The 576,716-nt window shown below is 42.0% G+C and overlaps 1 protein-coding gene across 8 annotated transcripts; it reads right to left on the bottom strand.

Annotated features, from left to right (window-relative positions):
- Positions 1–115,966: 115,966 nt before the first annotated feature.
- TSNARE1 (t-SNARE domain containing 1) lies at positions 115,967–572,258 on the bottom strand. 8 transcript variants are annotated; one of them, XM_084226302.1, is made up of 15 exons: positions 572,217–572,258; positions 557,106–557,195; positions 527,719–527,769; positions 515,163–515,219; positions 473,384–473,506; positions 424,499–424,576; positions 417,885–417,954; positions 370,072–370,162; positions 358,161–358,235; positions 356,188–356,244; positions 326,502–326,669; positions 293,434–293,506; positions 281,598–281,680; positions 173,718–173,833; positions 115,967–116,821 (listed from the first exon to the last, which is right to left on the bottom strand). In XM_084226302.1, the coding sequence occupies exons 5-14, from the start codon at positions 473,466–473,468 to the stop codon at positions 173,738–173,740; spliced, it is 876 nt and encodes a 291-aa protein (XP_084082428.1). In that variant the 5' UTR covers positions 473,469–473,506; positions 515,163–515,219; positions 527,719–527,769; positions 557,106–557,195; positions 572,217–572,258; the 3' UTR covers positions 115,967–116,821; positions 173,718–173,737. The 8 variants fall into 8 exon arrangements, with proteins under 8 accessions (XP_084082428.1, XP_084082427.1, XP_084082426.1 ...); XM_084226301.1 differs by lacking the exon at positions 515,163–515,219; XM_084226300.1 differs by lacking the exon at positions 515,163–515,219 and having other exon boundaries at positions 557,097–557,195; positions 572,217–572,235.
- Between the last annotated feature and the right edge of the window lie 4,458 nt (positions 572,259–576,716).

Here is a 576,716-nt window from a genome sequence, read left to right as displayed (position 1 = left end):
TACATTGGAAAGTGAGACCACTGCCCTTTGCCAGCAATGTTCCCACCCCCAGTGGCAGCTTAAATGCCACAGTTTGGAGAGGTAAATGCTCAAAAACTCTCTCTGAATTCTCTGCATCATTCCCGTGCTCATCTCCCTGTCCTTTGCAACCATTGGATACAAGCTACAACTTTTGTTGGAAAACCTGTCATTAGCAATTAGACATAAACATATCTGATTGATTTATCAATTTACCTCATATTCTCAGTTGATCCTTCTTTCTCTCACTCAGCCAAAGAGGCATTAGAAGAAAATTTTAAGCCCCAGATGACTACACAGTTATATCCCCAAGTCTTTCATTTTGTTTTCATCTGCAGCAGAATCTCTGTGCACATAAAAGCTCCATAACTTTCAAATTTCAAGGTTGACCTCCACGTACCCAAAGAGCTCAACATTTCAGTCAGGCTTATTGATGGATAGCTTTTCTTTTGTTCTGCCACATGTACATCTATACTTACATCTGATGCTCAGATAGGTGATCTTTTCTCCCACAAATAAATATACTGCCCTAGGCTCCCATTTGCAGCACTCTGGAGGGAGCAGAAAATTTTCCTGGGACACAGAATTGACAGTGCTGCATAATGTTATTTGAAATTGAGATATACTTGAACCTTGCACTAAAGCACACCATAATATTTGTTTTTTGATTATACAATTTTTTTCTCCCATGTCAGGATTTATTTCCTCTGGGCAGCTGAGCCACAGACAAGGCCTTACTCCCTCCCCTTTTCCTGGGGTGGGGCAATGAAGAAAATGGGATGGGAAAAGTGAGAAAACTTGTGGGTTGAGATAAAGACAGTTTAATAGGGAAAAGAAGAGCTGTGCCCACCAGTAAAGGAAAACAAGAAATTCCTTCCCCACTTGCCAAGGGCAGGCAGGCGTTCAGCCACCCCCAGGGAAGCAGAGCTCCATCGTGTGTGACAGTGACTTGGTGAGACAAATCCATCACTGAGAACATCCCTCCTTCCTTCCTCTTCCCCCAGCTTCACACCCTGAGCACGCCATGGTTTGTCTGGAGTATCCCTTTGGTCAGCTGGGGTCAGCTCTCCTGGATGTGCCCATCAGATTTCTTTGTGCCCCTGCAGTGAGAGGCAGAAGAGGCTTTGATGTTGTGAAAGCACCAAAACAACTTTCACCACAAATCCAAAAGGCAGCCCCATACAAGCTATTGTGAAAAAAATGGAACTGTATCCCAGCTAAATCCAATCTACTCCATCGTCATGCTTGATTAATGTCCAGATTTGTTCAATAATTACTTCCTAATAAACACATCAGAGGAGCCTATTTGCCTGCATAAAACATTGATGTAAAAGCAGATGAGCTTCCCAGGATGGTGATTGATTTCCCAGGAAAACCAGATTATATTTTTAAGAATTGTGTGCAATTAGTGTAGCCAAATACTAATCTGATTGGAGCAGAAAGGGTATTTGGGAACTGCAATCTGTGACGAGCAAGGGTTTGAGTACTTTGAGATAGTTTTGTACATGTCATAAAGTTGCCACACAAAGAAGGCCAAGAGATGGCAGAGACAAAGGAGGAGAAGAGAGTGAAGCATTGACACTTCCAGTGACAGTAATTGATGTGGTTCTTTTCCACCTCATGGCACTTGAACTCCTGAAGGTCGAGTCTTTTTCCTATGGAAGAAAGGCACGAGATTAGAAAGACAACAGCAGTGGTGGCAAATTAAAACCAGGAGACCCAAGGGTCAGAGAACAGGTTCTCTGCAAATAACTCAAGCCAAGGAAATGCCAAATGTAATTTAGATGGATTTTATTGCTTTTTCCAGCACAATTCCTATCACTGAGGTTTGTTTCCAGGCACTTTGGGCTTCTGTCTTCTGTCTCTGCTTCGGGTGTTACTTTTCAAAGATTCAGAAAAAAACATTTCTCTCCACATCCTCACGCACATTTCTTAACAGAGGAACAATGACAATGACAAACCACTTTTCTTTGCTGAGCAATTAGCTGGAGAGAAGTCAAAGCAGTTTGAGAGGCTGCTCAGTGGGACAGCCTTGCCCAGGATTTTCTCCTGACTTGGCTTCTCTGCTGCTAAAGGACACAGAGTCCCTTTGAGAGGGCTGAGCCTGGTGTGACTGCACTGTCAGCTCCTGGTAAATTCATATATATTTAAGTGCATTAAACATCTGCTGAATTAGTTCTGGGAGGGCTGCTCTGGCAGAGGAGCCCTCCTGCCCTTGAGAAGGAATCACGAGGCAGCTCGCGCTGAGCGCTGACGTTGCGTGAGACCAGAGGCAGCATCGCCCTCCCGAGAAGGGATGGAGGAGACTCCATCCTCGGGAACAAACTGCTGACATTCCCTGTCCCAGGCAATATAATGAAGCCTTAAACTTGCAAAGCTTCTTCCCCTGTGATCAGAAACATATCCAATTCGACCCAGCTATGCACTCCCTTCTGGGTAAGGTACTCCTGAGCTAAGCATTTCTCTTTCCCTCAATCCTAGGTGGAAGTGAGCTACAGAGGATAATGTTGGCAAAGTGTTTCCCTGCCTGGGAGCACTTGAACAGCCCTGGAGATGCATTCATTGCTCCAGGATTGTTTAAACCTACAAGGCTGATATGTGGATTGCCAGGACACAGCCTGCTTGAGACTGGCTGAGAGAGTTGGGGGTGCTCAGCCTGGAGAAGAGGAGGCTCCAGGGAGACCTTAGAGCTCCTTCCAGTTCCTAAAGGGGCTCCAAGAGAGCTGGAGAGGGACTTGGGACAAGGGCATGCAGTGACAGCATGGAAGGAATGATTTAAAACTGAAAGAGAGTAGATTAAATATTAGGAAAATGATCTTTTCTGTGAGGGTGGTGAAGGTCTGGCACAGAGAAGCTGTGGCTGCCCCGTCTCAGAAGTGTCCAAGGCCAGGCTGGACAGGGCTTGGAGCGCCCTGGGATAGTGGAAGGAGTTCCTGCCCACGGTAGGAGGGTGGAACTGGATAATCCTTATGGTCCCTTCCAACCCAAACCATTCTGTGATTATTCCATGACACTGTTCCTCATTTCTGGCTTGATATTCCTCAAGAGTGATGCTGGATGGAGACTTTCAGGATTTTCCAAGTTCATTTCTGCAGTTCATGAGACACAAAAGTTCTCCTGAAGTGTCCACAGACATGCTGGAGCTGCAGCTGGCAGAGAAGTGGCACCAGTTGGAGACAGACCAGGCAGGACAGAGGAGGGCAAATCAGTACTGGGGGTACTGAGGGGAACATTGAGAGTTATTTTACATCTGCCTCCTATCACAGCAAAAATAGAAGTTGTGCAGGATGAAAAATTAGCAGCTGGTTGAGATTTCTGTAAGTGTGAGGGCAGTGGCTTGCCAGCTGTTTCCAACATCTGTACATTCTTTAACAGCTGACAATTGAAAACCTTTTTTTAAAAAACCTTACTGTTACCAAAAATAAATTGTAGAATTAGTTTTCCTTTTCCTCTTTTTTTCTTGTACAAAAAGATAATTTGGAGCTCAATTCAGGACAGCCCATAAGCACATGTGAATAGTCCGTTGGTAACTCCTTGCAAAATTCATATTTACACCCACAAAACACCCATAGAGGAGCAACTGGGGGTGGGTGACCCCCCAAAAAAAAAACCCTGGCCTGGCTGTTCCCAGGCTTATCACAGGAAACCCCCCACAGACAGAGGAGTCAAGAGGAAAAAGGGCAGAGGGAGAGCCCTCAGTGATGGGTCAGAGCCAGCCCCAGCCCCACGGGTGTGGGGGCAACCCCTCAGTGGGTCAGGGGGAGGGTCCACTCACACAGTAAGAGGGGTCAGTTCCTGGGGGAAATGGGAAATATCATGGGATGCAGAAAAAGAGTATTTTGTTATTACACAGGAATTATTATTGGATGTGGAGAGAGAAAGGAATGGTAGGGAATGGAATAGGTTTAAGTGATTTGAGAAGGAATAGGAATTGTGAAATAGAGGGGTCAGGGGTTAAAAAGGTGAGTCTGAGTTGCCACACAATTCACAGCCTGGGTGGGTTTTTGTTGTGTGAGACTGTGGCCTCAAGGGTTCATTTCTCCAGGTGCCAGAAACTGGGAAGGCCATGACCCGGGGCAGTTGGATCCACACTCTGCACATACGTCTATATTGATATTTGCATATATATACTTATATTTTTTATATAAAATAATACATTTATATTTATTCCTTATAAATTATTATATTTATAAATATACTTATGCACTATATAAATATACCATTTACATTTCTATTTAATTATATTTTATTCATATTTATGGTTTTATATATAAATGTGTGTATGTATGTATGCATATATGTATATAGGTGTATACACATTTATCTCTCTCATACACAAATATCTGTCTCATTAACAGACCTTAATCCTGAGCTGCAAAACAAGAGCAGCAGGACAAGGCTATGAGTGAGGATGTATCTCTGGATCAGTGTGGCCACCATGAATATATGGATTTATGAGGTCTGTCTGTGCCTGCTGGGAACACCTGCTCAGTTTCACCACTGGACATTTTTTGGGCTAGTGGATTTGCCAGGTCCTAAAAATTACTTGGGGGGCTCCCAAATTTCTCTGTAAAAGATTACACAGACCACAGTAATGATCAAATTATTCAGTGCATTTTCCTTTCCTTATATCTTCAGTCTATTATTATCTGTCTGAAAAGAGAAAGCCCAAACTGGCTCACTACTTTTTCTTTTTTTAGTCACAATGGGAAATATTTGTCTTGTCTTTGGCCTGAGATCCACTATATTCCCTAGATCCTCTGCAGAACAATTCCCATTTTTCCAAGTTTTACCAAAATTGAGGGCATGTGCCAATCTGGAAAAATATGTAGCCACAATTTTCAGACTATTTCTCACATTTGCCAAGACTTACCACTGTGTCCTGCAAAATACAAATAGTCCTCAAAAACTTGACATCAATAAACCCAATCCCAGTTTCAGCGCTGTGAAAAATGCCTATTTTATGATTGGCTTTTTGTAAATATTAAAATGAATATTATATGTGTTTTGTTAGAAAGTTATGTTGTATTTTTTTAAGTAGTGTGTAAAATACGGTTTAGGTTATAACATAATGTTAAAATAGAAACTATGTATGTGAGATATTTTTTTTAAGAAAGGAATGAGGTACTCCACAGGACACTTCAATCTTTCAGAGAAAGAGAATTTATTGCCCCATTACCAGAAGAAACAAACTTCTTCCCACCTCACTCATCCCTGAGGATGCCATCAGGATTAAGAGGAAGTAGTTGACCCTGACCAGACAGAATCCTGTGTTTGAATGGAATTTATGCATCATGTATGAGGTGTATGAATATGCAACAGGCTGTTGTTTTTAAGGGTTAATCCTCTGTTAATGTGTGTACTTCTTTGGGCTTATTTTGCCCAGAAAAAGTACTCAGACATCCATAACTCTTTGTTTCTGTTGTCTCATATTGTCCTAATCCAAATTGTCCAAATAATTATTACCCTAATAATATTGCTATTTTTATAAACATTTTTTACTATTAAACTTTCAAAATTTGAAAAACAAGTGACTGGCGTTTTTCACAAGCTCTGAGGATATAAACTGAGCTCTGCCCAGCACAGAAGTCTCACAAACCTGATTTGATACAACCCTTCACTCGTCAGCACAAGTTTGTTACGGGCTCTGGACATTAAACATTTGTTTAATGTTTATCTTAGTGATGGGATTGTCACGTCCTACAGTGACAGAGCTTCACTGCAGACAGGGACTGAAGGCTTTTCCCCCTTCACCATGCTCCACAGCATTTATTATCTTGCCCTACAAGGAAACCACGTTGTGCTGCTCTTGACAAATCCATCCCCTTGTCACCCTGTTTGTTTAAATGTTGTCTGCTCAGTGTTGTTCACTAGGGACTGAATATTTATGTGGGTTTTTTTTTTTTTCCTTTTCCATTACAAAGACATTTTTTGTGGATTTTTTCTCTTTCAGTTTCCTTTTCTCCCACAAGGTTTTGAAAATCTGAGACAGCATTAGCCAGTCAAATAAATGACACAGGATGAAGTTAATTGGAAGAAGGTATATTTTAGTTGATGATTATTTCATGTTCTTTTCCTATTCTAATCTGTCAGTTTGGTTTGTCATATCAGTATTTTTTTGGACTAGTTATTTCTCATTGAAATTTGTTATGAACCCTGGTAACACAATAAGGGTCACCCTAACTTTTCTAACAATTTTTCCTTGCCACACAGTGATTTGAGCCCACTGAGTAATGATGCACCCTCATGGGGTTTCCTTTTTCCCCAGGATGTTCTTTGGGAAGTCAGCCCAGTTTATCACTGGCCTCTCCCATTTTACTCTCCATATACTCACCTCACAAGGGGTCAGATTGCCTGAGTGGTGTCAATACTTTTTCTGTTATAGTTTTATTTCAATAATTCTCCCACAAAATTAGATTGTGTCTTTACTGTTCTTTCTGCTGTGCTTAGTAATGTATCCATAAGTTTATCCAGGCCTCCCTCAGTGACATCATATCCCTTATAGTTATTAATTTATTCATCCAGGAATGGAGCAGCAGAATTTTTTGTGGCAACCTTTTACTGGCACTTTCTATGCCTATACTAGAAATTGAATATGAAGACACTTTGCCTGAAAAATGGTCAGAGCTCCTTGCAAGGAGGGACAAATTTAAAACCAGAGTGTTAAATTTAATACCAGAATCTTAAATTTGCTCCTCAATGCTGTTGCCCTCATGGACCATTCAAGATCTCTGAGCCCATGGTCAGGGAGGAGCAGGCAAAGATCTCTTTTATCTGTATTTGTGCTGGAATTAATTAGATTTATGGAGTGGCTTGGGAGAAAGGAAAGTCTCTTTGGGACTGAGCTGATGGGAAGATGGGATGTGATTCATCTCATCATGTCCTTGAAGAATGAATTTCCCTGAGGAGTGAATTCATTATCAAGCATCATCACCAGAATAGAGATGTTTTATTATTTGAGAAACTTGATGGTCAAAACTGCACTCTTGAATCAAGATATGAACCTCCACATGGTGCCTGTCCCTGACTCCAGTTATAGGGAAGGAAAACTGGCACCTGGGGGCTTGCAGTTTGGAAAGATCTTCCCAGGAAAGCACAATACTTGGGATGCTTTTCCTTGCAGTATTTATAATTATTTCTACAACAAAAAGAACTGTAAAATCCTAGGTCACGGCCAGAAATTTGAAATTTTACAACAAGAAAATATAAACAGGGAAGCCAACTTATTATATATGTTAGGCTTGAAAAGGTACAAATAACAATGAGAATTAAAAGTGTGAAGAGCACAAAACCAGATTGATTGATGATAAATAATGATCCAGTATGGATGCCTAGAGAATAGAAAGTATACTATATTTCCTCAAATACCTCTCCCAAACTCCACCAATTTGCAGCTTGTGAACTCCCCGAGCCAAAGGTCGTTTTTCTTTGTTTATTAGTCCTTGGTAAGTTATGATTCCATGAATAATTTGAGATATTATTATTGCTCTGAATTGCTGCAGCGCAGCAATATTATTTATTAATAATAAATGTTTATTCTTCTTGACTCGTCAACAGAGATTCTGTAGAACTATATGAATTACTATGTATTATAAAAAATAATGTCCATGTAATCATTTCCATCACATTTTGTTTCTTAGCAGAATGTGGACAAAGTGCCTATTTTATAGAGAATGTTGTTTAGAGAGAGAGAGAGAAGGAGGGATATGTTTCCACCCAGTCTTTTAGGCTTTTTCCTGTAGCACTCAATTCAGATTTTGTGATATTCTTGTGCTAATAAATCATGGCCTACACCCCCTTCCCTCCATCAGAAACTCTTGCAGAGACCAATCATAAAAGTATATACAAAAACCATCTTTATTTTTCCTTGCCCTGTAACCACTTGACAAAAGAGAACATTTCATATTGATTCAAAATTGTCCTAGAAACTCCATTTTGTCTGAGCAGAATCTGATGCATTTTCACATAAAATTGATTCTCTTGCTAAAAAGAAATGAAAACTTAATCATTGTTCCTGAAAAAAGAGTTGACTATTTTCAGCTTTCCTATAGATGCCTCAGCTTATCTGGGATGGGAAGGTTTTTCATTTTTTTCTTTTTTCTTTTTTTTGGCATTGCTCAGGGTTTGAAGAACCAAAACCTTCATGTCCTTCCTCAGGACATCTTGAAAGGCTGGAAGGGATGAATTTTCTCCAAATATACAATACATGTCACAGGTTCAGTGTGCACAGTGTGTTCAAGGGGCACAGCAAAAGGATTAATTTGGATTTAACAGAGCTACCCACCATCAACAAGTTCTGAGAGCCCAAGGAAAACTCTCCAGAACCTCACTAGAAATGCTGAATGTAGAAATCCCTGGAAGTGTTCCAGGCCAGACTGGATGGGCTCTGAGCAACCTGGTCTCGTGGGAGATGTTCCTGCCCATGGCAGGGGGTTGGCACAAGACCATTTCTAAGGTCCCTTCCTATCCAAACCATTCCATAATTCTATGATTCTATGCAAATTCCATGGCTGCTTTATCTCCAATATCACCACACAATTCCAGCTCATCCTGCCATTCCTGGCCAAGTCTTTTTTAATTTCATACTCACTATTTTACAGGACAGAAGGACTGGGTTTTAGTCTGATGGTTTGTTCCAATTCTGATCTCTGGATGTTCTCTAGTTTTAAACTATTTCACAGACACTGCACTCCCATAGCTGATCCCAAAGGAATGCATTCCTGATGCATTTATGAGCAGCTGATGCACTTCACAGCAAGTCAGTGAGAGCATGGCTTTAAAATCTCACAGACTTTTGTTTCTTCTGCTTAATTTTCCCCCTTTCCCTCAGCCCATATTAAAATGAGTTGTTATTTTCAACAGTGAGCAGACAAGCAAGAGTAAAAGAGGACTGGAAGCAGAAAGCTGAGGAAGATCAGAAAGGGAAGGAATTAAATAGGACTTGGTGACAGGCAATAAATGAGCATCAGACAGGAGTCATCCAAGAGGGAGAACTCATTTTGGAGTTTGCACCTTGTCTCCTTGGATGAGGGGTTGTCATTCCCCCTTCACAGAAAAGGTTGAAGACACCCACTAGAAAAAATGCTTTTAAGCCCTAAAATCAGTGTGAGAAGAACTAGAAATTGTGTGTGTGTGCTTCCACCATCCCACCAGCTTAGCACCACTCATTTTCTTGGGAATGTCCTCTCTCCTGTGTGGTGCTTCTGCTTCCTTCTTACTTTGTGAAGCTGGGAAGGCAAAACGACTGCATGATAATATGGGGACTGAGGAAAAAGTGTGAGGAAAAGATGTGAACACCAAAGCCAGAGGAGGAGGAGCAGGTTTAACCCAGCTTAGCCATGGGCAGCTGCCAGCCCTGCACCTCACTCTTCTCTCACTCCCACTCAACAGGTGGGAAAAGGTGAAGATTAAGGCTGGAACCTGTGTCTGACACAGGGGAAATCCACTTTCTTCTCCCTGGCTACCCTGCAGCCCCCACTGCCAACACCTGGGCACAGCCAGCCAGTGTCAGTCACCAAAATGTGAAATTCACAGGTCTTGCAATGAAAGAAGCCAAAGCAGCCTCTGAGAGACATTTCAGTGGGAGAGCACTGGGGTAGGAAAGGGCAGAAGCTGAATTTCCCCTGCAGCTCCTACAACTGAATTGTTCCTAATGTCTGCCCAGAATTAACTGCCCTGGCTCTCAAGGCAAGCCAAAGTCAAAAAGAAGGCTAAATTAAGCAAAAATGTGTTAAACACTCAGCTAGAGAGTCATCTATCCCCAGAATCCTGAAAACAGAAGATGTTCTAGTCTAGATATGCTTCCTATAGATTTGTATTGCAAATTTCACTTTGTATTTCTAAAACTTTTTCACCACGTTGCTTCTGTGGCAATAAGCCATGACTGAGGGAGTTCAGCCACTAAATGTTTTGCATGCAAGCAGACTGAAAACTACTCACCACTAAACCAGCAGACAGAAACTACCCCATGCTGCTGTGCCACAGCTAGGAAATGTCCAAAAAAAAGAAGAATGTGAAGAAACATTTGATTTCTGTACCACAGTAAGTATGGGGGAGGTAACCAGTAAAAGAGGAAGAACTGAGCCTGAGCTCTGTCCTGTAAATCACCGCTGTAAAATCAATCTGAAGAACTAATCTGGATTTTCATTGCAGTGATTTGTCCAGGTATTGGGATGTACATTCCCTGGCCAACAGAGTTTTGTGGGGCAGCATGTTCCAACCTAAAAAACCCTTACCTGTACTGGTGGGATTAGCAGAGCAGGGTAGATTTACTCCCCTGGTTCAAAGCACAGCTGGTTTGCACAGCTGCATCCTGCTCTCAGAGCTCTTTGTGAGTCCATCACACTCTCCAATATTCCCTTAAGTGCTGGCATTATCATGGATACGTAGTTTGGCAGAAGGGAGAATTCACTCTTGGTTGGAGCTGCAACTTGGCCTGACCTCCTCTCCTCCCTGCTGAGGCAATTCACACCCTCTCCACTCCCTGCACTTCAGGAGAGCACCCAGTTAATGATTCATTGAGAGCCGAGGCCTTTAAACTTCATTGATTTCTTTCTCTGGCTCTTGACTGCATCTGGTAAATTCATTTCTGTTTGATGGTATTAAGTATTTTGAATAATTAATATGGTAATTTATCCCAGGCTGAGGAGTAAATGTTACCTTCTGCTGGGAGCAGGGTTGGGAGGGGAATACTCTTTAGGGCACTTTTCCAATCCCTTTAATGTCAACACGGTACTTAATGCAAGTGCCTGACTGACAGCTATTGCTGCTCTGAGACTCCAGGGTGAGCTCGACTGGGAGAACAGGCACTCCATGCACAAGCATCCATTCTTGCAGTTTGCCTTTAATTGTCTGAAAAACAATCAAAATGCCCATGTGACATCAAACAGAAGTGGGGGGAAAAAATATCTCTGAGCTCTCGTGGTCTTCTCAAATCAATGGAAGTTTTTGTTGTGGGGTTTTCAGAAGCTGAGCTGAACTCCAGGATCCAAACCATGGTAAGAACACTCTTGTACAGAACACTCGTGGAAGCTTAATCCATTTTGGATTACAGACCCAGTAATGAATTCTGGACCTTCCTGTCCAATCCACAGTGATGTAATCCCTTCCTTAATGGAAATGAGCATTGGGACATAATAGAATTTTCTCATTATTTCTATTGTAATACATCTAATAATCAGAACCATTAATTACTCATGGGTTTACTTTCTATTTCATTAACTTATTTTCTAGACTGGTATTTATACATTTCAGGTATCCATATCATAATTCCCAGACCTTGAAGTCATCAGTAAAGCAACAGCTACCCAAACCAATCAATGCTTGAAATCAAAATAACTCTTCCTTTGATTTGCCTCTGATGTGAAGATTCTTTTTTCTCATGAGGTCATTCAGTACTAAGCATTCAGACACTGGAATAAAAATCATAAAGTTGAACTGCTCAGTCACTTTTCATTACAAAGATGTTTCAGAATCAGAATTCCCCCTAAGCAATATATAGCCAGTGATGGTTATATACAAGACCAACTTAATTCCTCAAAATGTTTTTCCATTGTTTCATGACTTCCCTTTGAGGGTTTGACTTTTACCAGACAGTGATTAGCTTTGGGTTTGTTTCCTTTTTTGTTTTTAAATTTTTTTTTTTATTTTCTAAGCTGATCTTGTCTTCTCACATGTTTTACACTGGCACGTGAGTATATTTCTGATCTGTTTTCTCCAGTGCTGTGTGCAGTTTTTGAGAGCAGAAATAAGAAGTGAAGGGACAATTTATTTTTGCAAAACTGTAGAGATGAAGGTAATTGAATTCTCTCTACTGATTGGACATGTTCATCCAGGGAGGGTTTGAGCCATATTATTCCTTAGATTCAGACAGAAGTACTTTATGATCTCCCTGTCTGACAGTGCCTAGGGAGCAGCTTCAGTCCCAAGTTCCACGAAACCAAAACCCAGAATAAAAGCTTCAGCTAAGTGGTGGGGCTCCAAACCAGTGTGATTGTGGATTAGAGGTTACAGCTCTGATTTGTGGGGGTTTTGTCCTTGTTGGGCTGTTAAAACCTTGATATCTTTTGGCTTTGTGTAAACTCCATTCTGTCACTACCCCTGCCATCTCCGGGAGCAGAGAGATTCAACCAGTGACTAAAACATTTGGGCACATTTGAAGCAATCTGTGCTTCTACACGTCTTCCAGCCCCGTTTTTCCACTACAGGGTGTCCCTTTCTTTCCTGGAATGCCCATTTTCAGCTTCAGACATGGATTCCACATTAAATAAACAGTTAGTCTGTGAGAACATAGTCATTTATTAGCTAAAATGTCCGGGGGGCTTCTATTAGAAGAGGAAAAAAATCTGAAATACATCTATTTGGCTGTTTGCCCACAATTCAAAGCATTTAATATCTAGTGCTATCTTAAATAATTCATTACTGCTCAATATGCCTAATACCTCTGTTGAGAGCACCACATATAAATGAGGTTAAACAGGATTCCTGCTGATTTCTTCTCCTTCTGTTGGTTTAAACTTTGATAAATATATGTTTTACCAGACTTGATAATAACATCAGGGAACAAATGTTTTTCAGTCAGGGAGATGAGTCAGAGGCATTTTCCTCTCTCTGTGACAGCAAAGATAGTATTTCCTCTTTAACCTTACAAGTTTCTTTGAATTACAGCTGGTGAATTTGTATGAGGAACTGGTCCTTAAGGACCAAGCTATGTGGATCAGCTCAATAGCTTTAAAATTCAGATTAAAAGAGACTTTCAGTAGTATATTAATCTGTGTGTATGTATTTGTCTGTGTGCTGCTAAGCAGCTAAATCAAATAAACAAACTATAAGAAAAAAATTAGATTAAAAAAATTTCAAATATGTCTGCCTAGCCTCAATATAAGAGCATGTGCCCCACTGGGAACTTAGGATATGTGTAAATGAATATCCAGACATTAACCATGAATCTTGCAAATATTTTAGCCTGTCATTTGTAGCTGTTCAGGAGCGTAATAACTTTGCAGATGATGACAGTGTGAAATGTTTCCTCTCCCTTAACCTATGCCCCTACTCGGTGTTCTTAGAGCTTTCCTAATAGGCAACATGATTCTTGCACAGGAAATTTATTAGCTCAGCATATTGCTCCTGACTTGCCACCTTTTGCTTGCAATTAAATCCAACTGCAGATGGAAAGACAACAAATCCCTGGCAAGGCTCACCAGGAAGACAGAGAAGCCCGACATATGGGATAATAAAGGGTAACAGGTAGTGGGAAAGACCTCAGATCTGAGGTTTTCTGATCCAAAATCATACTGAAAGCTGAATTACAATCTGCCCACCTCCTCCTAGAGCTCCTTCCCTTGGCAACTCAGTGTTTAAACTGCGGTGCATCTCTCACACGTGAAACCACCGCTGCCTCCAATGCCAAATCTCCCAGCAGTGAGACCTGGGCCACTGCATCCTCCATCCAGAGGTTTTGCCTGAAGCCAGGGACATTTCTAGGAAGAGGGTGATGCCTAAAGATTTTTACTTTTTTACATATTTTTCATTTATTTGTATCTTTGTAGTTATAAGTTCTAGTACTTTTCCTGCCCTCTACCATAGTCCATCAAACCCTAATACAGTTTTGAATTCTCTTTTGTCTTGCTTTTAGGCTAGCAAGGACATTTTGTTTTGCACCATACATTGTAGACACAATAAAGTGTAGGAATAAAAGTTGGGGAAGAGGGGGGCTCCAGTGGGGCAGAACCCTGGAGGGAAATTACCGAACCAACTGCTCTCCTAATTGGACAATATTCCATAGATATACTGATCAACTAACCTTATAAAAATTTCAGAAATACTATATCACTTCTGCATATTGCCATATTGTGCACCTTGGAAGCTTTCAATTAAACATTTTATTTTATATCATCATTTTAGCACTGTTTGGAAAGGTTTTGTGTTTTATTACAGGCAACAAGGACACTGGAGGAGTAGTTCCATCCAGTACCACAGAACATGTCTGTGCAGACTCCCTCAATCCCACACTGTCTTTAAACCAATTCAAAGCCTACCCCAACCCTGACAGCCAAAGTCCCTGTTAGTTCTGAGAGCTTCTAGATGTGCTTCCCAGTAACAGCTGGGTAAGAGCACTGATACTGCCCAAGGAAGAATTATCTCAAGCTAAAAAGGGTGGACATCACCTAATCAGAAAATTTTCAAGCAGAGAACAGCTTAGTAACATCCGACTCTGTAACTCTGTAAGTTGCTATTTATCATTATTTGTTGGAAGGAAATGATTGCTGTGTTGCCTGCTGAAGTCCTTGGCTGGTCTTGTTCATCTGTTTTATGAGATGCAGAACACAAACTATGGGAGCAGTTTCTGTGTCACAACTTACTGAAAGAAAAACTCCAAGTTGCATTTTGAATCTCAACAAACCAGGACTGAAAGCTACCTGAACACTTCTGAAGCAGGAATGAGGAATCACAAAGATCTACAGTTTGGCATCTTTGTGGCACTGAATATTATTCTATTCAAAATTGCAGTATTGTTTTTTGATGACTTTCTATTGGCAAGTCCAGTAGAGAAACTGTAAGCTACAGAATTTTGACAATTAGGAATCTTGTTAGAGGTTGTTTGGAAAAGAAAATTTGCACTGTGAAAACACTTCTTTCACAGACAAGCTGTCATGCTTTCACTGCATAGTTCCATCATATTTTAGTTCATAACAGCTATAAATATTTAAATATGTGTATCTGTGGAAATTTAGATCTATATGTATTAAAGGATTAAGACAGATACAAGAAAGCCCTGCATCATAGAAACATGGGAAAAAAAATATTTCCTGTGTGCATGGTAAGACCCTGGCACAAGTTGCCCAGAGAAGCTGTGGCTGCCCCATCCCTGGAAGTGTCCAAGGCCAGGTTGGATAGGGCTTGGAGCACCCTGGGATGGTGGAAGGTGTCCCTGGCCATGGCAGGGGGTTGGAGCAAGATGCTCTTTAAGGTCCCTTCCAACCCAAACCATTCTGTGACTTTGTGATGTACTATTCAGAAATACGTTATGAAGATTTTAGTGTTTCTTTAATTATTGTTCTTACAAATATATAAATGGGATCTACGTTTCTTGTCCATAATCAGTGAGTGGTTTGTTGAGTTTTGGTAATTCCACCATCAGACCAGAATGGTGGTGAGACATCTGGAGCATAAGAAAATCAATTTGGGCAAGTTTCTTATGATTATTTTTAAAGTGGTGCAACTTTTGAGAAGATAACCTGAAAACTTGGGAGATGCCATGTGTCACCAAGTGAAAAATAACATTCAGCAAACATAAATTCTACTTTTCTAAATATTATATTCTGAACAGAGAAGTCAAAAAGGGAAACACACTGTGACTGTACAACACTTCATAGCATTCTTGAATTAATTATGCAATATGTCATTCCAGTTCTATAGTAAAACAGGAAAAATGCTTCTGAGAACAAAATTAATTCTATGTCCAAGAACTGGAACATAGAAAAGAGACAAGCATTAATGCATTGTTACTTTTCAAAATTGACAAAGAAAATTAAATTTATCTCAATTTTGTTGCAAACACAAAGTTTATTTGGCACTTGCAATAATCCAATGAGGTGATTGTTTTTTTGTTGGGTTTTTTTGTTGGGTTTTTTTTTTTTTTTTTGGTCATGAAAAGTCTTTTCCTATCCAAACAAAAGTCCTATTTCCCAGGCTATGACTAGAGTACTTCAAGTAAAACATGCCAAGAACAGGGATTGGATAAAAATAAATAGCTTCTTTCTCATTTTACAGATGATAAAACTGACATTATGAGACACTGAGTAATTTATACATCACACTGAAAATTTAAGATGGACTTGAACTAATTCATGTCTTGAGTTCTCATTCACTGCATCACTAGTTTAAAGATAAATAAATAAATAAATAAATAAATAAATAAAATCTCTTCGAGGAAGTAATTTTGTTGAAGGTTGTTTAGCCTTGAGAATAACAAATTTATTAAATGCTATTAAGAGCACGATTGAAATAACAGTCATATTTAAATGTTTTAAACATCCCTTTACAAGTATACTTTTAAAAGGTATAATTTCTTTGACTAGCAACTAACCATGCAGCATTTTTATGTCTTGTAAAAAATAATTTTATCAAAAATATGTGCAGCATTCAAATGAGATGCAAGCCAGCTTTTATGACCCCATCCAAGAACAGTGAAATCTTCAGTCCCTTTGCTGCTGCACTGGAATAAACAGGCAAATTCATAACCCTTGAAAAAGCAATTTTTTAGCAAAAATGCTGATCCTGACGCTCCACTCCCAGAAACTCAACTGTTTATCTGCCTCGCCCACAGACACCATATGTAGGACACATTGAGTGGCTGGAATTAGCAGAGTCATTTATGAACTGCATATAAATACAGCATTTGCACAAAATTCTCAGTGATAATAGCCAAATTAGGGAAGGTGATAGCACCATCATTTTTTTTTTTCTGCCCCCAATTTGACATTGATGGAAATTATGACTTTATCCAGTTCCTGTCTTCCTCAGAGCTGAAGTTAAATCAGAAACAAGATGTTTTAAGACATATTAGAAATAAATGGTCCAAGCTTTCTTTTTCATTGTATATTGGAGCTATGAGAAGCTTCTCTCTTGTTTTTTTGAGGACTAGAGGGATACTTTCCTCACACTGGCTGCAGTTTAAAATCTGATTAAGCACTTTGACCTCATGGATGTCAGTGGTTCTAAGTGTTTGCTGAACTGTTACCACAGCAACTCTTCCATACCCTCACATGCATCGATGTGGCTTTGGTGCAAGCTGATGTGACTTTGGTGCAAGCTAAAAATCACTTTTTTGCTTTTGAACTTCGGAGTCTGAATGCAACCAGAACCCAGCCCAGGGAGACCAGACCATCAGTGCAGGGAAATGAGTTGGATAAAAGTTTAAAGTGTCAGCTCAAAGAACATCTGTTCTTGCTTTTTCAGAGAGAATTGAGCAATTTAAAGGCAGTGAAGCCCTTTGTCAGACTTCTTCTTTTGCCCATAATTGATCTGTAAAGGTTTTTCAAAGTCTCATCAGAGGAAGGAGACAAGCAGGTTCAGATTTTTTAAGGTGTTCTGGTACCGCTGTTAAAATTTGTCTGAACCTAGTTTGGAAGCAGGAACAACTGCATTCAAAGACTGGTGTTTTTCAAATTGAGATGAAAATGTGGCAGTGGCACTGCCTTTCCTTCTCCATCCCACATCTCAAGCCATGACCAAGGAGTTCAATGGGAGGCTACAGCATCACAAAAAGCAGTCAACAACTTCTCAGTTTCTCCAGGGACCAGATGTAAGAGAGGAGCAAACGTAGGCTGTGATTATTGCCTGACCAAATTTATGCCACTTTTACTTTCTGGCAGCATCTCAGTTCCTTGTGGGAGGGAATGAGTGTCGATACTTGCTGAAGTCAGTTATAATTTCTCCTCATTCTGAGTCTTGAAGAAACCAAGCTGCTTCGAGAAAAATGCTCCACAGACACAGATGAATGAAAGAGGCTTCTACTTCCAAAATGTTGAGAAGCACTGGCATGGCATTAATCACTGTCATTTGCCAGTAGAAACAATCACAGAGTGCAATCACTTCTTGATTGCTAAAGAAATTTTCCTTTGCCTAGAGTACTAAGTTTTATTTTTTTTTCCAGCAAAAATATCTGTTGCAGCTGCCACTGAAAACCACAACTGACAGCAGAAGATATTTGTGATATTTTGGTGTTTCTGTTTACAAACAGAAGCTCAGAAAGTTAGAACATATATATAAATAAATAAATAAATGAATATTTCATAGATGTGATGAAGGTTGTCATATCCATGGGTATTTCTCCTCTCCTTGAACCCACAGCCCATGAGAACACACAGAAGTCCTGTCTTCATCTCACCCAAGGAATGCAGCATTGTGGCTTCCAACTTTTCACAGGATATCTGGAGCAGAGGCAGGACTACCGTTGGGATAAGCATCCTTTGAAAAGAGACTTCCACTCTCTGCTCTGTTTCACTCACTCATGGCTGCTAAAATAATTCTGCCCTGCTGGGCAAGTAATGCCTTTATGAGATATTTTATGTAATGCCTTTATGTGATGTTTTATCCTGAGTCTTCACCAGGCAGCAATTAATCTTTAATCATACTTTTATCAAGTATTTATTCTTTTATTCCTTTTGGGCTTTGTGATATCAGTGTCATGCCTATCATAAACAATGACAAACAGAAAATAAAATGAAATATGCTGAAAATAAAGATGCATGAGAGGATGTAATTTGGTTGGAATTCAAAGAGATAACACCTGATCTGGGAATAACAGTGAAAATGTCTAGGAAATAGATGTTAAATCACCAAAGTCACATCGAAGTCTCTGTAGCAAAGAAGAGCAGAGCAAATAAGTTTTGTTGTCCTGAAAGATGGCAGGTGCCCCATCCCTGGAAAGATTCAGGTGGGAGGGAGCTCTGAGCAAGCTGATCTAGTTGAAAATGTCCCTGATCATTTTATTTGGACTAAATGACCTTTAAAAGTCCTTTTAAACCCTGAGCACTCCAGTGGTTTATTTTAGACTTTTGAGGACTAGAGAAACATATCTGAAATTATTGCATCACGGAGACATTTGCATCTCACCTACAGCAAGTCATCACAAGCACCTGAGAGTCAATAACTTGCAGCTGAGGGACTTGACTGATTCCAGCCCTAAAGAGTATTTTCATCTCCATTGTAAGGAATTAACTTCCTACAGAGACAATAATTGCAAGAACATGAAGCTTGATCTGGTTGTCAATGAGTTCCACAAATGACTCACAAATTGATGTGTCCTTCTGCTTCCCTTCTCTGAGATGCAAAGCCAATAATTGGGATAATAGGTGGAACGGAAATAGGTTTATTCCTCATGAATTTTCTGTTATATTGGTCAAACTGCAATGTTCAGAATGGTTTATTTTCCTTACCAGAAGTTTAACCTGGCTTATATCCTGAGCAATATATCCTTTATTGAGGAAGAAATTTAATTTATCTGCTGTTCTATTGGCTAAAGAAAAAAAAACAGCAACCTGATGCACAGACTCATCTCTCAAATTAAGAAAGTGGAAGGGAGTACAGCATAAACAGAGAGCAGATATAATTGAATATCAATAATCCAGTGGCAATGGTCATTAGTCTCTATGGGAACTTGTAATCACATAACAACAATTAAAGAGGCTGAATGGGTGATAACGAGCTAGAGAAATGCTGGCAGTGTCACTGGCCATGAATACAGGACTCAGGAGTTACACAGAAGAAATACAGAGCTGGGCAGAGAGAAACCCAAAGAGGTTTAATAAGGGCAGGTGTAGGGTCCTGTTTTTGGGGAGGAATAACCCCAAATATCAGCAAAGGCTGGGGACTGACCTACTGGAGAGCTGCTCTGCTGAGAATGACCTGGGTGTCTTGGTGGTGACAAGTTGTCCATGAGCCAGCAGTGTCCCCTGGGGGCCAGGAGGGCCAGTGGGATCCTGGGGTTCATAAAGAAAAATGTGGGGGCCTCTAGATCAGAATAGAGGGGCATCCTCCCCCTCTATTCTGCCCCCTAATAGAGGGGCATCCTCCCCCTCTATTCTGCCCCCTAATAGAGGGGCATCCTCCCCCTCTATTCTGCCCCCTAATAGAGGAGGATTCTCCCCCTCTATTCTGCTGTGGTGTTATTTTGGTCTCCACAAAGACAAGGAGCTGCTGGAAAGGGTCCAGCAGAGGCCACAAAGAGGATGAGGAGTCTGGAACCACTCTGTGGTGAGGAGAGATGTGGGAGCTGGGCCAGGTTAGTCTGGAGAAGACTGCACTGAGAGGGGATCTCATCAACACAAATGTCTCAAATATTTTATAACTCAAAGGCGGGTGTCCAGAGGAGGGTGCCAGACTCTTTTCAGTGGTGCCCAATAACAATGCAAGGAGCAATGGCTATGAACTAAAGCCCAAGTTCCACCTCAATAAATGGAATAACTTTGCACTGAGGGTGGCAGAGCACTGGAACAGCTGCCCAGGGAGAATGTGGAGTTCCCCCTCTGAGACATTCCACGCCCTCCTGGATGTGTTCCTTGTCACCTGCTCCAGGGGCCCTGCCTTGGCACAGGGGTAGGACTGGATTATCTCCACAGGTCCCTTCTAATCCTACATTAAGGATTCTGTGAAAATTCTGTGATTTTGTGATTCTTTAATGAACAGAGTATTACAAATGTATTTACTTTTTTTTTTTCTGCTTACATTTATCTTTCAGAAATCACACTTGGGATATCATTTTGACCTGTGTGTTTCTCCTAAAAATGTTTTAACTATTGGCCAATTTCAAAAACAATTAAATAGGGAGACATCTGAAATATCTTTTGTCATTAAATTGCTATGAAAAATAGATAAGGGAACTGAAATGCCTAACAGAGGAAAACATCACACTGTGACCATACGTCTTCTAAGAGACCAGAAAATTCATTTGAACATTTCTAGAGGTGGTAATATTATTGTTTTGAATATAAATTGTTATAATTCATGTAATCATAGGATGGTTTGGATTTGAATGGACCTCCAAGAGACCTCTAGTCCAGCCCCCCTGAAATGGGCAGAGACATTTTCAACCTGACCAGCTTGCTCAGAGCCCAAACCCAGAGGGTGAAGAAGCTTCATGAGCTCCTGTGTTTGCAGAGTAATTTGTGCCCCTAATCTGTTTGTTCAAGCAAGACTTTAGAAGAAGCTTCTCTTCCTGCCTCTTTCTCTCAAAGGTCACCTCACCTCTCCTAGACTTCTCTCCTCTTCTGAGCTGTCTTGATTAATGAAAAACAACACTTTCAATCTGTTCTTAATTTTCTCAGGCCTAATTCCCAGTCTCAAAGACTTCTACTGCCCCTTCCCTTCCACTTGAATTCTAACAAGTGAAATTACTTCAGAAAATAAGTGAGAGTAAAAATTAAAAATTCCTTATAAACCTTTGGTTCAAATTCAGTGTGCAGCAAATGGAAGATGGATGGCATTCCTGATCACATCCATTATATTTTCATTATGATGACAACACATAAAGTTCTGACAGCTCTGGACTGAAGTTCCTACATTAATCAAATGCTGTCTTCATTGTTTTTCTGGCACTTCTTCATTAAAACTGTAGCAGCTGAGCTATAGTCCTGTAAGTTATTCCTAAATTGACTCCTTTTCAAGTACAAATGCAATCCAGCCCTGGAATATATGAGCATTTCCAGGCATGGAGATTTCAAAGCACAGTAGGGGTGAGATAAAAGTAATTATACCTCTGTTTTAAGATAAAGACTGACAGAAGATGATACCCAATGTGTCTGACAGTTGCTTACTGTAATTTCTCTAATGTATGTGTAAGCACTCTCTCACCATTAGCTCACAAGTTTCATAAATTCATCCTGATAAGAGAGCAGATTTTACAGAAGAACTGGTGAACACTTTTCCTAGAGGGTAACTGAGGTGAGACAAGAAGAGAAACACACTTGGAGTTGAATCTAACTCTTCTCAAATGTATCAAATTATTTCTTTAAAGGAGGAAACTTTTTTCCCCAAAGTCTGACAAAGAATTCAGAATAATATTGTTATGTTCATTGATAGTAACAAAAAAATCCCAACTTTTGCATCAGTATTTATCAGCTCAAGTTTTCTGTATCTGAAGAGAACTTCTCTGGTCAGGCCAGCATTCATCCCCTGGAGTAATTTGTGTTTAGGTTCATAAATAGAGGAGCAGTGTCAGGACAAGTGGAAATGGCCTCAAGCTATGCCAGAGAGATTCAGGTTTGGCATCAGGAAGAATTTCTTCACTGAAATGGGTGAAAAGCTGGTCAGGCATTAGAAGGGGCTGTCCAGAGGGGTGGTGGATTCCTCCTGCCTGGAGGTGTTCAAGGAATGGCTGCAGTTGGCACTCAGGGGTCTGCTCTGGGTGCCAAGGGGGTGTCTGGTCACAGGTTGGACTCAATGGTCTTGGGGGTCTTTCCCAAACGTGATTCCATGGGTCTAAGGCCAGGAATATCAAACAGGATTGCAGTAATATTGCACAGAGTAGGACTGAGTTTTGTGCTAGACCAGGTTTTCCACCCAAAATGGAGGTTGTGCAGCATCTCTGAGAAACCCCTTCTAGTGCTTCACTCCTGCTGCTTTTTCTTTCTGCCTAATGGGGAAGCATCCTGCTGAACAACACCAGTGTCACCTCACGTGGTGACACCAGGACTCAGCATCCTCTTAGATCCCACAGACCACTCTCAGCAACAACACTGACCAGGATATTTCCCCAGGGTTTGCTGAAGGCAAAGGAATTTTTCAGCTTCTCAGATGCTTATCTTGAATTTTTTTATTAATTTTTAGGACCTCTCAGTGTTTATGGTAGACACTGAGCATCCACTTCAGCCACTGGTGGAGCAGAATATGTTGTCCTTTGTCATCCTCTAGCACTGCCTACATTATTTAATTATATTACAAATAGTTCTTTACTTTTACCAGCAATTTTCCCACTTTAATTCATAGAGGGTCCAGTAACACCACTTACCTTTATTTTGGTTTTGGTATATGCAAGATTGGCTGTACCTAACCTATAGTTCTTTTAATCAAATATTTCCCTCTTCTTTGTTTCCCTTGCCACTTATCCATTTTCTCACTTCTTAATTATATTGATTGTTACAATTCTTTCCTCATTCTATTTGTTCATATATCTATTTCTATGTCCACCTAGAAATTGTCATCCTTTTATATCTTACTTTAATTTTCCTGGCAGCCCAGGCTAGCTAATAATCAGTGTGGCCTTTCTTGAACTGCAATTTCCTGAGTGTCTAATAAAATACACTTACAGCTTTTAATTTTTCATTTTATATATGTTTTGTTTTTCATATTTCTAAAGCTGATTGAAGCAAAGGAGACTGTTCACCTCCTTCTGTCCAACAGGTCAAGTCATAAGTCTAGAATAAATGCAGACACACTGACCTCCAAATTTTCCTTTTATATATTGAAATAATTTTGTGACAACCAGCTGCCTCTCTTTGCCTTTGGTTGGAATATTTCTGGAATACTCCACACCTACACATGCAGCTGTTCCTTGGACACAGAATTGGACGCTGCTCTGTCTTCCAAGAGAGTAAATAGTGAGCTAAATATCCTACTGACTTTGCAGGGTCTTTTTATAGATCCTAATATTAGCTGTTGCAGGTGTTCAGTGGCACAAGTTTTATTTTCAGCTCAGTTTTGTCAACAGCATTTGTTGTGCCTGTGATGCAAGAGCTGCTAAGTGCAGGAGACACACAATCTTCTATCTGTCAGGTTCAACTTGTTTTGAGCTAATAATATGAAAAAATAAGGGGAAAATATTGTTATTTTAGTAACACTACCACCCTGAGTGAGCTCACTTTGCATTTAGTGCAGAAAAACTGTGGAAGAAGTTTTGTTGGACTTGCCATTTAACACAGCATCATAATAATTATCCATCCCAATGGCTACTTCCATCTGATGACATGTGAATAAAAGAAAGTGCAGAAAAGGCTTCTCAGATCTTTTGGAAGCACCTCAAAAGCATCACTTATTCTGTGTATGTATTACTACAACTCCATGAAGAAAAACAGTGATAATAATTTGGGGTATCTGTTTAAGGTTCAGTCCTGTTGCTCCCAAATTTTGTTACAGGAATTTGTTTTACTCTAGGGAGCTCTTTATGCTTTTGGTGAACATGGGACACAGAGCCCATCAGAAAGTGGAAAATTCCCTGTTGAAGGCACAGGGAGAGAGTAATTATTTACAGCTCAAATTGTATATATCCATGTCTTTTTATTATTGAATGAAATGCTCTTAACCACTAAAAATATATGTAACAAATCATTAAAATTATAAATAAATATTTCTCTGTGGAAATGACATCTCTCCAAATTTCCAGAAGTGAAAGGACAGCTTTCCAGAATTCATACCTGCAGGACCACAGTGTCTTGGATATTTCAATCTTTGCCTCCCAAGATGCTACAAAAACCAGCTGTTCAGGCTTTTGTTTCTTGTTCACTGGGATTTTTTTTTTTTTGGCCTGTAGTGTGGATGAAATCTGGTTTACAGCAGTTGCTCTCACTCCTAAAATTGAGTTATCACCCTGCAGCTTCCTGAAGGGACCAAAATAAGTGCATGTGCAAAGAAGGGCAGTGAAGCTGGGTGTCAGTCAGTTCAAGTCCTGGGAGGAGCAGCTGGGGGAACTGGGATTGCTTAATCTGGGGAAAAAACAAAAGGTGTCTCAGTGAGGGAATTTCTTGCTCTCTACAACTCCCTGAAAGGAGAGTGTAGCCAGGTGAGGGTCAGGCTCTCCTCCCAGGTAAGAAGTGTTAGGATGAAAGGAAGTGGATATTAGGAAAAATTCCCTAACCAAAAGGATTGTCAGGCATCTGGACAGGCTGCCCAGAGAAGTGGTGGTGACCATTCCTGGAGGTATTTAGTTACAAGAGGTGGCACTTGGGGACATGCCTTAATGCTGGACTTGGCAGAGCTGGGTTAATGTTTGGACTCGATGATCTCAGAGGTCTTTTCCAATGGAAATCATTCCCTGATTCTCTGGAAATATTTAGGATAAACTCAGAAAGGGTGGGGAGCTACAGGCAGAGATTTGAGATGTAAACCTTGCTTTGGAGCCCTTTTATCCCCAAACCCAAGAGCTGTTTGTTCCCTGACTGCTTTTGAAGCAGCCACCAGCCCTGCGCCAAGAGCCTCCTGCCTCTCCTTGATCTCTCTCACTGGAGATTTCCCAAGACCATTCCCTGTGCCTGAAATTGTTCAGTGTTCAAAGAAATACCCAGTTCAGTTTTCCTGAAGGAGGCAGATATTATTAAGACTTTCAAGCAAATACACTTGGTCTTACCTGCTCCAGGTTTGGACTTAGCACAACAGGAGCTCAACTCAGCCTCTGAGAGATGAGAGACTCTCAGACATGACTGTGAAACCTTGCTTGTTATTTTACCTGCCAGGACATTTTCCATTTTCTCCTGAAAAACTTCTTTAATCTTTCTGTCTCCCTTCCCTGCTGCTTTGGGAACTCCCTTCCTTATTTGTTCCCACGTAGCAGAAAACTGCAAATGGCCAGCAATTTTCCATGTAAAAGAGGCTGGTATCCTTAAATCTGCCTTAAATTTAGTGACTTCACTCCCTGGGTAAGGAGGCTGAGCCAAGTGTAGCAAAGAAATATTTTTTCTGCCTTTTCTCTAAAGAAAGTGCATTTGCTCAGATGTCTTGTCTGTCTGTCTGTGCAGATGCTCACTCTGCTTATTCATCAGAAAGATGCAGCTCATTAAGGTAAAAAACATCAAAAATTTTAGAGAAAATGGATTATTGAACCCAGTGAGGAACTTGAATTAAGGTTCTTAACAACCTATGAGATCAATCATCTCAACAGACACAGGAGAATCCACAAGGCAGAGCTAAAAGCAATCAGAACCTCATAGTTCCTCTGAACACACACAGTATCTTTTAAATTTCACCTAAATTTCATTAGAGTGCATGCCTTTAATAACAAAGACTAGTTAGGCATGAGTATGTTTAGGCTGCTGTTTCATTTATTTGGTTGGTATTGAAGTTTATGTGTTAAAGTGGTTGTTCACTGAGCAAACAGGCACAACAACAGTTTTTATTCTGATATTGATTGGTTATTTGCACAAGATAACTCTCTTTATCTTCTCAGTCATCTCCATGCTGCTGGGATCTTTTTTCTCAGGAAGAATGGAATGGCATTTCACATTTCACATTCCACTTTGGGATGGTGGGTACTAAAGGTTCTGATGAAATTGCTTTCCTGCTTTCCTCCACATTTTTGCACAAAAGTAGAATTAATCCTACAACAGCCCTGTCTGTTTTGCAAAATATTGACAAAGTGACTCTTCAACATTATTATTATTATTATTATTATTATTATTATTATTATTATTATTATTATTATTATTATCATCATCATCATCATCATCATCATTGGAGTAGTTATATACATAGGAAATTTATAGTGGGACAGCACAATTCTGTAAAGAATTGAAAAAAAGTTATTTCATTGAATTTTTATAGTAATAAAATCAGTGATTGAAAGGTTGTTGTATCTTCTTTTAAACATTGAATTCCTCATCCCAGACCATGGAGAAATGTGTTTGCACAGGAAAGCATATAAAAGAAATAGCAGTATCCCCCAAACAACCAGTAAACCAAAAAGTAATTATTGATAAAAATATTTTTCTTCCTAGCATTAATTTGAGAGGATGTCTGAGTTGGATTTTGAAATATGCATTATATAGGAAAAAAAAAAAAACATTGCTCAGAAACACAGCAAATGAGGTACTGAAGCAGAACATCCCCTGCTTTACTGCCTAAACTGGCATGTTGAATCTAGTGGGCTGAAAAAGCCTCCATTACAATATTGATTGCACTTTGTTATTCTGCTTTAGTGATTAAACACATCAGCCACACCATCACAGCATTAAGTCTTGATTAATCATTCTCAGAACCACAGGAGTAATATACAGAATATTGATTTAAAGTGTAGGTAGAGAGATCAATTTATGATTTATTCCTAGGTCAGCTTGAAGCTGTTCTTTGACTTTTCTTGGGCTTCCATTTGTTTTGTTTTGATTTCTCCCCATTCCTTACAGTTCAAAGAATCACAGAATATCCTGAGCTGGAAGGGACCCCCAATAAATCCAACTCCTGGCCCTGCACAGGACACCCCAAGAATTCCACCCTGTGCCTGATAGGTTAACATCCCACTCCCTAAGGAGCTGACTGAGAGTTGGGCAGCATTAAAAATCTACTATTAATACCAATATTAATATTAGAATCCTTTCTGCTTTTGTTTAAAAAGCTTAAAATATTTTGGACATGATACAAAAAACAAAGCAGAAGACAACATCCAGTTATTATCTAAAATGACAAAACAAAAAAAGACACTTCTAATAGAAAAGCAGAAAAATTCGTACATCATTAAAAAAATAAAAGTTCTGAGCTAGTTTTTTCTATCCTTAAGGCCACTAAGATATGACCAAGCTCCAAGCTGCTAAAAATTATTATCACAGGGCAGTATTGCAACTGATAAATCCAGACTCCCAATAGGATTTTATGACCTCCAGTCCATTGTTTCATTAATGAAAATACAAGCTCAATATCTGAGTGAGGTCTATGCTCCTGTGATGAGAGGAAACTTAAAGTTCTGGCTTTTCTTACGAGAAAACTTGTAAAAAGAGGGGGAAAAGTATAATTTATTTAAGTAGAAATTATACAGAAAAAATCCCTATGTTGCATTAGGAATATTTTTGCTCATCTCATTGTCTTTTAACCTTCCTTCATAACCCTCATTTGAAAAATAATTCTTGAGCAAAATAGAAATCAAAAATGCTATTCACTAGCAGTGTATGATTAAATTACAACAAGGAGGAAGAAATGTTTATGTAGAAGAGTTACAGAAGAACAAGCAGCCTCAATTTTCATTGCTACCTGTGAGAAAAGTCTTTGGTGGGATAGTCATCATTTTGGACAAAATGTGCACAATCAAAGCTATAAAAGACAAAAAGCTTCAAGTAGATTTTCCAGACAAGTGAGGTTGTAAGAAATCCAGAGCCACTGAGGACAAAATTTGACATATTTCCATACATTCTGGTGTTTTCACAGTGATGCCTGCAGAGCTCTGTCTGAAGAGTTCATATTTTCATATTTTCACAGAATCTTAGAATGGCCTGGGTTGGAAGAGACCTTAAAGAGCATCTCATTGCAACCATGGGCAAGGCCACCTTCCACGAGACCAGCGTGCTCAAAGCCCCAACCAGCCTGCCCTTCCTCTCCCTTGTTCTTTTTCTACATGTACTTTAAAAAATAAATAAAAAACTTGTGAGTTATTCTAGGCTTGCCATTCATGACAACTGCACGTGCCTGAATTTTGAAGTTGGTATTCAAGGATTCCAACACCGTTTCTGTATCACATGAGGGAATTGTCCATATCATAAATCACATATTCCTGGGACTCTCCAGTCTCTTCATGGAGTCCTGGAACATCCTGAGGATGAGTGAATCCAACTCCTGGCCCTGCACAGGGCACCTCAGAAATTCCACCCTGTGTCTGAGAGGGTTGTACAGACACTTCTTGGACTCTGGTAGTCTTGGTGCCAGGACGACTTCTCTGGAGAGCCTACTCCGGTGCCCAGCCACCCTCTGGATGAAGAATTGCTTCCTAATATCCAACCTAAACCTCCTCTGGCACAGCTCCATCCATTCCTTCAGCTGCTGTCCTGCTCACCAGAGAGCAGAGATCTTCCTGGTGAGGAAGATGCAGAGCAGCTGCAGACCCCCAGGAGAAGGACAGGTTCTCACACAGATATATCTCAATATGAAGATGGATCTGTTGAACATCTCACACCAATATCTGCACTCAGCTCTTCACCCTGCATCATTCAAGAATCTGTTCCAGTGAGAAGTGAATAAAAAACGACAGCATTAGAAGTAGAAATGAGGTCCTGGGTATTGTGTTTTCCTCCTCACAGTACAAACTTGTTTCTTGTGCCACCTGCTCCCTGTTTTTAATACTCACCTTAAATATCTCTTCAATGCTGAGCTGAGCTCCAATCCATCCTGTGGTTAGAAACACTTCCTTTGACACATTTTGTTCTGAACATCTTTGTTATCATCACCATAGAAATGTCTGATTAGGTATAACATTTACCTGGGATAAGAAAATGGAGTGTCATATTCCTGAAAATATGTACAAGGGCTACAGGAGACTGAGTTATTAAATTCCTGTAACTCTGGCATGCACTTTTAAAGGTGTAGCTTAGGCAGCAGCCAGTTTTTCATGCTGCCTTCTTCTAAATACACCTCTGTGGCATGGGGGAGCCTCAGTGGCCAGCCTGAAATTATGATTTTCTCTAGGGAGGAAGGTGTGTGCCCTATTCCTTCATATTTTGCCCTTATTATCTGCATATAATGTAGAAAAAATTGAAATGAAAAACTTATTTCTATTTTGGTCCTTAAATTGATTAATTCTAGAGACTGAAACAGGCAGAGATTATCACACCTTGAGCAGGTTTCATTTCAAATAAACTGAGGGGATATAAATATTTTTTAACATCTGATAGCAAATTATTTGATAATTCTACCCTTAAATGGAATCTCAATAGAAATATAAATAACATCCTTGTGAACAGCAGATGGTTTTCCATGATGGATGCCATTAAAATAAATGATGGGAACACTTCTGCAAACAAATAGGCATTAATTAAATCTGTTATCTGTATTACAATATGGGTGTGTAGAAAAACATATTACAGATGTCTGATGTGTTAAAAGTGTTTTTCCTACCAATTAATACAGTGCTAAATATTATTTTATTTATTTATGATTTTTTGAGTGCAACTAACTTAGAAAAATAACTTCCTGAGTGTAGATCATTTTTTTATTAGCCTCTGGAGAAAATGACTCTCTCTCTGGGGAAGAGTAATCTATATTCTTTCCATTCTTCTTTAACTAGATTGTGTTTGCAAATACAATTGCATTAATAAGACTCCCACTTTCTCAGAGTCTTAGATAAGTTTAAATATAGCATTTTGGTAGTGCTCTCATGATGAATGTATCTATTGCTACAGGCACTCAAAGACCAATTTTTCAGAGCTATCTACACAATTATTCAGGGGAAACTTGTTCAGTGTGTCCTGGGAGAGTTTAATACATAATGACTGCCTTTCTTGTTTCAAATTAGGTAAATACCTGAGCAGAGCAAGTTAGAACTGCGGGTAACTATTTCTGTAAGCAACCTTTCCTGTGTTTACACTGAAATAATTGTGTGTATAACCCAGAGGTGTCGTTACATCTCTATTGCAGGAGCAACTGCATCAGTCCTCACAATGCATGGAATAAAATCCTATTTTCCTGCAGTATTTTCATCCATCAGGCTGAGCATGGACCACTGCACTGCTGCTGAGTCTGCTTGCCCCTGAACACTGGAGGCTTCTGTCCCAAAGGATCACGTGCTATATCAAACCTTTCACAGCAGCAGCTAAACATCACTGGAAGTGAACCTGTAAGAAAGGTTTCTTCTGTTACCAGGAATGATTAAGGAGTGGAAAAGGCTCCCCAAGGAAGTGGTGGAGTCACCATCCCCAGAAGGGTTCAAAAAACAGGCAGATGTGGCACATTATGGGGCGTGGGGATATTTGGTTGAAGCTTGCACTTCATGACCTTGCTGGCTTTTTGCAACCTCAGGGGTTCCACAATTCCATGATTTGGTGAGACCACAGCTTCCAGAAGGATCAAACTTTTAAAAGTGGGAAAAGGAATGTTTAGAGAGCTCCATGTGTTTGTTGTGAGCTTGAGGCCTGTGTATTAAGGGGTTCATTTTCATTTTTCTTTTGGTGAAAGGAGCTACAAAGCGACCAGTGCAAAGCAAAGAGGAACAAAATATATAAAATTGAGTGTGACCAATTTAAGATGCAACTTTGACTGGGTGAATTTGAACTTCTTTCTATGTGACATTTGACAAAGTAAAGAACAGGAAATTAAGACCAGGTGAGATTGTTGTTGGGTCATTTCTCCTGCAGTAATTGACTGTACCATGTCTTTGCATGCCATGGCAAAGCACTTCATCCTAAATCTGAAGTGGTTCTGGATTTATCCAGGTTCTCCTGTAACCTTCAATGAAAGAGCAATATTTACAGGACTAGCAGACAAAACTGCAAATTCATTCAAAAACTAAGTGCTATTGAGATCTCTAAGCATCTACAGCACAAAACTTTGATCTTTCCTTTCTCCTTGTTATTTTTAGCAAAATATGGCTAACTGACAAGGCAGACAGCCAGGTCCACACCCTTTCATTCTCAAAATCCTCATAAAGTCTTTAAAAAGGGGAATATGCATTTTCCTTGTAACTACTGTAAAATGAGTGTGCAGCTGGCTATAATGATGTTGCAGAATTTAGGGGGAAAATCAAGTAGCAACTGCTTATATTTTCAGTATTTTCACCAGAAATGCAGAAGATGCTATAGGGAAAGCATTTCAGGCATTAAAAAGAAAGAGGTTATTAAAGGATTTAAAAGGATAGGATTAATATTCAAAATGATTATGAGAAATTAACATGTGGGGCTCAGATTGATAGAGTGAGTCTCTTAAAGCAAAATGAGAATCATTCTTCTGTAGAAAATGAAATCCAGCACGAAAGTTTGGCATTCAAGAAGACTGGCAAAACAGCTCAAGAGGAGGGAAGGATAATCAAAGGGCTGGAGAACCTGTCCTGTGAAGAAATAGTGAGGGAGTGATGTCTACCATGGAGAGGAGAAAGCTCAGGAAAACCTCAGCAAAATATTTCAGTACTTAGAGGGTGGCTCAAGAAGAACAGAGTCTCTCTCTTCAGAGGAGCCACTTGCAGAAGAAGAGGAGAAATGGATACCAATGGCAGAGCTCTCATCTTGATATAAGGGAGAAAATGGTTATAGGGAGAACAATCAACCAACAAAACAACCTCATGGGGGGTTCTCAGAATAAGGTGGGATGGGACAGGGTGCTGGATGACCTCATCTAGGTTCCCTTTCCCATGGAAATTTGGACCAGATGGTCTTCTGATGTCCCTTCCAACCTAGGCTGTTCTGTGAGTATATGAATTAATATCTGTCCTACACTATTTTTTCTTCCACCCACTTCTATCCAGAGTGAGATCTGGGAGCAGGATGGCCCATATGTTTCTGTGAGGTTTTTTTCTCCTCAGTGTGCCTGTTTCTATATATTTCTGTTAGTGAAGACAGGTTCTGTGTGTATGTGTCACACAGAAATTAAATCTGCTCTGACCCTTTATACATCAAGCTATCTGTCTCACAACTCAGTTCCCATCCTGCTGTTGTCAGTTTTTCTCCTAATATCCATAGCAACAGGATTGTCTTGTCAATCAAATATTTCACAAGTTTTGAGGCCCAGAAGAATTATTAAAACATATTCTATAGCTTTCTGAAGAAAAAAAATTCCTAGATTTTTTTTCCTGTTTATCCTGTGATGAATCCAAAATGCATATTTGTTAGAAATACCTTCCAGAAAAAAAAAAGCAAAAACCACCTGCATATGGCCTGTAAAGCCCAGGAAGATGGAGCATTCACCAAGATCATTGGGAGTTTTAGTCTATGTTAATTTTTTTCACGTGTTTTCAAATTCCTGTCTGGTTCCTAATTTGAATTTATATGTTTCTTGCTTCTGGGCTCTGTTTCTTGTTATGTCTTTCTCTACTAAATTAAAGATCTTTTTACTACCAGGTATTTCTCCCTGTGGAGATATTTAAGCCATAATAGAGTCACCTCTTGGTTGTCCTTTTTTAAGATAAACAGCCCAAGTTCTTTATGTGTGATTAAATAAGTCTTTGAGCACATGAAAAACCTAATAACTGGAAACAACAAAAAAAATTTCTTCCTCCGACTTCCTCAAACATCCAAAAAAATTGCATGGCTTCTCAAAAGGGAGTGCTTACAAGAAAATATAATAATCTATACAGCACTAACGAGTTGGACTACAAATGCTGAAGTTATCCCAATACGGTGGTTCTTTAGAAGAGAGCTGAGAGGGGAGATATGAAATAAAGATGAAAATTTTGTATATAGGCTTTTGGTAATTTAAAATAAGTTGAGCAGCCTCTTTTCAAAGAAAATGATGCAGCCATTGCTTAAAGAGTTGGTGCAGAAGGGCCCAAGCATCTCTTAGAGTCAAGTGGAGCCCATAAACAGAACAAAGCAGGGTGTGCAAAACTTGGGGGATTTCACTAACGAGGACGTGAAAGTAACATGAAAAGAAATATCATAACTTAACAATCATTCTGGGATTAGAAGTAATTGTCAATGAAAGTGGTGGAATTGTCATCAGAGGAGTTATTCCAGCCTTGTTACGAGCTTTCGAGATAAAACAAAGTGCTGGAAAACTACAGGGAATGATTGGGGAAACCTACACGGTCTCGTTTGAAGGCAGAAATCCATAATTAGATATTTTAGGCCACGCTGAGGAAGCTTCCTTCATTTGGATATAAATAGAGGGATGGTGGTGAAACATCTAATGAGTGTCATTAAGCCCCAGTAAAAGTCAGTGTTCCCGATGATCTGAAAGAACTCTTTTTTGTCTTTAATTAAAGCCCCGCAAATCAGCACCAAAGTTGGACAATTAGACTTGGAAGAAACTGCAGGCCCATCTTCCCATTGTAAACTGGGCAAACTGGGTTGAATCAGAAAATATCTGCCCTTGACCCAACAGTGGGAGAGCAGCAACTGCCTTTCCCCTGGGCATTGCATCACTGAGAGCTGGAAATCACTGGAACTCAATCAATCAGTCGATCAATCAATCAATCAAGCAATCAATCAACTACTGGAGACCAGCAGGAGAATTCTAGATCCCTGGTGCTGTAAAACAAGATGCTGGTGAATGATAGGAAAGGGGACATTGCTGGTTGGAAGCCCTGCTTTGTTGTGAAGAGAGGAAAGGCGCTTCTTGCTCTGAGGAGGGGATTCTCAAGGCTGATGCCTCGCTGTCCTCATCAATTAAGTCACTGACTTGAGGACTCACCAGTTTGGTTTTCTCCATGCTGAACATGTAACTCACCCACCTGGGGTGTGATCCAGTGCAGGACACCCCCAACAGTGAAATTTCTGAGGCAGAAAAGTGCTGGGCTGTCTGTGGGTATCAGGACCAGAGGAGCACTGACAACTTAAGTGGAAATTCCTGATTGCCAGAGACTCTGCAGGTCTCTGTTCAGTGTTTACTGTCACCATGATATTTTCTGAAAAATCCCTTCACCAGGATTTTTCACCTGAGAAGCTGAGAAGCCTCAGAAAAGAAATGTAAACAATAATTATCTGATTGCTTGGAATGTGGTTTGGAGGTTGCTTACCAACAGGTGCATCTTTGATTGGTTCCATGTGAATTGTTTTTACTTAATGACCAATCCCAGCCCAGCTATGTCAGACTCTCTGGTCAGTCACAAGTTTTTATTATCATTCTTCTCTAGCCTTCTGATGTCTCCTTTCTCTTTTTTAGTATAGTTTTAGTATAATATAATATAATATAATATAATATAATATAATATAATATAATATAATATAATATAATATAATATAATATAATATAATATAATATAATATAATATAATATAATATAATATAATATAATATAATATAATATAATATAATATAATATAATATAATATAATATAATATAATATAATATAATATAATATAATATAATATAATATAATATATAATATATCCTTCTGAAAACTTGGAGTCAATTCTCATCTCTTACCTCATCCTTGGGACCCACAACACCGCAACAATTGGTGATCACATTTCTCTCTTTTTACCTTATTTGCCAACATTTCTCTCTTTGTTTATCCTTTATCATTTACCATGTTTACCAACATTTCTCTCTTTGTTTATCCTTTGGGATGATGCTACAAGATTAAGAGGTAATTTGTCTTTCCTTTGAATCAGGGCTTTGTTCAGTCTCTTGCCATCTATGATTACAATACTGGGAGTTCTGGACAAATCTCAGCCACTTAAAAAAAACAGTAGAAACACAAACCTAGAACAATTTATCTAATGACTTAAAATGGGACATGGCTTCCTGAGGGTTTGAGTAAAGTTTTTTAAAACTGAAGCCACCTATGGTCATTTTCCAGTAAGTGTAGGCAATAAGCAATAAATACAGGTAAGATCCAGAAGGGAAGAAATTACAGGATGTGGGATACAAATGCTGGCTGTTCTTTCATCATGGATAAGGATGTCTTCCAATATCATGTTACATTAATATTTTGGGGGTTTTAATCTAGTTGATAATGGCTTAAAAATGGGAAATTCACATGCCCTGCCCATTCAAGAAATACCTGAATGGAATTCTAAAAGAAAGCCCAAAATTTGTATTTTTTCTTGTAGAATACATCCCTTTCAGCAGGGGTCACAGTGTAATGGTCTCCCACAGTGCAGGCTTGAGCACTGGGTTGGATAATGAGCATCCATAGGTTTCCTGTCATGTTCTTGGATCAAGACAAAGCACAGCAAGGATGGGGGCTATTTTCCTGTAAGTGGATAAATTTCTGTTTGGACAACTTAGGATTGAGTATTTATCTGGCTGTGAATGTCTTAGTTACTAAAAATGAGCAATTTCTTGTTATAGGCAAGAGATTCTGCAACTTAGAGAGGAATATTTTCTTTAGCATAATTAAATCCTTCACAACACCATGTATTATTTTTGAAGTCCTGAGGGCAAGATGGACAGATAAACACTTGTAATTTTTTTTTTCTCTCTTAGAATCTAACTCACCATTAAGTTGCTGCCATATCTGGTCAATCCCCTTCAGCCACTTTTCACTCCAGAGGTTGCAGCCACAGCAGTGAATGTTGTTTTAAAGACTACCTGAACATTTCTGCTTTTTTATCCCAGTGTTTGTTGATAAGGAAGCAACCTCTTGTTGCTTCCTTATCAAAGCTTGCATCTACATCAAATTTATAACAGAGGAGGAAAATCAAATTACTACTGTTATTAAGTACAGTTTTTGCTTTTGTTATTGCAAAATCATAATTTTCATAAAACATTTTCAGAAAGACCAGAAGAAACTTAAAGCAAACAGTCTTTCTAATCTCACCATGTTCTTGTCCAAGATGAAAAAACTTCCCTGAAATAAACCAAATTAAAATTCAGAAAATGTTGGTTTCAAGTGCTTCAAGAGCAGGTTCTATGTCTTTGATTTTTATTGCACAGCCAAACCCAATAGGAGTGACTTCAGCCATCTCTTTTTTCCTTACAGAACTCCTTCCACTGTCTACATTCCAGAAGTTTGTCGTGTTTCATGATAAACTTGTTCTCTTACTTAGGAAACCTCAGGAAAAAATATTGTGGATCCATTACTATTGGGGTGATAAAGCAAGGGGAATCTGACAAAATCTAATATCCCTGAAACAAATTAGAACTCTTTTATTGTTATTATTTTAGGTAATTAATGGGTCTCCGTTGTCTGCAGCTGTAGTTAAGGCAATTAGTTCAGCTTAGCACAAGTCTCTAATTTCCTACATCAATAAATGTAAGCTCGGGGCAGGATCACTGTCAAGCATAGTCATTGTTTACAGCAAATTCATCTTCATAAGTGCCTGACTATAAACAGAACATCTTCCCACTGAGGTTTGCCTAAAAATATCCATCAGCATGCCTTAGAAATGCTGGGAAATACTGGAGGGAGGGAGAAAATGCAATAGATCTTCTGCAAAATTGTAAGCCAAAATGTCAGTGTAAGGAAGACATTTATTTTCCTCTACTCCTTAAGTGCCTGCATGAAATAGAAACTCCATGGTCTTGTCCAAGCCAAGGGAGAAATGCTTTCTGAGGGATCAGGAGCTGGACTTAAAGGATCCTTGGGGTCTCTTACAACTTAGGATATTCCCTGATTTTCTGTGATTTGTTAGGGCTACAAAGTGTGGTTAAATATGGGAGATGTGTGAAGAGGAAATGAGAGAAACAAGGATTAAATAGGAACATAGTGGTGAAGACAGGACTCAAAATCAGGTGCTCACCTACAAATCACAAAGGGACAATAATTTGGTCTCCATTCTTTGAAGAGAGCTGTTAGGCAGGAAGAAATCTGAGGTAGCTCTCACTTTGGGCTTCTAAGGAAAGACCTTAAGGAAAGACTCTTCCCCTACTGTAAGAAGATAATTGACTCTACCACTATTCCCAAGGAAGGAATAGCAAGGATAAATCTACTCCAGCATGATCAAAACTCATATTGAGGGCAATGAAACCCCAAAATGCATTAATTTCCACCATGAAGTTTGTGCTCCTCGATAGGGGCAGCACTAATGAAGCAAACCCAAGGAAGAACCTTGCACATCATCCCATGGGATTCCTTCCACAGGCTAAACTGGTAATTTGTACTTATTTTTAGTTACACTACCTGGATTAAAAGTAAATTTTAAAATGTGTAGGGAACAATCAGATGTTTGTTTTTATGGGACAGGAAGCATATCCAGTGTTTAAGGAAGCAGTTGTTAACAATAAATACGATTTAGAGTACATTTCTTTCAGTGGCTGGTGTAGCAGACCTGGGACATCACAAACTGGCTCTGACTCCCACAGATTTGCTGTTTCCTTTTGAAGACAGAAGTTCTGCTTCAGTTCACAATTTTTAAAGCACCTAAAGAAACCCTAAAAAATGTGTGAGGCACATTTGAGGACTATAATCCTCCATCTCTCCTTGAATTCATTAGGGCTACCAAACACATTGGAGTTTTCAATAGGTTCTTACTCCACATACCTGTATTAGGCAAGTTGCTTATTACCAGAAGAGTCTCCAGAAAAGAGGAACCAAAAACCCCTTATGAGCGTACAGTTTCCTCTTTCTCCTCCCCAAATGAGCAAAAAACCTGTTAAGATGACATTTTTGTTAATGTATTATGGCAGGTAAATTAGGCAAAGAGTTAATTAAAATCTGAGAGTTAATTAATGAGATCCACTGCACATTAAAGATCATTACTCCATCTGAAAAGAGTAATTAGAGAGCAGTTGCTGGTGTGTTTTATTCTCCTGGGTGTTTTGCTGACATGCCACATAAGTCATTCGATGTTGAGAAAATAATCTGCTGATCTCCATATTTACTGTGATTATTAGATAATTGTGGAGAGTTAAGCTGTAGCAGGGAGAATCCTCTTTCTAGCAGATTTCCTCTGTGCTACTTATTCATCTGTCTATTTATTTGGCTTCTTATTTGTCCCATAATTAAGTCATTAGTGATAATAATAATTTCCAGTCTCCATTTTAACTGGTTGCTTTCACCTAAAAAGCTCCTATTCTTTAAATCACTTCAGATAATAGAGCTGGAAGTTCAAGAAATCTGCTCTGTTGTGCTGCTGGCACTGCTGGGTTGTGTGGCCATGGGCAAACTTGACTCACTTTAATTCCCAACCAGTTGTCAAATGAGACTATGAACTTGTGTGATGAGACACCTGATGGCTGGGATGTCAGTCAGCAGCTGTGGTAATCACTCACAGGGATAACTCTGAGAAAACAGATAGTGGATAATTCTTCTCGCCATTTTCTAAGTAGCAGATCCTTGAAAATTTCCAGAATTTTTCAGCAGCATTGATTGCAATTGTTGCTGCTGAAAAATGCACCATCAGTTGTCATTGTTCTCTCTGGTTGCTTCAATTAATTGTGGATTTTTTTCATCCTAGAATGGTTTGGGTTGGAAGGGGCCATAAGGATCACCCAGTTCCAATTCCCTGTCATGTGAAGGGAACCTTCCACCATCCCAGGTTGTTGAGACCCCCATCCAGCCTGGCCTTGAACACTTCCATGGATGGGGAATTTACAGCTTCTCTGGGCTGTGCCAGTGCCTGACCGCCCTCACAGTAAAGAATTTCTTCCTAACACCCAGTCTAAATCAGCCTCTTTCAGAAAAAAGACATTTCACCTTGTTCTGTCACTGCAGAGATGTTTTTGGGGAAGCCTTTGAGAAATCAGTTTCTGTTTGTCTTCACACACTCTCAGATCCATCAGTTTTTTGCCTGATTGTTGTTTGTGCTGCCTTTATTCATAAATGCCCTGGAGGAACACTGCTTGCTTCAGTTCAAGCTTGATATTTCATGTCCTGCCATCCCCATCCAAGAGAATTGTTCCTCTTTCCCTATAGGATCCCTTCATCCCCCCACATTTCAGAACCACATTTCTCTACATCTCTCCTCCACCTCTTTACCCCATCCCTCTTCCCAGCCTTACTCTGCCCTTCACCTCCACCCATGCAAGCTGTTACCTTCCTAAATCTGTCCTGCACTTCTGAACTTGCCAGATGTTTTCCATCCAGCAGTACCCCAGGCTGCAGGACTCTGAAATTGCTCATTTCATGTTTAGCTTCATTAGATAATCTCAAGGTTTCTGCGATGAAGGAGGTGGATGCCTTCTGCAAATTTTTTGGTTCGTTTTTTTTTTTTTTTTTTCTTAAGCTAAAGATCTCTTCAGGAATCAAATTAAGAATCCACAGAGACCAGACCTGTGTGATATCTTGCAATGATATTTGAAGTGAAGCTGAAGAAAAAAAAATTGACAAGTGTATTTTGGCACCATGGAGTAAACTCCAGAACACTCTCTCCTCTGTTTTACTTTCAATAAACGTTTTGCATTGTCTCTCACACAGGAGCTAATAGTTTAAAATGCTTGCTGCCTTCTTTGTAGACCACTGAATTCCTAATTTTTCAAAAATGGTTGCCCCCCTGTAAACTTTCAGCTGGCAATGCAGTGTTCTGAAGAGGCAATGTAAGTGGGCTGTCAGCTACCGTGTTTCTTCTGTAGCTTTACAAGGATTTTTTGACATAGTTTACAAGATGTTTCCCCATGCAGCACTTTTATCTCCCAGAAATTCACTGTCTGTAATTTCAAAACCTTTCCTGTGTGCAGCACCTACAGTGACAAAAAGCCTTTTTCCACATGTGGTGAAGATACCAATATTTTTCACCTGTCCTTCAAAAATCATTATTTAGGTCATGGAAACAAAATGGAATAAAATCTCAGGTAGGATGCCAAACTCTGATCGTTTTTGTATTGAAATTTTTCTGTGACAAAGTTTTCCTGTGTCTCAGGATTGGGTTTCCATTTTTCCAAAGGAAGTTCAGGTTTTGTTCTTATTCTGCTTCAGGAAGCTGAGAGCTTGTTTTATTTCAGGAAAGAGAAGATCTAACAAAACACAGCAGAAGGGCAGAAACAGAAATATTTGCTGGTTAGTAAACATGTGCATGTCTCAGTGTAGCTGATGGCTGCACTGAACTAGAATCCTCCTTTCATCCCTCCTCCCTGGGCACATCTGATGATAACTCTTAATTAAAATGTCAGGCCATTCTGGGAGTTGATTAATAAAAAAGGAACTCTGGAATTGGCACAATACTATATATTAGAAATTCTTATGAATACACAAACTGCATCCACAGAGCAGGACGACAGCTTCTCCCACATGCATGGAGCAGAGACATGACACAGACAAAGGGTTCAGAGAATCAGAGAAAGGTTTGGGGTAGGAGGGACCTTTAAAGACCACCTGGTCCTGTCGTGCTGCCGTGGCCCAGGACGTCAGCCATCGGATCAGGTCACTCACAGACCCTTCCAACCTCATCTTGGACACTGTAATATCCCAAGATTTTCCCCAGTGTCAGTGTCCCTGCCTGTACACTTTTTCCCCTGTTTCATTATGACCACAAGGTCCTTACTCAGTCATGCTGGCCTCCTTCCTTCCATGCCCATTTTCTTGGAATCGAGAGTTCTTGTGCTCTATGAAAAATTGGGTTGTTGCCATTTCCCTTCTAGCCCTGTGCCCCTGGGGGTACTTCCCCATTTCAACTCACATCTTGTCCCAGGATAGCTGAGAAGCAGCCAGGTCTGGTGTTCAATCCCAGAAAAGCAGATTTTCCCAGTTTTCCCACAGGGAACAGGCAGAATCCTTAAATTAAAAAGCTTTATTGTTCAAGTAATTTAGTGCTTCAGGTTATTCAGAGGATATAGGGCTAATGAAAGTTGATTTATAATCAATTAGAGTTAAGAAAGGAAGAAAGTGCTCCCAAACACAATTATACAATTCTATATTCTTATTCTATATTATACAATTCTTATGTACACAATTAGATTCCAGTGAATATGGATGATTACCTTTCAGCCTGAGCTATCATCCTAACCTCTAAGCTATAAAGCAGCAGATAAAATATGCTTTTTTTCTCTCAGATCATTGAAAAAATAAACATTTGAGTGACTTTCACCATCACTATTATGTCAGTGATGCTTCTGATTACCTTGTGAGGTACTATTAAAGAGCACTTAAAATCATCATTCTGTTGTGTTGCTGAAGGGTTTTACAGACAATGAAGACATCTCTGGATTTGGAAGTTCTTTCATAGCCACTCACCACAGGCTGAGATGCTGTTCTAGAGGATTATGGCTCAATTCTTGCTCTGTCCTTGCAGTGCCAAGGGGGTTGTGCCCACAGTGTCCCCTTCCCAGGGTCCAGACACCTGATTTAAGGACTCTCTGATAAATTATATGCCTAAGTTAACTACAAAATATTGTGTTAACAACAACAGAAGCTTTCTAGGGCAGGGATCCAGATTTCATTCACTCCATGTGGGCCAGGTTCTGATTTATCATAGAAATTTTTCTTAAAAAGGGGGGCAGGCCAAAGTCCTGCAAATGCTTACTCTTTTTCTTTTTTTTTTTTTTTAGATTTATTTAATTTATTTGATTTTTAACCTCTCCACCTCCAGCATGGGAATTTTTTTATTGAGCCAACACACCTCATAAATCACCAATTGCTCTCAACCATCTCTTAAAAAACTCAAGATTCTTTGTTTCCAAAGTAGACTGTTTACCTTCCAAATGCACCTGTTTTTCTTTTTGAGCCTCTTTTCCTATTTTACCTCTTTTTTTCTTAACTTCTATATGGCTCAAGGCATGAATTAGTTATAATTTTCTCATCTCTTGCATCTTTATTTATCAAATGGAGGCACAGCTCTTCCCAAGTGCAGGGGTTTGTACACAGTGCCAATTAGACACTTGTTCTGCTCCAAACTGGGACAGAGCAGAGAGAGGCAGAGGGATGTGCTGCCTTACAAATGGGACTCACAGAGCTATGCATGCCAAGACTCTGTAAAACCCTTATCAAACAAAGTCAGTGAGGGGAAAAAAAAAAAAGCAGAGAGCTAATTATCAGGCAGCACTAGTAAATCAAAAAATGTGTTTAAAATCCAGATAATTAAGCCTTGGTCTAGGAACAGGAGGATTCCTCCCTGCGTGTTCAAGTCTTTTTAAACCTGAATTTGAAGGCAAAAAGTAGTGTTGCTTAAGTTACTTTTATTATTTTTCCCTCTGGCTAAGAAGAAGAAATCATAGGAAAATTGCTTGATTGTTTCATAAGAGGAAATCAAACAGGTAACAAAGGGCAACCTGCCATGTTGATTGCCTGACAACTTTTTAATGAGCGGTTCTGGCAAACATGCTGGGAGAATTAAACAAAATCTTTTCTTCTGTGTGAAATTCCAGATGCAATCCTGTTCTAGGGTGACCCTGCTTGAGCAGAGAGGTTGGATCAGATGAGCCACTGTGGTCCCTCCCAACCTGTGGCTGGAATTCTGTGGTTCTGTGTGGGTCTTTGATCTGAGAAAACATCAGCTTTATACTGAGAATAGGTTTAAAATATCAGGAAGAAACTTTTCCCTGTGAGGGCAGTGAGGCCCTGGCATGGATAGCCCAGAGGAGCTGTGGCTGCCCCATCCCTGGAAGTGCCCAAGGCCAGGCTGGATGGGAATTGGAGCACCCTGGGACAGGGGAAGGTGTCCCTGCCCATGGTAGGGGGTTGGAACAGAATGATCTCTAAAAATGATCTTCCAACCCAAAGCTTTTATTGTCTCCGTGATTTTGATGCAAGGGATTTTAGAAAACTCCAGTTTGCATACCAAGGTGAATATGTTCCTAAATCACCCAAATGTGTTTAAATACTCCTAAGAATCACCAGCTATGAGAAGTGTGTTCCAGACTGCAAGGCAGGATGTATTCTATTGCCATCTGTATGGCAGTTGTCTGGTGTCAAGTGGGCAATTCTCCTTACCTCTCTTCCTGAGTGATCATAATCAAGGTCCCTCAGCAGGGGACATCTGCTGATAAGAGGCCATTGAATGTCACCACATGGCTGATAAGAACTATAGCATCCCATTGTGAGATGCTCCGCCCAGAGGGAGGAGCCAAGCATTTCTACCCAGATATAATCTGGAGATTCTGACCAGCACAGCTCTTCTCCACTGGACTCCCCAGAGGAACAGCAGCTGCTTCTACTCCCACGGATCTGCGGAGGAAGAATACACCCCTTTTCTACAGGACCCCCTGCTCCAACAGAACCACGCCTGACACTCCAGGAGGACTGCAGCCCCTTTTCCAACTGGACTGCTACCAACACCCTGACCAACAGGGTGTCAGGTTGAGTTCTGACTCTGACAGTGTTGTTCTGGTGTATTGCATTGTTGTATTTTATCATTTTATATTTTTTCCCTTCCCTATTAAAGAACTGTTGTTTCCTGCTCCCATGTTTTTTGCCTAAGAGCCCCTTATACCAATTTGGAGGGGAGGGGAGGGTTTGCATTCTCCATTTCAGGAGAGGCTCCTGTCTCCTTTAGCAGGCACCTGTCTTTCCAAACCCAGACAAAGTGGTATGTGACTGTTGAGTTTCATTCCACCCTTTCTCTCTGTGGGGTTGTGGGAGACCATGGAGGAACCTCACCTGCCCAGGGGGACTGGGAAAGTCCAGAAAAGAGAGACTGAACAATGCCTGTAGGGGAATTTCTTTCTTTTCAGTTTATCAAAGCTATGAATTTCTTTAGTCTGGACATGCAGGAATACATTGGACCTCTGCATCCACCACACAGCCCAACCAAATGCACAGAGTAACACACATTGTGTTCATGGTAATAACAACTGGGCCATAAATCTGGTGTATTTTGGTAGCAATGGTCAGTTTTCTCATGTATTTCTGATTTCTTGTCCAGGAGATTGTGCTACTCTCATGGAATGACACTGAGGTGCTGGAGTGTGTCCAGAGAGGGAATGGAGCTGGGGAAGGGGCTGGAGCACGAGTCTGGTGAGAAAAGGCTGAGGGATCTGGGGGGGCTCAGCCTGAAGGAAAGGAGGCTTCTCACTCCTGCAATTCCCTGACAGGAGCTTGTAGCCAGGCCCAGACAACAAATGGTAGGACAAGAAGAAACTGCCACTTTCTGAGCTTTCTTTTCTCCTTTTTTTCTTTTTGTTTTTATTCTCAGATCAGAAAGTAAAAGGACAAGTTTTGCTCTGATCCATGTCTTTATTTTGTCAAGTAAAAGCCCTGAAAATATCCTGAGTTCCGAGGAACTAAATAGTCTTAAATACAAAACATCCTCCCACTGCCAAGACAACTTTGACTGTAGATAAAATTCTTTAACTGACAAGACAAATATAGATTAAGGCAGGTAGAGTTCAATGGAAAGAGAATGAGATTTTAGAACATTACAAGGAGTGGTTCCAGAGAGTTTTCTCTTTTTGTTTGAATTCACTTTGTTTCACAGTCCTGGATTTGGCTTTGCCCCGAAACAAAGTCTGTGGTTGTGTCCACACCTCGGTGAAATTCACACTCCCTGTCCAAGATCAAAACCACAAGCCCTGTATCCAGACTTCCAATAATGAAACTATTTATGTCTCAAGAACTTCTGGTATTAATAACCTGTATATTTCTCCTCTGTTCTTCTCCTCCCTTCCCTTCCCATCTCCATCTCAAGATGCTGCTGATTCTCCATTTCACTCTTTTAAAGGTGCTGCTGCTGAACTTTACACTGATAAACCACAAAGTTTTAAGAAGGAAAATGAGAAGGGAGGAAGGGAGGGAAGAAACAAAGAGAACTTCCAGGTTTCCTGCTAAACATGGATTAAATTCTGTGAAATTACTATTTTATTCTTGTTTTTGTCTATCTGTACTACAATGACAGCTATGTTAAGGAAATGAGGGAAGAAAAAGGACAGTTTGTACTGCCACTGTCCAGGCTTTAGCTCATGAAGGGGAGATAGAAGGCAGGAATTTAGTTGCCCATTGAATCAATGGTTTTCCTAAATTTCCTCAAAAGAAAATACACAGCAGAAATTTTAGTTTGCAGCCCTGCTGCAGAGCACATACTAAACTTTCATGACACAATTAATTCACTGTTCATTGGGAAAAAACAAACACAAAGAAATTGAAAACCTCTTACAATAGAGCAAAAGTGACTTGCCTGTTTGTTTTCACCTCAATACAGACAGAAAAGGAAAAATTCCTGCTTACACATTTTATCTGGACTGCTTTTTGCACTGCTTCAAGTGGTTTGTGTCTGGTCTTAACTGCTGCCCCCAAATTCCTGGAGGGTGACATCTCATATGTCAGGCTAAGGTTTAAGCAATCTGGAAACCAAGTGTTAAGCACTTTTTAAAGTTCAAGAATGGGTTGAGTACCTGTGTAGTCATAATCCCAGAGAAAATCCTCCTGCTGGAAATGATCTCTATCACTGCTCCAGCTAAAGCACAAAGGCTTTGTCACAGCAAACTCTTATCAGCTTTGAGGGGAACTCAGCTCCTGTTCTTTGTGTACACTCAGCATCTTCCCAGAGTGAGCCACTGTTAATAAAAATAATCACTACTGAGGTGGACTCTTTTACAATCCATGATAACACATTATATATGAGATGTGACCACCAGCTAGATGGAGGCATCCAAATCTCTGTTTCAAAGAGTAAATAACAATTCAGTGGTACATGGAATAAAGGAGCTACGTGTGGGAAAACAATCTTCAAAGAGCCAACATAAAAATAATGAAGCCAGGGAAAATGAAATTAGAAGATGAAGTAAAACCAGAGGGAAATATAGCAAGGAACTATAAAAGGGATGGGAGATCACAGTTAAAATAAAATAGACAGCAATTTAAAAATAGTTTAAAGCTCCTAGAAAGTTGTGAGAGAAAAACATTATGATGCTAGAAAAAAATGAGAAGTGATAGCACAACGTAGGAACTGTGGGCATAAAATTAATGTATTAAAAGTAATGATATGCTTGCACTGCAGAGAAAGAAAGCCCATTTCACAAGTGATAACACAGAGATTCTTCCCCATCTCTGTCAAGGTCATGGACAAACCCCATGCATTCTACATGTTAGTGGGATAATGAAGGTGTGAGGCATGATTTAAAACTCCTCCTTCCACCCTCTATGAAGGTGTCCTGGAGCACATTGTCTATCCCACTGCCCAGCAGAATTGTCAGTGGTTAATAATGGCTGATGTGGTGGAAATAAAAGGAAAGTGCAAATCTGAGCAAACAAGCGGATGCAGAGCTCATCTGGGATGAGGAATTCCTGGCACCCTGAAACAAGCAGCTGTGCATGAACATGGAAATGATCACTGGGATAATTATCATGCACTTTGCCTCCAGCATTATTGCCATTCTTTCTTCCACTGGACAAATTGTAGAAGTCAAACCACCCATGTTATTGTGACAGTGTTTGTGCCTTGGCAATTCTCCAGGCAGCCTGAGTCACACACGTGAGTAGCAGAGAGGTGAAGAATGGAAAACACAAATCTGTGCTTTGCCTCCCCTCTTTCCTATCTCCCTCCTAGCAGATGTTCCTTTTTGCATCCCATGTTTGCACGTTTATCCAGGAGAGTGGGATGGCTCCCACTGGATTTGCTCTTTGCAGAGCTGAGGAATGCTCCTTCCAGCTGGATGGAAAGTGCTTTGGCAAGAGGCTGCTCCTCAAGAGACAAATCTGGAAACTTTTTCTGTCCACTTAGTACTTATGAAGACTAAAGTAGTAAATACAAAGTCCTTAGTGCTTATAAGTGCAAGACTCATCACTGAGTATCTCTGGAAGGCAGGAACTCAAGTACTGAATTCAAATTTCAAGAGAGCCTGTGTCTCTCCTGCATGTTGTAAACAGATTTTCATGGATCCTTTTGAGCTCAAGCTCGGGGAAAATTTATGTGGTGACTACCCTAATAGATGTCTTGACACTTCTTGCAATTTTGAAAAGCTCCATTCAGAGTAGGATGGTAAAAAATCATAAATTGGTTTTGTAAGATATTTGTCATGCAGTAACAGGGCTGTTGCTGTGAACAGCACAGAAGGAATCTGGGAAGATGACTGTGTCAATCAAGCAGTTTTCCATTAGGAATGTTGCAGTCAAACAATGATAAGGATTGGGGTATATATAATTTACATCATGGATCAATGATGGACCTTCTTGTCCTAAACAACCACCTAAATAAAGTTTACCATCGTAGTCTTCCAAGTTCTTTATCTTATTACATACTACTGGCAACCAATAACTAAAAATCTAATAACTTAGAACTGGCTAGAGAAGAGGAGCACGTGGGAAATCTGATCTGCTTAAAAAATGACAAGTCAGACTGATAAGAATGAATCAGAATCTTGTCAAACATGTCAAAGCCAAATTCAACATAATAAATTAATCTTTACCATGGTAGTTCCTGTGACCACAACTCACTGGCTCAGGAGCCATGTTGCTTTCAGCATTGTCTGTGTCTTTGCATTTGCTATTTTGACAATGATTTAAATTGGATTAAATGTGAACTAACGTACAAGAAGTTCAGGAAATCATTTGGTACAAAGTGTTTCTGGTGTACAGGAATAATTTAAAGAGCAGCAGTGTATGTGCCAACATAATTAACAAAGTAATGCCATAATGCCAGTTAGTACTTTCCTCGAGTGAGGATTTTATGCCACTGCATTTCAGTGTGGAAAAAACTAATTTATGGTGTGTCTGCAACAAGCAACAATAAAGCTCTTGTTTGTTTACAAATAAATCTTCCAAGGAAATGAAATGCTTGGGAAATTACAGGTAATGCACTTCCATTTTTGACTGCAAAATGAAGGCTGTGATTTCTTGATTTTCATGGCCTTACAAAAATAGCTCTCACAGTGGAGCAAGAGTTCATCAGCTAGAACAAAAACTGAGGCATCAACTCTGCAGCAGGGTTTGGGACAGCAGGAGATTGTTAGAAAACACTGGATATCCAGTGCTCTGTAGGAGTCAGAGGTGGTGGTCCATGACAGGGTTCAGGAGGTAATGCTGGAAATGTAAAGCATGATTGAATGCATTTCTGGGAAAATGCATATTTATCACCCAGACACATACACATTTCACTTGGCAAAAATCCTACCTAAATAAGAGGATAGCAAAACCTTCCAAATACAGAACAGCAGAGGGAACCTGCTGTCCCTGAAGTTTGATTGCCCTTCCCTTCCCTTCCCTTCCCTTCCCTTCCCTTCCCTTCCCTTCCCTTCCCTTCCCTTCCCTTCCCTTCCCTTCCCTTCCCTTCCCTTCCCTTCCCTTCCCTTCCCTGGCTCTTTTCCATGCTCTCAATTCCTGTAAATTTGCACTATTAACCCACAGGATGTCTGGAGCTACCATAAGCTTAAAAAGCAAAATTTTTTGACCACTTGAATATTTTTGGTGCAACAGTTTTATCACAACATTCAAAGGTTATCTCACCCTTACCAAAGCAATGCTTAAAGTAAAGTTGCTTTATTTTTTTAAAATTAAAACCTGAAAGGAAACATCTGCTTCCAGTTGGTGCAGACCTGCTAAAACTGTACTTGAAGTGGATTTTTACTGGAACTTGGGTTGGCTTGACCAAGAGATACCTCCAGCCTCTGTCATCACAGCATCTGGTCTCTACAAGCTTTTTAATGTCTTTAATCTCACAGCAGCCATATGAAGCAGAACATTTATATCCCTGTTTGATCCTTAAAATAACACTTTCATGCATATAAGGGCAACACAGAAACTAATGAGGATACTTATTGCAGTAAGGTAGAAAAATCATAAAGAAAGGCTTCATAAAATCAAGCCTGCTCTCTTGGAATCAGTGACTGGCCTTGTCAAAACTAGCACTTTGCAAGTTCCCATGTGAAAGCAATTCTGCTGTGAACAATTCATTAGTATAACAATCCATTCCTGGGTAAAAAACAACTTGCACCTGCAGAAACTGTTTTTGCACTGTTAGATAGAAAAATGAAAACTATCTTTCACAAACAACTTCCCCGCACCAAGAGTTTGAGTGACCAACCAATACAGAATAACAACTTGTTACTAACCAATAAAAATATTTAGAAAAGAAGCTACTAACCAATTGGAGTCCTGTTGCAATATGACATGAAATGAATGACACACACTCTGAGATGTCTAAGGCAAAAAAGGCCCATTTATTTCTGGACTGTGATATTTATAGAATTTTAGAAGTGACCATGGACTGTAGGATGAAATTGCTACTTCTCCAACCACACTGGTCAAACTAACAGTTTATTAGTTTTTTCTTCTTCTAGAAAGGAATGCAAAACAATCATTATTTACATGAAAAATGCTCGAGAAACTCTATTACAAAAATGTAAACATCAGAAGGCTTAGAAGGACTTTAGAAGAACAGGGTGATAGAGTCCCACATGAGGTCTATAAAACTGTATAAAAAGGAGTTATTTGAATAAAGAACAGGTCTTTTTTCACCATGGAGAAAATGGACTCCTGTGGCATTTATTCCCATAGATACTTGCATAACAGGCATGGAATTGTTAAGGCTGGAAAAGACCTGCAGGATCATTGGGTTCCTACCATTAACCAGCAGAACTGTGTTCACCTCTAAATCACATCCCCAGGTGCCACATCCACAGACCTTTGGAGCCCTTCCAGGGATGGTGACTCCACCACTTCCCTGTCCCAATGCCTGGAAGTGAAAGTTTGAGCTCTCCTGAACGACTTGCCCAAAGACACAGAATTTTGGGGTGCAGGAAAATCGCATTCTCTGGAGCACCTATGTGTCATTTTAACCCCTGAATCAGCCTTCCTGCAGCCTTCAGAAGGGCACTGAATTAGCACATGGAGTGATTCAATAAAATAATTGTTTCTTTGATTTCTGTTGTGGCTCTGGGAAGATTCTTTACCTGTATATTTCTGCATTTAATGCAGAAATCACCATTGTAGAAGCCCCATGGTTACAGTACCAACACCTATGGAGCCTGGTTAAGAGAGCATTAAAAAATTCCTCTCAAGTCCTTTGAAAACCAGGTAATCCTACTTTATATGCCCAGAGATGGCAGAACTCTGCCTGCAGTTAAATCTAAGGCTGTGACTACACTTGCTGGTTTTTCCTTTCCTTTTGTTTTTTTTTCCCCCAAAACCCGCTGCTAAATCCAGAGAGGAAAAGTCTCACAATGCTTACATCTACGACCATGAGAAAGAAGAATCCCATTTATAATGGAAATACATCTCATTTGATGCATTTGGAATTTCTTGCCAATGTTTTAAATCAGGTAGTTTAGGAGGCATAAAAAAAAAATTCAAAGAAGAAAGGCTCTGGAAAGGAAATGACACTGAAAATTGCCTTTCAAATGTTGCTGGTTTTGCTGTACAAAACTAAAATGTTTCTAACATACACTATTTTAGGAACTCCTTCATCCCATGAACACATTTATCACTAGATCTCTCTGGCAGTATCTGTGTTCCCTCTCCCTCCTTTCAGTAGTCATTCTCCCAAATCCCAACCAAAAGGAAGGCAAAAAATGTTATTTTCTGTCTCTTTCACAAAATCTAAGTAAGACTGTGTTGTCCAGACTTGTTTAAGAGGCAGAAGAGACAGCAGGTCCAGGTCCAGGTTGCACACACTCCCTGCACTTGCTGTCACCTGAGGAGTTGTTGCAGATGACCTTGCTATATCAAATCAACCCCAAACTTCCTTTATTGCTATTAAAAGACAGCCTGATTTACCCCAGACAGACTTTCTGCTTTCATGAATGGCCTCCAAGCCACCTACAGAGACAGAGTTTCTTCTCCTAGGAAGCTGAGAGGCCTCAGAAGGAAATGAAAACAATAATTTTCTGATTGCTTCTCCCTGTTTTGCTGCTCTGGAATGCAGTCTGGAGATTGTTTATCCAACATGCGAATTGTTTTAACTTAGTGGCCAATCACAGCCAGCTGTGTCAAGGCTCTGAGGAGTCACGAGTTTTTGTTATTCATTCTTGTTAAGCCTTCTGCCTGTATCCTTTCTTTCTTTAGTACAGTTTTAGTATAGCATTTTATATAATATAAGCACATAAAATAATAAATCAGCCTTCTAAGAACATGGAGTCAGATTCACTCATCTCTCACCTTTTCCTGGAGACCCCTGCAAATACCACAGGAAATGATGCTCAGGAATTTCCACCTGGACATAAGACAGAGCTTGTTTAGTGTGCACTGAACTGATTTTCCAGATAGGCTGTGGAGTCTCCCTCCCTGCAGGTATTCCAGAGCCCTCTGGACACAATCCTGTGCCCTGTGCTCTGGGATGGCCCTGCTGGAGCAGGGAGGTGGCACCAGGTGACCCCACTGTGGTCCCTTCCAGCCTGACCCATCCTGCATGCCTGGTTCTCTGAAGGTTGTCTTGAGAAAGCATTTATGCTCACAGTGTGGAAGCAAATCATGCTGAGGTTTCAGGTGCACTTTAAAGGTAATGAATACAAAGGGAACTACACAGAGCTGACTTAATTGCAGAAAAATTCAGACACAACCACTTCTGGTTTTGGTCAAGTTAAGTGTTCTTGTGCCGTGTATCAACAGATGAAGTGGAACACTTTTCTAACATGAGGCAAATACAACTGCAGAGCTCTCAGTAGAGTTGGACTGAAGTTTTAAAATTATTGCAATAGCTAAAGCAGCCTTTTTAGAATAGTAGATTTATATTTTTATACCCATCAGTGCAAGAATAAGATGTATTTTTCTGCCAACATATACATATCTCTTCAATGTCACCCTGTACAGTGGCCATTTGTTTTCTTGATGGCACAGACACAGGATATTTGAGGATAAGAACAGTATTTTAATCAGAATAACATTCCTACCCATCAGATTCTCATCTTACATAAACATAATTTTCTTGGAAAAGTTTCTGCATTGAATAGTAGCTGCTATTACCAAAAAGTTTCAGTTATATCAATGACTTACAATCCTTAATTACTGTTATTACAACCTTTATTTCTTGTTATAGCACCACAGGTATATACAGCACACACAAAAGCTTGGGTTTAAGCCTTTCCTAAGACGTTGATGATGTAAAGCACTATGTTGTCTTCTCAGATGATGATCAGATTAATTCTTGTTTTTCCTCACTACGTTGCTGCAAAACCTGGCACTGCCTCTCTCCTCAGGAAGGTTGCCATGAAGCAAGAGAATTAAGGAGTCCTTAGGAATTAAGAATAGACTTTGGAATACACATGGAGTCAATAGCACTCTATAAATTCACCCCAGGAAATAATTTCATGCTCCACACTTATTACTACTGCAGGAATTGTGCACTGAGTGTTGCTTTAAGCCCGTCTGAAATGCTCAAAGGGCAAAGCTCACAAGTCTCTGATCTTGCTGAATCCGTATGAGCAGTGGGGGTCAGTGAAATCAGGGTTCAGATGGGGTGTTCTTCACATGGACCAGCTCACTGAGCTGTTTCTCCTTGCAGTGAATAAATCCTGCCTTTTACAGAAGATACCTGGGGAAATTTAGCAGTTCCTGCAAAAGGAGCTCGTGAAACATCCCTGCTCCAACTTCTTCTTTGCAGGTAGTTCATCTCATGGCCTGAAACCCTTGGAGGCGCCTTATTGCTTGCTGACTCCACTTCTTAATTTATCTTCAATACTTCCTAAATCGATACTAATGAGCTAAAGAAGTTGTCAGGGAAAGAAACAAGCAAACTCTGGTCTCTGCATCAGTGCCAAGATAAAATCGTGCTGTGGATGTTAAAAAAACCAGATCTAGGTAGATATATAGAGGGAATTAAATACATAACTTAAGAGGAAACATTCTTGGAGGAAAGGAAAAAAATCATTGAGACCTACTGCTCAGTATTTCTAGTTCATTAAAAAGTAATTCTACATTTTACTCTTCTCATGGCTGAAAACTTTAAAGCACTTTACAAGCATTAGCAAAACATTTTCCAGCATCCCAAGCAGAAAGTTGAGGCTTACTATGTGCACTATGTGCATGGAGAAAGTAGTCATCATTAGTATTTGAGGATAATTCTCTAAGTCCTGGGAACCAAAAACACCTTTTAGCTCTTTTTTTACTTCTCTACAGGTAGAATTTTTATGAAGGATAATTCTTTATAATTTTTCTTTTTTTCTGGAAAATTTTGGCTTAGACAAATAATCCAGAGTCATCAGCCCCTCCTACCAGAAACTGCAGAATAATTACATAATTTTTTCCCTGCACATTTTCAGGCTTAGACAACAAGACACTGAAAACTTACAAAAATTCAGACTGACAGGTGAAAGTTTTTATTGAGAAATTGTTGTCATAGTTCAGATATAAAATACTTTATTACTCCTGTGGAGGTCCTAGGTCAGCCTTGGCACAGGTTCTGCACAAGCAGCAACAAGATCATGAGCCGGGGTGCCACTGCAGAGACAGAAACTTTTTCACTCTTGTAAGACTGTACTTTAATACACAAACTGCCACTTGTTGAGGCAAAGATAATCTGAAAAAAAGAAAAAAAATTACTTTTATCCTCCAGCTAAGAGCAGCAGAGAAGAATTTTAGCTCATCTTCAGCATCCCTTTAGGTATTAAAATAGAAAAGAAAGAAATAGGATACTCAATGAGGGTATCCTGAGCAAATTTTTTTTATGTAGTTATTATTAACCAAACAAATCTGTGATTGGGGAAGACATTATCTATGAATAATGAAAGGTTTCCTTTTGTATTCAATTTCTAGATGCCTTGTGATTAAATGGATGTTGTTCATGAAATAATAATAAAAAAATGCTGACACCGTAAATCAACCAGAACCAATCTTCTACTTTCCCAGGCATTACTGTAAGAAAATTAATTCTCTGCACCCAGGAACAAGCCCTGTATCTCAAAGTAAATTGATTAACTGTGTTTCAGCTTCTGTGTAATTAGGAATAATGGTTCCCATTCTTTTGGGTGAGTGGCAGGAGCAGGACTGATGAGTTTGCAATGTCTGTTGGTGAGATATTGTTGAGGCCCTGTTGCCTCATTGCCTTGCACTTTTTGTTGTGTGAAATCTCATGAAGTAAAGCTGCATCTCTTTGTCTGGGATTTTTTGAAAGTGCTTGACCTTCATCAGCCTCTCCAGGTGCCTTGGCTGCGACGTGCACGGGGAGGATGTGGATCTGTTGGATGGAGCACCCGCCCTACAAGGAAAGCCTGGGATAACTGGGATTGCTCAGCCTGGAAAAGAGAAGGCTTTGGGATAACCTGAATGTGGCCTTTAAGTACATGAAGGGAGCCTACAAGAATGATGGAGAGAGAATGATGGAGAGAGGCTATTTAAGGAGCCTGAAGTTGCAGGACAAGGGGAAATGGCTTCAAACTGAAAGAGAGTAGGTTTAGATTGGATAGTAGGAAAAAATTCATGGGGGTGGTGAAGCCCTGGCATAAATTTTCCAGAGAAGTTGGGGATGGCCAGTCCATGGAAGTGTTCAGGCCCAGACTGGACAGGGCTTGGAGCAGCCTGGGATAGGGGAAGGTGTCTCTGCCCATGGCAGGGGGGTTGAAATTGGATGCTATTTAAGGTCCCTGGCAACCCAAACCACTCTGTGATTCTGTGATCCTATGTAATAGAAGAGACTTTCTGTTTTGGTCATCAAGACATGATTAGAAGGCATGACCCCAGAGAAAAAGCAGAGTTTCTTCCTCCTTCCCACTCTGTGCCACAAAACTCCCATGCAGAGATCCCATGGATAGGGAAATTCGGGCATCTGATGACCTGTACCTTATCCCCACATTGATGGGGCAGGAGAAGGAGCATGGCACCATGCTGACAATGCACACATTCTGGCTGATCTGAGATGGAAAATAGGGGCTATGTTCTCTCTTTGGCAGTCTCAGAAATTTATGCTGGTTTCTGGGACTTGGATGCCTGAATATGAGACAGATGCTGAGGGATCACTTTTACCCAAATCTTCTCTCCAGCTTCATCTCCACCCCAATGTTTACACTTGATACCATGTGGGACACTGACCAAACAAACTGGGCTGATTCTTCAGGTGAAGCTTCACCAGACCCTGTGGCACACGCTCACTTCATCCTTTCCATCTACAGATTTAGAAAAATTAACCAAATTTTGCCCTCAATAATTATTGTTTTACAAACCCTGGCAGCTTTCCCTCTCCACATCTGTCTTTGAGCAAACAAAAATAAAGGTCTTTCATCATTCTAGAAATGAAAGTGCAGCATCTGAGGAACACAGAGTAACAAAATCTATGGGAAACCCATGAATTCCAGACAATATTGAGATCATAAATCTTCACTAAACCACTCACTTAGCCAGTAAATTCCAGCATGAGCATGGGGAGTTTGGACTGGGTCTTTACATTTTAGTTTCTTTGTAATGTGCTAAAGTACATTTATGGGATTTCTAAAATCCACAGAGGCCTTCTGTGTAGTAGTGGAATTACTGTATATCACTTCAAGGCACACTCCCTATGCTGTTTGCACCGTTTTTCAACCCATTTTGTTTGGAGGATCTCTGAACATTTTCTGCTAGAGGTTGTATGCCTCTATAGTTCATTGCATGGCAAAATAGAAACTGAAACTCAAAATACCCTGAATGTTATCCCCAATATTCATCTTTAGACATGGACTCTAAGAATCCATGAGCCAAAATCCTCAAAAAGTGCTTGAAAACCATGGCTATTTGATTTATTTTTCATTGAAAATAACTTGATATTCATGGTTTTACTCTTGTTTTTTTTAAGTGATTTTAAAAAATTTTTACATATTAACTAAATGTTGGTTATTATAGTAGCAATTAAAAAAATTTTAAAAAATAACCTGAGGGCTGAACTCATTGCTGCATAGAACTTTCTTAAAAGAGGCAGGAGAGGGAAAGGTGCTGATCTCTTCAGTGATAGCATGTGAGGGAATGGCTAAAAGATGTGTCAGGGGAAGTCCAGATTGAATATTTGGATAAAGGTCTTCACTGAGAGCTTGGTCAAGCACTGGACCAGGCTTCAAAGGAATGTGGTCATGACTTCCAGCCTGTCAGTGTTCAAGAAATGTTTGGCCAACAGCCTTGGATACAGCATTTAACTTTCCAGTGGTGTGGTGCCAGGAGTTGGACTCACTGATCCTTCTGAGTCCCTTCCAATTCAGGATATTCTATGAAAAATTGTGTGATATTTTCACCCTAAGTGACTATATCTGTTTCTGCTATGAAAGTAGAATTCAATTATGTCCTTTGAAACCTTTGGCATTTTTTCACTTGTCAGTTGGACTGAGCTCTCCTGCAAATCAGCAATCAGCAGGTCTGCACAACAATTCCTTCCCAAAGCCTTCTCTTCACTCATGAATGAAAGTGCTGCAGGATGGCAGCTGTAATTAAGCCCAATGCTGATGTCCAAACAAGCAAAGCCAGCAGCAGGTCAGAGATGAGAGATAACTGAGAGCAGCTTTTTGGATACATCTGTGCTGTAATTTGTCTCACTTTCCATCTGAAGCCAGCTCAGCCCTGTCTCTGACCTGAGCATTTCCATCTGGGGATTTGGATCACAGAGAGACAAAAAGCAGAGAGCTTGGGTTCTAGCAGCTTGGACAGAAAATGAGACTGGAATTAGACCTGGGAAAATGAAACTGGAATCAGATCTGGGTTTTATATACAGCACACCTCAAAACACAGCAAATGAGGCCAAAAACCCAGCAATGATGCCAGGTTGCTGGGAACCAAACACTTCTGAAAAATGCCACTAACATTTGGGATGTGACTCTCCCTTATGGTGCAGGCAGTGAAGATATTAGTTAGTGAAATGAAACAAAATTCCTGAGATTTACTGGTTTGGGTTGAGAAACTTTTCCATGGGGATTTCTTAGGCTGTGATGAATAAAAGCCCATTAGGTTTCCCCTGGTGTCTGGGAGAGATTGACTGATGCTGTGCAGTGTAATGGAAAGCTGGCTAATCAATACTGGGCTATTTTTCAGTTTAACTATATTAATTGTGCATACTGTGTTCATTTGTGTCTGAAAGAGAAATAAACAGGTGTGAACATCGATTCCTGCTAAATAACAGCATTATGAAAGAACATTATTTAGGCATGTCTCAGCTCGTCACCATTGTTCTAGGGAGGCAGAATTATGTAGAGGCCTCTTCTGCTCATTACCCATGAAAATGAAGACTCACTAACCATGACATCCATCATGTTCTAACACCATGGCAGTATTTCCATGTATCCATGATGTCTGAGTGATTGAGACAGGTAGCAGGGTGGAAAATTAGGCCATACCTCAGTGGGCAGTCATTGGTTCTTGGCTGTAGGCACAGAGAAACAGTTCCCCCCTTCCAACCCATGGAAAATGAACCCAGCAGCTTAAGAGTGATGATCTCCTTTTCTCCAGAGGGCAGAGTGATAGAGTGGAGAGAGCAGCACCTGCTCAGAGACTCCTTCCAGGCCTTTCTCAGTTCTTGTTGAGAAATGTGCAGAGTCTTGATTTGCAAACATCTCCCTCCTATCCCCCTGCCCAAATCCATCACATCCAAGCCAGAGACAAAAGCAGGCGCCACAATGCATCCTCCTGCCTCGAGTTACAGCCAAACTCTTGAGGTTTGACAGGTCAAATTTCATGCTTTCCATGGAATCTGTGCACCTGAACCCCACATCAGGCACTGATGTAAGATGAGTTTTTGCATCACTATAACCTCTGACAGTTGCTCCATCACGAGGGATCTCCAGCCTGCTGCCACCTCCCTGTGCACCAGATGGGTCCTGGTCATTATCCCCAGTCTGGCACTGCCTCTCTCTCAGTCAAAGATACACAACAGATCCATTATCTCACAGCTTTTTGGATGTGAACTAATTAGGTGTCTTGAAAATATCATCTAAGCTTCTTCATATTTCCATCTTGCTGCCTTGGGGGTGTAATGTATGTCCAAATCCATTTATGTAAGGAGGATTCAAAATGTCTGAGGAAGCAAGCCTGATAATAAATAATAGTAATAATGGTAAACTGCAAACTGATAACAAAAAGTTGATACTAAATAATGTCTAATAAGGTAGATGTTTATCTAATGTGCATTGCCTTTATAATCTTGACTTTAGTTGAGGTGTGCTGGTTTTCAGCTGCTGGGAATTCAGCCCTCACATTGTATAAAAGGTGGTAAAAATGCAAGGTAACATTATTACGTGACAATAACAAAGCAGACATACAAGACAGGGAGCAACTCCTGAAAAAAAACCAAAAAACCCTGCTGCCTTCAAAAGCTGCAAAAGGTGGTGAGGATCCTTGACCTTGTGGTACATCAAACCTGCTTCAAACACTTAACCCCTCACATGCTTTCTTGCATGAATAAAAATAAAGCAAAATCAGTTTGTGGATCCATTGGCTTCATGCAAACATCCTGTGGGGAAGAGGAAATGCAGCAGCTGCCACACAGGAATGAGAAATGGTCATTGTCTCTACATGCCAGTGACCAAGAGAGAGAAAGGGATAAAGAGACAGACCAGGAGGTGAGGGGGCTGGGGCACAGGGTGGCTGAGCTGCCTTGTTTCCAGCAGGCAGCCCATGATGTGGAACTGCAGCTGAGTTTTTTATGCACTCTGGGATTTTGCAGCCCCGTGCCCCAGCCTTGGCCATGGCTGTAGCATTGCAGCAGGGGCCAGAGAAAGCCACAGATTGCACTGGAGCCATCAGAGATCCCAAACAGTGCTCTGGGGGTGGGTTTTCTGGCAGGCTTCTCACAAACAGTTTTCAGGCTCCCTTCAGGCACTGAGAAACTTTTAGAGTAAGGAAAATCCTGAAATTTTCCCATATATTAGCATAATTCCCACCATTCTGGCAGCTTTCCCTGCTGTGACATTAACACAAAGAGTCACATCCTGTGCTGCTCTCACCTTTGATAAACTTATAATATATGCCACACCTTGCTGTAGTTGTAGTCAGAATTGCTGTAGGACCTCAGGATGTTTCAGGTGAGTTGAGAAAAATCAGTATTTCACTATCCCTGCCAGCAATTCTAAGCCCTGTTATTCAAAGCCTCTTGTGGCTGACAATATTCAGACCAACAGAAGAACTAATTAGTCTGAGGTAGCTTGGGAGTCTTTCTGCTGAATTCAGAAGGCTTTAGGATCAATCAGCTGGGCTTTGTGCTGCCAGGAATGAGAGACACTTGCCCTGGGCTGCTGTGACAGACTCCATGTATGAGTCATAGCATTAAATTTCCTCTCTTTTTAATGACATACAGGTTCATTTGACAGCCATTTCTCATTGTTTTTCTGCTAAAAATTCTAAAAAAGACAGGTGTCCAAAATGCATATTTTAAAACCAAGCTCTATGAAATTCTTGTATTAATATCTACCACTTGAAAAATTAAGCTCTCATTTCTTGAGGCCTCTCTAACTATACAGTAATGACCAGCAGTCTTCTTCCCTCTCAGAGGGCAGTTGCAAGTACATTCATTCATTAATTTTCTGGTTTTCCCAGGAGAGAAAAAGGTCATAGATTATTATAATTATCATCCCTAAAATTAAAATGTGTAAACCAAGGCATAGCCACAACAATTGAACTGGTTAGCAAGGCCAACATTAAACAAAAGTTAGGGCAACATCTCTTCAAAAAAAGAGGTAAAATCAATGACTGCAAGTAAAAATTTGCAATTCAACACTTCAGACCCTGTGAAGGCTGAAATGGGAGCCCACTCAAATTATTTGCAAAAACCTTTTGGTTGTTTATTCCTAGAAGGAAATTATAAGAAGTCAATTGTCCCAGGCTCTGTATGAAATCAGTCTGTAGAGAAACTGTGATCAAAACTGAAGAGGGGAGATCATGGTAACTTGAGAAAAAAATGGGAGAAGTCAGGAGCAATCCCAGGGATTTTTAAACTTCTCCTGAGCAAAAAGGATTGTCTGAAGCATGCAATCTTTCCTTTTAAAATTAAGATAACAATAATAATCTATAGTAGTGATTAAATTGTTATTTCTTCACTGGTGTCTTCTTCAAGAGCAGCACTGCCTTGGGAGTGCAGGAGTCCAGAATAAGAGTGATTGTCTAAAAGTGATGTTTAATTTAATCACAATGACTGAGTCTAATTCTGTGACCTCTGTGTTTGTGTTATGGCATGTCCAGAGAGCCTTTTCTCTTGATCAGCTTATCTCTTAGCCAGGTATGGGGGGATCCAAGACCACCTAAAGGAAGGTTTGGGTGTGATTGGACTGGTTGGCCCTGTTTCTAAACCCTACAGAATTGGGCTATATCCAAAACACAGATCCAGGAGCTTGGGAGCACCACTAACCCAGTTCTGATGTTCATCAGTGCATCTGATGAGTTATATTTAAAGCCTGAGGTGCTCTGAGAAACTCAGCCAGCTTCTTGCTAGTCAGCCTTTTCTTCCTCCTTTCCTTTTGATTTTTTTGCTGAAAGATGCAGGCAAGTGAGAAGGATTCTTTTTAAAGGACAGCCATCAATGAGCAAGAAACCAACAGAGCATGAACATGCAGAAAGAGACATCAGAATACAGCGAGTTCAAGGAAAAGAGAAGTGTGGGGCACATCACCTTTATCATGAGTGTTAATCCAGCAAACCCTCCTTTTTCAGCAGTGCTATTGTCTGCCTGAGAGGTGTAGGCTTAGGGCAAGTTACATTTCTGTCTGTACCAGCCTTGTTACAAGGTGCACTTTCATGGTTGACTGAGGAAAGGGAAAGAGTTTTTCCCAGTTTTGTTCTCCAGACACTTTTGGACAATTCAGTGTAAACTGTTTCATAGAGTTTATTTGCATAGCTGTTACTGCAGCTCCTTGTAGTTGGATACCACAATCTCCACTGCTGAAGTGTTTGGCCCCACATAATCAAGGATTATCTTTCTAAGTCATATGACAGGAGATGATTTATATTTTATAGAAAAGGAGCAATTGGCCAGAGCTAAGGCATAGATATATCACTGATATTCAAATGAAAAACTTGAACTCTTGCACACCTTGAAGGACAACCTCTATTTCCACTAAAAGAGAATTTCAAACCCAAAAGTTGCTGAAAGCTACTCAAAGATATCCTATAGATTAATTGAATGGCTTGGGTTGGAAGGGACCTTAAAGATCATCCAGTTCCAACCCCCTTCCCTGGGCAGGGACATTTTCCACTGGATCAGTTTCTCAAGGCCCCATCTTGAACACTTGAACAAAGTGGTCTTGAACACTTCCAGGGATAGAGAGTCCACAACTTCTTGGATAACCTGTCCCAGTGCCTCACCACCCTCACAGCAAAGAATTTCTCCCTATAACTAATCTTCATCTTCTCCCCTTCAATCTTCCAACCTTCCTTATCCCAGAAAACAATTTAGGATTGCTAATCACCATTTCCCCTTTGATATATAGGCTGTGGTGCTTAGTTTCAAACTTAACTCTTGGCTTTTGGAGAACTAACATTAATTAAATTAGTTATACCTCTGTGTGGGTTGGAGTTCAGCTCCAACATTTGCCACGTATCCTATCATGTCCCAAAAAATCCTATTTCTCTCAGGCACTCTGCTTGAGGACAGGGATATTTTGTGTTGTCTGTTTACTGGGACAACGTTTATTTCCTTTTTGGCCTTTCAAAAAGAACTTTATTTGTTGGAAATCCTGTGTCTTGTTGTGGGCTATAAGCAGGTACACTAACATTAACCAATTAAAAGATTAGCAAATGTCCTTAAAACACTGCAACCATTTTCTTCTCCAGCCTCCCATTTCCAAACACTGCCTTAAAAACCTTCTTGGCATCTTTTCCTTTCACCATTTCCATTTTTACAGAAAATTCTGAAGGGGAGAGAAAATGCAGTGTTTGTAGGCTAAAATAAATTAGCTTAGAAAGTGTTTGCTTCAGGTTTCTTAATGTTCCTTCCCGCAACGTAAAGATTTATGATTTGAATAAAATGAAATAAAATTAAAAATAAAAAAGGAAAGAAAAGAAAAACCCTGAAGTTGCATTTTTATGGATTTGCATATTGTTTTTTCCAAGGAAGATTCACACTAGGCAACAAAGACTGAATAAATCATTAGGTAGAGACAGAGGAATGCTTTAAAAGAAATGATTTGCAACAGATCTACTGTAAAACATTACCCACGGCAAATGTAGGATCAGCATTATATATAGAGCTGCCACTTAGGAATTTTATGGGCTTCTTGGGAGGTTACTTGTGAAGGGAACTGTGCTCTCTCCAGCACAGGGCTGTGAACCAGGAGATCTGGACTCTATTTTCAGCAAAGTCAATGCCCCCACAATGTCAGCTAAATAAATTACTCCATTTCTCTCTTTGCCCTTGCAAAACTAAAGGTGAACCAGTCATACACATGAACTTGAAATCTTATTTAGGAATATGCTACAAGATCTTCAGGTGCTACAAAAATGCAAAAGGCAGGTTCTATTATGGATTTTGGATTATTTTTTGGACAGAGAAAGTTGGAAATAATTTAGGATTGTGTGTGCTACATGGCAAAACTAGTCCAGTTGTACTGGGCACAAAATTACAACTTTTTGTAGGGGAACAGTCTGTCTGTCAGAGTGTATAAAAGTCTGTGGTTTGTCTTATTGACAGATTATATGGGTAATATTGCTTGAGTTGATTTTTTCTCTTAAGCTCTATGGAAACCAACAGCAAGAAACTTAATCCAGACTAGTATTTTTGTTCCCCTTTCCATTTGTTTTTCTTTTCAATGAGAGCTTTGAGGGAAAAAAAATTGAAATCTGAGGTCATTTTAACTTGACTGCCCATAATTTCTCATTCACATAGACTGGAGTGATGAAGGAACCTGTAACATGCATGTACTGAAGCTCTGAGGGAGTTCCTTCAGCAAGTCTAAGTAAATTGGACATTGGTTTTATAAGATTGGTTTTATTTTTGTAGCAGTCATATCTGAGAGGTCTGTAGCAGCACTAAAAGAGATTGGAGTCCCTTTTCACCTTGGGAGCACATTATTATTTGAAACCTTTCATCACTTAGGTATGTGAGTTAGGTGAGATATTTCCCTAGCTTAAAAAACTGAAATGAACTTAGAAGTCTGCCTCTGCCTCTGGCCAGGAACCTTATTAGATTATTTCCTTAATTACAGGATTTTCAAGCAGGCAGTTTTATATTTTACAAATGTGAGGCTGTTTTGCTCCTTAATTAACCTTTAACTTTATTGTCCATAGCCCTTAATCAAAGATTATAGGCTCAAAGATTGTCCAAGTGAATGCTTGGCTGCTTTGTGCATTTAATAGTTTATACATTTTACGTGTTATGTTTCCCTAACTCTGGTCATGGGTATAGGATGTACCCCTAAACACCTTCTGCTGTCACACAGATCAGCAAGACGTTCTTCCAGAAGGATTTATTTGCTTTATCTCATCACCCTGCAAACAGTGAGGGGACTAGAAAATTACCTCCTTGCTGTCAAACAATTGGAGGTCAAACACAAGCCCAGCATTTCTGGCATTTTCATAACAAAAAATTCCTCAGTGTTTTTTTAGCTAGAATGTTTAAATTCAAATGAGATAGGCAAGACTTCAGATGGTTGCACCTCAGCACTATTAAGTCAGGAGAGGTTTCTGTAAGAGGGGGGCATTTGAAAATTTCCTTCATGTCAACTGCATAGCTGAGTGTTGTCATCATGATCCACAAGGCTCTTGCAGCTCCATATGTCCAAGTGCTAAAGCATGCCCGTGCCCTTATGTTTTTATGTAGGTCAAATCTTTGCCTTGCCATCATTGGCAGCAGCTCTTTAAACCAAAGAGAAATGGCCTCTTTGTGATCAGTGTTATTACAATGAATTTCAGGAGAAATTAAAATAATGGAGCACTTAAAAGTAAAGAGCCAGCACTTGAGCTAGCTAGCTATTAATTATAAATGCCAATCTCTATCAGGAATTCCTTTTTATGTAAAAGCAGTCTGTTCTGAGTACTTATTTTAGTGTTAATTAGAGGGAAGTGAAGACGAAGTGTTATCCAAAGATGAGCATTCATTACAAGGTCTGCTGGCCCCTTGTGCTTTTCCCTGGGGTGCTCTGGTGCTGCCCTGGCATGAGCAGATGCATTTGAGACATCAATGCTTTGTCCTAAGTAACAGTGAAGATCTGTAAGGATGAGATCTGCAGAAGATTCTTGTTCCAGTAAAAGCATTTCTAAGGGTTCAGTCGCAGCACAGAGTGATTTAATTCTAAAATAACCACGTAGTGGAGGCCACAAAGGTGATGGAGGGTGTAGAACATCTCTGTTGTGAGGAGAGACTGGGAGCTGGGACTGATTAGTGAGAAGAGAAGAGAAGAGAAGAGAAGAGAAGAGAAGAGAAGAGAAGAGAAGAGAAGAGAAGAGAAGAGAAGAGAAGAGAAGAGAAATCTCATCAACCCATATAAATATCCCCAAGGCAGGCACCAACATTCTTTCCAGTGGTGTCCAACAATAGGAAAAGGAGAAATGGCCATAAATTAAAACATAACAAGTTCCACCTCAACATGAGTAATGACTTCTTTCCATGGAGGGTGGCACAGCCCTAGAACAGCTGCCCAGGGAGGGTGTGGAGTCTCCCTCTCTGGAGTCATTCCAAACCCACCTGGACACATTCCTGTGTAAACTGCTCTTGGTGACCCTGCTTTAACAGGAAAATTGGACTGCAGGATCTCCAGAGGTCCTTTCCAATCCTAACTATTCTGGGATTCTGTGATAACAACCTCCATATTTTCAGTAAATATAGAAAAAAATTAAAATTTATTGAAAATCCTGAAGTCATTGACCAAAGTTTTAATATATTTTGACAGTGCATCCATGAGGCAGGATAATTTGAACTTAAAAAGAACCCTCCTTGAACTGTTTCTCTTGTCAGAGGAGCTGACAGGGGCATTGAAGGTCACAGATGCCAACAGCCAGTCTGGTGCTGGTGCATGTCCCTGGAGTCCCTGGCCACTCTTTTCCCCTACACTCCTCAAGAGAGCCCAGCCAGCAGAGACTGTGGGTCAAAATACAGCAGAAACTCACAGTTCTTTCTAGCTCAGTCCTGGGAAGGTTGGTTTTTTGTCCTTCAGGAGATGAGATTCCCAAAGATCCCTTCCAACCACAATAATTTCTCTCATTCTCTGAGTCAGTGAAGGATGAGGTTTTACAATGTTTGTTTTACTGATGTTTTTACAAGCTGGTGTAGGATTGCATTGTTTTCATCAGCTCCTGTACTCCTTCCAATGATAAATTAGATTGATTCATATGGAATGAGAGGGATGAATCTTAAAACCAACTTTGTCTTATTTATAGACATACAACAGCCAGTAACCTTTATTTTGGGGCAAATAGACACTAATGAAAACCATCAGACCCACCACAGTGAATGAGAGTGATCACTCATTTGGTACAGGACCCTTTTGGGAACCTTGGCCAGTTTCATATTGGTCACTTGAAGGTGTAAAAAAGGACCTAAAAATGTCCTAATTATAATAACCTACAATTAAAGCATTTTTCAGTTCCTAAGACATGTAAATCCAATTGTTTCCAAAAGTTTCCTTCTCTTCTTTACAAATGCAATCAGATACTCTTAATAACCACAGGAAAGTGAGCTTTTACTCTAAAATGTTGTCTACATCCAGACTCCTGAAGACTGGAACATGACCTTTCCTATTTCCTGAATTTTCCTAAGTGTTTCTTTAATTTTAACATGCATGAGAATGAGCTTCCTTTCTTTGCCAACTGTTGCCCTTATGCCTCTTTTCCTGCCATTAGCGAACTAAAAGTTTGGAGAATGTAATTGTAAAAATCATGCTTTAATGTAATAGGCTCTAGAGACAAATGTCAGATTTTATTTCTGCTAAAGCCGATAATGGCACTTGATAGAACCATTTATAATTCCTAAAGAGGGAGAAATAATTCTCTTTAACTGATTTATTCATATCAAGCCATTTACTCTTTCCCTGTATGTAGTGGATCAAACTGAGTTATGTTCCCTAATTGGCTATTGATACGTGTGGGGCAGTTTTAACCATGCCCACCCACCTCCTCTTTTATATCTGGGGATCAGCAGAACGGGCCTGGGACCTGGGAAAAACCAGCTGGAGACCTGCTGGCATCTACTCTCATTCCCCAGCCTCTTAAAATAAAGTTGTTCCATACAAAGGAGCTATAAAACACACAGAGGAGTTGAAGGCAGAATTCCCTCCTAATCCCACTGGGATATGTTCTGCTTTGGAGGATTGAGGGTTTTCAAAGCCCACTGGGTGCTGACCTCTTGATTGCTGGCTCACCCTCACTAATGAAACCACTGCCTTGAGCGTCCTGACTGGGAAGACCTTTGCCAGGCAAAATAACCCCTGGCTCTAGGTCTGAAAGGAGTGGAGAGGTACACTTTGACATCTTCCCTTTATAAATAGGCACAAAGCATAGCAGGGAGGCTTTAAAAATAACATTCCTCTAAGAGAAAGGAAGACGAATGCTGAAAATGAAATTTTGACCCCGCTGAAGTCAATGGAAGTTTTCCCACTGATTTCAGCTGGGCCAAGGCTTCCTCCAAAGCACTGGTCCATTTAATGAGCTTACAATAGCTACACAAAGGTGGAGAGGGCCTTTGAAAGTTGTATTCAATGCTCCAATGTGGCTGGGAAATCACTGGGTTTAGAAATCAGGGAAAATGCAATGATAGTGTCAATTCTTTCAGTATTTACAGAGCTATTAGGAGAAGTGACCAAAATACATTCACTAATTCCTGCTTTTGTTTGTCATCCTAAACTGTAACAAACACTTTGCATAAGCTTGTTTATGTGTCTACATCACTATCATTTTATGCTGCTCTTGTTTTTCTGGGTGCCCTCAAAGTTTTTCTGCTGCATTTTAGCAAGAAATCAATGATAAAGTTAATAGAGATTTTTCTTTGCCCCAAACTGCTTATAGAACACATCATCACATGCAAAATTTGTAAATACTGTGGATTTCTTGGAACGGTGCACCCCATGGTAAGCAGAATCTTTGCCCCCTGAAAAGGATGATCAGAGTTATTATGAAAACTAACTCTTTTGTTAAGGCAAGGCAGATATTCTTACCAATAGTTATCAATTTAGCATAAATGGGTGTATGCTGATTTATACCAGCTGGGGATACTACTCTTGTAATGCATCAATGTTTTTATAAATTTTAAAATGTTTTTATTGCTTCCTTTACTGTTTTACTTCATGCACAGAACTGCCACAAATGTAATACACAATTATTTTCACCTGAGAAGTTATTCCCACACATCCCTGTAGTTCATACACACTTGTACCTTCAAATGACTCCTTTTCCTGTATTTTATGGGAAGATTTTGCCCTTCTCTGATTTCCTGTATAGCCCACTGGTTCTACCTTATTAAACTCAGTGATCCTCAGACAGGGTTTGCACCAGGACAATATTTAACTCTAATGGAAATTCAGCAACAAATTCCCAGAAGCATCTTTGAAAATTTATCCTTTGGCATTATAATTACTTTCTGCTCTTCATTCTACCCCGAGTGCTTTTGTTTAAAGTCATTCCTGGAGTCCACAAGTAGTCAATCTCATTTGTGCTCCCAGCAAATGCACACAGCTCCTCATATGCACTTTGATTTGCCAGATACTTTTTCTAGCAAAAGGCTGTAAATCTGGAAAAGAAAAATACTTTTCCTAATTTTTTTTTTTTTTTTTGAATTTGATGGCTTTTTTTTCCCCCTCAAATGAGAGAAAAGGAAAAAGGAAACTGAATTGGTTTGAAAGATTTCAATTAAAAATTAAAGTTTTGTTAATATAGGAATTTATCCCTGTGTGGGCAAATCTATATTCCTATACTTATCCTCTCTGCCAAGCCCTCTTGATTTAATAACCTACTGCTCACACTACAACCCACATGTGCTCCACATTTCAGATGAAGGGATTATGGCTCTTATTAATGATGCAGACAAGGCTGGATACTTGTACATTTTACATGCCTGGCTTCCATTTGCAAGATTGTAATTAATTTTAGCAGCTAATTACATATCCTCTGTCCATGGCAGTGGAAGATTACAGACCTGTTTTGTACAATATCATTGAATCTGTTGTAAGCAAATTTCAGCCTGGTCATCAGCACGATTTAGGGCAGGTTTGCTGTCTATGGTTTAGCCACAGAAGTCCTGCCTGAAATCCAGTTAGCTCCCAAAATCTGGAATGGGAACAAAAATTATGTTGTTATTTCTTCTGTTGCTTTATGCTAACTACAGGGATACAAACTTGTAGAAATAGTAGAAGCGGGAAAATGACTTATCAGGAACATTCTCTCTGGAATACTTGAGATTAAAATCCATACCTGCATCCCTGGAAACAGAATCACAGAATGGTTTGGGTTGGAAGGAGATGATATTTAACGTCCCTTCCAACCCTCCTGCCATGGGCAGGGACACCTTCCACTAGTTCCACTTATTGCCTGAATGTGACTTTGGCCAATTCCTTGTTCTGTTTGTTGCCTTGACTGAGTTTTACAGATAAGGATTTATGTCTCCCTGGTGCAGAGGGTTGTTTGGATGTTTGTGGGGTTTTTTTAACAGGAATGAGAATTCAGATGGTACAACTTCTACTGTAAGGAAATAGTGAGAGTTGGGATTGCCCAGCCTGGACAAGAGAAGGCTCCAGGGAGACCTTAGAGCTCCTTCCAGTGCTTAAAAGGGCTCCAAGAAAGATTGGGAGGGATTCTTTACCAGGGAGCATAGTCTAAAATGAAGACTTGCTTTAAATTGAAGGAGGGTAGATTTATTTAAGATATTGGGAAGACATTCTTCCCTGTGAATGTGGTGAGGCCCTGGCTGCCAGAGAAGTTGAGGATTCATTCCTTGAAGTGTTCAAGGCCAGGAAAAGGTTTAGATCCACACTGCCTTTCCAGTTACACAGAAAATTGAACAAGGCGGAATCTGGGCTTTTTTGAGCTGCACTTAGGAACTGCTAGCAAATACATGTAGAATATGTGGAGGGTAGAAATAAGACAATGCAGAATGGTGGCATACAATGAAATTAGTCCTATTAAAAATGTAAAATGGATATGAGGAAAAGATGCATAAGTAACACACCAAAGTCTGCAAATGTTCCTTTTACACAGGGTGGTAGAACTTCTATGATTTACCTTGAGAAGTAAAGCACTAAAAATCTGATTTTTTAATGACTTATTAAATGTTGCTTTTCAAGACTACTTACTGTGAACAACTACAAACTGGCTGAAACTCAAACTGAGTTCTGTGGCTCAGAGAAATCTCTATTGAATGAAAGAAAAAAAAAAAGAGAGATGAAGTGAGAACTAATAGGCCTATAAGCATTGAAACATTTGAGATAGTTCTGATAATTTCCCCAGATGAAAAAACTTAATATGCAAGGGATTAGGAGGTTCAAAAGAGGGAATTACTTTGTAAGTAATTTCTGGAGAATGGGGAGAAGTAAGTAATTTCTGGAGAATGTTAAAAAATATTAAAGACCTCTACGCACTACACAGCTGCTAAACTCTGCACAGCCAACTGTTTCTTAAACTAACTCAGCAGAAACTTTTCTGAGTTCCTGGTAAGAACATAAACATCAGCAAATAAATAAGAACAATACTCTGAAAGTCATGAATAGGCTGTAACTTGGTATTGTGAAATAAAAGGTCAAGTCAAGATTGGAAAAAAAGCATTTTATTGGTTCTGAAAATGAACAGAATTGTAAGGACCCTACACCATGCATGTTGCTTGAATAAAGAAAAAATCTTAGCCCCACACCATAAGTATCTTTGCAAATGAAATTTGAGAGCAAGAAATGAAAAAAGGCAGAAGCTTTCACAGTTAGAAAAAATAGTTTTCAAGTCTTTTGGGTCTCATGAATTTCATGATAGGGTGCTTAGGCTGAAAACTGAGGTAACTGCAGATTTCTTCATGGACATTTCCAAGAATTTATGAAATGCAAATGAATTTCTTGATAACTTTCAGGATGAAATCTGAATATTTATCTTTAGAACTCAGAGAGAAGAGAAACCCCAAGAAGCTCCAAACCAGTGAGCTTGACTTCAGTTCCTGGCACAACAAAGTGACAAATAATCAAAATATCTGTACACACTTAGAAGAAAACAAAAGGGTGAGTTAAAACCAAAATAGATTTGTCAACACAAAATTGTTCCAAGCCTTCAAAAGTCATACTGTGAGAGTGTAAAAGCCTCACAGATACAGAAAAGCAATAGACATCCTCTGTATTAGACTTGGAAAGTATTTGACACTTCTGGTATTTTTATCCTGAACAGGATCTAAACAGAATGACTGTGATGCATAGCTGGTAGAAATATCAAGTTTGTGGTGTGATTATCAGGAGATCACTGTGGCAGGAATCCCCTTCTGAACTGGTAGGAATTTATCAGTCCTCAGAGCACAGTGAGTCACAACAGAAAGTAAAAGATATTCTTATCTGATCTGTAGGTGTCACTGTGATGGGTGGGGCTACCAGGAGGACAGGATTAGCACAAACTAAACAAAATTATCTTGACAAAGTGGATTGAAGAAAGTATTACACTGCAATTCACTAAGGGCAAATGCATATTTTAATCTAAAGGGTCGAATGATGTGGGTTTTTTTTTTTTTGTTGATACAGATGAGAAATGCAGGCCAGACAGTCACTCTGCCCAGAGGATCTAGATTATTACTGGTTCACAAGAAGTTTGGAGCCACACAGTTGAACCAAAAGAATCCACCCAGAGTTCTGCATCCACTTCTGGTGTCCCCAGCAGAGGAAGGAGATCAGTCTGTTGGAGCAAGTCCAGAAAAAGCCACCAGGATGATTAGAGGGGTGGAGCATCTCTCCTAAAAGGAAAGGCCAAGAAAATTGGGGTTTTTCATCCTAGAAAGGAGAAGGCTTTGGGGTGACCTAATTGCAGCCCTCCAGTACCTGAAGGGAGCTGACAAGAAACCTGGAGAGGGACATTTTGCAAGTGTATGGAGTGACAGAAGATGATGAAATGGCTTTAAACTGAAAGAGAGTAGGTTTACATTAGATATTAGGAAGAAAATCTTCCATGTGAAGGATGCAAGGCTCTGGCACAGGTTGCCCAGAGAAGCTTTGGCTGCCTCATCCCTGGAAGTGTCCAAGGCCAGGTTGGACAGGGCTTGGAGCAACCTGGAACAGTGCCTGTGGCAATGGTTGGAACAAGATGATCTTTAAGGTCCTTTCCAACCCGAATCACTCTGTGATTCTGTGATTCCCTGAAAAGACAAGAGTTATGAAGAAATAGTTCAGGGAGCATGAAGTGTTCTGTGCTCTGTTAGACATGTGAAACAGCATTTCAGTTTTGGCCACAGCTGGTATGGAAAACTCACTTTCTGCTCTGATATCAAGCTGTTTAGGTGCCATGTATAGAGGTTTTCATGTTCCCTTAGTTTCTGTTTCTATTCTATTAAAAAAAACCAGCTGAATTACACAGTCCAAATTCCACAGCTCAGATTCTGTGATAGCGAAGATTTCTCCAATAAAGCATAAAGGGGATTATCAAATTCTATAAGGAAGATTTGGATTAGATTTTAGAGTTCCAGTTCAGTGAATTGTATGGCATTTATCACCACTCACTCAATCTGACACTTCCTACAGTGTTTTGTCTGGCCTCACCCCCTTTCCAGAAGGGTGTGAGTCTTTTGTGGCTTCTCTGTCATATCTGTCAGTCCATGTGGACATTTGGACACCTCAGGATCTCTCAAACAGTGCTAAATGCCTGTACTGCAGTAACTGAATTGACAGTACCCTGACAGTTGAATTTCAGCAAATGCTAAGGGGGAAAAAAGAATGTTTCCTGTGGAAGGTAAAGATGCATGGAAGATTTCACAGAGCTGACACACAGATTTTATGGCTGGGTGTGCCTCGAGATGTGGTCAGGCAGACATTTGGTCAGATCTTTTTCTCAGAGAGTTTTTGCTGCCCTGTGGCTGAAGGAAGGGCTCCTTGACAGGGTTCCTTCCAGCCTTGCTCTTGGTGTTGTTGTGGGCAGAGCTAAAGGTTTCCACTCTTGCTTTGGGAATGAGCTAGAGAATGTCAGATTGTTCACTTGCCAGCTGAAATGTAGTGTAAGCTGACTGAGTGCAAAGTCTGTGCCCTGCCATTCATGCTTGTTCTTTTTTGTTTTCCCCTCAGTAGTGTCTCATTGTGTGAGTCTCTGTTTGGGTTGTCTGAGGATGTGTGAACTCCTCTTAACAAAAAGGCAATGAATAGTTACGTGCACTTTGTCATCTGCACTCTTCCCTGAATATCTGCCTGTTATTCTGTCTCTCTCCATGCCTGTACATAACTCTACTCTCTCATCTTCTTTCTCCATTTAGCACAATCTACTTTTCATTTCTTACATTTCTTCCCCACAGTGGCCTCCAGTCTACCCAGTCTGTCACCCCAACTCCTCTGCCACCCTAAGCAGAGAAGCCATGACCATGGTGATGAAAAGAACCCTACGAGGAAACAAGACAAGATCCACAGCACATGAGGAGTGATAATTACACAAAGTGAGAGGGGATCAAACCTGAACATTTAAAGATCAAATTCACTCATTACTGACCTCCTCTGTCCTTTTACTGTGGCAATCCCGATCATTTGGAAGTGGATCAGGTCCCACTGAAGCTGTAAGTCTGATGTGCCTGAAAGAGTTGGCAGAAAAAGCAGAGAAACCCCCAAAATATGAATCAACTGGCAAACTCTGCATCTCCTACACCTCCCTCAGTTAGGAGCTCAAGAAGCTTTACTGCTGAAATCATAAAATTAATTCTTACTAGGGATTTTCAGTGTAATACTCCAATCTTGATGTTTGAACAAAATGCCTTTAATGTTCTGAATGCATATTTAAACCAGCAAAGCATAAATTTTTGAAGTAATACCCTCAGCAGATGACAAATGTGTCTTGTTGTTGTAATAACTTCAGATCTTTAAATTAAAGATTGTGGGTTGAAGGAATAATATTAATACTTCACATACAGAGAGGTTTTTCATCTACAAGGAAATAAAGTTGGCTTTCATGGCCCAAGCACACGCACACAGGTGTAATTGCAAATACTTAGCTTGATTCAGTGGTCATTCGAGTAAATTGAGGTTACTGGTGCTTCTGCAATACTGACAATTTGGAGTCCCCAACCAGCAAACTGCTTGGAGCTGCATGAATGAATGTGTGCAAGCAATAATCTGCAAGCAATCTGGAAAAGGATGGAAGCAAACTGTGCTCCTCTAACATACACTTAGCAGAGGTGTCACAGTGTTTGGTGATAATCTGGAATCACAGAGGTCATTTCATGTCTACTTACTGACAGGACTTGGAAAAATTAGTATGAATTTTTAAGCCAGAAGATAGAAGAGGAGTGTCCCAAACCCATCCTTGCTTGTTCTCAGGCTGGGATGTCTGACAGAGTAAATTTCACCTGAGTCCTACCTGATGGCTTCTTTCCTGTGCAATGTCAGACTACGCTCTGTTTTGGGATTCATCAGTGTTTGATGTCTTACTCTGTAATTCCACACAAGGTGAACAGCAGCTCAGAGTAAAGGAATTCACCTTTCCACACTGCCATGTTTCTTCACCATATAATTTACTTGTGACTTTTTCCATGGAAATAAACCCACCTGGAGACAGTGAAAACTGACCTGGATGTTTTCCTGTATCATCTGCACTAGGTGAACTTCCCTGGGCAGGGGGTTGGACCAGATAATCTCCAGAGGTCCCTTCCAGCTCTAATTCTGTGATTCTGCAATTGCCCATTGGTTTGATATTTCAAGCTCAATATTCTGCTGTTGATCAAAATCCACCTTTCTCCTTTAATATCTTACTTTATTTGAGAAAAATCTGACATTAAATGTCAAGCAGACACTGTAGGATATTCTTCTTTAATACCACTTATATTTAACTTTTCATCATCTATAATCTCACTCACCTTCCCTGTTCTTCTGCATTATCAAACCAGCATTGATGAAGAGATACTGATTCTTATCTAAACTAGAAAAAGGTCTGTGGAAAGTTTATTGAATGAGCATGATCTGAGATCCCAATATATGAAAGGTAAGTAAAAATGCTTTTTTTGTTCCATTGATTTACCAAAGTGAGACTTGGACATTTTAAAAAGGGACATTTAGGTGGTGGGGTGGTTTTTTACCAGGAACACTTTCACACTAGTCCATAATATCACAAACTAAGCAGTGATAAAGTCATAAAATGGTTTTGATGCATTTACAGAGAAATGTTTTTGCTGAAGGTCTGGTTTTCATAGGCTGGAGGTAATACTATTTAAATGAAGGCAATTAAAAATCAGCCAAACAGATCCTACAGTTTGTTACTGTGTGAGAAAAGGAGGCATTGTGGCTCAAGAAGTCATGTGAAAAACAACTCCAAAAGCACAATTGACCACGTAAAACTCCATTAAAAATTTTTGTCCTTTCAGCTCCACATAGCTACAGTAGAGTTTGAGGTGAAGAAACACACAGAGGTCTTGAAACAGAGGCAGCCCTGATTGGAGAATCACCTTCCCTGGTGTCCAGGTTTGGAAAGAAAGGTGTCTGCAAGGAAGGCAGGGGCCTCCCTTGAAAGGGAAAATGCAAAACCCCTCCCTCCAAATTATTATGATTTTGAAATTAAGAGGCTCTCAGGCAAAGACATGGGAATAGGAATAACAGTTCTTTACTAGGGAAATTTTAAAAATACAAATGCAACAGTACAAAAAAAGAAAACAAACCAATGACAGAGTCAGAACAGGAGCTGACACCCTGTGGGTCAGGGTGGTGGCACAGTCCCATTCCATGGTGGCCCAGCTCTCCTGAAGTGCCAGCTGTGGTTCTGTTGGAGCAGGGATCCTGCACAAGGGTGGAGTTTTCCTCTGAAGGTCCAGTGGTACTGTAGATGGGCCTGGTCTTCCTCTGGAAATCCAGTGGAGAAGAAAGCTGCTCCTCTGGGAATGCAGGGGGAAAAGGCTGCCTGTGGTGTTCCAAGTGTCAGATCATACCCAGGTAGGAATGCTTGGCTCCTCCCCCTGGGTGGAGCATCTCCCCATGGGATGATGTAATTTTATCAGCCATGCAGGGACGCTCATTGGCCCATGAACAGCAGAGATCTCCTGGAGGGAGGCTTGGTTGTGGAAGAGATAAAGAAAAGTGCCCAATGAACAGAAGGTAACTGCTCCACCTCTAACAGATGGGAAATAGAATACACACCCCTATTTCCAACCTAAGACACCTGGGAGCATTCAAAAGACTTGTAGCAATGGCACCTGAGGACATGGTTTAGTGCTGAGCAGGGTGGGATTGGTGCATTGATGGTTGGGCTTGATAATATTACAGGTCTTTTTCAACTTCAAGGATTCTATGATTCTCTGAATACAAAAGGAATAAAAGTTGCACTGTTGTGGTTCACATGTTGAACAGCCTTTATTTTCTGTAATAAAAGGAAGTAATTTTTCTAAGTGTTGTTTAGTTACCCCAAATGTGACCCAAACCTGCACACAGCAGTGGCATCAGGCTGGAATCCTCAGACAAGGGACTTATAACACTGATGAATTCCCCTGACCTAACTCCAGATATCTGCAGTGGGGCATCTGCTTCAGAGGTGGTTCTTGAGGCTCTTTAAAAATAGTCAGTAAAAAGCTGGTCAACAGAATTTATATTGAACTGAATGCAGGTGCCTATTTAAGGAGATGAATCACATCCTGAAGTCATTGACTACACAAATGAGCTCTCTATTACCTTTGACAGGAACCCAGAGTGATTTCCTCAGATGTGCACTGTAGATACCAACTCCTGAAGATCCTAATTTAGTATATTTTACAGTCACACTGATTTCTCATTAAAGCTCTTTCTTCCAGTCTAAGCTGTTACAAAACCCATTCAGGCTTCAGATAGGAGCTTGCAGCTCCCCCATGCACAGGATATGAATGAGTAATTATCATTTCATAGACAGAGGAAATTTGGTGTGTAAAATATATGTTGGAAAAGTCAATGCAGTTGCATCCATTTATGCCTGCACCAAGTAAAATAACTCCATGTCCAAAGTTATTATTCAGCAAATGCATTCTGTAGCCAGTGCAGACATCAAGATTACCTTGTAAAGCAGCTGTGTTACAAAAGAACTTTTTCTGACCAGTCATTAAGTCAGCACTATCTCCCCTTCAGTCAATAGGGGCATGACAGTGTAAAATTTATAGGGAGATGAAAGTTACAAGAATAAACTTCTTTCATGTTTTGTAAACTCAAGGTCCTTTTCTTCTCGTGAAAAGGGAGTATAAACAGACTGATAAGTGAATAAAAGGGATCTGATTTTATGTTTTCCTGCAGTCTATCAAGTCCAGGTAAAAGTAAACACAACTGTATTTATATAGAATATTTTGGTGGTATTGCATAACTTGAGCACAAATGATGAATCAAACCCACACATATTTGCTCCATACTGCAAATATAAACCAGTTGCAACAGGGTTTCTGGCAGCAGTATTTTATGGTTATTTACTTATTATTTACAGACACAAAATTTTTTTTTTCATCTTCACTTCTATTTGAAGTTATTTTAATGTATTTTTTTTTCAACTGAATGCACATAATCATTAATGTGCATCCTACACATATGTTATCAAAATGTGCCTCTGAAGAATGTGAGATGCTAAATGGGAATAGAAAAGGCAACATGTTCCATTTCAGTCCATGGACCATTCTGCAAAAGTTGTCCTGCTTCCTTTAGCTCCTTTGCAAAAATAAAATATTAAATTGCTTTTATGTACACTTGATCCATATTTTTTGTTTTCTGATGAATACATAGAAATTTTCTTTTGGCCTTTCTTTGAATTGATGAAGAAGATATATCCTTTTTTCTGACAGTAGTTGGTGAAAAACACATATGGATTTACTCACTCCAGTAAAACAGCTGTGAGAATTTAATGGGGAAATTAATTGTTCTGTGCAATGAGGTAACAGTTAGTACATTACCTTTGTTAGGCAGAAAAAATTTATGAAGAAATTCTTTACTGTGAAGGTGTGGAAGCGAAGGAACAAGTTGACCAGAGAAGCTGTGGCTGCCCCGTCTCTGGAAGTGTTCAAGTCCAGAGTAGACAGTACTTGGAAAAACTTGGTCTAGTGGAAGGTGTCCCTGCCTATGACAGGAGGTGGAACAAGATGATTTTTAAGGTCCCTTCCAACCTAAGCCATTCTATGATTCTGTGATGACTAAACAGCAGGTGGAATGTTAAGTCCCGGAAAGGACAGTGTTGAAAAGAAGGAAAAAAAAATTGAAAACATTTTAAGTTGCATCTGAGCTTGAAATGATAGTTGGCTGACATCCTAGAATCCCTCTGAATGTCTTGGCACGAGTTTTCAAGTTGACAATAGGCTTTGGTTGCTAAGAGCTATGAGAAACAGGTAAAAATTGAGAAAATGCCAAATGAGCAAAATCCTGCATAAAGAAAAAAAAAAAAAAGAGTAAAGGAAAGTGATGGGTTTTCACTGCAGATATTGTAAAAAACCAGAAATTCTGGTGAAAGAATGAAGTACAAAAGAGTCACTTGCCACCACTGGACACTGCACCTAATGTCAGGATGTAAGAAAAGCCAGAGTTGGTCAGGACAGGCTTCACCTTGCTCAGTATTGCCCTGTTCTCACCTGGAATAGAGTCAATTTTCTTTGTAGTAGCTGGTACAGTGCTGTTCTTTGCATTTAGAATGAGTGTAATGTGGATAACACACTGATTTAATTGTTGTTTAGTGCTTACTCTAAGTCAAGGACTTCTCACTCTTACTGCCCTGCCAGTGAGAAGACTGTGGATGGACAAAAACCTGGGAGGGGACACAGCTGGGACATTTGATCCAAAGTGAAATTCCATACCTTATGGCATCAGGCTGAACAATGAACCTCACAGGATTTGACCAGTGAGTGGCAATTTCTGTTCAGGAAGTGGCTGGGTGTCAGAAGGTGAAGAGAAATTGTGCATTCTTTGTACATTCTTTTATTCTTATTACAACTTCCTATTTTTTTTCTGTCCTATTAAACTGCTCTAACTCAACCTACAAGTTTTAGCTTTTTATCTGATACTCTCCCCCATCCCACTGTGGGGAGTGTGAGTGAACAACTGTGTGGAGTTTATCTGCCTGCCAGGTTGACCAGGAGTCTCCTGTCTTCAACAGTACCAGCTTCCCAGAGAAAGAGGGTAAAACAAGATATTCACTAAATGAACTTTGTGTGTACCACTCCACAGGAGTGTCTTGAGCAATTTAACTCTCTCAGGATAGGATTCAATGAAAGATTTATAGGTTAGTGCCCACATGTGAGCATTCCATGGAAACCAAGAAAGGTGAGCTCCATGTGATACACAAAAACTAGAAAGTATTTAGCTGGAACAGCCAGTCATTTTAGCATGAGCTCTTTCACTTTCTAGGCTCCTGTAAGTACATGGACCTGATCTTCCCTGAGTGTCACAGGAGCTCTGACATCTCCTCCTCCTGTAGACACCTATAAGCAAAGTTCTAAATTTACAATCCCAGAACCATAGAATGGATAGGGTTGGAAGGGACCTTAGAGGTTTTCTACTTCCACCCCCCCTTCCATGGACCAGATCAGGTTGTTCCAAGCCCCATCCAGCCTGTCTTGACCATCTCCAGGACTGGGGAGTCCACAGCCTCACAGGTGTCTTCACCTGTGGCTCACTCACACCTTTAGCAGTCAATGACCATGGGCAATATATATGCTCATTAATGAGAAAACAGTCTTCATGTTTTCCCATTTAGAAGGTTTAATTTTTTGTGGTGACTGTGCCTCTGAATCACCACTGCTTGCCTGATTTCAGGTGTGTGGGTTCATCCTAGGAACAGTAGTTCTAGTCTGAACAAACGTCCCTTACATGATCTTTAGACTGGATATTAGGAAAAAAATTGTTCATTGAAAGGGTGGTTGGGCATTGGAACAAGTTGCCCAGGGCAGTGGTGAATTACCACACTTGGAAGTTTCAGAAGGTGTGTAAATGTGGCACTTGAGGATATGGTTTAGTGCTGAACATGGAAGTGCTGGGTTAATGGCTGTACTTGAAGATCTGAGAGGTTTTTCCCAGTCTTAATGATTTTGTGATTCAACACTTTTCCTTGGGTTTTTTAGCAGGTAGTAAGCAGGAAGCAATTGCTCATTCATTTTTAACAAGGAACCAGTGTTGAGAGGAGCACTCCATAGGCTCAGCCATCTTCTTAGGGGGCTGAGATCACAATTTTTCACAAGACATCAATCTTTTTGCATTTTTATCCCAGAAAACTTCCAACCTCCCTGACCAGGAGAATAATCTACTGCTTGAAAGCAAGGCAGCTTTCAGCCCACGATGCCAGCTCATGCCACTGAATCTGGGCTTTGTGAACATTTGCTGTCTCGTCTAAAGTAATCCCTGAGTTCCCTCAAGGGAAGGGGAGAAGTGCCTGCAGTTTGAGATGCATCTCTGCTCTAGAGACCTATTTTAGGATGGGATATAGGAAGCAGGAGCTCGCACATGCTTAGCTTTTAACAACTCAGCCTGTCTGTTTATCCTAGGACTATCATTATGGTCTCTGCTTTATTACATTAACTCAGCAAAAGCACACACATGTGTCAAGTGCTTCAGTGAATAGACTTAAGCACATGATTAACTTTAAGAGTGTGCTTAAGTACTTTGCTAAATCAGGACTTCTATGTTTCCCCTCTCAGTGCATCTGGTCGATTTGCATATATTTTCCATATAAAGAAGTTAATTTTCAGAGCAAAATGAAACTATTTCCTTGCTTGCACATTCGGTGGTACTGTTGCTGTAGCCAACTTAGACAAATTTAGTCCCTCTTCCATTCCCACAAGTTTCCAGCTGGTTGTTCCAACAACTGCAGGCATTGTGCTGGAATGACTCAGATTGGCAACTGTTTGGTGAACTGGATTAAGGAAATATTTAAGATGCCAAATATTCCTTCAGTCATTTAATCAGTACGGTTTGAATTGGAAAGGACCTTATAGGTATTCACCTTCCACCAGGCCAGGTTGGTCCAAGACCCACCCAGTCTGAACTTGAACAATTCCAGGGATGAGGCATCCAAAAATTATCTGGACAACCTGTACCAGGGCCTCCCCACTCTCACAATAAAGAGATTTTTTCCTAAAATCTAATCTCACTTTACCCTCCTTCATCTCAATGCCATTTCCCCTTTTGCTATCACTTCATGCCCTTGTGAAAGGTCCCTCTCCAGCTCTGTTTTATCCCCTTTTCAATAAATATGTATTCATATATACTGTAAGTTTAATTTTGGTGAGTAGTTTTATTCTGGATTAGTTCATGATATGCTGTGAAACCTGGCTGCACAGTCAGTAAAACAGATACAGTAACATTATCAGATTGGTAAACCAAAGAAATGTACAAGAAACTGTTCATCTGCAACGTTGGGGGCTATGATAAATTCAGAAGACATTGCACTCTATATTGTTTGCAGGACGTTTTTCCTAAAAAAATCTATATTTAGGTGTTGCAATGAAAATAGAAAAAATCAATAGGTTCATTTTCAGGCTTGTCATTAAACTAACTGAAAGCAAAATATCATGCAAAACAACTTGTAATTATTGTGATTGTTTGAGATTACCTGGAACGAGAAAGAAGTGCAAAAAAAGTCCTGCTTAAAGCCAAATTAACTCTAATGTTAAAAAATTATTTTTTCTGGTTTGGATGAGCCAGTTTGCCCATAATAATAATCTTCTTGTGCCAGCAAAGACAGAAGAGCAAGAAATGAGCATTGTTAAAGGTTAGTTGGGATCCCAGGACAAATGTGACAATACAAAAAACATTAATTATCACAGAAAAAGAGGAGCAATCAGTACCAGAACAGCTCCTCCTCTGCATTCTGCTGGGTCTGTTGGATCAACAAAATATTCTTGTATTGGGACATTTTGGAAGAGCTGGGTATGTTTAAGGACCTGGCATTATCTGCTGTCTTTGTAGGAGTAAAAGGGCAATATGCAGTGCTGAGTTGTTTTAGTCCCTTGAACTATATTTTTGTCCACCCATAAACTGTTAAAAGACAGTGTGCTGCTTTTAATAAGAACATTTATCCTTGTGGAATTTCTTCTTCTTCTCAAAAAAGAGAATTCATGAGATTAAATGTGAGGCTGACAAGAAAAAACTGTTGTCCAGTTCTATTACTGAGTTCTACTGATTACTGTGTGGTCTAATAGCCTATTACTGCTTAATGTTTTACTTTTCTACCAATTAAAAACCAAAAGCCTCTTCCTCTGTGACACATGAACTTATTCTATGGCCTCATGTAGATGAGACTTGAAACTCAGAATATTTGTATACAACTATTATATTTCAGTTCTATTGAATTATATATATTTAATTATTAACTTAGTTGTTTAATTTAATATATTTCCATTCTAGAAAATATTTGGAAGGACCTTATTAAACATGATTCCCTCAGGAATCTGTGTTATGGACTAGGAAATGTGTTTCTCCATTCTCTGTCCCAGATATTTAGCTGAATTTGACTTGTGTTCTCACCTTGGAAAAGGCACTTAGGCCAAAAATGTAAAGCCTGAGTATCTTTTCAGAAACTTGAGTTCCAGAGTCAGCCCTTAAAGTTTTCATTTAAAACATTCTGTGTTTCAGAAATTCTGAATGACTTTTTCTCCCCAAAAAAGTTGACAGAACATTTAGTAACTGGCTGGAAAAACACAGCTTTGCATATAATTAACAAATTATAGCAAGTAAAACCTGGGAATATTCCCATCTACTTATAATTGCTCTCAGCTGAATGTGATGCAGATGATTTTAGCTGTTACTTTTAATCAATGTTCTTAATGATCAGTTATTGTATTGTAATTCATGTCAGAGCTTGATCTGCAGTTTGAGACTTTTGTACCCAACACTGTGCAAGCTAACACAAAATTCTTGGACTCATAACTCAGAGTCTAAAGAGAAATTATGCCTGAAAAAGGAGGCAGATTGATTAAACAATATATTCTTTCTGTGTGCTTTCCAAGCAAGTAGATAAGCAGATAATGGGCAAAGTAGTTTAAGCCTCAATTACTGTCTACAAACCCATTTTAGACAAAGCCTACCAAAGAAAATCCTGAAGGGTTTTTCTGCTCTTTTCTTCAAACAACACTTTGATTGCTCATGATACAGAAAGAAAAATTGATTTGAACAGAAATAGTTCGGTTTGTTTATTTGAGAGTGTGGTCAAGTGGATTAGTCATCGTTACAAAATTAACATTTATGAGCCATTGCCTACAATAAGCCAAGGTTTAGGTATAAACAGCTGCCTTGGTTTATCAGTTACCATTGTTTGATACTTATGGGCAGCCATTGTTCACACTTGAAACTGGAGGAAAATAAATTACAAACAAAGCTGGATATTATCCCTATTAACGTATCTTATGAGATGATTAAGCTCACAGTGCTATTGACTAAATCTCCCTGGATTTTTCATTTTTGTTTGCACAGCATGCAGAATTTATCCCCTTTGCTGGATTAATTACCTCTGGCTATGTTTACACTGACATCATTATGAGATGATAGAAGAATAAAAAACAGTGTCAATTACTTCCAAAGACAATGAAGTTAATTTACGTGGATAATGGAAAAGGTGATTGAAAGATGCATTGTTCAGGAAAACAATTAGAACAGGCACCTTGAGCCCTAAATGGGTTATCTTTTGTAAATCCTTGAGTCATAGCAAGCAAACCAAGTTAACACATCATTGTTCAGTTCAGCTCAATTAGTGTCCAAAGTAATTGGGAAGAATAGACTTTCCATGAGGCAACATGCCATGCAAGCTGACATGAACTTCCAACTCTGCATCTCACCATGAGCAGAGAAATAACCAGAGGAGCACAGATATGGAATCACAAAATCACTGGAAAAGAGGCTGGAAAAGGCTGGAAGAGACCTCCAAGACCAATTATGAATTTGACATTGTCAGGTCCACCACCAAATCATGTCCAGAAGTGCTGCACATTTATCTACAATCTACACATTTATTGAACACTTCCAGGGGTGGTGACTCCAACACTTCTCTGGGCAGCCTGTTCCAATGTTTCACCATCCTTGCAGTGAAGAAATCTTTCCTAATATGCAATCCAGACATCCCCTGGGGCAACATTGAGGTCATTTCCTCTCGTCCTGTTGCTTGTTACCTGGAAGAAGAACTGTGGAAAGGGAGGCAAAACCCTGACCCTTTGTGAATCAGTTGAGTGAAAATTGGTGTGTTTTCATTCCTCCCACAAAGCAGAATTTCTTTGAGTTTCTCTGAGACTTCCTGATGGCAGCAAAGTCATGTAACTGTGAGACCTCTACTTTTATAGCCAAAAAAATATCAAGGATTTCTTTAGTAAAGTATGAAAAATATGAGTCAAAAGAAGAGTTTCAGCTGGAACATCCCACCCTACTGTGCATTTTGGCCTGGTGCAGAGCAGGCAGATCAGGGAGGCAAGGCAGGTGCAAAGGGAAGAGATGGTGACACTTGTTCCCTGTTCAGAAAAAAACACTGGTCAGAAATTCAATTTGGGGGATGTTGTGCAGATGTCACACATTCATTGAAAAAAGAATATTTACTTGATCAATGCTATCTTCATCCTCTTGCCTTGTGGCTTTTCCTGTTAGTTTATACCTGGTGGCCTGGCAGGAAAATCTTTAAGGGTACAATATTACTCATATGAAATGTATAGTTGTCTCAGACAAAGTGAAAAGAGGATTCCAGGGAAAGGCAATGGAGCTGGTGAAGAGTCTCGACAACAAATCTGTCTTAGGCTGAAAGATTTAGCTGGGGGTGTGTATTCTATTTCCCATCTGTTAGAGGTGGGGCAGTTACCTTCTGTTCATTGGGCAGTTTTCTTTATCTCTTCCATAACCAAACCTCCCTCCAGGAGATCTCTTCTGTTCATGGGCCAGTGAGTGTCACTGCATGGCTGAAAAAACTACATTATCCCATGGGGAGATGCTCCGCCCAGGGGGAGGAGCCAAGCATTCCTACCTGGGTATGATCTGAGGTTTTGGATCACAACAGCAGCCTTTTCCCACTGCATTCCCAGAGGAGCAGCTTTCTTCTCCACTGGATTCCCAGAGGAAGACCAGGCCCATCTACAGCACCTCTGGACGTTCAGAGGAAAACTCCACCCTTGTGCAGGATCCCTGCTCCAACAGAACCACAGCTGGCACTGCAGGAGGCTGCAGCCACCATGGAATGGGACTGCTGCCACCACCCTGACCCACAGGGTGTCAGCTCCTGTTCTGACTCTGTCAGTGGTTTTGTTTGTACTGTTGCATTTGTATTTTCAGTTTTCCTAGTAAAGAACTGTTATTCCTGTTCCTGTCTTTGCCTGAAAGCCTTTTAATTTCAAAATCATAATAATTTGGAGGGATTTTACATTTTCCATTTCAGGGGAGGCTCCAACCTTCTTTAAGCAGACACCTGTCTTTTCAAACCAAGACAAAATCATAGTAAGAGTGACTGAGGGAGCTGGAAGTGTTTAGCCTGGAGAAAAGGAGGCTCAGGGAAGATCTTATCACCCTCTACACTGCCCTGAAACATGATTGGAGCCAGGTGGGACTCAGCCTCTTCTACTAGGAAATTAATGACAGGACAGAAGGAAATGGCTCAAGCTGTGCTAGGGGAGGTTCAGGTTGGACATCAGGGAGAATTTCTTCCTGGGCAGGGTGGTCAGGTATTTGACCTGATCCCCAGAAGTGTTCAGGAAACAACTGGATGTGGCAATCAGTGCTCTGGTCTAGAAGGGGAGGTTGGTCAAATATTGGACTCAGTGGTCTTGGAGGTCTTTTCCAACTTAAATGGCTCTATGACTATGAAAATATTAGAACTAAGATAATTTCATTTCATCCTGTTTATGTAGATAAATATTCCCACCTTACAGACTACTTGGTTTTTAATTTGCTACAAAGAATTAGGCTGCCCATCATCCTCCTGCTTGTCTGGGAAATACTGTTATTCTGAAGAAATCTAATTTCAGACAGCATTAGGCTGCTAAATATACTTATGTCTGCTTGTCAAATTACACAGCACCGCTACAGGTTGCTATTTAATTCTGAATATTCCTTTCCTTTGTACAGATGACTGAGGAGAGACAAACACAACCTTCCACCAGAGTCCTGTGCTTACAGGTTGTCATTCTCAGGGGTTGTGCACTGCAGGTTCATAACATGTGGAGGAAAGTTCAGAGGAGGGTCAGTTCTGAAGAGAGGAGGTGTGAGTTACCACAGAAGTCAAAGATTCTTCCTCTTTAGGGAATTGGTATCCACAGGGCCGGGTGGAGACTGATACAACAGAGAAACACAGTGGAAATAGAGCATTAATAGAATGCAATAGAAGCACCTCAGGCTGTGGTACGCAGGGAACCTGGGTAGTGTGAGTGCAAGAGCTCCAGAAGGGAGATATTCATGTCACCAGGACCAATCCTAAATCTTGGGCTAATTATGGAAACTAACACCTCTACAAAGCACTATTCCATTCAACATGGGCATACGATTTTACTTAAACATCTTTAGAACTTACCTCACAACTACCTTGAACATTTTTTGAGACTTGCCTTTCATTTTGGAAGATTCACCTCTTGAGACCTAGTTTCAGTCTTTTCTTTCACAGAGGAAAAATTGTACTCCATGACCTTACACTGTTAAATGAAAACAACACTTTAAAGTGTTTCTAACCACATATTTGAAAAGTCACAAACACATCTGGTTGTTACAAGAAACATTTTGCACAAATGTTGCCCCCTCTCATTTTCTTGCAAAGAGTTTGTCTAAGAGATGAGATGCCCAAGGAGGGATCAGGCAGGTAAATACTGATGCCAGGATTTGAGTTCATTGAGTACTTCAGAGGTGGTAAATCTCCAGCCCAAGTGCCTCCCATAATTAATAAATTTATAATTACCACACACAGTGCTGTAACAGTGGAGCTGAAGTTAAGAGGATGCACTTTGATGAGCATAAACCTCCAGTTTAGCACAGAGCACAGAATTTCAGACAGCCGAGAACAGGCATAAATCAAGAACAGAAGACATAATTATTCCCTGAAATAAACAGATAAACAAGATCAGTGCAAGACCTCTTTGCCAAATTAGAAGTGGAAATACTGACAGAACTGGAATGAGGTAAACATCTCTGTAGACTAATACAAACCCAATCTCTGCACTTTCTGCATTTTAGCTACAAAATAAAACCAGGACTTAGTTACATTAAAAGAGTTTGCCATATATTTTATACCATGCATTAAGAAAAGTTTTCACTGGAGGTTTTAAACAGCATATTAGGAAGTACTGAAATCACTCATATCAATTGGCTGTGGTATAATTGAGCTCTATAAAGATTATTGAAATACATTTGCAACTATAAGAAGTCGTATAAATAATAAGGTGTAATAAATCTTCTTTTCACTTCCCACTCTAGAAGAAACTAACTTTTTGGAGTTTGCTTCTGCATTTTTGCCAGCCAAAATCATCAGGACAAAGAAAAAAAGATTTTCTTATTCTCTTTATTTAATTCCTTTGCAAAAGGAATGTAACATTTTTTTTCTGCTTTTAAAACTCTCTATTTCCTGCTTGTTCCTTAATAGAATTTGTTCCTTTCCATTTTCTTTTGAGGGAAATGTCCACAGAGTATACAAGGAAGTTCTTTTAGAGTTTTTTAGGGTGATTTTGGAGAGGTTTCTTCGGTTTGTTTGCTTGTTTTTGTGGTGGTGGCTTTGATGCTCCTGAAAAAGAACATGATCCAGATTCAGACCTGAAGGAAACTTGATGTGCCAAGGTATTCACCAGCAGATATTTTCCTTTTGAGGCTGACAAGACTGTGAAAGGTGTGACCATGGGCTTGGCAGGAGACTCTTGACTCCCCAGGGGAGAGACTCATCCTTTCCCCTCACTCATGGCAAGGGCACCCAGTCACCTGATGTATTGTGGTGCCAAAATATTTCCATAAATGAGCCAAGTATCGCCTGTAAATAACAATTACACCAGACAAACAAACACAGACACACTAACAGAGGTTCTTACACCCACAAATAAAATGTCACAGTGGCCATGAGAATTCAATACACCACCTAATGTGCTGCTGCAGTCCAGTGTATTTCATTTACCAGGTAATATATTACCCAATTTATAACCAATCTGTCATGCACACGGATCAATACAAATCATGAAAACACACATACATTACACACTTCCCATAATTGAATTTTGTGCTCCCTGGACTCTCATTACCCTGCCACAAACTGCTTCAAATGAATATCTCTTATTACCTTCAAGGTAAACACCTCAGGGACATCAGGGAGGTGCTGCACAACTTTTATATTTAATCCAGTATCAACTTTCAGGAAGACTGTCCAGTGTGGAAAACCTAACTCCAATTTCCAAACTGTATAAGGGATTTCTCCATGTATCCTGAAATATCATGGAGGAAATGAACAAGCAGGTAATTTAAACTGAAATAGTCTCCAATCTTTATGGTCTGGAAGAACATAAGGACTGCATGGTTGCACTTGGTGCCACTTGGAGCCACACCTGACTGTGTCACATCCATGTGAGTGTGATCAGCATCTCTCAGAGCACTTTACATGTAGATTGATGTTATTCCATCAGGCTGTCTTGGCTGGGAAGGAAATAGGTGCCCCTAACCTGCCTCTGTCACAGGCTGGGAGCATGTCTATCAAAAAGTCTGGCATTTTGGCCAGATGAAAAGAGCTCAGAGCAATTCCTTCAGTTTGATATTTTTTGTAATTAAGTGAGATTTTAGGCATGCATATGGGTTTATTGAGAGTAAAAACTATTCATTTCTCTTTAACAGTAATTCAGATTTGAATTTACTTCCTTAATTCTGACTGCATTTTTATTGGAATTGCAACTGTCTGAAATGTGACGTCTCTTTAGCTGCAAGTTAAAGGTGAGAATAGATTTTTAGAGTACACTTTTTTCCTCACCTTCTTTCATACACAGAGAACAGGCTTAGATAACTGAAGGAAGCTCCCACCCATTTTGAGGATCTCTTGTGCACTCAGACATTCCAGCTAAGAAGGACATCTCATATCAAAAGTGTCATGTATGTGCTGGCAATTGAGAATGAAGCTGTTATCTTCTCTTTAGTTCTGGAAGAACTTAGCTTCTCTATATACATGACAGGCATTTCCAGGTATCTGATATATTCATGCTTTTTATCAAGTTTTGTTGAAGCTTTTCTCTTGATTACAGGTTTTTTTGTAGTCAGTTCAGTTGTATTTATTTATTTATTGCCTTAAAAATGCAAACTATGCTTAAAAATCAGAGATATCAAAGCTCCTTCTGACAGGTTTACATGTAACATCTTTCAAAAAAATGATTACACAGCATTTGTGTGTATGTGGTTAGAAGCTGGTGCACAACAGTGGATTGACAAGTGTGGAAATTGAATTTTTCTATCTGAAACCAAATAAAGAGCAAGCAGCAACAGCTGAGGCCTGTATGCTACCCATATGGTGTTGTCTAGGGTTGTAACATGACATTTTTGAGCTCTGCACTATTTTGTTCCCGGTCCTTGCACTTCTTTTGGGCCATTTTTAAGTTCATCTCTTGGTTTTGCAGGTTCTCCTGCTCCATAGCAGGACATAGAAAAAAAGCTCAGACCTATCCACTCTAATTTAGTGTATTCCTTTTGATTTTTCCTTACAAGTGCTCTGTTGGAGAACTTGAGAAATAAAATCTTACCTCTTTCTTATTACTGTAATTGTCCCAGTCTGTCATTGTGATGGTCATTTGTCAATCCCATTTTGGCTCCCTTTTCTCTGTATCCTAGGAGTATTAAAGGCAACAGCATCTTATCCCATGCTTTCAAAGGCTCCCAAAGACTATTCCAAATGTTTGTTTGTTTGTTTTTTGTATCCTAGAATGCAGTTTCAGTCTCTCTGAACAGTCTGGCAGAAGATAACTTATCCACTTTGCAGAGTTCTACATCATTGGGGTGGGATTCACAAGAGCCTGTCTAAAGCAGCTTCTTTATTTACATTTAAATCTTATTTTTGTTTAATCTGCCATGGCGACTGTTCAGGAAGAAAACAAAATTCAGGAATTATCCCTAACTACATTTTCTTAATGGTCCAGTAATGCTAAGAGCAATAAGATATTACTGTAAAGAGATGAAAACTCTATTTGCTGTAGTTATTTTAGTCATTCACATATTTGCTGTAGAATTTTTTACTGGTAATAGTCTAAGATATTTTAGAAGATTTAACAACATTTAGAGGAAAACTTCTTAGCTGTCTCCTGCAGTCACTTAAACTAAATACGTCTAAAAGGGCCTTCAGTTCAGCAGGCACAATACTGGAATAAGATGGAAAAGGTAACTCATCTTCTTCTACCAAACAGGTCGGGGATCTGGGAACCACTCTTCTAAATAATTATTCTGAAAATCAAACCAAATCCAATCTTTGATATAATGACATTTCTATTGGCATCAAGAATTATGAGGTCGTTCTCAGTATATTCTTAGAACCTGTTTGCCTGTTTGCTGTCCCATTTATTTCTGACTGGATCCTCTCTGATTCACTTGCACAAATCCCAAGCCAAATGAATCCTGTGGCAATGGAAATATTGCTTGGCCCTCTAGTGATCTGCACATCACAAGAATGGGCCCAGCAGTAGATCAGGTCAATTATCATTTTGCCTCACCAAATCCTAAAATACTCCATGGCTGAGACCCCACCAATTTCTGGATGATCTGTTCCAGTACTGCACTAACCTCCTACTGAAGTGTCTTCACTTTTTTTTTCCCCTAATATAAAATCTGAATCTATTGAGCCCACCCTGCACTCCTCATTAAATCAGAATTATCTTGTGCAAGACTGAATCTCTTGAGAAGGAAATGCAATGCAAACTTTGGCCACAATAACCCAGAACTCATTGTGTGTTGAATACTTATTCAAGAAGTGAGAGACAGGAATTTTAGGATGTCCTTGGCTTCAGGTGTTTAAAACTCTCTCTCTAACATCCTAAGAGGACGATTTGCCCTCCAGACTAAAGAATGTTCTTTCCATTCAAAGCATTTCCAAGCTGTTTATTTGGCTGAGCTGGTTATGTGAGGTCAGAAATAGGCAAATAAAAAGCAAATGCTGAATATGATTAATGCTATTAAAAAAAAAAAAGGGAAACATACCTAGAAAAGTGCCAAAGAATTTCCTGCTGCCAGAACTTCAGACTGATTTCAGATTGATTCTCTTTAGGTGGGGTTTTTTGGTTGTTTGGTTTTTTTTTTTATAGTAGCAGACCAAGTTTAAATGCAAATGATCTCTGCTTTTTTATTATCTACACAAGGAGTCAAGGAGTCAAGCCACTGTAGTCATAGCAAAAGTGAAAAGTCGAATCTCTGATGTGATTTACAGCTTAAAACTCCCGATAAAGGTGCTGCAGCCCTTCTAAAATTGATTGTGTGTCTGGGAGAGAAAGTAGCACCTCATTTGTCCTTGTTCTTTTCAATAAATTCAGAATTAGTCCCACAATTTGGGCTCAAATTTCACTGTGTTCACCCATCATGCTTATGGCAGAAGTGGTTTGAGGGTATATTGGAACAGATCTGATCAGATTACTCTGAAATTTCCATTATAACCCCGTGAAACAGCTACATATTCATTTTGCTTTGCTTCCCAACCCCCTGGCTCATTGTGCAGGCAGCAGAGAGCAGGGGGACTTCTAACTCAGTGAAGCTGAATGAATGAATCAGAACAAGATAAAGTTTTCCTTAGGATTCAGGAGGTGTTTTTTTGTGGTTTGTGACCTTGGCAGACCCAAGGGTGCTTGCTTGGGGCTGTGTTTGGATGAGGAACTTCTCAGGCAGTTCCACAGTAAATGGTAGTTTTACAAATCATATTTAATTATAGAATCATGGAATGGTTTGGGTTGGAAAGGGCCTTAAAGTTAATCTCATTCCAGCCCCCCTGCCATGGCCAGGGAGTCCATCCACTGGATTCAGGTGTCTCTGCGAGCAACATGGCATTGCACACCAAAGATTGTTCTGCTGAGACATAAACAAGACAATGGTTTGGTCTTTTTAAAATTTATTTTCTTTCCTCTTGCAAAGAAAGGTTTCCTGCACTCTTTGCAAATACAGCATCAGTGAATTTAGTCCCCTGGCCAGACACAGGTATCTCCAGTTTGCCCTGCCTAAATTCTCTTTAAAATGTCAAATGGATCTTTTATTCTTTGGTCTGAGTCTATTAAGAAATATTGCACCACAACAACAAAGAGCCAGAAGAAGTTCACAAATTAAGGTCACAGGTGAAAAGTGAAGATCTAGAGCTGTAATCTTCAGGCTCCCTGCCTTTAATAAAGACTCATGATTAGTTCAGCTATCTGGACACTTGGCAGAATTACCTCCACAGCCCAAGGAAAATCTATGAGTTGCAGAAAAACACCCAAACCAAGGCCAAAGTGGAAAATATCTGTGTAGTTTTAGAACAATCTAGGTAGCAATATCTTAGACACCCACAAAAGCAAAATTCAGTGTTCTGCTGCGCTAATTAATTTCCTATCTTAAAGAGTTGGTTTTGTTTTTTTAATTTAAGGCAATTAAGTGGTGATTAAATTGACCTGATTTGTATATTTATTAAGCATTTTTATGTTTTATGTTACCTTCTTGTGTGAGTATTTCTAACTGGACAATGGGAAACAACAAACTGTGTTTAGATAAAGTGAATAAAAGAGCCACCATAATCCTAGAACCACTGAATCATTTCGATTGAAAAAGACCTTAAAGATCAAGCCCAAGCTTTAACCCAGCACCACCAGGTTTTCACCACTAAACCATGTCCTCAAGTGCCACATCCACACATTTTTTGAACACATCTAGGAATGGTGATTCCATTGTCACTTGCTCTGTTCCAATGGTTACAACCCTTTCTACGATTCATTTTTACTAATATCTCATCTAGACCTCCATTGGTGCAACTTGAGGCCTTCTTCTCTTCCTATCACTGGTTTTCTGGGAGAAGATCCCCTAGCTGGTTCCCACTGAGGTCTTTCCATTATGTTTCTAAAGACTGATCTTTGAAGAGAAACAAACTTAAATTTCAAGCTCTAATACAACAGAAAACATCTGGTCTTTGAAGAACACATGATTTCAAAAATAATGCTTCTTGGTGCATGTTGACTCAAGACTGAAAAAACAGCTATTAATAACCATTTATCCTTTTCTTTCCCCTGAACACTTAAAATGTCATCAGTATTGTGAAATGTTTCTCCCCAGCATCATCAAAAGGTGGAATCCTGATCAATCAACCAGCAACTGCTTTTTCATATGAAACATTTTCTGTCTTCATTGTATGTCCTGCACGGGACCCAACATAAATTAGGAGTATTAGGCTGGAGAAATTGTCACTGTCATCAAATCCAGAACCAAATATTGCAGGCAACTGCCTCATAGGGCTCTGCTGACAACCCTTCATTTTCTGTCTCAAGGCACCCAGATCTTTTCCTTCCATGTCCATGATCAGACACTATTCCAGAATTAACATGAACTAAATGCCCCATGAGCTGAGAACACCAAGATCCCTCCTGACACACAATCCTGCCACAAGTCCTTGCTTCTGGATTTACTGTTCCTTGATTTCTTTGCATGAGCAGATTCCTGAGCTTCTGAAGACCCTGGGAAATATGTGACCAGAGGTTTCTAATCCCCTTTTCAAACACTCCATGAACAAACAAGTGCAAAAAACCCACCAAGTTCAGCGTGTCAACCTCTGGGATGTGTTAAATAGTGCAACAGAAAACTTAAAAGAAAACTAAGTCCATACTTTCATGAAGACATTGACTTTTGATCACTGCTCCATATAGTGAGAGAGGGGGACTTGAAAATGAATTTGTACTTCCCACAGGCACAGCAAGGGGCTCCCTTTGTGTCCATTCCTTTTTTTGGTATTTAAGTGGTTAAGGAGGTACCAAATGTTCTAATTAAGAGGCTTATCTCCATCCAGATTTAAGTAATTTGAGCTATCCATGGTGCTAGTGCTCAGTTTTATACTCTTGTGGGGGCCTGTTATATTCAAACATGGAAGCCCAGAATGGTTTGGCTGGGAAGAGACCACAAAGATCATTTCATCTTTAAGGGTCAAAGAACACCTTCCTCTTGACCAGGTTACTCAGAGCCCCACGTGGTGGTTTATCACAGCAATGATATCTCACATCTGGGCATGTGAGATATATATCTTAATACCAGGAGGTATGGAAAACATAAATAAAATGAAATATCATATTGAAGCAACTGCATTTTGAATTTGGTTAATTGCTTCTAGAAATGAAAAACACATGTATTTTCAGGTCTTCTTTCGCAGTGCTCATGCAGTGGTTGAGAGTATAATTGCAAAAATGCAATTTTCTCAAGGAAAAATTATGCTGCAATGGCAGTTTTTAGTAAAGGAATGTTGAGGGATTTGTTTCAGTTCTACCTGTTTTATTGCAGGAGGAGAAAATTTAAGTAATAGTTTTGGGGCTGAAGTGTCAAGCACACAAAAAAGTATTTCTCGGTCCTCATGATAGCATATTTTATTATGTGAAAAATTCCCAGCTTGCTCTGGGGATGCAGCAGGATCAGGTAAAGAGGAAGATGTTTCTGGGATTCACTGCAGCCTTTGAGGAAGGTAAAGTTTATTAGGAAAGGAACCATGGGAAATCTGACAGTGGCTTTTTCTCTGTGAAAAATTGTGTTTTACTGCTTGGGGTTTTTGTCTGACACGTTCAGTTGTGGTCAAGGCAAGGAGTTGGACTCAATGATCCCCTTGGGTCCCTTGGAACTGAGATTATTCTGTGATTCCAGCAATTTAGGAGATTCTATGACTCTGTGGTAAGTAACTTCTCCCGAGACACCAACCCTTGTATGTTTCTCATTTTATTCCTTGTGTGTTCTTCATTTGGTGGATACTGAACTCTTGAGTAGCGCATGAAGCCCATGGCAGAATGACTCCAAAAGCTCAGAGTTCCATTGAGTTGTGCTCTAACTGATCCATTCTCTCCTGAAGGCTGATGGTCAGGTGAGCCTTAAATTAACAAATTACCTCGCAGGTGTGAAACTATAAATCTCACAAACCCAGAATTCCAGCAAAGTATTTAGTTTGTGGATACTGGTGCATCAAGACAGTCATGATGAATTTTTTTTTTTCTCTGTTCCAGATTACAGTTTTCACTCTCAACCTCCCCATCAGCAATTGGAATTACACTTATTTTTCTCATTAATTTTAGCCAGAAAATTCACCTGGAAGAAGGGGGGAAATTGCATTATTTTAATAACTTCAGGCTTGGAGAAAACACACTTAAAAAAACCAAAAGAATAGATAATTTTGGGGACGCTCAGCATGAGACATTTTTGTAAATAGATTAGGAAAATACTACAGGGGATTTGACATTATTAACACTACAAATATGAAGAGAGTCCAATCCTGAAAGATGCTGAGTCTGTGGGAACATGCAACATTTGGCAGCTCTCAGGAAGCTCTCAATAACTCTTAAATTCAGGCATAAAGTGCTGTGATCCTGAGTCGCCCATTAAAGATGCACTAAATGTTTCCACTAAGGGAAGTCCCAATTATGTGGTTTTATATAGAAAAAGGGAAAGTTAATGAATGGAAATGTAACAGCTCTGACACTGCTGAAGCACTGAGCTGTCATCCTCATAACTTTCTCAGGGAGATAAATATGCTCTTTCCAGCTCCTCAGAAGTTATTATCACATCTGATTTACAAGCAGTATAAAGGCAGAGAAGGGGGAAAATTAGTGGCAATTTTTGGAGGTTTTTCATAATGAAAATTTTAAAAGCTTTTCTTAAATGAGCATTAGGGAAATAGAACATTTTTCTTAAAGAAAAAAAAAATCCCCCATGGATTATTAACTAGTTTGTATCTAATAAAATAATCATGTTGGCTAACATGCCAGCGTATCATGTTAGAAACCTCCTGCATTTAAAAGCTTTTTTTTTTTCATCTCAGACATTTGAGGTTCACAACTGTCCTGCAAAATGCTTCAAATCCACACAGCTTTTAAACATTCCATATGCAAAAGGCACCAACATTCACTAAAGGCAGTTCAGATTGGAGGCTGCATTTTAGATAAGTTCTTACTGTAGTATGTGTAATCCACATGATTTTTATATCTGTAATTAAGTGAAAATATTCACCTTCTTGAGACTCCACTGTGCTTCAGTTGTGTATTGAAGAAGTTGTTTAAGATTAAAACCCAATTTTTATGCTGCTGGAGTGAATTCGATTAATGCTACTTATGCTGTCTGTTGTTCCCACCATCTGTCTCTGCTTATTTCACTCTGTTTTTTCCATTCCTGGTAGGAAACACAGAAGAAAAAGCTGCCTTACAGCTTTTTGCTGTTCTGATGGCAGCAGCTGGCACTGTCCCCTGACAGCAGAGCCCTGTTGAGCTACAGGTTGCAGATGCATTTCCTAAAAGGCAGCTTCAGCTCTTCAGGACTGTCCTGCCCAAGTACAGGATGAAAAAAGTGACTATGGGAGGACAGGTGAATGTGGCATAATCCCCAGCTTGTCTTCATTGAGAATCAAACCTGAGTTTGTTTCTGTCAAACTCTGCATATAAACAAATAAATCTTCACGTCTTTGTTCATTTTCTGGTTTTTGCACCATTTTGAGAGTGTCAGTAGGATGCAGATGAATGCCAAGCCATAGCAAGAGACAAGAGGAAGTTCATGAAGCCTCAGGCAGATAAAATCTGCACCCATTCAAAGCAGGCAAATCCTCAGTGTTGTGTTTTAAGATGGGTGCCTGCAGCGTGGGTTTGTCCCAACCTGAGGGTGTGAGTCAGTCTGGACTCCTGACACACACAGTCCATCCAGCAGTGGGTGAAGCTCAGCTTAAAACGAGATGTTCATCTTCATTGGGGTGAGTCACATCCTTGTTCCCATTGACTCTGCTGGTACAGAGCCTACTGCTGTTAAATGTGAGAGCCTAAACCCTTAGTTCATAGGGAGATGGCTGGATTGTGCACTTCCAAAAAAGAGTAGAAGAGAACATTTTAGTTCTTTTATGAGGGACCAAGCTGTACTCTACAGAAGGCCTTGGTATTTCCATCTGTATGAGCTTAATTGTATGAGCTCAGCTGCTTTCTGATCTTCTGGAGATACTCAGGGATTTCAGCTTTCTCTTTCAGAAATTTCCCTCCCACCTCAGGTTCTCAGATCACTTGACAGCAGACAGATTTATGCCCTTTAACTTTCTCTGGGAGAGTGGCAGGTGGGGAGTGCAGAAGAGAGAAGATGTGTAAGAAACAGAGTTTGGTTTGTCCCAAATTTTGCAGAGACCCCAAATCAGAAAATGGAATTGTTCAGGTTTTTTTGCTACTGATATCTCCTGAAATATTCCATCTGCCTTCAGCAGAGTGACCTGAAATACTTTGATTTCGCAGACTCAGCAGCAGAAATGGAGCAAAAGTTGGGAAAGGAGATTATTCACAACTACTCCATATTTCTAGTTATTTTTTTTAGGCATTGAGCTTTGGCACAAAAGGGAGAAACAGCTACCAGCACATAAAGAAGTCAAATGTTCAGCATCCCAGTGTTTGGTGAGTAACAAAGCCAGCAGGCTTGGCAGGGAAATATGTTTATGGATCTCATCAGGCTCTCGAAGAACATAAAATATCTCTCACACCATCATTGTTTGAAGTGCTTGTGTTTGACAAAGAGATCAGAAAGAGTTCAAAAAGGAAATCTCAGTGAAAGAGGAAAATCCAGAGTGGTTTTCAGTTGGAGAGAAACAACAGGACTGCTTGTTGTTGTATGTGTTAAAGCCATTACAGATGAAACAGCACAGATCAAAAGGGGGGAAAAAGCCTCAAATGAAGAAAAATCAAGAGAAGTCAAGATATGCTTTCAGGTACTTTAAACCAATATTTCACAGTACAATGTTAATGAATACAAAATGTTACCTTTTAAAGTTAAATAAAATATCCAACAAACAAGCATGACTACTAAAAATTGAATATTCTGTTAAAAGTCTTATTAAAAAAACTATACATTTAAAAAATTGGTGTCATAGATAAAGAAAATAGGTATTTTTTGTGGAAAAAATTCTGACATCTGCCCTTAGTCTTGTTTCTACTATGCTTGAGAGAGGCTGAGATAAGAACAGCTTAAGTCTTGTTTTCCTTAAGGAACTTATATAGTCATTAATAATTTCAAAACATACCATATTTTACTCTATGAAAATACATTCTTTTTGAAAACAGCTTTCATTAATCCATGTGATTGTTTAAAAAATTTAAATTACTTCAGAAACAATTATTTACTAGTGCTATCTTTGTTTGTCACTTCAGAACAAATTTTTGTTGCCCATTATTTGATTATTTAATGATCTTCATGTATTCATCCTCTACAGTCTGCATGAGGTAAAAGAATGGTCTTCCTCGTAAAGAAGGGGGAATTAAGGAAAAGCAAATACAAGAGCATTTCATGACATGAAGGAATTTTTTAAACTCTCGGTAATTCTCACCTTCTGTTTAAATTGCAAATCCAACCTTCAGGTTGGAACTGGATTTAACTGACTTGATGAACCACCTTATCTCTATATAATGTTATTTTAATGGGCACAAATCTAGTGTATATATTTTAGAAACTACAGAGTAGATTGCAGAGCACAGATATCACATTCAGCACATGTAAAATTCAGTAAATATCACAAGAAAGCTGACTGTTTCAGTTTTTATACTGCATTGCTTTACATTTCATGAGGAACTATCCATTACCCAGACTTCATGCAAGCCATGTGCCTTAACCACATTACTGAATATACAACAGATGAAAAGCAGTGGGTTTTTTTGGGTTTTTTGGGGTTTTTGAGTGAAATAAATAAATAAATTAAATTGTTTGCTCAGTGTATAAAAAGTTATCCTTTGGGATACAGTGTGGTTTTCACATAATTATGCCATGAGCCTGAAGGCAAAATGCTAGAATGTGTAAGATTTTGCCTCACAGGAGTTGTTTCACAGCCTGTCAGCCTGACCTCAGTGTTGGAGCATGTTATGGAGTAAATCACCTGGAGCATCATCATGTGGCTTGTGCAAAACCCCCAGGGGACCAGGGGACACCAGGGGCTCTGAAAAGCAGGTCCTGCTTGGCCAACCTGATCCCATTTTATGACAAGGTCACTTCAGGGATGAGGGAAAGGCTGAAGGTGTCTAGGTGGATTTTAGCCAAGCTTTTGTCACTGTTTGACCCAACATTGTCATGGATAAACTGCTCAGGGCTTGGGTGAGTGCTCTGTTAATTGAGTAAAAACCAGGTTGAGTGGTCAGGTAGGGAATGGAGTTAAATCCAGCTGGGGCCAGGCACCAATGGTGTCCCTCAGGGTTGAGAATTGGGGTCAGCCTCTGCAAATGATGTGGAGGAAGGAATCAGGCAGTGGTGGAGTCACCATGTTTGATGGATTTAAAAAACATTTTAAAATTGTGGGGTCACCCTGATTTTTTTAAGATTTTCTAAGCTTTCTGATGTTGACATTTTTGTAGCAAACTTTCTCACACACTTTCTGTAAATAACTCACTGTTTTGCATTCTTTTATGGAGGAGGAGAAATTTGATGGACTGTTGGTTTGCCCAGTGTCATTGGAGAGCTGGCGCTGTCACCCTCCAATCCACTGTCACTTTTGGAAAACTATAAATGTTGGAGTCAGAAAATAAACTTCCCTTTTTTTCTTCCCCTTGAGAACAGCGGTGTGTGCTTGTGTTCTTTCGTGTCCTATAGTGACAATGTGGGACTTTGGGACATATTTTATTGGGATCGGTTGTGTGCGTGATCCTAAAAGTCTTTTCCAACCAAAACAATTCTATGACTTAATGAGGTTTTAATCATATTTTTGGAAAGGTCCAGCCAGCCTTGTGGTCTGAGACTTAACTACTGCAGCATCCAGGCAGTCCCAGCTACTCAATTAAGGAGATATTTCCTCTGTCCCAGAGAGAGTTTCTGTCCTAACCCTAAGGGTTCTGCACAGGCACTTTTTGAATGGCAGTGGCTGTGTGTGCCTTCCAGGAAAGGGAAGGCACTGTGGGAATACAGAGCAGGCAGTAATAGCTCTTAGCAGGGTGGAACTAAGCCATTAATTGTTACCTCAGTGGTGTGTTACACCAGGGAGACCCAGATGAACTAAATCATGACCCACAGAACTAAATCATGTGGGAAGACAGATGTTTGTTCTGATGAATGAGGTCTTCTCCCTCAAAGAAATAAACTGTTTCCTAACATTATGTTACACATGCTAATGCATCTTGCACAGCAATGGGAAGAGATTTGCTTTGGGAAGACTCGCTGCATAATTCCTTGTTCCCTGTTGCTACTCAGTTTTTTATTATTGGGATAATTTATTATTTGTAACTAAAGCCCTTTCTAAAAACCTCCAGTCTCCACTGTAAGCAAATGCTTCCTAACTGATCGATTTGGGGATTTCCTCCAATTAAAGTAAAACAGAGAATATATCACAGCCAAAATTAACATTTGCTTACTTGCCTATGTAATGGTTGACATGTGGGGCTGCAATTCTTCAGATGGGTCTCTAAGAGTGGAACTGTATTGAAATAGGTCCATATAGACAAAAAGTGTTATTGAATACAATTTTTCCAGGCAGAATCTCCCAGTAAAAGTGGAGCTGGCTACCAAGGGAAATGACTAGGATTAGACAATTTCTCTTCACAGCCCATTTTGGGATTCACCCATTATTAGTTCTGACAAACCCTTTTTCTCCCCAGCTCCAGAGAAATTCAAAATTAGAGGCAGCTGCTTTGTTTGGTACATTCAGGGAATTGTACCCTTTAAATATGTGTTAGTGTTCATACATAATGTCAAGCCAAAAAATGAGAAAGCAAATGAACTGGTCGTGGAGGGAGTTCTGCAGATCCTGGTTTTTCCAGTCATTGCTGATAACACACAATCATTGCTATCCTGGTGGATAACCAGGAGGGCTGCAGCAAATCACAAGTATTTCCAGTCACAGATATTCTTTGGAGTGTAGGTTCCACAACCCACTAGAAATATTGTCGACTTTTCATTTTATTAATTTGGAATAAAACTGGAAACCCAGTTTGATTCAATCCAGTCTAGCAAGACTGTTTACAAGGGCAGGTAGTGACAGGACAAGGGGGAATGGGTTCCAGTGGAAGAGAGTTGATTTAAATTAGGCATTTACCCTGAGGATGGTGAGGCCCTGGCACAGGTTACCCAGAGAAGCTGTGGCTGCTCCAACCCTGGAAATGTCCAAGGCCAGGTTGGATGGGGCTTGGAGCAGCCTGGTCTGATGAAAGGTGTCCCTGCCCATGACAAGGGGTTGGAACTTTCTGATATTTTAGGTCTTTCCTTACCCAAACAATGATTCTGATCATTGCAGAACTGATTTCAGTCCCATTCCAGTGCTGTGTGCCCCCACACCTTCCAACCCAGTGTTTGGTCATTGGCACAGAAAACTTCCAGATAAGGCAAGGAAAGCAAAAATCTGAGTCCATGCTCTGGGTGACCAGACAGTGAATTCTCCAAGCTCACACAGAAAATTTGGGCAAAGACTCTGAACATCAAGTTCAGTTAGCCATGGAAATTTTGACAAATAGTTATTTGAATCATAGACTGGTTTGGGTAAGAAGGTACCTAAAATTCATCCAGTTTCAACCCTATGGCCATGGGCAGTGACACTTCCCACTAGACCAGGTTGGTCAAAGTGAATTTACCCTCTTGACAAGTTTGGTAAGTTTTTATTGTGAGTCACTACATGCTTTTTGAATGATTTATCTTGTCTGCCTCAAGTGATGTACAAATTAGTCTGAGCAATTTATCAAAATTTCCAGTCTATGAGATGGACAGAGATAGATAACTACAGAAATCTCTGTAAAAAAGAGGAGGGCAAAGGAGGTTAATTGAATTTCATTAATGATGGTGGAAGTGTTTGGGGAAAGAAAGGGAATACTTGTGAAGAAATTGTATTTTTCCCTCTTTTTCCTTGAGCTGTGCTCACTGAACTGCTGGACGTGACCACATATTTATTTAGCCAGTGACTGGATTAAGTAGTTGATTTTTCCCTTCAGGGAAGGTTTAGATTGGATATTATTAAAACAAACAAACAAAAAAGAAACCAACCCTCCAAACAAAATCTCTCAGCAACATGGAGGTGCATAGTGAGATGTGGGTATAGATTACAACTTGGGGTTGCCTCCAAGAGTTCCACTGAAAAGTAATAATTTCCATCAGCTGGTTGGAAAGATATGGGCTGGAATCCTTTTGTGGCACAGGTATCTCTGGTGAACTCACCCAGCTGACTCCATCCATTATAAATTCAGGTTGAATTGAAGTGAGGTTCTTTAAACCATACTATCACAGAACCATGGAATTGCCTCTGTGGAAAGGGATCTTAACAATCTCAAGGGATGTTTCAAGGTCCCTCCTATTAACAGGGACACCTTCCACTATCCCTGGTTGCTCCAAGCCCCATCCATCCAGCCTTGAACACTTCCAGGGATGGGGCATCCGCAACTTCTCTGGGAGAAGTGTTGAACTCAAATAATTATCCTACCTATTCTTTCTTGGACAACACCATTGACTTGCTGAAACCTCCCTCAGGCTCCCAGGAAGAAAGCCTTGCTCAGGACTATTTCTCAAATTGTGAATTTCCTCCCATATGACATTAAACTGCTGAAAGCAATCCTGGAAACCCCTATAAAAACGTGTTTCTGTTAAACACAATTTGAAGTTCTGCTTTCTGCTTCTGTCTCTTGGTTAAAATCTTTTTGACAAATCTGTCAGTCCCAGTCCTCTCAGGGGACCAGTCCTGGAGTCACATTTAATGCAAAAGCTGGAGGGAGAGGAAGGAAATGCCTTTTCTCACTTACTATGGGATACTGAGAAGCTCAAGGAGCAGTGGTTGGTTTTGGTAAGCATCAGAGGAACTGCAAAGGAAGAGAATAAATTTTACAAGCGTCCAGAAGGTCATTTGGTCAGTCCCTGGAATGTCTGGCAGGTTTTTATCAATGCTCTTGAAATCACCCAAGGATAGGGGTTGCCTTTACACTCCTAAGGGGAGATCATCTCTTCCAAAGCCTCCCCCTCCCTTCTATCAAAAAGTTTGATGTAAGACTACATGAAGATTCCCTCCTGGAAAGGGTGTGTGTTGCTTTCTACCTGTGTTGAAAACAGAACAGTTTATTCTCTTTTTCTCCATGGTATCTTCATCAAATCTGAACATTTTTTATTATCTTTGACTAATTACATAGCCCAGATTAATGCTGAATTTTGTGTCTTAAAAGCACTGATTTTTACCCTGCTAAGCTTACACAGAGCTCATCTGGGACACTCTGCAATCCCATCGTGGGTTTATTCATCCTTCCTGACACGACTTCTGCTTTCTTAAAACCACTTTTCACAGCTTAATTTGCCACCTCAGAACACAGAGTGGAGGGATAAATTAGGTGGTAATGCTTGGCTTGTCCCTCTTATTATTTGCGTTACTATTTGACTTTCAGATGAGTCACTGCCCACAAGTGCCTCTGATTCTCTTGAGTCTTGTTTGGACTCAGATGGGAACCCTGGCTTCATCCAGCTGAGACTGGAGCTCTCTGCTGGGTGAGAAAAAGTGGAAATAAATCAAGGTTTCATCTCTTTTTTACACTGGTGTATCACATACATTGAAGATACAGAGAACATTTCCAACTTGGAGCAGTCTTTGCCACCAGGAAGATATTTACAGCCCCTCTGCCCTGAGGGTTGTGGAAGCCACTGCCTCCTTGTCCAAAGGAAATGGAGAGGATGGGAGAATGTGGATACATGGATATTAGTTTTGGGAATAGAGTAAAATATCAAACTTTCCACAGGCCCAAGTGTTTTTTTTGTCATTATTTAAATTCTCTTTGAGTATTTATAAAAAAACTTTGTTGTCAGTATCCTTCTACCTTTGAAGCTGAATTTTTCATCTTTAGGATAGCTGGAAGCTTCAGTCTGCCCAAGCCTTGATCCTAATTTTTCTGAGAAAAAGGAGATTTGGGTTATGTTAGTTTTCTATAAATGGGGGCCAAGAATCCAAACAGCAAAAAATAAACATCATATCTTTATTTATCTCTTTAGAGATAATGTTGTAACCTCGGAATATCAGTGCAATAAGTGACTCACTTTTATCTGGCGATATGTATCAGACCATTCAGACCTTTTGCTATATGAAACCCACATCTTCACAACTTTGTTTGTAGAAATCAAATGAAATAAATATTTAGGGGTATATTTTCAAATGCTTTAAGGATACAAGTTGGTTTGGTTCATTGGTTGGGTTTTTTTTTCGTTGCATTGAATTGTCATTCAGAATTAAACTCAACTGGAGGTTAAGAAAAGGACATGTAGGTGTCCTTTATGATGAATAAAGCTACAAAAGGTAATAAATAAAACATGGCATCACTAACCACTGGAGACATCTTGTGCTTTTATCTGCACTGTAATGAAATACTTAACCAGTGAACATATGTGATGCTTGAAAAAATGACCTTTGCCAAGCAACAAGATTTTTTTGTTCTCCCTTGTCTAGAAAGAAACCACAAAACTGTATAGAATCCTACAATGTTTGTAGGTTTATTAATGCTTCTTTTTTTTTTTTCTTACAACCTAATGCAGCAGTGATGAAATACTTTGGGGGGACATCCCCAGAGGCTCTGTTTAACTACACCCCTGTGAAAACATCCCCCAAGGCACTGGACAAAACCAACAGGCTCCAGATGTGCCCTGCAGGGTCCTCACCAGATATTTACTGCACAGAACAAGAACTTTGCTGTTTGTTGAAGAATGGGGGCAGGACAGGTAAAGCACTAACAATTTACAGGAATCCCTTCAAGCTGGCAGCAGTAGCAGCTGCAAGTTTTGGTTTAGACTTTGCTCCATAAACTGCTGGTGGGGAGTCACTCCAGTTGTCCCGGTGAGAGATCCACACAGAATTTAAAAAAAATAAAACATATATCTAATCAAAGAATGGCTTGGGTTGGAAGGGACCTTGAAAATCATCCCATTCCAAACCCTTGCCCTGTCAGGGACACCTTCCACTGGACTAGACTGCTCAGAGTTTCATCCAGCCTTGCCTTGAGCACCTCCAGGGATGGAGCAGCCACAGCTTCTCTGAGCACTGCCTAAAGGTTTATTAAAGTTGTAATCTGTTGTTTCAGCATTCATCTCTTTGCCCCCACAGCATATTTTGAAAATACCAATGAATGCTGAGATCAAATCCACCAGACTCTGAGACTTCATACCCACCCAGGTTACCTTGGGGCTGTTACCTGAGATATTGCCCAGTATCCCTGAGGAATCACTCTGGGGTCTCATTTTGGAGCTTCCTCTGCTGCTTTTGCATCTCTTGTCACAATGGTCCTGGTGACATTTTGACCTTATCCTGTCTTTTCTGTGACAGCCATTCAAACTTCATAAAAAGTGCAGCTTCATTCTTTTTTTCTCTTGTCAGACACAAAATAGTTCAAAACATCAAAATTTCATTAAAATATTGATGCATCAATTGTCACTCAACATCTCCTTGATGTGCATGGGACAGGTTTTGTTCTTCCATGGCAGTTTTCCATGATTCTGCAGACTCAGGTGTTCTCTCCTTGTCCCAAATTATGTAGAAAATGTCAAGACCAGAGTGACAATTTCACCCTTTTTGATTCCAACGATAATCCAACACTTTAGTAGTGCCTGGGTTTTAAAAATAATCTCGGTCTTCATATTTTCTCTACCTAAAGGGTGCCTTTTTTTTCTTCATAAACCTCTAGTTTTCTTAAGGGAGGCATGAGACTGACCTCAGGCAGCAATTATTATTCTTTACCTAAATTTATGTGCCTCTAACCAGCAATAGAAATATGACAAATGAGTATCAGTGGAAACTGTAAACCCCAGACTCCCCTGGGATTTAGCAACTTTCTTAATGAGAAAAAACAATAACCATCCCAGTCCTGGGAGGGTTGAAGATAAATGACTGTCTGTTGTTGATATTTTGATCTATGGGACAAATATGGTGCTTCTATTGAGAGAGAGTTTATATAAAGGCAGCTGAAACCCATTGGCTGTGTTCTATGCAGGCAAATCCACTTGAAATCACTAACAGAGAAAGGCAGAAATGTGTTTTTAAATCACTACTTTTCCCAGGCTCAAAGAGGAACATGTTTCCCCCTTCTCGTTTTCTTTTATTACCTTTTTTTTTTCTTTACCATTTCTTGAACTAAAAGACCCCCTAATGGGTGGAAAAATACCTGGAAGGTCACATTACAAAATTCACAGCTTTCTCTGAAACTGTCCTTTGGACAGACACATACAAAGGCTCTGAAGGCCAAAGATGTTCTTTGATGTCAATGAAAAATTTTAGGAAGGGAAAAAAAAAGCACATGTAAAGAGACAAATTCTAATGGATCTCAGAGACAGAATTATTAGAAATATTTCACAGAATTTCCAGTAATATTGCTATTTTTCCCTTAGCTTTCAGACTGTATTGTCATACTCTGTGATGTAATATCATTATATTTTATGAAGACTGTATATCACACTTACTTTAATTAACCCAGACAAGTCATTTTCTGTCTGATGGCAGGTTTCTTGGTGTCAAAATAAAAGATGGTTTTTATCTTGAAGAGAGCATTGTGACTTCACTGATACAATTCTCTCGTTGTTTAACCCCAGCTGGGAACTCAGCCCCACAGAACCACTCTCTCACTCCCCCAAAAATGGGAAAACCCATGATTGGAGATAAAGACATTTTAATAGGTAAAAGCTGCTCACATCAGCAAAGAAAAACAAGAAATTCACTCCCTGCTTCCCATGGGTAGGAAGGTGTTGAGGCACCCCCAGGAAAGCTGGGCTCCATCTTTGGGAAAAAAAGGATGACAAGAAAATTATCAGCAGATTAAGTACAATTCTGGCAAGTGGAAGCAGGAAAACTCTGGGTAGGGTTGTATTTTTGGTTGTTTTGTTTTTATTCTTTTTTTAAAGTGAAGGAATTTAGCATCTGAAATAATTCACCATGTAAGATTAGCCACTTTCAAAGAGTTAAAAAATCCAGATTAGCATTGGTGAGGACAAAGTCTCCTGAGTAGCAGCACACCTCTTGTCAGGCCCTGAAAAAGCATAAAAAAATTGAACAGCATCTGGCTTAAAACTTCCAAATTCTCAGGAACTGGGAGCCACAACAAACCTGACACAGTGGAGAGGGTATGTCATTTTGGGACCCTGCAACTGGATTTTGACTGAATGCATTGACTATGCCAGAAAACAGATTAAAAAGGAAAAGCAAAGAGAAGAGACATATTTCCACAGTGGCACACATAATGTTTCTCTTGTGAACTGTATTTTTAGTGCTCTCCTATCACATTTTACTCCTCAATCACATCATTCCCTCCCCAAATTTCTGATTCTTTTTCTCTTGGGGTCATTTTATCCTGTAGATCTCTGCCTCTACCATCTGACATGTACAACACCTTTTTTCCAGATATTTCCTCTCTGTAGCTCAGATGTCAAGGTATTTTAGCAGCAGGGGCTTTAACAGTTGTGATAGATCTCAGGGATTTTATAACTGTCCATTAAAATCAAGGGGGAAAGATGACTAAGACAAAAATAAGTGTTTTTTAAAAACTTTATTTCATAAAAGTGTCGTAGCATAGCTTTGGTTACAAGTAATGCAAAACCAGCCAGGTGAAACCATCAATGGAGTTGATAAGACAAAGCAGGTTTTCATTATATCTGAGCAGTGGTTGTGTGATCATGGAATAAACACTAAAAGCTTTCACCAACCCTGCTGAGGCTTTTGTGGCTCACCCTCCAAATTACCTCTCGTTCTCCTGTTCCACTCCAGGGGTTTTACCTCACCTGCAATCATCCCTTCAGACCTTCTGACATGGCCCAGCCAGTTCCCCTGGCTCATTTTTGTTTATGTGACACTTATTGGCTGTGATAGAAGCAGCAAGGGGCTGTTCTCCCACCCCCAACTCCTGCCCCCATGGAACTGAGCCCTGAGCTGTGGCTGGGGAACATTAGCTCTCCAAAGGAGCATGGAAATGTTTGCTGTGACTGGTGAGCTGGGAGGTTTTATTGTCATGATTACCATCTTGCTTTTCTATTCTTAGCTCCAGTTCTCGCTTTTAGTGCCTGCTGTATCTCAAAGGGGTTTTGCAGAGACAGAAGTAATTTTCTGGAGAGGAATGTGGAAGTTTCCACATGGCAAAAAGTAGGGAAAGGGAGTGTGGTCAAGTGGGCAGCAAATCAGGATATGAATCAAAGACTGCTGAAATTGAGAGGCACAATAATAAAAACTGCAGGGTCTTTGGGTCCTCAGAGTCAAGATACACCTGATAATGCCACATCTTTGTGTATGGGGCAAAAATGTAAAAATATCACATTGTGTTTAATAATATGTAGGAGGGACTGCTGAGAGCAGGAGAGCAGTGTATTTCTCAGTACTTCTCTATAATATTTTGTCCCCTTAGTTGTAAGGTGTTTTACTGGGAGATTAAATACAATCCTTAAATCCTTTACTGTCAACGCAGTCTGAGTCCAAACCAAACAATGCACAGAGCAGCAGCAAGCCTTTACTCCTGATCAAGAAGGGAATTCATGAGCTCAGAAGGCAGTGCCAGGATTGCCTCTCTTGGCCATATGTAAGGAGAAAGCTCTGCTCCAGAATGAGCATCTGTATTCCTGCTTGCCCAGATCAAACCCCTGTTTATACTGTCATGACTTTGGGAGAAATCCATGGGAGACTGTGAAGAGGGAAAAGGTTTCAGTGCTGGGGACAGAGAGGGGGAAAGGGGAAAAGTGACTTTTTGAATCTTTCCAAACATCCTCACCACTCCAGGCCTCACTGGATTGTCTTCTCTACTCATCATCTCCCTTTATCCTCCCTCTTTATTTTTTAAAAGGTATTTTTTGGAGGCCTGACATCATCTTGAGATTCTTCCCCTGGACTTCTACATTCTTTTGATGCCTTAAGGGCTGGAAATGAGAGTGAGGATCCCAGAGGTGCCAGAAAAGTGTTCTGCCTTTTGGAGCCACCTCACAGATTTTTTTTTTTGCCACAGCTGACAGAACAATGAACTTTCAATTCAATTACAAACTTCCATTTCCCCACACCAGGAAAAAGGAAGGAAAAAACCCCATGTACACTTCTCATCAGTAAAGCAGACAAAATCAAGCTCATGCACAGGCAGTGATTAATTAGTTGTGAAGAATAACAACATACTAGGACAACAATTTGGCTTCTCAGTGCTTTTCTGTTGTCCTTTAGTCTTTGGAAACTGCCCCTGCCCTTCAGGAGAGGGCAAACCTCAATGAACTGAGTGGCTGTAGAAAGGCAGAAATATTCACCTCATGTAAGAAGCTGACAAAAGTGAAGTGATCTTTCCTTTCCTGGTTGTTCTTCAGGTTCTAACACAAGAGAAATATTGATAATTTTTAGCCCATGGACACTTCATAGATGTTGATCATGGCTGACTGCCAGGATAGCATAATACATCCTGTTTATGTTTTAAAGCACAGACTATTTGATGCCATTTCTCAATAAGATCAAAGATCAGAAACTGAAGTCTATTGCTATGGATTGAAGATGGAATTAGTCATACCTAGAATTCACCTGGCTTAGAGGAACAAAACACATTAACTAAAGAAGTAGCAACAGATTCCATTCCTGCCTATCTTGGCTCAAACCTGAAAAGTTGTTTTGTCTTTACTATATATCCATATCATCTGAATTCTCTTCAGCTGGTGTTCAATTTCCTCCCTGTGGATGTATCTTCTTTCTCTGAGTTATCCCAATAAATCCTTTCACACTATCCAGTGCCAGAGTTTTGTGACCATAACCCACAGATATAATTTCTCAGGTGTCATCTACAGCGAAGTTCTTCACAACAAAGTTTTCTGATTTTAGTAATAATATAAAGCCATTGATGAATCTTCTAATGACTTTAGGGAATGGAGAGTGACCTTTCTTTCAGTTTTTGCACAGTGCTTGCATTTTCTCCTTTGGGGACCTTAAATATTTCAGGGCATTTATAAAGGTTGACTTCTTCTTGCCTGCCTGCCTACCTCTGTGGAGTATTTTATTTGGTCTTTTGTCAAATGAAGATGCAGGCTCAGAAGGTTAGTAACACTTAGAAGCACAGGAAAGATCAATATGGGATTTGGAAAAGTGGGAAGAAGCAGCCCTGATGGAACTTTATAGCCCACCAGAGAGTTTTTTTATCTTGGAGCTTTGTGAAGAGAAAATCAGTCTAGACTCACCCTACCTAACTGAGGCTCTAAATTTTGAACACATCAGCCCTTGGGAAACATAAGAATCTCTAGAGGGTAGTAGAGTCTATCCCAAGATCTTTTTCCACTGACTGTAATAGGAGCTGAAAGTGGCTGTGCTCATTTTTAAATGCTTAAAGTAAGATAAGGTGAATCTGGGCTCAGCAGTGAATCCAACTTACCTGTAAAGAAAACGAATGCTAAAGCCATCCTGCAGATTGAAGAATTGCTGAGTCTGTGCTTGGAATGTGCAGGGCTGGAGGATCGTGGCACAGGCTTCCCAGCACTTGGCCTTGCTGCTGAGCATGTCAGAAACACCCCAGTGGAATCATGAAGCCAGGAAAAAAAAAGGCAAAGGACACCCCAGACCTGCCTGGTGTTTTCCTGCCTGCTGCTGTCAGCACTGCCTCTCATCCCAAACTTCTGCCTTTTCCTAACTGCTTGGTGGTCAGGAATTCCAGGAGCTGTTCTGGTGCATCAACATTCTCCATGAAGTCCTTTTTGCTTTGTTTTCTTTCTCTATTTAGTGTGACAGCAAGCTGGGTACTACAAAGTTAGTGCCACAGTTAGACAGAGGATTGCAGTAACCACTCCTGGGATCTCTTTTCAGGAAAATCTACCCTGCTCTTGTGAGACCTCTCCTTCAGTACTGTGGCCAAACCTCAGCCCCCTGTACAAGAAAAATGCTGGAATGAGTCCAGAGAAGGATACACTAAGTTGATCCCAGGGCTGGAACACCTCAGCTATGGATCCAGGCTGGGAGAGCTGGGATTGTCCAGCCTGGAGAAGTGAAGGCTCTGAGGAGACCCAAGAGCCCCTTCCAGTGCCTGAAGAGGATCCAAGAGATCTGGAGAGGGACTTTTCACAAGGGCATGAATAGCTAGGATTGGGGATGATATTCTTTAGCTGAAGATGATTAGGTTTTAGGTATTAGGAAGAAATTCTTTATGGTGAGAGTGGTGAGGCCCTGGCACAGGTTGCCCAGAGAAGGTGTGGTTGCCCCATCCCTGGAAGTGTTCAACACCAAGCTGGATGAGACTCTGAGTAACCTGGGATAGTGGCATGTGTCCCTGTCCATGGCAGAGGGGTTGGAAATAAATGACCTTTAAAATCCCTTCCAGCCCAAACCATTCTGTCATTCTTTGATCCTCCTTTCATGATTTGCAGTCAGCACCAGCCAGGGTCCCCTGGGCTCTGGTTTGTTCCTACAGGCACTACCTTTGTCCTCCAGAGTTCACATCCTGCAGGGATGTCACTTCATTCAGCATGGAAACACCTCTGCTACACAAAAACATCCAGACCCTGCAGGGTCCTAAGCTGTGTCAGCCCCTGAGACACACAGTGCAGTGCCAGTAGTGACCCATATAAAGCCCAAGTTTATCCAGTAAATACCTGCTACAAAGTCTTTCATTCATGTCTACAAGCTGTGTGAACAAAGGATGGAAAAGGGTGCTCCAGCTACACCTGTCATGGGGTTTTTGGCTTTTTCCCCTTGAAATAAAAAGGAGACTTAGCATGGGGATGATTCACTATATCCTCCTGTACTCTTGTGATTCTTGAGCACAGAGAGATCCTGTTAGGCTGTCAAAGGGAGCAGAGCAGACAGGCAGAAGTTGCAATAGGAGATTGAAAATTCAAGCAAAATATTTTGAAAAGTGATTTCAGGATGGGGTGTTGAAAAATATCCCCAGGTGTTTGGCAAGAGTCCCTCACTGGAGGTGAGAATTAATTTTTAATAGAGGTTACTTCTGAATCTTGAAATATTCCACTTCAGGGGCAGAAGAATGTCACTTTTAACTAGGAAGGAAGGAAGGAAGGAAGGAAGGAAGGAAGGAAGGAAGGAAGGAAGGAAGGAAGGAAGGAAGGAAGGAAGGAAGGAAGGAAGGAAGGAAGGAAGGAAGGAAGGAAGGAAGGAAGGAAGGAAGGAAGGAAGGAAGGAAGGAAGGAAGGAAGGAAGGAAGGAAGGAAGGAAGGAAGGAAGGAAGGAAGGAAGGAAGGAAGGAAGGAAGGAAGGAAGGAAGGAAGGAAGGAAGGAAGGAAGGAAGGAAGGAAGGAAGGAAGGAAGGAAGGAAGGAAGGAAGGAAGGAAGGAAGGAAGGAAGGAAGGAAGGAAGGAAGGAAGGAAGGAAGGAAGGAAGGAAGGAAGGAAGGAAGGAAGGAAGGAAGGAAGGAAGGAAGGAAGGAAGGAAGGAAGGAAGGAAGGAAGGAAGGAAGGAAGGAAGGAAGGAAGGAAGGAAGGAAGGAAGGAAGGAAGGAAGGAAGGAAGGAAGGAATATATATTTATTTTCCTACACATTTTTCCAGAAACTTCACTGTATGACTTTCCTTGCTCTTTTAATACCAATCAAAAACATGTTCACCTTGAAGGTAGGTTCTAATTTAATTTTTACATATATATATGATTTCTAGCTATGATGGTTAGAGATTTTGGCATTGATCATAAGTCCATTACACTGAAACAAAGATCACAAAGCAACAGTGACCTATTTCATTTTCTAAATGCTATCTGATACTCTTAAACCTGATACTCCCATTACTGACAGCATCCAAGGATCAGGAAGCCCCATATTTTATTGTGAAACTCAGCAATTTCTGCCATCACTGTGTATAATCAACAACCAAATTTCTAATCATCATCATGTTTTTATTCATCTTCTTTCCATGGCAAGGTGAGGTGGAGTTCGCCCAATGTCCAAGCAAACGATAAATTATAGAACCAGTAAAACAAAGAGGAAGCCAATTAAACTTCCTTATTACGTATTACTGAGCTGCCCCAGACCAATTATCCCCATATTTCTTTGTGGCCTAATTAGGTTCAGCTCAGTTCCTGTAATGAGTAAGCACATGAGAAGCACAGCCCAGACTCCATGTGAGGGATCATTAATATGCTCTGGGCTGCTGCCTTGGAAGAGACTGCACCTCATTATGTGAGTTAACACACTTAAACTAAATGGATGAATTGCAGCCACTTTCAGTGTTTCAAGTCCCCTTGGACTGACAGAACTGCAGATTAATAAGTTGTTAGAGAGTGATCTGCTGACCTGCTCCATCGTTCTTTGCTTTCGCTCCATCCGCTCTTGGAGGCGCGAAACGCTGAAGTGTAGGAACGTGTCAATCACTGCATTTTCACTTTTGTGGCTTTCCCTGGTTTTTGACTAAGAAATTACCAAAATAGGTGAAAGAGAAAAACAAAATGCTTGACATGTTCCATAAGTTCAGTTGGCTTTGGATCAAAATGCAGCATGCACAGGAGATAACAGCTCCCCTGCTAGCACAAAACAGCTCAGGATACAGGCTGAACTCTTTTCAGCTGGATGGGGCTGCCTACAAGTCAGCATATCATAAATTAGAGAGTGGTTGGGCTGGAAGGAACCTTAAAGATCATCTTGTTCCAATCCCCTGCTACGGGCAGGGTCATCTTCCTCTCGACCAGATTACTCCAACCTGGCCTTGGACACTTCCAGGGATGGGGCAGCCACAGCTTCTCTAGGCAGCCTGTGTCAGGGTCTCACCACCCTGGTAATAAATAATTTCTTCCTAATATCTAATCTAAATCATTGCTCGTTGGGGTTTATATCCTCTGTTTAACAGGCTATGAAAACATAATGAGGTAGAAAGGGTGTATTGAGACAGACTGCCAACACCTTTTGTCAATGGAAGGAAAAAATGGATATAAAATTTTAGTAGTTGGAGCCAAATTAAATGAGAAAAAAAATAAACAACAAAAACAAACCCTGGGATTTCGGGGATTTCTTTTTTTTTTTTTTTTTTGCCTATTGGTAGTAGATCTTTGAAACTTGTTTTCAAGCCACACCATCACCTGGAAATTCCCTCAATGGAAAAATTAAGATTGAAGACTCTGAGATTATTAGGGAGAAAAGATCAAAGGTACTTCTTCTGTCTCCCATTTATTTGTGTTTTTTTTAGTGCTGGAGACAGAATACTGAGTGATGTGTAGCATTGAGCTGAGGCAGTAGAATTGTCCTCATGTCCCACCTTGTGCTGATGAAGGCATAGAAGGCTCCTCAAGGTTTCCTTCTGCTTAGTTCAAGCAGCTGTTTTCCCAGCACAGCAGATTTCACAGAATCATAGAATACCCTGAGTTGGAAGGGACCTACAAGGTTCATCAAAGCCTGACTCTTGGAATTGTATATACAGTAAAATTTTTCATGTGTGTCCTAAAAGGGGAGAAAAAGTCAAGAAATTGTTGAAGAATTGATGGTATGTGCAACACTCTCAGTTTTGAGATCTGCCTCCTTTTGTGGACTCAGTTGTGGCAAACAGTCATTTTTAAAGGTCTCAGGATCTGAGAAATTCCCCTGGCTCCTGCATGGCTTTTCAGCAGCAGCACGAGGCACCCAAACAGGTTTCTTTTCTCATGTTCACATTTATCCTAAAGGCACCAGAGAAAAAACTGCTTCCTATTCCACTCCAGACTAAGAGGACCTGACAACTTAATAATTGAACTGGGTACTTAACTCACCATGCCTGTGATGTGCCTCTTTTTAATTGATTTTGTCAGGATCTTTTTAACTTCTCTTCCACTGTTGCCAGCATGCTCTCACTCCTTGTAATCCTTTTGCAAAGAGGTTTTATTAGAATTTTCCCCTGTCATATCCCATTCTCACCTATTTGTTGCCAATTAACCCTCTACACCATGGTGGTTTGCAGGATCTGAACTGCCTGCTGTTGGAAATCTTTAAGCTCTGTGTCTCTGCCAGAGATATTGTAAAGAAGAAGAAACTGTGCCTGTATTTTCTCCCAAAGCATCAGTAACAAAAACATCTGCTGAATGGCATTGTTAGATGTTCTATTTTCCATGAGGAGGGCAAAGGAAAATGTACCCATGAAGTGACTAAAGAATTAGAAAATAAATCTTCACTTGCAGTTGCAGTCAATGGCTCATTGTCCAAATGGGGACTGGTAACAAGTTGTGTCCATGTGGAGCCAGCATGATTTAATATCATTATAAATGACACAGACACCAGGACTGAGTGCAGCCTCCTGCAGGTTTGTGAAGGATACACTGGAAGGAAGGGATGCTGGGCAGGGGACTTTGACAGCCCTGGGAAATGTGAGTTGTGTGAAGCTGAACACGGCCAAGAGCAAAGTCCTGCACCCCCTCAGGTGAGATCACTCAGCAGCCCCTGCCCTGGGCCAAACAGTCACTTGGGGAATTAGTTTAATGTGTTACCAATGGAATCAGAGCAGGATGATGAGAAATAAACCCAAATGTTAAAACACCTTCCTCCCACTCCTCCCTGAGTTTGACTTCTCAGTGTTTTGTCCGCTCCCGCTCAGTGGGGCACAGGGACAGGGAATGGGTCTGGCAGTCACTTCCTCACCCATCTTTGGTGGTCCTTCTCCCTCAGGGGAAGGACTCCTCACATTCCTCCCCTGCTCCAGTGTGGGGTCCCTTCCACATGAGAGTTTTCCAGGAACTTCTCCAGTGGGAGTCCTTCCCACGGGCTGCCTTCTTCACGAACTGCTCCAGTGTGGTCCCTTCCATGGGGGACAGTCCTTCAGGAGCAGGCTGAGTCTTTCTGGGCTGCTTTTGGGCACAATCAAACCTGCTCCAGCATGGGCTCCTCTGTCTGCAGGGTCATGGGTCCTGCCAGGAGCCTCTGGACCCCCAAGAGCTGCAGGGGCTTGGCTGCCTCACCAAGGGGTGCAGGGGAATCTCTGCCGCAGCTCCTGGAGCAGCTCCTGCCCCTCCTCCTGCCCTGACCTGGCTGTCTGCAGAGCTGTCCTCACACATCCTCACTCCTCTGCCTGCTGCTGGTGTTCCACTGCTCAGCCTGGAGAGGAAAAGGCTCTGCACAGAGCACACTGCACCATCTCAATGTGTGAAGGGAGACAGAGCTTCCTTTCACCAGGGTGTAGGGACAGGAGAAGAGGCAATGGTTTTAAACTGAGAGAGAAGAGATTTGGGTTAGACATAAGGAACAAATTGTTCATAGTGAGGGTGGGGAGGCCCTGGCACAGGTTGCCCAGAGAAGCTGTGGCTGCCCCATCCCTGGAAGTGTTCAAAGCCAGGCTGGGAAAGGGCTTGGAGCAACCTGGTTTAGAGGAACATCCCTGTGGCAGGGACTTCGGCTACATAATCCTTGAAGGTCCCTGCCAACCAAACCATTTTATAATTCTATTCTTTATCATGAATATGCTGTTTCATAATGACCTCATGAATTGTTTGGTTTTTTTAATGACATTTACCATTAAACCAAGTCTATAATACACACCAGCCCATCTTTGTTGCCACATGATTTCCTCCTTGCTTGAAGCCAGGCAACCTCTGTAGTTTCACAGAGAAATTCTTTACCTGGGTCATCAATGCCAAATGATCTGCTGTGTGAGCTGGCCCAGGGAAAGCTCAATCATACTAATGAGGAAATCACTGAGCTCCTAATGAATGGGATTAGTGACTGGGCAAGGATTGTTTGTCCTGGATCTCTTGTTCAAATGCAGCTCGAAGCTCTCAAAATATTTGCTTGCAATCGGCTACGAGCTGGGTTCGTTTCAGCTCTCACTAACTAGATGAAAATTATTTTCACCTCTGCAGGATTTGCCAAATGTGCTGATAGAGGCAGTCTGCAGTTTGTGGTAGAGAGAAGAGGGGAGTTCTAGTTCAGAAGAAAACTCTCTGTAGTAAGGTAAAGCTGTAGGTATCATAATTTCTAATTTCATGCCAGCACGAAGCTCGGCTGGAGAAAGAGTGTCACTCTATGCATTAGCTTTTCTTAATAGCAATTAATGAATATTTAATGTAACACATACCAATCCAGTTGGGTAGATTTTATATATCTAAAGAAAAGCCACCAGAAATTGTGACTTGTGTTTCTTCTCCAAACCTGACTGCTGATTTAAGAAGTTTCACAGTTTTGACCCTGAGTGAGCTTAAGCACCTGCAAGATTTCTCTGAGCATTTTCTGTGCTCAACCTTTACTGATGAAAGACTGTGTCAGCTCTTTGGAAAGGGAGCATGTAACTGATATCAGTGCAGGTGAGAATCCAGTTTAATATTTGTTATTATTTCCTAAAACTTCACAGCATCCAACCCCCATGACATATAGAGGTAACATTTTCATTTTCTTTTTTTTTTTCTTTTCCTGGTAGGAAATATTTTTGTCAAAAGATTTTGCTTTTCCCAAAGAGTAAAAAATATATAATTTTGTTAAATTCTCTTCAATAATTCCTATGGCATTTTAATTAAAACCATTTTTGAAATGCTTTATTTACCGGAGGAAAACTGCATTTATAACACACGACACATTTAAAGATGAATTTAAATGGCATTTTCAATCATGTTGTCAGGAAAAAACATTATGGATGAAAATGGAACAAACTCACAAATGTTGGTTGCATTGAAACCTATTAAATGAAGTCTAAAGCAAGATTTGGCATTTTTCATGAGATATCTTGCTTGGTTTTTTTTAAAGGCCACCAAAAAATCATAATATAATGTTTTGTTTATCTGTCCTGCTCTTTCAGTGACGTTCCTCATGAATAAATATGGTGTTCTGTGCATACAGTGGGATCAAATAAGCATCTAATTGATGTGTTGTAAACGGCACATGAAATTGTGGAAGTGCTTAGCTCAGATCCAGCAGAGCAAATTCTAAAGCAGCAGTGCACAGTAGGGGAATCTGAGCTAAATTAATTTTTAAACATACAAAAAGACTAACAAAAAAAAAAGAACCAGACTAACATCTTGACTTTCACAGTTTTAAATGAGCAGAACTGGAGATCAGGAGCATGTTAAAAACACAAACAATAAAGATGAATTAACAGCTACTTGTCTTACAGTATATTATATAGCAAATCTGGAGGCAAAGAAGTAAAATTCCCCAGATACAGGGGGAATAATTAAAATCTGTAACATGAGGCAAAACATGCCTGTGATGAAGGGGGGAGAAAAATAGGCAAAATTATTCACAAGGATACCAACACACAGTATAAAACTTAGCTTTTCTTTCACACAATTAGTGCTTGTTGGTTATAGCAGGTTTGACATGACGTGATCAGAAATGCAGACAGGGATGTGGGGCCTGGATGTGCAGTGCCTTGAGAATCCATTCCACTTCCCAGGGTGACCACAGGCTCTGTAAAACCAAGAACAGCTGGTGAGTGCTCACAGGAACTCCAGAGAATTTCTGGTGCAGAGGTGTCCCTGATGGAAGGATGGCTGCTCCCAAAAGGCACAGAAAACCACAAGGCAGATCAAGCTCAGGAAAGTGTATTTTCACTGATTCCAGGCTAATTGTGGAGGTGGAAGGGGTGAGATGACTGGGACAGATTACCCACAAAGGCTGTGGACTCCTCATCCCTGGAGATGTTCAAAACCAAGTTGGAAGGGGCTGTGAATAACCTGGTCTAGGGAAAGATTCCCTGCCCATGGCAGAGAGGCTGGAATGAGATCATCTTTAAGGTCCCTTCCAACCCAAACTACTTCCATGGCTCTGTGGTTCTATGACTGAGAATACAGAAAAAAACCCAAATTCATCAAGAAAATACAGCATACAACCTGCTGTAGCAAGGAAAAAAGTAAATTTTGTGTTCTCTTCAATGCCAGCAGTTCCCATACCTGGAGAAAAGTGCATTTAGTTTTAAAAATACAGTTTAATGCAAAATGGAGAAAGAATAGAAGACAGAGCATGGCACTGGTGCACTTTTGTGGACAGAACACAGCTGAGAAATTGTATTATTTCCCATTTTTCCATGCCATGAAAAAATGAAAACCTTAGGCACTTCTTCTGACTAGGAACAACTCATTATAACTTGTAGATGTGTAATTAGAGATCAAAAACATGTAGATCTGAACCCTAAAATGTTTACACTATTCATGTAGACAAGTTAATGGAATAAAAAGTCAATTTTGATCAAAGAGTCTGTTTCTCTCCAATTACTGTAAAAAAACTTCTTAAGAACAACATCAGCAGCAGGATAGCACCTCCAAGATCAGCACTTTGCACTTCTGAGGTTACACAGATTGTATTTTTGCACTCACCACGTATGAAAGAGCCCTGAGTGTTTGTAAGAAGCATCACTATTAAATATATCAGCAGGCTTGTGTAGTGTTTGTGTTTATTTTACCTCTACTTCCTCAGTGACTGTGCTTGTGTACACATGCAGTCTAAGAAAATCTAGTTAAACTTGTTATTCAGGGTGAGGAAAGGAATGAAAAACCAGATTGCCACTATTATTACTGAAGACATAACTAATAACAACTTCTTTTCTTTTTTGCTAATTCTTTTTAATACAGATGAAAGCCTCAGAAACACTGTTTTAATTATGCTTTACTGCAAACCAACTAGGTGTTAAAATAGACCATGATCAGACACAAAGCAGCCAAATACAGACACAAACATATTTTCATTTGTGCTAATTTTTAAACTGCTCATTATAAGATTGTTCAGGTAATTTTTTGAAACCAGATGTCCATTATGTGCTGTGCTGCAGATACAAAGCAGAGATGAGGGTTCCTTCACTGTGTTCACATAAACACCTCAAAGAGGCAATAGAAACACTCTAATGGGAATGGTACCCTTCTGAAGATGACATTCATCCCAGCTAATTTAAGGTCTAAGCACCTCCATCTGAGTAGAATGACTCCCAGGCTCCTATTACAGTAATTACAGATCTAATCAATACAGCCAAAGATTTTTAGGGTTTTTAGGGTGGGGATCATTTGAATAAAGTAATCAACTCCATATTGACCTAAATTTCAGTGGCTGGTATTGATTCACATTAGCTGCAAAGGGATCTTCAGGATGACTTTCTCAGATGCAGAGAGGTTCACTGTTGACATCTAAATTTAGCAGCACAAATTCAGCAGCCAAAGTCCTTTTAATGTCACGAGAGGAGTTGCTCAAGTCACTCACGTAAGTCAAAAAGCTCTGGAAATGGGATGGATACCACTAATCATTTAACCTTTCCTTCCACTTAGGAGCTATTTTCACTTTTCTGTTTATTTCATATTTCCCAGCACTTTTTAAAGAGGAAAGGCTCAAAGGTGAACCTTGAAGGTCTATTCCAACCCAAACCATTTTATGGCATTATAGAATCCTATCCTATTTCTGCAGGTGCCAGTCAACAACAACATTCACTGCCTGCTCAGGTTACAGAATCACAGAAATTTACAGATTCTGGAGATGAAACAGGGTGAGCAGGGCTGTGTCCGGTTGGATTTTGAATAGCTCCAAAGCTACCACAACTCTTAGCAACCCATTTCCCCATTTCGTCAATCTTACATTTAAAAAAAAAAAGTGTTTTCATATGCCCCAAAAAATTTTCATGTTTTTCAGGTTGTGATCACTGCCTTTTGACCTGTCAGCAGAAACCACTGAGAAGAGCCTGCTTCTACCTTCTTTATCCCCCTGCCTCACGTATTTATAGATGGGAAAGATCCTCCAGAGCCTTCCTTAACCCCAGGCTGCAATTCCATCTCTCTCAGCCTCTCCTCACATGTCAGAGAGCTCCTGTGCACGCACACACATGCCTGTGTCCAGGAGAATTAGAGCACAGAACCTCTGGATCTTGCACAGGATTCTCCAAGCACTGGGATGAGGAGCATTATGAGTTGGACGTGAAACCAAACCCTGTGTCCAGCACAGCCCATTGCTCTTAGCAGGCTCTGCAGCTGCTGGGGATTCTGAACTTTGATTTGCAGGCAGGGAAAATATTTATTTAAATTTAAATATTTAAAATGCAAAAGCCATTTGAATGAGAAATAGGTAATCTACAGGCTTGGAGTGCAGGCAGAGAGATACTCCAGACACAAACTGGCTGAAAGATATTCTGGGTCAAAAACCCAACAGATTTCATATACCTTTCAGGTTTGCTTGAGGATAAATATGAATTTAATTTATTGAGAGAGAGTTTGAGTTATGTCATACTTTTAGGTTTTGATTAAGGATGGTTTTTTACTTTTTGGGTAGTAATAATTATGCTGAGTTTAGCAGTTCTACTCATGGACTATACAGTCATCTTAGTTGCTATACAAATAGAGAACTAAATAACAATTTTTAGAAGGAAATAAATTAAAATTATGCTGGAATATATCCTAGGTTTTCTTTAATGTCTTGGGAACTTTACTGGCATAAACGTGTATGACCTGAGGCTTCGTCTGTCTGTATTTCTGTGATTATTTTCATAATTATTAAAAGGAAACAGATATATTTATCTTGATTTTTTTTCTCCATGCATAAAAGGAGAATGCAAATTAAAAAAGGACCCTGCTGCTATCAGGGTGCTAAAATTATGCTTCTATAAGCTGACAGATCTCTTTACTGAGAACTGTAAAGAGCTGCCCCAGCCATGTGGTAGCTCTAAGCTGCAACAGGAACCTGAGGTAAGGATCCATCCTCCAGCCCTCCTCAGCTCAGAGAAGAATCTTTTCCCTCTTTGAGGTTTACAGTGTAGTCTCTGCTCATTTATTTAGTCTGGGTTGTTCTGGCTGTGAATTAAAGAGGTGGTCTCATGGGAAGATAAATTATTCAGAGTAATAAATAATAATTTGTCCCTACCTGCTGTTGTTTCAAATCAAGTGAGATCTCTATCTGGGCAAATATGAGGATGTGTATCACACTGTGTAAATAAGCTGTGTTAATACACCCTTTGACATTTGCAAATTTATATGGATTTAAGACTTTCTCATAGATACAAATCTCAAAGGACTTCTCTGTTGGAGAAGGCTCATCCAGATAAATCACAGCCCATTATTAATAGTAGGTGACCATTATGTATGCAGAGATTTTGGGTGGTTGAATGCTTCTTTGAAAGTGTGAAACAATGACAATCATTAGAAGCTGATTGAGATGATTGAAGGTGGCCCATGAAATTACCAAGTGGAATTCTGCCTCAGTGAAAGGGGAGAGATGACCCAAATCTGATTAAAGTCCATGCAAACACTCTCACTGACTTTGTCCAGCCTTGCATCAGGCCCACAGGAAAGGTCCTGCAGCTGCTCTGCAAAGTCATAGAATGAACAGATGGATTTTGGTGGTGAGCACTGAAAGCATGGACATGAAAACAGCTATTTTTCATGTTATTTAAAGGTCCTTTCCCAACATGTCAAATTCAGGCAGGGAGCAGCCTGTGCCAGTGCTGGACCCTCAGCACAGGTATCTTGAGTTGCAGCCCACAGAAAGGAAATGTTAAGCCTTTGACTTGATTTTGCCATTTTTTGTTTAATTCAGTTTTGTTTTCTCTTACTTTGATTTTGATTTTCAGTGTTCTGGTGAACCTGTTTCCAAGGCACTACTGTCTTTTTGATATTTTCAAACTCAAACTTTCCCATATGCAAATTTACACTAATTAAATCCATGTCACAACACACTTTATCTGCTTTTCTCTGAAACTGCTGCTGCATACTTTATAGTTTCAGATGCACATTGCAAAGTAACTTCCAAATATCACAAAGCTGAAATCCTGTGACATCATCTCATTCATGATGTGAATGTAGAACTTAAATTAATCCATGAGGCTGATAGTGGAGACAACATCTTGTAACACAAGGATCTAAATTTTCTATTTCTGAAACCCCTAAGAGAGTATTAAAGGGAAACCAGGAAATCTCTGGTTGTTTACATTTTCTGGCTCTAGTTCCTTGTAGCTGCTAATATTCTGATTTTCATTTCCTGACAATATGGTAAATATACTTTGCTTCTGTGTTTAGGATTCAACAGATCACCAGCTTTGGACATCAACATCAAATTTATCCTAAATCAGATAACCTTTCTCTGCAGTTGGGGTGCAATTAATGGCTTAACACATTTGAAATTAATCTCTTCCATCTGTGGAGGCAGGGAATGGCCTCTGAAAACCCTTTCTGATCACTTTGATGAAGGTTTCAAAATGGGCTTGATAGAACAGCTTTATTATATACATAAATTTTAATGATGTATTTTCAGGATAGAAAATAAGGAAAATACAAGGAAAGGAAGGAAAAGGTCACAACACTAAGGAAACCTGTGGTGTTTCCTGCCTCTTTGAAGCTGAAGTTAATCAGATAGCAGATTAGTCTGAGAATTACATTTCTGACATTGTAAACCTTCCAGGCCTTTAGCTGGGCCTTTTATCAAGTGTAGTACACAATGATGAGATTTTGCCTTTAGTAAAGACTGTTGTTTCATCAGTTTAAGTTCATCTCTAAAAGAATCCTTCCCACTAATTTTCCAGGGAAGCAAATGATGTCCACTTTTCATTACAGAATTTCTTCAGTGCACGACTGCCCACAGCAGGAAAGCTGCTGCCACTCTGGTCATTCCTGCTTATACTGGAGTTCTAACAGCAGCTTCTTAAAATAGGACAGACCTAATAGCCCAAGAGCCTTCTGTCAGAAAAAAAATGAGATGGCAGGGTGATGATATACCCTGTGCAATATGGCTTAATATTCACTTACACTTTTATTTCCCCTGTGCTTTCTCTTAATTGCATCAATGGTTCCCAGAAGCCACCTTTGATTCAACTTCACTGAAATAATTTCTTTTTCTATTTAGAAAGATGGCCCAGTAGAAATCCAGGCCCTTTGGAAGACTAGAGTATTTTTGCCCCTGATATGAAGTTCTTCAAATTTGGCAGATGCAGCTCATTGTTAAAATAGGAGGATAAAGGTATTAATGCAAGTGCATGGGTATCTGTCAGGGACCACCACAAGAGTATAGGTGTGTTTTGTGGAGAGTATGGGTTAGCCCTAAAGCAAAACTAAAACAAGGAATTAGAGGATACTGGGAACAAAACTAAACAAAACAAAATCCCAGCAAAAAATCCCAAGCCCACAGTCCAGGCACTGTTTGGGGGTCCAAGAAGGGTGTTGTCTATCCAAGTCAGTTCCTTGGGATTCACTACACTAAAAGAAATCCCAAATCTTTTCCATCAACATGTTTAGTCATGTTCCCAGTAGGAATTTACCCCTGTGCATTTCAGTCTGACCCCTAAAGATTTGTCTTAGCAGTGCACAGTACATGGTAAACCTTTTGAGAAACGTGCAACTGGTACTCATATAAACATGCAAAAAAGACCTGCAGCAGCTCAGAATTTGCACCTGGGAGGCAAAGCTGCAGAAGATGACATAACAATGGCAAGAGATACAATGGGTGATATCACATTTCAGAAGTGAATATTGCCACCTGAACTTCGGGGATCATGAGAAAATTCATTTCACAAGGGTGGAATGCCCAGCGCCTGGGAGGTGACACGTAATGAATTAGAGTAATTTTGCCCAACCTGTTAAAAACAAATGCTGTTATAGAAGTAGCAGGGCCATTTGCATAAAGATTTTTAAATTACCTGGTGTTGAATATATGAAACATCGGGTAATGACATTGCAAACTCAGCTCTGATTAAATGGCAAGTGAAGAGCGAATCTCAGCAGCATTGTCTTATCACATTAAAACAAGGGGAAAATCTATTTATGAGTGAGCTGACCTCATTTTTTCTCTCATAGCCCGCTGTGCATGGCAGATTCGGTATGATTGAAAAGTCATTGCATAGTTCTTTAACATGACAATGTTTAATGCAAGAAAAAGTTCTTTTTCAACCTCCAGCAAATTTTTTTTTTTTTTGAGTGATGCAGTTGATATAAGTCCTGAATGTATTTTTTTGAGGTTGTGTGAGGTTTAAAATTTGGGTTCCAACAAGTTCTCCCAGAAAGTTCTGACAGGAAACCTCAGGAGCTACTGAAGCACAAACTTCATCCTTGTACTATAGCAAGTCAGGAAAGAGAAAGAATCAAATCCACTTAATAATAAGGCCTTGCTTCTTCTCAAGGTCACAAGTCACAGGAGATGCTTCCTCCAAAGAAATGTGTACTCATTTTCTCTTAATATTACTTTTCTTGTAGAAGCATTGTCACCCTGTTAGCCTGGAGGAAAAGGGGTGACCTTATTGCTTTCTACAAGTACCTTAAAGGAGGCAGTAGTGAGGTGGGTGTCAGTCTCTTCTCCCAGGTAACAAAAGACAGGAGAAGAGGAAATGGTCTCAAGTTGTGCCAGAGAAGATTTAGAGTTGAAATTAAGAGGATTTCTTTCATGGAAATGGTTATAAAGCAATGGATCAGGCTGCCCATGGGAGTGGTGGAGTCACCATCCCTGGAAATGGAAAAAAAAATGTGTGGATATGCACCTGAGGACTTGGATCAGTGGTGAACTTGGTGGTGGTAGGAGGACAGTTCAACTCAATGACCTTAGAAGACCTTTGGAACCTCAATGATTCTATGATTCTATTTGTCAAAAAAAACACCCTTGTAATTTGGGATTTCCTTCACAACATCCCAATAACAAACTAAATAAATTTATCTGGAATCATCTTTTTCTGAGGGCTGAAACTCAGAAGAATGAGGCTCGAGTTACAGAGGAGGGCTACGACTTTATTTTGTTGCCTGGACAAGAAGGTTAAAATTTCCAGCAATGTGTGATCTAAATCTAAGTGACTAAATGACCAAGAAAATACCATTGTTTGGTCTTCATCCATGGGTTCACTTTGCAATTTAAGCTGCAGTATCTTTGCTCAGTTGCAAGATGGGTCTGTGAAAGAGGCCACATCTCTTCTGGTCTGAGTAGCCACTGCCTTTCCCTAGCAGGACAGGGATCCCTGACTCACATTTGGCAACTCCTGCCGTGTGGAGGGAGGAAGGAGAGAGAAAAGCAGCTTCATGAATATGTAGAATTATTCTGGGAAGCACTCAGGATAATGTAAAAACCAGAGACATAAAACACTGGCCAGCAGAGACACTAAGAGAGATTAGAAAGCAGACCTGGCAACTCATCCATTTGCACCAGCGTGGCAAATCTTGTGATTTTTTTTGGGAACATGCAGAGTTACTGGCATTTGACTTTCATCTTGGATTAAGTATCAGGAGGAAAAATGCTGACTTATGTTAAAATGTGTCTGGTTGCAGGACAGATTCAAGGAGATGGATGCTTAAGCACTGGAGTGCACAGCCAAGGCTGCCAAGGATGCAAATCTCTCAGTGCCCATCCAGTGCCTCGTTACTGTTCCACCATCCCTGAGAACCTGCCATGGGGAAATACCAGGCTTTCACCTTGCAGCTGCTTTTAACTACAGAGCAAGCAAATCACAGCTGTAAAAGGTGACAGAAACCCTTAAATTCTCATTCACGTGTTACTGGAAATAAACCCTAAAAAAGCCCACAGAAGACACACAAAATGGTTGGCATTAAACTATTCCAGCTAAGGGAGCAGGAACTGTTTGCTCCAGTTCTGCTGAAAGGGAGCTGGTGGCAGAATAATGTGGTTTGTGCAGAACTAGGGAAAATGAGAGCTGAAAATGTTCCCTATCAGGAAAGAAAAACGCACTTGCATAGCAAGAGTTGCTGTCTCACACACTGATGGGTGTTTTCAGAGCAGCAGCAATGCATATTCAAACACAAGAAGTACCTTCCTCAGATAATTTTTTTAAAGACTATTTAGCTATGAAGGAAACAAAACTGGTTTTAGTCAATGAGGACAGAGATGGAATGGACAAAACTCTTAACACTGGAAATAGAACTGCAAATTATAACATTTTCATTAAGAACAGCACTGGAAATAAATTGCTGCATAGAGAGCTAATTAAAAAAGAACTAATAAATTCTATAGATGTAAATATAATGCATTTCTTTAATCCATCTGGGCTCTAGCTGTTGTTAACTCTGGGTGATGCTGGTTTTACACACATAGGCTGGTTCTATTCCTACAGATGGTGCCAAGGCTGAGGCACAGGATGGAGGGAAGCTTCACATGCTTGCTTTGCTCACACTCTAGCAGTCAATACTGGATTAATGCAAGCCCTAATCCCATCAGAAAAGAGATATTTTAGTAGACACCAGGGAGACTAATGCAGTTGATCCCTGCTTATGGCAGGAAAATGCACATATGTCAGGGATTTCGCTCTGATATTTGTAGATGACCTTGGTAAATCTTTTGGACACCTCCTCATTTGGACCTTAGTGGTCTGTTCATAAATAAGGGTGAAAATAGCTGAGTTGACTTTCCTTTTGATCTCTTCCACCATTCTTCCAGCGTAGGTGGGTGAAATATCCTGCCTAGTGAATGTTCATTCCCTTTTCTACTGCTCCAGATTAGTCAATATGGAATATTATGGATGAGATTCTTTGCATTCAAATTCAAATGTTCCAGATCAACACAAATCACTCTCATTTCTCTTTAGAGAGGAGAGAGGACAATCTGGCTCAACTTTAATGAATCCATTCAATAGCTGAAAAAAAAAAATCTATGCATTAGCCTGAAAGGGAACATCAAGTAACAAGTTCAGGTTTAGTTTTCTAAACTTCAGTGACACTAATATCATCTTTCTTTTTTTTTAATATTCTAATTCTGGACCAAATATTTCTGTACTACCTTATTCTGTTCACAGGTTTTTATGGTTTACCTTGTATATTTTTTCTATAAACAAATCTTCACTGACCAGATAAATGTGTTTCAACCACTAGGATCAGAAAGAAGCCTTTACTCATAATATGCCTTGTACATCCTTCCTTCCTTCCTTCCTTCCTTCCTTCCTTCCTTCCTTCCTTCCTTCCTTCCTTCCTTCCTTCCTTCCTTCCTTCCTTCCTTCCTTCCTTCCTTCCTTCCTTCCTTCCTTCCTTCCTTCCTTCCTTCCTTCCTTCCTTCCTTCCTTCCTTCCTTCCTTCCTTCCTTCCTTCCTTCCTTCCTTCCTTCCTTCCTTCCTTCCTTCCTTCCTTCCTTCCTTCCTTCCTTCCTTCCTTCCTTCCTTCCCTTCTTTTTTTTAATGTACACACAAAGTGTTTCCATTTTCATATGGAATCCAGATTATTTTCTTGGGCAGCATTATTGGAAATAAGTATCAACTCTCGTGTTAGATCTTACTGGGATCCATCTAATTAAAACCTTATAAATTCATTAGTTACTGCATGGATACAACTCCCATCTTGTTTTTCCCATAATATTCTTTGTTCACAGAAAAGCAATCCTATCCTCTAATATGCATGTTGTCCTGCCATACTCACCAAAAAAATGAATAAAATAAAACCCACAGTTTTAAGGGGAGAATACAAAAATATTTCAAAGAAAGATCTCTGAGTTACTGAGCAAGAAACAATGTCAGAACTGCCTGAGCAGGAAATAAACAGAAGCTTGGACAGTGCCCAGGGAATGTTTTATGTACATAATTTGTTATTACTCTTCCTTGAGTGCCTGTTCATGGGCACTGCTGGAGACAGTGAAGGGGTGAAATATTTTGTGCTGGCCAGGCTGGGTGTCCTAAAATTCCCCAAATCAGCTGTGTCAGATTTATCAGGGTGCTGCATCTATTTAACTCCTCCCTGTTGATTATCAGTGCTGGGAAGAGCAGCACTAAAGGGATTATGTAGAGTTCCAGAGGTGTCTCCTTTTTCTTTTGTTGGGGAGGGAAGATAATCATGATTAATCACTGAAGAGTCAGCTATACATTATATATTCTGCATCGTGCCTCTGGTTCCATTTCTGGGAGCAGAAATTATTAAGATTTTACTTACTCCTTAGCATGTAGTCTTGCTATAAGGGATTAAGAGAGAAAAGAGGGGAGATGAAGTATTTAAGGGCTCCAGTAGACACAGAGAAAGGTTTTGGGTATCAAAAAAGCCATTTTATGGCTCAAGACTATTAGACAAGAGTCAAAGGAACAAAAAAAAGAGGATATCTGTTTTAACAGATCTTGTGTACTACAGTGACTGAGGTGCTTAACATAAAAGTGAAAAACTAGTGTAGACAAATCACAAGATAGGAAATTCCAGGGAGTTACCGTGAATCCATGGAATGGATAGAGATTTTTGAGTTTTCTTTATGTCTCTGTAGCTATTTGAAAAGCAGAATAATTTTGGTAGTTGATGCACAGCCTTCTCTGTCCAGCACAACCAAGACCCCCAAGACAATGGTATTTAGCAATGAATTTTGGGACTTCCCATGGACTTTTTTAGAGGGCTTTTACTGCACATCATATTTAACAGGTCTGAACAAAAGCCTACACCTCACATGCACCAAGAAAGTGGAGATCCTTTCCCCCCAGATACTGAACTTTCCTCTTAACAAGAATAACAGCAACGCTGAAAAACCAAGCAAACAGTCAAACTAAAAAATCAAAGGCATAATATTTACTGTTCTTCACCTGCAGCTGGCAGCAGCTGGAATAATCAGAATAAACTCAAAGTACAGCTAGCCTAGTGTTCCTTTAGATGTTTTTTTGCCTTCTCTGCACTGGGTTCCTAGTTTGGAATTCCTTTTTCGGAAGTGGCAGATTCCTGCAGCACCACACCCCAGCCCATCACTGGAAGGGACACCTCAAAGCACACAATTCCTCTCTGTATTTCCCCCTCAATAAAGCTGTATTGCAGCTGCATCTGGAAATAAAGAACTCCCTCCTCCTCTGCAGCAGGTGGAGCCCAGAGCACACCCTTGTCTGCAGCAGCAGCAGCGATGAGGTTGGAAAGATTCCTCCACAGTAGGAGGGATCACACACATTTGGGAGACCACTTTGCCTGTTATCCTCAACTCTGAGGATGAAGGAGAAGTGAATCATTATGAGAAGGAGGGGAACACTCACTGAAACATGTCAGGCTGTGTTTTAGACCGGCTTCATCTTTGTTCTCTGGTGAGGAGTAGTAAATATTTTAAGGTGAAACAGCAATGCTACTTAAAAAGCACTTACCTAATTAAACCTCAAGTGCAGGAATCTTTATTCTGCAGAGCTGCACTCTGTGATGCTCAGCACCTCAGGCTATACCTCAGCCATATGTCACTTTAATAGGCACTAGCAGAGGGAGCCCTTTTTATATTTTAACAGATGGGTGCAAGCTACTGGGGTTGGAGCAGAGGGCAGAATGAAAGGAAATGAAGGAAAGAGAATAAAGAAGAAGACAAAGTCCAAATAATGAATTCTTATTGAACTCTTCCACTTCTGCTTGAAACAGCTTGGAGTCTTGTTTCTTTCCTAGAAGGAGCTTCTGTTGTTTCCACCCCTTTGGACTCAGACTCACTGATCACAAACCATTTCACAGCAGATCTACTGGGTGAGGCATTGTCCTTGCAGCAGGAATATCACTGCTGGTTTCAACAAATACTTGAAGGGGTTTGGGAATAGGATTGAAACTTTTATAGTGTTTCCTCTGCTGTACCTGTGTCCCTGTATATCACAGTCTCAACAAGTCTGGGCTGTATCAGAGAATTACTAGAAGACCTCAGAAGGGAAAGTCAGTGCAGAAATGTTGCTGGGGAAACAGGATAAAGACAATCCAAGAAAAGAGTCAGAAATGGGAGGCCTATTTGACAATATTGAAACATTTAGCTTTCAGATAGATCCTGATCTTCTGGCCAAGAAGATCAGTGGGATCCTGGGATGCATCAGGAAGAGCACTGCCAACAGAGTGAGGGAGGTGATCCTGCCCCTCTGCTCAGCCCTGGTGAGGCACATCTGGATGCTCTGTCCACTCTGGGCTCCTCAGGACAAGGGAGGCAATGGAGCTCCTGGAGCAGGTCCAGGGAAGGGGGATGAAGATGATGAAGGGACTGGAGCATCTCTGATAAGGAAAGGCTGAGGGAGCTGGGGCTGTTCAGCCTCAAAAAGAGACAACTTAGAGAAGACCTGACCCTGTCTGTCCCTGTCTGCAGGGAGGGCTCAGAGCAGGACCCAGGCTCTGCTCAGTGTTCCCAGCAATGCCACAAGAGGAACAGGCAGGGACTGATCCCAGGAAGCTCCACCTGGGCATGAGGCAGAACTTCCTCCCTGTGCAGTGACCAAGCCCTGACCAGATTGCCCAGAGAGGCTGTGGAGTCTCTCTCCCTGTAGATATTCCAGAACCTCTGGACACAATCCTGTGCCTGTGCTCTGGGATGGCCCTGCTGGAGCAGGGAGGTGGCACCAGGTGACCCCACTGTGGTCCCTTCCAGCCTGACCCATCCTGGGATTCTGTGTGATCTGGTAAGTCTGTGGTTTTAACTGCAGCAATTGCATTCAGCAAATAAGACTATCAGCAAAGGGACCACAGGGCTAAAGGATCATTACTCCATTTACATTGTGGTTGCTACATGGTTTGATGTTTCCCAAATCAGTTTGGTTGGCTGCCATTTCATAGCTTTGTTGCCTCACCCAAAATATTGTGTGATTCCTGTCTCACCTTCCTGTCTTACCTTGACTGTACTTCCATAAATACCATTCCTTCCATCCCATGCATTTGCATTTTACTGCACAGGGTAAGTTTAATTTGTCCCCAAAGGCCTGTGGTGAGCTTTTACCCTCTGGGGATTGTTAGGGACCCCATTCTGGGGAGCTCTGATGCAGAGTGGCTGCATTGTTCAATGTGGCACTGCAGATAATTCTGTCTGCTGATATTCCTGCACCAATTCTGGGACTGCATCACCCAGGGTGAAGCACCTGCAGCAGCTCAGTTTTCCTTCTGCAAGTGTACACAACATGAAAAATATTTCATGTGTGCTCTCGATAAAACACTCTGTGTGTTACCTTGTTCTGCAAAAACTGTGAATCCATTAAATGTATTAAATATTTATTTAATCAGTGATTTTCCTCTGTTTGTTCTATCTTCCAGTGTCCATTGGTATACCATAAAAAACAATGTTATGTGAATGTGTTCTCGGAGCATTAATTCCTTTATTGAGAAAATCTCTTGTTATTTTAATCCTCCATCTGAATTCCTTATGAAGAAAATTATAATTAATGTAGAGTTTTTATTTTCATTATTATTCATGACTCTCTGCAATAGTTCAGTATTTTAAAAAGGCAGAACTGGATGTTTCCAACAAAGCACAGATTTCATATTGTATTTCTACTGAATTTTAACTGCAAGGAATAATAAATGGAAATGTGTTAAAATGTTTATGTGTATTTCAAATTGTATTTCCCAGACTATCTGTAGGTCTATGTTAGATCTGAATGTCTGTGTGAGAAAATGAGATCTACTCATGGCTGCCACACTGGAAGTTTTTGATGGGCCTAGCAAGTCATGCCAGCCATGACATCAAACTTTATTCTTAGAACATTATAAATTCTTATTTTACATTTTCCTTTTATTTAACACACTTGAGACTTTTGACTGGAATGACCTGGTTTATATGTTTAGGGTTTTTTTTTTTTTTTTGTTTCTTCCTATGTGGCCAGGCCTCTTTTGGTCAAGTTTTGCCCAATATTTGAGAAGTAATTGTCGTGGATCAGCTGTACACAGGGGTGGGATATTCTAAGTCCAGCACAGGGTTTGTCAATAACAGAGCATCAGCAATACACCTTTTTTTTTTTTTTTCTTTTTTTGAGAGGAGGTTTTTTTAAAAACTTTTCTAGCTAATCCCAAACTGTGCCAACTGAAAGGAAGAAGCTCTTCCAACTTGAAAGTGGGAAAACAGCTGTGATGAACCCTCAGTTAGGAAACTTGAAAGGGTTTGCACCATCTTTGGGAAGTTGGTTGTAAAACTGCTGCAAATGCACTGGGTCTGGTTCTCACATTAGAAACATTTTATGCTTAATGTAATTCAGTTTATGGCCCCAGTGCACTGCAAGAGTGGTGTAAATTGGTGTTAAAGTTAATGAGAATTAGGCCTAGGGAGTCTAATATTTGCTTTCTACAGTGTTTGAAATTACTTCTGTTGTTTTATAGCAATGTTTAAAAGTCAGCACAGAGACATTACAAATAAAAAAACTTGGGTCACATCCATCCATCCATCCATCCATCCATCCATCCATCCATCCATCCATCCATCCATGAGAAATGCACTGCAATATTTGATACAGAGCCTAAGCCTTGATTTAATTACAAGTAGGATTAATTTGGCCTTTTAAATCTTGATGTGGATGCAGTACTTTCTATAAATCCATCTTTCAATCATTTAAAACCATCAACATTTTATTCAAAGGTAAAAGTTTTCATGAGCCTCATTTCACATTTCTTCTGTGAGTAAAAAATGATGCAAAGATAACAATGATAAATGTAAATAGTGTATCATGAATAAGTTTCAAAATGCTGACAGAAAATATTTGCCCTTGCATGAAATAAATGCTTTGGGAAAACAGAAACAGAGATTTCCTTTACCTTCAAATATAATAACCTTTTTAATGACTTGGGAGCCATCTGATTGTTTGTTATGAAACTCACTGTTCCTGCTTATGTAGGGATTTTGTTTATTATTATGGCGGTATTTGTCTTTCTCTATCCGAAATTGGTTGATGCCCAAAGGAAAGCATTAAAAAAGAATTCACAAATTTCTGATATTTCATACTTTCAGTTATATTTTAGCAAATATTCAGATCTCTGAGGTACTCTCAGAGCTGTGTTTTGCAGTGGTGTTATATTTTTATGAGGCAGGAGAGAAATATCCCAGAAATCCAAGAATACAAATGCATCAAGACTGTTCTTTTTAGGAGGAAAAAAATGTACAACTACAAAAAAGCAATTGCAATCCATGCAGATACTCTTTGCATTTACTCACTAAAAATGGTCATTTTATATAAAACAAAACAAACAAAAAAAAACTTTTAAGTGTATTTACTGCCATACATTATTTGAAGGCAAAAGGCAGGAGATAATCCTTAGTAATTGATAAGACATGGGGAAACGGCCTCAAGTAGTGCCACAGGAGATTCAGGTTGGATATTTGGAAAAATTTCTTGATTGATAGAGTGGTTAAACATTGGAACAGGCCGCCCAGGGAAGTGGTGGAGTCACCATCCCTGGAGTATTTAAAAGATGTGGCACATGTGATGTGGTTTAGTTGGCACAATGGGATCCAGTCAGAGGTTGGACCTGATTATCTTTGAGGGTTTTTCCAACTGTAATGATTCTGTGATTCTATGCTTTAATACAGGTGTTCAGAATATTTATTGGAAATGAAGTTCAGAGTCCTGAAAACCTGAAATCCTGACATCTAAGACAGAGAGCAATATTCAAATGACATGGCAAAGGAGGTGTCATTTTCTTCACATAAACCTAAATTCTCTTATTTGTTGAAATTTCATGGATATTCATAGTTTGTGTCTCTATGGTATAGAAGTCCTGTTGAAGAAACATTTTTTACATAGACCAGTTAAATTTGGGATAACTGAAAATGTGAGAAAATATGTCTCATGGGAATCTCTGCAAACCTCATTGACAAAATTATATGCTCCAGGCTTGAGGTTTCTTCCACGTAATTCAAAAAGTACACATAGCAATCCCAAATCCAGTAAAGAAAAGGTCAAATTCAAAATATCACCTGCAAAATACTTTGAAGTATAGTCCAGAAAACCATACAAAGGCTTTAACATAATCCTTTAACATAAAACAGAAGTATGTGTTTTGGAAACTCAAGGAATTCTGACTCACTACTCACAGAGTTTGAAATCAAAACACACATAAATATAACTTGTAGATCAGGCTATTTTGGGGGGGGGGGTAGTTATTACAGAGGAGGTTTTAATAAAGGATTTGAAGATGAATGGGGAAATAGATTTCCTTCTCTTTCCCTATGCAGGGATTGAGAAGGCAGAAATGTCAGGGTACACTTACTGCCTCGAAAAACAAAGGCTGACAATTAACATTTCTGTTTAGAAGTTGGTGAAATTTTCTCCCGCTCCAGTATGCACTAATTAGCTCTGGAAATGCAAAACATGTTTGTGTAATTTTGTGGATTCTCATTTTCTAAACTTTGCAATCAGGAGGACAGAAATTCCTATTAATGCCAATCTTTCTGCTTAATGCTTTTCTCTTTGGATTCTTGTTTCCTTGTTTTGTTTTAAAGGACTGCCAGTGAAAGATCTACACTTTGTAGAATCTGTTTCTAGAGTGAACAGAAGAATTTCCAAACTCTATAAAATCATACTTCTCAATGTAAAGACAGAGAGAAAAAAGGACAGTTTGCTGAAGCAAATTATCCCTTGAAAAATTTAGAACCACACAGGCTACCCTCAAGATCAGCAGAACATCACATTTCAACATAACCATAAAAGATTCTAGAAAATAACCCTAAATATTCCGTCACCAGCACACCCATCTCCATCTGCCATATGCCATTTCCCTTCTCCTATTTGCATTTAAAAGTCTTATACTGCATTTCCTTCATATCATATTTGGGGATGAGACCTCAGAAGAGATGGCTTGAAAGGAAAACCTCTTTCACGGGCCCTGGTGTCACATGCTAGGAGTGCCTTTGGGGTGGTGACAGCTCATTTCAAGGGGACAGTCCTGGTCCTGATACTTTCTCTTGCCTTCTAGCCCTGCTCACTCTGTGCATGAAGTCTTGAACCCTTGCATTTTTTTAGCCCATGGACTCTAAATATGAGCTATGTTCACACAATAAGAGAATCAGAATGGTTTGGGTTGGAAGGGACCTTAAGCATCATATCATTCCACCCCCTGCTATGGACAGGAACACCTTCCACCATCCTAGATTGCTCCAAGCCCTGTCCAACCTGGCCTTGGACACTTCCAGGGATGGGGCAGCCACAGCTTCTCTGAGCAACCTGTGCCAGGCCCTCACCACCCTCTGAGTAAGGAATTTTTTCCCCTATTTAATCCAAACCTACTTTCTCTCAGTTTGAAACCACATGTTCTACAAATTATACAAACCATGTCCAAACATAAAGAAAAAACTCACTGGGAAGTTGGGCTCTCACCTTATCTCTGAGGAATAGAACTCCCCATCTTGCTACTCTTGCTTTTGGGATGGACAACAAAATGCAGGAGGACCTCCTGGAACCTGAAGTGAAAAACTGGAAAGTCCAGGTCTCACTCAAGTGTTATACAATATGGAGCACTTAGAATGGTCAAAAAGTTTTAGTGACGTTCTGCTGACCCCAAAATTGATTTAGGATCTTGGACTATCTCAAGTTGGAAGGGACCCATACTAAAACTAAACCATCTGACTAAAAGATTTGTCCACACCTTCCTTGAACTCTGACAGACTTGGTGCCAGGACCAGTACCCTGCTGAGTTCAGCAACTGACCTCCCTCCCAGTGAACAATCTGAAAATGTCTTTTATCCTAATGGAAAACATTCAAATCCTGCTGGATGAAGATGTGGTGTGACTCACTGGGTTTCCTTAAAGGCTAAAAATAAATGCAAATTGTGGGGTGCTTTCCTCTTCTTTTCATAAAACATTTGGAAGGCGGAGAGAACAGACAGTCTCATTTTCTGCTTTAACAGTGGCTTGTTATGTATGAAGTCATTAGGAACAATTAAGTGATAATGCTGAACATTTTAATAATGGAATTAGAAACCTGAGAAAGTACAGGAAATATATAATCTACGTAATTTGGGTCCCAATTCACCCAGTTCTGCTGCTGCTACTGCTCTGTGTAGCTTCATCACAGCAGACTCTGTGACCTCTACCTTGGCATAGTGAGCAAGACTGGAATTCAGCTCCCTTTGTGTGAATAAATAATAACTCCTTAGATTTTAATATTAAATCCAGTTGGTAATGGGCTGGTCTTGGTTTGTGTTCTGAGAAAAAAGTCACATTTTTTTCAAAATCACAAAAAAAAAAAATCAAGAAAAAAGAGAGAACAAAAAATATTATTTACAGCTTGAAATGAAATGTTTTGGGATAACTTATTCAAATTCCCTTTTGAATATTGAGCCAGTAATCTTGTAAAGATGGGGAAAATGTGTCACAAAATTACTATCTTTTTTATCCCTATTCTGGTAGCTGCAGATACTTTAGCTTTAGGTACTTTGGCACCTAAAGCACCAAGTGCAGACCTGAGCAAACTTCCCAAAAATAAGAAGGACTCAGGACTGCAGGTACTGTGATCAGCCTTAGTGGAGCACAAGACAGGGATCTCTGGGTTGTTTTAGATGTTTCAGAAGATGCACACAGATTCAGCTTTTGATTTCAGCTCTGGAAAAAAAAGGAGTTTGTTTCTTGTGTCCATAGCATCACTCAGTCCTTCTGGCACCAAACACCAGCCAGCTGCAAAGTTCATTAAAAAACAATATTCTGTCATGAATGGTTACATCAACACCCAAGCTGAAGCAAGTCAGCAATGGGACTCTTTTCTTTTTTCCTTTTTTTTTTTTAAAGCAAAATAACAACAACAAAAGTCAGAAATTTAGTCAGATGAATATTTCATCTCCCAGTTTACTTCTCCACTTTGAACACAAATTGATGTTTCAGCAGGACTACAAGGCAGGCAGCCACCTACAGAACTTCCCCAGGCAGAATTATATGTACTTTTTGAAGTTAAACAGAAATAAGACAGTGACAATTTTTTCCGTTTTGTTCCCCTAATTGCCAGACAAAGTGCAATTTTCTGTTCTGTTCTATCAACCAGATGCCCTTGTCATCCACCATCGAGCTACAGTAATGGAACTTGACGTCCTCTTTGTTGTTTCTCACTGCATTTGTGTGACTCACTGCTCAAAATAAAAATGTACTAAGAATACCAAAGGTTGTTGTCATAGAAAAGTTATGAAATTCCTTTCATCTAATTGCTTTCAGCTTTTTTCTTTTTTTTTTTTTTTTGTAGGTCTGGGGCTTTTGAAGTTGTCTTGATATGCTGTGAGCACTCAGCCATGGGGTTATGTACCAGCCAGCACATCAGTTTCCAGCAGAAATCTTGCTAAAGGATAAGTTTTCCAAGGTACTTTGGCACCTAAAGCACCAAGTGCAGACCTGAGCAAGCTTCCCAAAAATATGAAAGATTTAGGATTTCTTTTGAATACTTTACTCTGTTGAAAAGCCGTCCAGAAATGACAAATGGCCACAAATTACCCCAGAGCACTACAAATCAGCTGAAGTTGTGGTGCTCACCACTCAAGGCACTAGAGCATCACAAAAGGTTAAAAAGAAAGGAAGGAACTGTGCCATTTCTTCTTGAAGCCAGGGCACTCAGGTGAGTGTCAGTAGGAGAAATTCCTGCAATTTGTTAAGAATTAAGAAAGCAAATCAGCCATTCCATGACTGTTTTACAGCTCCACATCAGTAAAAACCTCAGACCAACTTTTATTTGTGAGGCCAATCCAAGAATGAGAGAGAAGTTTCACTTGGAAAGATAATGACATATTAAAAAATGGAATGGAATGGAATGGAATGGAATGGAATGGAATGGAATAGAATAGAATAGAATAGAATAGAATAGAATAGAATAGAATAGAATAGAATAGAATAGAATAGTTCAATAGGAATGAGCCTACAGTGACCACCCAGCCCAAGGGATTTATTTTAAAGTTCAGATCACTTTTCTTTACATAAAAAGTAGATGCACAAAAGTCAAAGCAAGGACAACAAGTACTGAAACAAAACTCAAGGACTGACTCATGGGAAGAAACATTAAAATTTAATGTAGTTAATTTTCCTTAGTGATTTTGGAATACGGTGAGAATTTGTAACAATGGAAAATATAAAATTAGAAGTGGCAGGTCAAACCTTTAGAGTCTAAACCAGAATGAGGTGAAGAGATGGTGAAAAGGGAATGACTGGTATAAGGAAAATATTCTCCCAAACAAGAGGAAAAGATTGGGAAGTTTATTCTGCAAGTGCAATGACACGGTAATGTAGTTAAAAGCGTGTAAAATAATCACATTTTACCAAAGTCAATTTATAACTCAGACCTGGTCCAGAATGATATAGAATTATGGAGTAGGAATAAATTAAAAAGCTGTATTCCAAATGACTGACAAATCCCACGCATAAACTCACATCTGGACTGTGAAACCCACTGCTCTGTGATGCATTTCAGGTTTTAGTAGAGCAATTCCTAGAGGTGTGGATAGTAATGCCATCAAACTTCATCCCAAAATATTTTTAAAAATTGAGAGGATATCACACTTTCACTATTAATAGTTTTAAACCCCTACTTTGGGAATTAGAAATTAGTATGAAAGTGCAGTTTGGTCAAGATGAGAGAGGAAGCTGCTTCAACTTGTATTTAAAGTAATCTGCATTTCATTCCAAACATCTGCACCAGAGCTGAGGGATGCTCCTCTCCTGTGATTCCAGCCTAACTCAAGCCAAGGAGGTTATGGGCTGAAGAGTAAGAGCAGAAGTAAATCAATAACACTCTAGGAAGAGGGGAGAGGTGAAAGTCCTGAAGTGAGATACATTTATCACAAAACCAGACAAATTACTTCACCACAGCACCTCAGCCAGACAGGAACCTCTCTCCCCAGCATCCCAACTGCACTGTGGCAGCATGATGGCCTTAAAGATCATTTTGCACCTTCAAGTGGTGCAAACTTCTTGGGAAGTTTGTATATATTCTTATTTTAAAGGATTGATTTTCTGCATTCACCCTTATACCTGGCTCTCCCAAGATTTGATGCAGGCCTGAGCAATTCAGAAATTACATAAAATCATTCTAAACCAGAAGGGGAGTCACAGCACAAGGAAAAGATACAAATTCAACTATTTTAATGGTCAAAGGAGTTTGAAAAGGCAAAATACTTAAACCTAGAAATAAAAGCCTCTGTTTCAACAGAGGCCAGACGGACTCTGCCACACTCCTCCTCTCACAACCAACGTCTCATTCCAGGTACAGCGAGCTGCTAATAAAACTTTGCTCAAGTTAGGGAATTACATACTCAAGCTTTCATCCCAGGGGAATTTTGTTGTGTTTTGGGTATCAGATGGTGAATGTAAAACAGACTTTAAGACTCCTTACAGGCATCTTGAGCCACAAGGGGTTCAAATGGCTCACCAAGAGCTGTAAGATGAGCAGATGACAGAATTCACTTTTCATCACGGAAGTTGATAATATAAAGCTCAAAATTCTACTGCAACAGCTGTTGAAGATAGTGACCCATGTACTTTAGTACCACTTGTTTTGCATGTATTTATCCTATAATTAGACAGCACAGTGTTCCCACCTTTCTATGCTGCAGTCACCTACATTTATTTCAGGCTTTAATTTCTGCTCCCCAAGGATTTATCTCCATTGTCACACAATTTATCGTAGATGTTCCATCACTGGTTATCTCTGAACAGCAGTAGGAAAGAATTGGCTTTGTCAAAATCCTGTTTGGTTTTGTTTTGGGTTTTTTTTCCCCTACTTCTTTTTCTCTCTGTTTTGCTGACTTTTTTTTTTTTTATTATTATTATTATTCTCTTCTTCTCCCAGGTTTGCAATGTGCAAGTGTATCCATTGCTGGAAATAACCTTAGCTTTAATAGCCTCATTGATGAGGCCATAAGGGGGCACATAACCATTTAAATGAGCTTTCCCAGAATGACTCGCTGCCAGAAATGCTTGAAACATCCTCTGCATCTCTGCCTCCCTTTCAATGAGGGCCATTTTTTGCTTGCTGATTACCACAGATCACCTCATACAGTGATGCAAACTCAGTAAACTGATTAAACTTTGCTCTTTTTTACCCACAGCCCTAAAATATTCTTCAGATGCCTTGCTGAGAATTTCTTATGTAGTCATTTTTCAAGCAGGGGACTGATACTGGCAGTGGCACCCAGAATATTTCTTTGGTCATTCATGTGAAAAATAGATGCAGGGCTGGATATGTTTACTATAAACATAAGGATGTTCACTTCTAAATTCTTCAGAAATTTAAAATTCTTTAGACATGTCACCTGCATAACCCTTTCGGTTGCTCCTGTCTTCATCCCACAAGCTCTCAGGAAGTGCAGACAAAGGCAATGCCTCTTCCATGCTTCCCTTGACTTTCACTCACAGGGAAACAACCATCCAAAGACTTCTGGGAATGCACACCTGCTGATAAGATCTGTTGTGAACCTACAGGCTGTCCTGTGGCTCAGCTCTCAGAATAAAACAGGCTGTAAGTGTGAATAATTCAGCATCCAAATGGCACCAATCACTTTTGACAAAAACATCTCTGCACTTCGGGTCCTCATTCATAAATCTGATCAAAAAAGGGTGATCCTACATAAAAGGGGTGATCTTTATATGCAATGGTTAAGTGAGACATGGATGCTCCCAAAGAGGAAATTAACGTTACATTTTTGGTTTGAGTGGTGTGCAGTAAATTAGATCATGGTAAAATGAGAGGGAGAAATGATTGTTCACTGGCACCTCACCATTCTCTGCCTAATGCCATGTTCTTAGACGAGTGAAATTTATATCATACCAGAATATATACAAAAGAGAGCTGAAATAAATTATAGAAGCAATATTAATTTTTGTCTTTGCTAACAATTGTCACCGACATGTTTTATGAAAAATCCTTTCCTTAGGATCTTTTCTCCTGAGAAACTGAGAGGCCTCAGGAACAAAATGTAAACAATGATTATCTGCTGCTGGGGAATGCAACAGGTGGATCTGTGATTGGTCTCATGTGGTTGTTTTTAACTAATGGCCAATCACAGTCCAGCTGTCTTGGACTGTTTCGGTCAGTCTGAACCTTTGTTATTCATTCCTTTTCTATTTTTAGCTAAGCCTTTTGATGAAATCCTTCCTTCTATTCTTTTAGTATAGTTTTTCATATAATAGATATCATAAAATAATAAACCAAGCCTTCTGAAACATGGAGTCAGATGCATCATTCTCTCTCTCGCCTTCATCGGAGTCATCGTTGATTTACAATAAACAATAGTTTAATTTTTAACTATTTTACTCCTTTTAAAGTTCTATATCTTTGCATAAATAGTTTATACTCATTTTGCATAAAATATGCTCCTGCTTTGTTGCTGAATCATGTGATAATTTTTTTTTAACAGATTAAATTTGAGTTGAATATATGTGGAAAAGTGGTAATCCATACATGGCAAGTGTTGTTTCATTTTAAAATACCACCAGACAACACTGAAAAGTCAAGCACTGAATTCAAAATCCTTCATTCAGATACGACAGTTCTCTTTGTCTCTTTTTTAGTTGCTTTGCCACACCATGCCACACATTTTTTGGGGACAGCCTATTTAAATCCAAGTGCCAAGGAATTCTTCTCCTGTTAGGTTCCAATCAGGATTAGCCCAACTGCACAGCTGGCTGTTCCCCTTTTATGAGGCTCATCTTGCTTTGCAGCCTGACTCCTGAAGGCTCATTGCCTCTCCCTGGGTGTCAGATAAAACTCGATGGGATGTGCCTTTAGGGGGCTCTTTACTCCCTGTTGGCAGAGCCAGTTGCCAGTGGAAGTTAGAGATCCCAATGTATTCATTTTGTCAAGGCCATGTTAAAAATAAACCAATCCCCCCCTTTATGTGGAGAGGCTGAGGTGCCTTTCACATCCATGGCAACTTCCTTTTGATGTTTGCAGGAGGTTCCCTGTGATTTCAATATCAGTGTTCACATTTCTTTGAATTTAATTGCTTAATGCAGGACTCATTATTGGCCTGGTGCTTCCCTGGCAGTGCTCTGGACTCTCCTCCCTGGGCAGAAGCATTGTGTGGTTGCTGCTCACAGTGTCACTGATTGAGAGCCAGAGCAAAGGGGCTTCCTTGCTCCTTTCATAGATTATTGTGGTCCAGGTGTGACTTAAGATTGGTGGTCTTAGGTTGCATAAGACTGATGCTGCCCAGCTGTGGTCTGCAGCTTTCTCACTGGTCTCTTCTCTCAATGACAGGACCTGAGGGAATGTCCTGAAGTTGTGTCAGGGGAGATTTAGGTGGGATATTAGGAAAATACCACTCAGAGGGTTGATGGGCACTGCAACAGTGGCCACAGCAGCAACCTGAGGGAGATCAAGGAATGGAAAGTGTTTGAGGCCAGGCTAGATGGGGCTCTGGGTGTTGGCAGGGGATGATGGAACAGGATGATCTTTGAGATCCCTTCAACCCCAAACCATTCTGCTGCTCTTTTGACCCCTAGAATTGGACCTACCAAGCATCTTCAAGGGAGCACTGCTGACTGCCAAGGACCACACAGGCTGTGCTCTCAGACTATCTCATCCATTACAGCTCTGACAAAAAGAACAACTCAAGCCAGGATGAACTGTGAGAAAATCCCTACAAAAGTGAACCCATTACAGCAGAGTTTGGGAGCACAGCAGCCTAGAGCCTTCCATCAACAGGAGGTCCCACCAGATAACAAAAACCTTCAAAGATGTTTTCATATAAAGAGATGGTTCTTTCATCTGTCTCCTGCCAGGGAAGCAGGTTAGGAGAAACTTAGCAGCGCTTTTTTCTGAAGATGCTCAGCAGGAGCCTCACTGAAGAGATTGACATGAAAATGGTCTCAGCTTCTCAGTGCTGGAAGCTTCAATTTGGTGGCACTTTGCAGCTGCTCCAAAGAAAATCAGTGGCCTCATCCCCATTCCTGGAAGGCCTTGATGGTCAAAGGTACCAATGATTGTGGCTGTGCTGCTGATATTGTCTGGAGAGGAGCCAGGGGTTAAATTCCTTGTGCCTCTCAAAGATTTTAGTGACTTTGAGAGACAGCACAAAGTCTTGTATGACCTTAGGTGAAAACTTAATCACTCATGAATTTCTTGAGTTTTGATAACACTTTCTTCCTCACAGATGAAATATATGTACTTATATATGTGCATAGGCAATTTTACCCAAAATACATAAATTAGCAGATCAAATTCAGGATGTGAAATGGGGAGGAAATGACTGAGGATGTGAAATAAGACATACCATTCATACATTGAACAGGGATCTGGAAGAAAACTTTTCTCTCAACCATGAAAGATGTCCTTCCTCCCCATTTTTCATTTTCCCCTCCTTTTCATGTAGCATTTCTCATAATCCATCATTTCAGCCTGCTCTGTATCCATGCAAAAGAGACTGGGGTGAGTTCAGGTGCTCCCACTGTGCTCAGGGGTGGGTTCTGCAGGCTGTGGAGTCCTCCCATGTGCTGGGGGGAGGATCCCACCACAGCTCCCCTCAAAAATCAATACTGCACTTCCACACCATGGCATGAGGTCTTTGTGGGCAGAAATGTAAGCCCAAGGTAATAAAGACTAAACTAATTTTTGATTCTTCTTGTTCTATCTCCCCTTCTGATTTACCTTGGGAGTGTTTCTAAAGTCTATTAGAATGTAATGCTTAAATCCATTTAGTATGACAACTTACAGTCTTAATTAACCTCATAGCTCTGCCTCTCCTGATGTCCCAGCTTTGATCCCCTCCTACTCTGTCCTGTTTTGAGAGAATGGAGAAGGGGAAAGAGCTGAACAATCTATTCTGCCAAGTGAGTGCACTTTTAAACAGGCAGATACACAATGAGAGGTAAAGCGTCAAATTTTCATCCTGTTGTCTGCAGTCAGAACAGGGAACTGCAGGATCAGTCAAGTTAATGGAAGAGAATCACAGAATCATTAAAGCTGGAAAAGACCTTTAAGATGATCAGATGCAACTGTCAACCCAGCACCACCACCATGATCACCACTAAGTGATGTCCTCAATGCCACAGATGTTTTTGAGCACTTCCAGGGATGGAGGTTCCACCAAGTGGTTTGGCTGGTGAACCAAATATTGTCTACATAGTCATGGATCTGCTCTAACACTGGAAAAAGCTATGGTGTCCTAAAATTAAGGCATTTCTAGGTCTTCTCCCAAAATGTTAAACCTGTTGGGTTTAATTTCCAGACACCAGTGAGAATTTTTTTTTGTTTAGTTGTTTTGCTTTTGTTTTGGTTTTTTTTTTTTGGTCTGGCTTTCTTTGTGTTTTGTTTTGTTTTGTTCTCCATTTTACAAATGAGATAATCTAGGGCAGGTGATAGCAATGAAACCATGTTTGAAAACTGTTCCATGGGCAGTCTTCAGCTGAAATGTGAATGATTTCAGACAAATGTGAGAGGCTCATCTTGTTCCCACAGATATTCCAAGCTCTGATTGTTTCCAACCAAAATGTGGATCAGCTGAGGGCAATGATGATTTAGGTGTGGGGAGGAAGATTTTCAAAAGTACAAAAGCACAAGTCTCCTTCTCACTGTACACCAATGAGTTATAACATTTTACACTTGATTTGGACCTTTGAAGTTCTCTTTTTTTCCCCATTAAAGAAATGATATTCCTGCTGACTCTTTCTGTGTAGATCCTTTACCCAAACAAGCACTAAAACTCATAAGAAATCCACATGGCTACACAAGCCCATGATTATGCATCTTCCAAAATAACTGGAACTCCGGATGATAACTTGAAACCACCAGCATAACTCAAACAGCATCAAGGTAAATTCATCAGCTTCAGACTGAGAGGGAAAAAGATTGTGAGAACCCTCCTGAACCCCAACACCTTTTAGGCTGCAATACCCTTCCAGATTTCCATTCCCTCTGTTCCTACCTGAGGTGTTTCTGAACTTAAGCAGCTCTGCAGGCAGCACAGCAGCAATAACCAGTGATGTAGAGCTACAAAGTTCTATGAAGAGAGCACTTGCAAAAGCCATAATCCTGGAGAAATAAAAGAGTTCCCCTGTACAGCTTAGTAGCTTAGTAGACTGAGAATTAATGATTTTAGGTGCTTTTTTTTTTTTTTTCTCTCTATGCATAAAGAAAATGCACATCCTGTATAGAGGTTTCATTGGTTTGCACTCTTCCCCCAATTCCTAAAGAGTGTGCTTAAAGTGGGAAAGATATTGCATGAGTGGAGTGCTGGCATTTTTCCCAGCAAGGATCTGAGCACTGGCAGTTTTCCTGAACTAAGAGGGACATTTCTATTTTGTCCCTTTCTGTTTTACTTGAAGGAGGATAAAAAAAATGCGCAGCAATAAAAGGAATCAAGAAAACAACCAATCCTGCAGTTAATTCTACTTCCACATCCTCCTATTTCACTGCAACACATGCTGCAGTGTCCAAGACACTCTTATTTTCTCTGCATAACACACCTCTGTGCTGTATTCCAGGTGGTGCCTGTGGAGAGCAGCTGTTCCCAGGCCTGAATCTGAGCAAGCAGCTCCACAATCAAAAGGTTTTTCATGAGAATACCTATCTGTGATCAGCATCATTGCCTTCCTCTATATTTTGCTCCATGTTTCTATAACTTCCAGAGGCAGAGCAATTAGTCTGGCATGCAGCTTCTGTATCAGTGTATCCTGTGAATTTTTACAGGCCAGCTTAATGATGTTTTCTGGTTTGTTCTCAAACAGTTTTCAAATAATTCCTGTCATTATAATTGCCCTTTTGGCTGCCACTGAGCTTTTTCAGGTGATGACTTAACAATTTCTCCCCCAAGCTGGAACAGATAATTTGAGTTCTGACAATAATTACACACTGTTTCCATAATTTTTCTATGCACCCATTTTTGTTTTTGTCAACAGTGAATTTTATTCTTTTGTGCAGTCATTGAGATAATTTGAAGACTCTTTAGCTCTAAATAACCTGAATAACTCTCTGTCAGCAGTAATTTTACCAGATCATTACCTCACTTCTTGAAAGAGCATTATGCACAGCACAGCCAAGGCTCCTGTTCATAATTTCCTCCACCATGAAAATTAATCACCTTCTTTCTGATCTCTTTTGTTTCTGATCTTTTTCTCACCCTTAGTTATCAACCTTCTCTCTTACATTGTGACAGCTTTTTTAAATGTGGGTATGGAAACATTGTTTTGGTGCAGGACTCTCTGGGAATCAAAGCCCCCTGTGCTGACCACTTTTTCTTGTATTTTGAGCTCTGACTCTCTGCATCTGACCCTCTGCTCAGTTTTTTTTTTTAAATAACCTTTGTTTTTTTTGCTGTGCTTTACTTACCCAGCAGTGCTGCAGATCCCTTTGAGACATTATCCTGCTGGATTGTCATTTAAAGTTTGTAACACTGAAATTACACCAGCCAGGCTGGGAGAGACTCACAAAAGGAGGACAGGCACAGACAGAATAAGAGCGAGGTTATGACAAAACCCCAGATAACAAACAGCATATGGAATTGCAAACTTGTGCTGATATAAAACCAGATAAACAGGCAGGGATGCATTTCCAGTAAATCTCCAAGGATATGATCTCCAGTTCTGCAGTCCATTCTACTCACACTGCACACCCAGCTGTCTGTAAAATACATTGTTTTGCTCGTCCCAGTCTTGCCCTAAAACATCTGACGGGTTTTATAACATCAAGCTGAGTTTATTTGTCTGCTGGGCAGGAGCCCCTTTGGAAGTCTAACAAGCTGAGTTATGGGGACTGACTGGGTCAGTGAGATATTCCCTTTGCCTCACTGCTATCAATGATAGAATAATAAGAATTTCAATAGGGCACAATGGCAATCAATGCAGGACTCATCACTTGAAAGGGAAGTCACTGAGAATTAAACTCTTTTCTCCTTCATTCCTTAAAACATCTGCTTTGACTTCCAAAATGTTTTGAGTTTTCATGAGTATAGGACTGTTATTTTCCTACTGAAGGAAAATAACTATACTGAAGGTACAGTACTATAAATAAAGGGTGCAAAAAATACAAATTGCTTTTTTTCTGGGTGTTCAAAATCGGGGTAGTTTGTGTGCCTGGCTAAAAAAGACACCGATGCATCTTGCTGTTTCCTATGTAAGACATTTTCTCTGATTAAAAATAAGGGTAATCTTCCTTTTCAGAGGCAACCATCAACTTCAGAGGAACAGGACTCTGGCTTTCTGAAGAGGCTTTAACTTCTTGCCATAACATGAACAAGTGTAAGGCATGCATAAGGAAAAATAAAAACTTGAATAGGACTTCTGAACACTCTTTGACAACAAACAGATGATAGTTACCTGCACCTCCAGCTCTCTGTTATTTTAATACATTTATTAGATCTATGGGACTACTGTGGAAATGGATAAGTCCACAATAGACTTTCAGATTTTGTTGTGTTTTCAGTTGTGTTCAGCTGCCATTTCAAAACTTAAGTATCATATCATTTTTACCCTGGGATGGGCAATACTCAGACAAAGTTGGTATAAAAGCGATTTATATGAAATTATTTAGAAGTTTGTAGTAATTATAATGCCTGAAAAATAATATTTTTGTTACAGGTCTAAATCAACAACTAGAAATCATTTTCATGTGTCATTGGACTCGCTGGATCATAGAACAGCCCAGGCTAGAAGGAACCTCAAAGCATCATCTGGTCCAACCTTTCCTGGGAAAGGGAGCCTTGGTGACTCCATCTGGGACTCTGTCCAGACACAGGTTGAAAGCTTCCAGGGACAGGGACTCTGCCACATCCCTTGGGAAGTTTTCCCGGTGATTGGCTGTTCTTACTGTAAAAAATTTATTTCTTCTCTCAAGATGAAACCTTGCCTGGTCCAACTTGTCCTGCCATTGTTCCTCCTTGTGATGAGAGAGTCTCTGCCCTCTTTGTAGCCACTCTTTAAGTTCTAGAGTACCATAAAGAGCCTTCCCCTCTCCAGGAAGAGCAGGTCTAACTCCTCCAGTCTTTCCCTGCTATTTTCCTTATTATTTTTCCACTTTTATAATAGTTATAATAATAAAAATAAGACTATATTTGATATTGTGCTGCTCGTGTTGGCACCTCTGCCAATCTCCCACCATTACTGGAGTCTTTTTTATCCAGATTTCCATCCTGATCCCAGAAAGCTGCCCTTGATTCACTTCCTTCCACAATTTCTCACACTGTGTGGATATCTCCCTTGCCTTACAGGGCCACTTTACCATAAAACTCTCCTTGCAAACATCTCCAGCCCTCCATACTAAGTGAGATTGATGTGAAATTAAGAACACTTTGGGGAGGGTTTGTTCAGCTTGTACGCTCTGCAGCCCATTTTTTTTTTTTGCATAGAATGTTACACTTATGCTAATTAAAACTGGAAAATGGCTTCTGCTGCAATTGAGTGTTTGCAGGATCTTTTCTCTCCTTTTTATTCTGGAGTCAGAAAACAAGTTTTACTGAGGGAAAAGCTGGAAAGGGCCCCATCAAGGGGAGTATGGGTGCTCCTTGAATTCCTTGGTGCACCAACCAATGTTAATATCATGACATCACCAAGCTCCTAGTCTGCCAAATTGGAATCAATATCACTTAGGACAACATTTCATTAGAATTTTATGCCCCTAATTATAATATATACTGCAGCTCGTGGAGGGCCTGTTCTCTGCTTGTCGATTCAAGTGCCCTTGCCAAGGTAACCTGTAAACTGCATTATATAGGATTTATTACATCATTTCCTTTGTGAATATAAGGTGATTATCACCTTCATTACCAGTCATAGATGTATGCACTATTGTATTTTAAGTGTATTAGTGCCTTCCACGTGGCACAGGGTAATTTACAATTACAATCGCTTCCCCTTAATCGTTGCACTACAGTCTATTAGCAAATTGCATTTCCTAAGGCCTAGAAACATTTTTTTTTAAATCATCCTTGAAACACAAGGGTTTTGGTTTCTTGATGGTTGATTGCTGTTTTACTTTTACACTAACTCCTAAATTGTTTTTCCTTGTCTCCTATCACCCTTGAAACCAGTGTGCTGATGGTATTACCCAGCAATCCTCAACTTCTCATGCTGGAAAACACAAAAATACCCAGGAAGACACTGAAAAATACCAAAAAATAAATTAAATGACCCCTTATCTTACACTTCCAAATGCATTACTCAATTCTGTGCCAAAATCATCTCAACTGCAAAGCATTTCCAGAGCAATTTTTAAACCAAACCTGGATGGGAAAGGAGTTGGTACTTAAGGGCCTGAGGTATTTTCTCAGTGTTTTAAAACCCAAGGCTATCAATTAATCATCACTGTCAAACTCTATCCAGAATGCCACTATGCTGATAGCTAAAAAAACCTCCTTCTCAGTGGAATAGAGGAATAAAGGATAATATTATACAATCTGTGTGTTTTTTTTTTCCTTCAACTTCATCTTCAGTCATGTCCCCAAATCAGCTGGTGTCTCAGATATTTTTTATACTTTTCTATAAGTTTAATTTTTCTGTTTTCTCTTCAATTTATCAGGCCAGATTGGACTTATCTGTAGATTTTCTGCCCCTCAGGGGATTGGATCATATCATAGAAGTTAAATAAATTTTTTTTTAAGTTCTAAATGAAAGAAAATTAAAATAGAATAGAATGATCTGTCCTCAAATTTGACCCCTGGGAAAATCTGCTGGAGTATCTTAATGACCAGCAGTTTGACAACAGAATCTGCAAAACGTGTTTTTCCTGAGAATACCCATTTCATGTTGATTCAGAAGGAGACTGTATTTTGAATATAAACCAACACTCTTCTATCCATCCTTCTCAAGGCTTCCTGGCCAACAGCAGCAAGGAACAAAAAAAATATTATCAAATTTGAGGCACCATTGATTAAATCCTTGCTGTGGATCCCAGCTGAGTGCTTGAACCCAAGAACCCATCCTTGGGAGCCTTCAGCAGGGCAGAGGATAGATCTTCACTTGTGGGAATGGTTTGGAAAGTGACAGTGACAGAGGTTTGGGAAGTGGCCGTGGCTCAGGAAGTGACAGCAGAGCTGAGCAAGCCCTGAATTTTGTATTGAGATCTGTGTTTCCCCATCAGAAAGGCTGTGGATGAGTGAAGTTGAACAACTGAGCCCAGAGTAGATATTCTGGTTCACTTATCTCTGAGCTGCAGTCTGCATTTAGCTGTGTAGAAGATTTTCTAATCTCTGTTTCCCCAGCATTAGAGTAGGAGAATGATGGGATGCTCAGTCAAGACTGCAGGACAGACTCTTCCTTTCTCTCCCTTTGACATTTAGAGATTTAATCCTTCCTAATCTGTGTGTGTCTCACTGCCCACTACAAGATGGTTTAACCCTTTGTTAGCCTCAGTCAGCATTTTTGAAACAGGACTGAATAGAACCAAAAAAAACTTCCAAAAAAATAGCAGTCTGTTTGAATGCAGACTTCTAAACTTTCTACTGATCTGTATCAGGCACATGAAAGGGAAAGGAGGAAAAATATATACAAAAGAGAACTTTGGGACAATGCATTGATTTATTCACAGTTTTAAAAACTGGATCTGTGAATATTTCTTTGCTGGATCTCTGTGATGGATTTATAGCGAGGCACTGCATCCACTCCAGGTTCCCTTTTGCAAAAAGAAGCAGCACAAGCCCTCTGTGGGCTCTGTCACGTTTCACTGCACACAGGAACATGGGAGTGCTGAAGGAGAACTCACAGTAAATTGGGAAAACCATTGCAAGTGACCTCCACTACCTCTAAACAGGATCAAGTGCCCCAGCCCAGGAATGAAATACAGCCCTGCTCACGGCCAAGCTGAGGTTTCTCTAGAGCTCAGCTGACCAGTACAACCTCATTAGATGCCTTTTGTAAGACAAGGTCTCCTCCTTGTTGTCAGAACAAGCCCCTGCAGTGCTCCAGGGATATTTCCAGAGTGTCTGGAAAGCTGCCCAGCAGAAAAAGCCCTGGGGGTGCTGGCCAAGAGTGGCCAAACGTGAGCCAGAGTGTGTCCAGGTGACCTCCTGCCCTTCTGTGTCAGCACCAGTGTGGCCAGCAGGACCAGGGCAGGGATTGTCCCTCTGAGCTGGGCACTGGGGAGGGCACACCTCGAATTCTTGGGTCAGTTTTGAGCCCCTCACAAGAGAGACATTGGGGTGCATCCAGAGAAGGAAACAGAGCTGGGGAAGGGTCTGGAGCACAGGTCTGAAGAGGAGCAGCTGAGGGAGCTTTGCAGGGGCTCAGCCTGGAGAAAAGAAGGCTCAGAAGGGACCTTAACTCTCTCTACAGCTCCCTGAAAGGAGGCTGTAGCAAGGTAGGGGTTGGTGTCTTCATCCAACTAACAAGTGACAGGCCAAGGGGAAATGGCCTCAGGTTGTGCCAGAAGAGGTTGCTGTTAGGAAGAATTAGGTGGTCAGACATTGGGACAGACTGTTCAGGGAAGTGGTGGAGTCACCACCCCTGGAAGGGTGCAAAGAACAAGCAGATGAGGAACTTTGATGGTTTAGTGGGCGTGGTGGTATTTGGATGACAATTGGACTAAATGTGACAATTGGACCAAATGATCTTGGAGGTATTTCAAGCCCTAACGATAGTGTGAATCTGTGAATCACTGAGCAGTAACTGCTTCTCCTTCTGCTCCACCTTCCCAGTTTGAATTTAGATTTCTTAGCCATAAATATGTGTTGTATTCCAGTGGGAAATCCTGTCATTGCCTGTGCAATGCCATAATTGTTTGTGTGTCCTACCTGGAAATAGATGAATTGAAAAAGGCCTCCTGAACATCCCACATCAATGCTTCACCCTCCCATCAGCCAAGTCCCTGGATCATTTCCCTGTGTCTCTGCACTTTGCTGGTGAAAATCAGCTTTGTTTCTCCAAACTATCACTGTGAGGAAAATGAGATGGGTTCTACTCTGCCTCCTATATAATGCACTCTATATTTTGCCTGAGTATCTGTGACAGGGTGTACTATTAGCAATGATAGGTGATTCAGAAAGAATAGGGGGATTGTCATATCCCAGGCATGATCGGGTCTGTATTGAAAAACAAAATTTCAGCTGACATGTAGAAATGTCAGTTCATTTTGTAGGAGTGATTTCCCTCTCTGTTTCCACTGGAGATGTGCTATCTTTGGATTTCACTGCAGTGTGATGTTACACTCATTGTAACATCACACTGCTCTTGAAGAAACAACTGCTCTTGTGAGCAGGAATGGCAAGCAAAAATGCTAAATGTCCAGTAATCTTGAAGTTCTGATGCAATTTTAAAGAAGAGGGATATTTTAGAATATTTTAAGCTAAAAGATGAAAGATTTAGATTAGATATTAGGAAGAAATTCTTCCCTGTGAGGGTGGTGAGGCCCTAGCACAGGTTGCCCAGAGAAGCTGGGGCTGCCCCATCCCTGGAGGTGTGCAAGGATGGGGCAACCTGGAGCAACCTGGGACTGTGGAAGGTGTCCCTGCCCATGGCAGGGGGCTGGCATGAGAAGATTTTGGGGTTCCCTACAACCCAAACAATTTTATGATTCTATGGATTTTATTTTCTTTATTCTATGTCCTTTAACTATTAAAAAAACAGTAAACTGGAATTGATAGAAAGTAGAAACCTGTTGTCTCTCTCTGTTCCTTTATGTCTTTATGTGAAATGGGAGAGATCCATGTGTATTTTCTAAAGGTAGGGAAGGTAAAAGGCCCTACAGAATGCATGTGCTGCACAGTTGCAACTATTTCAGAATATGCAGATGACCACCATGCAAACAAATGCTTGTTTGAGATCCCAGAGGCAGGAGAGAAGATGTTAACAAAGCATAAATCTGTTTTCTTACATTCCAAGAAACGGCATTAAGATCTCACTAAATCCGAAGTGAACCATAAACTAATGTTCTTTTTCACAATAATTCCAGAAGTATTGATGACATTCCTAATAAATAAGTAAAGCTGAGTTTTCCTAGTCACACATAAAGGAAAAAAAAAAAAGTAAAATCTTGGTGGAAATGTAATCAAAATTAATCTTTAATGTTCCAAGACCCAAATCCATAGCTTTTCCACAGGAGAAGGAAGCCCTGTACTGACTGCTGTGACAGAATAGCTAGTATAAAACAAAAAGACCAGATAATATATGAGGACAAATGTTAAATGCTTCATCAGGCAGGAGCAAGGAATTATCTCTTAACAGAAACAGTTCAGCCCTCTTGGGTTTGTTCTTGTAAAACTGAACTAAATAGACAGTAAAAACAACCTTTTATTTTAGAGTGTAATGTAACAGATGTTCTTTTTTTTCACCTCTGATGCCTTTTCAGAACAGGGTTGTGTAAAGATAACTTTTAAGTAATGGAACATCTAGTACAGTAAAAAATATCTTATCTGGAAATGCATTTTTTAAGAACAACCTATTATATAGAAGGATTATAAGGGTATTTAAGTTTACAGAGTTTTCACTGTTTCTTAGTGTAAAAAAAAGGGGGGAACATTTTGGTAATACAAAAAAGAATCTGTTCTCACCCCTTCAAAATCTAAATTTTGTCCCTTTACAGTTTTATTTTTGAGTCCCAAAATCCTGTTTCTCTGATAAACCTGTTTAAGAGATTGATTTCTTAAACTACTAAGAATTAATGACAGAATATCAAAGCAGTCCTGACTTCAGCAGATATATCATTGAGGAGTGTGTCCTCCCAAAATTTGTGCTCCTGTGATTCTCTCACTCATAAGTTACTGATTACTCTCTCAGCCTTCTACAAAATATGCCAAAAAGTTCATAAAAAGAAACAAAATCTGAAATAATTAGATTTGGTGGCAGTTGTGCAGTTCTCTGAAGGAGATGGCTGACTCCTAAGGAATTACTGGGGAGGAAAAGGCGATTACAGCAAATCTGAGCTCTTTGAGCCAACGCATTCTGCTGGGCAAAAGGAATAAGGTAGAATAATTTCTGTGCATTCATGAATTTATTTAGATTATGCGGACTGAAGGGCATTGAAAATGCTGCCCTGGTTTCCTGTTGGCAGGCAGGACCATCCCAACACAATTAACTCCCAAATCCATTTAATAAATCCACAAATCACATATAAAAACAGCAGTAGGTCTCCCAGACATCCATGGAGCCAAATACAAAGCACAAAATCCAAACAGAGCTAAGGGGATTTGGTAAAGGAAGTTCATGTCACTCACTATCTACTTGCTAATGAAATCTGTGAGAAGCTGCAAACTTGATCACACCATTGTTTGAGGATGTTTGGCTTGTCCAGGCAACAATGTTCCCAGTTTTCTCCAGTTATTCCAGCACCTGGAATCAGAGAGTCATGGAATGGCTGAGACTGAAAGGGTTGATGTTCACAGGGAGCCTCCTGTGCTTCAGTTTGTGCCCATTGCCTCTGATCCTGTCACTGGGCACCCACTGGGAAGAGCCTTGCTCCATCTTTGCTCCCTCCCTTCCTGCATTTTGGGAATTAATAAGATCCCCCTTCAGCTTTCCTCCTCCAGGCTGACCAGTCCCAGCTCTGGAAGAGATTCTCCAGACCCTGATTCCTCTTTGTGGCCCTTTTGCTGGACCCTCTCCACGTGTCCTTTGTACGAGGAGCCCAGAGCTGGGACCAGCACTTCAGGTGTGGCTTGGAAGTGCTGAATAGAGGTAAAGATCACCTCCCTCACCTGGCAATACAGCCACTGCAGCTGAGGATTCCCTTTGCTGCCTTTGCAGCAAGGTCCTGCTGCTGGCCCCAGCTCATCTTCCTGTCCAGCAGCACCTTCAGGGCATTTTTCACAGAACTTTCCAGAGAGTTTTTCATTAGTATTAGGAGCATTTTCTTTTCTGAAAGCACCAACATTTCTCTTAAGGGCATCCAGACCTTGCTTAAAAAGTAGGAAAGATGCAGAACTTGAGTTCCAGACTGGGCAGTAACACAAAGTGCTCAGCCACGTGAGGACATCAGGTTGAGAGGGACAACTCTTAATCCAAGGGGGAAGACAATTGTAAGGGAGACAACAGGATGGCTGGTTTATGGATGTGGATCATTACCAATCAGAGAATCATGTTACAGAATTATGGAATGGCTTGGGTTGGAAGGGACCTCAAAGATCACATAGTTCCACCTCTGGCTATGGGCAGGGACACATTCCACTAGATCAAGTTTCTCCAAGCCCTGTTCCAACCTGGCCATGGAAACTTCCAGGGATGGGGCAGCCACAGCTTCTCTGGGCAACCTGTGCCAGGCCCTCACCACCCTCTGAGTAAAGATTTTCTTCCTAAAATCTAATATAACCCTGTCCTCTGTCAGCTTAAAACCACTGCTCTTGTCCTGTCACTACAGGCCCTTGTCAAAAGTCTCTCTGCAGCCTTCCTGTAGGCTCCATCCAGGTACCTGAAGGTGAGAATAAGGTCACTCTGAAGCCTTCTTTTCTCCACTCCATCAAATCAACATATATTCACAACTCATGAATTTCCAGCAGTGTATTTGTAGTTTTGATCTACCAGTTCAGAACAAAGAATGCCACGGCTTCCTGCACTCATAGTGGGAAATGACATTGATAATTTGACAACATTCTTCCAGGACCCCATTTATATTATATGAACTTTGAGAAATTTTAAACTACAACTTTCTGGCCACAAGTTTCAAGGTTTGCTTAATATGCATGAACTTTCCCCACAAACCACATGAAACTGATAAAAATAGGTTTTTAATTCAAGTAGTGCAGTCTTTACTCAAAAATACATTGGTTCCAGTTTTTAGTGCTGGCTGCATTAGCACACAGGAGCCAGCAAGTCTCACTGCTGGGTAAAGTACTCAGTCATTTGATGAAGATTATTAAACTATTTAGCCACTACTGATAATATAATTTACCTGGCTATTAAGGTCATTATTATCAGTATTTATGTTGCTCCTGAAAGGTTGAATCAGACAATGCATTCACTAGCCTGAACTTCACCTGAAAACACAATAATTCCCTCCAGTATGTTCCCCAAGCATCCTGCAGCTACAGCTCCTGCAGTGGATCAGAGTGGCCTTTCCCCATTCATAGAATTATTTCTATCACAATTTTGGCCGGGGTCAGCTACTCCTGCCTAGAAAACTTGTAACTGTGGCTGAATGGTAGCAAGGACCAAGGACAAGGGACTATTCCCTACATGGATACAGGAACCCTGCCAGCTGAGCCTTGACACCTTTTTCTGCCGTGGATGTCATAAGAGAGCTCAGTTCTTCCCAAACCAGCAGAACATGGGCAAGACAAACCAGATCTATTTATATTATTGACCTCACTGCCATGTGATGGGGCTGTGATGTGTCTCAGGAGAGGCAACCTTGCTAAAAAGGCTTGGTAAAAATACCTGGCCTGATATCCTTCATTTTACCTTTTTTTTCTTCCTCTTAAACAAAGCCTGGATGCTTTTTGAAAGCTGGGACTGCTAAGCAGGACCCAGCTGAATTCACCTGAGCTGGTGCAGGGCACACTTTTGCAAGCTGGCTGATCACAGTGATCCCATTGTGGGTGGCCCCTGGAAAGCTCCAGGGATACTTCAAAGGAAATGCATTGAGATGGGGGGAGGACAATGGGAAGGAATTTGCATTTTAAATATGACACTTCCATGAATGAATAATAAGGGATTTGTAAGGCTGGCCACCAAGAATTAAAATCATTGGAGCTACAGCTAATTCTTCAGGCCTGTTTTCCAGTGATATTAACTCACAGTATCTTCCAGCAGAGGCTTTAGGCAGCCAAAACAATTAAAGCAGTCCATCAGTTGAATACCAGACTGCTCTAGGGAAGGTGGAGCCCAGAACTTAATCTCATGACACTTGAAACCTTTCTAATTGGCAGCTGGACTTCTATAGGAGGTCTCCAGTCAATCTTAGGAATGGTCTGTACATCTTAATATTATGAAAATTAGCATGAAGCAGTTTTCCTAATACTCCTTTACAATGGAAGTAATGGTGAATTTTTAAAAAAAATTTTCCCTTTCACTAGATTTTTAGATTTTCAATACTTCATGTGTAGCAGGTGGTAATACTCATCAGGAGTAACCCAGCTACATCTCCTCTGAGTTTGGGCCCTACAGAGTGTTGTGAGAGAAACTGGAGAATGGAGCAGTACATTCACTGTGATGTTGTGCATCCTTCATTAGTCCTGGCCTCATCATTGTGAGCATTTTAATGTCCTACAGCATTCAGAGCCACATCTCATTTACAGCCCCCCAAACATGAGCCTTCCAGCAAGAAAAGTCTCCTATGACACTCCACACCCTGAGAAACCTCAGGGATGAACACAGCACAGGAACCCCATCAGAATTAATTAATTATTTAAAGCTAAATAGATAAATGAACAAACAAATAATTTGTTATTTATTCATCTCTAAGTCTCAAGCAACTCCTCTCCTCAGTGACCAAACTGTATCCTAACAATGATCAGTTTGGAAAGGCTCCTGTCATCAAAGTGAGAATTAAAAGATGGATTTATCATTAAATCACATCTAACCAAGCACAGCTGGGTGCAGGAAATTCAGCTGACAGAGGATGGAGACGATGATGCAGTTGAAATACCCACGTGGCAATAAAAAAGAGGAATCAGGGTCCTGTGCTTTAAAGTTCTTTATTGTGGACTTTCAGCGTGATACTGGGAAAATTGCTAAACTGTGTGCTGCTGTTTCCTCAGTCACTAAAGCAGAGTTAATGTCAAATGCTTTCAAAAGCATCTGAAGGTCTCCAGATGAGAAATTGTGCTGCACAGCAGACAGAATGCTTCTGCTTTTGATTATTATTATTATTATTACAGGGGAAAAAAAGGACAAAACCAGGGTTGTTTCCTCCTCTGTAGTTTCCAGTATCATTTAGAAAGGAAAATAGAAAGCTATTTCTGGAATCATTCAAGCCATAAAATAAGAGCATAACTAGTACCTCGCCTGAATATAAGAATTATTTTGAATTTTAGATTATTCAAAAAAAGAAAGAATTATCAGAAGACACAACACTCTGCTTCCGGTAGCTGAAGGCAAATTATATATGATGTCATTGGAGCTACATTTTCAAGGTAAATTTCAAAGAAAAAGGTCTGAAGCAGAAACAAGGACTTAATTTTAGACACCTTATTCTAATATTTGCCTTATTTTTATCTTTCATATACAGAGGAGAAAATAAAACTATTTTTCTGCAGAAGCACCACGTTCTTTTTGTGGAGTTCTGTCCATTTTATTGAGTAGATTGTGCCTATGAAACACATTACAGTAAAAAAAAGGCAGCAGTCCTAGTTCCAGGTACAGGCTCCCTGAATATGGAGCTGGATTCTTTAAAATATTCAGACATTCAGTAAAGATTAAGTCGTTTTGGAAGCTACTAAAATGCTGTTCCTACTCTCTGGTTTTTTAGCAAAGCCCAAAAGAAACGAACACAAAGCGCTGGAACAGTTGGAATAAAGCAGGTCAGAAATCTGAACTTCACACCGGCATGTTGCAAGTTTTTGAGGACTAGTTTGAAGTAATTAATGATTTTTGTTCACCTGATGTACTGACTATAACACCAGGGCTGTTATTTCCAATAGTTTGGAAATAACAATAAACTAAATATAAGCTCTTGTTATTAGAGATTGAAATGTCCCCTTGCCTATACCCATGACCAGTTTGTCCTACTCTGTAGTTTGTCCTCAGTTTTAGCCATGGGCTCTTCCCAAACACATGGGAAAAAACTCGATGCACTTCACCATCCTCACTGTCTAGGGGGGTGAATTAGAGCAAATAAGCAGAAAATGTTGAGTTAAACTCCATGGTGGATTTTTTTTTTAACTTGGCAATGCTCTAATTGGCTTCTTTAAAAGCTTCTTGTTCTTTTGTTTTTTCTCATCTATTTTCTTCAGTGTCCCTAAACAGGTCCCATCAAAAATCATGGTTGTGGAGTGGATGGACTTCTGTCTTTAAATCCTCTCTCCTCTCCTCTCCTCTCCTCTCCTCTCCTCTCCTCTCCTCTCCTCTCCTCTCCTCTCCCTCTCCCTCTCCCTCTCCCTCTCCCTCTCCCTCTCCTCTCCTTACAGCTGGCTCACATGGAATTTTTTTTTCTTTTTTGCATGAAATGAGGTATAAAAAAGAAAGTTTGATTTTAAATATCAACACCTTCCTCATGCAGGGGTCACAATCAATATTTGACCCAAAGACAGCAGTGAAATTATTAGCAGAAGTTGGTGGTGGGGGAATACATTTACACCTGAAATCCCTTAGATGGTGAAAAATACACTGGAGTGGAAAATAATGAAACACTATTAAACCCAAACAAAATTATCAGCATGAAGACAAATGACCTACTGCAACCCAATAAAATCAATTCCCCAGCAGCCCCAATAGGTGGGACCAGTGTGCTTTAAATACACACAGCAGAATTCCTGGTACCTACCCAGAAATGAGCAGATCAAATTAATCCCCAAAGCATTTCTGCTGAAATCACCAGATTTATGCCACAGATATTTTCCTTTCACTTATCTAAACATATACTTTGTGAAGAGTGTGGTGCAAATAAAATCTCTTTGAGCTTGAATGGCGAGAGCTTGGGAGCAACTGACACAATTGTGCTTTTCTAACAGCCTCCAGCAAGGGACTTAATCTCTTTACATCTCAGTTTTGCTGCCATTAAAACAGAAATATTGAAAGTTCTGCCCCTCAGAGGGGTGCTCGGGGTGTAAGCTGAGACCTGCTGGATGAAAGGCATGCAGGGCTTTTATTTACATTTGTGTTACACATCTTCAGTTCAGCACACAGGTTTACAGTCCATTATTAAAAGAATGTGAGTCAAACAACACTGTTCAGCACTAAATGCATTTATTTCTATTCATTCTCACAAAAAGAGTGCCTGGATTCTCGTTGAAGTTCAGAACTGACAACCTGGGTTCACTTAATGCTATCCTCCATGATGTCCTTTTATAAATCCATTTTTAATTTATTATTTTTTTACACTTGGCTACATTGTAATTCTGCTTCCTCTTACTCAGGAATCAAACCCTTGGTCTCAGCCTTTGCAAAACCTGATAGTGCATTTCTCATTATGTCCATAGTAATTTCAATTATTTTCCTTTGTCTAAGACTTCTGTTACACTTCAGTGCCTGTGGACATTTTAAGTAACTACCTTTTTTATTAGCTGACTCAACACATGACAGATTATTCTGTCCAGCTCTTCTTCTTAGGTCCTTTTATCAGCCTAAGTCCTTATGTGACCTCTCTAAATGTTCCTGTATTATCTGTGAGGAATACTCAGTGATTTGACATAAAAACACACCTTTAGGTCAGAAGTTTACACCCATTTTTAGAAGAAGGACTGACCCAAATGACCCAAATAATTGAAACAATTGGTCCAAACACCACTGTCCAAATCTGGGGAAGAGAAATGAGCACAAAAATGGGCTGATTTCCCATGGAAAGGGACAGGTCAAAATCGAGATTTAAGCTGGGATTGTCTTGTTCCTTATCAGTCATCAAATTGGTCCTTGAGTCCAAAGAATGAAAATAAAATATAGGTTTTGTGCATTCTGGAACGTACTTGCTTGATTGTTTCTTGGGGTTTTCTTCTGTAGAAAGAGAAAGGCTGAAGTCCCTCAGCTGGAGTTGCTTTTCTTGCAGAAGCATTTTCACTTTTGCCAATGTCTGTGTCTCACTCAGGTCCCCAACAGCATCAGATCAGTCAAGTATTTAAAATCTGCTACCTGAAGGTTTCTCTGTGGTAGAACTGACATTCTCAGAGAGAACACAGCATTTTCCTTCTGCCCAAGGGTCTTCCTAGGGGTGGATGACTCAAGGCCATTCCATTCCATTCCATTCCATTCCATTCCATTCCATTCCATTCCATTCCATTCCATTCCATTCCATTCCATTCCTTTATTCTGTCCTCTCCCTTTGCTGAACACCACCACACCTTTGAGAAACCTCACCAAAACCCCACCTCTCCTTGCTGTCTCTCTGGAGATGACTCAAACACAGAAGTTTTTTAGGCACAATCTACCACAGCTACTCCAAAATTTTTCCCAACTGAAGCTAAAAAAAATCTCTACACCTCTTGCAGCAAATTCTGTGGAACATCTTGGCTTGTGCTCTTGTCCTCCTTAGCAGAGTGTAATATTGTGGGTACTTCCAGTGTCAGAAACACAGTAAAAAATGTATAAAAATGTCTTAGGACCACAAAAGAACCACACAGGACCCAGAGAAGACTCAGAATTAAGGCATATGAGATGCTACCCTACACTGTGGAACTGCAGGATTTGCTGAAGTAACAAAGACTTGTAATTTAGCCCTGAGGCCAGAGAAATATTCTTGGTATTTTTAAAATCAGCAATGCACCTGAGGCCCTGGAGGTCTGGCCTGATCTAGAGCAAGGGCTGTGAATGGAGAATACACAAATGTTTATACTCAAGCATGATTTAGTCTGCTTTCACTGGCATGGCAGGCAATTTGCCTGTCTGTACCACCAGTGCACTGAGTTTTCAACTCTTTTTCTCCCTCAAGAAAAGCAGCAGCAAGCAAAGTTTGTATCTGGAGAAAAATCCTCATTAACACTCTGAAGTAAGTTGGGTATATTGTGACATTTTCAAGAGATCTTCCTCCCTCTTGGATTCATTTCTCCAGGAATTTAAGTCAAAATGTACAGAAAAGAGACATCACTTCCAATGAGTGGCTCTTCTGTCAAAAGACAAAAGGATGAAATAACACATAAAATTTCCCCTAACCCTGAAACAACCCCCTTAAAAATCAAAGCCTTCCCTTCCTTCTGACATAACATCCTCACCTGAAAAACAGGCTCTTTGATGGAACTGTTTCTGCTGCCTCTGGTTCTGGATACTGTGATACTTTTTTCTTTTCAAAAAGAAAAAAAAAAAATTGGAAACTAATATTAAGTTCAGAACAAGTCTTACTGATCTCACTAAATGCTAATTGAGTTTTAATGCTGTTTTCATTAACTTTGTGCCCTTTCATATAAAGCTGGAGGGCTACTCAGTGATAAGAGAGCCCCACCAATAGAGTCATATGAATGGATGCTAAATGCAAATTCTGGAAGCACTGGGCAATGCTCACAGCAGGGCTTTGACAGGATAAAGATTTTATGGAGTGTCATATCAGGACTTGAGGAGGCTGAATGTCAAGAGTAAAAGCAACAGCAGAAAAAAATGAAAGCAAGAAGGATTCTGAAGTGATGAGGGTTATTTCGTTGGGGTTTTGGTTTTGGTTTTTTTTTTGGTTGGAAACCACAATTAAAAAATTAGCTTTCTACTGTAAGTAGCTAAGAACCCAATAAGAAGGAAGCTCATCAAAAGGAGATTAAAAATAAAAATCAAAATCTGACAGAGAGCAAAACCCTACCTTTCTCTGAAAAGCCCAAGACAGGCTCACAAAATATTTCTGGCAGGCCTAAACTTTCCCAGCATGTTTCAGCAAGGGATTTGGTTCTCTGAGCTGCAGCATCGAGGGTAAAGCTTGGGCTGATGATTTTGTGGCAGGAGTTGGATGAAGAACTCTCACTTAGGCTGGCAGGAGGAAGAATTCTCATGAAGAGGAGAGTCTTACAAAGGCAAAGTGTGCCCTGCATGGAACTGCAGGAACCTCAGAACCCCTTCCAGTGCCTAAAGAGGCTCCAGGAGAGCTGGAGAGGGATCTTCTCCAAGGGCAGGGAGGGACAGGAGGGAATGGCTTCACACTGCCAGAGAGCAGGTTCTGACTGAATACTAGGAAGAAATTCTTTACTGTGAGGGTGGTGAGGCACTGAAACTTCTCTGGAGGGGTCCAAGGCCAGGCTGGATGGGGCTTTGAGCAGCCTGGTCTGGAGGAAGGTGACCCTGCCCACGGTGGGAGGTGTCCCAAAGGTCCCTTCAGTTTCAGTTTCACAGTGAATGAGAGAAGAAAAGTGGTGCAGTGCCCTGGAAGATGAAAATCTGCTTTCCTGGTGAATGCAGCTTTTCTCCACTTGGTGCCTGTGTGCACCAAGATCTTACCAGGAAAAAGGCATTGTGTGGACTTGCAGCAGGATTTTCTGTTCCCATGGAAGTAAGCTCATTAACTTCCCTGGTGTTTAGACAAAAACAGCCCTCATGACCACTCATTATAAACAACACAAAAGAAAGAATGGCCACCTTTTTGACTTAGAAAAACATTTCAAAGGGAAAGCATTCAGTGCTTATTCACAGAAATGGAGAGTAATCTTAAAGCCCTTTGTTTTGTATTGAAACAACTGAAGCTAACAGTATCCAATTTGTATGATATTTCATACTGCAAATGAAATGAAATTAAAATTGTTTTAGCAAAGAAAGTGATCATACAATCAGAATGGCATGGGTTGGAAGAGACCTTTAAGATCATCTCACTCCAACTCCCTGTCATGGGCAAGGATGTCACTCACTGGATCAGGATGCTCAGAGCCACATCCAACCTGGCTCTGAACACTTCCAGGGATGGGGCAGCCACAACTTCTCTGGGCAACCTGTTCCAGTGCTTTACCATCCTCTGAGTAGAGAATTTCTTCTGAACATCTCATCTAAACCTGCTCTCTGTCAGTTTAAAAACACCTTCTCTTGTCCTGTCACTGCACGAAAAAGTCCCTCCCTTCTTTTCAGCAGCCCCCTGGGAGGTGCTCTAAGATTTTCCCAGAACCTTTTCTTCTCCAGGATGAACAACCCCATATCTGTCTGTCTGACACAGGTATGAACAGAAAAACACACATACACACACATATTCATGCACATAATACCTAATCCTGTTAGAACTTTTTCCTTCAGCTCCAAGAAAATGGAAGGGAAAGCTGGCTGTGTGTCAACCTCTTGCACTTTCATTCCTCTTCACAACTGGAGCAATCTTTACTTTTATTCCTGACTGCAATAATTTCTGTGAGTTTTTTCCACACACCTAGTTTAGGATTTTTTTAGTGTTGCTGATATCCCCAGATTCCAGGTGTGTGTGTGTGTGCATACACATCTATGTGTGCTCTAGCAAAAAAAAAAAAAAACAAAAAACCAGAATGTTGATTTCACCTAAAAAAAGCTCAACCACAACAGAAAATTGAACTGAAATTGCCACACCAAAATGCCAGCAGGTTCTAAAATTCAGTATATCCACAAATTTAGAGAAGAAATCTTAAGGCCATGGCCTTTCCTTGCCCACATTTTTCAACAGTCGTGTGAGACTCAAATTTCACTTTATCCCTGTGAGAATGAAGGACAGGAATGGCTCTGCCTTTGGGTTCTCCTGAATGCTGTCACATTGGCTCCTTTAATCCCACAGGAATGAAGGAGAACAGTTTAGGGCTCTGCACATTATTCCTTCTAGCTTTAGATTTATAGGGTTAAATGAGAATTCAGACCTAGATCTTGCCTTAAACCCTGAGTAAGGATTCCTGCCATAAACCAGGAGGGTATGAGACATGCAGGAGAGGTCACCATTTAATCTGTTTTGTAGCTGCTTCACTGTTCCTAAAGTGTAAATGACTGCTGAGACAGACATTAAACAGGCCCAGTCCCATTGCTTGATAGCAAAGACAGGAAGGAGGGGCAGTGTCCTCAAATTTTAGTCTTTTCATCAATAAATATTTAAGTATTCATTGAAAGTGGAAAAGATGTAAGGAAAATAAATTGATTTCTCCCTCTCTCTCCCATGTCTGAGCTGATGTGAGTTCCCTTTACCAAACTGAGCATCGTTCTGTCTCTGAGATAATTGGATTAGATTTAAGGTAGAGTTGCTCTTTAGTTTCTCTTCAGATCAAAATCAAGAATGCATTAGAGATGGAGAACCTTCCCTAGTGATCTCTTGGAAAACCTGAGCCATGAAAAATCGGCCTCTCTTTGGCAGATATCAAACCCAGGTGTGCCATGGATGAGGTACCCTCTGTCTCAGCCAGATACTGAGCAAAAGGCACAAGGAGACTCAGTTTTCCATATAACAGCTCATTACAAACAACAAAACATTAAATATTTAACTCAAATCCAGCCTGGAAAATTGGCTCTCCAATTATCTCTGGAAAATTGGTGAGTTGAACTGCATGTCAAGCTACTGTGCTATTCTTTGTTTATATTAAACAATAAAATATACCAGCTCTTTTTGACCCAGGAAAAACACAGATGCAAATTAATATATGCCTGACTAAAGATTATAATTTGCTACTGCCCAGAAAAACTGTTGATTAAAAGCCACCACTAAGTAGTTCACAGTAAATATAGTGGAAAATTATCCAAGACCAAAGAAGAAAATCAGAAACTATTGCTAGCAGTAGATGGCAGAGAAACCCTAAAAAAAAAAGAAGCAAAACTGGCTATTAAAATATATTTTGTGCTGGTAAAATTAGTCTTAATGAACTATAAAATAAATAAGCCTTAATGAACTATAGCAGCCACTTGCAATTATTTCTGTACTAATAAGCTTAGAAAATACATTTGCCATATACTGGTCATTAACAAGATATTCTTTGAAATATGTAATTCAGTAAAGGAAAAGTTGTTACAAATTAAAGGGATTCCAGGAAATTTTTGTGCCTCTCACTCCACAGAAATATTTGAGCGTCAGAAGAGAAGATTTCCTAGGCCAGTGAATGCCCAAATTTGTTCAACAAGCTGAAATGGAGGTTTTATAGCTCCTCTCTTGCATTACATTTCTTCTATATTGTCTTTTCAATACTGTGCTCTGGAAAAAATGTAAATAAACATTGATCATTGGGATCTGCCTTATAAGAACATTTAATAGGAGCCCTTAATTGCATGTTGTAAACATAATACAAACGGCAGTTGTAAAACTGAGAAAAATTTTGGTCCAAATAATCAACAAGAATGCCTCTTCACAGAGCAAACTCCTACCAGGCACAGTACTATACATCAAAAAAAACCCAAAAAAACAAAACAAAACAAAAACCCCAAAAAACCCCACCAATCCTTGCAGGAATTGAAGGAGAGGAAATTCCATTTTTGGCTAAAGAAAGAAACTCTTGTTCATTGGATAGGATTTTATGAAAAAGCAGATGCCTTGAAAATATTCTACAGACGATACAGATTTTTTTTATTTTTTTCTTGAGAGGAGGCAGACAATGCAAAGGGATCAAATGATTGTTATTTAATGAGTTACTGCTTGTCAGCTGAGAGGCAGCAATGGCTGCGATATTATTCTTGGCAAGTTTTGATGACAAGACATCAGGACTAAAGCATTTCACCCTGCACTCTCAGCAGGCTGTGCATGGACAGTCAGGCAGTTCAGCTAACGAGAGGTAATTCAATCAGCATCACTAATTGCTAATTGAAGTCATCTCCCTGCCCTCCACCTCGCTGGTTATTTCAGTGACAAGGAGCTTTGCCCACCTTCTGGGCTGGGAGGATGAGATCCATGTGAGGGGCACAGCTGTAAATGTAGGGGCTCTTTGGACAAGACCCACAAATGCAGGGATTTCTGGTGACCTATTTGTGAGAGGAATTAAATGGTTTATGGACTATGGAGCAACACTGTAATGTGAAAAAAAAAAAAAATCCCATTTCAGTGTCAAAATATGGCTGTTGAGGGATTAAGAATCTGTCAAAGCTCAAGCAACGTCCACACCAAAGCCAAAAGTAAAAAAGCATTTCTCCAGCAGTTTTTTGGGAAGCAAAGACTGAAGTCAAAAGTCTCCTTTTCCAGATACACCTTAAAAGCCTATTTTGGGAGCTGAAGAACATTCTGTAAATGAGTGATCGTTGTGAAGCAGATTCCAACTCCTTGTAAAGCCTGATGAAGCTGCAAGGAATATTTCAGAAAATTCACTGAGTAGGATGGAATTATAATTCTCTTTTTAAAGTTGGTTTGAAGAATCTCACATCAGAAAGATGATTGCAATTAGCAGGTTGCAATTTACATATTGAATATATGATATGTTCGTATATCATGTTCATTGATATATTACCAAAATGTGGACATTTCTAGTTCTGCTTGAGGAGATGGAGGGCTAACAAGGACATGGTTACCACTACATTAAAAAGGATGCATAAAGTGGGAGCTGAAAAATTTTTATCTTATTTTTTTATTTTTATAATTTTTATAACTTTATCATTTTTTATTTCCTAAGAAGAAAAGGAGGCCACCAAAACAGCATTGAAGAAGCTCTGATTTCACTCTCAATTTTAAATGATAACTCCCAGAAAATTTTGGTGGCTTGGAAAGGGTCACATGGCTCCAAAGGAGAATTTAACAACCTGCAGCACATCATGGGATAAGGCCATGTCCCAAAAAGAGGCCTACCACCACCAGGGCTTCAGAAGAAATGGCTGGGACAAAGGACAGCAATTCAAAGAGCACATTTAATCACTTGCAGTGATTTTCCTCTGACACTAAAACACTTTCCAACCTGTTGAACATCCTCGAGACAGCACTCAAATTTTGGAACTGAAGAAACAGAACAATCTTCCCATCTACCTCACTCTGAAAGTCACAACACCAGACACACTGTCCCCTCCAACATCCTTCTTCACAAAGAAATAATCACAGATTTATTGCCTTTCTAAGAGTCTGCCCTTTTGGGACATGAAATTTTCCAGCTAAACTGACAAAATATTTATTCTTTAACACTTTTACCCAAGAAAACCTCCTGGGCTGATTTTCAGGTTTTCTTCCAGACAGCACTGATCCAAAATTACCTTGCTTTGACACTACCACTAAGGATAACAGTCCAGTAACACTTTCAAGGAGCTTGGATAACAATAGGAATTGTTATCCAGTGTAGGGAATGGCTCTGATGAACTCTGTGCTGCCCTGTTCCCAAGAAAACCTCTGAGACTCTGTGGTGGGTTGACCTTGACTGGACACCAGGTGATCACCAAGCTGCTCTGTCTCTTCCCTCCTCAACAGGATAGCAGTGGTGTGGGTGGAAAAAATAAGATTGAGCAAAAGAAACATTTGAACAAGATAAAGGCAGTTTAATAAGACAGAAGCGAAGGCTGCGTGTGGAAATAAACGAAAACAGGAATTTATTCTCTACTTTCCATCTACAGGCAATGTCCAGCCAGTTGAGATAACTGGAATGATGATAAAACACAGAATTTGCAGGCTTTGTTGTATCAATACAGGCTAGAACTGAACTGGCCACCCCTGACCCCCAAACACCAAGCTCTGCACCCAGTGGCAGCAACATCACCCCTGTCCCCACCACACTCAGGACAAGAGGAATTGCTCTCCACAGAGGAATTCACTGCTTTAGCTTTATCAGAAAGAACCACACACCTTCCCATGCTGACTTCACTGCAAATCCACTCACTCCACAGTCCACGGGCACCAGGATGAATGAGGGACTCCCTTGTGCTGATCTTTGTTCTTGTCCCTCACAACAACACAAGCTTGCTGCATTTTTGGGGCTCGATGAGACAGGTAATTCCAGCATTGCCAGCTGAAAACATCAGCTGATAGTGCTGCAGTGATGTGAGAGCAGTTTCTGACTCTGTGTTGCTCCTATAAAGGGTTTAGTCCTCCCTTCTCCTGGGGCTACTGATTTATGCCTCAGAGAGCCCTCCTGAGCCATTAATCAGTGCAACTGCTCCCTGGGCTGAGCACCAACTGCTCCCTCAGACACCACTGCTCTGAGGAACTGAGACTACCCATAGGGAAGAGGTCACTTGGCACTGACTCGTTCAAATATTTTAGACTTACTCTTACAACAATCTTTTCCAAGTGGAAACTGAAATTTTAGTCATTTAAAGCCACAGCTAGGCTGGTGTTGTCCACAATTCTAGCTGAAATATCAGCTTTTCACATGGTAATTCCTTAAATATCTGTGAATGGGACAGTAAGTGAAAGAAAAACCATTGATCTGAGTCAGTGCATCCATTTTTGTGCTGTTTCACAGTTCAAACTGAATATGCAGAAAATCACCCTCTTTTGCCAGGTCCCCAGAGGTGAGTCAGGATGGTTTAAGTTTAAAGGAGTTACAAAGCATAAATAATTAGTGTCTTCAGAGTGCTTTGGGAAGCTCAGATCACAGACTTGGCATCCATCAGAAGGGTCAGCATTGTGCATTCAGTGGGAGTATCCCATTTTCCTACTGATGGCAAAGAAACCTGAGATGAGGTGGAGAAAGCTGCTGGCTGTTCCAAAGTCCTCCTGACTCTGGAATCAAATCAATGAACTCAAGTTAATTGAGCTGCAGGAACTGTCTGCACATGGACTCTTAGGCAAAGGAAATGTGATATATCCCCCCTTCACTCTCTCACAGAGTTAATGACCTGGCATTATGTGATACTTATAAAGGTCAAAGACCATAAGATGGGCAACAACCATGATCTGAAATACATTAAAGCACAGTAACCTGATTGGGTGATGTTCCATCAAAACATTAATTTGTTTGGAGGTTTGTCTCAATAGTCAAAACTCAGAGAAATTCTTAGAAATTTATCCTGCCTATTTCCTGGCACTTCTGCCTTTCTTGCCCTGTTATTTTGAGGTACTTTTTTCACAAAGCAGACTCTTGTCTCTTAAAATTTCTTTTTCTACTAATAATAATTTCCTTCTGCACATTTGTGGTGCACATTTTTATTGTGCTGTCAGGGAAATAATACAGGGGAGAGAAGTGGAGATGTGGCCATTGGAATCAGGAAAGTCTTAAAGAATACAAATGTTAGCCTAATTTAAGAAATTGGGCCAAATCACAAACCAAGGTCCACTACATATTATTCAGTGAAAATCCAGGTCTCATTTTTCAGATCTTAAATTTGAAGCAAAAAGTTACTGCAGAATCAGGATGTACCTCAGCCTTCTCGTCAGAACAACAATTGAGCAGGGATGCCAGGATCTGAGCAATTAATTATAGGCTAAAAGACAAGAACTGAAATGACAAGAATTGACACCTGACTCTAAATGTAGGAAATTTTTCAAAGTAATAGGATACAGGGGAAAAGAAATATTACAGAGCTATTGATTCCTGATTGTGCTGCACAGCAAACACGGCAGCAGTGCCACAGCCAGGGCAGAGGGGTGAATTATTTTAGGATTTCAATGACAGCTGCCAAAAATATTATGACCCTTACAGAGCTTGAAAGATTGAAACAAGGTTGAAAACTCAGCCACTCACACATTAAGCCACATATAGATGTGTGGTGAAAACAGAGACACCAAGAAAAGCCCTGTGATAACAATTTAAAAAGCAAAAGCAATACCATGAAACAAAACTCTCTGTGCTTTGCCTTTATTTACAAAGTTCCTTAGGTTAAATTATTTCTCTGTTCAACACTGAGTAGGAACTGCTGTGCTTTAGCAGCCTGACATAGCCAGGGAGAGATGAAAGGGGCAAATGTCAGAATTTCTGCTGTGTGTGTCAGGAGAGGGTGCCCAGATTTGTCTCCTGCTCAGAAGGAACAACAGACCTGCACATGCCAAGTGCCACAAAGCCACTTGTCAATCTGTCCCTCTCTGCCACCCCAACCCTCATGACCCCCACACACAGGGTTGTGATGCTGTGACTGCATTTGTTGGTGACAGGAGGAACAGCACACAGGGACAGTGATAGTGCATGAGGCACTAAAATAATACAGACAACTGAAAAGGCAAAAGGTCTGAAAGAAAAACAAACACCAAGGATGGGCTGTGTAAAATCTGCTGTCTGAACCTCATCCTCATTGATCAGGTTACGTAAAACACTTAACCACATTAGAAACCCATAAATTAATTATGCAAGGAAAGCTGTAGCTGTGAGGGAGGGGAAAAATAATCCAAACTAAACCAATATTTTCTATTTTTCTGTGATAATTCAATTTAAATTCAAAACAAGACAGCTGCATATTTGGGAAACACATACTTGGAGCCTGATTATTACATTCCACATGGATTACAGCCCAATTAAGGAGACACTGTCCAAGATGTTGAGTGAGATATTAGAAAGAAAATCTTTACAGTGAGAGTGGTGAGGCCCTGGAATGGAATTCCCAGAGAAACTGTGGCTGCCCCATCCCTGGAAGTGTTCAAGGCCAGGTTGGACGGGGCTTGGAGCAACCTGGGATAGAGGAATGTGCCCCTGCCCATAGCAGGGGCATTGGAACAGGATGAACTTTAGGATATCATCTAAACATAGACCATTCACTGATTCTAAGGATTTTATGTCTGAGCATTCAGGATTACATGGAGAGTGTAACCAGAGTGCAACTCCTCACTCAGGATAGTTTGTATTTTATAAGTTTAGGATGGTTCAAAGTCCAAATGGTGAAATTATCAAAAAAAGAACGAATTAATGTCCATTAAAGATTTAACAACTTGTCTCCTGTATCAGGAGGCCTTTGAGCTTCAAGCTGCTGAATGCTGGGAGAATCTGTTGAGTCACAGCCCACAGGATTTAAGGAATCTACATGGTAAAATGTGTGTGCTCAGTCCAGTGTCCTTTGTCTGACAGAAACATGTCTTGGTAAGGGTGAAGGCGCCTTCTGCTGCTTCCAAGAACAGGGCTCAGTCAAGTCATCATTGATTCTCTCTTTCTTTGGCCAATGGGATTGAAATTACGAAGTTGTCATTGAAAAACATATTTTCCAGCTGTCACACACATGCAGCAGCTTTCTCAAAGTTTGTCACCCCTGTTTTCCTTATAAAGAAGGCTTAAAACTTAGGACTCCAACAGTCTTGTTGTCACTTTGGATAAGTGTGCACTCATGCAAATGAGTCAAAAGAAGGGCACAGAAGGTCTGTCTAGCTGAAATATTGACACTACCCAAAAAAAGCTTCTTTCAGACTGCTCCTGCAATCCTGTCCTTTTGAATGGCCGCTGATGTTGATGGAACAGCAAAAAAAGAGCAGCTGCAGTGTTTCTCCAAGATGCACACAATGTGACCCAAAAGTTCCTGGGCTATTTTCCTAAGGTGTCAGCAAACAAATGCACAGACACAAGTCCTCAGGAGTTTCTCTGCATTCGCTGTAGACACTTTCCTCTCTCTCTGCCAGACAAAACTGCCCCAAGGGAGCAGTGACACACTTATGGCAGGCAAAGTCAGGGCTGGGAGCTCTCCTGAGCAGCTGCTCTCTCTCTCTGAGCCAGCAGCCAGTGATGGCACAACTGCTTGGGAAACTCACAGGGAAAAGCTGCTTTTCACTTTGCAAGATTCATCCAGTGATCTCCCCTCTGGAAGGAATGGGCTTGTCTGTCCAAGCCACGTCTGGTTCGTGGTGTTGGGAAAAAATTCTTCTTTTGAGGAGAGATGTTGGTTCAGTATCATTATTGCAAAAGCAGAAACATCAAGCAACTAAAAAAAAAAATCTGCTAATGATCAAAACAATAACTACTAATCATAGATATTAATGGCATAATTTTTTAAATTCACTGAATAGTGACCTTCATATTTCTTCTCACCAGCCATGAAAGTTAAGGAAGCCTAACTTTAATATCCTGCAAATGGGATTTAAACCCCTGGAATGGAGTGGCTGGGGCTTTTTCTTCTGGCCCCTTACTCATCCAGCATGGAACAAACATTTTGAGGAGATGTTAAGTGGAAGTTCTTGCAATTCTTAACCAAACTTTGGATTTTATTTAGTGATATGTCCTGTGCCAACCAGAGTATTTAGTAATTAGTTCCCTCACTTGCTTTCCTCCCTTTATTTTGTCTGAAGTCATGCAGAGCTGTTACACATTAAAACCCAGCTGTTCCTTATCTCCCTAAAGTGTGTAAGAGAGCTTTATAGGAACCTGTTTCTTGAGGTAATCTTTATATACACTGATATTTTAAAAACCATGGATTTTTAAAAAACCTGTTTGCATTAAAATTCAGAGTAGAATTTCATCTATCTCTATGGACAAAGAAACCCTGAAAACATCCTGGTTTAGAAGTCCTCAAAGCATAAATATGAAATCTGCTGCACATCACTTAGAACCATTTATAAAGACTTAGAACCATTTATAAAGATCAGAAATCATTGTTGTTCCAGTATAATTCAATGCAGGTCCTGCCTCCAGATCTGGTAACTCATGTTTTAGAAGCTCAATAATTAGTTTCACAACTGATGATGAAAAGTAGAGCATGATATTTTTCCTGGGGCTTTCATTAGTATCTCTGGGTTCACTTCCCTCAAGACATATATCTCATAACAGGAGATTAATTTTAGTTTTCCAATGGAGTTTCATTGTAAGATTATTTTGTTCTCTGACTTTCTCCACTAAAGGGATTTTGATTAAAATGTGCCTAGACGTAGTCAACTGATGATAAGATTTGTAATTTCCAGTAGATAGGAATATTTAACTATACTAAAAGAAATTTTGTTATATTAGAGATTATCCTGATGGAACAAATTTCCAAACTAATGCAAAGTAAAAGCAGAGCGATGAAATTAAAATTATTGTAGTTGCTCTAGATTTAAATTACCAGGACAGATCCCTGTTTGCACCCATAAGCAGTGTCTCTTCTATAAAAATGGGATAAAAAATATATATAGAAATGATAGATAGATAGATAGATAGATAGATAGATAGATAGATAGATATGCTGTAAGAACATCAATATTCCGTCAATTAAATGTCTATTTCACCAATATCATCCTTCCTTCAGGGCTGGCCAAAAGTAAAGATTCAAGTGTAGCAAAATATTTCTACCTATTCCTCCTAGCAATGATGTAGGGCTTGTGATCATCCTCATCCAAACCAGTGAGATGGTTCTTGACATCCTTCAACAATTTTTTTTCTCTTTTTTTGATTTGTACAATTCCTTCTTGTACCCAAATTTTGATGACCACAATGTCATGGCAGAAGAAGTGCCAAAGCTCAAGAAGTGTGAAGGATCACCTTTCTATGGTGGTTTTGAACCAGCTCCTTTTAGTTCTCAGTGGAAAGAAGGCACTTTAGAAGCCTCATTCTCTTGTGGAAGGAGAGCATTTTCAACTGAACCCTTGCTAAACGAAAGAATTAACAAAATCTCTCAATCCTTTGGCTTTCCCAAGGATAATTTCACAGGAGAGTTGCTGTCTGCAGGAAAAATCCCATTGCTGCTTCTGGGTTCTGACTTTACCAGATGGGACCCCTGCCATCACAGCAGGCATACAGCCCCCCTTTGGGGGGTAGAAAATCTGTAAATGTGATATCCTCTCCTTAAACAATGGCCTGGAAACCTTCTAAAGAAGGAGTAACCCAGACATGCTTTGCATCAGAAAGAGAATATCACAAATAATTGATAATAAATAATTGATGAGTCATTCTCCCAGGGCAACGAGGGACAAGAAAGGAAAATAATTTTTTGTGTGTGTCTTATCCTTTACATTTAAAGCACATTTTTTTTAACAAAATAAACATGCTATAGGTGAAACTTCACTAACAGGATGAAGTTGCTTTGATATGTCACCTATATTCCTAAGGCTGCATACCAATCTTCCTACTAGAGACCAACATTCCTTCTATGTGTAGATCCAGAGCAAAGATCACCAAAGATCCATTTTTATTTTTCATCCCTGCTGAAATCTTCAGTTGTTTTTCTTCCTGCTCCTCAGGAGGGTCTCTGGAACATTTCAGAAGATAAAAGCACTTGGGAACACCTCAAGAACTTGAGAACACCAACATCCTTGGGCTGCTGGATTGCCCCTGACCCTGCTCCAGCCTGGAGTCTTTAAAACTGCTTCTGCATCTCTAACTCCTAATCCTAACAATTAGGATCCATTAGTTAGCATTGCTTTGAGATTCCTGTAAAATCAAACACGACACAACAGCAGAGGAAAGGGTCATGTGTTGTTTTGTTGGAATAACACCTTGGCTTAATTTGAAGGATCCTTTAAGAATATCTCTAACACCCTGTAAAAGAAAATATTTTAGTGTGCCAGACCTGACTCTGCAGGTGAAGATATTTTTTTTTCTTATCACGATCAGCTTCCTAAACAGTCTTTCAGGCACCTTACAGAGTATGATGAAAGACTTGGCCAAAGGGTTTTACCTGTGCAAAGCTCAGCCAGGTCAGCGCTTGACGGAGACCGCGATGATGATGACAACGAGCAGCAGAACAGCCAAGGCGATGGAGAGAAGGCAGCACTTCATCTTCCTGGCTCGTAGCTGAGGGGAGAAAGACAAGGAAATTAATTCAGGGAGATTAAATTCACTAAGAAATGTTATTTTTTTCCATTGAAAGAATGGTTTGGATCAAGCTGAAGCAACATAGAGAATTCTCTATTTTTTTGGAATGACTTATCCTTCTGGATAATCCAGATTTCTCCTCCTGGATACAATCCCCTTTTCTACAGTACTTTCTTCCTGCTTAAATCACTGTGTCACACTAAATTTCCAGGCTCTGCTTGGAGGGCTGAACTTGGGTAAGGCCACTCAGTTTGGTTTTGGTCTGGGGGTGTTGGAGCTGCATCTGGCTGCCAGGAGAAAACTGTCCCCTGTAAGAGATAAAGTTCCCTCTCCACTCTGCTGTGCAACAAAATTGAGACAAGCACTGACGTGGGCTGTTCACAGGGCAGGCAAATGTGCTTCCAGTGCTAAGCACCCTGACCTCATTCACTTTCAAATACGATAAAAGAGATTCTATGGAATTTTAATTTTGATGTCTGTTTCTACTTCAACCCATCAGTCTTCCCAGTGACCTCTGTGGACATTATGTTGTTTCTTCCTGTTTAAAATCTTTGCAGATAATTCAATTCCCCTGTCTCCTTTTTAGATGGATTGGAAGAAGGGTGTTTCCATGATCCCACAGTGTAAGTCTTGTTATCCAATACACACATAAAAAAGTAACTTCAGAGAAATCCTTAACTTGGGCATTTTCCTTGAGACCAGATCAACCAGTCCTCCAGCCACCAGAGTTGATAGCATCACCTTGATGTGACAAACCAGTTGCTTTATTCCAGAGTTCTTTACCTTCCTTACAGCTGAAGCAACACTCTCACAAGAGAGATGATGTTAATGTTACTGCTGTTAGCCACTTTTCCTTCCTTCCCCTAACTGCTGCAATCAGGTCTCCCAGTCTGCCTTGGACCCTTCTCTAACTGCTTTACACCACTCTGCACTGTATTTCCCACTGCTCCCCAGCTGCTCTGTTCTGTTCTGGGGATGTTTTGGTCTCCTACACTGCAAAGGAGACTCATCTCTTCCATTGCTGCTCCAAATCCTGTCCCTCATTCTCTCTCAGTGCCCAAAAAGCTGGAGAAGCACTTCCAGCAGGGAGCAGTGATGCATGACCTGTTCTCTCTTTCAGAATCAACCACCAATCAAACTGTGTTTTTATAAAAGTGTGGATTTGCAGATTGCTATTTTTTGCACCTTAAAATGCTGTACTGTCCTGCCTCCCTAGCAGATAATCAGTGAATCATCGTGGCTCTCCATCAGCTTTTCAATCACTCAAATAGATAGGTTTTCTTTGATTTGGATGAGAAGGGAAAAAAAGGTTTAAATATATCATTCCATGTGCATTTGTGAAGAGGGATATTCTTGTCAGGCATGCTAGGAGGGAGTGTGTGAGGGGACACAATTCCACTTCCCAAAACCCCTACTTTGGAGCACAGATTTTTTCATGCTTTTCCATCAGTTTACTGTGACTGTGGGGAGATTATGTGTGGGCAAAGGACCACAGAAATTATTGTGATGGAGGTGAGGCCCCGGCACAGGCTTCCCAAAGAAGCTGTGGATGCCCCATCCCTGGAAGTGTCCAAGGCCAAGTTGGATGGGGCTTGGAGCAACCTGGGATAGTGGAAGGTGTCCCTGCCTGGGTCAGGGGATGGAATGAGGTGATTTTAAAGGTATCTTCCAACCTAAAACATTCTGTGATTCTCTGATTTTCTTTAACTTTTTTTTTCCACACACAAAAGGATGTTTCTTCATAGCAGATCCTCACCCAACACTTCAATTTCTTCATAAGAAACTGCAATGCATCCTGAAAGCTCAGCCCATGAGACAACAGACTTGCTACTGCTTCCCCTTTGATTTTAACCCTCATTAATTCCAAGTCAAACCAGGAAACCTCTGCTTCAAACTGCAGACTTCCAAAGGCACTTGGATGTCCTTGTCCACTTCTAAAGTCAGAGCCTGTGTTTGGTCAGCAGAGGATGCTAATGGGTCATTTAGCTTCAAGCAGAATTCTCAAATAGTCCATTAAGGGCCTCAAAATTATCACTTCACATGGCTTTTCCATCATTCCCTTTGCAGAGAGATTCTCTTCTTTTCCTCTTTTCCAGCATTACAAAGTCCAAGTCACTTTTATTTTGGGTTTGCACAGCCTCTTCTCCCTTTCCTTTTTCCTTGCTTTTAACCAACTAAACGATAAACAGACCGAGACTGATCAGAGAACAGGAGAGCTGCAGCCCAGTCTGAATCCTGGGATTTGGTTCACATTTTATCATCTTGTCCTGGCTGGCAAGTCATGGCAATGATTCCTGCTCTTTAAAATACCTCCTAGCATATTTAGTATAACTGTCCTTCCCAGCCATAAAACCCATGGCAGGAATCTCCTGTCTATTTCTAGTTTTGGTTTGGTTTTTTTTTGGTTTGTTGTTTTTTTCTTTATTTTACATTCCAAGAAGGAAAATGTTGAATTCTTTGAGTTGCTTTATTCTCCAGCCATAAATCTGTACATGCTAGTGGAGCAGTAGAAGCAGCTTCTGATCCCTTCCTGGACACACCACCTTTCCTACAGATCCTGAGGAAGAGTGGCAGGGTACCAGCACCCCAGGGTTTTGTCACTTAGTTAGAAAAATACTGATATATGAGCAAAAGCAGCAAATCCCTGCACTGGACAAGTGCACACCCTGCTTCAGGAAGGATTTTGAAAGAATCACTTCAATGAGACTTGGCATGACGATTGGATTTGATGACCTTGGAGGTCTTTTCTAACCTTAATATTCTATGATTCTATGATGCCCCATGGAGCTCACCAAGCCTGTCCTGTGGAGAAATTCACCAGCCTGAATTTCTGTGAGTTCTTGGGACACTTTTCCTGCCTTTATCAGAGGAGAAAGATGCAAGCACAGAATATGTTGAACAGATTCTCTTCCCCAGACTGTGGTATGGGCACCCTCACTTAAATATTACATAAGTACTCACTAATAAACAACATAAATAATACTATTACATCTAACTAACTCTGCTATTATCCTCAGTTTAGGTTAACAGAGTCTGATTGCAAAACTGAGATTACAAATGGTGTCTTAATGCCCCACTGCCACTCTTGAAGGACATTGAGAGACAAAAATAAACACATCCCTTTTATTGAGTTTTTCAGAGTTTTTTTAAAAACCTCGAGGTAACATTCCCCACTGGAAGCACAGCAACCTCAGAAAGGTAAGCACTGAGCAGTGAAGAAATTCCAGAGTTTGTGTATTCCATATATGCATATACAGGGAGCAATCTTTGCCTCTCTCTAAAATAGGATTCTGCCTCATTCAGGAAGGGAATAATTATTATGCTGTGTACACCATACATGTTTATAAATTTTACTTATCTACTCAGGTTTTCTTAGGACATCTATCTAAAGTCATGTTCACATGAGACCACGCAAATCTCTCACTTAATGTAAAGATCCTAATTTTTTTCAAGGGGTTTCCATGACAGCAGAATCATATAATTAATGCTTTCCATCCCAAACATCAAAGCAATGATTGGGTTATATCCATTTTAAGTGGAGGAAGTAGAGACACATTCCTTGGGTGAAAGTACGGCTGATCTCAAGAGAGTTCCAGTTTTCTCAAAGAATAAAAAAAAAAAGAATAAAAAGCAAATGTGCTTCATGATTGCATCAAAGTTAATCTACACTTACATGGAAATGGAAAACTGTTTCCAAACCTGTAACAGGATTTCTCACCAGGACAAATTCCTTACTGCCCAAGACAGGCACTATGAGGTTTCTGCCACAATTTTAGTAGTCTCAGAATAACAGAACCCCAGCCATAGAAAAGTTGAAGAAAAATATTTAAAAATACAAAACTGAAACAACCCACAAGAAGCCAAACCAGCTATAAAATGAATCATTCATGTTATATCATAATTCTTCAGGGAGCTTTGCATTTTTGCAGCATTTCCCACGAATCTGACTAAACCACAGTGGATTTCACTCATCTTTCCCCAGCTATTTCTTCCCTCAGCTGCTGAGGCTCCTTCTCTCACACTCTGCATTATTCCTATTTCTTATCTTCCCTGACTTTCCTAGAAGCTCTGAGGCAACATGACCTCTTCTCAATTCCTGCAACTACACCCATGATTGCTCACAGGAGCAATTTTAAGGCCATTTTACCCAGAATCTTCCACCTGCCCCTGGAGTTAGATGTTTGCAGACAAGACATACCCAAGATCATTGGCACAGCAGATGGATCAACAGCTGAAGGGCATTTTTGGTACAAACTAAACTTGGATGGTCTTCACCTCAACTTCACAAAGTGTCCAGGAAACCTGAGGGAATAACTGTTTTTTGTTGGGTTTTTTTTCCCCAGAGACCTGGAGGTTTTGCCAAACACTCCTGGAGGTCACAAAGATCTATGGCTGCTTTCTCCATATTTTTTTCCTGTTAAATTGCAAAACTCTGTCCATATACAAAGCCTCCCAAAAAACATATTTCTCCCAGGAAAATGTGTCCTGGAACTCCACCTTGGGCAGCACTGACTTCCTTTAACTAGCTGTTAAAGTGAGTATTTAAATAGAGATAGAGAAATCAACGCAACAAACAATTTCAGGCTGAATTTGGGAAAAGTTCAAAGCTGCAAGATTATCTTCTGCTGGAAAATGTATGAGAAATAATTATAAGCCCACTATCTGATTTCATTTTAATTATCTTAGCTTATTCTAAACCTTGAATGCTATGCTGCAGCACTGCTCTGGTTTTATAGCTCTGTCCCAACCTGTTGTAAGTCCATATCCCATAACACCTAGAATTTGTTGATTAAATTGGAGCTAATCTATTTTCATTGTACACATTTTCCCAAGATGAAAAGAATGCAACAGGGGACCAAAAAAAATTCTAATCCTGTAGCAAGATGTAATGGCTTTTTACAGTTATTTTTTCTGGGCTCTCAGGGTTTTTTAGCAAAATAAGTAAAGATATATTTTAATCCTGACAGAGGCTCTTTAAACACACATATGAAATAGGAGTGAAAAGCAGGGAAGGAATGAGCAAGGCTATTTAGGGACACAGCTGAGAGGAACTTTATATTGACAGGCAAACTGGATGTGACTGAGCCTGGAAGAAACCTTTCCCTCATCATTTCAGAAAATTAAGCTGCAAGTCATATTTTACAGCCTAGAAGATATTTATTTCTTGGGGGTGAAATGTTGAAAAATATTTTAATTATGTCACAACAGATAGTTAAGTAATTAAAACCCATTAAAGCCCATTACAGCCCCAGGCCAAGAAAAGTTTCATCTTGGAAATTCCTAAGCAAACACATTTACAAGGAGGAAAAAAAAATACTTTCTTGCTAAGGATTCAAAAACTAGCTGAGGCCAAGCATAAATAATAGAGGAGGCTAAAGGAAACTGTTTTTCCTGTATTTATATTGAATGTAAAAAAACAAACAAAAAAAGCACTTGATTCACATATAGAAAAGGAGCATTGAGCTTCTTCACCCTTGGTGGGTTGATTACATTGTGGACTGCAAGGCAGGGAGGAGTAAGGCAGTTATGGATTGCAAGGCAGGAGTTGAGATTTCTCAACTGCCTCCACAAAGGAGGTGAAAATCCCTAGAAGCAGGAATTTTAGTTCAGGCAGGGATTTGTACTAGAGCAGCTGCTCTATTCTGGGAACATCAGAGCAAATGACACCACTTCAGAGCAGAGTCACTCCCTACAACTCCATGGCTGGGGAGTTTTCTAGGTCTTCTGCAGGACAGAATTGGGCAGGTTACTTTCATTAGAAATCAATTAAATTAATCTCTCCAGTATCCCATCTTTGTTGCATCACTCCCAGGTCTCAGCCCTGGTACTGGGATAAGGATGAAGAGTGACCAAAGAGCTTTGCCCTAAAGGGTTAACCCAAGACCACCTGACTCTCTCTCCCTCCTGCAATGTTAAATGATAGAAAAATTCATAGAAAAATGGGATTGTTGAGGCTGGAAAGGACCTCTAAGATCACCAAGTCCAACCTTCAACCCAGCAAGCACAACCACGTTGACCATTAAACCCTGTCCTCGAGTTTCATATCCACAGGTTTTTAAACACTTCCCTGGGCAGCCTCTTCCAATGCTTCCAAAGCTTAGGAGTGAGGACTAGGAACAGATCTGGAAATACCCTGAGCTTTTCAGCTTGGTTGTATGGGCAAGAATCTGTCTCCTAGTGAAAAAGGACCAGTTTTCCATTATCATTTCTTAGGTTATTATGGTCAGCAAGCAAAAATCTACCCATGTACTCAATGCCAACGGACTCAGTAAGACAATCCATTTTACTTACAGAAATGATTACCCATGTTTCAAACACAATTTTAAAATAAAGGACAATTCATGAAACATCTTTGAACAGAACCAGGAGTGCAAGGACTTCTGAAAGTACAATTCCACTACTGCAGCAAAGAAACCATTGCAGACTAATCTGCTCAGGAAATTTATTTCCTGCAAACCCATCCAGCAGATAAAAAACAAAAATTATTAAATTTAGCAACCACACAATAACAGCCTCCAGTTATCAGGTCAGGTCCTTTTAAGGGCCTCTGTTGGGCAATGAAAACCCACCCTGATTAATTTTCAAGAGCTGCTTCCTTTATTTAAGATTAACAAATCTGTTTGACATAAAATGGTTCATTTTATATGCAAATCTCTGTAGAGGGTTTTGTGACATTAAAGAGGTTCATACAATTTTGTTCACCCTGACCTCAGAGGTCATTTGGAATTTCATGAAAGCATTTGTCTATGCTCTTAATATGCATTTTGAAAGCTAATTTGAGGTCTGCTGGATTGAGAGCCCATGTTCTTAATTACGTTTGGACGCGTTTATACAGAGCTGATATTATAAATCTGAAAGTGCTGTCATTCCAGTGGACAATAGCAAAAGCTCTGCTGAAGGCTGGGGAGTTCTCATGGGGGAGGAAAAGAAAATATTGGAGCTACACAGCGGAAAGTCAGGCCTTGTAGACAAGTGGTTACCCCCAAGAATTATGTAAACATACAGTGGGGGAAAAATCCCCCTACACTTGCAACAGCAATATTAGTATTACTATTACTATTTCTATTACTATTACTATTACTATTACTATTACTATTACTATTACTATTATTAATATTACTATTATTTTCATATTCCATTTGCATTGATAAGATACCTTAGCTAAGCCATACACAATCAGCCCTGATAAGAGAGTAAACACTGTGTTATTGCAGTGGAAAGGAGGAACATGACCTTTAACGTGTGTACAAATTAAAATGCACTGACCAAATTTGGTGACCTTTATGGTATGGCTTCCTTATAGAGCTACAATGAATTTGCTATCAAATATCACTGCTTCTGCAGGCAAGGCTAGAAAAGGCCAGGAATATTATTAAGCACTTAGAGTGTTTTTAAATGAGAACAAAGTAGACAAGTTACATATGAATAAAACACAGAAGATATGAGAGCAACAGGGAAAGGCCAGCCCACAGCAGCAAGGAAATAGATCACTTGGCTTTGACATATTGGTTTTGGGCCTTCACTTGCATGTCATTTGGACTGATTCCTTTATGATGTGTCCATGTATTTGCTGCTTTCCACTAATTCTGTGCTGTTTTCCCATTCCTCATAAGTCTCTTCATGATCCCCTCCTCATTGATTAATTTTCTTTGCATGCATCTCTGGAAGTGTTCAAGGACAGGTTGGATGGGGCCCTCAGAAACTCGGTCTAGTGGAAAGTGTGCCCATGGCTGAGGGGATTAACTGGATGATATGCAAGGTCCTTTCCAACCCAAATTATTCCATGATTCCACATCTTTCTATGATATAACTCAGGTGAAGCCACGTGCCATCCACAGATATGATTCCTCAGCATAGCCTACTGTAAAACTGTATTTTCTCCCACTTATTTAGCCAAGGACAACCATCCAGGATTGGATTTTCCATGCCTGGAATCTACCCCAAGCTATTTCTTTTAAATGAAAATATGCCTGTCAAATCAAAAGAGAAAACTATTTAAAAAATTTCCAAGTATTCCATCCTGAAAAAGACAATGGAAATATTTTCTCTAGTCTCTCCCTGCTTTGGGAAACAAATCACAGAATCCTTGAGGTTGCAGAAGACCTCCAAGACTGGCTGATTATCCCCTTGCCCACTAAACCATATGGAGAAGCGCCTCATCTGCTTGTTTTTTGAACACTTAGAGATTTGGAGTCCACTCTGTCCCTAGGCAGCCTGTTCCAATGCTTAACCACTCTTTCAGTGAATAAACTTTCCCTGATATCCAACCTGAACCTCCCCTGGTGCAACTTGAAGCCATTTCCCCTTGTCCTGTATAAAGAAGAATAGGGAGAAAGGGGACTGACCCTTTGATGAGGGTCCTCATTTTAGTGTTTCTGGGAAATTTGGCTCAGTTTAGGAAAGATATGACTTCTCTCAAACCCTTGTTCACATACACTCTTGACTAGTTCAAAATTTGAGATAATTTTCACCATCTGCCACATCTATCAGGATGATGGTGGCAGCTCAGTGCTTTCTGTGTTGGCTTGCCTAAAAGCTGACAGGGGCTGATGTTGAGCCTGCACACACAGATTTAATTGCAGCATTTTCTACCTACTGAATGCTTGAATTAGCAATCTTAATATTCTCCTAATACACTTGTTTTTCTAATGGCTGAGACATCATTTGTAATAACACATGATAATGGCTTACATTTCTAGCACGCCTTTCAAGGCAGCAAACCTCCAACGTGATTTACAAATTCACTATAAAGAGGATTATCTTTTTACCAGCTCTGGAATGAAGCCACCTACCTCTGGCAGCTGTTTGAGTTCCACACAGCAGACCCAGCCAGCAATTTAAAGCAGGTAATGACTGGTGTGTGCACCTGAAACACCAGAGACTGCATTTCCCAAATCAGAATTCACCCAGAGTAGCAAAACAAACACTTACACTTTTGTAGAAACCACCCTGAGATGCTTAAAAGCCCCACACAGGCAGATTCAGAGAGAACTTAACTCCCCCAACAATTCAAAACCAGAAACACTGCATGGGAGCAGAGCAGAGAGAGAATGATTTGACCACATTAAAGCTCGAAGAAAACCTTCCTGCTGAGCTGTGTTGATTAGTTAGATTGTATTATTTTATGAATGGGACTACTTGGAAGGTTTGCAAATGACAGATTTTGGCTCATTGTGCTGCCAATCTCAGCATTTTGAGCCCATCACTTCATCCAGATTTCGACCAACCTCACTTATCTGGTCTGTACATTATCAGTTTCTCTTTCAGGGCAGAAAGTCTTAATTCTTGAAGCAGCTCAGTCTCTGCTCCCAAAACCCCTTGAGCCCTCCCCAGACTGGTTCCTTTTGCCAACAACAACCAGGTCAAACTTTGCAGAACCTTAAAAGGACCAGAGCCAAAAATAGCATTTAGTCTGGCTTAACTCCAGTGTACTCTGATGACACTCTGGTGCAAATAATTTAAGAATTTCTCCTTACTACCCTGTATACAGGTGCAAAAAAAAAAAAAAAGGTGAAAATTCTAATTAAGATAAAATGCTTTATCAGCAACATCAGCCACGAAGGATCTTTTGAACATCCTCAAACACAAACAAAGAAAATAAAGAAAACAAAGGAACTTGCAGGGGGTAGTAAAAAAAGAATCACAAAATAATTTGGTCTGAGAAAGACCTCTAAGACCATCAAATCCAAACAGCACTGCCAAGGCCACCATTAAGCTATGTCCCATTTACATGTTTAAAATCCTGCCAGGGGTCCAACACTTCACTGGGCAGCCTTTTCCAGGGCTTGACAACCCTTTTAGTGCAGAATTTTTTCCTAATATCCAACCTAAACCTCCTCTGGTGCAATTTGAGGCTGTTTCCTCTTGTGGTACAACAACATTGTTCATGCTGGGACTGAAAGAAAGGTTTTCTGTCTTCAAGGCACTTGAACCTAAACTTGCCTTCAAATCTCACCAGTAATAAAGATAAATTATCCTCAGTGGAAGTTTTCAGGCACCAAACAACAACCTCCAAGCTGGTCTGACCCTGCTATCAGAAGGTACCTCAATGAAAGTCAGAACATTACAGGAACTGATACACAAGAAGCTCCTCCCAGCCTTGGGAATTACAAGTAAAAACCAAATTTTGGAAGTGGTTCCATGAAGTATCATGCCATTAATGCCTCAGAATGTCAGTGTTATGAGCTGATGGATCTCCAGAGCAAAGATGTCACAGAACCATAATACCCAGTGTCTAGTGTCTGTGTTTTCATTAAATTGATTGATACAACTGGGATTTTATATATATATATATATATATATATATATAAAATCACATATATATATATATGTATATAAAATCATATATATATATATATATATATATATATATATATATATATATATATATATATATATGATTTAATATAGAACATTACTTGCTACAAACTTTCCTCACCACTATCACTAATATCACTACTACCTTTACTACTACTAAAATACTCCTGTCATTAGCATGTCAAGCAGTGTTGACAGGCACAAACTACCCTGCATTATTTGGTAACATCATAGAACAGAGCTGAACTAGTGCTGCACTGAATTTTAAATAGACCTGTAATTGTTGGGTTTTTTTTCCTGGTAGTGAAATCCAAAGAGTGCTGAAAATATTTACAAGCACCCACCACGTCCCTGTTCTCCTTTTCAGGATACCTGTGAGCAGAGGGTTAAGGAAGAGTGAGAAATTTACATGGAGACCAGGCATGAAAACCTTCCTTCTGAAAAGTGACAAGTCGTCTGCTAGGAACTCAAGGAATGCAAATCTCACACCTTGCCTAATACAGACTGAAATCTATTTTACTGCTTCTTAAACCCGTGTATACTTTTACAAATGTGAGTCTTCACCTGTTCAAAGCAGAGCTGAGACATAAAAGCTGAGAATCTTAAATAATTGCAAAATGACAAAAGGATATTTCCATTTTACTACTTACTTACGTGTCTGTCCCAGAAGAAGTGGATAAAGTCACATCTAGTGTAGCACCAGTAAAACTGAGCAGAAATAGAGCCACTATATCATTTTATTGGGTGGCACAGAATTAAATTTGATGCTGCTTGATTTTTTCTAGAAGGCATGGAGAACTGGTCAGGCTGTCAAAATACCTGAACTAAGCCTTTGTTTAAACCCAAACAACTTCTTCAAGGTTTGAGGAGTATTTTGACTCTCTATTGGTTTTTCATTTTCATTTTTCTGGTGGATTAAATTCACAAATGGCAGGAGGTAGACTGAGTTGATACTGAACTTCTGACTCCAGGGGAAAGCACCAAGTATTGGAAAATCTTGTGTGAGACAGTATTCTCCTGAGGTTTGCTGCTCAGATTAACAGATGCAGATCCAGAGAAAGTCAAAGAGCAGAGTTCAGGACTTGTAAGAACAGCATTTCAATATAAATACCAAAAATAAATCTGAAAAGAGCAGGCAATGAGGGGAACTGTACAGGGAGAAATAGCGCTATCCATCCTTTTCTCATTAAATTGTTATGTGGCTACTTATAAGTCATTTAACTTCTTCATTCCTCATTTTCCATGTTGCAACATCAGGGACTTTATTTAATGTAACTTCATTAAATAAATAGAGCAAAAATAGTGGTCCCTGTGATGATGGAGCCATTACTTGCCAAGATCAACACACAAATACCATTTAAAAAAATATCTGGTTTTTATAGGGATGAGGTTTTTTTGGTTTTGTTTCAGGTAAACTGTTTGAGCCATTTCTAACCCAAAACCTTTAAAATCTTCTGGGATGAAAGCATTTCTCTTTAATTGTGCAGTCACACAACAGAGTTATGGATATGACAATGGAGTTGATATTACAGAGGAATAAGTTTTTGTCCCTTCCTTCATCTCTCAAACAACCACTCAAAGCTCTTGGCACCATCCTTAAATACATCCTAAAGTGGAGCTTGGTCTGATCTGAGCTGGGGGGGACAATGAATATGAAAGCTGAGAATGACCAGAGGTCAAAACATTTCACTGTTCCTCAGTCCCTGGCAATGAGACAGCATTCAGAGCATCCTGAATTATTCACTGCCATCAAAGCTGAGAGTTTCCTGCCTCTGTGTCAAAATCAGGGCGTAATTGCAAATTGCAATGGATTCTGAATGAAAGAGATGATTGTAACAAACAATGGAATATCAGCAATGCTTCACAAATGGCCTTGGAGCCTGACCTTGCTGGTCAGAATCACAGCTCCTGCGTCTAGGCAGAGTCTTGTCAGCTCTGCCAGCACAAAGGGCTCCTTACGTGAAGAGTGTAGGAATAACTGGACTGTGATAGACAACATAATAGAGCTCTGGGAATGTCACAGAGCACAGTGCCAACAGGCTGTCCTACAGAGCATATCAATCCCTCACAGCAACGAGAGGACAGGCTGGAAAAGAAAGAATTCAATTAAATCACGGGTCTATAAAGGTGGAAGTGAAAACAGCCCTCATGTTTGAGTTTTGTGTCATTGCAAGCATGGAAAGGGGCAGAAGGCAATGAAATGTATTAAATCCAACATATCTTTGTGTTTATGGTTTTGGTCATGGTGCCAGTTTGGAGCCAGATTCACATTAGAAAGCTCATCTACTCCGTCCAGTTATGCTGGGCAAGGAACAAACAACCTGTAAACATTTCCTCCAGTTAACAGAACAGCAGAGAGATGGATTCTCCAGAATGGCAGAACCCAGGACATGCAGCCAAAAGGCCATGTGTCACTCAACCATAATTAACTTTTAACCAAGAAAAACAAATTTGAGTTACACACCATCTAAAGAAAATATTCTTAGAGGTGCACAGACAACAAATTAATAAACTGCCAACTAAGTTAAGTTAAAAAGAAAGGAGTTAATGTAGTTCAGTTTGTTATGACATAGTTTTCTTAAAACATGCTGAGTGGTTCTCCTACACTGCTGAGAGGATGAGGACACTAATCACTTTTTAGGATAAGGCTGATCTGAAAATCCTCCCAAACTTATCGACAAATTCTCCCAAAGTCCTGAAAACTGGACTGACTGAGTGGTTTGAAGCTCTGAGAAAGTTTCTAAAGTAGTTCTGAGCACTTCCACCTAAACTGAAACCTCCATGGGAGATTATGCCCTGGTGCTATTTGGAGAACCACTCAAAGAATGACATCTCCAGGGAGGTCCCGCTTATGGAATTTTTTTGAGGTTGACATTGAAGTAACCAGATATTTTTGAAGAGTCTGAAGAAGTGAAGGGAACCTCTGAACTTGTGAAGTGTCCCAGCTTTTTTTACAGGCAGCTGATCAAAGCTTTTAACTCTCCATCCCTTTTCTCCTGGCATCTATGACAAGAGCTTAAATAGTTGAGCTCCATGTGGGGAAAAGCCCATATAGATGTCTGTAAGGCTGTGTGTGTATTTTCCCCTCACTGCTTGTCAGAGCTTCTGTACTTAACATATTAATTTACCAAGTTTAACTTTTTAATGCTAGCTCCTTTAAGTCATTAGAGATCCATTTCTCATTATAATCCTCTTATTTGGTAATCAGTCTGAGCCTGTCTCTATTTTTTAAGAATATTTAAAAGTTTCTGGTGAAGATCAAGGGAAGTTTTCTCTTGCTCTACTTCACAAACTCCAACTTATTATTAGTAAGTGGTTCAGTGCGACACTTATTCCACAGTCAGTTTTTTGCACTTCTATCTCATCTATTTAGGCTGAAAATCCCCTCAAGAATCATTGAGTTACAACCATTATGAATGGAAGTGTTACTTTTAAATGCATTATGGCCGTTGAAAGCTGACCAGAGGAGAGATGGAGGAATGGAAATGGATGTGGCAAAGATGGTGGTAATAGCCACTGTTATGTGCTCCAACTGGAGGAGCCACCAACAGACCCTTTTCCTTCATGAGTCATTCCCAAAATTAGTCATAATGCATTTCTTAATGCTCTTTTATTTGTCATGCAGGACAGTCTTTGCACAAGAGGTCTCAGAAGATAAACTAATCTCAAGGCACCAGGCAGATATTACACCATGAGCAACAAACCCCCAGCCACCTCTGACTCAAGTTTCTATTTCTAAAGACAAATAAATCCACCCCTCACCATTACCACCCTTCCTGCTGTTCACTAGATGTGCTTTAACAGCCAGAGAAATCATGAATTCATAACTACATCATCTCCCAGTTTGAATGCATCAAAGAAATTCCTCATAATCCCTTTGGATCTCAGCAAAGGGGCACAGTGAAACTCGCTGAAACAAAGGGCCATGATAGACTTTTGCAGAAGTTTAAAAGCTCCCCTGCACCCTCTGTGAGCCTTCAAACTAGATTTAAGATAGAACTTCATTTATCCACTTCGAGCAAAAAGCTATCTATAACAAGCTGTTTATGCTTTTCCCTCAAATTTAATGTTCACAGGGGGAGGGGAGAAAATAAGAAAAGCAGTGTAAAGGCAGTCCCACATCATCTAATCTCTGCAACCAATTAATTAAACAATTATATTAGCCAAGCCTTTACTTCTGACATGGCACAGCTGACATTAATTGGGCCACAATCAAGATAGTAATTCAGGTTAATTGGATTTCCACTGTCAGCAGCTATCAGCTTGTTTCAATATGCTGCTGTCATTTAAGAATAATTAATCATGGATGACTTTATTGGATGGCACTGGTTGACAGATGACGGTGTGGTGACGCTTGAAAAAGTTGGTGATAGCTGCAGGCCTGGGGAAGGGGAAATCTGGATTAATTTGGAGAGATTATTGTGCTTCCATTGTGTATTGAGACCCAAAGTGTGCTGCACGAGGTGTTGAGCTGGTGATAAAAAAGAAGGGGCTGGAGAAAGGAAGAGCCCTTCCCATGGAAACAGCACAGCAAAAGGTCAGAGGGATGGGCAGGCTCCACCACCTTCAGGCACTCAGGGATTGCTTGGCTCCTGCTGCAGCAGCCCAGGATTCAATAAAACACCCATTCACTTCTGCAGGAGCAGAAATGCCAGCCTTCATCTGGTGTTGCTTTTCTCCATTCATAATGGGCCATTACTCTGGCTAACACTGGATAATTTAATTTATTCAATCCGTTGTCAGAATGTCTGCAAAAAAATGTCAAGGAACTGATGGAGCCAAGTCTTTATTTGTTAATAACTTGAAGCAAAAAAAAGAAAAGGGGGGAAAAAAAAAAAGGTGATGAAATTGTTGTGGGGAAGCAGTGGGGGGAAGCTAGAAATGAAAGTGTAAGCTGAAAATAGTTTAGAGTGTTCCATGAGGGGTAATAGGAATACATTATGCCTCTGAAGGAAAAAAAAAAAAAACCTGCAATTTAAACTTGAGGAAAGAAAAAGCTTTAGCACCAAGTTCTATTAGACTACATAATTATTCCCCAAAGGGGAAAATATACATATATATTTAAAAGTAAAGTACAATTTTAGGTTATTCATGACAGAGTGCTAAAAAATCATACCAGAAGTGGCAACACTACTTTGACAGCTGGACGGAGAAAATTTTCCATCAGAAATATGATGAATTTATTGTGTAACTGCCAGAAACCAGTTCAAGATGGATGGAGTACACAGAATCGAATTTCTAAAGGAAAATTTGACACCGTGGCTGATGAATTTGGCTCCCTCCTTTTTAGCAAAATATTGGACAAAAAAAAGATCATGTGCACTGCTCAGCAGAGCACAAATTCCCATTTTGGAGATATTTTCTTGCTGTCAGAGAAGTCTGATGAGGCAAAAGCACCCATTAACCAAAGAATGAAGAAGCCATTAATTGTGACTTCTCTCCAGAATGGGTCTGGCAGTGCTGTAGGTACAAGAGAGCAGCACACAGGAGGTTTTTACCTTCTGGGGTTTCAATTCATGAAATTCTCCAGCGTTTTACCTTCTATTGTATCCAAGACCTTGTTGTTTCCTCCACCTTATTTGTTTGGGAAATTCCTGTGTTTACAGCATGCTTCTCTGTCAGGATGCAAATAAGCAGTCTGTTGGAAGCTATGAAAAACCCTTGTTTAAATCCAACCTAGCCTGAACAATAGGAAAAACCATCAAAATTTTTTTGTGATTTAGGATATTTAGGGATAAATTCTTTATAGTGAGGGTGGCAAGCCCCTGGCACAGGTTGCCCAGAGAAGCTGTGGCTGCTCCATCCCTGGAAATGTCCAAGGCCAGGCTGGATGGGGCTTGGAGCAACCTGGGATAGTGGAAGGTGTCCCTGCCCATGGCAGGAAAGGGAAGTGAATGACTTTTAAAGTCTCTTCCGACACAAATCATGGGATTCTGTGATTCTGTGTCTCTTATTCAAACCATGCAGTAGCTGGCTGCCATTTAAAAGATGAGTGATTTGGAATGTCAATGAACTGCTTTGATTAGTTCACTGTTGAGTTGTTGGTTTGGTTTTTTTTTAAATCTATAACCCTGGTAAATCTTATCAAAATTCCTTATTAAATTGTGGGTGCAAAATACTTCTCTAATCGGGGAGTCCCTGAATAAATAGCCCAAAATGCTGCTGTACAAGTGAATGTTGCAAACAGTTGATGCTGATCAGATTATCTGTGGGATCACTGCTGACAGATGAAAAATTGAATCTGAAGCTACATGTTTTTTAAATCTTTTTTTGGTCCTTCTACACATATCCCTTTAAAGCAGGATTGATGTGCTCTGTCAGTAGCCTGTAATTTGCAGGAAAGCAGGTATTCTGTTTGTCAGTCCTTTTCCTGCTCCCAAGTGCTCCAAAACTTCTTTGCCAAATTCAATCACATCTGAGGGTGAAATGAAGCATCTAAAGTACTTCTGTTCTCAGGATACTTGATGCCTTGTAGAGAAGATGCCTCCTTCTTTGGTTAGACAGAAGTTAATTGCTTAAACAGCAAATAATGCAGTTTCTGGAAATACCATACTCTTACAATTTATGTACAGAGGAGTATAAAGGGGAGATACACAAGAAAGAGAGAAAATTGGGGTGAGAATGGCCACAGTTGGCAGCAAATTAGGAATTATTAATTCTGCTCTTTGGAGAAAAACTTGGGTTTCAATCCTAGAGTTTCAGGAAGGGCTTTTTCCACTGCAGGACTCAGTGAAATGCAATGTCCTGCTCCCCACGACAGCTGCATTCTGTGGATCCCTCTGCAGACCCTGTAGATCCTCATGGCAATATTTGTGCAGGGTGATCCTAGTGGATCCTTCCCAACTCAGCATTTTCTTCGAGTCTGTAATTCTATTTGAGGAATAACCTGTCACAGGCAAAGATATGATGGAGTAATAATTCAATTTTTCTGTTCTTTTCTCTTTATAAGGCAAAGGTCCCTTTTGGATCTGGTCTCAGATAATTTCTCCAACCAAGAAAAACCTGACAAAGCAGGAAACAGCAGCCTTGCCTCTGAAGCATGCAGATAAAATTCTAATGAGATCAAGAACAAACACTGCTCCCAGCCTTTTAGTAGTAAAGCCAAAGATGAACTGATCATGAACTTTAGCCTATGCTCACATCTCCACATTTAATAAAAAAAATGAACCATGGTGGAAGCAAAGGTTGTCTTCACAGGCAAGTCTTTCTTCCCTGGAGGTTTTGCTCTTGAATAAGAAATTTTCTGCTTTGTGGTCTCAGCCCACTCTCCTTCAGGACCTCTCCAGTTACTAAAAGCATGTGAAAAACACGAGGAAAAGCCTAAAAAGGCAAGTGACCTCAGCTGCACCTGTAATGTGAACCATGTGATGGGAACCATCAGAGTGAAACTGATGGTGAATGGCCATGAAGGATGTCAGGGGAGCTGTAAATTTGGGACTGCTGTTGCCTTCCAGCTGTTCACTAACATCTGATATCTCACCCTGCAAGGAGCATTGAGGCCATGGCAATATTGCCAAGTGTTGTCATCTGTACAAGCTGTCACTGGTGCCAAGGGGCAGGAGAAAGGAGCAGCCAGGGATGTTGGAGCTGTGGCTTCAATAATGCTCTGGGCATTAAGCTCTAAACCTTGTTCCTTGCCAAATCCTCTTCTCTTCTCTTCTCTTCTCTTCTCTTCTCTTCTCTTCTCTTCTCTTCTCTTCTCTTCTCTTCTCTTCTCTTCTCTTCTCTTCTCTTCTCTTCTCTTCTCTTCTCTTCTCTTCTCTTCTCTTCTCTTCTCTTCTCTTCTCTTCTCTTCTCTTCTCTTCTCTTCTCTTCTCTTCTCTTCTCTTCCTCTTGGAACTGTTTTTGGTTTTTTTGTTTGGTTGTTTTTTTTAAATAAGGCTCAGAAAACAATCCATATGGCAGGCAGGTGAATGTAGTGTTGTTATTTTTTCATCTTGGAAAGACACAAAGATGATGTTTCCAAGAAGGAAAAAAAAAAAAAATCTATGTCTTTTTTTTGCTCCACCTGTTCAATGGAACAGAAATTATATCAAAAGATTTGTGGGGAAAATTATTCATGATCTGTTTGTTTCACACAGCTAAACATCATATTGGAATATTTTGGGGTTTTGATAATTGTCTGAACAAGTAGCTTAATACCTCAGAGAACATTGCCATTAATAACAGATCACAAAGACCTCACAGCTTTTAGGTCTAAAAACTGCAGAAAAAGCCAAGGTGTTCCTCCTTGGGTGCTGATGTAGAAATACTATCTAATGGAGCTTATACATTAGAAAAAAAAGGTGATTTTACCTCTTAAGTTTAGCAGTACCTAGCACCTGGGTGTTAATTAAAAGATAAAAACAGGTCCTTCCTTTTAACCTCCTGTTGGAACAGCAGCTTACAAGGGGAGGTGGGTGGGGATCTCATATGTAGCATTTTTTGAATTTCTCAAATTCACACAGTTTGTAAAATCCCTGAAACTGGAGCCTTTTTGGAGGCATCAGCCTGTGATGTTCAAAGTTGTGGAACTGCAATAATTTCCATCTCTATGTAATTAGTTCTGCTAATCTCATTAGCTGGGCTCAGGTGTTGATCTGTTGATTGTCAACTTGTAACTGCCATGAATTAATAAATGACTGTGTGGGTATGTTGGTGAGAGAGAAGTGAGAAATTGTGTGGTTTTTAAAGGAGGTTTCTCTTTTTCTTAGACCTCCTCATTTTATTATTTGCATCTCCATTCAGTAGATGATTCAAATGTTATAATTTTTTTTAGGAGCATAGAAGTTCTGGGTAAGCAGGCTCCAAAAATCCAAGTATTTCAGAAGAAAAACCCCACAGTATAGGCAAGAGCATTTCCACTTATCCCTCATCTCTTGTGATGTTTTTGGAGTGTCATTACAAGAGAATAACACTTCAAAGGAGAGGTTTCCTGAGCTCATGGCCTGTTCAACACTCCATCTTCACCAGGACAGTCAGTGAAGATGCTCTTCTTGACCAGATTTTTTTGGTTAAGAAACTGGCTTGATCTTTTGTAAAATCATAGAAAATTAAGGCTGGAAAAAAACCCTCTCAGATCATGAAGTCCAGCCTTTGACCCAAAACCACTGCACCCACCAAATCATGTCAAGAAGTGAGGCATGGACTCATTTTTTAAATACTTCTAGAGAAGGTGACTCCATCACTCCTCTAAGGAGCCTGTTCAGTTCTTGCCCACTCTTTCAATGAAGTTTTTCCTAATATCAAATGTGAACTCCCTTGGTGCAACTCAAGTCCCTTTCCCCCTTTTTTCCTGTTTGATTCCAGCAGCTCAGCTGAGATAATCTGAGATACAAGAGCTGTAAGACACTGCTGAATTCTAAAATGCTTCTCAGTGGGTAAGAGAGATTCATGAAAATAAAAGGACATGTCTGAGGTCTGAGAGCAGAACCAACACTGCTGTGTGTGATGTGTGTACAGGTATTTCTGGGATGGAGACTTACAGTTCTGCACCTTGGAAGATGCTGGTCCCTGTCTCTGGAAGGTGAGGAAGTAGCCCATAAGGAGAGGAGGGCAGTGGATTTAATCTCTACCTGGCAGTTTAGTGAGCTGGGAGCACATTTTGGAATGTGCTCACCCCCTCAGCTTTCCCAGAAAGTCAAACAAACCACTTCTGATGTTTAGCACTTATTTAACAAGACTCAAAAAGGTGAGAGGGGTTGAAAGGATAGCAATAAAAACTCTTCATCAAAGATACTGCTTTTTATTAAATAATTATTACCATTTAAGAATTTTCTTTCTGAGCCACTATTACAAAATAATTCACATTTCTGAAATTCAGCCCTACTAAGTAAAGCCCAGGAGCAGGCACAGATGAGGGGATTTGTTATAACTATCAAAACAGAGAAAATGAAGTTACTCCTTAAACACCTGCCTGTTGATGAGAGAAGGTTAAAAAATTAAAACCAGAATCTATGTTGGGAAATTTCAGTTTGTAAGGAATATGATTAAGGTTGCAAAGAGTCACCATTAATGTATAAAACCAGCAGCTGCTACTTTTTATTTTAGGCTACTGTAGCCACAGCAAAATGACTTGGTTGCACCTGATTATGAGGGATATAGATGAATTACTTACTGGGTTGGAAATCTGTAGGCACCCAGGGATGAGTGATCATGATTTGATTACGTTCAAGATGAAAAACAGAATCAATTCTCAATCAGTACCATCTTATGTATGTAATTGGTGCCTCTAAAGGGCACATCTCCTGAAACTGAGAAAGTTCTGAGAAAAAAAAAATCACAGCAGAAACCATGTAAATAGGAAAATAAGGAAAATTGAGTGTGCTCAAAAGAACAGCCCATTAACTGGTGAGAATGCCTGGATCTCACACCAAAAAATTTAAAGTTTTAGCTAAAACCTCATCCTGATTCAGTGATAAATTTTGGGCAGCAACTAAAAGTTAAAGGATTTTTCTTGTGAATGGGGGAGGAATGTCCTCTGCAACCTCTAGTTCTACATCCAGACTGGAAATGTCCCTGCAGTGGTGACAGCAGCTCTTGGAACTGAAGGAACTTTAAGGTCCCCTCAACCCAAACCATTCCATAGCTCTTTAATTCTCTTACAATGATGACACAAATGGAATATCCATAGTTTGGAATCCCCACGAGGGACACCCAAACCCCACCTCACTCTGATATCCCCAGGTCTCAGTGATGACAGATTGATTGAATACACTTCATTTCTTTAAGAGATGGAGCTTAAAAAGATAAATGTACCATAAAGAGGTTGTAAGGTCAGCCACACATTACAAAGAGAAGCTAAAAGCACCACTACAAACAATTCCTGGCTTGGTTAAAGAAAAAATTTTTGGGGATCTGGGACAGAATGAAAGAAAAGAAAAACAAGAGCAGTGAGACAAGTAACTACAACGTGCACAGGAGTCAACTGAGAATAATTCAAGTGTGAGGCTGGACCAGAACTAAGCAATAGATATGTATGTAAATATTTTTTAAAAAACATTATTTATTTGGATTAATTGCTTTGCATTCTGAAATTTGGGAAAACAAACAAACAAAAAACCCTGATTGCTGAAGGTGATTAACAATCCAGTTGTCAAGTCTGAGGTCCTTGATTTCCACAGCCCAGAACACTCTGATGGAAAATGCAGCACTGAGAAATTTCCATGGAATCACAGAATGGCTTGGGTTGGAAAGGACCTTAAAGATCATCTTGTTCCAACCCCCCTGTCATGGGCAAGGACATCATTAAAACATTTCCATTTCAAAGAAAGATGTGGGCATATTACCAGTGTAGACATCATTAAGGAATGACGTTCAGGAAAGGAAAGGAAAGTCTGAGACCATCAATGATCTTGGAACATGGTCATATCCACAAATCTTCCCAATTTTTCATGCTGTTATTGAGGAACTTATTGATCAGAATAAGTTCTAAGGTGGTTTTCTGAAACAACCACTGGATCTGACATTTCTGATCTTTGCACCAGTGCTCAGAGTGCTGCAATGAACACAAGGCAATAGAGGATGATGAAAGAGACCCAGTCAAACAAATTAAAGCATTTCAATGCAGATAGATGTAAATCTAAACATCTGAGAATTGCAAATATCCACACTGGAAATGGGAAAATGTATTTTAATATGTAGAGAGTGCAGAGGATTTAGGAGTCAAAGCAGATAAACAGCAGAGATGAGCTCTTGGTGCATCATGTGGATGTGGGTCTGATGCAAACCTTGGCTGATCTCATGGCTGTGAGACACTGAAGAGATTGGTAATAAAATGTTCAACACATTTCAGTACTAGGTTAAAATGGATGCTAAGTAACATGACATGGGTCAGAAGACAAAAGTTATTTAAGGCTTTTTCAGCAAAAGACAGAACATTAAAACATTTAAATAAATCCAGGGACAGAAAAACAAAAGCCATCTATTAAAAGATTCTTTAAGCTAATGGGAAAGACAACAAAAAAGAGTGTAATTGGAAACATCAATTATATTCTAATTAGAAGCAAGGTGTGGTGCTTGGGAGGTTGATTAACCACTGGAACAAATGGTCTAATTTATGAACCTGGTTTGCTGGTTAAGCCTGAACACGTTGGAGTAATAAATAGTTTTAAATAAATAAAATACTTTTAAAAAACCATTTTGAGATTCAATGGACAAGTAATTTAGCTCAGATATAAGCAATCAGACAGATCTTCTAATTACTTCTGAAAATCAATGCATCATCAATGACCTACACATAAATTTTGTGAAGTTTCAGAAGTGTCACCCCTTTAACTCAAAAAGGGGAATATTTGATGCAGCAAGGTCGTGTGCTTCTGCCAAGTGGAAAGCATCTGTGTTGCCTAGATGTTCCACTTGCCCTGAACATGAGCTGCATCATTTCCAAACAGAATTATCAAAACTGTGTAAATGCATTCTGTGTAAATATATCCATAAAATATGTCATTCAGGATAATTTGTTTATATTTAGACTACATGTCAGATAAACTACTCTAGGAACACACCATTTAGATAGATCCAGGGGGAATGTGTTTATTTCTTAAGTGGTGCTGTCTATAGTGCTACATTTAATAAAAGAGTGCATTGCATTGGGGAGAGACAAAAAAAGGGTACCAAAACACATGGATGTGTAAAGAACAAATGCTGAGAAATTATAATTACAAAAAGCATTTATTAGTCCTTTGGTAAAGGCAGCTAACACCACACTATTTTTTTTTAAGTCCAAGTATTGATCTCATGAATAACTAGTAAAGAGTTTCATCACACCAACCCTCCCTGGCTTCTATGAGGACCCAGAACCACAGTCCCTTGTCACATATCCAGTGGGTGACATCCCTTCCCATGCCACAGGGGTTGGAACTAAATGATCTTTAATGTCCCTTCTAACCCAAACCCTCCTATGATATCCAAGAGGAAAAGCTTTTGTCACCTAGGGTGCAACAAGGCATCTTCATGAGGCTTAAATGTTCTTTATGGTCTTTGTAGCTATGAAGAACTCAGTGAAAATCTCTAAATTATGTCTGTAAAGGTCCAGAGTACTTCTGTCCTCCTGGAATTTATCACTACTCGCCCTCCAAAAATCTTCTGTAGTGTCAAGCTACAGGCACATTTTTCAATTGCTGTTCCATTCCCTGCTCTGAGAAAGAACGGCGTGGTTTCTTTTTCACTCATTTTAGTGTCACCTACAGCAGCTGAGGTGGGAGGTAAGGAGAGACACAGGCCCCTGCAAACTCACATGATCTTCAGTCCAGATTGCTCCCAACACCATCCCCAGGAATCCTTACTGGAAGGCAGGTGGGATCTGCCTGTGAACGCATCATTAGCATTTCCCATCTGCTCCTGCAGACAGCAGGACCACCTGTTGTGAGCAGCACGGCTCTCCTTCCAAGAATTCTCTCCCATAACCAATAAATAAACGAGATGGGAGCCCACACAAACCTCTGCAAAGTTCTGCACCTGGGTTGAACAACCCCAGTGTCACAAGACTGGGGATGGAAGTTTGGGAGCAGAGAAGGACTTGGTGACTCTGGAGAAGGGAAAGCTGGCCAGGACCAGCAGGAGGAAGCTGCTGTCAGTGGTACTGTGGGTGTGGCAGGATGCCTCACCCTGATCAACCTTACCTGCTTGGCTTGGAACCCAGTCAGGAGATAGAAACAGCACAAGCTGTCTGTGGTGAGTTACCTGAGGCAACAGTGGGGATCTTTTGGTGTTGAATCTGCTAAAAAGCCACTCTGGCTGATTGTTTTCAAGCACACATCTGTCCCTCTGAGGTGAGGTTTGACAGATAAGCTAACTGCCCTAAAGGGATGTGACTGGCAGCTTTGGTCCCCTGTAAGTTCAGAATGCCTTCCATACTGTCAGATTCTTCCCTATAGGCCTCAAAGAACATGGAGCTTTTCCCTGGGACAATTCTTCATGGCTGCTTTCCAGGGATTGAGAGGAAGAGGGAGAAGTACCCCAAAAACAAAGGGGGAGTGGTGAAATACATCCCCCTCTCCTTAATGTTTGGGGTTTTTTTGCTAGTTTTAATTGCTTCCATGTTATTCCTTTAATATAGTGCCCTTTTCCCTTTAATGTTATAGTCAATTATTGTTTTTAGCATTTGTACTGTGCAGTAATTCTGATTCAGATCTTCTGTCCGTTCATTTGTCTTAATAAATAAATCATCTCTCATAAATACAGCTGATTTTTCATCATTAAAACTTGCAGGACAAAGTTTAAAAACTTAAACTGTTGAGGATAAGATTGGATCCAGCTGTCCCTAAACTCCTCTGAGAAGGGTTTTGACAGCCAGGGGGTCTTTTTAGCACCTGGTGACTCAGATTCAGGGCTTCTTTAATAAACTTTCAAGCTCCTACTCCACCCATGACAGGGGCTGCCACAAAAGCAGGGGGGGCAGCAGGAGAGGGGGTGATTCTGCCCCTCTGCTCTGCTGAGACCCAGCTCTGTGGTCCCAAACACATGGATGCATGGAAGATTTGAACCTCTTGGAGTGGATCCAGAGGAGAGCCACAAAACTGATCAGAATGATGGAAACATCTCCCCTGTGAAGAAAGACTGAGAGAGGCTGTGTGGTTCAGCCTGGAGAAGAAAAGGCTCCAGGGAGACCTTTCTGGAGCCTTCCAGTGCCTAAAGGGGACTTAGAGAAAGATGGGGACAGACTTTTGGTGTCACTGTAGTGAAGCAGGAGAAAATGGTTTTAAATTTAATGAGGTGAATTTAGGTCTGACCTAAAGAAGAAACTTTTTTGCAATGAGGCTGGCAAGACACAGGAGCAGGGTGTCCAAAGAAGTTGTGGATGTCCCACCCCTGGAGGTCAAGGCCTCGTTGGATGGGGATTTCAGGAACCTGGTCTAGTGGAAGGTGTCCCTGTCCATGGCAAGGAGACTGAACTAGATTGCCTTCAGAAATCCCTTCCAACCCAAACCATTCCATGATTTTATGATACACAATCACTTTGATAGTGCCATAACCATATCAAATAATTTTCCTTTTCATCTGGTTCTTCTCCAGTGCCATTTATTATTCAGTGCTAAGCCAAGTGCTGACTACATCTGACCACAGTGTACCCGGCAATATTGTGCCCAAAATTCAACAGCTGGTTTCAACCAGCTCTGGAGAGAAGAGCTGAACACTTCTGGAGAGAGGGAGTTTGCAGTTCTGCTCCATTAGCCATTTCCAGCTCTTGCCTTCTCAAGAAAAATCCAATGAAATAATTCTCTCTAGGTCAAAGTAATGAACACAATTCATCACGGCTGAGTCCACAACTGTGAGACTGAAATATCCCATGCTATACATAGAGAAAAACTGTTCAGAGGGAGGAAAAAACCTAAAATCTCTACTACTTCTGGAAGGGAAGAACTGCTGGCAAGTTCTATATTTTGTTTAAAAATGACTTAAGTTCACAATGGTTCAAGAAAAAGGGTTGAATCATTTGGTGTCTGAAAAAAATCTGTTTACTCACTTTTTTTTCAGTTTTAAGTAGGAGAAGGAAGAGGTACTGACTTGGCAATTTTCAAGTGGTGCACTCCTTTCAGAAATGGTAGTGTTCCTTTTTTAAATGGAGTTTGTGCCACTGACGCTGTTACTACATCATTTTCCACTCTGCTATTCCAGACCAGCATGGGTAATCAATCATTTACTTATCACACCAGCAAAACAGACTTCTCTTGGAAGGAGTGTAAAAAGTACCACAATAAAGCAATTTTGCCAATTTGAGTGTTCCACTTGACAACTATTTGCATAATAAGGTTTTGCCAAGATAAGAAGATTGGTAATTTTCAGCAGTATGGAGGGGATTGAAGTTTTTAAGCTTTTTTGCCCACTATCTACACACTCACAGACCTCCGCTCTTGATGTATGGTTCTTTTTAAAGTACTCCATCTGTCTCTGTTGTGTAATGAATTCTGTCACTCTCAATTGTGCTCCTGAGCACTGAGCAGTGGAAGGGAGTTTGCATTTTGATTACAAAAAGGTACCGTCAGCTCTTATTACAATGGAAAACCCATCTCCATGTGAAATTTTAAGGCACTTATAAGCTTAGTTTCCCCCTCAGAAGCTGCCTGTAGATCACACTGTCACCATCTGACAGTCAGAGTACAGGGATGGGCTGCACTGCCAGAAGAGAAGTTCAGGGAAATGGGAATAAATCCAGTTTCTTCCCTAAGAAGCTCACGGGGAGGGATAGAGCAGTGCTCTCATGTACAAGTTGTTCCACGTGCAGTTTGTGCTGGAGCTCTGAGGGGCTGGCTGGAGGAAAAGGGTGGCAGGAGGAGATCAAGCCTGTCAGCTTAAGTCCCTTTCCATCTCCTCACCCTCATGAGCCAGTTTATCTCATCCTGAGACTTGTCAGCAGTTTTCTGTTTGGGATAGTGGGAGGGCAGGAGGAAGATTAGCAGAGCTTTTACAGGTTAAGCATTAACATACTTTTAGGGGATTTGATAGCAAAGTGCTCAAGGAGGATTAGGATGCTAGGGAAAATGTAGAACACGTCTGCACCATGCAGAAAGAGCTGCACAGACCCTGGTGAGAATAAACCTCCTCATTGTGATGCTGTGTGGAACTTAGACTGTCACTCCTGCTAAAGGACCCAGTAAAGAAAACCACCATAAATTAGCTTTTCCCTAAACAGTCTGGAAGCAGGTTTGAGGATTCAAAGTGTCCACTGTCCAGCCAGCTCAATGGGCAACTTTTAGCCCAGTTTTAGCTCCAGGTGTGGTGCAGGTGGACTTAGCTGGATGAAGCAAACAGGTGATAATCACAGGAGGTCTTGGCTGTAGTGAGCCCCAATTAGTGTAGCTCAAGATCCTGAAAGGATAAAGGGGAGCCCAGTGCAAACCCCAGACTTTAAGAAAACATGTTTTGATTTGCTGAGGGAACCAGTCAGTGGATGCTATGTGAGGCTACTCTGAAGGGCAGTGGAGTTCAGAAAATTTATCAGAGTTTTAAAGACAGCATCCTCTAAGCACAAGAATGGTGAAAATGGGGTATCCCAACACTCAAAATACAACCAGAAATATCAGAACACGAGTTTGGCTATGAGGAAAATTCCTGACAGGCTCCAATGCACAAAGGGAGGACTGAGGGGCAGAGGCAGCAGGAATTGAGGTAGAGTTTGAACTGCAGAGCTGTTGAGGTCCCTTTTAGCCTGAATTATCAACCAATCTTATGCATTCCCCTGGAAAAAATCATCACCTACCAAACCCAAACCATGAGCTAAACAATGTGGAAAATGAAGGAAATGAACCCTTTCATTCACAATTCTGGATTTGTGTGTCCCAGGTCTGCAGTCCTACATCTGGGGAGGAATAGTCCCACACAGCAGAGTGGGCTGGGAGCTGGGATTTTTCAGCCTAGAAAAGTCTCAGGTGTATTTTATCCATGTGTATTGGTACCTAAGCCCTAAAGGGTGCCAGGTGAGACAACAAGAGGCAATGGGCCTCTTAAATTAAAATAGAATAAATTTCATTTAAACACAGAATTTAACATTCTTCTTCTTTTGTGAAGGTGATCAAACACGGGAACAGCTTTCCCAGAGGGGTAGAGGAGTCTCCATCCTTGGAGATATTCAAACCTCAGCTGAACACAGCCCTGAGAAACCTGCTCTGCCTGACCCTGCTTTGAGAAGAGGCCTGGCCAATGCTTTCTCCAGAGATGCCACAAATCAAGTTATTCTGTGATTCTTTCAGTGCATTCCTGGCCAGCTCCCAGACAGACACGGACTTCATAGCCCTGACCCAACAGCCTGTTTGGCTTTGCCCCTCCTTTTTCCTCTCATCACAGCATCCCAGAGAACCCTAAACTGACTGCAGACAGTAAGAAGAGCACTGCACAGTTAAAAAGCAGTGCTACCCAAAAAGCAGCCAGTGCAAGGTGACAGAACCCACGTGGCAAGAAAAACACCATCCAGAGGCTGCAGATGCTGCTCTTCACTGCTCTCCAATCTGGGCTACCAGCTGTCATATTAAGGTAGGAGCAGGCATGATAACAGTGTTAAAACTCCCTGTTAAAACTACATCTGTGCCTCCAAACCATTCCTCCACCCCTCCCTTTTAAATCCCTTTGTAAAACCCACTTTATGGCTGACAGCCTCTTATGCACTTAGCAATAAAGAGGTTTAAAAGAAATAATCACAATAACTAACTAATAAACATTCTTCATTATTTCGAAGATGATAATAATCCCTTGCACTTGCATTGCACTTTACATATTCAGGCACTTTATAATCATTAACTAATTAGTCCTTGCAAAGCTCATCTAAATATTATTATCCTGTTAATGCAGAAAGAGAAGCTGTAAGAGAGAAGGTAGAAAATTTGCCTAAGGGCATACATCAAGCCATTTGCAGAGCCAAGATTGGAGTTCAGCTCTTCAGCATCCTAATCCTTGGCTCATATCCCTCTTGCTGTCTCTGATAATATGGGCTAAATTACATGATAGTAGGATCATTTTCTTTAATATTCATCCCCAAATGCATGACGTGGAATATTACATTTCACCTCTTTGTTGTCCTCAGGATCACTTATTTATTTCTCCCTCTCCTTCTGTGCTGATATTTCCTCCTGCATTTTATCATGAGGAAACCTTGGTAGCATCCATGGCCCAGCTCCCATTTCTGCACTGGGATAAAGGACTTGGCCATGCTATCCACAGATAAAAAGAGCAAAATTAGGGCATGAACCTTTGAGCAGGCAGAAGAAACTCCAAGTCTTAAGGGAATAACCTTACTGATGGTTCAGATACAGAAACTCCATCATATACAACCCTCTGCTATTCCTGATTCCTCAACTTCACAAGGAGGCATGCAGGCTCATTTACCCCAATACCTTTTACACCCCCAAAACAAGGGTGAGGATCAGCCTCTTTCCATAATTTTTAGATAAATCGGGGGTGGTGGTGATCACAGAATCACAGAATGGTTTGGGTTGTGAAGGATCATAAAGATCATCTCATTCCAACCCCCTGCCATGGGCAGGGACACCTTCCACTGTCTCAGGTTGCTCAGAACTCCAGCCAACCTGGTCTTGAACACTTCCAGGGATGGACCAGCCACAGCTTGTGGGGGCAACCTGTGCCAGGGCCTCACCACCCTCAAAGTAAAGACTTTTTGTTTTAAAATCTAATCTAAACTCACTCTCTGTCAGTTTGAAACCATTCCCCCTCCTCCTGTCCCTCCACACCTTTGTGAGTAGTCCCTCTACATCTTTCTTGCCATCCCCTCCATGTACTGAAAGGCTGCAATTAAATCACTCCAAATCCTTCTCTTCTCCAGGCTGAACAATCCCAGTTCTCTCAGCTTTTCCTTGCAGTGGGGCTGCTCCATCCCTCTGATCCTTTCGGTGCCTCCTCTGGACTCCTCCAACATCTCCATGTCCTTCCTGGGCTGGGGCAGCTCTGCAGGTGGGGTCTCACCTGAGTGGAGCAGAGGGGCAGAATCTCTTCCTTTAACCTGCTGGTGTCGGTGGGACTTTGGGGAAGATTTTATTATTTTATTTTATTTTATTTTATTTTATTTTATTTTATTTTATTTTATTTTATTTTATTTTATTTTATTTTATTTTATTTTATTTTATTTTATTTTATTTTATTTTATTTTATTTTTCCCCCGTTCAGATAATTTATACAAGAAAACCAGACCTTCACATGAAAATATCACATGGCGACTCTGAAAAACAATGATGGATTTTATTTTTTCCTTGTCATAATAATGCAGACTGTGGAAATTATTCCTACACAAGAGAGTAGGTGCTAAATGTCTTCATGGTTGCAAAATATGAGTAAAAGCATAGAATCATACAGCAGTTTGGGATAGAAAGGACCTTAAAAAACCATCTAGTTCTAACCCTCTTGCCAAGGGCAGTGACACATTCCACTAGAGCAAGGTGGACTAAGATGGAGTGGGAAAATAATAGAAAAAAAATACGTATATTTCCATCAAAGAGTATTAAGCACATGGTTAGCATGGTTAAGAAAATGCCTGAGCTAGGGAAAGTGGTGTCAGGGATGGATCATCATGTCTGTCCCTGCTGTTCTCCCCACTGAAATGATGAAGAAAGTAACTTTTTCAAAACATGGTCATGCGTGTTCTATGCAGAAACCCTACCCAAATCAACCAAATTTGAGGCAGGTCCTGATCTCCTTCTGTACTCTCTCAGTAGATTCTCATTCTTGTTTTATTTCCTGCAGCTGTCATACTAATTCCCTAAGGTAATTTTGGTTAATTGAAAAGGAATGATTGCCATTGAAGGCACTCTTCCTAGCAAGGTAAATAATATTTTTCCCTTAATGTGCCATTGGATTTTGTTTAAAAATTTAGTTCATTTTAATTATATACCTTTTTATAATTGAAAAAAAAAAAAAGGGCAATAAATTAAAATATTATTTTCCATACCAGTAAGGACAATTTTCTCAAGGAAATTAAGCTGATTTGTGCCTGTGACTGTGCCTTCCATGTCTGCAGTAACACTCAATGTGTCCTTTAGCCTCCCAGCACAACCCCTTTTGCCACTGATGAGGACAGAAAATCAAAGTATCATCCTGCAGCCCTAAAGATTAAATCTGAATTAAAATATGGTGGAATCACCATCCCTGGAAGTGTTAAAAAAATGTCTGGATGTGGCACTTAAGGACATGGTTTAATGGTGACCGTGGTGGTGGTAGGGGGTTGGTACTGGGATTAACCATCTTAAAAGTCTTTTCTAAACTTAATTATTCTGTGATTCTGTGAAATCACCAGCCAATGATCAAATTAGAATGGGACATCATGTTTCTGTTGAATTATTCAGTAAAACAGAGTTCAGGCTGTATCTTCACGTGGTATTTGCTTTTAGAGAAAATTAATAGAAACTTAATACAACCCCTGGCTGACCTACAGTCTGTCATGGCAGGCTACTCCAGCCAACTTGAACAGATTTTAACCTGATCAATGCCTTTAGACAATCAGAACATTACATTGCACTGATGCAGCATTTAAAATTCATTATTAGTCATTCAAATCACAAATTTCAGAGCCTCTTGAGCTTTTAAATTAAAAAAAAAAAAAGGATCATTTTTTTGACGCTCATGGATGTATTAGTTTCACTTCCAGTGACTGACTGCAAATAACAACTGTAACAAAAGCAGTGGTGAATTCCCAGATAAGCTTTTCCATGGTGTGGATTCACTCCCAGGGTGTATCTGGCATTGTCCATCATTCTCCATGAGCCAGCACATGTCAGCTACCCCGTGAGCATCCACTAAAAGCAGTTACATCTGAGGTTAGATGCCTTCTTTTCTTTAAAAAATGGGAGTTTATTGTTGCTTGGGTCCTACTTGGAGCCTCCTCAGCCAAGATGCTGTCCCTGCTACTCTTTCTGCTGGAACAGCCTGGGAATAGGAGTGCTCATTCATAGCAGCTCATCTGAAAGATGTTAATTGGAAGTTGAGGTGTGGAGGTTTTTCAGCTGCTCTAACCTGACTGCAAGATTAAATTAAACTTGTATTCCCTCTAGCACAGGAGAACCTTTGAACTAAGAATTGGGAAGGACTCAAAACTCCCTGATGGTTCCTAGAACTGAAGGTCAGCTCCAAACAGATTATGGGAAATGAATCTCAGGTAAGAAACAGTAGATAACATTATTTTGGGTTTGGTGCATGTGCTTCCCACGATAATGGGATTTTTATTTTTAAATATGTTATCTCCACTTAAATCCATATCCCTTTGGGGACACTTCCCATCTCAGTGCTGTATCACACACCCTGTGTTTGCAGTTGTGTTCTATGACCATGGAAGCTTTACAAACCCAACGTGGTTCATCTTGAAGAGGTCTTTTTTTTTTATTACAGTGGAAGAAGCTTGTGAAGAGAGAGTGGAAATCTGAGCAAAGCTTCAGCCCAAAGGAAGCTGCAGCAGCCACTGCAGCAGAAATTATTAATATATTCAAGCCAGAGGGGCTTCTGATGGCAGGTGGAACAAATTTCTTTCCCGAGTTTCTAAAGCCTGTGTGCTGCATCACAGTCTGCAGTGATAACCAATCTCAAACACTTATCATGGGCAGGATGAATTCCTTATTGAAGGAGTCTTTCTTTTCCCACTAGGAGCCCAGATGACTTAGTTTAAAGCAGGCAAATCATATTTGGATGGTGTAAATTAGTTACAGCAAATCCTGATGCTTTTTACAGACAATTCATAAACTGTTTTTTAAACTGAAGTAACTCTCCACTCTCTTCATACTGTGTCCTGTGTCTGGACCTGCCTTCCTTGAAGATATTTAGCCTTAAGGTGGTCTCAATAACCACAGGAAATTTCCCATCTGTATTTCTGAGGGATAGATTTATTATCCCATTTCTTTTTTCTTTTGGTCAGCTTTTTTTTTTTTCTTTTTCTTTTTCAGAGCAGGCTGCTAGGATTTAAAAACAGGTATTTTTTCCAAGTGGGCTCGTTACAGATCAGCTCTTTAATTACACCTACTAAAGAAGTAATGCATAGTGATACCCTGAACTTGTCCCTAATTAAAAATACTGTACTTAAAGCTTGCTGAAATCTTTAATCAGGAGATGAATAAGGCTCTGGAGCCTTGATTAATAACAGGACCAAATGCTGTGCAGCTGAAAATGCCAGGGTATTAAATTTCCTTAAGTCACCTGGTGTCCCCATCTAATAGAGATCCTGGCAATGTTACTTATGCAACAGCACAGAATAATTGAGGTGTGAAGTTACTGGTCCCAAATGAGACAAATGATCCCAATTCTCCTGGAGACAAGTCTGACATGGATGTGTGCACTAATGTAATAAACACCATCCCTTTTTAATTGCATCATTAAAGAAAACAAATGGCCTACTCTGAAGTAGTACCCATGGAATCCAATGCACAGGTGAGATGCAGTGAAAACTGAAAAAAATCTGTGTACAAGGCAGCTGGGGAAGCACAGAGAGAAGAATCCTAAACAAAAACAACACAGATATGACAGCCAGGAAAGTAAGATGAATTTTCAAAGGAACAAATTATGCAAAGAAGAAAAAGGTGTCTGATTGTTTTACTGGAAGTGCTGGGTTTGGATCAGGCAAAGAAACAAACCAAACATAATCCAAAGCTCGTGGATATGAGCTGTGTTTTCTCTAGGCTGGTTCAAGAACAGCTGGTGGCAGAACAGATTCACAATTCTCAGGAGCTCTGAACAGTTAAAACTAAAATATGAAGAAGAAGAAGGTGCTTTCCTAAATTTTTAGGTACAATCTCCTCCTCTTGAAGAGAACTATTTCATGTAATCATGCTTGGCTATTTCACTGCACTTAAAATAATGCAACGTTATTACTTTAAAGGTATATAAAGGAATTAAAGTGGTAAGAAATAGTTCCACAACAGGTCCCAGGTACCACTAAAACTAAGTTAAAGGTTGGGCTTTATGATCTTGGAGGTTTTTTCCAACCTTAATGACTCTATGATTCTGTGATATGAGGAGCACAGGAGCACTGTAGAGTCCTGAGTTACGAACTGCTGATGGGAGGCTGCAAAACTTTTCTTGAAATGTGCTCATTACTATGATTTTTTTTTTTTTTGGAGCATATACTGAATCAGGCATCTGCATTGGTGCCCTGACCCCTGCAACTGATCAGAATACACCCAAACCTGAGTCAGATTATCTTGCCTGGAAATCTTCAATCCAAATTAGCATGAATTTACTCATGGGTAGGGTGTGTTTGTTCTTCCAGTGTTAGTGATCAGAGGGATAAACAGCTCCCCTCAGCCCTTCATTAGCTCTCCTGTCAAGTCATAAAGAGACAAACTCAGCTCTGAGTGACTTCACTGAAGTGTTGGGTGCAGGAGCCCTGGGTTTGGTGTTTGGGAGGTAAAGAGCTGAATTTCCATGCTGTGACTTTGTCCATGCTCTGCCAGAGTTTGCAATATCTGAGCAAGCCCATGCAGAGCCAGCCAGGGCATTTCAGAGCTGAGCTGCAGACTGCAGCAGGTAAAAATGACTTTATTCAGGTAACACCCCCCTCTCCCCATCATGTCAACTCTGCTCTTGCCTGAACTCAGGTTTTTTTGCTCAGAATGACCCACAATCCTCTCACTGAAGTCCCCACAGTGTCTGGCACAGTGGCAATAGCCTCTCTTAGCACCAGAAATTTCTTGTCTAACACATCTTATGGCCACAAATGTCTTTTCAGGAACCTGTACATTAATAATTTATCCCCACCCTGGAATGCACAAGCTCTTTTCTTTCTCAATTTCAGCTGATATGGTACCATTTTAGACTGAAAATTATTAGTCCCTAAGTGAATAACCTGGCACTTTCTGTTAGGAAATGTATTTGCAGCTTCACTAGCAGGGGTAAAAGTATTCTCTGTGATATCCTTTTCTTCCCTTAACTCCCAATACCTCCTGACTGAGCACCAGGCTAGGATAACATGTGAAAATCCTGAACAAGATCAGTCCCAGTTTGCACTGCCAATTCAAATCCAGCAGCTACTGATCCTATCTCAGCATCTCCCCTTAAACCAGTGCTTTATCCACTTCTAAGTGTTTCCTGTAATCTCCAGCTTTTACAAATTAAGTATTCACTTTCCAAGTGATAATATATCAAAGAGCTCACTGATGCATGCCATCAGCTTAATTTCCTTATCTAAAAACTCTTGAATGTTATCATAAAAATAAATATTTTTGTGGCTGATTTAGCAAATGGATGTTGGTCTCTAAAAACAGATTACACAGAAAAATACAGATAACACATCCCTACATGGTTTTGATCTATAGTTTCTAGTGTCTAGTCTAGTAATTCCAATATGGAACAGCCCATGAATTAAAAGCTTCTGATTTCCACTCCATGCATTGCCTGCACACCCCTAGCAAGGACTGTAATCCTTGCACATCCAATCTGAATATGACCCCTGAAAGAAAGATGAGGGGGAAATTACAGTGAAAACAGTTGTAGCTAAATAAAGAAAATTTCTTGCGACTCCATCTGCAGATAATAAATTGCTATTGAATTTTTAATTTATTTTTTTGTTTTGTTTTGCAGCGTAACAATTCTCATGTTGTTTTGGCATAGGTAGAATTGTAGATGGAATCCATGCTTTAAAGACTGGATTGTGTGGATGTGGATGTGGATTGTGTGGATGTGGAGAAGCCTTGTAAAATACATAATGTAATGTGCACTTCTAATAAATACTGTTAATCATGCTAATGGCAGTACATAAAAAGAGGCCTGGAGCACCAGGCATGGTACAAATTCACACACACAGAATGACTGGGTTGGAAGAGACCTTCAAGATCATCAAGTCCAACCCAGCCCCAACACCTCAACTAGACCATGGCACTGAGTGCCACATCCAGTCTGTTTTTAAACACATCCAGGGATGGTGACTCCACCACTTCCCCAGGCAGGCCATTCCAGAACTTTACCACTCTTTCCATAAAAAAATTTTTCCTAATACCCAACCCAAATTTCCCTTGGTGCAGCTTGAGACTGTGTCCTCTGGTTCTCCATACCATCAGTCCTTTAATGAAGGATTGCAGCTGGAGGGGTTGCCACAGAACAGGGGAAATCAGCAGAGTGCCAGAGGTCAGCTTGGTCTGTGGGACAGCAAAGGGAAGACAAATCTTCACCTCCCATCTGCTGGGAGTCCCAGAGCCAGGACAGAAAATGAACCAGGCCCTGGAGATGCCTTTTCCACTCTCTGCTCAGCCCTGGGGTGGACATGTGGACCTGCTCCCATAGCATGCCCACCCTCTTCCTGCCATCCCCCTCGGCCAGGCTGCTGAGGCTCTGGCAGTCACTCCCAGGATGTCCTGCCCAGCCAGGCAAGAAGGGATCAAAGAAGAGGAATTGCAGAAATGTTTCTCTCAAGCCTTGCTTATCGCTTTTAATAAGCGGATTTTATGTAAGCAAATTCATTTGTGTTTCTTCACTTATATTTTCATTGTGAGGCTTAAATCAATGCCATATTAGAGGCTGAAAATAATCCACTCAATGGTTATTACATTTATTCCTTCCTTTTTTTCTTTTTTTTTTTTCCCTCTTAATGCAGGCAGCTTAAACACATAGATCACTGAGGAATTTGGCCAGTTTTAAGACATTAAAGTGCATGGAAAGTGAAGTAATTCTTCAAATGGATATGATGGCTTGGATCAGCAATAGTGTGGCCAGCAGGACCAGGGCAGGGATTGTCTCTTTGTGCTGGGCACTGGTGAGTGAGAAGAAATTACCTGGAGACAGATTTGGGCCTTTCATGATAAAAAAGACTTTGAGGGGCTGGAGCATGTCCAGAGAAGGGAAGAGAGCTGGGGAAGGGTCTGGAGCACCAGGAGTGGCTGGAGAAAAGGAGGCTCAGGAGGGACCTTCTCACTCTCTACAACTCCCTGACAGGAGCTGTAGCCAGGTGAGGGTCAGGCTCTTCTCCCAAATAACAGGCAACAAGACAGAAATTATTTCAAGTTTTACCAGGAGAAATTGAGATTGGGTATAAGGAATAATTCCTTCACAAAAGGGGTTGTCAAGCATTGCCACAGGCTGCTCAGGGAACTGCTGGAGTCCCCAGAGCTGGAGGGATTTAAAAGATGTGTAGATGTGGCACCTGGGGACATGGGTTAGCAGTGGATCTGGAAGGGCTGGTTGGATTCAAGGATCTTCAGGCTCTTTTCCAACCTAAACAATTCTGTAATTCTACACAGGAAATAGATCAGATCATGAAGATGAAAATCTCCACCAGTATGGGCCAGTGAAAAATGGACAGAACCACAGGAATGTTTTCCCCACTGCTTTCCATGTTTAGGTTAAGATTGAATTATGGATTCTCCTCTTTGTCCCTGAATTTTCTCCTCTGATCTGGCCAAAAGTGAGTGAGTTCTCCTGCACCAGAGAAAGGACTACTTCCCTTACCCAAGTTTTCTCAAGTACCTCTGCAAAGCAGCACAAATTAAGACGCAGACATTTCCTTAGAAAGGTTGCTAAAATTCCCTAAGATTGCCTGCATTAAAAACTGTGGCTCCCAAATCCCAAACCCAAGCTTTCCCAAGCTCAGGAAAATGGGTACCCCTGAAGACAAAGCTTTGTCATCACCCAGATGGTGTTTCAGGTCTTTCTTGCATTTGGGTTACAACATAATAATGATGATAATGCCGTTACCTTTTGCTTCCTCAGGTCTCAACACATCAGTGCTGAGATGGGGCACTTCCTGATGGAGGAAATCCTGACATTTAAATGAGTCTGTGACAATGTGGGACGTGGGAACTCATGGAGTTTTCCTGCAAAGCCTAGCCATGGATTTCACTCCGGAGGCAGAGCATCATTTGTTAAAGAAGATGGGCTGAATTTTGGTTGGCAAAAATTCTCCCATTTTGTCTTAGTTCAGATCATAATTTACCATAAGATTTTTGAGGCCTAATTAGACTAAACCAAACAGCAATTACAATTCCATCACTTCTGTTATTCTGCTGTCAAAAAAGAAGAGGAAAAACACTCAGATTTTGTTTGATTTCAGCTTTGTATGCTAACTAAGTCTAACATGAATTTACATACTTTTTTTTTCTTAACAAAGTGTCATCTTGTCACACCTCCCCCAAAGAAATTACAGTTTAATTAAAGAGCAAACAGAGTGAATCAGATGAATTGCATCTTCAATTTGCACAGAAAATATTTGAACACAAAAGTAAAGAATTTTTCCCAAGATTCACTGGACATAAGTGACATCTTTCAACAATGGAAAACAGAATTCCAGTGTCCAAATTGTAGTCCAAGTATCCAAGTGTGCTTTCAAGCAAATATTGCATGTTTTTCTAAAGGAATGTAAAACTCCCCTTTCCATCAGGAAGAACAGAATTTAAACATTCCAAGATTTGGCACTGTAGTTTGCAGGGATGAGATAAACCAAGAAATTTGTAATGAGAAATCTGTCTGTTCTAATATAATCCTATATTAATCATTTAACAAATTAATAATCCCACCATAATTAAACTCTTCATAAAGAATATACAAGTATTGGAGAAACTAATTGATTACATTTGAGTTTTAAATCCCACCATGCATTCATTTTCTCTGATTTTTTTCCCCTCTCTGTTTTGTAATATTGAATTTAGTCCTGTCAGGAATGTTTTATCTCTCTGCTTCTTTGCTTCCCTGACTTTTGGAAGTGAATTTCACAAACTCTCCACTTATGACTCGCTGTCTCCCCTGAAGATACAGGGAAGATAATGTCAACACATGGCTCTCTGTGTGTTCAGTGAACTAGAAAGCAAAATTTGGTACCTTAACAATGCTCTTGTTGGAGCCCAAACTCCTGGAGGACTGTGGAAGGTTAAGTAAATTGAGAGAGACTCACAGTGCTGGGGGTGCTTTGCTTTCATTACCTGGGAGTTCTACTGAAAACACAGCACTGAGATTGGTGATAAGGTCAGATAACTCCCTTTGAATTTTAGCCTTGCTGAAAAAAGTAGAAAGCAACATGAATGAGGATCTGCTGTGCTTTGCATTTGGTGGAAAAAAAAAGTGATAACTAAATCTACACTGCATGATGTCTCCTTTCCTTTCCTTTCCTTTCCTTTCCTTTCCTTTCCTTTCCTTTCCTTTCCTTTCCTTTCCTTTCCTTTCCTTTCCTTTCCTTTCCTTTCCTTTCCTTTCCTTTCCTTTCCTTTCCTTTCCTTTCCTTTCCTTTCCTTTCCTTTCCTTTCCTTTCCTTTCCTTTCCTTTCCTTTCCTTTCCTTTCCTTTCCTTTCCTTTCCCCTTTTTCCTTTCCCCTTTTTCCTTTCCCCTTTTTCCTTTCCCCTTTTTCCTTTCCCCTTTTTCCTTTCCCCTTTTTCCTTTCCCCTTTTTCCTTTCCCCTTTTTCCTTTCCCCTTTTTCCTTTCCCCTTTTTCCTTTCCCCTTTTTCCTTTCCCCTTTTTCCTTTCCCCTTTTTCCTTTCCCCTTTTTCCTTTCCCCTTTTTCCTTTCCCCTTTTTCCTTTCCCCTTTTTCCTTTCCCCTTTTTCCTTTCCCCTTTTTCCTTTCCCCTTTTCTTCCCCTTCCCCTTCCCTTCCCCTTCCCCTTCCCTTCTACACTGAAATGCTTTCAATATTTTGGATGGATCTCTCTCATCCACATTTCCTCCTGTTCTTTGCCACTTCACAGACTCACAGAATCCCAGGATGGGTCAGGCTGGAAGAGACCACAGTGGGGTCACCTGGTGCCACCTCCCTGTTCCAGCAGGGCCATCCCAGAGCACAGGGCACAGGGTTGTGTCCACATGGCTCTGGAATACCTGCAGGGAGGGAGACTCCACACCCTCTCTGGATGATCTATTCCAGTGCTCAGAAAATTCTTCCTCATGTAAGAATTTCCACCTCTTCCTTCAGGTGGAACTTCCTGGGATCAGTTCCTGCTTTTCCTCTTGTGCCATTGCTGGGCACACTGAGCAGAGCCTGGCCCCTGCTCTGAGCCCTCCCTGTAGACACTGGCAGGGATGAGTTCCCTTCTCAGTTTTCTCTTTTTGAGGCTGAACAGCCCCAGCTCCCTCAGCTTTTCCTTATCAGAGTGATGCTCCATTCCCAACCCTATTTGCAGCCCTCCACAGGACCTGCTCCCTGCTCCATGTCATTCTTTTATTATCTCTATTACCCTGCCATGAAATCATTAAATTCCTGCCCAATATGGCATGGAAGCACCCCCAGTGTCTGTGCCTGTAAAATACCCCAGAAATGACAAAGGCAGCATCTGTCCATGCAAGGCAGAGCAAGACTCAACCAACAGCCTGATATCAGATGGTTACTGAGTGCTGGAGAGAAGTTATGAATAAATGACAAAAAAAGTGCCTGCTCTCCTCACAGAGTAATCTGAAATGTGCAACTTTGCTTGCAGAATGTTGTATTTCCATCCCCTCTTGCCAATTACTGAGTTAAGTGGTGCATGGAGCCTTTTAAAGACTAGAATTATTTTCTAAAGAGTAAGAGAATGTGAATCAAAGCTGCTCATTACATATTCTCCTAACTTGGATGGTGTCCTCCACAGTAGGCTGCAGCTACTGGTTATTACACTTTTTTTTTCCTGTTAACAACAAGAATAAAAGGCTCTGAGCCAAAACCCAGAAATACCCAACAAGCAATTATAAAACCCCATCAGGAAATAGCTGCTGGTTGATTCTGCTTATTATAGCAACTCCTAATAACAACAACGTACTTCTAAAGTCAATTTGGGCACCTCGTGCTGGATGATGATATTTAAAAACACATTTTGGAATTTTCCAGGATGCTTTTCATTGTTGCATGTGGTCACAGAATATCCTCCTGAATTAACAACCCTTTCCTCACTTTTATATCTATTATGGATGTATGGGGAGACTTAATTCTACTAAAATAGAATGTACCTATCTATCTATTCTAAATATATATCAAGGGAGGAGGAAAAAAAAGGTTTCCTCTGTTAGACAGATCGTTTTCTGGGAGAAATGTACTTTCCCTTTACACTGGGGAGTAGAGTTGGTGATTTATTATCGATCTTGACACAGAGAGCACAAGTGTAACACAGTAGTTCTGCCACAGACTGCTCATTGACTCGCTTAAAGCTGCACTATTAAAAAATCTGTTAATGTACAGTTCTGAAAAGAATTCAATAGTCTGATACAAATCCTGAGCTGGAGGAAACAGTCATACCTCCCACAGACTTCAAAGGCTGCTTCACATTCCTGCACCAGACATACCTTTTTTATCTCTCTGGGATGTATTTAATTCTGCCTCATCTTTCTAGCTCCAGCAAAGATCCAACAACAGAAAATCAGCATATTAAATACATGTCAGTTATACTGAGGATCCCTGAGACACATTTGGGCTGGACCACTGGACATGTTCTCCTTGAGAATGTGAAATTGTGAAGGCTGACACATTTCTCTGCCCATCATCCCTTTCTTCCTTGTTCCTACTAAAAACCAGACACAGAGGAATCTGCTCTGTTGCACTATTTCTAATCTTTACAGCAAAACAACATCCATGGTAGAAGATACCATGAATGTGGGTATAAATTACATGATTTTGAGGTTTTCCTATGAAGAAGAAACAGCATTGCAAGAACCAGCTTGCAAGAATGGTTCAAATCAAAGCAGTGCCACCAAAAAAAAAATAACCAGACAAGCCTGTTGGCTTGTTTTGTTGTGGATTTTGTGGTTTTATTGGTTTGTTGCAGCTTTTCCCCCAAAACTCTAACCAGGAGAACTCAAATGAGAAATTTGATTTGCAATCCCCAGGTCTAAAGCTCTTCATGCATGTGCAGCTAAAACTACCTGAGTACCCAACAGCTAAAAATCTTCTCTTTCCTCAGAAGCAGAACCTTAACATTTGTGTTATCCCCTGACTTCCCTTGAAAAAGGGTTTTCCTCGAAGGCTTTACTCCCATGAGGGTCTAAAATAGCAGCCTCTTTAAAGGTACAAGCAAGACTAAGTTATATAATGTCCAGGGTAAAAATATGAGAGCTTCAGTCACGATCCTGGTTCATGCAAAGCTCCCAGTAAAATCCTGAGGAGCTTTGCCTCAAATATCTTCAGTGCCTTGCTGTGCTGGCATCACATTCAGTTGTTAAAGCTGTGGACCTAAGCAAGTCTCTTCATCCCCAAATTTATAGGCTGCTGGATTTATATTTGATCCCATTTCTCATTGGCATCAAGCTAATGAGCATAATTGAAGGTCTTGGAAAACTTATTTACACTGCATTATTTGTAATTGCTGATAAATCCCTTGAAAAGAGACATCTGTTCCATATGCCCGGTGGGAATCAGAAAGTAACATTCTTTGTGTGTAGGTAAATCACAGGATATTAATAGATCTCGAGAAGGAACTGGCTGTGGAGGGATGGGGTGGAGGGAAGGAGTGGGCTGGTGAGATACAATGAGAGTTTAACCAAGAAAACTCAGGAATTGTTGCTAATTGCTGCTTCAGGGGCTCAGTGCTGCGCACAGATTTGTTCCCCTTAAGGACAGGACATGTGGGTGGCTGGGCAGCTCTGGAATGGGGAAAACTCTGACTCCAGCTCCCAGGAATTGCCCCATGACCCAGGCAGTGCAAGCAGAGTGTTGGTCTTGCAGGAGGGCTGGGCTGAGTTTGGGGTTTTATCTGGGAAGTGGCACAAGGTGAGAAGTTGGCCACTTGCAGGGGTAAATGCAGATTCCCTGGGTCTGATCTGCCCACAGCTTGGTCAGGTGCTTCACACAATAAAAGCCAAGAGCATTTGGGAGGGACAGAGGAGAGGAGATGAATCCATACCAGGATGAACTGGTGATTGTCTCGCTCTGCTCTGCACTGGGGAAGCCTCACCTTGAGCACTGTGCACTTTTTTGGGTACCACTAAACCAGAAGAATATAAAGTTATTAGAGACTGTCCAAAGGAGGGCTGTGAATATGGTGAAGGGTTTGGAGGGGATGTATGAGGAGCAGCTGAGGTCACTTGGTTTGTTCAGCCTGGAGAAGAGGAGAATGAGGAGAGACCTCACTGGGGTCTGCAAATTTTTTGTCAGGGCAAGAGCAGGGGCAGGCACTGATCTGTGGTGGTCTCTCTGGTGACCAGTGACCTGAGGGAATGGCCTGGAATTGTGCTGAGGAGGTTTAGGTTGGATGTTAGGGAAAGGTTCTTCACCCAGAGGGTGGTTGGGCACTGGAACAGGCTCCCCAGGGAAGTGGTCACAGCACCAAGCCTGACAGAGCTCAAGAAATGTTCAGTCAATGCTCTCAGGCACATGGTGGGACTCTTGGGGTTGTTCTGGGCAGGGCCAGGAGCTGGACTTGGTTAATTTTTGTGGGTCATTCAAACTGAGCATATTCTAATCCCCTATGATCCCCTCTGAGTCTGTGACCAAACCATGCAGCCCTCCCCCACAGTCCCAGATCTTTGCCTACTCCAACAGAAAAAGTCTATTTACATCATCTAACATCTGAGGACTGACAATGTCCCACATCCTCCACTGCTTTGAGCACCAGGGACTGCTCCACAGTCATTGCTTCACCTTCAAGCTGTGGAAACTGCCAATTCTCACATATTTAGATTCACACTGATGCACAAACTCTTCAATTCTACCACGTGATCCCACTGACACCATGTCCCAACATGATCCTATGTCCTCCTACACCAGAAACACCCCATTTTCCACCTCAGTGTGGAGAAGATTTCTCCTGTTAAACTTTATGAAACAACTTGCTGAAACACCCCCAGCCAAGATTTAGTGCTCAGTGTAGCAACGGCAGTTCTGGTTCTTGATTTTTTTATGCTGTTTTGTTTGGGTTTTTAATTTTCTTTAACATGCTCCTTCAGGCCCTTCAATCTCTAGTTTGTCTCTAAGGGCATCTGGCACCCAGAATGAGATGAGTGGATGATCAATTGGTCAACATCTTTCTGGTGCCATTTACCATCAGAAGGAGAACACGCTTCAGGATGAGGAAAACCAACAACCAGCATCTAGCACCTTGCTCAGTGGCAATCAATCCTTTTATACACCCAAATACATGTATATAAATATAAATTTAAATATAAATATATATATATATATAGGTTTGATATTCTCCATCTGTTAAAACCCCAGAGCTGCAGCAGAAGGCTCCTATATTTCTCATTGAAACACAGCAAACCCCCTCCTTGTAAATTGTCAAAAAAAAAGCACCAAAATCAAACCAAGAGCAAAACCCCAAAAAGCCCAAAAAAATTTAAAAACCCCAAAAGCCCAAAAAACAACAAAAAAACAAAAACAAAAAAATTGAAAAAGTACAAAAAAAAAAGAAACCCCCCCAAAAAAACCCAAAAGACAAAATCCCCATACCAAAAAAAAAGAAAACCAGCCCACATGAGCCAAAGGGGATCCTGTGACTAAGTGTGTGTTACACTCATGAAAGCCAAAGGCAAAGGGCTATTAGTGCACACTTGAGATCACTTAGAGAAGCCCAAGGGAAATGCTCCAGTATTACTGTCAAAGTAACACACAAAGAAACTATGTCTCTGAATACCCTGAAGGGATGAAAAAAAAATGTTTAATAAATGAGTTCTTTTCAGAGGTCAAATATTAATGATTTGTGTGTGTGTTTTCTGTTGAAATTTCATTTTCTCTGTTCCAGCCTGGACAGGGAAAAATATCAGGAGACGAAACTTTGATTAAAATAAACGAATCAACACAGAGCTGTGTGCCTGGGTGAAGCTAATGCATGAGATTATAGAGTGAGACAGCTGCAATATTAATAAGGTGAAGAAGAGGGAGAAAAAAAGTGATAGAAACCTCACAGACTGATCTTATTTGGCTTGATTTTTCCTGCATTATCTCTAGGAAAAGAGCCAGAAGAACAGGACATAGAATGATCTCTATTATTCTGGATATTCTTGTTTTCTGATTCTGTGGTATGGTTAAGCAGAAATGGAGAAGAAGGGGGAGAAAAAATTAAAAATTAGACATCATGGAATCATAGAATGGTTTGGGTTAGGAAGGACCTTAAAATCATCTACCACGGGACATCTTCCACTAAACCAGGCTGGTCAGAAAGAAAAAGAAAGAAGAAATAAAGAGAAATGATTAAATTAAAAAAAAAAAAAAAAGAAGGGTTAAAAATATAATTATAGAACTAATCCTGGAAGGAGCACAATGGTAAAAATGAGGGTGGAAAGGATGAGAGGAAGACTGGAGGCTGCAAATATTGAGACTGACAGGCAGAGAGCAGAGGAAGGAGGGATGCTGCTTGTGTCAGGGAATCTCTCCTCAGCGGTGTGAGGAAGGATTGATCCTGGCCAGGCTAAAGCACAGCTGCAGGGTTCGTGGCAAAGCCTCCCCTGCACCTGGCAGTTTGTAATAATGAGATCCATTAGCGCCTCTGCTCCGCTGGAAACGCTTCCAGAGGTTTAATGGGAGCCACACAAATGAGTATTTACTTAGGCAGCTCTTCATTAGCTGCTCCTGCCCTGCCCTGCAATATGGGATAAATTACTGCCTGGTGTGGCCAGCACCACACCCAGACTGCCTGCCCTGCTCATCGTGCAGGGGGCTCTGCTTTGGAGTTGAAAAGATACCCGTCCTGGCCAGAAAAAATTCCAAAATATGTGCAGCACTTCGATTTCCAGGCACTACATTTATGGCCTGAATGTTGTACGTGCCAGAGAGGGAACCAAGTCTCCTCTTCAAGGTAACAAGTGCCAGGATGAGAGGAAATAGCCTCAAGTTACACCAGGGGAGGTTTGTGTTGGATGTTAGGAAAAATTTCTTCCTGGAAAGGTTTGTAAATCCCTAGAAGAATAGACTGCCCAGGGAAGTGGTGGATTCACAATCCCTGGAAGTATTTATAAAAATGTGAATGCGGCACTTGAGGACGTGGATTAGGGGTGAACACGGTGGTGGTGCTGGGTTGACAACTGGACTTGTTGATTTTAAGGTCTTTTCCAGCCTCAAAGTTTCTATGAGTCTCTGAATAATTTGATATGCATGGCTTAAAATTTTGTCCCAAGCCTTAAAAATGCACAGAGCCCACAAAACAAAAATGCCCTTTGCAGCCTCCCCTGCTTTCACCCCTTTTGGTTTTGGCCATATTCTTCGTGGAGATTCCTCTCAACAGCACCAAGATCTCAGGTGTTCAACGCAGGAAGAAACCACAGGTCAGGCAAGGAGCTCAGAGACCCAGAGCTGGGACTTGGTCTGGTTTGGAGGACCTGGCACCCAAACCTATTGGATGGTGAGGAGCAGAAGCAGGTGACAACACCCCATTAGTCTAAAATGCTCCTGCAGTTTTAAAAGACACCACTCCCAGCTGCTGAAGCCAAAATCAAGCTCGTATGTTAAAGCTGGATGTCAAGCCTTGTATTTTTTATTTCTTTGTTGAAATGAGGCTGTTCCTGTGTCTGTGTGGAGCTGACAGGGCACCCTCCCAGCCTGCGAAGTGTGGCACATCCCTTGTCATTTAGATTGCAAGGCAAAGGGTGGCAAGGAGGGGTCTTTGCATGAAGATTTGGGCCAAGACAAGTAGAAACTTGAAATCTTGCAAATTGCTTTCTGCGGGATTTCTAATAACACAGAGTCTTCTGCAACCACTGAAACGCGACGAGGCAAACACAGACTTTATTATTAATTAAGCCTGTGAAATGCAGGTGGGTATTTTCAGCTAATGATGATGCAGGCAGCAGTTTTCCCTCCCCTGATTCCAGAGAGATGCCCTGGCCGTGGTGGCAGTGGCCTGGTGGACAGACAGGCACTAGACTTGGATTCCTGGTGGGCTGCCTTGGCAGTAGGCTCCCTGGGTAAGTTCTCTGTGCTCCAGCAGCTCCTGGATCCATTAACCTCTACATTAGGCAGGAGGAGAGCTGGCTGTGAAATCCTGATGTGTATTGAGCCATTTTCCCCACAGCACCAGCTAATCACCCCAGTTTTAACACAACTACTCAACCGTAGGACTCAAATATTTCCTGAGGCTCTTCCATCCCCGTAGCAATTTTGATTTACATTTATTAGCTGGATAAGAGGAGACCTCAGGACAGCCACAAGCTGTCACACAACTCTTTAGGACACTTCACTTAGCTCTCAAGACCTTTATTTTTGTACTGTTTGCACAGCACCTTTTAGGCTGGGTGCAGCACAGTCTCTGAAAATGATTTTACAGGGAACAGTCACAGACATCAGATTGGAAATTGGGAAATTAGGATATCAGATTGGATATTGGGAATAAATTCTTTATTGTGTGGGTAGTGATGTCCTGGCACAGGTTGTCTAGAGGAGCTGTGGCTGCCCCATCCCTGGAAGTGTCCAATGCCAGGTTGGATGGGGCTTGGAGCAACCTGGGACAGTGGAATGTGTCAGTGCCAGGGGCTGGAATGAGATGATTTTTAAAGTCCCTTCCAACCCAAACCATTCTATCTGAAAGACTTGGGGAGCTGGGAAGATCTGAAATAGTATATTCAAAACCCCCAAAAAAGGAAAGTGGCCAAGCACTTTTTAAAGATTGTGGAAAGCTGGTTTTCCTCAGTACCTTTTAAATTCAAACTCCTCTGGCTTCAATCTTTCTCCAAGCAGAGCACCATGAAGGACAACCCTTCCAAATAGAAGTCATGAAAAGAAAAATCAAAATTAATTAATAATTTTCTAAAAAAAAAAAATAAAAAGCAGATATGGCAGTAACAAATGATGCACCCATGGCCAAGATGAACACCATCAGGGGAGGCTTTCAAGCTTATTTTCCTTGCTGTGGCTGTGAAATTCCAGAAAATCCTTAACAGGCACCACATCATGCCATTGTCCCAGGTTCTCACCTTGCAGAATAAATCAGTGCAGTTCCAGTGCAGGCTACTGACTTCAGCAATATTGAATCACACCACAGAGAAACCCAGGATGACAACACAGATGGAAAATGATGTGTGATAAATATTCATAACCAACCACTGCGATTTCTCCTGAGCTTTGACCAGACCAGTAGAATCCTGGACTTGACTGGGAAAACCACCAATCATCACTTCCAACCCAGAGAAGCTGCCACCTAACACCTCTCAAGGGCTTCCCAGGGATCTTTATAGCCCATGTCCGCCTCAAAAATGTAAATATCCAAGGATTTAGCAACCTGAAGAAGCAGAGCATCAGATTCCATGAACACCTTTCTATGTCTGGAAAGTCATTTTCCTCTCCCATCCCTTTCTCATCTTACAAATATATTTCCCAAGTTTCTTCACTCAGCCAAAGCACTGCTCCATGCACAGACTTTTATGCAAATTATTTTGTTTATTTTTATGATGTATGCAAATGAAGTCTTTACTCTGAATATTCTTTATGGTGCTATAAACGTAAGAACAGATCTTGAATTAGCCCTTTCCATTGTCAGAGTGGCATTAAAACCAGCTGCGGGATTCAGAGGCTTAAATGTCTAAGCAGTTGGGTATAAAACAACTTTTATATCTTGTAAAAATTAAGGGTCTGGGCTGAGGTATTTGAGCATTAAACAGGATCTCTAAGAAGCTAGAAAAAAACTTTTTTTCAGAGCTAAATGTAGATCAAGACAAGAAACCATTGAGTGAAGCAACCTGTGGTTTAACAACCTCTTTCCTTTTTAGTATTCCCTTTCCTATATGAACTGGTGAACTTCTAATGGGACCCAAAGCTGGCAATTCCAGCAGGAACTGAATAAAAAGGATGATGCTCTATCACTTTTTTGCTGTCTTATACTCTCCATTCTCTGCATTTTCACATCGTACCCAATAGCCCACAGTACCCTAAAAATAGGTTTACTTGGCAAAATACATCATCAGATAAGCTCCAGTTTTACACAACTGGGACAAAAGGAGGTGCAGAGGAAGGGAGGAATCAGAAATAGGGAAGATGAGGAAGATCAGAGGCCAAGGACTCTGATGAATAACAGGAATAACAGGAGCAGATGAGGGAAGATCAGAGGCCAAGGACTGCTGGGCAGCTCTGAGGCAAACGCTTGACTTTGCCTCTAATTGTGTACAACTCTGGCTGCTGCTCAAATACATTCCCTCCTTAATCTGGCTGTCCTCTTAATGGGAAAAAAGGAAACCATATCCCAGCCTTTTCCCACAGAGAAGGATATAAATTCCTGCCATTGGGACAGTGGAGGACAAAGAGTCAGTCAGGAGAACACTCTCACATTGCAGGTGATCAAGATAAATATTTTTGCCTGCAGATATTCCACACTTAACAAATGGTTCTGGTGAATGAAGGGAGAAGATGTAGGAGATACTTGACTTGCACAGAGTTGTTCCCCGTGGTTAAACAGAATCTCTAAATTCATACATATGGATAAATATTTTCTCTTACTCTACTGATTTACAGTAGAATGTTGACATTTAAAGGTTTTTTCATTCCAAACTTCCCCTCCTTTCAAAGAGCCAAAAGAACAATGTTGATTCCTGTCCCATGGCAGGGGGTTGGCACTGGGGGATGTTTAAGATCCTTTCCAACACAAACCCTTCTGTGATTCTATGATTCCATGATATTTCCATAATATCAGCATTCTGAAATCTGCTAACACTGGAAAACAAGAAATTCACTGCTCTAATTTTCTTGAGGAAACCCAAGTCTATCATATTTCTGTATCACTGTGTTTTGATTAACACAATACAAAACACCAAAAAAAACCCACCTAACATATGTAGCAAGGAATAGGAGAGACAAAGGGAATTTTCTTCTATAAATTTGCTCTCAAATTGTTTGAGTAGCCAGGAAGGCTCTGTGAAGAAAAAATTCATAGTCAGTGCTTGGGGTTTAACTGCATGTGCCAGCTGGGATAAAGCTGATGCTGGAACTGGGAAACTGCTGTGGGAACAGAGTAAGAGGGAAGGTATAGAGGAGGCTGGATGAAGGAAAAGATCTGAAGAGCCTAAGTGCTTAAGTATGAAAATACCCACACTGACATGGTGCCAGTGGCTCCCTATGCTGCTTGTAAGAAGTAAATATAACCCAAAGCTCCTGTGAGGAGAACTGATCTCCCTGCCAGGTGTACAGCTGGCAGGAACGTGCCTTTGCATGTTGATAAAGTCACTTTGAATACAGTGAATACAGTGTGAGTACAGGCTTCTGCACACAGCTGTTCTAGACCTTTCTGTCCCAGAATGCCCAGACCATCATCCCTTCTTACATTGGACCATGGAATTCTTGGGAGCCCTGACTTTCTTTGCAGCAGCCCACGATGCTGAACAGAACTCAGCGTGCTCCTGCTCATCTTCCCAAAAAACATCTTTTGCATGGGCAACACTGGAAGTTTATGAAGATTAATTTAGTCTTGATAATCAGTTCCTGTCTCCAACTTCCCTAAGGCAGAAGAAGAGATTAACAAATCTTTTCTCACAGAGTGGTTGCTTCTGAGGCCAGACCCAGACCTGGTCCCTTGGTAAGGTCCTGTTCATGTTCTCACTGCTGGAGCCCAAGATGCCTCCACTGTGCTCACACCACATCTACCCTGCACTACCTACAAGACAGGACAGAAATCCTGAGGCACTGAAGAGGGAAAAAGTCAAAGGTCTTCTGGGAGGAGTCTCATGGAGAAAAGAGAGGCTCAAGGAAGTTGATGAGTACTCAACTCATCAACTCTTCCAAGTTCCAGAGAGTTTCCACTCCAGTGAATAAGAAGTTAGATTAGAAAATGCTGTTTTATTGGTGGAGAATAAAAACTTAGTGACACAAAACATCTTCTTCATTATTTTTCTCTGTCAAGAACTGACCAGAACTCAGACTCAAATTATTTTTGTAATGAAGAGGAAACTTCCTTCCCTAGACCTTCACCTCCTCTACAATGAAAACAAAACAAACCAAAGCAATTCAGCCTAAGATTTCTTTACAGCCAGACGAAAGTTACTTTGGAAAATAAGTGAAGAGTTTGCCTGATGAGCTATATCTCTGAGCTTGCAGTACAGATGCCTGCAGTAACCTCTGTGGGACTCTCAATTCTTCCATTCAGAGTCCAAATATGGATATTTCCATGAATATATTTGCCACATCCACAATGGCAGTTGCAGAAGAAAAGAAAATCCTATTGTGCAGAAAGCATGGAAGTGAGAATAACAGTGGAAGTGGCACCATTATAGCATTTAATGAGTTGCCCTCACCTGGAATATTGTGCTCAAGTTTCACTGTACTGCCTCAAAATTGAAATTAAGTTAAATGAAATGAAGTGCCATGAAATAAAACACGGTGGGTAAAAGGGGAGGAGGAGGCTGGAAGAGGTAAAGAAAATGATCAGAAGCTTGGGAGAACTTGTGAGAGAAGAAGAGGAGAGAGGAGAGGAGAGGAGAGAGGAGAGAGGAGAGAGGAGAGAGGAGAGAGGAGAGAGGAGAGAGGAGAGAGGAGAGGAGAGGAGAGGAGAGGAGAGGAGAGGAGAGGAGAATTTCATTCACACAGCACAATTGTGATTAGCACAAGGAAAGCCTGGCAAACAAGAGAGGGAAAAGATGGGGGAAGGGAATCTGGGAAAACTTCGACAGCACAGCCCTGTGAGAACAGGACAGGAGACAGAAAAGAAGAGATAAGCATTTTGTGCCATAGATTACTGAGTAGATTTCCTGAATTACAATTTATGCTTTTGTTTTGTGAAGGTTTAAAAACATCTGCATCTTAAATAAGCAGGTGAGGCAGATGGAAGTTGTTTTACAAGCATGAATTCTTCTTGTAAGAAAAGCCAAATGAAATTAATGAAATAAAATTAATTTAATTAAATGAGATTAACAGCAAGGAAGAGAAGCATCTGTCTCATGGCCATGACTACATGGTTCACATATATGTGAAATGAAGTTTTATTACAAATAATAATAATAAAGCACCATGAGGCACATAATTAACTCTTCTAGCCGTAAAAAATCCCAGATTTCCTACTAGGCTTCCATAAGAATCAGAAGAATCTGTCTTCCTGAGCTGGCCAGCCATGCTTTATCCTTTGCTGGTGCAGCCTTTTACAGCATTTCAAGAGTTTAAACCAAGACCTCACACAGTGCAGATGATCCCATCCCAGAACAGCCACTGAAGCCCTTAAAGTCTTCAGCCAGGATCTACAGCAAGCTGCTGGGTACAGAGGGCCAGGAAACCTGCTGTATCACAGAGGATTTTGGGGGGGTTTGAGTAATTCCTGGGCTTTGCAGGAGACCATCTGATCAGAAGTGAACACCTTACCCTAAATACACACAGAATTATATGGCTTTGGGGCTGGGAGCATATCTGGGATGTGGAAAAGCAGGCTCTTTTTTCCTTCTGGTGTTTCCATGCTCTGATCATGTTGTGATCACCCCTTGGAAAGAGGTTAGACTTAAATCTTCCACTCAAATCCTTTTCCCCAAGCTGGGCTCACTGACTAGGAAGCTGGGGCTGGGAGAAAGGCACTGGGAGTTAAATTAACTCTTCTGTCTCAGGATTATCTCCTGTTCATATTTACACTGCTGCAAAATGTCTGCTCTGGGACTCTGACTACAAAGGGCAGAGTTGCTTTATCTACCTCATCCTGGATTGGCTCCTCTGGGATGGATCAGGTCTAACTGAGATGCCTTTACAGCTCCAAGGTATGGGATCATAGAATGATTAAGGCTGGAAAAGACCTCCAAGATCATCAAGGTCAACCATTAACCCAACTCTGCCATGTCCACCACTGAAATCAGTCCCCAAGCACCACACCTACAGGCCTTTTGAAGACTCCAAAGGAGGGTGATTCCACCACTTCCCTGGGCAGCCTCTTCCAATGCCTGACCACCCTTTTGGTGAAGAAATTTTTCCTGATATCCAGTCTAAACCTTCCCTGGTGTAACTCACTTATTACCTGGGAGAAGAGATTGATCCCACCTGCCTTCTGTCAGGTGGTTTTAGGAAGTGGGAAGATCCCCCTGAGCCCCCTCTTCTCCAGGCTGAGCCTCCCAGCTCCCTCAGCTGCTCTCATCAGCCTTGTGCTCCAGCCCCTTCCCTGCTCCATTGTCCTCCCCTGGACATGCTCCAGCACCTCCAAGTCTTTGTTGTTGTTGTTGTGGTGGGCCCAAAACTGACCCCAGGTTTCAAGGTGGGGCCTCATCAGTGCTGAGAACAGTGGGAAATAATTATCAAGTTTTATGTTTACATATTTTGCTGGTTTTGGTTTTTTTTTTTCATGTCAAAGCTGCCTGAAACACTTAAAAACTTCGCTGCTACCCACCATGAGTGTATGAGGATATTGGAGGCTCACAGTGGAGTGTTGGAGTGCTCTGGATGGGGCAAGAAGCTGAACCTGGAGTGTTTTCATTCACACAAAGGGGATTTATCCCAAAATCATCCAGGTCTCACTTTGGTGGGGACTATTTGGTTCACACAAATAAAAAAAATGGACCCAGAGAATCAATATTTATGGAATGTGGATGATCAGGGGACCAGGGTGTGGGAGTTATTTGACAGTGTAGATGCATCTTCTGCTGCAGCCTTTGTTTATTCCTCCATCCTTTATCTCATACTGATGTTTACAACTTAAGGTTCCTGAAGCAGGAACAAATTTTCCCCATGGATTTGGGTAATGCCTGGTATGGGAGGTCTGTGATCTCAGCGAAAAATTACTGCCATATCAATACCAACATTCCATCTCATAGATGGAAGAATCTCACAGGACTTCATAATTTTAAGTGATTTACATAGGCTGGGATTGCTCTGTCTGCTCCTGAAACGCTACAGTCTCTGGGGGAGAAGGTTTTTGGCCTATAAAGGATATACAGACTGTGCATGAGGAAATTGGGATTGAGTAGTGATCTCTCTCTCTCTCTCAGAAACTTATTCCTCAACTGCTTGCACTTAAATGAATTTAAAACGCAGCCCATAAAATAGATGTTAAGTAAGGAAACCAGCAGTCTGCAGAATACGTTGTACACACTCTGCAAAAAGCTATTGAGGGAGAAATATTGTCATAAGTTGTGTAGAGCAGAGTGTGTAAAGTCAGAAGCATGGTTCTGACAGAAATTACAACAGCAGTTCGAAGTCAAGACATTTTGGGCCTTGTACCATGCTGAGAAGGTTGTACAAAGCCTGTCTTGGTAGGGCTGGCAGCAGCAGATCCTGGTGTTTTCCTCTGCCAGAGCCATTCCCCTGGAGATGCACCCCTGTGGGGAGAAACTCTTGCACAGAGGGGTCGTGGGCTGCCCATCCCTGGAAGTGTTTAAGGCCAGGCTGGATGAATTCTGAACAATCTGGAGGTGTCCCTGCTCATGGCAGAGAGTTGTAACTGAATAAACTTTAAGGTCCTTTCCAAGCCGCTCTGAGATTCTATGATTCTGCAAAATTTGGCTCAGGTTGAACAAACTGAGCATCCACATTGTGCCCACTGATTACAAAGAATTTTTGGAGCACTTTTTGGCCTCGTTCCTCACAAGTTGCTCAGGTTTGGATTTGAAACCTCTAACTCCTTGCCCTGCCTCTCTGCGTTTACCTAATGGCCACCAACTTCATGGCTGCTTGTTTTTAGGTTTTTAGAGCAGGAGTTCCAGCATCAATCCCTTCCCAAGGATACAGTAGCTGACATAAATCCTCACCAGATGGTTGGGTTTGGACCATTTTGAGCATCAAAGCAGGACTTCCTTGGCTTTCAATACACATGTTTTGCACACACAGGTAAAGATCAATTAATAAAACACCTATCTTCAACTGGCTTGAAAACTTACCAGCTCAGCCTCAAACTGGATTTGCTTCCCTATGCTGTATTGATGATAAGGGAAAAATATGTAGAGTAATTTGCAGTTAAAAGGTAGGGAGCTTAGCAAGCTCAGAGCTTCCTGAATACAGAGAGAATTGATTTTTCCCAGAAATAGCTGATGGGGAATTTCTCTGCCATTTATACAGCTCTGGTGCCAGATGACTGCTCCTAGCTTGACATAGGAAATCTGCTAAGGAAGGGACGAATGGGAGTGTGACAAAACAGAGCCCTGCTGTTCTTCCAGCAGTGTCAGCATCTCTCTGTGAGTGCAGCAACCATCATTTTAGGATTCATCCCCATTTCCTGCCCCTGCCCACACTGCTGGGTTCACTCCCAAGCCACAAGCAGCTGATCCCTTCCCACTGGTGAGACTGAAGATGATTGTTTGGGTCTGTCTGCCCTATACAGAGAGTAGGGATGGGCATCACACTGGGAGTTGTTTCCTAAAGGAGGTAAGAAAAATAAACATAGGAAAGTGTTTTGGGAGGTTTTCATGCCAAGGAAAGGTCATGTTGACTCAGGAGTTTCTGCCAGATTCTGGAATGTCACCTTCCCTGAGTTATGGACTCAGTGAGCTATTTTTGGAGGCCAGAAGCAAACAATGAATCTAAGTCAAATGAAAATGGATTTTTCTTCTGATTTTGAGTCAAGAGAAAGCCACTTACAAATAAAACCTAATATAAATAAATAAATACATACATAAATAATAAAACCTAATTTTGCAGTCACCTAATATTTAGTCACCAAAATTCTTGAGTGGCTTTTCCTCATGAGGACAAAACTCATGGGAAGGAAGGCTGCTATGAAGCTTTCTTGCCCTTTTGTGGGAGTAAGTTTTTACCCTGAATTACCTCCCAAACACCATTTGCCTTTTTCCATACTGCTCATTCACATCTTTTTTGCTTTTCCTTTAGCTGTCAGATCAATACAGCAAATTCAGAAGTAAAAAAACAAAAAAAACCAAAACAAAACAAAACAAAACAAAACAAAAAAAAACCAAAAAAACCCCAACCAACCAACCAACCAAACAAAAAAAAAAAAACCAAAAAAAAAAAACATGTGCAAGAAGGAATCTGAATCATAATGTATAAGACATGTGTTTGCCCCCTGAGCAGCAGACAGTGAGGATATAATTGGCAGGGTTTTTTTCCTTCTTCATGCACTCTGACTTTGCCAAGAGCAAGCTGACAGGGAAGCTGAGAGAACAGCAGAAGCTTCTCAGGTTTCAGAGGAAAGGATGGCCTGCAGCTTAGCCCCAGCTTACAGAGAGCAGCTAAGTGGAATGTTAGTTAAATGTGGAAGGCCAGAGTGGTCCAGCATTCCTCTTCCTTGGGACTGCTGTAGGGAATTAAATGTGAGTTTCACCTTGTCTTTGAACCGTGAGTGCACAGATCTGAGACCCACAGGGGAATGAGCAGTGGAATTCCTCTGGAAGGGATGGCTGGGGAATGCACAGGGTGAGGAAATCACTCAGGGCCAATGTCAGAACCAGAGAATCACAAAATGGTTCGGGTTAGAAGGGACCTTACAGATCATCTTGTTCTGGCCCCCTGCCATGGGCAGGGACACCTTCCACTATCCCAGTCTGCTCCAAGCCCCATCCACCTTGTTCTTGAACACTTTCAAGGATGGAGCAGGCACAGCTTCTCTGGAAACCTCTGCCAGAGCCTCATCACTCTCACATGGGAAAATTTCTTCCTAATATCCAATTTAAACCTACCCTTTGTCACTTTGAAGTCATTTGCCACTGTCCCATCCCTCCTGACTCTTGTTCCAAGTCCCTCTCCAGCTCTCCTGGAGCCCCTTAAGGCACTGAAAGGGGCTCTGAGATCTCCCTGGAGCCTCCTCTTCTCCAGGCTGAACAACCCCATTTCTCTATAGAGGAGGTAATCCAGTCCTCTTACATGGCATAGCCCCTAACCAGACAAGTTGGCAATTAGCCCTGTAACTTTCCTGATGCAATTCCCCAGCACAGGAGTCAGTGCTGTGACAATGGATGACAGGACAGTGGAGGAGGACAGCAATGGATAAATGTCTACCCCATTACATCCTTTTATCTCCTGTGCTAAGCTCAAAATTCTCCTAACATATCCCATAAACAAGGAAAAATCAGTCAGATCATGTATGACACCCTGCTCTAGCGTTTAACCCATTATTATTGTTATTATTGTTATTGTTATTATTATTATTATTATCATTATCATTATCATTATCATTATCATTATCATTATCTCTATAAAAGTCACTACTGGTTCTGAAAGCCTGAAAGGAGCAATGCTGCTCTGAAAATGTAGAACTGTGAGGTCTTACAGCTGCTCTGTGGCTTGGGAGGTTTGGACGAGGCTGTTTGTTCCAACAAAATCAAGTTCAAATCCCATGAGAGTTGTTTTGATGATTGTGTGTTTCATTTTGTGTGTGTGTGTGTTTTTACACTATCTGTGGTTGGTTCAGACCAGGACAGCAAAGGCTGAGGAAGGGGATGTCCAACCTCTGAATAAAACAGGAGAATCAACATCAGGTAGGGAGACAAGCTACCTAAAGCAATGGAAAAAGCTGTCATAATGACAAATTTTTGCAAACTAGCCACAAAGACATGGAGAATAAAAATTAGAAGGCTGTCAACATAAGAGTTGTGAAGCTCTGGAACAGCCAGAGTGGGAAGTGATGTGGGAAGGAGCAAACTGATAATACCAAGATAGAAACTGATGCATTTATATTCCTAAATAATGAATAAATAATGCTGGTTGCATGCACTAAGTATCAACCAGCTCTCCTCTCCCTGTTAGCACACAAACTTTGGGGACTCAAGGACAGTTCTGTGTTTTAAATTGCTGTATTTTCCAGTTTTTCCTCCCCCAGAGAATCAATAAATAAATACTCACATAAATTATAAATCTGAGCTGGAGAAAACAAAACAAAAACAATGAAAGCACCTAGGAAAAAAATCAGAGAATGAACCATCCTCCAACCCCAGAAGAATTAGGAGCTGGGCTGCAAAGAAAGCCACCAAGCACAGGGACTGCATGTCCCTGAAGCCCTGACTGTGAATGTTTCATCTGTCCTTACAACTTGGAACTGAGAACATTTAACAAACTACACAGTGTTCACAGATCAGACCCAGTGACATGTGACTGACATGTGAGAGATACTTGGTTCTGTTGGGAAAACACTGAGAAATTGAGATTCTTTCTTCCTGCATTTTACTTCAGAAGAAAGGCTTTAAAAACCAATCCAGGCAAGCTCCACAAAAAGGAATTTTCTTAGAAGAAGACTGACCCACTTAGGTTTATTTTTAATAGATCTGGAAGACCTGAGATATTTCAGAGACTAGAAAAATAAAAGCAAATAGCACAACCTCCTTTTACTCTGTAAATTGTGTAATGAGAGAAATACTGGAGACCTGCTGTCTTTCAGGGGAAAAAAAGGCAAAAGAAAAGAAAAACTAAACACTGGGTGAGAGAAATTAGTAAGTATTATTTTAAAGCTGAAAGAAAAGCTTTAAGGAGTCGAAGAGATAAATTGACTTCTTAGGATAGCTTTCTCTTTTATACAAAAAAATGAGAACAGGTTCAGGCATGGGCTTGGTTCTGTGACAGAATATTGTGCCACACTGGGTATTGGGGCATCTGGAGCTGAATTTAGGCACTGCTTTCTTATCTGTATTTACCGGTAAAACCCAGCTGGATGAGCACTGAGATTTACTGGTTTGGTCCAAATAACAACAACTTGATCCTGCAGCAGCAGCTTCACCCTGGCTGTGAAGTTTCTTTGTCCTGTATAGAGACATTGATGCCGACAATTTTCTACCATTGTTACACTTTAGAAAACAAACAGAAGAAGAGCAATGAGTTGTCCAAAATACAGAGAACTGACAATAATTACAGATACCCAAACAGTTTTTGGGGTTTTTTTTTATTTTCTTCTGACAATGGGAGTGCAAAATCATCCACTTGCTGGTTCTTAGAAGCATAAAATGACAGACTCATTAAAATTGGAATAGACCTTTAAGGTGATGAAGCCCAGCAATCAACCCACCACCACCATGTGTGTTCAGCACTAAGCTGTGTCCTCCAGTGCCATATCCATGGGGTTTTTGAACACTTCCAGGGAAGGTGATTCCACCACTTCCATGGGCAGCCTGTTCAGTGAATTACAGCCCTTGTCATAAAGAAATTACTTCTAATATCTAACCCAAACTTCTCCAATGCAACTTGAAGCTGTTTCCTCATGTCCTGTCATTTATAACTTGGGAGAAGAGTGACCCCCTGGCTATGACCTTATTTCATGTATTTGTAGTGAGCAATAGGGTCTCCCCTCAGCCTCCTTTTCTCCAGTGGAGGCTACTAAACTTTCTTCCTAGGATTTTATTCCTCTAGACTTTCTTCCTAAGATTTTATTCTGGTTGCAAGCACAGAGCAAAGTCCATGTCTCAAGGAAAACTTGGCAGTCTTTGTTTCTGCAGCAAAGTGCAGCAGTACAGCCACTGATGGTCTATATGTGAAGTGGGAAGGAAAGAGCCCTAAAGTTCCTGCCCAGTGATGGGGAAGTGGCAGATAACCAAATTACCTGAAGGGAGGTTGTGGTGAGGTGGGGATAGGGCTCTTTTTCCAGGCAGCTTGTTATAGGACAAAGGGAAACAGCCTCAAGTTGCACCAAGGGAGGTTCAGGTCAAATAAATAGGAAAAATTTCTTTGTTGAAAGAGTGGGGAAGGATTGGAACAGGCTCTCCAGGGAGGTGCTGGAGTCACCATCCCTGGAAGTGATCTAAAAAGGAGTGGACAGGGAACTTTTGGGTATGGTTTAGTGGGTGTGGTGGTCTTTGGTCAGAGGTTGGACTTGATGATCTTGGAGGTCTTTTCCAACCTCAATGATTCTGTGATTCTGAGACAGAGCTTCCAGATCCCATCTCTGGCTCCTTACTGATTCCTCCTGTGACTGATACAATATTTGTGACAAAACTGGTATCCAAATGCAAAGAAATCCTCCTTTAAATTTCCTCTCTCTCTCCCTCTTTCAGAGGGGATGATAAACACAGTTCAGTCTTTACCTTTTACACCTGTGTTTCATTGCTAAAATTGCTGCTGGTTCTGTAGAGGTTCCCTTTGTTTCAGAGTAATTACATGTTGTACAAAACAGCAGAAAGAAAAAAATAAAAAAGGCAAGAGGAGGCTGCAAGAGAAACTCTGCCACATTTATTGTCATTTCATGGGATCCTAACCAAAAAAAGAGACTTCACAAAGCTATTAATTTGCTCAATTATGGCTGATAGATGTTCGCTCTTTCATTCCTGGGAATCCATCTCTTTCCTCAAAGCTTGTCAACGAGTCCCTGAGTGACACTACAACCTTCACCAGCGACAGATCTCAGGGCTTCATTATGGAAGATTTTTATATTGTTCAGTGATTTGTGTGTCAGTAGGTGCTGCACACTCACAAATCTGCATGCAGAGACAAGAGAAAGAGAGACAATGTGACAGTTTGGTTTCTTCAGCATTTTATGCCATGTAATAATGGAGCACGTTGTTCAATCTTCATAAAAAAGAGGTTTGGTAACACAGCCTGTCCTCAGCAGCTCAGCCCAATCAGATCCAAAGTGCTCATTAGCTGATGTACCCCGTGACAAACTGCCTGCCTACTATGATATGCAGAACCTCTCATACCAATTGCACCCACGAAATGGTCTTGAGTTAAACAAGATCATTACAGCTAAATTATAAGTGAGGGAAGGAGAAATTAACAGGCAGGAGCCAGGGAGAGATGAGCTGTTTTCAACTTCTGTTTGAAATGAGTCAGAACAAAGGGACACGAGGATAAAGTCAGAGCTGTAGGGAAGACACTGACAGCAGGAACAGCCCAGGAAATGCCTGCTGGTAATGAAAGAGAGGACAGTCGTGGCAGAGGCTGGTGTGCCTCTGTGGTGGGTTTTATAACACAGAAGGATCTTTTTAAACTGGAAGGTGTCATGAATGAGGGAGTTGAAGATCTAAGAGAGAAGAGTGTGGACTCTGTCTTTTAAATATGTAGAAAGTGGCAATAGCATCTGTGCTTACCCTTGATGAACTGCAACGGCAAAAGACACTGATAGTGGTAATGAAGACCAGAGGAGAACTAATTAAATTCAATTTATTATTACTACTCTCTATTTCTCCATGTTCCATGCTGATTATTACATATCTGCTTCATAACTAGGCTCCTCCTGCTGTGCTGCTTCCTAAGCTGCACTGACAAGGATTTGGAATTTTCAGGATGCACCAGGTAAAGCCACTTTGTTTGGGTTAAGTATTCAGATTGGAAATTAACTGCTGGTTCCTGCCAACAGAAATCTGACAGTCCACAGGGAACTCCCCCAATCCTAAAGGAGTGTTGAAATTAGAAGGAATTAAAGTTTAAAGTGTCTAGTTGGGGCACACAGCTGAGGATAAAGGTGGGTTTGTATTGCAAAGGAGGTATTTTTGGAGGGTGTTTGATGGGTGATCTCACGCTGGGAGAGGTTGAAGCCTGTCCTACAGAGATCCCAACAGATCCTATCAGTCCTTAGAGCAGGAATCAGTGAGGTCCTGGAGCATTGCACAGCACACAGGAAGGGCCAGGAGGAGAAATTGCCTGCCCCTGGTGAAAATTTCCTAATCTAAAGAGTAATAGTGAAGTTGGAAGAAAAATAATATGAAACATAAGTTTACATGTAAAGAAAATGGCTAGAGTACACCTGAATAATTCACCATCAGCCTTAGCTCTTGTTTATTTTTCCTTTTTTTTGTTAATTCTATTGAGCAAAATTATTATATGAAGGAGAAAAACTCCACAGGATTCAATAAATCTGCTCCACTTTATCCAACCTACGATTCAGTCTGACTTTCTGCTATGACCTACCATTATCTTTCTACTTCACTACTTTTTATTACCTGATTCATTCCCTGTAGACACCAACACAGAAGTTCTCAAGGAAGGAGGTGAGTGTGATTTATGCAGCAAATCAATGTATGGTTCACAGAAGGGGTGGGATTAATTTAATTTCACTTTAAGGATCTGATAGGGGTGTCCCACCTGAGTCTCTTGTCTCCCATTGAAGGCACTGGAGGCACAGAAAATGCAGTTAATGAAGCTCAGTGTGAGTCATCTGGCCAAATGTGGGTGCCTATTTTGGGATGGGAAATCACACCCTAAGCTCCATGGACTGCTGACTCACCCTCCATTGACTGAGAGCAGAATTCAGGGCAACTTGCCCAGACACTGACACCCACAGTGCAGATAACCACAGCTGATGAGACAGCTCCCACCAAACGTGCTCCAGGTGAAGAGCATGACCTGCAAGGTGCCAGGTGAAGGGACAGGGAAACAAAAGTGGTCCTTCTGTCGGGGACAGGGTGTGGGATAGGGAGTTTTCTTGGCTTGAGAATGTAAAGGAATGGATGGGAAAGATGTAGCTGTTAAATATTTTTGCAGGATGCTGATTGTGGAGAGGCTGATTTTCAGCACTGCTGAGCGGCCTTGATGCCTGCTGAAGACAATGGGAGCTCAGCACTTCTGAAAATCAGGCTCTTGATGCTTACATTGAATGGAATCTTTAATATTTAAGGGGATAAAAGGGTTTGGGAGATGGGTATGCAGGAACGTGCATGAGCTTCCTCCTCAGATTCTTTGCAAAGCCCTTTCCATCATTAATAGTAATGATGACATTGTGTTCTAAGGAACACTGCAGCTGGAGCATCACGGGGAAAGGAAGATTACAGAAGGTTGGACAAACTGGCTGCCGTGTCCCAAAGGCTGATCCAAAGATTAATAAAGTCTCAAAGAAAACACCTACTGGAATGACAGTCAGAAGAGAGGTTTTATCTGGTTGGAAAGAGGTTGCCAGTGGTCCCTCTCTGTCAAGGTACTGGGACACACTGTCCCCTCAGGGTGAAGCTGTGTCACCTGGCTGAGATGATGTAAAAACACATCTCTCAAGAAATGTATGTCTTGCTCCTTAACTCCCGTCCCTCTTCACCCACCCAAAGTGCCAGGGTGTGCCAGCTCCAGTCCTGGACTGAGAACTGCAGCTCCTTTCTGCTTTTGAGGAATTTCCCTGCTAGGTGAATGAGCTGGACTGGTTCTCCACAGCACTGGGCAGACACCAGAGCCAGTACAAAGCAAGGTGAAGCACGAGATTTTGGGGAAAGGGAAATGTGTCCTCACCCTTTTACAGATGGTAACGTGGTCACATGAAGCTACACCCTGCTGTGTTTACCTGGAAGGAGGTTGGAGTGAGGGGAGAGTTGGTCTCTTCTGACATGTCTCAGATGAAAGAGGAAATGATCTCAAGTTGTGCCAGGGGATGTTCAGATTATTTTTATTCCTTTTTTTTCCACTGACAGAGCGACTAGGCATTGGAATAAGCTGCTGAGGGAGGTGGTGGAGTCACTGGCTCTGGAAGGATTCAAGAGGTGTCAGGATGTGCCCGTGGGGATGTGGTTTAGGGCTGATCATGGTGGTGCTACACTGATGGCTGGACTCAATGACCCTGATGGTTTCTGCCAACCTTGATCATTCTGTGACGTGCACATGCTCTGAAAGGATTCATGAAATCACCACATGGTGGTGGGGAAAACAATAAATTTCTTCCTGGTTTATTACTTTCCTTGTAAAAAAACACCTGGATTATTTTCCCAGCCTGGCTTTTAGTGTGATCAAAGTGCAGCTCCTGCAGCATAATAGGGATGAGGCCACTTTGCCACTTAATTGCTTATTTCTATGACCAAGAATACACAGGAGCCCTGGTGAATCCCATTTCCAAAGAGAGAAAGCAACTCCTGAGCTTCAGCTCCACCATCAAAAACACAATAATGCTTCTGGAAATCAGAAATAAAATAGTGATGATTGATAAGGGTGCAGAGAGAGCTGAGGTACCCCAGGGATGTTTTGTTTCTCTTGGCAAGGGTGGTAACCTGTGAGTAGATGCTGACAGAGTCATTCTTACCACGTGAGGCTGGATGGAGGTTGTGTCACAGGAAGAGTGGGTTTGAAGTACTTCATGATGCCAGAGATGTTTGAATCAGTTGGGTCTTGAAGATTTTGCAGGAAACCAGCTAATGCAAACTGAGTCATTAGTGATTATCTTCAAGAGTTTGAGGAGGATTCAGAAGTACCAGAGGACTGAAGAGGGACAAATATAGAACCTGCCTGCAAAAAGCAGAGTTGATGACTGAGAAATTGCAGACTGCTAGGCCTAACTTCAATTTCTGGGCAGATGCTAGAAGAAATTATTAAGCAATCATCTGCACATACGGAGAAGATAATCACCTTCTTAAAGACAAATAAATAAAATGCAAATGTACTATAGGAAATAACTCCAAAAAAGCTAATTTAAATCCTCACTTAGAAAAAGCCAGATGAGAGAAAGATGGCAAAATAAGATGTTTCATGAGGCTAGAAAAAGTTTTCAACGGTAAGGTTAGAAGAACCAATTGTAGTGAGGAAGGGATAATTGGCAAATCACTTTTGAAGAGTAATTGTCAGAAGCTTCTTAGCATCAGAATAGGAGGGGAGATATCTTGGTGATGCTTTTTAGACCTGCTTCTATTTCAAATACAACCACTGGCTTGTTTTAGTAAAAAAAAAAAAAAGTATAACTAAAAGCTTGTGAATATCAGCAGGGTGGGGTACATGTATAAACATTTCAGTGAACACAGAGGTGGAATCTAAAATGGTCTTGAAAAAAACAGAGATATATGAATTTAGTAGGAAAAAAAAAAGAATTTGCAGACATACAATATGCTATGCCAAGGATGAAGAAGTTAAATCATGGAACCATAAAATGGCTTGGGCTAATGACCACTCAGTTCTAACCCCCTGCCATGGGCAGGGACAACTTCCACCAGACCAGGTTACTCCAAGACCCATCCAAGGTGGCACTGAATACTTTCAGGGATGGGGTATCCACATCTCCACAGCTTTTTTGGGCAAAAAGCATAAATGTAAAAAAGGTTTGGCAGGATATCAGACAGAATTCTGGTGCTGAAAGGGGATCTTGAACTCCCTATAAAGCAACAGTGTGATGTTGTACAAGAGGAGCAGAACTCCTTTGGGAATGTCTTGATGGAACATTGTCAGTCAGGCAGAGCAGACTTTTCAGAGGCTCTCAGTGCCAGCAGGGTCAAGAGCTGCAGCTGATTGTGGAGACTGCACTTCACAAATTGTAGATATCACCTGGTAATAGTCCTGGTGGAGCAACAAGAATTACAAAAGAGTTTGAACATTTGTTACATTGGGAGAGATTGGGTAAATAACCCTCTTCTGTTTCAGCTACTGCAAACACTTCTCTGCTTCTCAGACAGTTCTCTGATTCCCCGGGGCAAAGCAATGCTCAGATTCCACACTTGATATTTTGACCAGCCTGACTCCTTCTTTAAAGACCTTCCTCAGAACACCCAGGCAAAATTCCTTCTTGTGGCTTTCTAAGGTCTGCATTTGCTGCTTTTCCACACTCCTCTGCTTCTCCCCAGTTGACACCCTCATCCCCTCAGGGGGATTCCTCTTCTGTGTTTCCTATTGGCCTGACTGAAGAGCACATCACACTTCTTAACTCAAGGAATGAAAATCAACCATCTTAATTAGACCTACATTTACCAAGTAAATCCTTCTCAGACCTTCTCAGCTAAAAGGAATAATTACTATCTTCTGCAGGGCCAGGAGTTGGGCTTTGGTGATCCTAGTGGGCCTCTTCCAGTTCAGGATGTTTCTGTGAATCTGTGATGCTCCAGTAGAGGATTTGATACTCAAAGGTCCAAGCCCTGATTTGGGTACCTCAATTAAATGCATAAAGTCAAAGGCTGCAATTTCACCCCAAAATGTCCTGCCTTAAGTCATCCATGTGGAATTCATCCTTCAATGGAAACTTTGGAAAAGTTGTTGTTTTGTTTTTTTGTTTTGTTTTGTTTTTTTTTTCAAGGATGCTTGTAAGAAATCTAGAATGTCATCACATGTATCAGCATTTTCCCAACTCTTTTACCAAAAAAAAAAAGTTCCTACCCTAACATTAATTTTTTTTTTTTCATTTAGATAATAGGACCTCCTCCAGGTAGGGAATTTTCAAGAACTGTCACCTCACAAGCACTATAGAAACATTTAATAAGTAATACATTTCAAAAAATCCCGTTTCTCCCTTATCTTCAGCATACTTGTCCACATAATACATAAACTGTCTCCTATTTCCATCCTCCCTCCCTCTAAAAGCCTATTTTTCCTTACAAACTCAGAATATATGTAATTTGACACATATTTCCAACATTTCCAGAATAACCACTCCAAGTGACTGTAAACCCAACCCTTTAAAATAATCCCCTGCTAATCAACCATGAGCTTCCCTATTTCAGAAAAGACTCTCCAAAAGCATCACACACTATTGGCTAAGGAAATGTATTTTCAACCCAGAATTTTGACTAACTGCAGTGAAAAGACATTAACTGCAGGCCACACCTCTTCCTCTGTGAACTTTTCATCCTAAGCAAGAAATGTGGTCTTGTGGACAGGGAGAAGTCAAGTTTCCAACCCAACTCTGTAAATGATTTACTGACCAGTCTCTTGGTTAATTCAGTTATAAACTCTGCTTATTTCCTGCTGTGTAAATCAGAAGGGAGATGAACTTAGAATCTCATCAGAAGTGGAAACTTCTCCATGGTAAAGGAATTAATATTTCCCCACTGGCACTACTCATGCAGTTTTCTGTTTAAACTATTGTTGTCTGGATCTGAGTTAGATGCCAGTTGAAAAGTCGTAAGAATTAATGATAATTCTTCAGTGTTGAAAATCAGAAAATTCAACACTGGAATGTAAAAGATCTGATTCTGAAATAAAATGGTTGCAATGCAAAACTCTGAAAAGTTATGAAAAGAAAACAAGCAGTGGCAGCTAAGCATGTAACCTAGATTTTCCTAAGATTTATTCTTGAATGTAGGAGCATAAATTGTAACTAAATTGCATTTTATACCAAATTGTCATTTGGCATCTTTGCTCTAGAGGACTTATTTCCCATGCCAGTCTGTTATGTAGGGTTTGATTGATAAAAATCCCCAGATATTTTGCAAACAGGGAAAAAAAAATAAAAAGCTGTTATAAATCAGAGGATAGGAAATGAAAAAAAATCATCAGGTGAACTACAGGGCACATGACAAAAACTGTGACTGGCAATAGTAGGGACAATAAAGAAGAATTTTCCTGATATGAAAAAAAAAGACAAACCAAAACCATCTTGAGCTAGAATCTATTACTGCAAATGAAATGCAAGAGTATCAATAATAGAGCTGAGGGAAAAAAAAAAAAAAGAAAGGAGAACGAATTCAGTGACATTTAGGTCCAGTCTTTGTGAAGAAGCCAGATGATGTAGACAGATCAAAACAAGGGATGGCTCAGGTAATTAGAGGCTTGTCAATCTAGCATTGATCTTAGTCAAAATAGTGGAGCAACTGATATAGGACTCTATTAATAAAGAATTAAAGAAAATTAATATAAATCTGTATCAATCATCACTGGCTTCTGGAGAAGAGACCTTATTTAATAAATGTTGTGTCCCTGTTGGTGAAGATATAGGACAAGTTGGTGTGATGAAGGTAATTATGTAAAATTAATGTCTGGACTGGTGCAATGAATCCCCAGGACACAAATTATACCAAACAAAGGATGGTCAAGCACTCTGGTCTCTGGCTGTTCCAGTAACCAGGAAAATATCCCACCAGAAAGTGTTGAAATGGTTTTCCTTCAGACAAACTGAGTATTTCTATCAGCAACATGACAAATCTATCACATTTGACAGATTATTGCAGGATCCTCATTACAGAGGTATCAAAGAAGTCCATAAGATCAAAGCAGCCAAAGGGGACAAATGGACATCCAGACATGGATTAAAAAAGGATTTGAGATTCTGGAATGTGGGACTCCTCAGCAGGAATGAGAAGAGCTCATTTTCAGCACTCATTATTTTAGAGCTGAGATCCGCATCTGGGATCCACAAGCTATGAAAGATTTTGAAAAATAAGAAAAAGTCCAGCAAAATTGAAGTGATAAAAACTAAACAGTCCTACCCTCAAAGGAAAGAAAAAAAAAAAAAAAAAAAAGCCAAGCAAACAAAGAAATAAAAACCCAAAACATGAAAGGAATGGGATCAGGAAATTGTACAAACTGTCCTTATCAAAGAGAAATGGCAGCCTCTCGTGGCACCAGGATGTGGTTGTTTGGGAAATATGACTTTGTTAATGAGGGCTTTGATAGATGATGTAAGGGAAAAGTAAAATACCATGGTAGGACTCATTAGATGGACAAATTCACTTTGGGATTCCAGTGTGGGTTTTGAGCACTGGAGGGAATTTCCATCAGAGAAGCAGAATGCAGGTTATGGTCAGGCCCCCCATCATTCAAAATTTCAAACTGTAATTCCTCCCTCTATGTCTCTTGTCTCCAAGGTGAACTAGTGGAAGTCAAAACTGATTTGGGTGAAATTCACTGGCTAATGGTCACTTTATGTGATCACAGCAGTTCCCTCTGCTTTCATCATTTAGGGTGCCATGACTGAATCCAGTCACTGATAAAAGCTTCCTGGTACTTCCACACATTTTCTCCCCCTGCAATGTACTTACACAGTGCAACATATGTTCACTGGGTGCACAACACGCTATTGTTGTTACTAAAAAGCAAAATTAAAGCAGGAAGCCAAACAGACCTTCCCAGGCTGTATTTGCTTCACACTGATGTGTGTTTTCCATCCCATAAACTTGTTATGGCTTCAGCTCCCAAGCTTGAGTGAACATTCATCTTTCTTCCTTTACATATACACCCAAACAAAGCCGAGCTGAGGGCTGGCAGTAAAGAAATGGGACTCACATTATTGGCTTTGCATTAGGTTTGTTTATAAAAGACAAGGCATATTAATCATAGATATCTACACTGGGAGAAGCATGCAGCAATGCAGGAAATGTATTCATTCCAGAAAAGCAGGATGTCAAGCAGACCAGGAGGTGCTGTGGATTGATGCACTGGCTTCTCTCTCGTAAAGAAAACTGAACAAGATTTTGCTCCAGCACAGGCAGAAAACACAAATTAACCCTGCCTGTTTCTGGCTCCCCAAGGGACATTTTAAAACAGGCTTTTTTCCTTGGAGTTCCCAATTTGTTTGCACTGCTGTGACAGTCAGTAGGTGATGTTTAAACAAGGGTTTGCTCTGAAACATGGTCATTGTCATGATCCCACAGAACATGCCTTGTGGATGAGGCAATCTGCTACTGAAGGGGCAGGCTAGCAAGTCCATTTGCTTCAGTTATGGTTGCTTCAAATTTGAAGGCTAATTCTGCCTTTAATTTTGCAATGCCATGTAAAGTCAGCAATACTCCACAGGGGAATATCTGCTGAGTGGCAGGAAACTGCCTTTAAGATGGAAATTTGCCTTAAAAACCAGGGGTAAGGGAACCTTATCCTATTCTGCATCCAAATGCTCAGGCAAAATTACTGGAAAATATGGTTTGAAAATGGGAGATAATTCCAGAAGTGTCTGGACACAAAAATCCTGTGTCTGCACACAATCCTGTGCCATGTGCTCTGGGATGTCCCTGCTTGAGCAGGGAGGTGGTACCAGGTGATTCACTGTGGTCCCTTCCAGCCTGTCCCTGTCTGTGATTCTGTGATTCAAAATCCTGAATTCACTGCTATTAAAAGGCAGCACAATTTGTGCAAACACACATTGAAAGAAAGAAAGGGACTCTGTCCAAAGGAACTTTTTAAAAAAACATCAGCCACTGGGGACAAGTTCACTTTGTAAAAGCTTCCACAGAGCTATGCAGGAAATTTGGATATATGGTCCCAAAGAAGAGAAATTTGACCATGAATAATTTGTGGTGACTTGTTCCTCAACTGCTTCTCCTCAAATTTCTGCCTGTAAATGTGACCAAAATCTTTTAGTGGCTCTCAGTTAGTTGCACAAAAAACTTTTAAATGGGTGAAAAGACTGGGCATGTAGTCCCAGTTTCAGTGCTAAAATAGGAGCTCTTTTCCTGTGGTGGTGTGGCATGGTGATAGACCATAAACCCTGAATTTCTCTCTAGCATTGCATGACTGAGAAAAACAGGATTGACAAAATCCCAGGAGGAAAGTAAGCTCAGTTGGGTTTTATGTGTTTAGTGTCCCTGGAGTTGTTAAGAAACAGCTGTTAATAAGGAAAATAACACAAGAATGGCCACATGACTGCCTTGCATAGTGGTGACCTTGAGAAGTGACTCACAGGAATGTTAAGAGGAAATTCAAAGGTATCACAGAGTGATGTCCAGAGGCTGGAGATCGAGAACAGATCCAGACAATTGGGATGTTTCAAACAGAAGAGACAAAAAGGAACTTCTGGAGTTGGAAATGAACCACCCTACACAAAAGAAAGTAGTAAAGGCTTCCACATTTGTCTCTTTGCATAAATATAGTTAAGCAGCACAAGAAGCTGACTGTGGCCCTCAGAAGTCAGCAGATACCAAGAAGAAATTGTCTTGGTGGAGAAGCAAAGTGATGCAGAATTCCTGAACAATGGATTTTACTCTCCAGACAAAACTTTTGCTCAGTGTGAATAGGAACAAATTACTTGGAGATTGTGAACATCTATCTATCTTTATTTATTTGTTTCAGATCAGCCAGGATCATGATCTAGTCATGCCTCCAAAGGTCTCTGGAGGATTTCACTCTTTCTTTACAAAATTACTACTCTCACAGGAAATGGAGGTTTTGACTGGTCACAATGTCCTGAATGTCACAGACAGTAAATGGGAATGGAATCAAAAAGGGGTTGAAAAAGTGAATTAACTTAACCTTCAAGGATAAGATGTGTTGCCCTGTAGGAAACCACAACATGCCCTCTGTTTTCTGATATTAATCTTTCTTGGGAGAACATTCTATGGAAAACCTGACCTAGCAGCCCCTGCAGTTCCAGTGGAACGTGAGTTCTTTCCACAGGATCTGTTCTGCAGCATAAGCAAAGCAGAAGAGACAGTCCACAGAAAAAGAAGGAAAATACTAAAATCCTCCCCACTGGCAGAGTGATGTCACAAAATCACAGAATGTTTGAAGTTACAAGGGACCTTTGGATGTCATCTGGTTCAACCCCCCTGTCCAAGCAGGACCCCCCAGAGCCACTTACTCGAGCCCTTGTACAGGTTTTAATACTTCTTGTTCAGGTTCATGAGGTTGATGATGATGGTCAGCCTATCTTGACCATCTCTGGTTTTTGCTCATGTAGATTTAAAAAAAAAAAAAAAATCAAAGAATTCATTATCCATCTGCCCAGGTCACTGTCTGTGCAGGACACGTGGCAGTTTGACTTCTCACATACAGCAGTGATATCAGAGAATCAGAGAATCATAGAGTGGCTCTCATCACCTTGGTAGCCTCCCCTGGACCTGCTCCAACAGCTCCATGTCCTTCCTGTGCTGCACCAGAGCTGGAGGCAGCTCTGCAGGTGGGGTCTGTCCTGAGCAGGGCAGCGATGCCACCTGAGATACCACAACACCTGACCTCTGTCCATGCCAATGTCCTGTCCCTCTCCAAGCTGAAGGGAGAGTGATTCCTGGGGTTGGTCCTGTGCAGGGCTGGGAGCTGCACTCGATGATCCTTGTGGGTCCCTTCAAGCTCAGGATATTCTGCGATTCTACCGCGCTTCCCCTCCATCACCCTCCCATTCCAGCCTCTGGCAGTCAGATTAGAGTTTTCTTGACCCAGAGACCCACATGAACAGACATCTCAGCACACATGGCCTGGCAGCCACCTCAGCAGGCCCAGCCACGGGACAGGGTGGTGGAACAACCAGAAGAACGAGTCACACCCCTTCTCCTTCACACCCCATGTCATCAGCATCAGCTGCAGCCCAATTCAGCTCAAAAGTTTACAGGTGTCTCCAGGAACAACTGTCGTAAAAAGATCCTAAAATATGCTTTTTTTTATTTCTTGTTTTGTTTTTTTTTGTTTTTTTTCACCACTCTTAAAATCTTGTACAGCAACAGTTACCCAATGAAAGCAGGAATTAACGGAAACTAAAGGAAATGAGAGACACTGAAGGAAAAACAAACATAATCAGCACCAGCTGCAGCTCAATTAAACAACCGCTCAGAGAAAACTACTCATTCACAATTTACTCACAGAAATCCACTTTCTTACATTTTCTTCAGGATTTCAGAAGCACTCTAAGACTTCTTACAAAGTAATTTAAGGCCCTGCAAACTGCAGAGGCAAATGGCACCTGCTTCACTGGCCACCCTCGAGGAAGCTGGGCAGAGGTGAGGCCAAAAAGTGATGTCCCTCTTGTGCCTTAGGGAACAGGTTCAGAGCCTGCACTTACAAGGATAGAAAGAAACCTGAGTTTCTTCTCTTCAGGGTCCTGAGCTCTGCCTGCAGCCTCCTCTTTGTGATTTGGTTGGTTGGGGTTTTTATTGGCAAGAGTGTGAACTCACCCTTTTTCTTCACCCACATCTCCTTACCTCACGTCCTTGTTGTCTGAGATGATCCCAATGTTTCTAATTTACACAGGAAATGTATTATGAGCCCAGTGCACAGCTGGTGTCAAATGTCCCAGGAGCCCAATTTAAGATTGAAATACTTTTTCTTCAGACTCTGACATTGAAATGTTGATTCTTCTTCCCAAGAGGCACGGGCCCTCTCTTCATGTACTTGTCTCACCCCAGTAGAAATCAGCTTTTATTCCAGCAAGAGCAGGAATGAGCTGCACAAGCAGCAGTAAGGAAAACTCTCAAACTGGAGAAGGGATCAAGTGCAATATTGTGCCTTCTTATTTTAAACCCAGCTCCAACTGTGACTAAACAGTGTCCTGAAAACACTTCTCATATTGCCCCCTCTGTGGGAGAGTAGCTGATCCAGTATGACCAAAGCAGACTGTTGGAATCTTTCCTTCAGCATTTAGAATTTTTGTTGTTGCTGTTGTTGCAATGTACCATGGTTTGCAAAAGCATGAATTCAGAAAAAAACATGGATGCAAACAAAGTTCTTCAAAATATTACTCAAACGTCAGCAGTATATACTTCATCTTAGGATTTAAAAAGATAAATAAACCTTATCTTGAGTTTTAAAGGATGGATAGGTAATATAGAGAGGTAAAGAGAGAAATTGTCTTGTCTAAAATCTTGCTGTTACTGAAATACCTGTCAAAGCTCACAATACAATTTGTGTGTTTGGGAAAGGTGGATGTTCCTAAACCACCGACAAGCTCTTAAAGTGCATCCTGGGAAGACCAAGACCCACTGGCTTTTCCAAGGTGGTACTTATCTATCAAGCCTTTATTTCCAGTGTCTGGACACTGGATACTGCTATACTTTCTTTCAACATGTGGTATTGTGATTTTCTTAGGCAAGCAAAACTGCACTGACTTTCCTGCTGCTGCTCACAGATAGTAACTAATGGCATTCTATTCTTATATTTTTTATCAGAGAAAAGCCAACCCTCCCATCCACTCACAATGGTAAAGGAATAAAGGATTTATAAAACATGAAAACAAGACCTTCACTGCATAATCAGTGTAATTACCACTATTTGGAACCTTAGTTATAAAAACACATTTGTGCTGTTTTCAATGTCTGAAAATCACTGAAGCCTGAACTCTGCTCTTCCTTCAGCCCTTTCAAACCAGAATTGCCCTATGCTGAATCACACAGTTCTTCCAGGACTGAGCACAATTCTCTCAATTACAGGGCAGGATGTGGGAAGAAATATTGTGAGTAGTCTCCCTATTTATTAATTCAAGTTCAGTAGGGAATGGTGTTGAGGAGCACAGTCCCACATTGATTCCACAGATGGGCCAATCAAGAGTGCTGGGTTAAGCCTTTTTTTGACTTAGAGATGGAGTAACCTAGAGGCATTTTAAAAACTTTTATTCTATTTTCAGTCTCACGTGAAGGGTGAGATAATACAGATGGTATATTACAATCATTAGCTAACTATTTCTTAATTACAATACATTATAAGCATTTCTTAGACTATCAGCTTTTGCTACACCATACTGCAAATGTCTTAAAGCCAATAATCTAAAATTACCCTTTGTAAATCTTACTACAACGTATCTTTTATAGTTTTATTTCTCTAAAGTATCTAGTCTTATTTGTAAAGCTATCTTTTGAAGCTTGTTTCTAGGTCTATTTTTCTCCTAACAATATCTATCTAATTCTATAACATTTCTGAGTCAACTTTTCTTATCTCAACGTTTACATACAGATACATTCTATGTGAGCCTTCTGTCAGGCTTTGAAAATTCTCTTCAAATTCATTTCCCACAAAGAGGACCTGTCCAGAGAAGTTTTGGACTTCCCATCCCTGGAAGTGTCCAAGGCCAGGTTGGATGGGGCTTGGAGCAATCTGGGATAGTGGAAGGTGTCTCTGCCCATGGCAGGGGGCTGGAATGAGATGATCTTAAAAGGTCCCTTCCAACACAAACCATTTTATAGCTACAATTCTATGATTCTATGACTTTCCTCAAGGTGACATTTTAAAATATGCCACCATGCTCTGTTTTCCCTTTACAAATACAGCTTCTACCTCTCCTACTAAATCCTCTTCAGTGCACACCACATTTAATATCATCCTGAAGTGTCTGTAACTGATTCAACCTCTGGTGAGCTGCTCTGCAGCACAAGAATGTGTGGATGTCCTGCATCATGACCTAATAGAGAAACACAAGGGAAAGGTTTCAATAAAACAAAAGCCCCTGAGAAATGTGCTGTAAATATCCCTGTCTTCAGTCCAGCCCTGAGCCTTGAACTGATGGAACCCCATGAATTTCTCACCAGCAGCTTGAGGCTGCTCTGGGGGAGCTGTTTTGTCTTCCTCTCCAACACCTTCCAGTAGTGCAGCTCTGAGGCTGAGGGAGATTCTATCCATCACCAGTGAGTATGCAATTATTTCTTTATTAATTAAAGAGTAATTTAATTCTTTACCAAAAGAGAGTATTTCATTCTTTACCAAAACCTCTCCCTGGTGTAACACCAGCTGTAATGATCAGGCTTTTATCTTGGGATACACAGAAATGGGAAGAAATGACAAGAGCCTGGATGATCTGAGCCCATGTAAGAATGTTCTGAGCATGGGCATCTTCAGCATTCTGGTGTTGAGAAAAGTGGTTTTGCCCAACTGGTCTATTCATTGCAGTAAAATAGGAAGACACCCCATAAATATTTAGATTTACTCCAGAGCAAATTTGGGATAACAAATTAAATATTGGAAAGTTTCCGGAGGAGAAACAGAACCAAACCAAACCAAAATAAAATACCTCCTGGCTCTAAATCAGAGTCCTCTGTCCTACACATACCTCTACAGAACTTCATCTTCTTTTTCACGGCTAAATGAATTTTCCTTTGCTCAAAGTCTGATTAAGAATTGTGTTTGTGCTCCTCCCATCTACATTTTAAAAGCCCAAAAAGGTTTGTCAGGACATTCTGGGCAGAAAGTTGCATGGGATTGTTTAAAGACATTTCTCTGATTAGAATGTCTCTTTGTCCTGTATTTACATATTTACAGCTGCAGTCCTTGGGAAAGCTGTTGTGTTGTCTGGCTTGCTGAGCAACACAAAAGTGCTGTGAACACCTTTTGGGACTCTGTAAATGACAGATAAATATTAATAATAATGTGACTTAACAGCTGGTTTTTCTATCTTTTACTACCCTGCTTTCCATGCAGTAAATTGCAATGCTATAAAAATGATTGGAGTGAAGAGAAATTTTAAGAGGCGTTATCGATTAATATTTCGGCATGAAGAGCTGAGTAATTTTTGGCAAAGACTCTTACTGAATTTATTCACTCTAAATTGCATTCAGTGCCAGGAAAAGGTGACCAGCTGACATCACTGGAGGCAAAACTTCTGAGAAGTAGATCTTCACTAGGAAAATTGTCTGTGCCTAATGGGACTTAGCAAACCAAAGCAAAAGGGAAGGTGTGGAAGTTTCCAGGTTTTAATCTATCTAGAAGACCATAATAAACCCAAGACACTTCGTAAGCACTAACCCAAACTCACAGCTGACTGGTGTGATAAGAATTTTTTTTTTTTTTTTGTGACTGAGTGAAGAATTTGTGACTTTTAATAAGAAAGAAATTAATAAAAGTAAGCACAGAACCAGTGCAATGGGCAGGGGCAGTACAGGCTCCTGCAACTGTTTCTGTAACACAGAAGGATAATGTCCAAGGATAAAATCACAGAATCATAGAATGGTTTGGGTTGAAGGAACATTAAGGATTGCAACACTCCTGCCAAGATCCATTACACATTACATTTTCCATTACACTAGGTTGCTAAACCAAGATACAACCTGGCCTTGAAAGATTCCAGGGATGGGGCAGCCACAGCTTCTCTGGGAAACTTGTTCCAGGCCCTCACCACCCTCCCAAGGAAGAATTTCTTCCTAATACCCAATCTACCACTCCTGGAAGTGTTTAAAAAATGGCACATGAGGACAGGGTTTAGGGGTGAGTATGATGGTGAGGTTGGGTCGACAGTTGCAGCTGATGACTTCAGAAGTTTTTTCCAACCTAAACAATTGTACAGTTCTATGAAAAGAAAAGTGAGGCACATCCAGCAACCTTGGGCTGTCTCTGTGTTGTGGGATGGGAAATTGCATCATCCTGTGGCACTGAGAACAGGTTGCAAATTATGGGATATGTGGAATGAAGCCTTAACCCTTTCCTTACTAAACTGGCACTTCCAATTTACAAAAAATACTGTTTGGCACAACGATACACTATTCTATTTTGACCAAATTGCCACTGCCAAACAGAGCACCTGTGATTTCTAAAAAGAGATTAAATATGGGAAAAACAGTGATCTTCAGATGAGCTTCTGAAGAGTGTCTCATGTAAGTGGCAAAAGTCAGTCTGTGAAGAGATGCCAAGCCACCCAGCACTTCCAAAAGCTGCAAGGAGGTGCTTAACCTGAGCTAATAAACCCTTCCAAATATTTGTTGTGTTCCTATAGTAGTTCAGGTGCTCAGTTTGCTCCTGTATTTCCATGTAATGCTGCATAATACCACAGGTGCATTTTCCTCATGACACACAGAAAAGTTGGGAAGACCAATGGATCATGGAGTTTATAAAAACTCCATTAAACACAGTCAGGGTTTCTGAAAATGCTCAAAAACCACTTTTGTAAATATTATCCCCAGGGGTCTGAGATGAAAAAAGGCAGAGACCAACATGCATCCCACTGCATCCAAGGAACAGTTCAGCTGAGCAGAGTCTGTGCAAACATTTTCAAACATTGAGCTTGGAAAAGAAAAACACAATTTGGGAACATGAATGAATGAGAATGGAAATTACACGGCTGCCTTGCAAAATAAGTGGAAAACAATGGAGTGAGAAATAAGTAGAGTAAGAGAGAGAGAGCAAGCAGAGCACTAATGATAAGGCAAACTTTTCCAGATGTGAAAATCAATTTTATTCAAAAACTTCCCAGCCTTTTCATTTACAAAGCAATAAAATTCTATTTGTCCCCTGTTCATTTGCTACATAAAATGCCACTAAGCTACTTGCTCTCGGCAACCACACAAAACGTAATAGGTTAGGACTGCAGCCTTAAAATATATTAGGGTTTTTTAATGAAACCAATTTATATCAGTTTGTGCCAGTGAAAGGGCTGAAGCAACTTAATTTAGTTTCATTTTCCACACATTTGTGGCCAAAGCTAGGATTCACTTATTTCTAATTCAGCCCTGCTTCCACATGCCTGCCTAAGCCGTTTCTAACTGATTTAGCTGGTGACCTCTATTAAATAGCCAGGTGTTGGGCTCTATTAAATGGAAAATCTCTTGGTACCTACACATAACCACGGCAGCCACCTCCTCATTTGTATGGTTTTGATTTGTGTGTGTGCTCAGTCAGAGGGCACAGGGCTTTTTGCAAGTGAGGGGGAAAATTATGGCCATAAAATTGAAGATTCTTGTAGCTAAAAGCTGTCTGTGTCTGTCCACGCTGCATGCAACAGCATTGTAATCTGAGATTTAAACATTTTAAAAGCCCCAGACAAACAGATTTTCAGGGCTTGATTCTCTAATAACAAGACAACTTTTTTTCTTATTATCATTATTATTTTTTTAAATCTTTCCTTGTCTGGACACTGTTTCTTCACTTCATAATATCATTGACTTACAGAATGGTCTGGTTGGAAGGGACCTTAGAGCTCACCTAGTTCCAATCCTGCTGCCATGGAGGAGTTGCAGCTAATTTAGATGGTGTGATGGCACTCAAAAAAGCTTTGTAGGAGGAGAGTAAATTCTTTATTAGGGAGAGGAAATAATTGAGGGAAGAGGCAGAAAACTTTGAGGGACATGAGCCATTCTTCAGGCCACTCCCAGGTCTGTACTCCTAAGAGAATCTCTGGGGTTTTTTTGTCCCAGATATCTGGGTCAGTCTAATAAAAAAGGTAATCTTCACTACAAATCCTGTTGGATTTTTATCTCAGAGCACCACACAGTCAGTCCATTTGTTCCATGCTCTCTGTTGAGGTAATGGTGAATCCTTTTGAAGTTTACTTCAAAATTTAATAACTCAGAGAGCACCAACACTACCAAAGTTGTTTTTCTCAAGCCTTCTGTTGTGTAGGGTATTTCACATCTATCAGGGAATGAACCTGTCCTCTACCCATTCCCCTGGTGGAGTTATTAATAGTATTTCTCCTCTACCTGGGTAGAGGTTTTTCCAAAATTTTGTAGGAATATAAATTGAAGATTTCTGCTTTGGTCAGCTTGATAGAAATCAGCTGAATGATTGTAAATATATGCAGAGCAGAGAGGACACACAGATACAAAGACTCACACATGGCACATGCTTGGAAACAACACATCTGCAGATAAAATGGAAAGGAGAAGAAGGGAGGTTTAAAAGAAAAAGAACCACCTGGTTTCTAAAAATTCAAATCCAAAGCCAAATTGTTGGAAAACAAATTTGGAGAGAGATCTTTCCATCTGACCTCACCCCTTTGAAATCTTGCCTTGGCCGGGGGATTAAGGGATCTCTATCCAGTGAATTCTGTGGACCTGTGAAGGGAGTTTCATTTCACATTCAGTGGAAAAGAGGAAAACAAACTCCTGTGGTCATTTCTCAAAGGAGTGATGAAAGGCTGAACTTCTTCTCACCTCTCTGAGGATGTTTATTTTGCCATTATTCCCTAGAGAATTACAGTGGGACACCACAGCTAACTTGAACAGGAATAACATCCTGCCTGAGGTATCCCACAAATGAAAGGGTTTGAAAAAAGCTCTGTTTTTCCCAACACCTGGCAGCGTTAAATATGAGAATAAACAATGCATTGTTGTTTTGGGGTTTAATTTTTTGACAATCCAAAGTTAATATTTTCTAGCATGGGAAGATGAGATCAAACTCGATGTTAGAATCAATGAATCTTTCATACCGTGCTTATTTACACTCAGACAAAAGGGGGTGATGATTTTTAGTGTTTGGGGTTGTTCATCCTGGAGAAGTCTCTGGGGAGACCTCGCTGTGACCCTCTTGTACTTGAAGGAGTTTTATGGAAAACAGGGAGAGCAGCTTTTTAAACAGGCAGATAGTGATATCAGGGAGAAGAGCTTTAAACTAAAAGAGGAGAGATTTAGATAAGATATTAGAAAGAAATTCTTTACTCAGAGGGCGGTGAGAAACTGCAAGGTTACCCAGAGAAGCTGCGGCTGCCCCACCCCTGGAAGTGCTCAAGCCCAGGCTGGAAGGAGCTTGGAACCCCCTGGTCTCATGGAAGGTGTTGAAATGAGAAGATCTTTAAACCCTTCCAACCCAAGTCCTTCTATGATTCCATGATTCTATGATTATTCTCCTTTCCCTTTTACAAAACGGGGATGCTTTAGTGGACTAATTGGTTACTGCTGCACAGACTGGACTGTGGTCACGTCAGAGTGTTAAGAGATTCATTCCACACCTGATGGACTAAAGTGCCTGTTCAATGTGTCTGAAAAAGCAATGCATCACATATTTGGCTCTGCTTAGACTGATTTTCTATGCAGAAAGTTATTTTTAGTAGTTTTCTCTCGCTCTCTTATTGCTGTTGCGATCAGAAAAGCGACTGTGAATATTAATCATTTCACTTTCCACATTTCCCTCTTCTTCTAGTGTGAATTCCATCAGTGTGCATGCCAGAAGTTTATTTCTGAGAGCCAATGTTTCAAACTTGAGCGGGGATTTGATTATCAAGATGTCCGTCCTTTCTCCTTTGCTCATCCTCATCATTCACAGAGATTGTAGAAAAGTATTAAATGACTGTGTTGTTGTTGATGCACGAGGCAGAGCACCACAACATCCACCCTGCTGTAGCTCCATCAGTCTGCCAAAAAACGAGTGAGATGAAAACTAATGCGTTTCGGTAAAATCCGTCAGAGTCAACGTCACAAAGGACAAGACTGGCAAGGGGTGGAAGTTGATGTAGTGCCACAGGCTGGGGCTTTGCCAAGTTTTGCAGCTGAAAACACAGTCCAAGGGGAGGAAGCTTCAGATATTGGATTAAATATTGCTTTATCTTATAGACTCTAGTGACACTTCATTAAGTATGAAGGCGCAGGGGCGAGGATGTCAAATCTGGCGTGCTTCTTCATTTGCTTAAATCTATTTGAAAAGTTGAAAATCCTAGACTTATTTTTCTTTGAAAATTAAAGCTGTCATTTAAAACTCTTCTGGTGTCTCTAGCTGTACTGGTAAAATACAGACCTTCAGGAACTCTGGGTTGGTTTCCCTTTGTGCTCATTCTATCTTGCTGGTTACCCTTTCTCTTCACAGTACAGCAAATCACTTCAATTAAAGCTTCATTAAATCAACATTGCCATAATCACCATATGTTACTTATGTATTTTTAAAGCATAACTGTTACCAACTGATCAAAATACAAGTGGGCATTTTATATGTCTGTATTCTATAGTGTACATACACTATTTATGGTATACTTAAATTTTCACTTCTCTCAGCATGGACCAGAAGGAATTGCTGAAATCATTTTTACATTCACTTTCTGTGAAAGTGATAGGAGCCTCTCTTGATAGGATGTTGTAGGCAGGTGGGTGTTGGTCTCTTTTCCTGTGCAGCAACAGGACAAGTTGCACCAGTGGAGGTTTAGATTGGATATTAGGAAAAAAAGTTAATCACAGAAAAGATGGTCCAGCATTAGAAGAGTGTGCCCAGGGCAGTGGTGGAGTCACCATCCCTAGGGGGATTTAAAAGACATTCAGATGTGGCACCTGGGACATTGTTCAGTGGTGGCCTTGGCAGTGCTGGGCAAACAGTTGGACTTGGTGATCTTCAGGGCCTTTTCCAACCTAAACAATTCTATGATTCCACAATCATTTGTTTTCAAAAGCCATGTGCCCCTGTGATAATGGCATCCATCATCCATGGCCTTGACCACTTGACACTTTTCAGATCTTTCAATCTCTCTCCTGTTTTTCTGCCATCAATATTATGGAATCCAGAGGGAAAGAGAGGCAGTGGAACTCTCACTGGGGTAAGCCTGGGGGATGGACAGGGCTTTGAGCAGAAAGGAGGAGCTCCAGCAGCAGCAACAACCTCAGCACAGCTCCACAGTCTGTCCCCGCTGGCAGGAGCAAGCTGGATACTGTGGCACCAGTCCAACAGCCCTTGTGATGGCCACAGAAAATAATTCTCCCAGCAGTGAAGTCCAGATGAAGAGGAGCTGGTGGAAGTGACCGGGGTTTTCCTGGCAGGCCTCTCCAAACAGCCTGTGGTTATGTGCAGATGGACCAGCTGATCACATCATGCATTTCACACGATGTAAAAGACAATAGTGGAAAACAGTAGTTGTCAAAACACTGTGTTTATACCTGCATTTATCTTTCATTGTCTTGGAGCCTGACTGAGTTTGAATCAATAATATGATTCTGATGCTTTATGGAGCAGGGAGCAATTTTGGATTCAAACCTCTCCAAAGAGTGATGGCCACATGGATCCATGACCCTGGCTCAGACCCTTGTGTGATGATGCATCACTTCTAAAGGTCAAAAGGAATAAATTCTGGGCTGGGTACTCAACTATAAAACAAAAGTGTAATTATCTCAATTTTTTTCCCTCTCCCCCAAAAAATTCACTGACAATATGTATGCAAAAACAGTTCATACCAAAGAAATACACTTTTTTGTTTGTTTGTTTACTGATGAAGGTCATATAATACAATCCTGACTGCATCCTGCTGGTCATCCAAAGATTTACTAAATGGCACATATGAATTATTCTACTGCTAAGAAGAGTAGATAAAGGCTGGGGGATTTTTTATAACCTGATAACTTGCTCTAGCAACTGTTGAAAACTGGTACTATGTGCTGTATCTTGATTTGTTGCTGGTATATGGAAAGATGTATTTTATTCAAAGAGGAAATTTCCAAAATTTCTGGTGTAGCCAGAGAATATACTTGAGAGGAGACAGGCAAAGAAAAAGGAATAAGAGACAGACAAAAAATCCAGGGGAAAATAGCAGGTATATAAAACCAGAGAAAACTGGTCCTGGATTTATTAGCTGTAATTGCATTTCGGCACACATTATTAGTACTTACTATTTGTGTTCCAAAGGAAAGACTAATAGATAAATTAACACTTTGTGTATCTTCCAAAAATGTATTAAACAGATGAACAAGGTACTTACTAAGAAAACAAAGCTAATTAAAATTGCCCTTTTGTAAAGATTAACTTTACAATGCCTAATGGTATCAAGGCACATGCATTTTTTTGCTGGTCCCTCTCATCCCAAAGACTCTAAATGCAGAGTTTGATATTGCTGTTGGTTTTTCCAATATGCTTCTCTCTTAGGAACAAACTGCAGTTTAATACAGGGTGAAAAGGGTTTTTTTCCTTTTTCAGAGAAACGAGCTCAGATGCCTGTCACATTCAGCTGTTAATCCATATTTATAGTCAGTGTGATAGGAATAAAAGCCCTTCATGACCAAGCCACAACTCCGAGTTCATAGTTCAGAAAGGGTCACAGAAAGACAACAAAGGGAATAATCGATGTAAATCCAACCCTGCACTTTCAGACTGGCTTTCATCAGAAGGCAATGAGAAGTCAGACAGAAAAGAGAGTTAAAAGGACAGTTCCACACAAATCAATGCAGAGAGACAGAGGAACAGCTCTTAAAACTGGATTAATGTCTCTTTTCTTTCCCCTACTGGGAAGCTAAGATGCCAGCCTAAGCCAGGACTTCAAAAGGTATTTGGGCGCCAGCTGAAGAAAAATAAGCATTTAAAAATTGTATGATGGGTACAGAGAAAGCAATTCCAAACATCTGGAACGTAGTACATGAGAAAGTAATTATCTATGCCATTAAAAGTGGGCCACCAGAGCATCAGGGCATGGTGTTTCCTCAGTGAGGTATTTGTGGAGTGGCAGGGAAGAGCACAAATCTGGGTAGGCAGGTCCTCAGGCAGGAGCAAGGAGAAAACAAGCAGGATTTTGGGGCCTCAGTTCAGATGTCTCAGAGCCCAGTGCCATTTGAAAACTTTGGGGCATTCCACAGGGCCTTCAGCTGATCCAGAAGGCCCCAGAATGAGTTTTTCCTGATCCTGCATCTCACATGAAACAAGAGATTTAATCTGGGGTGTCTTGATGGCAGGACTAAAAATTTTGCAGAATCATTCCTAGGTGATATATGCTCAGGAGATCTATTTAAACTGTGGGTTCCCTCAGGAGGAGATTTTCTTTTGCGTTACATCTATCATGATGGAGGTCCAGATTACTTTCAGAGGCACTAACACATAATGCTATGTAAGAAATGGAGAAAAAAGGAGCATTTCTTGTACAGTGTGATGTGGACAGCAGGTAAGCACTGTTGTTTCTCCAGCTCCTCAATGGTACATAGCTCCCAGGAATCTCAAAAACAACCTGCATCAAAATCATAGAGAGCTTTATGTGGACTCTCACTCCAGGAAGCCTCAGAACTCCAATATCTAAGCTTAATTCATCTGACAGTCCCTCAAAACCTCATATAAAACAATTGTTTTCACTGTAGTTCTCTATTCTGCTCCAAGAAAAGTCAACACTTTGTCTTTGCTTCTTGTCCCCCGGACACTGGAAGCTTCTGGAAATGCTGTCAAAGAGGTCAAAGACCTCTCTTAACCACTTACAACACAAAAGATCACAAGGGATCACAACATCCCTTCAGAAGGGGTAAACTGAGGCAATTAAATGACATCTGAGGACATGTGAACTACTGACAGACTCAGCAGTCTCAATAGATTCACTCTCCACTGTATCAGCCTTTGTTATAAACACTCCTTTTGTCTTTGTAGAAGGACTTGGTGATTTCAGCTGATCTCTAAACTGACAGGGACCAGCCCAAACTCTACTCCAAAATGTTTCCAACAGCTGCCAGAGCTGTCATCTTGGCTTGAACCCAGCTGGCTAAAATTCAGCCCTGAAGCTTTTGGCTATGACAGAATATATTTATTTTGTATTTAAGGAATAAAGCTAATTAATTTTTTTTTAGACCTTGCTGAATATGACACTCTTCCCCTTATTGCTGGCAGTACTTACAATGGTTTCTTTAATGCTTTTTATACTGACCAAAAAAAAAAAACCCCAAAGAAAATGAAAAAAAATATTCTCAGCTTTAGCTGAATAAGGCATTTTCTAATGGTGGTACAGGACCTGGAAGCATTACAGCTAATTGAACTTACTGTTCTTGGAGTAGACACACAAAGGTCAGGTTGTCTTAACAGCTTGTAGGCTGTCAAGCTGTATTTGTTCTTGAATACATACAGCAGTCCTTTCCACCCCGAGCAGTAGTGACTGAGTGTACCCAGCTCCAGCAGCCCTGCTGGGGAGCCAGTCCCTTTCTTCCTCTCTGCTAAAATGGGAAAAGGCAGGCAGCAAAGACAGGGGTTTTATCCCAGGAGTTCCCACAGGCTGGGGATGAGGAGAGCAATTATATCACCTTCATTAATTCAGATGTGGCAGGGTGTCTCACCCCCAAAACCTTACCTGTTGATGGTTATCCTGCCAGATAACTGAAGCAGGACAAGGTGTCTTGCAGGGAGTTATTTTGGTGCCTTGGGGTAACCACTGGCCTGGCATTTTCCAGCTGCCATTAAACATCTTGCTTTTGAAGTGAGAGCTGGCAAATTAAGCTGGATTTCTGACTGACAGACACTCTCTTGTCAATTTTAAAAGCCACACCAAACTTTCACAAAGTAGAAATCTTCTATACATTTCCCTGGAAATGCATGGAGTTTTTTCTCTGAGTGGGGGACATTGCTTTGTGGTTACTCCCAGGGGAAGAGTGAAGGAGTGAAGGAATCTGTACCTTATTATCATTTTGTTGTGAGTTACATTTGACTCCTAATAAATACTATTCTTTTCCTGGCTTTTTTCCTGCTCCTTGATATAGTGCACTGTTTTATGCTATGCTGTGATCTACCAGAAGTTCTTTTAGTTTATACTATGCAGTAAGTAACTCTGGTTAAGATCTTCCATCCATTATCTCTTATCTGCTTAATAAATAATTAATTTTTACAAACAGATCCGATTTGCCATCATTAGAACTTGTGGGCCAGTGTGATTCCCTAAAGTGTTGCAAAAATTTGAGTCCAAGGCAAGGCTGTCACTCTCCCTGTGACAGTGCTTCACAAGCCTCAGGTACAAACAATTCCCTCAGAGAAAAAGCCAGCACTGAGCAAGGCAAGCAGAGTGGATTGCAATGCAGCAGAAGATGAAAAACCTTCTCTCTTTTAGTAATCTCCACCAGTTTTCTATTACCCTTTCTGTTAGAAATAATGAAGTAAAGAATAAAGTGCCAGCTCCAGCTTCTAGGCATTGATTCTTGTTGTGTTTTCTCTCTGCTACATTTCAGAGCCCTGAATGCTCAGTATTCTCCTGCAAGCACGGTGCATGTACAGTGCAATAAACTTTGCTCTAAGTCTTCATTCCAATAATCTATACACACTTCTAGTTTTTCCATACATGCTATTCTTTTCAGCTTGGGATTTTTCCATATCCCTATGGAAATGTGGCAGAAAGAGGTGCCTATTTTTGATCATTTAATGCATAATTAAATCCTTCTCCTGCTTCCTCAGGGGGACTCACCTGTCCTGGATTTCTGCTGGGTGGGATGGCCACTTGAGAGTACTCAGAGGATTATAGCTAAAGATGTAGGTCTGAAGTCAAAGTAATGTAATAACAGATTAAAAAAATGGCAAGAAAACACCACAACCACGAGATTCAATAACAGTGTTGGGGAATCTTGGGAAAACTTATTCTTCCCTTTTACTTCATCACAGACACAGAGAGACTCATCCATGAAGTCTCTCACTGAAGGAGGTGCTTTAGGTGAGCAGTAATTAATCCTCACACATGCAGCATTCAGGATCAGGACACATCACTGGCAACCAGAAGAATTTATTCCACTCATGTTTAAGCCACTGCTTCATTGGGGCTCCCTTTTAAGTCCCAAAGTCCCTTTCTCAGCCTTTTTGAACCCTTAAGCAAGATTGATCTGGTAACTCAATCTCTGCTCTTGCAATTGCTAAGTTGATTATCTTCCCTCACAGGTCTGCAAAGGCATTATTTAGCTTTCTTCAAACTTTAACTCCCTCAGATTGTCTGAGAAGCTGCCCCTTTCTTGAGCTATTTCTGTTCCAGCCTGACAGGAACAGTAACTAAAGCACAGGTCTATTGATTAAATATCCTTATTTTTTTCCCCTGCAACAGCCCAAGGCATTTAATCAATATGGCAATGCCCCATATCATGGACCAGAGATACAATATCCAGTGATCATAAACTGCTCCAAGAAGTGGTATAAAGTGATTTTATGACCTGACACCTGCTAAAACATCCATTCTTAGTGGAATAGATACATGCATTTCCTTCTGCAAGCCAGATACATAAAAAGAGCTGAATGTCACATGGAGCAGCTGAATCACAGAAAAGACCCCTACAAGATTATGACTTCACATACATCAAAAGGAAACCGATTTTGCTAAAGCATTTCTATACAAAATGCCATTTATTTCTTGAAAGTGATGCACAAACACTTCCCAAGAGGAGAAGGACATGGCAGTCTATCGAACATTCTTTATATGAATCCTCCTCCTATAACCTCTGAACTGCTCACAAGCTTATTCTTTTTTGAATTTAATTCTCCTCTCAACCTTTTGGGGGAACTGGCTGGTATATTTATCCTTGGGAATGTAGAGCTGATTTGTGTTAAAAGAGTTTTTCAATACAATGATGCCACTCAGGGTCATTATTCTTGAGCCTATGTAGAAATCTGTGAGTGCCCTACTGCAGATACACCTGTTTGTAGTCAAACAAACAAACAAAAAACCCCAAATTAACTAAATAACAGCCCTTATAACTTGGAAACAAATAATGGAAATAGGGTAGTGGCAACTGTTACAACTGAAAACAGCTATAAACAAAATCATACTTTTTTTTCCTACTCAGGGCATAGTTAAAAAAAAAATGATATTTTTTGTGCCACTGTTTAAGAGCATGGTCCATGTGGCAAGAATTTTAAGTGGTCAGAGGACAAAGTCTTTGTCAATGTTTTAAATGCTTGGTTGGAGTTTGGCAACTGAGACTAATTATAAAAACTCAGTGGTCATCAGCAAAACTCAATATTCATCAGCACAAAGCTCTTGAAAAATTCAAGGGCCAATCGATTTCTATGGAACTCTTAGGAGACAAGCCAGGGTTATTCATCTTATATAAGACCCATGAAAGACTGGAAAAAAAGATTATGCTGGTGGTCACTATGAAAATCTGCTTTTCCCTAAAGTTTATCAGTCATTTTACCAGTAAACCCATGAAAAATAAAGTCAGTGATTCTCAGTCCTGACCATACTCATGACCCTCTTCTGAAAGAGAAAAAAATTTACAACTTCTGCCCTTAGTGGTGTTTGGCTATGAGGAAAGATGTATATTTACAACATTCCTTCATTCCCCACCATCTCCTATTTCAACCCTTCAGGGCAAAAATCTAGCCAGGATTAAACCTGATTTTTTTGGTGATAGCATGGAGTGTCTGTTCAGGGATCTCAGGTTGGGGAGCACTGTGGGCTACAAACCAGAATGTTCAGTGTGTAAGGTTCAACTAATTTGGCATTAAAAATGTAAATGCCAGGTGGTCAAACAGCCAGGGTAATCACTGAATCCTGAATTAGATCTTTTAAAAGGGGGAGGATCTTCTACAGGCACTGCTCTTTCTCAAGTGGTGGTGAAGCAAAGCTTGAGAATTGGTTTAGCACAAGTTCAGAGAGGGATCCTTGTAGCCAGCCAAGTCTTCCTCACACTCCCTAGAGCCAGGAAAAGGATATAGCTGCTTTTTAGGATATTGGCTAGCTTGGTTGGTTTTGGTTTTTTTTTAATTTCAGCTGTCTGCTGTAGGATAATGTGATTGGTATCCAGGTACAGGATGAGTGAGAAACAAAATAGATCGAGTAACAGTGACTTCCTTCAGATTATTCCATATTTATGCAGTTATTATGAATGTTTAAGGAAATATATCTATACCTATATATACAATTCTCAGGCTGGTGGGATAAAAGGTTGAAAAATTATGTACAATACATTCACATTTAACTTGAAAAGACCTCTTTTTGCCTTTAGATATTTTGCAAGAACTCAAAGTTTTCCTTTCTACCCCATCCTTATAGTTATTGTGAAAGAACACACTGATTTAAATTTTTTTCAAGGTCATTTTCATATTTTGCATTAACGTTTGCATATAACAGAAACAAATCAACCACTGCCTCTGAAACCAGGGGGACAAAGGCAGGGAGATTTGAAGAGACTTGACAGGAAACCAGCCCTCTGCTTTTAAAGAGGTGAAAAATCAATAATTAAATGTGCAGTTCTCATAAGCACAGCAGGGATGGGACATAATGCCACAAAAGTCCAAATTTATAAAAAATCTGATCAGCTGAATGACATTTGCAGAAATGTTTCTTTCAGGGCAATTCTGATTTGTTAAAGCCCATTGTAGATTTTTGTGAAATATTCTTCCTTATAATTTAGTTTGATGCACCTGAAAATTAGAAATGTAAGCACTTCTGGGGGGTGGCTGCTGCTGGTAACAATAAGGGAAGTTCTGCTTTCACTGCCCTGAAAATACACTTGGACAAAGTTCTGATTTCAACACTTAGTCAAGTTTACAGTGGAGTAAGTTGGAGTAAATATTCTACAATAAAACTTTAATTTAAACCTCCAAAAATCCATAAACAGAAGGAAAAAAAAAGGAGTAAAGCAAAACAAATTAACAAAGTAGTCTTGTTATCTGGAGTTATCCCAGAGTGAAACTTGGAAAACTGAGACTGAAATTTACCTTTCTTCATCTTCAAATATAACTACAGAAACCATCTGTTATTTGGTTTGGTCACTTGATCTGGACACACAACAGCAAATACCTTTTCATAAAAAGAGAAGGAAATCTATTCTAAGTTGGATTTTCTGGACCCTTCTTTGTTAGGTGAGCTCAGCTGGAAGCAGAGACTGTTTTTAAGACATGAATTGAAATGCAAAGAATCACAAACAGCTATAAATATGGAATTTCCATGAAGAAAGAAAGGAGCTACAGGATAAAAGTGAAAGGAGCAATTGTTTTAATCCTATTAAGGGCCTGATTAATGCAATTAAAGAAACATATTTCAATTAGGCCATGTTTCAAGCTGCTTTACTCCAGGGCACTTCTCCCTGTGCTACCACCCTTTAGCATACCAGACATGACATCGAGGCTGGCACTGGCAGTACAATCCTTCTGTCCCATTTATCCAGCAGGAATTAATTTTCTTTGCATAGTTTTAATAAGTTGGGCCTAAGGGATTTAGACTTGTGGAACAGGGATAGAGGTAGGATGTATCACAAGTTCAGATTTCTTCATTTGTGGTAAAACAAACACCCTCGGTGTTCTTTTGTTAAGAGGCTGCAAAGCAAACAGAGGAATCATTTTTATGGTTTTCTGTTTGAGGGAGAGGAAAGAAGATTTTTGAGGGTTGAAAACCCAGCCTTGATAAACTGAACTCATTCTGGAGAATGATGGTTGTGGCCAGGATTGGTGTTATGGGATGAAGGAGCAACGGGCACCTTAAAGAGAAGGCAGGTGTTTGTTCTGCTCAGTGAAGCTCTCAGGAAGGTCAGGAGGAAATGCAGAATATTTGTTTGTGAAGCTCACTGCCAAACCTTGGACTATGGAAAAAATAAGGCAACTGTGCAGGGAGAGGGAATAATTCAGCCTGGATCCATCCTGGGCACATGAACATCCTAAAACCACTCCAAATCCACAGAAAACACCTTTTCGATTCCTAATTAATTTTGGTACTCTGGACATCATTTGGCAAAAGATTTTCCTGTAGGATTAAAAATGGGATTTCAAATGTGAAACGTTGACTTTCACATTATCACCCCTGAACTCTCCCTGAATATGGGGTAAATATCTGTAGAACTTCACACATTAAAAAAAAAAAGCAGGAAATGTTGATTGTAAATGAGGGGGGAAAAAAAAAGCTTATGTGATGAAACATCAAGGTACTTCCTTTTTTCCCAAGTGCTTCGAAAAGACTTATTTTGCCATTGACTTATCCTGTTCATTCCTCAGTTTGAGGTAGATTAAGAGAAAAAGCATGAGGGGAAGGCAGCTTTTCACCCTGAAGAGAAATTTTCTGTTTGGCTTGGAAAAAGAAAAAAAAAAAAATAGAAAGAAAGAAAAGTGCTATGTAATAAATGAAATAAAGCTATGTACAAGTTCAGTCCAAGAGACCTCACAGACCTGGGAATGAAAACATGTAAATGAAGCACTGATGTGCTCTGATGGAGAATACTATGGAGGAGAAATAAAAGGAATATGAAACACACAAACAGGAGTGAGTGTCAATGGAAGACTGGCTTGTTGTCAAGAGCAGCATCTGCAGAACAAGAATTACAGGGCTACCTCACACTCAGCGCTTCTGGGTACCAGATGCTCACCAGCTGAGGTCATGAAGACATCCTCACCACAGGGCATGGATGTGCACATCTGAATCTCACTGGATTTTCATGCATTAGTCCAAAAATAAACATTAAAAAAACAAAAAAAACCCCTCAAAACTAAACAAAACCCCATAAGAATTCCATAAAGGAATTGAATGTATTTGCTTATTTTAGACAACCCACAAAATGCTGACAGCTGAGCAATGAAAAATTCTCCTCAAATAAGGGAAGAGTTCTAGCAAAGTTAGTCCTGCTCTTCCTCCTTGTCCTGGTGAAGGTAGAGAGGGCTAAACCTTGATGTACAAAATTAATGTAAATGCAAGAAAGTCGCCATGACTCACTGCTGCTGCTTCATTCTGCTTTCATTTTGAACATCAGTGGGTCACAGATTGATTTGCTTTGCATGGAGAAAAATGAGTTTGGAGGGGAGCATCCACACCTATGTTAAGGTTGGTAAAAAAAAACCAGCTACAGGTAGGATGTTTAGGAAAAGATTGGGAGAAAATATGGCCTAGGGAGACAGGTTAATTAATAAATAGCAAAAAACCTCATTAAAAAAGGATGTTTTTTTAGTAGTTAGTGAAATCCAACCGAATGTGTTAGACTAACATCATGGCAGGGCATATTTAATGCTTCCCCCCACAAAAAACCTACTCTTAAAAAGCCATTCAAGCAAATGATCAGTCTGACAGGAAAGAGAATAATTCTCACAGGAGTGTAGAAAATCCTCATATTTTTCATTGAAAAATGGAAAAAACCAAATCAACAAAAAATGAAAGAAGAATGAGAACAACTAATATACAGGAGTGCTGCTGAACCATTCCCAGTTGGAGGTGACACAGGGCTTTCCCAAATGTTGGTGATGGGCTTTGCAGCACAATCCTCCCCAGCCAGCTGCAGAACAGAGCATAAATTCAAATACAATCTAAAAAAAGAGTGAGTAAGACAGTGCTGATGGCAGGGGGATTGGAACTAGGTGATCCTTATGGTCCCTTCCAACCTAAACCATCCTATGATTATCACAAGGAAAATCCCAGGAATATTTGAAATTAAACATTTTTGGTGATTGGAAGGGAACTGAGTAAAAATGCAATTAAAGTAAATCTTGGTTTTGGTTAAAAATTCTGTGTTCTTGACTGTCAATCCCATCCAGCATGGGCATTCCATGGCAACACAGGAGCAGTAGGAAACTCCCTCCACCTGCTACCTTTGGGGTGTAGATGCAGGTATCCATTTATACATTTAGTGCTGCAGGCTCTGTTTTGCCAGCAGTCACTGCCAGCAGGGACATCCACACTGGGAAAAAAATAATGTATTGCACTGCCACAGCAGGACTGGATCGATCTGCAGCTTTCCCCAGGTTGACATCTGACAGTGCTTTCAAGGGCCAGCATATTTTGTTAGCAAGGTGTCAAGCCAGAGGCAGCTCAGGGTGCAGCTGAACTGCACATAAATGCACTCAGCGTGCTGACAGACTTAATGAACCTGCAGGGAGCTGCAAAGGCTTTATCCTGGGGGAAAAGAGGCTCAGGGGGGGATCCTACCACTCTCCACAAGCCCCTGAAATGAGGATGTAGCCAGCTGGGGTTGGTCTCTTCTCCCAGGCAACCAGGGGACAAGGGGACATGGTCTTAAGCTGTAGCAGGGGAGGACATCAGGAGAATTTCTTCACTGAAAGGGTGATCAGAGAGTGGAAGGGGCTGCCCATGGAAGTGGTGAAGTCACCATCCCTGAAAATGTTTGAGGAAAGGCTGAATGGGGCACTCAGTGCCATCATCTGTTTGACAAAACACAAGGTGATGTTCTGTGATTGGCTGGATTTGAGGATCTCCAGCCTATTTAATTTTGTGATTCTGAAGTTGGGGAGTTTTGAGGACTTGTGCTGAAGCTCTTCTAATACAAGTTGTTGTCTGGTGTGTTGTTACAGTTGAAGTTGCTCAGATTTTTCAGGCTACTCAGGTCTTTTCCTGGTACTGCTCTACCCCTGACATATCCCTTCCCATCTTTCATCTTGCTCCAGGTCAGTTCAACAACTTGGGATCAGCCCCTTCTCCCAGGCAGTTAGGGACAGGACAATGAAAACAGCCTCGAGTCATGCCAGAGAAGATGTAGGTTGGATATTAGGAAAAAATCTTCTCTGAGAGAGTGGTTAAATACTGGAACAGGCTGCCCAGGAAAGTGGTGGAGTCACCATCCCTGGAAGTGTTCAAAAGAGGAGCAGAGGTGGCACTTTCTGATAGGGTTTAGTGGGCAAGGTGGTGATCAGTCAAAGGTTGGACTCAGTGATCTTGGAGGTCTTTTCCAACCTCAATGATTCTGCAATTCTGTGAAAAATAAGTCTTCCCTTCCACCTTCTGGAGGTGAGTCCTTTTCTTATTGCTCTCCATCAATAGATCTGAAATGATTTTATTTTGATTTTATTATCAAGAAATTCTGCTGACTCCTTACCTGGTCTTCAGGGATTGGAACTGGGATTGGATTTAGAAGATGGACCACAAAAACCCCAGCCATGAGGCAAAGCTTTACAAGTTCCTGCCTGTTTCTCTCTGAAAAGCCATCTGTGGATGGCTACACAGGGGCCAACATTTTATTCATTTGTGCCAACAGAGCAGGTACAGCAGGATTGTTTGATCTGCTGGAGAACACCAATTCAACAACTTCTTTCTGTTGTTCAATCCTAATTAACTGTGGATGCTAAAATGCAAGAAAGACCAGGGAAAAGCAATAAAGCAACACCCACTGCCTGCCACTGAAGGCAGTGCTGCTGAAAAGGGCTGGGGAACATGCTGGAGATGGAATTCCTGGTGTCCACTGGGTGTTGATGGCAATGGCCATGGATGCAGCAGATGAGAGCCACAGCCAGCAGGCACAGCAGGCATTTCACAACCCCTGGGGCTGGGGGAGAGCAGACAACATCCCTCAGCTGGTGCAGAAGCAGCATGGTCAGAGTGGGGGCTGTATTCTGCTTTCTTTCTGTCAGATTATTCCTGTCCCAATTCCAATGATTCTCCAGATTCAAGGCAATGGCACCCAAAGCAGACTACAACTTGTTGGCTCTTTTAGAGCATGCTGGAAAGCACTCCAGCAACTTAAATTTTAAAAAATTAAAAGTGAGCTCGACTTTGTCTCCCACATTGTTCTGCTGCTTTGTATTTCTCTGTGCTCTCATTTCCTGCTGCACAGATCAATCTGCTGCCTGGTCTTGGGCATGCTGCTCTCATTTCCAAATCCTTGGACTTTCAGGTCTTACTTTATGGCTTGCTGCTGATCCTCTGCTATGTTTAAATCCTCTCTAAATGCAATACCCAGAATTCAATGTCTTCCCTGCCAACACAATTCAGCTTTATGCAAGCAGTACCTATATTCAGCATTCTTTTTCTCTCTACAGTGAATTTCCAGGTTGATACAGAAATATGTCATCTCTCCTTTGTCCTGCAGCATATCTGTTCCTAAAAGTTGTGAATTCTAGTTGCCATTTATAGAGGCTTTCAGACAATTAATGACCATCATCTTTGTGATCATGGTGGAAAAGATTTGTTTCCATGTGTTATTTGGGATTAGTCTCTATCAGAGCTCAAGGGTCCAAGTAGAGCTTCATTCCTCTCTTCATTTTGACTCTATTATCTCTTTTAGCACCAAAAAAAACCCCCTGTCTTATCAAATTAAGAATTCCTTTTGGCCCCAGAAAAGTAGCATCAGTAGTAAAACAGCTATTCAATATCTTCACTGATCACACCAGAGCAATTTCAAAATCTATGGGTCCAAAACTACTTCTTCTGTTTATAAATACATCCCCCCAAAAACAACAGAAAAAGCCAAAACAAAAAAGCACTGAATTGAGCAAAGAGCACACCAAGTTCATCTCTGACTGGACAATCAGAAATAAAATTTAGGTTTCTTGTGACACACAGCACAACAACCAGAGCTGGTGAGCACTGGGCTCGCCTTTCTCAAAAACCATTCAAAGTGGGTAAGTTTATGCACCCCTGAGAGAATTTTTGAGTTTCCAGGGAGCTGCAAGCCCAAGCTGCTCTTCCAGGGAGGGCAAACCAGGAAAGGGGAGGACAGGAAGGGGAGCTGGGGCAGCACCTTCACCACCAAGGGCTCGGCACCCACAGCAGAGCAGGTCCAGGGACAAAAATCAGAGTCAGCCCAAAGGTCAGGGAGAGGAAATAAAGGAGATCCAAGGCCAAGGAGAGACAAATGGGTGAGTTGGGTTCAGCATAGTGCACAGGCAAGAAGAGCAGAGTAATGGCACAGCTCATGCAAGTACCAAGAGCAAGGGACTGAATTTCAGTTTATCTATATCCCAGGCAAAGAGGTGCTGCTCCCATGGAGCCATTTCACAGATCTGTAATCCAAGGATGCAGAGGGGTGTGTCTCAGACCTGGCCTAAATTATGGTCATACAAAACCCTGGGGCAAGGGGAAAATAAGCAAAGAGTGTCTGTGCACAAGCTTTGGCACAAAGCAGCTGCTTCTGTACCCATAACTCAAAGAGGGATGAGGCCAAGGCACAAATGGTGGCTCTTCATCATCCATGCATTCTGTAGGGTGCAGCTTTGTCCTGTTCTCCCCAGAAATGTCCCAGGTCCTGTGCAGCACGTGGCAGGGACCATTCCCAGTGGAGTGTTTGGATGCTGTCCCTTTCTGAACCACAGATGTCCCTGCTCATTGCAGGGGGTTGGATTAGGTGATGTTTAAAGGTCACTTTCAACCCAAACCACTCCATGTTTCTATTTCATAATTTAATCATGAGGACATAACCAGGCCTTGGATTCCCAGGACAGCCCCCGGCCTTATTTAGTTCAGCAGTAGGGATACATTCCCTCCTGAATTCTACCATCACTTTCATTTTCCCTCTTCCTATAAATCCTCCTTATTTCCAGCCCTGATGCTAATCAAACATAACCAGAACTCAGAATTCCAACAGCTTGTTAAAGTGAAATGTGGTGATTATCTGTTACCCTTAAAAGAGACTACAATGCCAGCTCCCACAAATGTCAAATCAATGTCTCTGTGGCTCAGCTGCCTCATCCAAAGGACTGCTGAGGACACCCACCATGATTTTATTGACTACACTTCTGTGGAAATCATTTGGACAACAAATCTGGGACACCTGGAAGCCACGTAGAAAACACTGGGATAAAGTGATTTATGGGATTTAATAGCTTTAAGCTGAAGGAGGGTAGATGCAGATGAGATGTTAGGGAGAAATTCTGCCCTGTGGTGGGTGAGGGTGGTGAGGCCCTGGCACAGGCTGCTGCTGTGGCTGCCCCATCCCTGGAAGTGTCCAGGGCCAGCTTGGATGGGGCTTGGAGCAACCTGGGGTAGTGAAGGTGTCCCTGACCATGGCTGGGATTTGGAACTGGGTGATTTTTCAGGTCTCTTCCAACCAAAGCCATTCCGTGATTCTATGATTTGTCCCCAACACCCAGTCTAAGCAGAGCTGACAAGAAAACGCTGAATCTCATCACCTTTGTCAAACTCAATCAGCAATTTTGGCCCCTAAAGCTATTTCCAAACAGGAACTTTGGAGAAGAGAAGGCAGGGGAGGGGGAGAGGATGAGAATGAGAATCAAAGAATGATTCATGGCTGCAGCATTTTCTGATTAGATAATGATGCTTTGTGATACAATAGGAACATGTCCTGTTTACACTGGACCTTGCAGCGTGATCTGACAGGCAACAGTAAAAGCAATTATACAAACACCATTCTTGAAATATGCTTCACCAGATACTGTTACAGATATCCAGTGCTAGAGACTCTAAAATCTCCCCAGGAAGTATTTCAATCTCCTTATCATTAAACAGCTTTTCTTAATATCAACCCTGATTCTTTCCTGCTGCAGCTTAAGTCCACTACTCCTTGTTCTTCCCAACTGTAATAAACAAAAAAAAAGCAGTGATTATTCTTTTCCTCTATGCAGCAGACTTTTATGTACCAAGAGACCTTTATCTTCAACTCTATCTTTTCTTTTTTAGCTTAATCAACTCTTTTTGTAATCTTTCCTCTGCAGCCTGGCTCGGCAGCTCTCGGATCCCTCCTGCTGCTTTCCCATGCCCTCAGTAACTGCCCCGTGCCTCAAAGGGAGTGCCCAGCACCAGAAAGAAGATTAAAGTGCCCTATTCTAATGTGATGAAGACTCACACAAAAGCCACATTAGGATTAATTAATTTAATAGAGAATTAAATTAATTAAAGCCGCGCTAAAGTAAAATTAATTAGAGAATTATTTTTGTGAGGAAACTAAAGCTTGTGTTCTCAGCCCAGACAGAACAAACTGCCCTGCAATGGGATCTCTCCTGCTCAGTGTGGCTCACTCCCACCCAGAGACAAACATCTGGATGTGAGATGCCCTGTGGGGTCTGGCACATCCACACAGACCTGAGGGATAGGGCACGGACCATTTGGGGCTGGTACAGACCCCATCATCTGGGGGATGCTGCAGCATCACTGATCCCATCTTCCAGCAGCCATATGAAATCAAAATGCATCCCAGATCCCTGGTGAGGATGTGGGACACCTGGGCAGCACAGCCAGTGATTAATTCCTGGTTTGGATACACCCAAAGTTAGTTGAGATGGATCCCACCTCACGTGTCAGCTGAGCTGTAATGAATTCCATGTTCATGCTCATTGCTCGTGGCAAAGAAAAGCAGCACTTGGATTTTCTTCTTCTTGAGATGCAAGGAAACCATGCTGATAGTCACCAAAAATTAGGTTTAATTGTTTCTTCACTAGTTTCAGATCTATTTAAATCTTGTCTGGATAGGGAGAAACATGGCCTAGTATTAACAAGATTGCAATCCTTCAAACTAGAGCAAGATTAGCATCCTTATACTACTCAATATTCAGTAATAAACCCTTTTAAAGGCACAGCTGGGAAGAGTCAGGGAAAGCTTGGAGACTGTGAGTAGAATTTAAGATTTCTCTGTGTAGAAAAAAATAAACTTACCTTCACACTCATGAATTCTCCCCAGTACTATTAAATGAGCAAATGTGATCTGTACAGTGGATAAAGCTCTGTTCTCCTTCCATTAATGTGCCTTTGACATCAGTGACAGCCTGAAGTTACAGATTATTCTTTTTTCTTTAAACTCTTAAACAAAAAAAAAGTTTAACAAAAAAGGTAATATCCACTGGGACGGACCCTAAAGAGGAAAGATAAATACGAATAGAGTTTATTTTACTTTTTATATGCTTCAGGTCTGCGTAAGAAAAATGTCTTCTACAAGACAAAAAGAACTGGTGCAAGAATTGTTTCTTGTAAATGGACAGCACTGCTGTCTGTAAAAAGGAAAAATGATACATCATGGCTCACTAACCAAAACCCAAAAAACTATGAAGAATATACCCAAGCCCACTAAAAATGGATCAAATGGAGCACTTACTGTAACATAAAAATCATAATGAATTTTCGACCCACCTTGGAAATTGTTTTTCCTAGAGTCACCTTAAAAAAAATAAAAATGAAGTTGTGCTTTAGGAAGAGGAGCAGGTTCCTGTAGATATCTCCTAGTCTCCTAAATTCATTCTGCAGAAAACCTTAATCCCTTAATTCCCCAGCAGGGAATTTAGGAATGACTGAATCTTGTCAAAGGCTTGAGCTGACAATCCTGAACTCACAACAGAGTGTCAGGTAGAACAAAATTAAGGTACATCAGTGTTGGCCATAGCTTCTCCTACAAATCTTTTAAACAAGGTCAATCCTCACGTGATAGAGTTATAGAAAATATTTCTCTGAAGACCAGAAAGTCAAGTGTCTCTTTGTCTAAGGAAACCCTTTCTCCTCACAAAGAGAGATATGCAGTGACCCTTTCAAAGTGAAATGAAATCCCAAATTGTCCCACCCTGCACAGAACTCCTTGCTTTTCATTCCTCATTTCAAAATGTTTCCAAGAGCTTTGTGTGTTGCTGAAGTCAGATTTAGAAAGGCTATAATTGACTCTCTTTTCTCCTCTTGAGCACAAGTTGAACTTAACAATTCCCATTCTCCACTTCTGATAGTGCCAGGCCACGACCCCAGGGCTGTGCTACAAAGGTGTCCTACCAGGCCTGTGATTTCTTTCAGGAATATGGAAAACACCTTTGATTAAAGTGCTCCCAGGCTTTGTCAAAATGGAAATAAAAGCAATTTCATTTTCTGTAGCTTTTTTCTCCTTACATATCATTTTCCCTTCATGATCAATACAGTTATTAAAGCACACCAGGGGAATTAGCATTTACTTTCTCAGCTGCTTCCTGACCATTGGAGATGTCCCAGGTTCTTTGCAGCATTTAAACACAGCTAGAGCTAGCACAGGTGAAAGTGATTTGGGGAGGAACAACAGCCTTCCATGGCAGAAGCCAGAAGGGCAGCAGGATTCCCTACTCAGCACAAAAGGATACTAAATATTAGTTTTTAGGCAAAGTCAAACTCTCATTGTCTAGTAAAGTGGTTTTCTGAAGGTTCTTGCCTCCTGGGCACTGTTCATCACAGACTGAGGTACAATATCGAGGAGAAACAGGATGAACAATTTTCCAGAGGCATGGGAAAGGAAGCTTAGCCTGTTTTCTTTAAGCTGCCTAAATTTTAAGTACCAAGTCTGATTAGATGACACCATACTGACTGCAGATCCCTTACTTTATCCCTATGGAAAGGTGGACTGTTAAACTGCTGCTCATCAAACAAATCAAGTTAAAGATCAAGACACAGAAACTGGGATATAAATCCCCATAGTAGAATTCAACTATTAGTTTCACTGTGGCTTTGAAAACCAATCTGGCATCTTTTAGAGTCACCCAGTGGTTTGGGTTGGCAGGGACTTCAAAGATCATCTCATTCCAAACCCCCCACCATGGGCAGGGACACCTTCCATTATCCCAGGTTGCTCCAAGCCCCATCCATCCTGGCCTTGAACACTTCCAGGGATGGGACAGCCACAGCTTCTCTGGGTGATACGTGCCAGGGCCTTCACTCTCATAATGAAGAATTTCATCCTTACATCTAATAGAAGTTGACTCTTTTTCAGTTTAAAGCCATTGCCCCTTGTCCTGCCACTCCAAGACCTTCTTAAAATTCCCTCTCCAGGTTTCCTGTCCATTGCCCTAAGGTCTTCCCAGAACCTCCTGTTCCAGGCTGGACACCCCCAGCTGTCCCAGCCTGGCTCCAGAGCAGAGGGTCTCCAACCCTCTGAGCATCTTTGTGTCCTCCTCTGACTCACTGCCACTCCAGTGACTATTGGTGATATTTTTACCCCCGACGAGGGGAGAGGAATGAGGCATCTGGCTCTATCTTATCAGAAGGCTAATTAATTACTTTATTATACTATGTTATTCTATATTATATTACACTTTGTTACATTACATTTAAACTGAATTTGCTAAGCACTCAACTGCACTTTATTGCACAACATCTCGTGACTTTCAGCCGACAGTCCCGACACACACACACACTTGGCCAAGGAAACAAAACACCTGGGCTTTGGATAAACAATCTCCACATTGCATTCTCCTTTTGCACAAATACAGGCACAGCAAATAAGATAAGAATTGTTTTGATCATTCTCTGAGGTTCAGAGAACGTGAATCCCAGAAATATTATTGGGAAGATTGCCTTGCTTTTCTCTGTGAGGACAAATGTGGCTGCAGGTGACTTTACATGAAATACTTGAGGAATGGTGACACTGCCTGGACAGAATCCCTGCACCAGACAGGAGAACTGAGCAGGAGAACACTGCTGCCTGCATGTGCAGATTTTCAGCAGAGGTTTCCAGTGCAAACACCGACCAAGCTTGACCATTTTGCTGCTTGATGAGATGTGACAAGCTCACGGCCCAGTGCAATAACACTTCAGGCTACACAGCTGGGACTCAAGGATACTTAAATTCTGTTCCTCATTTCCATGGACCCCAGATAGGTATGCATCTCCAGTGATAACATTCCTAACTCCTTGGTACCTCTAGCCCATTAAGAGGTAAGTTTAATACAATTTCTCAAAGCTTTGACCTTTGAGCAGGGCAATTTATTATATGTGCTGCCACTGGGCACAAAGATGAGTCTAAGTGTGGTTTTCCAGTCAGTAACCAAGGATTTCCATTCACTCCTCTGTTAAATGAGGCCATTAAGAGAAATGTAACTCACTAGTTTATGCTGCTGCTAGCAAGGGAAAATTGCTTTTTAATCTCTGACCCCTCAAAATGAAATTGTACCCTGGAAAGAGATTCTGTTAAACAAATGAATTAGAAAAACAAAAGACAGTCTCTGTGATTTCCTTCTGCCATCTCTGACTCATCACAGATCAGACTTGTTCAAAGAGAAAATTCTTGCCTTTGAAATACTGAATGCAGGCCACCACCATCAGTGTAACTGATATTCTTAAAATAAGAATATTCTTGACAGGGAACAGCCCCAGAGCTGCATTCCACCAAGGTGAACAGTCAGAAAAATCTGGGTCCTACCTACTCATTTTCTCACCAGAGAAAACAGATTGATCACCAATGGCTCACCACAAAACTTGCTCCCAAATCTTTCATATCACACCAAATGACAGAATAGTTTGGGTCACGTGGAACCTTAAAGATCATCCAGTTCCAACCTCCTGCCACAGGCAGGGGCACTTTCCACTATCCCAGGCTGCTCCAAGCCCCATCCAACCTGGCCTTGGACAATTCCAGGGATGGAGCAGCCACAGCTTCCCTGGGCAACCTGTGCCAGGGCATCACCACCCTTCATAGGGAAGAATTTCTTCCTAATATCCAATCTAAACATGCAATCCGTCAGTTTAAAGCCATTCCCCATTGTCTTATCACTCTGCCCTTGTAAAAGTTCCTCTCCAGATTTGTTGTATCCCCCTCCAGGTACCTCAAAGGCCACAATAAGTTTACCCTGGAGTCCTCCCTTCTCCAGGTTGAACAATCACAATTCTCTTGTCCTTTCCTCACAGGAGAGGTGCTCCATCCCTCAGATCGTGTTCATGGCCTCCTTTGGATTCCTTCCCTTCTCCACTCATGCCCCTTCTGCTTCCTTCTTGAATGGTTTGTGCTTAAATAAAAATGAGCTCGTGGTGGATAATTTGTTTTTTTTCTTCCAAAAATTTCACAGCTGGTGTTGTATAATAAAGGGGAAAAAAATAAAAAAGACTAAGCTACTACCTGGATCAGGCATCTCCCCCTTTTGGATGGCACAAATGAAGAGATGATCTGCTGTGATTAAAAACAGCCTGAAAGATTTTACCTTTACACACAGGAACACACGACAACCAAAAGCTCTAAACAACCCCTTTCTTAATAAATATTTGATCACACAGATCCATTATTTACAGAAAACAAAGAGAGCTTTAAATAAATGTTGTGGCTCAGACCTTGCTGAGGTTAAGTTGCTGGATTCTCACAGTTCATTTATCACACAGACTGGCGCTGACTCGAACACCGCTTCCCACGGAAAGCAGCTGTTTTGTAAATGGCTGCATTAAAATACAGTAAAAAAGCAGGCAAAGGCAGGAGCTGCTTCAAAATAAAGCACTCTACAATCTGAAAACTCAGCCTGCTGTTTATTGGGAGCCAGTGAGCAAGGAAAAAAAGGAGGCAGAAGTTTTATTCCAACCAACTGCGGCTGGGGAAGGGTCTAGAGCACGAGTCTGATTGACACGTTGTGAGGGCTGACCTAGAGCAGAGACTGGACAGAGCTAGAGAATAAAGTAGGGATTTATTAGGAGGCCTCAATGGATGCACCTTGGGCAGCACAAGAGCCCAGCCAGGGCTGCACCCAAGATGAACCCAAATGGTCACAAAATGGATAACCAGTCACAGGGTCTCCCAATTTATGTGTCTTGGTTCATTTGCATATTGGAGTTAATTCTCCCATTATATCTTTGGCTTATGAAGTCCCATCCTGCTTCTTTTTCTCTTTTCAGCCCACCATTGTTTGTCACCCTGGTTTTTTGAGATTCTCTAAGCTTTCTGATGTTGACATTCTTGTAGCGAACTTTCTCACACACTTTCTGTAAACAACTCATTGTTTTGCATTCCTTTATGGAGGAGGAGAGAGTTGATGGACTGTTGGTTAAACCAGTGTCAGTGGAGAGGTGTCACTGTCACCCTCCAATCCACTGTCACCTTTGTAAAACTATAAATGTTGGAGTCAGAAAATAAACTGTCTTTTTTTCTTCTTCACCCTGACCGCGGTGTGTGCGTGTGTTCTTTCGTGTCCTACAGCAACAATTGTTTATGCTCTTGGGCCTGAAATTTGGATCATTTGTCCTTGGTCCCCAGCTAGAGAAGGAATTGTTTTGTCTCCCTACTCTTTGAAGAGAGCTTGCTATCCCCAAATATGAAGCTCAGAAAAGCAGCATAGAATCTGAAAAACATAAAAGCTAAAACCTGATGCATCATGATGAGGAGCAGCTGAGGGAGCTGGGGAAGCTCAGCTTGGAGAAGAGGAGGCTCAGGGAGAACCTTCTTACTCTCTGCAGCTCCCTGAAAGGAAGGTGTAACCAGGTGGGGGTCAGTCTCTTCTCCCAGGCAAAAAGTGACAGGTTAATGGCCTCAATTTGCATCAAGACAATCCAACCATGCTGGTCCCCCATGGCTTTGCAGTTGCTGCATGACTGCTGAACAGGTCAGGGTGCAATCATGGTGCCAGTTGGCTCTTAATTATAAAACTAAGGTTAAAATTATTTAGTGGCAGCAAAAGATATGGTCTTAGAGCATATCCACAGTGAAGAGGAGGAGATGATCTTCATTATCACAATATTTATGAGCAACAAGTGCTTTGAGAAGCAACCATGCAAAACAATTTCAATGACTGTGAGAAGGTGATTTTTTGAAACTCAAATTTTCTTTTGTTGTTAAAATACCAATGAGTTATTTGAGCAAAAGCTGAAGATAGACCCTTATCAGTGGTCCCCAGGCAATGAGATCTCTGCAAATATCCCTGATTTATGAGATTTTTTTCCTCAGAGCTCCAGCCTTCAAAGTGCCCCTCTGTGTACCCATGAAAGCCAGACCCAGGAATTGCTTCATTACTGGAAAAAAAAACCTCATTGTTCCTAGACTACACAAGCAGGTCACTGAACTGCTGTTTGCCTTTGCAATGCCAGGGAATCCAAATTAGCTTGACTTCCACAGAGGATATAGGGAAGGAAAGCAACCAGCAGGAATCAGAGCAACACAAGCAGCTCTTCCAAAACAAATTAGCTTCAGCAGTCAGCACACTGAGTCCTTCAGTCAGTGAGGCCAAGCTGAACTTGGGCCAAACTTTGCATGAAAAAAAAAAGAGCAACTGGTTTAATGTGTGGAGTCTGTGTTGGTTCCTTCTCCTTCCTCTCAATCCACCTGCACGAAGCTCTGAGCAAAGTGAGCAAAGTAAAAGTGCACATCTCCATGCAGCCACCCCTTTGGTGTGATGTCCAGCCCACCTAAACTAACCTCAGGGGCAGGCTGGCTATCTAGATATTCCCTTTTTCCCAATAAAGAGACAGGTGATAGGCATGGGATTAATTTTCCATGGAATGTTTGTAGTATAATTGATATCATCTCAATTTAATGGCCAAAGGAGAGAACAAACTTGTCCTAAGAGAGAGCCAGCAGACCTACCTGTATCAGATATCTCCTGTGGGATGAGACAAGATGTGCTGAAAGCAATTCCTCCTCATGTGTCATGGAAAGGAGACACTTAAACACTCATCACCACCAAAAACACTCATGTCTGGTCCAATAAACCCCTCTCTTCCAGAGAGCAGTTTGACCCAAGTTATAATTGGTGTTTTGAGATGGGTGGGATGAATCATTTTCCCTGTGGGCAGGGAAAAGGAAATTTCAAGAGCGAATCTGGGCTGTTGGTATTAATGGCAGAAGTCATCATTCCTGCTCAAGGCCCAAGAGAAATGAGACCATCACTGAAAACAAAGGCATGGAAGCAGGACCAGTGCAGGAGAGAACTTCTACTGGCTTCTCCCTGAAACATTTGTCTGCCTCCCAGTCATTTTTCAAACTCAGATTTTCTACTGAAAGTAGTATAAAAAAGTCAAAATTGTCACATTTCTGTGACCAACAGGGTTTTCATATGGAAAAAAGGCTTCCTTTTTGTATCAACATTCAACTCTTATTCCTTTCATCTGCATTTTGACCCTGTGTGTTCCCACAGACAATGCACTGAGGCAGCTTAACTGTGACTTGTAGTAAAAATAAGTTTAGGCAAAAACAATTATTTTCCAATAATAATTTAAAATGAAAGAAAAAAAAAATCTGCTTTTATATATATATATTCCAAAGCTCTGACAGCTCCCACTAATCTTTTAGAGTTTAGATGGGGCACATGAGAATTCACTCAGAGTAATAAAACACTGCTGTTAGCACACACATCTCAAGAGGAAGGAGCACCTTACCAAATTTAAAATGCAGACAAAGGAGCTTCTTGTGAAGATATTTACTTCTTTTTAAAACATTTCTATCATTTCAGGGAAACTAAATGTCTTATTTTCTAATGCTAAGCAAAAACTATTTACTGGTTCTTTGTTATGTTAATGTGCAGGTTGGGACTGGTTCTCCAAGTTGTATTGTTGAAGTGACTGCATGGGTTACATGCAAATATTGTGCTAAATAACCAGCCACTGAATCATTATTCCTGACAGAAATCCCTCCATTAAGTTCCACAGAAGGTCTTAAACTCAAATGTTTCAGTGGTGTTGACATTTCTGATTTCTCAATTTATGCATGCATTTGTTGGTAGACTAATAAAAACACTACACTGACTAATAAAAATACTGCATACACACACACACACGTTTATATACATATAAACAGCAATAAATAACAAATGTTTGTGAGCCAGCCTGCATTTACAGGATAATCACACTGTAACATAAGTAACAAGCAAACACACTCGTGAATTAGCAGTTCAGCATAAGAAGGAAAACTGCTCAGTAAGATTTAAGAAACAGTTTGTGCCTTTGGTCCCCCAACAGCACAGATGAGCACAGATGGAATTTGGAGCATGTAAAGCCCTGGCAGGTCCCTGAAAAGCAGCTCACCCACAGGGCCATCTGGCTGATGGCTCTCCCAAACCCATCCCAGATATTTCCAAAGCATCCAAAACCAGGGAAACCACCAGGAAGGACGACCTGCACTACACTGCATTATCCAAATGTCTGCAAGGGGCAGACATTCCTCCTTCCTCCCTACAGCATCCCTGAGGGCTGTGGCCCCAGGGCCCCTCCTGCCCCACCAGGGGGATTGTGTCCCTTTGGGTGTAAGAAGAGCAGATTTGCAGTGCAAGTGACAAAAATGTCACTTTATTTTCTGTTCATGGTGACAGAGAGTGAGTTGGGTTTATGCTGGAACCCTGGTAATTAAGAATTTTGGACTCCCTGTGCTGACAGGCACTGACCCCCACGAGAACACTGCATTTGACCTGAGGAGGGTGTGGAGAAGGCTTCCAAAATTGAATGATACCACTGGGATTGTGGGTGTGGAGTTTGAGCAGAAGTGTGTAATATCACACAGTGCAAAACTTAGAGTTTAAGGTTTTAGAATATAGTAATATATATATAAAGCAAGATGGAGGTTTTAGGGAGGAGGCTGGTCCTTCTTCACCACCTTCTTCTCCGTGGGTATGGGTGGTTTTGTGCAATTGGACAAAAAAAATCCACATTACGGGCCATGGGTGATTGGTTATTGGGCTAAAAGTAAAAATAATTTAGGTGTCATTTCCTAATTGGACAGTTTATCCTTAAAAGGCATTGTAGAAAGAGAGATAGGTCTTCATTTTTATTTTGTTAGAGTGAAGTGCTGTAGAACTCAGGGTTTGTGGGACATAATACAGATAAGAACTAACAAACACCTGAGTCCAAACAAGAAATACTGTCTCATGTATTTAATCCTGACCCTGGCAAAAAAGAAGCAAAGACTCTGCAGGTTGACACATATTTTTCTGGTGATCCACATCCAGTAGGGCACAGGACAGTTCCCTGTGCTCCACAGGAGATCTGGATTGGACATTTCCTTTAGCAGCCAAAGTTTTTAAAGTGATATTTCTCATTATGGGCTTGTTTCAAGTGCAAGAGAGACTGTTTTCTCTTGTACACCAATCAGTTCATATTTATGCCCTTGGCAGGGGTTGCCTGGCTAAAACTGGCTTTATCTTTATCCTGATGAACATATCTGAGGAAAAAAGGGCCTCCTGTCTGGGCAGGCTATTTCAGCAGCTCCTGCTGGCTGAAGGAAGCAGAGCCTTTAGACTGTGCTGCATTCATTTTCTGCCTGACTCCTCTTTGACCTTCTTAGCCAAAGTCATCATTAACTCATTTGCAGCTTTGCAATCAGCTCTACAGTCAGGTCAAGTATTAAATCCATTCCAGTTTCATTTTAGACTCCATGTAACAAGTTATTTTCAAAGTGAATGCAGGATTACATGCAGGGCGACACACAAAGTCTTAAATATATATGCATTAAAAACCAACATGTAGCTAAAGACAGCGCTTATTTTCTGCAATATCAAAGTTTTACAAAACTCACTCTTATTACCCAAAATGGGGACAATGTGTTTCACCAGGAAATGAGCTGTAGATAATTTGAAAATCACGTCACTCCATTGCATCAGAGTAGAATGCCTGTGAGTCTTTCTCCTTTGGTCTGGAAGCTTCAGAGTTCACTGTGTCCAAGGACAGCTAACAGGCACCATGTGCTCTCAGGGGCCTCAGCTACATTTTGTCAAAACTCCAGACACATGAAAATCACCAATTTATGCTTGAGGAAAAAAGAAAACTAGCAGGTTTTTCTTCTGTCAGTCACAATGCAACTGATCACAATTTTTTGATTGTTCATTCCCCCACCCCCCTTCATCCCCCTTGAAAGTACTAACTATAACCATCAAAGAGTTCTTTCTGGGCAAGTTATTTTCAAAAAGATTAATGTTTGTGTGTGTGTGTTTATGTTTTATTCTTGCTCCAATGGAAAAAAAAAAATTACAAAAAAATCCCTCAAATTGCATTTGAAAAGTGCTGAACACCACCACCACATCCATTACTCACCAACCACATCATGTTGTTTGACAACTCAACTTGTTTTCTTAAAGTAGTGTTTCCTGATTATAGGGAAACACACCAAACAGAAGCACATATGCACTTAAATGATGTGCTTTTTATGGTGTCTTTCCAAGAACAACAGTAGCTAATTGTTGACTTTCCTACTGGCAAATGTCTGTTTAATATGCAGATTTCTTAATGACTACTCTAAAGCAAATTGTCTGTGCTATGGTAATCTGAACATATATATATCTATCTATATTTTTATATACAAAAAAAGTTAAGAATACTTAGACTATGCTTTATCATTTTTCCAGGTGGAACAAATCCATGTCCCCAGTGGTTCACAGCTGCCAGGTGTTTTGTTTATTGTAAATACTATCACTGAAAGCATTTGTAGGGTATTTTTAGTCCCACTTACTTGGTGCTGACTTGCTTTTGCCAACTGCTCATTGGCTGATTCTACATTGGAAGAAGAGGCCTCAATGTTGGCTTCAATGCTATCTGCAAATTAAAAGAAGATAATTACAGGGTAATTAAACCAAATTTAAAAAAAAATTACAAATGACAAATTAAACCAAAAACCAAAGGTTTTGCACCAACAGGAATTCAACAATTTGCTCATGGGCACAAAGAGAGGAGCAGCCTCTTGCTTGTGACCTGTATTTCTGCAGGGAAGTAGGACCAACACCCATTCTGATGAACATCCAACCCATCAATCAGAGGCAGGATGACTGACAGCTCTCCTCTGACAGGATGGAGGCTGCCTCTCATCCCATTCCTTCTGAAATCAATGGGAAGAGTGACAGGGAATTCAAGAGAAAGTGGCTCAAGACTGACAACTTTACTGGATTAAATCACAGAAGGGACATGGCACCTGGAATGATCTCGTTACTGGAGCTCAGGGATAAGGCTGATGTGGGTTATAATCATCTCAGACAATGTCACAGAGAGCAAATCCAAGGTGTGCAATTCCTCCCAATCTCCAGGAGTCGATCAGATTAAGCAAACCACAAGCCAAACTCCTGGACCACGTTTCCAAGCTGCTGTGGAGGTCTGTAAAATGGCTCAGATTGAGAAAAACTGCTGGAATCTACAATGAAAAGAGAAGAAACTCCCCCTGCATTGCTCTGTTTGGCACTGGGGGAAGCCTGGACGAACCAGAATGAAATCAAAATGAGACTGAAAAGAAATTTTATCAGCTACCCATTACAACTGGGTTCCCACTTCCATCAAAATCAAATATTAACTTTGACACCTGACAGCTATGGTATAAAACCTGCAAAAAAGGTTTTGTTTTTCCAGCAGAAATCTTGGAAATCTCAACCCCCAAGAGATGTGCAACCAATAATTTCTGCTCACAGTGGAAGAGGATGTGCCCTTGGTCTGTTTCTTGATCAAATGAGTGGTTTTGAACACAAAATACACCACAGAGTGTGTGAACTTGATCAGGAGAACTCAGCCTCGGGTAGAAATTGGAGAACAAAGTTCCAGGGATTTCTCTAATCCTTAACAAAATCAACAGAAATTCTTCAATTAATAGTATAAGGAGTTGGATTAAGACATGCCACAAAAGATTAAAGTAATTTATTCTTTAAGGTTCAAAAGGAAAGAACAGGAATTAATCTTGCCACTTTTGTGGTGGACAAAGAAATGAGGGTTTGCAGATAATTTGTGGAAAGTGCTTGCATTCACATTTTTGCCATTTTTAAATGAAACAGTGTTAAAGTCTGTTAAGGTAATTATGCACTTATAACTCAAAATAAAATACTTTTTTAGAAAAGCAAAGAAAAGGAAAAAAAACCACAAACAAAAGAGAAAAAGAGGAAAACCTCAAGTGCCTAATCAATGTAACAGAACTTGGTCATGTGTAAAGTTCCTTGGGATCTTAGTGCAGACACCCTTCACTGCTCAACATCTCTTAAAGGCTGATTGGCCTCAGAAAATGAATCATTTAGGCAGAGAGGAGCTACAGAGAAGAAATGTATTAAATATATCCTCCTAAAACAAGAGTAATCTGTCTGCACTTCCCCTGGGGAAGAAGGAAATCATAGAAGCAGCTTAATTTAGCTCCCTTAAAAGGCCCTCCAGAGGAACCCAACACTTTCCTCTGCCTGCAGGGAGGCCTGAGGAGATTTGCCTTTGTTAGATAAAATTAAGCACTGTGCACACCCCCTTAGTGCTCCCTGGAATGGGACAACCACACCTTGGGCAGAGCTTTTGTGAACATCATTTCTGCTTTTCCCAGCACAGGCTTTCCCAGGTTAGGAGGATGTGCTCCATGCCCTGGGTGAGTTGATGGCAGGTTACAGAGGGAGCCTGGGATCTCTGGTGGAACTATTTCTGCTCCCTCCTTCTGCCAGTGGGGGAATATCAGCCTTGGAATAAGCGAAGCTCCCATTTAAATTCTATTTTTTGAAGAAACTTGTAATCCTGAGGCACGGGGAAAAGCTAAGACAAACAAAAAACCCCACCAAACTCTCCAATAATGAGACATAAATATGTACAGCAATTCAAGCAGATATTTCTGCTGGTTAACACAGGGAAGCAAGGAGAGGAAAGACAATTTGGCTCAAATCACAGAGAAATAAGCAATAATTCGATGATGTTAATAAGTCAATGATGAATATGTTACTGACAGACATTTCTTTGTGAATCTTTGCTGAACAAGTGGTGGCTCACAGCCTCACCCTGGCCACTTTTAGGCTCCTTCCCAAGGTACCTCCCTTGGGGATGGAGAGACAAGGGTGGCAGGGTCCTCAGCAGGCTGAAAAAACCTGCTGGAGGGATCTGCCTTTTCCTTTCCCTTTGGCACAAAGGGACAGTGAGTTTTTTCCCAAACAGATGAGATAATCCAGCCTTGGGTCCGGAATTTCTCAAAGAAACTGAATCCCACAACAGCTTTCTGCCTTCAGACTCTGGTGGCAAATTTATTGTACAATTTGAGAACAAAAAATCCCAAGGGCATGCATGTGACATTTTGATAAACTTAGGGATAGGGCTGCACCAAAGCAGATGGTGTTTGCAAACAAATACATCACAGAATTAGGAAAATATTTATAAATTTTCATCTAAAACACAGTCTTGCCATAGCAGTAGTGAAGGTGACAGAGCCAGGGTTTAGATTCAATTTTTTATGATTTTATGACACATGTATCACACAGAGATGGAAATAATGATGACCCCAAGAGGTATCTTTCAATTCCAGCTATTTATCTGTGTCCTAAGATCAAGCCCTTCTAATGACCAACAGGATTCTTATATGGGAAATCACTGGATTGACAGTGGCTGGAGTTTTGCCCTAATCTTTCAAGGAATCACTCAGATGGCCTGGATTTTTACAGCAGTAACAATGGATTGGTTTCACAAGGCAGAATTTCAGCTAAATCACTTGAAAGACAGGAAAGTGAGCTCATGAATGAGAATTTTTAAATGCTCCCACTTGGCAGTAACCAAAATGGGCCCCTTCAGGTTTTCATAGTATGCTTTTATTTTTAGCACTTTAATAAGCTTAACCCTCTTTTATGGCTACAACTTCTGGCTAAAAATAATCAATATAACACACTGAGAGGCACAATAAAAAGAAGAAGGAAAAAAGTTTAAAAAGGAGTATTTTGGTAATGCATAGAAGTTTCTTTCCTAATTAAAAGCCAAGTTTGGAGGGAAATTGCTTTCAGCAAGAAAATGAATTTTGCCCATTTGAATTGCCATGTACTTGGAAAGTTTTAAGTGTCATTCCACGAAGAAAAGGCCCTCAGGCTTAGAGAAGACAGAACTGTGGATGTTAAAGGGAAGGAAGACCATGACAATTCTTCCAGAGCACAGTTAAAATGGCTCATTTGCAAACTTCAATGTAAACATCGAGTTGTAAATTCTGCACATGAGAGGATTTATAAAATAATTGTGCTCATATGTTAAATTCAGGCTAAATGGGTCACACTGGCTTAGATTGGTGCAAGAAAATAGAATTTTCAGCACTGTGAGTCATCAGGAGCTGTGGTTATTGCTTCCAAAAAAAGGCAGATAGAACTTACCTTCCCATCTGATTTTAGCAGGGCTCTAATTCTTCCACACAACACATCACAGCCCTCAGAGGCAAGGACTGAGGCACTGAACAACCACTCAGCATCATTTTCCAGGCAGGCCTGGAAAGCGTATTTAAACTACCCTAAAATGTCATTACCAGCTCTTCCTGTTGGTTTTCTTCAGCCAACAGCCCAAACCCCTTGGTCTGAATGAATAAAAGTGGCTACAGGGCAATGGCCAAACACCAGCATAAATTCACAGCACTTTTTCTCCTGAATGATTTATACTGTCCTTGAAATGCATCTTGGAAATGTCGAGTATCTGCTGCATATGGATGTGCTGGAAAAAAAATAAAAATTGGTACTGCCCTGCCAGAGGTTCACCATGCCTGCCAGGATACATCTCCCAGGGATTTAAAATTCAAACCTTTTTCTGTGTGTATCTGTTGGAAAAGAACACATCCTGTAAGAGAATGAGGCACCTCCTATCACCTGCTAAGTGGCAGAGTGCAGAAATATTATCACTCTGGCATCTGCAAAGCTATTTAATGTTCTTTCTTAGGGAGACAAGTGGCCTCAAATTCCTGATGTTTGCCACAGAAGAAGGGTCAGCCCATGAAGAGTGTCCTGAGGGTGCATGTCCTGGACCCAGTGACCACTGCACACTCTCAGTCACCCATCTCAGGGCTCCTCAATTCCCACATGATGCTCTCAGGTGGCCTGGGGCCACCAATCCTCTAAACCCACAAAATTAGCACGTGTGAGGATATTACATCACAACAACAGAGCTGATTAATTTTTTTTCCCCCTATTTCCTTCCTTTGCTGAATAAAAAAAGTTATTTCGACATGAGGATTTTTTTGTGAAGTAATTTAGGGGTGTGTCAGATTTTTTTTATTCCCCAAATAATCTCTGAATGTAATTTACAGGGCAAAACAGCTCAAATAGCTTTGAATGGGAAATACCAGAGAGTTGCCTGTAGCACACCCTTTCTTTTCACAGAATCAGAGAATCATGGACTGGTTTGAATTGGAAGGAGCCTTAAAATCATCTTGTTGCACCCCCCTGCCATGGGCAGGGACACCTTCCACTGTTCCAGGTTTCTCCAAGCCCTGTCCAACCTGGCCTTCAACTCTTCCAGGGATGGGAAGTCCATAACTTCTCTGGCAACCTTTCCCTTGTGATTTACACTCAATACATTCTTTTTTTAAATTCTGTAAGACATCCAAGTTAAAGAAAAATAAAAAATGTTTCTTTAAATTTACAAATAAAAAAGAAGTAAAGACCATTTTTTTTTCCAAATCCAGCTTGTGAATTGAAACAGTTTGAATAAATCCCTTCATTTCATTTGTGTGCAGCATCTTTCAGAAGTCTGTTTTTGCCTACAATTAACACAAAGCTCACTCGCCATCACATAGCTGAGTTACCAAGTCCTATTGCTGATGAAAGTAGTCTCAGTTTGTCACCAGAATAATAAGGTTGGTAGGGGTGTGGATTCATAGAAATAAATATATTTTATTTCTGCCTGCTGTCTGGAAAGATCATATATTTTACCTACCAAGTAAGGTCACTGATATTTACAACTTGCTTGACCTCTTTTGCTTTACATGGCTCGTTTGATTTACTTAAACTGCTCAAGCCACGTTTCCCAAACAGTCTGGCAGAGAATTGCACCTCCCAGCAGAAATAAACCACCCACCTGAGCAGCTTCTGCCTTTCTGACATTTACTGCTCAATTGCAGCAATTATTAGAAACTGAGACCACGCAGTTCTAACTTCCCCAAAAACTGCTTTGGATAAATTGATGCGAGAAGAATCCTACGGGTGGCAATAAACCTCGTGGAAGGAAGAGCCTTGTTTCTTGTACAAAATTAGCTGGCTCATTAACTGTAATTATACCAGCCCAATCACATTATGAGGGTCAAACACAGAAATAAACACAGCAGACAGATCTTTAGGCGTTGGGAAATTTGCAAGTATAGAGTTGCCCATCATTCTTCTCCTTGTAAACCAGCATGGGCTGTCTTACCAGCACTGCCAGCAGGAGAGCTGAGTGTGACAGTCCCCATGCAAGGGATGACACAAAAATCACACTCACAGAGAGCAGGAGGAGGAGAGAAACACAAAAGCTCATGCAATTTTTGTGCTGCTTGTTATCTGCAGTAAAATGAGTCGGTCAGAGATCACAGTAGCCCACAGGTGGCTCCAATAAATTTGTCACAGCAGAGGTCACCAAGCAGTGCCTCCCATGAGACTGAGGCTGTCCAGCCCTTTCCAGAGAGCTGTCAGTGAGGCCACCACTGCTGCAGTCCAGACAAAGAGGGAAAGGTGAGTGGTATAGAACATACCATGGAATCACAGAATGATTTGGCTTAGAAGATACCTTAGAGATCATCTTGTTCTAAGCCTCTGCCATGGGACAACTTCCACTAGACCAGGTTGGTCAGAAACCCATCCAACCTGGCTGGAACACCTCTAGGGGTGGGGCAGCCACAGCTTCTCTGGGCAACCTCTGCCAGTGACCCTCTGACCGTGTCCTTCAAATTGTTGCCAACAAGGAAATAAAGGACAATAACACCATAAGGATAATAAAACCACACAATTCCAGCTGCTGGGGTGGCTTGCAATAAAGCTTTGTAAGACTTAGAAGAAGCCCAACTGATGACAGGGCATAAACTGAAGGTGGACAAAGAGGTGGGAAGTGGAATAGGTTCAGGAACAACCCAGGGTACCCTTCCTTCATGGGCTCTGCTCTGTACTGACTCGTTACTCTGGGTCCTACCAAGTGGCTGAAAGCAACGCAGCCAAGAGAAGATTTCCCAATCCATCAGGAACCAATAAGAACATAAATGTACACATCCCCATAACAGCCTCCTCTGAGATCACTTAGGGATCTCAACCAAATGAGAGACTTTGCAGGCCACATTCAACTGAGCAGAGATATTAAAACTGTTAAATTCATGTATTTGGGGACTGCTCTCGAGATGTGTTCATTTTCTGCGGATGTCACAACTGAGGCACATAACTTGGGAGGGTTTAGTTAAGGCTCCAGTTGAATGATTTCCCAGCTTAGTTTGCAGTCTGACAGGAGACTCCTGGCTGTGCCATCCAGGCAGGCAGACTGGAGGAGGATGTGCTGATGGCCCCTCTTGACAGTGTTTACGTGTCAAACCAGCCTCCAGGTCAGAAAGGCCTGACTGGAGTTGATTTCACAGGAAAAAAACAAAAAAATGTTAAAAAAGAAAAGCAAACCCAAACTGAAAAACTCTCCCCGCATCCCAAAGCTTCCAAAATAAGCAACCCATTTGCATTAATGCAAATACCTTTTCCTCTGGAAGAAGTTCATTGTTACCATCACTAGGTAATAAGTGACAATGTGGCACTTCAGTGAATGGCAGAATCACTCAAGGACTGAACACACTGGCCCATCAAGAAGTTCCTCCTGACTGAAGAAAACCAGAAGCTGCCATGTCTTTACTTCTTTTACCAGGTCTCTGGGCTCCAGCCTGACAGATACCAGGCAGAGATGTTTGTTAAGTGAAGGACCATCGACTTTAGATCATGTTAAGAATTTTTTTCACCCAGTTATTCTTAGATATAAAAAGTCCAGACTTTGAGAGTGAAGTGAAAGCCAAGTAGCACCAGCATCTCAGTCTGGGTAAGTATTGGTCTAAAAACAAAGCCTGAGGAAGTCTTAAGCTTGACACAGTAGGACATTGATCTGTTCTGAGGAGGCCACCCAGTTAATTAGGGGGATGGAGCACCTCTCCTAAGAGGAAAGGCTGAGACAATTGGAACTGTTCAAACTGGAAGAGAGAAAGGTTCTGGTAATCTCACTGTGGCCCTCAAATACCTGAAAGGAGCAAGAAAGATGGAGAGAGATTATTTACAAGAGCCTGGAGTGACAGGACAGAAGGGAATGGATTAAAACTGAAATCAAGTAGGTTAATAGGAAGAAATTCTTCCCTGTGAGGGTGGGGAGGCCCTGGCACAAGTTTCCCAGAGAAGTTGTGGTTTCCCAAAGAAGCCCCACCCCTGGAATTGTCCAAGGCCAGGCTGGATGTGGCTTGGAGCAACCTGGGATAGTGGAAGATGTTCCTGTCCATGGGAAGGGGTTGGAAGTGGTTGATCTTTAAGGTTCCTTCCAACCCAAATTCTCCTATGATTCCATGGTTCTTGCAGCCAATGAGATTTTCTGTGCACAGAGATTTGTCTACATTCATTCTGGACAAAGAGGTAAATTCCTCTAAGAACTGGAAAATTCCTTGCTGTGTTGCTACTCTTGTGATATTAAAATAGGTGGCCACTGTGTGAGCTTGGGATCTTTTCCCATTTTAGGGAAGGATACAGATACACAAAGCTTGGTTCCAAAACTGCTCAAAAGAGTCAGAAATATGATGCTTTTAAAAGTGTGAAATGTTTTCAGAACAACGTGGGTCTTTCCTTTTGGCTTTGTGAAACGCAATGGAGCTGTAAACAGCTGTGATAGAAGTGGTGGAAGTTGAATTGGAGCAGTTTAGATAAGGGCTGTAGGTTTTGAGTGTTATTCTGGCATAACTATTAAGGTTCCATACACAGGCGGCATGGAAAAACAGCCTTTCTAAAACACAGATAATTTCCTTTTGCCATGGGCAAAAAAAGAAAGAGCACTAACTCCTATTCAGGTCAACTTCTTCTCACTTACTAGACAAACAGAAGCATACAAATTGGACAAACATGCACTTGCTTTCGTGAGGTTCCAATACAAATATTGGCAGCTGTGTTGTTGACACTTTCTTCAGAGGCAGTGAGGATTTAAGGATTCTCTTCTCCCTAACAGCAGACACAAAGCTGATTCCATGGAAGCTTGCATACACATCCCAATACCACCAATCAAAGTACAAGCTCATAAATATAAAACAGAGATGCTCAGTGTGAAATACTGGGAATATTTCAGACTTTTGGGGAACTTACAGCTCAGTGGCCATCTAGGAGTATGGAAAGGAGTGATTGTTGCTGTTGCAATCACCTCCAACAGAATTTACTTCTCACAGTGCCAAGCCTTGAATCCTTGGATGCTTTGGCTTCAGAATCCTTCTGCTGCCATGACAGTAGAATTCATTGGAGATGAACCTCTTCTGGCCATCTGGAGATCTTGCCATTTGTACATCAGATCCCCAAAGCTGTCCCCAGTGCATGCCAGGACCTCCTGGAATATTTATGCCCTGCTGTGTTGTCCTTCCAGTTGATACTGGGGTGGTTGAAATCCCCCATGAGGACCAGAGCCTGCAAAGGTGAGGCTGTTCCTGTCTGTCTGTCTGTCTGTCTGCAGAGGGGCTCATCCACTCTGCCTGTCCTCCTTTTAATCCTGACCCATAAACTTTCCACCAGCTTCTCATTCATCCCCAGGCAGCATCCCATGCACTCCAGCTGCTCTCTCTACAAAGGGCAACTCTTCCTCCTCATTTTCCTAAAAGAGCCTTCATCCCTCCAAGGCAACGCTTCATCAAGGGGCCAACCCACCACATCTCCATGATCCCAACAAAACTGTAGCCCTGCAACCTCACACAGATCTCTAACACCTCATGTTTATTCCTGATACTTTGTGCCTTTAGCACCTCAGAGTGCTCAGCTCCTGCAGAGGATTTGGGATATTTGTCCACAGGGGTGGTGCCTGGTGGGCACTTCCCTGCCCACCCCTCATTTTGGGGGCTTTGGGAACCCTTCCTGCCACACCATACTATGTGGTTTTTCCAGCAATTCTGTCCTCTGCTCCCACAGGACTGCTGGTCACACCCTCCCTCTCCCACCATTACTAAAATTCTCCTTATGTGGTGGATCCCATCTCTCCAAAGCAAATCCCCACACAGGGTCCCACTGAACCCCAAACCATGCCACCAACACCAATTCTACAGCCAATTATTTTTCTCCTATTAGTATCCTCCTCCTTGCCTTCTTTCCCCTCACCAGCTGCCCATGTGATGAAGCTGCAGTGGGATGCTCGTGCCAAGAGCTCCTGCAGGATTCTGTTGGGAAAACTCTGCTGATTCCCACCTAACCCAGGCCATTGGCTTGTTTTGGTTTCAAAGGCTTGGGCTCACTGATATGGTGATTTTTATATAAATATATGTATCAGAGATGCCATGACCAGGAAATTGGGCATGGGATTTGTTTGCAGAAGACACAAAATTACAGAGATATCCTCTCCCGAGCCTGCATTCTATTTCTTCCCTGCATGACAGAAACTGGTCTCTCCCCTAGGGAGTGTTAGCAGAGTGTTCATTCAGGAACTGGCCCACATGCCAGAAAAACTCCTTTCAGATTTTTGTAAGAAGCAAGAGTTACTCTGCCTGTGCCATGCACAGACCACACAAACTCTCCCCACAATTCTCCCCAGCTGAGGTGAACCAAAGAGGGGTTTTCTCTGGGAGCACTTTGCCGAAGGGCTCATCTCATATTCCCCGGTTCTGAATTTTCCCTGATTTTCCTAGACAAGCACACACAGAGCTTTCATTCCATGCATGTCAGAGGAATGGACTAAAATAAAAAAACAAGTGCCAAGAGAGCTGTCTCCTGTCATCATGGAATTCTCACTGTGGGGGCTTCAGCATCTCTTGCCTCCTGATTCTTTATCTCCCTTACTTTTGTGTAATATGAATGTCACAAGATAAACAGTGGGACCCTTCAGCAATTGGTTGGGAAGATACCTTGATTGCCTGTCAGGATTAAAAGATAATCCTTAATAAAACTGTTAAAAATCTGCTGGAGTGTAAGAGGAACAACAAAAAACCCACAAAAACCTTATACTGGCTCAAAGACAAAATGTCCTACTTAGTCTAGCAGCTTCTCACAGGGAAGTTAATACTGGAATGGCTTCTATGCATGGGTAAAGTCTTAAAGTAATAAATATTGCCTTAAGAAAAGGAGTTGTGAGGATCTTGAAGCTAGCTGATGTATGTTGTCATGTCCCTCAAGGCATTAGCATCTGATGTGCTTTTAGAGATGAATCAGGCTCCAAAGTTATCCATGCAAAAAAATAAGCTTTCAAAACAGCATCAAGAAGAAAAAAGAAAAGAAAGGAAAGAAGAAGAAAAAAGGAAATATACTAAAAAACTGATTTTAAGTATAATTTTGAATTTTTTTAGCTGCCCCTATGAACCTGAGTGGTGTTTCTCAGAGTGGTGTAGATCACTCATTTCAGTGTGAAAGGAAGTATCTTATGGTAATGGAAATTTGCAGAGATATGAGCTCGGCAAAGAACTCCAGAGTGATTAATAAGCAGCAGAGAAGAGTTTCTGCTTTTAAAATCTGCATATGGCTGTCTCAGGACTTGCTCCTGCTCCCAGGAGCACCAGTGAGAATTCCAGCTGAGGCTTTAGGTGAGAAATATCCCCACAAATCCTGCTGCTCTGGAGTTTAGGTCCCTCAACCAGCCTTTAGGACAATTAGCTCCAGTTTTGGAAGCGGACAGTTGTTTCAGAAGTATCACATATAATTATTGTGCACATAAAAAACAGGAGATAGAGAAAAAAAGGTCTGATTTTTGTTCACATCAGCAGAAAAGAGCAGTGACTAAAGTCAGAGAGAGCTGATCTAAAGTATCTTCTCCCTCTTTCACAAGAAGCAGTGGCTCCTAGTCATGGCCTGCTCCTAAAGACAGGACTGGGAGTTACTCTCATCTCTTTTCCCAGTTTTCTCCACCCAGTTTTTTCCTAATCATTGGTAGCTGCAGAACAAGAGCAGATCAACTAATGGGCAGAAACTTCAGACTTTATATGGGCACATCTTGACATCAGGCTTCTGTAAATTTAATTAGACACACCCTGCTATGTGGAATGAAAATTCTATTTGGAAACAAAAAACTCCTTAATTTTCTCTAATTTCGTCTATAATCATCATAATAATTGCCACTACTATTGTTTTTTTAATTACAGTCCCAGGTAGAAAGGAAGAATTTATTCCCTTTACAGTTAATGTTATATATTCCTCAGCTTCCTTTTTTGCAGTCAAAAGGGATGGATTCCACTCCCTGTGAATTCTATTTTATGCTAAATATACCAGCAAACTGCCCATAAATTAAGAACCTTATTGCACAGGGCAGCATGTCAGATGCAGACATCTCTGGATGTACAAAATGCTCAAAACACAGGGAAAATGATCCCAGCATCAACAAAGAACTGCTTGTGAGGGACAAGATCACATTGGAATGGTGGAAGAGGGTAAAAAACCCCATAATTTTCATGTGACACCTACCTATTGTGTCTCCTTGCTCGTGCACCATGGAGGCCAGGTCTTTGATGATCTGGTTCACATCCAGCATGTCACTCTGGAAAGACAGAAATCCTAACATTACTCAGGGATGGGGGATATCCAAGTACAAAAGGCACGTTCCACAGTCCAGCTTGGCAAAGAAAAACACAAACCAAGAAATCTCCAGCGGTGTAGAAGTAAAAGAGAAAGTTATAACACTCCCATAGTAAAAAATTCCCTCAGAGCCATGGTTTGCTGGATCTAAGTCAGGCAGCTGACTCAAGCTTTGTGAGAGGAGCAAGTGGAACGATCACATTTTATGCTTGCTTTTCAGAATTGTGGAGGACTGAGGAAAAACAACAGTGGCAAACCCTTCTCTTTCTAGAAAAGTTATTGGTGATGCAGGCCATTCCTGCCAGACTGTTTTCTCCTGCACAGAAAAAGGCCATCTCTCAGCACAGCATCCATCTGATGCTATTCATAAACCGATGGATACAATCAAAAACTCCCTGAATTTGAAATTACCTTATTGGTAGGGCAATAAGGAAAGAGCTGCTTGATGAACAGATTCATTTATATGTTTTCAAGTAGTTAAAAAAAAAAGTAAGCGCATTCAGCTCTGAAATTTTCTCTGTGAAAACACAGCAAATTACCCATGAGTTTGTTTCCTTCATTTCTAAACACTTACCATATAAAAGAGCAAATGTGAGCATATGTTGACATCATATGACACTGGGTCTTGCAAAAAGAATTAGTTTAGCAATAATAGACATAATAATATAGACACTGCTAAATGCACTACCAGCAAGGCAGCACTACCAGAGCAGAAAAAAAGACACTAAAAAAGGATGTATATATTTTTTTTTCAGCCTTATAAGTCAGACAATCACAGAAACATTGAAATGGGCAGGAACTTTTAGAAATTATTTAGCCCAACAGACCTTCTCAGAGCAGACATCCTAAATAGGGGGCTCAGGGCATGGTTTTGTGTCCTCAAGGATGGAGATTCCAAGATTGTGTCCTCAAGTTTGGAGACTGTCTGGCAAACTGTAAATCCATGTTTGAGCATGGCTGGATGACAGGCACCAACCAAATCTGCTCTGTAAGTAAGCAGGGGACTGAAAATATTATGAAGGGTTCATAAATTAAGGACCAGGAGACCTCACCCTCCAAATACCATCATGGGCAAAACAGACAGATATTAGCTGAATTTATTACTGACACAATCAGAGCAGGATAATGAGAAGTTTCAGAACTGCCTGGACACAATCCTGTGCCTGAGCTCTGGGATGGCTGGAGCAGGGAGCTGGGACCAGATGGCCCTACTGGGGTCCCTTCCAGCCTGGCCCACTCTGGGATTCCATGTTCATCCCAAAAGATCCAGCTGCCTCCACCATGCTTTTTAAAGGACTCCATTTCCCTACGAACAAATTTAGAAAATGGTGCAAAATGAATCCACGTCCTCCCACTGAAGTTTGCTATGAGAATATTAACTGGCATAACACTTCAACACATAATGCAATATAACTGCATCAATTTAAAATGAGGTCTGGGAGCCCCACTGTGAGTGCTAGAACAGACCAAATTGTTGAATAACTGAAGATGGAGGCAAAGCAAAAAATTGAAAAAGCTGTGAGAAATCATAATAAAGCAAAAAAACCACTCCCCCAACCAAAGACTGGGTAATGCACCACAAAATGCGCTTCATTCCTTCATTTGTCAAGCATAATGAAGCTTTAATTATGGATGGTATTATTCCTAACTTGTAAATACTGCAGAATATTTTGCAAAACAATGAAGTTTAAGTAATTTGAGATTGTACTTGAGCAGTGTGTTAGTAAATCATTACTGGGAAATGAGGAGAAATAAGTGATTTTTTTTTTTGTGTGTGTGTTTAGGGAAGTTTTCTGAGCTTTTTGTAAAAATATTTTAAGGGAGAAAGTTTAGCAAAATGTGAAAAACTGAGAATTAACTTTAATGTCTTGATCTGCTCTTGTTTAACTGTTTTGCAAAATATGATTAAGGAAAATAAAAACAAAAACAAAAAAAATAACAATGCTAAAAAAGCCCAGAATGCTAATTTTTCTCTCTTGGCTAAATTGTCACTGACATAATTTTTTTGTGTCTGTTCCTTGCAATATAAACACAATCCTTTCTACACTTCAGTCTGCTTTATTTTGCTGTGCTTCTTTTTCAGGACTTTAAGTGAAGGTGGCTTAAAACTCACAAATATGTTTTTGCATGTACATTTGCTTAGACAGAGTTTATTGCAATATATTGAATTACATGTGCCCCCACCCACTCCAGGCATTTCCACTGGAATAAAATAGATGATACACTGAATTCTTAGAGGGTCTTTCCCAGCTTATTTAGCCATGAGGAGTTGGGCTCTGTGTGTCCTGATGCCCAGATATTGCATGAGGTAGAGAAGAATGAGGAAGAAAATTCAACATTGTGTGCAAATGGTGCTGGTTCAGCTTTGTCATTTGTATTCAGGTACTTGAAACCAACCAGCTGCAGAGTATAGATCCTTTCCATAATGTTGCAATAACACTTAAAATTACTGTTTAGCAAATATGCATCAGTGAGAGCCAGCGCTGAGTTGTGAGGAAGGAAAAACTGCACTTGAGGAAAAACAAACAGGGGTGAGTTATAAAGCACAGAGCACAAAAACAGTCTGACCTGAAGCAAGAAATCTGTTGAATAATTTAACCTGGCAATGTGAGGTTTCAAAGTCCTTGATATATGTAAGGAAAACAAAGGAAGAAATAGAAGAAAGAAAAATACCCAGAAATAAAGACCTTCCATAATGGAATATACCTTGGAGCTACTCTCCTGCTCCTTCCTGCCAGGTCTGCTCCATCCCCAAGTACCTCTGAACTTGCCAGGCATCAGAGTTTGTTAGGAAAATCAGATTGCCTTTGGTTCCCCATGTCTGCACACACTTTGCAGAATTCACAATGAAATACAGCTCCTCATAAATCTCTGACTCCACAGAACCCAGGAGTTCAGCAGCCACCACCATTCCCAAAATTCTGTCTCCCTGCCAGCTAACTAGGCTGGGGATCCCTGAGTTTTAATTAACACCAGTCTTTCCTGGCTGGCAACAATTCATTCACTATATTCTGCAGCAAGAGGGAGACAGATTTAAACTGTTCCAAATAAATCCTTTTTTTTGTTGTTGTTTTTTCTTTTTCCTCCCCAAAAAGGAGAAATCCATTGTTCAGATTAGTAGGCAGGATTCAATATCACCCATTCTGGAGCAAAAAGAATTAAACTAGTCAACAATAAAATGAAATGGCAGCAGCTAAAGATAGCCAAAAAAGCAGAGAACTGATAGAGGAGAAAAGCAGAGATGCAAAAGAATGAGGTCCTTAAGTTCCAGAGGATTAACTCTCCCTAGGGAAAATTAGTTTGGGAAGCTCTTAACAGAAAGTACTAGGTTAAAGTGGCAGGACTATTTGAGTCACTTAACCTGACTCAATAAGGGAATAATGTCACTGCATAGAGCTGAGATTTTGGGAAAAAAATTTAAATTTCCAAACCCGACACAAAAATGGTTGGAAATATGATTTTGTAGATAAACCAGAAATTTCAATTTCCCCTTTTTTGATTTAACAAGATAAAGATTTCAATATTTTTGAAATTAATTTGCGGGCAAGTCAGGTTATAAAACCCAGACATTGTCACCAGTGTGGGAACAATAAATCCCAGCAGCCCATTTCCCCACAGAATGAACATTACTGAAGTATTTCCAAGACAGAAAATAAGGAAACCTCTCCTCTCTTCCACTCTCATGCTTTGTGGGGTGAAGATTTATTCACACTGAAAACTTCCAACATTACCCTGCCCTTAATGATATCCTCAGGACACTGCTGTATTCCAGACATGGGAATGGTGTTAAATAAACCAGAGAGGGGAACATGTTCTCCTCAGAAGGACAGAGAACAAATCTGTGTAGTCAATAATTCCTCTCTCACATGGAGACAGATCCCAGCCTCCTCTATCAGTGTCAGCTCAGGTCCCCAAGGGAAGGAGCACTCATTTCTAGGAATGTTTGCCTTAGGTTGTATAAAAATGGGATCAAAAGTATCAGTGGTCTATCCTATTTAGTGCATGTGTTTACTCACAAACCAGCCATCCATTTTTTAAAGGGCTATAAATTAGCATTTAAATTAATTGCTGCCTCAATATTCAGGAGCTGCTGAATTTTTCCAAGTGAGGTCACATTCTGACCCGTCATTTATTCTGCAGCAAGCAGCCAGCAGAGCTATAAAATAAACCCCAAGGAGATCCTGAAAGATGTCCTAGGAGGCCCATGTGTGCATTTCTGCACATGGAAGCACTCCAAAACACAATAAAGCAAAACAAACCCCTTGTGCTTGTTATCTTTGGGGGGAAAAAAATAAAGAAACAAGAAAAAAAAAAAATCAGCCAACAGCCCTTTGTAGTGTCTGTCATGTTTTACCAAAGAGATGCTGAGATGTTCCTTGTGTGTTGTCCCTTCTGCAACAGCCGTGGGGAATCTCCTACCCTGTGGTCCACCATGTATGGACATGGAAAAACAAATCAAAGCATGGTGTTTGTCTGTCCTCATTCCTTTCTGAGAGGCAGGGGAAGGAAGGGAAAAGGAAAAAAATAATATAAAACATGAGCAAGCTTCTGATGCAAGATAGGCAGAAACTAAATCTTGCTGCAACAGTCTTTCAACAAATATTTTTCTCTTGTCTATGGCTGGGGAGAAAAAAATGACATTCAATAAATCAACCTGATTCAGCCTAAGCAACAACAGACCAGCAGAAAATTGTTTTGAGGGCAGAAGCCATCCAGAACAGCAATTACAGACTGAGTTAGATCTCCTCTGGGACTCAACAACAGCCAGAGTGTGGAGTTTCTCTCTCCCTCTCTTGCCTGTGCACGTTTCCTCTCTCTTAGAGGTCTGTGTCATCTCAGGGAGTGTAAAACCATGCTGCATAATTAAAGTAGCCATGCTGAGCTTTGGGATGCTGGTCCAGCACCCACCTGGGGACACCAGCCCAGGAAACACAACTGGAAGGGGGTTCCTGTCCACCAAATCCAAATGGAGAGGCAGTGGGAGGTGAGATGCCTCCAGCTCTTCAGAGAGAGCTGAGGCCACCACAGAGGGCACCTCAAGAGGGATGAGAACAGAGATCCTGCCAGCTGCCAGCTGGTGTTTTATTCATTCTGCCCCTGGCTGGATGTCACACGCCCGCCAAAGCTGCTCTGTCACTCCCCTCCTCAGCTGGACAGGGGAGAGGAAATACAACAAAAGGCTCTTGGGGTGAGACAAGGACAGGGAGAGATCAGTCACCAGTTACTGTCGCAGGCAAAATGGACTTTATTTGGGTAAATCAGTTTAATTTGTTACCAATCAAAATCAGAGTAGGGCAATGAAAAATAAAATCAAATCTTAAAACACTTCTCTCCAACCTTCCCTTCTTCCTGGATTCACTTCCATGTTCTCTCCCTCCTCCACTGCTGTGGCACAGGGGAATGGGGAGTGGGGGCTGTGCTCAGTTTGTCACACATTCCTTACTCCTCATTCTTCCCCAGCCCCATTGTGGGGTCCCTCTCAGGGCAGAAAGTCCCCCACAAACTCCTCCAGCCTGGGCAGTTCTTCAAGTGGAAATATAATAACACAAACATAGGAAGAGGTAGTCTGACCCTTTGGATCTGGAAATAAGAGATGTATTAATGGAGGAAGTCATCAATAGTTCTGGTTTTATGTAGATATCCTCACTTTATATTTGGGAGATAAAATAAAGCATCAAAGATCACATAAAGCATTATTTTTACCGACTTTGATTCTGATCTTCAAACTAATTAACACCCTAAATTTCATTTAAATTCCTCGGTTTGTAAAGGTCTGTGAATTCCCTTATGTATGTACACGTGGGTATTTATACAGGCACCTAAACACACGTATTTGCATGCACCACAAACACTCCCACCTGTATAAACAGCCACTGTATAGAGACAGACACTAATAATTTTAAGATTAACTTGCCCTGAACATACACCAGGTGTTAAATGAACATTTGAGGCTTAGCAGATTGCAGAGATATAAACATAGCCTATTTCTGTCTACAGTAGCAGAAAACAGACCTTAAATCTCAGGCTTCTTTTCTCTGGCTAAACATTCTGATGCAAAATAAGCATGAACACTGATATGATCTGATAACAAGCAAGTAACAAAAAATAAAAGAAAAGAAAAATTTGTTTGCCTTGCTTAGTTTTAACCAAAAAGAAAAAAAAAAAAACATAAAGCTGTGTTGATTCCATTTTGCCTTCAAGTTAATGCTGTGAAAGTTTTGATATCAGGGAGAGCAGGAGTGGTGTGAGCAGGAATGGGTCACATCTGAAAACTGAGATGCACCAGCTGTGTCACCATGAAATCAGAATCATAAAGTCACAGAATAGTTTGGGTTTGAAGGGACCTTAAAGATCAGCCAGTTCCAACCCCTGCCACGTGCAGGGACACCTTCCACGGGACCAGGCTGCTCCAAGCCCTTCCCAACCTGCCTTGAACACTCCAGAGCTGGAATCAGTGCTCCAGGTGGGGCTTCACAAACCTGGAAAAGAGGGTCAGAGGGGTGTAGAAAACAAAAGAATTATGCTTCAAATTCGAGGTGCAGAATAAACAGAGAGTGCTTCAAATTTCACTCACAATGGAGAAGAGTGTGTGAATTTACATATTTTGCAGTGCCCTGCCCTTCCTTCATCCCCACCACTCTCCTCTTCCACCAGACACTCATAAAGCCAACAAAGAGTGACAGAGGAAGGGAGATGCACAAAGTAAGGAAATGAAGAGGGAAGTGACTTCAGTGCTCTCCAGAGTGAACATCAGCTCTGGTCTCCAAATGGGAATGTGCCTCAGTTTTATTTCTCTTTACTGGATGCCTGATGTTCCTGCACCTTGTTAGCACAGCTGGAACAAGACTCTGGGATGTTAAAATGCATATTTGGAAGCAATAACCCTGAGCAACCTGATCCATGGCAGTGGGGTTGGAACTGGGAGATCTTTGAGGTTCCAACCCAAACCAGTCTATGATTCTATGATTTATTTTCTCATGGTTGCAGAAGAAAGTTTCTGCACCCTCACTATGAATCCAAACTTTTGCTCTCCTACAGCCAAGTTTCTATCTACTTTACCACTAAAGAAAGATTAATATCTTTGCTTTTCAAAAAACCCTTGGGGTGGATGTGAAAGAGACAGATCAGAAATATTGCTTTTGTTTTCTGATATGCTAGAAAGGTTTTTGTGGGATTTTTTGCCTTTTCACCTTTCCCAGCTCCCTGGAGTTGAATTAAGGAGTTCCTTCTGAGTTAATTCACATATGTATATAGGCTAATCAAATGGCACAAAAGTAATTACATGAAGGACCCAAAATGAACAGAGATAATGAAATGCCTGACATTGTGGCCTTTGTAGACCAGGAATAAAAATACTCGGTGAAGATGAGGGTTCTCCCAGTAGAGAAAATCCATTTGTATTTCAAATATAGATTGTAGCTGAGGGTTTGTGAAATTTGCTGGCCTGACATCCCGAAAGCAAAAATTAAATACAATACAAAAGGTAAACACAAAAGCCATGCAACCGAGAGCAGAATTGTCCACCAACAATTATCCACAGCCTTGTCCAAGAAAAGGCTTTTAAGAGCAACAGATCCCTTTTCTTTCTGTAAGAGCTGGGCAGTAACCACAGTGATTTGATGCAATTGTCACAGAGTGTTTCATGTGGTGGGTACTGTCCAACAGGAACTATTTGTCTGTATTGCACATTTATTTTGCTCTCCAACAGCTCCAAGGAGCCATTGGTCTCAACTGCAGAAAGTGAGATATACGAGTTCTTACAGCAACCTGTGAAAAAAAAAGTTATTATTTTTTATATGCAATAAAAACGCTTGTTGGGGACACTTAGTCTTTTTAAAATAAGAAAATAAAATGCATTTAATATTTACAGCTCCTCTTTTTTGCAGCCGCTCAGAAGAAGGTGTCCTGAGTACCGAGTCACCAAAGATATGGAAATCCATCAGCAAATTCCAAACTCAGTTTGTTCCATGCTGACTTTTCCTTTAGCATCTCCTGCTTCCTGCCCCAGGCTGCAATGTATAAACTAATAGCAGCAGTGAGGGAAGTAGTTGTAATCTATCACCCTGACTGATACCAGCCCCAGGAAAGGCAGTTTATTGCAGGTGGTATGTTATCTTCAAAAATAGAAACCGTGCAAAGATTATGACAAAAACTTCAACACTTTCTACACTTTGTTTGCAGCACTATTAATTCTCCACTCTGGATTTATTTCCATGAGGGTCATGCAGCCAGAAAAAAAATACAATGGAGGAATTCATTTTCTTTTTAGGAGTGTTCTGGGAAGCCAAGCAATTAGAGCAATCTTAAGCTGTCATGTATTATCAATTGCTGCTCAATTATTTTACTTAAATAAAACACTGATTGCAGAGTCTGATCTGCAGCTATCAACAGAGCGATTCATTTAGGTGCACTATTTATTCTTGACAATTTAAAAAAGAATATCTAACTGAAAGGAAAGAGACAAAGGGACAAGGGAAATGCACAGCATCTTCTTACAACTCACTGCTATGCTGCCAATCCTCTGTTTAGAAAAGGCTGAAGCTGCTGTACCCTGTTTAGAGACTGGAGACAACTCAGTCCTTATTACAAATGGAGTTCATGGGCTCGGTGCAAGAGAGGAAGGGAGTCACATCCTCTTACAGAGGTCATTGAATTTGGAATCATAAAATCATAGAAGGTTTGGGCTGGATCAGACCTTACAGACCATCTGGTTCCAACCTCCTGCCAGGGGCAGGGCACCTAGCCCAGGTTAATCAAAACCCAGTCCAGCCTGACCCTGAGCACCTCCACAGATTGAGCATTCACAGCTTCTCTGGACAACCTCTTGCAGTGCCTCACCACTCATGTAGGAGGGAATTTCCTCCTAATATGTAAAATAAACCTACCCTCCCCTCAGCTTAAGGCCATTCCCCCTTCCTCTGTCACTCCATCCCATGTTCCAAGTCCCTCTCCAGCTCTCTTGGAGCCTCTTTAGGCTCTGGAAGGGGCTCTGAGCTCTCTCTGGAGCCTTCTCTTTCCCAGGCTGACCCACTCCAGCTCTCCCAGCCTGGCTCCAGAGCAGATGTTCTCCAGCCCTTTGATCAGCCTAGCAGCCTCCTCTGGACTTGTTTGAAGTGGTCAACATCCCTGTTGTGTTTGGGGTCCCAGAGGTCCAGGTGGGGTCTCTCAAGAGGAGAGATCTTGTCCTCTCTTCCTGCAGGAGACTGAAGAGGCACAGCCAAAAAAAGGGGTCTGGCTGTTCAGGCCATCAAGTGCTCTCAGAGCATCAGCTCCATCAGTGACTCCAGTCTGCCCAAGGTTCACCTTCTCCTCCACGGTACAATTTGGGCAAAAAGGAGATACATGTTCCATACAATTAAAAAGAATCAAAACCCTCTCTGCCCTCCATTTCCCTGTGCATTTCAAAGCCAAATGCTGTGGTCTTTGTAGGATTTTGGCTCTGTGGACTGCAGACTCTGCTGTTGACACTTTTCTTTACATGTTTCCAGTCAATAATGCAGGTTACTTAAAAGGCACAAATACTGAGTTAAAGTATCTGAGGACAAATTAATTATGACTGCAGCTAAAAGGCTCAGAAAATAAAGGTTGATGGATATCACCTCCTGCAAGTTGACTCTCCCAAAAACCCTCACATGGTTTTATTCTCCCCTCTGTACAGGAGAGACTGCCTATTTTAAAAATATCCATTATATCCAAAATGATTCATCTCATTATTCAAGGATTTTTTTCTTAATGTTTAATTTATTTCTCTCTGTCCTTAGTTGCTACTCGGTAATTTGTTACTACCTTCAACCTTAATATTTTAAATTATTCTACCCTTTTTTTCAATGCTATTACACATCAAGTATTTCTACACAGTCATCATGGCTCAACTAATCACTGCTGCACTTTCTGAGCCTGCAATTGGTAAATTCCTGTAATCTCTCTTCATAAATTATACTTAATACTTCTTCCTCATTTATTTCCTTCTGGATCACCTCCAAATTCCTAATAGAAAAAGCAGGCCAAAATGCTCTCATTTCTCACACACCTCCTTATCATACAAAAGGTGCCAAAGTCTAGGGCAGACACTAAAGGCTGTGTGACAGTTCACTTTATTTTCCAATTGTCTGTGCTCAGTATCCAGTTGAAAATTTCCAATTTCTGGTTAAAAGTATCCAACAAGTCCAGCGTCACAACTTCTTTAGTTGGCTCACTCACCAGTTATATCAGAAATTTATCTTCTACACACTTCAGGAACATCCAGGACTGTTTCCTCTTGGCTGTGTTGTATTTCCAGCAGACACCTGGTTAAATTGAATTCCTCCATGGGAACAAAGGCCAGTGACCATGAGGCTGCTCCCAGCTCCTTCTAGAGAAATTGATGCATCTCTTCATCCTGGCTGGGTGGTCTATAACAGATTCCCACCAGGATTTCTGTCTGCTTTGCTGCCTTCCCCATTATCCCAACCCATAAACACTCAGCCCTATTGACACAAGGATTTCTCCACTGCCTCTCCTCCCTTGCTGTCCCTTATGAAGAGTTTACAGAGATCCATTGCAGCACTCTGGCTGTGTGAGCCATCCCACCCCATTTCCAATCACAGCTTTCCAGTGGCACAATGGCTTCCAGCTCCTCCTGTTTGTTGTCCATGCTGTGGGCATTGGAGTTCTTATGTTTGCAGAAATAGTACAATACCAGCTGCTGTCTGCCACCCCAAATCCAGAACTCTTGTGTTTGTTCTCAGATCAAAATTGTGGATTGCAATTCCATCCAGTAATTAAAATGATGGGTCTGAACAACAAGCAGCTCACTCTCTGATCAAAGGATATATAATTCAAACAATTAATCATCCGTTTTACTTTGACAGTTTTGCTTATGTGTCACTGGCAGATGGGGGAGATGCTCCCAGAGAACAAAGTCTGGGTCATTTTAATCTCTAGAGAAAGAAGGAATTATTTATAGTGTAGAGTTGGTGAATTATATGTTGATGTCTTCTACATTTACTGCTCAGCAATTTGCCCTGGCTCACTTCAGAGTCAATGGGGAGCCAGCACTGGGATTGTGGCACTCAGATTAAGGGTGAGGCATTTTCAAACTGTCTGGGACTCATAAATACTAAGATGAAATTTTTAGAGAAATAGTGAGACAACCTTAGAGCTGTAAACTGAAAATTCACGGGGAATCAGAGGAGAGGAAAGACAGTGAACGGTGCAAAATCCAAAGTCTGGGAATTAGAGGCCAGATCTCTAAATGCCAGCCCTGTGCTGCCCCAGTTGTACAGATGATGGGGGAAATAATTCAATGTATGATTTGTTGTTGCACAAGACACAGCAGGAGAATGAGCAGCAAGAAGTGTGCATTTGTCAAAGGTTACCTGGTACCTTTCTAGGGCAGGGCAACACCTGAGGAGGGGAAAAAGCAGGAGATGACAAATACACAAGTAGAGCAAATGAAGTCTAGGTGAAAATACTGTAAAACCTGCTCAGAAATTGTAGTTTAAAACTATTTTTTCATTAGTAAATTTTCTTTGGTAATGGACTGGAAGGATGCATGGAAAGGATTTCAGCACCACCAAGTTCAATGAGGACAAATACATGGCTCTGCTCCCAAACTGGGACAATCCCCAGAATCTGAACAGACTGGGAGATGGAATGGAAGCAGTCTTGCAGAGAAGGATGTGGGAATAGCTGGTGGATGAAAAATTGACATGATCTGGCCATTTGCACTCAAAGCCCAGAAAGCCACCCATGTCCTGGGCTACATCAAAACCAGAGTGAGCAGGAGGTGAGGGAGGGGATTTTATCATACCTTGAGTTCATGTGGTTTTCCTGGATCCAGGACTAACCAACATTTTTTAGGAATGGATAGAAGATATGATTAGAATTCAAAGGGATCTTGTTAAAATGGGGAAACACTGTAAGGAAAAAGGATGAAGCCAAATAACAAAATATAAAGTTCTACAGTTAGACATAAAGAATAGTAGGCAATTTCCTGGGCAGAAGTCCTCAAAAGGGAAATAAACAAACAAGAAAAGGTCCTGAGGGGTGCTGGGGACAAAGATAGCACTTTTGAGATAAAATATTGTGTCCAATTTTGAGCAGCAAATCTCAGGGGGACTACCTGGAGGCAGTTCAGAGAGAAGCCATAGGAATGATCAAAAGTGTTAGAAACACAGCCTGATAGGAAAAAAAAAATAGGAATTAGTGTGGTTTTCAGTGTAGAAAAAGCAGGATGTGTGGGGTTGGAGAGGTAGGGGAGGACACAACAGATGTGGTAATGCTTTTCTGACAAGTGGAACTGTTGCAAATAGGAAGGGAATAACCTGTTCTCCACATTCCCCCTCCATGTGACAGAAATTCATGGACTGAAACTGCAACAGGAGACATCTGTAAAAGAAGTTAATGATTCAGGTTGTTGATCCTGTCTTCTGGCTGAGAAAAGGATTTGATGACGTTTAAAGATTGCTCTTTACACCGCTTGTCCAATATTCAATGCAATCAATACAAACCCTGGAAATCAGAAAGAGAGAGGGACTGTTTCAGAATGCAGCCACAAACTCCCCATCAGCTCCAGTCACTAAACTGATTAAATCATGCACCTCTCCCTCAGCCTTTCCAAGTTAAGACAAATTCAGCAAATCTCTGCTCTGTTAAACATCCTCGTCCACAAAAAAACAAAAGGTGAAGCTCAATAAGCTTTAACCAACTTATCAATAGCCACAAAGACACTTTCTGACATTAAATAGCAGCAGATAACAATCAGATAACAGCAAGGAACAAGAGCATCTGCAGCAGGGAATCCTGACAACAGTGTGCCATCTATCAGCTGTGTGTGACAACAAACCAGAGCCAGCCCCTGTCCCAGGGGCTGCATTTAGAAACCATCAAGCACATCTACAGAGACAGAGCAGATACTCCTGCACTTATAAACCCACCAGTCACTTAGCAGAGAAGTGAGTTATCCTGCCTTCCTTCCCACCTGCATTGCCCCTTCCCCAAGGAAATGCTAATTTAGGAGAATTTGGATTCAGCTCTCCAGTTTATTAGAAAGTTTTAAGCATTTATATTCAATCATGCTCAGCTTGTGCTCCCTGAGTTCAGATTAGCTTTCAATGGGCTATTTTAATTTTGTTTTAATTTGCAAATGAGGCAGGTGAGAGTCTAGACTTGAAGGGGGATGGCTCAGCTCATTCCCAGCCACACACTGGTGTCTCTGGCTCAAAGGATGAAGCACTTGGAAAAGCTGGATGGATCTAGGGGCTGGGGTGAGAACTGGAGGAGTTGGGGAGCTGCTTTCAGACTGAACATGCCTTGAAAAGACTGCTGCTCACTGTTAACACTGCAGGCAATGCATTGCTTCTTCCATTCAAGGAATTTCAGATTGTCAAAAGAAATTATTTTCCAGCACAGAGGACTTAGACCTGTCATACCTCACATTATGATTTGTCATAGAGTATGATACAGAATCATATAATCTTTAAGGCTGGAAAAAAGCAAAGATCACGTTCAATCTTTGACCAAATACCACCATGTCCCCAAAACCCATTCATGAGATGCCACAGCTATTCATTTTTGAACACTTCTAGGGATGATGACTCCATTAGTTCCCTAGAAAGCTTGTTCCAATGTCTGATCACTCCTTCATTGAAGAATTTTTTTCTAATATCCAACCTGAACTTCCCCTGGTGCAACTTGAGGCCACATATATATTTGATTTTTTTTAATACTCAATAATATCAAAATACTTTTATCAGGCCTTAATGAACAATGCTGAATAGTCACTGAAGTAGCTCAAACACTTCTAAAATCAAGAGGAAACAGGAATTTTTGGGGGTTTGGGCTGGTGACAATACGTTCTCATTGTTTGATGACTTTTTGGCAAAAATTCATGGGTTTTCCTCTCTGTCCAGTCCTTACCAACCACAACTGCAGCATGGTAATATGAGGAGGCAATTTAGAACAGAAATGGAATAAAGTTCCAGTTACCATAACCAAACCCAAAAAACCATAGAAACATAGAACATCCTGAGCTGGGAGGGACCCATCAGGATCATCAAATCCAACTCCTGGCCCTGCACAGGACACCCCAAGACTCACATCACGGGCCTGAGAGCATTGTCCAAAGGCTCCTTGATCCTTTAAATTTGGGCCACCATCATGTCCAGCCAGCCTCAGCTCGGCAGAAAACTGAACTAACATCCCTTTGCATCTTGTGCCAAGCCATGCCTGCAGGGTGGCTCCTGCCTTTGCAAAGGGTGAAATGTCAGGAACCAGCCCCCTCCCTCCCTCAGCATCATCACACCCTGCCACATTTTGATTTATTGGGCTCTCAAAATGGTTTATTACAGGAGAGTGCTCCTGCCCTGGTTCCCACCTTTACACGTGCACTGAACCCTCACCTCTGTCTGAAACCTCTCTGAGTTTAGGTTTGTATCTCTTCATTGTGGCTTTTTTTTTTTTTTCCAAACAGAAAATAGATTGCCATAAATTTTGCCCTTTCAAGTGTTTAGTGACAGAGTGGAGTTGCCCTCAGTCACATCTGTTTATCCTGGTAAGCACATTTATAAAGTGATTTCCCATCCTCGTTATTCTGTCAATGGCATTTCACACTGCAGCTACTTTAATGCAGCATTTTATCACTTGTCCTGAGGGCTGCTGACAGCTGCCAATTTCAAGGCTTCTTTCCAATATTAATTTTCTTCTTTTCCTTTTCTTTGCCCTCACTCCCTTTCCCTATCTTGTCCTTTATTTCCAGAAGAAAAAGGGAGTTAGGTCTGGGTGCAATGAACACTGAGGATTTCCTCTCCCCTTTAACACAGAGACATTATAATCCCATAATAATCCCATAATGTGAAGTGTGTTAGCAAGGAAAAGTTAAAATTCAGGAGAGTTCAACCGTATTTCCCTTGAGTATTGGACTTTTCATATTTATTTTTTTTTCTGACAAATTCTCCACTAATGCTCCTGGGATAAAATTTCCCTGCTCCCTTGCTATGCAGAAATTGGACTGTTCATCTCTCAGGGAAAGTACTTTTGTGTTGTTCATTGCTGTGATCCTCCTGCCATCCAGAAGTACCTAAATCAAACTAGAATAGGCTACAATCCAGATCAAAGCACAGGAGGGGAGAAATTTTACTCAAGGGATGCTTTTTTATACTTCCTTGAGACAGCTCCCTTCTTGCCACAACACTTGTATTTCATAAAACCATAGAATCATTTAGGATAAAAAAAATCTTTAAGACCATTGAGTCCAACCATTAACCCAGCACTTCCAAGTCCACCACTGAACCCATGTCCCCAAGTTCCACATCAACAAACTTTTTAACAGCTTCAGGAATGGTGACACAACCCTTTCCCTGTTCCAGTGCTTGATAACCCCTCTGTGAAGAGTTTTATTTCCTGATATCTGATCTAAACCTCCCCTGGCACAGCTTGAAGACATCTCCTCTTGTTAATCTGTTCCTTTGGAGAAGAGACTGCCCCCCACATCAGTCTATCCATGACCATCCAAGGAAAACTTTCAGGGTCTCAGTCTGAGCTTGCCCAATGGTAGTTTCTAGTTTGCTCAGTGCTCCAGCAAGGAGAATTTTACATAGCAAGAAAACTTCACAGGAGCCTGTTCCAGTGCCCAACCACTCTCTGGGGGAGGAACCTTTTGCTAATATCCAACCTAAACCTTCCCTGACACAATTTCAGGCCATTCCCTCAGGTCCTGTCACTGGCAGCCAGAGAAGAGACCCAAGCCTGCCCTTTCCCTTCCCCTCACAAGGAAATTTTATCTGCACTGAGGTCTCCCCTCATTCTCCTCCAGGGTGACCAACTTGCCTCAGCCTCTTCTCATATGGCTTCCCCTCTAGAGCAAAAGTAAGGTTTTGCCAGCACCAGAAATGTTGGCCCGGGTCAAGATCCTTTCCCTGGTTTGCAAGGTCCTATCAAAGTGGAAAATGATGCAAGACCAAAAGAAAAATTTTCATCTTGACATGGGCCAACCGTTCTCTTACTCAAATTTTCTCTTAGTTTTATGAAATAGTAAAAACAATTTTCTTCTTCTGAGCTGCAATTAACATGAGATTCAATTACTGGGATTTTCTTCCAATGGAATAGATTTTTTTGCCCATATTGTTGCTGGAATGTACAGTCACGTTGGTGAAAAAGGGCAACGTGCCAGAATATTACTTAGATAACCCTGGCATGCTTAAATGGAAGGCTTTTCATCTGTTCAATTAAAAGTACACATCAAAACCAGGACATTGTTTTTCTCTGATTTCATTATCCAGACTGATGGCTCATAAATGCATTTACTCACGGGATCATCAGTCTGTGATTATCAAGAGAACTGAATCATAGAAAGGTTTGGGTTAGAAGTCACCCTAGAATCCATCTGGTTCTGCCATACTTTGAAGAGGAAGCACAAAACAAGTAGGTCAAGAATGGTCTCTGAAAAACAGACACTTGTGATTTCCTTGAATATTTCCAGGGGTGCCCCATCCCTGGAACTGCTCAAGCTCAGGTTGGAGAGGGCTCTAAGAAATATGGTCTAGTGGGTGGCATTCTTCTGGGGGCCAGGGGGGTTGGAATTACATGATCTCCAAGGTCCCTTCCAACCCAAACTTTTCTATTATTTTCTGATTTTTATGATCCTATGGATGCAAGTTCAAATTTTAAAAAAATTCAGGTGACAAATTCTTCTCAAATTAGACGCAAAGGGAGGAAGTGCTCTAAGACATGGGGGCGACAGAAGCTGGGATGCATCACTGCCCCTCAAAGCAAAAAAATCCACAAAATATTTTGTCCAAACAGTCTGGTGAAGAAGCAGCCTACAGGTATCACTGATTATGGATGGATGTTTAAGGTCTTGAGATAAATAACAGGAGATTCTATATGGTACATTAAGAGAAAGAAGCTGATCATGGGTGAGCTCATGATAGAACAGATGTCTAAAATCATAGTGGATGAACTGTGTTCTAAATGTGTGTTTTCATAGATTATTTTAAGACCTTAAAGTCAGGCAGAGACATCTACACCCTGGAAACCTCCAGTTATGGGAGAAGTACCTTGCTCTGGGTGACAAAAAATCCTAATGACCTGCAGAATCCCCCTGAGTTGCTAACAGGAACATCTAATCCCTGTTTAGGAACAAGCCCTGTTGCAGATTGCCAGTTACAAACAACTGAGCTTTACAAAAAGTCCTGGCTGTTTGAATGATGAATAGAGTAATAAAACCTTAAACATCATGGTTAAATGGCTAAAACAGAGCAAAACAACAAAGCACATGCAAGGCTGTGATAGCCTGGTCCTTGTAAGGAAAATCACAGCTCACTTAGCCCTCACAATTCTTTAAACAAGTCAATAATTCAGTGGAAATGAAAAAGAAAGGGTAAAACAGCTACTTTAATTTTTTTCCAGATTGTAGAGGTCTGTGATGCTATCACTCATCAGGTGACTACAGAAGGTAACTACCATGGAGAGAGGTACAAAGCAATGTCAAATGCAAAAGCAGGTCAGGAGAAAGAAGAAAGAAAAAAAAAAGTAATAAAAACCAAACAAAAAAACCAACCCAAAATTAAAAGTAGGTCAGTTTTCATCCTGATGAAAGGTTAACAGGCAGCTTCCTCTAGGCATCTTGCTGGAAGCCACATTGTTAAATATATACATACAAGTGATCCAGGAAGGTGAATCAGTGGTGGGGAGAGGCAATAAAAAGAAAAATCCCAAAAGAGAAGACCAAAAACATCTCAATCTATCATCATGATAATCATGCAATTCCATGTTAACATGAAAGCTCTATTCAAGTGCAGCAGACTGTTTTTGTGAGCTCCCTTGGGGCAGAATTGGATACAGAATTATCAACAAACACAGGACCACTTGAACAATCTCATCTGGAGGCTACACAGGTGAAGCAGACACAGCTATTTGGGGACACAGGGGTTACAGGAAAAGCCAAAATCTCCAGGCAAGCCTTGAGACTGGAGGATGGAAAAACCTGCCAGGAAAAATGAAACATGGAGCTGAGTCTGACTGCCTGGTGAGAAGCAGGGTGTCCCAAAACCTAGGGAGGGCCTGGCTAAACATCACCAGGTCTCAAAATACCCTAAGAGGTGCCCAAATCCAACCAGACTGAATTTGGGCAGCTGAGTTTGGACCTTGTAGGACCTTGCCAGCTGGATGTTAATGCCAGGCTGCATCCAGAGCAATGCCCAGTGTGCAGGGCATGAGAGGGCATTGTCTGGAATGGATGCAATAATGAATTGCATGGACTTGGTGTCACTGTCATATTTTCTGTAAAAATCTCTTTGCCTAGGATTCTTCTCCTGGGAAGCTGAGAAACCTCAGAAAAGAATGAAAATCATAATTATCTGATTGCTTCTCTACTGTTTTGCTGCTTTGGAACATGGTTGGAGATTCTTTATCCAACAGGTGGTTGTTTGGTTTCATGTGAATTGTTTTTACTTAATGACCAATCACAGTCAGGCTGTGTCAGGACTCTGGAGAGTCACGAGTTTTTCATTAGTATCTTGTTAAGCCTTCTGTAAATATCCTTTCTCTATTCTTTAGTATAGTTTTAATATAGTAACATACAATAATAAGTTAGCCTTCTAAGAATATGGAGTCAGATTCATCAATTCCTCCTTCATCCTGGGGACCCCAGAAATACCACAGACTTGGTACACAAAAGACATAGAAGACAGTGCCTGGGGGCAATCACAGGGCAGAACCAGACTGCATTTCTGTAGTCAGGCTCATCCAGACTGGGCAGGGCTGTTGCAAACATCAGAAGGTGCTCAGCACTTTCAATAACACAACTGTGAATGATGCTCAACACTGATGAATGCAACTGTGAGAAGGGGAAATGAAAATTCCTCCTGCAGCTCCTGAGACTCCACATTTGGCACACAAGTGCAGCAGAGAGGCTTGAGCAGCCTAAGGAAAACCACTCCTTGATGCACTGGTGCCTTCCAGAACAGCAAACAAGGTATGAGGACACCAGACACTACATAACACAGGGCTGGCAGCCTGGCAGGACTTCCCAGCTCCAGCCTCACCTGGGAGGAGAGGATTCATTTATCCCTGTGCTAAAGCAACACAGCCAGCAAGTGCCAGCTGCTTGGTGGCTGACAGGAACAATGTGGCTGAGGCAGGTGGCACTTCATGGCACTCCTGACCCCAGATTTCAGAGGAGGGAGTCTGTTGTCATCTTACTGGTGAAGTTCCAGACCTTCTTGGTGATTTCTCATGGGCAGCTCCTCACAGCACTGACTCCTCCTTCTTCTTCACAGCACCATTAACAAACTCCAGCTCACTCCTCACCCAGCTAAACCCCTCTTTTATAGCACCCATCCTCACTGGGCACAGCTGTGCCTGTTCCTAATCTTTGGTGATTAGTACAGCTGCAACTCCTCAGAGGTGAGATTACCTTCTGCACTATCTTTATTTTCTTACATTCTAGCCCCCCACAGGGGTCCTGCCTCATCTCATTTGGAGGTCACCAAGCATCAGAGAGCCTTCAGCACCATCTGAGTTGGCTGAGCCATCTGCCCAGCCACCCACTCAACCCAACAGAGAAAATCCACCTGGAAAACAAAGTGCTGGTTCCTCACAGCTCCTCCCAAGCTATTGTGGCAGCCTGTTTGATGGCACACAACAATAGGTGCTCTAACTCCAGAGGAACTGGGAGAAAAAGAACAGCAAGAGGTATTTATGCAATAGTCTCTCACCCAAACCTCACTGCTCCCACAAGGAGTGCTGCAAAATTCATCAACACCAGGTTCAGGGGGTGGGGAGGGATGGAGAAGAAGAAAATAGAGCTCAGGTGGAGCTAGATTTGAAGCCAAGACCGTTCCCCGTGGTGTAACAACTGCATGGGTTTGGTGGGGATGAACTTGTGCCCTGGGGACATCAGAGTTCTAAAAACTCCTGATATGGCACTGTCCCCAGTTAGGAGGTGATGGTGCTACTGTGACATTGGAGATTTTCACCTTGCCTCTCAGGCTGCTCCAGACCTTCTCTGTGTTTCACAGATTCCAAAAGGATTCTAAAATCCTTCTGGACTGCCCTCTGCCTGCAGCAATGATGGTGATTGCTCATGATCCCATGAGGTCTTCTCAGGTCTGGGAGCACACAGCAGCAAGCAATCCTAAGAATATTCCATCTGACTGCTTCCCACCCCCCAGCAAAGGTCCAGGGTAAACAGGAAAGAACCACTGCACCCTGAGATTTAGGGGATAACATGATACCTTGAGGGAGGGACAAGGACAGAAAAACATTGAAAGATGATCTAGTGTGGCAAGATCTGTCTGAGTGTGGTTGTAAAATACCTTGTGCTCCTGCAAAAACACCCAGGGGAGAGGAAAGCTGTGCATGACAGAAATGCTGTTCATGCTTTTCTTTGGAGGAGTTTGAAAGTCATTCAAAAGGAGAGACCAGTTCACTGAGAGAATGGAAGTCAGTGGATCTATTACAATTCCCCATAGCTGGGGATCCACCCTATAAGCAAATTTACCCACTCACCAGATTCCTGAAGTTTATTTAGGGAATACCACCCATATTTAAAATCTACACTTTTATGAGAGACTCTCCTTGGGTCTCTCCTATGAAGTGACTCAGAACAAGCAATAATCTTCCTCCTGACATCCAAATAAAAGGAAGGAAGTTCCTCTAAATCTTAATAGGCAAGCTGTAAAAAGTGGTGACATTCAGCAGCACCTGGAGCTGAATGGGAAGATGCAGGACTAAAAGACACAGAGTCCTTAATCCTTCCTCAGACAGGGAGACAGGTGACTGGTGGAGAAATGCACAGCCAGTTCCCTGCTTGCATTTAAAGCTCTTTATTCCCTGGCTCAGCAATTCCACTGCGGCATTTATTTTTAATGCTTTATTTTTGCAATTTGACTTTCTAATGGCAACACCTGAAGTCACCTTCCTTAACCCTTCTCAGTGATATAAATTGGAAAGAACATCAGGGGGAAACAACTGAGGCAACACGACTTAGCCCTGTCAGACTTCAGTAGGAGGTGACTCCCTCCTAAGCAACCAGCACCAACATGCAAAGGTGCAGGATTTCCTTTTATTTCCTCCAGATACACTCAGGATAGAAGGATTTAATTCCAAAAGTCCTTGCATCCCAATGCTGAGACTTATATATACAAGCATGAGCTGAAATCAGGGAGGCAGAGGAGTCATGGGGTTTGCTCTCAATTTCCTTCTACCCACCCCTCCCATCCCCACTTTACATTTCTTGGATGCATTTAGCAACGAAAAAGAGGATGGCAGAAATACCTTGTGAGACACCTGAAATGCTCCAAAAAATTAATTTTTAAGGACTGTTTCGAAGTATCATACCAAATACAGGGGCTGGTGCTTACAGAGTGACTTTTGGATCTGGGCAGCTCACAGCACCCAGTAATCAAATCAGGCTGAAGGACTGAAGTTGGCAGCAATTTGCAGGATTTTTATAGAGACTGTCAAAACAAGACTAAATATGAAATTCTGCTGAATCATCACTGATCAAGACATCCTTCACTTTGCCTCTACTGGTCTCCCACTCCTGAGTGCCCCCACCCACGCTAAAAATACCAAAAATAAAAAGTCACTTCTGCTCTCACCTGAATTTTGTTGAGAAAGACACAAATCCCTGGAAACCACAGGAGGGAGACTCTCCAGGAGTAGTTGTGCCTGTTTTGGGCAGTGGGGAGAGCATATGGGTTACTTTGGGCAACCCCCTTCAGCTGCAGTGATTCTGGGCAGGTGCTTTCTTGTCTGAGACTGAACCATCAAATTCATGAAATCCTTGTTAAACTGAAGTTTTCTGAAGGTACTTTGGTTCACCTGTTTGGTACAGATGACAGAGCAGCTGAAAAGGCTCCATTCTGCAGGGAAAACAAAGCCCAATGTGCAGACCAGACCCACTTAGAACAGTCCTCTGGCTCCATGGGCTCTGGGCTAAAGATGTGAAAACTTCCTATCCTGCTACAACCCTCAGATTATTGTCCATTATTGATTTTTTCTGTGCTAGGTAGCAATGAAGTTGCAATAAAAAGGACAATCAAGAGACTTCAAGGGCTTGGGATGACTGATTAAGGGATCAGGAGCACGAGCAGTGTTGTCCTCTATCCTCCCAGGAGGTTGCAGTGAGGAGGGGTTTGGTCTCTTCTCCCAAGTAACAAGCAATGGTCAAGAGGAAATGGTCCCAAGTTGCACCAGGGAAGGTTTAGGCTGGATATTAAAAAAAAGAATAAACTCCCAAAAGGGTTGTCAGGTCCTGGCATAGCTGCCCAGGACAGTGGTAGAGACATCATCTGTGGGGGATTTAAAAGATGTTTAGATATGGCCCTTGGGGACATGGTGTAGTGGTGAGTTTGGCAGTCAGATCAATGGTTTGATTGATGACCTTAAAGGTCTTTTCCAATCTGAGCAATTCTATGATACTGTAATTCCTCAAACTCGCTAGATTTGTGGCCAGTTCCTAAAACTGGTTAGGCAAAGAGAGAGTAGCTGCTACCTCCAAGCACTGGTCTTGCAGATGAAGTGAGTTTTGTCCTGCATGAGGAACTAGCAGCCTTTTCAAAGAGCATGTAAGAGCTCTCAGTGCTGCATGAGATTCAAAGCTGCTCCTCCTCAACACCAACAGATATCTGGGCTCTCACCACTTCCAGGAGAGAAAAGGGTCTGCCAGGAACCATGAGTGGGGCAAAATGAGCAAAAATTCCTTTTGCAATAAAGGAATAGTTCAGAAAATCAGCACATGCTGACAGAAGTCTCCAGTGTCACTGAAGGTTATGAAATAACACTATGCAGACACGCAGCTTTCCGATGGCAAAAAAAGAACTTTTAATTTTTGACTCTGACATTTATAGATTTTCAAAAGTGACAGTGGATTGGAGGGTGACAGTGCCACCTCTCCAATGACACTGGACAAACAATTAAATTTCTCTTCTATAAGAGAATGCAAAACAATAAGTTATTCACATAAAGTGTGTGAGAAAGTTCGTTACAAGAACATAAACTTTAGAAGGCTTAGAAAATCTTAAAAAATCAGGGTGGCACTCCAGCACTCAGCTCTAAGCACTGAATCCTTGAGCACATCCGTCTCAGGCCCACAACACCCAGAAACTCATCTTTAACCCCTCAACACCATGTTGTCTGACACAACTGATATTCACCTGCAGGCTTTCCCTCAGGTGTGTTTCATGTCTACAAGCACAGAGCAGTTCTTCCCCCCTGCCCTCCCTCCTGCAGCCTCATCTTCACATCTGAAGATTTTTCAGAGGTTCTCTGTCTCTGACAGAGCAATCTGTGCTTTCAGAGTGGCTGCTGTTCAGCGTCTCCTGATAAAGTCATGATATCATGGGTGAAACTTCACATCCCCCCTGCAGGGAAGATCTTCCCTCAGTTACAAATGAGGATCAGGGTTTTCCTTGAGCTTCATCCAAGCTGAGTGGATGACAGTGTGTTTTCTGAACAGGAGCACGTTCCTTCTGCCTCACAATTCAAACAGGGAGAAAAATTAGAAGCTAAATATGCCAGATCTTGTATTTGGATCTCTCATCCCAGCACAGTCTGAGGAGAATTGGGTATGGAAGTACAGAGCAAGCAGCATTTCAATCCTGGCACCGATCCTGACTCTTTCCCAGGTCTTAAGCAAGGCATTTGCATTTCTATGGAGCTCCACTGGCAGAGAAACAATCCATAATGTCTCCATTTCTCCAGCTGTGAAGTGGGAATAGGTGCACGGTGAGAAATCCATGGCAGCTTTTATCCCTCGTGGGAGAACTGATAAGGAAAGATGAAATTCAGGAACATTTGTTCCAAAAAACAGCAGCTCCAAAGGCAGAGTTAAAATAAGCAGATGTTTGTTGCTGTAGGTACAGCAGAGAATCATGGAATAGTTTTGGTTGTAAAAGACCTTAAAGTTCATCTTGTTTCAACCCTCTGCCATGGGCAGGGACACCTTTCACCATCCCAGGTTGCTCCAAGCCCCATCCAACCTGGTCTTGGACACTTCCAGGGATGGAGCAGCCACAGCTTCTCTGGGCAACCTGTGCCAGGGCCTCAGCACCCTCCCAGGGAAGGGATTATTCCTAATATCTGATCTAAACCTGCTCTCTTTCAATTTAAAGCCATGGAACAGTTTAAGACCTGGAAAGGAAACCTTAAGACATTCACAGGAACACTTTGAGGGATCCAGATGAATCATTTTAGTCCTGACAGCTTAGTAGAAGAGGTTAAGAGTAAAATTACAAAAAAACCATCTGGACATGTGTTGATCTTGGATCTAATATCTTTCTACCACACATCCTTCAACAGCAATCCCTTAGCCTTAAATTAGAAGACATTGCAACTTTTTCCTCATCGATCAGAGTCCACACTTTTAAAAATGCAGATTTTGATGCCAACATGACCAAACCACATCTGCATTCCAGTTATTGCTGGACAAAAGAATTATGAATTCTTCTGGAGCCTGACTCTGGTTATATCTCTGCATCAAAATCACAGAATGGTTTGGGTTGGAAGGGACCTGAAAGATTATCTTGTTCCAGCCCCCCAGGGCAGGGACACCTTCCACTGTCCCAGGTTGCTCCAAGCCCTGTCCAGCCTGGCCTTGGACACTTCCAGGGATGGGGCAGCCACAGCTCCTCTGGGCACACAGACCCACTGGGCACTGGGTCACCTCAGAGGACTTCTCTTCCAGGGACACCCATCTTTCTGATGGGTAAAATATCCTAATTATTTCCCCAAATAAATGGCAAATGTGGTACGAACAGAGGAGCAAAGCATGAACTCCTGTCCGTGGGGACGATGGATGGGAGAGGAGGGAGAATGAGCCTCACTCAGGAGCTCACACAGGCAGGGAAATAGAGATGTTTTGTCTTTAGACTGAAGCAAGATTAACACATGAACTTTTGGTAGCCCTCAGTGGTGCAGTCAAAGGAGGTGGAGAGATAATGGGATCATGAGATCACAGGATAATTCAGGTTTGAAAAGGCCACAGGAGAGCTCAAGTCCAGCCTCTCACTCGCAGCAGGACCAACTCTGAGGTCAGACCAGGCTGCTCTGGGGTCTAGCTAAAAATTTGCACTGAAGGAAATATATTATAACACTAAAATTTGCAATTCTCCATGGCTCCTAGGTGAGTCTAATAGTCTTTCTGCCTCCAGTGAGTCATCTGAGAGCCTCAATACAGATGGGAAGAGGTGACTTCAGTGCAGAGAAGGAAATGACAACCAGAGGAGACACTCTGAGTAGATAAAGAGTGAACAGGGTGGTAGGGATAGACAGTTCTGTAACATCCTCTCTCATAAAGGACCAATTAAAAGTGTTAAAGAACACCTGAATTAAATGAGCCTGCACAGTGCAGAGGGCATAAACTAATACTGTCTTTGTCATCAGCCTCTAAAATTCGACATTCATTGTTAACAATGTTAAGAATGTGATTTTCAGTCTCATTTCTGTGAGGATGTGGGAGAATATTCCTGTCAAGGATAATTTATAAAGGACCAGGCACCTTTTGGTAAATAGGAGGGAATGGGAACAGGTCTTGCTGTGAAATGTGGATTTCATTGTCCTTCTCAGTCATCTCTTCCCTTGTTACCTCTGTGGGGTCTTTTCAATATCCTTGGTTCACTTCCCTCTCTGCTGAGCCCTAATGAGGGAGGGCTGACTCACTCTCCAGTGGGTTCTTGAGATGCTTCAGGGCTTTGCCAACAGGAACTTTTATATTTCCATGACTTAAGACTCATCTGCTGTTATTCCCCCCCATCTTGACTGGGGAAAGTCCTGATTTCCCCACCCAAAATAATTAAAAAATAAAGCACAGCACTCAAGTCAGGAAGATGAGAAGCCAAACCTTCTGGAACAGCTCTTTTGAGCACTGCTAGAGGATCTCAGCTGGCTTATGGGCTATTGATGTAGATTGTTATTAATTAGCATCAGAGAACTAGAGAGTGAACCACTCTAACCTGATAGGTGAGAGGGTAATTCCCCTTTGAGGCAGCAAATCACAGCCACAAAAATCCCTGTGTGGATGAGGCATTTGATGTTTGTACTCTCTGTGCTAACAGAAATAGGGGCAAGATGTTGCCTTTGTTGAGACAGTCATCATCTGGTGGCAAAAACTTAGGCAAAAGTGCAGTAAATGGAGGAGGAAAGTAACACATTCTTTTCACCAAAGAAATATTAACACTTAAGCAGGAGGATTTGCAGAAGAAAAACAATATTTCACCACCAGCACTGGAGATCTCTCTCTTTCCAGCTCTTTGCCTTATCATTGCACATTGACAGGTCATACAGGAGACTTTAACTCAGCTCAGCTTCTGTGGATATAAATATGCAGATGTGTCTTCCTAAAATTCAGATTGCTGGCAAATTGTGTGTGTCTCAGCACTATTTTCTCCTTCTGCAGAGGAAATACTTCACTTTTAGTAGGTTCTAAAGTCCATCCCTATTCAGAAAAGCTTTTAAGACATACATAAGGGATTTGCTGAATCCAGGTTTTCATTACTGCCTTCTTCATGCAAGCTCACTTAAGGAATAGGGCATGAAGGAAAGGGTTTAGGGCAAAACTCCCTGACACCAACAGGCTTTGGATAAGGCACTGGGAATGTAAGTGAGAAAAGGAAAATTATCTCTAGCACACAGTGGAAACCTCTCCAATTTATTTAAAAACACTTCACTACACACAGTTTAGTCATAAGGTTACACCTGAGACATGAGAAATTGCCTAGGGCTAAAAAAGATTTGTGATATATTCCTGAAACCTTGCTGTCTTGCAAAGGGATATCCAAGGCTGTACACGTATCCCTGATGAAACACTGATTGCAAAAATATACAAGCTCTAATCATTTCCATGAGGAGAGGAAGAAATACAGTTTTTGCCAGGCAAGAAGAAAAAGTTTGGACTTTTGCATGCAGTCGTAGCAAAAGTGATGTGTGAGCAGAAAGGAGATGATGAGAGAATCTTCACAATGTGTTACCCAGCGGGATTTCATCTCTTGCCTCTCTTGGATGTACTGGGATTACAGAATTGATGGATGTGTATCAATATATTTATAACAGTAGCACCCAATAAAGAGTGGGAAAACAGAAAGAGAAGGAAATACAGCATGTGATGTGTTTTAGTGATAGAACCTGAGGGAGCAGTCTGCAGCTGTGTCAGGAGAGGTTTAGGTTGGATATTAGCAGAAAGGTTCTTCCCCCAGAGGGTGGTTGGGCACTGGAACAGCTCCCCAGGGCAGTGGTCTCAGCACCAGCCTGACAGAGTTAAAAAAAAAAACACTTTTTTTTTGGGAAAAGCTCTCAGAGGCATTTTTGGGGTGTCCTGTGCAGGGCCAGGAGCTGGACTAAGTGATCCTTGTGGGTCCCTTCCAGCTCAGGATATTCTGTGAGCCTCACAGAACCCCTGAATCTAAAAAGAATGAAACTTTTCAGATCTGCCTGGCATGACAGTGGCAGTTTGAAAGCAACATGCTAAAGATGTGGAGATTGAGTGTGAGTGGTTTTGACATGAAGGGAAGTCTCTTACAGCAATGCAGGAGTGTTGGAGGCCACAGGGGCACAGAGAGAGAGGCACAGTCAAATCAATATTCAATGGAAATGGCCACTGCAGGATTCCACTGGGATAGGCTGCTCTTTGTTCTCCAGACTTGCTAAGGCTTCTCCAAATTTTCAAAGAGGCCAGCTGCTGTTTTCACTACACCTCATTTCGCCCTCAGGCTTGCACAGTTTCCCACAAAATTCACCCTTAATTCACCTTGCTGCTCCTCTCCCCTAAATGTCAGTGAGGACTAGAGGAAATTTTTGTGATCAACTCATAAATCAATAGAGCTGTAGCTGTGCAAGGACATGGGAAATGCCAGTTCTCAGGCACTGAAACTGCACTTAATTGCATGCACATCATTAAATCCCCTTACCCTCTGAACAGTGTGGGTGCACCAAAATTGCCTCTAGAAAATATTATTGCTCAAACTGTGTCAGTAACTGGGTAAGTACTGGCTAATCTGGGTCAAAAGTCTGTCAGGATATGCTTAACAATTAAAAAGTGTAACGAACATGTTCGAGCGTCTTCGCTGAGTTTAATTTTCTAGTGCAGGAATTATCTAGAAATTTTCCATCAGGACTTGTAATCTCTGAACTGGATCCATGGGGCTTTTTACACATTTCTTCTGTTCAGCTCTGGTACAACACCAAAATCCTATATACAGTCTGCTGCTGCAGGAGCAAAGAACTAACAAATGGGAAATAATTGAGAAGAGAGCGCTGAAGTGACTGAAGAGCCAGGGACACCAGCTTGTGAAGAAGAGGATAACTGCTAGCATTTGAAGAGTTTAAAAGCCAAAGGGGAAGAAGAATTATTTGCAGGGTCCAGCAGAGTTTCACTAGGTGTGAAAAGCCGAGAATGAGAAAGGGATCTTTAGCAAGAACAGAGGGAAGCATTTCATCAACACCGAAGCCTGCTGGACCGTGAAATAGTCTCCCGAAATAAATGGTAGCAGTCCTGCAGCTCGGGTCATTTTAAATTAGACTGGGCAGCACACTGGAGCTGGTTCTTTAGGGAACAACTCAATACCAGTCCCAGGGATGGCCATGTCAACCTGGCAGGCAGCTCTGCAGCTCAGGATAATTAGGGTCCCCAGTGCTGTCATGAGGAGAGCTTGACACTCACACGGCGCCAGATCGCTCACGGATGGTGCTTGTCATGATCTGGTGTTATTTATACATTACTCTGAGTCAAAAAAGCCTCTGTGAAGAGACAGGCAGGGCCCTCATAAGTCAAAGCCCTGGACTATTGAAGCTGATGAAAGGTATAAAATAGCTTGCACTAAACTCTCTAAACTGCAACCATCGGTGAGAGATTTTACTGAAAACAGCCCTCAGGAAGAAATGATACGTAGTAATGAGGGAGCAAGGAACATGTCTGAACTAGCAAACACACTCTGCCCGACTCTGTGGGGCTTTCTTTTGTTTTATTTTTATTGTGCTTCATTTTCTGTCTGCCTACAAAGGCTTGAGTGACAGGCGTGGAGGCTGGCATCTATCACTTCTCTTCAAAACAGATAGGGAATAAACATCAACATTTCTCAGCAACGACCCAGAGGGAACAACCTCTCCTAAAAATAAAAGCATTTTCCTCACACCTGTTGCCACAACCTATCCATCTCTCCTTCTTTTTTTTGCCAAGGGATGCATCAACTAAAATGCTGGATGTGTTTTGCTTTCCTCAGGATATCATGGAGTCACAAAGTGGTTTGGGTTGGAAGGGACCTTAAAGATAATTTTGTTCCAACCCCTGTGCCATGGGAAGGGACACCTCCCACTCTGGAAGCAGAGCATGGGGATGGGAAACTGCTGTGAGAGGGGAAAAGGGTTGGTGGACCACCTTGGGGGAGGTTTTCCTCATTTTCCTTTCTCATCACCCCTGGGGAAGCTGTCTGCATGTGGGGGATCATAGGAGGCTTTCTGAATCAATACGGCATTTAAAATCTTTTTTTATAGGTCTTTCCAGTCACCAGCTGAAATTCTGTGAAGTTCCCCATTCAGTGCTTATCTATTTCTTCTCAAACTTTTATCTCCTCCCATTTTTCAGATGACCACAGGTGCAAATGAAAGGTGTGGGATGGTAAATTACATATATTATATATATATATTTGCTATGGCAGAGCTTGTGCCAGCACTGAGCACTGACAATGCACATTGCAGTTCAGCTCATGTATTTCTGATGGCACATTTTACAGTGCTATATATAAAGCTGTTATGGCATCTATTATTCACTGCCAATACAGTTCAAGTTAAAATAGGTTTTATATAACAGTTCAAAGCAATATTTTAAGAAATAACACTTGTGTCAAGGCTGCTGTGTCCTACCAGATTTTGACATTTCCAAGCAATAAAGATCTTTATCCAAAAAGTAAGGTTTTGGCGAGACATCTCCCTTGCAGACGTCTCTGGTTTTAATCTGCAAGCAATAGCAAAAGGAGCACATTTAAATAAAATGAACAGCCAGGTGAACTTTTGACTTGGCTGTTATCTGTCTAGGTGGAAACTGTGAACTGCAAAGTGCCTCGAGGGAGGTGCCCGATAGAGAACAATGTCCCATTAACCCAAACCTCTGAAGAGATTTTGGAAAACACACAAGTGGGAAAAAGTCATTGGAACATTTAGAAAATGTCTATTATAGGCACAATTTTATATCTGTTTTTCAAGACACAAGACGAAAAGAGAATTTATTCCCTTATTTCTTCAGCAATGAAGAAGGGTTTTCTTGCAAAAAGGGCAAATTCAGTGTCTCCTAAGAAAAAGTCCCACAACTGGTACCAGCACCATGAGGTACCAGTAGGTCACTGGTAGGTACCAGTAACTTTAGCTTCTCTGAAGTTGTGTGTAACCAGAAGATGTGATGCTCTTTCAATGTCTCCTGTGCTGCTCAAAATCTGCATGTTTCTGGTCCTGGATATGCAGCAACATGGAAATCCCAGTGAGACCAATCTACTTGCACAAAACAAGTCCTGCACAGCTCTGTTCTCTGGTCCCCAAAGAATAAAGGACAACACATGCTATACATCAAATTGGCAATAAATTTGGTTTATCAGTTATGTTCAACAGTTAGGAATAATGTGTCATTTTAACCTTCTTGGCTACTCACTGGTTGTGAAAATATACTGGAAAAAAGTTGTTGTGGTGGCTGTGAGCTCAAGGAATCCTCTGTGTACCCACAATTTCTACTGAAAACAGGGAAGTTTTAATGTGCAAGATGAGTCCTTTCACAAAAAAATATGCTCATGTGGGTCAACAAACAGAAAAACAAAACACAGTGAAAATTATTTAAAAGAACCATCTGCTTATTCAAATACAGCTGGGGAGAGGAACAATGCTGTCCAAAAAAACTCATTTTCATTATATTTCTTTCAAAAGACATGTTAAACAAAATACCATCAGTCCTAAATATTTTCCCCCTGAGGAGAAATGTTTAAACTACATTTGAAATAATGTTTGTGGAATGCAGCCCTCGTTAGAGGATGAACAGGGATCTTTGAGAGCAAAGCAAAATGGATAGAGGAGATGGGGAAAAAATGGGTAATTCTCAGGAAGCAAAAGCCTAAACATCATTAACTGCTTAAGCTGACTAAATCATTAATTGCATAAACTAAGCTATTCAGAGGTAATTTCATATTAGGCAGAAAGGCATCCAGGATCAAGTCAATAGATACAAACCCTGCACAACACATGAACATAGATTTTTTTTTTTAAGTTGTTTAGGACTGTGATTGGGTTCACTTCACCCCCTCAACTACCCCACCATAGCCACATGGTCCTGTGCAACTTGGTGCAGAGACATCAGATTGTGGCACAGAAATGGGATTTAACCAGCAAAATAAATAAAGATCTCTCCAAGGAGACACAAATACATGTCTTGATTTTACAAAGCTGGTGGGCTCGAGGCAGCCTTGGGGGTTGTCATTCCTCACTGCCTAATGGGCAACTACTAAATGTGGAGTTTTATCCCTGAGGAGGACAGGGGCAATGTAAAGACAAACTAGAAAAGGCTCAGATTATATTTGAAACAAAAGGGATCACAAAATCACAGAACCATACGATGGCTGAGGCACCACAGTGGGGTCATCTGGTGCAACATCCCTGCTCAAGCAGGGTCATCCCTGAAAACTCAGCACAAGATTCTACTCAGACTCTTCTCACATATCTCCGGTGAGTTGGTGGTGCTGCTCACAAGATAATTTCAGAAATACATTTCCTACCATCCCTCCTGAACATCAAAGTGCAGGAACGCCCCAAAACCATGCATTCTCTTTGCAACAAAGTTCCCTACAGTTTGTCCTGCTGGATGCACTGAGATCCCTCAAAGTGCAAAATGACAATTCACAGCAAAAGATACTCAGTGTGACAATATTCATTGACAGTTTCACCCCAATAATGGACGCAAGTCCACAAAGCTCATTTATCTCTGCTCAGTGAACCACAACAGAAATTAGACAAACACTGACCTCCACCTCCACCTGTAAAATTGTCAAAATTTCTGACTTGGAGAGCTGAGTCATGTGTGGCCATCACTGTTTGCAAACAGAGGTCCCAACCTCAAAGCACCAACCCCCAGCAGGAACTTTTGTCCCCTTTTGCACTGTTAACTCAATCACAGTTCCTGTAGTACTGCAACCCAAAATCTATCCTGATAAAATTAGCCCAATCCAATTAAAGGACAAAGTATAGCCCTTAATTAAATGTTCTGATTATTCTGAAGCCCTCTTTTTTTTTTGGTTCATCTTGAGTTTAGGTCTGTAAAAGCATACAAATTAGGAAGGTTTAACATGTTCTTGTTTTACCCATTTATCGCTTAAATTTAACTAGCAAGAGTTTCCCAAAAGCATGAAAAGGGAAGTATAAAAAGAAAAATGTGGGATGTTGAACTTATTTAGGCCTCTTTTTGTTCCTTTTATTGCATATTTTTACAGCGTTTTCAAAAAAAAAAAAAAAAGGGAATAAAAATAGTATGTCCTCTTTTAACTACATCAAGAATGTCCAAATACTTTGACACAGCAAAATACTGAATAATTTGAAAAGGTTAACAAGTTATTTCCTTTTGTCTACCTATTATTGTCTCTAATGGTAAAGCTTAGTGTTTTTTGCCTGTGACAAATTCCAGCTGCTGAAGTTGTTGAAGTTGTTTTGCTGCAGAACCCAGCTCACTTAAAGCACCACAGACTCTGCCATGGAAGACTCACTGGGAAGAACCCAACCATCAACCCATGAGCAGTAACTAACTCTTGTTTTCATTCCAAATCACACAGATTTCCAACTTTTCCTTCTATCTCCCAATCCCATGTTTAGAAATTCTTGCTAATCTCCCCCGTTTTTAGTGGCGCCGTACTGGCAGCGATGTACATCAGGATTTCCTTCACGTTGAGCAAGGCCCAACGCAAGGATTTGCACTTCCAGCTCACAAAACCTGGTGGTGGGAGGAGGTTACTGACCTCAATCTGCTGGATGGCCTCTTCCCGCTGGCGGATGGCTTCCAAATCCTCCTCCGTGATTTCCGAGAGCAAGGCTTGGTCCTGGCCCTGGCTCTGCCACGTGCCATCACCTCCGTTAAAGATCTTCTCATCGTCAGGCAGGTCAGAGAAGGGGGCCTTAGGGCTCTGCTGAGAGGGGAGAATGGAAAGAAAGCAAAGGAAGTGTAAATGTTTTCCAGTTTTACACAGCTTTAGTGTGGGGAAAGGAAATATTGATATAAGAGATGGCATAAACAGTGGCGGAAAGGTGAAGAGGAGGAAAGTAAATTACATGACAGGAAACCTTTCAAGTCTCAAAGGAAATGTCAGGACCTGAAGTCAGATCTCTTGAGCTACTTTAGGGCCCCAATAACCAAATTCAATTTTCCACAGTTCTGACAAAACAAAACGCTGATGTGCAGCTGAAAAAATAACACATTTACCTTGTTTAATTTCCCTGAAAATTCTTCCTGAATTAGACACTTTCTCAGGCACAGAGAAATCCGAATCATTTGTATTGAAGACTTTATGATCCAGCTTGTAACATTCAAAATACAAAGGCTCCAATCTTCTCCATTTATGAGATAAATGGCACAGCTTAAGAACGGGGGAAATCACTGCAGTGATGTGAGCGCAGAGTGATCACCTTGAGCAACTCACAGGTTTGTGGTGTTCATTCTGTGGAGTTTTCCTGGTTTTTCTGGCACATCTGATCACAGTCAGAGAGTCACAGAATGTTTGGGGCTGAAAAGACTTTAAAGGTCCTCTCAACCTGTCCTGGAGCACTTCCAGGGATGGGGTAGCCACAGCTTCTCTGGGCATTCCAGTGCCTCGCCACCCTCTGAGGAAAGAAATTCTTCCTAATATCTAACCTAAATATCTCCTCTTTCAGTTTGAAATCATCCCCCCATGGCCTATCTGCCTCTTTAATAGGCTTCTCTCCCTTTTGTTTTTTTAAGCCCCTAACTTGTTCTATAAGCCTCAAGATACCATTTTCTTCTATTTTGAGAGCTGCACTTATATTCAGGTCCAGATTTTAAAACCTTGTTCAAGAACTGGTTGGAACTACACAAAAAGTAGGGGCAGAGGTTTAACAAGGTCTTTTCCACCAGCCTTTGGGTTCTGAGCCTGTGTCAGGTTCAGTCCTGACTGAATTTGGAGAATGAACAGAGTCAAGCTGGTTTGTAGGCTGAGCTCAAGTTCTAAACTAAGAGGTGCTGTTGAAGGTTCCAACCTTATAACTGCATGAGGATTCCATTTCAAAAAATGTTCATGGTCCTCTAACTTGGTCTTGAGCTGAGCTTTGACTCCTAACCAAAAGTTACAATAAAAAAAAGCAAACCAAGTGCTTCTGACGCTCTGAAGTTGAAAGAAGAAATGGCAGTGGCCACAGCACCTCCTTGACCTAAACATCCTCAAAGCCTCTGAAAGCTACAGGAGAAAACAAGTACTCAGGGGATGTTCAGTTCTCTGAATCTGGGTTTATCTGAAGCCCAGAGACTGGGAGTGATGATCAAAAAATAAAAGCCTTTACTGTCTTACTGTGGCTACATCTTCAGAAGTATTAATTCCCCTCAATTCCCACAGTGTGAGCAGGAAGTGAGGCCATGGGGCATTTATGATGGAAGGGCACAGGACTGGAGAACTGGAAGGACTGGGAAGATTTGAGTCTGGAAATGTTTATTTAACTCTCTAACTCTGCTTTAACTCTTTAAAAGTATGCAATTCCCGTATTTAGAAAGAAAGGAATTTTTGCATTGGCCTGCACTTAGACTCTGTCTTATGAAATTAATTCATTATTATCATCACCATACCTCATTGGAGACAGGGAAAATAACACAACGTGGTGAAGGAAGTGGGGTGATGGAAGAAGTAGAAGGAAGTAAGAAAATCAAACACTCAAGTATCTTTCAAAATATGAGCAGAAGATGAAAAGCTTTGACATTAATGTCTTACATTGTTTCACCTTCTGCTTTCCAGGTATCTACTGAGAAAGGGTCTGTTACAGGAAGAAAATCATCATTTAAAATTAGGTTAAAGATTAATTTACACTTTATAAGACATATTTTAATAGGATTAAGATACTCTGGGGGTGTTTTATTCACTAATTATTACGTGCCTTGGACACTAACTTTCCTGGTTGAGCGTTTCAGTGCCAAAAGAGTGCATTAATGGACTCTGGAAAAAACCCTTGGGGTATTCTAATGCTTCATTTTGTGACAGAGGTGTCCTCTCATCTTCACCAGTGGGCTCAGATGAGCAGAGGCAAACTGCACCTGGCCAAGTGGGCTGGAAGATCCCAAGAATCTTCCTTATGGAGACACAGGAGAAGTGTTCTGGAGAAATTTGTGTGCTCTGGTCACAGCAAGGACCTCAATGCCTACGAATGGACCCCCAAAGCCATGCTTGTCCTATGCAATGTCCTGTGAATTTCAGGGGAAGATGACAAATTTACAAGTGCTCAAATGTTTCCTGTTCTGATGTGGGAGCACAGGGACAACAGCAGAGGCAGCAACCAGCTCTTCATATTAGGTTAGTCCATGGAATAACACAGCTGTACCATAAATATGCTTTATCTTGGCCTGTGTCAACTTTATTTGTCATCCTCACTGGCTGGGTCTGGTATCTGTAAATAGCCCTGCAAATAACTCACAAAACACAATGCAAGGGCTGCTGCCCAGTCATCTTTTGGAAGAAAACCAGCTACCCACATGTTTAAATAGGTAAAGGTCTAGACACAGACCTTTTTCTCTAAACAAAGGAGCGACCTAAGTTAATTTCAGAGCTGCTGAAGGCGATTACATGTGTTTGCATCCTTAACATCTTCTGAAAAAATCCAACCATGGCTGCAGAATGAGTAAATCAGTAAAACAACAGGATGCAGAGGGACTGATATTTCCTTCCAGACATAAAAATGGCTCCATAATAATGTTAAATACAGTCACCATGACCTGCTATCACGGTCTGTAGGCTGTGCTAACAAATAAAAGTGATTTTTTTTTTTTTTGTGCTGTCCATGGTACTGAGCCCCTCATTTCTGTGATAAAGCGAAAAAATCTTAAATCTGAAACTCTGAAGAAATCTAATCACTTCTAATGCTTCTGATTGAAAGCTGTATATAGTTGGGCTTATCAGTGCTCTTCATTCCCTTCTGAGTTATGTTCATTGCCATGTCTGACAAAACATTTTATTTATAGCAAGAAAAGATCAGATGGAGGGCACTCGCTGAGCCTCCACAGATAAAGTTCCCTTTGACACTGCACTAGAAGGGGCCATAACTCCCTGTACAGGCACTTCCACAATAAATTTGATTTAGTGCTAAATTTTATGCCCTGTGAATCTCTGTGTAATTTTCTGTCGGATTTCCTTTCATAAATTGTTAATTGGATGTGTTTGAAGTTGTTCTTTTGTTGAAATTTGCCTCTGGCAGATTTTTGTCAAGATGTATCTATAAACCGAGGTCTGCCAATGGAAAAAAAAATTATAGCAGAGGAAAAAGTTGAGTATATCTGATATGCTCAGTAGTTCTTTTAACACAAAATCCTTAGGACTGAGGGTCATGCCATGCTGTTGTTCATCATATCTAAAAAATTATGCCCAGGCACAACATTTTTCTTGTCGGGTAAAATCTTTTCACCAGGATAAAATCATTGCTGCTTACAACTACATTTTTTTATCAGATTTATTCTACCAGTGGGGAGATGCTATATGCAGCTGCTGATAGGGGAAAAAAAAAAAAGGCTTTATCAGGATGGTGACAGCTTCTGTCAGTGCCTGTACTTTATCAGCAGTAAAATCTTTGCTTCAGAAGTTGCATGTCTGAGACCCCTCCGAAAATAACCCCCTCCCAACCCTGGTCCTGCCTCACTCCCCATTTGTCTATCAGAAGGGACAGAATACCACAAATTTGACAACACTTGTCGCACAAAATCACCAAGCAAAGCATTGAAATGACCTCTCTTCTGGCTCCCATATGGTCTTTATTCCACAGAGAGGCAGAAATGTGATGGGAACTCCAGCTAACATGACACCAGCCAGCCCTCCCAGTCCATCTGCAGAGAGCTGGGAGTCTCCTGAAGCACTGAGAGTGTCCTGGCACCTCCTGCAGCTCTTTTTTACATCACTAACTTCAATGATGACATTCCTGATTGCCAGTTACAAGAACTGTTCCCTTACCATAAATCCAGGGCATGAAATATTGACTGGAGTCTGATGAGAAGTGTCTTTAAGTGACAGAGAAATGTTTAGGGATTTCAAAGGAAAATTTCCTCTCCAATCCTCCCCAAAATCTGAAGATACAGACAAAAATTATACAACTCCCTCCAGGGAGTTAGTCCCTTCAGGTTAGCACAAGATGGATTATATAGGTGAGAAATAAGATGGGCCTCTCACAACCTTGTCAAAAATAACTGTAAGAGTTGCAAATGACCAAGATTTATTTAAGCTGGATTTACAGACTGCCCACCAGGTGAGTGACACCACAGGGACAGGAGAATGAAGGGCTGAGGAAGACACTCACAAATTCTCCTTTCAACCTCAGCATGGAGACAGTTGAGAAGGGAACTTGATGAAACCGGGAATGAGACAACATAAACCCATTTTTACATCACCTCCTTCCACTTCCACTCCAAACTCCACCAGGCTTGAGTCCTGGGGAGGAGGGTTTAACTTCTGTGTGTGAAAGTTTGGGAAGATGATAACAAACACAGTTGTTTTATAAAACAGATATATTTTATGAAAAATCCTTTCCTTAGGATTTTTTCTCCTGAGAAGCTGAGAGGCCTCAGGAACAAAATGTAAACAATGATTATCTGCTGCTGTGGAATGCAACAGGTGGATCTGTGATTCGTCTCACGTGGTTGTTTCTAATTAATGGCCAATCACAGTCCAGCTGTCCAGACTGTCTTGGTCAGAGACAAACGTTTGTTATTCATTCCTTTTCTGTTCTTAGCCAGCCTTCTGATGAAATCCTTTCTTCTATTCTTTTAGTATAGTTTTAACATAATATATATTATAAAATAATAAACCAAGACTTCTGAACATGGAGTCAACTTTCTCATCTCTTCCCTCATCCTGGGACCCCTGTGATCACTGTCACACACAGTATTTTGGGATGGATGTGGCAGAGCTGTCAGAGTGGGGAAGGAGAACAAGAGGCTGGAAGCAGCCCTTGGAAAGGGATCTGGGGCTCCTGGTTGACAGCAGTCAGTGTGAGCCAGCAGTCCCCCACCTGGACTGAAAAACTAATTCTGGAGAAAAAGAAGGAGCACAAGTTGCTTTTTCTCTGACCACTGCTCCATTCACATGCACATTTCAGGCATCTGGAGCATGGAGGGGCTGTAAGGCCCTGGAGATGCCTTTGATATGCACAGCACCATTCACAAGTTCCTTGTTATCTCCCAGTTTATCAGAGCACAGGTAAAACCAGTCTCACTTGTCTGAGCAAGCATATCCAAGGAAAGAAGTCTTCTGGAACCATGAAAAAAGAGCATTTCAGAGCTCTTATATGACTCAGGGAGTAAACCAAGGAAGGTTGCTCTATCTTCCCCAATCTCCAGAAGCTTCCTGCACCTCTAGCAGGGATATGGCCAGCTCCAGCAGCAACCACTACACCTCCCACAGCTCCTGCCAGCTCACATCTCCTTTGGCTTTCCAACCAAATGCAAATGCAGAGATGTTTATCTCTTGCTTTTTAGTACATATAGACACATAAACAGCCTTTATGAGGATCTCCTATTCTCAGCAGCATCCAGGCTCAGAGATTCACATTTTATTGCATGTAGAATAATGAGGCTGGAGTGTCTGCATTAGAGATCAATAAAACACCGTGCAGGGAGGGCCACAGTGCAGAGCACTGCTGGAGTTACTCTGTCTGACACATTTTTAATGGCAGGTTGGCACTGCAAAGCTGCCTGGGACAAAAATGACACAGAGAAGCCAGTTTGGCCCGACTATCCCCAAAATACAGCCAGGTTAAGGCTGGCAGATAAATTGGATTAGATGATGTCGCTCAAACCATCCTTCCAAAACAACTAACCTTGCAGGCTCAATGAAATTTAGAGCTGTGCCATGCCAAGCAAAAGCCCAAAGCAATTACAGGTAGAAAGGCCTCAGGCAGGCACAGAACAAGCAGCCTGGGACTTCTAAATCTTTTAGAGGAGAGAAATAGTGATATTACAATTTGGCATTATCTTTCACACGGAAGATCACAGCAGTGATTGGTAATCTGAGCTCTGTTGTCTTAGAAGAGGAGCTTCCCACAGCAACTGGGAAAGAAGTGCATCACAAGAAATCACAAATTAACCATCCCCTGCTCTTCCTTTTCGCTCAAAAAGGGCCAATTTTAAAACTACCACAACAAGGACAACTTTCAAGTGAAATGTATTGAACCCTTCCTGCATGCATCACTGACACGGGCAAATACAGAAATGGATTCAGCATTTCCTTCAACTTATGCAAATCTGATTACTCTGCACCAATGTAGCATGAGAAAAACCAGGATGGGGAAATCAGCATAATGGGAAGGGCTGAAGTGCATTTTTATTTAAATTAACTAGAATCCTTCATGTGTTTCTGTCTTCACTCTTAATCAAGGTGTTTACTTTTGAATGAAAGGAATGTGAAATTGAGTAAGAAAACCACCCTTTCCACCAGTTTCCTACTACAGAATCTGCAAGAAATTATTAGTTTTAAGGAAAATGTATTAACAGAAAGTATTTTTCTAGTTTGCTTTTCAGCATTTTTAAATGTACTCACTCAGGTCTCTGCAGTCATGAGGACTGAGAAAATCTTTTCAGCTTCCTGGAAGTGGAAGAGACTTAGTAACAGAGTACCTAGTTCATACCTCCTACTGTTTTCCTCTTCTTTAGCTTGCCTTCAAGACTTTATTACTTCACCAAATTCATTCTAAGCAATCCTGACCTCATCACCCAGGGCTGCTTGAGTTCAGAGTCGATCTTACTGTACTCAGGGTGGGAGAATTAAATGACCTGTCTGTGGTAGATGAAGAAAAAGAAAATAAGCCAGGGGCCCGAGGTTTAGATCTCTGATAACTGATGTGCTTTTAAGAAGCACAGCACATTTTCTCCCCACAGTGAAGACCAAATTTAGGAGGAATGCCCTTCCTACCAGGCTTAGGTGGTGGGGCTGACACTCACATTTTGCTCATGGAGATCATCAGCTTCTAGGTCAAACTTCAGTTGATCATGAGGGCTACGTTTTGCCATGTACTTTCACCCTGTCTGATTGAAGGAAGGAGCAGCTTGTTCTGTTCCTATTTCCAGTCCTTCTCCTCCTTTTTTTTCCTCTTGATTTGGCAGCTTTATCTACCATGCAAATAGACGTTCCCACGGCGATGTGAGTGAAACAAAACAGCATCAGTGAAGAGAGGCACACATCTCCCCTCTCTGCAACCCAACATGCTCTGCTTTTCAAACCCCTTTCACTGAATGACTTCAGCCTGCCTGCACCCATCCTCCCCAAAGCCACCTGCCTGGGCTGCCACCACCTTCGGGTGGCATCTCCATACACACACAGCAAGTGGATAAACATTCCTTTGAGGCTGTCAGGAAGGAGGGCATTCACTGGTGTTTTTATAGCACCACAACACATTCCTCAAGCTGCTCCTGCCCTTTCCTAGCTGTCTGTGGTGTGTTCTCAGCGTTCTCTGTCTCTGCACATCTCTGCTGGCACCACGTTTTGGCTGGCAGAGCTGTCTGAGAGCTGAGCTCTGCTTTGTCCCTGGATCCTGATGCGAGGCAGAGACCCCCTGCTCACAGCTCCCTCCCTGAGCAGCTGGAACCCCCAGCATTTGTGGAACTGGCCCCTGCTTGAAAGAGCTCACAGACACATCAAGACCGTCTAGAAAGTCTAGTGTTGTCTCTGCCTCCCAACATATGTGCTGCACAGCTGGTGAGCAGGTTCCTGCTGCAAAGGCAAACAAGAGGGAGAGTGAGTCACTGGCTCATCCATTAACACCCATCTAGTACCAAAAAAATTAAAAGAGTGAGGAGTCTTTTTTTTCCCTGTGTTCACACAGAGTCAAGAACCAAATTCAGCTTGATTTCCTGCAGCAGAGACAACCCCTAGCACGGGCACAGTGCCACTCTGGAGCAGTGGAAAAGCAGAAAGCTGCTGGAAATGAAAATATGTCCCTTTCTTAAAAATAAAAAAAATGACTGCTTTTGTATTTTGCATTTTGTTTTTGGACTGCTCAGCCAGTTTTATTTTTAGAAACATGCTTGACTCCCACAGAACTCCATTGGCAACAACTTTTTAATCTCTCTTTGTTCCTGGCCTTTGGCAGGGTTTCAGTGGACTGTTCAGTGTCCAAGCAAATGTTCAGAGCCTGATCTTGAGAATCACTCTCATTTAGTGACTCTTTAAAAAATATCTGCCCATTTTACAGCCCTTGCACTGCCAGGATGATCCTGTAACTGCCCAAAAGCCTGATCCCAAGCTAGGACAAAAATCAGAGGAATCTTGTCAGCAGACATCTGCAAGAGCCTTGGTGGGGGTGGGAGGTCAGTTGATGGGAATGGGGCTGGGGACACAGGACAAAGTTCCTGCCTGCCTGTGAGAGTCAGGTTCCCTCTTTGTGGGAGAGAAAGATGAAAGCAGGAGCTGAGCTTTGAGCAGCAGGATGGGACAACACTTTGTCATCCACCCACAACTTTTGGCACCATCCACAAAAGAGTCTCATTTTCAATAATCACAGAACCAGAGTAAGGTTTGGGTTGAAAGGGACCTTAAAGATAATCTCACTCCAACCCCTGCCATGAGCAGGGACACCTTCCACTATCCCAGGTTGCCCCAAGCTCTGTCCAACCTGGCCTGGAAAACTCCCAGGGATGGGGCAGCCACAGCTGGGTGACCTGTGCCAAGGTCTCACCAACTTCTAAATAATCTCTTTCTAATATCCAATCTAAATCTCCCCTACTTCAGTTTGAGGTCATTTGCACATTTCCTGGCACTTCAGACCCTTATCCAAAGTCTCTCTCCAGCTCTTTTGGAGTCTCTTTAGGAACTGGAAGGAGCTCAAAGGTTTCCCTGGATCCTTCTTTTCTCCAGGCTGGACACCCCCAGCTCTCCCAGCCTGCCTCCAGAGCAAAAGTGTTCCAGCTTCCTGAGCATCTTTGTGGCCTCCTTGGGACTCACTAAAAATGATCCATGACCTTCTCATGTTGGGGGGACACAGAACTGATTTCCTGTTATAATCTCCCCATGCTTCAACCTTTTTTTTCCCCCTTTTCCTCCAAACATCAGATGTTACAGCTCAAGGGACATGATCATCGAAGTGGCAATCCTGGGATGAAATAGTAATACTTGGAAATTTGGATTTGATTACAGTGTTGTCTTTTTAAGTGTCCAATTATGGAAGAGCCCTGCACAGCAGAGCCCAGTTAGACAGGAACTTCTACAATTAAAAGGTTCTGTAGCATATGCTCCTAAGGAGATACATTCAGAGAAACAGAGATCACATTTTCAGCAAAATTGGTGAAATGGCTTCACTCTTTCCAAGTGTTCCCACTGAAGCCCCAAAACATCAGTAGAACTTTCCCAGTGCCCACCTGTCCATACAGGAGGGGTTGATGGTTCTTTCTCCTGCCAGTGATAATTCCCACCCAACTCTGTCTAATCTCCTGACCTGCAAACAATCTTAAAATATGAGTTTAACTGAAGGGAAGGAAATGCTCGCCCTGATTTCTGTGTGTTCTGACAGCAAGGACTGACACGGACAAGAGGACATTGTTTTGCTGGAAATATTTAACAACAAACAACCTTATTCAGAGGATGTGAGCTTCAATCTCCAGAAAAATGAAGAGTGACAACTTGAATTTCAAGTCAAATCAAGTCAGAACATTTACTAGTGTAGAGAAAAACACAAGAACAGCAGAAAGAAAATTATATTCTTCCTCAAGTTATAGAGTTATTACAGATCTAGGCAATGTCTCAGGGAAGAGAAACTAACACTATTAGGGAAATTAGGACACAGAGGTGTATTTGGCACCAAAGTGCCTGCAAACTGAAATAATGAAAATATGAAGTGTAAACATTGCTAAAGGGAACAAAATCTTGCTCTGAGTTTGTCCAGGGAGAATGAAATAGGGAGAATTTGGCAGTGTGCTAATTTATCCTATGTGAGTTCTTTACAGGGCAGGATGAAGTGAATTTAACCTTCCAAATGGTGACAAGAAATAGGAAGTTTCAGGGAGGGAAGCGGTGCAGAGCAGCTTTATTATCCTCAGGTGCTCGGTGCTGTCTCGGTGATATACACTCACAGAGATGTTAACCTTTCCTCATTCAGTCCCACACCACCCCATTAGCATACAGGCTTTCATGAGGATTGAAAAGCTACCTAAACTGTTTCCAAAATAAAGCATTCAGCAAAAGGATTAAGATAAAAAAAAATGCTGAAAGGTTTTCAGCTCAGCGCCTCCGGAACGTGGCATGTAACAAAATCATCCATAATCTGCCCATTTTTCCAGTTAATATCAGGACAATGTCTTAACTGTGTCACAGGCAGGAGAGGCCACAGATAAACATTCAGATAATTTCTACCACAGATTTTTATTGCACTATCATTATTATTTATTTTACTTCTGTCTTAACTGTGCTATTGACTTTGCAAACTGATGAGGGTTTAACCATCCACACAAGTGTTCTTTATTAGTTTTAGCACTTAACTTGCATGTTTCTTTCCTACCATCAGACTATCCTGGCTTCTATCATTTAACTCTGAATAATTCACCTGGTCTTCATTTGTATTTTCACCTTGAAAATATTTATAGACATATAATTATGTCTCTATTGATACCTTCTTCAAGACTATTTAATTTAGCTCCCTCATTTTCTCATCTGATATTTATAGACTATATACCTCACATTATTTTATTTGCCCTGCTCATGTTCTTTTTTATTCTCTCTGTACATACCAAAGCCCCTCCCAAGCCATAAACTCCAAGATTTCATTGCTTGTGCTATAAAAGTATTTTTCTGCTGGAAACTTCCACCCAAACACAGGAGAAATTTTGTCACATGTTAAAGTCCACTCTCAAAAATGCTGCATGGGGCTTTGATTGGTTGACTTGTTGCATCTTGATAATTTTCCTAACTATTTGACCCAGTCCCAAAGGACTCAGATACGATCATTTTCCACTCCTACAGTAATAAAAGAGTAATGAACTGATTCTGAAAGGCTGGGACACACTCACTGAATTAAAATCATATTTCACTCCTGAAAGAGACCTCTCTCTGCAAACCCACTTTGGAACAGGATGCTCTCTGTGGAAAGGCGACAGTTTTCTGCTGTTCCCCTGAAATTTTGTGTGCATGAAAATGAGTTTTTTATCACATAAACCCAGGTTTTGGCTGCACAAGAAGCTCCTTGCTGACACACATGGGTGCAGACGCTGCCACTGAACCCGTGAATTCTGGAGGGACAAAGGGTGAACTGCAGGAAGGGTGTTTTCAGGGGATTTATTTCCTTCTGCTCCCTGTCTACTCATAACTGTGAAGTGGGTTTCTCTAGTGGGAGATTCAATCCAATAAAGTTCTGCCCTTCACTTTTTTGGCCTTTTCTCCAAACTGGCAATAGAGACAAGGAGCTTTACCCTGTTAACAGAGCTGCCACTTTGTTCCATCAGATATCAAGTGTCATCCAGAGAAGGAGGGATAAATTAGGCAGATGCTGGTTCAGGGCTGGTGGTATTGACATGTAAGTGGGATCCCTCTTAACATCAATTTGAGATGTTTGCACAGTGGATATCTTTGTTTGAATTGATCAGGCAAATTGAACTGCCAGAAATCCACCTCTCCAACTTTACATACCCACAGTGGAGGCACTGACCTCGAGCTCCTGATTAAGACTCCCACTATAATCAATGGAGACATGGTCAATAAAGTCAATGGAGATAAGAGCCCTGTTCTCCAGATTAAAAAGATTGACAGCTACTTAACACAAGACTGTGCCATAGACTATAAAGGGAGCCTTGAATGTCAGCCTCAGAAGTAGAGATTTACACTACACATGCCCAGCTGTGACCAAGGGACCAAGGGAGACTATGGGGAAAAAAACCCCAAGTAATCCAAAACAAAATGAAAAAAAAAAAAACCACACTGATTTTTTTTTTAAACCCTGACCAAAAGCCACATAGATTTTTTTTTTTTTTTTAGCTGAAACCAATCTATCATACTTAGCTCAGCTGAGTACATTAAGATGTGTTTGTTCCTCCCAGCTACCTGTAGAAAGAGTCTTGGTGCCTTCAGAGATAGAAGTCTACACTGTGGAGGAATTAACAGAGAATCCTTCAGCATGCATGGTTTGAATTCCCAGAAGATCTGTCAGGAGCTAGGTGAGGACAGAGAGACAAGACAGATCTGGGGTGCTGCCCTAGAAGCTGCCTCTGGGATTCCCTCTTCACCTCTTCACGGAGAAATCCTGTTTTCCCTAACATGGCACATGCAAGAGTAGAAAACGTGTTTGCAATTACCTGGCAGTGGGACAAAGAAATGACCAAACCACCTCTGGTTTACTGATGTGCAGTTTGTTTATTCATCTGTCACACAGGAGGCAGAATCATATGAAAAGTTCAACTTCTTTTGACAAGTTTCCCTCAGCTGGTGAGAACAGGATGCAACCAGCATCTCCCTCACAGACCAGGTCTTTAATAGACTTAACACCGTGAGAATATGAAGTGATCTAAGCTGTATATTCACACTGTATGAGATCAGACTGCATCAAAACTTTGATAGATGCCCCTGCTGTTTGCTCATCCTTAAGGAGCAATGACCTGGACATTAGCATGTCTAGTAAATTGTTCTAATGTGTTGTGAAAGGGGACTAATGGATACAGTAATTGATTGTTTGATGGATAGCTGGGGAGCCCTTTGATTATGAGTTTTTGCTACGGTCCAAGACATTTTCATTCTCCAGTTAACCCAGAGCTGATTGCTTGCATGAATTATCTCCTTCTCTGACTGCAAATATCATTCACTTAATAAATATTTCATTAGAAACAAACCAGTGGTGGGCAGAGAGGAGGAAGCAGACGCTCAGCGCTGTGTCTGTTGAAGATGCTACAGAGTTTAGAGAACAGACACAGAGATTATCCATGAAATGTGCTCAGGTCAGACAGGAGGTCTCTGCTTCTCCAGGATTTAGTACTCAGGAGCAAGAAGAATCCTGAAGGGCCCAATATGGACCAGGGAAGATGTACTGCAGTGCTGAAGCCACTGTGCAAAAAGTTGCCTTCCTCATAGAACCCACTTTCCTCTCTCCCAAACTTCAGGCTGAGCTTTCCTGTTACAAGGAAGGACTCTGAGCAAGAGATAGAATATCACCAAGAAAAGATTTATAATTTCTGGGATTCTGTGGTGAGGGTAGAATTTTGATCCTAGTGAAGGTTATAGCAAAATTTTCCTGCCTATCGATGCTGTCTTTTTTGATGCTTTATTTTCCCATGATGTCTTCTCAAAAGTTATTTCTACTTCTATTTGGCTTTTGATATTTAATTATCCACTGACACATGTACTGAACACATTTGTTTCCTCTCAGATGGTTACTTTCCAGCATGACACTGTACTTTTGAGTTATGAAGATCACTACTCTTCTCTCCAAGGAGAGGTCTAAAGGGCAGTGCAGAAATCAGGCAGAAAAAGACTTTTTTTTAACCACTCAAACTCCCAAACCTGAATCAAACCTGTTTCTCTTCAAATTTTCAAATAAGAAGAGAGCAATATTTGCTGAGGACACTTTGGACTTCCACAGGCTCCAGGGAGGTGAGGAACTTCACAAACTAAGCTGGAGTCACAAGTAGTTTGTTCCAACACGGAGTCACTACAAAAGCTAATCCCAATTCACCTCACACTCTTAATATGCTGAAAACTGCAGCAGTTTTTAAATCCTCTTTCACTGAAAATTGTTGATGAGCAAAATACATAATGCTCCCCTATTAGTCTCCACCTTGTGAACGTCCCCTGGGCATTGAGACTCTCTTATCTTGTTTTCCTAGCTGTTCCTCCAGCATATTTATATTGTTAGCCTCACAATGGGTATCATTATGTCAATAAGCACAATTTCAATATTAATCCTATGGCTATGGGCAGAAATGTAACTGATCATATCATATGCTAAAAAAGGGGGACACATCACAAGGAAACGGCTTCAGCGCTGTTTGATCTCAAATGTTTTGTCAAGAATTTTACAGAGGGGAATGGCATGAACAAAACATGGGGGGAAATGAGAGAAGGTGACAAAGGAAGAGGGACACCCAAATAAATGGAGCAGGGACTGTCAAGAGTGAAAGAAGAACCCAAAAGGTGCTCGGAAAGGGGACAAAGTGAAGAAAGCTTGGAAGTGAATTGAAAGGAAGACAAAGGTAGGTCCAGGTTACTTCCAAAATGCACAGATCTCCCAGCCAGGTATGACAGGAGCTGAGGTAGGACCCTCACAGGGACTGGAACCCTGACTAGTGCTGATATATTTCAGCAGGAAGCATAAGAGAAGGAAGAAAGAAAATCTTTCCAAAACCAGAATAGCCATTCTAAAAATCTACACATTCCTGTTGTTTCTCCTTCATTGCCATACACAGACCAACTACTGGGGAGCAGGAAATCTCATTTTTAGACAGAAATATCTCTCTTCTCTTGAAGAAATATCTGTCACTAATTTCTGAAGATAAAACAACATTCTGCCCACATTCTGGAAGAGAACTGTCCACAGGGTACTTCTAATAATAAAGACAAAATGGGTAAAAAAAAAAAAAAAAAAAGAAGCAGAATTGAAAAAAACCTGCTTTTCCAGATAAATACTCAACTCTGTATTTTTCTGAGATCAGACTGAGTGAAGAAACTGTTGGCACAGTTAGTGTTGGACATATATTTTCCACACCAAATAGTGGAAGGTGACTGAGTCCACAATATCCCTGCATATTTTATCATAATCATGAGGCTGCACACCAGCTTCTCCATGGGAAGCTCTCCCTGAGCCACTGACACTGCCTGCTGAGGGAGGTGACACTTTCCATCAGCAAAGGAGCATCGATCTGGCTCAGCATTTTAAGGTCCCTGATGAGTTTACATTACCTTTCTGCTGGAGTCCTTTTATTTGCATCCACTGCCCGTGCTTTTACCCCTGCTGCTGCTCAGCTCAAACACAGCTGTGCTAATACCACACAGCTAATCCATTGTCCTCTGATCTATTTTCAGGTCTCATTTGGCAGATGGAATGGGGGGAGACCAGTGGGAACACAGAGGAGAGACAAGCCCTTGAGGTGTGTCCCGGCCAAATCTCCCAAGGACGCTGATTAGGCTTTAGCTTTGTGAGAATCACAGAATCATTGAGGTTGGAAAAGTCCTCCAATATCATGGAGGCCAACTTTGGAACAATCACCAGCTCGTCAACCAGACCAGAGCACCAAGGGCCACGTTCAGTCGCTTCTTGAACGCTCCCAGGGATGGTGACTCCACCACCTCTCTGTGCGGCCCCTTCCCTGCTTGACCACCCTTTCCATGAAGAAATTCCTCCTGATGTCCAACCTGAGCCTCCCCTGGCATAGCTTGTGGCCATTTCCCCTCATCCTGTCCCTTGTTCCCTGGGAAAACAGAGCAACCCCCACCTGGCTACAACCTCCTGCCAGGGAATTGCAGAGAGCAAGAAGGTCCCTCCTGAGCATCCTTTTCTGCAGGTTGAACATCCCCAGCCTTTCCTCAGCCTTTCCTCAAGGACTGACTCTTTAAACCCTTCTCCAGCTCTGGTGACCTTCCCTGGACATGCTCCAACCCCTCCTGATCTGAGGGACCCAGAACTGGACACAGCATTTGAGGTGTGGCACCACCAGTGCTGAGTACAGAGGAACAATCACTGCCCTGGTCAAAAAAAGAAACTACACCTGGCTGAGTTTTACAAAAGGTTCTGAGCATTGCACACATCCTGAAGGCACAGGTATTTTTCCAAGAGGAGCTATCATAGCTCAGTTGCCCTGGATATGTGTCATCATTGGCAACTCCATCCTGCCAACCAAAGTATGTGCATTGTGAGGATGGAGATATTCTTCTCCTCCAGTCTCACCCTGTCATGCAGTGACAGAGCCCAGTCCAACACTCCTCAGAAGAACTTGGCTTTCTCTGAAAGAAATTTGAGCCCTTCCACCCTGACTTATTTTAAATATGCCTGGTAGGTCTCATGAGTAATGTACCTACACAAAGAGATCTCAGAAAACGTACAGATTGTGCAGGAACGTAAATTTTGACTGAGCAAGTGATGAATAGAATGCAGAGCAACATCCTCAGATTTTGGGCAAAGAATATATAATCATTCAGTGGAGTTTGTGAAACATGTCAGGCTCTGTCAGGAAGAAGGGTTATAAATAAATGTGAGGGAGATACTTTAATAATGCTATTTCATATACACTCAATAATGAACTTTAATTATTTCTTTGGGTTTCTTTCTTCTTTCACTGTAGTGGATGAGTCAAGCCCAGATGTGTAATGAAACTCATACTGGCATCACAGCATTTTCTTTAGAGGTGGCTGAAAGAGCTCTATGGATCAGCTGTCAAATCATTTCTCCTCCTGTGGGGTTTCCTTCATGCGTCTCACCCAGCATTAAATTCCTCCACATATGGTATGAGTGAATCATAGCACAGGGAATTTTCTTGATGGAAAAGATTTTGCAGACAAGCAGTCTTCTCACATCACTGGTCCTGAAATGAAGCCAAAGTCATCTTTATCACAGGCAGGGGAGCAACCTGCCAAGAGGAACCAGTTGCCATGGTATGTAAGGCTATAACATCTACAACTTTGCATTCTGAAACTATGAAAACTAATTTAGAGCTTATCAGTAACCTCATCACCAAATATTTGCAGCAGAGAACGCGGAGATTGATTTGTTTCCTGCTGTGATGCTGGGAATTAACAGAGGATATCAAAAGGAAAGCTCTGAGGTGTTAAATGTAATGATGTGGATAAATATGAAATATCCCACCAATTCCTTGGCTTTTCAGTAGAAAGTCAGGGAAATGAACAGAGGAAGGTGCCACATCACTCCTTTTGCAAAATGACTTCCTGTCAGCCTCTGCAATGACTACACAACTTTCTTGAAGAGGAAATCACATGTGATGAATCTCCCTGAAACACTTTCATTCTCCCTTCCACCTCTCCTGCTCTATAAGCGAGGAAAATGAAAACACAACCCTACTGAAAGAGACAGGATGTTCCCCAAATCCCCTTACCATGAAGAGACCATGGCCCAATTCCTCCAAAACTCCACAGGAGTGTTCAAACTCACTGAGGGGCCATACAAAACTGTCTGACTTCACTTGCCTGGTCTGCCCCCAGTCCCATCCCCACTATTCCATGATGGACAATGGACAAACAAACCCAGGAAACACATCAATTCTGCATGTAAAAAGTCCTTGCACTTGGCAGCTACTCAACCTGTTCCTCCTTATGAACACATCCAGACCCACCAATTTCCATTTCCTTCTGGGAATTATGAAAAAAACAGAACGAAAGAAACAGAACAAAAACCCCAAGACAGAGGAAGGCAGAGAACCCTGGCAGGAGCTGTGGAACTGTGGACAGATGAGCCTGTGCTGGAGCAGTTTTACTGGCGTGACTTAGACCCCATGGAAGGGCCCCACTCTGGAGGAGGGTGAGGAGGAAAGAGCAGCAGAGGCAACTTGTGATAAATTGTCCCATTTCCCACCCTGTTCCCTCCAGGATGCTGGTGAGGAGGAGGGAGAATTCAGGAGTGAGTTTTCCTGGGAAGATGGGAGGGGTATGGGGGAGATGTTTTAAGATTCAGTTTTATTTCTCATTATCCTACTCTGATTTAATTCATAAGAAATTAAACTAATTTCTCCACATTGAGCCTTTTTTCCCCGTGATAGTAACTGGTGAGTGATTTCTCCTTGTCTTTATCTTGACCCGTGTTCCTTGCACTACATTTTGTGACCCCTGATCAGCTGAGGGGGTGACAGAGCAGCTGGTATCTAGCCAGAGGAAACATGCCACAAAATGGGGATGGGTTCTTCCCCCTAGAGACAGAAACACCTCAGTTTGCAAAATGCTTGTGATCTGCAGGGGCATCTACTAAAATTCAGCACTGGGAGGTTTCCCAACTCATCTCCTATTTCGAGTCTCACATACAATCACCAGTTTGTAAACAAAGAAGCAGTTCCAAATAAAGCAGTTCCAGAAATAGCCCACACAGCTCCATACCACACTTTCAAAAACCTTTGTTTTGGTGGTCAGTTAATAATTTGCAATGTTTTCCAGCTCCTCACAGCTTAGAAGAAGAAAAACAGCACTGGTGAGCCTCGGGACTGAAGAGGGCACAGGGGGAGAGTCAAGAAGGCAAAAGGATGATTAAAGGGATTTTGTGTGGACTCAAGTCTACAATGGGTCAGGGCCTGCAGGCTTGGAAGCAACAAGCAGTGCAAGAAGAAAAAGGTTTTTCTAACACTGGATGTCATCAAGCTCAAAATAAAACGCCTCAAAATAAACAGGATTGGTGTAGGACAAGGAAACAAATGACATCCCATATACGAAGAATGCATCTCTGTAAAATGAGTCCCTTTGGGTAGAAACATATAAAAACATATTTAAAAAAAATAAAAAGGCAGATGCCAAAATATTTAAATAAAAAAATATGGTTCTCTATAAAGAAAAAGCCTTTTCCCCCCTTTACTTTTGTGCGAAACTCTCTCTCATACCCCACTTTTTCCAGGCTGGGACTGCCTGGCAGCTCTGACCAGGCAGGCAGGTGTCCAACAGATCACCACCATTTGCTATCACCTTTACCTGCTCTCACACCCATGAGCTGAGGTTTCTTGTTCATTTAAATAATTTTGAACCTTTTAAACTCCAAAATAGCAAATTAACACTACCCCATGCTGCACCAAAAGTGCGTCACCCTCTGCCATTTATCAGATGTCCTTCCAGACCCTACTGTGCCTAAGGCAGATGTGCTGATGAGCAAGACCTGTGCTCTCCTTTGGGTGCCAAAATTACATGAACTGGGCAGGGAGAGGACCTGCACAGCCCTGTGGACTTTACTGAAGATCAGAACCAGACAAGCTGAGACTAAAACCTGCCAAACTCACAGCAGATGTGACCTAAAGCTCAAATTCCTCCTCCCTAGGAACCTCAGAAGTTAGACACAAAATTTATACACAAAACCATTAATATTATACCTATTTAAAATCTATTTAATATGTTTGCTCTCCTTAGTACAGAGAGGGGGGACATGGAGCAGATTTCCACAACTGAGCAAGGTATTCTGTCTTCAACAGACACACAAAACATCCTGTTTCACCCCAACTCTTCACAGAGTTTATTCTCATCTCAGTGATTCATCAGGGCTTCCCTGACACCGTTTTCACCCGAGCAGTGTAAATCCCAGCTCCTGCATCCGACCGGTCCTGTGCCAGCAGATGGCACTCCAAAGCGTGCAGCATCCGCAGCATCCCTCGCCCCACTCCCAGCAGCTGCTGGAAAAGGTGTTCTTTTGGGTTTTTTTCCTGTGCCTGGATCTTCAGTGGTGTTTTTAATCATGTTTAAAAATAGGGGTCAAGTTAGGAGCTCCCACCACAGGGCCATCAAACTTCCCAGCGCTCAGCTCCCAGAAGAGGTCACTATGTCCTGCTGCACATTCCCATTCTCTTTGCTTAAATGATCTAACCAGCTACAAACTGCTGGGCACAGAAAGGGGGAAAACACCTTCCTCACTCACCAGAAATCAGCTGTGATTTCCTCACTCACCAGAAATCAGCAAGAAGATGGTTTGTTTTTTTTTTATTTTTGTTTGCTGGGTGGTTTTTTGGGTTTTTTTTAGGGCAATCATCTGTGTTTCTCAGCACGTCACTGCTGAGCTCTGCAAGTGAATGTAACCCAATAGAGAAAAGAGAAAGGGAAGGGAAAATCCTTCTTAAAGCAAGAAACGTTGCAGATTAAGAGATTCAATTGTGTCAAGTGTAATATTGAGTTAAGGTTTCAGGAACCACCTCAATAGTTTTATTACATTCAGGACTTTACAAACTCAGTGAAGGTAGAAAATAAAACACTGAAACTTTTCATTTCATCCAAGTGAGGTGTGCAAACCACAGCTCACAAAAAATCCAGGGCTTGCACGGGTTGGAAACAGAATCTCTGGCTTTGCCCTATGGAAAACTAGGTTCATGGAAATAAACATTTATAGTTTCATCCAGTTTCTCCATACAGCCACTGTAGGTGTCTCCATGGCAGTCTTTCTGCCAAGGAAGACATTGGGAACCTCTTTTCTGTGAGCTTGGTTTTGGGAGGTTGCACAAAAAGGAGCAGAAGATCAACTTCCATTTCCCATGAGGAAGAACCTTCCTTGCTCTACCATTCCCAGCTCCCTTCCAGCATCTGGAGAAAACAGTGAGACAAGAAGTGAGACTGAGACCTCAACTGGTTTAGGGAGCAGAGAAAAAGTCCTCTTGCACCAAACCAAATTAATCCAAGGCTCACTGGAGTGACCTAATGCTCATCCCAGGGTACCAGGTGGTAGCACAGCTTTAATTAAAGCAGATTAACGAAGGGGACACTGCAAAGCTTTACTGTGTTTTACTGCAGGGGCCACAGTGAGATGCAGTCCTGGCACCTCACTGCTGAAGTGACAAACTGCCCATCTGAGCACCCACAGGAGGAGAAGATCTGTGGTGGCATGGCTGCATCACCTCCCCCAGGATTAATTAAGAGCTTACAGGGATGAGCTGGGACAGGGGTGATGCTCAGCAGGTACCAACCACACAAGCTGGATTTGCTCCCAACAGTGGCAGTGATGAGCAACACTCACAACTCAGTTTTTTGATTCACAGAAACCACAGAATAACTCAAATTAGAGAGGAGCCCTGAGGACCATCAAGTCCAACACTTTGCCATTCTTATCTACAAAAGCATATCCAGGGAATTTTCATCAGGGTGTGCTCATGGCTCCAAACCATCACCTTATTTCATATTTGGGACAATTGGGTGAAAAAGTCTCTGAAACTTAAGGGAATTGTTTGCTTCAGAGGCACCTTCTCAAATCAACACATTTGTGAGATTGCAGTGGAGAACCTCCATCTGTGTTTAGGTGAACACATTTATTTTATTTATCACACAGGCTGTTGCTATCAGCTCAGAAATAACTACTTGAAATGTTATCTGCACCACATGCCTTATCCTACAGAACCTGTTGTGTTTTATAATGACACTATATATAAATTACCTCTCTGATATATGTCCAGCTTGATGAGTTAACTCCAAAGAAATTTCCTGGATTATCATTAAAAGTGAGGATGAAACTCTATAACAAACCAGCACATCACTGGAAGTACATCACTTGGCAAAAGCAACACAAATTTGGGTTACAGTTTTCAGCCAAGGAACAGAATAAAGAATCAGAATTGAAAGAGTGATTCTGTGTTTCCTCATGTTTTCATAAACCAGAAATAATTGTGGCCAATTCAAAGAGCCTGAGCAACCTGGTCCAGTGGAACATGTCCCTGTCCATGGCAGGAGGTTGGAATAATATGGTTTTTAAGGTCCCTTCCCACTCAAATAATTCCATGAATCTATGATTTCATAGGTGAGATGAAGTATAGGGGAGGCAACATCACTGCCTTCAACACAGGAGTGAAAGGGGTTTAATATTATTAGGTTTTATGGCGGATATAACTTTGTTTACTTAGACCTTGAAAACAAGTAAGATGTGCCCTAGAAAGGTGAATAAATATCGTTGTTGTCTTCACCCCGGTGCAGCAAGGGTTAATCTATTTCCAAACACATTTTTTCATGGGAAAATACCATTGCTGTCCCCATTTAATCATGTGATAAATGCAACCATCAAAGTGGGTTTAGAAGAATACAATTTCCTTCCTTTCAATAATTCATCTCCACAGGGGGGTTTAAATGTATTAAATAACACTGCATTCACTTTGGAGCAAGGTGACACACTCAGTAAGATCTCACATTTGTTACTCCAGTTGCTGCATGTGATCTTTGCCAGGGCAAAAGTCAATTTAGACTCTTGCAGTGCACCTTAGGGAGGGTGGGGTTGCAGGAAGGGAGGTGGATGGGGTTGCATGAGCAGCCCCCTCATCTCAGCAGAAACCACTTCCACTGGGCAGAAAAGCTCACTATATAATTATACTTCTTAAAAAAAAAAAAGTCATATACAGGGGAGTCAAGCCCATAAAGTGAACAAAATTCAAGCTTTTAATTCATTTTTTAAATAATTATAGTACTGCCATTATGGCCACACACATCCTGCAGACTCAGCCCACGTTTCATCAGCTCTGGGATCTTGGCCTGTGTTTGCTCTCCTCTCCAGCTGCTGTCACACAGATCTGACAGAGCTGCCAGAGGTGACCCTCACTGCCCAGAAAAGCTGCATGCAAGGACAAAGCTCTCAGAGCAAGGTGAGTGTCCATCCAGCTGCCACTGCATTTACAGTTATATTTAATTTTATTTTTTATTTGTATTTATGTATATTGATGTAAGCATACATCAGTACACATATATATTTATAGATATACAAATCTGTGCCAGCAGCGCTGACTGCAACCATGAACTGCCCACACTCACTGGCTAAAAAGCAACGCTCAGGAGGAAAGAGGATTGACAATTCCTTGAGACCACATCTGGCTCTCATATAATAGGTGAGAAATGCTTTTTTCTGAATGAACCTGATGTGGCAGGAGATGTGCATTTGCAGTATTCTTTAAATTTAGGGGCTGACAGTTCTTAAGGGGTAGAAAGGCTGGAGAGGGATTTTTTGCAAGGGTATGGAGTGATAAGACGGGGGGAATGGCTTTAAGCTGAAGAAGGGGAGATTTAGATTGGATATTTGGAAGAAATTCCTCCTTGTGAGGGTGCTGAGGCCCTGGCACAGGTTTCACAGAGAAGCTGTGGCTGCCCCATCCCTGGAAACGTTCCAGGACAGGTTGGAAGGAGCTTGGAGAAACCTGGGGTGGTGGAAGATGTCCCTGCCCCCTGGCAGGGGGTTTTAAACAGATGATTTTTAATGCTCCTTCCAATCCAAACCATTCTGTGATCCCACAAGACACAAGTACAGCAACCACCCAGGCAGCCACCACACGCAGCGGGGACGGAAACATCGCAGAGCTGTCTCTGGCTATGGAAGAACAATAACACGAGCACCAGCTGAGTGATCTGCCCCAGCCTCTGGGCACAGCATGGATTTTTTTTCCCTGTCAAAGTGCTCTCTCCCATCAGCAAGGCTGGCTCATGGCCGTGTTTTCATCCTGTGGCCCCAAACGCCTCCACGCTCCCCCAGCAGAGCCCTCCCAGCCGGGGCTGTGCCAGCGTGGGGGGACAGCAAAGTGTCTCCCAGGATTTGGGAGCATAAAAGCAAGTGGTTGCAGGGCTGGGGGCGAGGCTGGCACGTTGCAGACAAAACAAGGCTTTGGTTTGTGGCTCCAGCAGTGAGTCAGAGCTGGGCGAGAGGAGCCAGCGGAGCTGCTCTGGAGGAGGCTGCGCACAAAAGAGCCCCTTCCCTCTCCTTCATCCTCTGCCCACACAGAAACCTCTGTCCTTTCTCACTCAAACAAAAGGAAAAATTAAAAAAATAAAATAAAATGAAAAGGAGAAAAATGCACAGGGGAACAAACAAACTGAAAAAAACCCCAAACCCCTTAACTAACCAAAACCCAGCTACTGAAAACTCAGTTCTTTGCCTGGGCGCTGATAGAGCCAGCTGCAGTTTCTGGTTCTATCAGCAGACACAGGCAAAGTGGGCTGGTCCCTTGAAAGGCTCTTAGTAGAGGATTGCCAAGGAAAATCCACAATGTTCAAGTTGTTCAGGCAATTTAGGAAATGGCAAGCTGCCCCCAAACCTGATGATACACATTCATTTTTTATAAAGGTTTGGTCTTTTCTTACTTTTCTTCTCCTGTTGGATAAGGAGGTTGGAATGTTACTGGAAGCTCATACCTCCAGCTTTTGACAATTCCTTCAGTTTCAGCTATAGTAGCATTTGGGGTGGTTTTTAGATGTTTTTTTACTGAAGCCCAGAGCATTCCTGGTGTCCCATAAAACCTGCCACCACCAGCATCCAGAACCCAAATATTTTCCCAAGGGCTCTGGTGCAGGATCTTCATTTTAAGTTTTACAGTTCAAAAATGCTACCTCCCTAACAAAAGGGGAGTTTAATGGATACTTAGAGAAGTTCTGTGCCTATACAGCCCACTGGAAATTTTTTTCAAGATCGTAGGCATGATGAGAAGAAAAGACCTTCCCTTCCCAGACACACTGGAAGCAGAGCAAGAATACTTTGGGACATTCAGAATAGATTCCACCTCCCTTGAAAATACAGGGAACAAATTAAAAGATTATGTGTGAGTCTATTTCCATCCACTTATTAAATCCCTTTATGAGAATCTATTTCTCTACCCCCAAAGAGGCAGAAAAAGAAAAGAAAATATTTAAATTTTCTTAAGAAAATTGCTTTAATGACTGCCTTAAAAAAAAACCAAACCCTTTAAAACCAAACAAAAGCCCACACTTGAGCAAAGTCAAGAAAAAAATAACTGTGTGATTTAAATGCTCCATATTGACAACCCTAGGAACAGGGAAGTGGGTTGATTACAATATGGCTTTTAAAGGATGCACAGTCATTTAAAACAAAGTTGACATTATTGAAATAACACTTTTTACAGAAGTAGCTGCATCCCAAACGACCTTGAAAAGACACAGCAATTACTACCACACATGCAGGATAAATTATCACCAAAGCTAAGGCTTGGTTTCCTGAGATACAGCAGCCAGACTGGAACATTAGGAACTGGGATGAGTTCTGAGATAAGATGGTAGAGTCAATAAGACAAATGTGTAAATAAAAAGCTCCATTTGTCGGGGCAAAAGCTGTATTTCAATTGTGAGAAATGAGATTTTGCATTTCAGGGAAATACACCCATGTCCTCTCACAAATGCGGAAGCTGGTTTCAAACATGAGGAGCATCAGGAGCATCTATTGCTTTAAAAACTCATCATTAATTATTGTTCAAAATAAGATGTTGGTGTTGGCTTAGCCTGTGAGCTCCTCAAGGTGGCACAGTCTTGTAGCTGTGCTTACACAACACCTACCATGACAAGGGCCTGGTAAAAATAGAAGCCCAAATAACCAAAGTCATTACACACTCACACAGATATATGCAGCTTATGCAGACATTACTGCCAAAAAAAGTTATTCTTCCATAACGCCAAGGACTGGATTTTGCTGCCCCCAAAATGAGAATTTCACTCTAATCACATAAAAAGAACAACTTCATAAACACAGGAAGAAAGAGAGAAATGATGCTTCCTGTGGGAAGGAAGTCCATTTAAAGACAGAATAAACCAATGCAGTCAGGAGGAAAAAAAAAAAAAAAAAAAAAGCTGGTATATGCAAATAGACATTTATTACCCATCTTTGTACTCCTAAGAAATATAATTTACTGACCTTTGAGAGATGGGTCAAATAGGCCCATAGAATAAGAAACAAAGGCATCTTTTTGGCAACTGCCATGTTCCAAAGCAGTAATTATCCTTTCCTCTCTCCGTGAGCAGCAGGAAATGAAGAGGGATGCCATTACACCATGACAATTACTGTAATTTTAATTTCTAAATATTGCTAGGAAAGTTTCCTCAAAAAAAAAAAAAAAAAAAGCCTGTTCAGATTTTTGATGTGGTTATAGATAAAAACTCATTCCCCAGCTAACACAGAGCTGTGCTTCCCCTCCTCCCACTCCCTTGGGGGAACCACCCACAAAGTCTGCAGGGTGAGAAAAACCCACTTTCCTCTCCATTAGTGGAGAAGAGAGAATTGCAGAGAATCACAGAATGGTTTGGGTTGGAAGGGACCATCCTGTCCAGCCCCCTGCCATGGGCAGGGACACCTTCCACTACCCCAAGTTGCTCCAAGCCCCATCACTTGAACTTGCTCAACCATGGGCACAAAACCAGATTCTATCAGAAGCAGATGATGTTGGATGCACAATAATTATATTTTTAAAAATTTAATAATGAGGATTCTTTTCATCTCCTCCGCTCAGAGACATTATTTGCTCTGCTGTGGATTTTCCACAGTTTGCCATTAATTATTTTAATACTATGGATAATCAATTCTGTGTTATTAGATTATCATATTATATCCAGTTGTTGCACTGTGGGATGGATTTTACCCTAGAGGACATGTCTGGTCACCCGTCCAGCCTCTCCTTCCACTGTCCCAGGCTCCAGGGGACACCTGAAATACTCCCACTCCTACACTGGACTCTGCCTGGGAGGAGGAGTTTGCACCTTGGAGCATCTCTTCAGGGTGAGAAGTGGGATTAGAAGCCCATCTGTCCCAAAAATAACCAGAATCCCCAAATCTCCGCTGTAGGCTGCACCAGCAATTCCCATAAACTGGAAACTAGCTTTCAAAATTCCCCTAAATGAGCCTGTTGAACTCTCATTTTGGCCAGTAAAATTACTTTCACAGATTCAAGGGAAAGGGCTTTTTTTACCTTTTTTTTATTAATTGTTGCCACAAGGCACGTTCAACAATCATCATTTAGTGTAGTAAAAATTTGTGTCTTTCAATATATGCACCTATAGAACTCCATTGATTTGTCTATACATAAACACATTCCTACAAACATATATTTGATTAAGAATTTATATAACTTCAGGCTTCAAGGAGTTTTGGATCAATGCCTCTATTTTGCCTTTATAAACAAATAAACTCAATTAAAGAGTACTTACGACAAACCACAATGGGCAGGAAACTAATTTTCCCAAGGCTTGCCATGGCAAGTTTTACCTGTTACATGGGTCTAGGGAATCAATTATTCCCTAAAGGGAAATTATTAGGGCTCGTGTTATCCAACATCTCACCTTTCCCACTCACCAGTGGGAGAAAACTATAGGGACAGGCACCCAGAAAAACGAGTATTCTTCAGACCTCTTACAACTTTCTGTAATAAATTAAAGTATAAATAAAAGAGAACAAAGCCCTGCAGGCAAGCAGTGTTTGAATCAAGGCTGGATCTGCACCAAGTCACTGTGCAGCTTCACAAGGCCCATAAATCAGCTCTCCTGAACATATGTAGTATTTTGCATTACTCTATAGGGTGTTAACTTTAATGCCTTAATATATTCGCATAGTGGTCAGGTTACAGTTCCTGTGGGAACCATAAATTTGTATGTCCTGGCCAATCTGCTGCTGAAAAAATAATAATAATAAGTTAAAACTATCCACACCACCACATTGCCTTCAGCAGGTTTTATACCTTTAATTTTTCTCCTTTCTGTACTTGAGGGAGGAAGAAGAGAAGATGTGTGAAGCTGCAAAAGTAAAAGGAAGCACAATACACATCTGAAGCAGATGTTAATTAATTTTTATCCCTTTTTTGCATGAAGGTTTGTGTGTCCCCAGCCCAGGCAAATGTCACTGCATGAAAAAGATTTGCTCTTGGGTGTGATCAAGCCTTTTTCTGAGTCAGAACCCTCTCAGCCAGGACATGCTACAACCTCCTTTTTCATAATGCACCAAAACCACTTCACCAGCAAGCAACAGCCACAAGGAGAAACAACCTGAGCTGATCCACTTTAACCCAATTTCTGCTGATTCTGCCTGACCCCCACCAAACTGACCCTGCTACGATCTCCCAGTGCTTGGATTCCTACCTGGTTCAAGGCAAAGGGCGGTGTCTCTGTCCCATTCTTCCTCCAGCCTCCTTTTGCTCCAACCCCACCATTACTTACATAAAGATTTAAGTATTTTTTTGTCTGGCATCCTATTTTTTCCCCCATACTAAAATTCTGTTTGCTCCCAAAGAAAGTTGGTTTTGGAGTCATCAAGCAATTTCAACACACCAAAAAAGCTGGTTTCATCCAGGCTTGCTCCCAGTGCCAACAACTGGCAGTAATTAGCATTTTTCATTCTGTTTGCACTGGTTAATGGCCAGCAGTGTCCCACATCCTGTGGAACATCCATGGCCATGGTAGTTCCAGACATGGTAGTCCAGGCAAGAACAGAGCTGTTCCCTTCCCTGCAACCCACTCCACCAACAACAGTCAAACAAAATTGGTTAAAAGCCCAAGAAGTGATGCAATACAGATGGCGTGAAAACAAATCAAAGTTAATTTGCACAAAATGACCCAATAAATATTTAATGTATGTAGGATTTGACCACAGTTACAAGATGTGTTATTTATGCCCCTGCTCAACACAGACCACCAGCTGGTGGACAAAACCAGACTGTTAATTTTTATAAGCACAGAGCTGAAAAGAAACATCTGTGCACAATCTCTCCACAGGTAGCAGTGGGAATCCTCACTCTGGATAAAGGAATTCATCAGCCCTTTGGCACCTTTCTTTCATTTCACTGACACCTAAGCAACAAGGTCTAAGGCAGAGTTGTAATTGCTTGAAACTTGTGAATATTAAAGCTTTGGTCCATTGATCTGCACTAATGATGGGGTTTTCAGTGGCACCATTTCACTCTTTTTTACAGAGAATCAAAAATTCAAAGTTACAAAGTACAACTATTTCTTACATGCATTAAGGAAGTTGTAGGAAACCAGGTGGCACAAAGTAGGGAGAGAAAACTCATTAGGAAAGCAGAAAACCTGCTGACTGTCCCTTAAATGATAAAAAGTATAAAAATATCAGAAATAATCACTGAAATTAGACAGAGTTCTGGGTTTTGGTGGCACACTTTCAGCTGAAAATGCCTACAGGTTTTTTGGCATGTAAGATTTAAGAGGCCAAACTAATCTCTGTTGAACCCTTACTTCAGCCAAAGGATCTCCTGGTATCAAAACTCTCTTGGAAATCTGTGGAGATTTCTTAAACATACACATACAGATAATAAATCTATAGTATTTTGCATTACTATTTATGAAGGGCTACACATTTTTCTGTATATATACATATACACTTACACTAAAATATCTGTATAGTCTTAATAATTTGCATATGTTCACTGGCACACATGCATCTAATTATATTTTTATATATATTCACATACATGTACATATGAAACTGATTAGTTGCATCATATATGGATAATCAGGGTATATAGGAATATGTATAAACAAATCAGAATAAATGTATATACACTCTGATTCTATGTAGTATTTATTCATTGAAAAATTTCCTAATATGGGCTAAAAAAGAAGAAAAAGGCTCAATTTGCATATGTATATAGTAGTTAACCACAGTGCAGTGTAGCCAAAGAAAGCAGAATACATAATCCCTCTTAAAACTGGGGACAGGTTTGATAAAAAACTCTTCTTAATTTCTTCTACAAAATTGTCCTTGGAATGTGATTTCACCACACCTACAAGCCCAGCTTCCAGGAAAAGGGGGTGTAGGACTCCTTTTTGATATATTTCATAGCAGACAAAACTCCCCCCAAGAATGGAAAAACAGCCCCACGAGGACAGAAAAGCAGAGAATAATTAAACAGGTCTTACATAAGTCTTTCTTCCTGAGTCCTGTTATTTTCCCCCTCCAAAGACACCACACATCTCTATTGGAAAATCACCTCACTGCCTTCAATGCAGGCAGTGGAGGAGCTCCAAGCTCTTCAGCATCATTAGTGGGGTCAGAAAACAGCTCTTATTTTAGCACTGTACTTACTTCCAAACACAGAGACACACGTGAACTTACCTGTTTGGTGCTTCTCTGCCCAGTAGGAAGCAAAGATTTGGATTTCTCTGCTATTTTCTGTTAAAAGGAAAAGAAAAAAAAAATCAGAGAGAAAATGACTGAGAAGAGTCCAAATATTTAGGGAAAGAGTCATATGAAGCTATTTTCTTCTACTTTCTAAAGAAAAGGACATAGAGAAAGCTCCTACTCTTTGGAAAAAAACAAGGCGGTATAAAAGCATTGGAAACTTCAGTCTTGCAGGCATTAAAAGTCTTCAAAGCTTCCAGAATGACAAGGTTATCAAAACTGAAACAGGCATTTAGGGAATGACAGCCAGGACGTGGATAAGTAGCAATTTATCACTCAGATTGTTTTCCTGAGGCAGCCGGGCATTCACAAACTGCAGTGGTTAATTTTGGCACTCCTGAATTGATGACAGTTTTTAAAATAAAAGAAATCCAATCCTGTACAGTTCAGATGTACATTATTGTACTCATGAACATTAGGGGGAAAAAAAGCATTAAAAAGATGTGTGTGTGTATGGGGGTGGAGCTCTTTACCCAAATAATTCCAACTTCTCATTTAACACATAAAATAATTTTATTTAAAGACCCCACACTCAGTTTCTTGAATAGAACAGGTAAATAATTTAAAATATGAGGCAGCACTAGAGATGATGCAATTCTATTACACAACAGACACGCTGTTGAACTGCAATTTTATGTACACCTATTCATTTATTTAATTTTTAAGGCACAGGCAGCAAGTGCTGGGAAATCAATCAGTCCAGAGTGTTTCTAATAGAGACACATTATTAAGTGCATGTTGCCAGCCAAATTTCATTACACCTCTATAATTACAATATATCCTTCCCATTGTTGCAGGCATGCGTCAGACTCATTACAATGATGTACCAAAGCCACCAGAGTTTGGCCAGGTTGTATTTTCATTAATCCAGATATATCTCCTGTGCACTGCCAGGGAGGGAGGCAGTTTGGGGATGCTAAATTCAAGTCATTACTGCAGTGTTTAAAAGCAAAGCAAATCTGCTCATCAGCAGAGCTTCCCCAGGGTAAGGAGGGTGAGCAAGAAGCAAATGAAGGAAGTGGAGTTCAGGTTTTGTTTGTTTTATTAAACAGCTTGATCTTGGTGACAGATCCCTGCTGGAAAAATGTTCCATAACATTCCAACAGATCCCAACCACAAGATGTGCCTGCAAACTTTCTGGCACAGCCAAACAGCAAAGCAGAGCCAGAGGGTGGGGTAACATTTGAATTATCCACGCTGCAAGCAGAAAAGGGGAACTGTGCAATCCCCTCTACCTGAGAGTGGAGACACACCAAAATAATGTCATGGCTAGGCCAGGGGAAATACTTCCCCCTGAACTGAGCACTGGGGAGGCCACCCCTCAAATCCTGGGGTCAGTTTTGGGCCACCCACAAGGAGAAGGGCATTGAGGGGCTGGAGTGTGTCCAGAGGAGAGAATGGAGCTGGGGAAGGGACTGGAGCACAGATCTGAGGAGGGGCAGCTGAGGGAGCTGGGGGGGCTCAGCCTGGGGAAAAGGTGTAACCAGGTGAGGGTCAATGTTCCCAGGGAACAAGGGACAGCACAAGAGGAAATGGCCTCAAGCTGCCCCAGGGGAGGTTGAGGCTATTTGGGAACATTTTTGCAGAGAAAAGCTTGTCAAGCACTGGAACAGGCTGCCCAGGGAAGTGGTGGAGTCACCATCCCTGTAAGTGTTCAGGAAATTTGTGGATATGGCCCTCAAGGACATGGTTCAGGTGCTGCTGGGTTGATGGTTGGATTTCATGATCTTAAAAGTTTTTTCCAGCCTTAATTCTATGACACTATGATTGCTTGACTGACCAAGAAAGAAAAGAGGGAGGAAACCATTCATTAGCAGCCCTGTGGAGATGCTCCAGGCTCTGGGGAATTACACTCAACACATTCCCAGATTCCCAGATGGGGCAGTGGAAGCAGGAGGGACACTCACTTTCTGCACAGCTCCGTATCTCTGGATGGCATCTGAGAGTTGGTTCTTCAGCCTGTCCAGCTGAAGCCTTTCTTGCTGTATTGGGGAAAAAAGAAGGCTCATTAGCAGGTCTGTCAGAGATAAATCCTGTAGTAGGCTCCGTCTGTGACCATGGGAAATTGTCCTGGTGGGAAACACCAAATAAATAAGGTGGGCACCAACGGTATCCTAAAAGAATCAGTCAGACCAGGGCAGGCAGGATGCAACAGGATTTTATTTTAGGAAATGTGAGGCTTTGGTCTTTCAGGCCAGGTTAAATTAAAAAAAACAACAACAACAACAACAAAAAGCCACTTTGGATATTCAAATAGCACTGGAGAAAATACCTGAAGGAATCTTTCTATAAAAAGTTATTTTCCCAGATGATGAATCATGATAGAGTTGATCACCTCATTTGGGAAATTTACTGGACTTGAAAAGTCAAACAGCCACAACATCTTCTCTCCGTGGTCTGACTGTGAGAAACCAGCTTATCTTCATGTTTTCCAAAACATGAACCCAAATGTCACTGCCTTTATGCCTGGAGCTTGCTCCAGCAAGGTTTTAATCTATGTTTGAAAAAATCCCCTAGTATTTAAAAAAACCCCTAGTGCTAGAACCCCTGTTCTTGGAAGGAAGAGCACAGCCTGATGAAATCTCTGCTCTCAGAGGGAATGACCAAACCCAAACAGCTCTCCTGGAGCTGTTCTGTACCCTGGATTTCAGATTTCACATATGCAGGAGCTCACATGGCCAGATTTTACAGAGGGAAATGCTGCAAGGACGTGGGATGTCACCTTAAAAAACAAGTGGAAAGCAAAACCCAGTCTACACTAAAGCTACTGAGCAGAAATGTTCACTTTCCAGCCATTTCAGCTGTTTCAGAAAACTGCTTGGGATTAGAAAAGTAGATTTTATAAAGGATGGGATAAACATTTTCATTTTAATGGTAGTTTTTTCACACACAGAAAAATATCCCACTTCTTCATCTAAAGATTTAAAACCATTTTTAGAGCAGGGCAAGTGTCATTATTCCCATTCTACAGATAAAGGTCCATCAACCTTATGTTTGTTCCACATGCAAAATAAGATAAGATTGTCACCCTGGAGAGCAGATCTTATGCTCCAGCACTCACCCTACCAAAAAATGGAATTCCAGCTCTGCCTCTCTATTTACATCCTTTGAGGTTAGTTTGGAATGAAGCCCTGAAAGAGCCATTTTCCATCAGTCTCCTGCCTTGTGGCACACTGATCCACTTAGAGCAGCATCTTTGCTCCTGCAACACTGTCAATTTGCTCAGCTGGGCATCCTGACTCCAATATCTCCAGCAGCACTTGGAGATTTATGGGAAGCCAGAGAAAGTCCCATATTGCATCTCATTGGCAGTGTGTTACTGGTGGAAAATAAGGAAGAAAGGGGGGAGAAAAAAGCCTTTTTTTTTTCCTGTTTGTGCATGCAAAGCAGTCGACAGAAAAATGGATTGGTGAGGACTAACTATAAAGCTCTGTAAGGCTTTTCATGCTGTGAGTAATTTTATGGGAGGAGAGTTTGCAGTGCTACTCAGATTCCCATGAGGGACTTACTGACCAGCAGCCAATATCCACCAGAACAATTTCTTCTGTGTAAGGGATTGTGGCTGCAAGCTTTCTATCAAAATTTGTAGGTTTAATTATGAAAACTCTACTGTTAAAAAGAAGAATTTAAAAAAAAAAAAAGGTTAAATTAATTGACCAGTGAGCAGAAAAAAGTTATTATACAATGTAATAGATAGGAGCAAGTTTATTCCTCATATTACTGAAATTATTTCTGTGTCTATTTCCTTAGGTCTTAAATACTTTCCCTTCGACTTTGCCTTTTTCTCCCCATGACAGTAAAACCTCTTCTCCTGAGAGTCCCCATGGGCTTCAACGCCAAATAATGACATTCTTGTGTGGCACTGTAATTGAGTTTAATGTGACCTTGCCTGATTCCCCTTTGGACCCAATTTATGTCACAAAATAGAGCCTGGAGATCAGCACAAAAAAGGAAAAAAAGAAAAAAAAAGCCCAGATCCCCATATCTCCAAGGCAGCATCTTCTGTTTCATCAAGCTCAGATGTAATTATGCAAGAAAACAAGAAAGAAAAAAAAAAAAACAAAACCAGTCCTTGCCATCCATCGCTATTCAAAGCAATATGTTAAAAATTATTCTTGTATTAATCTTGATGTCTACATGTGGAAACAGTCATTCCAGGCTTCCCTCCCCATCCTCTGGAGTAGACCATCACCCATTGATTTTTTTTTAGGCAGGCTGAATCGCACATGGTCCTTCACAGGTTACCAAGGTGGCCTCAGTTTTAAATCCTTATCTCAACTGCCTGCTGGCAAGTGCCATAAATCCAGGCTGTAAAAACCACTTGGTCAGAGATGAGTTGTGTGTTTAGAGCAGTCTTATTTCTAGGTGGAAAGGCAGTGAGAACAGAGTTGAAGTAATACAGGACTTTGGAAAATGGCAGGTAGTGAGTGAGAATAAAACGTGGACCCTGGAAAGCTCCTAACTTAGAAACCATATGGATGCTTGAAGCAAGAGTGTAACAGAAATCAAGTAGAACTGTCCTTATTTTCATTTCAGATGCTGAATGTTATGTGGGTGAAAATTCTCTTTTAACACTCACACTAGCTGGAATCTGGTCCCCAGTTGTTGCAGTGTGTTGCAATCTCCTGTTTCAAACTCCCAGTCCTTTCCCAGGTATAGCTTTCCTGTTCCCCTCCCCCTTTCTCTTCCTAAGTGATGTCCATCAAACTTAACAGTCCAGTAAGAGCGTCGTGTGATTGGTAGAAGTTCAAAGATGCCCCTCAGCCCTGGGCCATTGGCCTGTCCAAGTGTCATTGTCCCCTGAGACTCGCCCTCTCCCACCTGGTTGGTAGCTCACCTATCCTCTCCCCTCCCCCTCTTCCTGAGCTTAAAAGGACCTGGGCACCATGCGGTCTTCATTCTACTGTAGCTGTTACCATATTCAGACATCTATGATCCTGGAATAAAGCTCTGGATTAAACCCTGCGGTAGAATCCACTCCTTTCGTTCTTCACCTAGCCTAAGGACTATCACCGAGGTAAACCTGAGTTTCTACCAGCCTGGACTTCTCAGTGTCTAGCTGCAACCCCTAACTAGCCAGAGGGATCTCTGTGGCGGAAAACCACAGCAGCTGCCTTTGGCCGAGCAGCGAGGGCCGGACAAGCCCAGACACGTGCTATCCGGTAATATTGGAATATTATACCAATATTTGGCGCCCAACGTGGGGCAGATCGAGTCTGCACCCCCAGAAGAACCTCAGAACCTCGGAAAAGCTCTTAGGCAGCTCAGCATCCACTGGAAGAGCTTTGGCTGCATAGCTCTCCAGAGAGACTTGGGACTGATCCCACAAGAAGTTTCGTGGAATGCTCGGTGCCTCTAGAAAGTGCAGCTCCTTTCTGGTGAGCAAATTTTCCAGAGGAGAATAGGGGAGCCCCTCGCCCGTGGGGTCCTATTCCGGTGAAAACACCCTGCCCGACTTTGCCAGCTACAGCTTCGATTTCGGTGAGTATTTCTGCTCCTGGGAGGGGTAGAAGCTCGAAAAACAGTCTCTGCCGTGAGTTCTGTTTCTTTTTCCCTTTGCCTTATACGAACAGTCTCTGCCGTGAGTTCTGTTTCTTTTTCCCTTTGCCTTATACGCTGCGCAGCACTGCGGGCCGATAGCAATTACTTTGTTAGACTTAGCTCTCTGTAGTGTGCTTTTGCTACTTTTATAAATTCGCGGGTGCCGGTGGAGGAGCGGGAGAACACTCCCTGCCCCTCCCCCAGCTTAGCAAAGCAGCGTGCTCGGCTCTCTCTCGGCGGGGGGGCTGCTCTACACGTGGCTCGGCGGAGAGTTCTCTCTCTCGGTACGGGGGGCTCTCTACACGTGGCGCGGGGGGGCTGCTCTCTCTCTCGGTGGGGGTGCTCGCTTTCGCAGCGCGGCGTGCGGGGGGTGCTTTCTCGGCTCTCTACACGCGGCGCGGCGCCGCCCGGGTTTCGGTTTCACCACGTGGAGCCGGCAGGAGAGGCTTTGTCTCTCCCTTGCTGCAGAGGGGCGGGTTCCAATTCTGTGCTGCTGCCCGCGGCATTTTTAAAAGCGGTGTAAGCAGCTGCATTGCCTAAAGCTAAGGTCTGCTCGGTATTGCTTCGTAACCGTGGTTTTTGTAAGAATCGGTAGCTGATTTAGCTTAGTTTTTGGTCGGCGGGATTTTGTATTGTGCTTTTAACATCCAACATGGGCACTAAATTAAGTACAACACATAAAGGAGTGTATTATCATATTGTTGGAATTCTAGTATGTGGAAATGTAAAGTTCTCTAAAGGAAAATTGAAACAGTTTGTAAGATGGCTTTTTCTACACTTCCCACAAATTTCCCCTGAAGAAGTCTACAATATTCAATTTTGGGATAAAGTTGGAAACGAATTGATAAGTCTGGGACAATCAGGAGATACTTCCTCTGCTAAATTCGTGTTCTGGAGTTTACAAGTTCGAACAGCCTTGCTCAAACAAAGGGAATTAGAGAAAAAGCCAAATAACAAGCAATGTACCTCTGCTCTCCCTGTCTCTTCCCCCCCCAGTTCTAAACCCTGCACCCCAAAACTTGGTATTTTAAAAAGAGCACATTCTGCTCAAGCTTTGGGAAGTCGACTCCCTGAGCACTTTAAAATGCCAGAGTTCCAAGTTCCACAAAGTCCTGGCCAGACTGCGTGGAACCTTTCCCAAACCCCTGTGTCCCCTGCTCTGAAACCCAGAGCACGTGTTAGCTTTTCGGAGAGCAGTGATCCCCAATCTAGCCCCCAGTCCCTAGGGGCTCCACAAGATGGAGGATGCCACGTGGCACAATGCCATACCTGGTCTCCTTCTTCCCAAGATCCTCTTAAACATCCCAAAATTCCTTCCCCATCCCCCTCCCCTCCTGCCCCTCGTGACACCTTCCCTCCCCCCCCCTTACCTGCTGTACCCTCAGCTCCGCCCCTCTACCCCTCCCAAAGGGTGTCTGCTGACATGATGTCACCAGGTGTCCCCGCCCCCTGTTCCCACGGTGTCCCCGCCCCCTGCCAGCTCCCTGTCCCCGCCCCCTGTGCCCATTGCGTCCCCGCCCCCTCCCCGGGTTCCCACGGTGGGGGCACGCCCACTGCTTCCCCCCCCAGCTGTATCGGTGTTCCCAATGCTTCCGATTCAAGTGATACAAGGCAAGAAGCTGCTGACCCAATGCAGGGTCCCACTTTGTCATTTGCTCCTGTTACGTATCAGCCTGCAGCACAAGGGGGAGCAGCCCCAACTGCTAATTGGAGTTCTTTTGGACGGCAATTGATTAAAGAAGTGTGCAAAGCACACAAAGAGTATGGGCCTCACAGCCCATACTTCCGTGGCCTTTTAAATTCTGAACTAAGTAGAACTGTGGTAGTCCCACATGATTTAAAACAGCTTTTCTCATGTCTCATGACTTCCACAGAATTCAAATTATGGGAATTAGCATGGAAACAACTGCTAAAAGAGGCTCTCCCAAGCTTGCAGGCTGATCCAAACACAGCAAGAGATACCAATGGCATACCAATTACCATTGAGCATCTCTCTGGTGAAGGCCAGTGGTCTTCACCCTCAACCCAAGCTGCTGCAATCCATGTAGAAACACTTGAGAAAGTCAAAGATGCAGCTGAAAAAGCATTCTTTTCCCTCCAACCTGAGGGGCCTTTAGAGCCTTATAGTAAGATCAAGCAACTACCATCAGAGCCTTTTTTGACATTTGTAGAGCGGTTAACTAGAGCTATTGAAATACAAGTTAAAAAAGAGAATGCAAAGGAAGAGGTTTTAGAGGAAATGGCATTTACAAATGCAAATGAACAGTGTCGAGCGGCAATTTTGAGTCTTCCCCTAGAACCCCCCCCTACACTAAAAGATATGCTTCTAGTCTGTAACAGGAAAGTGCCTCTGATGAGTGTTGCTGAAGACACCAGACCAAAGCTGCTGCCAAGATTCCCTCAGCGTGTCGCCGTTGCCAGCCCTGCACCCATTCCCTCAGCACAGCAGTACCCTGGGCAGCAGCAAAGACCAGCAGTGGTTGACCCCACAAAGCCATGCTTGCTTTGCAATAACCTTGGGCACTGGAGTAGCCAGTGCCCCCTGAAAAGGCAATTTGATGAGTTTATAAATAGCAACGGGGGAGAACTACAAGCACTCCCAGGGGGTCAACAACAACAAAAAAACTGAAGGGAGAGCGCCAGCCTGTCAGGCGTGCTGACACAAAAAGAGCAGGCCAAGGGAATAAGGGAAGCAAAAGAAACCAAGTGCGCGGTAATGTTAATATTTCTGTACGTGAAGCAGATGCTTCAAAGACCATGTCTGCTAGTCCATTGTTGCAAGTGAAAGAAAATGACCTTTGTTATAATTTAAGTGAACCTGTGTTAACCGCATCTTCTGTCAATGAGCCTTACAGGTTGCAACTGACAGAATCACTCCACCTGGAAGACACTGACTGGCATTTTGTCTCTGTCCATCCAGAACAGAAGGGTACTTTGCACAATATTCCTTGTAAGTATCTCGTCATTGGGGACACCAAACACACACCACGTGAGATCGAAATTGCTCCAGGAGTGACAACTTCAGATTCTGAGCAATTCGTTCTCGGGCTGCACTGTTTCCACCCACCCCTGTTCCTTCTCAAAGGTCAAATTATTGCCCAAGCTATCCCTGTGCCATGCTTGCCTGAAGGCACCGGGAAACAAGGGCCCACAGTCGCCCGGGTCCAAGTTATTGGGAAGGACAAACCGAAAGTCTGGTGTAATGTCAGTGGGGGTGGGGAGTCAAAACGCATCGAGATGCTTGTAGACACTGGTGCAGACTGCACAGTGATTCCAATACAAGAATGGCCAGCACATTGGCCTTTGCAAAACGTGGCTGGTCATGTTCAGGGTGTAGGAGGCATGCAATTGGCAAGACAATCCAAAAGCGTCATCCAAGTTGAAGGACCAAACGGACAATTGGCAAATATCCGTCCATTTGTTTTAAATTATTCAGAACCATTGTTGGGGAGAGATTTAATGGCCCAGTGGGGTGTCACAATTGATATTCCAGACTCTCCACAGGATTTTTGTATAGCGGTCATTGAACAACAGCGCTGCGCCCAAAAACTGAAGTGGAAAACAGACAAACCAGTTCAGGTAAAACAATGGCCGCTCAGTAAACAAAAAATAAAGGCGCTCGAGGAGCTAGTGGAAGAGCAATTGAAAAAGGGTCATATTGTGGAGACCACGTCCCCGTGGAACTCTCCAGTGTTTGTCATTCAGAAGGCTGACAAAAAGAGATGGCGGCTCCTCCACGACCTCCGACAAATTAATAATGTTATTGAAGATATGGGCTCTCCCCAACCTGGTATGCCATCTCCAACAATGCTTCCACAGGATTGGAAATTAGCTGTTATTGATATAAAAGATTGTTTCTTTCAAATCCCTTTACATGCCGACGACGCGCCTCGTTTTGCATTTTCGGTCCCCTCAATCAACATGGAAGCCCCTATGAAAAGGTATCATTGGAAAGTTCTGCCTCAGGGCCTAAAAGTCTCGCCAGCGATCTGCCAGCGGTATGTCTCTTCCCTGTTGTCCCCAGTGCGTGCAGCCGCAGTAAAGGCCATCATCTATCATTATATGGATGATATCCTTGTGTGTGCCCCCAATGATGATTTACTTACACATGCGCTTGACCTAACGATCGATGCATTGATTGTTGCAGGGTTCGAGCTCCAGGAAAAGAAAATTCAAAAGATGCCACCTTAGAAATATTTGGGCTTAGAAATTGGAAATAGGACCATTGTTCCTCAAAAACTAGAAATCAACCCGAACATAAAAACCCTTGCGGATGCCCACAAGTTGTGTGGGTCCTTAAATTGGGTAAGGCCATGGCTAGGTCTGACTAATGAAGACCTTGACCCTCTTTTCAATTTTTTGAAAGGGGGAGAGGATCCGGGTGCTCCTAGGTCTATTACCCCAGAGGCACAGAAAGCTCTAGAAAAGGTTCAGATTGCAATGTCCACAAGACAGGCCCACCGATGTCGGCCTGACCTGCCATTCAAATTTATCATCCTAGGTAAGTTGCCACATCTCCATGGAATCATTTTCCAATGGGATGAAAAACAAACACGTAAGCCAAACAATACACCTAAAAAGGACCAGGACCAGAGGGACCCTCTCTTGATCATAGAATGGGTTTTCCTCAGTCACAAAAGGTCCAAGAGAATGACAAAGCCCCAAGAGCTAGTAGCAGAACTGATCCGGAAAGCAAGGACCCGGATCAGGGCGCTAGCAGGATGTGACTTTGAGTGCATTCACATTCCAGTTGAGTTTAAATCAGGACAAAATACTATGAAAATTTTCGAACAATTGTTGCAAGAAAATGAAGTGTTGCAGTTTGCTCTAGATTCCTACTCAGGACAAATCTCTGTCCAGCGGCCTGCCCACAAAATGTTTGAACAAGATGTTCAATTCACGCTGAAATTGAAGAGTGCTTTAAGTAGGAGACCTTTAAAAAAGGCTCTGACTGTCTTTACAGATGCGTCCGGGAGGTCCCACAAGTCTGTTATGACTTGGAAGGATCCTCAAACCCAGCAGTGGGAGACGGACATTGCTGAGGTGGAAGGTTCACCTCAAGTTGCAGAATTGGCTGCAGTTGTTAGGGCTTTTGAAAAATTCTCAGAACCATTCAACCTGATTACAGATTCTGCATACGTGGCAGGAGTAGTATCCAGAGCAGATCAAGCAATACTGCAAGAGGTGTCTAACATCGCACTTTTCGAATTGCTCTCAAAACTTGTAAAGCTAGTCACTCACAGAGAGCAACCATTTTATGTGATGCACGTCAGGTCACACACTAACTTGCCCGGGTTTATTGCTGAAGGCAACAGAAGAGCAGATGCTCTTGCTGCACCTGCAGTGATGCCCACTCTCCCAAATGTTTTTGAACAGGCAAAAATCAGCCACCAGCTCTTCCACCAAAATGCACCTGGCCTGGTTCGCCAGTTTCACATCACTCGAGAACAGGCCAAAGCGATTGTGCACACATGCCCAAATTGCCAACAACATGCACTCCCTACAGTGAGTACAGGAGCAAACCCAAGGGGATTGAACAGCTGTGAACTGTGGCAAACAGATGTTACACACATACAGTCATTTGGGCGGCAGAAATACGTTCATGTTAGTGTAGATGCATTTTCTGGAGCGGTCTATGCTTCTGCCCACACAGGAGAATCATCTATTGATGCCATTAAGCACCTGTTACAAGCTTTTTCTTTCTTGGGCATCCCCAAGGAGTTGAAAACTGATAATGGGCCCGCCTACAAATCCAAGGAATTCGGGAGCTTCCTGCAGCAATGGGGAGTAGAGCACAAAACTGGCATCCCCTACTCCCCTACAGGCCAAGCCATAGTAGAAAGGACTCACCGTGATATTAAAAGAGTCCTAGACCAGCAACAGCAGATTCTAAAAGTAGAACTTCCCCACATCCGGTTATCTAGGGCGCTGTTCACAATCAATTTTCTGAACTGTTCTTTTGACAGCCTGAATCCACCCATCCTACGCCACTTTGGGGGGAGCAGTCATATGCTGATGAAAGAAAAGCCCCCGGTCTTAGTAAAGGACCCTGAGACTTGGAAAACGGTGGGACCTTACAAATTGGTTACATGGGGACGTGGATATGCCTGTGTGTCCACCCCCTCTGGTTTAAAATGGGTTCCTTCCAAATGGGTAAGGCCCTATGTTCCCAAAGTCTCAGAGAAATCTTCAGAAGTGCCCCAGGTTGCTAATGCTGCCTGGAGAAGGAAACGCCGTGTGCATTCTCTGGAGGAAATTCCATTTAAGCCTCCCATCTGGAATAATTTGTAATATATGTTTGTCTTAAGTTCCCTTTTACCAGTCTAGGTCCCTCTGTTCGTGTGCAGTCTCAAGACGCCATGAGACTGAGCCTACTCCTTGTCCTACTTGCAATCATTTCTCCAGTGATCTCCTGGATAGTCCCTCAGCCCAAAGCAAACGTATAGACCACCTTGGCCAAAGCCCTTGGACAAGATCACATGTGTCTCTCCACAGCAACAGCCTCTAGCAGCCATAGACTACCTGCTCCTTCTGCACAACCATCGCTGTGAAGAATTTGAAGGTCTCTGAGCGACATCAAGAGAGAAACTGACGACTGGCTGAGTAGACTGTTCAGAGGCTGGAGACTCTCGGGCTGGTTGGGATCTATTCTGAAAACTGTGGTTTTTGTACTGTTTATATTAATTATTGTTGTTGTAGTTGTTAGCATTGTTTTTGGACTAATCAAACGCATGGTTCTCCAGTTCATTTCAAGCTCATCTCCCCCTCCTGAAGTTTACCATTTAGAAGCCCTTAGTGCTCCAGTAAATAGCATAGAAGCCTCAGTAGAAAACACTGACCCTCCTGTAGAAGAACCGATTTACCAACCATGGTTTGGCAACCACTCTGCCCCACAAACCCAGTCCTCTTCTTTTTAAACAAAACTAGGGGGAGATGTTGCAGTGTGTTGCAATCTCCTGTTTCAAACTCCCAGTCCTTTCCCAGGTATAGCTTTCCTGTTCCCCTCCCCCTTTCTCTTCCTAAGTGATGTCCATCAAACTTAACAGTCCAGTAAGAGCGTCGTGTGATTGGTAGAAGTTCAAAGATGCCCCTCAGCCCTGGGCCATTGGCCTGTCCAAGTGTCATTGTCCCCTGAGACTCGCCCTCTCCCACCTGGTTGGTAGCTCACCTATCCTCTCCCCTCCCCCTCTTCCTGAGCTTAAAAGGACCTGGGCACCATGCGGTCTTCATTCTACTGTAGCTGTTACCATATTCAGACATCTATGATCCTGGAATAAAGCTCTGGATTAAACCCTGCGGTAGAATCCACTCCTTTCGTTCTTCACCTAGCCTAAGGACTATCACCGAGGTAAACCTGAGTTTCTACCAGCCTGGACTTCTCAGTGTCTAGCTGCAACCCCTAACTAGCCAGAGGGATCTCTGTGGCGGAAAACCACAGCAGCTGCCTTTGGCCGAGCAGCGAGGGCCGGACAAGCCCAGACACGTGCTATCCGGTAATATTGGAATATTATACCAATACCCAGTGTTTGCTTGTGTTCTTGCCCACGATGCATATCGTGAGCCAAGTCAGCAGTAACCTCTGGAGTTTTAAATCATTGTTGGAAGGTCCAAAACCTTCTGTTTGTCCACTCTTTGCCCTGGGGACAATGGGATGGGGATCATTCCTACCCTGTGACACTGATGCTGAGTTGAACCTAGAGATGACAGCCCAGTCTGCACACAAAAACAGATGGGATTTTCTGGGATAAACTGGAATTCAGAGTGGAGTAAATTCTGATTTAAAATCCTGCTCTGATCTGGCCACAGCCTATATTTATCCATCCCCCAAAGCTGCCACAGCACTGAATCAGTGTCATATCCAGATATATTCCATAGCTTTGGCCTTTCCAGACACTTAACACACTCCCAAACTCACCTGCACCCCACAACTGAGTCTTTAACCTATGCCAAACTCATGTGATGTCACTCAGATGATTCCAGCAATATTTTCACCCAAACTGAGACCCTGAGATAGATATGAACTGGTCAAGGCTTTGTTGCTGAATTCTTGATTTCCAATTCTACATGATCCAGTTTTGGGAGAAGAACTGGTGTCTGCAGCTGTTTTCCCCTGGGTCATTAATAAGTGAAAACTACACTTGTTTGAGAGGAAAGGAAGTTATAGCAAGACACAGAGCTTAACAGCTTTAAAGCACCCACTGCCACTTCTTATTTTCATTATTCCTCCTTCCACAAAACCCATCATTCTCCCCCAACAGCATCTTGACTGACACATACCCTGGATGAGCCTCTGACAACCTCAGACAGCTGCTTGATGGCTTTGGTGCTAGTCGTGATGGTTTTATTAGTCTCCTGCTGGGTGGCATGCCTGCAGAAGAGAAGAGATGATGGGAATTGCAATTGAAATTAATTGCATAATGAGACACTTGGAGAAATCTATCAAGCTGCAGAGCAATTGAGACAACACAACAACAGCAGCACATGGAGGCTCAGGAGGGCTGCAGGAGTCCTGGGTCTTGACCAGCAATGGAAGCCAGAAGGAATTACTGGGAAGGAGCTGCCCAAAATATTCTTCCTGCTGTCAGCACAAAGACAATGCCTGTGAACCATTCAAAGGGAAGTGACGGGGTGAAAACAGGAGGGTGGACAGGGAACAAGGCCACCACAGATGGCTGGTACTGCAAATTTTCAAAGAAGGGTTGTACAGCAAAAGGAGACAGGACTGGGGAGTTGCCTGATGGCTTGCCCAGGAAAAATATTGCTCTCAGGAGAGAAATCTGAAATTGAGCAGGACAAATTTACTTACCCTGGTCATCCACTCCTTAATGACACAGCATCTCCAGGAAAGCACTGGGGATGTGAAGGTGCAGAGCTGCTTCACCAGCACTGAAAGAGGCAGGAACGGAGCCAAACCAGCCACCCTCCAGTCATGGGGGTCCCTCCCTTTTACACCCCAAATTCCAGCACCATTATTCCTCATAAGCACTGGCTGCTAGCCTTGCTCTTTGGGACTATACAAATGAATGGGAAGAGACATAAATGCTTCCCAAAGGTATTTATTAGCTCAGTCCAGTAGTTCTCAAGCTTTCTAAGGTCAACAGAGCACTCTCAGCTTCTAAGCTTCTCCAGAGAGCACTTCATATCCTTTCAGTCAGAAAGAAGTGGTTTTCCATGAGGTTTCATTCAGAACCTCACAAAATAACTGGAAAAGACCTGAAAAAAATTATGTTTTTCTCCCTTAGAGGACACACATGAGCATGAGCCACAGTTGTATCAAAAAGACTAATTTGTCAGAGCTTTTTTTTTATTTTTTTAAGTGGCTAGATTTGAAGGGAATGGAGGTTCTTTGATTAAAAAATGTCAAAATGTCTATTCATGGTCCCTCAGTCCAGAAGACCCATGGTTTGTCTCTCCAGCTCCTTCCTTTTTTTCTGTCAGTTCAGATGGAGAGCACTTCTTTAGAGAGCCAGGTCAGCTCTTCCAGCACCTCCTTTGAAGATTAGGGCCACTCCCCAAACAGCTTTTATCAAACACGACCTTAACTACAAAAACATTGAGACCTCTCTTGTTGAGGTCTTCGTCCAAAGTTCAGCAGTTTTTTTCCCCACTTCAATGTTTTTGTGCAAACAGCTCAGCTGGGAAAGCTGTCCAGGATCATGGAACCATAGGATGGCCTGGGATGGAAAGGACCTTAAAGATCATCCAGTACCACCCCCCTGCCATGGGCAGGGACACCTTTCACTGTCCCAGGTTGCTCCAAGCCCCATCCAACCTGGCTTTGGACAATTCCAGGAATGGGGCAGCCACAGCTTCTCCGGGTAACCTGTGCCAGGGCCTCACCATCCTCCCAGTAAATAAAATTTTTCTTGAGTTCATACAAGGCACCTACAAGTGAAAGCTTAGTACACATGAAGACAGGATCTCTTACTTGCAGAACAGGAATTCAGACGTGTGTCAAGGGTTGAACACTCACACAGAAGGCATGGACCCCTCTGGCACCATGCAAGAAGGAGAAGTAATCCCATAAAATGACAAAACCAGATCCAGTAACGAATTATTACCTCTGTTTATTTAAATTAAGAAACAACCTCACTGTTAATTTATCAAAATGCACTTCATTTAGTGATGATCCCAGGACTCGCCACACCAGCTGAGCAATTGCATCACTTTTAATTTGAGATGGAAGAGGTCATATCAATCACAGACAGGTTTTCCTCACTGCCATGGCAAGAGAGGGAGCTGGGAATTGAATCCTGTCACATTGCTAACATTGAGGAGTGCACAGTCAGCCTGATCCCCAATCTCTTAATCAAGTATATCTTGCCACCAAATGCATAAATTCTACAAGCAGCAGATTCAAATCTCAGATTTCCATACCTAATTCCTCTTAACGGAATGCAAGATGCTGGAGTTGACATCCATTTTGCAGACCTCATTAAATTATCTGCCCACAGAATAACTCAGGGATTTACATACCGCTAATTCCCCATCCCCAAAGTAAAATGGCTTGTTAGGCTCTTGCATCTGATCCTTCCCAATCTCCAAAGTTAAATAAAGCCTTCTTCATTTGCATTGTAATGTAAATTTTATGTTAGGTATCTTACGTAATAAATTCGTGCTGGGCACGAACTTTACTCTGCTGGAAAAATAAGTGGGAGCAGGAGTACAAAAAAATAAAAGTTCTGCCTTCCATGTCTTAATTCAAAATGCACTTTAACCAACATGCTGGTGCTTGATTTTGGCACTTCCCACTATGTTGTCAGCACAATTAACTTCTTATTCTTCAGTCTCAGAGATGCGCTCAGGAATCAGACAATGATTATATTTAATTTACATTAAATGCTATTAAGATCTTAATTTTAAAAAAAGCCGTCTCGAAACACTGCTTCCTGCAGCATTTTATTTTCATTTGTAATGGTAACAAGATATGTTGTTGTTGCTTTTGTTGTTGTTTTTCTTATTAGTATTAACAGCATTATTAGTATTATTATCTGTCTTTATATTCTGCTCCCCATGGAAGTGTGGAAGTTAATTAAAGGGGTGTCTCTCATGAATAAAATTTCCTTCTCAAAAGAGTCCTCCACACAACAGCAAGTTAATACTCCATCTGTGGAGCTGCCAAGTACCTAAAATACAAATGCAGTAAAAGATTTACCTGTCTACAGCTCTGCTCTGCAAACAAACCCTGGCAGGGTGAGCACCAGGGAGGGCATCTCTTAGGAGGGGCAACATCCCTTGCTGAGCATCTCTGCGTGCACAAACGCTGCGAAGACAAAGCACTAAATAATCCAGGGGATGCCAAACTGCTGCCTACCAGCTCCCCGTGGCTGCTGTTTCCTCTGCTGGAGGAGCATGGTCCAGTGAATCCCTGATCCCCAGCTGCTCACAGTTTGTTCTTTGAACGATCATCTCTCTAATTTATTTATCCAGTTTTAAAAGGAGCTCTGCCAAGAGGCAGATGCGGCGGCGGCTGCTCCCCTCCATCCGCAGGGACACCAGGAAGGAGCTGAACTTCTGCCTCTGCTGCTTCTTTGAGACACTTGATGAATGGCCAAGTCAGTGGAAAAATAATCAGACCCCAAGTGCAACAGCAAACACCAGCAAGGGAGGGAGTTCTCTCTGCCTCACCGTGCCTGACGATACTTACAATAATCCCAAAGAGCTTCGTTTTCCAGCTCCAGCAGGAAATGCCATTTCCACTCATAAAACAAGATACAGCTTATTTTATTTTCATCTGATCCCTAATGGAAGAGTAATAATGTGTTTTTTTGGGAACAGATCAAAGATACCTTTGCTGTAGTGGTTTGAACATCATTAGATTCAGAATCCCCCTTTTTCAGCACAGAGCAACTGCACAGCAATGGAGTTTTTGCACTCAAGAGTGATCAGGTAGGATTGGCAAGAATTAAACCAGATAGCTCAGCATAACTCAAAACTTGTCTTTTTCACAAGCTGCTATAATATTTACTGCAGTTTTCTTATCCAAAAAGAGGTAAAAATCAGAGGAATTTGAGCAGAGCACTGAGCTGCAGGGTCTGTGGCTTAAGCAGAAGTAGGTTGAGCAGCTGCATTTACATTTATTCCATTGCTGCTGAGGACAGAGATGCAAAAGGGAGCATCAAATATGCAGAGGGAGATTGGCACCACAGGATATCTCCTTCCTATCATACAGATGGATTCTGTGGAGCACTGGTGGCTGTGGGAACTGATAGGCCCCAGCAAACCTCAAATACATGTAGATAAAACTTCATGCATTGCCCACAGGGACAGCAATGGATCCTAAGGATCCTATTCCCATTTCTCCACCTAATAAAGGTGTTGAACTACAGAGAAAATCCAACAGAGATTCTTTGTGGTTTGTGGAGGGAGGGGGGCACCTGTAGCATGAAGTTCTGCCCTGGAATGTGGTCAAAGCCCTCAAACAATGTCCGATTTTCCAAGCTATTAGTGGTGGGCTGAGAGGGGGGTTTTGATGTTGAATTGCATTAAAACCCATCTGGCACACCAGCCTCAAACCAACACCCAGAGAGTGAGGCAGAGATTGGCACATGAGCTAAGCCGACCTGGAGGCACATGACTGGCAGTCAGCCTCTCTAAACTACAGAAGTCCAGTTTTCACAGGTGGGTTTTTCTAACATATTCCTCTTTGGAGTGTGTGTGGACATTCATCCTTTGGGTAAAGGATGTGCCCCAAGGACATCCCTCGAGGCTGGGTGAAAAAGATTTTCCTCCAGTCACTGGCCTTACATCAATCTCTAAAAATTGTTTTGGGAGCTTTAACATGATTTCTTTAATATTGCTTTGATTTAGTGCACTATCCTATCTGATACTGTAAGTCGTTTTCAGCTTTTATGCTGTGTAGTAAATAAATCTGATTGAGTTACTTTGTTCTAATCATTTATCATAAGAAATAATCCATTTTCATAGACATATATCTGATTTGCCACCATTAAAATCTGAGGGACAAAGTTGTAAAACTTAGACTGTTGACAAAGTCCGGGGATAAGCCTGAATCCAGCTGCCCCCAGGCTCCTCCCTGAGGAGTTGAGAAAGCAAAGGGATCCTCTCTGCACCTCACCACTCAGTGGGAGCTTCTCTAACAAACTTTGAAGCTCCCACTCCAACCTTCAACAGCACCTCCAATGTGATGCAGAGAATCCTCCCTGGAGAGGTGACCCAGCCTTACGGTGTATCCTACATAGCCAGGATGATCCTGCAGCAGAACCAGAGCCCATCCTGAGCTGGAAGGGACCCACGAGGGTCACCCCAGCCCAATCCCTGGCCCTGCACAGGCCAATCCCAACAATCTGATCCTGAGACAATTGTTCAAATGCTCCTTGAGCTCTGGCAGCCTTGGGGCTGTGGCCAGTCCTTGGGGAGCCTGTTCAGTGCTCAATTTTGGGGGAAGCACCTTTTCCTGATGTCCAACCTAAGCCTCCCCTGACACAGCTCCAGCCACTCCCTCGGGTCCTGTCACTGGTCACCAGTGAGATCAGTGTCTGCCTCCTCTCTTCCCATCATGAGGAAGATGAAACACTCATCTGTAGGATAGAAATGTGCCTTAGATCACTGCACTTTACAGAATTAGAGAAATGCCAGAATGTCTGGAAAATCACGCTGTGGAAAGGTGACAGAGGAGTCCAGCAAATTTATTTGAATGAAGGGAGAGAGTCCACCAGGGCACAGCCGGTGGGGTTTTCTCTCTCTCAGGATTTTGGAGGGTGGAGCCTCCTTTCATCCCAAACTCCCACCCACACGTTGCACTCTTCCTTTCCCCATTGCCTGAAGTACCAGGAAGGTGCAGCCTTCCCAAACTTCCTCCCCCATATTCCCCCTGGAACCTGGCATTTAACCCCAAAGTTCAGAAACTCAGGCTTGTGCAGACCCATTTGTTTCAGGAGTCACTGTCTGGGTTCTGTAGCAATCCTTGAAGTTAATAGAGACATTAAGACTCATTTCAAAGACATCAACACCCATTCCCTCACCCATGGAACTGTTCATAAAGGCATTAGCACACATCTTCCCTATCCAGGACTCGTGGTTCTGTTTCTGCACCATGAAAGCAGGGGGCATGTCTCACCTCTAAGCATTTATTGCAGATGCAAACAAAGCAGGAAGACGAATTAGGAGGAAAGGATATTTTTTAGAATCACGGAATCACAGTCTCACAGGATGGTTTGGGTTGAAAGCAACCTCAGAGATCAAACTCTGTGCCATGGGCAGGGATGACACCCATCAGATCAGGTTCCTCAGGGCCCTATCCAACCTGGCCTAAGTTGCTGCACTAATTTTCACCAAGCCCTAAAGTATATATATAAAGTATAAAGTGTTGTTACAGTCATCAAAGGAAGAACAGTTAAATCTACTTATTCTGGCTCCAAACTGACTTTTTCAGCCATTTTTTCCCCCCACTTTTTCTTCTTCAAGAGCTAATTGTGCATGTTGAGGAATAGTTTAGAGCAGAGCAAAATAAGAGCTCTAATTCTGATCTGTCAGCAAACCCCTTTGCATAGGTGTAAATCATCCAGCAGAGTAAAAGTCAGGAGAAATATGGACTGCTACTTCCAGGTTTCAAGCCACACAATATTCTAAAATAAAAGCATCATGGATTTCCAATTTACCTGTCACTTGAAAGTATTAGGAGACGTGGCACTATTTTTCTTACAGGAGCTTAGGGGATGGTCTGTGGCTGTGTGGGAAAAGGAGGGGAGGTATTTCACACCCACCTGACACGGGTGAAATACCATCTCTAGAGAGGAACACAGTTTGCAGTTCTGCTGTTCAAACGCAGGGATTTCTGTCAGCAGCCCTCACAAATTTCATCAGAGAAGTGCAAACCTTAGCAAAATTTTTCATGGCTTTTTCAATACCTATTTTTAAATACCTTTTCTATCATGGCTTCTTAAAATTAAATAATCATAAATAAAGAAGCAGTTATTACTGAAATAAGGAGAATGCTTGCTCCCCTGCAGGATCTGACCAGCTGCAGGCAGCTAGTTACTCATTAACCACTACCAGCAATTCAGATTTGTGCTTTTCAATGAAATTATCTGCCAAACAGTTTATGAGACACCCCCTTAACCCTGCATCACCTACAGATTAGTTCAGCACCGCCTCAGACTCCATCTGTCAAGTCATTGCTGACAGCTCTCAAAAAGGACCCCACGGGAAGCAGCTCAACAATGTCACTGCCATTAGTCACCTCTCACGTTGTTTTTCTTTCTCCCACCCATACTATTCCCAAGGAAGTTTTAATTTTAAAAGTTCCTAACCTTCTTTCCTAATGGGAGAGCCCCTTGAATCCTTTGTAACCACCTTGCTAGCACTTGAGATATATTACACCTCCCTCTCCCTCATTATGCAGTAAGCCTCTTAGCTTATGAGAGGCAGAAATTAATTTGTCATAATTTCATTTGATGAACCCTGATGCCTACTGATCATGATAGTTATATATATATATATATATATATATATATATATATATATATATTCTTTTTTCCCCTCCAGGTGCTGATAAACTACTTATTTCTTTTTACCTATTCTTGCAACTTTGCTTGTGCTGAGGTAAACCATCCTCCTGCACCAGATTTCTGCAAAAAGCAAACAGATCCCTCCCTTCCCAGCCCAAGGACCTCAGCTGCCCTCCGTGAGCTCTGAATATTCACCCAAATTTCCAGAATTGCCCCGAAAATCCTTTTAGCGCCCCGAGATAAACGGCACCAAGGCTGTGACCGCTCTGATTGCTTTGCCTGGGCTCTCTAATTCTGTCATGCCTTCCACATTCCTGCATTAACCAGGGGACAGCAGCCCAACATCTGTCACAGAGAGGTCACCGGGATGCGAGGATGCGTTCCCGCAGCAATTCTCAGCGGCAGAGCCGGCGGTGCCGGCAGCAACCATGGAAAGCACTGAGCGACACACAACCTACAGAGCTGCTAGCACGCCTTCCCTTCTGTGATTTGCTGCAGCTCCTCGCTGAAGTTTGGATTGGAGCTGCCTTTTCAGGTTTTTCAGGGTTGGGACTCGATGATCTTTAGGGTTGCTTCCAGCCCAAGACATTCTATGATTTGGTGGTTCCGATTCTGAGCAGGGAAAGCTCAGGGTCGCTGCTTTTAGGGCTCTGTAGAAAGAGTTAAATCAACTTGAAGGGGAGAACTAAAGACTTTCTGAGTCCTGCTTGTAGTCCAGAAATACAGAGAAAAAAATATATATTGCAAAAGAGTTTTAGAAACTGGTGGAAGGTGTCCCTGCCCATGGCAGGGGGGTGGGAGCTATATGATCTTTATGGTCCCTTCAAACCCAAACCATTCAATGACTCTGTGATAAAAAATCCCCCTGCCCTGGAATGGCAGAGATGTGGCTGCTGTCTTAATGTCATCCTCAAATCTTTTTGTGTGTGGACTCCAACAAATGCAAAGTCCCTCTTAACAACATGCTCATTGCAAAACATGGGCTGGAAGCTACAAACTCAAAATCCAAAATATAACAAATCCCAAGGACTTCATGAAGATAAAAATGATGACTTTGAAACAATTTTAATAATAATTCATGCTCCTGTGGATTAGCCTGTGTGTTTCAGCACAGAACCACAAATATTGCTTTGAGGGTGCACAAATGTGCCAGAAGGTGCCCTGCACACAAACACAGACACGTATGTGGGAAAGACAAATGGACAGGAGATAAATGGCACTGCAGATTAATAGAGTCTATTATACTTTCCACACTCCCTCTCTTGGTTTTAGCATTTAACATGCATTCAATACTCGACAGGGCACTGTGAAAAGCAAAGATGAAGGGTTCTTTACTGATGTGAATGAATGATTGCTTCAGCTCTCCTTGAGAAATCACAATGGAACCATCATTAATAAAAGAGCCAGTACTTGGAGGATGAAAAGTTTTGGTAAAGAGAGATGTAGATTTTTTTAGGCTTTATTTCAATTTTAAAAGTTGCTTTTGCTGGTTCATGTGTTTTCTTGCCACCAAATTTTTTTTCAGTGGCGAGAGCATGCAGAGCAAACATCTGCAAAAAGGAAACAAATCACATCAATTTCTGAGATGTCGGCATTTCCATCCCACAAAATACATGTTTCATTCAAAAAAAAAAAAAAAAATACAAACCAAAACCCCAACTTTGCTTAAACCCAGGCAATTTTAATTGAAAAATGAATCCATTTCACTCAAATGACTGCAATGAGTTTTGTTATTTTGTGAAGTGAGCAAGAAATCAAAGGCAACCAAACAGCTTGAGACACTTTTCAGCTGGCTGTGGTTATTTGTGTATTTCTAGTTAGGGACATTAAAGCAGAAATGCTCCTGTGTGTACGCTTAAATTAAGTGATGTGCCCAAACCCGGTTCCTCCATCAGGATTTAAGTGAGAAGGAAAAGGCATTAGCAGCAATTGTGCCCCTGGAATTGTCAGTGTGGAGCAAACAGGCTGTCTCATACAGCTGTGAAAAATGTCCACCCTCGGACGAGCAGGAAATCTAAACAGAAAGGCAATGACCAAGCAATTCTTCTGCAGTCCAAAGAGCAAAGCCAGGTGGTTTATCATCTCCAAGAAAGTCAGCTTTAAGAACCAGCAGACAAATATCCAGAGCCTAGAGCAGTGCAGGTGGCTTCGTGCACTGCCCTGGCAGGAATGTGGGGGTCAGGAGGAAGCAGCTCAGCAAGGGAAACACATTTGTTGCCCTGATCCCCAATTTCATCCCAGGTTATAAATGAAGGAAACATCACCATAAAGTTCACAGATGAAACTGAAGGAAGGTTTGATTAACACTGGCTTTCTTGATGGAGAATATGAAGACAATGTTTCAAAACAACAGCACTGGGGACAACAGGTTTGTTAGAAATACACTTTTTAGGCATTCATAAAGCTCCACACAGATGTTAATAAACAGTGCAGTGTAAATAAGAATTATTTAAGCTGTCTGTGCAATGCAAATGGATTGGTATTTACAACAGGTGGTGAAGATGATGCAAACTCCACTAACAGTGATACAACATGCAAAGATATCCAATATTTAGCCAATTCCTGCTCTATTTGCTTTGCTTTGGTACCATCACTGGCAGAGGCAATGGCATAGCTTTTGGCTTCCAAGACAGAGGTTTATGGATCCCACAAGTTGGGTTTCTCCTGGCATCTCTTTCTTCTCCATCTGGAAACTCCATTCAGGTGGGACAAGATGATTTTGGGTTTATTAATCTAGGATTTAAATGCAACTTCACAAACAAGTCCTGCTTCAGACATGTCTCATAGAGTCCATATCCTTCTAAACAGAAAAGCATCTTTTGGACCTCTCATTACACAGACAGACCCTTTTCTCTCCCCCAAAAAACAGTCTTACTCTGCTTTATTTATGTCCCACATTTCACCTCCCTGGTCCTAACCCTCTCTCTCACATGTCCTACAGAGAAGGAACTAAATTTTCTCTCTGTATCATTTCCACACTCCCAGCAATATGAACTTCACCAACCCTCTTTTTTATATCAATCTCCCTAAACTCAGATGCTCAGTTCCAAATTCCTGTGTAAATTTCCTCAGCCCTGGTGAGGAGGTGAGGCACATCTCAAGTGCTGTGTCCAGTTCTGGGCTCCTCAGTACAGGAGAGACATGGAGCTCCTGGAATGGGGCCAGTGAAGGGTGATGAGGATGACTTGGGGACTGGAGCATCACTCTGATAAGGAAAGGCTGAGAGAGCTGGGGCTGTTCAGCCTCAAGAAAAGAGAAGTGAGAGGAGACCTCATCCCTGCCAGTGCCTGCAGGGAGGGCTCAGAGCAGGGGCCAGGCTCTGCTTGGTGTTCCCAGCAATGGCACAAGAGGAATGGGCAGGAAATGATGCCCAGGAAGTTCCACCAGAACAAGAGGAAGAACTTCTTTCTGAGCACTGGAATAGATCATCCAGAGAGGGTGTGGAGTCTCCCTCACTGCAGATATTCCAGAGCCCTCTGGACACAATCCTGTGCCCAGTGCTCTGGGATGGCCCTGCTGGAGCAGGGAGGTGGCACCAGGTGACCCCACTGTGGTTCCTTCCAGCCTGACCCATCCTGGGATTCTGCATTTCCAAAACATTTCCCCAGCCACACCACCTGAGCCAGGACAGGACCTCCTGCCCCATGACATCTCCACACATTTATAGAGCACAGCCACTCCCACCCCTCACCTGTCCAGATCCAGCAAATGAGGAAAGATTCCAGGACTTCTCACCCTGGTCCTCTGATCACATTTTCCCTCATAGGGGATGTCCAAACCACTTCCTCACCTACCTAAAATTCATCCCACACCACCATGTCCTGAGCCAGACCTGAAGCTCTCAGACTGCCTGGTGCAAAAATATTGGGACCAGAATGGGAAGCTGCAAATTGCTGCTGCTTCAGACAGAAAAAAAAATTACCTTCTGACTCCTTCTGAAGGTGATCACTTCCACTGCTGCTGAGAATGACTTTAGCTGCTCCATGTCCTGTGGGCTGGGGCTCTCTGCTCTCACCAGTGCCATTTCTGCTCACTCTGAACCTGTTGTGCCTTCCTGAGCAGCTCCCTCAACTCCACAGCAAGAGGAGACACCAGATGCTCCACAACTTTGTTTTTTCTCTCTCCTCCACCTCCTCCTCCGCTGGAAGGGGTTTTGGAGTACAGTGCTATGCAGAGAGGGAGGTCAGCTGGAGGAAAGAGACATTTTAAAGTACAAAGTGAAGAGTAAAAGTCGATGTTGGTAACAGTGCTGGCACTTTCTGAACAGACTTCCTTGAGGCACTTGTGCCAGGATCTATTTTTTCTGATTTTGTTTTTTTGGTTTTTTTTGAGCAGAAGACAGGAGAACAGAAAAATGTGAACATAATATAAGGCAGGAATCAGCTTTAAAATATGTTTGCTTGAGAGCAGGATTTTTTTGTTGTGGTCTTATTTGTTTTCATATTACACTTTGTTCTCAAAAGCACAGAGATAACTGGAAGGAATTGTGCTGGGAAGAGAAATGGATCTCAGCAGCCTACTTGCCACCTATTGCTCTATCCCTTATACTTCATATGCCTCTTTAAATCTGACATCTCTGCAACTTTCTGAGCATAAGGGCAAGCTGTGAAGTACAAGGCAAATTAATATATTTATCCTGCACAGAGTGCAATGCACTCTAAGCACAGAGTCTAAATCTCCAAATACTTTTCTTTCTCCTTTGCTGTCCTTTCTATTCACCTTACATTTCCCTCTGCCTGGCAGTGCTTTTTGAGCAACACTTTAATTCAGCAGGCAGATGGATGTATCTGTCTCTTTTCAGGAATGATTACCTTTCCAAAACAGGCAAAAATCTTAAAAGAAATGTCACTGGTGAGACTCCTCTGCTCATCAGCCCCACATTTCATTACTTTAAAGATCCTTCAGGCTCTCAGGTGACAATAATGCATAATTTCCAGCGTGCCAGAAGTCACTCTTCCCCACCACCCTGCAAGTGACATCAGACCATAAAGCAGACGAGCACTTAGATTACAAAAACACAAGGCACTTTATTGGCCCATAAAACACCCGCTAGAGCAGCCATGTGAATGAAGACCCCATTTTGTGGGGCAATAAATTTTTGCACCAGCACCCAAAAGGCACTGTTATTACAGGAGTTGTGCAAATCACCATCCCCAGTCCATGACAAAAAACCCTCAGACTGTGGCCAGGATGATTTCTGCCTCCACAACAATTAAAATGCACCACTGGTCGTCCAAAAAATTAAACTTCAAAGAGACCCTGCCCTAGTAAGAAACGAGTGCAAATAGATCATAAAAGGATAAACAAACAGAGTGCAAGACCTGAGGAAGTCCATTACAAATCACCAGGCTCTGAGGTTTGTTTCAGGTAAGGCAAGACTCTCTTTCTGCTGGCAGAAGCATTTAATGAACTCAGATACAGCAACCCTCTGTTTACAGGGAGGGCCAAGGGAAATATCCAAGCTTTCCAATCCATTCAAATGTGAAAACTGTGAGCCCGGTTATCAGAAACCTCTGCTGCTGATAGCAAATTTGTTCTCTAGGGGGAAAATGGATTCAACTTAAGAAGCACTGTTAAGAGTCCAATGCAGGTGCTTAAAAGAAAATTACCTGATGAAAGATCAATAATGTTTCTCCTCTCCCTGAATCGAGGCTCATGAGCAGAATAAAAAATTCCAGAGACTGAGTCTCTATTCCCTTGCTTCAACATGAGCCATTGTAAATGTAACCAGGGTAGGAAATTACACATTTAAAATCATGTGTTGAAAATCACATTTCATTTGTGCAGGTAGGGACCCAAAAAGAGAAGAAAACAGAGGAAGTCACACTCAGTGCACTGTAAAACCAGATGGAGCAGCCCAAATGTGTTTCCTTGCAGGCTCAGTGCTTAAAAACAGCCTTTCATACAAAATGGTTAAGTGTGCTAAGTTTATGCAACAGATGCCAAAGAGTTGAGCACATGGATCCAGCTGACGAGTTCCCTAAATGAATTCAGCAGCAATATCCATTGAAGGACCAAAGCACCACAGGAGAGATGCTACTGAAGCATGTGACTGACCTTTCTTTTAAAATAAAAGGATTTTACATCAAAATGGGATCAGGCTGAAATGCAAGAAGCTAAAGGGAGTAATCCTAAATATAATTTTTTCCTTTTCCTTCCTGAATGAACAAAAGATTTTGTTCACCTGAAAATGCACTTCTGGAGTACAGTGAAAATCTGGGGAATTTCAGATGCATGAGATCTTGGATAAATGGTGATGGATCAGCTATTACAGAGCAGAAAGAGATTTTCCCCTCCTTGTCAGCTCACTAAAATCTCTTTGTTGATGTGTGCTGTGGTAGCAAGAGAAGGCACACATCAACTCCAAACTTCTGAGCTGCTTTTGAGTGATTTGAATCAATAATCCTGTTTGATTTGAATCAATGATTTATCTTTTTTTTAATAAAACCATTAAAATTAAAAGTTGGGGATAGTTTCTTATATGCAGAGTCCTGCCCTTGGGTCACAACAACTCCCTGCAGTGCTGCAGGCTGGGGGAAGAGTGTTTGGAAAGGGATCCAGTGTTAATTCTTTAATTGAGAGAAATCAGTCAGTATCAGATATCCCAAATCCCAAAGCAATTCTTGCTTTGGTTTTTTGTTTCAGGACTTCTCCCAGGTGAACAAACCACAAAACACTGGTGAGATCCAGACCCGTCACTACTGATGCATGTGACATCCAAGCCACCCTTCCAACCACCTCCTCTCAGGACTGCATGTTCCAGATTGCAAGGCAAGATGTATTTTATTGCCACCTGTATGGCAGTTGTCTGGTGTCAAGTGGGCAATTCTCCTTATCTCTCTTCCTGAGTGATCATAATCAGGGTCCCTCAGCAGGGGACATCTGCTGATAAGAGGCCATTGAATGTCACTGCATGGCTGATAAGAACTATAACATCCCATTGTAAAATGCTCCACCCAGAGGGAGGAGCCAAGCATTCCTACCCAGATATAATCTGGACATTCTGACACACCACATAGCTCTTCTCCACTGGACTCCCCAGAGGAACAGCAGCTGCTTCTACTTCCATGGATCTGCAGAGGAAGAATACACCCCTTTCCTACAGGACCCCCTGCTCCAACAGAACCACGCCTGACACTCCAGGAGGACTGCAGCCCCTTTTCCAACTGGACTGCTACCAACACCCTGACCCACAGGGTGTCAGATTGAGTTCTGACTCTGTCAGTGTTGTTCTGGTGTATTGCATTGTTTTTTATCCTTTTATCTTTTTTCCCTTCCCTATTAAAGAACTGTTCTTTCCTGCTCCCATATTTTTTGCCTGAGAGCCCCTTAATTTAAAATTCATAGCAATTTGGAGGTGTGGGGAGGGTTTGCATTCTCCATTTCAGGGGAGGCTCCTGTCTCCTTTAGCAGGCACCTGTCTTTCCAAACCAAGACACTGCACTGCCCTGGAGGCACCAAAACACAAAGTGTGGCTCTCTAGTTACTCAAAAGCCTGTAGGAATTGAATGCCTGTTCCTTCCATGGGTTTAAAAACACCAGCTCCCTGGAGACAGGCAGATTTCCTTCCCTTAAAGCTCTTTTGCTCTCCAGGCTGACAATTCCTGCACAGAGAACACCACAAATTAGTTCTGCTGTCAACCCACAAGTTGTGCACTGTCTTCTGGAGCATTCTGCTGGATCCCTTCCTCTTATCCCAAAATTGCTGAGAAGGTACAAAGATAAGCAAGCTGGAGACATGAAGTCAGCATGGGTGAGAGATAAGACAGGAATGAGTCCCAGCATTTTCCTTAACCGAGGTTCAGTCACCTGAGGCTGCCAAAAGCATCATCAGAGTTGGCCTTGTTCTTCTTGTTGGCCCAGATGACAGCCAGAAAATCATCCCAACCAACATGCTTTTGTGATGTGTTGAGCTCTGCTCAGATTACTGGATTGATGCTTTTCCACAGAATTTGTCACTCTTTTCCTTTCACCACTTCATTCCAAAAGTGAGGGATATCTCTGGTCAAAAAACCCAAGAGTTTATCAAAATGTTTGGAAAGCCCTGAAGCATCCACAGAATTTAAATAAAATAATTTAAAAAAAAAAATACTGCTTCCTGATTATTTACTTTTCCTCATTAATGACAAAAAATTAAAAGAAATTAAGTCATCACTGGGTGGAACAGCTAAGAGAACTGTTGATATTTTTAGCTGCATTGCCAAACAGAAATTTTCTGCCTATACATTCCACCCCATTAGACCAACATTTAGCTGGGTATTTTGGGGTTCTCTAAGCAGCTCCATCAGACCAGAGTGCCCACAATGGTCCTGGCATGGCTGCAACCATTCCCAGCCCTGCCTGTCCCTGTCACAGGCAGCCACAACTTCAGTTCAGCAAGATTTTGGCAGATTTTACACCCTTGGTGAGATAAAATTTTGTGCCATACTCTCTTACTATCTCTTACAGAAGATAAAAATATCTAAATCAGTGCAGGATCTTATCTACCCTAAAAACTCCCTTAAAGGAGCTTGCTGAGTCAGCTGAATTCCTTTGATTACTCCACATCAATCTCCTGCATAAATGTATTAATTTAATGCCACTTCAGAAGTGTGCTTTATTTTTATTTTGGAGGCTGGAAGATGTCAGAGATAACTACAAAGGAGGGTCTTTGGTGCTGTCTCACTGAGAACAGAAAATAAAGCCAGCAATCCATAGCAGCAGGTTTCTAACAATGATAGAAAATCAAATTGTCAAATGTCTGGATGTTTGTCAGATCACATCCAGAATCAGATCAGGGAACTTTTTTCTTAATAGAAAGAAAATATTGCAGAAATATCCTTCTTCCCTTCTGCCCTCCCTCCCTGGAGAGCTGAATTTTAACACTCTTTTGCTATTTCCCAACTAGCCTGGCATTGTCCAGAACAGTAAATTGGAGATAATAAAAAGTTTACCAGAGTTTAGACAACGTGCCTTGTTAGAAGAGCCCAGCAGTTCAGTAACAGCTGTTGTCTCTTGAGAAAATCTGTTTGCAGATGGGATGGTTGGGGAAAATCCAAGGTATTTCAGTTAATTGTTAAAAATTCAAAGCAGCTTAGAAGCCATCTCTGAAACCACACAGATGCTAAGTAATAATAATAAAAAACCTAATAAAACTGTGGATTCAGGAGAAAGCACTGACCATACCAAAGCCTATTTAATATATGCTGGCTTTTTCCATGTTTCCTGTTCAGCAGAATCAATTTTTCCTTTTGTTGTTGAAGAAAATAACTATTCCTTACCTGCACAATAAGATGAAATTTAACATTGTGACTGCACTAGCTGATATTTGTTCAGATGCTGACTGGAGGAGCAAAAAGATTTTTTAAAAGCTTGGGGAAATAACCTTAAAAAGGAGATGTTTTCCTACCCTGCATTTTCTGTTGGATTGTCTTGTATTTTTTCCTGCTAAGATCAAATAACTGAGGTCACCCAAGACTGCTCCTTTCCAGCTAAATATCCAACTGTCTCACATCAGCTGCCCTGTTCAAAACTTTTTGTTTTGCTTCATTTTTTATTCCACAATTGACTCCAAGGACAACTTTTCCTCTACACTGAAAGCACTGGCCAGGTGCACACTGCTCCCACAGAGAGCACAGCACTCGATTTTCCTTTTACAGCACAATTTTAAAAAGTGCATTAATGAGCCAGGTTACTTCTGTTTTAACATTTTGGCTTCTTTCCTGCTTCAGTTCCCCTTTCTGTTGTACTCAGAACTAATTTCTGCTTCTTTTCTCCTGCTTTCTGTGCCTTGTCCATGGGGCTGGGAGGTTCACCCAGCACAGCAAAGTGATGCTCTCATTTGGGCTCTCACTGCACTACAAATGCTGGCAAACAATATTGAAATCTCATTTTAGGACCAAGATGTAATTGGGTCTGAACTTCCCTCCGGTCCTACCCTGACGTAATTCCATTACCTTTAATGGAATTACTCTCGATTTGCACCGGTGTCTTGAACTGAACTTTTGCTTTTCAGGATTTATGCATCTTGTTTTCCTACCATTTAAAACAAGAAGCCAGCCAAAGTAATTTCCAACTCATTTTCCCCTCCCCAATAAATTCAGGCATTATTACAGTTTATCTCTGTGACCTCCACTTGCTCTTGTACATCATCCATCTCATTATTCACGGTTTCTGCAGGACTTTGCATTCCATTATCTCCTATTTATAAACCCAGATGTCTGAGAACAAAAGGGGGCAGGGTTCTCTAGAATACACCTTTCTGGCCTCTGTACAAATTTTCCTACTCATTTCCAGCTTCTCCCTGCCTACAGCCTCTTTTTTATCCTCCTGAAATTTGTGTTCTGTCCTTTAAATACAGCTTCCAATGACCCACCTTGTGACTAATAAAAGGAAGATCCAAAGAGGCGTTGCAGATAATTTGTGAAGTAGCAGAAACATAAAAAGACATTTGACATTATCCAGTTTTTAGTTCAGTCCAGGTGGGAAACCATAATTGTTGATGTGGTGGGTGATCACAAAGTGAGAGGTGGGAAAAAGGCTTTCAGTTCATCATCAAAGAACATTATTTAGCCCACACTCTGTAAATAATACTAAATTATTCAGCAATGTAGTGGTGGATAAATTTTGAAAATTAAAAAGAAAGTGGAGAAATAAAAAAAAAGGAATTAATATATCTGGATGCAGTCACCAAATGGGAATATTCCAATTAAATACAGGCAGATCTATGTCTTGGCTGACTACAGAGCATTTTTGTGTGATCAGCTCAGTGAAAACACCTCTGCTGCAAGGTGAAAATCCCTCTCAGGAGGAGAGGAGACCTTCTCACCTCCAGCCTCTGCCCATCTTCACAGGGTGGGAGCATTTCCGCCTGTTCTGGGAGCATCTCCTCAGAAAAATACAGTTCAAAAGGCTTTGAGACACCTGCTCAGCCTCTCTCTCATTCCACAAGTGGAGTCAAACGTGCACAGCAAAGCCTTGGTGATCGGTTTCCTCAGTAAAGCACACTCAAGTCTGTTTGTTAATTGTATTTTTTTCTTTAATTTTTTTCTGGTGTCAACCTCTTACCCTCTCTTCTTGCCACTCCTTTCCCTGATAGATTTAAGAACTTTCTCCCCTTGAAGGGGTTTGAACTCTATAACAAGTCACTTCTCAGCCTCATTTATTAGATTAAAAAAAAAAAAAAGTTTAAAAATAAATAAATTAATAAAAACCTAGACTATGTTACAAGGTTCACTGAGAAACACTTTTTTTTTTTTTTAAATAGATCTCGATTATGGCTTGTGTTTTCTCAGGATCTTTTTTATACTTTAAATACAAATTGTGAACACTGAAAATATTCCACTCTGTCCTGCTGCATAATTCCTGAGTTATACACAGAGACAAAAAATTCCTTTTCCTTCCCCAAACTCACTTGTTAAAAGGTCAAACCTTGGAATGCCATTCCTGGGAATTCCTGCTGGGTTTCTTGACCCACATCAGGGCAATGCTTTGCAACATGAATCTCTGTTTTTAAAATGGTTCAGATCATTTCCTTTTTGGAATAACTTTGTGCCTGGCTCTACAGGAATGTGCTGCTGGGCAGGACTCAGCCTAACTCAGCTCCTCCAGACTTCCCTGGTCTTTGTGCCAGCTCTGAATTCCAGCAGAAATATTTTCACAGGCACTTAGCGCTGACAAGAGAAATCACTTATGAGGATCAGGCCTGATAGCAAGCACAGAGAAAACCCATTAGAAATGCTGTTTTGATTCTAGTTAACTTTGAAGAGAGCTGTCACACTCCTTACCCTGCCTTTCAGACTCAGTAAACCGTGGAGGAAAACTCCTCTTAGGTGTGCCTGTGCTGGGAGAAGAGCAGAGAGATTTGGGTAATGAGAATGATGTTTTTAGGTGACAAGGGAGCGTTTAGTTCTTCATCAGAGTGAGACCTGGGCATTCATCCTCCTCCCTCAAGTGCCCTCTTCTTGAGAAGTGAAGCAGGTTGTATCAGCCAGAGGAGACACAGGACATCCCAGCCATATCCCTGGAATTCTGTGTCACCAACGTGTGGCCACAGGACCAGGGCAGGGACTGTCCCTCTGGGCTGGGCACTGCTGGGGTCACACCTCGAGTGCTGTGTGCAGCTCTGGGCCCCTTGTGACAGGAAGGACACTGAGGGGCTGGAATGTGCCCAGAGAGGGGCAAAGGAGATGGAGAAGGGTCTGGAGCACCAGGAGCAGCTGAGGGAGCTGGGAAAGGGGCTCATCCTGCAAAAAGGAGGCTCAGGAAGGACCTTATCCCTCTCTTATCCCCCTAATAGGAGGATGCAGCCAGGTGGGAGTCAGGCTCTGTTCCCAGGTAACAAGTGACAGGGTGAGAGGGAACAGCCTCAGATTGTTTCAGTAAAGGCTTAGATTGGGTATCAGGAACAATTTCTTAACCAGAAGGGTTGTCATTGGTAAAAGCAGCCCAGGGCAGTGGTGGAGTGACCACCCCGGAGGAGGATGTGGCACTTGAGGACGTGGTGACCATGGTGGTGATGCTGGATTGGCAGCTGGACTTGGTATTATAAAATCTCTTTTCCTGTCTGAACTGTTTGACTCTGTAACACCACACCTGTGCAGTCCATGCCAGGCTCCTGACACACATCTCACCATGAGGCTCAAATGCCCTCACAGCCCCAAAATGACTCTGCCCAGGTGTGATTGGCTGAAGATCCTTCACGAGGGCTGGGTTTCACAGAAATCATCTTCTGCCTCCACAGGAGCCAGGGACTAACACCTTGACAGTGCATCTTCACCTGCAGCAGGCAGTGAGGAGCATTGGCTCTTTGTCCCCTCCACAGACTAATTATCATTCCTGGGACTAATGAAGAAAGTGGAAGTGTCTGCTATGGGCAGCACCAGGGCATGAGAACACACAACTCACAGTGCACAGCTCACTGTTAAAATACTGCTACTATGGGCCATCAGCACAACCCAATTAAAGGGATTTAAGAATCTTAATTAATGTCACTCAAAACATTAGGTATTAAAATCCACCTGCAGAACAGGGGTGAAAATGCTTCATTTATTCTGTGTTTTTTATGCTAAATATTTCTGAGCTCAACTTCCCATTAGCTGAGAGTATCAATCCCTGCCAACTTCGCTTGGCTTCTTCACCAACCTCAGCCAAAACTGGAGTGATCCGCCAAAAAAAACCCACAAAACCTCCCTTGATGTCTGTGCTTCCCTGGATTTTGCAGGGATAGGGAGAGTGTTTCCTTATTCTTCTTTCTGAAAAGGGATTGTTTGAAGAACTCAGGTGCTGCTGATGTAATCCTGTTGATTTAGAAAGAAAATGCACAAAGACCTGATCCTCAAGTTCAGTAAAATGAATTAAAAATGCACCAACAAATAACGCTAAACCAAGCAGCAGTTTATTTTTCAAGCTGTCCCTCTGGGAAGTTCTGTGATTCCAAAGCCTCCTGTCCATCCCAGTGCTCCCACAGCCACCCCTCCAGCTCCTCTGCATTCTGCAGGGCGAGAGCTGCATAATGGAGCTCAACTGTTCCTTCTGGTTAGTCGGAGGAAAAAGCAGCCTGAATCCCATCAGCTTTGGGAGAGGGAGATCATCTCTGAGCAGTTGCACTTGTGGGACCCAGCCACATATTTCTAAATACTCTAGAAAATGGAGTGTTACCCCTGGCACCTTTGCTGGCTTTTTGTTGCTGCAATTACTGAGTGCTGAAATAAAGGTGCTGCTAACGCTGGGGTGAAGTGTGATTCCACTTCTGACTGACTTCACATTTCTGCTTTGTCTTTTTTTTTTTTTATTTTTTTCCCCTAATGTTCTCCTTTATGCAAGACCTTGAGTATTTATTTTGACAGTTTACATTATTCAGCAAGCAATTAAACTTTCAAATGTATTGTGTTCTCATAGCTTAAAATAGCTTTGGCAACATCAGTAGGGTTTCTCAATCCCCCACACAATGTAGATAAAGAACTCCACTGTTGAATTTTTTTAATTTTTTTTTTTTTTAGGTTGCTTATTTTAAGCAAATACAGTATTTTAGAGAGTCTTCATGTTTTGACGTTCTTACACAAACCAGGCAAATACTACCCATGGAATTTCCCACAAAAAAAGTTAAAATTGGCAACAGGTACAGAAAATGGGGTATGGGATAATGGAAGTAAACAGATGGGAGTGTGAGGAACAAACCAGACTGATCAGCTCCATGAGTTCCTCTTGTTCATGGCTCTGCCTGTCCCCTGCACTCTCCTGTGGAAGGTTGTGAGGCGTGAGAGAGAGAAATATTTCCGATATTTCAGGTAAAAGAGATAATTAAAATAATAGTGAGCACCCCCAGCTCTCCCAGCTTGTCTAAAAACAGAGGCTGTCCAGCCCTTGCAGCATCTTTGGGTCTCTTCTGAACTTGCTCCAGCAGTTCCACATCCTTCTTGTCCTGGGGGCCCAAAAAACCCAAACCCTTTGTTTGAAGAAGTCCTTTGGAGAACTCAAGGAAATACAAGCTACCAAACAAAAACACTTCCAGTTTTTCCACATTTCCAAGCACAACTCCAATTCTGGTTTAATTCTTTTACTGTTTCTCTAAACCTCCACATTTTGCCAGCTGAAAACCAAGATTTTGTGTCATCCAGTCTTCCTTTTATGCTGGCAATGGCTGCCCACAGAGGAGCCACCCACCTCTGCTCACATTCCTGACCTGACAACCTGCTGGAACTCTGATGGCTGAAAAGTTTGAGCTTTCTGAATTTAAGCAAAGTAAACTTTAAGTAAACACCTCATTTGACCTGAGACCTTGGAAGAGGCTTCAGAAATTAAGTGATAGCACAGAAACACTCTGTGTGTGTGTGTGTGTGTGTGTGGTTTGGATAGTATTGTGTGACCTCACAGGGTGAAAAAACTTAGATTTGAGGTTTTAGTATATGGTGATATATGGGAAACAAGATGGAGAATTTTTGGTGTGGATTAGATGTGTTTTCTGCACCTTCTTTCTTCTTCATGAAACTGGGCAGTTTTCTCCAATTGGGTGAAAGATGTCTGCAGTGAGGGGTTTGGGTGATCATAATTGGGTTAGAAGCATGAATAATATAGATGTCAACTGTTTATTGGATAATTGGGAATTTAATAATTTAATAATAATAATAATTTAAGAATAGCCTTGAACAGACACCATTTTAGCTCACTTTCTTGACTTGTTAGAGAGCTCACATCTTGTGAGCTGGGAATAGATAAGGATAATAAACTTCAGAGTGAGACTTCAAAAAGAACATCTCCTGAGTTTTATTCACCCTGCCCTTGGAGCAAGAGCCTGAAATTCCCACACCAACCCACAGGGAGCCCTCAGCCAGAGATTTCCTGCTCAATTCCAGGACCATGGCAAAGTGCTCCTCCCATCAGACAGTGCCTAAGGGGACCATGGATGGCTTTGAGAGATTCCTGAGAGCTTTGGAGTGGAAATGGGGTGGGAGGCATCAGGGAAAGTGCAATTCCAGATGCAGCAGTTTGGGGTTTGGTTTGTTTGGTTTTGGTTTTGGTATTTGGTCTTAAACCAATACCAGATGTTTTAGTTTTTGGTTTTCAGTTCCTCATTGTTATGGAGAGAGGGAAGGGAAGGGAAGGGAAGGGAAGGGAAGGGAAGGGAAGGGAAGGGAAGGGAAGGGAAGGGAAGGGAAGGGAAGGGAAGGGAAGGGAAGGGAAGGGAAGGGAAGGGAAGGGAAGGGAAGGGAAGGGAAGGGAAGGGAAGGGAAGGGAAGGGAAGGGAAGGGAAGGGAAGGGAAGGGAAGGGAAGGGAAGGGAAGGGAAGGGAAGGGAAGGGAAGGGAAGGGAAGGGAAGGGAAGGGAAGGGAAGGGAAGGGAAGGGAAGGGAAGGGAAGGGAAGGGAAGGGAAGGGAAGGGAAGGGAAGGGAAGGGCTGCATGAGATGCACATGACATTCTATGGTTATTATTATTTCTCACACCATTCAATATCCTGGTGATGCTGGACTGAAGGACTCAGACCTGCAACTTTTTATTGCAATTGTCACCACTCCCTGTAAACACACCTCAGCTGTCTCTGCTCAACAGAGCAAGGATCAGCTGCTATTTTTTTTCCCTTCTGTCATTTAACATGAGACAATCTCCCTTTTCTTCCTCTAGTAACCCCTGCTCCCCAGTAATTTATTGTCCTACTTCTCTTGGCTTCAACAACTGCCTAGTGCCGGAGGAGAGAGGCAGGCAGTGCTTCAGTTGACAGCCTTAACATCTAAAATTTGCTTAGATTTTCCATCCTTTAAGTTGCATTTTCAAGTGAAGGGATGTCTCTGCAGAGCAGTTTGCAATTTTCTGCACTGCAATCCAGCCCCACCCAGGAACCACAGCAGCCCCAACCACCTGCAGAAAAAGGAGTTTTATCTTCCAGAGTACTCTGGACAACCTTCCTCCTTTCCCCAGGTAACAGAGAGTAAATTGCTGTAGTTGTTCTGGTCTGAGAACAAATGTAGGACATTTTTAGGCAGAGGTAACCTTTTTTCATCAAAACAAGTGGTAGAGCTGGAAGAAGCTTTAGGCCTACAAGTGAGTCCCTGTACAGCTGAGGGAAACTTATTTATTTTTACAACACTAACACTTGGTCTTATAAAAGATGCCAACTCTTTAACACCCAGACTGAGCTAGGCCAGGTCTCTCTGAACAGCACAGTGCTGAAATACCTGTCTTTACAAGGCAAAGCCTAAGCCTGGTCTGCTCACACAACCCTCCTCCTCATTTTATACCCCCAGACAAAAAGTGCTGCTTTTCTGACTTGCTTTGCAAGGCTGCTGTGACACACAGCATCACAGCTCTTCTCTTCCTTTCTGTTAATACAAGAAAATTAAGGGAAAAAGAAAAGCCACCTCTAATTTGAGGCTCACCAGAGGAAACTCATTTGCAAAACTGGCAGGTCCCCCTGCCTGCCTTGTCCCCTGTGTAGGAGGAGGTGGCCACAGGGATGTCACAGCCATGTGTGGAGGGGAGGAAGGGGCACAGCAGGCTGGGCACCTCCAATTTGGTCTGTGCAAGGCAGAGCCACAAGGCAAGGCCACAAAACCTCGGCATTCCGGATGAGCCGTGACATTTATGTCCACCCCTGCTGGCTTGGCACAACCTTGGAGGAAGTGGGAGATGGTGAGAGATGTTTTGAGGCAGCCTGTGGATGTGAGGAGGGAATGGTTGGCTGCTTGAGCCCTGCTGATTTTTCTTTGCTGTATTGACCACTCTGAATCCTCGGCACCATCCTCAAATCAAAAGAGCTTTGCTCAACCAAGAGCTGCGTTCAGCCCCCAGGGCTTGTTTAGGTAAAAAGCAGCATTCCCATGGCTGGAGCTGGCTGTTTTCAATCCCTGGTTTCCTAGGAGACGTTTTCCATGGGATGAAAACAGTGACTCACTGGGTTGCAGGAGTGTCCCTCTTCCCTCCTCCTCAGAGATCAGCCCCTTGTGTGAAAACACCAGAGCTCCCATTTCAACACCACATTAATTCACACTTGTTTTGAAGCAGCCCCTGGGGAAAAAAAAATAAAGCCTTTTTCTCCCATCTCCCTCAAAGACTGGATTGTGGAGGTCAGTCCCAACAAACCCATCTGCACATCCCAAAGTGATTGATCACCACCCAGGCTGTCCTCAGACAAATAATGAGCAACCAGCATTAATCCAGTGTTCGTGATGGAGAAAGTTTAATTAACAAATTGTGGTTTTATATGGAATTTAGGATTCAGATGATAATAGGGAGTTTGAATACCACCCTGCCAGGCAGAGAAAGACAAAATGTTTTAACTCTCATTAGTCTAATTATCACCCAATAGTTTAGTTCAGTGCCAGGGCAAGCAAAAGGCTTAGGACAGAACAATGGAAGATCTTTTGAGGCAAATCAAGAAATGCAGGAGGAATTGGAAGAAGCATGAAAAAAAATGAAGGAAATTCCAGGAGACTCCCAGAAGGTGAAAAACAAAACCAAACCAAACAAAAATACAACCAACCAACCAACTAACCAAAACAAAACAACAAAAAACACACAAGCAAACAAGCAAACCCAAACAAACCTAACAAAACCAAGGAACCCCCCCCTCAAAAAAACCACCACAAACAAATAATAAAAAACCCAAAAAAGCCAACACAACCACCCCCCCCCAAAAAAGGGGGTGAATTGGAAGCTATGAAAGGGAGAGGAGCATTTTCCTTCCCAAAACCCTGACACCCCCATCAATCATCTCCATCACTTTATGTCTGTTTACCACTCACAAAAGCAAAGGCAAAACCCAGTGTGGGAAGATGGGACAAAACACACAAAAGCACAAAACTGAATCCACAACAAAGGGGTGGGGATGAACAAAGTTAAATCTGTGTTACTGAAAGCTGTACATGAGCAGCATAATCCTTTGGGGAGGAAAATCTTTTATTAAGAGGAGAACAGGCAGGATGAAGATTATCTTTGCATGAAAAAGATAGAGCTGATGTTTTCTGTTTGATATTTCCCTTTATTGGGAGTAATTTCAAATTTATCAGGCATGAAAAAATAGTGGCCATTGCCTACACCATGAATTAAAAAAAAAAAACCAAAAATAAATCCAGCTTTAATTAAACTATGCAAGTCCTCAACACTCTTTCTCTAGAGCACATCCTTCTTTTTTTTCAGGGACACACACCTGTGCAAATATTCAGCATTCTTTATACCCACTTGAAGAAGAAGAGCAGTTTTTTGCCCATATAAAAACTTAGAGAAGACCTCTGGGTAGCTTGTGCTACACGTTGAATATTAAGTACCATTTGTTGCTTGCCCTCAGATTAAGTGAGCAAGCCTAGAAAAGAGGGGCTGCACTCCAAACCTGCCACCAGAACTGCACCTTTTTAGAACTGTGATGCTTGGTCCTCAAAAGTAATTTCTAATTAGGGGCACATTGGTCACTGAGCATCATTCATTCCCTATTCCAAAATAATTTCCCAAATCTGGAAGGACTGGGCAGAACACAAGGTCATTTCTCACAGTGACCTTAGCTCTTAACACATTTCAAAATGAGCCTCAATCCTGTTTTCTGGGACAACATGGGTTGTCACTTTTTTTAAAATTATTAGTCACACCAAAATTTGTTGTTTCTGCTTGCTGGTATGACCAGAAATGTAGTCAGAAAATATGATTTTGCCATCATTTAGCAAAAAGCCACAGTTTTTGGCCTGACCTGACAGTGCAGGGTCTCAAGGACTGGTCTGAACTTGTCTTGACCTGAGCCCATCTGGGCTTATTTCAGCTGCAGTAACAATAGTCTGGATGATTGCCACTGGCCAAATCTGTTCTGGTTTTGTGTCAGCTCACAGAAATAACAGGTGACTGCTCTGTGTAAAGCCTGGATTAAATTGAGGTGTGGCTGAGTGCAAGCCCAGGGGAATAGCAGCAATCCCAGTCTGTAACACAGCAGTGCTGCCCTGTGAACCAGGTAAGAACTTTGGGTAAGGTAAGGACTTTTTAGAGATAAAAAAAGACAGAAAACCTGAATAACTGGGAACCAACAAAACCAAAAGTACCAGCAATAATAATTTTATCTCTATTATTAATTAATCAGCTGTAGGGATTAGGTAACTTGGACAATAAGAGTGTGAAAAAATTCACTAGACTAACAATAAAACAATAAAACCGGACTAATAATAAAACCAGTGTGCTCCCTTTTGACCCCAACAAGTTTTGGGAAATAACAAAATGCACCATCCTGTGGTGCTGCCAGGTTGGGATGACTGGAAGATGCCAGGGACACACTGCAAGGAAAATTGATGGGATTGATCCTCCCAGACTGGAGGATCCAGCACTGCTACAGACCTGCCCTGAGGGACACAGCCCTGCTCTGGAGGTGAAATCCTGACCCTGACAGTGACCAAAACCCCTCCCTGACACCTCTCTCATCCTCACCACTGCCACAGCTGCTTCTGGCACAGCTGCTGCCCCAGCAAAGCAAACCCTGTGGGAGTTCTGCACACTTTGTTTTGCTGTTCAAAGGACTGCTGACTAAAACCACAATAAACACCAGCAGCTCGGACATCCCTGCAATGGAGGCAGGGTGGAGATAAATTTAGGTTTGTGCCAAACCAAATGCTCAGGCTGGGATGAATTATTTTAAGCCTGGAACTTCACTTGTAATATTTTACCCAGAAACATTGGCTTCAGTCAAGAACTCAAGTCAAAGAGCAAATTTAAGCCTGGCTACTTCCCCAGGGTGAAGGGTAAACAAAATTAATTTTATAGAACATTTGTTGTCTCGTTGTAATATAATTTATTTTGTTTGTTTCTTGTAGAAATGTAGATTTACAGAACAAACTATTTGGCAATAACAGAGGTTTTTATCTGAGGAATAAAACCAAGAAGAGCCATAATGGGGCAGGGACACCCCAGGAGGGCTGCAGAAATACAAGCTTTAAGTTTATGCCTTTTCAAACAAGTCAGGTTATTTACCACAGCAAAGAAATGAATAACAATAAGTAAATAAATGTCAGCAGGCCTTTTTAAGTGTGTTTAAATCAGGCATCCCCTAATTACCCCATTAAGGAGTGCTCTACACTCAGGAAGTGCAGTAATGCTTCTGTCAGAGGACAAACCTGGAGACTGGGAATGAGCAGAGGGGTGGACAACAGGCTTGACACATCCTTCTTTTCCAAGCATTCCTGTTTTCCTCTTACACAGGTGCTTGGAGACTGGAAGGATAAAATAACTTGGGCAGTTGTTCCCAGATCTTTAAAAAGGGAGGTACCAACATCATCTAAAAGCTTGAAGCCTCAAATATTGTCCATGTCACATTTTTTGTTAGGGCCATGGGGTGCTCAGGGCTCCTCTGTTTCACCCTTTGGAAACCAAATCAGTCATTCTGCATTACTGTGCTTTAAAGACATTGCAAAGAATTGTTTATAAAAAAATAACTTTGGGTTATATGCAATGCATGAGGTGAAGAAACTTCAGAGGAATTGTTTTACCACATTCCAGTACCATGGATGTGCAGAACAATTTTTTCTTAAAGCCTCTCCTATGAATAAAATTGGGATTGAAATGGCTTTGGAGCTCATCTTAAGGCTTTATAGGAAATAAAGGATTGTGGGTTTTGGTTGGGTTTTTTTTTTTTTGCTTGTTTGTCCTTATTCTCACCAATCTGAATTTCAAAAGCCAGAGTTTAATGTTCCACCATACACACAGCTCAGACTGCACAGACACATGTTAACAGCAAAAAACTAAAGGGGGCAAAATTATTTAAAAAGGATTAAAAATAATCTGTTCATTGTTATTCTGCATATTGAGTAATTACAGCTGTGACATGTAAATTGAATTAAAAATCACTCCAGTCCCTAAAAAGCCCCTACAAACAAACCCACAGAATAGCCTGAACCCACTACTGAAGGAAAATACAAATCATCACAAATCCTGTGCATCTTCCCCAAGCCTTTAGACATTTATGTATCAAGCAGCACCTCTTTAAATGCTGAAAAAAAATATACAAATGCCTGGATATAAACATCAGACAATCCCCAGGTAAGCAGACACCTGCCTATAGGTGTGTGCTAAGATCTTACAGCTCCAGTCAAGGAACAATTTATAAAACCAGTCATCTGTTGTCACAAGGACCTGAAGTATCCATGAAATCAACATTTAATTAAGGAAGTCATAATATGTGATTATATTAGATCACAGAACTAGCGAATTTTTAATGTTGGAAAGGACCTTTAAGATCATTAATCAACCAGCACCACCATAATGTTCACCATTAAACCACGTCCCCAAGTGCCACATCCCCTGTTTTTTCAACAATTCCAAGGATGGAGACTCCACCGCTTCCCTGGGCAGCCTTTTCCAATGCCTGACAACCCCTCACATGATGAATTTTTTCCTAATACCCAACCTAAACCTCCTCTGGTACAACTTGAGGCCATTTCCTCTCATCCTGACATGTCACCTGGGATAAGAGGTTGGCACCTACCTCACCACAGCCTCCTTAGTTATTTGTAGGGAGCAGTAAGGTCTCCCCTGAACCTCATTTCCTCCACACCAACACCACTTCCATCTCCTTCAGCTGCTTCTCATGAGACCAAATCTTTGAGCCAGCAAAATATTAAGAAGAGTGCCCCAGAAAACACAGCAAAATCACAGGCACAATAAATAAGGATGCACAGGATACAAGGCAAGTAAGCCAGAGTGTAAATCTGCTGCTGCATCCACCAGTGTGGAAGGAATCGAGCTATAAAAGCCATAGGAAAGGTCATGAAAGAAGGAAGTGATTTTTATTAACCCCATTGATGAGAGAGGGAAGGGCCTGAAAAGAGCAAATATGATGCTTAGGGGTACAAACAAAAGGATGGTGTCAGCTTTCTGTGTTTTATCTGACTTCATTATGTACAGCATTGTTTTGAAGCCAATCCTGTTCTTGTTTCACCCAGGAATTATTCCGAGTTTGTGTTTTCTAGGCATCTTCGCAATTTTACAATCATCCTACACTGTGCCAAGGGTAGTTTAAAATGTCATATGAGGTTCTTTACTCACGTTATTTATTTTTTTTTCCCCCTGGTTTCTCTGAACACTGTTTTGTTCCTGCTTAGGCAAACTTTGATTTCAGCTAGAAACTCTATCCCTCCACGAAAACAGAAGGCAATGGGGAAAACAGTGAGCCGTTCACATGCTCATCATAAATCTCTCCTCTCTCACAATAAACAGTCCATCATGTTCCAGCTCCCCCTCATGCTGATGATTTCCCCACTCTACAAATGCCAGATTTAATGCCTCCTTCAGCTCCTACTCCCCTCTTTGTGCCCTCATCTGCACCATCATTTACGAATAAAAGGCTGCTTGGATCATCTTTTATTAAGCTACCACATTTTCTCCATAGGTCCAACAGCCCCTGCTGATGTTAATAAGACTCTGTACAGAGAAACCTCACAGAGGGATGTCACACCAGCAGCTCTGGAGCCTCTCACAGAATGGTTTGGGTTGGAAAATCATCTAGTTCCAATATCCCTTCATAAATTCTCCTGTCCAGGTGTTAATCAACATGCAAAAGCAGCAAATTTGGCCATGATCCAGCCAGGAGGGTTCCTGGTGAACTATTCAGAGAATCCTGCATTATACAACAAAGGGAGCAGCTCTTTGCACCACAGCTTAATTCTCACAGCTTGTTTATTTTTAAGCCTAATCAGCATTGAATAATTTCTTAATGCTCTAGAAGATAATAAGAAGTTCAAGCTGAGCAATAAAGAAGTACACCTTGATTTTGACCAATTCCCTCCAAAATCTAGGGAAAAGATCCACTTGAACCCAGTCCAAGGCAAAATCCCCCATGAGCAGCGGACCTGTAAATAATGGAACCACACTCTGTGCAATTACCAGCAATAAATGACTTTTATCCTGGGTAGCTGTCACCTGCCTTGAGGTGGAAGGGGAGGGATGAGAGAGGCAATCCACCAAGGTGCATTTTTCAGGAACACTACCCATCTGCACAGGAATAATCTCCTTTTGCTGAGCAGACACAGCAGCTCATGCATAAACCAGATCTTCCCAGCCCTCTCCATGTCGCAGCCCCTGCTGAATGCAGAGAGGGAAGCAGGTGCTGCTGTGGTTTTGTGTATATTATTTGGATGGGTAGGTTGGGAAAATTGCTTAGACCAGTCTAGGGAAAGTGCTCTTTCTCTGAAAAGGAAATCTGGGCAACGGCAATAAAGAGATGCTCTGGATTTCTGAGTATAACCATAATGATAATTTATATATATACACTTATTTTAATTTTTTTCTACTATACAGTGACTCTGTGGTCTAGCAGCTGGATTCAGGAATATCTTCACAAGAAAATATAATGTGGTTTGCTTTTAACAGAATATAAGCATCACTGACAAGCCCAAGCATTCCTTTTTTTCCTCTTTATTCATCATTTTGCCAGTTGACAAGTGTGAGAAGAGCACTCACTACGTACTCATTTCACTTTTAAACAATGGAGGGAAAAAAACTGGTCAGCAGTCTTGAATGAGAGAAGAGTCCAATACTAAAATATTCTATATTTAATGAACTTTACGTACTAGAAATAGAAATGGAGGTGTATAACTGATTAATTATCTCTTTCTTAGAATCATGGAATGGTTTGGGTTGAAAAGGATTTAATGATTGTCTACTTCCAAACCCTCTGCCATGGGCAGGGAACCTTCCACTAGAGCAGGTTGTGTTCTCACATCTGCTACCTCTGTGTTGAAAGCTGGAGCAGGAGGAAACCTTCCAGTGGGAGCAAAGACTTCTGCAGCAGGACCAGGAACTGCAAGTGCTCTGTTGGCCACAAAACTGTGTCCCTGAATGGGGGTTTAGATAAATGAAAATCCCAATTTTTTTTTCACTTCATCTTTTTCCATGCCTCAATTTATGTGTCTTTCTAACAGATATACCAACACACAAGACGCTTGAAAATAAAAATTTAAAAAAAGCAAAAACCAAAGTGATTATTTTATATGGATAACAAGATGTCCTACATATTTATTTAAGAATGTCAGTGTAGTGTACATAGACACACATATATGTGTACACACCTACATTAATTTATCTATAATTATGTGTCTGGAAAAAAAAAAAAACAGGTAAATGTTAAAATAATTCTTGTTGGTTGCACTGCTTGAGCAGAAAGAAAATGAGCCCCAGTGGCTTCATAAAAATTAGGATGAAACATAGCTGACATTTCCTTGGCTGTGACTAATAAGCTCTGAGCAGCAGAAGTGACGTGTACTGGAGCACTTCTCCCCCAGGCAGTGGCCAAGGCTCTGAGTGTGACTGGGATTACTGGGTGCCAGCATCCCAGCCCATCTCCCAAATTCTCCTGGCTCAGCATGCAAAGTGAGCTCAGATTTGGGAAGAGCTGAGATCCAAAAGCCCACACCTGCCTATACAGAAGAAATCATGGTGGGAAGTGATGCATTATTGGAAGTGGGTGGGTTTGGGAATGAATTTTGTGGGGAGTCAGCTAAAGCTGAGATCAGCTCCTGGAATTAGGGTGTCTTGTGTGCCACCCCCTAGCCCAAAGGCTTGGGCACAGGAAAATACTCAACAAATATTGTCCTGTATATTTTATCTTCTCTTTCCTTCCACAGCAGTGAGCCTTGTGGAATTTCCTACAAGGCAGGACAGGGAAAAGCGATCACTCTGAACTGCACCACCTCCATCTAAAGCATCAATCCATCCCTTGCTTCTCCAGGGCTGAAAGGATCTTTCCCCTCCTCAGGCTGTGTGTCTGTTACAGGAACTGTGTTGGGTGACACCTGCCTGGTCTGGTGCCCAAAAACATTTCCAGTGCCACGACCCCAAGCTCTTATCCCAAGAGCATCAGTCCCAGATGGACCTGCTTCCCACCAGCCCTGCTGTCCACCCCTTTCTCCAGCATTTTGCTGTGTTAAAACCAGCCAGGCAGCTCAGGGGGTGCACACCCAGCCAACAGCTTGGAGAAGAGCCCTTTCAAAGATTTCTTTTTCTTTTTTGTTTCCTTATGGCCACGTTTTCCATCCCTCATCTTCCTCCCCCAGGTACAGACCTGCTATGGCACATAAAATGCCAGAGGCAGCCGTGCCCTGCTGTAAAAACAGATGCTTTCTTAATTGTCCATCTCACAGGAACAATTGGTGGAACGAAGAAACACATAAAATAGGCTGCAGCTCACGTGCCAAGGGAGGCTGCCTTCCTCAGCTGCTGCGAGAGGGAAAAAAATCTCCCTCTCCCAGCCTGAGAATGTAGTAATTTGCACAGATCCACTCAAATTCACTTTTCAGGGCTGTAATTAGCATGTTCTGGCCCTGTAATGCAGCAACCTTTACCCTGTGACCCTGCTGTCTCCTTTTATGGCTTGTTAGCAGTGTGGTCACTCAGGCATAGCCAAGAAAAGCAGATTCATATGGAGCCATGGGACTGCTGCCATCCAGGGATGGGAGTGCCTGGGTAAAGTGTATTTCCTCACCTACCTAAAACTAACATTTCTTACTCTATTCAGAGCATTTCTATGCAGGAGAAAAGGTTATTACTTTTTTTTTTTTTTTCACCCTTGTCATTTGCTCATTGCAGGAAACCTTTTCTCTTGTCAGCTCAGTCAACTCTAGAATTAACCAGGATGCAAAGAGCCTGCACTCCCAGGCCTGTGTGAAATCACATTCAATAAAGATGATTAACAACCAGAATGCTGGTAAAAAAAAAAAAAAATTAAAAAAAATTAAAAGGATCATGGCTTCCTTTTATTGAAACTTGGTTTGGTATCTGACTTTGAACCTTTCATAATAGACTGCTCCCCAACTCTGTGATTAATTCACTGCAGAACCTTAAGAATTCACAAAGCTTCTTTTCTCCATCTGTAAAATGAAGAAATAAAACTAGGACCTAGATTTTCAGAATTTCTACTGAGGCTTTTAAAATGCCTGTTGCTATAGTGCTGTGAAATCTTTTTACAAATGAGTCTGAAATATTACCAACATTCCAAGAGGTAATTACAAAAGAAAAAAAAAAAGAAATAAATCACTATTTTTTCTGGTGTCCTTTAAAACCTTTAAACCTGGATTTGTAATTGAAATGCAAACTGACCTTTATAAACTGTACAGCATCACTAAAATACATTATTCTGCAAGGCTTGGGGGAATTTTCCATGTTCAGCAATTCAATAATCTCACTTGCTTTCATTTCTGCTCTCCAGACAATGTGACATAGCTGGATTTTCCTTCATACTCCAGTGGCAAATCAAGCAGGAGAGACTGAGGAGCTTTATCAACGTTATAATCTAAATCTCCTGTCAACTTGCTGCTGTCACCTGCTTTTTGGCAAATAACTCAGCTGTCTTGCCCACCTTCTCAAACATCTCAGCAGTTAATATCAACCCATATTAAATCCCATTTGCAATCTGCTACCTCAGAAGGTTCAGTGGTCTATAGAGAAATGATCCATCAGCACCATCTGAAATAGCTGGGATGATTTTATCTCTAACCTGGCTGTACAATAGCACAACTGCACTCGTGTGCAGTACCATGAACACAGCCAGAATTTCAGGCAGAAAGCTTTGCAACAGGGTAATTCACTGAAAGGAAAAATAAAGTGCACAGAGAGCTGCATGTGGGAAAATCACTGCAATCCTGCATTGAACAGGAAGCTCCCAAAGTGGTGATTTCAGAAACACTTCAGTTCTTGGGAGCCCATCCACAGACAATCCCTTTAACAGTGGCCAAAGCCCTGCTCTGCCCCAGCCTGCTCTGCTCTCTGCAGTACAGCCCCAGCCCCTCCTGCTTCAGAGGGGTTTGCACTGTCAGGGCTGCAGAATCACAGAATTCGAGTTGGAAAAGATCCCTCAAATAATCAATCCCAACTCTTAACCCAGCACTGCCAAGCCCACCACTAAACCAAGTTCCCAAGTGCCACATCTGTGTGTCCTTTACATCCCTACAAGGCCACTGCCCTGGGCAGCCTGTTCCAATTCTTGATAATGCACAATATTTTTCCTAATATCCAATCAAAACCTCCCCTGGTACAATTTGAGGCTGTTTCCCCTTATCCTAGGGCTTGCTGTTTGGGAGAAGAGATCTCTCACCTGTTTACAACCTCCTGCCAGGGAGTTGTGGAGAGACAAGGTGTGCCCTGAGCCTCCTTTTCTCCAGGCTGAGCTCCCCCAGCTCCCTCAGCTGCCCCAGCTCCCCCCTGGAAACATCCCAGCCCCCTCAATGTCTTTCCTGTTGTGAAGGCTCAGAAATAAACCCAGAATTTGAGGTGTGGAATCTGCATCCATGCCTGGAACTGCAGTGCAAGGCTCTTGTTCTGTTCTCATCCCCTTCTTTCCACCAGGGACAAATTCACCTGAGAGAGTGACACCAGTTTACCTCCCCCCATCCCACAGGCAGCATCCTTTGTGTTGATCAAACAGCAACTTGTGCCCACCCCTTTTCTTTTACACCTTTTGGTCAGCCCCCTCCATCAGTCTCCTCTGGAAGTCTGAGGTCCTGCACAAAGCCATGCTCAGAAACACATCTTGGAGGAGAATTTTGACTCAGGGGTGGTACAAGCTCACCAGATCAGCTACACTCTATTTTTGGCCATAGCCAGGATTTTTCAGTTTGCACCTCCTGGGATTCAGCACCAGAAACAAAAGCTGCTGCTCCACCTCCTGCTGCTGTGTTTGTATTTCTCCCCAGGTTTTGCCTCCAAGAAGCAAGACTGGACTCCAGCCATAATCACCTCCTCTCAAGGCAACAGATTTTTCCATTTTTTGCCCAAAAGGGGGTATATTATAATTTATAACACCCTCCAAAAGGGTGTTAGACAAGACTTTGGCACACAGGGTTAACATTTCCTGCAGATTAAGGGAAAGAAAAGGAGAAATTCAGCTGAAACAAAACACTGTTGAATGTTGTAGCAAGTTTTCTTTGTCTGCACCTTTCATAGCATCATTGTTGCCATGGGACCAAGTGGCAGAGCACTCATGGCACTCAAAAACTCAAAACCACTCAAACTTCATGGAACTGTTTACAGCTGCAATGAGCAGGGATTCAAGTGTGCAGTTTGAACCTTCTGTAACTGTTTACTGTATCAATACTAAAAAAAATAACTTCAAAAAGAGGTTGAAAATTCTCCCTCAGCTAGTGTAATCCCTAAGGATGTACACTGGGGAAGTAAGATTTTTTTCCTCCGTTCATTATCTTCAATCTAGAAAGAAAATTCTCATTTTTTGACACTGCAGTCTAGGAAAGAAGCATGACATTACTTGTTCATTATTCTGCAAGGCTGAATGCAATAAGATCACAAGATGCAAGCAGGGAAAGTCTCTGTGTACAAATTGCATCTGTGTTTTGTGAACAAAGAATATAAGCAGACAGCAATATAAAATATCCTGGTAAACAGATATAATCCCCTTGAGGTTTCAATTATTTCAAAATAAAACGCATCTGCTTGTTGAACACTTGACCTTCAGCTTTGTTATTCAAGATGTTGTGGACCCATGGCTGATCACAATTATTTTCTGGAGTAAATCTGCTAATACACATGTTATATAACAAAAAGCTGTGCCATTAGTAACAACCAGTCAATATTGCATTAAAATCCTTTCCTTTCCTTTCCTTTCCTTTCCTTTCCTTTCCTTTCCTTTCCTTTCCTTTCCTTTCCTTTCCTTTCCTTTCCTTTCCTTTCCTTTCCTTTCCTTTCCTTTCCTTTCCTTCCCTTCCCTTCCCTTCCCTTCCCTTCCCTTCCCTTCCCTTCCCTTCCCTTCCCTTCCCTTCCCTTCCCTTCCCTTCCCTTCCCTTCCCTTCCCTTCCCTTCCCTTCCCTTCCCTTCCCTTCCCTTCCCTTCCCTTCCCTTCCCTTCCCTTCCCTTCCCTTCCCTTCCCTTCCCTTCCCTTCCCTTCCCTTCCCTTCCCTTCCCTTCCCTTCCCTTCCCTTCCCTTCCCTTCCCTTCCCTTCCCTTCCCTTCCCTTCCCTTCCCTTCCCTTCCCTTCCCTTCCCTTCCCTTCCCTTCCCTTCCCTTCCCTTCCCTTCCCTTCCCTTCCCTTCCCTTCCCTTCCCTTCCCTTCCCTTCCCTTCCCTTCCCTTCCCTTCCCTTCCCTTCCCTTCCCTTCCCTTCCCTTCCCTTCCCTTTTTCCTCTTTTCTTCTTTTCTTCTTTTCTTCTTTTCTTCCTGTTTTCACCTGGCATTATCCACTTCTACTTCTCCAAGACATTTTCCCAAGGACCATCCCTATCTGCCTTACCCAGTTTCACTTCAAACAAGGCAGGAAAATGAGTTTAAACCAAATCTCCTCTGAGTTTCTAGCTCGAGTGCAAGGTGTCCCTGCCCAGGGCAGGGGGTTGGATCTGGATGATCTTTAAGGTCCCCTCCCACCCAAGCCATTCTGTGGTTCTATGATTTCCCTCTGACCTCACAGTAGTGCTGAACTTGGAAGTGTTATTTGCCAAAAAAAACATTTCCTTGCTTGGTTTAAGCACCCAGTGTCCACACAGATAACAGAGATCTGCTTAACCCCTGGAGTGCCTCCTGCAGTGGGCAGATGTGGGGGTGTCTGCTCCAGGGGTTTATTCCTGATGGAGCAGAGGGTGAAAGGAGTCACCCATTAAATCACTGCAGAAAAAATGCAGAAATTTATCCTAGAGGGACTTCCCCAGCAAGCAACAGATTGGCAAATCCTTGTACCCTGCTCTGAGATTGTAGTATATTCTTTCTTTCTTTCTTTCTTTCTTTCTTTCTTTCTTTCTTTCTTTCTTTCTTTCTTTCTTTCTTTCTTTCTTTCTTTCTTTCTTTCTTTCTTTCTTTCTTTCTTTCTTTCTTTCTTTCTTTCTTTCTTTCTTTCTTTCTTTCTTTCTTTCTTTCTTTCTTTCTTTCTTTCTTTTCTTTCTTTCTTTCTTTCTCTCTTTCTTTCTCTCTTTCTCTCTTTCTCTCTCTCTCTTTCTTTCCTTCTTTCTTTCTTTCTTTCTTTCTTTCTTTCTTTCTTTCTTTCTTTCTTTCTTTCTTTCTTTCTTTCTTTCTTTCTTTCTTTCTTTCTTTCTTTCTTTCTTTCTTTCTTTTTCTTTCTTTCTTTCTTTCTTTCTTTCTTTCTTTCTTTCTTTTTCTTTCTTTCTTTCTTTCTTTCTTTCTTTCTTTCTTTCTTTCTTTCTTTCTTTCTCTCTTTCTCTCTTTCTCTCTTTCTCTCTTTCTTTCTTTTTCTATCTGTTTCTCTCTTTCCTTCTTTCCTTTTCTTTCTTTCTTTCTCTTTCCTTCTTTCTTTTTCTATCTTTTCTCTCTCTCTTTCCCTCTTTCCCCCTCAAGCACAGCAGACTTTCCAGAGGATGCCAATTGCTCCAAAAGCCATCCTGCAGAAATGTGGGATGGCTCAGCCAGAGCCCCAGGTCACAACAAACATCACTCTCCCGTTGCTCCCAGCTCTGTGGGCAGCACCAGGCTCAAAGGATAAACCCAACCTTACACAAAACCAGCAGAAGGATCCCAACAATCATTATTACCCAAAGCCAACACAAGGATTCCAGCAATCATTAGCATGTCTGGGTTGCTGTGCCAGAGCCCTGGAGCAGCTCCTGGAAATTCTCAGTCCTGACAACTGCTCACTCCACGTGGGAATTCCCAAACAAACCTCATCCTACAGGTCCCTCTGGCCAATCCACATGAACTGCGTGGAACTGATGGCATTAGAACCCACCACAAACATGCAGTTGTCCTATTCCCCCTCCAAGATTTTTTTTTTTTGGCCTAAAAAAAATTTACAAAACTTGTAAATACTTTAACAGAGGGAAGTGGCTCCAGTGAGGACCTCAAGTCACTAGATAAACTCCCTGCCTGTGGATATTTCAACCCAAATATAAAACTATTTGCCCTCTGCAGGCTATGCTAACAGAATGTGATCTTGTCTTGCACTTTCTATAACTCTGCAGGAGGAGAGAGGCAAAATATCTGAAGTTGGTTTGTTTTTCAAGGTGAGGGAGGAAGAATTTTTCTCTATTCCTTGAAACACAAGCTTTTTACCTAATCATATCCCACATTTCATTGCTAATACATGAAAATGTCAAAAGATGCAAACTCCATATTAAAAAGCTATTATTTTGGTGATATTAAGAAGGGAAATTTGCATACTTTTTAATGATTAATCTCGGAAAAGCTTCTGAAAAATTAGCAAAACTATTGTGGTGGCCCAAGAGATGAGAAGGAACATTTTATTCTATTTATTTCTTCGTCCTTCTGTCACCCAGAAAACAAAAAAATAAAAACAACATCAGTGTGAAATCAGCTTTTCCCAGATAAACATCTAAGAATAAATTTATTAAAAACCCCCAAACATGACAATATTTTTACACATTGCAATATCCAGCCACGCTTCTGGTAACGTAAAATTTTCAAGCTACAAATAGAGTGCTCACTGGGGGATGCAGTTGGCTTCCAAAATGCAAAATAGAGGAGCACAGAAGATAAGGGGCATAATGTGAATGTCTCAAAAATTGATAGCTGGATGGTCGTGGAGCCAAGCAAGCATTGTTGGTAATAATATGCTGTGAGAAAGAAAAGGATGTGGCTGCAGAAGGGGCCATGCAGAGGTAGGGCAGCACTTTTCTGGGAAAAATATCCTGGTTTTGGCTCCTGGGGATCAGCACAACTCAGCACAGTACAGGCACAGGAATGAGGCTGGAAATAGGGGACAAATTGTAGGGGGGATCGAGACCATGCAAGATCCCTGAAGGCTCTGACAGGTCTAGAAGAACAGGCTGTGCATGTTCAGACAACTGATTTGCAGGGAAAGAGAGAAAACAGCAGGGAAAACTCATCTATAAAAGGTAGCCCTGTGAAACCTGAGCTTGGACCCACCCCAGGACCCTGGACATCCCATCAGCTCCAACAGCACTGGAGCCAGGACTGGTGACCTCTCTTTCTCCTTCTCTTTCTCCTTCTCTTTCTCCCTTTCTCCACATGTTTAATACATCTCTCTTTCTTCCTTTTCACCCTACCCCCTTATCCAAAACCCACTGCCTTTTGCTTAGACAGGAAGTCAGGGACTAACTTATACTGATTTCCATGATAAATGTGCAATTTACTAACAAATCATTGTAAGCTTGTGTGGATCCTCTGACTTTTGCCATTCCTTTTGACCACGAGTATCCACAAATCTCGGGTGTTCCCTTCCCCTTAAGGATGGGATGCCACAAGAGCAAACATTTTTCTCCTGGGGCACAAAAGAGGAGAATGGGGTAAGGAGAAGAATTATTTTTACAGTATCTAATCACTGGCAGAAGACAAAAAATCATCTCACTGTTTACCCAGATCTGTGCTCCAAATGGCATAAAGACCATGGGGTACTGATGCAGATCCTTGGAGCAGGTGAGCAAGGACAGGGGCTCCCACAGTGATAACTTCTCCTGCTCCTCATCTCCCTTGGAGACCTCAGAGCCCTGGTGTTCAACCAGCTGGACCTAAAGGCAGTGGGCAAAGCTGCAACCTGGAGATGGGAACAAGGATGTGTGGGCAGACTTGGGCTCCAGATCAATGCAGTTTTCACCAGCATGGAGTGTGCTGTTCTTCCCTTGACTCTGCAGGGCTCTGAGAAGGAAAAACCAGGGACAAATCCTGGTGGACAAAAAGCTGTCCATGAACCAGCAATGCCCTTGTGGCCAGGAAGGCCAATGGGATCCTGGGGTGCAGAGGGAACAGCATGGCCAGCAGGTCGAGGGAGGTGATTCTGCCCCTCTGCCCAGTCCTGTGAGGCACATCTGGAGTGCCCTGTGCAGTTCTGGGCTCCTCAGGGAGAACAGGGGGGGCTTGGAGCTCCTGGAGTGGGTCCAGTGCAGGGCCATGAAAATAATCAAGGGACTGGAGCATCTTTCTTACGAGGAAAGGCTGAGGGAGCTGGGCTTGTTCAGCCTCAAGAAAAGGCAACTGGAAAGGGGACCCCATGAGGTTCTGTCAGTGTCTGAAGTCAGGTGCCAGAGGATGGACCAGGCTCTGCTCTGGGGGGCCCAGCAAGGGGACAAGAGGAACAGGCAGGAGCTGATGCCCAGGAAGTTCCACCTGAACGTGAGGAAGAACAACACAACCCACTGTGGTGCCTTCCAGCCTCACTCAGGCTGGGATTTTCTGTGATTCTCTGACCCACCACTGCTCTGAGGAGAGGACAGAAACCATAAGCTGAGACATGAAAGCATTAAAAAATTACATAAACAGCAGCAGCACTAAGAGACCTTCAAGAGATTATTGGTTATCCCCCAGATGCCACCATTCCTTGTCATCTCCTGGAGGATCCATCCCTTGCCACAAAAATTCATTGCTCCATTACTAAAGGGTTTGAAATTCCCAGCCTACATCCACAACCCATCTTGATGTGGGAAGACACTTTTACTTTGACCAAGGTTTCTGGCCACCTCAGAACTCTGGCAAGGACAATTTTGGGAGAAAAACACTGAAAAGCAAAACTTTGCTGACAGATTGATTTGTAGTGGCCATTAGAAACTGCTCGAGCATGTGAAGGGATACTCCAAGGACCTCTCTAAGCAGGGCAGGCAGTTCAAAAGTGTATGAATTTATCATCATTGGAGGATTCTGCAGTTCATCACCAGCTTTTGTAATTTATCACAGGGATGTCACGTATCTGCAGCTCTGGGATTCTTAAGGGTGAGATCTGTCACATAAATACAGTTATTAAGGCAGCGAGTGTATTATACAGTTAAATGCAAATGTTGCAATCTGGCAACCCATTTTTGCTGCCAAAACCTAGAAGGTTTTTCCTGTCAGAAATTGATGCCAGTAGCGATAAATGGGGGATAGATAAAGTTAATCCGACTGCTTTGAGTTGAACAGGGAAGGTATTACTTTGAAGGGTTTAACATATTAACAGAATCAAAACGACATTTCAAAATATTTATGGAAATCTTTTTTTTTTTTTTTAAAGCTTCTACAAGCAGTATAACAAAACCATATAAAACATTATCAAATTCTACCCTTAATTAAACATGCTGACACTTAAAAGCTTCTGTCTGATTTACTTTAACAAATCTTCTTTCTGTAAATTATGACTTTAAAACATCATTCTGCTCTAAATGAATCTGAATTCCAGAGGAATTAAAATCTTTTTTACAGATGCTTGAAAAAAAATAAATTTAAGCTATACCTCTAACTTATCAATCATAATGGTGAAACAAGAAAAGAAGAAGGAAACAATAGACATAAATGATAAAAGTAACTGAGGGAAAAAAGCCTTTCCTGTTCCATGTCAGTTCAGAAAAGCTGAGGGGCATGGATCCATCCACCTCTGCAGCAGGTTGGTGAGGCTTCAAGCCATGAGGAGAACTATTCAGCCTCCCTGGAGCATCCAGAGGAACAGGGGAATGTCCAAAGGTCCCTCTGGTCCAGCTAAGGTACAAATGACCCCACAGCTCGCCCCAAAAAGGGTTATTGCATTTCTTAGTGCAATATGAGTTGGGTGGGAACAAACTGAGTCACCCCAACCATTCACCCTGAAGGTGAAACACCAGTGCCACTTCCCTCCTTTGAATCAGGGAGTGTCACTTGAGATGTCCCAGTGTGCCACCACACCTAATGCTGCCATTTCAGAAGGGAAAGAGCAGCAAGTCTTGTGCCAAAATTGCCAGCCTGCCTCAAACACCCTGGGGCACCTCAACAGCTCCAAGAGTCACCAATCACATCCTGGGCTGCATCATAAAACAGTGTGACAGGGATTGTTCCCCTCTGCTGTGACCTGGTGGGACCCCACCTGCAGTGCTGTGTCCAGCTCTGGGGTCACCAGCATCAGGAGGATGTGGAGCTGCTGGAATGAGCCCAGAAGAGACCACAAAGCTGCTCTGAGGAGCATCCTCTGCTCTGGAGCCAGGCTGGGAGAGCTGGGGGTATTCACCTGGATAAGAGAAGGCTCCAGGGAGAGCTCAGAGCCCCTTCCAGAGTCTGAGGGGGCTCCAGGAGAGCTGGAGAGGGACTTTGGAGAAGGGATGGAAGGACAGGACAAGGGGGAGTAACTCTGAAGTGAGAAGGGCAAGTTTGAGTTGGACATTGGGAAGAAATCCTTGGCTGTGAAGGTGCTGAGATCCTGGCAGAGGTTTCCCAGAGAAGCTGTGGCTGCCTCATCCCTGGAAGTGTCCAAGGCCAGGCTGGATGAGACTCTGATCGATCTGATCTAGTGGAAGGTGCCTTTGTCCATCAAAAGGCAGTGCTGGAACTACACAGCCTTCAAGGTCCCTTCCAATCCAAGCCATTCCATGATTCTCTGACCTTGCCAGGATGAGCTGAAGCTTGACAGAGTCCAGAGACCAAGAAAATGTAGGAAACCACCTTTATGTTCTTATCTATGAGAGGGTGTAACAACCTTTACCAGGCAAGACTCACAGATGAGTCCAATCTGTCACAAACTTACTGATTCTATCCTGAATGTCAACAAATGTGTCAAAAATGCTTCTACAAATCCAGCAAAGCACCTCAGACTGAGCCTGGGAGACCTGAAGAGCTTGTGGTTTCAGTCTTGGACAGGGATGCCTCTCTTCCCAAAAGCATCCCAAACTGACAATAACTTCACCCCAAACTGACAATACTTCACCCCAAACTGACAATACTTCACCCTAGGCTTCCATCAGTTTTAGGGTGGCAAAATAAACTGATTCATTGATTTTACTGCTCCCTAAAAAATCTGCTGGTAATGATGCAAATTTTCTGGGGAAGGGTGAGGAAGATGGCATTCCCTTCAATCCCAGTAAAGAATATAGCAATCTATGCATGCATGCCCAAGGAGAAGAGGTGCTCAGTGAAGTCAATATTTGACCAAAAAAACAGGTAAGAGCAGCAATGCAAAAGCTGCACTTTCAGTGTCTTCCAGGACTGTTGAGTTGTCTCACCCTGAAGCAGCTCAGATCTCAAACTCAGCTTCCCCACTTGGAAAATGCTTTGGAACTCCTTTGTGGCCATAGGAATTATCTGCCATGCACCATCTTAACCAAGATTTTGTATCAGTTCAGTCAGAAAAGCAGTTTTGTTCTCTCACACTGTACAGATGTAGAGCTGAGCCTTCTCTCAGGTGCAAGAAAAAAATCCTATGTATTTCAATAAAGTGCACTTAAAAAAAATTAATGCCAGTGGGAAAAGTGAGGTGAAAGCTAAATTTATTTTTTTTTCCAAATCAGGAGAAATCAACACTTTTTTTAGTAAATCTCATCAGTGCTAAAATCTCAACAGTGCTAAAAGCCCCAAAAATATCCTTCATATGACTCCTCCTTAAACAGACAAATTCTTCTGCTAGTGAAGGATGCAAAAATCCTTCAAGGAGTGAAGACTCATGGGCTACATCCCAGACACACCTGAAAAAGGTAAAAAGCTGTGTTTGTGACTCAATGCTCTTATTCCTCTTGACCTTGCAATGGCACAAGGTCAAATGTCCCATAAGGTGACAAACTCCTCTCTGAGGTGAGCAGTGCAGGAGCCTGGTTTGGAAAGCTTGGATCACTTCTGCAGCCACCCAACCTCCAAGGAAAGGACATCAAGGACCTTTCACTGCCCCCTCAAGCTCAGCTTCATGCCTTCCAGGTAGTCAGCAAATGCCTCTTGTAGCCTGCATGGCCACTTTGCTTTTCTTGAGTTCACAATAAGACAAGGTCAGGTTGTGTGAAAATGAAAGACTTCTAAATTTTTTTTTTTCTTCTTCTAACACACCTCTCAGAGAGCATTATCCAGGTTAGAGGGAGGCTTTCATTTTCATTTCTACTTTGTGGAAGATGTTGGGAGATTGAAGAGCTGCACCATTCAAAAGAAAGGAGACTGGTTTTCACTGTCTTTTGGAGACAGTGCTCTACCTGGGTATTTAATTTGATTTGCCTAAATTAAAAACTCATTACCATCAGTGCCTAATGTTGAAGAGCCCCTTCATCCCACACACTCTAGCTAAGGAAGCAGATAAATGCCTTGGAAGCCTTGATTATTAAACCAAAGGTCAGAGAGAAAACAAATCAGTCAATTTTTCCTGCATCACTGGAGAAAGTCTCAGCTTTGCCTCCTGGCTTTAGCTCCTCGTCCCAGCTCCATCCACCTTTTTTCCCTTTGCTCCCACTCCCTTCCCAATTAATCCAGGGTCAGTTGCATTCAGCCAAGGGATTTGTATGGGCATTTACATTTCACTTGCCAGCACATCCAGCTCCAAGCATGCAGCCTACAAATATTTGTGCTGGCTCTGGGAAGAGCCTGGACCAGGATTATTCACTTTGGGTCTGATATATCCCTGCTCACAGCAGCAGCCAAGTCTGTCTCACTGACCAGAGCCAGCACTCCTTGTGGGATGAACTCTCCCAAATTTACTTGCCACAGATACAATCCTTATTCTGAAAGACTCAGCTCTCAAAAGCAGAGAAACCATTTCAGAAAAGGGAAGAGACCAATCTGACAGTAAGAATCCTGCCCTCATCTGATGCCTTTGTGAGTCCTGTGCTCAAGAGGCAGAAAGTCTGCCTGAATTTGGCAAGGAAGCAGGTAACTTTGGGGTTTTTTCCTGTTTTATCAGGACCCTGCAGCAAGGTAAGCAAACACTTCCGCAGTTTACAGTCCAAAGCAGCTGAATGTCCTGTGTGGCAGAACAATTCATCATTAATCCCTATTCCCAAACACTCTGCCTTCCCTCATCTGCCTAATTTCAGGCAGAGTGACAGCCACTTAACAAGAAAGCAGAAATGGTGGCAATTTTACTACTTAGATACCCAAACCCATTATCCTTCTCCTAACAGCCAGGACTATAAACCTGCCAAATGTTCCCTCACTGCTCCCATCTTCAAAGCTAGAGGGTGTTCAAGGAGAGACATGCATCAGCCTCTGAAGGAGAGGGGTCAAGAGGCAGAGGAGGACGATTAAGCCGTGATTTGCAGCCGTGGAAGCAGGAAGCAGTGCCCCAGAGGTCTCACCTGAAGAGCTGACCCTCCTGAGCTGAGATCTATGCAGCCCTGCCAGCTCTAGTGATTCATGGCACGCTGCTTTTTGCTGGTGCAGCTCTCAGGAGAGACGAGCAGAAGTTCTTGTGGAGCACTCGAGGCTGGCTTGCCTGGTGGTGAGGAAGGGGGGCAGTGGAAGGACACGTCAGTGCCAGGGCAGGATGACAGACAGGGGGGATTGAAGGGAAGGGAGCTGCTGGTCCTCCTCAGCAGAGCACCCTTTGCTCTGTATGGAGGCACAAGAAGCCAAATGGGAGAAGTGGGAGAGCCCATGAGACCGTGGGGAGAGGGGATGAAGCAGGAGACAGCTGGAGGAATTCTGGGGCTGATGACAGGGGTAGGGAAGCATGGTTAAATTTTTAAAAAGCTGCATTTAACTATCTGGACAATTAACAATAATTCTGAGATCAAAAAATAATTAGTGCAATTAGTGCCTTATGCAACTACTTATGTAACTGCTCAGGAAAGAGGAAAATTATCTAGGCATGTTTCTGGAGTGCTCTGAAGAGTCGAGGAATTGATTCTTTAATTAAAATTTATTTTAAAAAATAGTTTAGGAGAGCAAACACAATATCTGCATGATACAATCTTTTCTGGGTTAAGGACCTCCAGCAGTTACTAAGGTGCTTTATGCTGCAAATAATTTTGTACATGTAAACACCTTTCCTGATTACATCAATCTCCACAGGCTGACTTTTTACTCTTGCATCCTCTCCAATCTCCTAAATTTACTTTCAAATCTTCTGACTATTACTATTTTTAATCCTCTGCTTTGCAAAACAGTATATGTGAATTAGGGCAGATCTGATGCCCTGATGAAAGCATAGGATTGGAGAGAAAAGGAGAGACATTGCAAACAGGTCTGAGAGTTTATAATGCATAGAGTAGGTCAGTCAAGTCCATCAGGCAAATAAAGAAATAAAACTCAAATTCTCCTCTTTCTTCACAGCCAAATCTCAGCAGGAACAGCAGTCACACACATGAAATCAGAGACATATCCTAAACAGTTGATTTTTGCCTGCAAGCTGCTTGAAGGGAGGCACCTTTAATAAACTGTGCTACATTTGGAGAAGCCATTTGAATTCTGTAATTAGCAGACATACAAGGAGAGCTAACTGTGCGTGTTTGTGTGTACACAGCTCTGGAAGAGGGAGTTTAATGAACTGTGCCTCCTGCAACTGCAAATCACGTTTCATTTTGTCAGAGCTGTGCCACGTGATGCTGTGATGCAGCTTCCAACACCACAACATACTTTTCCCCCTATAAAATATGCTCTCCCTCTTTTATTTTTTCATAGGATCATGGAATGGTTTGTGTTGGAAGGTTCCTTAAAGATCATTTGGTTGCAATTCCCCTGCCATGGCCACTTTCCACCATCCCAGGCTGCTCCAAGCCCCATCCAACCTGGCCTTGCTCACTTCCAGGGACGGGGCAGCCACAGCTTCTCTGGGCAACCTGTGCCAGGGCCTCACCACCCTTCATAGGGAAGAATTTCTTCCTAATATCCAATCTACATCTACTGTCTTTCAGTTTGAAGCCATTCCCCCTTGTTCTGCCACTACATGTCTCTGTCACAAATCTCTTTTCTCTTTCCTTTTGGGTCCATGGACCGTGGCCAAGCAGAACTGGGGGATGAAAGAAAAGGAACAAGAAAAAGCTACAGAAACATCTGTTTTGGTTTAACTCCAGCCAGCAGCTAACCTCCCACAGCTGCTCATTCACTCCTTACTCACTGGTGGGGTGGGGTGAGAAGCAGGAAAGGCCTTGACTCTGTGTAAGAACTGCTCAGCAGTAACTAAAATATCTCTGGATTATCAGCACTGCTTTCATTACAAATCCAAAACACAGCCTCATACTGGCTACTGTGAAGAAAGCCATCCCCATCCCAGCCAAAACCAGCACAGTTTCCTACTCCATCTTCACTTTAAAAATAAATAACCACCACCCTCAACTACAAAAAAAGCAACAACAAAAAAAAAACTCCTTCAAAACCTACAGAATGCCCTCTTTCACCATGGGCCATCTTTTCTGTGTTATCTCCACACCATTCTCTGCCACAGCACAAGCAAAGCTTTATACAATCAATGCACATCCCACCACCATTAATCACCAACAGGAACGGAAAAAACCAAAGTAATCCTGACAAAAAGGTGTCCAGCTATAATAAAAGGATGGAAGAAAAGGTGACGATAGATGAGGGGAAAAAATGAAAAGGCTGGGACAAAGAAAGATCTGCAACAATTTAAAATAAACTCACAGTCCATCCTGCAGCTCTTGAGTATCGTTTGAGGTCCCCAGGGATCGAAGACTTCTTTCCAGAGAGGTCACTGTCAACAGCACAGAAAGAAAATATAAAGATGCAGCACACCTTTTCAGAGAAAAAAAAAATACTGGATCTAAGTTCAGATATTTGTCTTTTAATTTTGTTCCTATAAAAAATACAATTCAGTATTTGAACAAGCAAGCTATGAGAGAAAGGGGACAACATCTACCAGCGGCCACTGCCACAGAATGATAAATTGGTTCTCTGGAAGCTTAAATGGTGAACCCATGTATAAAATGCCATGACACAATGGGATATGACCCCTTGTCAGGAAAACCTCAGTTCCATGGACCTTGCACAGATCTCTGACTCTTCCAGCCTTGAGGTGACACGGAATTGTGCACTGAGCATTTCCAGCTGGAAATGTGCCCCTGGTGAAGAGGCAAGAAATTGCATAATAACTGTTTATTGCTCTGAATTATAATTAAGAGGCAGAACACTGATGTCTACTCTGATATCTTCCATCTTCTCGTTCAAGATGCTTAAACTCAAAATGTTTCCTATCTTTTGGCTCAGAAAAAATGGAGATGTGATCATCTCCTGTGTTTGTGCTCCACAACCTCTTGGGCTTTTCCATCAGGAGAACAGAATGCCCTAAAAGCAGCTGGAAGGTGGAAACATGGTTTGTTTTGCAATTTGCACTTACTTCAGATTTAAGAAATATCTGTATATATATGTTTGTGTATATAAAAGGAGAAATCTAGGAGTACTGTTGTCTTTTACCACTCTTTAATTTCACTGTCTCAATTCACTTTAAAATTAACAACAGGCCACTACTTTTGGACTTAGCACAGCCAGCAAGTAAAGCACTTCAAGATTTCCCACAAGGGAACATGTTTAATAAATTATATTCTTGATATTTACATGTGGGATTTCTTTCAGGACATTTCCAGTTGTAAAAACCCATAACCCCTTATCAGTCACGCTTCAATATTTAAGGATAGAAGAACAGATTAAAAACATGGCTCAATTATTTCTGCAGAAATTTAAGAAATCCTCTGTTTTAATGACTCTGCAGACTTGGACTTGGCCTGTAATTTTGAACAAGTCACTTAATTATATTTCCACTGTCAGACAAAATCCTCTCTTCTCTTTTGGGCTCTGCTGGCTTGACACCAAAAGTCACTAAACAGCATAAAAAGTAACTAATGTGCCTGAACTACATGAATATTCAAAAAAACTTTGAATACCACCATATATTTCCTTCAATTCTAGTTCTCAATAACAGATTTTGCTGCAGAGTTTGGAGATTCAGTAAGATAAAGCCTCAAGGAATTGTCTGTAACTGAGCTAATAATTATTTTTCTTTGCTGGAAGCACAGTGTTCTAAAGAATAAATTGGAAGTTTTCACTAATAACCATTTGCTTCTGTAGAAGGACACCACTGACCCTGCAGAGATCTCATGAATACTATAATTCCCTCTTTCCCTCTCCACAATCCTAACAAATCAATTTCCCTTGGACTCCACATACTGTTCAGTTCAAATACAAAATTTTGCATCAACTAAAAATACTTTTGGGCCCATCATCCCTTTGGAACAAAGCAGAGTGTGGTCCTTGGAGAATGGACAGCAAGCCAAGGTAAATAAAGGACTCGTGTGGACACTGAATTTGTAAGAAGAAGTTAAGGTCATGTGTGCAATTCCAGAACAAAACCAGCAGCTACAGCCTCTCTGAACCTTTCTTACCTGACCTGCAAAAATAAGGACAATTTAAAGGGAATTTTACTGCCACCTGCTCTGGAGAAGATTGGAGTGGGAAGCAGTTTTGCTACTGAGCAAAACACTTCAAGACTTCACACTCAAGCCATTTTGCACTGAGGCAAACCCAGGAGCTGTCAGATTTGTTCAGCATTTTGGAAAACCTACAAAAAGGTGAAAAGAAGATGAGACATGAACCTGAGAGGTGAGGAAAGCAGTCATCAGTTAGATGAAAAAGTGATCTGTGATTAAGTTCTTATCCAATAATTTTACCTAATATTCCAACTCAAACACAGTATTTAAAGAACTAAATAAATGTCAGTTGCCCCAAAATGACAAGATAGGCACTCTGGAGGAGCCAAAGGCTATCATTTGATGTAGCTCTTATGTGGAAAACAGCAGGACTAAAACTCCAACATGACTTTCCTAAATCTCAGGAAAGGCAAAAGAACTCTGCATCAAAAGAGGAGTGGCCAGAAGCTCAGTGGAGGTGATTCTCCCCCTCTAATCTCCCAGGAGACCCCACCTGGACTGCATCCAGCTCTGGGGCCCCCATCCAAGAAGCGTGATGACCTGTTGAAGAAAATCCAGGTGGCCATGGAGATGATCACAGGGCTGGAGCAGCTCTGCTCTGAAGCTGGGCTGAGACAGCTGGGTTTATTCAGCCTGGAGAAAGAGAGCTCCAGAGAGGACTTAGAGCACCTTCCAGTGCCTAAAGTGGCTCTGAGAGAACTGGAGAGGAACTCTGGACAAGGGCATGAAGAGATAGGACAAGAGGGAGAGGATTTGCACTGATGGAGGACAGGTTCACATTCACAAGGCATCAATGATGTTGGTGCTGCACTGATTTACTGCACAGAGAGCTTGGCACGCAGTTGCCTGTGCCATTGCAATCCTTAAATCAATGGGAGATAAGAAACCATCCTGAGATGGCAATGGAGACTCTATCACACCTGAGGGAGGCAGGAAAATCCTTTGCTCAGCCTTTAAGATCAAGGTAATGTGACTTCACATGGCACCAACCAGTAATGGGCAGTCATTAAAGAGTGAGGAGCAGGAAATTTGAGAGGCAAGAGACCCATTAGAGGGTTCAGGTTCTCCATCTGGCCAGCACAGGCCTGATTCCTCCAGTATATCCTCAACTGACTAGACAAGATGCACCAGAGCAACTCCATTTAGGAGTGTTATTTATTGTACTTACTTATAAGATACTTACTAAGAGGCAGCTAAAAGCTGCACATGAAAAAAAAAATGAAAAAAATGCAAGGTCTCAATAAAAGTATAGATGAAAAAAAGAAAAGCCATAAATGAGACAAATTCCAGCAGTATTTGAGCTCCTTTTTGTGTGCTGATAGGAAAATCAACTAAATTTAAAAACCCCAAAACATGAAAGTTGCCAAAGCCAAGGCACTATGTGACAACCTGCTCTATTGGAAGGTGTCCCTGCCTATGGCAGGGGGTTGGAACAAGATGACCTTTAAGGTCCCTTCCAACCCAAACTATTCTATGATTCTATGAACCTTCCTTATTTTCAACCCCAAAAGATTAAGAGAAAGAAAGGAGGTGCAAAGATTAGGAAAAATCTCCCTCTACCCTTTCATACTTTTATAATAGATGGCATTAAAAAAAGTCTATAAGCTCATGACCTGGCAGGAGAGTGATCCAGTAGCATATAAAAAGAACCAGCTGTCCTGGCTAAAATTTTTATTCAACAAACGAGGAAGATTTCCATTTTCATGGCAGAAAAAGGGAGCAGGAAGCATTTATAGGTGAGAATAATCACAATCAACTCAGAGCTATAAAATCCCCCTTGGTCAGGAAGCAAATCCTGAAGTGCCCAAGAGGAATTTAAATCACCCCAAAGGTTCAGAATTCTGTAAAAAGAATAAGGACAGCAAAGAGGGACAAAGCATACTGTGTTTATTACTTCTGCAGTGTTACTCAATAAAATTCAATGGTGCTTTAAAATCCTGGTACAAAGTTGACTCCTTGTTTCATTAAAAAAAGTCATTCCCCAAAGACATAAAAGGTATTGCTGAGATTGGCCTCAACCTGGGACTTTTAGAATCTAAACAACAAAATCATAACATGGCCAACTCCTGACAGCTTGGAACAGCCTGGCCAGGAAAGGGGTGAAGTCAAAACTCCTGGGAGTGTTCAAAAACAAACCAAGGCACTTCCCAAGCTTTAGTGGCCTTGGTAGCTTTCAAAGCTTGGACTTGGAGATTTTGGAGGTCTTTTCCAACCTTGATTGTATGACTCCACAATTCTATGATCTTCAGCACCCCAAAAAGGCACAAGAACATTTCAGGTGCACAGTTAGATCTCCAAACACAAAGGGGAACCTGAAAAACCCCAGAGAGGCTGCAGCACGCCAGGAAGAGGAGGGAAAGAGGAGCTGTGAGAGGATTTATGCAATTTGTAGGATGTTCAGCACATCATGCCCAGCACAAAAGGAGTAAACCCATCATCTGGTGAGCATCTGTAATGTAGCTGCCTATTCCTTGCTCAGCCACAAACAACATCACTGACTTATTTTCCATGCTCCAAGTCAGAGCTTCCTGAATTTCCTGAAGAGATTTTATGCCACAGAAAGAATTATGGGCATTCTTCCCCATTTTCTAAGCCTAAAAAGTTCTTTACCTAAAGAAAATTAGCTCTGTCAAATCTTAGCACTACACTCAGCATCCTTTTCCTGAAAATTTCTAACCACTTTTTGGGGGAAAGACTATAAAAAATAAATTGAATGAAACTGATTTTGTCAGACAAAAAATAATATGTGTAGTGAACAGAGCAACAACAGTAGAGTATCTTATGGGCATTTCTTCAACCTGAAAGCACTTTAAAAGGTGTTATAGATTCATTGATTCATAGATTTTAAAAGCCAGAGAGAGCAATTCTGATTATCCAACCTGATTTCCTCCTATAAAATTTTGTTCCATCACTCCCCACTTCCCATCCAGACTGGGGACTGCAGCTGGACTAAAGTATATCTTGTAAAAAAGACATTTGAATCTTGATTTAAAGGTTCCTGGCAAAGCCAAATCCATCAAGCCCCCTCCACAAGCAGTTCTAATGGCTGGTTACCCTCATACAGAAGGATTGAATTTGTCTAGCTTTAACTCTTATCTCCTGATCTCCTCCTATGTGAGAACAATAGATTAAGGAGCCCCTTGTTATCTATTTGATGTCTTTCTTCCTAGAGAAACACTTACATACCATGATTGAGTCCTCTTGGATGTCTCAAACAGAAATTTGGATGGCACAAATTTTCAAGTCTGATTTTCAGACATCAAGCAGTTTTGGCTTTTCTCTGCACCCTCTCCATTTTTTGCAAAAAAGTTTTAAGTGCAGGCATTGTCATTATCTGCTTCACAGAGCAGAGAGTTCAGGCAACTCTTAAGAGGAAACACATCATCACCATCTCAAGAGGAGAAATAACAACAACAGTGGTTGCCAAACACAAATTGAAGGGGTTAAGGCAATTCTAACAAAGAACAAAAACAGAAATTGGGTTGTGGTATTTCAAAAGTGATGTGCCATTCACCTTTAGGTTTTCTCAGGATAAAACTCCACTGTGCAGGGAGTGGTGACTGAAGCACAAGGGCACATCAAGGCAACCCTAATCTGGCCAGTTTGGACAGGAACAGCACACACAGACTCACAAGGTTGCACAACTTCAGTCTGAGCCTTCAGTTTGGAAGCAGAAGTGCTACTACCCCTCATCACTGGCATTGTCAAATTAAAACTATTGGTGCTGGAGCAGCCAAAACTGCTGCTAATGCAGGTAATTCTGTGTGTTGTGGTGTGGTTGTTCACCCACCTGAAAGCCAAGTACCACAGCTGGGAGGTTCAAGCTCCCACAGGGGCAATAATCCCTTTTTAATATGGGGTGTATGCCACCAATTCAAGGGTCACCAATCCCCTGTAGTTAGAGAAAAATTAGTGCTGGCTGATGAAGCATACACAACTCATCAAAAGTAGAGACAACTACATTTTAGAAGTTTTTAATTCCCATCCCTGTTCTAAGAAGGATCCCTTGCTACAACAACCAGGGCTGCACCCCTAGGACACACTGGGGAAGAATTACACAAATAAGGAGGCACTAAAATCCTTTCCCTACACCTAGGCCAGGTCTCTCTGTCATCCAAGACACAGAAAGAACAGACACAGAAGCTGTCCAGATTATTCCAAAGCAATTTCCAGGTCTATTGTAAAATCAGCACTGATAATTTTAGATCCCTGTCTGACACTGGTATGTTTTAGAGCTGAGCCTTCCACCCAGCAATTTTAGTTTATATCTGTCTGCAAGATAAATTCCTCCAGCCTAACCCAACAAAGCTGATGAGCCAGAGCTCGTTTCAAAGGAGGGAGGACTCTGCATCTCTAGGGGCTGGGGAGATACCCCTGCCCAACCTACAGAGTGAAGAACAGCAGAATTTTGGTGTTTTTCTAAGGGAGATAGATGTTTTGCAAGCTCACATGACAGGCTCTGAACACAGTAGTGCTGCAACATATTTGAAAAATAAGCCTGGCTTGTTCCACCTTTCTGAGCTCCAGCTTTCTATTGTAACAGATGACACAATTAAAAATAGAAAAAAAAGGATGTGGTCTCAGCAAGGATTGCAATGTATCTGTGCCTGTTGGATGGAACATATGGTGGAATACTTTTACATCTTTTAAGGAGCTGTGTGTTGGACATGTGCTGCTGCTCGTGAGATGCAGCAGCAGAAAAGCTGCATTAGGATTTGCTCCCTGACAAGAGGAGCTGCCAGGGGCCTTGGCCACACACAGGAATCATCAGCAGGACAGCACAGAAGGCACCAGGAGAGCTCCCATTTCACTCACCATTGGAGTTAATTCGGAAGACGTTGGCTGAAGTCTCCTGAAAAAGTTCCTGCAGTTCACTGGGATCAATCTGGGTGGCTGTGAAGAGAAAAAGAGAAAAAAGTGTTAATACTGGACACCACCAATCACTTTGAAAGGGGGAGGGTGGTTTGAAAGGGGATGTAGATTCCTCCTTGCTGCAGAAATTTTGGTAGGGTGGTCTGATGCAGGTTCACTTGCACTGGGCAGACAAATCCAGCACCACCAGGACAGTGAAGATGCTGCTGCAACACAGTGGATACAGCCCACATGGACTGAGATGGCATTTGCAGGGATTATCAGCAACCTGAACACAAATAATAAACCTCATTTACCAAGTGGGAGTATCAGAACATTGACTGAATGAGAAACCACAATGCCAAGTGATGGTCACCCAGCACTCTCCAGAACAGGAAAGCCCATAGAAGGTCCTGCCTGTGGAAAAAGCAGTGAAGGGCACCTGCTCTGTGGGGTCAAAGCTTTTGGGGCAGGAGGGAGGTGGGAGCTCAGTGGGATCTCCACACATTCCTCACATTCCTCTCCTAACCTCCAAGAGAGGTTCCTCTTCTTTCTATTCCTTCCTGATAGCTCAGCTGCAAGGGGCAATGGGTCAGTGCCAGGAATTTCTAGGGCTGGTGCACAGAAAAATTCTCACAGCTTCATTCCCAAGGTCCTCACTTTAGCCAAGGTACTCAAATCTGCCCTACAAGGAGAACACTGAAGTGAGGGTTTGAATATTTTGGGGTTTCAGGTTTGGTGGAAGTAGGGTGGGAATTTTTTTTTAAATTAGTTTGTTGTTGTTGTTTTGGGGTTTGTTTGTGTGTTTTGGGGGTTGTTATTCTGTTTGCTTATTTAGGAAATTTTGTTTGTTTGGGCTTGGTTTTTTGGGTTTTTTTTTTTGGTTTGGTTTGTTTTTTTAGCTTAATTTCCCATCTTTAAAATCCCTGAAATTGTCCCCAGCTTCTCCACAGTTTCATCACCCCCAGAGAAGGAGTCATGTGATGGTGAATTGAGATATCCTAGAGAATCACAGAATATTTTGGGTTGGAAGAGACCTTAAAGATCATCCAGTTCCATCCCCCTGCCAAGGACAGGAACACCTTTCACTGTCCCAGGTTGCTCCAAGCCCCATCCAGCCTGTCCTTGGACACTTCCAGGGATGGAGCAGCTACACCTTCTCTGGGTAACCTGTGCCAGGGCCTCCCCACCCTTACAGGGAAAAATTTATTCCTAATATCCAATCTAAATCTGCCTTCCTTCAGCTTAACACCATTAATTATAGCTGTATTAAGTCCATCTCACAGAGTGAGGATACATCACGTAAATAAGCTTTAACCAGGCATTTCAGTTTTGATTGATCACAGTCACCAGAGAAACTCATTTGTAATGATGTCTTTGTCACCAGCTTTATGGCAGCAGCTTTCCAGCAGAATTTTTTTTATTCTGCCTCCCACTTGTGTCAGCTTTTGTGGGTTTCCCAGAAGCTGCTTTACCTGAAACTTCAGTAACATCCTGAAGCACCCCAGGGCTCTTCCACCCAGCAGAGCCCCTGCTATCACCCAGCTGCTCCTCTGAGGTGAAGCATCTCAGACTCAAACAGGAGCTGAGATTCATTTCTTTAAGTCAGCAGACTGGATCTCTGACCTACTCTGCATCCCATCACCAGATCTCCCTAAGCTGCTAAAGCACCACGCAACCAACCTGAACTCGGCAGAGCAGAAAGATAATGGTGGAGCGAGGCAAAAATGAGGAAAATTGGGCAAAACAAGAAGCCTGCTAGAGGCACTGCTCAGGTTAGGGCTGAGGATGCAGCTGCACTTCCAGAGAGCTGAATTTCCACTGCTCCTCACACTCACTGAGATGGTTCAGCCCTGTAACAGCTGTAAATAAAGTCATGGATCAGCCTGTCAGGATGACACAAATCCAGGGTATTAAAAGCTGTTTAATCCAAATGCACAGGGCCTCATTGCTGGGGATTTTCCCACTCTTCTCTTCCTGCAGTTTTCTCCTAAATCAACTGTCCCAGACACTCCTTTCCTTTGTTCTATAGAGGAGGCTGCAAAAGAGCAGAAATTAGTGTGGGCTCCCCTGTCCCCCAGGAATTTCACTTGTTACTAACAAAGTCCAGCTCTCATTAAATCACTGGCAAAAAAGCAGCACAGGAAAAGATTTTTAGATTTTTACAGACTGTTATTACCCATATTTTAGGCGTTTTTTTCTTGGATTTTCATGCTTCAGAGAAAACTCATCTGCACCTTTTGGGACAGAACTCATTTTGGATGGGTGGGGGGGGTTAACTTATTTTTTTTATTCTTTCTTAGAAACACTAAATTTGCCTCCAAAGATTTTTATCCTGGCCCAGTGATCCTGAGGCACTGAGGTACTGAGCAAAGCCTCAGATGAACCATGAAGCAACCAAACCAAGGGCTGGGAGTTCAATTGGAATCACCCAGCTGGGAGCAGCCCTGCTTTAAATCCCCAAATAATCCAGACTGCAGGGTGCTCCCACACGGGGACTCCTGCACAGCCTCCAGCAGAAGGGGGAAATGACCTCTGAGGAGTCATTTCAAATGCCAAAGTCTCACCAGGAGTCAAGGTGAAATACCCCAAACTTTGCAAAAGGCAGGAGAAGCATCAATTTCACTGAGAAGGAAACACAGGGCAACACTGAGAGCCCAGAGTTGTTCCATGAAGTTTAAAACTACCCAAAAATTCAGGTGCTAATTTGGGAGGGTGAGATTTATTTCTGTTTAATGGTTGGAAAACAGTTTTCTCACCCTGTGCCATAATTCACTGATGGGAAAGAGACAATGCATGTGGATCATACTCCTAAATCATGGAAATAATTCATTTTTTAAGCTTCCACATATTCATTGTAGTCAAAATTACATAAATGGAAGAGGACTGTGAAGTTATAAACTCCTCCTCAAAGGCCTCTCAGTCCACACTTACCTAACAGCACCTTCACACCTAAAAAAAAAAATGCAAATAAAATCTAAAAAAAAAAAAAAACCAACAAGGCAAATGAAGCCTTTGTCCAAAATTTCCAAACAATCACTTTGAAAATGCAATTCAAGGATAATGTTGGTTTTTTTTCCTGAGAAAATTGCACTGTATCTGGCTTGCAGTTTCCTGCCCCTAGACTTTTTATTTCACGTCACAGCATGCTGCCAGTTCTGGCTTTTATTTTGTTTTTATTTTGCAAAAGAAAAGAAAATAGTAACAAGGAGGCTGTTTTAATCACTCTAATTTCAAGCTTCAACACATCAAGCCGAGATGTTGTAACTATTCATGGAGGGTGCAGCAGTTCAAGCAGACAAGCAGAACAATTTAAAAACAGCAGCAGAAAGAAAAGCAAAACTGCCTCTGTACTACCATGCCAAGGAAGAAAAACCAAAACTGAGAAGTGGATGTGAAGTTGATAAAAAATTAAATATCTTTGATTACATCAAGTGAATACTTAAATATTGTGATTCCCCAAGAAGGATTAGGAGGTTTCTGATATGCACTAAATGATGTTATGCATTAAATACTGACACTAACAGAGCTCAGGGCCACAGCTGGGAAAAAATGAGTTTTATTTACACTGTGGGTCCTCAAGGCCGAGAAGGTTTTGCAGTGGATGTGTTACAGAATCCCAGATGCAAATGGTTTCTCCTCTATTTCCTTAACTGGATATTTCCAAAAATCATTTGTACTGTTTCCATTTATTTTTCCAGGAAAATCCCCTTGGACCCCAGGACAACCCACCTTCCTCTGCAATCAGTTCAACCTCCTCCTTGCCTAGCATATAGTGATTTCCTGCTATATTTATTGCTGTTATATTTATTTTTATTCATAGAAATCACAGAATGTTTGGGGTTGGAAGGGACTCTAAATATCATCTGGTCCTGCCACCATGGGCAGGGACACCTCCCACCAGACCAGGTCACTCAAACCCCCACCAATCAACTCCTAAAGCAGCAGCAAACAATGGCATTTCTGATATTTGCCTACTCAATTCTTCTTTCCTTTGCTTGAAAAGCCCCATGGGCACCCAGGTAGGTGCAACAGATGGAAAAAACAGAGCTTTTTAATACCTGCTCTGACAAAGCAAAGCGTGTCACTGCACACTCTGCAGGGGGAGACAGCTGGGAGTGGGACCTTGAGGAACTTTGTGACCTGGGTGTGGAGTTTTAGCTCAGAAATTGCTTCCTCTGGGCAAAAAATCTGTGAGGCTGCAGCAAGTTTAAATCCAGCTGTGCAACATCACCTCACACTCATCTGCTGTGCAGGGGTGGCCTCTTAGACCTCTGTGCTACCTGTCACACTCTGGATCAATGCAGGAGAGGAGAGGAGAGGAGAGGAGAGGAGAGGAGAGGAGAGGAGAGGAGAGGAGAGGAGAGGAGAGGAGAGGAGAGGAGAGGAGAGGAGAGGAGAGGAGAGGAGAGGAGAGGAGAGGAGAGGAGAGGAGAGGAGAGGAGAGGAGAGGAGAGGAGAGGAGAGGAGAGGAGAGGAGAGGAGAGGAGAGGAGAGGAGAGGAGAGGAGAGGAGAGGAGAGGAGAGGAGAGGAGAGGAGAGGAGAGGAGAGGAGAGGAGGAAACTTAATAATGGAATCACTTAGGTGATCCAAAAACCTTTGAATCCAACCATTTAACCAAGAACTGCCAAATCCACCACTAAACTGTGTGCCTTGAGTGCCACCTCTACACATCTTTGAAATATCTCCAGGGATGGTGACTCAGTCACTTCCCCTGACACCCTGTTCCTATGACCCTTTCATTGAAGAAATTGTTCCTAATATCCAATAAAAGCCCCACCTGGTGAATCTTGAGGCCATTTCCTCTTTTTCTACCATTTCCTACTTGGGAGAACTGACAGAGCCCAGCCTGGCTGCAATCTCCCTTCAGGGAATTTTAAGGAGTGGTTGAGAAGCTTAAAAAAATCCATGCAAGCCTTACACATGATTTTTGCAACCACTGTTTCAGAGAACACTCAGAGTGCATCACTTTCCACGATTCAGAGCAATTATAATCTTTAATTCATCACAATTCTGCCTACAGGAGACAGCTCTGGATGAGGACTGGCCAGTGGAGGGATGTGCTGTCTGTGCTTGGAGCAAAATAGAATCCAAGGTCTCATGGGCTGCTTCCCCCAGTCCTGCTCAGGAGGGAGAAAATAATTCTGCTGCACCTGGGCATCCCTGGGGCTCTCATGTGCTGGGACAATCAGCAGCTCCAAGCACCACCACCAGCAGTTTTTGTAGGGAAGGAGAAAACCCAGCAGGAATTTATTTCAGTTCCTCTTCAGGACAAGCCAAATACGCTGCCTGACCAGGCTTATAAGGTCTTGTCTTGAGTGAGCTGGATAAAATTAATGTAAAAGGGAATTGCTGGAGGTCCAGGACAACACTCATGGCAAAGGAACCTACAGGAACATCCTTTCACTTAATGTTAATGAAAAGCACTCGTGTTTGCCACGTTAATCTTCCTTTCCTATTAATTATTTCACACTAATTTGGAGCTCCTAATGGCTTTTCTGCAGCCAGGTGAAGTCAATTCCCTCCCTGAACTCAATTTTGCAGCAAACTCAAAATCACCTAAAAGTTGCAGAGAAGAAGCAGCAGTAACTAAAGTAACTTGGGTAAAATGGGGAGAAAGAAAAAAAACAGGACAAGGATTTGATCTTTCCACTTACAATCCTAATGTGGCTGTAGCAAAGCAACTCAGCTCCCCAAACTGCCATGGATTTATCCCCAAAACACCACCAAGAATTCTATCTGTGGTTTGATAAAGAAAGTCATAGATTTCCTGCATCCCCTCTCCTTTGAAAGCTTTAACTGAGGTTACAGCATCATCCTCTGCTGAAGAAATTCCCACAGAAAGTTACTTGGTCTCCAAACTCCTCTTTTCTGCCATGAAACACCTGCAAGGTGTAAAAAAAGCAGGCGGGAAACAACCTGCTCACTCTGATTTCAAACCATCCACCCCAAATCCTCACTTTACCTCCAGCTGTATGGATTCAGTCCCACTACACCCAGTCCTATGGCTTAACCCTTTCACAGCTGGGCTGAGTGGATGAGTCTCCACTCACCTTGTTCCTCCTCCAGGGCCACTCAAGCCATTGCAAAGCTTCAGTTCCCCCCTTTTCATGCCATTATCCAAGAGACTAATTCCTCATTGAAGACTGAGATCCACAATGTGAGCCATGAAATGAACTCTAGGGAGTGGAAGAGATTGATTTTTGGCAGCTAGCCAGAGAGGAAAAGAGATTTGCTCTGGAGAAAAAATGGTAGATTCATGTCTTTATTTCAGTTTTTCCCCAAGAGTTGGCATTAAAGTGAAAAGGTGGAAGAAGATGAAGGAGGCCAAGGACAAGAAAGAGGAAAGAGAAAGAAGCTGATTGCCATGTAAGGAAGAAAATGCAAAAGGCAAGAAGTGGTGGGGGCACAGACACCTGCACCCATCCCAGACAAGTCCTTTAGTCCCCAGTACTCAAAAGCTTCCCAGGGTGGTCTACCCTGTGGATTCCCTGGTGTCTGATCCCATGTTCCACAGCCCTTGGTTTCTTCCACTCCCAGAACATTGTTTTGGTCTTCCACTGCCTTCCCCTTTCACACAAACCACAGGAACCTTGATTCTCCTCATCACCTCTGCTCTCCTGTTGACACTGGTCGAAAAAAGCTTCAACAAACACCAGGACAGAAAAGATTGGCCAAGGACTTGTTTGAACAAAGTTCCTTTCCTCAAAACAGAGAGCTTAAAATAGAAAAGGAAATGGAAGGGAATGAAAGAATCATGTGTACTGTGAAGTTGCTCCTGGCGTGCAAGCCTGGGAGGTTTTTATTTCCTGCTGATGAAATTTGAGTGAAATAAGTGATAAAGGGAAATGTAAGCAAAAATCACACTCATCAGGCAATGTGATTTTCATCAGGGCTGTAAAATGTGAGGCTGTTTCACATGGAAAAGCTCTGAGGCTCTTTGCTACAGATTTGTCCCAAAGGGCCTGGGTCTCCTCAGCATGGCCAGAGCACAAAGAGGGAGCACCTTTGGAATTGCAGGTGTAAAAACTGGGATGAAGCTGGTGTTTGCACCAATCCTCCCTCAAAGCCCTCCTCACACAGCAGGGTCAGTGTGTTCAAGAACTCAATTCCCTACAGGTTAACTCAAGGTCTCTGTTTGCATTAACACTTTTAAACTCCTGTTCTCTTTATTTTATTTTTTTTTTAAACTTTTTAAATCATCTTCCTGATTTGTCCAAGTTCTCCTGAACGTACAAAATACATTTTTCCTGGTTTTAGAAATGAGGTTTTACCTGAAGGTAAAATTCTTCTCATCTGGAAGAACACATTTCATCCCCCCCATCTAAAAGGTGTTAGGTAGTGAAGTACCTGCCTTCTCCTCCTCTCCCTAAGGGAAAACCAAGATTTAGAATTGTTTGAGTTGGAAGAGACATAAAAGGATCACTGAAGTCCAGCTCCTGGCCCCAATCAGGACACTCCCAAGAATTACTTTAGATGTCTGAGAGCATTGTCCAAAAGCTTCTTCACCTCAGGCTTGGTGCTGTGACCACTGCCCCGGGGAGCTGTTCCAGTGCCCAGCCACCCTCTGGGGGAAGAAATTTTTCCTAATATGCAATAAACTTCCCCTGACACAACTTCAGGTCATTCCCACAGGTCCTGTCACTGTCACCAGAGAGGAGAGATCAGTGCCTGCCCCTCCATTTAGCCTTCCCCTACACAAGGACATTGCTCCCACTTTCACTTCCCCACCCCATAACACTTCTAGAAAAATTACAGAGAAAATGAAAGTGAAACCAACACATCTGCTTTCACTGAATAGATGGGGGTTTTTTTCCCTTTGAAAGTCCTACCACAGCTACAGTAAGTTGGCCAGAGGAGACAGAGCTTTCATAATCTCTAAGCTGAATTAAGTTCAGGGCCAAAATTCAATGAGGGGATAAAGCCAAGGAGGCAAAGCAGGCAGGGAGAATCATTTCTGGTTGGTAAGGACCCCACCTAAGGCCCCATTTTTGTCTTGGGCTCTCTGAAACAGTTTCAATACCTAAACTTTTTCCAAGACTCTAAATTTACACTTAATTATCACATTACCAGAGAAGTTAGTGCAGTGTCCCCAGAACAAATGCTGCTGGTAGAGCTTTTAAGTTTTAACTGGAGCTCAGCATGGTTCTTTCTAGGAAAAGCCTAGCAAATAAAATAAAAAAGAAGTCTTGAATACAGATACAATACACATTTCTGAGAGAAATAACAAACACATTGCCTATCCCAAGGCAAGTTTAGGAAGCCAAGGAAAAAGGCTATTCAGGCAAAAGTTTCCCATGTCAGTGAGGCCTAGGGAAGTGGGATCAAAACTTGGCAGCTTGGCAAGTGTCTGTGCCCCTGGTGGCACAGCAGACGCTGCAAGGGACACTCCAGCCATGGAGAATTATCCCTTATGGAATTAAAGAAGGTAAAGGGTGAGCATTAATTAGCAGCAAAAGTCAACTTCAGAAATTAAAGGTGATACAGAATTTAGAAAGTCTGTCCTCCACAACCTAGCTGAGGAAAAAGGCTGCACATAATTCCTGCACTTCCATTTAAATCAGCCAAGAGATGATTTTTGTCCTAAGCCACTTGGAAGGAGCATTAAACCCAGGAGTGCTTTGCCATATTCCCATCACTCCCATGAGGGACACAGCCCCATGCTATTCAAAACACAGCACCAAGTCCTCAGACACAAAAATACAAATCTCTGTGTACCCAAGAGCTGGTTCAAAGAGAAAAGGAAACATTAGGAAACATTAGAGATCCATTAGGCACTGGCACAAGTTGCCAGGAGAAGCTGTGGACGTGTCAGCCATGGAAGTGTTCAAGAAAAAGTTGGATGGGGATCCTGAGCAACCTGTTGTGGTGGAAGGTGGGTTGGAACAAGATGATTTTGAAGGTCCCATCCAACCCAGAAGATTCTATGGTTTTATGATTAATTATCTTTCTACAGTGCAATCAAGACTCAATCAGATTTGCTTTGCATTATTTCTGGTTAAGATGTTTTTCTTCACTTTGGTATCCTTCTTTAGCAAAGATCCCCATCACAAACTGCTGGAGAAGAAAGGAAAAGACTCTCTAGTGAATTGCACCTCACCTGGTGTGCCCAGGACAGCACAGTGCCAGTCTCAGCTCAGGTAGGAGTGTGGCCAAGGAAATCTGCAACTGTTGAAATCATAGAAATCATAGAATGGTTTGGGTTGGAAGGGACCTTAAAGATCATCCAGTTCCAACTCCCCTGCCATGGCTGGAGAAATGTGTCAACAACTCACTGTTCAGTTTGGCCAAACCTGAGGGTGCATCTCCAACTTTCTCACAGCAGCAGAAGTCCCAAACAGCTTCCCAAACCCAGCCATGTGCTACTAAGGGAATAAAGAGAAATATCCAAACTGTCCACAAAGAGAGGCTGTTCCTAGAGCCAGCCCTGAGACAAACACTCTGCCAGACCATGCACTGACTCTTGGCCAAGGGGAGAGGCTCCTCCTTGGGGAGCATCACACGTCCCACGTGCCCAGAGTGAGCAATTAGCAGCAAATTCCCTCCAGTTCTGGAGGTGGATTTTGCAAGTGAACGGCAAATCCACGACCAAAATCCTGGAAAATCAGCAAGTACAGTCTTGACAAGGTGCAGAGAACGCGCAGAGAAGATCAGAAACAGCACAAGAGAAAGCTGTTGGCACAAGGTGTCACTCAGAAGATGAGTGACACCAGAAGATGAGTGCTCTGATGTAAAAGCAAAGCGCTGGATAAAGCAGACATGCTCCTTCCAACTCATGATGGGGAAGAAAACACCCAACAAAACTCAAACAAAAGTTCCAACCAACCAACAAACTTTGCTACATTACTACCCTAACAGTTTATTTCAATTTATTAACAAGTTCCCTGCTTTTGAAAAACCACTAGAAACATATCAGATTTTTTTCCCAGCAGCGAGTGACAGTTTGTGCTTCTCACTCTCTTCTTCCCAAGCTTGTTAAAGATGTTAGACAGCAGCATCAGCCTTCAGTACAAAACCTGATATTCCCTACATCTGCATTAATGCTGCCAGAGAAACCTGGTCTCATCCTATGCTCCTGTTTAGGCAGCAGGGAAAAATAAACTAAAAGAAAAAAAAAAAACAAACCAGCATGGGAAAAAAACCCAAACAAGCACACTGCTTTCTAATTTCTAAGAAAAACAGCAGCTCCTGTTGATTTAGTGGAAGGAAATGTCAAAGACTCACGAGGCTGTTACTAAAATAAAGAGCCCATCACTTCATGGGGGCAGCACAATGGCTAAAAGTGATTTGAAGGTCAGGGGAGGTTGGCAGCCCATGGGAAAGGAGCTGGTGGGATGCTCAGCCCTTTTCCACCTGCTCAAACCTCTGTAAAATGAACAAAATAATTCAGAGAACTCCCACTGTCACCACAGGAATCCGTACAAGGTGTGGTGCTCTTCTCCAGATGGGAGAATAAGGGGAAAAGTTGATTTTCTGTGATGGTTAAATGCAAAATAGACTTTGGATTTTAAGCAAAAATTTATGAAGAGTAAATGCAGTGCAGAGCTGGATAGTGAATTTAGAAGCTGCTAATTTTGGTTGTGTGGAAACTTTGGTTTTGGTTGGGCAGTTTTACAATTAAGAGTTTTTCTCCATTTTTAAGCAACGGGGAGACAAACTGTAAAAGATTTTGCATAATTCTGATGTGTCACCAAGATGCAGTTAAGTCCCTTCTAAATGAAAAAAAATCACTTTGTTTTTGGTTTTGCTTTCTTTTTTATTTTTTACTTTTGCTGGTAGTGGATTAGGATAGAATTAAAAGGACAATTCATTTTTGATTGAAATAAATCAATGTACTGGAAAATACCAATTAATTTTTGAAATATCCCTTTCAAATCCTTGCTTTCGAAGATGGAAAGTCTAATCATGTTCCCTCCTTCATGCTCCAAAGCAGTGACAAAAGCAAGCATTAAGGCAGTGTCTGCCTGTATTTTTAAAAGAATACCTAAGTCATTAAAACACAAAAAAATGCAATTTAAGGTATTTGGCAGTTTGTTTCATTTTTTAATATTGATGCTGTATGAGGATATAAATAAAACCTGAGTGAAAGCAAGTTTTGTTTGTGCTGCCATATTCCTGGGATAGTCTGCAGTCCTGTGTTAATGCAAGCACAAACAACAGCACCAATAGGATGAGAAAATGTAAAGGAATTGACTGGAATAGAAAAGTGGAAATTATTAATCTTACACTTACTGCTGAAGCTGTTGGGAGTGTAATGTAAAAACAGCCAGCAAAAAAGATGAAGAATCCAAATATTTTTGAAATGTCGTTATTTAAAAATTTATTGGTGATATAAATCACAAAATACTGTTTTTATTTTTAAACTGGTACTTAATCAGCCTCTCTTCTGGTCTTATTAATGAGCTCAGCACTAATTGCCTTACAAAATATCTTTTTAAAGATTCAGGCTATTAATGACAAGATGGAGATGATTTTTTTTCCTGATTAAGTCCATGTGATGCAAGTGAGCAGTAGCAGAAAAAAACTGCCCTCTGAACAAAAGAGAGAAACACTATAGAATATTACCTTGCCATGACTTTACAGCTGAACAAAGACATTCCATAGGGATGGGACACTGGGAATGCTCCATCCCTGAAAGTGTCCAAGGCCAGGCTGGACAGGGCTTGGAGCAGCCTGGGAAAGTGGAAGGTGTCCCTGTCCATGGCAGGGCTGGAACTGGATGATTTAAGTTCCTTTCCAACCCAAACCATTCCATGATCCAGGTAAATAGATATTTCTATATTCCTTGTAAACATGATGCTGGAGCCTCAAGTTTGTTCCAGAGTCAACACTTGTTGAAGCACACAAGCTTGTAGAATTTCAAGTGTAGAAAATACCTTTTCTTCCCATTTTCTTCCTCTTCATAATTTTCTTCACAACTAAAAATTCAGGCCATTTCAAGGACACAGAAGAAAAATTGCTCCCACAGTAAGTAAAAACAAAACTCTCAGAAAGACCTTGCAGAGTATTTGAGACCTGCATGAAGAGTTTTCGCAAACTAAAAGCCCTGGAGAGATGAAGTGAGATCTGGGATGACAGGAGAGCAGAAATTACTGAAACAGAGACAAAGTGGATGCAATGGAAAATAGCAACAGAGCAATGCAACAGCTGGCACCCATCTATGGGAAAAAGAGGTTTGTGCATGGGTAATGTTGTAAATGCTGGAGTAGATTTCCCAGCTCAGAGTAAAAGTTCCAACTGTTGCACCCTCCTCTTCAGGAGAGCTTCAACTCTCTATCAAATAAAAAAAAAAGGAGCAATGTAATTTATTAGGCATTCTAAAAAGAAATGAAAAATGTTAATAGACCCCTTGCCATTTATTGGGAATCTTTATCATGTTTAAATAAGAAAACTATACTGCTAATTGATGCATCATACTTTATATACCTTCTCAGCATCACTGAATAGAGGAAGGAAAATTACTTTTGTTTGCTTAAGATTAACCATAATAGAAACCATCTGGCTCTAAGAATCAGCTCTTTTGGAAAAAATCATAAAACCTATACAGGGTTTTATAATCCATATGTACCAGACCCCATACGTTGTTCAGGAAGATGAAGTGCCATCTGCTAGAGCTTCTGGAAGTCTCCTGGGCCTGTTTCTGTGGGACATTTTATGTGGATCTGGTCAGCCACAGCTTATGGAATCTGCAGCTGGTCTGCAGAGGTTGTAGCAATGGCCATAAAATGTCCTGTTTCTTGTTACACAGCTACTGCTGTAGTTATTCCCTGGAAAGGAAGGACTGGCACAGAAGGCACCAGCTCAGTTGCCTCTCCCTGGGATTCACATGGACCAAACCTTAAATTCTCAGACCTTGAGCAAGCTACTGGCAAGCCCTTTTATTGTTCCTCCCAGTGAAATGGTCAATGTGGGGAAACATTACAGGATTAGTCATTTGTTTTTTGTACACATTCACTCAGGAACAGAGTGTCCCCATCTACCAAGGGAAGAGTAGAGGAGAACACCCTCTTACTGCCATGTATTACACAGGAAAAAATTACTTTGCTGTTCCACAGACAATTTCAGGTATAAACATTGAGTTGTAGAATTATTTGGGTAGGAGAGGATGATAAAAATCATCTTCTTCCAAACCCTTGCTATAGGCAGGGACACCTTTCACTATACCAGGTTGCTCCAAGTCCTGGCCTTGAACATTTCCAGGAATGGGGCAGCCACAGCTGCTCTGAGCAACCTGTGCCAGTGCCTCAGCATCCTCACAGTAAAAAATTTCTTATTCATATCTAATATAAATCCATTCTCCCTTGTCCTCTACACACCCTTATAAGAAGTAATCTCACAGACCTGTTACTGTAGAAGGAAACCTCTAACCCAGCACAGCAACACAGCCCTAAAAGGACAGAGCTAAAAAATAAAATTCAAATAAAAAAGAAGTTCATTAGAAGTTTATGCAAAGTTACAGAAGAAATGGAGTTTCTCCATGTGTAATGTGATTTGGACAATGAACTTTATCCCCACACTTGTACACAAAAGAAAAGGACTATATGGGCATTAGCATTAATTAGACAGTATTATAGTGCCCTCTGCACCTTTGTAAAAGAAAAATATCCCTTCCTCATGGATAAACCAGTAGCATTTACACTGCACTGGGGCTCAGCCCCATGTTCAGGAGGACTGATCCATCCTCAGGGTCAACTGTGCCTTCAGCTGCAAGACAAAAAGTGGCTTTTTTGCTGTTTAATTCAGCAGAACTTTGCTCTGTTCCTCATTCTCAGCAGGAGTCATTAAATATCTGCAGACCAGATTTTGTTCTCCATCTTAATTGAAAAGACTCTATTATGTACTTGAACGCAGACTTTCTCCCTTTCTTTCAAAATAAAACTGAGACGTGGCTTGAAGTATTTGCCTAAAAAAAAAAAATAAAATTCTACAGCACTGTGATACTGATGAGTATGAGAAAGTGGAAGTGACAGGAAACTGATGAAGAAAAGGCTGAGTTAAATTTTTTAGACAACTGGTTTATTAGCTGAAGCATTCTGGTTTAGATCAACAGATACAAATGCCAAACCCAGTAAGCTGGTTTCAGCTGAAAGAATTTTTCCTTCCTTCCTTTACCATAGTTGAAGGAGCCCCTTACAAGCTTTCAAAGGGAAATGTTTTGACATTTTGAAGTGAAATACTGTGTTCTCATGATTTGCCCATATCAAAAAAAAATGAAATAGCAAGAAAATTAGAAAAAAAAGAGTTTCCCCCAAATACTTCAGTTAGTGGAACTCTCAATTTTTTTTTCATTTGCAGATAAGTTCTAAACATAATTGGCAGCTTAACTTGAAAGCTTAACCAGTAAATAAAAATCATTTAAATCACCCCCCTGATTACCAGCACCACTGCTCATGCAGAGAAAAATACATAGATGCATGTACAAGACATAGCAAAGAGATGAAACCAAAATATATCTGAAAGGTTTTGGGTCCAAGAGCAAAGCTTGGGCAGATGTAAAACCCCACAGGAGGGAATCCTTTAGTCAATTTGGAAAATGCCAAGGAATCCCAAGGCAAATAATCATTTAAGGGTCAGGGAAGTAATTCTGTCAAAGAATCCAAGAAATGCCATTTTGAAGAATTTTATGTCTCTTTTCCTCCTGTAGCCTCTCTTCAAACATTCGTGCCAAGTGCTACAGGAATTTTCTGACACTTTTTCCATGACAAATCACAGAATCACAAAACCCACAGAATCACAGAATGGTTTGGGCTGGAAGAGACCTTAAAGCTCATCCAGTTCCAGCCCTCTGCCATGCTCAGAGACACCTTCCACCAGACCAGGTTGCTCCAAGTTTCATCCAACCTGGCCTTGGACACTTCCAGGGATGGAAGCCACGACTTCTCTGAGCATGTTGCTGCAGCTGAGGTCAAGGAAAACCCTTTCCCACACCTATTCCCTATCAAATGCCCATAAGAGGGTTAACACCTGACTTCCATCACACCTACAACCATTCCCTTCTGTGCACACCTCTATAAATAGTAAATGTGAACACGTGAGCAGGGTGTTGCCAGCAATGGCTCTCTGGATTTTTGTTGGGATTGCAATGAGAAAATTTAATGTTTCAGCAGAAGGAACAGGACTGCTGCCAAATCCCTGCTCCACCACCTTCCCTTGTGCTGGTTTTGCATCCAGCAAAGCATTAAATGGTGGGGACAAAAGGTGGGGACATTGGCTCATTCACCCATGAGCCAATAGTGGCCACCTAATGGGGAGCTGTCCTGGATGTGAGTCTGGGGATATCCCATTCCTGGAAGTTGTGGGTGTCCCATCCTTGGAAGTGTTCACAGACAGCTGGATGGGGCTCTGAGCAACCTGATCTAGTGGAAGTAGTCCCTGTCAAAGGCAGGGGACTGGAATCAGATAATCTTTAAAGTTTCTTCAAATCCAACCTATTCTATTTGTCTTTTTACCTCTTTTTGCCTCCTTTTTCTTTCTTTCATTCCCTCAACCTCTCATTTGCTTTTCCCACCCACCACTTTGGAAGTCAGCAGCAGCTGCTGCCATGCAGAGCTCACAAAGCAGCTCAGGGAGACTGAGACGTGTCACATTCCTCCCTGGGAAAAAATTCCTTCCTTGCTGCTTCTTAGGAAGAGGAGGTTGAAACTAAGGGGTGCCCAAAACTGCCTCCATCTCTGTTGCCAGGATGGGGCATCCCCAGGGATTGTGTTTATCAACAACAAACTTCAGCCTGTCCGTCCATCTGGTTCTGCTTGAGCAGAGATCTTGGACTTGATGAATTCCAGAGGTTCCTCCCAACCTTCCCTCATTCTACAGCTCCTCAACAGACCATTCTTCCTCTTCCTTAAAATAAACAGTGATGAAGATCCAAGGAACAGAAGTGCTATGATTTTCTAGTCTAAGGCTGGAATTGATGATCTCAAAGGTCTTTCCCAGCCTTGAGGATTCTTTGATTTTTTGTGGTCACATCCTGCCTTTCTTCTTTCCAAATCCCTGTTCAGAGGGGACAGGCACAGGGCAGCAAAACAATCTGCAGGAAATGTGCTACACTGCTGCAGAAACAGGTAAAATGGGGCTTTTTAGGGCAACCATTGATCCTTAAGTGGTCAGAAATTGCCTCCCACAGGTCTCTCATCATATTGCAGCTCCCAGGTGTTATCCCAACTGGGCAACCACAAGAAAGATCATGTAGACCAGATGGGACACAAAGATCTGCTGGGGAAGGAGATGCTTTGCAGGTCAAATTCTCCACTGCTGGTCTGCACTGGAGGAATGAAGTAAAGGAGAATACCAAGAAAGCCACACTGGGTATGTAAAAGTCACGGTAGCCAATTCCTCCTTGAACCAGAAAATATTTCCCACTGTACACAAAGAAAGAACATCCTGAAGCTCTTGAAGGCTCGTCAAGAAGGGGGGGATCACCCCCTAACACCCATCCAGTTCCAACAAGTTCACAGCCCGGTTGGAAAGTTCAGCATGAGGTGATTTCCCCCAAAAGAGGGAGAAACAGGAGTTTGGCAGCCTCACTCATTCTCCTGTCCCACTCCCTGTGCTGTGCTAATTCCACACTTGAGATGGTTTAACCTCTCCCAGAGATGTGAGGAGGTCAATCAGCACTTCTCCTCCAGTTCACTGCACCCAGCAGCCTGAGCAGTTAGCAGCAGCTCCTTTGAGTGAGTTGATTTTATCAGAAATTCCTGCTGCAACCTCCGTGCGTGCACAAACGCCGTGGAGGCTTCTATAATTAGAGCACACCGAGAGAGAAAAGCAATTTGTAAGGAGAATTACATCTCTAAAATGTGTCTTTCTCAGAAAGGTGCTGCCTGCATGTCTGGGGGGAAAAGCTTGAATATTCAGGAGGAAATTCTCTGTACTGGTGCCACTAGACATTAGCTAAAAAGCTAATTGTTTGGGGTTTTTTTCCTCACTGTGTAATAAATAGTCCCAAGTCATAAAAAAAGAAACAAAACCCCACATAGGCACACACAGGTGCAAACTTGCACACACCCCTCAGTCATCTGTGCTTAGTTAAAGAGAATATGCACACATAATAACCAAAATATCAGCCAACATGCTGAGCACTGTGCCTGTGGGTCTGTTTGCAGTGCAATGGCATGAGACCCACAGGAATAAATCTGGGGTAAATTTATACAGGTTGAGATTTATAACAGCAGAGCACGTGGTGCTGTGCACCATGCTGGTGCTGGTGTTGCTCCAGAGCAAGAGCATTTCTACCTACCAAATCCCCCACCACTTCTGTTCCCAAATATTTAAATGTGGCAAGATGAGCTTGCTGGGCAGTCGTATCTACCAACTGCTGCTGGGTACTGGGGATGTTCAGTCCGGAAAAAAGGGGGCTCAGGAGAGACCTCACTGCTCTCTACAACTGCCTGGAGGCAGGTGTGGTGGTCAGGTAGGGTGGAATCCCAGGAAACTCATGATAGAAGAATGGGAAACTGCCTCAAGGGTCTCCAAAAGAGGTTCATATCAGATATTACAAAACATTTCTTCACTGAAAGAGTGGTTAAGCATTGGAACAGGCTTCCCAGGGCAGTGGTGGAGTCCACCATGATCAAAAGAGTTAAAAAATGTGTCAATGTGGCCATGGTGGTATTTGGTCAAAGGCTGGACTTGATCATCTTTGAGGTCTTTTCCAGCCTTATGGATTCCATGGTTCTATAATCCCATGACAATGTTCCCACCCACAGCCAACCCAAGGCTGTTTGCTGGTTTGGTGCAGCTAAAAATCCCCTCTACAGCCCTTACTGGGCTCTCACCTGAGTCACTGTGGCTCCATTTGTGTCCCCTTCCCTCCCCACAGACCCACAACAGGCACTCACAGCACCATGGAGCAGAACCATCCCGGTCTCTGGGCCACCACACAAGAGATTTTGGGTTATTTTTGCAAACAGGAGGAAAACAAGACCTTACCAGACTGTGAGCCCTGGTCTGTGCAGGCTGGGGGCAAGAGCAGGGGAATGGTCCCGAGTCCTGGTCCTGAGCCTGCAACATCTGAAGCTCTCTCCCTTCTCCACTGGAACCTTGTCCCCTATTTCTATGGAAAATCTCAGTGATCCTGCTTGCAAAACTGAGGGGAAATGGCAGCTTTGGGTCTCAGTAGCAAGGATGATGCAAGGAGCTGAATATACATCGAATAATACTGCAGGAAATTCTTTGCATACAGGTAATTCAAAAAGACTGACAAAATAATCTCATGATCCCTTCCAGCTTTAAAATCCATGATTGTGAGAGCTGAAAGGCATGCCAGAAAAAAAATATCTAATGCTACTTAACTGTTAATGCCAAGGTTAGATGTATTTTCACCCGAGATGGCTAAATAACAGAATTTCAAAACTTCCAGTGAAGTTTTGCACCTATAGACTGAGTAGGCGGAAAACAACACTTTTAAAAGGAGCATCTTTGCATCACTAAAAGCACTCTCTGTCTAAATGGGCTGGAACTACGTCTGGGGACTTCCATGCCATTGTCTTGAAATATTGTAAAAATAAAAAAATTAAAAAAAAACAGGCTACACAGACATGGAAAGTTAAAATTCTTGTGCTGCCATTAAAAAGTTGGAGGCTTCCGTGTCTCAAACAGTAGTTGGCTTGTTTAAAGAACAAAGCTCAAAGGACATTAGCAAGATTCACCTTGTTAATAATTCATTATCATTCTTTTCCTCTTTCATCAAAATGTAGGTTTTTACTCAGAAGGTTGCAATATACAGAGTTTTTGAAGACTGTTTTGTTCTTACCCTGTTTCCCTATTGAAAGTACACTAAGATGATACTTTGGGGCATTTGTGGTGGGTTTGGAAGGGTTGGGTTTATAATTGGACTTGAAGGTCTTTTCCAATCTTAAAAAATCTATGATTCTGTGATATTGGTTACTGGCTGTGAATAAGTTGCCCAGAAAAGTCATGGTTGCCCCATCCCTGGAAGTGTCCAAGGACAGGTTGGGGCTTGGAGCAACCTGGGATAGTGGAAGATGTCCCTACCCATGGCAAGGGGTTGGAGCTGGATGATATTTAAAATCCCAGGTCATTCTAGGATTTTATAATTTAAAAAAAAAGCATTTGCTCCATGTATGAAGGAGACACAGTCCCACATGCCCTGGGTGAATTTCGGTAGTGCTAGAAAACAACTTCTGGCAGCTGGTGAGCTCTGAGATAGCCAGTGACACAGAAGATCTCTGTAACCCCTGCTGGGATCTGAACCCAGGTCAGATCTTAGCTGTGCCAGTGTTGGACAGCCTAAATGCAGAGACCTGGAACAGCCCAGAGTACAGCACACAAATATGAGCATCAAATACTGGTTTTCTTAGAGAAAACTTCTAGGGATGGCCTAAAAAGCCTGCAAATATTTCCTGTTCCTTGCTAAACTCTCATCTGACTGCTCCACCTCTTCACCCATCTCATGGAGGGCAATTTTCCTGCAGACACAGCTCACCTCAGACAGGGGATGGAGGATGGGGATGGAGGGGATCCCCATCAGGGGATGGAGGACACATCTGAGCTGTGGAAAGCAGCACAAGGGAAATCTTCCCGAGTCAGGATGTTCACACCAGATTTGGGTCTGGAAGTGCTCCAGGTTGGTCTGGACAGCCTTTCCCCTCTCCCAGGGGGTCAAGAGCTGCCCCCATTCCTCCACCCAGCCAGAGCTGGCAGTGCTGCACTGAGCAGCATTCAATTAGGAGAGCTCCCTGCAAGCTGAGAGAGCTGAAACACAGAGGGAGGAAGAAGCCAGCTCAAATAAATGGATAATTGCCATTTAATTCCCACATATTAGATTTGGCAACACTCGCATTATGGTTAAGTCAATAAAGCAACTTTGACTCGAGCCTGGTTTGAGGACGGGACGGAGCAATCAATCTGTCTGAGAGGAGCTCCCAGCCCTGCCAGGAGCCCTCGGGGTGGGGACAGAGCAAAGGCCACTGCCCCACTGCCACCTGGGCAGGGAAATGGTCCTTTGTGTGCCAACAGAGTATTAAGCAATGATCCCATCCATGTTTTTTCCTAAATTAGGCAGGTTCCCTCATGGACAATGCATCCTCCTCTTCCTACACCTCAATGAGGCTGAACAGCACAACCCAGGACCTGCTGGGAAGGTGTTGCTGCGCCAAGTCTGTCCATCGTGTCCACATGAACACAGCTCAGGAGGCAAGCCCGTGCAGGAAATTCACTGGCAGGCAACCTGCTCAAGGGAATGAGCTAATTGCAGCTGCAGCAGAGAGAGGAAAACTTCCCAGGGCTGCCTCACAGCTTGTCATCCCCACCTGGCTGCACATCAGTGAGGGAAGGATGTCCATGGAACCTGCCAGTGGGAAACAGCAAAGGGCTCTGAGGGAACAGCCCTTGCAGATGTGTTTAGTCCAAATCAATACTAATAAATGTTTCCTGGCATCTGACATCAATAGATATAAAATAATTCATTTACAGGTGCAGCTCCCTTTCACTGAGACAAGTGAAGATTTTTTTTTTTGGTGAGCTACATCTTCCTTTGGGAGGGACAAAATCTGCCTCTAGCACAACACAGAGCTGCTTGTAAGAGATGAGGGAAAGCAAGTGAAACTATGGGAATTTAAGTTCAGCAGAAAATATATTAAGATAGAAATTCCACCAAAAATGCCTTATTTATTATTATTATTATTATTATTATTATTGCAACCAAGATGCATCATTTTGCAGTACATGGCACCTATAAAACAGAATTTTGCATCACACCATTGCTCTGCTGGTGTGCCCTGCCCAATATGCACAAGAATCTGTGAAAGGCTGAAAAGAAAACCATGGCAAATTGGTTTGGGTGAGCACACAGGCAGGCATTGCACAGGCTCCCAGGCTCTATACTGTGATAAACCTGGAAATCCCTGGAGATATTGCCATTAGTTTCAGTGGATTTAACATATATAGGGCACGTTCAACAGCAGGATGCATCATAAGAGTATTCAGCCATATAGACTGAAACTTCACCACTATGAAGTAGGGACTTGTTCATCCCTTGCTGCTTAAAAGGAAGAAACAAACAAACAAACAAAAACCTCCAGCCCACAACCAAATTAAACACATGAAAAAATATCAAAGACCCTCCTAAAACCAACCTAACACTTTATTTTATGAATATCAAAGCAGGCAAATTAAAAAAAAAAATCTAAATTCCTCTGTACATTTGTTACCATTAGAATATTAGTGATAATTCTTCCCCTTACAGTATTTAGATAGATGTGATGTGGCTATAGATACACATAAAACACATTTTATAGCATATTTCTGCTTCAATGTAAATATTTTCCTGAGATGTCCTACAAGGCAAGAACATTAAAAGCACCTGCTATTAAATCTTTGCTAAATCCTCCAAATTTCTCATGAAAATTTGAAGTGTGCTGTTAATGAAATGGTTGAGTTTTTAATGCACGTGTCATTCTGATGAATGTAGAACATAATTTCCATAATGTCTTACATGTTTCAGGCACTTCTAGGTATTACACCATCTTCTGAATAAGCCAGGGAAACAGATTATTAGCAGATTATTAGGAAGAAAAACAGAATTATGGAGACATATATGGTTACAGAGAGTTTGCTTCAAGGTAAGAATCACTGCACAAAACTTTCCAAGCTCTTGTTCACTTTTCCAAGCACTAGATTAATACTTTGCAATCCTTGCAATAATTTAATTAAAGTGATCAGAAGATGAGAAGTAATACTGCATTACTGAATATAATTAAACTTCAAGTTTATCCTCTAGAAATCAAGAAAAATACATATTTCTTCAAGGAAAGACATTGATTTTATTCTGACAGTGGAGAGGATAAAAGTAAAAATCCAGTCAGTTTTTTTGATACCATCTCTCTCGTCTCTCTCTCTCCAAATGACAATTCTTGCCTGGCTAAATAATCAAATAACAAGCATTCTGCAAAGCCAATCTTCCTTTTCTGAGCTGTCTGAGCCACTTTATCCCATCCCACCCCTGTCATTGTATGGCAAAACGGCAGTCCCTGTGTAAAAACGGCAGCAAATAACCATGTTGGAGCCTGCCCAGAAGAGAATCATGGAATCATAGGCTATCCTGGGTTGGAAGGAACCTACAGGATCATCCAACTCCTGGCCCTGCAGCAATCCCACCCTGTGCCTGAGCTCTGTCAGGCTTGGCTCTGTGACCACTGCCCTGGGGAGCTGCTCCAGTACCCAACCACCCTGTGGGGGAAGAACCTTTCCCTGAAATCCAACCCAAACCTCTCCAACACAACTCCAGGCCATTCCCTCACTGGTCCTGTCACTGTCACACAGAGCAGGGATCAGTGCCTGCCCCTCCTCTTCCTCTCACGAGGATGCTGAAGACCACAATGAGGTCTCCCCCCAGTCCCCTCTTCAGGCTGAACACACCAAGTGATTTCAGCCATGCCTCATATGGCTTCACCTCCAGACCCTTCCCCGTCTTTGCAGCTCTCGTTTAGGTTCCTGTCCATAGCTTTACACCCTCCCTGTGTTGTGAAATATTGTCTATTTATTAAAACCAACACCTGAGCATGAGATGGTGCAAATGAGAAGACTTTGGGGGAGGCTGAGACCACTCAGGTCTCTGATGAGAACTCAAATTACACATTCATGGAACCAAAGCCACTTTTCATTAGGACATAATGAAGGATAAACACCAGAGCATTACTCAGCTCCTGGCACTCAGAGCTCGAAGGACACTGAGTGGGTGGCAGAGAAAAGCTGAAAGCAAAGGGAAAAATCAAACTCTGCACCATGGCATTATTTGGAGCTGGTCTTCTGTTCATGCTTTGTCTAGTGGCCTCTTCCTGATAAATCACACTATCACACCACAATGCCACCCTCAGGGGCCACCAAATGAGGATCAGCAGGGCTCAGCTTTACTCCTCAGCTGAGCATCTCTCAGATGTTGATCTCACCACGGTGAGGCAGCTGTCCTCCTGCAAATCCATGGGGGAACAGAGATCCACCTGCAGCCCATGGAGAATCCCACACTGGGACAGAGGGAGGCCTGAAGGGGGCTGGACTCCGTGGGAAGCCCAGGCTGGAGCAGGTTGGCAGGCAGGAATTGTGACCCCATGAGAGATCCTCAGCAAGAACAGCTCTTCCTGAAGGACTGCATCCCATGGGAGGGTCCCACCTTGGAGCAATTCATGAAAACTGCAGCCCATGGGAACGACTGGTGTTGGAAATGTTCAAGGAGGAGCAGGGGAAGAGTACAATGTCACCATCATATTTTCTGAAAAATCCCTTTGCCAGGATTTCTTCTCCTGGGAAGCTGAAAAGCCTCAGAGAAAAATGAAAACAATAATGATCTGATCTGCTTCTCCTGTGTTTTGGAATGTGGTTTGGACATTGTTTACCAACTGGCCATTGTTTGATTGGTTTCATGTGAATTGTTTTGACTTAATGACCAATCATGGTCCAGCTGTGTTGAAGCTCTGGCGAGTCACGAGTTTTTCATTAGTATCCTGTTAAACCTTCTGTAAGACTCCTTTCTCTATTCTTTAGTATTATATTATATTATATTATATTATATTATATTATATTATATTATATTATATTATATTATATTATATTATATTATATTATATTATATTATATTATATTATATTATATTATATTATATTATATTATATTAATTATTCTTTCTTTAATATAATATAATACCATAAAATAATAAATTTGCCTTCTAAGAACAGGGAGTCAGACTCATCATTTCCTTCCTGCCACGGGGGACCCCAGAAAATAACACAGTGTAAAAAGCCCAAGCCTTCAGGAGGGAGCAGCAGGGACAACCTGTGATGAGCAGACCATAAGCCCCATTCCCAGAGATCCCACCCCTCTGGAGGGGAGGAAGTAATAAAAATACTGAGAGAAGTTGAGCCTGGGAGGAAGGGAGGGGTGGTGGGAAGGTGTTCTAAGACTTGTTTTTATTTCTCATTACCCTAACCTGACTTTTGAACAGCAATGCTAAATTCATTTTCCCTAAGTCAAGACTGTTTTGCCTATATCAGAAATTCTCTCCTTGCCCTTATATCAAACCAAAAGCATTTAATTTTTTTTTCCTCCCCTTTCCAACTGAAGAGGGGAGTGAGAAGGAGGTTTGGTGGGAGTCTGGCACCCAGCCAGTGTCAACCATCCCAGCCAGTACCACTCCAGTACCTTTATGGGCTGTGCTTTATGCAATGCAAAGTGCTGTGGAACATTAAATTTCCACCTGGAGGACAGACAGCTCTGCAGGACTGGAGGTGCTGCTGCCTGCTGAAAGGGATCTGCTGGAGCCAGCTCACCCCTGCTGAATTCCTCAGACACAGGCAGGGAATCTTCCTGCCTTGGTCCCCCAGAGGGATCTGCACCTGACACATGAAGGTGAACTCTGTTGCTGTAAGGCTGGATCCATAGAACAAATATTAGTATTAAAAAAAAAATATATATATAGTAGAAGTGAAGTTTCCGCTGCCACAAGAGAATAAATGCAGTAACAACAAGGAAAGGTTTATTTTTCTCTATCAGTATTAAAGAATTTAAAAGCAATTAAATTGATTAATTAAATGTTTGAAATCACTAAGGCAGAGAGAATCACCAGCTTGTCTTTATCAGTGTGCCTATGTTTTTGGCCATAAATTAAAAGTCAGAAACTGAGGAGAAGGAAAAAAAAAAAAAAAAAAGCAGAGGCCTAGGTTAGATTTTAGAATAAAATGAATTTCATGTCGGGGTGGTGAGGCCCTGGCACAGGTTTCCCAGAGGAGCTGTGGCTGCCCCATCCCTGGAAGTGTTCAAGGCCAGGTTGGATGGGGCTTGGAGCAACCTGGGATTGTAGAAGGTGAAGAACCCCATGTTGAAGAACCCCACGGCAGGGGGTTGGAGTGAGATGATCTTTAATGTCCCTTCCAACCCAAACCATTCTGTGATGCTATTACCATCCCAGGAACATGACAGCAGGCTTTCCATATCAGATTTTGCCCAAAACCTTCCCAGAAATTCCTCCATTTAATGAAGATATCCTTCCCCAAACAACAAAACCCACAGAGACTGCCAGGGTGGCTTATCAGAAAATGCAACACATATAATTGCAGGAATGATGAGGAAAAAGTAGGTGGAAGTTCTAATCTTAACACATCCATGTCTGAAAAACAAAATATATTTCCAAACCTCACTTTCCAATATACCTCAGAATTATGAGGAAGGCAATAATTATCCCTAATTTACAGAGGGAGCTGTAGCAGAGAGAATTAAAGGCTCTGACTCACCAGGACTAAATCAAACAGTGGCAGGAGCACACACTGGTTTTCCCCCTGGGCTGATGGGTGATGCCATTCATTGCCAAAAATATTAATATAAACTCTTTTTTATTGGTCCTTTAGGATAACACAGGTTACAGGGCTCACTTGGGAGAGAGCAACCTCCAGATCCACGTATGAAAACAGGGCAAAATTTCTCTGAGGTCAGTCAAGCCCAAAATTACATCATTTGGGAGTCATTCAGATAATTATGGAGCATGGCTGTGATGAGCACACCAAACAGGTTTTTGATGAGCACACCTCCAAGGGTTTGCAGGCCTATCCCAAATGCACTTCAAGCCTATGGAAGTGCCTACCATGAATTCTCCTAGTGGCAGAACAAAAGCAAAATTGGGAATGTCCATGGCTGTGGGAGCAGAGGTGTTTGACACACACAGATCCCCAAATGTGGCTTGAAATATCAAAAGGTATTAACCAGGTGCTCAGCTACCATGAAAACTGACCTGATGGGAAAAGGAGTGAAAGAGCCCTAGGGAAAGCAGATAATAGAAGTTGTAGAGTTTCTTTTGTGCTTCATTGATTGAACTCAGGTGATTACCTATGAAATACTTATGTAGGTATAACCTAAGCATAAGAACATAATTTGATTTTTTCAAAGGATTTCACATTACTTCAGAGCTGAAAAGCACATTTTTGATAGGTTTGCCTATCACCTCAGACTCAAAAAAGGGTTTTTTTGTGTGTGTTTTTTGTTTTGTTTTGTTTTGTTTTTCTTTCTTTCTTTTCTGCTGTAGAGCAGTTTTTATCTCCCTGAAGCTGCCTGTACAAATAGGCTGAATTCCATGGTGCTGGTCATAAGCACAGGTTGGGAGGATGACTCAGCCCAATCAAAAGTCCTGCCAGGGTCTGCAGGACTAAAAACAGGAGCCTTCATAGAGTGTTCCAAGGAATTGCACCTAAACAAATTCACAAAAGCAGAAAATGTATGACAAAGGGGGAAAAAAATCATATATCCATGCCACAGAATTATATATCCACAGAAATGCTCTGCAGTGTCAGTTTTGGGAACTGATTCACTGAGAACACCTTACACATATTAAAGGAGATAATCACCAAAAGAGCTGTTTGTTCATGATTTAGGAACTGTAAGGAGGGAGAGAACAAAACATCCCACACAGACAGACAGAGCCAGCAGCAGAAATGTCCCCAGCAGTTGTCAACAACGAGCACATCAACTCCTGCTCCACTTGAGACCAGACCTGCAAAAGGCACCTTCTCTGCTGGGAACATCTTTTGCTGGCAGAAACAAGAGTGATGGGTATTGTGCCCCTACAGATAACTTACTTTCTCATAAATGGGTCAAATTAACCCTGATTTATAGAACTGAAGTTCCCACTCAAACTCCTGCACAAGTCCAGGAAGACAAATTCATTCTTATTACAGAGTCTTAAACAACTCACCTTAAATTTCTCTGTTATGATGAAGAACCTGATATTTTAAACCAGAAGAGACTCTTGATCCTTTCTATTGCAACATTTTTCAGAATTTGTTAAATAGGATAAATCACTGACTGGTTTGGGTTGGAAGGGACTTTAAAGATCACCTAATTCCAACACTCTGCCATGGGCAGGGACATCTTCCACTATCCCAGGTTGCTCCAAGCCCTGTCCAACTTGGCCTTGAACACTTCCAGGGGCAGCCACAGCTTCTCTGGGTAACCTGTGCCAGGGCCTCACCACCCTCACAGGAAAGAATTTCTTCCTAATAACCAATCTAAACTTGGTTTCTCTCAGTTTCAAGCCACCTCTCTTGTCCTATCACCACACATGCTTGTAAAAAGTCTCTCTTCAGCTGTCTTGTAGACCCCGTTTAGGACCTGAAAGATTGAATTTGGATGTCTACCAAAAGTCTGAGAAAAAGAAACTTGGGCTTCTCACCTCCCCAAAATAAATCTGAGGCTTCAAAGGAGCAGCAACAGTACCAGTAGCTTATTATAAAAAACACACCTCTTCCCTTACCAGTAGAATTTGTGACATCTTTTCCAGAGGTTTGACTGGACTGGAATACCATAGAATCATTCAGGTTGGAAAAGACCTTCAAAATCCACCTAGAACTGGTCTTAGGGTCTGCAATACCATGCAGAGAACATCCCCGCACACTGACAAGCCTTGTAACCACCTTTGCCTGAGAGAGGAGCTGAATCATGGAATGGTTTGGGTTGGAAGGCAGCTTGGAGACCATTAGGTTCCAACCCCCTGCCATGGGCAGGGATGTCACTGACTGGATCAGGTTTCTCAGGGCCCCAGCTAACCTTGGCTGGATGTTGTATCAGGACAAATGCAGAATTCCACCATTAATCAAGTTGCAGCTATTCCTTATATTTAGTCTCCATACAGACACTACTGATCTTGCAGAAAACTACCAAGAAGGCAAAACTGTTATTCCAACACTACCAAAAATACTCTCAATGCCTATGTAAAAGTTTTTTTTTTTTCCTTTTTCTAGATAGCTTCCTTAAAATTCAGGCAGTCTTTATCCATAATTAGTAAAAGAAGCTATTGTCTGTTCTTCTTAACACGACACTTATCTCCCCAAGTCTAGCAGAGTATTTTTTAAATACTGACAAAGTTCCTCACTTTGTATTCATATTTTTTTATTTAAGCTGTACCCCAAAATAGCATCCAATTATTTCTTCAAACACTCTTGTGACACTGGCGAGCAAAGTGCTTGTTGATCCAATAATGCCACAAGGATGTTGCTAAATCCAGCCTTATGTTCAAAAAGAGATTTCCAAATATTTTGCATCTCAAAAGTAGTTTGCATCAAAAGTAAACTTCTGAAGGCTGCTAGAATCTCCTGGCTCTTGCAGAAGGATGCACCATCCACATCTTGAACAAGGCTATATCCAAGCATAAAACACATCTGAAATTTAATAATCCCACCATAAACACATGCCTGGAATTTAATAATCACCCCTGGACAATCAGATTCAGCAGGGATGTTTGCATTTTGCACTTTTAGTCTGAATTCTTGGTGAGAAGTGAGAGTGATTGGTGTCACTGCTTCGATGACTGCGATGCACAACCAAATTACAGCACTGAGCCCATGAAACCAATGTGCTCTCAGCCAGCAACACACCAAGATAAATCTGCCCTGCTTACACCCACGTGAAAGATTTAAGTGTGTGGGATTTATCTCACATTTGTGTCAGGTTCACTGGACAAACCACAGCAACTTGTTACGCTGATGTGGCTTCTCTGTGCCTCAAAGCCTTCAAGGGGATAAAATCCCACACTCTTTGATCTCAGCTAAGAGCACATCCATTCCTTATATTCACCCAGGCCTTTCTTCTAAATCAGAAGTTCCTTGAGGCAGAGGATCCACATTGTGAGAGCTAGCTACACCTTTCCCTCCAACCTTTATTCTACCTTTATTCACCATGTTTGAGACTCAGCAGAATAAAAAGGCATCTGTGAGTCACACCAGGAGCAACACAAAGCTGTTTTATTCAGCTTTCCAAATTTTAAAGGGAAGTCACATCTACTGTTTCAACTTTACTATAATACTCAAGATTTACTATAATATTCAAGACACATTACACAGAGCACAGTGTTGCTTTCTGGCCTGATTTTTTTTTTTTAATAGCAAGGAATAAGTTGTCTTCTGAAACACTTGGCATATTCCTGGTTGACAGAGGTAGGGGTTTCCCCAAGTATTTCCTAAACTAACTTGACATTTCATATAATTATATCGGAGTAAGCACTCGAGCTATCACATTATCCGAGTTTTGCATATATGAAAATAATTGCACCATCTCCAGAATCAGGGAAAGGCACCACCAGCCTGGTTAAACCCTAGAATTAGTCGGATAAACAGTTATAATTTTATTAATCACCATTTTTGCACCTCTGCTGGGGGTGAATTGCTCCCTGACGTTCCATCACGTGCACAACACGCACGATTAAATCCTTCTTTCCCACAAGAGCCCACTCTGGATGCTCCTTTGTTCAAGCCCATGAACTTGCCAGGCATATTAATTAATTAAATCTGCTCATTAGGGGTGGGCCTGATCCCACAGACATGTCTATCAACAGCCCCTCCAAGAGCAAACAGCTTGCTGGGGTGTGAAGCTGGGCTGGAGCCCCAGAAGAGTGGAGGGGTGAAAGGCAGGAGTTCAGCACTGTGGTGCTCATTCCTTTCAGGCAGCCAGGCCTGTCTTTTCCATCCAGCCCATGAATCCTGCTGTCTCAAAATGGAAATTGTGCTCACACCACACTGGTGTCCTTGGGCAGGAGACATAGAGAGTCTGGGAAACACAGTTTGAGAGAAGTGAGAGACCTTCTCTATTCTTAGCAGATTTAATCCCTACCAGTCCTTCTGAGCAAAGAACAAACTTGGCACATTGCAGACAGTGATAGGGCAAGGAATTAATGTTTTAAACTAAAAGAGGAGAGATTCAGGTTAGATATTAGGAAGGATTTCTTCCCTGTGAGGGTGGTGAGGCCCTGGCACAGGTTGGCCAAAGGAGCTGTGGCTGCCCCATCCCTGGAAATGTCTCTGGCCATGTTGGATGGAGCTCTAAGAAACCTGGTGTGATGGAAGATGTCCCTGTGCATGTCAGGGGGCTGGAACTGGATGATTTTTAGGGTCCTTTCCAACCCAAACCACTCTATGATTCTACAACTACATATATTTATCTGCATTTGACAGCTGTAGGAAAATTGCAAGTAGCAGCAATTTTTTCTCCCCCAGTGCTGAAAATAAATAAATAAATAAATAAATAAATAAGTAAATAAGTTTGCCTCTTGTATTTTTTTTTTGCAGATTTCTGTGATTAGTGTGTAACCTTTTTTTTTGGTGTTTTTTTTGCATTTCTGAAGCATGGGGAAAGAGCCCTGCCCAGCTCTAAGGAATCCTCTGGAGGCTTCACGGGCAAGAACGGAATTGTCAGTACTGGTACAGACTGTGAGGAAGCTGTCTGGTCACTTTTCTTACCCCCTCCTTTCTTTCTTTACAATACACAAAAAATCACAGAGTCACAGAATGGTTTGAGTCGGAAAGGATCTTCAAGATCATCTCATTCCACTATGAGGCACTTCCCACTAGAGCAGGGAGCCCAGGAGACCAAAGCCTGCCAGACACAGATTGAAGGCTGGCAGCCACACCAGGACAGGGTGTCTGAGCTCAACAGCCCTGCCAGGATCAGCTTAGGAGCAGCACTAAACTAAATCCAGCCATCCTAAACTGGCAGCTGAGCTGGTGGCTCACAGAGCCTCGTGCCCCTTCAGGAGAAGGTGCTGAATTATCCTCTCCAGTGGCTGAAGACATGAAAAAAGACTGAGGGCTGTAGGCTCTGCTGTTTCTTACAGCAACCCTCCAGCAAAGTGCACAAAGTGACTGGAGATTGCTTCTCATAATGCCACTTACTCCCCTGTTCCCTTCTCTCCAGAGGGAGAGATGCATTTGCAACACAGTGCCTTGCTTTGGTTGAGTGCTTAAAACCCCTGGTATTCTTAAGAGTTAAAAAATGCTGCTGAGCATATTTACAGCCCACATAAATAGTGTTTGAAAAGTAAAAAAAAAAAAAAATACCCTTCTACCTCCTCTTGCTGTGGAGCACCACTGGAGGTGATAGAGGAGTAAATTCACCCCTAAGCTCTCTTTACTGCAGCTGTCCTTGAAAAGGAGGAAGACTTATTTTCAGTAAACGAGTATCAGTTATACTGGGAGAGAGAAACAGTAATTCCCTCCAGAGGAATGCAGCTAAATCCACTCTATGGTCCAAGAAATACCTGGTGGGACAGATCACACATATTGCATTCCCAGGCTTTGCTTTACCAAACCCAGTGTCACAACAGCACACCTTAAGCATCAGCAAGATCTTTTCTGTCCTTGCCTTCCCAAAAGACAGCACCACCTGTCCTACTCTGTTTCCACTGCCTCTCCCTCTGTGGTGGGAAAACACGACTTGGAAGTGTAAGTTTTTCTGAGAATATAAAGCAATGAATAAATGCAGCAGAACAGCTGAAACTGGATGACAGAGACAGATTTAATCCCTATTTTCCAGGGAAAGAATACTGATCCCTCTCCATTAGCTTTTGGAACTGATATTCACATAAATATTAACAGTTTTCATTTACTACTTTCCCACCTTATGGCAGATACCCCTCTGAGGAAATTATTTTTCCACTTTTGAACTACACCTGAATTTCCCAGCTGAAGTTTTGATGCAAAAGCAAGAAATTTCCCAGAAAGCAAATAGCTAAAACTTTTCATTTGTGTTTTTGTTTGTTCTTACCCTATAGAACATGGCCACACAAGGTTTCATGCCTGAGAAATGACATCTCTGCCATTCATTTCACATCATGTGGGACAAAAGATGAGAGAGGCAAGAAATGATGCACTACAATTGGTACCTGTTAGAAGGCCAGCAGCAAGAGGTCTTGCTGTATTTATCTCTTTTTCAGAAATCTGAAGGTTTCCCTGTCTGCCATTACAAATCCCAGACCCAGTTATCCCTGCACCATGCCATACAACAATAATTGAATCACAGAATGGTTCGGGTTGGAAGGAACCTTGAAGATCATCTCATTCCAGCCCCTGCCATGGACAGGGATGTCATTCACCAGACCAGGCTGCTCCAAGCCCCATCCAGCCTGGTCTTGAACACCTTCAGGGATGGGGAGTCCACAGCTCCTCTGGGCAACCTGGAAATCCTCTCTGGGCAACCTGGAAATCCTCTCTGGGCAACCTTCTTACACCTGAATAGATCCAAGTGGACCAAGACATTCTCAACACATCTCATAATTTGTGAACAAAGAAGGAAAATTGGCAATTGCTACAAACTGGTAGGAAGCTCAGTACACACAAGTGAATTCACCAGCATCCACATTCCAGAAAAAAAAAAGAAAACAAAACACTGATAAAGGCATTTCCCACCCTGGAGAAGAGCTCTTCTCTCTGGCACAGGTGGTGGATGGTCAGTCATGTCCTCTCCAAAACACTTCTGGAGAAACAGAAGGTGCAGGAAGACCTTGGTGCTGTAAATTCAGCTCAGACATTAATTATCTATTAGAAATGGATAATTAAATTAAGAAGGAGACAGCCAATGGGAAGCAGTGCATGGAGGGAGCCCTGCTGGTGCTCAGCAATGGGGCCAGCTGAGCACCGACAAAGAGCAAATTGAGTGTTAGGAGGAGGGAAATAAAGCAAGTGCCAGAGCTCTGCTTGGCAGGAGAAGTGTAATAGATTCTGTCTCGGAGATGTATCAGCATCTGGGGCTTTTAAATCACAGAGGAAGGCAGAGGGGAGCAAAGCTTTTAGCACTCAAAGCAAAATCTGCAACGAGACTTTTACGATGATGAAATGCACTCGGGAGTGAGGGAATTAACATGAGGCAAAATGTCTGGAAGGACACTGGACACCCCAGCTCTTCCCCCATCCTTTACCAGCATTTTGATCCCTAAGAAGAAGAGGGAAAGATTTTTCCTCCTTCCTTGTTGCCCAGTCTGGCAGCTTGGAAACAAAAAGTTATTCTTTTGCAATTTCCGTAATCACAGCAAGATCCTCAAAATGCTTCAAAATTTAAAAGGAAAGAGCAATGTGCAACACAAATTACCAACATCATTACAGAAAGAAGTGGTGTGTCAGATTCTGCCCAGAAATGGTGATGAAATCAGTGTCAGGTCTGGGGCAAGACCTTGGGGTATCCAACTCTTCAGTCTTGTCCCAAACACTAGGGAAAAACAAGTTTCTACAATTCCCACATCCCTTCTTCCTATGGAGGAAAGGTGGAGACCTTCTTCTTGAAAAATTGGGGGACTTCTGGGCCCCATATATTTTCAGAAAAGCTTCAGATCTGATCTGAACACTTTGAAAATATCTAAAAGCATCTGATTAGGGAATCACCCATTCCAAATAGTTTGTTTTCAGTGACACATCACTGCACTGCTCAAACAGAATTTACAGTCCATGTTGGATGGCAGCTAAACCATCTCATTCTCCCCTTTGTCCACAGAAACAGCAAATCAAATAGAACAATTCTACATGTTTTTCTGGACCCCTAAAAAAGAACAAACAAGCAAAAGAACAAAAGCACATTACTATGCTGGTTGAGTCAGTGGACAGTACTACTGGAGATAAAAAGAGTGCATATTTATACTATCCACCTTTACAGGGGAGGAAAAAAACCCTCATTTGCCCCTTAAAATACCCTTGAAACACTGAGAAAGTGGAATTTGGTTTGTGTACCTGCAAATGTACCTCTATACACACTGACTAAGTGCACCTGCCCCTGGCATGAGGTGAGAGAGCTGCTTAACCCCAGAGCCAAAAGCCCACAGGGAGCTCTCCATCAAAGACTGATCCTTGAGAGGGAAATAATTAATACAGACCAAAAAGCACAAATTTCTGTCTCAACAAGGCCAGGAAAGGTGAAGCAGCATCATTTTCCAGTCTCACGCAAGGTAGCTCACAAGTGGGGAAAGGTGTTATGAGCCTACAACATTAATTAAGTTAATAGTTTGGGATTTAAGACAGGACATCAAACATGCCTGCTATATTACAATCCATTTGTGTGTGCCTGCTCCAAAATCCCAGAGCAAAATTATGTCACTGCAGAGGCAAGGACACGGGTTCTGCCTTGCAGATTTCAATCAGGAAGAATTTACCTTTCAGCTGGGTCCTTTCTGGAACACAAGAAGTTGACCTTGAAGAATTACCATGAAGGCTTCACAAAACAGTCAGTATTTGATCCTGCATAAAATGCAACCACCAGGAACGTCAGGAGATCGTGTCCAAATGAGCACTCTGCTCTGTTCCACCATGATCCTGTTTTCCTATTAACAAAGTCAGTGATACATTCTTGCTCCAGTCTCAGGGGTGGGAAACTCACCATGCACAAAACATTTCTCCTCTGATCTCACACCAACACTGGGCAATGTTTGAAGAGTTCCACCAGGAAAGTTACTTTCACCCAAGTTGGGGTTGCAACTTTACCTTGGCCTGTCCCTAATTACCAGGAAGAAATTGAAATATGCAGATGGAGAAACTTTCTGTTCTCCTTTTCTTCTTCCCTGAGGATGGTATTCCCATTTCCCGAGTCTTATCATGGAATCACAGAACAGTTTGGGCTGGAAGGAACCTTCAAGATCAACTCCTTCCTTCCCCCTGCCATGGGCAGGGACACCTTCCACTATCCCAGGTTGCCCCAAGCCCTGTCCAACCTGGCCTTGGGCACTTCCAGGAATGGGAATTCCACAGTTTCTCTGGGTAACCTCTGCCAGGGCTTCACCACCCTCTGAGTGAAGAATTTAGGACTGCTCTGCCATGTGGGATTGCCACATCCACTCTCTCCATCTCTCTCCTCCTTCCCCACTTGTTTTCTCTCCCGCACACGGCAGGGATGTGAAATCCTTCCAAAATCTCCTTCTGAGGACAGCAATGAGTCTCATCTTGGCCAGGTTGCCCAGAGAAGCCGTGGCTGCCCATCCCTGGAAGTGTTCAAGGCCAGGCTGGACAGGGCTCAGAGTAATCTGGAATAGTGAAAGGTGTCCCTGCCCATGGCTGGGGGGTGAAACTGGATTATCTTTAAAGTCCTTTTCAGCCCAAACCATTCTATAGATTCTATGAATCTGTTCATTCATAATATCCCAACCAGATACTGTAACCGCATCTGTAAGGGATTATTTTTTTTTTTTTGCCTTGTCCCTCATCTCCCTAAATTTATACAGTGCTTTTCTACAGACATCCACTGTTTCTTTATCCCCTTTGTACTCCCTCCCTTCCAAAACTTCTTCCAGCAGAACAATTTAGGAGAGTTTTCTCCAAATAAATTTTTTCCCAAGGCAAGTACAGGTATCAGACAAGATCTGAGCCAATGGATCAGGACAGAAATTCATGTTTCAACACCAGTTACAAAATGCAAAGATAACCCACAAGGGAATGGTCTGTCAAAGCCTTCATTTTTTAGGAGGTTTTTATAATTAAAAGGAGAAGGGTTTAATCTCCTTACCCTTTACCACAACCATTAGAGCTGTTATATGCTTTGGGAACACAGAAATAATTGGTCCCTCTTTGTGCTCAGATGAATTTTTGGCCATGATGATGTCTTTCCACAGCAACTTTCATTTGCTGATGGGTAGCTGGACCAACTTTGGACCGACCAACCAAAAAAACTCCCTAATTCTATATGCCAAAGCATAAAAACTAAGCTATCCACACAGCTTAGTATCAAAATATGTGGTTACAGAGCCTTGTGTTCTAAGCACCCTCATGAGTGCAAACCATGAAGGAAAATCAAGGTATCTACAAACACACTCAAGCACTTGATCTGTTTCTCAAGCCTCCATGCTTCAGCTCAAATGCAGTTTTCAATCCTGAAGCAGCAAGTTTTACAAGTTATCTGTGAGCAGAGCAGTCACAAGTTTGATTTCAGTGCAGGTATCAATAACCATTTTACCTTTTCTAACTTTAAATCTGGAAATAGAAACATCCTCTCTAAAAAAAGCAAAGCATTTAGCCCATCAAAACATCCAAATGGAGAATTAGCTTTAGACTTCCTGTGAAGTACAGACGTTTGAAGGCCAGTTATCAAGTATATTAAAAAAAGGAAAATGAAAAGGAAAAAAAAAGTGCAGAGCAGCTCCTGCATTAGAGCACACCAACACAAACTTGTTTATTTTTAAACGATTCATCTTCAAACCTGGTGGCGCTCCTCCCAGAAGGCAAAGCCAATATTCTGATCTATTTTTTGATCTTCTAATTGCAGGCACAGCCAGAGGAAGCCAAGCTGGAGCCCAGGGGGAAGCATTCACACCCTGCAGCCCAGGAACCAGCCCTGCCACAAGGAAACTCCACTTGGGTCTCAGGCGTGGGTTAATCACGACTTCATTTCCCGGCGCTTGGCCAAGGTCTGCGCACGACTTTTGCTGCAGAGCCTTTCCTCCGTGGGCATCTGCTTCTGCCAAGCTGCAGATAAAACTGATCTCGGCCACTGGGGGTCATTAAAAGGCCTGTCAGAGCCTCCTCCCAGGGACTGAGCTACTTCTCATGCTGGAATCTGACATCTTCTCTCCTTTAAGGATTTCTCAGGACCTCTGCATTCAAATCCTTCAGGACTGGCAGCCACTAAATCATCTTCATTTTCTGACACACTGTAGAGGTTTCCCCTCCTTTCCTGCCTCACTTAGATCTGACACAGTCATTGCTGAAATGCAAATCAGCTCCCAAAACTCATCCTGGGTGAATAAATATGACTTAGAAAACAACAGGAGAAGAAATTTAACAGAAGACAAATTCTCCTGACTCCTGAATTGATCTCCTGAGTGCTGTCCTGACTTCAGGCTGGGCAAGAAAGCAAACCTTCCAATGAAGTGGTGATAATCCTCTCCTCCCTCCTCTCTTCCATGTCAAGGAAGCAAGACACACATGAGGATCCTTCAGTAAAGCCTTTGGCATTGTTTCCCACAATATTCTCCTGGAGGAGCTGGATGTTCATGGATTGGACAGGTTTTCTGTGTAAAAAACTGGCTGGTGGTGCATGGAGTTAAATCCAGGTGGTGCTGAATGGGGTTAAATCCAGGTGGTGACTGGTCACAAGTGGCTCAGTATTGGGGACAGTTCTATTTAATATCTTTATTGATGATCTGGATGAGAGGGGGAACTTCAGCCTGGAGAAAAGGAGGCTCAGGGGGAACCTTCTACCTCTCTACAACTCCCTGGCAGGAGGGAGGAACCAGGCAGGGTCTGGGCTCTGCTCCCAAGGAACAAGGAACAAGCCAAGAGGAAACAGCCTCATGTTACCCCAGGGGAAGGTTAGATTTGATTTTAGGAAAAATTTCTTTACCAAAATAGTTGTCAAGCATTGAAACAGAATGCCCAGCAAAGTGTTTGAGAGCTGTGCCCATGGTTCCCATGCAGCTGCAGATCAGAGCTGGAGCTCCAGGGGATTTCAGGGTAAGGGCTGGGTTTGAGTACAAAGCCATTCCTCATCTGCACTGACCGGGATGTGCATTTAAATATACTCATGCCAAACCAGGGAAAGTATTTATACAGCACAAAAAGCAATGTAATAAAGAATGGCATTGCCTTTGCTTTGGGAAACCTGGTCAAGGAAAGCAGCAGGAGCAAGAGAGGGACTGAGAAGGATGGAAACAACTGGGGAAAACATAGAAAGAAAAAGATGGCAGGGGGAATAAAGCTGAGTTCCTTTTGTGTCTAAACCACTGGATATGGAGGGGGTGGGATTTTTAGAAATTGGAAATAGAGGAAATCAAGTGGAATACCCAACATTTCTTCCCAGAAGCAAGCCTGGCTTTTGTTTTCAGCCAAAAGAGGAATTCACAGGGAGTTCCAGCAGTGAAACCCCTCCTGCCTGACTCACAGCCCCTCTGATGCAAATGCCAAAGAGAAGAGATGCTACCAGGAGTTTTTCTAAGGTTTTCTACTGCAGGCAGGCACTGCCACTGTCTAGGGTGATGCTGGGATGCTGGCCTTGTCCTCAACTCCTCTCTCTCAGTTCTGAGAACATCTCAGACATTCCTGGAAAAACTAAAACACAGCAATAAAAAAAAAAAAAGGAGACCAAAAACAAAAGGATGTTCTACCAGAAACAAAAGAGTTGGAGAGCAGCAGCAAGACAAGCAGCCCCCCACCCACCAACCAGACATCATTAAAATAAAATAAAATAAAATAAAATAAAATAAAATAAAATAAAATAAAATAAAATAAAATAAAATAAAATAAAATAAAATAAAACAAAATAAAATAAAATAAAATAAAATAAAATAAAATAAAATAAGCTGGATTCTTGCCAAGTCAAATCTGAATGTATGGAGGGAAAAAGAAGCACTGACATTAAGACACACTAACAAGTCAATTAAAATCCCTCCTCTTGTGGGAGCAGAGGGTGCCAGGTATTCCCCAAATACGAAGTGGCCCAACCTCTCTGATCTCCTGGAATTTCAATCTCCCAAAACAAAGCTCTTGTTTGCTACAGTGGCTATTTTCTTATTGCACATAAACATGAACTTTTTCTCCCTGTCAGAATGTAAATATGGCCTGGTTTCTTCTTCACTAATGAGCAATAAATGTGAAAACCCCATGGAGTTGAAAAAAAATTGAAAAATAACTGAAAATACTGAAATTGTATTAACAGATGCAAAATTTAAAAGTATGAATCAACAGCACTTTGGTTGAGCAGTAAGACTATAAAAGGAGAGGTATGAAATGACAATATGACAGAAACCTCCAAATTACATTTCAAAAAACACACACACACACACACTGCACATCCATTCCCCCCAGGTACACACATCCTGTATATTTTTAGTGATTTTATTGTTGTTAGATCCTGGCTTGGAATTATCTGTGTATTGTTCAAAGTCCCAGCCATCTGGCTACAGTCTGGCTGGTAAAGCACTTCAGGAAAATCACCTGACATCTCCTCCTTCCCCACCTGGTTAACTCCTGCAGTACCTGAAATAAATCTAAAAGGAAAAGACTACTACAGGAGTGCAGTAAAAGGGGTTTTTTGCTGCATTTTGTCATAAAACCAAGCTTTTACAAACTGTATTTTACAGCAAACCCTTTCTAAATCTCTGCTTTACACCATCTTGCAGAAGTGAAAGTAGTAATAAAAAAGAACTCAGAGGAACAGGTGGGAGAAAGTGATACAAAAATCTTACTCTGCTCAGCCCTTTACTTTGGTTGCCTCCACACAGGTGGAAAAGTATAGGTGGTCTGAAATTTCCAGACTCTCAGAACTGGTTTTTCCCTTTAAAAGTTCTTTTATAGGGGAGAATGGGATGGTTCCCAGTGGTCTTGCTTCCACACAGCTTCACGTGCAACAGACCTGTTTTACATGCCAAGTTCAAGCCCAGTGCTATTCCCAGCCCTAAAAGATGGATTTATGACTTTAAAAATCCTCAGAGGGATTTATGCCTTAAAAAAACCTTCCTTGCATAACTTTGTCCCTCTACTTTCCAGCTGTATCCCTGTTTCCATTTCTGTATTTCTGTTAGTAGAGGAGGAATAGAGAACATTGTATTTTATGCAGTGTGGTTGTGATCAGCTCTTCATTCTTCTGCTCCCCACTAAGGACCTGAGAAGAGGATTTAGAGAAAGGAAAATAAAATAAAATTCCCCACCTAACCAAATAATGCTCTGTGCATTCACATGTATGGAATATTCTTTGTCTCTCTGAAAATCCACTCCCAAATCTCTGGGTGAAGGTTTCAAAGCAAGGAATGGCCCAACACAGAAGCATCCATGGGAAATATTCCAGTTTAGCACATTGCTGTGCACCAGGGGATTTAAGGGCAATCAGGTTTGATTGGCTATAAAAAAACCAACCAAACAAAAACAAACAAATAAAACCCCAACAACAACAAAAACAAAACCAAAACAAAAAAAACCCAACCAAACAAAAAACCAAAACCACATTGGTTGAAATTTCAAGAAATTATTAAAAACCTTCCAGAGCAGAAAGGGGAACCTTGGATGATCCACTCCCACACCCACAGCTGCAACATCAGCTGTCTGGAGATCTCTGAGGTCTGAACCTTAAAGAGATTCTGAAAATAAGACATAAACTGTAAAAAAGTCCATTGGCAATATTTTAATCCTGGTACTGTGTCCCAAGAATCACCTGTCTACCAATTCAAGCTTGATTTCCACTAAAAATATTGGCTTTAGAAGAAGGAATGAAAGAATTTTTAATGTATTTAGGATGTGCTCATATAGAAAAAATAATAGTATCATCATCCCATTGCAGCCCTCAGCAGCCAGAAAAAAAGGTGAGAAACACAGAGATATCCCCAAAACATTTTTCCAGCTTGGGATTAAGAAATAATGGGAAAATGGTTTTACAAACACCTACACAACCACTGGTACATCTCAGAACCTCTTTAAGCTGCTTCTTCCAGCCAAGCACTGCAGCACCACCACTGCCTTCAGCCACACCAACATCCACTGAACGTGCTCACAAATTCCAGCCATTAATATCCAAGTATAAAAGAGAAATTTGGGGAAGATCTGCAATGCGTACATCCTAACATCCAATTTAAAATCTCTCCTTGCTCCTAAATGCTTTCCATCCACACTAATTCACCCTAATCCCCAATCTACCTGCTTACATCTGTCGAGTCCTTCCCCTGCTGATCTTTAATCCCTGCCCACTTCTAGCTGCCAGTGTCAGTCTCCAAGCCAACATCACCTGGAAGAAGAGATATTCACAAATAATATTTCTGGACTGACAGCATGGATAAAAGCTTTATTCCTTTTTTTTTCCCTTTTTTTTTCCCCTCTCCACTCAAATTCTGTTTGTGTCATAAGTATTTGGGTCAGCTGTGTCTACCCCCCCATTACGTGTACAGAAGTGAGATTTGTGTGTGTTCTGCAAATAAATACATCCTTAGAGTGGGGCTGCAGAACAGAAATCCACAACTGTGGTGTCCTAGGGTGACTTTATGATGCTTGTATCCACACTCATCTGTTCTGTTTATGCTGGATATTAAGTCTTGCACCTTTAAGACTGGTTCCAAAATCAAGGGAGAAGGAAAAGGAGCTCTCCTTTGTTTTGCACACACAAAAAGAACTCTCTCTCCGATCCACAAGAAGACTTTCTGAATTTACCATCCCTTCAAAACAACAAAAGGTATTCTTGTTTAATAGTACTCATTTTTTTAATGCTTATGAATGCTTAATAAATAAATATTTTTTTCCACTTTTCTTAAAAGAGATCTTTTTCTCCTGAACAAGTGAAAGGCCATTAAATTTTGCCCTTTAAAAAAATCATCCCTTTAGAAGTTCTCTTCCAAACTTGTCCCAAACCAAAATATGTGGGGGTTTTTTTCAGTATCTTTATAACTCTCCCTCCCCATTTTCTTGGCAGAAGGTAATGCCATAAAAACTCCACTTGCATTTTCAAAGAGAAAAAGGAAAATTCACTCACACACAGAGGATGCTAAATTCTTTTATTTCTAATTAGAAAATTATTTCAATTAAGAAATTCTATGTCCTCAAAAATGTAATTAATTGGATAATACTAAGTAAAGGAGGGGAAGGAAACAAGAAAACAGGGAATTTAAGAGATTTGCACCTGGCCACACTAAGGAATGGTGGCAGAGGGACCCAGACATGGATGTGCTCTCCAAAAGATCAGACACTTGGTAGGCTACAAGCTGCATTCAGGCACAGAGATTTTGTTAGTTTATCTATTATTACTCTAAATATTAATATTGCTAATACAAATAATATATTGGCATCTGAAACATGCAGAGTTCCATCTCACCCAGCATGTCCTGCAGCACCCATTGTCCATACCACAACAGCACAGGCAACAGAGATGTTTTTCCTTCCTAAACTTTATCCCAGGTTTTAGACTTTTTGGATTAGTTCCCTTTCACAGCCAAAACCCCGAGTGGAAATTCTGCAGCAGCAAAAAAAAACCCAAAAAAACAATTCTGGAAGAATTCAGTAAATATCAAGTTTGGTTTGCAGCCAAAGATCAGGGGGAGGTAGCACAGTCTCACCTGGGCTAAGAACCTGAGCTGTGCCAGTGTCTGACTCACACCTGGAGAATGCCTGAGACAAAGCAAATTCCTACCAGAATTGCAGCTCTTCTTCCAATGCCCAGGAATGTCCACTCCCAAATTTCCTGGGGTTGTTACAGCAATAGTGGAGGAGACAGAGCATCACTGTACATAGATATTCAAACTAGAACAGACCAGGCAGAATTAAATTTCAACCTCATTTGGTTTCCTGATGAGCACATCAATAAAAAAGCCAAAAAAAGCAATAGGAAAAAAACGACCTTTTAGCAGCCATAAGGGCAATAAAAAGTGTCAGCACCTTCCCAAGAGGGAAACACAACATGGAGTGGATAAAGCTGTGTTAGAAATGGCAGTCTGTTTCTGAACATCACCTTTTCCAGTGAAGTTTGGGATTTCTTCCACTCATATTGCAGGAAAGGAGTTGCTGAACCTCAGGGAAATAATGCTGGCTGGAGTATTTAGCCTGTCTGGATGCTGATTCTGCTTCCTCCCTGGGGAGACAGCTCGATGAACCCAACTGGGATGCAGCCACCACTCCAGACACTGGAAATATTCCAGCAAACCTGGAATAAAGCTCTGATCTGCTCTACTCCTGATTCCAGAACGAAACCATCCTGGCAGCACATCTGCCTGGCACAGCAGGACACTGGGGAGCACTGGGATGTGCAGGCAGAGACAGCTCTGATGGAAAATCAAAGAGCTGCAGAAGAGTTGCTCCAGCCTCATCCTATTTCCCACAGATCCCCATTCAGCAAACATGGACAGATGTTCATACAAGGTCATGCAGCAATCCCACTGCTCAATTTCAGCTGTATCTTGTTTCAGGTGGACTTTTTTGCAGACACAGATCAAGAAAAACAGGCTGCAGATCCTATCCGAGCATTGGGTAGTGCCAGGATGGAAAGAAAAGGATGCAAAGCACAGGGTGGAAGCCCAATGGTGTAGAAAATGTTGAGGAATACTTGCAGCACTTACATCAATTTCATAACAGAGCCAAGCACTCCCTTATGGCTCGTTGGAGGGGCACTCTGCTCTCCTGGCCAGAGAAGTGCTCTTGAGAAATTGAGGAAGTTTCAAAACCACACAATTGGATTCAACCTACAGAATTAAAAAATCTTGGAAGCATTGATCAGAGAATCACAGAAATGAAGAATGGTTTGGGCTGGAAGGGACCTGAAAGATCATCCAGTTCCTGTCATGGGCAGGGACACCTTCCACCTTCCCAGGCTGCTCCAAGCCCCATCCAATCTGGCCTGGAACACTTCCAGAGAGGGGCATCCACAGCTTCTCTGGGCACCCTGTGCCAGGGTCTGACCACCCTCACAGGGAAGAATTCCTTCCTAACATCTCATCTAAACCTTCTCTCTTTCATTTTAAAATCACTGATGTCTTGTCCAGGTCTGAACAACTCAAACAAGAGCTGGTACAAAGTTTGAATAAGCCAGTAGCTGAGTTTTATTTTATTAATAAAACTTTTCTTTCCTCTGCCTGCAAGACCAAGAAAAGCTTTTGAAAGAGCAGCCAGAAGGGAAAAGACATTGGGCTATATTCACTTCAGGAGCTGAAACTAAAGCACAAGGCAGTCTCTTCTCCTTTAGGAAAGTACACCCATGTGGAAAAACATCCCAGGAGGGCAGCCCCAGGTCTGGGCACACACTGGGAAAGCACATCCATGGAATCAGAATCACAGAATGGCCTGGGCTGGAAAGGACCTTAAAAAACATCTGGTTCCAAACATCTGCAATGGGCAGGGACACTTTCCACTGGACAGTTTCCACCAGCAACATTAATTCTGTTTGGCTTTCCCTACCAAGGCACCTCTAGCACACAACAAGCCAGCTCTGGGCAGAGGATCTTCTTAAACTACTTCTAATTCCACTGTAATTGAGTGGAAAATGAAGCAAGCTGTTCTGAGCTGTTCTGATATTTAAATGCATTTCCAGCTGAAATGCCTAAGGAAAGGTGAGTGTCTTTGATTTCTGATTTTCTGTCAAAGACTGGGACCGCCAGCATGAGTTTTATATGTTTGCATTAAAATTGCTTTGGATAATCAAGACTAGCAAATAAAATTGGTAAAGAAAAAAAACAAACTTATTTTTACCCAAGAGGTTTTTGTATTGGTTTGTTGGTTTTGTTGCTTTTATTTTTCCCTGCTAAGAAGTTGTCAGATCACCCTCACATATTTCATTAAAATACTTATTTATTCCAATGGTCTTTTCTGGTTTTGCTAGTTCTAGAAATAAATGCATAACCACTTCCAATTCCTGAAATACTGAAATTATGGCAAAACATTCATTATAATGTTAAAAGTGCCAAAAGGGATAGGGCAGAGGTTTTCAAAACAAACAGTTTCAAAGTCAATTTGTGTTTGAAAGTAAATTCTCCTGGCAATTCCTTTAGCTATGAAGCGTGTTGTTCATTATTCTTTAATATGTTTTCTTAAGTTTAGTCTTATTAATTCATTAAATCATTGCTAAGATCTCCAAGAACTGGATGTTTGTACCCAAGCTTTTGAGTGAGTTTTGCCCAGAAAACAGAGTTTCTGCCACCCCCACCCCACCAAAGGGGTCACCATCATCTGAACATCTCCCTGCCATGGAGCACAGGAGCTCTGTGACTCTGCCAAACTTGAAGGCAACCATGAACTTCATGGTGTGTTTTTAAAGACAAATCACTTTCCTGAACTGCTAGAAATAAAGGAAAATAGGATTGGAGAGGACAGAAGGGTGGTTCATCTGTAAGGAATATTGGTTATTTGGGAAAAACTCTTCACTGAAAGGGCTGTCAAGCCCTGGAGCAGGCTGCCCAGGGAAGTGGCTGAGTCCCCATCCCTGCAGGATTTACAAGATGTTGAGATTTTGGGGACTTGGTTTAGTGGTAGACCTGGCAGTGCTGGGTTATGGCTGGACTTGAGGATCTCAGAGGGCTTTTCCCACCTGAACAATTCCATGACAGGTCAGTGACAGCACTGCCAGCTCTGGCACATGATTTTCCACCCAAGGGCTGGTTGGTGCAGCACAGAGGCAGGTGAGTGGCAGAGATGGGAGGGCAAAAAAAATCATTGACCAGATTCCAAGAAAAAAAAAAAATGTTAGAAAAAAATCATTTAACAATTGCTAAGTATTGAAATGATAATTAGGTGATTTACACCCAGAGAACACTGCCAAGGACAACTTGCAGGGACCAATCTCATTTTGTTCAGGGACAAGATAACCAACTTTATCCAACCAGGAGAAAGACTCGCATGTGATATATCTTGAGTACAACCCTGGCCAGAGTCCCACACAAAATCTTCAGGAGAAACTGAGGGGGAAATGGTCTAAATGAAGAAAAAGCCAAATTAAGCACTGACCCAGCAGTCCCTTGAGCTCACCTGGAAGCGATGCACTGCTGGAATATGAAATTAACCTTCCCTTTTCAGAGCTGGCATTTAATGTCCAGGTTACAGTAAGGTTAATAAAAGCAGTGTTAAAAATTTTCTGTCTTGTGGCATTTTAATCCAAGCCATTTAAATTTCCTGACCTATATGTCTCCTTGTGTAAGGCAGGTTTTGTTCATTTTCCCCTCAAAAAGATGGTTTTGGGAAGGTAGGTTGAGCATGGTAGAGAGTGCAGGTTGCACACAGTAGGCTCCAGAGTTCCCTACTGCTGTACAGTGTTTGCTCTCTGTTTATCTTAGACATGTCACATTACTTTAAAAATAGTATTTTTGAAGTCAATCTTTTCCATTTCTCAGGTTTAAATTTAAAAACAAAAAACAAAACAAAACAATAACTTTCTACTACCTGTTTTCTAATTTGTCCATGCAACACCAATGCCCAGATGAAGCCCAGAGAGGCTCCTACCAGAAAACAGGGGAACACTTGGATTTACAATGATTTTGGGGATCAGAATGAGGATGTGAGAAGCAGATGTTGCTGGAGGAGGTTGTAAGTCCCAGCTGCAAAGCAGGGACATGGCTGATGCCTCCACCTGCCACTCCTGGCTGTCCCTCAGTGGCTGTGGGACAACCCAACTCCCAAAGGGCTCTGCTCCAGGTGATCCTGGCGATCCTGCTTGTGACACCTCAGGGTGCTCCTTGGTTAAGGCCACAGAACATCTGAGTTCTGCTGAGCTACTCTCTCCCTCCTCCTTAAACCTGCCAATATTAAAAAAAATAAATAATAACAATGAAAAAAATACTTGTTTTTGTTTTCCCCAAGAAATCCTGGACATCCACCATCAAAACCAGAGTCTGAACTAAAGTCTTCCAGCACCAAAGTGCCCAGGGCAAATCAAGTTTCTGAAAACACTGCCTTAGGATCCTCCCCAAACTCTGCAGATGGAGTTTGTGGATCTCCCTAATTAGGTTGGTCAGCAACATTAACCTCCACATGGCCTGAGGATGGGCTGTGAGCCCATCCATCATCACATCAGCCCAGAGCCAAGGGGATCACCTTCAAGTAATTAAACTTCCCCATCCTGGCTGCACATTTGGATTGAGCATGGAAGAAACAGAGCCAAGGCAAACAGATGCATAAGCACAGAGGAAACCCCCATGGCAGTATCACCCCTCATTAAACAAAACCAGACTAAACCTGAACCCTCTTTTTTTGCTCTCTGTGTTACAGATGAAGCAGTTCCACCCCCAACACCTTTATTGCTGCTGTATCTCAGGGTTTTGTGTTGGATATTGAATATCACCACCGGACCACCGTTGGACATTTTACCATCAGGGATACCTGGTTTTATTTATTTATTATCTACAAAGAGAGGGAGAGATTTAAAGCACATACAGAACATTCCCATTAAGGTCTGTCCCTGCTGAGAGCAGAGACACAAATGCTGGTGGGAAGGCCATGCTCCTTTGTTCCAGCCACACCATGATCTAATACAAAAGGCAATTTTTCTTAGCAAGCCAGCCATCCATTGTCCAGAAGCAGGAGGCAGATAATTAGTGCTGCATTACCCTCTCCTGGCACTTAATTATTGGAATATTTGGGGATGCTGTGACAGAAGGCATCCAATGTGTCCATCTTCTGTGGCAAAGGGACACAGGTTCAGACGAGCACAGAACAGAATCATAGAATGCCAAGTTGGAAAGGCACCTCAAGGATCATCTGATCCAACCTCTCTTGGCAAAAGCACAGCCTGGACAAGATGGCCCAGCACTCCATCCAGATGAACTTTAAAATTGCCCAACATTCTGGAGTCCACCACTTCTCTGGGGAGGTTATTCTAAAGGCTGATTGTTCTCATTGTAAAACATCTTCCTGTTGTCTGGGTCTCTGATAATCTCCCCAGGAGTAACTTGCACTCCACATCTTTGCCATGTTAAAAGAGAGTCTTCATGCCATTTGTGGCCACCCTTTAAATGCTGGAGCACAATGAAAAGGTCTCTCCTAAACCTTCTTTTCTCAAGGCTGAATGAACCCACCTCTGACTGAGACACCCAGAAAGGAAAGTTCTCCAAGGAGCCTTGACCAATCTTTTCCATAGGGATGCTTAGCTAAGGGACCAACCAATTTTGGCTGGCTGGGAAATTCCATGCTGGAGGACCCTGGAGATGTATCAATGCCACCAGACAGGATGTGTGCAAGCCTGGAGGGGAAACCAGCACTCAAGTCTAAGCCATAACCCAGAGCATAATCCAGGCTCTGCTGGGCAGCCAACACACCATGGCAGTTTCAAAATAACTGAATTTTCCACACCAGTTCCTCTTTGCCATCCACTGAGGGTGGCTTCAGCATCACAGCTCCAAAGGCCAAGCCATGGGAAAGCTGGGCACAATGAGGGATCTCTTCAAATATTTAGAGATTTCAAGTGTCTTGAGTTATTCTGTGAGCTTGCATTAAAAACAGGGGTTCTTTCATACAGTGCAATAAATATTCTTTTTTAAATTTTTTAAATCTAAGCTACAATGCATTGAGATCTGTTTTTTGTATAATCCACATCTCAATTCTCTTTTCTTACGGTTCTTTGATTGTGCCCAAGTATCCCATTCTTTCTTGCTTTTATGCTTTTAATTTTGCCTTGCAGAATAGCCTAAAAATCACTATTTACAACTGAACAGACAACTTGTACTTACTTCAATACCTTCTTCCTATTCAAAGAAAAAATAATTAAACCCAAATTTCTAAGAAGAGAGAAACCCAAGAGAAACCCCTGTTTTTTGTCTTCTTTTTTTTTTTTTTAATATATATTTTTTTCCATCGAGGGAGAACCACTATTTGTGAAACAAAAAAAAAAAAAAAAAAATTGTTTCCCGAAGAACATTTGCAATCCTCAAAACATGAACACCAAATCAGGATGTGTTAGTGAATATTGAAATCAAAGGCAAGTGGAGAGAGTGGTGACATTCTTCCCTGGTGAAAAAAGGAAAAGAGAGCCCTTTGCCATGTTACCAGAGCAAGCCAGATCCAGGAACAAAATGAAGGATGTGTTCCAGATGAAAAGACTTGTTCAAAGCCAGAGTAGATAAGCCCAGATCAGCCCTAGAGCTGGTCTGGCCTCTGCTTAAAAAACTGACACAAAGAGAAAATCCACAGCCATTTTCAAGCCACTGTTTAAGGTTTCAGCATTTCCTGAGTGAGTTTTTGATCCTGTTTGCCACATCCAAGCATGTTTCCCAAATTCAAGCAGCTTCCACAGCAAAATTATCCTCTGGGAAAGCACAGCCCACTGCATTTTGTACATCGTCTCATCCACTCCCTCCATCTGCCAGCCTGAGAACAACCATTGAGACAAACTTCTTGTAAAGGTGATGGGGAGATGACAAAAGACACAAGCCACTTTAGGGAATATTCTGCATTTCTCCATCTGGTTCCCCAAAATTCCTCCAAAACTTTCATCAGTGCAGCTCTCCCACGCCACAGCCTCAAATTCTGAGCACGGTAAGATGTCAGGCCTCAGTCATGCAAATCAAACTGCAAAAGTTTGGGTTTCACCTTTGAAAATCAGTGTCAGGAATGGCCCCTGGGGAGGGTGTGATATTTACACAGCAGCCACAGTGAACCTGAGCAAGTCAAACTTCAGCCCTCAGGGAACCAGGTGGAATAAATTGGAGCAGGGGATCAATACTTCACCTAGAGGTTGATAGCCTTGTCTGGAAGGGCCTCCAAATGGGTTCCTGCTCCCAAATCCACTCCCATCAATGGATCCATAAGACATTTTCTGGATAGTGATGGATGCTGGATTGCACTTCAAACCTAAAAAACAGAACAACAGGACAGGCACAGCCCCGTTAAAAGTCAGTTAAACCCCAGTAGCCTAAGAAAAAAGGAGGACTCACAAGGAAAATAAAAGACACAGGGCAAGCTTCAAACTTCAGGATGCCCACCTGCAAAAAAATTGAAAGCACTAAAATCCAGGTGTTCTGGACTAGAAATGGTTTTGAGGGCAAGCAAGTCATTTGACCTCCCTGTGTCTCATTTTCTCCACTGATAAAGGGCAAATTTTAATTCCTTGCTGTTCCCAAAGTGCTTTGAGATCCAGAGCTGGAAGCATTCGACCAAAAAAAAGGTGATGCTGTCTTCTGGAACTATACCAGTACACAGCTGGCTGGAGTTTATCCATCACACTGCAGTCCTGATGGGCTCTCAAAAGAGACAGTTTGCTGTTATAAGCTCCTGGGCCTCCAGCAGAAATATTGGAGCCAGATTTATTTTGCCTTGCTGGTTAAAAAAATAATGCTTAAAAAAAAAAAAAAATAATTAAAAATCTGCAAGGCCTGAGGTAGCAGCAGCAGTATGAAATAAATGCAGCAGTCATAGGAAGAAAACTTCTTCCTCATCCATAGAATTGCCTCACCCAGACATCCTCCAGCATTTCAACAGCATCCAGGGCTTTGGTATCAAAATAGTTCAGCTCAAAGGCATGGAGATGATGGCAGCAAAGGAAGAGAGGAGATAAAGCTGCTGCATGAGCTGGGAGATCATACAGGACCAAACCCAGCTGCCGCTTTCTTACTCCAAGGCTGTGAAAAGAATCACCCCAGACTGGTGTTTCTACCACAAAAAAAAAGTTACAATCCTGCAAGAATAGCAACACATTTGGTGTAATGGCAAAATCAGAAAGGTTTGGCTTGGCAGGGACCCTTAAAGGTCATCTAGTCCAACCTCCTTGGCCTGAAATATTCCTAGTGATGGGGCATCCTGGCCTAGTGTTTTACTCACCTTACCATAAACTGAAATTCTTCATTATAACTACTCTGTATGTACTCTTTTTCTTATTTAAAACCATTATCCTATCACTACAGGTGCTGCTAAAAAGTCTGTCCTTATGTTTCTTACACTAAGTATTGAAAGGCCTCACTAAGGAACCCCCAGAGCCTTCTCCTCTCCAGGCTGAACAACCCCAGCTGTACAGCCTTTCTTCACAGCACAGCTGGTTAATCTCTCTGACCATTTTGTGGCTTCTTCTGGTCCTGCTCCAACTGTTCCACGTCTTCCTTGTACTGAGAAAGATGTTGGGGTGTTAGGCTGGATGACATGAGCTGTGATGCTTCATTCTGGGCTTGGATATTCAAATTTCTCATGTTCTGGACCAGCCATTTTTCCTCTGACAGAGAACTGGCAGTGGTCTCCCCTTTCTGTGGCACATGACCAAGTGTCACATGATGTCCTAATTGACAGATATCTCAGGAAAAGTCTCTTTTGGGGTGCACTGATACTGACACTTGCAGCTGTTCTTTTGGTTTGTCCTCCATGCAAAGCAAAGCAGCAGAAAATCCCAGTTCTGCACTGTACTGGGAACAGCCTGATGGCCTCAGGCACCTGTTGTACTTCATTCTCTCTTTTTTTTTTTTTCTTTCACAGTTTCAAAACCAAGCAAAAAAAAAAAAAAAAAAAAAAAAAAAAAAGAAAAAAAAAATCAGCGCTGAGATTCACCAGACAGCAGAACTCCAGGACCAAAAGAAATCACTCACCATCCTCCCTTAATTGGGTCAGACACATGAAAGAGGATGAAAATGCAACTGCCTTGACAGAGCAATGGTTGAGAGTTAAATCCATTAAAAGTGGAGAAAATCCAGAGTGCAGCTTCCCCTGCCAGCCTCAGTGTACCACGTACACACATAATTGGCACCTCAGGCTGCAGGTGCCCCTGGGGCAGAAATCCTTCATTTTAGGGAAACAGCCTTCAGCCCAAACTTGTGGAAGCTGAGCTGTGAGAGCCTGAGCAGCCAGAGAAAAGGTGAGGGTGTCTGTTGGAGTGGCTTCAAGGAGACAGAAAATGCAGCAAACAAGAGGAAGCAAGGGGCAAACTTGCAAACCAAGACACTCAACAGCAAAACAATCTGTGCAAAACTGCAAAACCATGAGCTCCGTGGAAATACACCCTACAATTTTACTTTCTCCCAGGAAACCTTAGAGCAACTTCCATTAGCTCAGGAGGGCCTGCAAGAGAGGTGGAGAGGGACTTTTTGTAGGGCATGGAGTGATAGGACAAAGAGTAATGGCTTTGAACTGAAAGAGAGTAGGTTTAGATTGGATATTTGGATAAAACTCTATATTCAGAGGGTGGTGAGGCCCTGGAAGAGGTTTTCCAGAGAAGCTGTGGCTCTCCCATCCCTGCAAGTGTCCAAGGCAAGGTTGGACAAGGCTTGGAGCGACCTGGGATAGTGGGAGGTGTCCCTGCCCATGGCAGGGGGCTGGAACAAGAGGATCTTTAATGTCCCTTCCTACCCAAACCATTCTGTGATTCCGTGGTGCCTTGGTGGAAATTCTTGATCACAACCACTAAAACCTACAAGATTCAGCTGAAGATTCAGTTGGGAAGTCTGTGATGGACCTGGGAACAAAGCTCAGCTCTCCCAGGTCTCAGGTGAGCTCAGAACTACCAGCACAACCTTCATCACAAAATGCAACCCAAGATCCAAAATTTTCCTGGGAAAATATGGGCACATGGAAGACAGTTACCAGAAAGTCTTTGGGCAGAGATAAGGAATTATTGTCTTTATCTCCCACAGTGTAAGACCACTGCAAGGATTTGGGACAACCAAAGAGCTTGAAAACAGGCTCTGTACAGAGATTTTTCCTGAGCCACCCTCTCTCTTTAGAGATAAGCAAGTGGAAACATTTCTTGCCATGACTTCCCCAAGGCCACAGACAACAAACATGGAGTGAAAGTCTCCACCCTGTTGTAAAATGCCTTGATTACAACTGGGCAAGTGTTGTTTTGGCAAACAGTGAATGCATCCATTTTTTCTCCAACAGAGTGGTGTGAAAGGGGGAGAGATGGGGGGCTTTTGGAGCACTCCAAGTGTTTAATGTTGATTTATCATTTTCAGGATGTGTTTCCATTTTAAAGCTTTTTCTCCTTGTAAGGGAGGAAAAATAGAAAGAATTGAAAATGAAATATTTTGTTGTACTTTAACCAAACCTTTTTAGCAGCAGCCACCTCCCAGCCCATCCTACCAAGCTATTGAAATATCCCTTATTCATACAGCTCTGGAGCCAAATTCTTACCCCACAGTAATATATTTACAGGAAAATTTAAGAGCAGATCTAAATGCCTTTAATTTGATTGGCAATAAAAGCATTTCCCTCCCCATCCCCATGGCACTTCCCAAGTCTTTTGTCTACTGCTCCTCAGGGAAACTTGTCCAATTTACTGTGAAGGCAGTTTGTACAAATTGGAACAAGCATTTCCTAACCTACTAGACACAGAAAAAAAAAAGAATAAGAAAGAAGAAAAAAACATTTTATCACAGCTTTATCCTTATCACCTGAAATACAAACAAAAAAATAACCACATCCAAGCCAGACTAAAAGGGGCATGGATTTGTATTTTAATGAAATCAAGTACTTGCTTTGTATATCCTGTACAAGCCAATCATGCCTGACTAGAATAGCAGGATGTAGAATCTCAAGGAAAAAGTTGGTCCATAGCTCTTGGACTGGGAAAGATATTGGCAAGAAAAACCATGCAGGCAAAATTAAATTTAAGAGCTCTACACCCATCAGTCTCCATTTAGAGACACCTGGGTGGGCAGCATTAGTGATGGGAATGAAAGGTGAGATTTCAGCATAGAAGAAATAGGTTATTATTATTGTTACTATTATTAATATTATTATTATTATTATTATTATTATTACTATTATTATTATTATTGTACTATCTCAATCATTAAACTGTTCTTATTTAAACCCACAAGCTTTCTCACTTTTACTCATCCCCTTCATTTCCATCAACCTGCTGGGGACTGTGAAGGAGTGGCTGTGTGGAACCTGTTTTCCAGCTGGAATTCAACCACAACAGCACTTTGTACAATTTATTTATATTTAAAGTTGAGATTGGCTGAGAAAGACATGAGCTGGAACATTTCTTTCCAGACAATACTGGAAAAAAGTGGGAAAGAAGGAGAGACGTGGACATATTGGAGAGAATCCACTGAGGGACCATAAAGATGGTCAAAGGATGGGATGAGGAAAGGCTGAGGGAGCTGGGGCTCTTCACCCTGGAGAAGAGAAGGATGTGGTGGTATTAAGGTGTCTCAGTATCTGATGGAAAGCAAACGTGATGGAGCCAGACTCTTCCTGGTGGTGTTCAGTGACAGGACAAGAGGCAAGAGGGATTGGAATACAGGAAATCCCACTTCAAAAAAGAAAAAAAAAACCTGCCTGTTTTGGAGTTGAAGTGTCTTTTTCACTTATTTTGTGGGTTTTTTTACGGTGAGAGTCATCAAACATCAGCACAGGCTGCACTTGGGGATATTCAAGCCCTGACAGACCATGTGCCTGAGAAACCTGCTCCAAGTGACCCTGCTCTCAGGAGGGTCAAGGATCCTCGTCCAAGACCCTTGGACAAGATGACCTTCAGATGTTCTTTCCTACCTGTGGGATTCTGCAATTTTCCTCATGTGATGCCTGAAACAGCATCAGAGCCATTCATGGCCCTCCTGGCAGACTGGAGGCCCTACCTGTGCCTATTTACTAAATGGGTGGAGAAAAGAGTAAGAAAATTGCAAACAAACCAGTTTTGGTTTTTTTTCCAATTTCCTGTAAAGACAGTGGAATAAAGCCACTGAAAGTATGGTAAAAAAAAGAATTGACACCACTATGCAGCTAGCAAGAAGTCATATCAAACTTCAGCTCTTTATAGAAGTTAGCAGGCAGTGGGTACCTGTTATGGGCACTTGTTTGCATGGCCAAAGAAACGGATCAAAGCTGCAGGGATTTTTTTTTTTTTTATTAGAAAAATCATGGAATCACAGAACTGTTGGAAGGGCCCTTAAAATCCTCTAGTTCCAACCCCTTGCCATGGGCAAAACCCCTTCCACTGGACCAGGTTGCTCAAAGACTCATCCAGCCTGGCCTTTAACAATTCCAGGGATGGGGCAGCCACAGCTTCTCTGGGCAACCTGTGCCAGGGCCTCAGCTCCCTCACTGTAAAGAATTTGTTTCTAATACTTAATCTAAACCTACTCCTTTCCACCATTAAACACTCCCAGTGGATTGTTGCCATACCCAAAGAACAATCTGGGTGGTGTCCACCAACCTCTGCTCTCTCCATGTGCATTTTGAGCAGTGAGCTGGGTGATGGGACAGGAATTATCCTCATCCAACACACACACAGCACCCAACAGGGGAGTCAGATGACAGCTCCAGCCTCCAGAACAATCTTAACAAACCAGAAGTAATGTTCAACAAAGAAAATGAGGCTCTGCATAATCCAGGTCAACTGCAGGGGCCTGAATTTAGACAGAGCAAAGGAGAGCACCAACAGGGGATGGGGAGCTGCTGGCCAGTGCTGCAGAGGGGGATGGATGGATGGATGGATGGATGGATGGATGGATGGATGGATGGATGGATGGATGGATGGATGGATGGATGGATGCCAAAGGCTTCCAGCTGAACACAGATCTGCAGTGACATTTCCTGTAACACGGGCTGTGTAAATAGGATTACACTCTTCTCAACAAGGGAAGCAAACCTTCTGCTTGACCCCACACTGTGGCTCCTCAGCTGTAAGCAACAAGCTGCTGCAAAGATTTTTTTTGTCAGAGACTGAAGAGAGTCTGGAGGGAACTCGGGGAATGACAACAGGTCAAGAAAACATAGCCTGATAGGAAAGATTTAATAAATGGGGTTGCTTTTCCTACAGAAGTGAAGATTGATGGGAAGAATCAATCCTTCAATTCTGCAAGGCTGCTGCAAAGAGACAGGGAGGAAAACATTTCTATTCCTTTTGGGCAAGACAAGGGAATGGATCTAAACCAAAGCTGGAAAGATGAACTGAGACATTGGAAGAGCCTATGAGGAAGGATAGAGAACCTCTGGGAACAGACAGCATGGAGAATGGTCTATCCTGGAGGTGGTAAAACCACTCAATATTGGGTCCAGTCCTGTTTAACATCTTCATTGATGACCTGAATGATGGGGCAGTGAATGCTCAGCAAGTTTGCCTATCCCACCACACTCAGAGGAGTGGCTCCAAGCCCAATCCAACCTGGCTGTGGGCACTTCCAGGGATGGGGCAGCCACAGATTCTCTCAAAAACCTGTGCCAGGGCCTCACCACACTCTGAATATAGAATTTCCTCCTAATATTAAATCTTAGACAGCTCTCTTTCAGTTTGAAGCCATTACTCCTTGTCCTGTCCCTTCAGCCCCTGTCCAAAGTCCCTCTCCAGCTCTCCTGGAGCCCCCTTAGGCACTGGAAGGGGCTCTGAGATCTTCCTGGAGCCTTCTCTTCTCCAGGCTGAACAGCCCCAGCTCTCTCAGCCTCTCTCCAGAGCTGCTCCAGCTCTCTGATCCTCTCTGTGGCCTTCTCTGGACTCACTCAGGCAGCTCCACATCTCTTTTATGTTGAGGACCCAGAGCTCCAGGTGGGTCTCACCAGAGCAGACCAGAGGGGCAGAATCCCCTCCCTCCCCTGCTGCCCACCCTACTTTCAATGCAGCCCAGGACAGGTTTGGCTTTCTGGGCTGCCAGAGCACCACTGCTGGGTCACATTGAGCTTCTCATCCACCAGCACCCCCACATCCTTCTCCTCAGGGCTGCTCTCAATCCACTCTCTGCCCAGCCTGTGGTTGTGTTTGGGATTGTCCTGACCCAGGGGCAGGAACTTGCACTTGTTGACCTTCATTGGGTTCACACAGCCCCACCTCTCTGTCCTGTCCAGGTGCTCCATTCCCAGCTCTAACCCCACCTTGCTGATGGAGAAGTGCCTTCACTGGGGGCTTCTGAACTCATTAATGATGATGGCACCTCCATTTCTGGATGACCCACCTGAGACATATTTTTTTCTGAGGTTTTTCAAACAGATAAAATCCTTTGACCAACCAGCCTGACCTTCATAAAGAGCTTTCAGATAATTTCACATGAATCATCAACCCCTAGAGCCTCTGGCCACTCTTTCCATAAGAGCCTCCCTGAGGCTCCAGCTAATGAAGGACCATCCCCAGCCACTCTGTTGGGAGAGCTGTGTCTTCTGAACTCTTGAACTTTGCTCTTTGATCTCTCTTTTGCCTTTTAACCTCGCCTCAGATGAACTACACAGATTGACCTCCTTTCATTTCTCACTGGGAGATTTTTGTTTACACAGGATCCACAAGGAAGAATACTCAGTATTTCCTTGCTTTCCATACAGCTGCCTCCACTTCCCTGCCTCTAAAACTAACAGAGCTCTCCTGTTGGCAGAGTACCAGAAGCTCACAGAATAATTTGGTTTGGAAGGAACCTTTTAAAGGCCTAGAACAACCCTCCTGCAATGAGCAGGGACATCTTCAGCCAGGAATAACTTGGTTAATATGAAAGTTTTTTGAAGTCATGTGATCAGAGGGCATATTTGCAAAGCCTTCTGCTTAGGATTGTCTCTGTCACTTATGTCATGGATGTGCTGCTTTTCAGCTTTTTTCCTTAGGTTTTTTTCTCAATTCTTAAAACCAGAACTCAATAAACCTGGAATTTACCTGGAAAAATGTCTCTTTCCTCTTTGTCCCAGAACCTGAACTTATGAACAAGCTCTGCTGTTGGATCACCTTGTTTTGTTTTGTTTTGTTGGGTTTTTACTCAATGGTTTTAGCTTTGAGTTGTTGTCACTGCACAAATCCCCAAGTGCCTCATAACACAATTGTCAGAGGTCAATCAGAGTAGCTGGAGGGGATGACTTTCTTTTTTCTCACCCTGGGCCTTTGAGGTAATTTATTCCTTTCTGGATCTTTTGTGGAGTTTGCAATATTAGTGTCGTGTCCCTGGGTGGCTTTGGGCAGGCAAGGAGAGGAGAGCAGTGCTCAGGAGCTGCAGAAATGCCAGGCAGGAGGGTGGTCGAGAGCAATGCCCAGCCTGCAGCAGGGCTGGGAGTGCAGCAGTACAAATATTTCCTCAGGCTTTGCTTCCCAACTGAATTCTAAAGCTGATGGAAGGTCCTTGGAGAATGAAGTCATCTCTGTCCCCACAGCCTGAGGACCTCACTGTCTAGCCTAGGTTGACAAGACACAAAATACGACAACAAAAAAACAACAACAACAAAACCCCCAGGGCATCATATCCATAATGTTGTACAAATTAAACAGCCTTCCAGAAGCTTCTAGAGACACTTCTGTGGTACTTGACTGGCGTGACATCACCGAATGACTGTGAACAGCCTGACTCAATCCCTTGAACTGTGCTCTTGTCTCCCCTCCTCCACTGAAGCGCACGACAGAGCAACGCGAACGCCCACGGCCCGGAGGCATCGTGGAGTAGAGGCAGAGTAAAACCAGCAGAGATTATCTCAGAAATGAGCTGTTCCTGCTCTTCTCCAGATTTGCTCAGAAAGAATGACAAAAATTCTCTTTTTGCGTTCTTCCTCATCAAAGCCCTTATTTGAGGAAAGCGCCTGATTGCTTCCCAATGGATTTGATTTCTCCTCCCTGCTGCCACTGTAGATGTCTCCAGGAGCAGAGCATTTTGTCCCGGGAACAGATAAGATCAGGACAGGCTGCGAAGTCAGAGGCAGCGAGATAAGACACCCATGACATTTTATGGAGATATACACCGAGCCACAAGCAGAGACAGCTGGCTCACTGTGCCTCTAATTGCAATGACACCAAGAGCTCTGGCTGCTCTCAGCACATCTGATTGCAGCCTTTGCTCAATCCCATCTTTCACCCAGCTCAGCAGCACCACGCAAAGCCAACAGGAACAGTTCCTGTCCAACCCCTTCTTTCATCACTCAGTCATCCCCAAGATTTGCAGCTACAGGAGCTCCCATCAGGTAGAAAAGACCCTTTCCTTTCCATCAAAAGGCACCTCCAACCCCAGCAAGCTCTGGATGCCTTCACTCAGGACCTCCTGTTGATGTCAGAGGGCTTCAGATCTGATGGACTGACACGAAACAAAGCAGAAGGAAACCACAAGCAACAGAGTTTAGAAGGGGTGGATGCAAGTTGTCTGCACACATTTCACGTTGCACACATTGCACACATTGCACATTTCAGTGTCTGCACATCAGACACAAAGAACAGAGGCAAGGAAAGCAATCTGGAAGCTTGCTGTCCTCCTTTCATGTCAGTCCCAGCTGCCACTTCAATAAACAGACTCTCCTTCCACATCTACCTATCTTCACATCTTCTCACAAGAGAACAGAAGACAGGCTTCAAATCCTGCACCAGAGACAGGCTGGCCTTAGGCAAATGCCAAGAAAAAGGGCTGGGTATGTTTTGTTTACCATGGGAATTTCAGATTCATAGACCCTCCCACTCCCTCCACTTTCAGGTATGCAAACTTCTGGAGAGCAAAACTACCTGCTAGAAAAGGTCTTCCATCAAAAGGATTACAGATGCCATGGAAAGAAGGATGCCTTCCACCCTCAGAGCACAAGGCAGCACACCCTGAGACAGTTTGGTTCCCCAAAGCAGCAGATGAGGGTGACAAATGACAGAGTGATGGCACAAGCAAGGCCAGCCCTCAGGACCCAAATATCTTTACTGCAGGAGAAGCAATCAGGCTCCCCTGATACTGAGGAATTCAGATCAAGAGAAAAGGAGCCTCCTGAGTCTTTGGGAGACCAAAGATCTTTTGGGCACGGAGCTGTGTGTAATGTTTTCTGCTGTTCCAGGCCATACCATGGCAGTGCTTTCATGACTTAGTGCCAGGTCACTGTGAGCTCATTTTGATCAAGATGTGATGTCAGCCTTCCTATTTTTTAAACTGACATTAATACAACAGTTAAACATTTCTCCTGACTCCTGCAGAAGATGATCTAGACAGCTTCAAACTCTAAACTGCCCGAGTGCAAATGCTACAAAACTCTGTTGCTTCTACCTCAAGGGTTTTCTTTCTATTTTTTACCTGTATTGCTTTCTTCTATTTGCTGTTTTGTGCCATGCTGTCTATTTTTTGTGAACCTTGCATGTAGAACAGTCTCAATCTATCCATATGCTAGACAAACACAGAAGTATTACATATTTCAGTGAACAGCAAAATTAAATTTCCAGTCAGTTCAAAATCCAGGTTTCATCCGCCTTTTCAATGGTTACAAAAGATGAATATTAATGTCTGTTTGCTGTAATAAAAAACAGGGAGGGGGAACACAGGAAAGAGGGAACTGGTGTCTAGTTTGCTACTCTGACGTTAGAGTAAACTTATTAATTATAAAAGATGTACACGCACGAATGGACAGAGACCAACTGCACCACACTAGGTCAGCTTAACAAAATTAGAAATGGCATTTATAAATTTATATTGGATTTCAACAGAATAATGAAAAATGCATCTGAGGATGGCAACAAATTCTGATTCCTCAGGAACATCTTGATAGACAGAGCTGCAATTGCTTAGGGAAGGAAGATGCAGGGCAAAATGGGTGAATTAATAAAGTAATAGATTCCTAAATCCCAGGATCCTGCTCCCCCATCAACAAACATAACTCGTTTGCACTTCCCAAAGAAGAAATATTGTTATTCAATATACACAATCAGAATATGCTCTCACCTCCACCAGTGCTTACTACCAGTCACATTATAAATAAACCTTGCAGAAGGGTAAATGAGAAGCAGCATGGTCTGGTGAGGACACAGTGTCCAGTGGGAAATAAAGAATCTACTTCTACCTTTGGCTGTGATTAATCAAGAGACAGAAAACAACTTGGTATCTTCATTTCAGGTTTCTTACCAAGACCACGGGAGAAGATCCAAGTCAGTTATGTCCAGTGTAAATCTAATCAACAGATCGCAGAATAATGATGGAAAAGACTTCTAAGCTCATTGAGCCCAACCATTAGCCCAACACTACCATGTTCACAGGTACCAAACCCCCAAGGGCCACTTCCACAAGCCTTTTGAACATTTCCCTGGTTGGTGATTACACCACCTCCCTGAGCAGCCTGTTCCTGTGCCTAACTACTCTATTGGTGAAGAAATTTTCATGAATCATAGCCCAGAGTCAGCAGTGGCTGTGAGCCAATATTCCCACCAGACTAAAATGAGTTTGCTAAAAAACTTACAGTGAACCTGCCATTGCACATATTTGAGGAAACACAACCATGGTCAATTTTCCAACTCATTCAGTTTTGCCACAACCTCTCACTGACAGAGAACATGGTCAATCCCTTAATTATTTCAAGTGGTTCTTAATATTCCATCAATCTGATGTTTGCAGAAAGACTTTCTGCCTGTGTTTTTAAACCACAACACAATCTCCCTAAGCCGGGGGAGAAGGTGAACACCATGATTACTTTAAGTTTCCCTCTCCTCAAACAAAAAACTTTTAAAATTTTTTTATAAACTAAAGGAATGCTCCACAGCACAAGGAAAGTCACAGAGAGGCAAGGAATTGCTGGGGTTCTTTGCAGCAAGGCAACAGGATGAATATTAACGTGGACTGAAGAGGAACAAGCAGTGGAGATGTTTTTCACCACAGACATTCACCAGAGGGACAAAGCAGAAAAACACAGCAACAAATCCTTGGAAAGCACACTAACAACCTACCCTCATAAGCTGGGGATGCTCCACGATGGAGCTGAGCCTCCTGCCACATCTCCTGCTTCCAGCAGAACATGGTAGGAGAGCACAGGATTAGCACAGCAAGAGAAAAGAGACTTCACCTCGTTTGAAGGCTTTACAGGCCAGGACGACAAGACAGCGAACACAGAACATCTGGATGTGTAAATCTGTGCTGTCAAAGGAGCTCGTCTTCTTCAGACCAGCTGCACTCACAAGGCATTTGTGAGACAGCAGAGACAGCTACCAGCCTGAGGCAGCCTGTGGAGAGCTAAATTCATCCCCTTCCCATCATTCTTTCATTCTAATGACAGTGTCTGAGGTTGAAAGATGCGGCTGGGGGTGTGTATTCTATTTGCCATCTGTTAGAAGTGGGGCAAGTTATCTTCTGTTAATTGGGCAGTTTCCTTTGTCTCTTTATCTCTTCTAACCAATCCTCCCTCTGGGGAGATCTCTTCTGTTAATGGCCATTGAGTGTCACTGCATGGCTGAAAAAATTCCATCATCCCATGGGGAGATGCTCCGCCCAGGGGGAGGAGCCAAACATTCCTACCTGGATCAGATCTGAGGTTTTGGAGCACAACAGCAGCCTTTTCCCACTGTGTTCCCAGAGGAGCAGCTTTCTTCTCCACTGGATTCCCAGAAGAAGACCAGGCCCATCTACAGCACCCCTGGACCTTCAGAGGAAAACTCCACCCTTGTGCAGGATCCCTGCTCCAACAGAACCACAGCTGGCACTGCAGGCGGGCTGCAGCCACCATGGAATGGGACTGCTGCCACCACCCTGACCCACAGGGTGTCAGGTTGTTTTCTGACTGTCAGTGGGCCTTTTTTGTTTGTACTATTGCATTTGTATTTTTAGTTTTACTAGTAAAGAACTGTTATTCCTATTCTTGTATCTTTGCCTATGAGCCCCTTAATTTAAAAATTATATTAATTTGGAGGGAGGGGGTCTACATTCTCCATTTCAAAGGAGGCTCCTGCCTTCCTTAGCAGACACCTGTCTTTTCAAACTGAGACAGGCAGATATTTTGGGGTACATTCACCCTCATGTTGAGAAAAGTATCGGTCAGGTCTGCTCTGACACAACCTCCAATCAGCTATGAACCAGAGACCCTAAAAACCCCCATTTCAACCAATTTCCCAGTTCACCAGGCACTGGAGGACTCCTCCTTCCTGCTGAGGAGCTCTTGTAGCACATGATGGCACCAAAGGGAACCGAGAGCAAATATCAAGGAGGAGAAGCAGCTCGGCTCCAGCGCGTGACTCATGCGAGAGGAACGCCAAGCCCCAAGCGAGACGAGGCAAAACAGCTCAGTGGCAAACCCTGCACAGGAGAGAAGAGTTGCCCTCAAAAATGCAGACTGCTGGTTTTTCCACCAAGAAAGAGGGTGTATTTTTACTCTGTGAGCTGCATGTAAGATCCTGGTGAAGACAGGACACGCAGTGTGAGGTGGATTTGTCAAAATGTGGGTGCCAAATACATCTCAGATGTCCTGTGAGGCTTGGGTGGGGCTGGGACACCTGGCTGGTGATGCACAGCCCTCTGGGTTGGCAGAAGAGTGGGAAACAGCTGCAAATTAAGGTACCTAAATCACAGAATTTTTTGGGCTGGAAAAGACCTTTGAGATCACTGAGTCCAACCAGACACTGCCAAGGCTACCACTAAATCATGTCCCCAGGGGCCACATTTACATGTCTATTAAGTTCCCCCAGGAATGGTGAATCCACCACTACTCTGGGAAACCTTGTTTCAATGCTTGACAAGCCTTTTGGTGAAGATATTTTCCCTAATAGCCAATCTAAACCTCCCTTAGCACAATTTGAGGTTTTTTCCTCTTTTCCTTTCACTTGTTACCTGGGAGAAGAGACTGACACTCATTTCTTAGTGTGCACCCAGAGCTACTGGGAGAGACTTTAGTCAGTACAGCCAGTGAAGAGTGGAGACCCAGTCAAAATACACATGAGGTGCCTGCTTTTCAGTAGAGAGGGAGTGGAGGAAGTCTGCAGCTCCTGGGAACCTTAAATATATAACAGACTTTAAAAATCCCTGAAAATTTACGTTTATTTGTATAATTTTCATCAGTCTTTTCAATATTTTATCTAATTCTACCACTTTCTTCCCAATACAGTAGAAGAACTAAAAGTATAATGTCTCATCAGACTGGAAAAGAATTTTGGAGTGAAGGAAATTCCCACAAAATAGCACCCCTGGAATTCCCAAGTCACCTGGAAAAAGCAAACCTCCCCGTTCCTTTTTCCAGCCCAAGAGCTGTGGGGTAAAGAAGTAAATCCAGGAGGAGACAGGAATGAAAGTAAGAAAGAAGATAACCCTCATGTAAAGTCTAATTGAGCAAGAACTTCCTGCCACAGGCTGTTGTGCATCCTGAAACCTTACACAGGCTTAAAAATGCAACAGGACTTTGAAAGAAGGAAGGGGAAAAGGAAGAACAAAAATACATTGTGTGGTATTAAATGAACCACCTCTGGCTGAAGAACATGGGAAAACACTGGGAGAAGTCTCGACTGTTAAACAAGGTTAGACCCAGCCCCAAGAGCCAGGTTTGAAGATAACCAGATCTCTATCACCCACGAGAGGAAAGAAAGGAGAAAGGAGAAAGGAGAAAGGAGAAAGGAGAAAGGAGAAAGGAGAAAGGAAGAGCATTGACAGAGGCCTGTCACATACCAATGGCTCATGGCTGAGCATCCTTCTGTGTCCAGGCAGATCAAATCTAAATCCATCTGAGAATTTATGAAGGTAAACACATTTTGGAGACTAAAGGCAGGAATGGGCACAAGGAACTAACTGCTGCCAAGTTCACACCTGATGAAGAGCAAAAGATGCATCTGTGCTGTGCTTCATTTTACTACTCTGTACAGGAGAACTGCAATTATGTCATATAATTGCATCCCCGTTAAGATGAATGTGAATTAAGGTGGTTAAAAGGTATAAAAATATTTAAGTCCCAGTAAGTTGAGGTGAGGTGAGGTGAGAGACAGACTCTGCTCTGCTGTACCTGCTCTCAGCTGGTGACAGCAATTCCTACAGAACTTCCACCACCCAGGAATTCCTATTCCAACGTCATTACACAGAGATGCAATATTGAGTAGAAATGCAGACACCCACACTTAATTTTTTATATCCTCTATCCACATTTGTCAAATCTCACTGGTCCCATTATTTTATTGTTTGGTGGTGTTTTTAGCGACTTTACGTAAACAACAGGATCCACATTTGAGAATTGTTTCCTCCTGCCCTTTGTAGCCATCAGCCAGGTTTTTAACTGATATTTTTTGACTGAAAAACCTTTTTCAGCCTGAAGAAAGCACCATTCTGAAAATAAATAAAACACAAAAGGAAGGAGACCTCTGTAATGGAGTTGGGACATAGACCAAAAGAACTTGTATTTCAGATGTTCTATTGCACCATTTACTTGTGCTACATTCAGAGTTTTGGGAAGCCATCCAAACCTGCACAGGCACAAAATAATCCATGGAAATTACAGCTGCAAGGTGCCAGTGGCAGCAAAAAGTGTTTTGATGGGGAAAATGAAACTGAAGATTCAAGGATGAGGTGAAAAGCATGAAATAGTTTATGCAGGAAATGTCCATAACATAAAGGGTGAACTGAGGAGATTTGTCACAACCAAAAAATAAAGTGACAAAGACAATGAAAGAAGCCCTGTGCAAAAATTGGACAAAAGCTGGAGTTGTTTTGTTCAGAGGTTTTTGCTTCCCCTCCTATGTCACTGGAGGATCTAAGGGGTCTAGAAGAGATGAGGGGAGGGGATGGGGTGGCTGCTGAGTCCCTGCTCATATAAAGCTCTGAGGAAGAAGAAGAAAAATCCCGGGAAGTCCAAGGACACCTCTCTGTTCCCAAAACCACTCACAAGCTCAGGGCTCCTCTGCAACATTTTTACAAGGACATGTGTTGATAGGCAAAGGGGGAATGCCTCCAAACTGAAGGAGGCAGGTTTAGATTGGATATTATGAATAAATTCTTCCCTGTGAGGGTGGTGAGACACTGGCACAGGTTACCCAGAAAAGTTGGGGATGCCCCATCCCTGGAAGTGCAAGGCCAAGTTGGGTGGAGCAACCTGGTCCAGTGGAAAATGTCCCTTTCTGTGGCAAGGGAGTTGGAACTGGATGAGTTTTTAACGTAAACAAAACCATTCCATAATTTGCATTCCCCTTGGTAAATAACCTGATTAATTGACATTTAAATTTAAAAAAAATATTGCTCAAAAAGCACATCAGCTATGTAAAAATGCAAACTGTCTTTAAATTTAAAGAAGATAGAAGAGCTTATCTGTTGTACCTTTCAAATCAACCACTAATTTCACTATTAAGAGGAAAATAAAAACACTGCAACTGGAGCATAAAAGAAATAGTTTAAGGTCAAATAAAATCACAAACAATTCAGGCAATTAAGATCATGGGAGCGCTGGGAGGGTGCAGGGAGTTGTGTCTAATGATCCCACAACAAGACCAGAAATATTTATTCAAACTGAGCAGTGCCTGCTTCTTTGTGCTGCTTTAATCCAAGGATTAAATGTTTTCCATGAAGGAGATGAGAATCTGACCCCTAATGATCACATGCCCATAAAAATCAGAAGGTATTGCTGTTATTTCAAGTAGGTATCACAAACTGCACCAACTAAATTTTGCCAGGCACTGTACACATTGCAGATCTTTCAGAATAAATCGTTTCACTGCAAGAACAGAGGGTGTGCAGCCCCAGCAGAGAGGGGTAGTCCCACTTTAAATTGCTCACAGGAAGCACCTGCCTCTACCAGGCCATTATTTTGCAGGGAAACATTTTAAAATCCGTCTTCAAACACTAAATTCAAAAAGTTGAGGTAGCTGCTCTCTGCAGATAAAATTAAGACAAATTATAAGAGAATGAAACACTAAAAAAAGAAATCTGGTCCAGATGGATTCCCGTCTGAATTCTATAAAATATTTACAGATCTTCTGTCACCAAAACTTACGTTTCTTTTTGATGAGGTGGAAACCAAAGGCTCTCCACCTGTCTTATTTTTATTTTTTCGTTTTAAACTCTCATGGAAGATATAATAAAGTTATTTAGGGAAAAAAAAAAAACTAAACCATAACCAAACACCAAAAAAAACCCAAGACATACAAAATAAACTACCAAAACCCAACTGATTTTAATCAGTGGATAATTACTGCAACTCCAATTAATCAATGTTGATTCTACAAATCCTATACAAAAGAGAGATTGTCCCTTTGCTTAATTTAGTTCAAAAATTGTCCCTAAATTCCAGGTTCAAGGTTTTGATCATTAAAAGAGGCTTAGCTTGGATAAGCACAGCCCGATACCACCATCATTCACATAATAAATTAACAGCCTAGTCCCCTGACAGTGCTGTCTCCAGATACCAAAAGATACTTCATCATGTGTCATAAGGGTAAAATACCCACTTTTTCATTCCAGACCAGCCAAATTTTCTGCTCCTGAATCTGTACATTCCATTTTCCAGCAGCCAGACTGACAGAGCTCAGCTCCCTGAGGAGGAGGGGGCAGTTTATATGAACATGACATGCTGATTGACTTTCTGTTTGCTGTGGTCCCATAGGTGATGGAGCAGAGGGAAAGAGAGCAATCCTTTAAACTGCCAATTATCCCATCAGTCCTGGCAGGACTTTTGGAGAAGGATGTGACTGAACACCAGCAACTCAACTCTTTTTTTTTTCCAGGATGTGGGTCCAGGAACAGTTTGGTACCTCTGGATTTGATGTTAAAAATAACAGTGGGCTGAAACCAGGGGATGAAGGTCCAGGTCATGGCTCTCAGATTTCTTGCTCAAGGCTCTGCATCTTTGTTCTTCTCCTCACCACCAGTAAGGGAGCCAAAAGTCTTAAAACTTGAATTTCTATCGCAACAATCACAGAATCATGGAATTTTCTTAGGTTAGAAAAGCCCTCTGAGATCATTGAGTGCAATGCTTCCCCAGCACTGCCAAGGCCACCACTAGCCCATGCCCCCAAGAGCCACATCTACACATCTTTTAGATCCCTCCAGGGATGGTGACACCACCACTGCCCTGGGCAGCCTGTTCCAATGCCTGTCAGCTCTTTCAGTGAAGAAATTTTTCCTGGTGCATGTGGTAGCCCAAAATTTCTGTCTTTGTTGGCTGTTTTCAGCTCAGTGCAGCACAAAGAACTATCTCCACATATCTATTTGCAGATTAAAAGGGAAAAACAAGCAAACAAGCAAAACCCACCCCACTGTGGTCTGCTTCCAAAGCCATTTCACGTATTATGAGATAAGAACTTAAAATGTTTTAGATGTTGGAGGTGTACCCCTTTTTTTGAATCTGACCTTGGATTCATTACTCAGTTATTATGCTTTTTACAAGCAGAATAAGAGACTACATAATGATTTGGTCTACACTGGATGTTGACTTGATAAACACTACAATTAATTCAAATTACCATGCTGCCCTTCCTTTCCCTTCACACTTTCAGAAATGTCTCTCTAAACCAATCTATGATTACCAGTCATACATAAAAGCTTCAGAAAAACACTCCTCCACAAGCATATGGCAGAGCAAATTCATCCAGCACTGCCGGCTTTCCATGGCCTTTATCTTGAGGAAGGCATTACACAGAGATAGAGATGTCTCCCCGTGCCGGCTCTCCTCAGAAAGGCACAGAGATATCCTTTATCCCATTTTGGAGTGCTCCATATCCTCAGGAGAGCATCCTGCTCCCAGAGATGCTCCAGGCAGATGCAGACTGTAATCAGCCACCCAGGATCTCAGCTGTGACATCCACTCTCAAAGTCAAGCCTGCGCTTTCTAGGAGCTGTACCAGACTTCAGGCACACGCCATGGCAACCAAATTCAAGTGCACTTGTTCAAAACCATCACTTACTCAGAGAGAAAAAAAAAGAAAAAAAGCAGTGGTGGGGGGGGAGGAAAAATATAGCAGCAAGTTTAACTAAGTACTTTATGAACAACATAATTCACAGGATCACCGAATCATTTAGGTGGGAAAAGACCTCTAAGATCATCAGGTCCAATCTTTGACTGATCTCCACCTTGTCAACCAGACCAGGGCACTGAGTGCCATGTCCAGTTGTTTCTGGATGCCTCCAGGGATAGGGATTCCACCACTTTCCTAGGCAGCCCCTTGCAGCAGTTAACAACCTTTTCCATGAAGAAATTCCTCCTGCTGTCCAACCTGAACCTGCTCTGATGCAGCTCAAGGACATTTCCTCTCATCCTGTTTCCTTGTTCCCTGGGAAGAGAGACCAACACCCACCTGGATGCCACTCCTGTCAGGGAGTTGTGGAGAGAAAGAAGGTCCCCCCTGAGCATCCTTTTCTCCAGGCTGAGCCTCCCAAGTTCCCTCATCTGTTCCTTATAGGACTTATTCTTTAGACCCTTTTCCAGCACCATTCCCTGCTCGGGACATGCTCCACCTCCTCAGTGTCTTTCTTGAGATGAGGGGCTCAGAACTGGACACAACACTCTATGCATGGCCTCACCAGTGGCCAGCACAGATGGACAATCACTGCCCTGGTCCTTCTGGCCACACTGTTTTTATACAATCCAGGATGCCCTTGGCCTTTGTGCCCACTGGGCACACACTGGTTCACGCCCAGACACAACAGCCACTGTTTAAAGCCCAGCAATAATCAGGACATCCCCACCACAGACCCACAGCTCCTGATATTCCCTCCTGCAAGGGAAGGATGAGCACAGGGAACAGCACTTCAGCTGTCAAACATAGCAGCTATGAGTTAACCTGAGCCATTACAGCCTCCCTCCTGTATCAGGACATTGTCCCAGAGCACACTGAAGCAATTCAGCCTCCCGGATTTAACAGCATGACACTGGTGCTCAGGTACAGCGAGATGGAAAAGCTCTTAAAATAACAACCTCAAACGGTGTAATTTCATTAAGGCAGGCTGACCCTTGCTGCTTCTGCTCATGTTCCTCCCTGGTATTGTTACTCTGTGATTTAGTTCACTCCCTGGAAAAAAACTCCTCTTTCTTTCTGTCTTCCCAGTGGAGTATGTATTTATAAATATAGAGGAATAAAGAGAACACAGATAAACCCTCAAGGTGTTTCTTTCCATGCTGGTCCGAGCGAGAATACAAGAACAAGATATTTTGTGTGTTACAGACAGTGGTTCACAAGAGTGTGCACAGCCTTCCTTCAGTGCTTATTTAATTACCAAAAACAGGTACAAGAGCTAACAGTGCCTGATGGAAACATAGAAGACTCCTCAAGCTCAGATGATGGTTCTGCAAGTTAAAGGCTCCAAAGTTATTAAAAACTACAAAATCCACAAACCCAAAAACAAGCAAAAGGAAAAAACCAACCAAACAACAAAGCCCCAAAAGCATAGGATAGTTTGGGTTGGAAATCTAGCCCTGCCCTCCCTGCCATGGGCAGGGACACCTTCCACTGTCCCAGGCTGCTCCAAGCCCCATGGACACTTCCAGGGATGTGGCAGCCACAGCTGCCCTGGCAACCTGTGCCAGGGCCTCAGCACCTTCACACGGAAAAGTTTCTTTCCAATATTCAATCTAAATCTCCCCAACTTGAGTTTGAAGTCATTTGCCCTTGTCCTGGTACTCCAAGCCCTTGTCCCAAGTCCCTCTCCAGCTCTCTTGGAGCCACTTTAGCCACTGAAAGGGGCTCTGAGGTCTCCCTGGAGCCTTCCCTTCTCCAGGCTGAACATTCCCAGCTCTCCCAGCCTTGCTCCAGAGCAGAGGAGCTCCAGCCCTTGGAGCATCTCCATGTTCTCCTCTGGACTCACATCAACAAGTCCATGTCTTTCTTATGTTGGGGACCTTGGGCCTGGAAAAATTACTCAGGGGGGTCTCACAAGGGTGGAGCAGAGAGGGGGAGCTGCATTTCTTGCAAGGAGAAGAAAAGGAGAAAAGCTGTGCGTCCTGCAAGAAGAAGACCTGATGAGTTTTTAGTCATTTCATTCTCTAGCTCTTCTCCAGGAGTTCTGCACACACAGGTTTCTCTGTCAGCAAAAAAACATTTCAGATTTGTATTTTAAATTCATGCCTCATCCCTGGAAGTGTCCAAGGCCAGGTTGGATGAGGCTTGGAGCAGCCTGGGATAGTGGAAGGTGTCCCTGCCCATGAGAAGGGGGGGTTGGGATCAGATGATCTTTACGATCCCTTCCAGCCCAAACCATTTTGTGATTCCATGAAAAGTACAACATACACCCTTACAGTCATTTCAATTCTATATTTTAATTAGCTTTTAAAATAACTCAAAGATTGCACACCTCCTAGAATCTCTTTAAAATACATGGATCTGTCAAGTGAGTCTTAATATGTAATTCCATGTTATTTGATCTTCTCTAAAACAAGTTTGTAATTAACCAAACAGAGGCACCAGAATCTCAAATTAAGATAAGGACTGTCAACCTCAACCCAAAATCCTCTGGAGAGGGTGAACACCAATCAGTAATTTCAAGCTGTGGTCTCAGGAGAGCTTCTTCCTTTCCTAAATCTGTCAGAACTCTTGACTATCACAGCCCAGCCCAGCCTCTCATGCTGTTTTACCCATGGGAGAACTCAGAAACCACATTCACCAACCTCTGCAGAAACCTGTCAAACTTTTTACTTAATGAAGTAAAATTTAATAGCATCTGAATAATTCTTTGATGCATTTCATGACCAAATCAACCCAGACCTTCTCAGGCAGTGAGGAAGACAGGGAATGTAAACTTCATTACAGTTCAGTACAACCACCAGAAAAGGAAAGAATTTCATAAAAAGTTCAGAGTATCAGTGCCAAACTTTCTGACAGGAGTTATTTCACCACCAGCTTCTCAAAAAGCATTTGGTGGTCAAAATATTCAAAGTCTTCCCATTTGATAGCCACATATGGATGGATACTACCAAAAAAGGTGTTCCTGCCATGGTGGGGGTAGGATAAGATGGTCCTTAAGGTCCTTTCCAACCCAAACTGTTCAATAATTGTATGCCTGAAAACCCCTTTGCATACTTGGGATATGAATTTTCCATATTTTAACCTCTTCAAGAGTGACCAACAAAGCAAGAGAACCAAGACCCACACGTGACAGCACTTCCACACCACTGACAAACACACCAAAGACCGGCAGTGGTTTATTAAATGTAAAGAAAAATTCTTTTTTGAGGGACCTCAGTCTAAGTGGCATCTGCTTGTAGCCTCCTGCTGTCAGTGCTGAAACACCCCTGGAATTATTAAACATTACAGCTGACAAGTCTCCTACCTCAGAAAGGTTGCTCTTTACTCCAGGGAATTTTGTGATAGACTTCATCTTGATACAGAGGAATTGATCAAAGAACTGAAAATTAGTGGCTGCTTGGGTAATCATGACTCATTAACTTAAAAAAAAACAAAAACAAAACCAAAAAAACCTCAAAAACTATTAAAGAAAAATTAAGTCTAGAACCTTGCTGGTTTTAAATGGCCTGTTTTAAAAAGGTATTTAATTATAAAAGTAGAAGGGTGTAAGAGATGATAAAAATAATAACATGTAGGAATTTCAAAGGTATCCCTTCCTGGATATCCACAATTCTCAGCCAGGGAAGATGGCAGCCCTTCCTGCAGGGAGTAAAGAACTGTATAAAACACTACAAAACTTTATGTTTGCATATGTACTTGGGGAATTAAAAAAACACTAAACAAATCAACTGGAGAAAAAAACTAGAAAAATCTTCCCCATGTCACCACAAAAAAAAATACAAGAAATCTGCAAGTCAAAAAAAAAAAAAAAAAAAAACCAAAAAACGAAGAAAAAAAAACAGTGCAGGCAAAAGGCAAAAATTAATTTTCACAGTGGAGCTGGTGCAGGACAGGAGACTGAACTCAGGAACAATTCAGATAAATCAGGAATGTTTGTAAATTATTTCCACCTTTGGAAAATATTTGAAAAACATCCAAACACAAAATTTCACTAAAAGTAAGTGGAAATTAATGTCCACCCCATCGGTTGCTCAGGAAAGCCCAAAAATAGCAGCTCAGATGTGATTAAATCCAGCAAGCCTGGGTAACACAAGCACCAAAGAGCCGGGCAAGCAGCGATTTGGCTCATTAGTGCTGATTTGTGACACCATTTGGAGAGAATCAAGGGGATTCCAGAAAAAAAGCTAACGTGGAATCAAAGTAAAAGGGTAAAGCAGGCAATGCTGGGCTCATTAATGGCCTGCCAGCCCAACAACAAATCCAGGAGAAGAAGAGGAAAAAATAAATGAAAGAAAAGATGAAAAAAGAAGAAACAGCTGATGTTGGTCTCAGTTATTAAAGAAGAATTATTTAATTTTGGGCTGCAATGGGCAATTTAACACTTCCTTTCTCGCCAGCAAGGAAGGGAAAGCTCAAGGTGTTGGTTCTTCATCTGTTGGAAACTTCAGCCATGAGAGAAAGTTATTAAATATTCAAATCAGTATGGATTTATGGAAACTGTGGTTTATTGAACCCTGGGAAATGTTTTCATCCACAAGACCACACCACACTGATGACATGAAACCTGTGGGACAGAGCATCACCTTGAGTGACCAAAGAAAATGGACATGTCCCAGAATTAATAAAACTCATCCACCACAAGGTATCAGCCTATAATTACATGAAAGCCAATTCCAGAGGTGGGGTGAGTGTCTAAAACAGTCCTGCAGGGATAGATTAGGCGTTGGAATAGTCTGACCTCTACTCTACTGCCAGGTTTGATGAAACACTAACAAAGCATCAAAAGAGAGCCCAGAGGAAAGAGGGCTACAGGAGAGATGGGGGAGGACTTTGGACAAGTGCCACAGGACAAGAGGGCATGGCTTCAGACTGAAGGAGGGAAGGTTTAGATTGGATTTAGGGGGAAATTCTTCCCTGTGAGGGTGGGGAGGCCCTGGCACAGGTTGCCCAGAGAAGCTGTGGCTGCCCCTGGATCCCCGGAAGTGTCCAAGGCCAGGTTGGATGGGGCTTGGAGCAACCTGAGATAGTGGAAGGTGTCCCTGTCCATGGCAGGGGATGGAACTGGATGATCTTTGAGGTCTCTTCCAACCCAAAACTTTCCATGATTCTTAGAACTTGCTCCCTTGGCATGCAAGAACTGAAGCTCCTGAATAAAAGCAGCACCAAAGACAATTTCAGTGGAAAACTGATGCTCAGCAGAAAATGATGGAGTTTTTGCTACATAAATCCAGGAAAAAAATTCTCTTTTGGCACTGAGGTTCTCAGGATTTCCAAGCCATCCTCCATGATCAGTGACCTCTCATCTGGAGGCTTGTCCTGAGCCAGTGGTTGGAGTCCACAGCAGTGTCACCAACACCCCAGCTTTGCTGTCTGAGGTCCTTAAAAATGGAATCATCCTCTTCCCCAGGAGCTATTTACATTCCATTTTTGTTTCTCTCTCTGTAGAAGTGCTTAAATTATACAGACACATCACAGCTTTACTCCTCTCCATTAAATATTAAAAGGAATTTTTGTTTGTTTATGGCTTTTTTTTTTTTTGGTGTTTGATCCTTTATTTTTTTAATTTAGAAATAGAATGCAAGGAAACAACTGTGTTCAACTTTGCATTACTGCTGCTCTGCCTAAATTATTGTATTACAAACATTCATTTCTTGTCTTTGCACAAAATTTTGTTTGATAATGGGAGTTTAAAATATCTCACCTAGGAGGGTGTTTCTTCCAGGAAAGCAGAACTACAAAGAAATATATTTAAGGCAAGAATACACAAGACCATTAACATTATGTAGTGAAGTAAATAAAGCACTTGGAGGGAAATAAAAATAAAAATAAAAACACAAAAAAACCTAAACCAAAATATTAGAACAGCAGATTTACATCTACAGAAACTAATAAAATTTGGAAAGACAGATTTTATTCTAGATCATGGTTTGAAACAGCTCCTGGGTTTTTTCATTACGGAAAAAAATCTGGGCTATGGAAGGAAAGTGTGGGTTTAATTTCATCTTTATTTCTCACTACCCAAATGTATTTTAATTTGCAACAAATTAATTTTCCTCGAATCAAGTCTGTTTTGCCCATGAGGGTGATTAGTCAGTGATCTCTCTGTCTGTATCTTGACCCACAAGCTCCCTTATCCCATTTTTTCCCCCTCTCATGCACCTGGGAAAGGGGGGGATGAGCAGCTGGGTGGGTTTGCAGAGGCTGATCCACCCCAGGCAGCAACAAGTGTAAAACACAGCAGCTCAGAAGTGAAATTAGAAAGTTCAAGTCCAACCACATCCAAGGGCTCAGCCCTGTCCCTATAACTGTACTCCTGACCCGCTCCTGGCCTCACACATTCATGGAGTTTTTCCTCTATCCTGAGATTTGACTCTGCTGTTCTTCCACTTGTTCCACATTTCCTTACAGGACAGTATTTCCCTCTTGCAGAGCTATTTTCCAACCTATCCTTTCCTCTCTTGCTACACCAAAATATTCAACACATGAGCACCCTTTAAAATATTCCTCCACAATCTGAAATGATTTTTTTCCTGTGTTTGTGCAGCACCTGGGATCTCCAAGTTGCCTATTAAAAAAATGTATGGCAAAATGGAGCTACAAAGAATTGGACACCAAAATAAATAAATAAATACTGAAAGACTGTAACAGCAGAAACCAGCAGAGATATGATAAACAATGAAATTAATTCCACCAATCTGCATTCACCCCAGCTTTGATTTCAGCTATTAATGTGGAAATGATGGCTGCTCAGATCTGCTGTGCTGCAAATTGCTCAAGTACAGATTCACCCACCTTAATAGGAAGCTAATAAGAAAAATGTTATTATTCATCTCAGTAACATTTACCTGTAAGTGATGATTTGGGCCATGATACAAATGCACACAGAATCACCACTTTGGATTCTTAAGACATGGACATTTAACAAGTTATTCAAGTGCCATTTTAGCTATGTGCAGGACAATGTCCTTTGCTCCAGAGAAGTAGGTCCAGGCATTTTAACTCCAGAATTTCATGAATTTAAAACAAAGAATTTAGTTTCTTCTCTTCTAGAACATCAAAAAGGTGTCAAATTCCTATTTACTGCCAATAACTCATTTATGTGACCACAAGGTATCTCCCAAAGAAATGTCCATGTCTATGTCCATGCAAGAGTACCAGGAATTACTGAATCCATTCATTCCTCCTGCAATTTGTCCTGCTGGTTTTCATGTCCATTTGCTGGAGGTACACACATACCTTTCTCTCCTGGCAATTTATTGTCTCCCTGTTCCAAGATACCATCATCACCTTTTTTTATTTTACTGAATCCATATTTCTGTGTAATTTTATGCTTTGATTATGTCTCTAGCATGAGGAAGCACATGATTACATGTGTGGGTTGTAACACATTTTCCCTATTAAATGTGGTAGCCTACAGTCTGCAGAAACCACTGAAAATTATTACTGGCTACAAGATTATTTTTTGGGTTGGGTTGTTGATTGGTTGAGGAAGGGTTTTTTGGGTGTTTTGGTTTGTTTGTTTGCTTTTCTCTTGCAGACCACAAAAATCTTCATAGCCTGTTTTGATTTCCCTGTCCTCAGCAATCTCCAGATGGGAAAGAGCATTAGGGGAAGGTTGAAAAACCCAACTCATAGCAACCAAAACCCTGCAATTTCCAGCACAGACTCCACTCCAGATTCTGACTTCTCTGATGCCTGGTACCTTTCACTCACCTTTTATCAGCTCACTCTGTGCTAAGCAAATGAGTGCAGTGGTTTTAACATCCCCATCAGGAGTTTCATCCATTAACACCAGTCCTCCCAAATTCCTTGTCAAAACAGGATTCCCCAATTCCTCCTCTTCCCCACACTGAGCCTCCATACACCACCACAGCATGACAGACACATCATGGAATCATTTAGGTTGGAAAGACCTTTAGGATCATCAAGCCAACCACATCCCCATGTGCCACATCCACGTGTCTTTAAAATTCCTCCAGGGATGGTGGCTCCACCACTTCCCTGGGCAGCCTCTTCCAAGGTTTTTTGTGAAGATTTTTTTTCCTAATATGCAATAGAAATGTTTCCTGGCAGAACTTGAGGCTGTTTCTTCTTGTCCTTTTTGCTTGAGGGATGTGTGACACATGGCTCCATCCTATGTCCTTAACCAAGAGCCTCTAAGTGCACAGCCTTCTCCATCTACATCTGGTATGGAGGAAAAGAAGAAAGAAAGAGAAAGGGAAACAGAAAATAAAAGCAGGATGAAATCCCCCTGATGATATTTATCTACTCTCCCACTTGGCCCTACAAAAATTGTCTGTCTCCATCCCAGAGCCACCGACCAGGTCACAGAGCAGAGGAAGGAAAAGGGGATTTAATGTTAACTCTGATCATGAAGATGCCACCAAACAACACCATGTGTACAACAACATTTCAACCAAAACTAATTTAGCTGCAGAAGTTAAAAAAATTAAGCACACGCATAAAAATCAGTAGTTTTACCATCCTTTAATGCTCTAGACACCCAAGACACTACTATGGAAGTGAAATGTTCAGCAAAAGGGAATGGTTTAAAGCTGTAGAAAGGCTTTCACTTGGATCAAGCACTCCAAAACAGGGGAAGAGAAGGAGAAGGAGGAGAAAGAGAAGGAGAAGGAGAAGGAGAAGGAGAAGGAGAAGGAGAAGGAGAAGGAGAAGGAGAAGGAGAAGGAGAAGGAGAAGGAGAAGGAGAAGGAGAAGGAGAAGGAGAAGGAGAAGGAGAAGGAGAAAGAAAAGGAAAAGGAAAAGGAAAAGGAAAAGGAAAAGGAAAAGGAAAAGGAAAAGGAAAAGGAACAACCTTCCAGTCTCCCCGGATTGTCACTGCACCATCCCTCTTTCCTCTCTGTCCAGGAAAAAATCACAAGTTTTAGTAATACTCAATAAATTAATGATTTATAAAACTATCAGCCTTTCTATGTATCATACCCTAGTTACGCAGGAAAAAAATCCAACAAACCCACTGTATTTGGTGGGAAGATGCAGTAGCAGTATAATAAAAAAAAAGGAAAATCTCCCTATTTCACTTGCATAAGAACCTCTCCAGAACTTCAGACCACCTCTACTACTGCTTTTTACTACTGAACAGCTCAATTTCACAGTCTCTGTCTGTCTGCACACGCCTTGGATTCCCACATGGCCATCCAGGAGCTCAAAAATGTCACGTCTGTTATTAAAAATAACCTCCAAACACTTTTTCCTTCATTCATTCATAGCAAGAGGTGCTTCTTTCTGGGTGAACTTCCAGCCTGCTTCAGCAAGCAGAACTGACTCACTTCTCCCACAAACTACTGCATGCCTTTTACATTATTCATACTCCAAGTTGTTATTTCTCTGCATTAGCAAACAAGAACAAAATATCCAGGGTTTCATTTTTATGTCTTTCAATGAGGTGAAAATGCTGTCGATGGATTTCTTCCTCAAGCAAAAACTTTGCTGGACCAACAGCCTGCTGTAATTAAGGTTAGACACCTCAATTAAAAAGAAAATCCAATTTTTGGTGTGTTGTTTCTTTCCGTGACAAAATCACCATTTCTGTATGTGATACGTGAGTTGCAGGATGCTGCCAGATAAAATGTAGCACATAAATATAAAATGACAGAGATTATTAAAGGTTATTCTGAGTTAAATAATAAACACACTGCAGCAGAATTTTCTTAAAGGCGCTGGACCAACATGCAAAAGATTGGAGATGGAAAAGAGTTAATTAAAGAGGTAGCTCCCATCCCTGGCCCTGTGCTATCCCAATCTTCTGGGTGTTTTTCATGGCCTGAAGCTTTCACCAGTTTTAGTTTGACAATTGCGGAGTGGGAAAGAAAAAAAAATATAAAAGCTTCATTTAGGACTCTTCCATATTAATTAAAAACTTGCTGATGAGACAGAAGAAACAATGCAAGCCATGTCACTGCCCAGAGAGGTTGTGGATTCCTCATCCCTTTAAGTGTTCAAGGACAGGTTGGATGAGGCTCTGATTTAGTCCATGGCTCTTCTTCCCATAGCAGGGGCTGGAATCAGAGGGTCTCTAAGGTCCCTTCCAACTCAAACCACTCGATGATACCCTATACATAACAAATAAAATGTCTGCAAATAGAAATACATCATTTGGTAACTTCCAATTGAACGTGTTTGGCTGAATGGTTTGAGAACCAGGTTGATCAGATCCTTGCTCCCCACTCCCCCTCACCCTTGGTCACCTGGGATGCTCCCACGGAGCAAGGGAACATCCCAGCTCTCTTCCTACCCCATTCACTGGCTGCATTTAGACAGCTCTGCTCTGCAGCTAAAAACAGCAAGGTTAACTGCAAGATTTTACATCCTTTCTCAAAATATGGGTGGGAATGATGCAAAGAGCAATGGGATTCCCTTCCTGCTTCTATCACTATTTATTTTTCTTTTATTTTTTTTAATCTGAGTTTGCTTTGCAGCAGAGCTTGCATAAATTAAACCCTGAAGAAGAGTGGAAGGAGCAGAGAGGGAAATGGAAGGGGTGGGGAAGTGTAATGCAATTATAACACCTAAACCAATCTATTACAGAGCTGCAGGGGACAAGGACAGAGAGATCCTGTCGTGAATAATTCCTGATGCTCCTGAGGGCTTCACCAGCTCAGCTCCAGCCTCCAACACCTCCAGCACCAGGAGCAGGAGCTGCCTGTCCTGAGCATCCATCTGACTGGACAATGGAAAGATGTCCTGCTCCCCCTGGCCAAGAGTGATGCAGATGAAGCAGAGCCAGGCTTTAATCAGAGAAGAACTGATAAACACGTCAAAGCAAGTTTTGCAGGATTTAGGGCTGGTTGGCTGCTGGTGCCACTCAAATCGTGTGACCAAAAGCAAGGCTGTGTAAAACATTTTTACCAACTGCACTTGCCCTTCCTCTGAGTCAGAGAAGTTAACTTTCCCTTTCAAAAAAAAAAAAAAAAAGGCAGGAAAAAAGTGAATGCCACAAAGGAGATGGGAAGTTCCAGATGCTTTGCCTGGAACTTCATGTTAAGAACCCCCAAGATCTCAGGGTGGATGTGGAGCACTGACATTGTGGAAAGGAGTGGGGAAATTACAAATCAAATTCAGATTTTCATTGCACAATAAAAGAAGAGAGAGGGGTGAAATCCTTGACTGTGTTCCACCGTGTCACTTCCAGACAGAGGCTTTTCTGACTGCCACTGTACTTCACATGGCAGCTTTAAAGGTTATGGTTGAAGGGACTCTTCCAGCAAAGCCTTCAATGAACTCTGAGTGAAATAAAAACACACACCAAACAAGTCAGCAACAAAAGTAAGGCAAGGACAAAATTTCTGAGCAAATATCCCCAGGGGCTGCTGCCTTACTCTGGAAACCTTCCTGCCACCCTGCCTCCTGCAACACTCTCACAAATTCATTTAGTAGTAGGATCATGCATGGCAGCACTCAGGTTCAGTAAACAGCAAAGCACATCCTACCACAAGGCCAAGAGCAACCTGGAACTGCAATTCTTGTCTGTCCAGCCAGGCAATGTGAGTGTGCAGCATCACTCTCATTTCCAGGCAAAATGTTTCCTTTTTCAGATATCTGCTACCGGCAGTGAAGCGCTCACAAATAATGGATCATGATATGAGCTCAGAGAAATTTTTAGAGGAAGCAATTGAGGATAACCAAGTTCAAAAAGGGCTTAAAGAAAAATCCTGCCAATTCACACTCGGGAAAACAACAAACAAACCATAAGTTTATAAAGTACACCCAGTCAATCAAACACACTACTTGTCCCTGTTTTGACTTGAACAATGAAATCCTGAGAGCTCATGATGCTGTCCTCCAGCAATCACCATCATCTTGCTGGTGTCTAAATTGAAAAGAAGGCTCTCAGGGAGGGGAGATTTTATTGTTCTCTAGAACTACCTGAAAGGAGGATGTGGTGAAGTGGGGGTCAGCCTCTTTTCCCAGGCTTCCAGTGACAGGACAAGGGGTACTGGCCTTAAGTCATGCCAGAGGAGGTTCAGGCTGGATAAAAGGAAAATTTCCTCACTGAAGAGTGGTAAAGCATTGGAACAGAGAAGCAGCAGAGTCACCAAGCCTGGAAGTGTTCAAAAAATGAGCAGATGTGCCACTTGACTGTATGGTTTTGTGGCTGTGGTGCTGTTCGTTCAAAGGTTGGACTTTGACAATCTTAAAGGTCTTTTCCAACCTTAATGATTCCATGATTCTACAATTCCATCTCAAGACTCTTCTCCCCGGACACAATTTACCCCAAGGGCCATTCAACAGCTCCACCAGGTGAGAACATCAGTGGTACCATCACAGCTGATGGTTACCAAACTGCCCACAGGCAGCAGAAACCAAGCTGGGATCTCCCTGAGAGAAAAGCTGATGTCCACAAGCACTACCCAGCTGGAAAGTCATGGCAATCAGAGGACACATGCTTGGCCTCAATCCTATTTCCATCAGAAATATTTTGACTTGGAATGGATGCCCTGGAGTTGAGATCCTTTTCCCACCAAGAAAGCAGTTACACCACCTAAAAAACACAAACTGAAAACTCGCTTTCTATTTTTCTTCCTCAAGCTGAATCCCACTTGGATTTTATCTCTGGGGTAACAAGGATACTGATGCAATAGGAACACCCAAAACCAGAACATCAGATTCCTTATTCCCTAAAGAGTTGATAAATGTCACATTGACTTTTAAGCTGAAAACCATTTGTTTTGGTTGTTCACCAGGGCTCTGCATGTGTGTGTGTGCTGGTAGGGGTGGGATAAACATAAAAACATGCTACAGGGAAACAGCATTAGCACATTCCTTTTGTAGACATTTTTTCTCCTTCTATCAAGGAACTATTTCACAGAATAACCCCTCACGTGCACCACCCAGCACAAAAAATATAAATACATTAGAGTAGAAGGTGAATAGTATCAGGTAGTTTGAATCATGCTTTCCTTGCTTGATTCCACTGCTTGCAACCTTTGATGGAGTCAAGCACCTCATTTAGGGTATCTGCTTTGGAATAAAAAGAATAATTTTCCAGACTATAGAGGGGCTAAGAGCTAGATGCACTTTAATCCTTTCTGCTGTGGAGAACACCTGGCTATGCTCCAGTAAACTGTTTTACTTTTTTCCCATTTTTATATTTATCTACTTGTAGATATTAAAAAAAAAAAAAAAAAAAGGGACAAGGCAAAGGGGGGTGGAATAGCAGGTGAAGGGCTCAAAAATGCATCTCCCAAAGCCCATCCATTATCAATTGTATTTCCTCATCAGAAATCATCTAATTTCCATGAGGGAAACACCGAGTGGGAAACAAAATCTTCCCCATAAGCACATGAACACCCACAGACCCAGGATCACATTTTGAGTACAACTGAAATTTCAGTCCACAGGAAGCCACAGAGCTGCTCCAAGGGCTGGAGCCCTCCTGCTCTGGAGCCAGGCTGGGAGGGCTGGGGCTGTTCAGCCTGGAGAAGGGAAGGCTCTGGAGAGATCTTAGAGATCCTTCCAGTGCCTAAAGCAGCTCCAAGAGAGCTGGAGAGGGACTTGGGACAAGGGGTGGAGTGACAGGACAAGGGGGAATGGCTGCAAACTGACAGAGGGGAGATTTAGATTGGATATTAGAAAGAAATTCTGTATTTCTTTATGAGAGGGTGATGAGACCTTGGTGGTGAGGATTCCCAGAGAAGCCCCATCCCTGGAAGTGTCCAAGACCAGGTTGGATGGAGCTTTGAACAGCCTGGTCCACTGAAAGGTGTCCCTGCCCATGACAGCGGGCTGGAACTGGATGGTGTTTAAGATCCCATCCAACCCAAACTGTTCTGTGATTCCACGATTTTTTTGCAGGATGAGAACATTCTGGGGAGTTGAGAGCAGCATCTGTTTGCAGTAAAGCCTCACTACCTACCCTTGAGGTTTATTTGCATTCTGTCACACCAAAACTGCCAAAACCCCACGTGTTTAACTGGAGGAACAAGACTTTTGTATTGCCAATTTAAAAATAAATATATTATAATTAAAATATATTATAGTCAGCCACCACACCCACCTCCCTCCTGACAGACACCCCTGCTCCAAAAAAGAGAAACAACTCAAAGGGTCTCTCTCAACCTCCCCCTTTCCCCAAGCACAAAGTGGATGCTATTTAAATCCAGTGACAATCTGCAGCACAAAAAAGACAGAGAAATTGAATTTTGTGGAGAAATGACGTAATATGGTGAAAAATGATAATCAAAGGCTGAATTGTGCTATTTCCAACAGGCAGCTCAGCATCCATAGCTGTGTTCCTTAGCTGTGCTCTCCTTCCTACAAGAGCATCCTGTCAAAAAGTAACATTAACTTTCTACAGCCCATATATAGCAGTGACATTTTTATTCTGCTAATTGATTAAAAAAAGAGGTAAAAATAAAATCAACTTTTGAACTACCTAAGAGCAGTAGCTTTTTGGCATGGAATGATGTTATTTGAGACGAGTGCAGAGTCTTTTAAACAGCATATTTGCCATGGACAAAGCTCTCTGCAGGCACCTTCTCTTGCCTGCAAGGATGATAATTATTTTCAGAGGAATAAATCCTAACTTGTAGTTTGCAACATCTCTTTCAGCCCCTCGAAACAGCATGATCTGAATTCTTTTCAGTGCTGACCTTCACACATATAATATTACGTTCATTAAACATCCCTTCTAGCCTTGTTGCTGAGATCTACCACCCTGGACAACTTTTCCCCACCAAAACTGTGACTCCACACCACGGAAGGAGAGGACTGTGGGTAGTTCCCACCTCAAAAGAGTCTGATGCTTCTATTTTTTATTTTCATGCATTGATTTTCAAAACAGGTTAGGAATAACTGGAAACTTCTTAATTTACACTGCTGGCAGCTCCCACTCCAAAAGCAAGTACAACTCGGCGGCAGAGAAAAGCAAACTTCTCTAGATTTAATTATTTGTCATTTAATTCATCAACAGAGTTGTAGCTGTTTACAACTCTGTAACTCTCTGAAGCTTTTTGATATTGAGGGAAAAGGGGAGAAGACCTACTTTAATGCACACATCCAAACAAAGCACATTTTAATGCTTAACAGGGACATTTTGATGCATCAGTAGAAGTCACACCTTTGGAATCCACTGTAAATACAAGCTGTGGGAATCAACACATCATAACTGCTTCTAGGAGCAGCAGAAATGGACCAAAAATGGATTAGATGTTGATATCTTTTGGCTGGAAAATAAAACAGATTGCTTCTCAGGAGCCCAACTTCCCAACCTTACTACAAGCAGTGGCACAGAGTTATTTACAGGCACCAGGGGCCTACACCAAAATTTACTGAGAGCACTTGATGCTTTCCCCTTCATTTCCAATTTCTTCTGCTCAGCATTTTCCTGCCTGTACCCTATGGAGGACTTTGACTTTTACTGAGGACATCACAACCCTGTTGTTTTTTTGTCAAACATGACATTTTAAAGGCATCATGGACTCCAAGGGACTTCCACACAGCTCCTCTAGATCCCATCCCAAGTTCAATCAGAGAAGAGTGGTGGTACCCAAAGGTATAAATCCTCTCTGGCTGCCAGATTTGGAGTCAGACACTTCACAGACAATGTGAGATGGGCGGGCTGATTGCACAACCCATATTCTAAATTCACCTGAACACCTTCATCTAACAAAATCTCTGTGATCACAAAACCATGGGACCCATAGAAATGCTCTTGGCACTCCTTTTCCAGGGTAACTGGGTGGTTTGTAGCATTTAGTGGGTGGAAAAAGGACAGAATGAGAGTAGAGCCACAGAAGGAGATGATATTGTGGATGGGTCTTAAAGAAAGCCATCAAATGTCTACAAAATATCATAAAAGGAGCTTAAAATGGGACACAATGATCCAAATCTGCTACAAAAATCAGCTTAAGCTGCTACAAATTGCTTGGGAACCTTTTGGTCTACATAGTCAAGGACCACTCAAAACTACTCCTCAAAACACCATGTATTTTGCTTAACCAAATGCCAAATACACCAAAAATGCTGTTTTCCAGTTGCTCATCCCAGAGACCACTGCAGAGTGCACCACAAACCTCATCTTTCAATAAACCAAAGCCCCCCCTACACACATCCTTTAGGATTAAAAAACATTCAGGAATCACAGAAGCTGCAGGGATCCAAGAGAAATTCAAGAACACCGATCCTTCAGGGATGGTCTCTGCCACAAGAATGTTATTTTCCAATATTTCACTTGTGACTTCCAAGGAAAGGCAATTACTGGTTTACCTCATGTATAGAGACATAGGGGAACACCTGAATTTAGCAGCAGATCACTCAAAGGATGACCAGGTCTGATGGGAGGTTGGAATGACAAGACCTTGAAGGTCTCTTCCAACCCAAACAATTCCATGATTCTGTGGCAAGAGCACTTCAAGGTGTGAACGTGAGGGAAGCAGAAAGCTTCTAGGTAAACCCTCCAAAATTATTTTTGTAAGACTTTGTTAAAGGCAATGAATTCAATAAGAGCCTAACAGGGACTGATGGCTTTTTGCCTCCTACTCTTGGATCAGCCTCTCCTAGGAAACTCTAAGAACTCAAAAAAATAATTCTAAAACGCTAAACTAATAATAATGGTACTGTAAAACAAAGAATAATTGTAAAATGCTGAACTAAAACACAAGAAAAGGTCAAGCTGAATTACTGCATCGGAGATAAATTCTCACATTCATCTTCCCACTGCGTGCAGTTCTGAGCTTTCCTGGAGATGCAGATGAAGGGATTTTGGAAAGGACAAAAATGAGAGTGGTGAGGCACTGGAAGGGTTGCCCAGAGAATTTCTGGCTGCTCAGTACCTGGATTTGTTCAAGGCCAGGTTGGGTGGGGCTTGGAGCAACCTGAGACAGTGGAAGGTGTCCCTGCCCATGGCAGGGGGTTGGAATGAGATGAGCTTTAAGGTCTTTTCCAACTCAAACCATTCCATGGGTGGATGAAAAGCTCAACATGGAAGTTGGGGATGAGCAATGCTGGCAGATCTCTCTCAACATCCCAGAAGTGGTTTTGTAGCTGTACAGGGAAAGGAGGGGGAGGTTCAGAACTGCAAAGTGAAGAGGAAAAGTCAGCAACTTCTCCACAGCCAGAACCACTTGCGAGCAACAAAAAAAATTGGTTACAGAGGAACCTAAAGACTCAGCCTCTATTTTATAAACGAGAATAACACTGACCTACTTTCCAGCACACTTGCAAAGCTGCTGGAGATGCCACAATGAAAGGCACTACAGAAACCTAAACACTGCCTCAGATACACAGCAATAAGGTTATCACTGAAATGCAGCAAGGCACTTTCTGCAGTGAAGGTAACAGATAAGGGATCAAATAATACAGAGAGCTGGAAAATATTTTTCTTTTTTTGAAAATAGGTTTCTAAAAAGTATTCAGGACATACTCCTGCAAATGGGGCCTCACATCTTTTAATAATCACAAAAAGCAAAAGGAACTTCTTTACGTGGCAAGGGTCTTCTCTGGATGAACCCCAAGAGATAACCTGCATGGAGCTCAAATGATTAGCTTAAAATACAAGGATGAGCTGATCCAGCCAGGATTCACATCTGTATGGGATAAGGAATTAATCAGGTCTTGGGTGATTCAAAGGAAGTCCTCTGTGCTAAAATGGAGGAATGTAAAAAGAACAGCAATTTCCCCAATGGAGAGAAGAAGAGGTCTTGCACACTGCACAATGTATCTAGCTTTTCTAGGGGAAAAATCAAAGTTGGGCTGTTCAGTTTTTTAGAAATAACTTGGCTTGTTGCTTGCATTCATACAGCCACGCAAATGAAGCTCAAGCCTCCACCAAGATGTACATTAAAATTATTATTTCATTTCAAAATGCTGAATTCGCCCTTACCATTTATAGAGACAAGTTTTCAAATCTTCTGCTGCAGCAGTTCCTCCCCACATTCCCACTGCCTATGAAAAGACATCCTTTCCTCCAAATTGGAAAAGAAAGTCAATCTTTGCAGGACGGGGGCTTTGGTAAGCAGAATGGGAGTGTGTCTGTACAGATTACAAAAAAAAAAAAAAAAATTGGAAAAAATTGAGATAAAGATAGCAGGTCCATCCAGAAAGCTTTGAAAGTGTGAAAAATAACCATCAGCTCTATTGCACCAATCAGCATTTGGTCCTTTTTTCATTTCAGCCATAAGACCACCACCTGTTCAACCCTTTGTATTTCTTCAGAAGTCCTATTCAGACCTAAAAATGAAATCACAGAATCATAGAAAAGGTTGGGCTGGAAAGATCCTTTAAAGGTCACCTAGTTTCAGTCCCCTGCACTGAGCAGGGACATCCTCAACCAGACCAGTTTGCTCAGAGCCCTGTTCAATCTCACCTTGAGAGTTTCCAGGAATAGGGAGGCCACAGCTTCTCTGGGCAACCTATGCCAGGGCTTGACCAGTCTCAGCATAAAAGAGACTAGAAACTTGAGATTCTCAATCTCTAGTCTAAATCTCCCTTCCTTTAATTTAAATCCATTACCCCTTCTCCTAACAATATGCACCCCACATCCCCTTTTTATAAGCTCCCTTATAAAGGGGAGGGCAATTAAAGCTTTTAAACAAGTGACAAATTATCTGGAAGTAACCATTCAGAATCCATCAGTATGAAGAAACACAGCCTGCAGTCCAGTGACACACAGAAACTTTGGCTGTTTCATCGGAAATGCACCTCAGAGATGTTTTAAATCCCACAGGCTCACAGGGAACGGCCAATTCTGCTCCCAGCAGGACCCACCCACCCTGTGGAAAGGTGACCCCCAGCATGGGCTAATCCATCCCAGCCAGGTCACCCAGGCATCATCACCTCCAGGGGGGATTTTCCCACCCTCTGGACCGCCTGCCTTGCAATAACTCAAGCTGTGGTGCTCCCAGTGCCCCTCCTCAGAGGCCATTTCACACCTTCTTAGATCTCGCTCTGAAGGCATTTTTTCCTCCCAGTCTAATCTTCGGAAAAATTTGACAGCAATAAAAATGTAATAAACCAACCAGTCGGATTATATATATATATACTGCAGTCTGAGAGAGATGAAAGGCTGCATTGTTCAGAGATATAATTCCAGTGGCTCCCACAGTGTAGCCTGTGCCTACACAGAGGAAGAAAAGGAGCTGAAGCAGCTTATACTTTGTCTTATAAGTCGCCTAAAATAAACCCAGCTTCTGATCCTCAGCTCACATCAGGAGAACGGCGCTGAGAAAGCCAATAAAGAGCTGCCAAATATCTCATGAGGACAAAATACCTGTTTGTTCTACCCAGCCCTTGCCAATGCATCAAGTGAAGTGATATGAGGAAGGGAAAGGAGGACTGTGTGCCTGGGAATCAAATATTCAAGAGCAGAAGGAAACACACCCAGAGTTATTCTGGGTCACTTTGAAGAGAAATCTCTGCAATCAGACTGTGATGAGCAGTACCTGTGTGGCTACAGTACCTCTGCAAATACTCTTAATTTCATTTATATTGATAGACATTAAAATGCTCTTAATTTAATTTCTATTGGTAGGCATTAAAAATAATTTTAAAATCTACCAGGCCTCAAGGAAGACGAAATAAAAATAAAAAATTGAGCCGTGAGGCCTGTTCAAATATAAATTCCAGCTTTTATAACAACAATAATAATTTATGCCATTGTGGCACTGGACAGCAGATGATTAAAGATGAGAGAAAGTCTCCACGTGTCTGGATTTATGCCAGGCCACTCCATCCACTGGGTTACAGGAGCAGCAATTAATCACTGCTGGAGAAGGGAGGCATCTTAAGGAAATCTTGAGGCTTCAGAAGTGAGTTGTAACACCTTTAGGAGAGCAGTTTGTCTCCTCAGGAGCTGAGACATCTTGAAAAAATGGTAACTTACAATATTTTAGCTTGTCTTTCTAGAGAAACTGCTGTCACTCTTTTGTGTTAGGGAAAAACAAAACAAAAACCCAACAAACCATCATAAGAAGCTGTTTAGACACATAAATTTAAATGTGTCAAACAGCTTTCACCAAAAAGATCAATGGGACTCAACTGAAGACAGCATTAAAGATAATTTTACTGCAGAACTCTTGGAAGAAAACATCTCCTTTTTTGTTCATAATTTTCTGACTGTTGCCTCATCAACCTAACAGCCAAATTTTCCTCCCAGCTTCCAATCCTACTTAGAGAAATGAAAATTCCCATCTGAGAACAGCTGTTCAAGAAATAAATCTCTTCAGCAGCTTAATGGCAGAACTGCAAGGGTAATTTCACAGTTGCCATCAGAGGTGTTCTGGAGACCTGCAATTTCCTACTGAACACGGGGTAAATCTGTGCAGAACCACTTGATGGGGTAGGAAGGAACTCCCTGACATTCTCCCCTAGGATAAGACAAACTCAGAATCAAAGAGAATCACATTCAGATTTCTATTTACATCCTTCACTAAATTTGAAGTGAAAATTTCACCAGTGTGAAGTTTTGGGCAAAGAATGATCTTCCAGTAAATCAGCTGGAGGTTAAATCACCAGCCTCTGTCCTCTCACTGCTGGGGCTCACCGTGGCTCTGAGTCCTCCTGGTCATCACTCTTTGCCATCCTCAATACTCTCTCAACAAAAATAACTCTCCCCAGTCTTTACAGACCAGTTCCTCAAATCATGAAACTCATAAATCATCTTTATTGTGTGGGAGGGAGGAAAGAGAAAGCCCTGCAAAGTTTTGACTGCAAAAAATATTAAAAGTTCATTCAATTCAGATTAGAAGCTCAACTATGTCCATATGTTTTTATTTTCTTTTTTTTTCCCCTTTGTATCCAGAATTCTACACATATAAATGTTCTAAAAAAAGTCTATTGAAACAAAAAAAAAAAAAATAGACTATGAAAAAACTGGTACTGAATTAAAGTATTCAGGAAGAAAAACAATTTCACCACTGGAACAGTAGTTTTAAAAATCAATATTTTGGTTCACTTCACTTAAAATCAGGCAGCTGCTTTCAGAGTCACCCACAAAAAAGATGGAGAACCTGAAAAAGTGAAGGGCAGCATGACGGGGGAGAAAAGTTGAGAGAATCAGAGCACAAAAAAAAAAAAATATTTGGAAGAAATTTCCACAAATGCATTGTTTGAAAAATATCATGGAAGCCATATCCCATTCCACAATATAATATCCTCATTCTTCATTCTTGACTGGCACTCAATTCCTTCCCCTGGTATCCCTTCTAAAACAGAACAGCATGACATGATCACAGCAGGGCAGGAAAAGGCCACACGAATTCACATCTGCACTCAGACCTTCAAAGGGAGGGAGGATCTCAACAACTGTTATCTGATGATGTATTTGAAAACACATTAAAGAATAAAATGCAGCCAAACAAAAAATAATGATCACTGAGCAAAAGCTGCCAGAAGAGGAATGACGACGCCAACCAGGAGATTGATTTTGTGTCATCTTTTACACAGAGAAGAATATTACAAAGAGGAAGTTTGACAGAGCAAATAAATTTGTGTTGGTTTGACTCTTCCACCCTCAATCAAATACTCATGATCTACAGGGAAAAACCAGATAAGGGGAGAACAGAAAGAGAACAGAAAAAAGAAAAAAAAGTCAGCACCAGCCCCAAAAATAAAAATCTGTCCTAATAAAGACCTGAATAATGAAAGTTCTTTATAAAAATAAAAATAACAAAAAAAACCTTTACACTAGATAGAGAGATAGAAAGTAATGAAAGAAATTTCATCCTACACCAACTAAGAAACTCTGTTTTTCCCAGCCCTTGGAGGGCATCTCAGCTGGGAAGCAAAGCTCAAAGGTCTCAGCTCAGTCCTTTTTAACAGCACTTCACAGCAAAAGCCCTTGGGGAGCCAGTTTCCTTCTCCATGAATTGGTAACATCAGTACTTGACAGTCCTCCAGGAGCTCCATGAGGAAAAAAAAAAAAAAAGAAAAAAAAAAGCTGATTTTGGTTGCATCATTCAGCAATACACCAGAAGAAATCCTACAAGTCCATGTGGAGATCCACTCCCACATGAGAAATATGTTTTGCAGCACACTTAAATACCATCTGCAAGAGAGATAAGGAACTGGAAGACACTCACAGAGCTTCAAAACACGATCATCAGTCATCCTCTCTCTCTAAAACTACCAAGTGCTAAAAAGAGCCACACCAAGAGGGTGCAAGCAAAGATGTGGGGCTGATTAATTCATTAATCAATAAACACTTCCCAGTCCTGCTTGGTGTAACAGAGGGAGAATGAGCCCATGGTACAGAGGAGAGCTTTGTATCATGGAAGGAAAAGCAGTGCAAAGTTAACACACATTTTTATGTTAAGGCACATTTAATAACAAGGTTAACACACATTTTGCCCACAAACTGGACAGCTCCATATTGCTCCAAGCCCCATCCAGCCTGGGAATGTTCAAGGCCAGGCTGGATGGAGTGTGAAGCAACCTGGTCCAGTGGAAGGTGATCCTGCCCATGGCAGGGGGTTGGAACTGGATGATCTTTAAAATCCCTTCCAAAACCCAAACCATTCTGTGATTCTATGATATGTACAGATGTACTTCAGACTTCACCCAAAGGCCTTTACAGCATTTGGTCATTTTTTCCCCCTTTTATCTTCATGGAATCTGCATTAGATCCTGTGTTTTTGGGCCAAAAGCTTTGGTGCAGAATTTATTTCCCAGCTATTACAAGGTACATTACACTAATTAGGACACACATTATGGCCTGCTCTGTGCCCTGGGATAAATCACACAGTGCTGTGGTCTGGGGTAAACATTGCCATACATCTCTGGACACTACTGCATGTTTGACCACTTCCATAAATACAACTATTTCTGTGGTACAAGTAGGATTGGCTACAGGGACTAATTTATCACCTTTTTCTTTCAGCACATAAACAGTGTAGTAAATTCTGTATCTTCCAGGGGAAAAAAAAAAAGAAGAAAAGAGGCAGCAGTGGGATTTCCTTCAGTAAAGTAGCATCAGTTGTATTTTTCCTTCAGTAACATCAATTGTTCTTCATTTTCCAAAAATATACTCACTGTGTCATGCCTAGTGTGCAGTCAGAGACAGGTTTCTGGCTTTCAAGCTTGTCACACCTGAGAAATTGAGGTGAAGAGAGGACAGCAGGCTCAGGCTCGTAGCTTTTAAAGACTTTGGTGGTATTATGAGCTTTCCTTCCAACTATCCCCACACAGGTTTGTTCCTACACAAAAGCTCCATTTCAGAGGTAAATCTTATCATTCCATCAAATATGCTGAATTTCACACACTGTTCAACAAATAAAGGGAGGGGGAGAAATCCTGACAAAATATTTCTGCAGAAGAGCAGCAGAGGTTGGATGCTCAATGTCCCACACACACATCAAATGTGCCACCATGAGCCTGGCATGTTTTCCCTGGGGAGAAACCTCTATTCCAATGTGCTCAGGCTCCTTCCAGAGCAACTGAGACAGTTTTATAGGCTGTGACCTCTCTGGGGTAGAAGAACCAGAGCTGGAGCATCACCTGGGAGTCAGATCATCACCCAACTAGAGCAGCACAAATGGGTCCTGGGACTGGAAGAATTTAATTTCCCAATTAGATATCCAAATTTAGCATAGTGTTCCAAGCACACAGTATCCATTGACTCATTGTCCTCCAGCCCATCCATCCAAAAAGCAGTAAAAAAAATGCAAGGGCAAAAAATAAAGTTCCACCCTGGATGATATTGCAGGTGAAGCCCCTGTTCCCCTCCCTATGGAAGAACTCACCAGAATGGTCCCTCACTTAACCAGAAACATTCCCTGCACCCCCACCAGATGCACCAAGAGAAAAACTATCCTGCAAAATGCTGGTTGGACACTCCATGCCATTCCTGGACACTCCATGCTCACCTCTGGCACAGGAATCTCTGCTGCATTGAGACTTTTCTCCTCCAGCAGAGTCCTGCCCTATGGACCACACAATGATTCCCAAACTGCTTTGAACAGATAAATGATGCCAGCATCATTTATCTAGCTAAATTTTCATGGACAATCCCACAGGCAGGACAGCTCTGGTGCTCTCCATATAGCATGCAGCCAGCAGAATGCCACCATTTACAAACATGTCCTGGATAAAAAGGACAAAAAATTCAGAAAGCAGCAGCAACTTTGCCTCCAGGTAGGTCTGCCTTACCCAGTGTGAATTGTACTTGAGAGAACAACAAAAGAGAGTACAAGCTCCCAGGAAAGCCACCAAAAAAAGAAACAACTTTAATTTCATGCAAATGGCAAAGGGAGAAGGAGATGAGGTGTTTTGAAAGGGGACCAGAAAATCTTGTATCAACATGGAACCCCAGTTCAGCAGGAGACAGCCTGACAGGCAGATGTGACAGCACAGAGAGGAGATCAGACAGAAGGAAAGAGAGGCTTATAACTTCAAAGGATTGTGATTATGGCTTAGATCCTACACAGGTATGGCCTGGAAATAAAGGACATCTCCATGTTCCAAAGTTTTGAGTGGAATCTCAAAGAGGTTTATGGCCTTTGGCATAGTTAAATATTGGGATGTTGGTTAGCAAAGGACTGGAGATGTGGTAGGATATGCACCATTAAAACCCCCTTGATCCCAGTGGGAGCCCTGCTCCATGAACTAAGAAAGAGGAGGATCCCTGAATTTGTCTTGTGCAGGAGGAGACATCACCAAGGAGCTTCCACAGGCTGCTGGGATGGGACTTCACTGCACAACATGAGCAAACATGACCAGCATCATGTACAGATTTGTTCTTCAGACCTAAACAGATTCCTAAGAAGGCTTCTATGTGTGTTTTCACCTGAAGATGCTTCTTTGCATTGTGGCTGTGGTCAGATTAACATTTCCACTACACTGAATTTGACAGTCAAGAGAGATGAATGTCAGCAGCCCAAGCAAGCAGATCAGTCAATGCACAAAACCCAGATAGCTCAACACAAACAAAAGCCAAAAAGTGTTAAGCTCTGCTGCCACTCTATTTCCACTCCTTTGGTTCTCCGTGGCATTTCAGAGCTCAGCACTGCCTTGTATTGCCATTAAATGGGAATATTTCAAAAGGTGCTGCATCAACAACTGACAGTAGAGCTGTGTGGCACAACTATAGCAGCAAAGCTACTGCACCCTTGGCTTGACCAAAGGACAAAAGTCCTTCAGAAAGGTCTCATATAGGGCTCAAGCAGGATTAAACACCAAAGCTCATCCTATTAATAGCCAGAGAAACACCCAACCGTGAACAATCACCTGATATCCTGGAACAATTCTGCTGCAGGCACTCCCATGTGTAATGGGTCAGCAAACCCCCATATCCCAAGTCAAGGGGAAGAGCAAATTCCACGTTAAACCAAAGGGATATAATGGAAATTAAGGAAGGGCAGCCCCACCATCATGCCCAGCTGAGCAGACTGGGCCACACAAGCAACAGCCACAGCAGAAGAACCACAGAATCACGGAATATCCTGAGTTGGAAGGGACCCACAAGGATCATCAAAATCCACCTCCTTGCCCTGCACAGGACACTCCAAGAAGTATTCCTGAACACACACACCAATCCTAAAAAAACAGCACTGAAAGTTAGGGTAGCAGCTTCCATCTTCTCTTTCCCAGACACCCTAGAGACTCATATTACTTCCTCAATTGCTTTGAGGGAAGAGCCAAGAAAAACAAGGCTCTGGTCCAGACATCTCTGCTGAGCCCACAGGGAAGACTGGACAGTGGTTAGAGGATTGCAAACCAGGAATTTGTTCAGAAAGAGAAAAATCCACAGCCTCAGACCTCCCACAGGAGTTGAGTTCTTTCCTTCTCAGTACAAATTTATGTTGTGTCCAGCCTCAAGGCAGAAGTGGCCAAATTGTGATATGCAGGAGGAAATTGAGCCAACGAGACACCACTGTGCACTGTGCCTGTGTCTGAAGGGAAGAATTAGGGCTGGGCAGTCCTTCCTGGCTCCAGCAGGCACTGGGAAGATTCCTGGGTGTCCAACTGCATGTCCAGCTTGGAGCACTTCCCTCAGCACCTCCAACTTTCACTCAGCCCATTCTTCCTCAGGTGAGCGCATGAAAAACTCCTGACATGGAGCCAACATATGGCAGAGGCTAAGCAAACTTCAAAGCCACAAGCCAAAGGCAAAGGAGCTCATAAAATAACATTTTGCCACAGACAACCAGGCAGAATGAGATCAATCTCTAAGGCTCCTCCCAATCCAAACCATTCTGTGATTAAGAGCCCAATTATTTCCCATGAGCTGGGCTAAACCAAAAAGAAAGATATGAAGATCTGGACCTGGAGATGCAGCCCCAACAGCATAACCTGAAATAGGTTTTCAGGTTATTCTGAAATTCTGTCTTCATCATAACCCCAGTACAGGATATCCAAGGTGCTGGATGAGGACATGCGGAAAATTGCGACTTTGCCAACAACTAAAAAAAATCCCAAACAGCAATTCCTAACTGTGCCACATTTTTGCCAACTGAAAAATAAAAGTGGGTACTCACTAAATAGCACAAATTTCTTTTTCTGACTCACATGCTCCTTGTTTTCTTTCCATGGAGGACAAACCCTCCCAGTTTTCTATTTGAGCCGTGGGATGGAAAAGCTCATACAACCAAGTTCATGTACAAACAAAGCAGCCCTGTAGCTACACCTCAGCTCAGAAATGAGATTAATTGCCACTAGTAAAACTATTATGTTATCTGAAGGTCTGCAGGACATATAGGTATTTATTGTCTTAAAACAAAGGTGCAATTACTTTAAGTATAAAGGGGTAGAGTTTTTAAAACAGAGTTGTATTTTATACCACAGCTCAGGATTTCTTCAGAACATCTGCACGCAGAAACAGGACAAAAAAAGCCACAGGAGAATTTAATCATAAAAGACAGAAAAGCCAAGGTGAGTTTTATCCAGGTCAGGACTTTTCAAAAGTTGGGATTTTGTTTGTTTTGCCCTCATTAGACGGAAATGCTACTGCAGAAACAGTGGAAAAATTATGGGTGGGTTCACAGCTCATGTCTGTGCCAGTGCACTTCTCCTTGGATAACATCAGATCCTTGCAAACCCTGTCAGAGCATTGCCAAAGCTGATCTAACTGGGAGTGACAGAGTCAGAAATCTCTTCCCCATCAAAATCAGTTAAGACATAATAGAAAGTCTATCAACTTCCAGTCCTGTAAATATTAACTTTCAAAAGCCATTGCAAAACACAGTCATTTGGGTTTTTTAAGGAGAAAATTGTTTATCACTTCAATATCATGAGTCAACTTCTCTACTACCCAACTTTTTCCTCCCCTTGTTGTCTAATAAATAATTATAAACCCAAATTTTTAGAGTACATTGCAAATATCCCATCAGCCTGTAGAATGTCCTCCCCCCATCCATATGCATCTCTCACCATATTTAAGTATCTGCTAAATTAGACAGTAAAGTTTTCCTTTGAATTATGGCTACCCTATAGCAGCAGCAGAGCCTATGTAATGTATTATATATACAGAATTTTAATTCTTAAAAGGCAATTTGAGCTGTTTACCAGAAATGTTATTTGTGAGGAAAAAAAAAAACATTTAGTCCAGTCAAGGCCAACAGCCTCTGCAGGGCAGGTCTGGGAAAACTTCACCTCAGCCAAGGAACAGCATTTAGAACCATGGAATGGTTTGGGTTGGAAGGGACCCTCAAGATCATCCAGTTCCAACCCATGGCTATGGGCAGGAACACCTTCCACCAGGCCAAGTTACCAAGAGCTCTCGAACAATCTAAGAACCCCTTTCTTCTAAAAATCCTCCACTTTCCTGAAAAGAAATGTGGGGAAAACATTTCAGCAGGGCTTGTTGCAATAGGACGAGGGGGAATGGCTTTAAGCTAAAAGAAGGTTGATTAAGATTAGATATAAGGACCACATTTTTTACAGTATTGGTGGTAAACACTGGAAAAGATGGTGGATACCCATCCCTGGAAACATTCCAGGTCAGGCTGGATGGGGCTCTGAGCAAGGGGATCTGGCTGAGGATGTCCCTGATCATTGGACTTGGTGACCTTTAATAGCTCCTTCTAACCTGAACTATTTCATGGTTTGTGTCTTGTAAAGATTTCCAGCATTGAGCTTCTTTGTTTAGCCTGCTCTCACTGCAGACACAGTAGGGCAAGGAAAAGGAAGGAAGGAGGTAAAAAGAAAAATGGAAGGGCAGGAAGAAAGGAAAAGGGGAAAAAAAAGACAGATCTGTAGACACTGAGGGAAAGGAAAGAACAGGAAAAGGAAGGGAAAGGACAGGGAAATGGGTGGGGAATGGAAGAGGGAAAGAGAAAAAACACAGGGTTTTTCTTGTCCAATTTAAGGGTCAGATCAAAAATGGAAATACCATCTTTCCTTAACTGGCACTGGGAGGGTATGGAGCTATTTAAAAATACAGTGATATGCCAAATTTACTAATTCCTACAAAAATCAATGTCCCCAGTGACTGGTTTTTGTTTCCTAATAGAGGCCCTGCATGTGCTTAAGTTAACTGAGCTTTGGTCAATACATGATGTAATTTTATGTATTTTTATTATAAAAATGCCTCCAGTGTGACAAAAGGCTGGTTCTAAGTGCAGGGGAGGATACAGACTGTTCAATGCCCCTGGCAACAGCTTAATGGGAAAGCACAGATATTTTAAATTGCTTTTTAATCACTTCTAGATATTTCACCCCCAAAATTGTAACCACTTACTGAACAACTGCACCTTATTGGGAATGAGCAATGCCAGCAGGCACAGACAATATTTTTCATTTGGCAAAGGTGCTCTGATCCTTTGGAATAATATTCACACAGAACAGCACTGAAGTTAAACTTTTTCAATTCTCTGCTTGCAGGTTTTCTTTATTTCTTTCTGCATTTATTTATTTTTATGTTCTGTTTAAAAACCAAAATTGATATATTTCTTTATCTGCTTCCCAGCTGCTCTTTCAAAAAAGACAGAGAACACTTTTTTCTGACTTAAAATACAGTCCTAACTCCAAACTTCCCAGGGCAAGATCCTTCCTGGCTGGCCAGCTTGAGCCAGAGCAGATCATCTCAGGCAATTACATTGCTGAGGAGACTGGGATTGATGACATAAACCAACCTGCAGAAAAAAACTTTCAAACCACAAACATTGATTCAAAACATCTTGAAATGCTGAAATGCTCTCCCTAAGTGACAGGCACTGTGCCATGGCCTCTCCCCTCCATTATCCTGACCCTCCTTGACTTTATGATCCCTCCTGCCCTGCTATAGGTTGTAGCTATCTGGAAAATGAGAGTGGGAAGCAGAACTGAGTTGGGAAGTCACGAAGAATTTCGAAATTTCATCAACATTTCAAATTTTATAGTAAACCTGTCATTTTTGAAGAGAGTGATGTTCTTTCCCTTGGAATTCATACAACAGATTTGGATAGTGCCACAGGGTTTCCTCCTCTTACTGTTTCATGCTGGGTGAGTATTTTTTTGGGCTCTGGAGACCATTCCTGTGCAATCATTGCTTGTTTGCCTTCCCTCTGCTCTGTAGCTGCCAACACAATCCTCTTCCAAACCTACACACAGCTCAACATTGTGATCCATCTCCAAGGGATGCTGATCACAATGTTGAACTGTGTGTAGGTCTGGAAGAGCATTTTGTTGTTGGAACAAGAAGATCTGTAATGTCTGTAATGTCCCTTCCAAGCCAAGGCATTTTATGGATTCTGTGATTCCCAGAGTGCCTGCTCTAACACCACCCCTTACATGGCATCCCCATCTTTACATACTGTGAGAGGACAGGGAAAAAGAGGAAAGATCCCAACCATGGCTCCATAAAACACCCTCAATTTTGCAGCAAGCAAGCTGGAGGGCTGCCATTTCATTCAGCTGAAACAGAAATACATTCAGCCTTTTGGATCTCTAAAGGCAGAAGTAACTCATATCAGCTTCTTCCATTCTGCTCAGGAAAATAAAGGGACATCTGGATTTACCTCTTTTGATGGTACCTTGCACAACACCAGCTCTAGGCTGTCATCCCAAACCAGCATAGGAACCTGCCTGTGTGAGGGGGAGATGTTTTTAAAATACACCAAAAAAATCCAAATCTGGCAATAGGGAGCAAACAGAAAGCTGCAAGGCCCAGGGATGCAGATAATTCAAAATATACTGCAAAATGGATGCTGCAGCCAAAAGGTCTGGCCTGACACAGGACAGATTCATGGCAGCTCACTGCAGAAATGAAGGTGGCTTCACAGATGTCTCTGCCCTAAGACACCAAGGCACCTGCTCTGGATTTTGGGACCTGAGTTTCTGTAAAGTCCAGGTCAAAAAGAGAAAAATTAAGTCCCATCCTTTAAAAACTTGATGCATAAATAAATCAAATTAAATCCTCAACTCTATCACAGAATCCCAACCATAAGTTGGCAGCCATTTGATAGAGGGAGGGCAAGGACAGTTTCATCTTTCCCCCACCACACTGAAGAAGAAAAAGAGAACATTTTTAGGCTGTAAAAGTCACTTGAGCTGCTGCCATAGTGTGAGATGTGGGAATGTCTCATTAATTTCTATATCCATGTGTTTTCAGGTGCTGGGTGCTTGATCCAAACACCTGCACAGCACACGAAATCTTCCATCAACCCCTTAATATGCAGTGAAAATTAATCTCATTTTTTTAATATTACAAACATCCAGGAGCTGCCCTTAGCTACTGCAATGACTGTAATTTCACTTCCCTGTATTGCCCCACATTGCAAAGAAAAAAACAAAATCATAAAATCATAGAAGGGTTTGAGTTGGAAGGGGCCTTAAAGATCATCCAGTTCTACCCCCTGCCATGGGGATAGGCACCTTCCACTATTCCAGGTTGCTCCAAGCCCCATCCAACCTTGGACACTGTAAGGGATGGAGCAGCCACAGCTTTTCTGGGCAACTTGGGTCAGGGTCTCACCACTCTCACAGGGAAGAATTTCTTCCTAACTCTAATCTCAATCTCCCTTCTGTCAGTTTAAAGCCATTACTCCTTGTCCTGTCCCTCCATCCCTTGTCCCAAGTCCCTCTCCCTCTCCTGGAGCCCCTTCAGGCACTGGAAGAGGCTCTGAGGTCTCCCTGGAGCTTTCTCTTCTCCAGGCAGAACAGCCCCACCTCTTCCATCCTATCTTCCTAGGAGAGGTGCTCCAGTCTTCTGATTAGAAATCCTTCCTTAACACCCAGGTTTTCCCCATCTGAGGAGCACTCCCAAATCACAAGAAACCCTCTTCCCATGCGGTGCACAGCAGACACCTCCCACAGCCCGACAGCAGCGCTGGCATCCAACAATGGAAACGTTCCCTCTATTTGCATGCTCGGCTCTGCCAAAAACAAAGCACGCTGCTCAAGTGGGAGAACACCTTCCTACTTCTTCAGGGAAGGCCAGGGAATTTGTGCAGATCCCTGGTTACTTGGAGGCAGCATTTCTCAAGCAAGGCAACCGAGGGAGCTCAGAGCAGCAACTCTTGGTGCTAAGGAGATTAGGATGGCAGCCCAGGGAATCAGCAATCCCAGCCCATCACAGCCACACAGCCTTGCCCACGGCTGTCACTTGGAGGAGAGTTTGCTACAAAACCAGCACAGAGATTATCTTGTTCCCTTGCAGGAATGCAAGGATTGAGATGCAGGGGAAACGCAGCAAGACGGGAGCCGCAGGCTTTGTGGAGGCGAAGCCAGCTCTGCTCACTGAGCAGGGACCACTACATGGAGGAATTCCAGCCAGAAACCACCCCAGCACTGGAATGCTGGCCAAGAAAGTGGCTTGAGAAAACACAAAATGTGCCAGCAGCCTGATGACACTGCCCATTGCTCTGAGGGGGGCGCACTGAATGCCAGGACACCCCGATGGAGGCAGGCGTGGGTGGTTATCAGATTAACCCACCACCCAAGGAGAAGGGATTTTGGGTCACCACAGTGCTCACATCTCATGCTGGCAGCTGGGAGAGCCACACCAGGGTGTTGCATAATGGCTCTTTTTCCTTTCCACACACACTCAGTGGCATCCCACAGAGCAGTGTCACAAGCAGGGATCACCTGTGTGGTGAGCACACGGAGCAGCTCGCTGTGAGCCAAGTCCATCAGCATTTCACAAACAATTGTTTAGGTTGGAGAAGATCTTTAACATCACCAAGTTCCACCATTAACCAAGCATTGACTGCAAAGGCCACCACTATGCCATGTCCCCACATGCCACATCTGCACACCTGCTAAATCTCTCCAACACTTCCTTGGGTAGCCTGTTCCAATGCTTGACAACTCTTTTGGTGAAGAAATTATTCCTCATATCAAATCTAAACCTCCCCTTGTGTCACCATCATATTTTCTGAAAAATCCCCTTGCCGGGATTTCTTCTCCTGGGAAGCTGAGAAGCCTCTGAGAAAAATGAAAACAATAATTATCTGATCTGCTTCTCCTGTGTTTTGCTGCTTTGGAATGGGGTTTGGACATTGTTTACCAATGGTCATTGTTTGATTGGTTTCATGTGAATTGTTTTGACTTAATGACCAATCACAGTCCAGCTGTGTTGAGGCTCTGGAAAGAGTAAAGAGTTTTTTATTATTATCTTTTAGCCTTCTGTCTGTATCCTTTCTCTATTCTTTAGTATAGTTTAGTGTAGCATTCTTTAATATAATACAGATCATACAATAATAAATTAGCCTTCTAAGAACATGGAGTCAGATTCTCAATTCCTCCTCCATCTGGGGAACTCAGAAAATACCACACCCTTGCACCACTTGAGGCCATTTCCTCTTGTCCCATCACCAACTTTGAGCCCTTCTATGTGCCCTTGGACAAACAAAGCACCCAGGTCCTTCACACCCCTGAAGACAAAATCAGCACATGATGGAACAGCTCACCACTGACACCTGGAAAGACCAGAAGGATGGGGACAAGGAGAAAATGCAATGAGATCTAGCAAGGACCTGGGCACAGTGGGGACATCAACACATGGATGTTACAATCTCCATGTGTTTTAAAGGCTTATTTTATGGATAGTTGTGTGCACACAGATGTACATTTATGACTGATAAAAACACAACTTGTCCAATTACTGTGCCTATAACTGAAAGCACCAATGACCAGCCAGAGACAAAGACAGAAAACTACTCAGTGACACATGAAAAGTTTGAGCAGTGAAGCTGATGCTGGACACAAATCCAGGCACAAGCTTAGCCCCAGTCAACCTCTTACTTGCATCACCTGAACGGCTGAAGCATGGGTCAGCCCAGTTGAACAAAGTCCCCAGGGGGAACCTTCTGGTCTACTTAGCAAGGAGTGGCCTCTCCAGACCTCAGCAGCCTCTGGCAAACATTTGGTCATGTGGATGAAGGGCAGGGGCCAGGGAGCACCTTGTGCTTGTGCCCTGTGCAGCCCTTCCAGCAAAAGTGCCTTCACCAGTGCTCACTCAGCACAGAGCATGAAAAAGCTAAACTCCACTGCCTGGACTTCCAGGGTATCAGGAGGTGAAGGAGAACAAATCTGAGCAGGGAAAGATTTGGACTCTCTGCTGCAATGATGTCCTTCTATAGCTTTGCTCCCAAAGCACCACAAGTGGCTAACAAAGAGTGAGATTTTCAAGAGCACTCCACACCCAGCTTACAGAGTGTGACTCTTCCCAAAGGGTTTCCATCCACTTTTCTCATCATGCAGCAGACAGGCAGTGAGAGCAACAGACCCCTGGTGCATAGGGGGTGAGGAGAGGGCAATCAACAAGTGTGCAAGAGCACAAATTCAACACAGGGACAGCAACAGGACTGACAGGTCAACAAATTGACAGGGGCTAAAATGTTGTCAATACAGCCAAGGACCATGACAGCAGGAGAGAGAGATCCTGAGCCCAGCTTGGCTGACACCATCAGTGCAGCTCCCAAAACACCACAGGACTTTCACATTCATCACACTTGGTGTTCTTTACAATTCACTCCACCACCACCAATGCCCTGCACTGGGTGACTCCAGGTCCAGCAAGAGCAAGACTGGTCACAGACACAGAGATGCCACAACAGTTATTTCCCCCCTCACTGCTGAAACAATCTGATCCATCACCTGGATGATTACAGCTTCCTAAGCCATTGGTCCAGGCTGCTCCCAGAGGCCACACTCTCTTGTACCTACTCCTTTCTGCCACACAAAAGAAACTGCACATGAAAGTAAGAGATGAGAAGGGAAAGCCATAAAGCTGAGATAAGATGCCCTCAGTAAAATTTGTTTTAAGGCATGACTAGCTGGTACTGAAAGCCAAATCCTCTGGTTTTCAGCCCAGACCCTCGTGGGAGGACAATCTGTGTCCTCTCTCTCCAGCCAGACGTGGTGCTGGGGGACTATTCAGGACAGCACTAACACCACTAAAGCTCTCTGCTCAGTCCCACAGTGAGGAGATCCAGGGGAATGAGCACTGGTATTTAGGGAAACATCACCTGTATCAAAGGGGACACCCATCACACTGCTTCAGCACCAGTGCTGCCACAGGTGACAGGAAAATTACACAAAGCACTGCTCCCTCCCCAAACACGAGCCTTGCAGGGGATGAATCAGTTTCTGTCTCCAGGGTCACCAAGAAAGAGTCCTATAAATCTCCCTATACCTTCAAGGGGAGGGAAACCAGGTGGGAGGGACAAAATAATCCCAGAAAAAGCCAGTGGAACTTGGCTGTGGCTGTGCTGCCCGCGAATGGATTTGCCACAGCTGGATCTGCTGCTGGAGCAAGAAGCAATTTCCCTGGGAGGGGACCACTGAGCATCCAAGGGACACATGAACATCCCACCAGTGTGACATGGACCAGCACTCCCCTGCTTGCCTTTCACACTGCCCAGGAGACCAACAAGGCTTTACCACCCTGGCAGGAGTTTCCAAGATGGGGAACATGAAGTTAAACCTGCAGACCTTCAGAGCAATACAGTTCTCAGTAATTTCAGGAAATTTGGGGATGGACTATTCAGTAGGGCTTGTTGTTTCAGGGTAATGGTTTCAAACTGAAAGAGGGTAGGGGTTCAGCTAAGATAAAAGATTTTGGTAAGACACAAAAATGTGGCCACAGAGGTGGCAGGTACCCCATCCCTGGAAAGATTCAAGGTCAGGTGGGATGAGGCTCTGAGCAACCAGATGAAGTTGAAGATGTCCCATCACTGGACATCTCACTGCTCATTGAAGGGGATTATATTTGATGACCTTTAAAAGTTGCTCCAACCCAGACTATTCCATAACTCAAATTCTGCCTGGCATCCTTAAGCACCCAAGTTTCAAAGCACTGCATTCTCCATGTTCATTTTATTCATGTGCATGGATTGCTCTAGAGATCAAAGACATGGAACCAGCAAAGGATCAGCACAATGAGAACACAGGGAGAACATGAAAATATGGCCAAAGCTCTGAGACAATTCTTGGATAAGGTTGCTTGGAAAAGGAGTGAAGATAAAGCACTCCCTCCCCAGCCTCACCAGCAAAAACTTCCATAAACCAGCTCTCCCTTTTGGCAACTCATTCCAAAAGGGAGTGAAACTCCTATAAAATCAAAGTCATGGGAGAAAAAAAAGTTTCTCAAGGGAAAAATTTTATTTGCATCTGCCTGAGCCCCATAATTCCACATTCAGGTGACCCTCTCCTGAAGAGATGCTCTTACCAGGTGCTTCCCAAGTCCTGCTCTCCTGGGCACACAAGACTATCTTCTAATCTGGAAGAAAAAGCAAGACAACTATTAAGTATTGGGAAAAAAATCTATTTCACTGATATGGTTAAGGACATGGCAACCATCAGCACACCAAGAGTTCTGATATCCAGGCACATCCTGAACTGAGCTGGAGGAACAGGTACAAAAACAACTGTTGGTTCCTCAAAACATCACAGCTGAGCATGGGGAACAGCACTTCCTTTTCCAAAGAAAGTTGATCTGAATCTTTAAAATTCCTAGAAGGTTTCAATATTTCCAGATTAGCAACAGTACTAAAGTAGGGGGTTGTAGTTGTTTGCAGAACACCTGCAAAATTAATAAATAACAAATTAAAACCTTCACTGGAAAAGGAGAATCACTTGTTTAAGTGTCCAGTCTTCTTTAAGATCCCAGACCTGCTGTGGGAGGAGCACTCTGGCCACAATCCAGTTAAGCATTTCACTGTGTCAGATTTGAAAGAAGAGGGAGAACCCTGCTGAATCAAGGTCTTGGCATTTCTCACCAGCTGCTTGTTTCTCTCTCCTGCTGGCCTTCAAACACGTACACACACTCCTACCTTCCAAGAATTTCCAATTTTAGCTTTTATTCTAGAAACAACACCCCCTGCTTACAAAAGCAGCCAATTTTGCTGCCAGGAAAAAGCACTGGTAGAACCCCAAGGGGCAGGTCCTGCATTAGATGAGCACCAGGCAGCTCTCAAGAGCTCACAAAAGGCCTTTTAATTAATACTCCTACTGCTTTGCTCAATTAGCACCACTGAGGAAGCCCTCCACAAACTGCCTTCAGCTCTGGTCACTGTGGGCTGAACACTTTAAGAATCCTTTGCATTTATAAATAATTCCTATACAAATGCCTTATACTTCCTACATGCATGCTGTCTACAGAAAGCTCAGTTAAGAAAAAAATCTAAAAAAAAAAAAAAAAAAAAAAAAAGATGCAATTTCCCCAGAGAGAAAAATTCAGAGATAAAATTGCAGCAATGATTTATATCTGCCCAGAGGAGCAGAGCAGCAATCCCAGCCCTTGGTGACCTCTGTGCAAACACACCCAGCCAATTACACACTGTGACAGAGGATTTTCCCCTCCCAGAGCAGCAGCTTTGTGTTGCTCGGAGTGAGGAACAGCTAAAGGCAGTGCAACCAGTGAGTGTGTGCTACTGAGCAGGCTGGGGGCAGCCAGCCTCGAGGTTTAATCAAGATTTGGATCCAATTGTGTGAGTGGTTTTGTAAACACTGATCTTATGGAGTTGTTACAACTGGAGGATGTCATTCCCACTGACCTGCCCGTTTAACCTGTGGAAATCACCACAGGGTAACTCAGCCCAATCCTCCCACTCCATCCCTTCTTGTTTTCTGTGGTTCCCATCAGCAGATGAGTGCTAATCCGCCCCATCCTTCAGTGTCCCACACCTGGGACGTGCCCAGCAGCACTTCCATGTCCTTTGGCAAGATAAAAGACAAAACACAAACTTTTCAAAGCCACCAGTCATAGCCAGCAGCTGACAGAAGAAATGCTCTCAGCTTCCCAGAGTTACAGAATAATTTAGGTTAGAAAAGACCTTTCCCACCCATTAGTTCAACTACTAAGTATTGCCAAGGCCACACTAACCCATGTCCCCAAGTGCCACATCCACACATCTTTAAATACCTCCAGGAATGGTGACTCAACCATGTCCCTGGGTAGCCTCTTCCAAGGCTTGAAAAACCTTCCAGTGAGGAAATTTTTTCTTAGATCAAATCTAAAACTCCCTGATGCAAACTGAGACTGTTTCTTCTTGTCCTGTCACTTGCTGCTTGGGAAGAGTGGGCAGGACATGGTGATGTGCAGCCTGTCAATCCCCTTGTTTGGTCCAGGATATCCTGGTTCCAGCTTCCTTGAGCCACACCATCACTGCCCTGGTTATAAGGATGCTTTTTCTCCTGGACATCCCAGAGTCCCTTTCCTTCACCTTGTTTCTTTAGGAAAAAACAAAAAACAGGGGCTGAGAGTTGGGACTTGTGACTTCACAGACCATTCTTTTCTGCTCCAGAAAAAAAAAAAAAAAAAGAAAAAATTAGGAAGAGTATGATGAGGAGCATGCAAGAGGTGCATGTAGGTCTGGATTTTAACCATCACAGGCTCACTGTCCTTGTTTTATGCAGGATATCACTCAGAGTAGCCAAAAACCAGGTGATTCCAGCCAGGAGAAAGAAATACAGCAGTAGGTACTTCAGAAGATCCAAAAACCAGCTCATCCTACCAGTGCCCACAAGGACACTGAAATTCCAAATCCCATGTGCTCCCCAAAAGAGGAAGCTATCCCTTCTCTTGAGATGTTTACAAGGGGAAAACTCTGAGATCAATCTTACAGAAAACCACCTCAGCTTCCCCGCTGGTGCTTTGAGTCTTCCCCAGTCTGCTCCATCTATGCTGTGCCCTCCATCATCTGCTTGGAACTGGGACGGGGGCATCCTGTTCTAACACCCTAAATGCACCAGCTTAATTATTACACTGTGGGCATTTTGGGGGGTTTTGCCTATTTTTGTGTTTGTTTGAAGCATCCAACCATGGGACAAAACAATTTCTGCCTGCATTGAGAGAGGAAACACTCCTGACTGTTTAGGTGAGATTAATTTCAGGATTGTGGCCAGACTGAGGAAATTGGTGGCAGAAATCCTTCATAGCTGGATAATGAGGTTGTGGCTTTATGAGTAATTCTCCTGAGTTATGTGCCTGGCACCTTGGGTGTGGGTGACACATTCCTTCCTCCCCTCCATTTTTGAATGAGAAATGTCATCCAAGTGCACAAACACGGTATTTATTAAAAAAAAAAAAAAAAAATAGCAACAACACAACTCATGAGGTGGAGGCACAGATTGCATCTCACTTGTACAATGTACAATCAACTGCTGTCTGGAGGAATTTCCCTGCTGGGTTATCCTGGGTCTCCAGGAATACCCCCAAACTCCATTACAACTGTGATGTACCCAATATTCCAAACATCTAAAGAGCCTCTGGGGTGGGAACCAGGACAGTACCAAACCAAATCAACAAAAACACTCCCCTGAACACCTCTGTTGTGCCAACATTTTTGATATGGAGATATTAATCCAGGCTTCATCATTCCCTGATGCTGAGCCACCTCACATCCATACCCATGGTCCTGCACCATTCCTCCTCCCAGCTCCAAAATGGCATCCCTGGATTGCAACCAGCTCCCACTTTTTGAGCAACAAAAGGCTTTCACATGGAGGTCACCTGAAGTTTTAATGCTGTCAAAGCTCAGCTGCAAGGAAATTAGAGAGGAGAAAGAGCAATGTTTTTGTGGAGATGCCTCTGCTCCAGCTGGAGCCATCAGCTTCCATTACTCAGCTCCTTTTTGGGAATTCTCCGCGCCCTGCCCTCTGCCATGACCAGGCTCTAGACATGAAGATAGCTGATGACAGTTCCTGCTGGCATCACATCCACCCTGCTTCTCCTGGAGGATGAATGAGCAGGTGGGACCAGTGGAAGATGGATGAACTGGACAACTGGAGTCCTTCCAATCCAGTAACTCCCACCCAAAAGACAGAGGATGCAAAGATCCTTCAGGGTCAGAACCTTTTCCCTAGGGGTAGGAACAGGGTCAAGGAAGACATGCAGGTGGTTACTGAGAGGCTGTGTAGACTAACTCATGTCTGCATGGTTGGTTTTACCATTCCCCAAATTCCTGCTTTGCTTGTTTATTCCCCACCCAACCCACTGCACTATTACAGCAAAAGAAGCACAATCCTGAAGAGTTTTTAAATGAATATGATGGGCTTGCAAGCATCTTCCATCATGCAGAACTAAAATTAAAATGTACACCCGCCCTTGCCTTGCTCCCTGAAATCCACCAGGCAAAAACTTCCCTGTGCCACATCAAGAGACTCCAATAGCTGAAGGGGTTAATGGAAAACTGAATTTCCAGCTGCTACCAGACTTCAGAGCAGGATTCCAGCCCCACCACCATGTCTGTTCCAGCAGACCTGCCCCTGCCTGAGACACAGCAAAGCTGCTTTTAGAGCAGCTTCCTCCATCCCTGGGCTGACAATCATCCTCCAATATAAATGGCTATGAGACAACCAAAGGAATGGTGGTTTCCAGTTGTTTTGGAGAAGGAAAAGGCAACCATGAGGTTTTCTAAGGAAAAAATTGCTGAAGAGCTCATGAGGGTTCTGGCTGTGCCATCACACTGACATGAGAGAAGTAAAAAACAGAAACCAGAAGAAAATTCATTCAAACTCTACAAAAACCTCAAGGGACAGGTGGGAGCAAACACAAAGTTCAGGGACAACCCCACAATGATACCTCATGAGGCTGGGCATCCCTAAGGAGAAAAAGCTTCTGTGAATCACAGAATGGTTTGGGTTGAAAGGGACCTTAAAGAACATCTTGGTCCAAGCCAGTGCCATGGGCAGGGACAACAGACCAAGTTGCTCAAGCCCTGTTCTACATGGCCTTGAACGCTTCCAGTGATGGGAAATGCAGAGCGTTTTTGGGAAATATGTTCCAGTGCTCCCAACCTTAACATGGAAAAGTTTATTCTTAATATCTAATACAAACATGCCCTCTTTTCAGTCTGAAGCCATTCCCTCTTGCTGCATCACTCCATGCCCTTGTCCAAACTCCCTCTCCAGCTCTCTTGGAATCCTTTCAGGCACTGGAAGGGGCTCTCAGCTTTCCCTGGAGCCTTCTTGTCTTCAGGCTGAACAACCCCAACTCCCTCAGCCTGTCTCCATAGCTCCAGTCCCATGATCAGATTAGTGGCCATCCATCTGAACCGCCTGAGGAAACAACTCCACCCTCAATGCAATATCAACAGAGAGATTTGGGGCAAAGACCTAACACTGAACCACCAGGTCAGGGCAAACCCCTGATATCTGAGCTACAGATGGTCTCACACAGCAACTCCAGCCCAAATGAGCAGTTCTATCAGAGGGACAGACACTGACTCACAGCCCTGAAATCATTGTGAAAACCCTGTTCAGCAGCCAGGTACCAGCATGGCAAGTCAAGACATTCCCGAGGTCTTGCTGCAAACCCCAACTGATTTTTCTTTTCCTCATGAACATGGCTGACATTTCCTTCATGGCTCATCACACCATCAGGACCACAGCAAGAAAACCAACACCCTCTCAGGCACCTTTTGGGAGAGCAAACACAGCTGCCTGCCCTTGATGGCAAATTTGGGGTTGAAATTGAGATGCAGATTGCTGCCAAAACAACCACTCTGGGGGAGCTGTTGCTTTTTCTCTTGAAATGCAGACACACTTTCATTTCTTTCCTCCCCTTACTTCTACTGATTTTACCAGATTTCTTAGAGAAGGAAACAGCAATTGCATGACTCAGAGGGAGAATCATCTTCTACCCATCACAGAAATGCTCACATGCACACAAGGAGCTGGGTGAGACACAGTTTTTTGTCCCAGGCCATGGTATCAGACTGGCAAAGCTCTGACACGTGCCCAGAAGAAAACTCAGGGAAGAGAAGAAGCAACAGCACCAAGAGTCAGAGGCTAAAATTGCAGGGCTGTGATGAACAGAAAGAGGTTTCCTCCAAAAAACCAAGCCAAACATGAAAGTCCTCATCCCATGTACAGTGGAGGTCACAGGAGGAGAAATCTACAGCCTTCTGCATGGAAGAGGCTGTGTGGGATCAGGTCAGGATGATCAATGTGGTTGAGGGATAAAAACCATGCCCAAGACCAAAATAAAAGCAACAACCCTTAGTGATGCCCACAGTATCTCATCTACCATGCTGACTTGCCTTCTTCACGTGCTTTAAACTTTTGGAACACACCTCCAGAAAAAGTTGTGATTGACTGGAATATATTTGTCATCGTCTCCACTTTTACTGCGTTTTTATTGTGGTGCCCAAATATTTAATTGCTGAAAAGGTGGAGTGAGGGTTGGCAGGGCATATGCTGAGAAACACCAGAAGAGATGGCTCCTCTGACACAGGAAGAGAGGTCTGAAAACTGCTTCTTGAACTGCAACAAAAGTCTTGCCATAGGAACAAGAACGTGATCCCCTGCAAAACTGCAAAATTCACTTGATGGTGTGTAGATATTTACAGCCCCCAGGGCTGTTTTCACAGTTATGGTTCCTCCTTATCCCTAATACAGCTGACAGCAACACGTGTAGGATCTGGAGACTCTGTGCAGGGGAAGACAACTCATAAAGGCATCAGTGCACTTCAGCAAGGCCTTCAGAGTCAGTTATCTGATGTTTTAGACTTCACTGATGGCATTTATGAGTTTAAAAATGTATATAAGGCTTCAACATCCTCTCCCAGCCGCTCTCTTTAGGATGCAAATGCAGCTTAACACAATTAGGCAGGAGAGAAAGCCCAGACATTTTACAGGATCAACTGCATTCCAGTTGTCAGGGGAAATAAAGAGACACCAGCTCAACAGGCAGGCTGGACAAAAGCCTGTTTTCATCTCTGGATGGTTTGCAGATCAGCACAAGACAGTGCAAGGAGGAAGAGCCTTTTTCCAAAAGGCATCAAGCCCTGCTACAGCTCTACAAGGGGGAAAAAAAAATGCCAAAAAATAATCGAGTAATCCCGCATTTGTTAGCAAGAAAATACAAATGAAGAATTAATTTTTAAAAAACCTCATCTTTAAAACTGGAGAAAACCAAAACTCCAAGAAATTTGCTTGAGCAGGGCTCATTGCTCCATTTAGAGATGTAAATAAAGCAGGAAGTAAAGGAAGGAAGGCAGGTTTGGATCAGATATTAAGAAGAAATTCTTTACTGTAAGTATGGTGAGGCCCTGGCACAGGTTGTACAGAGAGGCTGAGGACTCCCCAACCCTAAAAGTGTTCAGGGCCAGGTTGGACAAGGCTTGGAGCAATCTGGGGTAGTGGAAGGTGTCCCTGCTCATGGCAGTAGGGTTGGAATAAGATGATCTTTAAGGTCCCTGTCCACCCAAACCATTCCTTGATTCTGTGATTTTCTGTGTTATCTGAAACTCCCAACATCAGGACAGAAGAGAGAGGAGAGAGAAAAGGAAGCCCAAGGTTTTAATTTCCATTGCTCAAGGTTCAAAATTGAGAAGCTGACAAAGTGTCTGGAGGTACCTTGAAACACTTCCCATCACAACTGCTCTTTCAAAGGAGAAGGGCTGTGAAATTGGCAGGAAGTAGACATTTCTATGTAATTTGTCATCTTTCACAGAAAATCAATCATCCCTAATTCTAGGTATTTCTTTTTTTTTCTATTAAAATACCTAAATAAAGCATTTCTGTTATTGCAGACTGCAATTTAAAGAAAAAATTAAATAAACAGATTTATTGATTAAATCTTCTGAAGCATCTCAGCTATGAAGACAGGATGAGAGAGTTGGTGATGTTCAGCCTGGAGAAGGCTCTAGGCAGAACTTAGAGCACCTTTCAGTCCTAGAAGAGCTCCAAGAGAGTTGGAGAGGGACTTTGGACAAGGGCATGGAGTGACAGGATAAGGGGAAACGGCTTTAAGCTGAAAGCAGAAAGATTTGGATTAGATTTAGGATGAAATTCTCTACCATGAGGATGGTGAGGCCCCAGCACTGGTTGCCCAGAGAAGCTGTGGCTGCCCCATCCCTAAAAGTGTCCAAGGCCAGGCTGGACAGGGCTTGGAGCAACCTGGGATAGTGGAAGGTGTCCCTGCCCACAGCAGGGTGTGGAACTGGATGATCTTTAAGGTCCCTCCCGACCCAAACCATTCTGTGATTCCATCAATGATTTTTGGATCTACCCCTGCACTCTCCAGTTGCTGCCTAAAGAGGACCTTTAGGCAGCAACAGAAGCATTGACAAAATGTTTCTAGGAAAAATTCAAAACAACTTATGCTTCTCTTTCTGAACAACAGGGTCAGGAGGCTCTCAGAAATCATCAGTTTGATGATGATCTCTATCTCTGCAAGAAGTGAGATAGAAAACCACCTGAGCACAGGTACAAGGTGCCAGGGGCTGTGTCTGCACACCTGACATGCTGAAGCTGCTTGGACCACACCTCCATGCACCTCCACGCCTCCATCTCCCACCCTAAATCTTGCACCAGAGCCCTGACCTTTGGGCAGTGCTTTAAGACCTCTGGGTCTGTTACACAAGCCCAAGTAATCCAAAACAAATCACTGCAGAGATGATGGCGTGGCCTATCTGAAAATAGACAGAAATCCCCATCAAAAACATCTAAGTTGTCATGATAGAAAAATAAATCCAGGCAGATTGTTGCTCTCATTGTATGAATCATCATGTTGTTATAGCAACTTCATATCTGCACCCAATCTGAAAACCAAGCACAGCTGAAATAATATAACAGCATTAAGTTAAAATGATATATAACAAGACAAAAATGGATTGGCTCGATCTCTGAGGAGCACCCACACTTCTTTCTCACCCTCTTCCCTCCCTTTGGAAACATTGCTTTGCTGTATTTAAACAATAGGAAAAAAAAAAAATCCCCAGCCCAGACTTGGAGCTCATAGAGAAGAGGAGCCCTAATGAGCTTTTGAATTCAAGAAGAGTCTTCAAAATGAAGAATCACAGAATCGTGGAATCAAAGAATCGTTTAGGTTGGAAAGGACCTTAAAGATCATTTTGCTCCAGCCCCTCTGGCATGGGCAGGGACATTTTTCACTTGTTTTAAATAAAAACAAGTGCAATTTCCAGTTACAACCACCAGACCCAGCCAACTGTCCCTATTGCTCCCATGAACTCCAAAATTCATGCATTGAATTAATTACATAAATTTTATATTTTTTTAATCTTTATTTTTAATTCATGCAATGCAGTACATATATAAACATTGTGTCCTGCTCTGTTCAGGAATCCTGAGCAGAGATTCCAACCTGAACAGAACATTTAGAAGCAAGAAAGGGGATGCACAAGTTCTAGCTTTAAAACTGCAGGTCTGTGTGGTGATTTCATTGCTGGAGAAAAAGCAAAAAGTGTCACCAAGGTTCTTTCCTTCAGAGCAGCAAAGGAAGAAAGGAAGAAAGGAAAATAAACAGAATTGTGAAAGCACAGCAAGGCAAGGGGAGCCCACCAACCTCCAAAACACTGCAGGTGCCTCAGAAAACACTGTTGTGCCCCAATTAGTGCCAAGGATGAGCAGAAAGCACCACAGGGCACTTCACTGCTCCTCTCCCCATGAAATGCTGCCAGCAACAAGGTTTGAAGGAGAAGGGAAAGTGAAAAGAAAGAAGCTTGGGAGATTTGCAAATTTTGCTCTTGATGTTTCAAGCAAATTAAGACCAAATAAACCCCAAAATAGAAAAAGCAACCCACAAACCCACAGCTCTAGTCCCAACAAAGTCCTATTAGTCTTAACAACAGCACAAAAGTGATTCAATTAATTAAAAGCAAATAAAAAGAAGCAGCCTAACTTATTATTTCTGAGTTCAAGACAGCAAAAGCACCAGTCTGCCCCAGACAGAACTCTATTTTTTCTTTTCTTCTTTTTCTTAAATGCATTTATTCATTAAGGCTCCCTCGTAGGCTGTGTAATGAGTCACTTCTTGCTTCTCTATGAAGTGCAAAGGGATGGAAAGGAATTGGATTTAAATGGAGGATGGAGACACTCACAAAGCCTGTTAGAAAAGCTTGAAAGGCTTTTGAAGCAATCACAGATAAAGAGAGGCAACTCCTCACATGGACCCCAAACCCTTTTCTCTATCACCAGAGCTTTCCCAGGGTCTAAGCCTGGCTGTCTCCTCGCTCTCAGCCAGCTGAGAAAACCACCCCCTCTCCTCCACTGAGCTTTCTTCCTCCCCAGAAGAGCTTGGGATGAGAAACCTGAAGCAGGAGTGATGCTGCTCCTCTCATGGACCCGGTGGATCAAAAGTGCGGATGTGGCTTTCCCTGCAGCAGTGAAATATGATCAGGGGGATTGATACCAGTTGGTGTTATCAACAGCACGAGGCATTTTATGGCTCTCACCCTGGCAGCCAGAGAAGCAGCCTCCAGCTCAGAGTGAGGCACACACGTCCAATTATTCTGCAATTGTTTTTCTGAGACTCACAGAAGCACAGAAGGGTTTGTGTGGGAAGGGACCTTAAAGATCATCTGGTTCCAAGTCTCCTGTCGTGGGCAGGACACCTTTCCCTAAACCAGGTTGCTCCAAGCTCCACCCAGTCTGGATTTCCAGTGGAGAGGAAGAGTCTGTCCAATCCATCAGATCAGGGATGCCAAGCTCAATGAAAAGCTCAGGAGACAAACCCTCCCATCATCAGCCTTATTTCAGATTGGATCTGGAATATCCTGATTTGGTCTCCCAGCTACTGTCAGGAGTTTCCCCTGGCTTTCCATGTCCTTTGAGCCATCCCACCATAAATGCTGAGGAAGCAAAGCCAGCACAGAGATGTGACACAAGTCTGCAAAGTGGCTGAACAACAGGAAGGACACACGGAATTGTCATTGCAATAAACACAAATCCCAAAAAAGCACAACCTGACCCCAAATCCACTGCTGCCAGCTTTCCAGCAAGGACTCCCATCTTGTCCCTGTGCAGAAGAAGAAAACTTGAAATAAATATTAGGACAAAATAGATATTGGGGAAGAAATTCTCCTTTGTGAGGGTGGTGAGGTCCTGGCACGCATTGCCCAGAGAAGCTGTGGCAATGGTTGGACAGGGCTTGGAGCACCCTGGGATAGTGGAAGGTGTCCCTGCCCATGGCAGGGGATGGAATGAGTTGATCTTTAAGGTCCCTTCCAACCCAAATTATTCTATGACTCTATTTTTCTGTGAAATTGCTCATGGATATCATCACGACAGCCATGATCATGTGTCATTCCCCACAGCAGAGATCTTCTATCTTCCCTAGAATGGTGTCTCTCACTTTTCTAACATTTATTCAATCTGAGAAAAAGAAAATTTAAAGTAGAAAAAAAAAAAACAAACAAAAGCAAAACTGAAAAGTGACAAAAGCCCCCACAAAATCTAAAATAAATTAGAAATCCTCCTAAATACAGAATCTAGAGGAACTTTTTGCTGCCACCTAGACCCCTTCCAAAGGGTTCCCATGCCAGTCTAATAATAAAGCTGTCGTATGGGGGGATGTGATTTTAGCTTTCAGCTGAAGGTTGCTATGGGAGGCTGTTCCCAGCAGCAGCACTGTGCTGCATTTGTAAAAGCTCTTTCCAGCATCAGACACTGATTTTTGAGTACGGAAAAAAAAAAATCACTATTTTTGTTTTTAAAAAGTTCCATAAAAAGCAGCAGTGCTGGAGAAAAATGTAGAGAAAACAGCAAAATATGAAAGGGGGCTGTAATTCAGATGCCTGTAGAAATGCAGATGCACTAAAATCCCCTTACCAAAGCTAAAGCACCAGGAAAACCTAATTTTTTTTTTTCCAAATCAGTGCACATCAGCTGAGTTGCTGCATTTGCCAACACCAGGTTTGCTGGGATGTGGGAGAAGTTAAAGACAATGAGATTATCTCAGGTGCTGTATAAAAGAGGTGCAGAAATGGGAACAGGTATTGCAGTGCCTCTGCGGGGTCATCTGCTGTGCACTGAGATCTTGACTGGCATAAAAATAAGACTTCACTTCACAACAGGTTGAGGAAGTTCACCCAGATCTTTAGAATTTAAAAAATATATAATATATATAGGGATTTGTGCAGGGAATGAAGTATTATGTACATATATATAGATATGTATATAGATATACACACAGAGTTATGTAAAGCTGGTCAAATACAAATTACTCTCTTAAAACTAACAAACAAGTAAACACAGAAGATATTTTCTACAGCAATCTGCAAGATTTAGGAGACTGTTACAACCTGCAGGATTTACAGAAGAAACAGAGTAAGAAGGAGGATTTAACACAAGGACAGAGCCCTGAAGTGGCAGCAGGAGGAGACACAGTCACTTTTTACCTTTAAAGAGTGAGGTGAAGACCACCAAACACTGATTTATAATAGGCTTTCAATTCATGTTGCCCAAGCCTCCAGCCATTAAGTGCCTTAAATCTTTGCAGGTTAAGTAGAGTTGGTAGATGAGATATGCAGATATCTGGGGGTGAATATCCAGAGAGCAAACACATCCCAGCTGGAGATGTGAGAGCACAGGAGAGCACACGGCCAGCTCCCTGCCCACACCCAGGATATGCAGAAGGGTGAGGATCAAGATCATCCAGTTCCACCCTCTGCCACGGGCAGGGACACCTTCCACTGTCCCAGGTTGCTCCAAGCCCTGTCCAACCTGGCCTTGGACACTTCCAGGGATGGGGCAGACACAGCTTCTCTGGGCAACCTGTGCCAGGGCCCCACCACCCTCCCGGGGAAGAATTCCTTCCCAATATCCCATCTAAGTCTGCCCTCAATTCAAAGCCATTGTCTCCTGCTCTGTTACTCTATGCTTTGCCCCAAGTCCCTTTCCAGCTCTCCTGGAACCCCTTTAGGCTCAGGAAGGGACTCTGAGCTCTCCCTGGAGCTTTCTCTTCTCCAGACTGAACTCCATGGTTTTTTTACCTCAAGTCTTTAGTGGGAAGTGCTACAGTGACACCACTGAGATGCTCCTTCTTCACCAAGAGCCAGGAGGCAAGAAACCCTATAGACAGATCCACAACCTGAAATTCCAGTATGTCTAAGGTTCCAGACCCAATTTAAACTCTGATGGAAGTTATACACAGGTGAAATCTTAACACAGAGGAAGAAAAACTGATTTGAGACTGACATTCAGATAAGCAACTGAGATGCTGCAGAAGAGATATTTTCAAAGCACAGATCTGGCCTGGGTCCTTCACTGGTTTCACAGCTTCTGGGACAAAATCTGAACAAGGAACAGAGAATCTTTTGCCATTACAGGCTTTTACCAGAACATACAAATAACCCTAACAGAACCCCTGATCAACAAGTCAGAATTTGTTTAAATGCCCAAACTCCAAATCAGCAACAATCAGGAGCCCACAGGACCAGGCAAAACAAGAACCATCACTGAGATGCACTGACTGCACTGGCAGTACCAGGAACACACCATTCCACACACAACATTCCATTAAAATTATCACATTAAGTTGCTAAAACCAGACCAAATTATTGCAAAAGACTTTACTATCAGCCCAAGGCTTCAGAGCTCAGCCAACCCACCCTCCACATCCCCAAAACTCCTCCTTCCCCAGCACTCTGCTAATAAACTCAGGGATGTCCTTCCCAGAGGTCTCAACGCCTTGTCAGCAGAAATTCAAATCAATCCAGCCCTGGAAGCAGCTGCAGCAAATAACTCAATCACGTTCATCATTTTAACTTATCCTGTTTATGAATCAGGTCAAGCTTGAAATCTCCATTTACATTATCAGCCTTCATGATATTAAGATAATCATGCAGAGGACTGATCAAAGGTTCCTTGTAACTTTGGAGTACAGGAATTACCATACAACAACACTTTATCCACTCCAGTGTCCTTTGTGACTGTCAAGAATACTTTCTTCCCTAGAAAATAGGACAAGGAACAACACACTGAAGAAGAAACTGCTGCCAATACTAAATCTAAGAGTAACAGGGCAGTGGGTGCTGTACACACATCTCCAAAAAAAAAAAACCAAAACATGAAGATCACCAGTTTTTAAGACAGAACAGGTTGGGCAGGGCTTTGAGAAACCTGGTCCTGACCCTGCCCATGACAGGGGGTTGGAACTGGATGGTCTTGAAGGTCCCTTCCAACCCAAACCATCCTGGGATCCCAATATCTGCTGAAAGTCTCTGAGAAAAACAGAGATTCAAGCTGCCTTGAATTATCTCTATTTTATCTTGCCTGTAGGGAAGGACATTTTGATTTTTCCAGACTGATACAGAAAATGACCTGAAATGGTTCTCTAAAGGGCCTCAATTTCTCTCAGCCCTGCTTTGATGGGAAGATGAATCCTGCAGCCTCCTGACACCCAGAAATACTCTGCTGATGCTCTTACAGCCCTCTCTCTGATGTCCCTCCAGCAGCTGCAGCACCTGCACAGCATCACCAGGTCACTGCTGCAGATCTGAAAAAAAACCACCAAAACATAAAAAAAGAGAAAAAGCAATTCCCATCTTCTCAAAGAACCTTCACTCTTCTGTTCACCTCCAACTCACTGTTTTTCTTCCTGCAACAAATAAAATGCAACATCATTCTGCTATTTTTGTGAAGAGGTGTTTTATCCAGAGTTTGGGCAAAGGGAAACAATTTCTAACCTGATTTTAAGATTATTTAAAGAGGGTAAAAAAAATAGAAGGACATAGGCTTGTAAAACAGTCTTATGTGGGAAGAAAATATAGGAACACTTTATTGGAAGTGCTTCACTTCTGATACCAGCTATTAAAAATGTAGATATAATCCTTTATTTATCTCATTTGCAGCAAGAAATCTCTCCACACACAGAAAGAAAAATCACATGGGATATAATCCAACAACAATCTCCCCCATTAACTTGAGAACGATGTTCTATTGAATATTTCAAGCATGATTACACTGTAACAAAATGGCACCATGCCACCAAGCCCTGTAAATTATTTTCTCTCAATACCTCCCTTCCTTGCAAAGATGCCAAGAGGCTGGATAAAAAAAAGCACTCCCAGATCAAAGTAAAAGGCACCAAAGAATCAAGGAGGATCCTTCAAGTGACAATCCCAATGTTTGTCCCAAAGTGGATCCCTTCTAGGTGGGATCTGGGCTGGGAATTATTGAACCAAGGGGATGTTTCTCAAAGGAATTAAATACACAAGATTTAAAATGATGGCAACCTGCTCTGAGTCATCACTTTGAATGCAGTTAATGCTTCTGCTTCAATTTAGGGCTTCCAGTGGTAGAAAAATTTCACCTTAGTTTCTCTAATGTGGAAAAAACACCATGAACAGCAGGAGATGAAAGCTCAAAACAGCTCCCTGGGTGATGCATGAGCTCAGAGGGATCCCAGGTCCAGTGAGCTTTGACTGGGAATCACGGCTCTCTTTTCTCCAGTCATGACTTAGGGAGGAAGCAAACACAAGCAGAATCACAAATATTGCCAAGTCTGGGCAGTGAGGCTGTACCACACCTAATTAAATACTTTATCAAAGATTTTCCGATCGTTCAAAGGATTGGGATGTGCAAGAAGAGGCTTGCAGGGGTATGAACAGCAGCCAGAGTGCTGAGTTGAGCTCATCTGAAAATGGTAAACACTAACATGGATTCAATTTGAATTCCCTGAATGTGCTGGAGAACGGGGAAGGGAGAAAAGGCCAAGTTCACCCATCTAACTGAACTGCTGTTTCTATGAATCCAGCTCTACAGCCAAGAGACCAGAGCCACCCCAAAGGTGCTCCCCCGACCATGGAAGGAGTCACAGGTCTCCAGGAACTTCTTCAGATCCTTTGGGACTGCCGTTGTCACTGTCTGAACCTGACCACACAAATTAACAAAACCAGGATCAGCAGCCTGGTCTGGTGGGAGGTGTCCCTGCCCATGGCAGGGGTTTGCATCTGGATGACCTTTAAGGTCCCTTCCAACCCAAAGCACTCTGGGATTCTGTGATCATGGGGACATCAACTATGGGCAAAGAAGGGGAACGACACCTTAAGACCCTCACAACAGCTCATGGTCCCCAAAATTCCAACTCGCTGCCTTCTTGAGCATGCAAGTTGATTTTTTTTCTCTTATTCGGAAATTTTACTTCAATATGGCTTAGAATTATGTACACCAGGCCCAATAAATATGAAACAAAGATGGAGAGGCAGTGTTGCAGCAGGAACACTCCTAAAAGAAGCTGAAGCCAATGAAGGGAACTGAATGTCACCACTGGCACCTTAAGAGGAAACTTTGCCCAAAGCTAATCCTTTCAGGTGAGCAATGGGATGCCAAGGAAAGGGGACAGAATAATATCAACATTATTTTAAAGAAAAATAGAATTATTATAGATCAGTAAAACATAAAATTCGCCACCAGAGAGTGGTGAGGCCCTAGCACAGGTTGCCTAGGGAAGCTGTCTCATCCCTGGAAGTGTCCAAGGCCAGGTTGGATGGGGCTTGGGCAACCTGGGACAGGCTCCTGGAAATAGGTGATCCTTAGGTCCCTTCCAATCACTGTAGAATTTTATGAAAATTGTAAAGTAAAGTTGGTGGTGCAGTTTAATTTGATTCTTAATCTTTTTAAGAGAGAAACAGTTAAGAAAATGTAAAAGATGAAGACCTGAAATGTTTCTTGCCCCATGGAGACTGAGGAGAAGAAAGGAGATGCACTGAAGGAGTGAATTTGATTTGGAAACTGCAGCAAACACAGCAGAAAAAGCCTCAACAAGGAACAGTTTAGAGAAGAATCTCTCAGCTTCCTACAACATACTAGAGAAAAAAACACCCAGGAAATCTCCCTCAAGAAAAAAAAAAAGAAATCAAGAAATACTCAAGAGGTAAGTGAATTTTTTGAATAATTGACATATAGCACAGGTTTTAGAGGCCAAGGACTCCAGGATCCAAAGGCACAAGGAAGCACTTAATGAGACCAGCCAAAGTTGTCATAACTAAGTTGCAACATGAAATGCTGAAGCCAAGACTTAATGATTTACCATCAGGAGAAACCCAGGGAGGATTCATCACCACATTTGCATATAAGGACACTGCTTGCTCTACTTTTCAGCACATTATTACTGATCACCATCCAAAAGAGAGAGTCTTGAACTAAATGAAGCCTGTGGCTCTCTAGGCAATTCCTAGACTACTTATAATTAAAGGCACCATTAAGCCTTCAGAGAAGCAGATGCCAATCCATGTCAAAAGTTACACAGCTGAGCAGGGTCTAATTACACGGAATTCAAGAGATACATCACATCCCCAACAGATGTCATTTTATAGAAAGCTTTTTCCATATTTCACAGTCTTAAGATCCTTTGAGAGTTTCTCGCCTGTATTATCCCTTTTCTTTAGAAAAGACCATCCAGAGTCATCTGCCTGCAAGCTGAAGATGAGGTAAGTGGCAAACAGAAGAAAAAGACATTGATGTGGTGAGGAAGCCAATTAAAAAAAAAAAAAAGTTTACACGGAGAAACAATTCCTTCCTTCCCATTTCACACTTTTTTGATGGTTGGATGATATTTTGGGCTCCCTTTTTTTGCATGTTTATTCAGGGTCCATACAGCCAAGCAACTGCACATTCTTGGGAACTGGTAAATGCTACAAACATAGTTCATCCATTCCCAAAAAAGAGTTTTATGGACAATGTAAAAAAGCAATTCAGGGCTGTGAAAAGGGTTCTTGCACAGTCTGGCCCAGGTGGCAGAACAACCCAAAATATCTTTTGGATTAAGAACCTGATTAAGTTTTCTCATCTGCATTTAAATGGGAAAAGAGAGTCCAAATAAACTCAGAAGCAGCCATCATAGAAGATACTAAAAATATTATCATCTAAACACAGAAAGGTCAAAAAATAAATTCTTAACTGCCTTCTCAATATAACGCAGAAAGCACATCTATTCTTAAGCATTCACCAAGGCCAGTGAGTTTGGGAAAAAGACAGATGGGAGAATATGTAGGAGAATATGTTCTCTGAATACTTCCACAAATAGGCTACCAAAAGTCAAGAGAGATGCTGTGTCACAAGGGATGCAGAAGTCACAGGAGAAGCATTTCTTGACATTGCCCTCCAGGAAAGAGATCTTCTTGAGCTGAGAGAGAAGTCTTTACTACTTGTCCCCATGGCATTGCCTCCAGACACTCATCCTCTGGTTTTCTGATATGTTTAAACAAAATGGCCCCATGGCTATGGAGTGACAGATGCCACTTTTGCAGCCTTTCCCAGCAACATGGTGATGATCATCACAAAGAATGACAGTGATACAAGAATCATCAGAGGCCTGTGCTGAACTTCCCTTTTACTGGTCCCATCTTCCTGCCTTTTCAGCTGCTGCTGTAACTTGAAGCTGTTGGAAAGCTTAAACAAATCAGAGAAAAAGAGAAAAATAAATTTTAAAAAATCCTAAATCATAACTATCAGCCTGAAAATCAAGGGAAATATTAAAGGTAGGAACACTTCTGCTGTGAAGACAGGCTGAGACAGTTGGGGCTGATCAGTCTGGAGAAGAGAAGGCTCCAGGAGACCTTAGAGCCTCTCCAATACCTAAAAGGGGCCTACAGGAAGGGTGGAGAGGGACTTTTCACAGGGGCATGAAGTGATAGGACACAGGGAAAATTAATAAAATTGAAGGAGAGTGGGTTTAGATTCGTTATTAGGAAGAAATTCCTCCCTGTGAGAGTAGAGAGGCCCTGGAACAGATTTTCCAGAGAAGCTGTGGATGCCTCTGGAAGTGTCTAAGGCCAGACTGGATGGGGCTTGAAGCAATCTGGGATAGTGGAAGGTGTCCCTGCCCATGGCAGGGGTTTGGAACATAAAATGGTCTTGAAGGTCCCTTCCAAACCAAATTATTCTGAGATTCTATGAATCAAGAAAGAAAGATAATTAAAAACCAGGGTGGAGAAATAGACCAAAGCACAACACTTGCAGCAAATACCCAGTGAGTGGATTATCTATGAGTAAACAAATGGGAAACCAACCAGGTTTATGGTTTCTCCTGAGGTGGAGGGGCAAGCAGACACAGTAAGTAGTAGATGAAGTGCCAGGAGGTGAAAGGCATTTCTGTGGAAAATGAGGGGCCTTCTACTTTCTCTTCAGCAGATGGAGTGTGGAGAGCAGATGGAGATGTTCCTTCTCAGGATCATCTTTTAGCCATTTCTTCTGTGACATCCTGGCTGGTGTCCCCATCAAAAGCGAGGCCAGTCTTGGTAGTAACCAAAAGTAATGGAGTCAACCACTAATGCTCTAGTTCTGCAGTCACTTTCATTTGGCAGTACAATGTTAAGGGTTGGACTTGATGATCTTAAAGGTCTTTTCCAACCAAAATGATTCTGTAATTCTGAACTGGGCCATAAGGAGGGATGGAACACCTGCCCTGTCAGGAAACACTGAGAGAATCTGGACTGTTCAGCCTGGAGAAGCAAATGCTTCAGGGTGACCTAAATTGTGGCCTTTCAGTACATGAAGGGGGGGTCTGCAAGAGAGCTGGAGAGGGACATGTAGTGATAGAACAAAGAGGAATGGCTTCAAACTTAAAAGGAGCAGGTTTACATTAGATATTAGGAAGGAAAAATTCTTCCCTGTGAGGGTGGTAAGGCCCTGGCACTGGCTGCCCAGAGAAGCTGTGGCTGCCTCAACCCTGGGAGTGCTCAAGGCCAGGCTGGACAGGGCTTGAAGGAATCTGGTCCAGTGGAAGGTGTCCCTGCCCATGGTAAAGGGTTGGTACAAGATGATCTTTAAGGTGCCTTCCAACCCAAGCCATTCTGTGATTCCCTAACTTTTATATACATACTCTGACAGCCACCAGAATTGTACTGCATCCCAAAACCCCCTGTGAGAAGCAGGTGTCCCTCAACCAAAGGCCCAAAGACTCAGTTCTTGCTTCCTAAGTACCCTGTGCCCAGCCAGCAAATGCCACAGCTTGCTTCCAACATAAATCTGTTGTGCTCCAACAAATGGATCTGCCACATTACTCTCCCATTGTTGAAGAAATTTGGACCATAATTAACAGAAAAGTGTCCTTCAGTTAAACAGGGGCCTGATTTTAGTCACTTTAATCCAAAAATTAGATCTATATAATTCATTGCATGAATTTGCCTTTCTATTTTAAGGATTTTTCACCATCTTGACTGCAAACAAAGCATAGGGTCTTGTTTGCAGTCAAGTCAGAGCAGAACTGATGAATGCCAACACAGCTGGATCTCAACAGCTCTTCCACTAAACTGCCGTGTAAAAATCAGGGGAGTGTCAGAGATTACCAAGGAAAATACAGCAACACACCTGTAGGTGTCCAATCAAAAGTTATTTCATGGAGAGGGAAACAATTCCAGGTGCAGAGGAAGCATGCAAAGGAAGGCACAGATAGCAGAGTTGGCATTAGTGCAGCTGCCTTTATTGCAATAACCCTAATTGGCATTTCCAGATGTGAGGCAGGAAAATCAGCTGACAGGAGCATCTTTGCCTATAACCCTAAAAAACCTAGGTTGAAGAGGATACAGGGGTCTATACAAGACAGACATGAAAAAAAAAATTTAAAATCCCTCCTTTCTTTTCCTCATATTGAACTGGTTAAAGCAGTCCACGTTCTCCCTTTGCTACCAGCAGCATTTATTTATTACCATCCTCAATTCTGAAAGCAAACTCCAAGTGATAACGCACGATCTCCCTGCAAAACCAAACTGAGATGGATGGAGGACAAGGGGTATAATTTAAGACAGTTTACATTGCTCACAGTACCAGGAACACTGCATTCAGGTTGCAGGAAAGGTCATTAGTAAATTGAAGACAGCAGAAGATAAGAGAAAAGTTTACAAACAACATTTCAAGAGGAAAAAAATGTGCTTATTTGGCCACTCAGGGAAAAGAGCAACCAGAGAGGAAGTCTGGGTGTGCAAAGAGCCTTCCTCACTCCAGGCAGAGGAGTGAGCTCATCTCCAGAGCTTATGATGGAGCACACAAGATCTGCATCAGTGCCATCAATAGTAGCACCCAGTGTGACAGGAACCTCCTCCTTGGCAAAGCCATCCATACCAACAGAACAGTTTGGAGTCATCTCCTGCCTCCCAGATGGCTCACTCCTGTTGGTGCAGAAGTCTGGGGAGCCAGGATTCCCTGCAGCAGAGTGCAGGGGACTGCTGCCCTGAGCTGGCTACACTTCAGCTTTCAGCCTTTTTGTGAATGCTCCAGGAAATAAGCACTGAGATACAGGAGACAAGCAATATAAAGAGTTCACTTCTTCCCTCTTGAACACTATCACCTGATGAAAACACAGTTTCTAAAGTAAAGGATAGGCTCTTTAAGTTGTTTTTCTGGACGAACACGATGCAAGTCTGCACTGTCTGTAGCCTGGTCTAGTGGAAGGTTCCCTGTCCATGGCTGCGGGTTGGAATGGGATGGTCTTTGATGTCCCTTCCAACCCAAACCATTCCATGATTCCATGATCCTATGTCATCAGCAGATATCTTACACACATTGGCTTCAGTAGATTCTCCATGGTTCAAAGTCCAGCTGGGAGAAAGGTCTTTCTTGTGAAGAGACACTGTGGGAGCCAGGCCTGGTTAGTCTGGAGAAGACTGAGAGGGGATCTCATCAATCCACACAAATATCTCCAAGACAGGAGTCAAGAGGATGGTGCCAGGCTCTTTTCATGGTGCTCAGCAACAGGACAAGATCAATGGCCATAAACTAAACACAGCAAGTTACACCTCAACCTGAGGAAGAACTTCTTTTTCTCTTCTTGTTTTTCTTTCTTTTTCTGTTCTACCCTCAGGGAGGGTGGAACAGAAGCCCAGGAAGGGAATGGATCCTCCCTCTCTGGAGACATTCCAAACCCACCTGGATGTGTTCTTGTGTCACCTTGCCTTGGCAGGGGGTTGGATTGGATGAACTCCAGGGATCCCTTCCAACCTTAAGGATTCTGAGATTCTGTGAATATATGAAGAAGCTCAATGTAGCAGGACAGGCTGAATCTCACCCTACTTTCCTTTCTAAATTTGGATTATCCACATGGACACACTTGCCTTGAAACACCTGAGGATCTCTAAAACACAGGTAGCCACCCTGACCTCACAGAGGTGCTACTTTTCACAATCAAGTTCCTTAACATTCTCATCAGAGCCAGGGGAGGAGAGGGCATACACCAAATATATGGGATGTTAAATAATTTAGTTATTTTGCATTTTGCAGGAAGATTATGGACAATGTCCTAAATGCCCAACTTTCAGAACTAATTGAAATAAAAGACATCCCTTCTACTCTTTTTTTGGTCAACACAGGGCTTAGCAGTGATAAACCCACACATTATCTCTGTCGTGTATAGCGCTGAGGACTGCAGAAATCAATAGTGAATCCCCACCTATGTCCCCTACAAAAAGCTTCCTGCCATATTCTCCTACTCCATATCCCCAAGGAGTCTGTCACAACCTCTCCACACCCTCCCTGTATCCATGGACACTCCCCCTCCTCAGCTTCAGGACCCATCCATGCCTCAATTTGTTCTCCAAAGCATCCAGATAGGCAGCAAACAACCCACATGGGTAATCTAGACCGGGACACATGTGAACTGACTGACTGCATGATACCAAAAAAATAGATAGTCAGTGAATTTGCCTGAGTTTTCCTTGAGGACACTGAGATATTAAGTCCTTACGTGCTTGGTGAATACATACATTGATGGTTGGGTGGAGGAGAAAATCAGTGAACTGTATTTTTTCCCTCTGATGTGATTAACTCAACCAACCTACTTCAGCGGAAGAGGCAGATAAGACACCAACAGAAGAAAGCCTGAAAGGAAGTGAGAGACTTCAAACTATCAAAAAAGTAAAAAAAAAAAATTTCTGTAAACAACCCAGTGGTGCTCATCTGCTCTCACTTTTAGACCCGGGCCCCAAATATTCTGTTTGTATTTAATTTTCTGGCTCGTCAAGTAGAAAAATAACCCACTCCTGAGGCTTTCAGCTTTATTTACACACTTGGTTAGGACTGAGCTGAACACTCAAACCTGTCATTGAAGGTTTCAGGTGATCCCAGCTCCCATTTACACTCCATGAAAGGTTTGCTCTTCACATCACAGACAACCAGAGAATCATTAAGGTTGAAAAAGACCTCCAAGATCATCCATTCCAACCATTAACCCAGCACCACCACCATGTTCACCACTAAGACACATCCTCAAGTGCCATATCCACGTTTTTTGAACACTTCCAGGGATGGCAACTGTACCACTTCCCTGTGCAATCTTTGCTAATGCTTAACAACCCTGGCAGTGAAGAAAGTTTTCCTAAAATCCAATCTAAACCTCCCCTGGCTCAATTTTAGGCCATTTCCTCTCATCCTTGTCACTTGTCATCTGGGAGAAGAGACTGACACTCACCTCACCTCAACCTCTTTCTAGGTAGTTGTAGAGAGTGATAAGGTGAGCCTCCATTTCTCCAGGAGAGAATGACACTGCCCAGAAGAAACCACCCTCCATCCTGCCACATCAGCCAAGGTCCCACCATGTCCCAGTGGCTGAAACTCAGGCCCTTCCCCTGGGAATGCAGCAAGATTAATTTAACCCAAGAGAAAGCACAAGTTGCTTCATAACAGTTGAAACTCCTACGAAAAGCTAAGCATTTTTTTTAATTATTCTTGGCAGGGTTTTGTTTGTAATGCATTGGACTCTGACATTGGGTTAAGACACCAAGGCCAAAATGCTGGATAGGGCTGAAATCCATGAATCCACTTCCAAGAGAGTGGAGCCCTGACTTTTAGTGGCCTAAAATCATGCAAAAAGGCATCTTTAGGCTGCAGCTCTGTGATGAATTAGCTCTGACAAGGGAAGGAACTCAAGACCTCCCCACAGCACTCCCTCCCTGTCCCACACCACGGCTGCCTCTCTGCTCTCTTGCTAATACAGGGAGCAGCAGCTAGTGCTATAAATCAGATCAATGAAACATTCAGTTAAAAATAACAGCCCAAACCTCCTCCATTGCAGGAGAGCCTTTTGGATCACAAATGATGAAAGCACATTTCTAAAAAAAGTGAGCTGAGTTGACAGCAATTTCTGAGAAGGTGGCAAAATAAATAGCCCCGAGCCCAACCAGCAGAACAAGGGCTGGGCTGCTCCAAGCATTGCTGGGGCTCCAGAATAACCCTGGCAGTGGGAAAACAGGTCTCAATAACCACAGTTAGTGTTTACCTGTGTCAAAGATGGTGCCTGGCTCACATCCTGGTGATGCTGTAGGAGCAGGACATTCAGAGGACAACGCCACCCACTATTGTGAGCTATTCCTTGGGCATCTCCTTGGCCACTAGGCTATGTTATTCCTGCCTTGTAGCTGGCAGACAGGGAGAAAAAGCTGGATGCAGCTTCTGGGGTCAAGAAACACCATCCTTGTGGTACCCACAAGCACTCAGTCTGTGGTGCTGGGTGAAGTTGTGAGGGAAAAGAGAAGCAACATCTCTGAGGTTTCTTACAACTATTTTTATGATTGATGCTGGGAAAGAGGAGAAGGAGTGGGAAGTAAGTTTTTTTTCCCCTTTTTTCATGTCATCTAAGCACCACCTAACAAAAAAACAGATGTCTTCATCCTGCAATCTAGATGGATGTCCCTCTGCAACAGGGGGATGCACCACAGCATCTCGCCTCACATTTTCAATGCCAGGATTCAACACATCCACTGCAACTTTTAATGCCTTTTACAAACATCTAATTCACTCTGTATTAATCCCTCAGAGCAGTTACTCCTTCATTTTACCCTTGGAGACATCAAGCTAAAATATTCATCAGCTTGAGCACAAAAACCTACAGCTCTAAGCAATTGTTGAGGACAGAGGACGTGCTGTTACCCAGTTCTCTGATATATACAGCAGTATAACAACATCCTTGCAATAAAAGTACAGAATGAGCCTCTAAAGATGCCTTTTTACTAGATGTTTGTAAGTGGATTTAGGTTTAATGACAAGCTCCTCTTGCTTATTTCCTGCTTTTACTCATCCTTCTTTTTGGGGGGAGGGCAACTGACAGGGCCTGTTCTTTCTCAAGCTCAATATTAAATAAAAGAAACCCAAAAATATATTGAAAATGCTCTTTTAAGTCATGGCACAAGGCATATTTCAAAAGAATGCAGCTGAAAACCTCCAAACTATCAAAAAGCTATTTCAATAAGGGATTTTCACTTACTCGAGACATTCAAGGCATTGACACAACTTCTAAAAAGATTAATCTCTTCCAAGTATTTTAGCTCAATTAAATTGACAAAATCTCCAGCACATGAAGGTGACAACAAACCCATGGCCCACATTTCAGTCTTCCCAGGCTACAGAGGGCTTTCCAAAGCTCACTATTTCAGGGAGAGCTTTCAGGCAGTCTTTTAGCTGACTCTTGCAGGCCATGTCCAGATATGCCCAGAAATCTTTAGTATTGAAGGAGCAAACCACGGGAGTGTGCGTTAACTCCTGTGTGCATTTCACATCTCAGCCACAACAAATCACCAACACAGAACAGGGCCTGACACACACTATTTAATTTGACCTTTGACTATGACAGAGCCAAAGAAAGGTGACTCCAGCCCATAAATATTCTGGAGTCCACCAGCACTGAAGATGTTCAGCCTTCAAACTTTGAAGGGAAGCAAACAACAGCATCGAATCCCTGCAGCTGTTTCACCTTAAATAGACAGAAGGGAGGGACAGAAGTTGACACTGAAATGATGCTTTGCAGTTCAGCCAATCTGTGTTCAACTGCCAGGCTTGAATAAGCTCTGGATGCAGTATGAGAATTAAAGAGAAGCCAGAGTCCCCTCACCTCATCCAAAGCATCCTGGAGCTGCAAAATGCATAGGAGGGACTCCTGGTTGAATGGGATGTTACTGTGCTTCAGTACAGCACAGCAAGGAATGGACCTGCAAAATTTTCATTTTTAACATTCAAGAAGATTAAATTAAAGTAGTCCAAAAAATCACAAATAAAGAAAGATACAACAATTGCAATCAAGGTGGCAAGAAAATGGCAATGTGCTCACCACTGGAACATTTTGGGAGTTACCCAGAACCAGTTCATACCCTTGATCAAGGCATTTCTTTGCATCAGCCTCCTGCAGTAGGCAGATAAAATGTAGCTGTTCCATCTACATAAAATGTGTTTAGATACATAAATCCTTGCAAAGTGCCTTTTTATTTTGAGGCAAAACCAGAAAGAATTATATGCTGCATTAAATATTTTCTTCTTTGTCCTTTTCTCGGATGTCTGCGAGATCAATTAAAGTGCTTTTGCATAAAACAGGCAGAGAGGAGCACGTTCCAAAAAATAAATAAATAACAACGCCACTCTTTGCTTTCAGTATGATGCCTGAAGAAAACAAGTGTAACGTCTTAAAGATTCCCACAGTGAAAAAGAAGAAAATGATGAAGGTTTAATCATACACTTACAAGGCAGCAAAACACATTTCTCAAGTCTTAATATCTCTTGTGAAATTTTTAGCGCTCATACACAAATATTAGCAACAAGCTGCAGCAAGCTGAGTTGTTTCCTCTGCCCTCACACAGAAATATGTGCAAGTCCCTCCCTTGCACTCACACACACACATTTGCTGTTTCCATCACTTTTCTATTTGCAAAAATAACCCAATAAAATTACGAGCATTTAAGATGTTATAATTTAACACGTTCCTCGCCTTATGGAGGTCTCGCTCTCCTGGAACTCAGTAACCTCCCTGTCCAGCTGCATTGCAACATCTGGAAGCACCAGCATGATTTCCTCACAGGCTGACCAGCACTGGGAATCATGGCCACAGCCTTGGCACGGAGAGACAATGCTCAGACCAACTGCTCACCCAGTTAGCAATGGGGAGTGGGGGAAAAGGGAGAGAGATCACCCCACCAAAAAAACTCAAGATCTACTTTACTCTCCCTCAGAATGCCCTTTATCATGTCTGTGCAGGGCAAGGGAGGAACTGTTCCCATAAAAACCTCATCATCGCAAGTTTTAAGGAGGAAATTTTTCATAATGAGGGTGGAGACACATTGGCACAGGGTGACCAGAGAAGTTGTGGATGCCCCATCCCTGGAAGTGTTCAAGGCCAGGATGGGGCTTGGAGAAACCTGGGACAGTGGGAGATGTCCCTGCCCATGGCAGGGGGGCTGCTACTGGATGATCTTTAAGATTCCCTCCAACCCAAGCCATTCTATGATTCTGTGACCCTATATGGCCCCAGAGACTTGTAGTGGCCTAAGTGGCACAACAGGTCACTGACCATTTCCCCTTGGATTATGGGGGCTTCATTCTGCTCCCTGTCCCTCCAGCTGTGGAACTCATTCCACCATGCTCCCCCCATGGCAACTGTGCCATGTTTTTCCAGCTGCACAGGGGCTTCCAGCTCCCCCTGTGTGCTGATCATGCTGTGGTGCAGATGCACTTCAGCTGGGCTATTGTTCCCACCACCTCTTTTTGGGGAAGGACCCCTAATTCCTACATAGCCATTTTCATGGTTTCAAATACATCAATAACCCTGGTGCCTTTGCTGCTGCAGGGATCTCCATCTCCTAGCTGCACTGAGACAGGAGAACATCCCATGATAAGAAAACCCAAAAATCTGCTGGTGACACCAGGCTCAGGGCCAGATATTGATCTACTGGATCCTCCTGGTTCCTCCTCATCATTCCCTACAACTGGAAGGGTAGAGGAGAACACTACATGTGTTCCTGATCCCTTAACCAGTCAACCTCACAACAAAACATGAAAGAACAAAACAAGAAAAGAGAGAAATCACTGCTCTACACAATTGAAACAGGAGGAGAATAACTTCCAATAATAAAATAAATCTAAAAAATAAGCCCACACAAAAAAGAAAACCAAATATCCAAGAAATGAAAACAAAAGCTAAGAGGTGAATATATCATTTAGGCAATGTGCAGTGCCCCATTCTACCTGAATTGCTTACATGGAAAGTTCATGGTTTAATCAGAACTGCCAGAACAAGAAAAACCAGAGTCATAAGTACAACATTTATCTTGAGTAAACGAAATAGGTCTCTGGGTAAGGCATTTTCATTTAAAACAGAAAAAAAAATAGGTTGCAGTTTGTGACGTGACCAGCAAGGGGAGTCGGTGCCCAGAGCTTTGAGGGAACCACGCAGATGCAGTTTTGGGTGGAGAAAACTCAAATAAACAATTCTGAGGTAGTGACATTGATAAAACATTGAAGACTGCCAGACAATGCTGGAAGATGATGGACAGAGAGCAGAAAACCCACTAACCTGGAAAAGAGAGAGGGTTTGAGAGACACTAGAGTAGAAAAATAATCATGTCATGTTTGGAAATTGGACTTCCTGTCCCTGCTAGACTTACTGGAGAGCATGTAATGAAGAGCTCTTAGAGGGAAAAAGGCATAGGACAAATGAAATCAAGCCAGGATGGATCTTAGGATAAGAAAATAAGGGTTAATCTCAACGTACTTCCAAGTAAAATATTCTGACAGTAACATGAAAAGACTTTGGCCGGTTCCTCTGGTGGCTTTGAGGAGACATCCAGGAGGGTACCAGATGTCTGGGAGAAGATGTCAGAGAGCTAGAGCTAACCAGGCACCTTATCCCTGAGCCCTAGCACCAGAGCAAACAGGGGGAAAAAAACAAAACTATTAAACACAACTATGAAAAACAACCCTCACAAAGAGTGGGATTTAATAATATTATCCAGCATTTAAAGCAGAATGCCAGCAGTAGGAACTCATTAGGCTCTGTATGGGGAACAGCAGCAAAATCACTGCTGCAGCTCCAGCCATGCTGGGCTCGTCAACAGAAACGGGGCCACCCTGGGCTCCGGGGCCACTGGGAGGGGCACTCAGAGCTTTCCTTCCTCTGCCCCGTTAATCTCATTAACCTCGAATTTACTCTGTTGTTGGTAATTACTCAGAACGTTAATAGGCACAATTTATGCATATTATTTACTGAATGTTACAAATCTCTTCAGCTCTGTGTATGAATCGGGGCTGGAACAAGCCAATGTTCCAAGCGCTGTGGAAAACAGGAGTAGAGAAATGAAAAATATTTTAAAAATTTAGAAAACCTTTTTTAGGATTTGTTTCAAATTTCTTCGGTATCTTCCATTTCTTCGTGCAAGATAACCAATCAATTCAATAAATATCTCCATTTTAGATATATCAGAATCATTTTAGATATATCATTTTAGATATATCAGAATCCATCCATTTTACTAATTCCATAATAACATCCTAACAAGGAAAAAACAGATACTAAACCAAAAATACCCAAGAAAATACTTATTTCCTCCTGTTAAGCTGGAGCCCATGAAACAACTATTCCAGCCATGATACAAATTACTGTTAACGATATTCCAGGTGGGAAAACCAGATGCAGTTTAAGAAAACTGTTATTGCTGTTAAAGAACTCCATAGGTTTTACAGACACAGTCTGTTGCACCTTGAAAAATGGAACTTTCACTGACCATCTGTTCCTAGCAGAGAACACCCAGTAACTCTGGCTTTGGCCAGAAAGCCCGACTCAAAGTCAACATACCATGAGCAGGGAACGTCCCAGAGCTTAATGTACAGCCAAGATCAGATGTCAGAGGGAAAATTTGGATGGAGATCACCCAGTGGTAACCAGTTAAAACAAAGAAACCACTGCAAGAGCAGAAAATGTGATCCAGAGGTGAACATCTGCAAGATGAAAGCCCACAGCGTACCTACACCCCAGCTCCAGAGCCTCCTCCACAACATGCAGCATCACCTCCAATGAGCTGAAAGGATATGGAGAAAACCATCCAAAATCAAAGAAAAAAAAAATGAAACAAGAAGGATTTTCAAGGAAAGAAAACAGCAAAAAATTACCTCACCCACAATTTTATTCTGCTGTGCTGTGGAGCCACTTGTTGGGAACTTGGCAGCAATAACCCAATGGACCCAAGGCCCAGCTCAGCAGTATTGTTCCTGTTTAGATAAAAGGGAAAATAAAAAGAAAATCAGATGTGAAAAGCACAAACAGGCTTTTATCTGCTCTGTTTCCCTCAGTCTGAAGCTCAGGGATTCCCAAGACTGAGGTTTTAGCCGTATCTTTAGATTCAACTGGGAGTTTTCACACCCTGCGAATTTGTTAAACATATCCATATATTAGGCAAGCTTTGCTTTTGGCCTACACAATGTCTGTTGACAATGGAACACACACACCAAAAAAAAGGAAACAAAAGAACACTTCTTCCCTTTCATTTCAGGGTGCAAACATTAGGGGATGCCTAGTGAAACTCAGCAAGTAATTTTAATTTTCTGCAATTTGTGATTTCACATTATTGTCATTTCCCCCTGTTTAGCCATGTCATGTTTCATAGTCAGTATTAGCCAGTTAAACTGGTTTTATTATGTTTTTACTACATTTTTACTACATTTCCTACAAATAGAAAGCCCATGCAAATATAGGGATTGCTGAGAGAGAACCACATCACTGAGACAACCAAGTGGACCCAGCACTGGACTTTTAAACATTTTCAGGGATGTGATTCCATCACTTTCCTCAGCACTCTGTGCAATGCTTGACCATCCTTTCAGTGACAAAATTTTTCTTATATCCAATCCAAACCTCCCCTGGTGCAACTTGAGGCCATTTCCTCTCATCAGGAACAGCATCCATAAGGATCCAGAAACTCAGATAACTCTGGAGACTGTAATGATATCATAAACTCATTTCCCACACACATTTTCACAACTGTTAGTGGGGTTTTTTGCCCAAATTTGGAAGCCAGTGCTCCAGAAGGAATTTAAGACACTTTTAATGCAGTCTATTATGCTTTAATAAAAAATAAAAGAGAAAAGAAGAAAAATATTAGCTTAGGCAACTCAGGGTGAGGCACTTATACACTGGGCAAAGTACTGAAATAAAAATATTACAGAGCAATTAATCCCCAAAGAAAGTGTTTTAATGAAAATGCTGATATTTTGGGCTTGTTTTAAGCAGGAGGAGCATCACCACACAGGAGATAGCCTTCCAGACTAACCATGAAAGCCTTCTAACCCCTCCTTATGATGGGATGGTGAAGAAAGTAAAATCACATGGGATGACATCAGAGCTAAAGAGAGCAGTAAAAGATGCCAAAGGAGCTCCTGCCTTGAGTTTTTCTACCCTTAGAAAAACCATCCAATTACCCTTTCCTCCTCTTTGATTACACAGTCAACTTCAACACCCTCAAAAGCCAACACCTCCAAAACATGGGGACAAAATAATGATTAAGAGCCTTTAAGTTAAAGTACAGTACCCAGAACCAGCTTTCAAAGACAGGGTAAATAAGGAAGACCTTTAAATTTTAAGATGTTGCTCAGCAGCACCTTGTCATGCCACATCACACAACACTTCTTCCTTGTTATTTCTCTGGCCAAAGGTCAAAATTCCTCTTCCCAAGAGACAAGCCTTCAGATTAAAAGAGTGGTGAAACTTTTACATCCAACTAATTCAGGAGCAATCCACATCTCCATCCTGGAGACTTTCCTATATATGACTTATTGCAATTGAAGGTGGGGAGAAATAAATGACAAAATTTGTCTCAAACTGAGGCAGTCCTGCTCCAAATGAAAACAGAATTATTTGTGCAGCACACTGAGCCCAGCACTAAAATCTCAGGATGTTCTTGGATGCTAGGGTAGGAGTTTTTATCACCCTCACGTAGCCTTGGGACAAGCACTTTTAAACTGCCTGTACAAGCCAAAAACCAGTGGTCATTTCAATTTTTCAGAACAAGCTAAGCCATGGCACACCCCATCCTGACAAGTGGGGCTTCAGGTCCTTAACTGCAGAAACCTGGTGGTCCAATTTCCCAGAAATATCATTATGCCCATCTCCCAGAGCACCCAGGGCAGCCCTAGGAGGATAAAAACCAATACTGGAATGATCAAAACCACCCCACACTGTACATGAGACTTCTTGCCCATCCATCTTCTTCTCATCTCACCCTCCCACCAGTCCCATCCCACAAATTGATGTTTTCTTCTCCAATTCAATCTTTTTCTGGTGGTTTCTCCACAGCAGGGCCTCTCCTTTGTGTCCCTCTTGCATTATCCATACAGGAATGAAAGAGGGATGTGATCCTTGGGTGGCATCCACTGGGACAACTCCATTACAGGGAGGAATTAATGACAACTCTGCAGGTTCTGGGAGGTTTTTTTAAGCCATCGTGTTTGTAATTCACATGATGTCAGCACAGGAATATCACACTAAGGCTCTGGAAAGTAAGGGGCGGGTTTTCCTCGTTTCTATGGTTATGAGCAATTTTAATGACCAACCTAAATAAAAAGGCTGGGAGAGAGAGAAAGTAGGAAGGAGTGAGGTGGGCGTTTAATTTTGATTGACAAGACAGAGCAGAACTAGTTAAGATCTGTCAAATGCTTGCTGAGGATCACAAATCCTCAGCACATTCTACGGCAGACAGAATTAGTCTAAATGCACAGCTTTACAAAAATATTTCTTATCTGCTGAGATCAGAGTTCAGCATTCCAGCTGCCCCACAGAAAGCAGCTGATGTCGTAACTACCAAAGGAACTAAGGTAGGGCCAAAAAAAATACATGTATATTTTAATTATTTGTATTTGATTTTTAAGTATTAACATCTACAATGTCTTAATATGTCTTAAATTTTGTCTCTGACCTATATAAATAAAAATGCTTATATAAGATGACAGCATTCTCAAGATTGTTAACTACTAACAATTTTAAAGGTATTATCAAAGGCACCGCTTTGGAATCACATCTGCATCACATGAAATGTTGTATAAATACAGACTACAGAGATAATTCCTGCAATAAAGACCTTAAAATAGGAGACTGAACGCAGAAGGAGTTGAACACAGATTTGATGGGAAATTTCAGGAAACACAATCTGGAAAGACAAAAACACTGGCATGACAGTCAGCTGTGATGTTCCCTGATACATCACCAAAAAACAAGCTTCGGGGAAAATTAAGAACATTCCTATAAATGAAATAATCAAGAAGGAAGAATAATGGAGAGGTGGAGACCTGGAGCATTTCAAAGTCAGGAGCAGAGTTTCATCACCTTGGAGGGAAGAATCAATACCTCATCAAGGCACAAGGCAGCATGAGAAGACTAAACCAGCATCTTGTGTTTAAGGCCAGGGAGAAGCAGGATGCACCAAAGGACAGAAACAAACAAGATCCAAGATGTGCCTGAACCAAACTCGAAAGATGCTTTTCTTGTTCTCAGCTGGCTCTGTTGGGATGCAGGCAGGACACAGTGATCTTCAGAGGGCTACACACCCATGAGCTTTGCTGTTTTATCAAATGATGTTAGAATTTTAAGGAGGAAAAAACTCAGCAAGAGACGATGAGGTTACAAAAGAGGGAAGTCAACAGCTCCCGAGATGCCTGCCAACAGGATCTGCACTTAAAGCGTGCAGTTTTGGCAGAGAACATTCTCAAAATCTGATATTTAAAAGTCTCATAGTGTTGGAACATGTAATTAAAGTAAAAGGATACAAGTGAACTAAGATCTGATCAACACAAACTTGTATCAAAGTCAGAATGTGTTCCCACAGAGTCTCAGCCACCTGGTTCTTCCATGCCTCGTTCAAAGTGCAAAAAATTAGCTACCATCTACTTTTATTCCCACTCAAAATCATCCTTCTCCAGCCTCTAAAAAGGGATGGATTTGTAACAACCTTCAAGAATTAGAGAATTCCAAACAAACCCTAAAATTCTCATTTTATTTAATTTACTGCCACTTTTCAATTCTAGAGCAATATATTTATTGTGATATGAGCTATTCCTTTACCTATCAATGCCCAGGCACTGATGGGTGAAGGAAACAAAGAATAATGAAAACACCTAAAATTTCATCCTTGCTCCTCAAGAACTGGAATAAATGAAAGAATTCAAATCCTCTGTTGAGAAAAGCCCTGAGGAGAGGAAGGACTTGGGGATATTGGTGGATGGGAAGCTTGACATGACATTATAAATGGCAATGTGGCTGATCCATCCCTGGAAGTGTCCAAAGCCAGGCTGGACAGGGCTTGGAGCAAGCTGGTCTACTGGAAGGCATCCCTGCCCACAGCAGAGGGTCAGAACAAAATGATCTTTCAGATCCCTTCCAACTCAAACTGTTCTAATATACTACAAATTTACTGCTGTTTCCTTCCTAGTTGTGCCAACATGAACTCAATAGCCAAGAAAATAAACCAAAAAAAACCCCAACAAAAATAAGGAATTCATGTGTGATCTGATTTCTTACTGCAAGGTTTCCAACAGCCAAGCCATCCACCACCAAGCTGAAGAGAAAAGTCAAAGCAGTGTGGAATCAGCTGGCACAAGCTCATTTTTTAACCAGGTAATGCCTCGAAACCTCCCAAACCAACTCTGCTGCCATCAGAGCCGCCTCTTCCTTGGACAGCACCCAGGAAATGCTCGCAAATGAAATCCAACTGAATTTATTGCTTCTGCAAGCCTGGAAATTTCAGTTACAGAGGTGACGTGACATTTTGTTTCACCAATGCTAATCTAATACCTTTTTAAAGGTGCATACGTTTCACCCTGTTGGCTTCCAACACTGAATTACCAGCTCTGCTAAGCTTCAGAATAAACGAGACGAGCTTGGCCTCCAGGCAAAATCCCTTTGCTGTAATCTTTATTCAAAACACACCGCTCTGGAGCCTTGCATGCATTGCCAAAAATCGCCTTGAGGTTTGCTCTTAAGATGGCAATTTGCATATCAACATTTTGCTGCAGAGCTTACCCAATGTCCCCGCTATTATTTTAATACTCTGCTGTGGGCGGCCCCCTGAGCAGCTCACAGAAGTGCAGGCTAAAAATATTCCTGCCTTCCCCACCGGCTCCACACATGACCACAGCAAGCGCCGGCTTGGATGCAAAGCCGGCAGTGATGGCATCCACCCGCCTCTCCAGGAGGATGCTCAGGCTCCAAGGTGCTCAAAAAAACATGGCAAGAAGAAGAAAAGTAGCTCTGCATGGATGGAGGAAAAATGCACAGGCGCTGGAGGAGGAAGAGCGCGGAAAGGACTGGTTTTACAAGGGCAGCAGGAGAGGTTTATCCGCGTGCGAGACATTCTTGGGAAAACACATTAAGAGGTAATAAAGCAGGTGAGGGAGGCACCGCCTGGGATATGAATTTAAGATGATGCTGAACAGAGGAAGGGGAAGAATTCTCAAGCACAGAAGGGGAGCGATGCCAGGCGGACGCGAGCACAGCCTGATTCATGCCCCAGAAGGGAGATCCCAATCCCGCTGACAGCACAATCTTGACGACAACACATGAAAAAACATGGATTGCAGGTTTTTCTCCTTGCCCTCCTCCCCCTTGCCCAGCAAACCTCAGGCTCAGAGGTTGTAATTATTTCTGGCAAGGTGTAAACAGGTCTGGGAAATGAAACTGAAAACTGGAGCTATTTATGAGATGCCACGCAGGGAATCGGCACCAGAGCCCGGCTACCAAATCAGCAAATGCAAGGTCACCCTGGTCTGCTCAGGAGAACTTTGCAAAGTGATTTTCAAACAGCCAGGCAAAATATCCAGGCTCAGTCTGCCCAGGATGGTGAGTTAATGGAAAAAGAGGGTGGAGAACCACCAGAGGACATTGCTACAGCCAATAACAAGGGATTTATCATGATGCTGGTAGGCTTTGAGATGATGTCCGTCAAGATGACATCCACTCATGACAACCACCTGCCTCTCTGGGGTGTGGGAGAGGAGCAAGGAGGACATCAAGTCCAGAAGTGTCCCTCGACCAAGTTGCTGCAGAGGAAAGCAGCCAAGGGACTCACCTGCCTGGAACTGTTCCAGGCCAGGTTGGATGGAGCTTGGTCTAGTGGAAGGTGTCCCTGCTCACTGCAGGGGGATTGGAACAAGATAATCTTAAAGGTCCCTTCCAACCCAAACCCTTCTATGATCTGCATGTAAATGACCAGTGGACACCACTCATCCCCTTACCCTGCAGGCCACCACTTGCTTCCAAGGATTATTGCCCCAACCCAGGAAGGACCACAAATTTTGAAAAGTAATTTCCTTTCTGCTGGAGGAGGAAAGAAGCAAAAGCCAAACTGTCCCAGCAGGAGGATCTTGCACCCTGATGAGGCTGAAGGAGCCAGCAGCATCTCAGACCCACAAAACAGCCGCTGAGGAAAATTCAAAAAGTCTTTTTGGTCTCACCAGGAAGGAAACAAAAAGAGATGGCCAAATTCAGGAAGTACAGGAAGAGAGGCAGTGAGTACCCCTGGGGACAGCAGGATCTCCAGACTATTTTCTGCACAGTCTTTATATTCTGTGCTCAAATGCCTCACAAACAGGACTAGGATGCACAACTCTGCTTCTGAGATTATACTTAAATTATAATTATTGTTTATGTGGAAGACAAGCACAGGGCAGTAGGAAAAGAACTGGCCAAAGAGAGAAGAGCAAGCCTGATTACCTCAGAGCCTGTGGGATATCTTTATAAAAGAAAGGAAACAGAGGTACACCTGAACAATGTGCAAAGAAATAGAAATTAAAAAAGATGCACAGGGAAGAGGATTTTGACAATTAATTTGCCAGTATTCCCATAAGAGGAAAAAGAATCCCAACTCACCAGAATTCGAGTCTCATGATTATCCTATGTTTGGGAAAAATGAGACAATACCAGAGAAGTTGTGGATGCCCCATCCCTGGAAGTGTTCAAGGCCAGGTTGATTTGGTTTGGAGCTATCTGGGACAGTGGGAGGTGTCCCTTCCCATGGCAGAGGGTTGGAAGGAGGACCCTTCCAACCCAAACCATTCTAGGATCCAATGAAACCCACCTTCTTCAGCTCTGAAGATGATCAACAGGAAAGTAACTGTAGTGAGAATCTCAGTTTGCTTTTTCAAATTCGAAGGTGCCCTGTTTTACACAAATATTGCAATCCTGTTTTCACCACTTGCTAAGACGTCTCTCCAAGGGCTTGTTTTGGGTACTTGGCTGGGACAGAATCCATTCCATTTTTAGAAAACCAACCCGTAGCTATGAAACCTCCCCATGGTGCGTGATCAAAACTTAGGAGGGCTTTGGAAAGCACACAGTTGTTCTCCAAGAGAGAAGTGTCAAAAAGCTTTGGACAGCATTTCTCAGGCTTCCACACCCACATTTTGCCACCTACTACCATCTTTGAGCACTTGCTGTTAATGGAAGCTGAAGGTCCTTGACACTGAGAAATTGAACCTCTAACATGCAGTAACCTCAACACAATTTAAGCACCACTATTTTAATTATTTTAGAGTTTTACCATATTTATAATTAGTAAAAGTAGATTTAGTAAAATGACTTGATATTTCACCATCGCTGCAGCTCTGGGTAGCTTTAAAGCCTGCATGGGATGGTCTTCAAGAGGATGGGGAGGATCCAGGAAGTTGGAAAAACTTTCCTGATCACAGCTATGAGTATTCACCATGGCCTCATCCCGCCCACATCAATCCCACAGCGCTTTTGGCAGAGAAAAGTTAAAGTTTTAAATTCCTTAGAACAAAGGCCCAAAAAAACCAGAACAAAAAAGCAAACAAAACCACATACAGTATTATTATATATATTTGAGTTTTATATATACGGTCTTATGCACTATATTACAAAAATTAATTGTTAATTTAATAACATATGTATATTTGTAAGCTTAATTTTTCATACTTTTTCCCTGAGCATCCAGAACCTGCAGCAGAATATTTGATGGGACTGACATCAGGGTCACCCCAGCAGTGACAGACCCTCAGGTAAGAGAGCAGCTGGAGATTACCAGGCACACAACAGAAGACATCAATACACTTGGGAAAGGTAAATCACATCTCAAACTATGTAACACTATGTCTAAATTTGTATAAATCAGGTATTTAGAAATTAGGAGATTCTCATGAGAGTCTAGAAAGCGAATAGTGTCACAAGGGATCACAAATCAATTGTTTTTGTGAGGAAAAATATAGTAAAAAGCTGTATTAAGGTTTAGCTCTTGATACAGTTCACACTAAGGAAAATCTAAAGCCCTGCACCTTCCAACAAGAATTTCTGTCACATACAGGGTTGTATGAAACAAGGTGCTACCCAGCACTTCTGCAGCCTCATCAACCTCCCCCATCTCCAGATGTACAGCAGCATTTTTATCTCCAAAATCAGAAGATCTTGGAGCATGATGAACATCTCCATGCTGGGATAAAGGATGCTGCAAAGCATTCGCTAACAATTCAGCTCAAACCTAATTGCAATTACCTACAATGAATTGCAACCACTGGTCCCTGTGATCCTGAGCATTTCCCATCCCTGGATGTCCACAGCCAGGCTGGATGGAGCTCTGAGCAGCCTGGTCTGGTGGAAGGTGTCCCTGCCCATAGCAGGGGCTGGAATGAGATGATCCTGAAGGCCTCTTCTAACCCAAACCATTCTATGATCCAATGAATCTAAAACTGAAGTGACTATTCCACAACCTGTAGACCCAGTGAGACATCATCCAAATCTTCCCTGAACAGCCCAGGAGGATTTTATTCCTCTAAGACACCCCAAAAACTGGGGCACTCAAGCTGGGCAGGCAGCACCACTGCATGAGGACTGTGGTGACAGTCATGAGATGCCACATGTCAGTAAATCACAGAATCACAGAATAGTTTGGGTTGGAAGGGACCTTAAAAATCACCTCATCTCAAACCCCTGCCATGGGCAGGGACACTTTCCACTAGACCAGGTCGCTCAGCTTCTTCAGCTTAAAGCCATTCCCTCTTTTACTATCACAAAAAACAAAGGAATTTCCACGTGGGGTAAGAAGGATGAATAAAAACAGAATTCCTGGCTTTGTATGGGATTTTTTAACAAAGCAGCCATTAATAGCAAGTTTGGGAATTCCCTCATACCATATTTGAGTCTCTGGCATCTCACACAGCCCAGAAATGGGTTAATCCAAAAATGTGGGTCATAACACCTCCAAATCTGCCTGGTTTTCACATGTAGAAAAATAAAGGAGGCACCTCCCTCCTCCATGCAGAAGCATCACAAGAAGATTCATTAAAAATGGAAAAAAAAAAAAAGCAACAGGTTTCAGCAATGAGCATGATCAAAGTCTCTTGTGGAAGAAGAAATTGTTTTATTTTACAGAAATAAGAACTATGGCAACAGCTCTGGAATAAAATCCTACAGCACGGCTGTCTCCTGCACTCCTTTACTCCATGCACCAGATGATGGAGGAGTCCTACAAGGGGAAAAAAAATACATGGCCAAGTTATTCAAGACCAGAATGACAATAAATGTATGCAGAGAGGAGAAGGAGGACTAATACAGTCCTTAATAACCTCAAAAAATCTTATTTTTGCAATGCCTGGCTTTGCAGCAGGGGGAACAGCAGAGCAAGAACAAAACAAATGCTACACAACGAAGAGTATCAAACATTTTGCAGTTATTTCCTGCTTTTATTTAAGAAAGAGATGACAGAGTGAAGAGATCATCACCTAACCCAACATCAGTATTCACTTCCAAAAAAAGGGATTTTACAAAAAATAAAAATAGTAAGTATAGGTATAGCATCCAAGTTTGACTTCATTCAAGGAATAGCTGGAAAATATTTTCCAGATTTTTCTTGCAGCATCCCAGCAGATGAACTGACAACACACCTAAATGGCCCTTGGGAGAGCTTTTCCCCATAGCTCTGTATCCCAGAAAAAAAAAAATTCAAAACCACCTGCTGATACACCATTTCTTCTTATTTTTGTACCAATCTTCAGGATATATTTAAAAAGCAACTGATTATCAGTGCAATCTTTGCTTTTCTAATGGACACACAAAATGGACATAAAAAAAAATAAAAAAGATAATCCATCCTGCCTCTTTTTTTATTTTAGTTAAATGCTATTTTTTCCATCATCAGAAACACTGCAGAGATGTGCCCATGCACTGCAACAAAGAGATGGCACCTGCCTACTGAATTTCCTGACTAGTGACACTTCGAAGAAAAAGAGTTTTAAATAGAAACCTCCCTGCAAGTGTTAAATCAGATTAATTTAACTCTTGCTTTATTTTAATCTTAGACACCACCATTTGCAAGGCAAGCAGAAAAAAAATATAGGGAGTTGACCATATTCTTTGGGAAATACAGTGTAATATTAAAAACCACAAATAGCCTTTCTGACAGCAAAATACAGACATTTCTGGCTATTTTGCAATAGGAAAAAAGCAGCAATATTTTATGAAGCTTTCTGTTCACTCAGCATCAAGGGAAGGGGCAGAGCTTTCCTCCAGCCTTGTGGTGCCCAGCGGCAGTGCCAAAAACACCAACGCCAGTTTGGGGCCACACTTTGGATTTGCACGTGGCAAAAAGTGTTCTGCAAAATACAATGCACTTTGAAAGGTTGGTGATGCTGCTGAGGAAGATGTTTTGCAGCATTTCCTCCACAAGCATCATAATGGAGGTACACTCTGACAGTCCCGTTGTGAGTTAGGCTCATGCTTAATTAGCTGGATTAAATTTAGACTGAGGGGATCATGTCATAGGAAAACACATTCTAATGGTCAGGAATCATGGAATGGTTTGGGCTGGAAGGGACATTAAAGATCATCCAGTTCCAACCCCCTTTCCATGGGCAGGGACACTTTCCACTATCCCAGGGTGCTCCATGCCCCATCCAAACTGGCCTTGAACACTTCCAGGGATGGGGCAGCCACAGTTTCTCTGGAAAACTTTTGCCAGGGCCTCTCCACCTTCACAATAAGGAATTTCGTTTTAATATTGAATCTAAATCTGCTATCAGTGAGAAGCCATTTTCCCCTGTAGTATCACTCCAAGTCCTTGTCCAAAGTCCCTCTCCAGCTCTCTTGGAGCCCTTTTAGGCACTTTAAAGGACTTTATAGCCTCCCTGGAGCCTTCTCTTCTCCAGGCTGAGCATCCCAGCTCTCCCAGCCTGGCTCCAGAGCAGACAGGCTCCATCCCTCTGATCCCCTTGGTGGCCTCCTCTGGACTTGCTCCAACAGTTCCAAGTCCTTCCTGTGCTCTGCAGGTGGGGTCTCACCTGAGAGGGGCAGAACAACCCCCTCAGCTGCTGCCCACCCAGCTTTGGATGCAGCCCAGGACACACTCGGATTTCTGGGCTCCAAGTGCAGTGGCTGGGTCATGTCCGGCCTCTCATCCACCAGCACCCCCAAGTCCTCCTCCACAGAACTGCCTTCAATCTCTTCATCCCCCAGCCCAGACACCAGAGGTGGAAACACAAGACCAACCATGCCCTGGTTGGAAAGATTCATCCATCCATCCATCCATCCATCCATCCATCCATCCATCCATCCATCCATCCATCCATCCCCATTGGGACCAAACCTGGACACACAAGTCCTTTCCAGTGCAATCAGCCTTTGCCCTGACAATGACAACTCCAACCCTAAATGAAACAGAGGCTCCTCCTGCCCACCTAAAACCCTCAGGTCTCATCAATTTCCAGTCCTCTGAAGCACCAGCGACCCTTGGAAGGTCCATAAAAACCCAAGTGAGAGCCACCCAGCTCACCCCACTGCACAAAGCAGGTGAACTGTAGGAATGAGGATAATAAAGATGGGAAAAGTAAATTACAAGTTTTTAACAGTTCATTCCACTTTCATCAGGCAGAATGTGTTTATGGTACAGGCAGGGAATCAAAAGTGTAATTTTTGTCTTGATATTATTTGCCCTTTCACACTTGGTATTTAAATATTCCTGAAATCCTAGAAGAACCAACAATTCAAAATACCATTTTATATATATATACACATACATATGTGTATATATGCATATATATATATATATATATAAGGAAAGGGAGACATAGTCTCATTCATTTTCAGCTTCCCTCTTTAATTTCTCTTTTCAATTACATTTTAAGTGCTGTAATATCAATGTGCAAATTTATCACGACACCGAATATTTATTTTTCCTACACTCCTGGGAAAGATTCTCCTGACCCAGAGCAAGCAGGAAAACCTGGTCACACCAGAGGGTTGTGTGATGAAGAGTAAAGGATAAGAGGTTTAAAATATTTTAAATAAATAAATAAATAAATAAATAAATAAATAAATAAATAAAGACAGCTGTGAGAAAATGAATGAGGTTGCTTGCACAAGAGAGGGTGGGAATAACATACTGTAATATTGAAATCTCTTTTAGCCAATCTCAACTAAATAACTTACAGAGTCACAAAACACTTTGGCTTGGAAGGGACCTTTGAGTTCATCCAGTTCCATCCCCCTTTCCATGGGCAGGGACACCTTCCACTATCCCAGGCTGCTCCAAGTCTCATCCAACCCAGCCCTGAACATCTTCAGGATTGGGCATCCACAGCTTCTCCGGGTAACCTGGTTCATTGCCTCAGCACTCTCTAACTCTTGCTTTAGACACAATAACAAGAGGAAACAGAGATGGAATCTGAATCAGAAGCCTGGATGAGGCAGGACACGTGGCTGCACTGATCAGCCTCTCCCACATCCATCAAAGCTGCATTAGTGGTCAAGCTAATTTTTAGTTGCATTAATAAACAAAAGCAAATCAGGAAGGTGGGAGGCCTTGGAGAGCACCAGAAGGGTGATTTGCTGCATGGATGACCACTGGAAAGTGGGAATCAGCACATTTAACACACTAGCAGAAGTCCAGAAACCAGACTGAGGAGGAGAGGAAAAAGGATGTTGCAGCTGGCAAAGATGGCAGAGCAGGAAGACAACAAAGGGTCAGACAGCAATGCCCTGACACATCAGGGATTCAAAAACCTGAATTTGCATCAACACAAAGAAGAGGGATTTTCCAGAAGGGCATGGGGTGATAGGAGAAGGGGGAATATCATTGAGCTAAATGAGGGCAGATTTAGATTGGATCTTAGGAAGAAATTCCTTACTGACACAGTGGTGAGGCCCTGGCACAGGTTGCCCGGAGAAGCTGTGGCTGCCCCATCCCTGGAAGTGTCCAAGGATGGGTTTTGGAGCAACCTGGGAAAGAGGAAGGTGTGCTTGCTCATGACAGGGGGGTGGGACTGGATGGTGTTTAAGGTCCCTTCCAACTCAACCCATTCCATGATTCTATGATTAACATTCCAGACAACACCCAGAGCTCAGTCTGGAGATGAGATGGAAAAGGACATCACAGCTGGAGCAGACAGCAGAGCAAGAGAGCATCAAGGGGTCAGACTGGAGCTGGGCTGAGTCAGTGGTGACTTAAAGACCAGAAACACCTGGACAGGGACATCTGGACCACAGCAGAGCCCAGCAGAGGAGGACTGAGCCCCACTGCAAAGGGAAAAATCAGCCTGGAAAAAGGGATAAATGCTTGATTAAGCATAAACCTTATTGCTAACCCAAAAAAAAAAAAAAGGGGGCAGGGGAAAACCCTCATATTTTAATCAATCCTTCCCACTCCACAGCACACAGCTAGGAAAAATTTAGGATTCAGTCTGCTGAATCCTAAATCCTCTGTGCAGAATAAAGCACAAAGCAAAACTTGGAGCTGCCACCCCACGCAAGGGTTTGCAAACAAACATCTCCTTGTTCGCAACACTCTCAGACACAAGGATGCACCTCAAGCTCCAAAATGTCACAGACAACTTCAAATGCTAACAAGAAGAGGGTTCTGCAGGGCGTATTCAGCATGCTGGTGGCAGAATGAAACGTGCTTTTAGCTCTCCAAACCCTCTGCTTTTTGATATGCACACAAAGACACCGAGCACTTCCATAGGAACACGAGGTTTCCCCAGCAAAGTCCACTACAGCACCAGATGCCGGAGGTTAATTGTACCCCACAGCTCAGGGGAGCTTTTATTAAAAGCTTCAAACCACAAACACTTTTCCAAGTACAAAAGCAACCAAAAAAAAAGTTTCTGCAGTCAGCCGAGGGCCACCGCAGAAAGCGGCGCTTTGTACATTTAAAAGTGGTTTTATTTCCACTCCTTGTACTTCCAAAGCCATCCCACTGCCTCAAGCTCCTGAATTAGCCTGGAAGGAGGAAAAAATGATAAATAAACAATATCATACCCTCTGTGAGGTTAAAATTGAGCAAAAACCTGGCAGGTAACAAGCCAGGAGCAGTTCCCAGAGTTGTCATTGTGCTGGAAATTGATAAATTGGGGTTTCTTCCTGAGCAGCTGTGGGACAGTGACAAACTGGGTGCAGGGACATCCCATCCTCACCCAGTCACTGGTGACATGGGACACAGCACCCTCACAAGGGTGTCCCTCCCTGCTCAGCCCTAGGCAAGGCCAGCCCTGTCACTCATTACACACATAAAACACTGTGCAACAGCAGCCACAGCCCCAGGTGCCATCCAGAGACTCTGTGCCATCCCCATCCCTATGTCATACACCCCCCCTGCTCTGTCCCCATGTTACACATTGCCCCTGTGCCAGGGCACTCCTGTCCCCATGTCACATCCCTCTGTGCTAGCCCTGTCCCCATGTCACATGCACACCCCAAACTCCAGTGCTAGCCCTGTCCCCATGTCACACACATACCCCCTGTGCCATGCCTTGTCCCCATGTCACACACGCCCTGTGCCAGGCCAGCCCTGTCCCCATGTCACACCCAGAACCCCTGTGCCAGCCCTGTTCCCATGTCACCATGTCACACACCCCGTGCCAGGCCAGCCGTGTCCTCAAGCCACACACACACACACACACACACACACACACACACACCTGTGTCCGTGTCACACACACCCAGGCCAGCCTGTCCCCATGTCACACACACGCAAAGTGCCAGCCCAGCCCTATCCCCGTGTACACACCCGCCCCACCCAACCTGTGCCAGGCCAGCGCTGTCCTTCTGTCGCACGCCCACACACAGTGCCAGGCCATCCCTGTCCCCATGTCGCACACACACGCACCTGTCCCCGTGCCACACAAACCCCCAGCGCCAGCCCAGCCCGGTTCCCGTGTCACACAGCCCCAGTGCCAGCCCTGTCCCACGTTCCCAGCCCGTGTCACCCCCCTGTCCCCACAGCGGGACCGCCGCGCGCCCCTCACCTGCCGCCGCGCGCTCGTCACCGCCGGCACCCAAACATCACGTGACGGCTGCGGCCCCGCCCACCGCAACCACGTGTCCCTCCCTCCCCCCCATCGTTGTAGTCCTCATCCCGCCGATGCGGCCGGCCGCCCTTCCCTCTTTGGACTACAACTCCCAGAATGCACGGCGACGCGCCGTCCCGTCTCCTTCACCCGACAACCAATCGGCGGAGGGGACTGCCCGAGGGGGCCCCGCCCACCTCTGAGCACCTCCCCGTTCAGGGCGCGGCCCGGGGCCGCCCCTCAGGAGTCGCTCCGGGGGATGTTCCCTGTTCCTCATCCTCCTCATCCTCACCTTCCTCACCTTCCCCCTCCTCAGGAATGGCTGAGGGAGCTGGAGGTGTTTATTTTGTAGAGAGGGGTCTCAGGGGGCTCCTCATTACTCTACAGCTGCCTGACAGGGTGTAGCCAGGACGGGGTCGGTCTCTTCTCCCAAATAATAAGAGATAGCCTAAAAGGAAACGAGCTCAAGTTGCACCAGGGGAGATTCAAGTAGGATATTAAGAGAAATTATTCACTGGAAGGCTGACCAAGCATTCTAAAGGGCAAGTGGTGGATTTCCTGGAAATACTCAAATGAAGTGTAGATGTGGTGCCTGGGGACGGGGTTTAGTGGTGAGTTTGGCAGTACTGGGTGAATGGTTGGACCCAGGGATTCTTCAGGTCTTTTCCAACCTTAATGATTCCGTGATCCCCTGACAGGTCCATGCCCTCTTTCGTAACCTCACAGTGCCCATGGCACTGCTCACAGAAATAAATGAATAAACCCCACCAACCCACTGCTACGAAAGCCACTAATTCTCTCCAAACCACCACAAATTGCAGCCCGAGACTGGAGGTTCACCCAGCCCAAGCGCTTTGATAGAGCAGTCTGGAGTACAACTGTACCTGCGAGGAGTTTGCTTTTTATTTGCCAAGCGACAGCAGCTTTACGTGGTGGCTGGCTTGCAAAAGGAGTTATAAAGAAGATTTTCTTGATAGAGCCTTTAACCAACAATTCATTTTAACAAGGGACTGACAAGCCAGCTGCCTGTTCAGAAATGGAGTTCTGCACCAGTAGCCCTGCTAAAAAAAGCTTTAAAAGGGCTGAGGGGCCACCTGAGCCTCCATAAACTTCAGGGTTTTACAGCACCGAGCTGCTACCGGAGCAGTTGCCTCCATCTTTTGCTGCATTGATAATCATTTATTTCTGTGGACTCTGAGGAAAATCCCTTAGGAGAAGGGACATAAAAATATACTGATAACGAAATACAGCTGTCTGCTTGTCGTCTGCAAAATCCTCTGACTACAGCTACATGTGCAGCGCCCTGTGTCTTGCTGGGTGGTTTTTTTTTGAGAGGGGGAGGAAGAGAGAGTTAATCCTGCAAGAAGCATAGATTACATTTCAAAAACCACTGTGAAAATTTTGCGGTAATTTTCAGTACAAATCATATTTACCTCCAGCGTGAGCCTCATGAAAGTAAATAAGAAAAGAAATATATAAACACGTGCCAATATAAAACAGCCCAAGTATTCCAAGGGACAGCAATCATAAAAATTACAGTGGGATAAATCTCATATGACTGCTTTGGTTTGCAGGCTGCATCTTGCTGGTTTTGCATTTTGGAGCTGGAGAAATACTGCTTAATCAATACGCGCGTTATTCATACAATAATAATGCTGCACATTCTCTTGGGACATTTTTCTTCTGAGGAATTTGAGCTGTTGCAAACCTTCTCATTGTGCACAGCAGGGCTGGTCCTTGTTATTAACAGCTGCTTATTGATCTGTAACAGCTTTTAGAAAGGCCGAGGGTGGGTTTTTGGCATGGTGTGGAAGTCGGGTCTTTTACATAAGCAAGGCGTTGTGCGTCATTAAGATGTTGCTTTCTCTAAATTCAGGGGGAAAAAACCCATATAATTAACAGCTTTGTTCCATCCCACAGTGATAACATCTATAAATCTGAAAAATATACAGTCAGCTGTATGGGAACCAAAAGCTCCAGGGGCCAAAATTTTATTAAAACAGTTTAATCTTCATGTTCCTCATCTTTGAGCAGGAGGCAGTTGCCTGTTTAGCAGATGCTGTGTGGCCTTTCCCAAGGTGGAAGCAGCAATTTCATTCCACATGAACAAAATTCCTGGAGGTCACACCCTGAACCTGGAGGGGTTGTGGAAGTGTGACTTGGGGGTGAAGTTGTCAGTGGGTTTCTGCTTTGGAAAACTGCCCCTGTTCCTCCGTGAAGATGAAATGGAGGATCTCTAACAGCATTTAAATAAACTCAGCTGTGATGCTTTCACGTCATCCCTGCTGGGATGATTACCACTAAGGCTGGCTGTGTCTTTAGGGAATTTCTTCCACTCCTTGGAAGGACTTTCCTTTTGTCTCACAGGTTTCTTTTGTGAATCATCTTAAATCATAACCTCTTAATAGCTGGGCTATTGAAGTATTTATGGAGAGGAAATCCAATTGTCCTCTAGGTTACTTTTTACCTAAGCTGTGTGGATTTGGCTTCCCTGTAACAATTTGTATTACACCTTATTGCATCCTTCCAAATAACTCACTGGGGTATCATTCCTATACTACAGGACTTTTTACAAAGCAGGAGAACACAGACAAATAACTTGCATTAAATAAAGTGTGGGGTTTAGGTTATAATTTGGATTATGTTCTTAACACCAGGTATATAGTCTAAGGTGTTATTTACTTCTCTCCTGTATTGGATTGACTGGAAGTGTTGATAAATTCAGGAAGAGTGAGGTAAATAAAAAATATGTCACAAGAAAGTGTAAGTGAGTGCCTAATTTATCCCATTAGGACACAGATGTAAACATGGCAGCAAAACCATCAGGGAAGAAAAAACAACTTATCATTGCAATCACATGAAGGAGAAAGGCTAGACATTTTTCCAGAGTAGGTACAAATAAATTTCTCTAGATTTTAAAATATTCTAGGAATTATTTATTTAGGGTAGTTTTACATTTGTACTTAAGGAGTCTCCACTTAAAAAAAACAAACAAACAAAAAACCAAAGAAAAAAACAAGCAAAACCAACAAAACTCCCCACCCCAAGCAAACAAACAAAACCCTCCAAAACAACAACAAAAGCCAACCAAACAAAACAAACAAACAAAAACCCAAACAAAACCCCACTAAACTTTTCAGAAGTTTCTTTCTTTGTTTGGTCCAGTTTCTTTTTAGATTTAAATAAGAAATTGTTCTCCCCTTTTTTTTCCAGATTCCTACTTTCTTTTACTTTATTTTTCTGCTTTTTTCAGTGATTAGGCTGGGCTTGTGGCTTTCCTGAAGATTGCTAGAAAAAAATAAAGCTGGGATTTTTTAGCAGTACTCAAGTTTTCAATGCTGTATTAATTGGCCAACCCCACAGTAGGAAAAGCACTTTTTTCTTTGATAAAAATGCTGTTTTCCACTCAAATGCTTTACACACCAAGCCAGTCAACTGCAAGGAGCACAGCAACAAACACAAGTCGGCCTGAATGCTTCACAAAACCAAGACTGACTCTTATTTCCTCTTTCCAGACATTGATGCGGTGACCTAAGATTCCCTGAAAACAGCACAGCTCAGACAGCTTATCACAGCGCATCCGTATGTTGCTACCTGTGAGCAATTTAATAAAAAAGATATTATAGCAACAATAAAAGGAGTCTGGAAAAAGCCAGCTAATCCCTGAACAACCTTATTTCAGTCTATTTAAAGTCCAAGAGAGACTTGAATTCCAGGACTGAGCAAAATCTGGCATAAAACAGATGTTTTCATCAAGTGCTGCAGTGGCAGCAATACATGTCCCAAGCTAGTGACCACCTGGCAGGTCTGGTACATCACAAGGAAGAATCACGAGCCATAAAGAAATGATTTTCAATGCTTTGTGTATTCCTGCATCAGTTACATCTGGTTACAGCTTCAATAGCTGTGTATTTTAGTGGCATTTCAGTTGGATTTATCTGTGCATTGCTACATCTGACCCTTCCTTTTCTGGAGACATCTGACTGCATCTGAATTAGGAAAATAAAAGGCACAAACCAATGTAAAAAACTTTGTCTCTGAGGCAGTGATAAGTCAATCACCTCATCAATAAAGCATGTCCAATACTCTCAGTAATCCTGGTGATCAGTTTTGCTTATGGAAGCTGGAGATATTAAATCGAGCTCGGAGCAGGGATGACAAGTGGCAACTGAAAGTGATGCTGACAGAGCTAAAGGAGCCCATGCTGAGAGCAACAGATGTAACACAACGGTGAGGGAACGGGGCTCAACCAGGCTGGTGGCGAGGAAAACTCAGAGGTCGGAACAAATCCCTCACTCCACTTAACTCCATGACAAAACACCGGTGATCTTTCGCTCGGTTCAGCAGTGCTGCACCTGGATAATCAGGAGGAAAAATTGGAAGGAACAGAGGAGCTGTGGCCCAGGAGCTGCAGGTATGAAGGAGGCAAGGAAAGCACTACAAAGAGTGAATGGAGGG

Source organism: Fringilla coelebs (genome assembly GCF_963513975.1).
Source record: "Fringilla coelebs genome assembly, chromosome: 1".
Classification (NCBI taxonomy): domain Eukaryota; kingdom Metazoa; phylum Chordata; class Aves; order Passeriformes; family Fringillidae; genus Fringilla; species Fringilla coelebs.
The sequence above is the reverse complement of the archived record's forward strand: the minus strand, read 5'-3'. Positions and strand labels throughout refer to the sequence as shown.

What these genes read in the sequence shown, in the direction of transcription:
- TSNARE1 (XM_084226302.1), bottom strand. Translation starts at nt 473,468, where the DNA reads ATGTCTTATGGATCCATTGATGGGAGTGGATTTGGGAGCAGGAACCCA. An exon ending in CAAGAGCTGCAGGATGGACT is followed by an intron (nt 370,163 to 417,884) that starts GTGAGTTTATTT and finishes TCTCTTCTGCAG; the next exon opens with GCATGCCACCCAGCAGGAGA. An exon ending in CAAAAGCAAGTCAGCACCAA is followed by an intron (nt 173,834 to 281,597) that starts GTAAGTGGGACT and finishes TTCTCCCCTCAG; the next exon opens with CTACGAGCCAGGAAGATGAA.